The 510963-nt window shown below is 40.1% G+C and overlaps 5 protein-coding genes and 1 pseudogene across 29 annotated transcripts; 3 read left to right on the top strand and 3 right to left on the bottom strand.

The window, feature by feature from the left end:
* The first annotated feature begins 30211 nt into the window (after window positions 1-30211).
* RAB23 (RAB23, member RAS oncogene family) lies at window positions 30212-47088 on the top strand. The gene is made up of 7 exons (XM_065632742.1): window positions 30212-30388; window positions 31908-32144; window positions 32920-33005; window positions 38444-38600; window positions 40098-40180; window positions 41411-41503; window positions 42397-47088. The coding sequence occupies exons 2-7, from the start codon at window positions 31990-31992 to the stop codon at window positions 42534-42536; spliced, it is 714 nt and encodes a 237-aa protein (XP_065488814.1). The 5' UTR covers window positions 30212-30388; window positions 31908-31989; the 3' UTR covers window positions 42537-47088.
* A 1554-nt stretch (window positions 47089-48642) lies between these two features.
* On the bottom strand, window positions 48643-58036 carry BAG2 (BAG cochaperone 2). The gene is made up of 3 exons (XM_065631716.1): window positions 57769-58036; window positions 50512-50621; window positions 48643-49497 (listed from the first exon to the last, which is right to left on the bottom strand). Exons 1-3 carry the CDS (start codon window positions 57930-57932, stop codon window positions 49097-49099), a joined length of 675 nt encoding a protein of 224 aa, XP_065487788.1. The 5' UTR covers window positions 57933-58036; the 3' UTR covers window positions 48643-49096.
* A 5438-nt stretch (window positions 58037-63474) lies between these two features.
* ZNF451 (zinc finger protein 451) lies at window positions 63475-104157 on the bottom strand. The gene is made up of 15 exons (XM_065632315.1): window positions 104073-104157; window positions 103213-103296; window positions 96325-96408; window positions 94978-95103; window positions 93353-93464; window positions 92592-92742; window positions 91083-91209; window positions 89249-89402; window positions 87232-87379; window positions 85061-86712; window positions 83818-83952; window positions 79649-79779; window positions 75772-75958; window positions 66406-66480; window positions 63475-64693 (listed from the first exon to the last, which is right to left on the bottom strand). Exons 2-15 carry the CDS (start codon window positions 103291-103293, stop codon window positions 64641-64643), a joined length of 3216 nt encoding a protein of 1071 aa, XP_065488387.1. The 5' UTR covers window positions 103294-103296; window positions 104073-104157; the 3' UTR covers window positions 63475-64640.
* A 5846-nt stretch (window positions 104158-110003) lies between these two features.
* On the bottom strand, window positions 110004-134796 carry BEND6 (BEN domain containing 6). Of its 2 annotated transcripts, none has more exons than XM_065632088.1 (10): window positions 134689-134796; window positions 132228-132394; window positions 120331-120559; window positions 120087-120232; window positions 119474-119572; window positions 118929-119106; window positions 117242-117459; window positions 115696-115888; window positions 113700-113838; window positions 110004-111335 (listed from the first exon to the last, which is right to left on the bottom strand). In XM_065632088.1, the coding sequence occupies exons 3-10, from the start codon at window positions 120524-120526 to the stop codon at window positions 111071-111073; spliced, it is 1434 nt and encodes a 477-aa protein (XP_065488160.1). In that variant the 5' UTR covers window positions 120527-120559; window positions 132228-132394; window positions 134689-134796; the 3' UTR covers window positions 110004-111070. The 2 variants fall into 2 exon arrangements, with proteins under 2 accessions (XP_065488160.1, XP_065488161.1); XM_065632089.1 differs by having other exon boundaries at window positions 110004-111284.
* A 445-nt stretch (window positions 134797-135241) lies between these two features.
* Window positions 135242-442944, top strand: DST (dystonin). Of its 24 annotated transcripts, XM_065632819.1 has the most exons (105): window positions 135242-135422; window positions 135856-135890; window positions 150790-150978; window positions 169283-169490; window positions 232219-232280; window positions 251644-251733; window positions 252262-252297; window positions 254320-254397; window positions 256933-257025; window positions 276129-276295; window positions 292362-292474; window positions 292610-292716; window positions 293216-293335; window positions 293648-293743; window positions 293823-293950; window positions 296750-296843; window positions 297180-297334; window positions 298192-298654; window positions 298742-298870; window positions 299072-299149; window positions 299256-299417; window positions 299539-299643; window positions 301409-301504; window positions 302874-302999; window positions 303370-303522; window positions 303777-303931; window positions 304064-304190; window positions 305342-305525; window positions 306477-306634; window positions 306965-307143; window positions 307360-307498; window positions 308256-308449; window positions 310724-310886; window positions 311558-311641; window positions 311732-311839; window positions 312603-312701; window positions 317368-320139; window positions 323991-324125; window positions 326605-326693; window positions 327340-327475; window positions 328552-333894; window positions 334086-334232; window positions 334400-334615; window positions 334799-334945; window positions 335928-336161; window positions 337514-337666; window positions 340998-341231; window positions 341512-341790; window positions 342518-343063; window positions 345387-345563; window positions 348102-348225; window positions 349218-349426; window positions 349700-350017; window positions 350195-350361; window positions 350922-351078; window positions 351339-351465; window positions 354064-354126; window positions 355112-355347; window positions 357013-357142; window positions 358737-358936; window positions 360413-360908; window positions 361787-363261; window positions 375503-375664; window positions 376794-376964; window positions 378060-378226; window positions 380386-380545; window positions 380798-381124; window positions 381291-381375; window positions 382512-382753; window positions 383768-383974; window positions 387657-387776; window positions 387933-388040; window positions 389740-389958; window positions 392999-393202; window positions 395759-395990; window positions 396335-396561; window positions 397248-397370; window positions 398107-398208; window positions 400250-400351; window positions 401482-401655; window positions 402427-402582; window positions 404847-405044; window positions 405558-405686; window positions 408788-408958; window positions 410294-410449; window positions 410681-410887; window positions 412556-412675; window positions 416226-416395; window positions 416731-416890; window positions 419156-419350; window positions 420549-420677; window positions 424200-424343; window positions 425197-425385; window positions 426148-426277; window positions 427060-427223; window positions 427557-427719; window positions 429219-429373; window positions 429539-429613; window positions 430485-430502; window positions 433544-433661; window positions 436051-436119; window positions 436881-437080; window positions 437564-437674; window positions 440410-440533; window positions 441884-442944. In XM_065632819.1, the coding sequence occupies exons 1-105, from the start codon at window positions 135242-135244 to the stop codon at window positions 442147-442149; spliced, it is 26013 nt and encodes an 8670-aa protein (XP_065488891.1). In that variant the 3' UTR covers window positions 442150-442944. The 24 variants fall into 24 exon arrangements, with proteins under 24 accessions (XP_065488891.1, XP_065488893.1, XP_065488892.1 ...); XM_065632821.1 differs by lacking the exon at window positions 252262-252297; XM_065632820.1 differs by lacking the exon at window positions 430485-430502.
* LOC135987441 (inositol polyphosphate 5-phosphatase OCRL-like) lies at window positions 365303-369147 on the top strand (annotated as a pseudogene).
* Window positions 442945-510963: the final 68019 nt, after the last annotated feature.

Below are 510963 nucleotides of genomic sequence, written 5' to 3'. Positions count from 1 at the left end.
GTTTTAATTTCATTTCAATTGATGGTTTAGGGTTTGGCACAGAAGTGGTACCACACTTTCAGAAACCATGGTATGCAGTTTACTGTCTGTCACTGTTTCTTCTATTGAACCATGTCAGCGGCTATGTCTACATCTGCTGGTTCTTTTGTTTAATTCATTTTTTTCCCTAATGCTATATACTGATTCTCAAATTGTCTGAAATTAATTAAAGACCTACCCTGTTTCTTTTTTTTTAAAATTTCATTTACACTAACCTTATTGCAAAAAGTAATATGATCACTTCAGCAGATATTAAGAAGCAAAATAAACATCTGTATTACTAGACTCTAATAAATCATACAATGCCAAGCCTTACGAGGGGTTTGTCAGCCCTTTCACACAAAAATCCTTTTACTGGGAAAAGAAAACAGACAAAGAAGTCAAAAGATATCACTTTGGTGGAAAACTCCCAAAACCACAATTCAAACAATTTCATAACCCAAACATTCTTACTGACATATTTTTTGAAACCTATAGACAGTTTTGATAGTATTTCAGTTACTTTTTACCATGTATGTTTTCATTACTTCCACAGTGATATTACCAGTGGGGACTGATTTTTGAAGTATTTTTTAAACAGAATCATTGATGTTGCAACAACCCACCTCACAAATGTTTTACAACAACATCCATATGGTCAGCTGTCAAACTGTGCCCATCATCCCATCCAAACACAGTCCAATCCAGCATACCCCAGACTGTTCTGCTACCTAATTAACAAAAACCATATTCCTTATCTGCATTAAAAATATATCATTGCACAGTTTCTACTCCCACTTTTGTCATACCAGCTAGCAGAGTGCCTGATGCTAAGCTATTGGAGCCCAGTTCTTCCCTACTTGCATAACTAGAACTGGCAATAGGAGGGTAAACCTGGTGATGCCGATATCTGGTCTCTCATTCGAGCTGCCCCGTTCATCCATCATGTCTGGGACGCTTAGATCACTGTGGATGGCAGGAATTAGCACAAAATGTCGCTTCCCTGCTTCCAGCTCCTTTTCAGCTCTCATCATTAATTTACCCACAATCTTATTTACTGCAGGTATCATCAGCCTGACTGAATTCTCGCGTAACTCAGCCTTTACACATATTGTCTTCATAACTTGCTTTCTTGATGTTTTCGCCTCTTAAAATATTCTTCTTGATTTTTTTAAAACTTTCGTTTATTCGAAATGTTTATTTATTGATTTCTCCATCATTTAACTGAATTCCTTTACAGATCTGGCTTTCCCAGAAGTCTCGACTGTTTTACATTTTGCTTGTAGTGTTTTTGTGCTGTTGCCAGCCCAACTTCTCTTCATACGTCTGTTTTGTAGTTCTCCACTCCATGCTTTTTATTACTGCTTGAAATAGTTGCCATGCAGGTTATACCAAGATTTTTTTCTGACCATGATGCACAAATACCTCTGTACTTACTATAAATAGCAGGGTAAATGTTCTGAGCTGGCCTTTAAATTCCTGCAGGCTCTGAAGGGAGTGACTCATGCAGTGAAGAGAGGTTCAGGAGGCTATTTTAGTCAGAATATGTTCTTGGTCTCTCAGTGTTCATTTATTTAAGTGGGGGGAGTGATGATGTTCACATCCTTTGTGACACTCTGTGTCTCCCTAGCTCCACTCATACAGGGCTTTTGGATCCTGGATTTGTTCCCCAAGTTCCCTGTCCAAAGCTCTAGCACACAGGTGGAGGAAATCTAGATAGATCTTCACATTCTTCTTAAATTTATTCTGACAGGTAGGTCTGTCGTCCACCTCTGCCTCTCATTGCATGCATCTTATACCATATGTTTAGGTTGTTGTAGGGAACATGCTCACAGCATCCTTGTTACGTTATATATCATATTTTGAATCCGTTAGCATAATTTTCCAGGCTACATATCAAGGAAGAATCTGCCCTGTCCCTATGCTAGTCTTTTCCGAAAGGATGCCACTCTTGTCCTCAATCACAAGATGTTCCATATGCTTTAAATATTTTTGCCTGCCGTTCTGCGGCTTGGGGGGAGTTTTGACCTGGGTTGGTTGGTTGGTTGTTTGTTTTTCTTTCCTCTTGTTAATCTTCCTCTGATAATTTTTGACCATTTGATTAATGTTAGCGAGAGGGGTTGAAACATCGAAGAGAAGTACTCGCGACTGGGAGAAATTAGAGCCTGGGTAACAAAAAGAGATTCAGATTTCTACCATAGGAAAGAAAAGCAGAACTCGGGCTCTTTTGTGCATGGAGCAGCAGCAGCCAGGCAGTCAACACAAACATCAAGCCGCATGAATAGAGCTCGAGCTCAGCCACTGCTCCGACGTCTCCGAACAAACAGACAGGGGAAGATTTGAGCTATTGAGCATCAGGACTAAGAAAGTGGAATTAATTTGTACATTTAATGTATTCTGCTGCACAAGGATCTCCTTCTGTTTCCTAGTTTATGTCTATCTACCATGAGCCTCTGAAACACATAGAGAAGTTTACAGTCTGTCTATCTGTACAGATGCTGATGTTTCCTTTTATTGGAAACATGACTACCATTAAACTAATCTGAAAGAAAAAAAGCTTTTGTTACATATAACATTTAAAATCTTGTGTATTTCAGATACTCTCTTGAGATGAATCGAATTTCTACCTGTATAGCAGTAAAGAATAGGATTCTTTCTTATCAAGTAATCTGTAGATAATTGAAAACTTTCTTTAACCCTGAAAGTTTTGCTATCCAACATACAAACTAGACATAGATAGGTATCTAGGAGTTTTTATCTTTTTCTTTTAATCATATAAAAAATAATTGTCAGGATTCAAGACCTCTTATTGTCTGAAAATTCAAAAAAATTATTCCATGTTCATTAAAATAAACCCACTGCAGTGTAAGGATTTTCTTCAGCCTTCTGGTGTTTATTTAGGGCTATTGAATAATACAGGCTTAACCAGGCAGATTTCCCATTTTAAGCCTATGACTTGATAATGAAAAAATGTCCCGTTCGGTACCGACTAAGTTTTCAAATACCCAGTCGCTGTGTAAAACAGTCTGCAAATTTCCAATCTAAATGTAAGTCGCCAGCTGCCTTCCAATTGCACAGAAATCTCTGTGTTAGACTTACCCAAAGCACTTCTGCTGTTACAAGTGAAAACCCCTAAAATAAACACCAAGGGGAGGAGACACAGTCTGCTTAATCTAGCCACTAAACCTGCACCTTCCTTTTAAGCTCTTCTTTTAAAAGGAATAGTTGTCCCTGGAATACTTGGAAAGAAGTAGGTATCCTGCTGGCATCTGAAAGGACATCCAGCCTGCCTAAACTTAGGTGTCTGGGTAGCTGAATTTTTTTCCATTTGTTTTCCTCAAGTTTGGTTTGGCTTGGTTTTGGGAGGTTTGGTTGGGGTGGGAGGTTGGCTGGTTCATTGTTTTCTAGGTTTCAGTTTTGTGGTCTTTTTAAACATAAGTGCTGCTCAGGAGTGAAAAGTTAAGCATTTTTGCAAGTTAACCATTTTTGCAAGTTAGGGGAAAAGAGTCTCCCTTGCATGTAATACTAAGTCCTGTTCCCTGTCATGAAATTATACCAGCATAAGGAGTTAGAGGTAACCACTATATTCCTTATGCAAGCAAAATTAACTGGAAATTGTCTGGGCAAGACATAAGAGATAAAGATGATTAACATACTAGCTAATCCTTGAGTCGCTTTCCTACTGGAAACTGAATATATTCCTTTGTAATTAACTCTGTCCCATCTGAAACCAGCACACTTAGTTCTTAGTATTTTCTTAGTATTTTGTCTTTATATTACTTTTGTCTGGTTCTAGCATTTCCTTTGGCTGAGGCTTTGTGGAAACTGCGCTAAAGAAGCAGCACTGACGGGTTTATTAAAAAGTAACAGTGAAAAGTTCAAATAAAGACCCCTGTCCCCATTAAGTCTTGTCTAAAACTGCATTAGTTTCACTGGAAGCAGAATCTAGCCTCAGAATGTACATCCCCAATCACATCCTCCAGCACTGGGTACATCAGTTCCTACTGTAAGACTCCTTAAATTTCAGGGGTTGCCGATAAAACTGTTGATTTGTTGTCAGACTACAGAGCCAGAATAACAATTGGCACCAATATCTTTGCAATCTTTCTTCAGATCACCTACATGAATATGTAAAAATCTGGTACACACATTATTGTTTGGAAAATGACATGGTACCTTTGCATAACAAATTTCAAAAGCTGAGACTCATCCTAATAACTTTTAAATAATGGTTAAAATCGCCTACAATATATAGCCACACTAAGTGGAAGACATCACTGTGTTTACACTTTCAAGTAGGAAACCAAGTCTATCAGTTACACAGCTATTTTACACATAATGCTTTCAAAACCACACAGTTATTAGATATATCAAAGACCTAGCATTTTTATAACAAATCCGGTAACAGTTAAACTGAAAGGGTGGATCACAGTGAATCTAAATTAATCCAGTTCGTCATATTTTAGGTGGTCTTGGTGCGTTGCAAATAAAAGCAGCAGCACTTGTTCTAGCATATAGTTTCCCAAATGCTTTCAAAAGTGAATGTCTTCTCTTGATACATATTTAGCCTTTATGGGCCCATTTCTTACATGGATATCTGCATGGTATACATGCTTTGATGCCTGTAGTTCTGCCCAAGGAACTGTATACAGATAAATATGAGTACAAATGATGGCAGATACATAATTACATATTGAGTGTTGAGTACATGGGGAGGTGTTGAGTGCCTCACTGATTTATGAGGAATATGATGACCTCTGCAATAACTTCATACTCCACGCTAGGGGGAGAAAGTTCTTCCAAGGTCTTCTAATCCAGACATTTAGCAAAAGCAGACTTTAAAAGTACAACAAAGATGGGTCAGGCAGGTACAATGGTTACAATAGCAGTCGTCACGGTTAGAAATCACCATTAGTGTTTCTCTTTGCTCTTCTTGCTGTTCTCTGGCAGCCTGAATATTCTCCCAACTCCTCCCTCTCCCAGTTTCAGGCACAGAGTGCACACGCTCGTCCACCTTCACCCTGCGAGGAAAGCTACTGAGCAATGGGCACCTACAGGCAGGTTCTACAGGGCATGGAAATAAACCAAAATGAGCTTAGTTTAACTGCAGCAAAATGGCCAATAGCGCAGCAAAAAATTTCTGTTTCAGAGTGCAAGCCACATCTTGTTTTAGAATAACAGAAAATTCGTCTGTTAGAGCTGCTGTAGTTTACAATCACCTACTATTTCAGAGATTTTTTCAAGAACTCTAAAGACTGGAAGTTTCAAGGCAACACAGGACATTTTTTTCTACAAAGTCCACAGCTGAGGGGTCACATAGCATGAAGAGTTCTCAGAGTGATTTGGTTTGTGTGCTTTAGTTTGATCTCTTCATTGTATTGCAACAAATTTGATGTTTTATTAATTTTCAAAAGTTTCTTTCTTTTCTTTGTCCCCTGTGCTGGCTCTCTGTTGAACACAAAGTCTTTCTCTTACTTTTGAGGACAAACAAACTTCTATGGCCAAAGGATCACCTAAGATTAAGGTCAGTAATTCTGTTCCTAGGGAATAAAGTCTATTTCCAAAAGCATTTATCTAACAAGGTAAAAGACAACAGGGACTTGGGGAAGCAGTTTTTCATGCTTTCACTTCAAGTGCAAGAATTTCTTTGCCTTCCTTTATCATAAATACAAATTGTTAAATGAATAGAAATGCTTTTTAAAACAATAACATGCAGAAAGAAAACAATAAACTTCCCATACAGTCCTCCCTTTGGTAAGAGTACGAGAGAAAGAACCAACTATGTGGAACAAATTCATAATATTGCATGTATCCCTACAAGTTGTCCACACAGGAGAGAGATTAGGCTAGTACAAGAAACTACATAGAACAAAACCCTCTATAGTGTAGAAAGAGGTACCACACAACAATAATACATTTGTTAGTAGAAAAAACTAAATACACCAGAATAGCAATGAAAGAAAAATTATAGTTGGGTTTGATTTAGAAGTCCAATTAGTTGAAGATTTAATGGAATGAGAAGGACAGTGAGAAAATCATATAGTTGGAAATGTGCTCTTCTGTGACAGTAACTCACATTTAGGGTTTAAAAGCCCACTGTATCATCTCTCAGGGATCTCTTGCACAAAGGTGAACAGAGAATTTCCTACAAAAATCCCTCTGTTTTATGGCAGTGACAGAGCTGCCAGTAGCCCTTTGGTGGCAAGAGGCAGCACAGTCTCCGTGTTACACCTCCTCATCCAACGCCGACCGATCTCATTGCCTTGTGGGAGGGAGCAGGTGATACTCTCAGGGAACACAGCCAAGAGCGTCCATTTATTTACAGGCCTGGGAACGTCTCGGTTTTGCTTTGTGTGCCCGTGGCAGCCTGCAAATTCTACGCACGGCACCGAGAAAGCCAAAGCTGTGCGAGGGGAGTACACAGCAGGCAATCTCAAAAAGGGAAGGACAGTCCCGGGTGTCCTCAGGAGTATGCTGGTTAGGTTGCCATCCCAACCTCCTCAGTTGCCTCATCTGCCATCCCAGTTCACTTACAACATCTCCGTCCACTTGGGCAGTTTCTGGGCCCGAGCACCTTGTGATGCTCATTTTCCCCATTCCCCCAGTATTTCCTTCTCAAACTGTCTCCTGTGCAGGCAGCACTTGTGGTAGTGCCTGCGGGTTCCCCAGCTCTGAATATCTGGACGTCCCTCACTAATGGGTAGCAGTAACTTGGTAGCTGGAGTAACAGTAGTAGTAACCCCATTCCATACCAGGCTGGTGTCCTGGATAATGCCACCATATTTCATTTATTTCCCTCACTCGCAGCCGCATGCCCAGCCCTATTTCTTTCCACACTTCTTTTCACCAGCATCAGACTTACTAACCTGCTCATTCTGCATCTCCAGGCGTTTCCCCATTCAGCTGGCACAGCTGAAGTGATCTAGACCCTGTTCTTCATTCTGGCTCCATCTCAGCCTTGCCATCCAAGGAGTTCAGGCTGTCCCAGGAAGAGGAGCAGAGCTCCCACCTCTCACCCCTCCAAACGTGGGCACCGGCCAAGTCAGCAACAGCGGCACAGCTGCACCTTCCTGGTGCAGTCTCCTGAGAGTACTGAAGTTCAAAGAAACACATCGGACAAAGGGATTTCCTGAAAATTCAGTGTTGCGATGTATAAAAAAAAAGAGAGGGGAGGTAATGACATTTTAGATAATTACAGATACATTTGCTCATACAGATCATTGGCTCTGAAGGCAAAAGACTAGCATAACTTCCCATTTCATTTATCCTTCTTCATAGTGTTTTACTTCTTTTATTTTTATGGAGCATTGTCCTCAGAATCCGGCATAAAAATACCTGCATTCACCTATGAGGTTCCTCTCTCTCTCAGTAAGCTAAAGTTGGACTCGTTAATTTTTTTTTAAGGTTAGTATGACAGACTCTTCAAAGTTCAAGTGTAACAGCCTGAATATAGATGAGTTTTCAGTAACAGACAAAGAAAATGTCAGAAACTCATTCTCTCTGACATTTCTGAACTTTGAAAAGACTGAAAAACATACGTGGCTGAGATTTTGCAAAACTAATCAAGTTTTTATAAAAATTTTGTTTTGCAGTTGGAACTTTCTACTAACCAGTTTGTCAGCCACATTTTTACTTTGGGATATTATCTTTCCCATGTTGTGTGGGTCTAAGAAGTCAGTTGGCTAGAACCTTTGAATATCTGTAAAAACTCCTCAGAAACAAAATACCTCTGGAAATTCACCAGTACAATTTCTATATTGTTTTTGTGATTAACAGATCATTTTCCATCAGTGGCAATTGTCTATTTAAATTGTGGTCTGATGATGATGGGTTAACTGTAAGGTCTTCTCTGGTGGCCTACAGAAAGCGATTGGTTACACAATTAGAAAAAATAAGATATGCTCTATGATTTACTTTTTCTGGCTTGTTTTTAATAAATTTTAGGGCCAGAAGGAATATATCTAAACTGCCATGGAATTTCATTCAGTGTATGGATCCATACAACTAAAATTGGTCTAAGACATGGTTTAGGGAAGAGCAGATCTTAGGATCTTTCAATTAAACTCATATGCAAATTATCTGGAAGTAAAGGGGAGATCTGTTTTTTCCAGAACTTAGTCAAACCCACACACTGTAGTCACAAGTACGCAGAACATATTACGTATCTGAAATTTGCAGCAAGACATTGGAAGTGGTCCTTCAGATCAATAATTATTTTTTCACATATGACAGCAAGACTGTAACATCTTGCAAAGTCAAATTTAGTTCTTATTTCTTTTAACTAAGGGTAGCTTTTCATAGAATCATAGAATCATTTCAGTTGGAAGAGACCCTTAGAATTATTGAGTCCAACCATAACCTAACCTAACTCTAGCACTAAACTATGTCTCTAAGAACCTCGTCTAAAAGCCTTTTAAACAGCTCCAGGGATGGTGACTACACCACTTCCCTGGGCAGCCTGTTCCAATGTCTGACAACCCTTTTTCTCAAGAATATAAATTGCTTTCCTCTCCTGCTTGCAGCAGAAATACAGAAGACTTACAGAGGGTGGCATGGTAAACACAGATGCAGAATATTTCCACTGTCATCTGTACAAAGAAGTTCTAAAATTGTATGTTTCCTAGTTGTTGGGGTTTTTCCTGCTTTTATTACTGTTAGCTAGTTCTAAATTTCTTGCCTTATTTTCCTACTTATGGGTGTGGACATAGATTTAGTTTTTATGTCTACATTGACATGACCTCAGCCTGACAGTACATTATGGGAAGCTGGAAGATTTATTGGCAGAAGAGAGCCTGTTGGAAAAAAAGCTGGATAGTGGTAATTGGAGAATGAGTCAGTGTCTGGAGTCCAGCTGTGCTTGCTGCACAAGCCTGACTGGAGTTGAGTTACTCACATTTCTTCAACTATCTGAAACTGGCTTTTTTAAAAAAAGGAATAGACTTTATGTATGCTGGATACATTTTTTGCTAGGAACATTTGTATAAAGGCAGCGAATTTTGTTTCTTCCTTGTCATTGTTAATACTGCAGTGGAGTGTAGGAGCCATGCTCTTGGAGAAGAAATTCATCATCCACACACAAACCAGCATATCTGAAAGATGTCATGGCATCAACATCTCAAAATGCACACAAAATGATTTGATATGCAATAAGTTCTGTGAGTAATATTGTAAAGGCACCGACATTCTGACCCTGGGAGGAAAAGCATTGCTATTTCTTATTGCACGCACTTACAGTGGTAGGAGCTTAAGAAGCACAGTGTCAGTTCATGGTTGGTATTATTTTAAGTAGTGATTTGAATTATGAGGCTTTACTTCACCAGCATCTCAAAAATTGAAGTTGTAACCTTTGAACATTACATTATTTTTAAGGAAAAAGGCATTAAAATGTCTTTAGAGAACATTGTCAAATTAAATACTGAATTTGAAACAAATTTTACAAAACTAAGCTTTTACAAATCCATCATTTTTATCTCTTTTGCCATACTAATAAAAACGGTTACTTTTAAGTTCCTCATAGATTGCAGCAAGACCTTAATGCATTACCGTGGATATATCCTACCTAATTTTGTTGTTAAGCATGAAAGAAAAGTAAAGAATAAATTAATTGTGAATAAATTACATTTTTACCTTTTTTTTCTATTTTAATAATTCCTGAAAGGTTTAAAAACATAGTTAAGGAATTTTTTTTCTGTAATATAAGATTCATGAACAGAAACATTTAAAGCAAATCATACAGACAAGCTATGACTATTTCGGACTACAGACACAGAGACTAGGGTGATAAAAGCAGTACTACGTGAGCCACAGAATGTCAGGAATGAAATTTATGAAAAAATTGATCAGGCACTGGGAGTCTCATTTAAAACAGAAAAAGCCTTTGGCAGTCAGCTGGAAGAACATTTTGAGGCAACACTCACATATCCAGGCTGAGGTTTTACCAGTGATACCATATCTAAACCAGTTTCAGCTCATTAAAGGGTTGCCCAGTTTCTCATCTCAGGTTTTGGCTTATTCATTGCAATTATAATTGTAGATAAGTAGACCAAAAGTTGAGGAAAGCAAACATGGACAAGATAGTGTATCTTGTATTTGTTACAGGCATTTATAAAACTATTTCTGGCATTTTAGGTCCACTCGAGAATTTAAATAAAGTAAAAGCAGAAGGGAAAAGATAACAAGCCATGTTATCCATTCATTTCCAACCCCATTACTCCACACAGATGTTACAAAACGATTATTTCCAGCTCTGTGTAGCTATTAAGCTACTATAGCTGTGCCCCCTGCAGTGTAGAGATCTCTGAGTAGTTTTGTTCCAGCTGGGAATGGAGTGACCCACACAGGCTGTGGGAACAGGTCATTGAGTAAAGATCTCCCTGAAGTACCTGGAACCTGGTGTAATTCCTGAACTCTCCATGGCATTAGAAGTACAGCACTTACTCTGATTGGGAGAGCACAAACAACTTGGCTTTTTGCGGATCACTGTGTTTTCTTTCCCCTGGCATGCCAACAACCCTCTGCTCCGTTTCACACACAACAACCTCACCCTCTTCCCCATTCTTTTTTCCTAGGATCTTCCTCTCTTCCTCCCTGCCAGAAGAAGATAGTACACATGCTGAGCATAGCCTGGATGCTGGTTAGCTAAGTAGAGGCTGTCAGAAGTGACAGATGATTTCTGCTGTCTTGCCTCTGGTAAACACACTTATTTATCTAGATCTCTTTCATCTACTTAGTTGCCAATTTTCAGGCAACATGTTGGATGTTTACCCTCTTTGCAATGTTTATCTAGCTATATTATTTGGTTTCTAGTTATATTATTTGGAATCTACTTTTATTAGGAGGAATCATTCACCTCCATCACCAGCTGCCAACTCAAATAGAGAATTCTTCTGCAGTTACATTAGCAACAGACTGCAGTGTCTTAGGTTGCAAAGGCAGTCAGCAGAGATCAGCTGTGTGGAAAGTATTTGCTGCTCAAATAGTGAGTCCCTGTCCTCACCACGCAATGTTGCATGGAATGGAGACAATGCTGGTAGGTGATCTGGTGCCCGTCTTGCTAACTTATTGCACATTGTTTCTGATGAGGAAAAGCAAGGCTTTTGGCCACAATATTGCTTTCTCAGTTCTCTTGTATGTCTTACAGAAGAAGCTATTTTATTATAACATCCTTAAAAATGATGACTATCAGAATTCAGTTCTATAGAATATTCAATATCTCACATGGTATCGCACACCATAGTTTCACATTCTGATAAACGCAGCAGTGATGCTAGCTTATCCCTGTATGATGATGTGCCATATTGTGAAGCAGATCAGGGAACTGATTCGATTTCAGGAAAAACAAAACAAAACACCTTAGTGTTTCTTTAACAGCAGCTCGGTTCATAACGCAGTTTACATTATGAGCAAACTGTTGTTCCAGTGCAACTGAGTGAGAGGCACAACACAGGGAAGAGGATAGCATTACCTTGAGTGTTTCCTTCAAATGTTAAGCTCCTACATACACTTACCTATTTTCAAGGTATGTGGAGCTGCTATGAATAGAAAAATGCTTTGTGTTTCCTTGCTTCCCATGGTGAATCCCTGTCATGAAGCTGCAAGATGAAACATGGAGCAGCAATGTAAGCTTGAGGTCTCAGGCTCCTTCCGCAACTGAACCCGACTCCCCCTTGAATTTCCAGTTCACAGGAGCCTTAGCAGCCTGCACCTCCATGCCTACTCACAGTCTTTGCCCCAAAACACCACCTTCAAACAATCTTCAGCTCTAGTTACCAAACCATACCTGTTTGTCCTAGCTTCCAAAGAGCTGATCCTCTTAATTTCCTTGGTATGCCTATCCACATCTATTTAGCAATCTCATCAAAGATATCCACATGTCACAGCTACCTCAAAGTAGTGTAGAGCCTGCTGATCTGAAGGCAGCGCTCGAGGAAATAGAAAAGGCCACCGGATTTTTGGTTGTTAGCATCACCTGCATGATACATAAACCACATCTTCCTAGTCAGGCCCAGCAACGTTGTGTGAGGCTTGTTCTAGCCTGGAGTTTCCCAGGGTTCACAGCAAGAGTCTACTCTCCTCTGCATGAAGGTGTTTCCTTCATTACTGTTATCTCAATCTGAAGATAATAAATAATAAACTCCTCTTTGTAGGGAGGCAAAGAGGAAAGTGAAAAGTCACAAATAAAGAGGATCAAGTCGTACTTCTGAAAACCTCTTCTTGAGAAACGAGGGAGTTCCCTGGATGACACAGCAAAGTGAACTCAAGCCAGTCAGTGGGCTTCTCATAGGCATCATTTTTGCATCACCATAGTTATGCTACCTTGAGGGTAGCATTAGCTTTAACTATTACAAATTCGCACATTTAATGGTTGAATAATTTTTCTAAGTGACAAAAACATGTCTTGACATTTTTCTTTCCAAAAAAAAAGTTTGAGCTGTGTAATTTTTAGGAGAGAAATCAGTTCCATGTATTTTTCAAATACAAGAGAGACAAGCTCTAAAGGGAAAGTCAACATAATAAATAGGAAAGATAAAAATTAGCTCCTACCAATGCTAAGGTGACTGATAACCACTCACTAGGCAAAGAGCCTTGGTACTGAAAGAAATCTAAAGCTACTAAAATGGAAAATATAAATCTAAAGTAAGAGGACCACAGTGCGCTAGCCTCATAACTGCGACATTGGATTAAAGTGCCAATATTCCTTCATAGCAACCATCACCAAGGACATCAATTACATAAAAATGTGATATAAATGTGAATAGATAGATAACCTTCTACAAATGAAGTAAAAAAAAGACAAGCATCTATACAAAGTTCAGGAGCTGCAAAAACAGGAGGAGCCCTAGCATCTACTTAATGCAATCTGTTTCTGACAGAGATCAGTACTAGATGCTCCAAGTAAATTTCCACAGAATTCATGAGGTAAGCAGTCATAGAAGAACTGATATATAAGGACAGTTTGTTTCTAATTTTGCTGTTTAGCTGGTGCATGCCCTGAAGAATGGCATCTCATACCCCTTCCAAATTCACTCTCTCCCATCACCTTAATAATGTGTACCCTGTTCAGTGAACCCTTTCTCTTTCTTCCTGTACCCTGTTGCAAGCTTCCCTCATCACCAGAGCTTCAGTAGTCTGGGTACCAAGGCTCCATGGGCCAGCTCTGACACCACAGCTGCACAACCTCTATCAGACTGCTGAAAATGAGCTGTGAGTCTGTACAGAGGCAGGAAAAAGAAAAATTAGAGGTGGAGCTAGAACTGGTGAGAGAGAATTGTTGGCAGCTCAAGGACTCAAGGGGGAAAACACCAGCATGGAAAGGTATATGGTCCTAAATCAAAAAAGAAAGGGAGTTTTGTCAGCCTGGGCACTAGTCACAAGCTACTGGGTAGAGTCACCAGTGTCATGAGTGTCGGTGGAGCTGGTGGTAGGTGGCAGCTCAGCAGCCCTGTGGGGAGCTGTGGGACCACCCTGCCCTCCTCCCCATGGCTGATGCCTGGCTGGGCAGCACAGACCCTGGGTGTCATATCCAGAACACTGAGTGTATTAATCCTTAACCTAAGAGGTCATTAAATCCAAGCTATTTTTTGTGTAAGTCAATAAACACTTGCTTAGTACTTGTAAGTTGTGGATAACCTACTTGTAGAAGATCACAGGGCATGGCTACATGTGCCCAAACAAACCAACTCAAAATAGGGACCGTAACGATTGATGCCTGCTTATTTCTGAAATCTACTGGACTCAACATCAGTAATTATTGAATAATCAAACTAATGGATTATGTATTGTATAAAACACTGGTGATTGTGTAAACTGAGAGAAGTTGCACATTTCTGAGAGAGTGCTGCCTGATTGAAGCAAATCTTTTTCAATGTGATGTTTTATATTATTTTTTATCTCTGCAAAAGTAGAGAATTCTTACCACTCGATTTGCTCATACTGCAGTGATTCAACCCTTGGCGTTTTTAGCAGATTCACCACAGGTCATTAGTTGTGACTTGTGTATACGGTTTACTGAGATGATAGCCCACAACCGTACCTATTTTGGTTTTACAAACATTTTTTTTCTGTTACACTAGACAAAAGAGTCAGCAGACTAATATTTCATGAGGTGATCCTTCTGCAGTAGTATTTTTTCAGTAGTAATGAGAATTTCTGAAACAAAAAAAAATTGTTGCTAATTACTTTCCTTCATCTAAAGGTTAAGTGTCTAATTTAAGCTGATTGATTTGGCTGTCTCAGTGGCTACTGGAGAGAGAGAGGTCTCAGAGAGCAAAATATCTCCAGTGTGTTTTTGATAATTACTTTATCTCAAGATGAATCATCCTCCATGAGTCTTCCCTCTTTCTGCTGAGTACAGAGTTAGTAGATATGATAAATTTGAACTCGATGCCCCCCTTGCTTTTATGCGGTGTACATTTGAAGTCCTCTGAAGATGGACTGCAAAAAACATTACGTAGACACAGCTTGAAATCACAGTTAGTTGATACATATTACTTTAGAGATAGAGAAAGCAAACTTGAGATTTTCTACTCCAAATCAAATAAAACCCCAGGTCTCTGTCTTTTGCATTGGTATGATGAAAGTTGGATAAAGTTGAGTTGGATGAAGCTTCACTGAATTTGGTGAGCACAGTGGGTCTCTTGCATAGCTATTCAGCTCAAGGTAGTTCAGCTTCTTTTTTTTTTCCCCCCTTTTTTAAAATTTTGAAATTTCAGTGAGAACCAAAACCCAAACCAAAAGTCCACAATTGAGGCCACAAGTATGTTTTTTGCAGCCAGTCATAATATTTTAAGAAGGATACACAAAAACTGGAGTGTCCAGCAACAAGTATAATCAAAGATCTAAAAATCATGAAAATAAAGTGTGGTTGTTTAGCTTAGTAAAGAGAAGACTAGTATAGAAGAGTGGGAACCTGATGATTTTCAAAAACCATCACAGAGGAAAAGCAACGATCACAGCAAGGAAGATTTCAGGGTAGACATGAGAAAAACCTTCTGGTAGTAAAGAAGAGCCTGGGGCTACTTGCCAAGTTTACATTACTGGAGCGTGTTAAATATAAACATGACAAATGCCTATCAGGAGTTACTGAGGCATAAGTGCTCTGCCCTAGGGAAATAGAACAAATATACATTTTCTATATAATCTTTCATTATCTAAATAATTTCTTATTTATAAGAAATTTATTTCTTATTTGTCTGATTATTAGAAATTTCTTGTAAATAAGAAATGGACCAATAGGAACTCCATAAAATTCAAAAAAAAGGAAGTGCAAACTCCTGCACCCATGGAGGAGCAATCCCAGGCACCAGTACATGCTGGGGCCACCCAGCTGGAAAGCAGCTTGGCAGAGAAGGGCCTGGAGGTCCTGGTGGACACCAAGTTGAACATGAGCCAGCAATGTGCCCTTGCCACAAAGAAGGATAATGGTATCCTGGGCTGCACTAGGAGGAGTGTTGCCTGCTGGTAGAGGGGGATGATCCTTCCCCTCTGCTCAGCACTGGTGGGGCCACACCTGGAACACTGAGTCCTGTTCTGGGCTCCCCAGGACATGAGAGAGATGGATACACTGCAGAGATCCCAGCACAGGGTCACTGAGTTGATTAAGGGACTGGAGCACCTCTCCTTTGAGGAAAGGCTGAGGCAGCTGGGACTGTTCAGCCTGGAGAAGAGAAGGCTCAGGGGGAATCTCACCAATGCAGATAAATACCTGAAGGGAGGGTACAAAGAAGACAGAGCCAGGCTCTTTTCAGTGGTGCCCAGGGGCAGGACCAGAGGCAATGGACATAAACGGAAACACAGGACATTCCATCTGAACATCAGGAAACACTTTTCCCCTGTGAGGGTGACTGAGCGCTGGCACAGGTTGCCCAGAGCAGTTGTGGAGTCTCCATCCTTGGAGATATTCAAAACTTGCCCAGACAGTCCTGGGCAAATGACTCTAGGTGACCCTGCTTGGGCAGAGAGGTTGGACCAGACGATCTCTGGAGGTCCCTTCCAGCCTCAGCCATGATGTGACTCAGTACTCAACGCAGGCAGTAAGCGGACCCACAGAACCATATGGAATGTTACTGGAATTGCTCTTTCCCTTTAAGTCTGTGTCTTGCTGACACCTGTACAAAGAGTTCCTGGTTTAGGTGTCCATGTTTATGGGTAGGAGGGGATGCATCTGGGCCAAGAGATGAAGAACAGAAATAGCAGACAGCTCATCAGAAGCAGAGTCCCTGCTCAGCTTCCACTGATCTCTCGAGGAGTTAATGTTCATCAGCCCACTGAATAAAAGTTGGGTTTTTTTGTCTTTTCTCTGACACAATTTGAGCTTCTGCATTATGGGGGCTAAAACATAGCCCGTCAGAATGTCAAAATAATGGTCTTTATTTCTCTAGAGTACGCCAGAGAAGAAAATCCTTAAATAAATGACTGAAGATTTTGTTATAATCCTTGTAATATTTAAGTAAAACAAAGATTCTTTGTCTCACATATGCTTCATTTTTAACAGTCCTCAATTTACTTAAACATTGGAGAATATAACAAAATCTTCATTCACTGACACGATGAAACATAAGAAAAAGGGGGTTGCCAATGAAACAACTTTATTAGCATGTTTGTAATACCTTTTATGTTTCTGTAATCTTTTTGGATTTTTTTTTTTAATTTGGTCTTTTTCCAATTGATAATTACATTTGACAGTCTGTACCTACCTAAATGCATAAACTCTGTTTTAAACCTCTTGTCAGGAGCAAGAGTCAATGTTAAAAAAGAGATTTTTCAGATTCCATATTTTCCCTTCTGCCTTGTGATATTGAAAACCAAACTTTCCTAACAGATTTGAACCTTCCCATCCAAGTTAAGCTTACCTACACCGCCTTCCTAATTCCACCTCCTGCAGAATAATGCCTTTGTTTTAATCTATCGTATAAATGTAACTCACGGATTTCTTTCTTTGCAGACATGTCGCAACCTGCCCTAACTTCCTTAACCTATTTCTAATGCATTTACTGGTCTTTAAAGTGATGTAAATATTTTGCTTCAGTTGTCAAAGATTCTTCTTTATCTATAATCATTATGAAAAGACAGTCAGTACTGTTACTAGATATGTTTAGTGAGTGGTGTCCAAGTGACAAGCAAGAATATGCATGCTGGAAGCACAAGGAGGTTACCAAGGAAGATTGATATTTATCTGAAGGTATCAAGTATCAGTAATATAGACAGGAAAATTCGCAGCACAAAAATCAATGTGATTGCAGGATAAAATAGCAAAGTTGTAAGTCAAAAGCAGCCACCAAAAATAATCTTTTCAATTTCCTACACATGAAATTTCAAGATAATCAATTCTCCTTATGCCACACACGACATGTAGATGTAATATTTCCTTTTTTCTCTTTCACTCTCTTTTAAAAAGACTTACTATTGCCATTGGCTGTAAAAGCCAGTCAGATTAAGTGCTTTGTTATATGTCTTTTAATTAAACTAATGAGAAGGTTTTATAGAGATATTTTTTAAATTTTCTCCTGCCATTCTGCAATAAAAATGCACTCCTAGTCTCCCAGTCACCTTTTAAAAACCTCATGTAACGAGAAAGAGATATATTGGGCTCTTGAACCTTGCCATTTGGCTAGTACATTTTACTTTTATTCTTCCTTTGGGGGAGTGGAGATGTTCAATATAACATCGTTAGAGTTGCCCCTTTAAAAAGTCTTTTCCTAAAGAACATTTTACTGATTTTTAAGAAGATTTTATTTATGGAGCTTAATATGTCTTCGCATTGCTGAAGGCCGTAGTGCAGCAAAGCTCTAAAAGACAAACCTGAAAGTAGATTAGTTATCCCAACCGTTCAGGCTTTCCAGACCCACATTGGCACTTACTGAGTTTTATTAGCCTTTCTAGGGGGAGAAAAGCTTGAAAAATAATCCACTAATAAAACAAAAACCCTCAGTACACTCTGGGAAGAAGAATGTATGGAACTGAGGGGGAAAAAATATAAGGCTTTTATTTTATCACTGGGCCCATATGGGACAGGCACCTGATGTAATGGATACCGTGTCAGAAGAAAGGGGTTTAGCCTAACAGCGGGGTCTCAATATACAACTTGGGCTCAGAGAACAGGTTCTTTCCATTTTCTGACAGCAGAATTTACAAAGGTGAATTAATTCATGGTAGAGGTAAGCAATGCCATCTGGGTGCTGTGTTCCTGTGGTCTTAGGAAAGGCTAAGAAGTGCAGTGTATCCCCAAACAAACAGTACTGCTGCGAGGCAGACTTGGAATTTGGATCTGGTGATACCCTCATGTACAAACCCTCCCATTTTCAAGATGAAGAAATCTCATCTCTAATCTAGCAAAATAATCTTATAGTTATGCTTGGCTAAATACAATTCCTAACCTAACTGATATCAGGGAGGAATTAATTTTTTCAGTCCAAATTATTTTGACATGTCAGTCAAAGCTGGATTTCCACATATTAGTTACTTACAGCCTCTTTTGAAGCTGTGCTCGGCTCATTTAGCAGAAGTTCAGTGACTCACTGTGCCACTAGGAAGTCAAGCATGAGCTGTATTCATTTCAACAGAGGCGTTCACAGAGAAAATCTATCCCTCTGTTGACAGGAGCTATAGACAATCTGCTTGGTTAAAGCAAGCTGCAGTGCTCTGCCAGGTTACCATGCCTCGCAGTAAAAGGCTATGCAGTCATTTCCTCCTCTTTTCAGTGGCGTTTTAGTTTACATCAATTTTATCAATGTATATTTTCCATCCAAAGGTTAAATTATATAGCTGACTCCAACAGGCAGTTTGGGGAAATAACTTGTGATCTTTCCTGAGATTCGTAGTAATCTGGCAATGCACATGAACACCTGAAATGAATACTGAGGTAAGACCTCTAATGTCCTCTCGGCTGTAACCAGCCATACAATATAAATAAGCAACATATGAATGTGAAACAGAGAACAAGAAGAGTAAGTCTTTGAGCTAATGTTCAGTAGAGACTTACAGATTCGTGGGTTTCAGGTTGGTTTTTTCCTCCACAGTGATTTCTGATTTCTTGGACATGTATTTCCAAAAGCACTAAAAGACCTACTTTGCTCATAGACCACAAATCTTCTGTATAATTTTACTTTATGAATGATTGTTATTTTTTTGCCTAAAATCAGCTAGAGATATTCTCAGTCCTAGACCAATATAAAATCTAGATACTTTAAAACATTCCAGCAGAAGTCCCAACAAATAGTACAGGTTAAAAAAGATAAAAGTCCGAGATGGAAAAAAAAAAGTCTTCTGTAAGCTGTATGTGAGAACAAAAGAGGGGGCTGCTCGCCAGGGTGACAGCGAGGTGGCAGGACACTGTCCTCCCCAGCCAGGGGACAGTGCCACCCTGCCCAAGCAAGGAGAGCAAGGCAGGTCTGGTGACCCCAACCAGGGTCGGTCACAGCCCAGGCAAGCCCCTGGTAACAAGGCAGGTCTAAGGTCATGTCAGAAGGTCAGGATGAGGGCCAGGCACAGACATTCTTCCAACGTGGCTCAGGCGAGAACCAAAGTCGAGGGCCTGAGCTTAAACACAGCTCCCAGGCAAAGAGGAGACCCCCAAAAGAAGCACCTCGCAGCTCTTTCCCAAAGCTCTGTCCCCAGCAGCCTGATCCCAGCTTAACATGCAGCCCAAACCAGAGCTGGCCTCCGGCCCAGGCAGCCAAGGCCCTGCATGGCGGGCAAGGCCGCAGAGTCTGAGGGTGCACCTCCATCTTTCATCCTCTTTCTTTCACCATGTCTATGATTGAGGACCCAAAACAAACTTCCGTGTTTGCCTAACCTTACACATGAAATGATCCAGAGTTAGGCAGAGGGTAATGCTGCCTGGTGAGGATTTGCAGCAGCCAGCACGGTGAGATGGCTGCACCAGGCAGTAACAAAGGCCAAAGAAAGAGGTGTACCTAAACCATTTTCTCCTGTGTGAGCCTATTTTAACTGCTTTAGACACCAAAATTAGTTCCTCTTTTAAAGTGTCTTCATTTACTCAGGATTTTAAAAAATCAGGTGTCTTTGGAAAAGAAGGTCTTTCACAAAAAGGTCTAATTTTTGAGCACTCAGTCAGGACCTGAGAAACCCTGAGTTTCAGTCATATTGCAGCTGGACAGGGTCTGAATTCACAACATCTAAGTCTTTTAACAAGTTCACAAGGGTTTCATATCACTTTTTTTATTCCCTTTTCAATATCCACTACCAAGAAGGGGCCAGGAAAGGAGCAGGCGAAAAAAAGGATATGGCCATGGTGACATGCCTATTTCATAACATAGACCTTGTCTTCTACCTACCTATCTGCCTATATATTTTCTTTCCTTTCTGAATGTGTGTCTGTGGAGAGCAGTAAAATGATTTCAAAGACTCTAAAGCAGCAGTGGATTAGCTGACACCAATCTAGCCCCCAGCTAAAATGTAGACATTTTGGACTGGCTAGGCTCCATAGAAAATGATGGCTTCTGTCCTGTTTTCATGACTATGTGACAGCAGCTCTGATGGACACGTGCTATCACTGCAGGGCAGTGGGTACAGTGTTCTGGACACAGCCCTTCTTTTCCTAAGCTCAGCACTTGTCATCTCCAAAACGGAAGACCATATGGTCCTACAAATGGGTGCTGGTTTCCTCACTCAAAACCTCAGTTGGATAATAGAAAGTCTGGGCTAGGATGCACTTGTCACCTGGTCACAGAGGACATTGGCCTTGGCCACTATCCAGTGGAGGACGTAAAGGGCACTGTCTCGTCTTGAAACAGCTCTGGTTATGCTCAGTGTTTTGGGTGAAGATGAGGTCTGTGATGCCAAATGCTACCCATCTGCCCAAGCCTATGGGATGTTCACAGTCCTCAATAAGCCCTGCAAAGCCGAAATTTGGCCAGCTTCACTGGCAGCAGGCACAGCAAGGGTAAATTAGAGGCCAAGGGGCAGTGATGGTTATGGCCCCTTAAGCAGAATATGGTGATACAGTCAGGGGGCACATGCCAATCAGGTGATAAAGAAACAGAAAGTGTGCCAAAAAACTTTATGGTACAAGGGTGAAAAGGGTGAAGAGTTAAGCTGTCACATCACAGACCACTCTTGCCATCATGTTATATGAGCTGTCTGCCTCCAAGGACGGTGAGACAAGAGCAGTTTGCACCACTTGCCCTAGGAGTCATCATCTGGTGAGCTTCCAGCCTCACGCAAAGCATGAGGCAGCATTTTGGCAGTTCTTTGTGCTTACTTGCCCAGTGCTTACAGTTATAATTTGAAAAACTGAAATTAGTTCACATTCCTCTTCTGTCCAATTTGAGTCAAATCTTTCATGGCTCCAGAGTGTCCTTCCAGCATATTGGTCAAAATATGATTCAAGTTACTTGGGCAGAGAGAGAAGGCTTGACCAAATGACATTTTATCTCCGTTAATGCATTCCCACAGCAAATTATTTCCTTATGAAAGTTCATTTTTGATTAAACGTATACACCAACTTCAACAGACATACATTTTCCTCCAAGCTCATCATGTTATACGATCATAAACATAAAAAATCCTAAGAAATCTACAGTTACTTGATGGCAAATGTACAAAACCCCAGCATTATGGAGGAGGGACAAAAGACAGGTCAGCTACTGGGACTTTGGAATCAACTTTTTTATAAAATAACTCACACTCCTCGACTTTTCGGCAGTTATTTCAAACAAGCCTACAGCATTTTAAGGGATGAGATACAATATGTTGAGAACAATACATATAACTATGTAGGCATACAAAGAATCATAACATACAGGACTGTATATTTATTAAGCATTAATTTATTACTTTTCTATTAATATCTCACTCCTTCACGGGGAATGAGTGAATTTTAGCCATTCTTGATTAAAACACTAAATAAAATACCAGAAAACAAGTTTTTAGGTTACTTTTATAGTACAACTAACAACTTTCCATATTTTTGCATTTTGTCAGTTGTTACAAACTGCACTTTTAGTCACCAAAAATTTAGTCTTAAGTAATTGGAGGCTTAGTAAATACGCACCCCACATATCTGGCAAAGCTTTCGATAAAATTACATGCAGCCAAGGTATACTTTCTAGCTCTCCTCCCTCTTTTCTGCTCCACAAACAAATCTGTGCCTCAGTTTCCCAGGCAGAGTGTCAATACCACAAGGTCCCCCTGTGGTTTCTGAGTCTCTGCTCCAGTGGCTCCAACAAGGGAATGCAATCCCAAGAGGTCACTTCATCCTCACCCCACGTTGGATGCCCACAAGTAACACTGCACAGGGTGCGCCTTGGTCAGGCCACACAGTCTGGGTGAAGAATTGACTTAAAGTTGTTGTCCCCACAGGAATTAACACATTCCATCCTCAGGCTCCACTGTTCAAACCGTAAAAGTTTAAGGGAACTTCACAGAAAATTAGGTCTCTGTTGGAGAGTGCTGAGGCAGAGCCTACTAAAATATTCATCCACAACTTCTTCATTATAGAGTTCAGCAGTTTCTTTTCCATACATTAACACTGTCAGCCACAAGTGAAGCTGGAAGGAAGGAGGAAGGTAATGTAGTCTTACATAAAAATACTAACTGTTTATTTTAACATTGTTTTTTACTGAGTAAAGTCAAAACATTTGGTACTTATTACACTTAAAAAATACAAGGTTTCATTTCATTTGCAGCAGATTTATTCAGTTTAATTCAGTGTGAATTATATAGATTCCATAGCAAATTGACCTATTGTACTTGCACCAGTTTTCTTGACAATTCTGCCTGAGAGTTTTCTGATTGCTCTAATGCAAAATATCCTGCTTCACTCTTGTAGAGTGTCCTTTTTGGCATCTTTACCTGTATTTAACAGTTTTCTTTGTGTTTATGTAAAGAAAAGGACAGTAAGTGGAATTCAGGTTTTTCTTAAAACACATGCTGTTAAATTTTGTAAATATCCTTACAAAAGTATCTAAAAATCAATCTAAACTCAGTCCTGACATACTTCAGGAAACAACTTTTTGAAGTCCAACATCACCAAAACCATTACACAACTGCAGACAATTTCTCTGGCTTAACCATGGGGATGTAAGTAGAGCATTTTCATCTCTGCCGAAAGCATCCAAATTGATATAGAAAACATTCTCATGTATAAACTTGTATATTAGGACACATTCATCTCACAGTGCTATGAAATTTAAGACGTAACTGCAGATGGAATATTTTGTTAGATACCACCTGCCATATGATCTACCAGTGGCTGGTCACAGCATCACAAATATCTTACAGGTCTCCTTTAACTGCAAATATGAAAAGGGTAACATCTTAATAATTGTATACTTTCATTTTGTTATATGTTCTTCTAAAAGCTAACTGTATGTCTGCATAAATATATGAAGTTAATAATACAAAATACCTACAGATCTTCACTAATCTCAAAATATTTATCCACAATCTCTTTGTTACAGAGCTCAGCGGTTACTTTTCCATATATTTTGAGTACAAGACAGATGGCATTTCACAGTAGCAACCAGATGAGATATCACATGGACAAATCCGTAATATATGGTAAATACAAGTCCTTCCCTGACTGCGGCAGATCATAGCAACATTTTCCCCAAATTCTTGTGTTGTTTTCTAGTGGTGCAATATTTCAAAGCTTTATTCAGACAGCAATTATCAGTCTCTTCATTTCAAAAGACGTGTCCTAAACCAAAATTGGTTTATGATAATCTCAAACATTTAGCTGGTCTGGTGGTAGTTTCTGTCTGAAATGGGCTAAACTCCACAGACTGAACTGGAATAACAGCACACAATGTGGCAGTCCAAATCCACATTTAACTGCTCTCTAGCAACGAATGTCTGCAGAGACACCCATCAGCATGCAAAATTTATAATGTGGAGAACTAATGCTTCCAAAAATAAGGATACAAAATTGCTTACTACTCAATACAGTAAACTAACACCTTCTGTGTAACAGAGCAGGTTTAAAATAAGGTTCCATCAGTTTCACAAAAGATGTTAATTTACTTCAAAAATAGTCTGCACACATATGACTCATTGTACACAATGCTGATTTTCCCACTTCTACAAATGACTCCAGTCCCTGAAAAATTTCTCAAATAATAAAAATGTGGCAACCAGGCAAATACATGACTGCCTAGCTACAGGGATCCACATGTGTATGATTTTTTCCTCTAATTCCTGCCACTGCAGGTTTTAAAACACTGGTAAGTACATCATGCTGACTGCCACGATAGGGCCACAAAATAGAAAAGGTCACACAAGATATTTCTCAAATATTTTATTTCCTATAAAGTCTTCAGTGACTCAAATGGGAACTTGAAAATGTGGGGGAAACTAAATGTTGATGAATGACAATGTATCTATGAAGAAAAGAAGCAAGTTAATGTATTTGTAAAACCCATAATTGCCTCCGAGAACAACCTTACCTTATTGCATTCTGGCGATCCCAGCTCCTGAATGGTGTTAGTTTCTCATTAGGAAGGTTTTGCCCTTCATAGGAACATTTTCCTCTAATTTCACATGAGGATTAAAATACAGCTCTGTAGAAAGTCTGAACAGCACTTACAAATGACAGTGGGTGGCAAGAAAAACTCTTTACAGCTTAGCTCTGCGAGTAGCTTTGTTTGAAGTAATTGTATGTATGTATGTAAGCTCTCAAGACTAAAGCAATGGAAATGTCTGTTTTCCTCTGACCTTTTGACTCTATCCTGTTAAATAGCAAACTGATTTCTCCACGGTAATGATAGCTGCCAATATTTCTTTTTTTTTTCCCTACTAGACATTTCACAGTTTTAATAAACCAGTTAATTGGAATCAATTTTCATTTCACAGGATTATTGTCACCTTCCTTGTATCTCGTTTCTATTCTGTATTCTTAATTCTTCCCAGAAATGCTGTCAAAATGTTTACTCACAAAATACACAGAAGTAAAAAAAAAAAGCATTTTCACAAGATATTTCAGTCAACATGCTCATGGAGTGTAAGGTACATACATATATATGTATGTATGCATGTACATATACAGCTAAAAGTTTCTTAGGTTACTGAGATTTTTCAGGTCCGCTGATTTCCAGGCAAACTGTAAGTCCTCAGTATATCTAAAATTCCTGTAGCCTCTCTCACATAGTTTTAGATGAACTCAGGTGGCTAAATATAACACTGTGCAGCTTAAGAAGGACAAGGAATTACTGGAGGGAGTCCAGCGAGGGCTATGAAGATGATGAGGGGCCTAGAGCACCTTTCTTATGAGGAGAGACTGAGAGAGCTGGGTCTGTTCAGCCTGGAAAAGAGAAGGCTGAGAGGGGATCTCATCAATGTTTATAAATATCTCAAGGGTGGGTGTCAAGAGGATGGGACCAGACTCCTTTCAGTGGTGCCCAGCAATAGGATGAGGGGCAACAAGCACAGACTGAAGCACAGGAGGTTCCATCTGAATATGAGGAGAAACTTCCTTACTTTGAGGGTGCCAGAGCACTGGAACAGGCTGCCCAGAGAGGTTGTGGAGTCTCCTCTGGAGACATTCAAAACCCACCTGGACACATTCCTGTGCGATCTGCTCTGGGTGAACCTGCTTTAGCAGGTGGGTTGGACTAGATGATCTCCAGAGGTCTCTTCCAAACCCAACCATTCTGTGATTCTGTGAATTCTGGAAATTCAGATTAAATGCTCCAATCAACAACATTCCCTGAAAATAAAGTAAAAATAAGCCAATAGCTTTCTTGACTATAGTAAGCACTGTGTTCTCCAAAATACTTTAGAACAGTCTGTATAAATAAGTGAATGAATTAGTAATAAAAATATCTGACTGCCTAACGCTTCTGATCATCATTAACACAGGTCTCTTCAGCTACCTTCAGCAGAAAATTTTAATCAGAAGAGTGTTTGGTTTCTTTTCTTATCCCCAAATAATTTCTATTTCTAGTGCTTTTCATTTAGCCCCCTGGTCATTGAAATGTTGAAGATCCATCATATGGCAGATTGGTAAGTAGTATTCAGAACCTGCCTTTCCAGGGGAATATGGTGCTAATAGCACACATTTAATGTCAAGTTCTTTATTGCTAATTTTGACTCAGTTCTTCTCTCCTTTGCTGTCTATGTCTTTGCACTTTCATTGCCTGCCAACTGTTAAATAAATATTTTCTGTGCTACCAGGAAATACTTTCAAATGATTACCCACTTAAGATTAATACCTTCATTTCCTTCTTGTGTGGTGCCAGACCTCTCTTTCTCAAGCAGCCATTACATTTCATCCACTGGATACATATTTAAAGTAGCAAGAGCAGGAAAAGAGAAGCAAGTCCATTACTACAAACAACTCTGCTAATATCGATTTGTTGGTAACTCTGAATACATACAAATTTGTACTCTTTCAGCAATTTCTTTGTGCAAATGTATTTCCAGATGAAGTACACTATAGCAAATGCTAAAACTATGCATGATTCTTCAATACACATAGCTGAACCAGCTAATATTCAGTGTTTCAACCCTGATGTGGTGCTCAACTATTTCCATTTCTCTTTACATTTTTATTACTCAAAAAACATACAGCAGACAGGTATTTTTTTAAATCAGTATTTACAGAGTTAAAAGAAATAACTAGATTTAGAAATTCTGCTTTCTCATTGCATGACACACTGCTTGTTCTTGAGAACTCAACAGCATCCCTGAGTATATTGGTTGAAATTGGCTGAAAGCACTGCTGCCAGCAACTTGTCTTGTTTTATTTACCTCATTTACACCTAAGCATAGAAACTATTGCCTTCAGCATGAGAAACATCTTTAGAACTGTTGACATCTCAAGACTCATTAACTTCTACTCATGGACCACATTTGGTTTGGGCATATTTAAGATTTACATAACAATGCATTAATAACTGCAGTCTTAAACATCAGTATGCTTGGAATTACAAAAATAGCCATAAAAATAATTCAAGGCAACATATTTCACTTTCTCTGACCTTGTTGACGTAGCCCTAGCCCTGGGATTACAAAACGACATCAGACTGTATCATATAACATCAGTTTCAAAAAATACAAAAAAAATTAACTCAAAATTTAATTTTTATATATTTATGAAACAAACTAAAATTGAATATGATATACAAATGGAAAGCATGAAAACTAAAAATAAATGGCAATGAAAAATGGTGCAGCTTCTAAGAACTTCTTTTTGCCTGGTTTTTCATTTAGATGCCAAGCAAAACTGGATGATTTGTAGAATAGATTTTTAGTGTCAAAAATGCAACCAAATACTGATTAAAAACTGGGACTTTGTATTTCACAGTTAGGCTTCCCATAAAAAAATACCATATAGCTACTGACATTTTTACACTGTGGCATTCAAATGACTGGCTCCTTTCATATCTAGATGTTCCTGTGGTTGGGCTGTATCTTTTTTCTCCAACTTTAGGCAAAGATTGTGTTTAATGAAACAAAGAAAACATAAAACTACTTTGAGAAGGCACTATATTGGGCACGATGTGCAAGCAGAGAATCTAATGAAAAGCTTGGGATCGTTTTTATTTGAGGCTACTCAGACGATTCCTTACAGGCCTTGTTTGGAAAATTAGTTCTTCTGATATCATAGAGAGAAAAATACCTACAGTCTACAAAAATAAGTGATAACAACAGAAATGGTAGGTTAGAAGAAAATGGCAGGTCGGGGTTGCAAGGCTTTGTAATGCGAAGGGAGAGAAAGAGAAAAAGAAATAATTAAGAATATCAGCGGTGGTAGATTTAGGAGGCAAACCTTGGGTTCCAAACCTTTCCTAAAGTCTGGATTGCTTCTGTGTAGGAGTCTGAGATGCTGAATTGCAAAGAATCATATGGCAAGGTCCACTGTCACTCCTCTAAGTTTAGGGGCTTGTGGGAACTGGTGATCTTAGTCATCCACTCAAAAGAGCACATCGCCATTCACCTGTGTCTCTGACCCTCATGTTCTGCTTCAGCTGTATCATCTTAATGACTTATTAGTATGCAGTTCAGCTACTAAGTATTCTATATAAGCAACTACAGTAAAATCCAACTTTAAAGGGATTTAAGATAATATAAACATATATAAATGGAAATGTTTTCACCACATTAACAAAGATACAGTGACCAGAAGTCCAGCATGCAGCTAATTTCACGGAAAACAAATTATTTCAAGAAGTTGCTGCCTTTTTTTTTTTTTCTTCTTCTGGTTCAGGATTGCATTGACTGAAATACATATATCATGTGGAATAAACAGGGCATGCAGCAGATGCATTAAATTGGCTCACTGAGAGATTTTAAAACATAGTCATGATTAAGGAGATATCAGCAACTAAAGTGACTCTAATGGGACTCCCAAGTACTCTTAGTGAAAGATTATTTAACATTTTTATTGATTAATCGAACAATGATATTCATGTAAAGCGTGCCATTAACAGATGACTTTAATAGAGGGCGGCATTACTTTCCTGTTATAGATCAATTTGATTTGCCTTGCAGTCAAACAAAATAATTCCATTGTAGCTAACTGCACCATAGTACATCTGGAAAAAAAGGAATATGGGCTATATGTTCATGTTAAGAAAAAAGCCCTGGAAAGCAGTAATCACATCAGAACATGCAGAAAACTGTTCGAATAGGAGAGCTTGGTGAAATGGTATAGCAAAAGGGATTAGCAACAACTTTTGGGCGTCTGTAAAGAGGAATGCAAAGTAGAAGGTAGGTAGCTGCCTCACCTCTGTACATCTACTACTATAAAACTATTTTGATATAATTTGCTTCCTAATTTGGTGTATCTACTTACAATATTGGAACACTGAAAAGTGTTCAAAGGAATGTCACAGAAAGTGATCTAGATGCTGAAACGTTAGCATTGTGATAGGTGTCTTACAGGGCTTGGGATATCCAGTTTGTTGAAAAGAATGTTCACAGCTAATTTCATTAGTGCATCCTGGTACCTGTAAATGGAAAAGACATCCAAGAGTAGGTGCTAGTCAGTCTCCATGAAAAGATGTAGTAGGACACAGTGACTCGAACTTTACTTTAGACAAATTGAAAAGTGATACAATTTTTGAGTTGCGAACAAGTCATACAGCTGGCTGATCTCATCACAAGTCATCAACACATATATGCTAAAACCTTGAAATCTGTGAATGTATCTGTTCTTCCATTCTTCTCTTTCCTTGTGGGACATGATAAATGTTTCCTGAATTGTTCTCCATATACCTGTAAGACATGCTGGAATGGTTTAGCATCTCTGAATTGCCGGGGTCTGTGCATTGCCACTACCATTCCATCCCAGTGTTTACAACATAGGTATTAGGCGAGATGAATCCCAGCCATACACCTCACGGCTCCCATGATGAAACTGGGGAAGTACAATAAGGAGCATTTCTGACATAATTACTTTGGTATTAGGCAGGTAACAAATTTCTCTTAAGAGTTCATAGGAGGGCTCCCTAACTCAAGGCCTTCTGGCACACACGTGCCCTGGCATCAGACAGGCTCTGAGACTCACCGCTGGGGTCAGCATTAACAAAACGAAAGCAAAAATTTCAGAATAAAAACCACGTGTAAAATTTAGCTATACTTTTGAGGTGTAGCTGCAAAATGCGCTCATCCAAAAGGTACTTACTTAGGCACAGGCAACACCAATTGACTCTAGAGTGAAGATGCAGCCTTGGGATGCCTGGGACAGGGATGGAGACCTCAGTTGTGTGAAGCAGTTCTCAGAAACCCAAACTTCAGATCTTAAGACTATCATGTCTACAATTATGCTAAAACCTACCGTATTGCGTTTATATGAAGTGTGGGTGTTGGCAGGTGACGTGCCACGGTGATGGGAGTGAGACCTGGCACAGCCACGCCTTGGTCAAAAAACTGGGTGCTGCCCACGGGAACGGCAGCTGCCTTCAGCGATGGCTGTGAAACTCTGAGGAAAGCCCACGGACGCTCACACGGAGCTTTATTTTCCACGGAAGACGCGGTGCGGAAGAAAGGCCGCCGGGCAGCGAATGAAGCAGGGACGAGCGCACCCGGTGGCGGGAAGATCAGCCTTGCGCAGGCTTCGCCTCGGAAACGCGGACAAGAGCCTCTCACAAGCAGGCAGCTCCGACCCACCGCCTCTCCCCCAGTTTGGGCAGCCGATGGGCCCGAAGCCAAGCGCCACGGGAGGGGCTCCCGGCCCGGCCGCCGCCTATCCAGCCGGGGCCGCCGCCGCGGGGCGGGAGCAGCGGGCGGGCACCTCCCCAGCGGCGCCCCCGCTCCTGACGGCGTTTCCGGGCGGGGGGAGCCGGGTTGTGCGTCCGGGTTGAGTCGGCCCCAGCGAGCGGTCTCATCGCGCGTTCCCTCCTCCGCTTCCCTGCCTTCCTCACTCGCGGTCGCTGAGGCGGAGCCGCCGCCCGCCCCGCTCCCGCCGGCGGTCAGTGAGAGGGGCCGCGGGCGGGCGGGAGGGCAGCGGGGCCCCAGCGGCGGCTGCGGGCGCTCCGGGGCGGGAGGTGCTGCCGGGCTGGGCGGGCTGCCGGGGAGCGGGGCCGGGGAGGCGGCGGGGCGGGCGGCGGAGGGGCCGGGGCCGCGGGAGGGGGCCGGGGCGGCTGCCCGAGCCTCCGCCCTCAGCCTGGCCGCGGCGGCGCCCCCGGGCAGGGCCGGCAGTGGCCGCGGGGGCTCCTGGCGCCGAGACCACCGGGCGGGTGTCTCCTGGCGCGTAGGTCCTCGCTTAAAATGGCCTGGATGCTAACGTTGAATGCAACTGAAGCAATCCTTTCTGAATAAAACATCAGCTGCCGGTGAGCCGGGCGGGGTGTCGGGTAGCGCAGCTCTCCCAGCACGGGGGGGGTGCTCGGTGGAGGGGTGTCCGTCCCCTCCTGTGGAGGGGGTGACTTGTCCCTCACCGGAGGAAACTGGCTGCCCCGCAGATGCGGAGCGTCCCTGTGCCGAAAGCCCAGCACAGCGAACCGCCGGGGAAACTTGGCTTCTCTGTGCGCCTGCATTTCTTCCTCAAAAAAAAAAAACCAAACAACAAAAGCCCACCACCAAAACGTATATGAAATACCTCTACGGTAACGCAAATATATTATTTTGAAGTTTTGCACGTTGGAATTTTAGTTCATATAAATATCTCCGTGTCCACTGTAACCCCTTGCAGTGTGAGCTTTGTATACTTGAGCGACCTGGCTTTGCCTCCAGTGCGAGTAAAATTAAATCGGAGAGAAATTAGGTATTTCCCCTGCAGTAGCTGTGTGATGTGGGATTGTGGTCACACGTAATACTGTACAGACTTTTAAAATGTCAGTAACTTGTGTATTATTAATAAGATAAATTGTCTAAAGGATTAAAACAGTTGGATTATTTAGTTTCTTGTTTTTTAAAAAAAATCGCCTTTGGAAAATGCATAATTTTCAGAATTGTCCAATTATAGTTAATACATTTAGCGTCTTGATTCACACGCAAAAGAAAAAAAAAAAGGCTCACTTTTTTTTTTTTAAATGTACTTCCCCAGAAAGGCAAATTTAGACAAGGTCATAAGAACTGGAGAAAAGGATATAATCACAGAAATAAAAAGGTTTATGTCTTCAAAGCACCGGTGTTGGTGTCAGGTGATGATATCTGAACTGGGTGTAAGAGAACAGTGGCTGAAGTGAGAAGTTGCCGCACTTCAGGCTCGGGATACACGCTGGGTTGATCAGTAGAGCATCTTGTACATGTTAGCAGTGGAGCATCAGGAACATAATCAACACATGACCATCCATTTGTACAGTGGAAGATATTTTTTGTGAACAGTTACATTAATTTCCAATTAATAAGTGGCAAATCAAAGTGTGGGCTGGTTAAATAAATTGCCTGAGGTCACTTGAGCGATCTATGGCAGAGCTAGAAACAAATTCTTCTATCTGTGTGAATCCTGATGTGTGATCATCTTTCCTCTTGCTTTCTATTCACAGCATTTTTATAAACACAGCTATTTGGTTTGTTTAAAGAATCAATAGTTTCCTGATAAGCCAGAGAGTCACCTGAGACGCAGAGATGTTGGAAGAAGATATGGAGGTGGCCATCAAGGTGGTAGTAGTAGGAAATGGAGCTGTTGGGAAGTCCAGTATGATTCAGCGATATTGCAAGGGGATTTTTACAAAAGACTACAAGAAAACTATTGGTGTAGATTTCCTGGAAAGACAAATCCAGTATGTATTAAACAGATGCCATAATATTGATTTTTTTAACTTTATTTCTTTATTCTGTTGTAATCCTAAGACTTATGAAGGCTTGGAAGACAAGGCCTGCTCTTTCTGAAGCACGGCAAAGGGAGTTGTTTTGTCTTTTGCACTGTGGGCTAAAACTGTATCACTCTATTTTTCATCCAAGATGTAGAATTATAAATAAAATTTGGAACCTCTATCATACTAAGCTTTTGACAACTTTCCCTTTTTTTGTAATTTCATATGGAAGAAGTGGAAGTGCTTATGATAAAATGATTACACAAATTTATTAGCCAATATAGATAAAAATAATGAAATATGCTACAGATTTAGCCTCTCTATGCAATATAAGCAGATAATAGCCAATTATGTTTGATAAAATGGAAAATACTAGGGGAATGAGAAGGAAGAAAATTCTGTAAATTCTGTAAGCTGCTTAAAAAGGCAAAAGAACCATTATTCAGACACCTAAGTTTTGATGTCTATATTGTTTTTCCTTATAGAGGGAAATGTAGAGGAAGAGGTGTAGAGGAAAATGTAATACAGATTGTCAGTAAAGAGCATGTAACGTAATTGAGGGACTACTGCCATAGTAAGTTATGGAGGTGAACCACTATTAATATTAAGTTACATTATCTTTAAATCGAGTAAAATTTGACTTGGATTACTCTTATATTGTAGACAGGGAAGTATTTCCGTCTCAGTTGTTTTGAATTGCTCTTGTTCGCTGTATTGATGACAAAACTGTCATTTATTTCAGAGTTAATGATGAAGACGTCAGGCTGATGTTGTGGGATACTGCGGGTCAAGAAGAATTTGATGCAATAACTAAGGCCTACTACAGAGGTGAAAATACCATGTTTGCAATATTTGGTAGTTGGTGATGGGTTTTTGGTCTGCACATCTCTAAGATATTTTCCTGTCTTTGTATTAAGAATTTTGGTTAATTCATGCATGCGCAAACTATGTTTAGTTCACCTTTTGCAGTTCTTAAACATTTTTCCGCTTCATGCAAGTTCCTTGCCTTAATTAAGTGCCACTTAATGCAGGATGCTTGGTAGTGCCCTTCAAAAACATAGAAAAATATGAGACAAATATCTGCACAGAAACTGCACTGAATGTAGCCATTCAAACAATCAAATGCAAATTTATATTTTCCCTCTAAAAGTGTTTTTTTCCGTAGGACGTGTATTTATAAATGTTCCAAAAACTGTGGCCGAGGCACTTAGAAATTAACCCAAGGGAAAAAAATCCACCAGTCCTCTTAGAAAGATAGTTTACTAGGCAGTATTGCTAGTACAGACTGCCTCAAACACGTTAATACAACAGAGTGACAAGGAAGGGGTATTTACTTCATAGAACAGAAACTGTGTTATTCAGCCATATAAAGGCATTTCATCTATTTAGCCAGTTACAAATTGCATACTTCGGCTTTCTTTGCATATAATTTAACAATGGTTGTGAAAAATCTTTCCTTTTTGCTTTTCAACATGACAGGTATGAATGACTTGGCAAAGATCCCATCATTCAGCTCTTGTCAAACTAATTGCTTGATGGCTGGGAAACACATATTGCTATGTTTATAAAACTACCTCATTTAGAGATAAAAGAATAGTTATGCTGTGCTGTTTCAGGGTGGTGTAGTCCTCTGACCTTTTTATATTTCATGATTGTTTTGTCAACTAATAGGTTTTTTGTTTGTAGTATTTCTAGTTGTCGCTCCTGACTGATGATTACCGTGTTTTCAGAGAAAGATCCTTTTTTTTTTTTTTTTTTTTTTTTTTTTTTTAATCCTCATGTGGAAATAGGCCATTCTGTTATATTACAGCTGACAAGTTGAGTATACGCATTTTAGAAGGTAGCACCTGATTCTGTTGGAGCTTCCTTCTTACTCTCCTGGCCTTCAGATCTCTTGGGTGCTTTGCTCTCCCCAGTTGTTTCAAGCCAAAGCCTTTTTCTCCTAATTACTGGGACTGATATGCTAAAATACGGAGTGTTCAGAAGAACTTTCAAGTACACTTACTGGCCTCACCACAAGCAAGCTGGTGGTTAAAAAACCAAAGTCTTCATCAGTATCTTGAAATCTTGCTCGTGGCTCGTGCCCAGCATTGTGCAGTTAGATCTCTACCTTCATGATCTTTATACCAAAGAGGCTGCTGTGAAGTAGAATGTATAGTCATGTTGCGGATGCACATTGTAGACAGCATGACGGATATATTAAGAGTTCAAGCTATTAGATACAGTGACTGTTCTGCACTGGACTTTGACTCATGAAGGACAATGGTAATTACAGGAACCTGGAACGCAATTTTGTTTTAGCGTCAGGTCTGCAAACACAATATTGTAGAAGCAGAAAGTCAAGATTACTTTGGAAATACAAGGATTTCATTGCCAATTATTGCTGATAAGGGGAGGACCCCTCTAAGATAGGTAAGGTAGATGCTGGCTGTTACTTTAAGGTCTGCCTCTCCCACAGGTCACTGTCCCACTATTACTGCACTAGGTCTTGTGTACTCTCCTGCAACATTGTGTGTTGTCAGTTCTTTGGGGATCACCTGCTCATCAATGGTCACACAACGAATGCTTCAGAGTGTGTTTTCTGAGCCTTCCTTGTCCAGGGACCCAATTTATTCAGCCTTGCAGAGAAACAAAACTGGAGCTGACAGTGAATTTGTCATGTGGTTTTCTATGTATAGGTGAGTACGTGCAGTGGGTGTAGCTGCATGGCCATGATCACACAGCGCAAGGAGTCCAGCAGCCTAAATTCACAGAGTTGAAGGAAGCTCTCTGTATGTATTTAATAATTTCTTTTTTATATTGCATCATGCATCTTCTTACCAGTTAGCATCTGATGGAAGTCACGCATTTTCTGATTGGCTAGGTACTTTGTTCATATGTTAAGCACATACATAAGCAGCTGTCATTAGCAGCAGCGTGTCTTCTGTCCATGTTACGGATGTTTCTCACAGCGGTATTTGATCACTTCTTTGTGCATGCATCCTCTTCCATCCACTACCACTGGTATCTTGAGTAGACCCCTGTAAGGTTTTTGATGGAAAACAGACATCTTGCTCATTGGTCCGTTACTCATTTGCTGGTTAGTCAAATTCTCAGGCTCCTCATTTTATCGCACAATAGTTGGGCTTCATATTTCACAAGCCATCGTAACGTTGCACTAACTTGCTCTTGTCAGTCACTTTTGACTGTAGTAACTATGGTAATGGGAGGGCTGCAAGACTTTCCTAGTTTAATTTGGAACAAGGCAGCCCTCTTTTGGATACTGCTGGTGAGACCTGGCACCCCGCGAAGCCTGTTAAAGACAGCTGGAATCCACGGAATTTATCAACAGTAAACAAGAACTTCTGGAGTGATATCACTGACCTTTGATTTTGATCTCAGTTTAAGATTCAACAAGCCACCATCAGTTTTACAGTGAAAGTGTGTTTTCTGTCATAGTCTGGAAAAGTTCAGGCATAGAAGAGCAAAATGAATAGCTGCCAGATGTAAAGCCCTGTTTGAGTCTGCTTGTGGCAAGGAATTTCTTTACACGTTTTCTATTACGTAGGCTTTGTGCCATTATGAAAGGAGAAAATGCGGTTACAGTCTATGAGGATGGGATAGTCTGCTGAAGATCTTTGAGACCTATGCAGCTGACAAGCGTATGCTCTCCTTAAACCAAGTAGAATGCTGGCACTATCTTATTTTTTTACTGAATTAGTCTAGGTATGGATATCATATCATGGATTCTGCAGCCAGTTGGAACCTTTTTAAAATGAAGATAAAGGGATTATCAAAGCAGTAATTGCACACAAAAAATCCAGTGTCCTTTTCTTCAGTACTTTAAGGTAGCTTTATGAAACAGCTTCTTACAAAAGAACTTTGATTTAAAATATTCATAGAGAACATCCTGGTTTTAGCTGTTCTGTTTGTGTCTGACACTCCGGTGCCTTTGCTGCTGGTGTCCGTAGTACACGGTGTGTTGTACGGCAGAGGTGGTGTGTGACTCCATTTGCAGTGGATGAGTGTGCTAATGATGTTATTGACTCTTGAATACTGTCAGTCGCTGCATATGGAAAGGTGTTTACATGCCTAAATCCTGAGGTTTGTCTTTGTTTCTTCTCCTTAGAGCTTCTACATGGACATTGTAATTTCTTAAACTTGTTTATGCTCTTAATAAAAATACTGAGTATTTAGCAATATTTTTAGACAATGAAGATCTCTGCTCTGCAGCATCTTCTGTTGAACTCTGTTGCCATACTAAGTTCTGCCCCATATTAAAGCATACTTTCAGGAAGATCACATTTGATAGCGTTTTGAATTGAGCATGAGAAGAGTACTTCTTTTGTTCTTATCTTCTTAAATAAGCATTTTGCAGGGTTATTTGATAAGTAAATTATGATATTTCTTACAATCCGGTGATCAAAACCTTCAGCAGATATTCGGAAATACAGAGTTACATTAGTGTACAGAATTTGTAGTTGTTGGTTATGCTTTCTTTTATCGTTGTTTATTAATTTTCCTGGAGAGAACCTTTAAATGTCAGAATCTCGAAGGTCCTAAAAAATATTTCGGTTTAATTTCTAATTAGAGCCTATAATATAATTCTCTTTAAAAAGCACTGTGGCCAAACTGAGTTATTTTTATTGTCTCTGTCCAGTGCATTCTACGTGCATTATATGTAAATTGAATAAGGAGGTCTGATGTTTTAAGTCATCCCCTTTTTACCTACCACATGCTAGGACTTTTCCCTCTGAACTTACTCTTGCAAAGTTATCTCCGTGTTTGAGCATTCAGAAGGAATGAGTGAAAGGAGAGAGATGAACTGAAAGTGTCTTAGAGTGGAAACTTTACAACAGAATTCCTAGTCATAAAACGGAACAAGATGATGTTTACAAATGGTGATAGTCTTTTAATAAACATTCTCATCTCCAGTAGAGTGAAGAACTTGAGAGGCTTTATTAAGCTAGATTGCAAGACAGTTGTTTAAATTCAGCATTGATAAACGCTTTGGAAAGAATAATTAATTTTATACCCAAGTGGAACTGCATCAGGATAAATGCTGTGGACATTAGAGGAATCAAACAAAATTTTAGAACATAAATAATAGGGAAAATTCTGGAAGACTACATTGCTACTAGAGCTTGATTTGAAATTCTGAGGGCAGTTCTTGTTATTCTGTATAAAACTATCCAGAAGGGTCTTAATGATATGTGAAAGAATGTTAAAGAGCATAGGAAAATTTTGTAAAGATAGAGTGAACTTGGCTTTGAAAAGCTAAATAAAATGAAACCTAATAAAAGAACTTGAGTGCTTTGTGTGAAAGAAATATGAAGATAGAAATAATACAAGAATGGGGGATACTTGGTGAAAGTCATAGATAAAAGAAAATTCATACTGATGGAATAATTTTTTATGCTATTTGTAATTAGATTGGGATATTCACCACAACGTAACATTAGAGTCTCAAACACCTTGGCTATCCCTTTTACACTCTGTTACTATCTATCAAATATATTAAAGGCATATAAATAATAAAGTGTTTCTCCAGGTGTTTATATGCAAAGAAAAGTAGTTTCTTGAAGATAACAAAGGGCTACTGGACAGTCAGAAGGCCATTCAGTAATATTTAAACTGTGGAAGTATCTTCTCAGTATCTGTGGGTTTTAACTATCGTTAAGGCTGTTACAAAACCATAACAAAAATGGTACAAAACATTTTGTATAATTTATCATAGTGTTGTGATAGAATGAGTATGAATTAGAAATACACCTATTTTCTCCAAAAAGCTACCAGACAATTTACTTGAAAGAATCACAACTTTCTCTGAGAACTAAGTTTTCTGCTCTTCAAAATCCAAATTACTGTAGCACAAAGAATAACATGAAGTGTGCTTTACAGATACTGCATACAGAAAAATATTTGCCTTCTGGCCTCCATTAAGCTGTCTGGAGAACAGTGAGCAATAAGCAAACCTCCCTTTCCCTTTTTCCAGCCTTTCCACACTCCCTCCTACTCGTTTCCCCTGCGTGCATTCACCCTGCTGGACATAGCTTGAAAGGTAACAGATCGTAGCCATCATGAAGAGTGGGTATAACGATCAGAATAATATGGCAATTATGACCATTGGTTTGACACAAGCTGGGCACTTTCATGGGAGAAACTTGAAAAATCCCTCATATTTGAAATACTTTATATGTGGGGTTTTTTTGTTTCTTTTTTTGTTTTGTTTTGTTTTAATGTTGGTTGGTTGATTTGTATTTGTAATGGATTTGTCTATTTTTTAGGAGCCCAGGCTTGTGTTCTTGTGTTTTCTACAACTGACAGAGAGTCCTTCAAAGCAATCCCTACCTGGAAAGACAAAGTCATGACTGAAGTTGGAGACATTCCCACAGTTCTTGTGCAGAATAAGATTGATCTTCTTGATGACTCTTGCATAAAGAAGTAGGAGCTTTATCTTGCTGCTTAAAGAACAATATATGTCCCCTGTAGATACACGTTTAAAAAAAAATCTGTGGGAGTTTCTGGTGAAGACATATGATATCTAAGTTGTCAAACCCATGCCCTGCATGAAAACGTGCCCCAGAAACATAAGTGACAGGTATTGCTGCATGAGGGTATAATAGTTCCTCGGGGAGATGTGCTTGCCAAGCTTGGAGCTGTCTGCTTCACGCCGCCTTTTGAAGTGTCAGCCAAAAAAATAGAATAGCATCAAGAGTTTGGTTGCGCCATAATATGATTTTATCTTTTTTTGTAATCAGAAATTCTAAAACTGTAAAGTTTCTCTCCTGCTAAAATCGACAGTTCCTGTTAAGCTGTGCTGTGCATCAGTGAAGCTATTGCCTAGTTTGGCTAGTGAATGCTTGCTGAAATGAAGAAGTAGTATTAAACAGCTTGTTTGATAAAATATCTTAATATGCTTTGCTTTGCTTTTCCCTAATTTGTTTTTAGTGCTTGTTTTTATAAAAACATTATAACTCTACAGAAGTACGTGTCTGTTAATATTCTCGAACTGCATGGTGCTAATCCTTCAATGTATTTTTCTTTACAGATTTTACTGTCAGTTCATTTTGCCTTTGTATATATGGCGAATTTCAGCTTAACAAAAACTAACTTTTATTTACCACAGCATAACATGTAGAAAATATTGCATGATGAAGTTGATCGTTCTCCACTTTATTTCTACATCTTCCTGAGAGATTTAAATGATTTCTTCTTTTTGTTGTTTCCTGCACTGGCTTTCTTTGTTCTCTGTTTGCTATCATTGATTGCATAAATCAGCTTCTACTCTCTCTGCAAAGAATACTGAGGATTTTTCAAAGGAAAAGCAAAATTGCATTTGAACTCCTTTATTCATGGTATGTTCCTTAGGTTTTGTTCTCAGCATACTCCATCTGCCTCAGTAGTTTCATCTTTCTGATGATGTGATTTGCCTTGGTGAAGTTTCCATAAGTTTCGTCAGCTTTTCCTTAAAATTTAGCACCGGTTCTCTTTCCCTTCACAGAAAAAAAGCAATTCTTTATTTAATCTCTACATTTATCTGATTGCATAGTCTACTGCTTTATTAAAATATACATATAGATTAATTTGTTGTTGTTGTTTTGACTTTGCGTGGTAATTGTTTTGATTCTAGTGCTGCTAATTACAGCCTCCTTCCTTTTTATTTTCACTGACACCTGTCATGGAACCCTTGGGAAATTTTAGTTAATGAAGTCAATAAATATTGAGAAGGAATTACTTTTGGCCATACAGAAACTGTATGTAAAATACCTTCTTGTTATAGTGGAGCTATTGTAAAGAAACCAAGGATCAGGTATTTTTTGTCAGAGTTTCTTAACCCACCTTGCCATGTTTATCTCAGCACGAAGCATTTTGTCTGTAAGAACAAATGCTGGCAAATAATACAAATTAGTATTTACAAAGTCTTCTTCTCTTGTGCAGTGAAGAGGCAGAAGCACTGGCAAAAAAGCTAAAATTAAGGTTCTACAGAGCGTCTGTGAAGGAAGACCTGAACGTGACGGAAGGTAGGGGATGGAGCGGAGCCGGCGTCTGTCCTGCCTGCTGCTCTGTGCGCTCAGAGTCCCTCCAGTGCTTCCCGTGTTGCGTGCTGTTGGCAATCCTGTCTGTGTTTCTTAGCAGCACACTTCAAACATGGCTAAAATCACTTGATATCAGTGTCTTTCCTTTCTCTTCCACAAACAGTGCCTATCTTCAATGTGCTAGGGCTGCTTAGTTCTAATGACTGTCAGTAAGCACTGAGCTTTTAAAAAAATTATACGTAGAAGTTCAATTATTGCAACATACAAATTCTTGAACAGATTATTTTGTAATTATTAATAGTTGATAAACAATTGATATAAACCATTATTTCATAGTTTGGTTATATTTAAATGAAGTACATTAAAAGATCAGACCTCTTGCAGCCTTTCATCTACTGATGATATTTTACTAGTTCCCAAGTACCACTTTTTGATGTATATATTTCATTTAGTAAGAGTCCTGTTATAAAATTCAGTCACTATCTTTTGTGGGGTAGGTTTGAATAATCATGAGTTGTAGTCTGATAACTTTTGTTTACTCAGGCCAACTTAATAGTAAACTAATTGTTTCTCTTCTGTTATTGTCATTCACCTTGGAAAAAAATCTATGAGAGAAAATGTGAAATGTTTCTGTATCATCTTCATATGAGTTATCAATTACAAATGTAAATAATCACAACATATATGGGTCCTGAAAATTCCTCAATAATTGTAGATTTTTTTTCAGAATCCTAGGTAGACTTTCTATACCCTGATACAAATGAGGTTAGCTTTAGTTAATTAGAAGAATGTTGCTGCCAAGTTTTATTAATAGCCTTACTTTACATGACTGATACTATTCTAAGGCTTCTTGCAATATATATATGTGTATATATACATACACATATATATAAAATTCCTTCATAATTTTAAAAAGTTCCAAGTTGCATGAATTGGAACATTTGGCAGTATGTGCCAGGTTTATTACAGGAGTATTGAGATGTTTCTGTCTGCTGTGCAAGACCCACATATGGTAAATCTGGGTAGACTCTGGACTAATGTGGGTTCTGCTCAGGTACTGAGCTGAGAGAGAATCACTTACCAGATTGTGCTAAACCTGTGGTGTCGAGTGCACTTTTGTCACCACGCAGAATTTTGACGTGAAGGTATTATTATTGATATGAAGATTATTTTTAAGCATACTCTGATGTACCTTTTTTCTTTTTAACTTTCTAGTTTTTAAGTATTTGGCTGATAAATATCTTCAAAGGCTCAAGCAACAAACATCTGAAGATCCAGAGCTAGTACATACAAGCAGTAACAAGATTGGTATGTATACTGTATTTAAAAAAAAAAACCAACAACAACAACAACAAAAACAAACCAGAAGACAGTATTTTGTGCTATCAAAGCTTATGGTCTCATCTGTTTCAGTATGGAGTTAATACAAGGTGAATCAGGGTCTAATTATTACCTTCCCACCTTAGGATATTGTCTTTTTTCCTTCTGTAAAATATCTTTGTGACTCTGTAAAGTTAAAGATTGTCAAACCAGTTTACTAAAGTTTCCAGCTAACGTTTGGGAAGTGACCGTGTATTAAATTTGTTTAAAAAAACATTGTGTAAGGACTTGAGAAAGGATGCTTGTTGGGGTTTTTAAATGTAATTAGTGTTACTCATCTTAGTGCAGATTTGCAGGAGACTCACAGTGAAAGAATCTGGCATGTAATAAGAATGTCTTTGTAATCTGCCTTTTGTAAGGGAACACTGAACTTCTGTAGTCCTTCTTTAACGCATTTCTGAGTCAGTTCACATATTTTCCTTAAACCACTCCCTTTTAATTCAGGCTTTTTCCTTACCTTTATCTCAGCAAAGTTTCTAACTCTAAAATTGTTGTGTTTTATTATATTACTCAGCTAACCATAACTTTGTTAGCGTGCAATTAGTAGCATACACATAGGCAGATGGACGCATATGCAGCCCTTCAGTTGCATAGGTATTGTAGACCAGCTTTAAATACTGCCGGGCTGGTAATCCCATCTGGCTCTACTTCATTCATGTTCAGCTGCAAAACCAACCCAGAAATAGACAAAGCCTTTAAAAACTAGAGTGTGCATGTGAGGGGCACTACTGTGCCTGAAGTGTTGTGTCTTAAGTCCTAATGTATTATGCTGCAGGAAGTAAAGAAATAACAAATACTTTTCTTGTCTTTAATTTCTGTAGGTGTTTTTAACACAGCTGGTGGAAGTCACTCCAACCAGAATTCTAGCGCTCTTAATGGTGGAGATGTCATCAACCTTAGACCGAACAAACAGAGGACCAAGAAGACCAGAAATCTTTTTAGCAACTGCAGCATACCTTAGACTGCTTTTGGAGGAAAAAAACCCAACAACAACAAAAACAACGAACAAACAACCCAGTGACTTGGATGAAGTTGTGCAATTGGATACAGAGCAAAGCCAGCTGCAGAGGTATTTTTACCAGTGCTTTAGCAAATCTCGTGCCTATGGGATCCTTGACAGGACGGGTTTATATGAACTCGCTGATCGCAGCGTTTTGGGGTGTGTGGAGTGAGACACCTGGTGGCAAAACACAGAACCGGGGCTGCCCCGTGCACTTTGTAAAAATTAGGCAAGCTTCTCCTTTTGAGGGAATTATTTACAGAGCTATGAGCTAAATATTGCTGAATTGCAAAGCACATTTAATGTACGGATAACACAAGTATAGGTACAGACCATGACACTATGGCCCAAAGTATAATAGCAACCTTGCAACTAAATTTCAAAGAAGATGTTAGAAGTAGTTGGTCGGGACACTAAGAAGATAAATGAAGAGCGAAAAGAAGACATTACATTTTATGCTTGACTATATTAATATGGATTCCGGCAGTTCTGGTGGTACTTGTGTAACATATATGAGTGCTAAGGTATATATGTAAACATTTGGTATGAATATTTAGGCTAAATTCTAGCGTATATGTTACTTGGAGATCAGTTAATGATCATAAAATAGCATTTTCCATAAAATACTTAACTACATTTCAGATGTGGCTTTCCCAGCTGCCACTGTGTACATTTAACTTGCTATACTTTGGGCCTAAAAGCTTAGATTTAAAAATGTATGGTGCCAAAAATGCTCCTTTTTACCTAATGCTGTGCTACAGATGTTTTTGTAAGTTTGTTTTTCTCAGTGTTAACAGGTTGAACAAATAACAGAGTCTTTGACACTAATAGCTGTTCAGAAGGAACATATAATCACATTCCTGTTCAAATTTGTTGTATCCTGTGTTGTCTATGAAAAAGGAATTTGCAAAGTGGTGTCACAAAATTGTTATCTTATTTGGAAAAATGTTCATAGATACCATAAAATAAGACATGGAGGATCCAAAAAAAATGCAGCTGATTGAATTATGTTTATGAGACATTTGTGATTGTTGCCTCAGATTCAAAGTTAGCTGCTGGTTACAGAAAATCTAATTCTGCAAGATCAGAGACATGGCAAAAATTTTCCAAGTGCTTAAGTGATTTCACAGAATTGATTTAGATGTTTAGGAGCTCAAATCTAAATTTAAGTTATTTGGACTTAGGCTCCTGAATCACTAAGGTGCTTTTAAAAATGCTAAGCAAGATATCTTTTATTAACCAAAAATAAACACTTTTTAATCCTCTTTAAGAGCATGCATGCCTTTAAAAAATATCCATTTTGTTTACGTGGTTTTGTATAGTATATAGCATAATTTTAATTTTCTAGGATTTCTACAACAAACCTGCCAGTGACAAATGCAAAATATGCTGCTTGAAAAAAAAAAATCAGAGTTTTAATAGTTTTTTAAATGGTGTATGAGAATGAAAATGAGTTGAGCAATGCTGTATATTTTTGGAAGAAGGACTTTTCACTGTGTGAATTCACGTAGGGGGCTTGACTTACTTTGTCTCTAAGTCAATGAGTACGAAAACTGAAAGGCACTCTTTCCCACTGTCTGCAGGGGGAGAAGTGGGTGGCAAGTTATGTACGAACACTAAAGATCTCTGAACTCTGTATTTTACGTTTACTATATTAGACTTTTTTGTTTCTCGATGAGCTGTTAGAGCATCTCCTGTTGCTGGCCAGAAGGCGGCTGTCAGGGCGCTCCATCCCTTTGCTTTTGCAGCAAAACTGTGTGTTCGTCACTAATGTTTCCTGTATTTTCTCTTGGATAAAGGCCTTTATTTTTTAACAAGTGCATTTAATCGCTGTATGTGTGTGTAAATGGAGTCAAGTCCTATCTGTCTTAGCAATTTAAGAAGCAAGGTACTTGGGATAAGATGTAGCGATTGTACATCGTGGGGCCACCTTACAGCATCGGGATGCAGGACGGAGTGTGTGCATGAACAAGTTTGACAACTGTTTTTAATATGGAAACTTTTACATGTTGTTGTCTGTCTGTTGGTTTCACGGTTTTGATTCATTTTTCTTGAAAAAAAAAAAGTGTCAGAAACATCTTTTTTGCCTTGTTTGACTTTGTACAGAGTACTGAAAAGTAAGTCTTTATTACATATAATGACCATTTCTACTATTACGTGTTATACTGCAGACATTGTACAATTATATAAGCCATTTGTATTTAAGGTCTGTCATTATAAACCTCTGTTTTAAGGACTGAAAACTCAGTAGAAATTTTCATAGGTGGAGACTTGACAGACTTACTAAATTTAGGATATGTTGGAATTTAGTACACATACACTTTTAACGTAGGAATATATATTTGCAGCATTGGGTAACAGTGAGTTTTAATTTAATTCCTGTCTTCAGTCTACAGTGGCTCTTCCTTTGTTGTGACTTTGCAGTGCCTGATCTCCAATACGACTGAGATGGAGACTGTCCAAATCAGCATTTTTCTGGAGAGTGCTCTGCATGCACGCTGCTCGAAAGTTTATTTTTTATCTTACTGGGGTTAGTGCGTAGATGTAAACCAGATGACGTGCACATTGCAGGAATCCTTAGGTAGTCTCGTCACTCTTCAGCAGGAGTAACTTTTGCCTTTTGGATGAAGAGATATGCCTAAACGCGTAGCACTCGCCTTGTCCCTTGTGAATAATTTTTATTACGGATGTTTCCCTGTTCTCCACTCAAAGTGATCTCATTAAAATATCATTGTTTTAGTTACCAAAACCTCCAGCTGCAGAGCTGGTACTAACAATGCCCTTCTCTGTGCATCTGCGTGACTGCATGGAAGGGGATGCAGCTGTCACACCATCCTGCATTAGGAGCAGCAGATTTTCCTACAAGACACTAAGTTTCTTTCCGTTAGACAAAGCTAATTGCACTTCTCTTATCTCTTAATATCTCTTGAGTAGCTCATTGGATGTATTATCTGAATGTTGCCAAAATTCTTTGCTTTTGGCCGGTAATGCTATCACTAGTAGAAAAACTTCAGTAACTCTTAATGCCTTGGTGAAATAAACGTTTACTAAAGAGTGTGACACGGAGGCATCTGTGGCTCCGTGTTGTGTCCATTCAGTGAATGGGTGTTCTCCCAGCTCGTGGGGCATCATTTGATGCAAAGCAGTAATGCCAGCGGGGATGTATTTCCAACTGGAAATAACAGATCTCAAAGTTGTAAGACTGATCACACTAAGGTTTTTGCGCTTGTGTGTGTGTGGTTAATTTTTTTTTTTTTTTAAGTTAAATATTCCACTTAAGACAATTTTGGAGCTTTCTTATTTTCAGTGTTTCTTAAGGTAACGCTACCTTTTTGAGTCAAAATGCCTGGATGACCATACTGTCAGTCTGATTTCCTGGGAGTTTTTTTTATGCTTCAGTAGAATTTGTGTTGGTTTTGTTTTTTCTCTCCGTTATTGGGCTACAGCATGTCTGACACATAGTTTTCCTTTGCATCACTTCTGTAGATGTACATTATACTAAAGGGAATTGAGCATCTTACGGTGTTGTAGTGCCTGGAGGTTACGCAGGGGGTACGTGCAGAACTCGGTGAACTTTGGACTTGTTAATTCCTCTGTTCAAGTTGATGGCTACCAGGTAATAACAGAATTAGTGGTTTGCACTGTGGAACCCCCTTGTGGGAATTCAGTCTTGCTGCTTGGATTCCAGTGATGGTACCCAAGCCCCTGCTGCTTTTCTAAATGTCATCACAGGGGAGTCCTGGTACTGAACTAGACTCACTCTCAGGTTTCTAGTAGTCAGGTAATACTGATAATTTGTGGAGTGAGTGTTCGTTCTTTTCTTCCTGAGATAAACATTCAGCAGAACCGACTAAAGTTGGTCAAAAAGAAGTAAAAATCCAGACCAGGAGAAATACCGTTCCCATTGCGAGAATAAAGATGCATCGTTACTAATAGATGACTTACTCTTATTTGCGAGTTCATGTGAATCTGAATGGTTAAAACAGATAATGTACATAACTGTTTTTATCACCATCATGATCTCAAGTAAATGTAATATATTTTTAAGGAAGAAAAAGTCAAGACAATGTACAGTAATCCTCAAGAGGGAAAATAAATGTTTAAAACTGAATATTCTGCATATGCCATTCCTGTAAAATCCTTACGAGTTAATTCTGCTGTTCTCTTGTAAGTGACTTTAGTTGTGTCATGCAATTTAAACATCTTGATTTCATTACTGTTTGGTCTGATACAGGTCACTACTTTTGTGGTTATATTAAATTGTCAGTGTATTAAATGTCAAAATTGCTGTAACCCTGTAGCTGTGCAACCTCAATCTGCTGGAGAACCCAGAGTGCCTGATTCCAGCCCCTGTGTGGCGAAGAGCCGGCATCCAAGGCAGGGGGTTTGGGACCCCCGGAGGAGCAACTGTGGGTACCCCAATTTTTGCACCACACTGATCAGATACAAAATGCGGATTCTGTTCCGCTCTTTCGGGTCATTTTGTTTTTCGTGATTGGTCTGGCTAAGGTTTAAGTGAATGTTTGTAGGCATTGCAAGTGGCATTAAAATATTACTAATGTATCAAAGATGCCTGATGCATTTTCTGAAAAGAAACAGGTAACAAGTCACTGTTGGTTTGGGGTTTTTTATTTTTTAATTAGTGAAATGCCTCACAGCATCTGGGTCTGCCTCTCTACCCAGGTGCCTCAGGAGTCTGGGCAGTAATATACTCCTGCTTCCTCATGCAGGCAGTTTTTCACACAGAAAAACAATCTGCTTGCCTAACACCCCAATAGGGATTAATTAGCCGTGTTCTGGCAAGAAAAAAAGTCTAGAAATGTGAGAAAAGTCACATTTTTATGGTCACCTTTTTTTAGGTCAGGGAAGTGCTTAACTACGCTTGACAATACTGAAGCCTTGATGCCATTTAGGTGGTTTTTCACGCTAGTATATGTTTAAGACACCCAGTATGAAACTACAGTAAAAAAAAAAAAAGGTGTCTTTTGCTGTGTCCTACAGGTATGACTGTGTGAAAGAAACTTTAAGGACAATATTGCCGTTTTTAAAATGAGATTATTCAAACCTATGGGCTCTTTAATGGATGTGGCCTGTCAGTGTGCAATCGTCAAGCGTAGGAGAGGGTAGTGGTGGCTGTTCTGAAGACCTGCGGGTCAGATGACACAGGGTCTAGGAAAGTGGAAGGAAAACGAAAGAGAGAATGTTAAAAATAAACCATTAACTTAGATCAAAATAAGTCAAATCTACCCTATTAACTCATCTGTAGATACACAAGTTGTAATCACTTCGTTTTTTGTCACAGAGAACAAAAACACTTGTACAAGTGCTATAAAAAATAAAAATACTTTTAGCTATTGGTACAACAAAGAGGATCTAAAAAAGAAAACAAAAACCCCTAACGCTCTTGGCCTGGATAACCTCATAATGGCCTTAAAAATATACATGTATTGAAAGAATATTCTAAGCATCAGTAAGTTAACATTCAACTTAACTATTTCACAGGATGACTTCCAAGTGCATCCCAAAATCTGCAATGTTTGACCAACAGCTGGGGAATTAGCGTGGCAATGATAAGCAGAAATTATCAGGGGTGGGAGGTGGAAGGAAAAAACCAAAACACCTCCCTCAAAGAGTAAATCATGTTAAATTTTAAAACCGTAGTATTGTCCTACACAAGAAACAAATATGGTATCTGCTAGTTGAGAATTCAACCATTTTGCTCTCAGTCACGGATAATAATGCAAAACCAATTTGTAGTATAGTAGCTGAAAAATACTATTCCCCTTTAGATTATTAAAAAAAACCCCTCACAATAGCAACCTCAAAATACAGCTAGATGGTGGGAGGCAGGATGGGTCCCTGGGCAGATGTGGAATGGTGCTGGAGCTCATTTCTGGCCTCGGTTGTGACCTTTGGACAGACGTGTCACTTTGCACTTCTGTAGATACAACGTGGAGGTATGTGTCTGTCTCTTGAAAGGATTGTGATCTGCTGATGAATAGTGCCAATTTGTTCAAATTATAAAAGGAAATGAGTAGGACAGTGAGTTATTTATGAAAATACCATATACAGTTTATTAATGTTTTTGGTTTATTGCCATAATTTGTCTTTTTTTTTCCCCAAAAGCCTGGTTCACACACTATGTATACAGCAGAGAAAAGCTGAAATCTCACTATATGACAAAACAAATTTAGTTTAAAAAAAAAAACAAAACAGGAGAATGAAGGAAAGGCTGGATTTTGATGATTTCTGATAGTTCAGCAGAAGCACAATTACAATTTGCAACAGAGCAGTATCAACTCTAGAGAACTCCCGATAGCATTCTTTATTGCCAAAAGAAGATGCCAATGCTACCAAACCCCATTAAATGCTCGCACCTCGCAATCAAAGAGACTTTGGCGCATGTGCATGCGTATATACGCGTGTGCATGTACAGAGATTTTTTTTTTTCTTAGCTTCTGTGTGCTTTTTATGGAGAGTTGCTCATCCTGTGATTTGCCAGAAGTAGCCAGGAGGATAGTTTAATCCTGTTTGCTGTTGCAAGACTGCCGAACAGATGATTTCTGGTGCTCTAACAACGTGATTGACTTTTCAGAATTCTCTAAGTTTCTGAGCAGAGTCTCTAGCCGCCTTTTGATTTTCTTCTGATCCTCGATGGCACATCCGATTACCACAGACTGAAATTTCTGATCGATGGGTCCTGCTGGCACGTCAGATGTGCACGCACCGTAAAGCGACATTAAGCGGATTTTGGCGTCTTCCAGATCATCTAGAAGTTTATTGACGATTTCGTCGATCATCTTTGTGGCATGCTGTAGGGATTCCTGCTGCTGGGCATTTCGGATTGTTTCTACAGAAACCTCCACAGTGAGGGTTCGGCCCATCAGGCGATTAGCAGTCAAATTAAGCTCTTCTCTCTCACCTAAACCAAAAAGTATTCTAGGTTACAGGCAAATACTTCCCCATGCAAATAACATCATCAAGACAATGAAACTGCTCCAACTGTGCAATAAACAAGGTTGTTTTTTTAAGGAAGTGACAATCAACAAGACTTCCAGGGGCCAGAAATGAATTTTTTGCATTTGCCCAAGTCCAACTGATTTCACACAAGCTTGCAGCTTCTGATGTGAAATGAGGCATTAAGCTCTACCAAAATTTGAAGTAATGCTTTTCTGCTGCTGCCACAGTGCTTGCTGTGTCACATTAAAGCAAAGCAGACAATATTATCAGGAAACGTTACTCATTAACAGAGCAGGCACATGAAAGATCCTCTGCGCCACTCTGAGGGAAGAATTTAGACAGTGCCCCAAAAGGCCATAAAGAGAAAACAGATTTCTGACTACCAGGTGCAATTAGGGGCCATGAAAAAAATGGTTTTCTATTTTCTGAAAACTTTTTTTTTCCCCCTAAAATATGGGCACAACACATTTGACATACAAGGTCTTGAAGAGCCGATAAACCAGCAATTTAAAACACCCAATATAAACCATACAGATTTAGGGAATATATTTAAAGCCATGTATCACACAACCATGACAATTATCTTCATCATCAGATTCTTGCAGGCCGTACGCTTTGTAGCACTCATGCCTGTCCAGTAGTCAAAGCCATTAAAATGCTGGTTTTTTCAACTATATCTAATCATCACCATTAGGATCAACTCCTTGCCCTCAGCCAAGCTATATTAATCCCGACTTTGGAAATAAATCTGGGATTTCACATACACAGTACGTGGTAGAACACCCAGCTGAATGGTACATGAATTTTCGCAGTCAGGAAAAAGGGGATCCCAGGGTAAGGGGTGGCCCCTCAGGACCCTTGCCCAGCTCCGGTGTCCCCCCCTGGCCAGCAGCGGGCACCCAAACGGAGCTGCTGCCCAAGGCTCGGGCTGCTCTGCCCGCGGGTCGGCTGGGCGCTCAGCCGAGCAGCTGCTCACCTTCGCTGATGTGCCTCATGTCCTGGCTGTTCTGTATGTTGTGGATCATTTCGAGCAAGGTTTCCTTCTCTTGTTCCATGGCAGACGCTGCGTCACGGAAAGCCTCTACCCTGAACATGGTTGAACCAAACAAAACGTTTGAAATAGCTGTTCACCTATGTAGCTGCCCAGAACTGCTGGTTTTTTTAAATTTCAGCTTAAGAAGTACAGTCAGTTCTTAATTATCCATGAGCCAGACCCTCTGATTTCATTACCTTCTCCCGTATCTTAGCTTCACTTTTCAAGACTCAATATAATTTTAAAACAAACGGGGGAAAAAAACCCCAAACCAACAATAATTCGATCAGACTTAAGTATTTTATTTTACTGACAGTGCTTTTCTATCCTACTCCATGGTTAATCTGCATATCCAGAGCGTGACAGTTCTACAGCCCCGTGGCACAAGTCCTGTAGCTAACTGGCAATTCCTGCCAGCAGCTGCACTAGAAGAGAACCTGACCAGGTGCCCATCAGGAACTTGGGGGTGAAGGTGGCAGCCGCTCGGACGGAGGCAGCACGGGGCCGGGCTCCCCCGCGGGGCCAGCAGTGCAGAACCAACACCCACCTACAGAGCAGCAAACGCTCCGGAAAATTCACACACCACCTTTGTAGCCGAACGACTCCTGTCATGAGGGAGAAGAATGGGCAGGAGGGACAAAGGTCACGCGCTTTTATTGACGCGACAAGGGCTTCCCCCTGAGCGGTGTGACTTGGTCGCTGGGAGAAGACACTGACCACCTGCCCTCCCGGTCACTGGTGTTTTCCACAGAGCGACGCTTGCTCTGATTCACACGGTGGGGAAGCTTCTGTGGGAGCAGCTCCCATTTCTGGGCTTGCGGAGAAGCACAAAACCCGTTTTCTCCCGAAACAGGACCCCTACTGCTGTCTTGCTCGCTGTGCTGAAGCTCACCCAGGAGGCGGTGGGGGCAAGGGGAAGGCCCATCCGGAGCTGCTCTCCCTGGTGACTATTTGGTCTCGGTAAGCTCCGCGCTTGCGCACCCACGGTCTGCCCTCCTTCTCGTGCCATAGGGGACAGGCCCACCTGGCCACGGGTGGTGTGAAAATGGCACACTAGAAATGTGAGTCCAGTTCCTTAATTCACATCTTACTCCCCGCCATAGTTGTAGGGAGAGGGCTTTTGCATTCAGTGGAGTCACCTGGAAAAGCACATCTGGGACCTGTCTACTTCGGAGAGCGGGGACAAGAGGGACACGTCCCCCCCGCCAGGCTTTGCCCTGGAGGCTGGAGGGCAGGGGCTCACAGAGGGCTTGCCAAGCTGCAACTGGCTGCAAGAGCTGTGCCAAAAAAGTCAGCTCCGCATTCCCACAGCCCACAGGAAACAGCGTTATCGGGTGAACCTGGCTGATGGAGGCTTTCGGCGCGCAGCTCAGGAGGTCGAGCTGGTGTGAGCAGCACATGGATCCATCTATCCTGAAACGTACATTAAACCTGGCTGGAAAAGGGGAAACAAACCAAAACATTGTTAAGCCTCTTAGATGCTCTGTGCTCTTCACCATTACTGGCCGCTGCCCCGAGATGGGCTTGTCTGATGAGACAGGTGTGGAGCTGCTGCTCCTTCCTCAAGGGCTGGCTGAGGGCAGCAAACTTGGCAGAAACAGCAGTAACAGAAAAGAGGGCAAAAAAAGGCAGAACGGGGGCATTTGAGGATATAAATAGTCAGACTTCCCATGCAGCCTGCTCACAAAATGGTTGTTTTACAAAATATTTAGCCTAATTTAGCCAGCGAAAGCACAAGCTTCAGGCCTTGCCTTTAATGTTCATTCCAAGGAGGAGTGGGAAAAGTTAATGCAATGCAAATTCTTGCCGAGAGCAAACACTTTTAATTATTATTTTGGGCTGGTTAGTAAGAGCAACGAGGCAGGTGCAGTCATCTCATACTTCAGATGTCTGCACTTTATAATTCAGAAAGTCTAGCAATATTTTCATAAATGCCCTGCCATGCTCTTTTAAAAAACTAGTATTTTCACAATTTAAAAAATGCATTATGGTCACTGGAGAGCTTAAAATTAAAAATCAGAAGTGTAGAATTTCAATTTTAATAGTGTTTTAAAATCAGATTCAGTATATCGTTGTACTGACTTAAAAACTAAAGGTCTGGCTCCAGCGGATGGATCAATCCAGATGGATCAATCCGTGATTTCCACGGGCTTTGCTGGGTCCTGTGAAGAATGTGGAAAAACTGCATTGCAGAGATGCATCCTGAATTGGTGCAATACAAAAGAGGATGCCTAAGCCATCGCTGCTTCCAAAAGCGCTATTGATATGCAAGGTAGGACCCAGAAGCCAAATTATCAGAATTAATGATTGTATACAGCAAAAAAAACCCACCGTAATTTACCAACTAGACCCAGAGCAAACTGGGAAGTTTAATTTGGGGTTTAATTTCTGGTTAACCAAACCATCTGCTTTGACTGACATTATTTTACAGAAAGTCATATAACCAAATCTGGTGTTTTACTTGCAAAAATTGCTTCTTGGGGATTATTTTAACCACTTTTTCAACTGTAATACAGAGTGCCACACAACTAAAATCCACTGGGATTTTAAGTTTAGCATTTGCTTCCATAAACGGCCGTCAAAACGAGCGCCTACCCTGGCGCCAGGTACCGGTGGGTGCAGGAGGCACATCGGGTCCTGCCGCTGGGGTGAGGGCAGAGGGAAGAGCACGTCAGGACTCCCCCAGCCCCCTGCCATCCCTTCAAAAAATGTGCATCTTGGCCAATTATGAGCAGCGTGATGGGACTAAATAACCCTAAAAAATAAAACTCCTTGGAGAGATGTCTGGAGGGCAGGGTGGAGGCACCGTGTGATAACACAGCAGATGGGCAGCAAAGGCGGCAGCTCAGCAGCGGTGGAGTTACACGCACCAAGAGAGGATGAGGAGAAATGGCCGGAGTAAGGCAAGACAAGGGAGCGGAGGGAGCAGCCGCTGTCGCTGCTGGGGAACCGGATCGCACGGAGACCAAAACAACAGGACAGGGTCACTTTAGAACAGTGCTCTGGGGAGGGGGCGAATAAAAAAGAACAAACCAAACCCAAGGAAAGTGCTCACACCAGCCTCACAAACATAATGCTCCAGAGAAGATGCTGGGGGCCTTTATCAAGCTGAGACACTTCCCACCGGTGGGTCCCGGCGGCTCCTCTGGCCCCTGGCCCGGCAGGGACTGCAGCCCTTCCCTTCTTACTCGCTGCAGGAGCGTCAGGTCCGCACCTCGCAGTCAGCTCTCATCGCTTCTTTCCTAAAATGTGCTTTGACTTGATAGGTTTGTGTAAATCTTTACCTTCCTGGGGTAGGGGGTGAAAAAAACAACTGGAGGAGATAAACCTCTAGCAGACGACTGCCATGGAAAAGAGTGGAGATACAGTCCAAGTCTCAAAAAACCAACCAACCAAAGAAGAGAAGGCAAAGAGAACATAAAATACTCATTAATGCCCAATTATCAATCATCTTCATGCAGCAGCATGGTCTTTTTCTAACAGATGAAAACATCCAGTCATATTTTTATTTGAAGTGTATTTGTTGCTTTGAACATCAACTACATATTCCATCTATTACCTAACACTAAAAAAACCACATTCCTTACTTCTGATTCTCCCCGGTCCAAGAGTGGCCAGCCGCACAGAGCCTTTCCTTCCTACATACCATTGGCATGAGCAGAGCGCTCCCCACGAACAGGTGGACCAGCCTGAGCTTTTGTTTCCAGACAAGAAACTCGATACCCGCTTTCTTATGACAGCTGCAATAACTCTGTCCTTTAAACTACTGACTCACAGCTCACTGGTAAAGCTTGTGCACTGGAGGTGCGGACATGTTTTCAAAGGAAATAAGAAACATCTGAAGATGGTACGGCTTTGTTCCTGAGATGGTGCTGAGCACACTGGATGAAGACAAAACAGAGGTTTCACCTCAGCATCCTCAGCTGCTTAAACTGAGCTTGCGTTCCCAAGTAAGCAGTCCCATGAGCATACAAATGGAACGGTGGGCGAATATGGTTGTTCTGAAGGAGAACGGGAGGAAAAGTACAAAAACTAAAGATTAAAAAAAATAAACAAGAGTATGACTTATATATCATTAGGACTGCATGTTCACTTAACGCAACTGCCAGAACACAGTGACTCATAAACAGAGACTCTGGTCCTGCTTCCAGCTGCTCCTGAGATGTCTTGGCATTGACCGGCAGCCAGGGCAGCACGAAGGTCCCAGCCCTTACAGGGGACAGAAGTGCCACCTGCCCCCTTGCTGCCCCGGCTGGGGGGCTCGCTCCCCGCACCCAAATTAACTCCCCTTTCCCACTCACTGTCCTGACAGAAGAAACTCCCTCCACAAACACCCAGCAGGGAGGTGCAGAAACACCCCAAAAGCAGCACTCGTGGAAGGGAAGGGAGAAAAGGGGAGGCTGTGCAAAGCAGAGCATCTCCGATGGGATGAGGGCTGCCCTCATGAGGTTCAGCCAACCTGAAGCAACTTGAGACCTGAGGGTTGTCCAGGGGTTTAATTAAAGGCTGTAGTTCACTTTGACAAATTTTCACTTATATTGACAAGCAACATCTCAAGGGTCTATAGCTGAACTAAACCGGCTGGAGAAGGAAGAAGTGTGGAAACTCTTCCTCCTGTCATTCAAATAACTTTGAAATGAGGCATGTTGATTAGTTGCGCATGGAAAAAAAAATAACACTTGAGTGACTTTAATCCAAGTAGTTTGACTCTCTTTTCATAATTGTTCCGCATTTAGAACTCTGCCTGTTTGAAAGACCCAGAGCAAACTGGGAAGTTTAATTTGGGGTTTAATTTCTGGTTAACCAAACCATCTGCTTTGCTTCAGAGTCGCTCAGCAAATTTAAAACACATTTTTGCATATTCTGCTGCTCATTTTGTCATTACATATTCACGTGCTAGCAGCAAGACTTGTCTGCAGACAGTGATTTTGTTTAGTCAAATTGGAGAAGCCTGCAGAGGACTTCAAGGAGATCCAATCAAGCTAAGTGAAAGGCTAATATAATAGCATGTAAAGTCCACTCCTGAATAGTGCAAAGTAATGTAGGTAGAAAAGGGAAAATGCAACTCCTGTATCCCACAGAACTCTTTTAATTACAGGAAAGTCCTAGAAACATTCTGGGTGGTTCTGTGAAAGCAGCTGATCAATATGCAGATGTAATGAAGGAAAGGGTGTGTTGAAACCGAACCAGCAAGAGGTGAATCAGTGGAACACCCGCGGCACGCTGCGCATCCATCCACCTCAGAGAAGACTCTGTGTAATTAGGCAGAGCTGAGAGGATGAGGAGGATGATTAAAGGCAAGGAATTGTCTGTCATGTGGCCGAACTGGGAAAAAAAATCAAGTGGGATTTTTTTGGGGAGTGTCAAGTCGCAGGAGGAGACAGGACACGTTTTGGCCCAATGATGAAATACGTGTCGTATTCACGATTACTCCGGAAAAACACACCTAAGCTGCAGAACGCAATGCTATTCACATTATAGTTACGTGATTTGTTACACTTCAGAGAGAAAGTGAACACAAACATGGGCAACAAGAACATCCATAGCTGGACCAGTAAGTGCAAAGTGAGGTTTAAGAGACACGAAATCTCATACACTAGCGCTCAGCACGGTGCTTAAAGGCTTGCGAGAGCCTCCGAGGCCCGAACGACACCACGTTCTATCCTTGGCTTTCCTGCATCCTGCATCCTGCATCCTGCCCGGCAGCTGCAGGATGGTGACAGCAGTGGGACAGTGGCAGCAGTGGGACGGTGACAGCAGGGGCAGCAGTGGGACGGTGACAGCAGTGGGACAGTAGCAGCAGTGGGACGGTGGGATGGTGACAGCAGTGGGACAGTAGCAGCAGTGGGACGGTGACAGCAGTGGGACAGTGGGATGGTGACAGCAGTGGGACAGTGGGACGGTGACAGCAGTGGGACAGTGGCAGCAGTGGGACAGTGTGACGGTGACAGCAGTGGGACAGTGGGACGGTGACAGCAGTGGGACAGTGGCAGCAGTGGGACAGTGGGATGGTGACAGCAGTGGGACGGTGACAGCAGTGGGACGGTGGGATGGTGACAGCAGTGGGACAGTGGCAGCAGTGGGACGGTGACAGCAGTGGGATGGTGGGACGGTGGCAGCAGTGTATTCACAGATGTATTCACCATCGAAGGCTTTCCCTTCCCTTTGATGTGCTATTGACTCCAAGCAGGGTGCTGAGAGCTAATCCCAGCATCACGGCTGGATGTGGCTAGCACAGCCACTGCTGGGGCCATCCAACTTGCTGGTGCTGGAGCCTTTGCTGAGCTGCCAGCTCTCATGCTCCCAGGGTGTTGTGATTTATCCTGGTCATCTAGTGTTACCCAAATCTGCTTGGAAGCTGGGCGGAGGTGGGAGGAAAGCCTCATTGGGGCCAGGATTGGTGAACAGTGTGCTCACGGGCTCCTGCTGCAGCCCAAACCTCCCTCTGCTCCTGGCACCGAGCAGAGGCTATAGAAATGTTCTAGCTCTGGAGATGCTCTAAAATCATATTTCGTGTGTGTGTGTATATATATAGTGTTGTAACCCACTGCTCTCAGGAAGAAGCTTTTGTGCTTGCAGAGAGGGGCGCTGGCCAGAGCAGGAGTGTTTCTTTGCTCCGGCAGCAGAACGAGCTGTGCGGGATGTTGTGTCTGCTCAAAGCTGGGGAGAAGCGAAGCGGGACGGCGGCAGCCGCGGGACGGGCCGCGGGGCTGCCGGGCGGGATGACGGGCACATCCACCGCGGGGCTCGGGCACGTCCTGTCGCACCATCACCTGTCGCACCATCACCTGTCGCACCAGCACCGCCAGCACCCCCTGTGCCCCTTCTGCCAAAGCCTCCCCAAACCGCAAGGGGGAACAAATCCAAAAAAGCCTTTTGCGCCTCTTTTGAAAAACGTTTCCATACATTCACATGCATATTCTTATCGCCGCGTATTTCCAGGCCACGCCGTCTCACCTCAGAGCAGCAGCTGCCACTTTGAACGTCCCCCCCACCGCCCCCGACGATCCTTTTTCCCTCCGTCACCTCAGGAAGCCTCGCCCCGGCGCCGGCCCCTTCCCCCCCGCTGCGGGAAGGCCCCGCGCCCGCCGCCGTGCGGAGCCGCGGGCCAGGCCAAGCAGGCGGCCCCCTGCCCTCCCCTCCCTTCCCCTTCTCTCCCCTGCACTCCGCCCGGCCCTGCCCGGCCGCAGCGGGGCCCACCTGAGCTCCAGCTGGTCCAGGTTCTCGAGCAGGCGGCTGGAGCGGTCCGCCATGGAGGTGGAGCGGTAGAAGCGGCCTCGGAGCTGCCCGCCGGACTGCTGCTGCTGCTGCTGCTGCTGCTGCGCCCCCTCGCTGGCCTTGGCGCTGATCTTGGCCTGGGCCATAGCCCCCGCCCGCTGCCGCCGGCGGATCCTCGCTGCGGCCGCTCCCTCCCCGCGTCCCGCAGGCGGCGGCGGCGGCCGAATGCCGGCACCTCGCTCATGGCCAAAGAAGGAGCCCGCCCCGCCGCCCGCCCCCGCGGCCACCCCGCCCCCGCGCCGGGACGCGGCCCCGCGGGCGCCGCCTCACGCAGCGCCGGGCGGCCCGGCCTGGCCCGGCCCGGCCGCCGCCCCCCAGCGCCCGCGGGCGGCTCGGCGCCGCCGGCGGAACAGGGCAGCGGCCCGGGCGGGCGGAATTCAGCAGCGAGCCGGGGGTAGGGGCCACACGAGGGGACTGAAGCCGCTCCGGGTCACCCTCCGCCGCGGCGGTGCCCGAGAGCGGGGCCCGGCCGCACGCACCCGGCGCCGGGCAGCGCCGCCGCGGCTCCCCCGGAGCCCTCAGCTGCCCCGGCCCCCTCCGTGACACAGGCAGCATGAGCAGAAGCTAAGGAGGAGAACGAGGCTTTCAGTCCCCATGAACCTCGTTTGAGATGGCAGCCGTTAGCATGAGGAATACCTTTCAAAACTGTGCTGTGGGGGTGCGTCATTGGTTTGCTTTTTCATTCAAGAAAGGAAGAAAAACGCCACCCACCCCCCCAACTGTTGTTTTTATATTAAGCTATCAAAAAAGTGAGCTACAAAGCTGAAACACCTGAAAATGCAGGAAAGTGGAAGAGGATAACAAAACGCTTTAAAAATCCAGAAGCCTGTTTGAGAGGAGAGAAAAGCTGGAGAACGCTAAACGACAGACAGTCCTTATTGTAAGCAGAACATCATTCCACAAAGCAGGATACTTGAGATACTGCCACTGCTGGCACATCTTTCCGATGCCAACTCTAAGAGCCCTCTGGCCACCTACAGAAGAGAAACTGTTCTACCAACTTTAATGTCCAAGATAATACAAAAAGGCTTATGAAAAATAATATTGTTCGATGTTCTCTTTCTATGTCAAAAGAAAAAAACATATCTATTTCACGGCAGCTAATGTAGTGGATCTACATCTGGTAATGACTTGTTCCGAGATGGTGTTTAACTTGACTGTACAAAGTGGTACCTTCACTCTCACAAGCGCCCACCGTACCGACTTAAATAACTGACAGAGAAACCTCTTGTGCTCCAGGTTCCTGCTGGGAGTGTTGGTTCCAGCAATTCAAGTCACACATAAGCTCTACATGCCACTACTGTGAGTATTTAAAAAGGAATTTGCCTATCCCGAAAGTCCAGGTTTGGGCAAATAGTGCTTGGCGCTAACAGACCAATTTTTGGCACTCTGCTAAGAGGGATTTTGTTGCACAGGGATACTGTTTTGTATGCCTATCCTGTTGTGATTCAAAATACCCATTTTCTCAGGCTTGTCCATTCAGAATGATATCATGTCCCAAGTGCTCTCATTAAATTAATTGCCTATATTTTCATTTTACATAGTTGGATAAGTAAGGCTTGTTGCCTGTGAGCTCATGGAAATAAGTTTATTTGAACAATTGTTCCATCCATCTCTCTATGGTCTTTGTAAAGATAATTAAAAACCGCTTCCCACCACAAATATCTGCAAACAGAAACCATTTGTAGCCATGACATGCAGTTTGCAGCCATTTGTGCCTAGGATCTTTCTGTTCTTCCCATGCCAATTTATCAAGTATCAGGTTGGCTTTAAAAAGAAGAAATCAAACTAGCTGAATGGTTTTGAACATTTTTTTTTCCTTGCACAGGGTTTTAAGCCACACAGGTAGCAGCTGCAACGAGACAGAGGCACAGAAGCACTGTAGTTGTTGTGTCCAAACATATATGTGACTTACCCTCTTTGACAACAAAATGGCATTTTGCCCTGAAAGTGAGAACAGCACAAACTATTAAACAAAAATACAGGTTAGAAGCAAAAATGGTCTTCTGGAACAAGCCTTGACATTGCTCCCTATGCAACCCAGGATATTTTCCCATTTAGAAACTTGGAAGGAGCATGAAAACTGTTTTTCCTGCTCTCCTGAGGTGTCCATTGCTCCCTTTGCGCTCTTTCCTGCTGAGGTACATACAGGGGCAGTTGTCACCACTTTTCCAGAATAACAGACATCTGGGAAGACAGGAGTCCATCTCTGGAGAAAGGGAAGTGGCTCACAGCTCAGTTGGGACAAGAAGTTTGAGGACTCAAAAGGTGAGAATTAGGTCCTTCAGGGCCACAAAGCAAAGGGAGGAGGAAGGGCCTTCATGTCTGAAAAAGATATTTCATCCTCCTCCTTGCATTCTGTGGTGAATAAGGGGTGATGGCCGAGTGAGGGATGCTGCCCAACGTGTGTCCCCCTCTTCTCCACAGCTGTGTTCACAGGGACTGCACAGCCCTGCTCTGGCTGTGGGCACCACAGAGAAGCACATGAGGAGAGGGTGGGTGTGCATCTCATGGTTTCTGCACTCCTGCCTCAGCAGTGAAGCCGCAGGCTCTCATTTTAAACTACAGCACTGTAAAAAGTGTGTGCCACTGCAAACACAGTAACATCCAGAGTCTAATTCACATGCACAAGGTCCCCTGAAATAGCAGAAACAGCAACTTCCCCAGGCCCTGGATGTCTGATGTAGCTGTAGAAGTCCCAGAGCCAAGGAGATGATCTATACCACAAGCACTACAAATTGTCATATTGCTAAACAGCACCTTAGTTCCAGCTTTGCCATATTCCAAACCCCAATACACACCTTGTCACATGCCCTAACGCTTATACATGAGCCGTCATGGAATAGGATCAAAGAGAAAGTCCACACCCAAGAAATGCCATGCTGGATTATTTCCCTCCCTTCAACTACAGGAAATCCATCCAAAGAACCTTCTTTAGGCACAGGTGTTATGGAAACACAAGCCATTCCCATACTTCGCAGAAGGACGCAACCATGGCTTGGGCCAGCCAACCACAGCCAGCTTGCAGTCTCCCTGACAGCATGACGAGCAGTAAAGATGGGCCAAGGCAAGTTTCGATCAAGTTTTCAATCCAAATACATACCTGCTTTCACAGTAGGCTGCCCCCTCACTCAGCACTGGCTGAACCTGTGCTACGGTGTCTTTGCTGCTATTGTTACCAACGATAATTACAGCTAGCCCTGGGTTTGCCTGGACACGTCGCAGTCTTTTTACTGTGTAGGCAAGCCCTGAGGTCCCAAGCCTGTCAGGAGTCTGAAGTCCTCTATCACAGCAGCAATCTGAAAGCTGGTATGACCATTTCGGGGCACGCAGCAGTTCGTTCTCATGGAGAGGAAAACTGCCTGGTAAATGAGCCAGTGAATTCTGTACAGCTGCAGATGTTCAGCCGATTGTCAAAGGAGCTCTGAGCAAAAAAACAAATGGAAGGACTCCTAAAAATTAAGATACTACAGTCAGTGAAAGTGAACTTGCACAGATCTACAAAGTGAACTTTACATTGAATTTCCAAGCACGCAGAGCTTTGCCATCTGAGTACACGCTTCTCATGTGCTTGCCACTTGTAAGTTTTCTAACTTGTTTACATCCACTTTTATAATAACTCGGGTCATATTATTTGATGTGGACTGTTACAACTGAGCTCTAAACCACTCGAATGCAGAATTCCTACAGGAAACCTAAGGAGGTTTAGAAGCAAAGAAATACGCGGATGCAGACTTTATTTTAAAGCTACTTAGCTGGAAAGAATTGCCAGAACGTCAGTATTTGTATTGATTTGTATTAATGTCAGCCAATTTCTCTAAATTAACTTTGAAACAATTCATCATCCATCTCCCTCACCTCCTTCCAATTTACAGCAGTCACTGTAAACATTGCTAGGACAGCACACACAGATGATAGAACACTTTCCTTTTAAGAAAGAAGATGGTGTAACTTCATACCTCTATAAACTTCACCATATTTGGTAAAGATTCAGTAAAGGTTTGCATTCTGTGACTGTTACAGGGACAGTAGTGGTCATTTCTGTATACCTTGAAGAGCCAAGGAAATGAACCCACCACCCAAGACCATATATAAAGCAAGTAACTTACAGTAAGCCAATCTCAAGTAAAAAAAAAAAAGTTTATATTATTAAACTACAGAAGCAATCAGGCAGGCATGGTATTTTAGTGCTCCAGTGACTTTCAGAATAGTTGCACTGACTTATTTGGCATCTCATCTCTGAATATGACCGCAAGGGGGGTTTTGTTTGATATGAAGGAATATGGCACACAGAGCACCAAAGAGGTAAGAGCCTTGTACCAATCTCAACTTGTCATGATTTCAGTTTTGTAAAAGTTACGCATGCACCATATGGAAATGAAAGCATTAACAAACAGCTGGTGGCAGCCAGGTGGAGACTAGACTTTTTCCTCATTAAAGATAAATCCAAAAAAGCAAACAGGATTACTTTAGACTAATGGTCAACTCCAACATCACCACAAAAGCAAAGTCTCTTAAAAAGGACTGGACAAATCACTTATAGAACAAAGGTAAAGGATGCTGGGCAAGCTTCTTTTAACAGGTGAGTTGTGCTTGTAAACACAGACAAACCTCTCAGCATATACAGGACTAACCTCAAAAATTACAGCCAGTTAAACAAGACTCCCCAGCCAGAAACATTAAATTCTGAAACACAGCCATTTACAAGACACCTTTTCCAGCTGAAGAAGAAGCTGCAATACCATGAGATGCTGCTAACAAGTCAGTACATGCAGTGTTTTAACAATCCAATTTTGTTTTCTGGAAACAAAAGTATCTCAAGCCTGTGATGGCAGAAAACTTTCCAAAGAAAAATTTCAAAGTTAACCTCGAAGAGATGAAAGAAATGAGGACAAATTTCAGAACATCAATAATTCTGGAGACTAATTTTAACATGAATAGAGACTAGAACTCCAGCTGTTCTATAAAAGCCACAGAAGCAGTGGTTGGGATTTGCTACTTATTTTGGTAAGCAGATGAGGAGGCCAACACAATGTGTTTAGTTACTGGGGCTCAAAGTATAGAGAATGTGTGCACACATGGCCCCTTTTTTTAATGCAATTGACTGGCCCATCAGGTACAAAAAAAACTGTACATTTATGACAGAACTGAAATATTATGAGAAATAAAGCACATGATCAAAATCTAACATAGCAGACCCTGGAGATGACCATCTACACAGGTTTTAAACACTCGTTGAGCTAAGCAAAGAACTTTCTCAAGTTGAAAGGAATTTGCAACTTTATGATCTGCACTGAGAAAAAACAAAACAGAAAACCAAACAAAAACAAAACCCCCCCACCAAAAAACAAAACAAAACAAACCCCAAACAAAAAACCCCCAAACAAACAAAAAAAACCCCAAACAAACAAACAAAAACCCAACAAAACAACCACCAAAACCCAAACAAACAGAATCATGACTGGAAATAAACCAGTGCCAGTTTTCCAGCTTTTCCAACCATGATGACACACAGCTATAGTTATTCTGACTCCCTGGAATCCAGAGTGAGAAAAATGTAGCCTTCCCCTTGTCTTACTCTCCACAAAAAGTATTTGCTTGCATAACAAATATTTAGAATTACAGCAGTTATAAGCAAACTCACAGGCTAATGAGTAATAATAAAATATCAAGCTGGCATTTTATTACATCGAGATTTGTTACTTACTGACAGCAGTATATACTGAAGTATAATAGGCTGGTAAAGCTGGACAGCTTGCATAGCTAGTTTTAAATGAAGGAACTGAAAAAGGTGGCAGAGATAGCAATTTTAAACACAGAAATTGTACATCTTAAAATAAGAACAGTACAAAAATAATTAACACATTTACATTAATTTATCCAAGGCTACCTCTTCATGAACACAAGGGAGCAAAGACAATAGTATGTAGGAATAATACAGCTTAAATTCTCTCACATCTATCCAAAACAGGAACTAGAAAGTTTTAGCTTCTGTTCCCTTAAAAACTTGTTTCAGCCTCAGATCAGGGTGAGGAACCCAACCCATCAAACTTTAAGCCATCAAACCCAACACTCTACCGTGCTACTGTTGAAAAAACATATGCGTTTATAAAAATAAAGCTAACAAACTAACTGTACAGCCTGTGGTTCTGATTCTGACATCTGTAACAAACAAGACACTGACAAAATTACATTCTATGAGGCGAGACTGGCCACAGGCAAGTTAGGCCATACGTTCAATTTATAAACCTGGGATCTAAGCTTCTCTTTATAACAGCATTAGGTAGGCAAATCTGAGATAATTGGAGTTTATTACTTTATCTGTTGCAAAGACCACATGAAAAAAGTAAATAAAGGCAAAGACATTTTGTGACAGAAAAATACAAGAATACAAGAACAAAAAAAACCCCACAAAAACCCCACCCACACAAAAAAACCCCCACAAACAAACCCAAAACAACAACTGAAAACTCCAAAATACCTAGTAAGACCAGCCTACTAATTAGGCAACAATTTATACAGCTAGACTGGAGAGACTTAGTCATCACCCGCTAGAAACAGAATATACAAAGGCTTAAAAATTTATTTTTATAATATACAACATATTGCAGAGGATATCCATAAACTGTTCATCAGCGTGAGAGAGGACAGGACATTAGGTTATTAATCTAACAATTCAAGATACAGAGGTGTTTTTGAAGTGGTATTTCTGAACCTTTGTAAATAGATGAACAAGCTTCCATTTTTGTGAGCAGCTCTGATGACATGGTGTTAGTGTACTGAAGTATCTTCATTTACATTTCCTCAAGGCTTCTCTTGATAGCTTCTTCCAATTCTGCATCTTGCTCTGTATAAATACAAAACCCCTATTATAATCTCAAACTATGGTTGGTAACTAGTCATAAACACAACTATATTCACATTACTACATAAAGCGACAAATTACTTCTGTGGGCCATGTCAGTAGACTGCAAAAAAAGGTGGAGAAACAGAATGAAAGTATTTTCCCTCCTTCCATCTTATGCTGTCTTTTCAACACTTCAGAAATATAGGAACAATCCCTACGACCTTCCACCATATTAACTAGGGGCAGCCCAATGATTAGTTTAAAAGTATAATGCATAACACTACCAAGATTAGAACCGATATGTATGCACCAAGAAAAACAATGAATGTATTACAAGAAAGAATACAGACACATAAAACAAGCAGAGAGGTTTCAGTATTTTCATTCCAGTTCCTTATCAATAGATATTCCTGTATGTACATTCTGACTTGGCACCACTGTCATCACTCTTACCAGGAAAGCCGGAGAGAAGTAGAGAAGTCACATCAACAGGAAAATCAGTCTAGATCAGGGCTGTAACATTTTTGCTGGTGCGGAAGAAGACTATGCTGCACTCATCTGACTTGTTAACAACCTTTCTTAAACACCTTTTGTAGTACTCAAAAAGAAACTCTGTTTCTGCATTACATTTAGGTTGTTGCGGGCACTGTTTGGTGTTAGTGAATTAAATATCATAAGTTAGACAAGGCTTATATGTACAGTAAATATTAATACCAAGGATATTGTTGGAAAAAATAAAGCAGCTTTTAGAAAAATTGCCATCCTTGAATTATGCATCTTCTGCTTTAGGAGGACACAAGGACATCCTATATATATGAACTCCTTGCAACTACTGAAGCAGCTTTTTCTGCCTCCTACACTTGCTTTTTTTTTTTGCCTCTCGTATGCACTAAATGCCACTGCTGCCCCTGACGGCAACACCCAGTGCCAGGGGGAGCCGAGCACAGCACACTCTCAGGACTGCAGATTAATATGTTGGGCATTTAATAACAATATTTAGTAACAGTTGTTAAATGTATAACTGAATAAATTCTGGGAATATAAGATTCAGTTACCAGTTTTATCACTGACCTTGTACAAATAATTTGATTTTTTTTTTTTTTAGTTTGTTTGATTTCTATCAGGTGGAAGGGCAGAGTCCAGCCTTTAAACAATAAATTCATTTCAAAGTGCACTGTTGTCTGTCACAAAAAACTAGTGACTACATTGTATGAACACCACCACTACGCACAACAACAAAAGGATGAAAACAATTTCAAATAAGGTAAGATATGATGTGAGCAGACAGTTGTACTGCTGATTCAAACTTGCACATACATCTACAGCTCTTTTAGGAGACCAGAGTGCTTTGCTGAGAAAGAATACCTGATTTTGAACTTTTGTTCAGAAGTTCAGCTATTTAGTAGGTATTCTGTTCCAAGTCAATACAGTCATATTAAAGCGGTACAAAGTGAGCTCAGTCAAGTCTTTAATTGCATAATACCCTGTGCTGCACTAATGACACCGATTTTGTGTCTGCTGACATACTTTTGAGGTTAGGAAATTATTTTTTATTTATAACTCACAGTGTTCTTAACTATTAAAGATTGTCCAGCATAATTTGTGGAGTATTCCTAAGAGGTCACTTGCCACAAAACTGATTTCAAGTTTAACTTCTGTATCTTCCATAATTAATAGCACTCCTGAACAGAGAGAAGTGAAAATTAACAGACCTTCCTGTTTCTTTGCTTCTTCTAAGCTCCTCTTCATTGTTAGTTTGATCTCTTCATCCTCTTCACTATCTGAACCTTAAATGCACAAATGAAACAGAAATTACACGTTGCTTCTAATAAAAAAAAAGTTAACAGTCCCCTCTTGCATTTCTCTTACTGTAACAACATTGTAGGCTGGATTTGAAGAAATACACTTGTTATGATCTGAAAAATCGAGATAAAAAATACATTATATTAGTAGTTTAAGACACTAACTCAAGAGATAAGAGTTATTTTTCAGCTACCTTTCTCCCCAAAATCTAGAGGCAGACTGCTTCAATTATTTTAAAGCAGTAACAAGAAATAACAGGGGCAGAAGCTACTATCTACTGCATTTGCTTTTTTGTAATATTCAGTTATTACAAAAAGACATTACGCACTTTCTACAAAATATTTCAAGGATTTAATTACGGGAAGAAGTGCTACAGCGTGTCTCTGCCTACACATGATCTTAGCTGTACTTTGTTGCCTGAATACTCCCTGTGACCAGTGGAGTGCTATAACTCAACTGAGCAGCGCAATTCAGCAGATGTTGTTCAGCTCTCACAGAGGAAAACAGTTGATGCACTTAGTTTAATCTGCTAACCCATCACAGCCAAGCCCAGCTAAAACTCCCCCAACCCTTCCCTTGCTAAATAATGCTCTTCATGAGGCTGGTTTCCAGCTCCAGAACGACAGCTCTGTTTTGAAGTGTCTAGTAGAGACTGGTGTACCTAAGGGGGTTTTTTGTTTTTCATTTGTTTTAAAGAAAGTCTCAGTAAACTATAGGTTAAAAAAATAAGTCAAGGAGTCACATGATGTATTTGTTCTCCTGCTACAGGCTGTTGCTATTTTGGGAGATGGTCTCTGTAATGAGGCCTTGTAGTATTCACAATCAACTAGGTCACCTACGGTCACATCAACAGAAGCACTTCCCTCAAAGTCATCACATTTATTAGTACTTCAATATATTTCTGATTATGTTTACTGGCAAAGAACATTCCGATATGGGCATCTAGTTTACTGACTGTGTGACTTCTGGCATTTTGAATGACCCAAGTTAGTACTTCAACGTGACACGTACACTTTCTAAAATTTATTTTCAAGTCTCTGACACATATACCTCGTTTGCTGACTTTCCCAATTCCAGGAATATGAACTCCAACAGCTGGTATCAAACAGAGATCGGGAGCCCACAAAGATGCCAGAAATAGCTGGATATACACTGTAGTTAAAGTGGTCTTTCTCCAGTCACTTGGCAAACTGACTGTGAATTCTTTTTGGAGCTGCCTACTATCTCTGGGCAGAAGAGATACTATTTTTTTACATCATCTTCCAAAGCAAATAAAGCAAAAGAAAGAAAAATCCACACAACCCATAAAAATATCACTACAGTCACTTATGAAAGGAATGCAGAAGTGCAAAGAAAAGGCTTTGCACAAGTGGCTTCTGCCCTATTAACCATCCTTTTAATAAGTCTCCCAGCCTAGAAGACATCTCAGACTCAGGTGTAATGGTTGAAACAATCACTCCCTTAGTCGTTTCTTGGCATAAGTATAATGGAAGAACTGAGTTCTTGTGAGCAGTAAGGCACAGTACAAAAGAGTCACTGGTTTGCTACCATTTCAAATAAAAGTGCATTAAGAGCACTTTTCTGAAGGGTGGGGGGGATGGGTATGCAACTTGACTGAAGATGCTGGCAAAGGGGCAAGGCAATACCCCTCTGATTGTCGTCATCTTGCATGGATGGTTAAACAGCAGAGGACAGGAGTAGCCAGAAATCCAGGAGTTTCTTTCAGATATTGTCTAAAGCCACCAACTTTCCTGGAACTGGTTACAGAGTCAGTTAGCATTGACTACAGAAGCAGCCATGATGGCAACCCTCTGACACACCATCAGAGGACAGCACTGTCCTGCTTTCTCCTGGCTTCTCCCACCCACGCAATGGCCCGACCTGACACTCACTTCTCAGAATACAGCAGATCAGCAGCTAAGCTGACTTTACTGTTAATGACGATGGTTATGAATGCTAAAACAGGATTGCTAGGCAGAATTATTATTTTAGTTCATTAAGAAAGCTTAGGATTCATCTTATGTATTAATGCAGGCCTCATCTTGTCAAAATATTTTGCTAGTCACACCACCTTAATTACACCACTGTAATAACACGGGGTACCCACTCATATTGGAACAGATGCATATGCAAACTGACATGCAAAACAATTTAAACTTTTTTTTTTCCCCAAACAAGCTGCCTGCCCCATGATTTGTCACTGCACCTGATATGCAATAACTAAATATTCCTGATAGTTGTAACATCACAGCGAACAGGTTTGCTTAAAGCATAGTTTAAGACAAGACCATTCCAGTGCCAGGAAGTATGAAATTTGAAAACCATTAGTACTGATGATCTTCTGTTAGTTTGAGGGGAAAAAAAAAATTAGCGCAGTCAGATGTGGTTATGAAGCATGTTAAAAGTCTTATGAGCTACATTCCACCTTCACTAGTCATTATTTTCAAGACTTCTCTCCCCTCTACCCAACTGTATTAATGCACATTCAACTTCCCATGAAGGCCATTACTGGATTCTCCGAAATGTGTGAGTTGGTGAAAGTTAACTTATTAAGAGGCTAACAAAGAGCCAAATCTTATTTAGGAGCTTTTCACGCAAAGGCTTGTCAGTATCTCAAATTATACTAAGACTTTCCTTATCCAAAACCAAAACCATGGTTATGCTTGTGCTCAGTGTTCTCCCCTGCCCCCACACTCCCCAACTCTACACAAAGTCTAAAGGCACAAAAGCACTAGAGACGAGAATTTTAAGGTGTTCTGATATGGCTCTATGGGAATCAGGAGTAAGACTGTAAGAGTCAGAAGAACAGCCATCTTTCCTAGGCAGAAATGCTCCAACAAATAAGTGGGGGGGGACACAGGAATTCAGCTTCCTTTAGGGGCTAAACAGCACAAACTATTAGTGTGGATCTCATCATTTATAAACCAAAGAGAACGAAAGGCCAACTGATTGAACAGATGCATTTTCAAGTCAGAAGACATCAGGCTGCTGTTCCACACGGGGACAGGTCACAGCCCTCGATCTGATGTTGCTTGTAGCACGGCTGTACCCTGTGAGTGAACTCTGCTCTAAAGGAGATCCTGGATCCCAGTTAACAATCTGCTCTATACAAATATCACAGAATGGCTGAGGTTGGAAAGGACCTCTGGAGGTCATTTTGTCCAGCCCCTCTGCTCCAGCAGGATCACCTAGAACTGGCTGCCCAGGACTATGTCCAGACAGCTTTTGAATATTACCGGGGAGCTCAGAACTTTAGATAGAGGGAAGGATTACCTCCCTCAAACTGCTGGCAACAGTTCTCCTAATGCAGCCCAGGGTACAGTTGGCCACCTTAGCCATTAGAGTACACTGCTGGCTTGTGGTCAACTTGGTGTCTGCCAGGATCCCCAGGGCCTTTTCTGCAAAGCTGTTTTCCAGCTGGTTGACCCCTGGTCAGCATCTATCAGTGCCCTGGGTTGTTCCTCCCCAGATGCAGGACTGTACACTTCTCTTTGCTGAACTTCATGAGGTTCCAGTCAGCCCATTTCTCCCCGTCAAGGTTCCTCTGGATGGCAGCACAACTCTCTGGTGTCTCAGCTGCCACTCCCAGTTTTGTGTCATCAGCAAACCTGCAGAGGGTACACTCTGCCCCACCACAGAGGTCATTAATGAAGACATTAAACTGGACCAGACCCAGTACTGACCCCTGGGCTACACAGCTGGTTACTGGCCTCCAGCTGGACTTCATGCCACTTATAACCATGTTCCAGGTTTGGCCATTCAGCCAGTTTTCAATCCACCTCACGGCTTGCTCATCCAGCCCACACTTCATCAGCATATACTCTTGGTATTGCTGGTATCTTCGCATGATGAGTAAATGAGCGTGTTTAATTTGGAGAAATCAGGCACGTCCTGTCTCTCTTGTTAAAATACTTAGCACATTCTGTAGCTCCCAACTCCTTTGGGGTCGGAGGAAAAGCAACTGCTCGGTTTCTCAGCCAAGAGATCTTAAGATATGGCCTCTTCTCTAGTACATTTTGTTAAATAAACAACAGCTAAGAAACTATGACCGTACCTATTCTCTCAAATAAATCCTATTGCTCACTATCATCCTTATGTAGTGCCAAATTCCTGCTGAAAGAACAACAATAACAACAAAAAAAAACAACAGGAAAGGAAATTCTGGATGAATATTGAGCTCAGAGACCAGAAAGATTAACCCTATAGATGGGAGGCATTATAGCGATTTATTGACGTTTCATGAGTCTCTTATAGAAACCTATTCTGGGAAGAGACTGCTAAACTTCCATAGAATGCAAGCGCCACCCACTGTCCTGACATCAAAGCGCCACAGCTTGAATTTGGATTAGCTGCCTACATGGTTCAGCATTATCCCCCCTATACCTGATCCTCTTCTCTTGCAACCTCCCTAGTTACCACCATCCCCATAATAATTTCCATGAAATTCACCAGTTCATCTGTCTCACCAGAGACTCAATTTCCCTTTCCCAGTCTTAGTCCCCCCGACTTGCTGCACAACTTCTTAACACACCTCCCGACCACTTCACACATTGTGCAGTCTCACACCCTGGCTCCACTTCTCTCTCCTACAATGCTCGTGCTTTTAGTCTTTTCAGTAACTCCCAATCTCATCTGCCTCTTTCCCATCCCACTGTATGGCAACATTAATATCACACTTAACTCTCCAGCCACTGACCCTTTTCCTTTTACAGTTGATGGCTGAAGTTAAGTGCTACCCCTTAAGAATACCACTGAAGTTACCTCATTCAGGACCCTCGTAACTACTTAGCCAAAAACTTAAGATCAGTACCCTATCCTTACCTTCATTAGCAATCACATTCAGTATGTTTGATCATGCTGCCTTTAAAATACTGTTCCTTGGCTTCCAGGATCCTTTCCTTTATTCCTTCTTTAATATGTCCCTGGAGGATTCTCCCAACATACTCCTCTCTAACACTTACTGCTCTAATCTCTATTTCTTCACTAAGGTAAAATCATCTGTAAATACAAGTACAGCTGCTCCCTGCTGAGGGTTCACAAATGCACAAGACCTCTCTTCCTCCCTGCAAACTAAAGCTTCGCTCTATGTATCTCTCCCTATAGCTGCTCATTTGTCTGTTCATTCAAGTGTAGCATGACTAAAAATGAAGCTCTCAATCCCTCATCATCTTCCAATTGCATTTTTTGGAAACTGCCGCAAATACCATGAGGTCACTCAGATTTTCATTTAACCTTCATGTTAGAAACCCCTCTAAAATTCACAACCAGATTAAACTAAACCTTGAGGATTTCTTTTTGTATGGACTGAGTGATGAGGTCTTCCCAGTTCATCCACTCAGCTACGATTCTTGTTCAGACTCATTATCTTAGGTCTTAATACATTACTTTCTCCCTGGGGCATATATGTATATTCAGAGATGCACAAGAGATACCATTGACATACCAAAGCCAATAATAACTTCCTGTTGTAGCTAAACACAAGGCTACAACTTAAGAGTGACTTTCTTATCACTCCCTACTGCAACAGGCTATGGCCACTGTAGTAACAACATAAAGAAATAGGTTCTCACTAGAGCGACTATCATTCACTCATGGTGCATCACACTGCAGATGCTCATGCCCTTCACATTCAGCCTTTGGATGGCAGGGGCTGGAGGCTGTGACCCACCTTCTGACATCTGGGGTCTGTGTTAACTGAAGGCTTGGAAAAAGCAGAGACCTGGGTCAGATGTGGTATTCATATTGGACCTCAACACCCACAACAACTTGACTACTGGCAAGGCAAGCAATTATTCTCAATCTCTTCTGCAAATTAATTCTTAACTCCTCCTGAATTCTTTTGTTGGCTGTATGTAAACCAAAAGTTTTTTTGGATAGCGGGAGCTAGGAAGCTTAGCAGCATTCATCAAAATGAACCAAACTCCTGCTCTTCCAAATATAAACGCTCATAGAAACTGCATCCAATAGTATTTAAAGACTTCAGGCAATAGTAGCAGACTGAAGATGCAGGCTGACAACTTTACTTGGGTACAGTGGAAATGAACCTAATAGGTCATTGACCATTGATTTTGACAGAATCATAAGACAGCCTGGCTCTTTAAAAGAAATATTCCAAAAATCTTGGTCCTCTTATTGTTAAAAAAAGCTTAGTCAATAAAGGATCTCATTTGAATATGACTGTGATAAATACAGTTAAGCCAAAGCCATCAACTTACCCCCCCAAAAAATCACTTTTGTCAACCAAGAAGTTGTGGCCTTCTTGTCAGTGTCAAGATGGGTCTGAGGACCCCTAACCTACCATCAGCTTTGCCGTCAACACTGTCCAGCACTCATTAAGAGTATAAGCTGTAGCAGTACTGTCATGACTAGGTATCTAGTGTCAAGACATAGACAAGGGAATAATGGTTTTCCGCATGCTACAAACTTTTCTTTGCAAAGGAACGACAGAGGGAGACACTGGAAACTCTTCTACCTTTCTCAAACCACTTAACTAATATGCATGAATCTTCAGTACAAAAGAAAACACCCACACTCTTCTGTATTTATGAACCTAGGTTTAGCAGCAGCAAATAAAAGAGTAAACGCCTTGCCTACTCTTGTCATATTCCAAAGGAAATTCATGCATCCAGTACAGCCGATGGTCTCCCAATATCACATAGAGTTGATATCCTATTGCAACACATGCATGTACTTTTATTTATTTAAAATGAATGAATGTACCACAGTTCCCACAGCAGTTCTGCTGACATGGTAAAATAGTTCACAAGATGCAACTGTCAGAGGCTGCCACAATCCAAACACAATTCAGCTGCTCACAAGCTAATGACAACTCTGTGAAGGTGATTCAAGGAAATAGCTTTTGCATTTCAAAGCTCATCCAATACCAACAACTGTTGTGTATTTTTCAACACGATTCTCTGTGGTACCTGTTTCTCACTTATTTCTCCCTCCAGGACAACAGACATAGCCTTGAGAAAGTCACAAAGCAAGCAATTCTTGTTTAGAGTTCCTTATATTCAGCTGCATTTCTGTAAGAGGACAACAGGTTATACTAGCGTATGATACATTGCATGACTTCGCATCTCAGCCCTCTGATACTGCTCTTGCCACACTAAGATTTGCAAATGTTGCTGATGCTCCTGGGCCACATAGTGAAGTGTGTATTACACAGTGGCTTTATCTTTTCGAAAAAAACTTCATAGACTCTTCGTAACAACATCATTCCACTACACAGTGAACACAGGTGTATTATCAATTATTTGCTAATGTCCTGTTTTAATCCAGGAACAGGAGACAAAGGCAGCTCTCGCTATCTGGGTCCACACCTGCTGACACTGATCAGAGAAGGGGACCCAGGAGGACTCAAGATAATTCTGTTCCTTACTTATCTGCCAGGGACAGCTAAAGGACTCATGCACAATTCCATCACTTTCCTGCTCAACGTTGCCTTTTTTTTTTTTTTTTTTTTAAGATAGCAACCACATGCATAATTAAAGTAGGATGCACAAGGATCAGCCAGCCAGCAAGTGAAGGTGTAGGGCCCATCGCCCTAACAGTAAATTAAATATTCATGTAGTAAAGGACATCGAACGAAGGTTTAAATTAAGAAACTTCTGAAAGCAAAACCAATATAAAAAAAATACTGGAGTATAATGTATACACAAAAAAGAGTTAAATTGAAGCCATCACCTCTGAGCCAGTATACCCCAGCGAATAAAGCTATACTAGCAAAACTAGGCAGGCAAGGAGCTGAAGTACACTTACGTAGCAGAACAGTCACTCCCCTCTCCTCGCCATCTCATATCGTTAAGTTGCACAAACAACTGTACAAGAAAGGAAGCCCCTACAGCTACATTGACTTAAACTGACTGCTTGCAAGTTACAGCTCTCTTCCAGCTCTTCCTCCCAAAGATATGCAAAGATCCTGAAGCAAAAAGAGCCTCCCACATTAATATATCCTTACAGCCATAATTACATTAGGAGTGGTCTTTCAATCTAGGAATTTCAATATGCTCTACAAAGAAAACATTCATAGCAAGAATGCCATGATTCAATGTGTAGCTTTACAGGTAACTGGAGAAATGTCATCTTACTCCTTGTGCAAAATGAACTGCACTAGTGAAAGTGACAGTTCTGTAATTAACTTCACCAAGAAATTTTACTGCTATGGATGCTTCTGGCTGGGAATCACATCTCCATAATCCAGCTGAAAAATATCTGGGGTGGCCAGAAAATTCTGTAAGCACCTTTTCTGTATCAGAAGCACATAAATCAATTCCGGCTAACCACAGATCATTTTTTTCAGGAAACCATTTAATTATTCTGTCTTTCTTTTTCCTTTTAATTAATCGATGCCAATTCACCATTCAGTGCTAGCACTCTGCTTCAATCTTCCTGGTAGAACAGCAGTGCCGTGTGACAGCAGCGCCATGTGACAGCTCTCATACACCTGCATCAAGACTAGCGGTGTTTAGGACTAATTCGGAAGCAACTTTCTGTAATATGCACTGAATTTACAAGCCCCTAAAACCACAAGAAGCAGCCAGGCAATGCAATAACATGTCTAGAAAGAAATGTCAGGTCTTCTAGGAAAACTTTTCTTCATGGTATTTTTAAAATACTGAGAAGTATTAAAACTCAGCTCTGCTATCCTTTGCACAAAAATGAGCTGGCTCAAACCTTTTGGATTACCCTATATAAAAAGTGTTATCGTTTCAGTGTGCCATTAATTAGTATATGGCATTCTAGACAACTTAAAAGCTTTCATCAACATTTTTCCTCCAAATGGATGTGGGAGCCATGTGCCAGTGAAGACATTCATCTAGTGACTGGAAGTAACCAGGAGAACAATCAGAGTTAAAACACAGAGGCATTTTGGGAAATAATGATGCTTCAGCAGGTTCATGTTTGTTTCAGACCCAGAACAAATCAAGCAAAGCAGATTTAAATACAAATTGACAAATATGCACACAAGAATGCTTTAAACAGGTTCTCTTTAACTAGAAAGGAGCTTTCAGACCAAAACAACAGTTTTCCTCCTGCTATAATAAAGAAAACGGGGAGGACAGAGTTTGTTATGCCCAATAAAAATGCTTAATTAAGTCTGGTTTCAAAGTTTCCCCCAGGCAAATTGATTTTCTGATCTGTATTTCATTGAAATACCACTACAATACAAGCATCATCAAGCAACAGCTTGTGTTACCAGCACAAGCATACTTTTATTGGAAAGAGCTATTGGTTGACGGGAAAGATTGCGTTTAATGTTTACTTTCTACCTTTTGTGGTATCTGAAATGCTGTTTAGCAAGGCACACATCATGTCTCCATCAATTTGGTGAGGATTTAGGATGCAAGCTGACCGCTGGGTCATCTTAAATTGATTTTCCAGTTCCAGGAAGCTTTTGTCTCCAGATAGTATAGTGAAAGGAATTTGCTTGGGCAGGTGCTCATCCAGACGACCAGCCTGTACGGAAGCAAATGACAAGTGTTGACCTGAGATCATGTTTTTATCTCGTGGGGTTTGCCTAGCTTTTTGTAAGACAGGTCTCCGTAAGAGAGCCTTCTGCAGCAACTTACCTCCACTTTTATGGTCCAATGCACTTTACACCACTATGAAAGGTATTATTTCAACAGTTTGATGCTGCATTTATTCTATACATATGATAACAGATGTACAAAACGGCTACCAGAACAGTATAGATGGAGTATGGAACAAATTCATAAAAAGCAGCATTTCAGCATTCATAAAGCAGCATTTCAGCATTCATAAAAAGCAGCAGAGTACTGTCCAGGTGCGGTTGAGGAGCGAGTTGAGAGTCTGTGGGTGAGAATTAAGGGGCAGGCTGGCAGGGGTGACACTATTGTGGGAGTCTATTACAGGCCACCAGATCAGGGTGAGGAAGTTGATGAGGCCTTCTATGGGCAGCTGAGCGTGGCCTCACAGTCACAGGCTCTGGTTGTTATGGGGGATTTTAACTACCCTGATGTTTGCTGGAAGGACTACTCAGCCAGCCAGCCTCAGTCTAGGAGGTTCCTCCAGTGCATTGACGATAACTTTCTCATGCAAATGGTGGAGGAGCCGACTAGAAGAGGTGCGCTGCTGGATCTCGTCCTCGCTAACAAGGAGGGTCTGGTCGAAGCAGTAAAGGTGGGGGGCTGCCTTGGTTGCAGTGACCATGAGATGGTGGAGTTCAGAATCTCCTGTGGTGGGAGCAGAATACCGAGCAGAATTGCAACCCTGGACTTCAGCAGGGCCGACTTTGGCCTTTTCAAACAGTTGCTGGAGGGAATCCCGTGGGCAAGGCTGCTTGAAGGTAAAGGCGCCCAAGATAGTTGGTTAACTTTCAGGGACTGCTTCTACCAAGCTCAAGATCAGTGCATCCCGACGCGCAGGAAGTCAAGGAAGGGAGCCAGGAGACCTGCGTGGTTAAACAGGGAACTGCTGGGCAAACTCAAGTGGAAGAGGAGGGTTTACAAATCATGGAAGGAGGGGCTGGCCACTTGGGAAGAATATAAGGCTGTTGTCAGAGGATGTAGGGAGGCAACTAGGAAAGCTAAGGCCTCCTTAGAGTTAAACCTGGCGAGAGGGGTCAAGGACAACAGGAAGAGGTTCTTCAAATACATGGCAGATAAAACTAACACCAGAGGCAATGTAGGCCCACTGATGAACGGGGTGGGTGCCCTGGTGACAGAAGATACAGAGAAGGCAGAATTACTGAATGCCTTCTTTGTCTCTGTCTACTCTGCCGGAGGCTGTCCTGAGGAGCCCCGTACCCCTGAGGCCCCAGAGGAAGGCAGGGCAATGGAGGAGTCTGCCTCAGTTGATGAGGACTGGGTTAGGGAGCAATTAAGCAATCTGGACATCCATAAATCCATGGGTCCAGATGGGATGCACCCGAGGGTGCTGAGGGAGCTGGCTGAAGTCATTGCTGGACCGCTCTCCATCATCTTTGCCAAGTCTTGGGAAACGGGAGAGGTGCCTGAGGACTGGAGGAAAGCAAATGTCACTCCGGTCTTCAAAAAGGGCAAGAAGGAGGACCCAGGCAACTATAGACCGGTCAGCCTCACCTCCATCCCTGGGAAAGTGATGGAACACCTTATCCTTGGTGCCATCTTAAGACATATCAAGGATAAGAGGGTCATCAGGGACAGTCAACATGGCTTCACCAAGGGGAAGTCGTGTTTGACCAACCTCATAGCCTTTTATGAAGACGTAACAAGGTGGATTGACGATGGCAGAGCAGTGGATGTGGTCTACCTTGACTTCAGCAAAGCATTTGACACCGTCTCCCACAGCATCCTCACGGCAAAACTGAGGAAGTGTGGACTGGATGATCGGGTAGTGAGGTGGACTGCAAACTGGCTGAAGGAGAGAAGCCAGAGAGTTGTGATCAATGGGGCGGAGTCTGGTTGGAGGCCTGTATCTAGTGGAGTGCCTCAAGGGTCAGTTCTGGGACCAATACTGTTCAATATATTCATCAATGACTTGGATGAGGGAATTGAGTGTACTATCAGCAAGTTTGCTGATGACACCAAGCTGGGAGGAGTGGCTGACACGCCAGAAGGCTGTGCTGCCATCCAGCGAGATCTGGACAGGCTAGAGAGTTGGGCGGGGAAAAATTTAATGAAATATAACAAGGGGAAATGTAGAGTCTTGCATCTGGGCAGGAACAACCCCAGGTTCCAGTACAGGTTGGGGAATGACCTATTAGAGAGCAGTGTAGGGGAAAGAGACCTGGGGGTCCTGGTGGACAGCAGGATGACCATGAGCCAGCACTGTGCCCTTGTGGCCAAGAAGGCCAATGGCATCCTGGGGTGTATTAGAAGGGGGGTGGTTAGTAGGTCCAGAGAGGTTCTCCTTCCCCTCTACTCTGCCCTGGTGAGACCTCATCTGGAATATTGTGTCCAGTTCTGGGCCCCTCAGTTCAAGAAGGACAGGGAACTGCTGGAGAGAGTCCAGCGCAGGGCCACAAAGATGATTAAGGGAGTGGAGCATCTCCCTTATGAGGAAAGGCTGAGGGAGCTGGGTCTCTTTAGCTTGCAAAAGAGGAGACTGAGGGGTGACCTCATTAATGTTTATAAATATATAAAGGGCGGGTGTCACGAGGATGGAGCTAGGCTCTTCTCAGTGACAACCAACAGTAAGACAAGGGGTAATGGGTTCAAGCTGGAACACAAGAGGTTCCACTTAAATGTGAGAAGAAACTTCTTCTCAGTGAGGGTGACAGAGCACTGGAACAGGCTGCCCAGGGGGGTTGTGGATTCTCCTTCTCTGGAGACATTCAAAACCCGCCTGGACGCCTTCCTGTGTAACCTCACCTAAGTTTTCCTGCTCTGGCAGGGGGATTGGACTAGATGATCTTTTGAGGTCCCTTCCAATCCCTAACATTCTGTGATTCTGTGATTCTGTGATTTCAGAACCATCTCCACATAAACCAAGTAATTTGTGCAGAGCATTTTAAGAATCATTAAGTGTAATGTAATATACAAACTCTGTTTTGCAATTAGATTCTCAAGTAGTTTTCTCAAACTGATTGTCCTGGTTTTGGCTGGGATAGAGTTAATTTTCTTCCTATCAGCTGATGTAGTGCTGTGTTTTGGATTTATGATGAGAATGAAGTTGATAACACACTGATGTTTCAGTTACTGCTGAGCAGTGCTTACACAGAGTCAAGGCTTTCCATGTTTCTCAAATGACCCCACCAACAAGGAGGCTGAGGGTGCACAACAAGTTGGGAGGGGACACAGCTGGAAGAGCTGACCCCATCTGACCAACGGGATATTCCCCACCATATGACATCATGCTCTGTATATAAGCCGGGGGGAAAGCTGGCTGGGGGCTGCTGCTCAGAGACAGGCTGGGCATTGGTTAGCAGGTAGTGAGCAATTACATTGTGCAACACTTGTTTTGTATATTCATTATTATTACTACTTTATCTCTATTAAACTGCCTTTATCTCAAACCATGAGTTTCACTTTTTTCCAGTTCTCTCCTCCATACTATTTAGTGGACATAGAAGTCATGTGAGAACGAAAGAATGTAAGAACCATGTAAGAATCATCTGTAATTAGTAATTAACATCAATTGCAGATATCATGTCACTCTTCTCTGGGTACAGAAACACAACAATAAAGAAAACATGCACTAACTTACATGAAGACAGAGAGCAAAGTCTGCTGCTTCTCTTCTGGTACCACAACGTGGATGAAGAAAGAAACATCCAATCCTCTTAAGATAGTTGTAAAGCTTACACTGTACTGGAGGTTTCCAGTTGCTGTATCCTCCTAAAGAGTGAAGAAGGAAAACACCAAACAAACAAAAACCACCACCAAAAACCACAACACACACACACAAAAACAAAACCAGAAATTCCACCATGAATTAAGAATGCAGAAAGTCAAAAGCAAACATAAATCTGGCTTTCAAGTCAGAATTTATTTTGACCAACATGAAAGCTAAAATAAACATATAAACAAAATCCCAGAAGAACCCTTCTGCTTGGGTTAGAAAGCAAAAAAAGGAAAAAGTAGCTAGCCTGATTCTACACAAAGCTGCTCATTCCATTTTGTATGACTTTCTCCTAACCCTGAAAAACTTATCTTCTAGATCTCGTGTGCATTTAGACACAAGGATGTATTTTTTTTACAGTTTTAAGCACAGTTATGGTTAACACACAGAAGCAGAGGAGCTCTGGGAATGTAGTACAAGTAACGGTATTACTGTAATGCTCAAGATTATTTTCGACAGATTCCATAACTGCCTAACACAGCACATGTCAGAACTCTTTAAAAAGAAGATCCAAGACCTGGAGCAACAGCTGAAAAAAACCCACTAGAGTCCTGAAGAACACTTGGATGCCATCGAAGATAACCAAAATGAGGCTACAACTGGGGAAAAAAAAAAAGTGCAGGAATTTTCTCAACAGTATCCTAAAACATGTAGTTACTGGCTGAGAAAATAGTTGGATAGTAGAGATAAGCTGAGTAACAGGCCTGCTACAGGTAAAAAGAATACCACGCTGAAGCAGGTTGCAAGGGAAAGCAAAGGAGCGGTGTCTCAAGAAGAGAGGGGATAAACAGGGGAGCTTGCAGTTACTATGACAACATAAAAAGGAAAGCAAATGGAAGGACAATTTGAAGTGAGTAAGAATTTCTTGACATTCCCAGTTGCTAAGAAATAATGGATCTGCAATGGGGAGGAAAAAAATCTTGCTTCATCTGCCAGATGATAAGAGTGGCTGGGTGTAAGAAAGGATTTTGAATGGGAAGTGAAAGCAGTCAGTGATGGCACTTCATGTGAGTACATGTGAAACTACAGCTCAAGTAAACAGGCTGCAGAGGATTGTGTATTCCAGCCTGCCCACCCCAGTCTGACAAACAAGTAGAGAAACCTCGAGCAGATTTCTCCTGTGGTGTGCGGGGTTGGTTTGGTTGTTTGTTTTTTCCCCTCCAGCTTACTGTCTATAAGAGGGTATGGAAAATTAACTCAAAGCCCAAAGATTCAGCAACAGACTATACAGAAATGATTTAGGGATATCTGTCACGAGAAAAATAGTATTTGCAAGTCATTATCATCTGTTGTGACAACCTCGGTCACTGCTGTTTGAGAAAGACTTGCAATCACCAACCCTGGCTTTTGGCTGCATCAATGTACAACATAAACATTTGACCAGGACAGCTGAAAACAATGACAGAACTGTATTTACTCTGGCAGAGCTGTGAAGAACAACTGAGTATCTGAAAACAGAAACAATACAAAGCCTGGGCAATACAATTGAAGAACTTGAAACAAAGCTAAGGCTGTATTAGCAATAGGAATAACAGAAATAAAGCAAAAGTATCACATAATTTTTTTTCTAAAAAAAAGTTTTTTGGGAAATGCAGGAAAAAAAAAATCAGGAGAGACAAGGATGTCGCTAAATTTTCACAGGCTAAACAAACAAGAATAGCATGTATCACCTAACTCTGTAAACCACTATTATGAGAGGGCGCCTACAACAGTAAATCCAGATGTGCCTGGGAGCCTCGGCATTCCCAGGCTCTGTAACAATATAGTTGACACTAAAACCACTGAAGTGTTCTCTGATAGGAATATGGCTCATTTTAATCACCATTAACTCTTTGGCGTGGGTTTTTCAGTTCAAGTGCTTCCAGGGGCCGTTCCCAGGAGGCAGCCTGTGTATGGCAGCCCCATTCGGGAAGCCAGGAACGGAGCGGCACCGGCGCGGGCTGGGCCGTGCCAGCAGGTGCCCATGTCTGGGACAGCCCTGGGCACAGCGTCTTAACCGGCACAGAGGTGCCACTGGGTAAGGTCATCGTATAAACAGAGGCTCCTAACAACAGATTAGTTACACTAAGACTGTACTATGGATTATTTCTCTTCCATAGATAGGCCAAAGATGACATTTCTGACAACGATACAGTTTGGAAATTCCTGAGTTCAATTGATTTTTTTCTTACTGGATCAAAACAGGGCATTTTAACCATGGAAAATAGTAACAGCACAGAAGACCTTGTCATAATGAATGAGCTGGGCTTAATTAATGACAAACAAGATTTGAGTAATTTAAATAGAATAACAAAGTATGACTGAAAGCAAGTGTTTGAATTCAAGTGGGGAAAGTTTGGCATAACTGTAAAAAATTATTCTTTATTAAATAATTCTTTATAAAACTCAAGACAGAGTAGCTTTGGACTTCAAACATCAAACAGGCCTGCCATCTCTTCAAGTCAGATTCCTAATCGTTTCTTATTTTTATCTGAAGAAAAAAAAAAGTTTTTCCAGGGCCAAGTGGTTTGAATAACTATAGGAATAAACAAACCTTCAGCAATTAAAAACCACAGCCAAACCCCAAATCACAATAGCCTTAGAAGTCAAGGAGTACAGAAGTGAAGTGAAATTAGACCAGAAGTCAAGCTGGGCAAAGCCTGACAAAAAGATAGGAGGAACAAACAACAGGTTGTTCAGCCATATAGAAAAGAGAATATAAATAAATGGAGCAGACAGGCTGCGAGGATGAAGTGGAAAACCAGGATGATTAGGTGTAATCTGAACCCTCAAAAATCTGTGCTTTTCTGTGGCTTTGTGCACGTATGTGTGCATGTGCAAGAATACTGTTACCATACAGAGAGGCCAAAGGCAAGGTAATGACAATACAGGTAACAATATAGGAGTAGTGCCTGAGCAGAACATAAAACTCGGGAAAACAACCCACTTTAACAGAGAAGACCAGAGGATTTGTCCCTAGAACGCCTAACCACCAGACATTAGACTACACGTCCAGAAGCACAGCTGGTTGGACACTTCACATTAGACATACTTGCTCTGACTTCACCAGCTAACTAGAATACTTGTTTCCAAAGTGTGTGGGGGGGGAAGTGATCCAGGCATCAACAGGCCTTTCTGTAGAACCTCAGCAGCATGAAAACTCTCAGCTTTCATGATGTTCTTGATTATCTTTTAAAGGGAGAAATAATCAAGAACATTAAGAAATGCAGTGCAGTGGTGTTTACTAAGTGTAAAAACACACCTGACAATTCCTGGAAGTCTGTTAAGATGATGCCCCTGTTTTGGGCAATAAATATTCCGAAATGATCCCTTGCCTAGACTTTACTGAAGTATTTAAGGTACCACAAACAAAATAATTGTAAAGCCAGAAGCAGAAAAAAAACCAGTAGAAAAAGCATAAGGTGGACATGAATTTAGTTCAAGAATAGTCAGGTAAGGAAAAGTATGAAGTTAAAGGAACACTATCGGTAGACTTTGCAAAAAGTTTTCTTACAAACCCATAACAATGCAAGTCCCATCAATCACCTTGTACCACTACGGGTATCTTCCAGATGTGAGATACACCTATTGATGCACAGGATGACCAGGGACATCTTTAAGGAACAAGCCAGAGATGGAACAAAATTCAAGCACAAGAATGTAAAACTACCTCTTTTGGAACTAAAAAGAAAAAGAACATTATGAAAAGAACTTGGGAGTTAGAAAGAAAACAATCTCTGAGTATTAGGTTGTCCTGATAATTATGAAAACCTAGTATAATGCAGCCTATTTCAGCAGGGAAGCTAAAAAGGCTCCTGAACAGCTCAGCAACTCTGGAACAGTGTTCTAGAAGGAATAAGAGCGGAGGAGGTTAAGACAGAGTTAGAAAAGTTCAAGAACATTTCTATTCCATGGTGCCTATGACAGTGTGACTTGAGAAGCCCTAGGGGCTGCTTGTTCCTGTTCTTCATTCTCTCCAGTTCAAAGAAACTCCGCTCAAGTATTTATGTAGACTCGTTAATCTTATCTTCCTATTTCCTCCAATCGTTTTTTACCTTGAAAGCCCCAGATAAATGTCCCTTGGTTCAGGTTAGCTGGCAGCTGCGTGAATAAGCTTCCCCAGTTGTCCAGATCCACCAACACAATGTGAGTCATGGTACTCAGGTAGTCAAGATCAGGAAGTTCACCATCTTCAATGGGATAAAAAGGATGCATTTAAGGTTTACCTGACTTCCTGGTCAACCAATATACATCAACTTAAGATACGCTTTTAAAAATTAATGTATTCAACTGTTCTATAAGCTAAAAGTTACAAAACATGACCCTCTTTGGTGACCTAACTGTTTTAAAATTAAGTAGCATTTAGTAACATACAAATTAGACACAGGGAAACAGAATCTAGCTGTACGATGGTGTAGAGCTGGATAGTTTTGTGGTAGGCACAGAAAGCTGTGGTCCTGCACTGAGGTATTTTAATAGTCCACTTAATATTCAATGGTGCACCCCCTACTAAGGCAAGTCTCTGACATTTAATTGCTTACATTCATAAAGGCAATAAAATGTTTAGAGACATACTTTTTGTTGTGTATCTAACATAAATGTCGACCTTTTAATCAAAAGCATTTTGACACCATGAGTAAATAAAAACACTTCTGATTTTTGAACACGCGGTACACCTTCAGCATTCTTGATGTCATTCTTAGAGGGATGTGAACTTCAAAAAACCATATTTGTATGCTCAAGGCAAAAAAACCCCTAATACATACTAAGAATACATATTCTAAGCTGAAATTATTTTTTGGCAAACTAAGGAAACAGAGAAGATGGTGTTGTGATGGGACTGCCCACACAGAAAGCACTACCAGGCTCATAAATATTTATACATACAAAGAAGGCAAGTTTCTCTTGAATGTGTGTGTATTATAGACCACTTATACATTTCTAGGAGTTAGATCTCTATTTGGGGTCCTTGACTGTCCTCTTCTTTTTAACACCAAATTATGCTCCCAAAAAATTTGAAAATTAAATGTTTCAGTACCAGGCATCTCACAGCTGCCTAATTTCGTTTTTTAAGGACTTCATGCATACAGCATATAGCAATAAATTGTTGAGTCTAAGCTCTGGAAACTCAAATACCAAGAATTCAAAGTGCAGCTTTGAGAACTAACAAATATTAAATTCTGTGCCAATTTATTGACTGCATGTATGCAAATGATACGCTACATACTTCTACTAACATTTAAACAGTGTGTTAAACACACCAGCATTGTTCTAGTGTTCAAAAAAAATTTTACAAACCTTCACCAGGTTCTTCGGAGTGTGCCAAAGTCTCTTTTTTTACTTTCTTTCCTTGTATTGTCCCCTGCAGAGGAGATGACTGTAGTCTTTCCCGAGTCTTGGATGGAGATGCTTGAAAGTTTAGCTTGTGAGGTTTTCTGTCCACACAAGCCCCACTTTCTGTGAACTTAAATACTGTATTTTCTGATTCAGATGCAAAACTTGATAGATCAGGTTTCTGCAAGAAGCAATGTTTCATGTGATAGTGCTGATGAGCACTCCCAAGATCATCAAAGTTCTTGTTGCACGCAGCACATTTAACAACATACATCTCTTCCTTATGCTTCGGTGACCTATGACTGTTGAGATGTCTGTACAAATCAGCAGAATTCTGTGCGGTTGCAGAACAGAAGCAGCATCGAAACCATAAGCTTCCTTTTTGCAGCATGGCTTTCTGACAATTCAAATAATCGTTCCTCCTGTTTATTCTGGAGACATAAGCTGTCCGGCAACCACAGGTTAAACAGTCTCCTTTTTCTACTGGGAGGAAGTCATCCTCTTCTTTAATTGATACTTCCATCTGTTCAGGCACAAATGCATAGTCCATGCTGTGAATCTCCTTATAATGGATTAGAAATTCTTCTTCTGTGTCAAAGAAGAGATTACCACAAAGGCCACAAAAGTATTTAGTCTCTGTCTCTTGGTTATGATGCTCCTGGAAGTGTCGCTGTAGCGTTCCTAATTTCCGAAAGTGATTTCTGCATAAGCCACAGCAGTATCTGTGAAATGTGTGGCTTTCTAAGGACATGCAATGTTGTTTAACGCTCTCTTCAGATCCAAACATCTCCTCACAAATGCGGCACTGCCAATTCCCCAGAACAGGCCTTTTTTCAGGGGAGAGCTCTATAGGACTAGGAATGCAGTCTCTCTTTTCGTCTACAGAAATGCACGCTGTGTCAGAAACAGAGGGCATAGGCTCATCTTCCAGAGCTTCTTGCTCATAATAGCAACTATGTCCGCCATGAAATTCAGTCACATGTCCCATAATATCCTCTTCTCTGAGATCTACAGAGCATGCTCTGCACCAGAGAAGAAAATTAGTCAAGTGTGCTCCCCCATGGAATCGACTCATATGCAGGCGGATAATGCTTGAATTTTCGGCAAGCTTTCCACACACAGCACACTTGTGACAGATCCTATTTGCTGATAAAATGTGCTTTTCTACTGACTCTTCTGTAAAAAACTTTTGAAGGCATTCACAAAACCAGGCTTTTACTTTGCAAGCAGTACTTTGACTTTGGTTTCCTACAGGATCTTCATTTCTATCTTTTACATCGGTCTTCCGTTTGGAAGGAGCACACTCCCTTCCACTGGTAGACTCATTCGAAGTCAAATGTCTTTTAAGCAGTGGTCTTGACCGATCCACAATATGGCACAAATGAGACTGATTTTTATTTTTTCCATTGACATGACAGAACATCAGGATGGCCTCTTCCATTGTAGTAAGAACTTTAATGTTATGTTCAGTGGCTTGCTTATGCTCAGTGATCTGATTGTTATCAGCAAACAGTTTGTCGCAGTTCTCACAGTAACCTTTTGTTTTAAATATTTCTGCAACTTGGGCGATGCTCTTCTTTGACAGTGCCACGGGCCCAGAATTACAACAACGCGTTCTAGAATAGGTTAAAAGAAATCAAGAGGTTGTATCATAACCTGAAACATTTGAAACATTACCTAGTAGTGTGGAAAGTGTCCTCTGATAATTTTAACCCACCCACTAGCTTGCTGACAAAAGCATGCAATGCTTATCTAGTCTCTGTACTTTAAGGGGAATTAGGTGCTAATTTCCAAATCTATCACTTACACCGATACTTATGTTGTTGACTCAGTGCATTTTGAAATCAAATGCTGCCAACTTAGAAATAGTGGAATAGAGACCAAGTTCTGTTGTGCTGTTACAGAGAGTAACAAAAAGGATACAGACATCCATCAGTATTCTGCAGTGGACTGTGTGGGGTATGGTGGTGTAAAAGACAAAGGAAGAGGGTAGTTTTTTGATAGTTCTCTCAGGAAGTCAAGATTCGGATGGTCCTAGATGCCCTGAAATCCACTAGTATCACTAAGACCACGTCTGTGTACCTGTTATCGATCTATGGATGTTCACGTTATAAAGACAGCTGTCTCTCACAAACCTGAAGTGAGCCGTTAATTCCATATGCGAGCGTAGTATCTGGTAGCAGGATATACACTTCACTTGGAAAGGGACCTCTTTGCACAGAGATATCAGAAGGTTCTTTGCATAGGAGGGGAAAGGTAGAGGAAGCCCAGCCTTCATTTCATCTGTAATATAGAATGGCAGAAAATGCAACCACATGTTAAGAGTCCTTTCATAGTATTCCAGCCCTCAGATGACATAGTTAAAATTGTACTCGTTTGTCACAGCGTTCAGAAAGCAAGTTATGTGTCAGCTGAGTCACATTAACAGGTGCAATGGGAGCTTTAAGTAAAACTTCATTAATTTTTTAAACTTCTGTAACAATCTCATATCTAAATCTGTTTGCATCTTGCTTTTTCACAGTCGGTGACCAATTCTACTTCCCTTTTCCACCTTCTACAATGTCAGGTCAGATATGTCTCTTAGGGAGGCCCTTACAGACCTTCTTTCCCTCCATCTATCACCACCTGCCTACTCTTGCTATACACACTTTCGTTTAAAGCCAGAGGTGCAGGATTTTCTGTTGTTCCAAGTACATACTCCATGTCTAACTCCAGGTACCAGCAGAATAAAAAAAAAATCTCCTCTTTAAAAGAGAATGGGAAATGGTTTATGAATTATTTATTGCTGTTAATGTTCTGCATCTTAGGAGGCAAACTCTCTTGGAATTTTCTGTTTACTAAGATATGATGATCAGCAGGCAGTAATTTGAGGTTATGCCTTTCAACTAACTTCACTGCCAGATCTTACAGACCATGCTGGTAATATTAATCACAAAGACCTAGCAATGCAAAGGATAAAATGGAGCACACACTTTTTTTCATTCTGAGCTAAGTGCTATCCATCTCTACAGAAGAAAACACATTTCGTGCTTTTAAATCTTTTCAAAGCAATAGCTCACCAGTAATCTTTTTTAAAACCTATGGCCTGATTTTAAAGGCATCTACAGTCAGCACATTCAGCATTAATAACCTATGTGGGAATAAAAGTACATTAGATTTACAATACATAAAAGAACTCAGAACCATGCAGCTGTCACTTCCATGAAGATGGCAGCACTGACTCGACCTGCAGGAAGATTCCTCCCAAGCCTGTCTGTACTGTACACTTCTGCGGCCACTCTGGGGGAGGGCAGAAGATACAGTTATGACAATGAGAAGCTTATCGTGAAAACTACACTATCTAAAGTATGGCAACTTTTTGAATAAGAAGTCAACTCCATCTATATCTCACCTGTCTCAGCCCTTTGTTTGCCTAACATTAAAGTAAATGCTTTAATGCATATTGTTTATGTCAAAGCTAAAAAGCTAGTACAGCTATGATAGTCATTAACCCTGTTTTCAAGACCATAATCAGACAGATATGTTCTGTGGCATCTAATAACTATGATTCAGGATGTTACCAGGTCACAACATAACCAGTATTTTAGTCTTCAGTAGCAACATGGCCAGTGCAAAGCACCCGACCAGCAGCACTGTTCCACCTAAGCAAGGCAAATTTGCAACTATATGGAGGAGAAACTTTCGCAGGTCTTTTCCATCAGGAACACCAAGGACATTGACAAGAAAAATAGCCTCCAGCAGACCTCAGCACAGTGAGGGGAAGGAACATCACAGCAGGTCTGACTGGAATTGAAAAATAAGTATATGCATTGTGGTCCAATTTCCTATCAACATGCTAAATGTAAACTTATTTAGGACAGTAGTTGCACAGAGTAACTGGAGGATGGGAAACACCTGACAGCACGGAGAGCAAGTCTGCTGCTTATTACAGCAACTGTGATGGAGGAATCATTGCTACACAAAACCATGAATTTCAAAGCATCTCCTCTTACAGAACTGTATCACAGACCTCAAAAGAAAAATAAGAATTCATTAAAAACAATCTTAAAAGCCTTAAGCTTTTTTTACACAGTAGAAAAATGTAAGTAATTTTATATCGTAAGGATCAATTATCAGAAGTAATGAAAAGCAGTAAACTTAGTAGCAACATACCACTCAATTTAGAAACCTGGAGGAAGTGATTATTTCCTGACATATGCTGCAAACACTCCTCTCTTTTGGTGAAAAGCAGGAAGCAGTTTGGGCATGCAAAACATGGAATATGCTGTGGAGGGAGATCTTTTTTATGTCCATCATTTTCACTCAGCTGGAAGAGAAAATGATCTAGTTAAGATAAATATTAAGTCGAGAAACCAGTCTCAGTTCTCATGTCCTTCCACTCCTTCCTCCCTTCTGGGGTAATATTTTAACTTTTCGGTTGTCACCTACAACATCTATGTTTATCTACAGCCTTACCCCTACACACTTAGCTCATTAGATGCAAGGGACTGGCCAAACTGCCACTGCCAGACTCAGCTACTCATCCTTGCTACACCAACAGCTGTTCCATTCCCCTCTTGGGAGCAACCACCTCCCCCAGGAACTATGGGCTACATCAATTCTTAGCTAGTCCCGTTACCCAGGCTCTCAGAAGAAGCTCCTCTGTCACTAAAGCAGTCATGTGTCCTCATGTTGGTTCTTCCCTTATCTTGCTAACCTTCTCAAAATGCTGCTCCTGAGTAGCCTGACAGGCCCATGACTTTTATCGAAGTCAACTTCTTGCACCCCCCTTGCCCTGTGTATTAACTTCAGATCTCTTCCTTCAAGGAAAAGAGGCTTTAATTTTGCTTCTAACATTTTTGCTTACTCCTTTCTTATGTCACTCAAAGAATCTTCATTATAGGCTTATGCTTTCTTCCGTAGTTTTGTTGAGGATTATCTCCCCATCCTTCCACACCAAAGTAATCCCATTTTCTTGCCTGCTGCAAGAGCCACTCCCCTTCCCCAAACTTGTCTGCAACTCCTGCTAACCCTCCTGGACACACCACAAGCACTCAACTTGGAAGCAATGGAAAAAGAGCAGGGACAAACCATGAAGCAATCTTTCGAGCTTGTCAGGTGTGACTATGCATCAGGAGTTACTACTACTAGCTAAAAGTAGTCTGATTTTCAGAGTATCTAAAACTCACCCTGAATTTAACACAGCTTCTGAAGACTAGGTGGGTATACAACAGTATTTGCTATTAGAACACTAAACTTTGAAAATGACATCCATTATCCAATTCAACAGCAGGCTGCTTAAGTAAAACTACGCACCCAGAAGAGAACACCTGGGCATCTGTCACTGAACTGAGGTTTTACAGTGGTAAATTATGAACAGAAGGGAAAGAAAGAGCATTATCAAAAAAAAAGTGAAAAGAGTGGACATAGGGAGGAACAACAACAATAACAAAGCAAACACCATTATCTTATACTCAAAACTCAAAAAGTTATATTATCCTTTTCCCTTCTGTAAATTAACTACGGAGTAGAAGCAAATAAATCTATTTGAGAGATAGGAAACAAAGAAGAAACAGTTGCACTCAAATCATCCAAGTTTCTTTTCTCATTCTGTTGCCTCTTTTCCACCCCAATCTCCTTTCTGCTGCTTCTCTTTACCATCACTTATCTCACCCTAACTTCTTGCCTTTATCTTTCACAGTTTTGGAACGCAAAAAAGGGAAAACCATTTGACAGCACTAGAGAGATAAGAGATACAAGACAGAACTATGGTCTTCTTGAAAGTATGCTGGAAAGTACAACCTAATGGTCACATCTAACATGAGTACTGTCAGGATACACCAAGTGTTCAAAACACATCAAAATAAGAAAAACTACCTTGAAGATTAAAAGAACAGAGAGAAATAGGGTTAAAAGGGAAAAAAAACCAGTATCGGTGCTTAATTATGTGTCTTGAAAACCCCTTACTACATTCAGTCCTGCAAGTTACTTATCCTTATGATCTTGCCTTAGATAAAAGATGATCACTGTACTGCTGAGAGGTCGCAAATCTTTTGCAGCATATCACACAGGCAACAGCATTATTTGGGGGTCCATGTAATGTGACCGTTGGGTCACAAGGAGAATGATCAAACCTGGAGAGGAAGAAATAATTAACAAACTAGTCTCCTCTAAATAGTCAAAATGGTTTTTAATTGGAAAAATCATGTCTTTTGAAGCTGTTGGATAAAAACCCAATAGATCAACCTAAACTGTAAAATTCCTCACTTCTTCTACCATTAACTGTGTCAGTTGAAGTATCCTGTACAAAGGTGATTCACCCTGCAGCTTACCTGTTATAATGGCCATTTTGCAAAGGAATAACACTGTTTCTAAAAGCAAGAGAACTAACAAAGCCTCGATTTCCTACAGAGGGATTCAAAAAAATTTATTTTTACCTCCCTGCACTTGTTCCGGCCAAGATGAAGTTAATTTTCTTTGTAGCAGCTTGTACGGTGCTGTGTTTTGGATTTATGACCAACAGTGTTGATAGCACAGAGGTGGTTCAGCTATTGCTGAGCAGTGCTTGCACAGTGTCAAGGCCGCCTCTGTTTCTCACCCTGTCTCACCAGTGTGTAGGCTGGGGGTGGGCAAGAGGCTGGGAGGGGACACAGCTGGGCCAGCTGACTTCGGTTGACCAAAGGGACATCCCACACCATATGACACTGTGCTCAGCAGTAACAGCTGCATGAAGAAGGAGGGAGGGAGGATGTTCGGAGTGACGGCATTTGCCTTCCCAAGCATTAGTAGCTGTTCTGTGTGATAAAGCCCTACTTGTCAATGGGAATACCTTATTTTGCTTTGCTTGCGTGTGCAGCTTGTGCTTTACTTATTAAACTTTTACCCTTCTGATTCTCTTCCCCATCCCACTGGGTGAGCGAGCAGCTGTGTGGGACTGAGGTGCCTACCAGGGTTAACCCACAACACTCCCCTCAGCTTCTCTCCCTACCATCATCTCCATGACACACCAGTCAAAAGGCCCCAGACACAGTTAGTGCTGACTAGCAATGATCAGCCATGAACACATCTGGCCTAAAGCTCTTGTTCCTCTTCCCCTCCCCTGGGGCTTGCTTTTTTTTTTTTTTAATTTTACCATCAAATTGCATACATTAGCCTTTTGCTCTTTTTCAAGTTTGGATGAAGAAATAACAGAACTGGAGAACAGAAATATTGTTTCTCAAAAAACCCCAGTTATTAAAAAATGCTCAAGAGGAAGAAATCAATGCTGAATTAATATTTTTAAAAGTAAAAAAACCCACAAAAACAAAAACAACCCAAAAACCCACAAACAACCAAAACCCAACCAATCAGGAGGTTCATCACGTCATTTGTATAAAATCTGTAACATACTAATCTGCTCTACAAATGGAACTTGTCACTATAGGCAGTTTAAAGTAGACTTGACACTGATGTCCTAAGTCTGAGCATATTCATTCATCATCACTTCTTGCACTGAGCTCTTGCACTATGTCCTTACCGTTGAAGATGACCTAGGAGAAGGTGTCCATTATCAAACTCTCTGTTGCAATGCATCACAGGACAAGACATGGGACTGCTGTTGACTTTCGTCTCACCCGCCCTCTTATAAAAACCCCTTTTCCCACTGTTAATGGTGCCTGGTTTGAGACCTGTGTTATGAAAAAAAGCACTTAACCAGACTCTGAATTAGAGGCTTAAGAAAACAAACAAAATAAGACAAGTCCTAAAGCATTTAAAAATCAAGTTATATTTATTCTTAAAAGCAAGCTGTGTTGTAAGTCAATCCTATTACAGCAAGTCTGCTCTTTCAGTTGAAGAATCTGTCTCTTTAATCCCCAGTAGGATTACTTTTCAAACACTTGGACACCCTTCCTCCAGATCCTCTGGGCAGTATTTTAAATTGATTGAACTTACTTACTTACTTATATAGACATTTCCCTGAGCACCAGTTCAGCAGTAGTATTTTTCCTTCTACCGACTTTGCTTACAAAAGTAGTTAACGTTGCCTTAGTGGTTTTTAGACTTTGTATATCAAATTTTCTAAGCAGCAAAACATTAGAAGAATAGCTTTTATGGACATGAGCGTGTAAGAACTTTCAAATGCCACACTCCCGCAAAGTTAATATTGTAAGATTCGGTTATGCATAAGAGGCACCTGCAAGCTCAATGTCAGTATTGCTCAATGCAATTATCACATGTTCTATTCTGCAATGCAGGACTTAGAAAACATATCACTGAAACTTAGTTTCCTATTCTTACCTGGCATTTTTAACCACTGGTCCACACATAATCTTGCAGCTTCTGTGTCACTGCGTTCCCGAATAAATTCTAGTTCTTGCAACCCATGAGCATACTGGGAATCAACTTTCTCCTGAAGGGAAAAACATATCAGGCAAGATGGCAGTGAAATTAAGAAATTTAAAATAAATAAATAAAAATCAAAATTACAGATATATACCAAAACTTACATGTGGGTCTCTAAAAACCTACGAAAAACAACTACAACAAACCACAAAAACAACAAAAAACAAACCACAGAAACCTAAAGGGAAAGAGAGAGAAAGAAAAAAAAACAACCCACAACTTACAAGTTGACTAAATTCTATATAACACTACATAGATGAAACGTAACAAAAAACACCCCTGTACTAATTTTTGTGCCCTAAATAAAAACTACAAGTTAGGTCAATTAATTTACTGCATCTACTGATGTTTCTGAAGCACGTACAGAATCAAAAAGATTTTTGAGATTGTGAAAAGAAACAAATAATAATGATTTTTTTTGTTTTTAAAGCAACACAAAATAGTTATTGAAACTAAAGAGTCAAATTGTTCCAGTGCCAAGGCAAAAAAGATTTGGCAGTTTCACTTTGAAGAGTAACTTTAACTCTGCAGATTGCCATTACCTGATGAGGAGTGAGGGGCCACCCAGCAGGAAAATATTCATCATTAACAAAAGGATTTTTTAGCAATCATTCTCAGACTACTTTAAAAGCTACATAGCTATCTCTGACTCCACTTTACAGTTGAAAAACTGTATGTGGAGATATTAAAAGATTGCCAAATCCTAAGTGGAGGAGACAGGAGATGGATGCAGGCCTCTGGACTTCAAGGCTACCTTGGACTATAACAGCTTTTTAATCTGTTGCATTACAGTTGCATAGTCCATTGTAGACCATAACAAGCTGTAACTATAGTACAATTATTTTAAACGCCATAAACAGCATTCAGAAAATTAGGCCAGAAAGTCAGTATGTTCCAGAAATACTGGATTTGCATTTGCCCCTGTTGAATTTCATGAGGGTCTTGTAAACCCATTCCCTCAAGCTCTTCAGGTCCCACTGATAGCAGCCCTACTCTTAAGCCTACTGACTGCACCTCCCAGCTTGTAATAAAATAAAAAATCCATGACTTTTTAATGGCTGCACAATACAATTAATAGGATTCAACTTCATAATTATGCCTTATACATAGAAAATCTTATCCCATTATAAAATATTACCTGATACAGAGATTTAATGTGGCAAATGGCTTCCCAAAAATCTCAGACAAAAGCAGGTAGATAACTAGGTTTGCTGCATGGTGGTTTGTGATAACTTATTTTTCAATTATTTAACCAGAATAATTGATGCTAAGGTCCCTCTGCTTTATATACAAACAAGAGAACAAGTTTTTGCTATTGGCTTGCATGAAGTTAAGTTTATTTCCCCCTTTAAGAACTGCAATAAGAGTAGCAAATTGATCAGTTAAAAGCCACTAAAGAGACAAAATCCATATTGTGTTTCAAACGATGCCCCAGAAGCAAAAATCTCTAGTTGCTAGTTCCAGGTCTGGCTCACCAATTTTTTTTTATTTACTTAGTAGTAAAAACAAACACGCAATACCTTAAAGGCTTTGTTTTTCTCTTCTTTTTGCTGTTTCTCTACTTCAACATGGCGTGCCAGACGATCCAAGGTAGATGCAACTCGTTCTTTCTGATAGTCGATGTGATCTTTACGCTTAGTATTTCTCTACAATTGAAAAGTTAAGCTTTTATTTGGTAATTGTTATGTAGCAGGCACTTACACGGTGAAAAGTGACACCCAAGCATCAGGACATAACTCAGTACAGATACTCCAGTCCTAAATTCCATGATCTGCCTTGTTAATTTTCTCTTCCTGTTTACTATTATAGCATCTGTAACTTCTGTTAAAAAAACAAACAAATCAATCAACCATCACCCCCCTACATATTCAAGGCAATTCAACATCAACATTAGCCTCACCAAAACACTAGAATGAACACGCGTGATTGTGCTGGGTGTCCCGGAAGTCTCCATCAAATTAAAAATTAAATAAATTCTTTCAAGTAGGTAAACGAAATTCCTAAATACTTCAAAGCCAACATGCGGCCCATCTGAAAAATGAAGAACCACTACCATTCCTGCTCTAAGACAACATTGCCCAGTATCTTCAGTAAGGCAGATCGTTAGCTTTTTCTAGCATGAGGGACAAGCCACACACTGTAGTTTGCTCCTGCTACACAATCAGCTCCAGCAATCATCCCTCTGGAGTGAGCCTGTTCATGTACAGAAGACCCACCTTTCCTCAAGAACCAGGTTTATCACACACATCCTCTACTGCAACACTGGAAAACTGTAGTCAAGAGATGGCTGCTGCTGCCAAAAATAAGCTCTAGGAGAGTCACTCAGTCACTGTCCCTCTCAAAGGCCCCGCAGAGCAGCCACAATGAGCTTCGGGGATACACGAATTCACCAGCCTCCTTCTGACTCATAGTGTCTTAGGAGGGATTACGAAGAACAAGGCTTAGTCAATACCAGGCTGTCATCAGAATAAGGTCCTCCAACCCATAAACTGCTCCTAAAGAGTTATTTTAGAATAAAAAAGGCCTGGAAGTAGGCCAGATACAGTGGTAGACTAGACACTGGACACGCTGACTTCTGAGGTCACTTGTAGAGTGACATTTTTTTTTGGGACACTTGCCAAAACCACTGAAAGCCAAGGAAAAGTTCTAAGTCCATTTCAAGTAGGCAAAAAAATGGCTCTGGAAAAAATGAAGCATTGGCATTCTTGCCTTCCACTCCACAGTAGGTAAAAACCAAAATATTTTAATATTTTAAAATCAAAATACCTCTGACAAGTTTTTTGTTAAGAGTAACCGATAGAAAAAATAAAGGAGACTAATTATTTGATTCAACTGAGAAGTCTCAAAATACATTGCACCATACTCACGTGAACATAAGAACTGCTGTTAGGTTCTTCATCCTCACTACTGACAAGATCAATGCATTCAAGTACAGGTCTTAAAGGTCCTTCCTGAAAAAAGCATTAAAAATACGCAAAAGCATAAAATTGTCTTCCTCAGAGAGAGTATGAGTACATCTATATGCACCAAACAAAAATATTCCTAGTGACTCTAACTCACATCCATGGTCACAAGTGTATACATCTTCAGTGAGAGGCAAAGTTAAATATGCCACATGCCATAAAAAGTTTCCCATCCAAATACTGAAAATTATTATCTAACCTCAAAGTAAATAAACCAAAACCAAAGACAGTGTAAGTTTTCGGTAGCGAGACGAGGTGGTGGTTTTCTTTTTAATGTCCGTACCTGCAGTGCCATCTATAACATATGACACAGTTTTTGACTAAACTGCAGTATTAGCCATTTGTCTGGCAGTATTGCTGGCAGACACCACAGAGATGTAGAAAGTTAAGTTTTCCAAGCAGAAGAAGGACTTACGATAGTCAGCAGACTGACTTCTTTAAGAAGTGCAGTACTATATCCATCACCTCTGCCATGTATTTGGCAGTGTCCTCAAGACTTAACAATCAACCCACTAGGGCAGGCCAGGAAGATTTATTGCCTCATGAGAAGCAGCAGAGAGAACAGCAGCATGCAATTTTCTCTGCTGTCCTTGCTGCATCTCACTCTTTACATTCTTCCACCTTTCAAGGCTGTAAAACTGCTCAGCTGGTCAGGCATAAACACTCCTCATTGTCTCACTGGGGAGGAAGAGGGATGAGATCTTGGACAGATGACAAAAGCTTATAATGAATCAAGCTGCAGGCCTCAAACTACCCCAAAAGAATGCTTAACTTTTTTGTGATTAAATAAAGAGAACATGGTTTTCTAAACAAAATCTAAAACAAACAAACAAAAAAATCCATTACAGATTTGCTTTTGTAGAAACTGGCAACCTCTATAAACTTCTAAGACATTAAGTCTTTATTAAACAACAGGTGTTAGTTAGTAACAGTTCAAAGATACACACAGTGACCATCCAATCATTTCAATTATGTGTTTTGAAATGCTCAACTCTGACACTAATAGCTGTAGTTTCTTCAAATATTGTTTGTTCCTTTTCTTTTACTTACTTCCTGGGTTCAGCAACTAATTAAAAGTTAGGAAATTGGCAGCTGAAAAGCAGAGTAACTTGCTTTCAAGCCTGGAAGTTCTAGTGACCAGAACAATACATTCAATTCAACACAAGTAATATTACACTTGTTTAAATGTTGTTTACATACATGAAATGTTCTTTTTTTCTTTTGAATGCTGTGCCTCTTACTACACAATTTTTGTGTACTACTTTTTGGGTTGCACTACAATTTGAACATAAGCGTAATATGGTAATTATTTAAAATTACTCCTCAAAGATACAGACCCTTATTTTCCACAAAAATAAAATGGAGGGGGGAAGAAGCAAACCACCACACCATCTGCCTATATATATACTTCTGAATAATAATGCAAGTCCCAAATGCAGCATTTATTTAGGCTAGTTTGTGTTTCATTGGTTGGTAGTTCAACCTTTATCTAAAGATTCAATACAATTACTGAAATTAATAGTGTGAGAACTACAATCCTGGGTCCGATCAAGAACTCAAGTGTGCCAGAAAAGATGATTTTGAGAAAGTATAAGAATTGGGGAAAACAGAATAAACCTCTCCCAAGTACAGCCACTCAGCAACTGCTCAAGTCAATATATGAGAAACCTTGATTGAAAGCCATCATTAAATGTCTCAACAGCGGTTTAGATCTGTCCCAGCTGAATGTCATCACATCAAAAAGACTCCAACCACTACTTCTAAAGGCATAGAGACTTGAGGCTGGGCTCACCCTCGCAGCAGTGCTCCTCTCTGCCAAAACGTGCTGAAACCAGAATGAAAGCCAAAGTTCAAAACCTCTTAATTCAGTGGCCCAGAATAAAAATCATCCTCATGGAGGGAGGCCAAGTCTAAGACTATTCTCCCTCTTAAACATTAACAGAGGTATTCTGAGAATTTCATGCATGCCATAGCTTCTGATGGACTTCCTCTATTTTTGATTGGAAAAGTGGTGCCAGGTAAAACACATCCTTTTTCCAGCAAGAGAGAGCAGGTATTGCTAGCAAAGACTCCCAATTAATACTCCAGTACCATATGGAGGGAAACATCAGGAATCTAGCTTTTGCTAACTGAAAGTTAAGAGAAGCCCAATTACTTTATTTTCTCCAACTGGTTAAACTAAATAGTAACACAATGCAAAGACAGTCCCAACCCTGAGGATTCAATTACTGCAGGAGAGCTGAGAAGCTGAGGATCAGTTAGCTTCATCAGCTCTTCAGATGTCCCCACAGGATGAACACCACCAGCTAATAAGTATCTTGGCACACAAGAGCCTGAGATCATAGAAGAAACATGGACATGCACTCAAACAACAGCCAAAAGTCGTGGCCTCTCTAGCTGATTATACTGGCAAACTTGGCACCCAGAAAGCCATCAGTGCTTGGTACTTGGATATGCTCAGTCTGCACATCTCCTAAGCAGATCCTTCACATTCAAAAACCCAAACAAAAAACCCTCATGCTCCACTTAATGACTTCTCTAAACAACCTTTGAAAGCCACTCTTCTTACCAATCAACACCCATGCCACTGAGCAATAAACCAATGGCCAAACCACAGCTATTCTGGTCACCAGAAAAATGTCTAGGTTTTAATCAAATTAAAATTATCTCTTGAGTCTCCAGGCAGCTGTGGTGTCCCTGCTGTTACTCATGGCTTTGGCTGAAAACATGAGCATTAAATCAACAAAACTGTAATTTCACTCTGCTATGCAAAATACCAATTGTAACAGTTAATATAATCAAATCTGCTTAATTGGTGGCTGGTAAAGATGAAGCCTCATATTAATCTCCAAGGTCAGGTTCTTCGAGAAGCTCTGTGCAGCTCATTTTTACTGCTGCCAGAAGTTTTCTCAGAAAGTCCTAAACTGTAGTCTCACTTTCTTCCTCTCCCTCATTTCCATCAATCTTTGGGTAATCAGGCCTAGCTAACAGACACCTAATCCGCCGATACATCATGTTTTTTGTTAGTTTGTTCAGGTTTTAGTTTTGTGACCAAATACTCAGTTTACTTAAAAAGCACAATTAAACTTTTGCATAATTATACACACACTAGTAGACAGAAAGCATGAAACTAGCTTTCAGTATATGTGACCACAGACTTAACGCACCTTTGACAAAATAATTATGCAAGCATAATTGTGTATGCACATGTAAACACACTATCACAGAATAAGCTTATATTAAAATAAATTAAAAAATCTGACACAAATTATATTATTTGTGCTCTAAATCTTTGTCCCAGCAAATTTCCATCTTTAAGACTGCTGAGTAACTGACCAACATTATGAACAAAAATGCACTTAAAAGTTTTGATTTCTGTAACCTAGCAAATGCAAAAAAACAAGTCCTTCGCTGACTTGGGTTGGGAGCAAAAATAAAAGTCATAGATGCTCCATAACACCTCTACAATTTTACTGCATTCCTGCTGTGATGCAACTGAAAGCCAGAGACACAAATATATATCTAACACCTCAGGAGGAAAGGAAAGAAAACTTTTAAATGGTAACTATCACGTTGCAGCAAATTGCTTGATTTTGGTATACCCTAGGGCCAAGTGTTCTTCAGATATCATTTTATTGGAAAACAACAATTACAAGGAAAACAAAAAACTTAACCTGCTCCTTAAGACCTCTGTAGGAACTCAAAGAAATGCAATTGTTTTTAATGAATCAATGTTTCTAATATCACCACCTCTCAAAATAGGCCAGAAGTCCTCTTCAGGTTTGAAATAAAAACAAACATTCATTTGCAAGAAAGTAAGTGGCTGCTCCAACTCTTCCAGACAGAAGAGGGTTGTAGCTTTTGTTATGAAGTACAGCCAAAACATTGTGAAAAGGAAAAGCTGCAAAGTATATGAAGTAAGTTTGCTTTTCCTGGATGTCAACCTGAAATCAACGTAGAGCTCATTATTATTGAATAAGCCAGGGCCTATGAAAGTATGTTTTCCTTTGAATTCTGACTTCTGAAATCAAAGTCACCCATAGTGAAGAAAACTTGGCACAAATGTAACATTGCATCAGAAAATGAAACTAACTTTAAAATACATGAATCTTCAATTTTCCAATTGAGTTTTATTTTGGATACATAATGTTTATATGTACTTAACAAATGTTTACAGAAAATAAACATAAATACCCTCTTTAACAGTGTTTGCCATTGTAACACAGAGAAGTCAGGAGGTAAACACTTTCTAAAACTATATATTACTTTGAGGTTCCACATAGAGTAACGAAGGTAAGAAGAGCTCCTGTCTATGAAAGCCACCAGCTTTATCAGGGATAACACATTTTTTAGAAGAACAGCATAATAATGACCCTTATCTTTAAAAAAATTAGAAGGAAAAAAAAAGGAGTAGATCGATACCATGAAGAAACAAAGAATTCAACATCCAATGCTTTCAGTGTAGACTGTGGAAACCTGAATAATACATCTACTTAAGTGCTACAGAACCCATTAGACCTGTGAATCTCTTCACTCTTGCCTTATCCTTCCCAAGGAAACAGAATGGGGGCCAGACCATCCCATCCTAAGAAATTAAACCATCAGGAATAATGGCTTGCATTGCAGATTACATTATACCTTTTGGCTGATAAGCAAAATTTAGAATTTAATCATTAAGTGGACAAATATGTTGCAATGCAGAATTAAAAGATGGGAATTATGGAAGAACAGTTGGAAGTTTCCTGAATGAGGGTCAATCTGACTAGTAAATGCTCAAAAAGTCTGGCAGCAACAGAAATTGCTTTTACTCTATGAAGTAAAGACTTTTTGTCATAGTCCTACAGTAAGATGAGTGATTGAAACAGGAAAAAACCAAACCCAATCAAAAAACCCACACCAAAAAAACCACCCTACTTTCAAGGAAATAAATGAAAAAAAAATATAAACAAACAAATCCACCCAAACCCAAACTCAAACAAACACACACCGCAGAGATCACATGGCCTACAACTATTAGTTTTCTATCAAAATGAGCACAGATTGAGATATCCAAGTGGCTTCTCCAATTCATGCAGTACCACCTGGGGCACTGGCTCCTCAGGACATGCAGAAAATAGCACTTGGATGATCAGGCAGCATTCATACACAACATTTATGAAGCCTATCTACTTCTATCCATACACATTATTATATGGAAACGATGACCTAAACCTAGCCAAATAGACTCTGCAGAAGGATTTCTAGACTAAGTTCACCCTTACTCAGAGAAGCAAATGGGAGATCTGAGGACACTCTGCCAACAGCAGATGATGGCCAGGGTCACACGTCTTTGCCCTCATATTTATCAATGGCAACACTAAGCTCCTCACCCCAAGACACCAATCCTGCACAAACCAGCCTAAGCAGCCACCTTCCTATATATAGCAGCCTCTCTCAGAGGCAATTGCCACTGGGGCCAGAAAGGCTCCATCTTAACACAGGTGAAACCCGAGAAAAATAAAGGTAGCAGAAGCACTGATTTTAGTAGGTCTCTTTTCTTTCAATTACTGCTCTCGATACTCCAGCAGCCCTTCAATCATTGCACATTCAAAGCTATACTAGCTTCCTCATTCTTTGCCCAGTGCTTCAAGAAAATCAAGCTTATGCAATCATGCTGTACATGAATGCTCATGTGTGTGTATATAATGAACACTGAACTTGTTAGCAGACTTTTACTAAATCAACTAAAAGATCAAGAAGTTTCAGAGATAAACAACTACTTGTATTTTTTTGCAAAAATATACATGTCCCTCACACTGAAGCACCTAAATACCCTGTACATTGAGCTTAGGCTTTAATCAAACACCATACAAAACAGAAAAAAACTCACCACATCATTAAAAATGAGATAAATCTATAGGAAACAAGCCATTATTACTCCTGGCATCAATTAAGCACTTGATTTTATTTGCATGACATGTTCCTTAAGGAAGAGCTTCTTTCTGTTCTTACATGTCCCTGCCATCCAGCACCACTTCACTGATGATGGATTGAGGCCAGAATACAGGCAGTATGAAAAACATTCTGCTTTTCTTGGATAGTCAACAGATGTGTCTTAAAGTTACATTCACATAAGCCACATGTCAACATTAGACTAGGTGGTGTACTGTAGCTATTATACAGCGCTTCACAACTTGAGAAAACCATTTAAGGCCTCTAAGCTATTATTTCCTTCCTCCTCTTCTAAATCAGGGGTGTCAAACTCATTTTCACTGGGGGCCACATTAGCCTCGCGGTTGCCTTCAAAGGGCCAAATGTAATTTTAGGACTGTATAAATGTAGGAGTAGTTATATTCTAAACAAAGTATAGTGGTTTTGACATTGTTTTGCAGAGTAAATACTGCTTTATTCCATTAACTTCAGTGGGACCATTCATGAAGCAAAATGCTATGCAATATGATTACCAGAAAAGTCATCTACAGCGACTTCTCATATACCTCATTGATCACTGTTATCCCCCACTCACCTGATGGGATACTCAAGTCTATATTCTACTATAGGACCAACTCACATCAACTTATAACCTTTCAAAAAAAAAAAAAAGGGGAAATACACCTTTAAGATAGACTTGTTATCTGCCATAACGACTTAAAAATAAAACTATCTTTAAATCCGAAAGTAATGCTCGCCATCAAAATATAATCAAGGTCATCAACGGAGTACACAAAGACCGCCCCCCCTCTTGTTGTATCAGGCTACTGTGTGCATATTTACCAGAACAGGCAGCATGTTTCCCGTTCAAGATCTACTTACTCTAACGAACTCAATGTCATCTTCACTTTCAGAAGTAGACGATGTGCTCCCATGAATGGTGGTAGAGCTACTAGACTCCATTATCTAAACAGAAACAAACCAAAACATGCTTCATCATTTCATTTTGTAGTTTTCTTTAACTACATAGCATTTCCGTTTCATGCCTACTTTGGCTTCACAGCCTATCTGCACTCAACAAGTCTCTCCATATCATGCACTGACAATTACCAGTAATAGCAGATTAAGTGATAACAACTGCGACTTGAATCACGTTATTGTATTTTTCCAAATATGCAAGACGTGGCCTCGTCTACCAGGCATCCCCACACCTACATTCCTCCAGCAGCCACGGCTATAGCGTACCGCCAGCGTTCAATAACGTGATTAAATCCGAAAATCCCAGCAAGGGAGCTGCAGCCCAAAGGCTCTGCTGGAGCGCAACGGGCCGCGGTTTAGTAACAGCGGCGGGTGAGCTCCGCACCACCGGCAGCCGCGGGTATTTCCGATGCCGCTTTAGGACCGCGGCAGGGCCAGAAGGCTGAGCCTCTTGCTTCAAGACAAGCGCCGCCCTGCCAAACGGGAACCGCGGTGCGGAACCGCCGCCCGCCCCACGGCGGCCCCGGCAGCGCGGCCCCGGCGGGCGGCTCTGCTGACTCACGTTTCTGCGCCCGCACCGGCGCCCCGGGCCCACGACAGCCGCCGCCAGGCCGCCCCGCCGCCGCTGCCCGGGCTGGGCGGCGGGTGGGCAAGCGGCCGCCGCAGCGGCCCCCGCTCCTCGCCCGGCGGGCGCTGCGTTGCTAAGCGACGGCCGCGCGCCCCTCACAATGCCCGGCCCCGCCGCAGGCCCCGGCCCCGCTCACCCCGAGGGCACAGCAACACCCCAACGCGGCGCGCCGCCGCTTCCTCTTCAGCCCGGGGGGCGGCAGGGCGGTGGGTGGGGCGGGAGCGCGGCACGGCTTGCCGGGATTTGTAGTTGCCGGCTGCTTCGCGTCGCTCCCCCTCCTGTTCCCCCATGGCAGTGCCGGCGCTACCGCCACAACGCCATGGCGCGGCGGTCCGGGGCTCGTTCCCTCAATAACTGCCTCCCCTCCTCCGCCTGTGCTTGGGTGGCATGGAGTTCCTGCTCAAAGCAGGAAAACCCGCACGCCGCTTCCGGGGGAGGGGGAAGGTGGCGGCCATTGGGGCTGGCAGCGGAGGGGGCGAAGGCGGGAAAGCGCTTCTGCGGGAGGCGGCTGCTCCGGGGCGGCCGCTCGGGCGGGCCGGGGGTGCAGCCCCGCGTCCCGTGTGCCCGGTCAGCCAGTGTTCAGCCCACCTCACTGCTCATCCAGCCCAGACATCAACAGTTCGTCTGTGAGGATCTTACGGGACGCTGTATCAAGTGCCTTAGGCAATGTCCATTGCTTTCCCCTCATCTAACCGGGCTGTCCTTTTATCACAGTTTATCAAGCTGGTCAGGCATGACTTCCCCTTGGTAATGTCATTGAAGTGCCTAGAAATGGTTTCTAGGATTAGCTGCCCCATCACCTTTCCAGAGATCGTGTAGTTCCATGCATCCTCTTCCTTGCCCTTCTTGAAGATAGAGGTGATGCTTTCCTGCAGTCCCCAGGCACCTCTTAGTCACCATGACTGATCAAAGACTATCGAGAGTGGCCTCACAGTGACATCTGCCAGCTTACTCAGCACTCGTGGTGCATCCCATGAGGGCCCATGGACTTACGTATGTAAGTATCCCCTAAGCTGATCCTCTTCCACCAAGCGTGCATCTTCCTTACTCCAGCCTTTCCCCCGGTCTCTGAGACCTGGGATTCCTGAAGACAGTCCCTGGCTAGATCCAATTCCATCTGGGCTTTAATTTTTCTAACTTCATCCTTACATGCTTCAACAATGTTTCTGTGTTCCTCCCAGGTTACCCATCCTTGCTTCTACCCTCTGTAGGCTTCCTTTTTGTGTTTGACTTTGACCGGGAGCTCCTTGTTGACACAGGCCTCCTGGAATTTTTGCCTGACTTCCTATTTGCTGGGATGAACTGCTCATGAGCTTGGAGGAGGTGATTCTTGAATATTAATGAGTTTTCTCGGGCCCCTTGTCCCCCCAGGGCCTTATCCTGTGGTACTCTTCCAAGCAGATCTTTGAAAAGGCAAAAGCTCACTCTCCTGAAGTCCAGGGTTATGAGTCTGCATGTTACACTCCTCCCTCCTCTCAGGATCCTGAGCTCCATTATTTCATGGTCACTGCTGCCAAGGCTGCCTTTGAGCTTCACATTCCCAACAAGCCCCTCATTGTTGGTACGAGGTCCAGCAAAGCACTGCTCTTCATCAGTCCTTGTTGGCTCCTTTATGCCTTGGAAGAAGAGGTTACCAGTGCACTCCAGGAACCTCTTGAATTGCCTATGCCCTGCTTTGTTGTTCCTCCAGCAAATATATGGATGGTTGAAGTTCCCCATGAGGACCAGGGTTTGCCAATGTGAAGCTGCTGGTATCTGCCTACCTCATCTGCTTGTTCTTCCTGATCAGGCGGCCTACAGCAGACACCAACTATAATGTCACCTTTACCTGTCCTCTCTTTAATCCTCACCTATAAACTCTCATTCAGTTCCTGTTCCATCCCCAGGCAGAGCCCCATGCACTCCAACTGCTCTTTCACATAAAGGGCAATTCCCCCTCCTTGTTTTCCTAGCCTGTCCTTCCTAAACAGCCTGTATCCCTTCACTGGAACACTCTAGTCATGGGAGCCATCCCACCACATCTCTGTGATCCCAACAAGGTCTTAGCCTCCCAAATGCACACAGATCTCTAACTCATCATGTTTACTGCCCATGCTGCATGCATTAGTATCAGGCACTGTGGCAGATGCACTTTCCCCCTCACTCCCAAGCACCAGAAACTTCTAGACCAATAGACCAGTATGGTCATGCACTTTCCCCCTCACTCCCAAGCACCAGAAACTTCTAGACCAATAGACCAGTATGGTCATGCACATGCCCCTTGGTCAAAAGACAGGGCCTTTGACCAATGAAATACCTCAGTTGAGAGAAGTTTCTAGACTACAACCATAAATGAGCATAGCTCAGATTCAACTTGAGTAGAAAATGGAGCCCATCAGAGACCCCTGTTGAGTTGGTCTTTCTTGGAGCAGTGGGTCTGCAGTGGAAGACTCTCCTCCTTAGACTGAAATGCCATCTAAGGAAATTTACTGGGGAACTGAGACACCTTGCCTTATTGGTGAGTGATCTTCTGGGTACCCTTGAGAATCCTCACTTTGTATGAGTGGGAAGATGCGCATTTTGAATCATTATTCTAGAGTTTTGGGATCCCTTGAGTCTGAATTGGCTGTGTAGTAATTGAACTCCTAACCAGTATCAGAATCTGTGTTTTTGTAATGTTGGAGTGCTGAATCATTTTGGATAAACCCCATTTCTAGCTGTTTCTCTGCTGAACAGTTCCAGTTAGAATAAAGTCTGTTTGGATCATATCACCTGCCTAAACTGATTTTTGGAGTGCTTCTGTGACATGCACTTTACCGAGGCACCGCAGCAGATTGATTCCCTAGAAAGGGATTGGGGCATTTCTCCATCATGATGCCTTGTAGGCATTTCCTTGCTGACGTTCAAGTGTTGGAGGTGACCCCATTTAAGCCCCATTTTGTGTTCTGGTCTGGTCACATCACCCCATGCCCTTTGCTGGACTATGTCCATCACTCCTTCACAGGGCTGCTGCTATTTGCTCCCTCCCACTTCATTCTTAGTTTAAAGTCCTCTTCATGTGGTCAGCCATCCTACTGGCAAAAATAGCATTGCCCTGCTCAGTGAGACGGACCTCATCTCTCTCAAGCAGATGGTGATCTGCAAGCAGGGTCCCATGGTCATGCAAAACCTTGTCACCAACACCTGTTCTGCAAACAATTACTGCCTTGTCCTGTTAGTGCCCTTCACCTCACTGGCAGGATTGAGGAAACATCACCAGAGCCCCCATGCCCATGATTCTTGCTCTTCTGCTTCATTATATAGTTACTTCAAGCCACCCAAAGTGAAAGTTGGTATGAATCATCTTTACTCAATGTGTTGGTTTTGAGTAAGTTAAACAGCGTACATGTCACCTTTGAATTGTGTGTCTATATAAAAAAAGCTGCTTGCACACAAACAGAGCTTGTCACTGATGTATGCTGGTCAAATCCTGTATACACAGGAGAGAAAGGATTCAGGATTGCATGTTTGATTTTGATGTTACGGGAGATGTATGAGTAAACAACTATCAGAAATAACATACCACGTGGTATTTAATGTCAGCATTAATTTAGTGCACTTGTTTTTTTGTAAACACAGTTACTATTACTGATGTTAGTTTTAAGCCTCCTTCTATATATGAATGAAAAAATAGATTTATGATAGACATACTGATATGCTAATTATATATGCTGGTTCCAATTTGTACAACTTAATCACTATTGTTGGGCTGTATAAACAATCCCGATATGAGCAGTTTTATTTCATTATTAAAATAATGGAAACCTGACTATCACTTGGACAATACTTTAGTATTTTGCATTTATAACTTAAATTGGTTAACAAAACATTGATAGCAGCCATTCTATTTGTAGCTTGCATTTGCACTTAATTACTTTTGATTCTTGAGGATAGATAAAGTGCAATAGAAACAAGTTACTAGAACAGCAAGGTGGCATTATTTTTCCAAACTCTGATATCCTAGGAAAATGGCACTCATTTAAATATGAACTTTTCATCAGTAATTCACATAAATGGTTGCTCATGTAATGACCCATCCAAACATCCTCCTTGTATTTAAACACTACAGTTAAAAAGAAAAAAAAATAGTAAGGGAATTGCCATGGAATCATGTGAGCATTTACAATATACTAACGAAACTCTGAATTCCAAAATTTGAGTATTTCAGCTAATTCCTGGGAAAACACAAGCTCCCCAGGTTTGGTCAGCTTGGGAAAGTTCTTACATTTCATAGAGAAGACAGAAGATGTAGTCTGCTGGGCTTCTTGGCTGGTGGGCCACCCACAAGGCACATTCACCATCTAATTTGATAAGAGGGTAAGCAGGTTTTTTTTTTAAAGACAGGCAGTAGATTGTCCAAGGTAGGAGCAGACAAGCCTAGGAGAGCAGGGGACACTCATGGTCTCCTCTTCATGAGCAAAGATCTCCAAGCCCAAACCTCCAAAGGAAGTCTGGGTATCACATAGGATGTGGAAACTGTTTCTGACCAGACTGTCTTACATAAACTCAGTAACGCTCTCTAGCAACCAATTCCACATATTCATTATATGCCCTTAATTATTTTACTTTATAGAATTGAAACATATTTCAACATCCTTGTTTCTCTCCTTACTCCTAAAAGTGAGTGAAACATTGCCTTTTTAACCATTGATTTCCCTCTTGTGTCAACATTGCATACTGCCACTTCCTCTTGATGTAGAACATTTAGACATCTGGTGGTTTGGGTTTTTTTGACTCCTATCTAGCTACCATAATAAGAGGGGACACGAACTTGAGATGCATTAAAAACCCTGATTTATTCAATAGAATACTTTTTCAGCAAGTTTTTGATGCCGTTCTTCACATTATCTCAATATTCTTCCTTGGAAAGCAAGTGTTCTTACTGAGCAGTTCATAATAAACAATGACCAAATGCTTTCCCGTGGTAATCTTCGAATTAAATCTAAAATGCAGTAGTAGAAACAAATAGTTCAAATTATTAGGTTTTGTATGGCTTACTTTTTCAGTACTAAATCCCCAGTTACTCAATGCTGTACAGTCATACAGCTGTTAGGTTTTTCTGTAGTAGCTGTCAGCCTTCTCCAATTTTGAGTAACGCAAATAATGCGTCCTCTGTCACTTGTATCAGAAGAATTTTGCACTTTGTGACACCACATATTTACACATCACCAATTTTTTATTTTAGTGCAAATTTTAGGAGAAGCAGCATTAGACTGCTCTGGTCTACTCTCCCTTTGTGTTACTTCTGAAGTTTATAATTTGTGATTATATAGTCTTCAGTTTTGTGATCTGAAAGCTTGTCAGGGTCATTTTGAAAAAACGGTCATATTTTCTTCCTTTTTAGTGACACTGCAAGGAGTATGGGTTTTCTCTTAACCATGTAGTTCCGTAAAAGCTATTTATCATCTTTTATCCAGTGGGATGAGTCCTATGCTCTAGGAGAAAGGAATGATTCTTTACAGCTTGCTCCCTCTTTACCCTTCGCTAAAACATTAAAATGTCACCTTCTCTATGTTGCTCTTTTTGTCCAGAACACCCATCTCTCTCCCTGGCCCATCACCCTACCATGGAAATCCTCCTTTTCTCTTTGCGGTAAGCCTTTGACAACTCACCTGGTCAGCAGAGTAGAAGAGCGTGTAGTACAGTGTGATCTTCGGTGCTGCACTGGGGAGAGCAGCCACTCGTGTTTGGCTCCATGTACCTGCCCAGGTGCTTCTGTACCTCCCAAACAGCGCAACAGCTGCAGCTGTGCAGTATCAACCAGGACAACTTTAAGGTGTAAAGTGGGCCAACCCCTTCCCCAGCTGAAAATTACGAGCTTTATAGAAGCTGGCTTCAGAACAGTTATAAAGAAAAAGGAAAAAAAAAAAGTGAGAGAAAAACAACCCCCACCTTGCATATTAGAGGCTGATGTAAGAAAGGCCCACAAGACAATAAAGACAATAAAATAGAGCTAAGACATAGTAATATTTCATTTTATTTGATAGAAAGTTGCTTCAAAAATATGATTAAATATATACATTCTTATATGCTGTACATACAGGTACATATACAAAATATATATAATAGCAAACATCCTTCTGTTACATCTTACGGATGTTCGTTAATAACATGAGATAGAACTTAAATCGTATTTCATACCTGCTTTTCTCCTGATCCAATCTACAAGGAATGAGACATGAAAAAGGCTTGCAGATCACTTAGTTCATACCCCTGCCCACACAGAAGTCTTCTCCACAGTGCATTTTATGAGTGCATTGTTCTAGTACAGTTAGGTTTGCAGAAATATTGGGCTGGTCCTATGGACCTGATGTTCAGGGAAGAAGAGAGAGTGAGAGCTGCCGAACCAGCCGGGAACCGCAGCAGCAGACCTGTGGGAGAAGGCATGGCCCCCACAACCAAACAGGCTATCAGGGAAGACCCTTCCCTGAGCTAAGAGGGAACATGGCTTCTTGCAGTGCCTTTCCAGCTTTCAGAGGTTAAAAATGAGCTGCTTCTTTCTTGCAGACATCTTGAGAGTGGCAGTTTCATCGCTCTAAGAATGTTTTCTGTTTCCCAAGTTAACAACATCCTTAAATACCTATTTTATTTCTTCTTCTCTGCTCCTGTGGCTTTCTGTGCTTTCTAACCCAGTGCTGGTCATAGTCTTCATTTCACTAGGAAATTTTTCTATTCTCTTTTCATAACTCTGTATATTTTTGTATTAATATGCAATAACTTTCTCTGATCAGTAAAGCAGTTTTCTACCAGCTGTCAAGGTGAAAGCAAGGGGATTAAGGTTCCTCTTATATATTCTTTTGGTATTTCTTTAAATAATGTTGTTTTGGGTTTTTTTTCTATCTAAGGGGAACTCTTATATTCTTCAGAACAAGTTTATACTTTTTTGATTTACCGTGTAACATGCATATATTTAATAATATCTTAAAGCCAAAGATACTAATATGCCTTCATCTTTTTCTATGCTGTGGGATTTTCAATTGCTTGAGAAAATGGTTCTCAGACTTCTATTCTGCTTGCAGTATCTCTGTTCACTGTTGCTAGACCCATTTAGATATTATTTATTTTTTACCGCTCCTTAATCTCTGTTGAGAATTTGAAGTGGTATGAAATACCTTGTTATTCTTTGTCTAAATTCCTGAGATCCTGTGCGCAGCCCTGGTTAGGAGAGGGCGCTGGGGAGCTGCTGCCGAGGTGAGACTCCACCTTGGAGGTGGGTTTGAAGCGCTCCTGCTGACCTGGTGTGCTGGGGGCTGGAGGAGTCGGACGGCTGTCACTTTGCTGAATTTGTGCAATAGCAGCTGGTGAATCATCATCCTGCTGGTCTTGTGTGCTGGGAGGAACAGCAGAAGAGATGATGCCCTGAGGAGCAGCTGTTGAACTACTGTTGAGAGAATGTATAACTAAGCTTGAGATACTAACATTAAATGTGCAATTACTACTGTTCTTAGTTTTTGAGCGGTGGAGGTTTTTTATTAGCCAGTTAACTAGTTTTCTTCATACTTACTCCCTTTTCTTTGTTTCACCTCAGCCATATGGATCTGAGATGGTGACTTGTCTGTCTTGTTGGATTTGGCTCAAAATTCCATCTCTTGAATTGCAATCATGTTCAGGGGAAAGGTGGAGGAGGTGGGCAAGGAAGGAGGAGCAGCAAGGGAGGAGATCAAAAGTGCAGTATCGCCAGTTTTAAAAGTTAGTAACTTGTGTGTAAGTTGTTACTAGAGGTACTGCACTGCAGGATTTCCTCTTGACCCCTCTTCTGTCCTTCATTGCTGGAAGGTGAACTGAAGGAGGAACGGTGAGATCATGAGCACTTTGAAATTCTTCTAATTTTCTTACCGAGAAAACTTGTGTCATCTGAGTTAAAGGAATCACCACCATTAGCCTGATTACTTACAAAGTGCTTAAATGCTTTTACAGTGAGGAAATTCTTAACAGATGTAAAATTAATCCATTATAAATGCATTCTAACAAGTTTCCATTCAAGAGACACTACACAGGCAAATTCTGCATTGGTTTCAATGGATGTTGGACTGGATTTTACATAGGCACTTATGAATAACAGACATAATGATGTTTTTAAGAGATCAAGTTTAAACTGAAAGGTCTATAGGCAGTGTTAAAAAACAACCCAGAATTATTACAGTGCTAGCTTAAGATCCTCCTGTTAAGGCTTCAGGAATATTGTGTACATGAGAAGACTCAGGAATTAACATAATTTATGGATTCATCTGATGCAGAGAAACATTTAAAATATTTAAGATTTAATACTTTCAAAGAAGACAGGGTCTATGTTTCTGTGCTGTTATTTTTACCATCTGTGTCAAGGACAAGGAAAAAAACTACAGTGAGTCAGTGCACGCTGTATATTACAAATACAGAGGACCTTTGTTTTATGAAGCCTTCTCATCTCTAGGAGAAAAGCATTAACATAGTAAACTGTATTTTAGCCAGGCTAGTACATTTGTTTGTTGTTTCCAGATGGGAAAACCTGCGGATTCCTCCAACAGATATTATCTGAGTATTTCTCAAGTAGTAATTCACAGACCACTGGTGGCCCATGGAGTACTTCCAGGTGGCTTAGAGAGGAATTCTTACAGCAAAGCACTGCTATTACTAATGCTTTTCAAACAGTTGTGTCCTAACAGTCAAATATCTTGGGGTGGGGTTTTCTGTTGTTGTCATTATGAAGTGCCTTACAGTTGCAAATGTGGATTTTAAACCATGCATGAGATAACTGAACTAGGAAGAAGTAAAATATTACTTCAGTATGGAAAGTCTAAGTAAGGACAAATCCGTTCTCCTTGTCTCACTAATTTTAATCTCTTATCCTGTTCCTTGTTAATCCCTGGGAGAGGCTGAGAGAGCTGGAGCTGTTTAGCCTCAACAAGGCTCAAGGGGATTTTATCTATGTGTATTTTTTCACTGTGAGGGTGGCTGAGCACTGGCACAGTTACCCAGACAAGTTGTGGAGTCTCCATCTTTGGAGATGCTCAGCCCAACTGTACATGGCTCTGAGCAACCTGGTCTAGGTGACCCTGCATGGAGCAGCAGGGGTTGGACTTGCCAACTTACAGAGGTCCCTCTCAACCTCAGCTATTCTGTGATGTATACTTTTGGTATATATGGAAACAGTGCTGTGCAAATAGCTGACTTCACTAATGCTAGGGATGAGTTCAGCAATTTGAGACTAGTCTTGTTCACAAGGTAAGAACACCCATACTAAGCAATATGTTATTTAATAATTCCTCTGTCACAATAATTTAGACTCTTCTGGCAGTAGAAGAATGCTAATTGAGCTCTCCTACAGTACTTTTAACAGTAGGTACAAAAGAGCTGTGATTTTCTTTATTTTTACTTGTGGGTTAATTGAGGCACAAGTGACATGAAAAAGGAATTCACTGGTCTCTGGAGAGCCTACACAGAATAAGAAGAAAAGTAAATAATACCCAATCTGAAATAGATATATTGATCAAAGTAACTCCATGTGTTTACTTCTGGATTCTCTTCCTGTAATTTAATAGCCACATGCTGCTTTGTCTAGAATGAACAAATCTTTTTGTGATGTAATGTTAAGCTGGACTGCTTCTGTACTACGTACGTTTGGTACAAGGTTATAAAAATACTTATCTATTCGGCAATGCGTATATGAACATGCATCTTCATGATAACATTGGTTTTAGATTTTGTTACCACAGGTTAACACATAGAATTACACATTGCAGGCTATGATTTTTTTAAGACTTACCAAAAGCTATGCTTCTGAAAAGCACCTGAGTTAAGATCTTTGCTTAAAATTGGCTTCTTGGTGCAATTGTTCAGTTTTTGTCCCATCATTCGCCTAATTAAAGCATCATCTGTGTTTGGAAACAGCTGTTTTGTGATTCCTGCAAAATAAAGAGATGACATAGATGAGGCTTCCAGCTCAGAGAAACAATAGATGAATGATCTAAAATGCATTTCTTGCATCTTTGAAATTTCCAGCTACTTCAGCTTAAGCTCTAGTTACTTCACCGCCTTCAAACACTACTTCATAGATACTGTGTGCACTAGCTCTTGCTTTTCTCTTTGCCTTCCATGTTGCTGTGCCTGCTCTTGGCAAGCTCCACGGGAATTCCAGGGCCACAAGGGCTTCCCGTAGTGAGTGATCTGTGCTTGCTCATCTCCTCTCCTTTTGTTCTGTTCTTGATCAGAGAGTCCTATTTCCATCCTCGTAAGTCCTCACGCCTCTTTATTTTACAGGTTTTGTTCATTAATTTTCATTTGCAGCTGATGTATCCTTCCCTAAAAAATTCCCTTCTGTTTTGCCAGGCTAACTTTTATTGAATGCAAAAAAACCAAACAGGACTTAATATCAGGAATGTGACTCCTGGTCTCCTTTTCTCCATCATCTTCCCTTCCTTTGATTTCCCCCCACTTTCATGTCATTTTGAAGTCTTATAGTTCCCATTTTCTTTAAATAATCTGATCTACTAACTAATTTTCTACAGTCCTAGAACTTCCAGCCTTCCATCTTATTTTTCTTCTTCTCTTGTATAATGTTGACATTTTTCTATTTGAATTCAGCAGCGTTCTCATTTCCCTTAACAAACTTCTTTGACTTCTCTACAGGGTCCCCTTTGTCACTGAATTCTCTGCACCGTGCTGCATTCAGTGTCCTGATGATCTTCTCTGCTTTGGTTTTCAGTTTTGCGTAGACCCTTACGCAGAATCCACTTTTAGAAAAGTCACTAGCAGCTCTTGGAATCATAGAATCATTTAGGTTGGAAAAGACCATTAGGATCATTGAGTCCAACCGCTCTTCTCATCCCATGAAATCTTTTTCATTCCTCTCATACAATTGAAATTGTATCATCTTACTGCCTTTAAATCTATTTTCACCACCTTACACAGTCTTTCATTTTCTCTCTCTTGACTTTGGGCCTTTTTCCTCTAGCTAGGCTCTTAGGAAAAGAGGTTTCCACAACTGATAACTTTTGAAACTGTTGGCCAACTTCAACAAAACCAGATCAAGGTACAGGAACTGGAGCTAAGCTGGGAAAGGAACCAAGAGAACTGGGTAAGTCCAGGTGAATGGCAATGGGCGAGGGATTCTAGTACAGGAATTTAGGCTATGTTGTTCAAGTATTAAGATATAGGTGTGTATCCAACGAAAATCAGGCTTCATGTGCTAACAAAATACTATTTTCTTTAAAGCTGCTACTTCCATCTGAAATTGTTCTCTTTCCTATGCACCAAACATTTTTTGCCTCTAACCTAGGCATAAAATGAATCTTGTTTGCTTCTCTGATCACTATTCCTGTCTTCTCTACTTCTTGTCTTATTTTGCCTCCAGCACTATTTAAAATGTCAGAATTCATAACATTCGCTAACTCCAGAATATAGCAGACATTATTTCACATTTGATCCAAGTGTGTCCTCTCTTTACCTTCCCCTATCTGTTAATTCTCATGCTTCAAGTTTGACTGTTGTAGATCAACCTTTCAAAAGCTAAAAAAATATATATCACTGTGCTGAGTAGCCACTCAAGTAAAAACCACAAATTTCACACAACAGAAATACTACTACTGAGCATTTCACTGACACTATTTGTAACAGATGGGTAAAGTATGTAGCCGAAGAAGGAAATATAAAACATGTTGCACATCACCTGAGCAGACCAGCTGTTAAGCATTAGAGCCCCCCCTCAGAGAAAGCCCTCTGGCAAGTCAGTGCCACGTTCAGTAATGTTAACAAGTCATCACCTATGATTTCCTGAACTTCATTCTGATTCATTGCTGGTTTCGCCGCTTTATCCTTTGAAGAGGACGACTTTGCACCTGTGAGGCTGTGTGTAGCCATGTATTCATGTGTATAAAGTGCTTGCATCAAGTCATTTATAAACTTTTGAGGTTTGCTCTTGTTACAAAGTGCAATCTGCCACTTTTCGATCTTGAACTGGAAAATAAAATTGGTAACAGACATAACTATTGCAGTTCTCTAGAAATATTATATAGTATTACCTCCGAAATATATTTTTTACAATTTTCTTTTTTACAAAAAGACCCCTACAATTTCCAAAGGAATTTCTGCAAACTGAGTGCTTGAGATCAATGCTAAATTTGCATACCACTCAACATTTGCAACTGTAGCTGCAGGTTGATTTTTTTTTTTTCCAGAAGCGTGTGTGGGGCAAACTAAGGACCCCTATTCATCCTAGCGAACACTTCACCAAGCAATCGTTATTACTCACTCGTGGAGACAGGACATGTTCAGACATATCTAAAACCTTCTGCTCGCACCCCATGTGGGCTGGCTGTGGTCCAGTGCTGGCCTGGAATCCGTACAACCTTGGGAGCGTGGCGCTGCGCCCAAGCTAATATTCCTGCCTCCGAGCAGACGTGCCCAAAGAACTGTGACATCTGGTCCTGGGCTTCGAGAGTGACTTCAACACACAGCAGTTGTACAGCTTAAGCATATGAACTTTCCTAATGCGCAATTTTCAGCTACCTCTATTAAATAAGGCTCGGTTGCTTAGAAAATTAATTCTTTTTATTTCTTTGGAGATGTTAGGTCAGATTTTGTATATTGCAATATTCAGTCAAAACATCATACCTGGATAATTCTCCATAGATTTCATTGGTTTTGGGGACCCCATGACAACGCACAAGAATGATTTCCAACAACAGGCATGACTTGGTGCATAAGAATCTTTATATAATTTGCGAGTGCAGAAGCTGGCATTATTCTTTTGGTTGGGTCTTTATATTTTCCATGTACAGCCTTTATGCCTGAGATTTCTTAATTATGCTCTGTTATAATTACAGAGAAAACGGGAGCATCTTTATTCAGTATCTCTCTATAAATGTATTTCTACTTAACTGCTGGCCAGTGTCTGGAACAAGAGCAGAATCATACCATCCTCGATGGACTTACTAACAGTTTAAACAGACTGCTGGTATTTTTCTTAGATTATCTCTGAAGCACTACCATTCCCCTCTGGCATCCAAAGCATTAGGCTGGTAGTTATCCCTGGTCTCAGTATTTTCTTCATGCATCAGCATTCTGCCCTTAGTCACTGATGTGTAAAGCCACCGAAACCAAAGTGAGTCTGAGAATGTACCAGCACACTGAATTAAGTCTTGGTTTCTCATGGAAAGACCTTTCTGCATAAAAGGAGCTCATTAGTCACGTCATCAACTGAATGATGATAAAATGATTTTTACTGATGCTTATTTTTTTATATTTGTTATACTACAACAGTAAAGTTTGTACTGTATAAAGTTTTAATTTTTATGCCTTTTAACTGACCTGTTTTTCGGCCTGTTGCTCCTCGTCTTCCACATTCAAAGTCACTGGTGAGCTGGCGTTACTATGCACAGCCACATACGAATCTGCTAACGGGTTGGCAGCTGCTTTCCAAACAGCATGGGAAGGCAGACTGGACGTAGATGATGTCACTCCTCCTTTGAGCAGCACTTCAGCCATCCCTACCAGCTCCTCAAAATGGGTGACTGCCTGTGGCAACACTGAAATCAAATGGAACATGAGGGCTAAAATAGTAATCAAAGCTTTCAGACTCTAATTACATAAGCATGTGTATTCTTGTAATTATGTTCCTGTCATAATGCGAAAGAGTCAAAGTAGTCAGCAAAGATGCTTCAATGTGCTTTTTTCCTATTCTCTCAAATGTTTTCCTGCCATTCTGCTGGCCTCATCTGTGAAGATCTGGCCTCTCTTTCTAGAATAGATCAGTTCTCTGCAAGGCTAAGAGGAATCATTAGTTTACACCCATCATGGCACTAAGCAGGCTATTTGTATTTTTTTTCTTTTTGCTATCTCAAAATCTCTACAAGTCTGTAAAGTTATTGAATATGGGCTAAGTAATGTTATGATTTTTTTTCCCTTCAAATAAGTTACGTAGACTGCACAGACATTTTTCCTCTTTTTCAGTCTAAGAGAATATAATTTAATTAACCTTTGCTCCAAGTAATATTTATTTTCAAACATAAACTTTGATAGCATCCATTAAGAAGAATCAATTCAGAGCAAAAAGGATGCAAGGGATAAAGAATCAGCAATGTACAGAATCACTAAATTACAGAAAATACTAATACAAGTCCTTAAGATGCAAGGCAAATGGACTCAAATATGTAAGAGAAGTTGACAGACACTAACAAAATGTTTCAAAATAATATTCAAAAAGGTGGAGATGAATGATCCAAAGCAAGTGGAACAATATGTGGAATAGAATCAGGTGAGCAATGGACCTGATAAGCACTTGCAAAATCATATGACAATAAAAAAAATAAAAGAGATACTGGGGTGTCTAGGGATGGTATGATGCAGCTGGCAAGGGAATTAGCAAATGCTCTTTAAACCTTATTCATTCACTAATGTTTTGAAATTTTGGATTCAGTCTTTGCTGCCCCATAGTGAGGGACAGGGCAAGTAAGAGGGGCTTCAGAGATGATCACTAAGTGATACTAAGTGATGAAGGATTCATTTATAAAAGAATAAAATGCTTCACCTCTGGGAAAGGGCTAAATTTGTGGCACCTGAGACTAACTCAGATTATCAATAATGAGGAAATACCAAACTAATTAGAAATGAAACCATTCCAGAATAAAGAAAATTCTGGTAGATCAAGAAAGACTAGTAATAAATGAGGTTAGTTGGACTGGTCATCGGAGTGTTTGAGCTTAGCCAAAGGTTATTTACAGCATACAGAAATGTTCTCTTGGGAACAACTGACAGCATTTAGACAGATTTTTCCATTTCTAACTCTATGATTGCATGGCCTCTGTGTAAGACAGTTTTTTCTAAGTGCTGCTGGAATTAAATGCTGCCATGCATCAAAGGCTTGATGCTCATGGCAGGCCTTGACCATGTCAAGTGCTTCAGCATCCATAATTACCATCCAAATAGTCTCTTACAAATCAAGCTTTTCATGACCTTCAGGCTTTCCTCGTCATCAAAATACTTCCCCTGACTTTACCTTGAAGCATCACCAGGGACTGCCTTAGACGGCAGTTTTCTCTCATGGTGTCTGTCAGCTTCCTCTTGAGACTTTTTATTTTGGCACACAGTTCTACCTTGGATAGTTGAAATAAAGGCTCTTCATCATCACTGCTACTTTCACTGTACAGAAACGTGCTTCCTGAATACTGTTCTCGCTGAAAAAAAAATAAAGCCATGCTATCTAGAGCAACGACAACATAAAATTAAAGCATTAAAACTAACATTCAAATATCTGGCTAAATCACAATATTCTCTTTGTACACAGAATGTATAGACTCAGTCTATTTTAATAATAGCTGCTACTAAACATAGCTGTTACCGTTTCTATTAACATTAAAAATATCAGTGTAATACATAGCTGTTACGTATTTCTCCCTCTGTTCTCTATTCACGAATTTTCTAAGGTAGTGTCTTTCAGAACCATTAACTTCACTAAAACAAATCTCTTATGCCCCCCTAAACAAATACCTTTTGGTTGGCCTTTGCTTAGTACATTAAAATTGCTCAAGATGAGACATCTACCTGTTTGTTAATTAAAGATGTTTCAAGTTGACTCAGGATGTTGGCAGAAGCAGATGCCTGCAATGATTTCTTTCTTTTTATATGCTTCATAATCTTCTCCTGTAAACAAGAGCATAATAGTGCCTTTGCATTCCTGTAGAGTCTTTCATTACAGTATCTCATATTATCTCATACAGTATCTTATAGTATACCATAAACTTATTCACTGTGCACTCAATATTCATATTATTTTTGAAAAATATGTTTGTAATTTTATTATTAAGTTTATAGTTTCTTTCCCTACGTTTTGTCACTGCAGATCTTAGCACAATGCAAAGCTCAGAAAACCTGATCCCTTCTCTTTCTTATGCCATGGTCAGATTTCTGTCTTATGGGAGAAAATGTAAAGGAGCTACAGAGCATCCCAGGTCTTAGATAACACTTCTCTAAATAGCGTAGGACAAAATCTATTGGCCTGTCTAGTTATTGTGCTGCAGTACCATGTGAAGACTGCCTGCATTCCTACCTTTACTATACATATTTTGTGTATTATATTGTGAAGAATCAATAGATATAGTCTCTCTCCTTCCATTATGGGCCTACCATTATCAAGCACATAAAGACAGAAACTCACCTGCTCTTTATCCAGGTCACTGTCCTCACTTTCTGAGAATATCATTTCTATCCTCTTCCTCTTGCCTTTTCCAAGGACTTGTATTTTTGTAATTTCATCTGCTTGTAATATCTTCTGCATCATTTCCACCAGCTCTTGAGGGTCATCTGCAGTGATGAAAACAAAAAAAGACCAAAGCACAGAAAATCACCTTACAACTAGATTAAAATTTCACATCAGACAAATGCTTTGGAACTGTGCTCACCACTCATATACACAACTTTCACCAGGTGCTTTTCTGTCTTTCTTTCGCCCACAGGCCAGTTTACTAGCACGTGCTCATTTGGTTTCACAAGTCTTTCTAGTTCTTTGTCATCACTGGGAAGGTCCTGTATCCATGAAGTCTCTCCAATTTGCAGTGAATTATCATTTACAAAATCAAACAGTGTGAATTTTTTCATTGTTAAGTGGTTTTCTTGTCACACAGACGCTGCCTGTAGGACATCATAGGAAAAATAGCTGTTACCATGTCATGCCACAGGAATGTTACAAGAATACTTTAAAAAGCCCCAAACAACCCTCCTGTTCCTGGATCTTGGTAATTTCCTTGCATGAAAATATTCCGGATAAGGAAAACCAGGCAAGCAGCGTGTTATATCTGCCCTGAAAGCTGGGAGACAGTCTCCTCAATACATGCACATCAAACAGTTGTCTCCAGAACTATGCAGAGAAAACAGCTCTCACTCGCAGGGCCCTTGCTTCCCTATTACTGCCATGCCTAATACATCTCCGGGCTGGGATCTCTGTTACTGCTACATTTGCCCCAATAGAAGTTTTCAGTCTAGCCTCTAGCTAAAAGATACTGGTGTGATGAAAACTTACCCTAGAATGAAGGAAAGCCCTAGTTATACGTGCTGTGAAGAGGGATATATGACTTACTGGGCTCTACTATTCATCTCACGGACAGCAAGATGTACAACCACAGAAAACCAACTCAGAACAACTGACTAGGTGAGGTGTGACACATTCTGGCAGTGGAAAACTTGACGTACAAAAGAAATGACAGGCCAAGGACTGGAAGAGAGCTGAGCTGCTTCATGAAGAATAACAGCAACAAGGAGAACCCAAACCCAAAAATACAGCTAAATCCTTTGCTTACAGAAAACAATATTTTTTAAAGCAAAGGACCATTTCTGGGATTTTAAAGCACTTAAGTTCTACACTGGGAGAAGGGAGCAAGTCATATTTCGTGCTTTATTTCTCTAATGAAGTTGATATGCCTTACACAAAAGTGTGAAATGTAGCATAAACTATAAAACTCTACTGGTAATTAAAGTTCATTTAAATGTTTCCATTATACTCAGAGAAGATATTTTCTACTTTAAAAATTATTAAATCACATAAACCAAATTAATAAAAAATCTGATTTTGTCAAACCTTGATCTTCTTTCCAACAAATGTATGGTTTAGCCTATCAGTTCACAGAGGTGAAGGACTTTTACAGAGCTGAAACCTCATGAATTCCCAGATGTGACAGCATGATTTGTGATTTACTTGGCCTCAATCAGTCGGAGGCAAATTACTGACTCACGCAGAGGCTGTCAAAAATGTAACTCAAGAGCTAGGAAAGGAGAATTACATGGGGGTATTATGTCAAAGTGAGAAAATCTGGCTGCAGTGCTCTAAGATGCAACGTCAATTTGTCCGCAGAAGCCCAGCTCACCACTATTCACCGTGCCTGTGCTACGCCTCAGCAGAGCTGGCTTTTCACACAGGGGTGAACTTGTTAATTTGCGAAAGACAGCTGCACCCCTGTCAACATGTTTACTGATACAATGAGGCAAGCAGCATTAAAAATTGCCATTAAAAAGAGTATTAAATCATGCATTTATGCAGAATGTGTTCAGTGTGATAGTAGTAGGATTTGTTAAGTACTGCCCTGCTGAAGAAAGGAGACTGTGTTTGCAAGAATTCACATTAATTTTCTTTAAAGAGAGTTAGAAAGACTGGGAAACATCCATTCCATGTAAATTCTGGAGAGGAAGCAGCCTGAATGTCTATGCCTAGTATGAATCACCAGAGGCCTCATTCTGCCACCGATCTATGCTGAGTGGATCCTCATACCACAGACAGGGATCATTCAGATGAATAAACATATAGACAAAGCAGAACCCGAAGGAAAGTTTCGGTACTGACCTCACTAGGGATAGCTGAGGTCCAAACTGAAATAGTATGTTTGTTCTAACAACAATTTAAAGCAGCTCGTACGTGCAACCACATTGACCATCAGTATTTTTCTGTCTTTTTCAAACTGCTTTTGAGTATATACCCCGGTCAGCTTAACATTTTGTATCTGGCACGAAGATGTTAACTTCTACCTCTGATCAAGCCAGCACAGCAATCCCCATCACCCGGTTCTTCGATTCTCAAATGAAGTACTTGGAGCTTTCCCCTCCTTGGCCCTTGGCAGCTGCGAGCTGCTTCATTACTCTCCTAAAAGCCCACATAAGGTCAACAGAGTTGCAGCAAAGTTTGAGCTACCAGTGTCCTAAGACTAAAAGCTGATTGACTGATTTCTATATATTTTTTTTATGTTTCCCTGCAGTCCTTTAACAGTCTGTATGTTGTTTCTGATTTTGTATTGAGACAAATATTCTCTGAGCCATGGGACATGCTTGTGGTCTGTGCTCGTGCAGGGTTAGCGAGCCAGCCCGGGATTTCCGGGGCTGCGCTGAAGGCGCAGGCTGTTCGCAGCATGGAGGGTACGCGATGATTGCCACAGCACAGGGGCTGGTCACAAACACACACTGTGCCAATGCTGCACATTGGTAGCAAGTCCAACAGATTTTTGGGAGGTATCAGATTTGCATGTATGTTATACAGGCTGATGAAGTCAATGGACACGCGAACTTTTGGATGTTTGGAACCCATGACAGCAGCCTGGTGCCACTGGTGGACACTGTGAAGCACAGGGGCAGCAAAATCCCTCACACAGTCTACGCCAGACAAGCACCTACATCCATGAAAATCCATCCCACCACCCAAAGCCAGGGACAAATTTTACCATGGTCATGGCAGGACTCGGAGCTCAGCAATTTGTCTACATTATCTATAAAGCTCTTTTGAGCTGTGAAGATTCTTGCCTGCGGTGGGAGGGTGTACTAGTGCTACAGCTAAACTGACTTCACCGAGAGTCTTAACAGCTGCCAACTTAAAATATAAGCTACACAGAATGCCGAGAGACATAAGGAATGGATTTCACAAATAATCATGGGAGGAGGGATGGGGTAGATCACTCCTTTAGCTCCCAGCAGGAATCTAGAACCCTCCCGGCAGCTTTCTGAGGCTTGTGCTCGGTCCTGTCTCTCCTGTTGCTTTTGGAGGGACCGAGGCAGGAAAGCAGCTGTGGGGCAGCAACAGGGACTGGCCAGGTCCCATCTCTCCTGCTGCGGCTCTGCTGGGCATCACCTCAGCTGCTCGCATTATACATAAAATAATGGAACGATTACATTGCCAAATAAAAGGAACAGAGTGCGATAGTTGATTAGTAGTATTTTTCTGTTATGGAGCTATGGCTTCAGCTCCCCCAAGAGACATTATTCAAACTAAGTCTTTTCACAGAATTTATTGTGACAACCCATGGGCCTTGGGGATAATACCAAACTGTCTGCTGGCATCATCTAGCAAGTGAATAAAGGGAATGGAAAGGTAGAACAAAATGTCTTTAATGAATAAAAGGAACACTAAAATAAATACTGCACTTACTGGAAGAGAAGTCCCGCAGTGTTTTCTCACCCTCTTCTCCCACTGGAGTCAATGTGAACCTTGTGTGAGTAAGGACTGCTCCAGATGCCTCCCTCTAAACTATTTCCTTTGCCAAAACAGATCAAAGGCAAAATATATTGTATCATCAGGAAAAAAAAAATCTTGGGGTGGGATTAATCTCACCAAACTTTTACTGCCTTAAAAGTGAAAGGTTGTTTAGCCATGTTTTGCTCAGTCACTGCAGAAAGAGAGGTGATTCATTTCACCCTGAGGCACGTATCTACAAGACAGTGGATGACTTACTGTCTGGGAGAGCCTGTTTCTCTCTACTGACTATTCAGTGACTGTACAGGGGAGGTATGCCTCCTTATAGAAGCTGGCTTGGTCCAACCCATCCTGTATTAGTTTTTCTGTTTTGAAGCTGTAGGATAGATTCCTATAGACCTTCTGCTGTAGGAAGCCAAGAGGATGGAGTATGAAGTCTGTTAAAGCGTATCCAGTTCTTTGTTTTAAATCTTTCTTACACAGTTTCGCAAGTCATCAAGTAAGATTTCTGCTACTGAGTGCTTTGTTCAGTGGTTTAATTGGAAGATGTATGTGTGCAGCTACTAACCAGAGACAGACTTACATGACCTTTGAAAGCCACTTATGTTTTGCAAGTTACTTAATTCTGTTATACTCTCCATTTGAAAACACTAACTACTTATTTGAAAAGTACTGAAATGCAAATTTATGATTAATCACTGTTCTAAGACACAAATCTTTTTCTAAAAGCAGGTAATTTGTAGAAGGGGCAAAAAAAGGAAGGAACCATTTAATTTTAAAGGAAACATTAACTGGCCTCTTAATTTTTACAAATATGTTAACACCTCACATTCTGCACACATGCTACAAATTTGCACACAGAATAGTTACTAAGCAACTCAAAAAAACCAGAACAAAAAACCAAAACAAAACATACAAAAGTCTTTTAAAGACATATGTCACCCTTTGCCTGACATAGTCTGTTCCATTCAGCTGGAGAGGTGGCAGATGGCATGCTGAGATCATTATTTCTCTTTCCTTTCAGTAAACGCAGTGTAAAGTATTACGAATTTACAACATGAGACTGTAGGCCTAGTCAATGGGTCCAATTCTGCCATGGTTTAAAATATGGCTTTGCCATGGATTTCTTGTAGATGAGGTTCTTAAGGACATGATTTAGTGGTGGGTTTGGCGGTGCTAGGTTAAGTATTGGACTCAATGATCTTAAAGTCTTTTCCAACCTAAACGATTCTATAAAACTGTACCATAATCATGCAACACAGATCCATAATAAAGTACTAATATCTTGTATTGTCTATCCTGTAAATTCAGCCTTCAATAATCCCAGTTTTCCTTGGGGAAAAAAAACCAAAACAAGACACACCACCTTTACTAAGCTAGAAATTAATCTATCTTACTCAAACTATTTATTTCCAATACAGCGTAATGAGTGGTAGTCACAGATTTGGTTCGTGCTACTTTGACTATGGCATTTTACATTGAACTTGTGAGGACCTAAAAATACAATGTTGGTGTAAAACTCTTGGGCTACACTGAAGTCTCTAAATTCCCAGCTCTCTGTAACAAATTTATGATGGAAAACATGACCATATTTAAATACGTTACATGCCCCATTGTGGGTTCTAATCTTGTTCCCCTGAAACCAGTGTAAGATTTATTAATGATTTCACTAGAATTAGGTACTGTTGGAAGAATGCAGAAGTGTTGTTACCGCTCAAAAGATTTACAGTGTGATACCTTAGTCATTTTATGGGAAAAAATATGACTTAAAAGCACAAATCTGCTGCTTTCAGCTGAGAAATAGAGAGTACAGATTTTCCAGAATCATCAGTATCACTGTGTTCCAAATTCAGCTGGAAATCTGGGGGAGCATCTATCAGAACATTACTGCAACTTTCAAGACTATAACTGCACAGAAACAATCTCACTTCCACAGGAAGAATAGAACTACATGATTTTTATTACTGATACCAAACAGCTCACTTCCTGACTGGAGATTGCTATCCTGCTGTGACTAGCTATGAAATAATCTGAGGTACTTTTTTAAGAAGTTATGCAATTCATGGTAAAGCACCATCTTCTGCCCTTATGTACGCAGATTATCTCATTGACTTCAAAGCCTCAGCAGCATTTACAAGCCACAGGATTATACACAGAATTTGGCCTATACCTTGTCTCACATACTAAAATTGATTTGAGTGGCCCAAGGAATTCATGAAGCCATTACTATTTTTCACAGTAGTGCCCCCCATGCTGAGAGTTTTAGCAACCCAGAAGTTCTATAAAATAACATTAACACCTAAATATACCAAAGCCCTTTGTAGGACTGTGGCTTAAATCAAAAGCTTGAAGAAGTTTATTGGAAAAGCCCTGACTTTTGCACCAAACCATTGATTTTATTTGTAATACTGAGTGATAGGAAAGAATGAATAATTAATTTATTAAGCAGGTGTATATTTAGTAGGATTAGAAGTACTAAACTTTTGCTCTAATTAATAATTTATTAAACTAACGGTAAAACATGGCCTACATTTCAGTAAGTTCCAAGATAGCAACCTGGCATCATTATTGGACTTTCAGGACAGGATTCAGCTCTAGATTTAGATGCCTACATTTAGGTGTCACTGGTGCACTAGGTATCTAAGTTATCACTGTAATCAGTGGAGATCTAAGGATCAATTTGGCTTCCTAAATGTAGGCGTCTACCACCAGTGTCCTCTGGTGTTATGCTTTGCCTTCAGCTGCTACTCCAGAAGTGCAAACCTCCCGCAGGTCTTTATCACAACTGCTGTCCCTCTGGAGATGTCTCAGCTTTGAGCACCTCCCAACAGTCACAAGAGTCAAGCCCCTATTGAACATATCTCACATAGGGCCTAGACCCTCCTCCAGGTTCATGAGAGTGGTTACTTACTCCGGACACCTCAAACGGCACTAAACGCATACATTTAGGGAAGCAAATTGTTCTTCAGGCTCCAATGATTGAGCTGAGTTTAAATAGGAGCTTAGATACCTCACATGCCTATAAACTACATACATTTATTTATCTGTGTTTTAATCCTACACTCAGTGAAAGATCCACATAAAGATAACAAGATGCCAAATAAGATGCAGGAAGTTATCTTAATTCTACAATGTAGATTAGTATCTTTATTAAATAGCTATTGCACAGCTACAGATGGAAAACTAATCCCCACTTTCACCTGCTTGTTCACAAATGCCATGCACAACAAAATGTATTAACATGCAGACCAACAAAAATAATTTTATTTATTGAACTGGATGAGATACCTAAGCTACAGGAATTTGAATATCACGTGAAAGCTATTTCCATGCAGGTTCACATATGCAAACTCTTAGAAGCAGTAAGTAGCCTGGGAGAAGAAACAAGTCAGCATGGCTCTGTGGAGTCTACCACGTGGCTACCCTCATTCTGATCTGGCTTGGGTAATTCAACGCAATGCATCTTAAGAGCTCTCAAATTATGAAGGTTAAAGACCAGTGATGTATTTGCATATTTTGCCTAAAGATGTTTATGGCAAGGCAGAATCACTAGGGGTAAGTTTGACCACATGCGAATTTGTGCTGAAGTGGAAAAACTGTGCACTTTATATAACAGCCAAGCTCTCAAACACCCTTTTCCTAGAAGGCTGAAAAAAAATATTAGATGTACTTTCCATATGCAACTAACGTAGTTTCAAATTGGACTTGTTGAAATAAACCCATTGATAACCTGGTGGGAAAGTTTATAAGAAAGACATCTTACTCTTTTTTAAAGGTGGCAAAAACTATCTTATATCTTTCGATAATCTGTGCTGCCTCAAAGCATTACTATCGGTGACATTCTCTCTTCAACTCGAAGAGCACAGAAGTGAAATAGCAGCTAAGGAAATTCCAGGCTTGAGCTCTGGTCTGTATTTAATAACCTAGTGGCATCTTAACTATCTCTACTCGTGTCTTTATTGGTTGTCATAGGTGAGTGATAATAGATTAGAAGTCATGCCTGGTTAATACTCAAAGTGCCTGCTCTTTTACTCCAAAGCTCTTCCTCAATTGCTCTGGTTTTGCAGCATGTTGGTAGGAGGGGTGAACTTGATGATCTCCAGTTAAAAAAAAAAAAATTGCATTACTATTAAAGGTCATGAGCTAGAACAAGAAACATACACATTCTCTTACTCCAGAGAATATTACTGCAACGAAGAGTGGTTGTGCATGTACTAAGGAGAATTGACAGAAAGGCATCCTCCCTGCAAGGGTAACAACCTCAAACCTTATTTAGAGCTATTTTTTTCCCTCCTGCAAAATTAAATGTCTTTTTAGTGTGTGTAGTTCAATCTAACTTCATAAATTAATATAAGAGCTCAACGACCAGTGTTGTATACTGGTCTGAAACAATCCTTAAGGAACTTCCAATTATATACATAAAATACAAATGAAGTGCAATTCCCTCCGGGATGCAAGGCCACATTCAGATTGACAACTGCTACATTAAACACTGCCAAAAATGAATACAGAGCAAATTTTAACCAGGACAAAAGGGCATATCACTGCTGTAATAGTTAAAAAAAAAAAAAAAAAAAAAGAAGCCATAGAAGCTTTAGCAGTATATTTCCATCTAGGCTCAATATCAGCCTCTGTCTGCAAAGCAAATCGATGCCCACAGAATTCCTGCCAGCATTTTTCCAGCAATGCCATAAGCCGTGAGTGCACAACAGGGATCCACCCAAGGGTACTGAGGGAGCTGGCGGAGGTGATCACCAAGCCACTTTCCATCATTTATTGGCAGTCCTGGGTAACCAGGGAGGTTCCAATTGACCAGAGGTTAGCAAATGTGACACACATCTACAAGAAGGGCTGGAAGGAGGATCCAGGGAATTACAGGCCTGTCAGCCTGACCTTGGTGCCAGGGAAGATTATGGAGCAGATCATCCCGTGTGACATCACACAGCATGTACATGACAACCATGTGATCAGGCCCAGTCAGCATGGATTTATGAAAGGCAGGTCCTGTTTGACCAACCTGATCTCCTTCAATGACCAGGTGACCCACTTAGTAGATGAGGGAAAGACTGCGGATGCTGTGTACCTGGACTTCAGCAAAGCCTCTCACACCATTCTCCTGGAGAAGCTGGCAGCTCATGGCCTGGATGGGTGTACTCCGCGATGGATAAAAAACTGGCTGGAGGGCCGGGCCCAAAAAGTTGTGGTGAATGGAGCCAAATCCAGTTGGTGGCCGGTCATGAGTGGTGTTACACAGGGCTCAGTATTGGGGCCAGTTCAGTTTAATCTCGTTATCAATTATCTGGATGAGGGGATTGAGTGGAGCCTCAGTAGGTTTTCAAGTGACACCAAGTTGGGTGAGAATGTTGATCTGCTGGAGGGTAGGAAGGCCATACAGAGGGATCTGGACCAGCTGCATTGTTTGGCTGAGGCCACTTGTCTGAGGTTTAACAAGGCCCAGTGCCGGGTCCCACAGTTGGGTTACAACAACCCCAGGCAGCGCTACAGGCTCGGGGAAGAGTGGCTGGAAAGCTGCCTGGCAGAGAGGGACCTGGGGGTGTTGATTGACAGCCAGCTGAACATGAGCCAGCAGTGTGCCCAGGTGGCCAAAAAGGCCAACAGCATCTTGGCTTGGATCAGGAATAGTGTGGCCAGCAGGACCAGGGAAGTGATCGTCCCCCTGTACTCAGCACTGGTGAGGCTGCACCTCAAATCCTGTGTTCAGTTCTGGGCCCCTCACTGCCAGAAAGACGTTGATGTGCTGGAGCAAGTTCAGAGAAGGGCAATGAAGCTGGTGAGGGACCTGGAGCACAAGTCTTGAACTGGGAACTGGGGCTGTTCAGCCTGGAGAAAAGGAGGCTGAGGGGAGACCTTATCGCTGTCTACAACTACCTGAAAGGAGGCTGTAGCATGGAGGGTGTTGGTCTCTTCTCCCAAGTAGCAAGTGATAGGACAAGAAGAAATGGCCTCAAGTTGTACCAGGAGAGGTTTAGATTGGATATTAGGAAAAATTTATTCGCATAAAGGATTGTGAAGCAGTGGAACAGGCTGCCCAGGGAAGCAGTTGAGTCACCATCCCTGGAAGTGTTTAAAAGTCATATAGACGAGGTGCTTAGGGACATGGTTTAGAGGTAAACTTGACAGTCTAGGTTAACAGTGAAACTCCATGATCTTAAAGGTCTTTCCCAACCTACATAATTCTATGATTCTAACTGCATGGCTCATACTCCATTTGATTTACATTCAGTCTAATCAACAGAGGTAATCAAAACATGCAAGTTGTGCCAGTTGACGAACCTGCAAAATAAGGTCAATTACCTCTATATACATAAAGGAGGCAGAATTTGGTTTTACATGGTCACGCAAGACACGTGCAGATGGTAAAATATTCCAGTCATGGGGGGCTCTAGTCTGCAGTACTGGAATCACAGTTTGGTCTTGGGTAAATTAAACAACCTTTGCAGTTTCGCTTTTATTATATTATATATATATATATGTAGTGTATATATATATAATAAAGATAATAATAATACATATTTATCTAATTTCAAGGATACTGTGGGAATTAACTAATGCTAGTGTGCCTTCCAAACATACAAAGCACTGCATAGTGCAAACAAATTAACAAGTTTTGCAAAACAAAGATTTGCAATAACCTTGCTGAATTTAGAACATACAATTTCGTATAACAGTTTTTTCATGTGACGCCTATATCAAGCTGGAAATTCTTATTCTTTCAGCTGAAGAATGTATTTTATAAGGTTTAATCATCTACTAGAAACTCATACAACATCTTCTCATACATCATCTTAAACTGCTAAAAAGCACACTGAGGACAGCATATAACCTGTGCATTAGAGTATTGAGAGGGAAAGTCAATTTTTTATAGAATCGTATAATCATAGAACAGTTTGGGTTGGAGGGGACCTTTCACTGAATGAAGTTGATAATACTCAGACACTACGATATTTTCTGTATTTACTTTGCTTGCTGCTTTGTTTTTTACTGCATTTACTTAGGTTCCACTTTGATTAGAAGAAAACCCCAGATATTTTGTTAAGAGGTATTAGATTATTAGAGAACCCTTCTAACCAGTTAAGTAGTCATTTAAGCAGAATATTTTACTTAATTTTAATTAATTAGTAGAAACACAGTACTCAAAGCATACCTACATACCAGTGAAAGGAAATTATCTTACCCTTCTGCTTACTTAGCAACTCTTTTGAAATCATATCATGTATCTTATCCTACTCTTATGTCCACATCACCAGATCTAGCATGTGACCTCTTTCCTTTGGCTCACTGATACAGGGAGTCTTACAATTGTAAAATGAGGTCCACAAGGCCTCAATCTGTAGGAGCAGAGAGGTGGATTCTCAGAGTCGACTGCCCTCAAATCCCATAGCTCATACTGGGGGAGGTCAGCAGTTCTCTGCAGACATGGTTTCTCCACTCCAAGCACCACCGTACTTTCTTTTTGCATATTTTTTTTTCTCCTTTCCATAGTACTCAGGTAGAATTTTTAGTTTCTTTTATAATAAAAAGAGTTGCTGAACCTTATGGAAATTATCAAGGAATACGCACTAGTCCATAGATTGTACTGCAATTCTGCAAACAGCGCAAAAGTAAGGGAAGAAAGTATCTCTGCCTTCAGCTTTCCTGGGCAAGATTGCTAAGTCAGAACAGGTTACCATGAGAGACTGGCTGAAAGAATATTCTAGGGCAATACTGCCTGGTGTCCCTGCAGGAGGGCTACTGCTGCTACAACACATTCCCTGCTCAACTCTTCCATTAAACTGCAGAAGTTTGACATAGTAACTGTGCTGTTCCCCTCCCTAATGCAACTTGGGAATATAGGTAAACAACTGCATTCAAGAGTGACTGCAACCAGAGGAACATCCTCCCCTCCTGCCCTGTCCCTTTCCACTGCAAACGTTTGCTGGTCGCCTCTTTTCTGTGGAGTCTCTGAAGCAGAACTTTCCTTTTTCATCCCTCTGCCCAAGTACTTATCAGCACCTCCTCCCTCAGCATTGCTCAACTGAAAGGCTGCTTCCAAGCCTCCTGCCCAAAACTTCAGCTATGCCCATGACTTTGTCGCTGCTCTGTTTCCCTGTGAGACTCATCTGTACGATGCTACCTCCCATCTTCTCACATCTCTGCAAAAGTGCAAGCCACATCATGCATACCCTGAAATGGTAGCAGTACCCCTTATTTATTTCAGGCTCGGAGGCGACTTTCTTAGCTTATAAAAACCCTTTGGGACTTGGTTCAACCTCTCGACCATGTACATCTCTCTTCTGACCTGCCTCGCCATTCCACACACTCTTGCCACCATTAATATCAAGACTCCGTTACCTTGTTTTACTTCCTCTTCTCTGAAATAGCTTCACCTCCTGGATTCTCCTTCTGAGGTCAAATCTCAGCTGAGAGCCAACGATTTTGTTTTAACCTTCTCTCTTCATTCCTTTTCTCTTCTCTGTTTATCATCCTTAAGATTTATGAAAAGTTCCCCAAAAAACATTCTGCAAAAAAGCTTATATTAAAAATGCTATTAACATAAAACTTAATTTCTCTTTATTACTATTTTGAGGAAAGAAATTTTGCTTACTTTTAATGTGAAATAACTTCAGTAACTTAAAATTTACTGACCATGGAAGTAATATTTTAACCACACTACCCAACCTCACAGTATTTAACCAACACAGAGCAGTAATGAATATATTGAAAGCCACAGCAGTGGTTTGGTATACATGTGAAACAGTTCGCTCAGAAGCCTGGAGCAATAGCTCTCTGAAAATTCATGCATGTCAGCATTTCTTTTGCTGAACTGTATTATCTTGTGCATTTGAAAAAAAAGAGAACAAAACCAAAACTAAGCCATTGTCATGAAATTTATTATATCCTTTTGGCAAAATATTATCCTCAAGACACCAATGAGCTCTAAGTCTTAGAAGGGGAAAGCTATAAACCTTAAACTAAAAAGCTAACATTAGAGATTTGTCAGTCAGATGTTTTCTATGCACTGCTATCGGAGAACAATGTGAAAATAACTGCTCCCTCTCAGTTCTCTGCAATTTACTATGCAGTCACTGCTGTGTTACATTTTCTCTACTACTCCATTCTAAAACAATAAATCAGTGCAGAGCAAAAGGCGTCGAAAAGTTTCCTGCTCCTGCAATATGCTGCGGTGGAGCATCACACCAATTTGCTTCATGTAACAGTGAGGTAACGTGAACTGTTCGAATGATCTCCAGGTAATCTGCATTAAAACCATTTTACTGCAGTGTACTGCGGTGTTAGGAAAGATTTCAATATTGCGTCACATGATGCAACGCAACCTTATTGCATTTGTCAGTTCCTAGGCAGCCAGGGAAAGCTTTAAATCAAAGGCTGCAATGAAGCAACTTCCCATCTTACAAAGTAATACGACAGACTATTTTGGCTCACTGTGTTGGCATATATTATGAAGTGATACAAAATTCCTAAAATAAAATATTAGAGACATAAAAGCCAACATATTTTTTTCTTTCTTTACTTAGCCCCCAAACCTCATGTCAAGGGAATTGTTAAATGAAAAGAGATCTCTCTGTCATTAAGGGTAAAGTGTTACAATGTTATTAGTTCAGAGATAAATGAATTTTAGTCTTCCAGAGATCATTTTTCCTGACCTTATTTAAGCTACAATAGATATGTTTCCCTCTCTGTCCTTCCAGCTTGCATATTTTGTAGTTTAATTTAAATTTGCACATATGCTTTTCTATATAGTTTTATGGCAGTCAGGTAAAGCAGTAACATTTCAGTGTTATTCCAATGTTTACAGAGATTTTCATTATTTCTGTAAAGTTTCGGAAATGTTCCTCTCATTTATGTGCTCGTGTAAAAGATACATGAAAAAGAGTGTGAATTTTATCACAGATTAACCCCAACTTTTTTCCCCAGTAACACAGACAACAATATGTTGGAAAATATTACCTGGATGTATTTGCAGCATGTGATTGTGTATGTGTGTGTGTGTGTGTAGTAGTAGTACAAGGGAGTTTAAAAACTACATTTTCAAAGACCTCTGAAACAATCTTTGAAAGTCTGGAGTATCAGCAAAGTGAGAACTACATGGGTAGTAATAAGCGGCGGAGATAAACTCCTGTTATTATCTGCATTAGCAACCTGCACACGCCGGGATTTTTATGGTATATGCGACGCATGAGCTCCAGCAAGGCGGTGAAGAAGGGCAGAGGAGCTGACATCTGCTGCAGCACGCTGGCTCTGTCCTCGGGTCGCTCCCGCCGCAGCGCGACCCCGCGCCAGCCGCCTTCTGCACGGCTTTCACCCGGGAAGCGTCCCGGCGGGCGTGCGGACCACGCACCGCCCGCGCAACCAACGAGCAGCAAACGCCGCGTGTGCTTCAGTGCACAGCCCGGACGAGGGCTGGTGCTGTCCCTCCCGCTGGCAGCTGCCGCCTAGATCCCAGCACCAGAGACACGGGGCAGCGCGACGCAAGGACCCCGATCGCCTTCGCAGGATGTCTCACGTTAACGCTTCCCCCTCTGCGGCGGCTTCGGCACGAAACCGGCCGCGACCGGTGCCCCGGGCCCGCGCTCTGCTGGCCTGCAGCCCCCGCGGCCCCCCGCCAGCGCACACACACCCGCAGGGGCGATCGCGGCCGCGACCCCGCGGCCCGCCGGGCGCTGCCCCCCGCGGCGGCGGGCGGGGACAGGCGCGGGGGCGGAGCGGGGCGGCCGGCGGGCTCTGCGCCGCTCCTCCCGGGGGTCCCCGGCCCGCGCGGGGAAGCCAAGCCGCCCCGCCCGCCCCCCGGTACCTCGCAGCAGCCATTTTCCGTCTCCCTCTGCAGCAGCTCCAGCGCGTGATGTCACCGGCCGCCCCGGCCAAGTGCCAGCGGCGGCGGGCTGCGCCGTGCTCACTCCTTCCTCCCTCCGGCGGCACCGCCACCGGCACCCTCCTCCTCTTCCTCCTCCTCCCCCTCCCCGCGCCCCGCCCCGCCGCGCCCGCGCGGCTGCACGCGGGGCCCCGCCCCCGCGCCCGCCCCTCCCGCCGGTGCCCGCGGGCGCTCAGCCCGCCGCGCTGCTCGCTCGCGGCTGCCGCGCGGGCGCGGAGGGGGAAGCCCCGGCGTAACCGTCGCCGCGGCGGCGGTTGCTGAGTCACGGCCTGAACCCCGTCCCGCTCCCCTCCTCCCGCCCTCCTCCGCCTCCTCCCCCGCGCCGCCGCCTCCCGCCCGGCTGCCGGCTCCAGCAGCGCGGTGCCGGCGGCGATGCCCGCCCCGCTGCCGGGGGGAGAGGCTGCCCGGCGCTGCCCGGCCCCCCGCCGCTCGCCGCAGACCCGCGCACGCACAGGGGCAGCCGGGCGCTTGAGCCATGATTGCCGCGGCTTTCCTGGTCCTGCTGAGACCCTACAGCATCCAGTGCGCCCTCTTCTTGCTCCTGCTGCTGCTGGGGACCATCGCCACGATTTTATTCTTCTGCTGCTGGCACCGCAGGCTCCAGAAAGGGAGGCATCCCATCAAATCTGTCTTTTCAGGTCGCTCGAGGAGCCGAGGTAAGGGATGCTGCTCACCCCCGAGGGCGGAGGGAGGGTGTCCCCGGCCCAGCCCGCGGTTTCTGCCGGCGGAGGGCCGCTCTGCCTCCGTTTATTCGGGCAAAGGCTTTAAATAAAATCGAAGCCGAGCTCAGGACTGCGGCAGCCTTGTCTCCACCCATCCCTTAGCGAAACCTCGGCCCGCGGGAGGGAAGTGAGGGGCCGGGAACCCCCCAGCCCTCCCGGTCTCTCAAGTGCAGCAGAACTTCATGCTCAACTTCTTCCCGATGAATTAAATATAAATGCCGGGCGGAGCTGCCGGCTGCGCCGGGGAGAGGCAGAGCCCGTCCGGGAATATGCGCTGAAGGGCGAGCAATTAGCTAAACCCGTTAGCCAGGGCGAAATCTGAGGCGGAGCTGGATGCAGCCTGTGTGTCTTTCTGCTTCCCTTACAGATGCTGTTATGAGAACTCATCACTTTCGCTCTGAGGTAATTTATTTAGCACGCAATTTCAAGGTCAGAAATTGTTCTATTTACCTGAGTACATACCGTTGTGGTCTTTTGTTTGTGAAATCACGTAGCAAACTTTTCATTTTGCATGGAAGACATAATGTCCTCTTTCATTTCTTTTTTTTTTTTTTTTTTTTTTTTTCTCCCACAAAACGTCAGCTCTTCATTCGTATTACCCTAACCGGCCTGCTGGTTTGTGTCATTTCCAAAGCAATCAGTTACTTCAAGAAAAGCAGTGCTTGCTGTACATGCCAGACCTCCCTCTGTCCAAAAAGCAACCCTCAGCCCAGTTATTGACCGCAGTGTAAATATGTGCAGAGCTGGTAGGTTTTGCGACTGCAGAGCTTCTGCTCGGTTGCTTTGCTGCCAGCTCTCACCTGTGCTGTGCTCTGTGTCAGAGAAGTTGCCACTGGGCTTGGATGCTGCCGTGGGAGATCCCAGAAGGATCCAGACCACAAGCCTGCTTGGCAAGTGTCTCATTTTGTGACTCTCTATTCGTAGGGCAGGGAAATCAAAATTCTTGCATGCCACTGGTAAAAGTGTAACACAAAACTCAGTCGCTTAAACCCAGTCACTCTGTAGGGATTCTGGATGAGGAGCAGAATTGCTGGGAAAATATGGAAAATAATACTTGTTTTAGCATCCACTTTGTTTCCATGCTGCTCTGTGGAGCTCCTGTCTAGATATGTCTGTTGCTTGGTTTCCTGCTATTGATTTAAGGTATATCTTCGTGCCATTGCCTGCTACTCTGGAGGCCTTGAGAGTTTTGCACTAAAATTATCTTTTGTTTTAATTTATTTGCATTTTTCCTTACCCAGTTGTGGGTGAGAAAATTACCCAGTTATGAGTAATGTTTTAAAGAGTGCGTATGGGAGAAATTTTGCAACATAGTTGGTATTGGCAATTAGTTTTAAACTCCTAACTATTTTGAAATTTGTATGCACTATCACAAAAAGATGACGACATAGGGAGTGTCCTGTCTTTAAACCATGAATGTTCTGGTTTTGTTATTGAGTGAACAGTGGTACAGTAAATGAAAAAAATTGTGTCCCTCTGGAAATCAAAATATTTTTTTCATTTTTTAGTTCCTCCAATATGAAATACTTGGTTTCCATGTAAAATTCTTTCACTCTTGAGCCTAGATAAAGATGAATTTTAATGTGTTACACCCTTTTGAAATACATGTTGTCCTGTACGGTGACTCTTAAAAGGGAAGTTTGCAAAGTGACTAATTTATTTTTATTAATCCAGCATGTGGTCATTTGCATATCACCCAGTTAGAAGCAGACACATTTAAAATATTTCCTAGAAGTTTCCATTTACTGAAAAGTGCTGGAATAAACCATTAAGAACTGTTATATTCTTTCATCATTTTCTATATTTTGTTTAGACAGAATAACACTGCAACTAATGGTCTAAACTGCACTTTTAAGTAAGTGATGGAGCTGTTTTCCCCTTTGTTATCTAAAGATAGATTTTTGATTCTTAAGAGAAAATGATGACTCATATGATATCATTAAATTTTAATTTTCCATTTTCTTTCAAGTAAAACCTTATTTTAATGAATCTAATTGAATTGATTATTAACAAATTACAGGCATATTCCCACAAAAATATTGGCAGGATTATCAGAAACAAAATTTGACATTCTCATTGTATATCAGCATAAAGCATTATGCACTTCCAACTCCAATAAGATGTTGATGAAAGCAAAGCATGACATGTAAAAATATGGGCTTTGCATAATTCCGCACACCCACCCCCAATGAACATAACATCTCAACTCCAAGTTCTGTAGCACAGGGTCCATTTACTAGCTTCCACTATGCTTAGTTGTTTGTCAGATGCAGATATAAATGGTGTTTCTTAACGATAATAAAAGATAATGAAAAATGGGTTGATAGTACATAGTAGAGGGTTGGCATTCATCTCCTGAGAGCTGGGTTCAAATCTGGCTTACATCACGCATGAAGATGCAGGTGGTCTAGTGGCACTGCACAGAGAATTGTAATTGCCCTATCTACAGAACGGTTGGCAATTCCTGCGTGATTGGCTGCCTGCCAGGAAAGCCTTATATTTGGAAAAATAGATGTGTAGCAAATTTATGTTGAGGTTCTTTGCCAGAGCCACAGCTCTCACAGTGCATGCCTACATTGTCTTTGCCTATATACAGTGAGAAATATTTAATCCCTTTTCTTTAGTACTGAACCCCACATTAACGAATAAGATACCATACTATGGGAGGGTAAATACTACTTTCGAAAATGTATTTATGATCCATACCAGCTCTTCTGTTCTGATTTTTATATGCCACTGGCGAAAGTGAATAGTTTGTTTTTGTGGGTCCTGATTTTGAATGTCTCTGCATAACATGTCTCATTATTATACTGCAGAAGTCTATGCAGACTCATTATGGAATGAACTTAAACATTTGACCCCCTGCCTCAAAATGAGGCAAATTTGCATGAATCATTATGAATATAAAGTAGGTTAAAGTCTGTCTTTGGGGTGCTCCATAACAGAAAAATTAACCAGCAAGAAGATGAGAGGGTTTCCTGAGATAATACAGTAGTGTGTCTTCCTCCCCACTAATATTCATTTAATACCATCTGAAGTTGGCCAGGTCTATTTTTTTATATATATATATTTTTTAAACTGCAGTCCTTTAAGTTCATTATGACTATAACTGTTCTTAAGATTCCCTCCATCCCTCGGGTGCTATAGATACTCCATGAAGTCACATCAGAATTGCACCCAGAATAGTTAATGTTTCTAATCTGAGGGAGACCTAGATATGCCATGCTGTAAAAAGAAAACAAGTAAATTTCCAACAGAAATATTCATTGCTTACATGACAAATCAGACTTTGATGTAGCTATTTGCACTATTCTTTCTTTATTTTGAGAATCAGTTGTAGAATGAAATGTCTGTGCTCAAGCAAAACCACACCAGAGTAACAATATAACTTGGTGAGAGTTTTACCAAAATAGGAACTGTGTTGGGTTTTTAAAAATTATTATTATTCCTTGTATATTCAAAAAATTTAATATTATCAGTGATTCACTGACTTAATTCTTCTTTTGCTCTCTGTAGAAGTTTGGTTTTTCATAAAGTATAGGAATTTCCTCTGAGTAGTTTGAGGGCTTGGGCTTGGTGTGTTTAAACATTTAGCTTCTTATGCTTTATGAAGAGGTTTGAGTGTCTTCTGTACTTTACAATTTAAAGGCATTGCTTAATGTGTTGGCGTTGTTATTTCTTGTGATTTAAATTTCTTTCTGAATTAGTTTTCCTTATTGTCTAAACATCTGGAGTCATGGGATTATGTGAGGTTTTTACCTTTCAATTAAAAAGGAAGTAAGCTTCTAGCCCTTAGGCTGGGAGGAAGTAATCCACAGGTATAATTCTTAAAATCTCATGATTTGGGCATAAAAATTGTTGAAAAGGAAGGTTCTCATTCAAAATTTTTAAATGGTGTTTTTTAATGAGATGGTGAAGGGATAATTGTGCTAATTGCTAAACCAGTAGTTGATGATTTTCATATTATTGGGGGGAAAAATTACCAGATTTATAAACCTTTTGCCTGCAATTTTCTCTGAGCTTTACATTTTTCCCTTATTTTACCTTTTAAACTAGAAATAGTATGATCTCAGTAACTGAAGGTATCGGTGTCAGTGGGCAGTCACGAGCAACATGGTATCTTTTTGTATTTATTTAATTTTGACACACATCTTTTGGGCAAGTTTCCTGTGAATGCTTCCACTGAGACCTATTGGTATAAACCCACTAGGAAGCAAATCCATAGAAGTTTTACAGTCCACTGTAAATTCTGACTTCACATAACCCAGGTGCATGTCTGGTGGGACTAGACACACCAGTGAGGCAAACAGGAGATGACACTTGATGTAAAGACTCTTTGGGAGGCCTGGCAGCATATATTAACCACAGCTGTAGCAAAGGAATAACATTTGGTCATTTGAGTTTTGCAGACCCCACATTTTCTTCTTAGTATACTGAACAGTCACTACAAGGTTATATACATTCAGTCTATTGTTGTGACAAGACTGGTAGTGAAATAGGTCAGCCGAGACTGAAGCCAATTTTTAAGAGCAAATGAATTCGCTGGATCATCCATTGTGGTACAATGGATGCAAAACTATAGTGCAACGATCTCAAGTAAATGTATATATTGACTTTGCCAACGATTGATGCCCAGAAAAAGTGTTCATAAATTTATCCCTAAGCCTGCCTTTACCATAATTGTCCCTCTTCTGATTGTGAGACAGTTGCCTAAAAATACAGTTCTAGATATCTTACAAAACAATAATGAATAGTCTTTGAAGAGTTGTGCCATAATTCATCCCAGGCATTGCAGAGTTATTTATAAACTGCTCCAGATATGTATGTACAGCTCAAGTGAAAGGGAAATCAGCAGACCCTCCAAGCTGAATTTGAGTCTTCTGTTTGATTTGAAGCAGTGCATTCAAGGAGCAACAGAAATGTACAGGACTAGGCAGAAAAACACATCCATTCACCTATTCAAAGGATCTTTCTTTGTCTTTGTGGAGCTGAATCAGCCTGAAAATATTTTACCTTTGTATTTGATGTACTTTCCCCCCAGGATGTTTAAACTGTTTTTTCCATTAGCTGTCTTAACAGTTAAGGAACAGGTTCAGGGGAAAATAAAACAGAGGCAAAAATAGATTGTTTTCTTAGATGTATGAAAGCACTTATGTACAGGAATGAATGGAGCGCTATAAATACAGGTTGCACTGTATAAGGACAAATCCTTCTACCTAGTTTTCGTAACATGTCCAAGAGTGTGGCCCAGACAGTATGTTACCTTGAGCTGTTCAATGGCAAACTAGGTACCACTGAGATTCTGCTTACTATATGTCCTCTGTCCCTCACTGTCAGCTTTATTCACTGCAGTGCTGCCTTTAGACAGCCTAGCAAGCATTGGTCTGTGCTGAGAAACAGCCTGTTTGGCAATTGTATCACAAAATACATGGCAATTCCCCAGTTGCTGCAGCAAGACCACTTGGGTTCTTGAGCTAACTCCAGAGTTACTTGGGTACCTTTACTCCCTGCTACAGTGCAGTGTAGAAATGCCCTCCATATTTCTATGGCCACCTGGTCACTTGCATCTCTGTTCTGGTATCAACAGTGTGCAGGGCATTCAAATGCTGAGGGGATCTCCTTCTGGCTCCATCAATCACCCCATAAAGTACTGACACTGTGTCACAGCTCACATCAATGGGTAAGGCATGGTCTCAATACACTGTAGATTGGGACCTGCATTATAAATGAACATATCCTTTCAGTTCTGTATCAGGATGGGGATAGCCACTGCGTAAAGATCTGGTACATAATCAAAGTTCTTACTATGTTAATTTCCCATTGATATAGTTATGTCAACAACCTCCTAGCTATCATATCAATATGTACATATTCAGGCTTCTCAGTATCTACTGTTATCTCTGGAAATGTGCGTTTTAGATGAGGTTTCAGCTTCATTTACGTTATATGCCTGTTTACAGCGCACACTCCTGGTGCACACAGGCAGCTGCTTGCAAGCAAGCAGAGCCCTGGTTTCAAGGGGATCCAGGTGGAGCAGGGCTTGTCGCCATCCGTCTATTAGCAGCCACATTGTACACATGTACAGAATGGGAATTCGTAGCAACTGTCTTTTGGCGAAAACTAGCCTCAGATTGAAACTGTGAATTAAAATAGCTGAGGTCGTACTTGTGGTGAGCACATGTATTACCACATCTGCGTAGAAACTGTGCTTGGACAGAATGGATTATGCAGGGGTCTGTAGATCACATATGGCTCAGAAAACTTTAACCATCTACACTCATTTCTCAGTTACTCTGGTTAGATTATTAGGGTGGCAGATCAGGTTGTGGATGGCCCTTCAGAAACAGCTCAGCACTTTAGGCTGAGGCTGTTAAATGCAAGAAACCACCGCATGGACAGGGTAGTACAACCCCTGGGGCTGTTTCTGCTCCTGGGCTGTTGCATGTGTTTTCCTAGGGCATGGGAACATCACTCTCACTCTCCTCCTCTCCCAGACTGTTTTAAGGAGAGGCACCTTGGATGTGCTGTGGAAGAACCATGCAGGGCACAGGGTGAAGTCACCTTGCTGTTTTCATATAGGATCCAATTCAGCTGAGCTGGGCTATTGGTCCTGGCCGTGTCAAATGTGAGCAGGTACCATCCAAGCTGCAGCCTCTCAGCTGCTCCCCGTGCTCGGTGCTCCGGAGGGCTCTCAGGCACGCTCAGGCCCCCCAGCCCCCTGGGCAAGGACTCGGCACTGTGCTGCAGATGTGTTTGAGCAGGTTGTCAGGCTGATATGGCTGGGCTTGAGCTAGTGACAGCAAAGCTGTCTGGTTTTGAGCTGATTCCTTGTGTATCTAGTTCACCTGCGAGCCTGGGTACCCGTTATCTGGGTTCTTCTGCCATCCAAAGTGTCTGAGCCCCTGCTGTGCTACCTCATGCCCTCCTGCTTTGCATCAAGGAGAGACAGTGGTTTTCCGTTCCTGACTCATGGAGGGAATGAAACATGAGTTATGGCTGAAGTGTGGAAACACTGTATCAGCTATAGAAACTAACTGCATTTGGGCAAAGACACGTTTCTTGCCAGTTGTCCCAATGTCCTTTATCGTCCCTGTCCACTCTGCTGCTCAAATACAGCACTCGGCTTCATGATGGCAAGGTAAATAGAAGAGCAGACTGGAAGTGAAACACAGTTCTTACAAGACTTAATTTATGATTATCGAAATCGATAGCACTAACTATGCTGAAATGCATAATCATGTCAGCTTGGAGGCATTATATTTATCCTTCTTCTTTGTTCTAAAGAAAAGAAAATGCTACAACTAGGTTGAGGCATCATTCCCCTCTGATCTGCTGCTGCTACCTTCCTGCACATGAAGTGCAGCCAGAATCGGAAAGTGACTTTGCAAAAACAGCATCTTCTCAAACAGCCAGATCAGCTCGCTGTAAGCATTTACAGTTTATAGTCTCCAGAGCTACTCAGCTGACCTAGTGTAGGTGTCTGCTTCAGGATGAACTGAACAGTTCTTCAAGCCTCACTGAATGTATATTGACTACATCATTGGCTATAACAAGAGCTTAGACTAGGAGCTCCTGAAGGAGAGACCCATTCAGATATGTTGTTGGTATGTGAATCTAGGTATCTTAATAGATATCTGAATTCTATTCTAGGTATCTTTTTTATATATATGCCTGTTAAGTCTCTCAGCAGTTACGCATCTATTCTATGATTGACAAAGTGCAGACCTATCTTCACATGCTGTGGTGGTGTAAATTCTCTCACCAGTTTGCACTTCAAACAAGCACATGGGACAGAGGAGAGTCATTTCTTTGTACTAGATGTTTGGCAGCATTTACATGGTTTAGCAATCTGTGTGTTATTTCTTATTTTCTTTCCTACTGCATTTTTAATATTTGAAATTAATTCCTTATGGCTGATTCCTGATGTATACCATGCACTGCCCAAGCTGAGAAGTGATGAGACAGAAAACGGAGGAAGCAGGGGTGGAAAAGGGACATACCTGGGCAACGTGCTAGTATATTCTAAATTAAACTTTCCCTTGCAGACCACTGATCAAGCAGTACCCTGATCTATTTTTGTTCTTAAATAATTGTTCCGTTCCTACCGTAGGCTTGCAGTGCCCTGAGGTAACGGGGAAGGAACTGGGACAAGCCATCGCAAAGGCAAGGCGGCCGTGGAGGGTTGCAAGTCTCCCTGTCAGATTATGATAGGACTGCTTGGAGAACAGGCCGGCTTCTGTGGTTTATGGATTTGGACAGGAAAGAGTATTTAAAGGGTATCTTGAGGCATGACTGCGGACACTGGCTATTTGCTTACATGTCAACAGATTTTCCTAGTGTTACAGCTTACCTGCTTTGATAGGAATCCTAACCTTATGATAGGAAAAAAGAAACACATTGTTTAAAACAGCAGTGTAATGCAGCATGGGTTACAAAAAACTGTATTCTAAATTCACATCTAAACGCTAGGTTCATACAAGGGCTTGTATGTATACACTTGGGGGCCCGCTTAAGATCTGGAAAGCAAGTTATTGATGTTGTATTTCATGAACTCAGTTGGAAAAGTAATCTTGTTCAGATTATGACAATTGCTTTTAATCCCTTTGAATGTGTGGATTTATCTCGGAATACGACACATGCCAAATCACAGTCTTCAATATCTGATATATGGTTCTAGCACTGTTTAGAGTTTAGGTTTTAGAAGATAAGAATAATATCTCCTAAAATAAACATAAGGCATGCAAAGAAGCATCAGTGAAAGCTTGTTAATGAGGGACTGGAATGAGAAATGGATTGTAAAATCTCACGTTTGATGTTTTAAATCTTGATTCAGATCTTTGTAGGAGTAACCCTTATCTAAGATTAAAAAGAAAATCATGCAGAAAACCCCCCAATAAAAGGTTGCAAGTCTATTTTTTGAGACCTGAGAGAACCAAGAAAGAGCAAATGCAGTTGCTTCTTCCTTGTGCATTTGTGAAGTAATGTACTGCGTGAATGTTGGTAATCTTCCTGCTGTACAAAACTAAGACCTAGTTTTACTTAGCAATCTTTACTATTAGAGAGGGTGTATAAGTAGTTTGGAGGACTTAACTTGAATTCTGGATTTTGGGTTGAACTTGTAGAACTGGCAGTTAAATAAATGTTGTGGGGGTTTTTTTGTTTCTTTGTAAACTGAGGATATTTGGGATGGAAGTCACTATGGGAGAAGAGGAGAGATAACACTTTTTTTTTTTTTAATTAACACTTAATTTAAAACTGTTGTTACAATACAGATGCATATATATATATATTTATATGTGCAGCAGGAAGACTTTCAAATTTATCTCATTCTGCAGGGGAATTTGATACAATAAAGTCATTTAATTAAACCTGCCTTTTTAGTTCAAGTAGGTACTTCAGCTATAGGGTTTAATTCTATTTGAGCCTGTGTGCAAAACAGCTGAGAACTCTGGTATCTTGAGGTTTTGATACTATGCATACTCATGTCTCCAGGCCCTAAGATGTTGTAGGTTGCATATACATGAAAGTTTCCAAGCTTTAAACAGGCAGTAACTGACAATTTAAAGACTCTTTCTTGAGGCCATTAATTGACAATCGTAATAGATGACAATTCTCATGCATACACAACCAATGTCAAAAAGCTTAAAAGCAAGCACATGAAGTTGGATATCCTATCTGAGCTTCCTTTGGCTTTGATATTCATTAGTGCACCTGCAAAAGTGCATTTAATCTGTGGGACTCACTCAAATATCTCTAAAGGCATTTGCAAACACAGATGAGTTCTGTTGTCATTCCTCCTCATATGCTGAATTGTGGCTTAACACTACCTAGCACTTTTTCTGGGGTTTACTGAAGGTAAACTGGGCTGCAGCCCAATGCCCACTGAAGTTAATGCAAAGATTTGTGTTGACTTCAGTTGGACATCAGATAATGCAGTCTTACTTCTCTTGCAGTTAATGTTTAGTGACTCTGAAAACACATACTGCCTGGAAGGGCTGGATTCCAAAATTAGAATTCTGACACCAAATATATTCTACATAAAGTGTTTACACACTGGAAAAAAATGAAGAATGAATATGGTTTCTTATCAAGCATAAAAATAATAGATAACATATGATGAAGGCAGTAGGGATAGTAGAAACAAGAATGGAGAAGAGAAAGATCTGGCCAATTAATACAATCACACATTGAAATAATGGAGGAGTCCAAGATCCATGTCACTAAAGCAATAATGCATACATAGGATAGCACTGATGCATTCATGTGCTAATATTAAAGGATCAGACAAAGAATTAAAAAGAAACGCAGAAAAATTAAGAAAATGAAAGAAAAAGGTTCAACACATTATCCAAAATGTCCTCATCTGTAAATAAAAAAAGCAGATGTTGGACAAGTTTTTTAGGAAGTTTAGGAATGGGAACAGGCAAAAACATAACAAGGATTGCAGAGTATCACAAACTTGTTATCAAATATTCAATATAATTCAATAATATAATTCAATATTACCAGACCATACTGAAGAAATTCTGAAGAATGGGGCAAATGAACACACATGACATGGCTGGGTATGTTACAGAGAAAAGTCGTTTATCCACTTCATTAATTTTTAAGTTTATGGTCTCCAGAAAGGGCCTTTTGAATTACTCTTGACAATGAATTGAAGACCTGTTTCGGATACACAGCCTGATCAGAAAAGAAGATGGGTTGGGAAATATTTAAACAGAATGGAAAAGCATGCTACACTATTATATATATATCAGTAATACAAATTTATAAGAGTATTGTGCTGAACTATGGGGATCTATCTAGCACAAGTGATGTCGGTGAATAAGGTCATGTAAAACTCTCAGGAAAAAAAAAGTGATGGAAGACACTGGAATTATTTCATGTAGAAGGAGGAAAATAAGAGGAAATCTGCTTGTAATACAGAATGATTAATACTGCAGGCAGACCAAAACCAAGTCATCCTGGGTCTGATCCCTCCTATCTTATTTTGCATACTTACAGTATAGATGTCTATGAAACAGTCAGCTTGGGCTCCCTTTATGGCCAATGGTGCCACTAGGGAATGGTTCTTCTGACCTGCTGACCTCAGTGACTTGAAATGGGGATGCAGGGAGCGGAGGTCTGCTGAGCTTTGGTCAGAGGAAACCCACACCATGTTTCTATACACAAGAAATCAGTCACTGACTCAGAGGTGTGAAGTTAAAACTTGGCTGGATAAGAAGATATTTTTTTACAGAACCTCTTACCGTGGAAGTCATTTTTCCCAACCAGTGGGTTGTGTGTTCTGGCACACAGTGCCCAGGTTTGCAACATTCACTGTTGGTTGGGTGTAAAGAGAGACACAGTAGGTCCTTTCAATATTACCACACTTCATTCCAGAAAACCAGACAAACAAAACCAACCAACCAAAACTTTCAGAGAAGACTTAAAGGATGAATTTCAGCTGAAGGAGACTGATCTCCCCAGCCTCCTTCCACAGACAGAAAAGCTCCCTTGAGAATAGGTGAACTAGGATTTGGCTCTGCATCAGCCTCCAGAGACACCTCTCTATTCCTGCTGCCTGGACACTATGACCAGGAAGATCAGTCTTCATGGATTCAAAAAGACTCTTAACTGGAACGATGCACATGAATGCTTTTGAGAGAAGATAATCCCAGGTTGAGTTTGCCTCATGTCTTCCTCTGTGATATCTAAAACTGGTTCTGGTGGTCATCTGAGTTGTTTATTTAAGGAAAAATACTTCATACTGTAAACCTTCATGCAGTTCCTTTAGTATTTAGAAGATGGATTTTTCTAAAAATATGTATTTGAAGTCTTGTTTGGTTTGCCTTGTTTCAGAATTTTACAGGCATAAAGATGAGTCAGGCAGTAGGGTCTGGGAATGAGTAACTCGCTGTCAGCACAAAGACCACGAAAAGCCTTGTCACTGTCCGGTGACACAGCATTTGCTTGATACCGGAAACTACAAATTGCTTAATGGTGTTAGAGTAACGCTGTTGTATTGCCCCTGTGATTTAAAAATCTCTAGTGTCTTCTCAGGGATTTGCTCTCTGGTGGCATACTGTGTCCCCTGGATATTTTGCAATACTTTCCTGTTCTTCCGTGAGCGCTGATTTAATATCTAAAATAGTGCCATCTTTGCCAAACAGAAATTAGTGTCATTTTCACTTTTTTTTTGGTTTGTTTTGGTTGCTATATTAGTATGATATATTTTCAATTTGGGGTTCAATTGAAGGATAAATGACACAGATGACAGAAGGAGCATCTGTTCATTTTGCTCTTGAAAAGGAGTTGCTGGCCATTCTAGTTTTGCATGGAGCACAGGAGTATTAGCTCCCATATATTACATCACTTTTGACTCCTGTCTTCATTTCTGATTAGCAAATTTTGAAATTTTCCAGATTTGGGTTTTTGCTCTGGCAAAGTCTCATTGCAGGAATTAGTAAGAATTTTGGGGTTTGGCCTGAGGACTCTGCCCTTGTAACATTACCTTTGTTGATATGGAATTAATTTTCCACCTGAAATCATGATCTTCTGCCTTTATTGCATTATAATCCTCCCCAGAGCAACCATTTGTGATACTGCAGGCAGATTACAACTTCAAGCGAAGAATAAGCTTCAGCAAACAGAGGCAGATGAGCTCTTAAAGAGATAAAGATCCCATTTTCTTGATACTAATAAACAGCAAAAGAGAAAAATATATGAAATACGAAGGAGAAGCACTGTCTATAACCAGACTTTTCTGGAAGTCACAGCGACTTTTTCATATCAAAACATAATAATCAGTAAACCCGGAAGTATTTTGAGGTGAACTCACTCAGTGAGAGAGACCCACATACTTAAATCCCTATTTGGCGTATGTCTCTAAGCACTTTTAGAGCTGCTTAGCTTCTACCAAATTCTTCTGTTACATAAACTTACTTTCCCGAAGAGTTTTATCCAGCTAATGGGGATGGGAGTGTGGTGAGGGAGCGGCTGCAGCGCAGGGTATATAACCAGGCTTCGGCCAGTAGCCATCATCTGTAAATGAATCATGATGCATTTAACATTTAGAAAATCTCTTCTGATTTCAGAACTCAGAATAGATTTGCTGGGTATTTTGGTCTCTTAAAGAATATTTTCTTTTACTATGGAATAATCCCTGATGCACAGTAACATTTTTTTGTAAAAGAAAATTTCCACAAGAGGTTCTGTTACAGTAGGTTTCCTGTGTTATTTTGTCCCTGACATCCTGAACAGTCCTAGTATCACGTTGAATAATATGTTACAAGTATCTCTTAGCTATTTCGAAATATAGAAAGAAAAAGGGGCAATAACTTCTCCCACTGCAATAGTGTGGCAGACTATCACACAGATTTACCTCTTTGAATGCTTAGAGATTTTCTTAAATCTGTGCAGGTCTGCTGGCTGCAGTGGCCTTCACTACGCTGCTTGTGTTGGTTGATAAGGACAGGGTCCTGCTTCCATTAAGATACAGGCAGTCCAAGTCTGGGCCTACCTGTAGTCTGAACGACTCTATTGTTTCAGTAGAATAGGATGAATCATAAAAAAGGGATTCAGGAAATTTTGGCCATATCTTTTCATGAAATGTATTTCATAGCCCTGATGCACCACATCCGTGAACCTCCCAGGTGGGCTAAGTAGAGCTGGGCTCTATTCCTGTCCAGTGTCCAGGAGTAGAAAGTTGCTACCTGGAAGTTACTTCACCTGATACTTCACCTTGGCACTTCAACCTTTTCACATCATCTATTGCATGCAGTGTATATCTGTAGCAATGACTAGCATGTGTATGTAAATATATGTTTGTGTGTTTTGGCTGTTTAGGGGTATATTTACTTAATGGAGCACATACCTTTAAATAATGAAAATAGCTGTCTGTCTCTGTGAGTGCCCAGAACAGACTGAGCGCTCTTCCCTTGCAGTCTCATGAACATTAGAGGAGTAAATCCAATTTGCACAGGGCCATACATCTGACCTTGTTTATGTTTACCAACATAACAACATTTTAGCATAGCTTTTCTATGCTGATTTCCTAATTAAAACAAAGCAACGACAGCAACAAAACACAAAAACCAAAACTAGAAGCTAAGGGAAGGGAGAAAAAAGAACAGCAGGTTTATATGGAAATGTATTGCTCCCACTAGTTTTCAGCTGGCAGGAACTCAGGATATTTAGATTCACAGCATAGATTTCTGCAGTTTTAGCTAAAATCTCACCTTGCAGAAGTTTGATTCTTTATATGGACCAGTCATTTCTGAGTGCTGGGTTTGTCACATAAGGGCTTCAGTGGAGATATTTTACTAGAAGAAAAAATAAGGTAGAAAATCAGGAATTATTGCATCTATTCTTTATTTTGAAAGGGAATATAGTCCTTAAACTGCAGCCTGTCACTAAGGAAATAGATTTGGCTCACTTATTCTGAAAGCTGATGTGACTAAGTGAAGGAAACTCTTATTTACAACCTGGCCAAGTTTAATATCAACCAAAATGGTATTCAGTACAAATGACGCATAGCAGGCTCATGCACGCGCATGAGGGTCTCAGTGAAATGAGAGAATGCTCATTGTAAATGCTCTGCAGGTAGCCATACAGGGACAGCATTGCACATGCTGCCATTAAAGGAATGAAATTCCATAAGGCTATGAGACATTCGGGATGATGCTCAGAGGTTTTCACAGCAAACCTCTAAAAAGCATTTGTGAAGGGCACCTTTTCCTCAGTTTATTAATTTGGCCAAATATACATGTATTTTTCAGATGATAGCAAAAGGCAGCACTCACTCTTAATTATTTTATTCCAGATGGTAAGGTCTCCCCTCAAACCCAGCAGCATCAGAACTCTTAATAGGATCTGTTAGTTATAATTAAGGGTTTCCAGCTACCAATTTTTCTTTACTTTCATTCTCAGGAAAAAATGCACCTTTTCAGCTCATGCTCCCTAAAACAATTTCTCATGAGGCCAAGAATTAACCTGTAAAATTTTAATTATAAATTTTAAATTAGAACTATTTAGTTATAAATAACTCAAAGTGTGAGCTTATAAAGAAAAGTAACAGGAGTTACTGCTACTACCTGTGTCAGTAATGCATATAATTGAGAAATACAAAACAAATGTGATATTAACAGCACTTGGCAACATCTCCTTATTGTTACATGGAGTAAATATGGACATTATATTCATTAAAGATGAGCATGCTTGTACCTCAATTGTTGTTAAGATCCTGTATGATTTTTCTGTTGTTACATGGCTCCATTCTGGGAGATGTCAAACACAATGATTGCTTTTTCTGTTACAGGGCTTTAGATCAAGTCCTCGTCATGCTAGAAGGCGTGTAGCGCCTCGCCTTGAGGAAACACAACCTCTAGTGGAAGCTCACCACCTAAGTGAGCAGGAAACTTCTGTAAGGAAAAGAAGAATCAAGAAAAGCAGTAGAGTTCAACCAGAATTTTATCATTCTGTTCAAGTTACCCCAACTCGAAAACCTGTAAGTAATCTTCCTTTAGGCATAAATAGCACTCGAAGTATATTATAGGGGCATGTAATATAATTCTAATTTTTGGGACATCCATATTCAGTTCCGCAATTTAAAAACCTTTTCAGTTCTCATGTTCAGCAAATCCAGGTATAAATTTGTTAGACTGTATTTAGTGTTCATGCATAACTGAAAAAAAAATCCAGTTCTGAAGAGGGGTTTTTTAATTTTGCCTTTTATTTAATATTCCGTCTATAGTCAACAGTCAAGTAAGATATTTCATTTGATAGTTTTATTGTGATATTACTTAACAGGTTTTTATAGTGGATGTGTTTGTTATTGACATTCCTCACTCAGATTTATCAGAGATTCTATGTACTGAAGCAAAGTTCTATTAAATCTCATTACTAGATACAATTTTGAGGTCTCTTCTGCTTTATACAGTATTTACAACCTTTCTGCTCAACAAAACTTGTATCAACTCTTATCATTCTTTGCTCCTCAGCTTGATCTACACATAGTTCTTCGAATATTGACAACCTACTTTTAGTGAGGAAATATGACAATTCATTGAAACACTTACGGAGTCCCTAATGTAAATGTGTGTGGAAAATAGGACAAAGGGCAATGGTTTTAAATTAAAAGAGGGTAGATGCAGGCTAGACATGAGGAAGGAATTTTTTACAATGAGGGTGGTAAAACACTGGCCCAGGTTGCCCAGAGAGGTGGTAGATGCCCCATCCCTGGAGACATTCAAGGCCGGGCTGGACGGGGCTCCGAGCAACCCGATCTGGTTGAAGATGGCCCTGCTCGTGGCAGGGGGGTTGGACTGGATGAGCTTTGAAGGTCCCTGCCAACCCAAACTATGATTCTGTGATACTTCCTGCAGGCATAACGCGTTTCTCTTTTGAATGAGAGCTCATTGCATTGATGTATTTACTGACTAACCTATCTGTGCCAATGTTAAGGGGCTTGAACTACTTCTGTTAATCCAGTATTATTAAAGAGGTAACTATTGTGCATACCCTAAAAAAGATTATCTTGAGGTTGCTCCAACCTCAGTGTACCTTCCTACATTTGTGTTAACTGAGCACCAAGAATTATCAGTGAGCTCTGAAGTTTGTGAAAGCGTATTCCCCAGTGGAAGTACATTGTCTGAGAGAGCAAGAAACTTGTGCACAGAAAAGAAAGCCAGAGCTGTCAACAACTGCCAGAATTTTTACCTTTTGGCTGATACATTTAGTTTCTCTGATTTCGTTTCACTACTCCCCAATTTCCTCTGTCCTCTCATGCTTCTGTTTGTTATTTATTTCACTATGCTGCTGTTCCTGTGGTTTAATTTGATCTGATGGATTTGTCTTCTGCTCTTCTTAAGAGAATCTGCTCTTCCTTTCTTCTCAGTCGTCTCCCTTTTGCTCCCACCCTGTCTTGCTCTCTAGACTACTTCGTCTAACTGTTATTACCAGGTCTCCAGCCTCTCACCAGGCTCTCCTCTGTTCATTATTTGCTTCTGGTCCTTTCCCTGCTTTGTTGTCCTTCCTTCATCTCTTCCATCATCTCCTCTATTATTTGCCATTCCGCTCCTTTTTTTCTGGTTCCCTTTCTTGTTTGATTATTCTTAATTTTTTCCATGGTAGGCCTATACTGAGGGTAAGCCTGCCTGTAATTGCTGAGGCTGTTACCAACTGCCACTGATTACCAGCATGGCAAAAAGAGCATCAGTAGTGCTGAAATAGAGCTAAAACAGTAGAAATAGAGTAAGCAGCAAAACAGGCTTTGAAGTATAGATTAGTGAAGCTGAGAAAGCTCTGCTTTTCCCCAAAGTCAGTAACACATCAGGGACTTCAGGACCAGCAAAGAAAAAATGTATAAGATTAGAAAATGTGCAGTGTGACTATATGACTTCACTTTCCTTTCATTTCATGGGTCTATGCTGTGTCTGACAAGACCTACCACTGAAACAACAATAAATCCCAGATTTAGAGAAAACTTCTCTCAGTGCTGTCACCATTACGTCACTACCCTGCAATTGCCTTTGCGGTATATCTTTTAGGCGAAGTTATATAGTTCTTTTGATAGCTTTTCGTTCTACAGCCTCAGTGAACTCACATTTCCATTAAAAAAGCATAAATCATTACCTTTATTAGACTACAATCCAGAAAACATAAGTCACTGATTTCATTTCTCATGGACATTGTAAGTTATTCTGAATGTATTATTAATGCCTTGGTGACAGGGTGAGTAAGGTTCATGCCATGACAAATCACTGCAGCATTGCGAAGTTCCATGCAGTCACAATGTTGTCCATCCCACAGTTTGACGCAACTTTGTTCCACTTAGTCTCAATGTCTTGAAGGTGAGACTTTTGGGCTTTATCTTTGTACGGTTTTACATGATTCAGTGCCAGAAGTGCTCTTGTTAGTCTACATAATTTATTTCCATTGTTTTTTCCTGTTATTCCTAGCTCTGTCCACTTGAACCACTTTAAATAATCTGTTTTATTGATGTTTACACTATGGAAGTATTTTTAGGCAGCTATGGCGATATCCTGCTTAGTCATCACTTGAAAAAAAGAGAGATATGATGTCTGCTACCTAGGAGACATAATTTCTTCTCATAAAACAGTTCTTCTTTTGATCATTTTTGTTGCTTTTTTCTTGCTCATGCTTTTTGTCCCTATTCTCTGATGATAGAGAATGGTATTTCCAAAGTAACTATAAGATAGCTTTATGGAAAGATTTTTTATTTGCTCTAGGAAAATTTAGTAATCAGTCCTAAAATACGTTAGGCTGTTTTGCTGCTGTCTTAAGATATAGGCTTAAAGACTTTCAGACATTTCATTAAAAAAAATTGTTGGATGTCTAGATGCTCAGCTTTCTTATTCCTGCTAATTTAGACTATTTTGTATTTGGTTGGTTTTGTTTGTCTAAATCTTGTTTTGCAGTTTCCTAGCCATGGCTATAATTATCTGACTTTGCTTGGATTATTTCTCACTTCCTGCATAGCAATCTCAGATCTTTCCACTATTGTCCCTGATCTTGTCAGAACTAAATTAGGTGTAATTGTGTGTATGGGAGTAATCCTGCTGAAGACAATAATTGCTCCCCTTGAAAAGCTACATGAGCAGATGTTTGCAGAAATGGAACATTAGTTTTCTCTGAAAATTTCAGGGTTTTTTTACACATTCCAGGTCATTAATGAAGATATTAAATACATTTCATCCTGCTACTGATCCTTACCAGACAGAGTTCATAGCCATTTTCACTTAATTTTATTCATCTTACTGCAGTGCAACATCAACATAATGGTGTGTAGCTCACCCCTTTGATGGCATCTTCTTAAGTCTTGTGCCCCATAGGTCACCCTTTCATTGGTAGTTCTATTATTTGTGCTGACATTCTCCACAGGTGAGTGGTTTATATCGGTTTGAGACTAAGAAGAGTACAGATACCTATTACTGAAATGTGCTTTGAATTTTTGAACACAATGGAGAACTCTTGAGAACAAATAGGACTGTGTTCTTTAAATTAGCATGACTTCATGCAAGTCAAAGGAGCGTTACATATCACTCCTTTCAAGAATCAGGTAGCTGATTCTGTATGGGTAGTTAAAACTTCTGAAGGTGTAGAAGGATGTGCGAAAATGTCTCCTGTTGTGAACTCGCTGCTGTCTACAGTTACTTCTCCAGGGCAAATTTTACACTGTTAAAATCTTGGGTTTTCATTTACAAGCATTTGCAAGTATCCGTATTTTAAATAGTGGTCTGCTCTGAAGCGAAAATATAAACCACTACAAATTATTAGTAGGTTTTCTTCCTGTGCTGGCCTGGAACCAAAAAATGGCCTTGAGTCTGTGTAAACATATCTGGCTCCTGAGCTGTGGGGTCAGTTAGACATACAGTTCTGCCAAATTCTAATTTCACCTATATGTCTAAGTACGTAGTCGAAAAGAGATGCTGTCAAAGCAGTGTCTTTTGACATCTCCGTTGTTAAACAGTGTGAAGGGCTCCTAAATTGCTTGACTCATGAAGCCACCAAGGATTATGTAAGATCATGAGGTGTAGTACCAAAATTTGCACTTGAGTTTGTCGTAACAGGATCACTGTAAGATGTGCAGCAGATGAGGTTATGGAGACTGGGGCATCAATAAACCTGGTGCCTTCACTTTCAGATGTGAAATCCCTGTTACTACTCAAAAGCCTTGTACTTTACACATCCAAAGTTCCTGGTCTATTTTGTCCCAGCACTGTAGCAACAGCATATCTAGAAGTGATTATCTACTGAATAGTGTAAAAAGAAAAGAAAAGAAAACAAAAAAAGTATCTCTGAAGTAACCTACAAAGAATATACTGATGATGGATAATGATTATTCAGGATAATCTTGAAAGGATTGCTGCTCGTAGGTATCCCTCAGTGTCTCCTAATGAACCCATTTCTGATTATTTAAAGACTGCCACTTGCTGAAGCAATTTAGCTCCTTAGGGGTGTGTGCAGCATTGCTACAAGTCATTACAAGGGAACCGAGAGGATGGTCAGATGTCTGGCAGGACACACGTGAAAAATCTACTGATGTGAGCAGCTTCTTTTGGCTTCACTGAGCCTGTTCCCATGACTGAAGTGAAGCCTGCACTATAAAGACTCTGATGATGCAAGCTTCAAAGCAAAGTTAATTTTCTGATGCATGTAAAACCATGAACTGTCCCATCCATGGTCTTATTCAGCTATCCTGGATTTAATTTTATGTGTTTAAGCACTAACATTTATGAGAAAAACAGTATTACAGTTCTGTAAGAAAAACACTTAGGGAGTTTTTTAAACATCTGAGGCCAAATAATTTATAGAAGCAGTCTACCAGGGAGGTGTCACAGCCCCAAGCCTGCCAGTATTCCAGAAGAGACTGGACAAGACCCTCAGACACACGGTGTGAACTGTGGGGTTGTCATGTGCAGGAACAGTAGTTGGACTCGATGATCCTTGTAGGTCCCTTCCAACTCAGGACATTCTGTGATTCTATGATTCTAGTCTGTGTATAAGTTGACAGCTTACTTGCAATAAAATTTTTCATATGGATGTAGTTGTTCTACAGGGATTTTTAGGAGTTTTTATATGTCTCATTAAATAATTGTCATTTTGTTAGTTTCCATTTATTTTTACTTTGGTGTTATTTACTAGTTTTCCAATACCATGATGTACTTTATGTGATATTTGAATGACCTAATACAGATGACATACAAAAATTGTTCATCACCCTGCACAAGATTTAGTTGATTCCAAGTATTAGCTATTTTATCTGTAAATTGCATTCATAGCTTCTTTATTTTGGAGACATCTGCCTGTGTTGGATTGTGTCTCCTGTGAATCACATTTAGAAGCAAATATGGCAAAACATTATCATATCATCTTTCACCTTCAGTATTTTTATTAACATTGTATTATTGTTCTGAAAACGTGTGACAAAGTTGTGAGCTACCAGACTTTACATGCACATGTGCGCGCACACACACACACACGTGTCCACACGTGTGGCACAGCCACAATGAAGAAACGCAGGGAACATGTGAATGAATATAAAAAGGGAAACAAGGACTGGTTTTTTTGCAGTAAGAGCTGAAGGATATTGATGGAGATTTTGAGAAGCACCTGTAAGTTTATTAGGTGATGGACTCATCAAGTTTTTAACAAGATTTAAGCATCTAGCTATCTTAAACATTTTTTTAAAATACCTCAAGGAACCTATTTTAGGTGTGTAGGATCTTTGCAAATATGACTATAAATGCTGAATCCAGTCACCTCTGAAATAAAGAGAAAGCCTTCAGTGGCCATTAGGTTGACTTCAAAGGTACCTCTTCTCTTTCCAAACACAAGTCCACCAAGAGACTGTTTACATCTCTTTCTTGGACTGCTGTGTTTTATTGCTTTTCTTACAGCAAATAACTCCTCACTGATAAATTTTCCACAAAGAGTTTTGCACAAAGACTCCATTTTCCCGCTGTTGGGCGAGCTGCGGTGACCTCCTCCCTTGCTGCCTGCTCCCCATTTCCTCTTGGCTGCTTTTCCCTCTCCACCCTGCAGCTCATCTATTGCGCTGCAGCAACTGCCCATTTCTTCCACTCCTCCTGCCCAGCTCCAGGCACTTCAGATTTTTGAAGGGATTTCCTAAAGGTGTATTGCCATGAGTTTCACTAGGCCAGGGAGGTGATGTCTTTACAACTACTTTTTTGTTAAAACACAATGGTCATATGTTAAGAATTAGATCTGAGATTTAAAATTGTTGTTCAGTTGTCTTTCTAGTGATTTTTTTTTCCCCCTATGGATGGGTTATTACAGCTATTAAGCATAGTGCAAGAGAAACAGTTAATTGCAATAGTGCTAATAATTATTGATGACACAAATACATAAAAAACCATAGAAATAAGCATAGCAGTAACGGTACAAATCCACATTTAGAGGACTTTAACTGACTTTTCATGGCTAGCTCTTTGGGAAGTTAAGGTCATTTGAATTAATTCTCCCTGTGGCATGATCATGCTTGAGTGTATTTACTTAGATTTACTTCTGTGGTTGCAAATAGCATCAAATCTATGTTATTTTTCTATACACAGTTTCAAATCATCCTACACCTGTAGGCAAAGCCCTCTAATATGACAGGTTTTGCCTTGATAGCTAAGCTGATTCCATACAATCTTTATTTTCTCTATCAATTTTCATTCCCAGGGCAAATGCTTATTTAGTGAAAACTGGATGACAGCTTAAACCAGCCTGGGTCTGTTTGATCTGAAGTGTTGAAAGAGGGTCAAAGCGCGCCATCAGCATGAAGCTAAGGCAGCAATCTTTCTTGTAGGATGTGACTTTGACTTCTATTCTCTTTTACAAGCTCAGAGAGAAGAAAGCAGTGTAGCTAGTCTTGGGGGGAGAAAAAAGCAAGAAGCATAGCAAATTACACTATTTTTGATGTAAAAAATAGTGCTTACTATCAAATAGACACATTTGACATCAGTTGCCAGTATGGTGGTTTTCTCTTTCTAAACTGTGGATTTTATTTTTGTTCGGATTGCAATAGCTTCATGATAAACCTGACTTTGCATCATACTGGTCTTCAGAGCTGAAGCTAACTTTCTACTAAACTAGAAGTGAATGAGATAAAATATTCTTCAACTGTTGTATCAAATAATAGAGTTGTAAAAATCTGGCTTGAAAAATCTCTAATACCTTTTTTTTTTGGCCACTGTCATTTTGCCATGATTTGTATCAACTGGGATTTGTGTTCATTGATAAAATTGTACTACATGTATGCAGTGTAGCTTCACTAAGAAATTAGATTTTGAACTGTTCAGAATTTTTCATTTTAAAATCTCAATATCCTTCCTTGAGAGGTAATAATATGAACCCAAGCTGCTAAAATGTGCTAGCGGTCTTAATTGTACGAAAAAATGCTTCATGTCAGTAACCACAAATAGCAAATTCTGTACAGTAGCTGAAGGAAGGTTAAAAATATTAATCAGCTCTGATTTTGTTATGATGGTGGTGTTTGCACAACTTAAAATGACCAGTAATTGTCTCATAAATGCATAGTAATTATAGAGTCTAAATGCAGATGTTTCCTTTTCCTTCACTGCCACAGGAGTCACTCTTCAGAGCTGCATTGTGTAACATCCTACTGTGGCACAAAACCAGCACATCTTTCTATAGCAAGGGACTCCCTTATCCATTCTTATTTATATATAACATTACATGTTATTATAAAAGAATAGTTTGGCAAAGCCAAGTATTAGAACATTAGGAAGTGCTGGAATTAAGGTTACACATGCAGCTTTAATTCAGTCGATTATGCATCTGCATTGTCATATAGACTTTAGTTGTAGGATGGTGTACTGTTTTCTCACAGGATATGCTCTGTATTCATCGTAGGATGGAAGTGCTCTTAGGATGACTCTTATGTGTAGGAGTTCTGCTGCAGAAGTTGTAAAGTGTGTAAATGAATAAAACAGGAGATTGCAGGGAGAGAATCTTTTATTCCTTTAAAAAGCAGTGAGTGCTGCCTTGGAGAGTGAAGGGTGGGCACAAGGTCATTGTGAACGTGCTGAACAACTGCCTTAAAACACATTTTATTTTCCATTTTCTAAGTGCCTGACTCAAAGCATGTAGTTGGGTTTATAAAAGTTCTCATGCTGCCAGTCACCACTGGACTCCATGTGTGCTGTAGTCTAGATTGTTACTGAAACATAATTCTAATAACTCTAAAAAATCAGATCCCTGGCATCTCAATTTGACCTAGGTATCAAAATAGAACTCCTGATTTCAGTTGCATCCTGTGTAATGGGAAAGATCGGTAGTGTTTGTGAAGCAGTCAGATACTACTGCACCACAAAACAGTCTATGAAATAATAATTTCTTCTTCACACCTGCAGTTGAATAGCATGAAACAAACCAAGTTCCGGGGCTGCCCATTGAACAGAGGATGACACACAAAATATTGAACAACTGTTTATGGAGTGAATGTCACCCGTCATTTGCACTAAATAAGAGCAAGAAACTGGGGATGTAATAGTATATCATCACATTGCAACTGCTTCATAATGTACAAGGAACAGGCTGAACTAAGGTTGCATGGTGAATCCTGAATCTGGGATTTGGTAACATTTTAGTGCTTGACTTCGCTATCGTAAGAAAAGTATTTTAACAAGAACTTTGTGTTAAATTTCCTACTGTTGTTAAAAAAGTAAACGTAAAACCAAAGCACCCCTGTGTGGCTCATCAGCAGGTTTTGACACTTGAACCACAACACAGAAGATTCTGCTATTGGTTTTGAGGGAGAGATTGACAATATTTGTATTTCTCCATATGAATCAGTAACAGGAACTCTCAGATGTTTGCTAATGGCTGGAGTTGGGGTGAAATTTCCCTTTCCTGCCAGGCTTCTGAGGGGGACGTGCTTTTGTGTGCTCATTCTCCCCAAACGTGGCTCCTTCTGCCCCATCTCCTCCAGCTCCTGAGCCACCGCTGGCTCCTTCCTCGCTGCCCAGTCCCCACTCCTCTGCTGAGCTCAGCCCTTCTCTGCTCACTCTGGCAGCCCTTGGAGCACTGCTCCCTGGCACAGCCCTGCCCAGGCTCACCTAGTCAGTCACCTCCTTGCTCTGAGGCACTTGCTCAACCAGTTTCTTTGATTTCTGTGACTCCCTATGGCCTCTGGTTGCACACTCCATGCGCACCTTCCTTGGTGCTTGTCTCTCTTCTCGGAGACCACCTCCTTACAGTTCCTAGCCTCCTAGTTCAGAGTACCTTGTTCAAAGCCTTTTACTGAGGCAATACCAGTTTCATGCCAGCATATCGGATCCTTAGCTCTCCCCAATCCGCTCTTTCCAATGCTGATGATTATTAGTCCCAGCTGTTATGTTGCAGGTCCATGTCTCCTCTAGTCTTTATCCACAGAGTCTGCTGCTCTCTTGAATGCTTTTCAGCTGCAGCTCCCAGACTCTGCCGGTCTCTGTATTTGTCCCTCAGGCTGTCAGTCCCAGTGTATTTCTCCAGCCCTTTCCTCCAGCGCGCCAGTTCCTGTGTTTGTCCTCTCTACGTTCAGATTGTTGGGCTTCTTCCTCTTGCTGGCTAAGCACGGCTGAGCGAGTCACGGAGAGCATAAAAGAAATGGGCTCCTGCCTGTTGAGTCCGGTGCCTGCCCTCCCCTGCTCTCCGTGCCTCTTGCCTGCACTGCCATCAGCCCACAACCACAGCAGGTAACTATCAGATGGAAAGATTAGTTTTGCCTCCGTATCTCCAAGCTGGACGGATCATGCTCAGCTCCTCGGCAGGGACAGTAGGTGTCCTGAGAGCTAAGGTAAGAGCTACGAGGGTGGAATTTGCTTGGTCAGTCTGTGATGGTGGGGCATTGTTCCGGCAGCTGTAAGACCCTGAAAGTCTTGAGGGGCTTTGTTTAGCGGGTGCCAATCTGAAGAGATTTTAGTTGATACATTGGAGACGTTTTAGTTGATAAATTCAAATATAGCCGTGTTTAAAAAAAAAAAAAAAATCCGGTAAAATCACATTGGTAGTCACTGGGGCACTAGGAATAGTTTAAACTATTTAACTTTGCAAAGAAGGACTGCTAGCAGTTGAGGAGAGATTAAAAGAAGCTGAATTCCTCAGGAAAAACAAAAAAGGCTGAGAAGGAGGTACAGTGCAGGCTATGAATGCATCAGGGAAGCAAAAAATACATTTAAGGAAATGAACACTGTTATCACGAAAAACCCCAAAAGACTGGCAATAAGTTTCAGGTGGCAACTAGAGGAAGATTACTTGTAATCAAGAGAGCAGAAGGTTCTAAAGCAGGTTTCTCATCGGAGCAGTGAGATCAAACGCAAACTTTAAAAACTTTACTTTATACTCCCTGATGCCAGGGATAGCAGATGATATTTATATAATCTCAAAAACTTACCACTCTGACAAACATAGACAGATTTTTGACAAAGATGGCAAAAGGCCTATGTATCCTAAAGGATACTTATATTTGAAGTATCTGTCCCCGGAAAAGATCACTGGGATATATTTTATTGTTGACAAATAACTACTGGGTATTTTCATCACCTTGCTGTCAGGCTTCTCAGTCAGCCTGTGACTAAAAATTTTCAAGACAATTCAACCTTGAGCAGGGAATATTTTCAACTAAACATAAGATAAGGCAACTTACCATACATTTTAGAAGAGAAAGCAGTTTGATAATTATTAACAGTATTACTAGTGTTGTGTAATTATAAGAATCTGTATTTTCAAATAGTTAAATGTTGATTGGTTGCTCCATCAAGTATTGAAATGTTTTAAAACAAGGAATTGAAACAGTTTAAAAAGAATACATGATTGTTGAATTCTATAATGAGGGAAACTTATCAGTCAGGAATGTTAACAGTTGTTACTAAAAGCAGAATATGAATACCACTGTTTTAGATTTTCATTACGTCATTTTAAAAAATTCTTCTAACTGCTCCTCTTATTTTTTTTCTTGAAAACAATCTGTGCCCATCAAAGATTCAAAAGCTACTTAGAACTTAAATTTGCTCTTTGCTGTCCAGGGCATTTCCATACTCTGATAAACCTTTTATGGCAGGAGTAATTTGCTTTGCTATTAAAACATATATATAATACAATCTACAATAAGAAGTTTAGAAGGCTGAGTAAAGTATTTGAAGCTACATCATTTCTTATTCCAGACTCTTCCTCTGTTACATGGTTGGCCTTGTAGGCATAGCAAGCAGATAAAACTGTGCCTTCCTCAAACCTTAGCTGTTCTATCATGTTATTCTCTTCTGTGTCTGGCAGATTAGGGGGGATCTGAATGGACGCAAGACAGCTGCAATTAAAAATTAATACAAAATTTATTTTTAGGTAATGGGAAGGGTTTTTTTGCAACAGTTGTATACAGCAGTCATCTAAGGTACATGCATTTATTTTACAGAAATAATAATTTTGAGACCATGAAATCTTGACATTTTAGATATTAGTATCTATGATGCATTAATTTTGCAACAAGATAATGATAATTATAATGGAAATACCATTTCTATCTTGCTGATGGTTTTAGCATAAAACTCAACTAAAAGACCTATTTCCCCATGATGTAGCTTTGCAGATACTCAGAGCTCAAAATATTATCTTCCTACCTGTAAAACCTTCAGTACCTTTCTGTTGGCTTCTATAATTTTGGTTAAGTGATTTCAAGATTAAATCCTTGCAATTCATATTGAAAAACTAAATGGAGAAAATAGATGACGAATAAAGGAATGGATAAATATGTAACATATCAGGGCTGTCATGTGATATCAATGATATCAATTTTCAAGTGACATTCAAAAAGAATTCACATTTTTGTTAGCATACTTTTACTAAGCAGCTTTTCCAATGTTTTGGCACAATATGGTGAGTTTAAGCTGAATGTTATTTGGCTCCACTTATATACAGGTCTTGGTCACACTGAGTGAAGTATGCCTTGTTTTTCAGTGTATTCATTTAAAAACAAAAGCAGGGTTTCCTTGCATAGCAACATACTTTAAACACTATTTTTCTCCTATGATTACTGTCTTCCTTGCTGGAAGTTGCTGAGATCTGTGGAGATTATCTTGGCAGTATCTGATCCCTCAGCTCATCTCATGGTTAACAAGCATTTACAAATGCAGAGCATCTCTCAACATTCTGCTCCTGAAAGAGATCACCAATAAATGAAGTGAATGAAACAGAAACTACTTGTTGTAGCATAATATTCATTGATTAATTTTTTTAGCTACTAGAAGATGGTATTGCTTCAGACCAATAAATACTTGAGATTTGGTGTATCTCTGCAGAATTGGTACACAAACTACATTGTGGTTTCTGTTGCCTCCATAGCACGTCTCATCCAGGGACTACTTCAGTATATTACCCAATTGCTATAATACTTAGAGCAGAATGTATAAGCAGTCATTGGAGCAAGGATCAGAGCACAGCACTCCTTCTCCCCAGAGCAGAGTGCTACCCTCCCTCTTCCTCTGTTTCGACACCAAGAATCTTGAACTCTTTATTTTTTATATATTTTTTTTATTTTTAAACTGTAGCACTTCGGCAATAGTCTCCTGGCTGGGTGCTGGGAGATGAAGGTTTGAGCCTAGGTTTCAAGCTTCTTAAGACAATAAGGAAAAGGCAAACAGCTGCTGCAGTTATTTGATGGTTCAAAAGAAACTAGTGCTCTCTGCTGTTATGAAAGGATGACTGAGGACCAATTTCAGGAGAAAGTTTGGGGTGTTTTATATCCTTGAAGAATGAGATGCTGCATCATCCTGGGTGACCAGGCTTTTCTGACTGCTTAGTTCCTACCAAAAACTCAGTTTTGCATCACATCAGTTTAGATGTGTAAGTAGATGGTTATCCAGTAAATATAGTTTGATGTTACAAAACTGTGTTGCAATGTCCAAGTAGAAACATGGATCTAGCCTTTTATCCATTTTGAATTTCATGTCCTCAAATAACCTATTTCTTTCATGAAAGTTGCCTCTTTAAGGTTATTTGCAAAGTGGAGGGATGGTGGAGATTGACCTACTAGCATCCAGAGACAATCCCATCTCCTTTTGAAAGGCTGTGAAAGCATCAGAATTTCCTTGTAGAGATAAAATTACAGGCTCAAAATGCATATGAAAAAATAAACCCCGAGTGCTTATTTCCATCTTCTCTTACCTTTAGAAAGAAAAAAAGTAAATTCTCTCTACAAAGTGATAATTTGTCCTGATGTTTAAAAAAATCTACCTGTTCGCAAAGGTAGTTTAACCTAGAGTCAGAGCTTTGGTTTGTATGCTCTGGAAATGTAGCCACTTTCAAGTGTGGACGTTGTCTTAAATGACTGGCACAGAACAAGAGAAAAACATTCATTTAATATGACTGTGTCTCCACTGGTGGATTTTTTTTTTTTTAAGCTTAGCATAGTTGGTTTTATATTGCCCTTGTTTGTACTTTCATTTGCGTGTCTGTTTTGAGTTTTGATCATTTCTGACAACTTGCAGTCCCAAGGGACTTGCATAGCCAGATTACATAAGTTGGATGTTTTGTATTCTGCATTGAATTATCATCTAATCAGGTTAAAGTGGTAAAGATTTACTAATGGGAACACTCAGTTGCCCTAGATTTTGTCTTCCCTTTATTAAGTTATTTTACTTTAAAAGTTGATCTACTTTAATAGCATTCAATCTGGGATGTTAAAGGACAAAAATAGCCTGTTACATTCAACTGATATTCTAAATTAGGAGGAGTTTTGTTGGAACACACTCAGTAAAACCATGATTCTAACACTTCATTTCTGTTAGTATTAATCCATTGCACACAATGAACATAATGAAATAAAATGTATTCCAGGAATTCTGAGATAGTTTAGTATAAGTGAAATATAAACAACTCTTTACTAAACTGAACAGTAAATTTCAGGCAATGTTGACCTGTACTTCCCAACAGCTTCCAAACCCAGTGTGAAAGGACTCAGTGCAGTGCAAAGTCTTCTCAAAGATAAGATGTGAAAGTACGAGATATTTGGTTAGAATTCAGTTGGCCAGCACAATCTCCAACGTGTCATAAAGTTGGGGAATTTTTGCAATACAACAATAATTTGGTATCTGCCTCTTCGCAGCTTTTGCCAGCTGGATTGCTTGGCCGAGTGTAAAACCCAACCTCTGCTAATGCGTCTGCCTGGAGCAATGACAGTGCAAAACCCACGCGTGTTCTTGAGGGCATCAGATCCTATTTAGTGGCGGCTTATCTGATATATGGGGTTGTGCATTACCTTATACCGTTTTCCAGCTACACCATCTTCCACCTAGTTTCCACCTGATCTGCAGTGCCTCACCTGTGACACACACTCCTTCTTTCCCTCCTCAAAGGAAATCATGACGTGGTACTTTGCCAAGTCCCTCTTACAAGAAATACACTAAATACTTCTTTGAAATCATCCCCGTTACTGGAAACAAGCTCATTTTTATAGCACAGCAGCAAGTCTGACTCCCAGGCGGCTGCTGCAAATCACCTGATCACAGAGAAAACCCCAGACACTGGCAGACAGGAGTTCTGCTTTCCTAAATGCTTGTCCTGAGCACTTTGCCTCCTGAGACACAGCGGTGAGGACTCCGTGTGCAGTTTGCACCCCCCTGTGGTACTGACAGTGAAATCATGCGTTAAGTTTAATCCTGTACTCCGAATGCAGACAAAACTCCTCTTAGATTTGCTTATGTATGACCCACAGACTTCAATGCACAAGCTGTTCTATGCATAACCACTATGCAAATTCAACAGTTCCTGTTGATCGACAATAGAGGCTACAGATAAGTCTTTAGGCTAATGAGCAGAAGGAATGCATAATCGGAGGCATAGAATAAGCAGCTGCAGCATCTCAGCTGTGACCTTATGGGCCTTAAAGCTAAGCAGGGTCAAGCCTTGACCCTTGCTAAATCCCGGAGTAGGCTAAGTAAGGATGTGTCTGATCAATATTTTAGTGGATATAAAAGACACATCTCTCACGTAACCCAAAAAAATGTTGCATATTATTGGCTGTTATATTTTTCACTTGCCTACAGCAATGTGCTCTATAGAAAAATAACTGAAGTGCCTTACAGATTTTGATTTGAACAGAATATAACTGATTTTTTTTCACATGCTGTCCTAACTGACCAGGAACCGTTTTCAGGATAGTACAGACGTTCTGCATTATTTTGTATTTTTTAAACCAGTCAATATGTTGCTTTAGTAATGGAATGCTTATTTGGGACTTAGAGCTATGGTACGGAAAACGTATTTGCTAGAAACAATGAATCCAGTGGTAAGCATGTTGTGAACAGTGGCTGCGCAAAAAGATAATTACAGACTTCTTATCAAAGCTATTATTTTACTGAAGCAAAACAGTTGCTAAGTTCCATTATAAGCGTCTTTGGAATAGCAAAGTTGAGGTTCTTAAAAACACTTGTGGGCTCAATAGCTCTGTGTACAGATAACTCAGAAGCATCTCCAAGCTGAATAAAAAAGTAGACTGTATTTAAGTTAGAAGTTGGCATTTCTCAGATGCCAGTTTGCTAGACTTTGCTATTATGAAAAAATTCCCTTCTGAGCTTTCTACCTTGTTCTGAAAATGAGATACCATAATTCCTGAAGAGTTAGTAAGCTAAAGTGAGTTTTGTTCATTCATTTTGTTAATGCATGCATTAAGTAAGGTAGAAGGACAACTTAAAAGACGATAGCTAGTTGTAATACCCATAGATGCCAAAGATTGCTTTACCATTGCCTATTCAGTTTGATCTCTCAAAAACATGGGAGTGGGATCTCTTCACATAGCTTATCTTCCAGTAGTGTAGCACAGCTGGCCAGGACAGTCTCCTTTTTCTTAAAACTGACATCTCAATAGAGAGTATGGAGAACACATTCAGTGGTGTATATGGAATGATCACCCAACAATGCTTTTGGTTTCTATGGGTAGGAGGAACTACAGAAGTTGTTGTTATTATAAAAAATAAGAATGGGCTATTAAGGCCTCTTTTGAGAAAAGGAAATCCTACTGGATAAAAATTGGAGCGTACTTTCAAAGATTAATCTAAGAGTTGAGAGATCTTCAAAGCTTCAATAAGTATGCTGTTGTACTTTGTCCTTGCATATTCCAGGCTGCTACATAAACACCACCAAATATTGCTATAGCACCCTCACAACACCACATCTGGGCTCTTTCTAATTTTCATATTATAAACTAGAAATGAAGAAGGTGAAGAAATTTAAATCTGTCTCTGTGGGTCTGTGTGATCCAAAAATACTGAGGGTTGCTGAGCAGCCAATAGCAGATACAGGCCTGAAGCAGGATGTTCAGTGGTGGGATTAAAGGGAACACTTTCACTTTTCTGGCAAAATCTGGAGCTAAAGACAGGCCAGGAGAAACCTAATCCCGGACTAAGCACATCAGGGCCCTGTTAGCCCCACCTGGTACAGCAAAGTGCCCTCCCTGCCCTGCTGCAAGCTGTGCACTTCAGCTCCCATCAGGAAGACCTGGCTCTGACCACCCTGCTTTCTGAGATTCTGCAGATAGTTTTAGCTTATTATATGAACTGGCAGCAAAATATTCCTGGCACTAGAACTAATTATGAAGACGATCAGATCTGGAATCAGACATGTTTGTTTTCCTGCAGTTAACCTCTTGTTCTCTCCACATCACAATACATTGAACAAGAATTCAGTTAACTGGTTTTATGCATTCATTCCCTCCCTCTCTCCCCTGCCAAACTTCATCATGAAGTACTGTAGAAAGAGAAAAGAGGATTGGGACAGAAGTGAAAGAGGTCAGGAGGAGCAACCACTAATAAGAGATCTCCTCTTACTTAGCAGATTATTTAACTGTATGTTATTGGCAGTTTTATGCATAGCAAAAGGTGCAATACGTTGTTACTCTGGATTATGCAGGTTTTGAGTTTTAAAATGGGTAAAATACCCCCAAATATAATAATAATGATCCATTTGTCCACCTCATGAGAACTGACAGTGAAAAGGTTCTGACAGCAGCAATGAATTCTATCAGATCTCAGTCACAGTACAAATTTCTCCTGTACGTAAAGGTACATTTTAAGTCCCTCAGGGAGAAAGAAAAAAAGAAAAAGGACTACAAGACAAGCCTAAAATAATAGCTGGTTTAGTATAAAAAAATCTGGAATCTAGATGGGCTGAATAACGGCTGTCTCTACATAACAAGTTGAGAATAGCATACCCCTAAAAATCAACATCATGCCTGGATCAGCATCAGGTTACTTTTAAACGACTGTCACAGTAGGTACCATATGAAATCACAAATCAAACCCACCGTTTGCTAGTCAGGTTCCCTGGAGAAACCACAAGTCTCTCCAATCACAAAATGCAGAGGAAGAGAAATAGCACCTTGCCCCTCATCACGTCCTGACAACCCGTGTATAACGTTGTATCCTAAATTCTCAACTTGGCGTTGAAGTGTTGTCATTCAGACATCTCTGTTTTGAACTCCACCCTGAACAGTGAAGCCAGCAACGCCAGCAGCCCTATCTCTGCACTGCATCAGTGCTTATTTACATTTCTGGACGTGCTCATTTTTCGGGTAGCTGGGAAGCCTGAACACGGTCTGTTAACCGAGATCAGCCGTTTGTTTGCCGAAGCCGCCTTGGCGTGAGCGAAAGCTGCCTGTCGTTGCCGGCCTCTCAAAGGGGCTGCTCTGAGAAATCGTATTTATTTCCCCGCTCCCTCCCCGCCCGCCAGCAGCGCTGGGCTGTTCCCGGGAGAGCGGGGCAGGCGGGGGGCTCGGCCCGGCGCTCACAAAGACCCGCTGTGGGCTGCCTGCGGGCGGGGGTCTTTCCCAGGGACCATTTGCACGAATGATTCCACCAGCAGCTCCGTGATGGCAAATCTTTCCCTCGTCCTGCTGGGGGAGCCAAATGCTATCGATTTGTAGCCCGGAAGGTTTTGGTTTGGTTTTTTTTTTTTTTTTTGGTTGTTGTTGCTGCTGCTGGTCTTATTGTTGGAGAAGTGGGAGGCTCATTTGCGAGCCGGTTGCCCACCCGCAGGCCACGGCTCTCCCCACACATCCCTCCCAATGCATTCCCACTAAAGACCGGCTTTTTTTTGGAGGCTCACCCTCGGTGCTCCGCACACGCACCATTCTTTCCCCCCTAAATTCACGGCAATGGTGAGCGGCGTCCCCCTCCCCTCCTTTTTCCGTGAGATGTTTTTCCACGCCACTTGGGGCGGGTACTTGCCGGTGCTACCGGAGGCCCCGCGTCCCGAGCCGTTATCCACTCACCCTGTCTGTCTGTCTCCCCGTGCAGAGCTCCGGCAACGCATCCTACCGATGCTCCATGTCGTCCTCCGCCGATTTCTCCGACGAAGAGGACTTCAGCCAGAGGTCGGGGACAGTTTCGCCGGCGCCGGGGGACACGCTGCCCTGGAACCTGCCCAAACATGAGCGGTCCAAGCGAAAGATCCAGGGCGGCTCCGTGCTGGACCCCGCCGAGAGGGCCGTGCTGCGCATCGCCGGTAAGGCGCGGCCGGCGGCTGATGGGGAGGGAGCGGGTGGGGAACAGAGGGACCTCCGTCCCTTGGCTTTCTGAACGCGGCCCCTCCGGGTGGTGACTAAGCTCTTTAGCCGCGTTTTCCGCCTGGGTGAATTGACGCGTGTGGGAAAGCAAAGCGAAATACGCGCAGGTGCGCCCATTAAACTTCCATGTGAAAACGCATGAGCGGCGCGGGGGCTGCAGCAGCGGCATTAGCCATTTCAGCTGGTGCCGGTGTTTGGCCGGGGGGCCGCGGGAGCACTCGGCCTCGCTGGGTGGAAGCGGTGCAGGGCCGCCCGCAGGGCAGGGAGAGGCCGCGGTGGAGGCCGCTGATGATGCTCTGCGGGTGCCGGGGCCGAGGCGCCGGTCTTTGTCCGTGCGGGGCTGGGGCCGCGACCTGGGGGGACGGGGAGCGGGACGGAGCCGTTCACTGTGCCAGAGGGCGGACGGGCGCTGGTCCGCGGCCCAGCGACAAATGATGTCGAAAATAGGGCGGAGGTCTCGTCCTCCCCGGCGAAAGCTGGAAACCGCCGAGAAATGGATCCTTGTAAGATGCGGCGTTCCTCGGTGCTCCCCTAGGACACCGCTGTTTCTTGCCCCTTTTCCCCCCTTTTTGCGTGCACCTCCGTGGGTCCCCTCCTGGGACACTATTTCTCAGGGTAACGCATCTTAACGGCGCTATTGGGGGCACCGGAGGACGCGGTGGTAGAGCTCTGCGGAGCCGGGCTCTCGCCAGCCGCTGAATGGAGCCGCAGGGCGGCGGGGTGCGCAGCCGGCCGGGCCACCCGCGGGGCTCACCGCCGCCCCCCAAAGGCAGGGTGTGCGGGGCGGGGGCCCGGCGCCTGGGCCGTGCCGTGGGCAGGGCAGGAGAGACCGCTCGGGGGCGGGCCCGGCGCCGGGGTCAGGGCCGGGAGGCGCTGGCGGGGCGCAGGCGCGGTGGGGACGTGGCCGCGGGCGAGTGAGCAGCGGTGACACCTGCGGCCGCGCCTGGCCCGCCCGGCCCCACGGCGCTGGGTAGCGGGAGGTCCCGCTCCGGCCAGTTGGCAGCGCCGGGGGCTGCCCGCGGGGACTCTGCCTGCCCCCACCCCGTCAGCGTCCGCCGTGCTGCGGCCCCTCAGCGCCAGCGCTGCAGAGCGACGGTGCCCCCGCTGGCTTCGTCTGTGCCGCGGCCGTCGCCTCCCCGCCGCGGCGGCGGCGGCCGGGGCAGAAACACGAGGGGCGGGCGGGAGGCGGCTCAGGGTCTGAGCCGCGGAGGCAGAGCTTGCCGGCCCCGCAGGCGGTGCCTCGGCGATGGGGCTGGAGCCGGGGGGCTGCGGCGAGAGGCGGCGGCTGCCGCTGGGCTGGGGCCGCCCCCTCCGCGCTCCGAGGGGCGGCTACCGAAACCCGAGCGGCCGGCGAGGGCGTTTCCTCGGCTGGGCTGGCAGCGCCCTCCCCTCCGCCCTCCTCCCGCTAGCCGCTGGGTTTTTTCTTGTGCCGGCCCCGAGGGCTCTGGCTGCCCGGAGCCGCGCAAGGAAGCGGGCAGGGCTAGCCCGTGGCCATGGCTGGCTACCTCTCCCCGGGCGCGTACTTCTACGCCGAGGAGCAGGAGTACCTGCAGGCCTACGAAGATGTCTTGGAGAGATACAAAGGTAGGGCAGCGCTCCCCGCAGCGGGGCAGCCGCACCGCCCAGCCTGCCCTTGCCCCGCCGGGCGTGGCGGCTGCGGACGCGGAGGCTCCGGCGCTGCCCCGGCGGAGCGGGCTGGGGCGGGCAGGTGCGCCCGGGCCCGCCGGGGGGGCACGGCCAGGGCCGGGGCTCGGCGTGGTGCCTGCCCGGGGAGCGCACGTCCGCGGCTGCTGCGATAAATTAAAATACCGTCTCTTCCTCCTCAGTGGGTGAAACGCACTTTCCTGTCTTTAAAAATCTTTTTCGAGGGAAATGCGGACAGGGTGATTTACATTTCGATGTGTCTTTAAAGCCTCAGTTTATTTTGACCTTTTTTTGCTTTTTCATCAAATATGGAAAATATGCCGAAAAGGTGATTATACATAACAAAGATGCACACAGCTAAATTTATCTTACCTTTCTTTCATAGATTGATTGAGATGGAAGATATGGTTTGGGAGACATGACTCATTACTCTGTTTTTCAGTATGTTCACTAATACTAAATCTGAAAATGCTTATCAGAAGTGTTACAGGTCTGATTTTATTTCAAGTGCAAAAGGGATGGAGTTAACTGTTCAGATTGAATATTCATCCCAGAAATAGCTTTTTACAGCATGTCACAGCATATGCTGACATTTGCAGTGCTGAGTCCTTTTGTGATGTTTGGATAAAAGATAAGTTAGATTTTGTATCTGAAATTTTTACTTTGAAGGATTACAATTTTTCAGCAGTATGTTTCCAGTCAGTTCTAAAGGTTTTGGTTAAATGGTTTTCACTGACGGGAATGGGAGTGGCATAGTTTAAGACAGCTTGATTTGAAGATACTGAGAGTTGATTTCATTTGATCTGGGTTGTTAGTGGTAATATTTTGAAAAATAAACCCCCTACAGATGGTGATTTTGACATGAGAACTTGTGAGCTCTGAATCTACTTTATACCTGTGTCACTTGCAATTTCGTGTGTCATTAACAGTATTGACTAATGACTCCTTTGTGTCTGTTGCCCATTGTGTCAATGCAGCTGTGGAGCATGTGCACTATTTCTGTACTGAAATGCATAGGTTGAGAAATAATTATGGTTTGTAATAGATCATCTTCAAAAACACATCTTTATTCCATTCTGTTATATTTTTTTTGTCACCAATTACATTATATGTAGCTGAACGAATTTTTGCAAAATTTTAAAGCAAGTAGAATGTTTACTTTGTAAATAATGAAAACACTGAGGAAACTTGTTATGTTCTGCTTCTAATCCAAACTAATACTATTCTGCTTTAGATTACTATTGATTTGCTGCTAGAGTGAGGCTTAATAAGGTTCATTGTAATACCAGTTTTATCTGCTTGCTTAAAAACCTGGGAAAGATATTAGGCCTAATTTCCCCTATTTCAGCGAGAGTTTTATCAGCACAAGGACTGAAAGATTTTCGTTTTAAGTCTTCAGGGGGAAAAGGGATTTTGATTAAAATAAACTACTAAAATTAATTAACATCGCTATTAGAAATAAAGCATATTCTTGAAATATTTGAGTATATCATTGTGGCAGTAACATCGGGTCCATTCATGTGCTGTTTTCAGTGACAGCCAAATCCTGAAATTATTTGGAAGGATTCCGTTTCCATTGTCGGTTTTTAGTGTCGTGTTCTGTATATTGGTATGCTGTGGTTTTCTGCTCGAGGTGAACTTAATTCAGCCATTGGGAGCAAAGGTAAAAATTTGGAGTCGTTTTAATTGAGATATATTGGAAACCTGGAAAACACATTATTTTTTAAAATGTGTTTCCAAGCTGGTCGTGGTTTCCCATCCGAGTCCCAGTAGTATGACTTCACTACAGCGATTGTTGTTCTGATGACTTGCTATGGGAGCTGATCTAATCAGAAAAGAATTGTTACAATATAGGCTTTGAAGAGGGAGCGCCATTTCTCTGAATTTCTCAGTTTTGTAAACACTGCCATTAATAATTTTCTTAATCAAATGCAAACCATATTGACTTTATATTTTTTAAGACAAGCTCCAATCCATAGTGTTTGTGGTGGTGGTGTTGTTGTGTGGGTTTTTTTTTCTTTTTTTCACAGTCTGCAGAATGCTCTTGTGTTCATCTAGGACATTATGGAGGTGCCAAATTATCTATGTCCCAGCTGTTGAGTACTGTAACTAGCAGAGTCAGCTGTACAAAATTCATTGCCTGTCTTTGAGGGCTTGGGATCATATGATGCCATATCATTAAGACATTCAGGCCATTTGATTTAGGGAAAGAAAAGCAGTCCTTCTTAAATGTAGAAAAGTGAGATGTTATTCTTCATCTGTTCCCGCACCCAAAGTGGGCTGCGGATCTTGAAGGCTGCACGATACCAAGTACCTTGTTGCTTTAACAGTTAAAACCAGGATATTTGTGCGTCTCCAAATTCTGTCTGCTGACCATGTCTCTGGCTGTGACAGTAAATAATTAGGCAACTGTTTGCTAAGTCTGAGATGGCACAGAAGAGCTGTTTGCTATGGGAGAAGAGGGTGTTGTTTTCTGATTCCTGGTCAGCTCAGTTGCTGGCTGTCATATTTTTTTTCTTGATTCATGTTGTAATTCATTGGCAGTATTTCTAAAGCATTTTGGTGGAGGAAAAAAGTCACATTATCTCAGATGATTTAGAAATCATGTTGAATGAAGCTACTTATTCAGGGGAAAAAATGCTGCTTTGTTAGTAGCACCTCTAGGAATTCAAAGGCAAAGACTTTTTTGAGATAGTGGCAATAAAATGCCTGGTATGTTTAATCTGAAATGTTTCACATATCTCACATCTTGCTTGTGACAGAATAGGAAGATGAGAAATCATACAGTGTTTGTTAATATGATGAACAGTTCAACTTTATCTCAAAACTACATTTGAGTTCTCTAGGAGGCTGTAAAGACTCAAATTGGTGTTGCTGCTTTGTAAGTTATCTCATCACTGCCTGGGAACAAAAATTAATACAATTATTGTTAACTGCAGCCTTCTTGATAAATAGTGGTTCCTTCTGACTTTTTAATAAGAAAATATTCAATAGTGTTTCATATACATTTCATTTAAAAAATATTAAATGTCATATCTATCAGATGGGGTAGGTATGCATTGTTCCATGGCAACATTATTTAAGCATTAAAGATTTGAAGATCACCCTTTTAAACAACACTAAGTACAGTGCATTCATTAGATTTACTCTGGTATAAATTTTAAGTAATACACCAAGATTAAGACTTGCGTATATGATCCCTCCAAGATTGTTTTTTTCAGTTCAGGTAGTAAATAATTTATTTAAATTTCAATTGCAACAACCTTCTATTCCTGCAAAATTTTGAACAATTATGTAACAAAGTTGCCTCCCTTTGACATAATTATTGCAATGGGAACATCTGTTAATGACTGTGATTGCTGTCTCTGAAAACGAGCTAATTCTTGGAGATAAGTATTAAATCACAGTTATTCAAGAACTATAGCTTACCTGACTGTAAGAACAAAGTTTAAATAGGGTTACCTTTCCCATGCAGACCTCTTAAATGCTGTGGATATTGGCTCTTTACAAAACTGATCTATTAGAAAATTCACCTGAGGTGACTGCCTGTGAAAAATACAGCCTTGTGGTTCAGGGACGTGGCTGAATTGTCATCAGTGATAGGAAAGGTATCACATAAGTGTATTATTTGGATCAGATGCCTGATGGCTGCTTCTGTAGGGTCCCTGGGGCTGGCTACATGGCCTCTGTCTTTGTAGGAAGGAGGGGCAAGTCTGGGACTGGGGATAGCAAAACTCAGGTTGGGTTGTTTATAGATTTCTGTACGTTCTGTTTCACTATTGGCATTTCTTTCTTGCTTTAAAAAGATCTGTCATACTACACATTCAGCTGAAGCACGGCAAACAATTCTGATTCTGTATTCTGAGAAACAAAGACCTTAGAGATGGATGAGAGCTGGCAGGTCATCTGATGCATTTTGTTGCCCGTGTAGGGTTCAGAGACAATGTAATTTGTTCTAATGATTGATTGAGGATAGCATCAAGTAAAGCTGTTCTGACATTGTTTGGGTACAGTTTTTTAATTAAGATAAACAAAAAGATGCCTGTCACCAAGCTCTTTTGAGCTGACTTCAGGAAGGGACCATTCGCTCAGAATGGTTTTTGTACATTCGAAAATGAAGCTGCTGCATTTTAGGAATTTGGAGTCTCTTAAATGTGTTTGATATCAGACTTAGTCCAGGGATATTCTTCCTAAGACATGGCTTCATAGAGCGAAGGCAGGAGGGGCCATTGCAGATGCCCCTGGCTCTGGAATCTGTGAATTTCTGAATTTCCTTATTTATGCTCTGATCTCAGGGGACTGAATTTACAGCCTGCAGAATCTTGCTCCTCTGGGCTTTGAACTGTGAACTAATTGGATCTCCTGCTTCAGGGCTTCTGATTTTGAAAAACTGGAATAATTGATTAGATGCGTTTCATTTATTTTCCTTCTCCTTTGGCATAACAAAAATTGGTGACATATAGGTGTTAGTTTTGCAGGATATATAAGGAATTTCCACCTTGGATGGTTTTCTTCAACCTCGTCTCATGGGATGGTAGTATCTAGCCTTGGAATTGATCACATTTTGTTCAAACAGGACAGGTTTTTTGCTGACTAGTGGAGGGTACGTGTGGATTATCCAGCTGCATGTCACCTAATCCTTTCTTTGCCACCATGCCAGTCTTCAGCATGACAACACTGTCATTTCCACTGTTCCCAGAGCATTTCCCATGGCAGGTTGGCCTCCTGGGAACCACAGATTTTAGCCAGCAGAAAGTGCCTTTAATTAGAAATGGAAACATAGTGGCATTTGTGCTGTGTGAAGTCAGACAAAATCAGTGGACTCTTTGGACCTTGTAAAAATTTAAAACCTGCTATTTTACTCTGTTTCAACATTCCTTTCTCTTTAATCAGAAAATTCTCACCTCCAGATTATTTGGAGATGGGATTTTTTTGAGTGCATTTCATCCTAAATATGAACCAGATCTTCCTGATTTGACTTGTGTGACCACTTCACTTGAGCTAAATTGAAGAGGTCTTAATTTTGTTGGACTAAAATATTGAGAACCTGAATGTTAGCCAATTCAGCGAGGTTTTGTCTGTGTAAAGGCTTAAAGATTTGGGAAGCAGATTCTGAAACTGTGTTCCAGGGTATAAATAAACTACAGTTGTGTCTCCATGGCTTTTTAAAATATACCTGTTTGGATGACTAAGGCGGGCAGAATTTGGCCATCGATTCAAGTATCTTTGGTATCTGAACTGGGACAGAGATCAGAGGTCTGTTTCATTGCTTTTCTGGTACTTCCCAATATCCCATTGAGTCAGCAACATCTTTTAAGTAGAGCTCCCAGGAATATTCCATAATTGCTTTTTTATGGCCAAAACCAGGAAGTTGTGAAGTGGTGGGGAGGGGAGGAGAATAAACTTCAGTCATCATTTTGTTAAAAGGCTTGTTTTGGCTCAGTTTATGGTTTTGGTTGAAGTGTTTCTAATTGTTTGCTGTGATTTAGTTTGGTAATCTCTAGTGGTATTTTGCTTGAACACCAGAGTATGTATTCTTTTTTTCCTCTATACTGTTTAAAACATGCATGATTTGAGGAATTTATTCCACCATTTCGCTAGAACATGTACTTGGAATTAAGTGCTTTGTAAAATAAAAATAGGCTTATTCACATGCTTGAAGTTAAGTGCAAGTATTTTATAAGTTCAGGCTTAAAAGAAGAAAGTTTTGTAAATGTCAAATATGAATGCAGCTTATTGCTGCATGCCTGAAATGTTTTCTGTAAAACATCATTAAAGCCGTTTAATTTAACAAAGCCTTGATTTTCCGTAGTGGGTGAAAATATTCATTTACTGAATGCTTTCAGTCAGCCCAGCTTTCAAACAGGTGAAACAATGCTTACAAAGACACTTCAGTCTGCGGGTCAAATCCTGAAGGGCATGTTAATAGCCAGATCTTACAAGTTGATCTGTGTAGGCTGACTCCGGTGCTTTTGTGGGAATACACTGGCTTCAGAAATCCACCCCCACAAGCCTCTTCCCAAGATTCGGGCCCCAGTGATAGCTCAGCCTTTAATAAGGCATATTCCTGCTGAAATCAGTCATCCTTTGGGGCATTCAGATTTGGTCTTAGCTGCATTAAAAGCTAGTTAGTGTGTTTTGGGATTTAATTTTATTGTACCTGGGGAATACATAGTTTTGCTGTGGAGTGTGATCTATCAACTTTTTGGATTTTATACATTTTAAACAAATTGACAATAGCTGCGAATAAATCTGTGAAAGCAAAACAATGCCAGGCAAATATATTGAGAGTTAAATTCTGCACATTGCAGTTACACAATTAGTGTAACTATTTCTGTAAGACAAGGAGGATTAGGCCCCTGATGGGCTTTTCAGTAGCATAGGCCAAAATCTGCTCTTGATTATAGCCACATGGCCCTTTTGAACTTGGCTTGCTTTTAAATATATTTGCATTGTTCAGTTTCATAGTTAATATGTGAAATTACAGTATTTAATCATGCGTTCTACAATGCATATAAATACAGATTGGCAATTAAGTGAGGTTCATAGCCTGATTTTGTTGGAAAACTATATTAGTTTGGCCTGAGATTCAGGTATCCAGCTGACAGCTATGACACTTTGCACCACTTGGATCTAAAATTAGCAGAGCTCTTCTATACTGGGATCAGGGAGATATGTATATGTTTTAATTCACAAAATGGCTAAAAGTCTGAGTCTTTATATGTCTTTCAGAGGCATGTTTCAGGCAGTTTGCAGGTGAGACTATGGGTGAACAGAGAAGTCTCCAAAAGTCTTTTGCTGGGTACTGAAATGGGAATCCTGTCATCCTGTCCTGTCATCCTGCTGGGAGACGTTTCCTCTGTCTGGTCAGGTTACAGGCTGGGTGTTCCTCATGTGACAGAGTCTCTTGGGCACAGTGGAAGCAGCATTAGAAAATGTGTGTGGTCATTTAAATGGAAGTTTTACAGTAATAATATTAATAAAGCATCCTGAGCAGTTAGCAAAAGAGCTTTTTCGAGAGAGGAGTGGCACTTGCAATGCTGTGGGTTTTACTCAAACAAAACTTCTGTTAATTTTGGTAGGAGTCAGGAACCTGGCTATTGATGCTTATAAATATTTAATGCTTTAAATTACTCTGCCTTCAGATAAATTTTTAATCTAGAGACAAAGGATTTGCATTATGTCCTAGAAATTAGGAAATGACTTGAGTATTTGTCAGGAGAAGCCACTGCTGTGTAGTTGTCCATAACTTCTGGGAATATGGTATTGCTGCTAGGATAGTTCTGATTTCAGAGGAGGATATTTTCAAAAGCACACATAACAGTTTGATTGCTAGCCCAAATTACTTTTAATAGAAATTAGGTGCTTCACTGCTGTTTGTGCCTTGGAAATTCTCTCCCGGTGACTATACATTGTTCAGATTATAACCTGATGCTGTAAACCATGTTATAATACCATGTATTATGGGTTAGTTCTGCATTTAAAACTCAGTTTTTGAAAGGTTTTACATATGAAATCTTCTCTAGAGGGAAATTAATTCATCATCATATTTAGAAAGAAAGTTTATTTCAGAATTAAAACCAACATTTTGAGACATGCTGAGATTTTCTTTGTATTGTAAAACAAACCTTTTTTTTCAGGCTTTATGATTTCTACCCTTTTCATTCAATTTGTAACAAAAGAATTGCTGAGAAACATTTGTTGTGTTTTGGGGTAGGTTTTTGCTTTTCTTCTTCGCAGATGATTTTTGTTGACATCCAGTTTACAGTACAGTTAAAGCAGCATTTGGCTCAGTATCTATTTAAAGAAGAGAAGAACAGACACAGATGAGCTACAGAAAGAAAGCCAAACTTGATTAGGTCCCTTGATGAAATTATCTTATAATTTTACCATACTCAACAGGATACTTTTGCATTGTTCTGTTTCAATGTTTTAAAGTAGAGCCCTTGTTAATCCATACAGTCCTTGTGAGGCTGGATCTAGCCTACCTATGAGAATAACAACCCAAATTCTAATTTTCTGCTTGTTTCTGTTGCAAATTGTATTAAATGAAGTCAAACTGATTCATGTGAGCCTTACAAGTTTCTACTTAAATTGTATATTTATTTTTACTTTCTCACAGATATGTTTCCGTCAGATCTTGTATTACACTGAATTAGTCCAGCCATCCAACATGCCGTTTAAAGTGGGTTTGCAGTAGCACTGATCAGCATCAAACCTTTATAATCTCAGTTATAATCTAATTTATAAAGATTACATTAGTGTTCTAGAAACAACACATGTTTATGCCTTGATATTTCGCCTCACATTCTGAAGCCTTTTTTTTGGCTTTGGGAACCACATAATACTCCAGAGAATTTGAAGAATTAAGCTAACACTTTGAGAGCATGCATGTCTCTGCAATAATTTGCAATTTAATACCGAATGTATGGATTTGATTAAATAACATTAGAAAGTGGGCGATTGTCTTTATTCTAAGCATTAAATGTATTCTGAATTTGGTGCTACAAGTAGATGCCTAGATTTTTGTAGTTGTTTCAGTGACCAACATTGTGAACAGTGTGTTGGAGGTTTAGCTATATGACTAAAATGTTGGTGGATCTTCATGCAGTTTGTATTGGATGTTGGACTTTTTTCCTTTCTCTCTACCCAACCTGTCTGCTTTGTTGAGTCTACCCACCTCTGATCTTCTGTCATTTTCCACCTTCAGGGTGCACTTCTTCACTGAAGGTTGCATGTCCTCGTTTGTGTTCCTAGTTAAAAATACCTCAAGTTGGGAGAGGAAAAAAAAAAGAGCTGCTTTTTTTTTTTCCAAAAAAAAAAAAAAGGACTTTGTTCCTGGCATCTGGAAGATACAGTGTGATGCCTGTTACTCTACCCTTGATTCCTCTTCTTTCTTTCCTCCATCACTTCCAAGTTGCACTTAAGCTGTAGGTTGGATTTCTTCTGGGCCAGCAGCAGCTACACAGTGCAGAGGATTGGCTTGCTGTGAGAGGCTTCTTGTGGTTCACACCTGCACACGCCCGTACCCAGTTTGCAGAGGAGTGAATCATAGTTCCTTTGCAGACTGGTCCCTTCCCGGTCTTGGTGGGAGAAGAGGAGACCTTGTCTCCCGTCTCCTGCCCGCCGCTGTGGCGAGGGCTCCAGCAGAGCACTAGCTCTGGTCCTAGGGAGCAGCACGGGCCTCACTCCCTGAGCCGTAGTTGAAGCTGTGGAGAAACCTTTGAGCTTTTCCTTGTCGTGATCAAATGTAAAAAGTAGACGTGTGCGGAATGAGATTTCTCAGGCTGCATGCCCATGTGTTGGTTCCTGCTGTGAACTTGAGTTCCTGGAGTCGGGATAAAGCCCAACTAGGACTTTAGTCTCGGCTCATGAGCTGACGTGCGGGTGTCCGACTGTGAGAGCATTTCAAGTGTGGAGTTTAATCCCTCTCAGTGAAAGTGCTGAGAGAGGAGGATGCCCAGGGGACACACACTCACGTTGTCACTTCATTTGAAATGACTGTATTTCTTTAGCTCTTGGTCTCAGCGCACTGTCTTGCACTTGGATGTGCAAGCCTTGCTGTTCAGGGTGAGAGTGTCGGTCTGGTTTTGTGCTTGGACCTCCTGCTGCCAATGAAAGCAAATGCTCCCTTCCTGCTGTGCGTGACCAAATTAATTAATTATGCAATGCACTAATATGTCTTCTGTATCTTGACTGCATTTGAAATCCCCCAAGCTTGTTTTCCATGTATTGTCTTAACAACTCAGCTGATAAATATTTTTAAGTTACTTTATTTGCCTTTTTTTTCCTTCTGTGTAAATAAACAGGCCATCACAGTATTTATCTCAATGACTAGCAGTTAGTGTTGACAAATGGCTTAGATGCTATATGAGATAATGGAGTCTGCTTGCAATTTTTTTTTTTTTTTTTTTTTGGTCAGGCTACCAAATAAGCGAAAGAGAATCTGAAAAACATTTTTGGTATTTTCATAATTTTTTTGTACTTCAGTTAAAATGCTTTTAGTTCTGTATTTCATGATTAATAATCTCAGCTTGTACAATCTCTTTATGCTTCTAAGTTCTCTCTCTGCCATAGTATTAAAGCATTTAATGACTCTACATGCACCTCAGTGCTCCTACTACTGATGTACTTTTGTGAGATGAGACAGTGTGGTTGTCTGCAGTACCTTTCCGTTACTGTTTTTTGGTATATGTCTTTGATATGTACTTCAGAATTCCCTTTGCAATTTTTTTTCTTTTTCGTAGTTCTAGAATACCAAGTATAAGATTTATTGGTTTTGTTTGTTTGTTTGTTTGTTTTCAGTTAGCCGGCAGTTTTCCACTGATGGTCTTGGTAGTTCAGAGTTGCTTAGCTTCTGTTTTTCATTCCTAATATTTTTTTTACTTTTTGTTTATATTTAATTATCCTGTCATTGTCTAATAACATTTCAAGTTTCAATAGCTTTGATTTTGAGTTAAAATTCTTGAGCTCTCCCAATTTGAAACCACTTGTATCATCAGACAAGATCTCATTTTTCTGTTTACTGCCTTCTCTGAATCTTTAATAAATGCAGAATGCATTGATGATTTCTGGAAAACCACACCATTCTTATGTTGGAAAGCAGCCAAAATTCAATACTTTATTATTCTCCAAGTCATTTTTCAGGCTACAAAAGAATTACATGCTGTATCCTAGTTGTTTTTAGTCAGCTTTTGGAAATATACATCAATTTTCCCTCTATTTACCTATATGTATACACATATTTTTGTTTTTAACTCTGAGGAGTACAAACAATTACAGAGAAATTTGATTTATCATTGCAGAAATGATGGCGATCTGGCATTATATTCTTAGTATCTTTCCCAGTGTGTGGTGGGGTTTTTTTGTTGTTGGTTTAATTTGTACTTTCCAGTTACTCCTAGTGGAACTAATCAGAGCTACATCAGTAATTTTTCAAGCTGCTTCATTTATTTCTTGCAAGTAATCTGGATAGTAGTGATGTATTTTAGTGTAAATTTTTAAAAGCAGCCTTTTTCTCTGATACCTTAAGGGTTTTTTTAATTTGTTTTAAGGCAATGGTAGCTGGCTATGTAAGCTGCTTGTAGGTGGATGTGTTTAGGTTTCCTGTGCAGCTACTTCATTTCTTCTTTGAGATTTGTTCCTGTGATGGAACATGGTAATTTCTCTGTAAAGGAGGCTTTGAGGAAAGGAATGACAAACTGTTGTCTCGAAGACCAGGTCCTTGCTCTGTAAAGGGTTTATTCAGATACCTAACCATTGCAGTGACTTGCCTAGTCTCACTGCCTCCCTCATTCTGATCATCCATGAAAATGTTTATTATTATCTGATTTGTAACAAATTTCTCTTTTCTTTTTGATAGGTACTATGTATCTTGTTTTGTTCGTTATACTGATTTTCCAGCCATTGCTTGGGTAGGGCTTCTGTCTTGTCGTGCAACCATTTCTGGCACAGCAAACTTCTATAGCATGAGTGTCTTTACTTGTTGGCATTGGGCATTTAAATTACTAGCCTGCTGGTACCAAAGTAAATTACACTCCATGATGTTGATGTGAAAAGAGATCAACCTTGCACTCTTTCCTTTTAAAAAATGCATTTATAACATACTTGCATTAGCTAACATTGTCTAAGGTACTTGTATAGAATGGGAAAGTTTTAGAAAAATAAGAGGATGTGTGTCTTGTAAAATAAAATTTCCCTCACCTAATGCTTTTTTGTTTTCTTGTGTTATTGTATGTACTTGAGTAATGTTGCTTTAATTTTAGTTTCTCCTGCTTCCCTTTGACTTAGCTATTATGCTTTGCCCTGTTTTATAGTTATAAATCTTGGTTATTTTTAATATAAGTAATTTAAAGATACTACTATTTGCCTTTTTGAAATCAAACAGCACTTCTGACATTTGAAATCTTAACTGCAATAAGGTGTTCAGCTTGTAAAATTTATCTGAAAAATGAACACAATGACATCAGTAGTGTTTTCCTCTTTGTTAAAAACAAGTGATCCTCAGTCTTGTGCAAAATATTGACAGTGTGTTCTGTAATCGTGCAGATAAGTATCTGTTAAATTGTATCTTGAGGCGATTAATGAAAATAAAGACTGAATGAAGATTTCAAGATTTAACCTTTTTAAATTAGCAATATATTTTTTCTGATTTGGAAGGCACTAACGCCATTTTTATTACCCTTTGTAACTACGTATTTATCTTTCCCTCTTCTCCTGCTTCGTCTTCCCCATGCTGAACATTTCCTGATGGATACTGTTGGCAGCTTTATGAAGAATGGTATCCCTCATGATCGGCCTTGCCTCTTCCTGTGAAGTTTGTAAACAGGAATTTTTTTGTGTCAGTTGCTGCTGATATTTTTAGTGTGACAAAGGTTTTATCTGCAAGTGGAGCTTTTTATCTCACCCCTTGGGCCATTTTCACTTTTGACATCAGGGTAAAGCTATTTTTATGTTTTAATTGGTATCACAGTTGCTGTTAGCTAGTTTTCGTCTGGGCTCTGAGGGCAGTAATGAGCCCTCTGGGGCTCCCCCACTTGTCCACAGCCCAGCACCCCACATCAGCCCCCCAGGGCCATCAGCTCCAGTCCCAGCAATGCAACAGCAGGGCCGGTCTCCAGCCCCCACAGCCGTGCCTGACCATGAGCCCACGGACTGGCCTGGCTTCAGCCTGTGCCCAGGGAGGCACCTGATAGCAGGGGCTGCCCTGGTGCCCCAGCTGCCCTGCTCCTGGCTGTGGCGGTGGGACAGGCCCTGGCTGCCAGGCCCTGCCCTGCCGGACCCTCCATGGGGAGCCCCTGCTGCCCCAGCACCCTGACCACAGGGAGCCACCGGTCTCCGTTGCACTGTGACAGTTCTCTGCAAACCTATCTTTTGCTTCACCTGGTTTCTCTTTAAATTACCTTTTCACTACTAATTAATGTATTTATTTGTAATTTTGTCTTTTCCCCTGGCCTCATGATACATGCATGGCAACTTTTCATATTGGAGTCTGGTTTACACCTGCTTGGCTGTCTGTACCTTCCTGGCCAGCTGTATTATATCATGTGCTCTTTAGTGCTGGCCATTCTAGAAATTCTGGTGTAGTTTCGAAACTGCTCCGTGAAAATAACACGTTTTAGTGATGTGTTAAGACAGTATTATTGATGCAGTTTCTGTGAACGTAAAATTAATTTGTTTATACAGCTTTGGTAGATTTTGATTCACATTTTCTGACATGTATCTCCATCGTTCTTACTCAATTATGAATGTCTGTTTACTTGAGGGGAAAAAAAAATAGGTCTCACCCCTCTCTTCGCGCTTTTGAGCTTTTAATCAGAAAGGAGTACGGAGAAATTCAGTTTTAGGGCTGATCAGTGATTTCAGAACAGATGGGAGTAGTAATCAGCAGCTGTCATGTCTGCTCAGAGGAGCATAGCTGAAATAAGTAGCTGTTGTTACTTGTTGGTACTGTAGGAGTAGTTACACAATGCCTGAAGAAACTCTTCACTTACTCTTAAAATGTGATGGACTGTATATTTAGCATTGATTTTTTTTTTTTTTTTCCCCCTTTTTTTTGGTCCCCCTCACATTTCTGAGTGGACTAAAATGTAGTACCAGTAAAAGAGCTTGTTCAGGAGGTGTAGCTCTTGGAAAAGTCTTTCGAAAATATGGAACATTGAAAGTCCTAGAGGGAAGGTGAAGAACTAAGATAAAAGCATAGCCTTTATATGAGGACTTGACAGGAAGATTAAACATGTTCTTGAAGATAATGCCTTTTATTATTATTAGCAGGGCTTAATTACTTCAGCCTAACAACCCAGTGATGGAGAAGGAAGGGCTATAGAACAAGTTCAGTGCACAACTTAAGAGGTACTGAGAAGTAACTTTTAACAGACACTAAGGATCTGGGAAGAGAGCTCTCTTAGTAGCTACGAGAGCCTCATGCTTTGCATATCTATCACTAATTGGAAAAATAATTAATTAACGTTTGGAAAATACTATGATCCTTGGAAGAAGTGTTCTGCATTGTGGTGTTATGCTGATTTGATACCCACTCCTCAGACCACCCAGTGTACAGAAAACTCCTTTGTCTGGTGCAGCCAAGAAATGAAGGCTCAGAGGTACTAAAGCCTTAATGCAAACTCAGTGATGTTTAGCAATAAGGGTGTATGTAGCAAGACCACATAGAAGAGAGGGCAAAATCCAGTCCTAAATCCTGCCTAAATTGGAATGTTCTATACAGCAGTCCAGTTTAGCTGCTTTCCACCACTGCCAACTTCTTTAGGCATCTGAATTTATGAGGAGCCTCAGTGTTTGGCTTAAAAAGCCCTTGGGTATCTGTGCCTTCTCAGAAATATTGCATTCTCAGGGGTTACGTGCTCATTTTCTGCCTAGGGTTCTCTGTATGCTGAGGGTCAGACAGCAGACCGCCTGAATGTTTTCTTTGGTTTACTAACCAGGGAAACCTAATCCAAAAACGAATGCTGCTTCTGTGTGAATTTGCATAAGAATAACAGTGATTTGAGTATTCGCCTGAGAATTAGACATAATTTTAGGTCTCTCTGAGCTTGAAGAATTTTGATTATCTGGAACCGAGAATGCCACAAGCTTTTGGGTGTTTCGGTAGAAATATAATGTTTTTCTGTTAAAACTGAGTTATTGTGTGATGATGTAGGAGTAAGAGGGCTGAAAGTAGAGCAAGTTATATGTTGGTGTGCAGGAGAGGAAAGTATAGGTTCTGGTCTTTGCCTCTTGGGCTGTCATTGCTTTTTGTTCACTGATGTTTATATTCATACAAAATTCAAAGAATAGGATGAAACACTGAGCTGGACTCTACTGTGTGGTAACAGTTCCATGAAGAACCAGAGCCAAAGAGATTCCACTAACATACTCAACATGGACAACCCGTATAAAATGTAAAGCTGTCAACATCAAGAATACCAAGAGAGGTTATGACACTGCCGTTCAGGGATGTAGATGTCTTCATCAAAAGCAGTGACGGTGTCCTCCACTCCGTTGAGAGCAGGATCCAAACAGCAATCTGTGATAGGGAGCTCTATAAAATTTCCAGCAGAATCAGGCTGTGGCAGGCAGGTGGAGCAGTTTTTATGAAAGCAACAGTGAGGATTTGGGAGATACCTGTGATTTCCCTTCTCCATAATACCTTCTAATCTGTCATCTGGATGGGAGAATGGAAACTCTGAGGAACTTGTTGGGGAGCTGTGGGGGCTGGCTGCTCTGTGAGGGACTGGGAGCCCAGTATGATAACTGGGCTGGCAGAGACCCTGCCCACTGGCCCAGCCCCACAGCCCTGGAGCGGGGCAGACTCAGTTGGTAGTTCGGGTCCCTCACATGGTTTGGGATGTGCCCGGGGGCCTTCAGAGAATCGCCAAAGATGACCACTCTCCAGTAGTGCCATCACTGGCTTCCCTTCAGCACGGGCTAATGGACGCTTTGCTGCTGAGTCTAGCTGCACACACTGAGTCGCTCATTCCCTCCCTGCCCCATACGATGTCTTTTTTTTTTTTTTCTTCTCTGTAGAATCGTTATTTCTAATATTGTTGAGACCGCTTTGCAGTGTCCTGTTGCTCAGCAAAGAGAAGTTTATGGTGGTTGGAGCTGTGCAGGTGAACGGAAAATGCATTTGTTCTCTCTCTGTGGCTACGGATGTGCTTTCTTGCCTGTTGTGGTCTGTTGTCCCACTGTAACGGGGGAAGTGCTCCAGCCAGACCTTGAGTCCCTGCCGCAACTGCTGCGGCAGGGGATGTGGTGGTTGTCTGGTTCAGTACTCCGGGCAGGAACTGCTCCTTATAGTCCCAGGATGGTTTGGTTCAGAGGAGGGGATTATCTGCTAAATGTGATTCTTTGTAGCATACTAGAGATGTACAGTTGAAGTACAGAAGAGATTCTCGCAAGGTTGTGCAAAGTCTCATGTAGACTTAGTCACTGACAGTCCTTGACTATTTGTTGTATTTGAAGCATATAGTCGCGTTTGGGTTTTTTTTAAATTACATTTCAGCTTGCCACCCAGTGGTACAGATTTTCTGTATCTTGACCTTGTCTCATTACAATAAAGCTACTCTTCTTAACTGTCAAAAAGTCTGTTGCTGTGAGGTCAGTTTGGGATCCAATGATTTTGAAATTTATGAATCCTCCATCACATCTCCAAATGTCACCTTTGTGACCTTACATCGAGTCAAATATCACTTCAGCTATTTTTGGTAGCTGTTATTTCAGCAACAAATTTCTACCTGAATCTCCAAGCAACAGCATTTCACCAGGACTGTGAAATTTGCCTATGATTAATTTCTGAATGATGATTTTCATCTGAAGTGTCCTTTCTTTTCAGAACCACATTTAGTATAGGAGAAATAGAAACTGGTTTAATGTTCCCAAGATTTTGATTTCTTTTACTGACTATTGCCTCCTCTATTTGTTGTGGTATGAGGAAGTTAAGGAGCCACAGCTATGTCTTCACAGATGATATTAAAGTGCACAACCTAGTTAATCTTGCCAAGGTACCAGCTGTCTGGTAACCTTTCTGTCCAGCTGAACATCAGGGCTTGCTCCAGGAGACCAGTTGCTATGTCCTCTACCCACTTCAAGCACAGGTGAGTTAGAACAGCAGCAATGTGATGTAAACAGACAAGCAATACAAGCATGGTGCTTTGGACTTGGCAACTGAGTTGGATGTTTGGTTCAGAGGGCAGCATTTTGCCTGCTGCTTGACCAAGGCAGCTGAAAAGGCTCTTCCATGCCTATCTTGGAGAGAATGGTGCTGGCCAGTTGTGTGCAGTGGGAGCCGTACTGACTCATGACAGGGTCTGAGCAGCCTTGCACACCATCATCCAGTGCGACACAGGGCATGTGATCGTTGCTGCTCTTCAGAGCTGCCCAGCCTCACCAGCACCATGGGTTTATGCGCCTCCTGTCTTCATCCGTAGTTGCTGTATGGTGTTGCAAAACAGACAAGTTGCTCTAGACTAAGATAAAATGAGAGTTCACAGAGCGTTAGCTAATCTGTATCAGCTACCTTGTGTGTTTCCTCATGCTTGGTGGTGAAATGGGTTGTAGCTAACTCTCTTTTTTGACCAGCACTGTGCTTCTAGGCACATCTGACATTTGTTTCGAAGTAACCATGATATATCTGATACGGTCTGTGTCCCCTTGTTGCCTGCCCTCACAGTACCCCACTTGTCTTGGCAGCATTTACTTTTCCAGAATGCAAGCGGACAACGTGGGCAAGGAGTATGCAGTAATGCTTTTATATATTTTTAGTAAGATTTTGATACTATTAGTAATAGAAAAGTTACTGGAACATTGAGATATGTCAAGTCCACACTGCAGTAAACTTAAGTGCAGTGGAAACATGCCTACTAGTTTAGAGGAGAAAAGGGAATAATTAACAATCTACAACACAGTTAAAAGTTGAAACCTTACATATGATCAGTGTTTGCCAAATTGTAACATAGTAAACATTTGGGAGAATGCGAAATGGTTGTCAGTTGTGTGCTGCTGTCAGTTGTGTGCTCCTGTAGCCTTTGGCAGAGTTGACTATGAAAAATGCAGAAGTAATTTTGCTTGGTTGGGTTGATGGATCGTTGTATTCTTCATTTGTTTGCTCCAAATAGGAGTGTATGAAATGTGAAAAATATAGGTCCCTTAGGCAAGGCTTGTTACTTCTAAAAAATATCAGTGATTTGTATGGAAGAGGATTTTGGAAGCCTTTTTCACATGGAAGAAATTAGTTTTCTCAAAACTGACGATTTTTTTTTCTAAAAATAGCTTATCTCCTTACAGCAGAATAACTGATTCAAGGCTTCTTCAGCAGTCCTTCAGAGTGCACTTATTTGTGTGCTTGTGTACACACAAACATGTGCCACGCATGTGCAGCATTAAATTGTGATTTCTTAAAATGGAGTGTCCATATATATTCCAAATATTAAATTGATAAGTTTATGGAAAAAGGATTTTTCTGTTTCTTCAGAGAAAAAAAAAATCTCCAAATGGCATCTGTATTTTGGAAAAAAAAAAAAAAAGTAGTCTAATTTACATAATATTTGGAAGCTAAAAAAAGCCCAAAACACAACACAACCAACCAACAACAAGCACCACCAACCAGCCTGTCACTGGTACTCAGGAATTGCCAGAGACACAGGATGAGCCATGACCATGACTGTCCATCATCAACCAAGTTGGAAATCCTGTGGTAGCCCATCAATGATTTCAGGCACCAAGCCTGAGGGACAGTGACCTTTCCAAAGTGACACAGGAATGTGCCTTGGATTCCAGTGTCTGATGGGGAGCACGGGCACTCCCGAAACGTGGCTACTCTTGTGCTCTGCAGGGCTGTGGTCACCACTTCACGCTTTCTAGTGGGATGCTCCAGCTTCTCATGGGGTTTTGTGATGCGTCCGAGTGCCACATAAATAGTGTGTTCAACTCTGGAGGTGAGTACGTGTTGAGGATTTTGGATGGGTTTATTTTTACTGAGATCTGGAATAGATGTATTAAACTGTAGAAGTGGTGCAAGTCAGTGCTCTGTGGTCCATCTGCGGTGGTTGGTATCTTTGGGGAATCGGTGTGCTGTCTCACCGATCGCGTACAGTCCATCGGCACCACAGACAAGAACAACTGAACAAATGTCACACGCAGATTTTGTTCTACTTCATGAAGTAACACAGTGGGATGGATAAATGGTCTGTTTTAGGACTGACCTACTCTTTAAAGAAAGGGGACCAGAAAAGAGTGCATGTTACAAATGTGTTGTCACCAGGCGTAGCTGAGGAAAGGTCTAGAACGGATCTTCTCATGGTTGTGTGGATGTATTTTTATTTTTTTTAATACTGCTTATATGTTAATACAAGATTTTGCTCCCTACGCCATGGTCATTACTTTTTATGTGCTTAGTGGAACTTGATTTGTGAGGTGTAGATGTGCTTGGCCTGATTGCTGACATTTCTTATTTTAGATGTGTGTAATATATATATTGTGCATGTTTTCCAGTTATTAATTTTACTTGTTTGGTGTCATTGCTTTGGAACTGGTATATGGTATAGTACTCTGTACCGTATTTGTCTAGTTCATCTGTAGGATATACAGATTTTCTTTACATTAACTTTGGATACCTAACTTTCAGTTCTGACTCAGTCATTTGGCCACATTTAATTTGTCTTAGGTTGTGCATTGGTCCCCAGTTATATCTTTCTTGAAAAATTAAATTACTCTCATTACCTTTTGGCAAGTTAGCCTAGCTCAAGGGAGACCAGCCACTGTAAATAATAACATATGAGGTGAAGAGTGAAATTGGATTACTGCTCAGTCATTGTTTGCACTGTGATACAAAGATGATGAGTTAGCAGCTAATGAGTTGCACTGGTTTGCATTGTACCCTCTGACAGATTAGACAAGTTGAATAGTGAACATCAGCCCCTTAGAAGAAAACATGTGAATGCACAGGATGATGATTAGGGTTAACACTAATTTCAGCCTCAGTTAACTCTGTGGTAGAGGCAAGGGGAAAAAGAAAGATGAGCAAAGAGCATATTGTATGTTAGCACATCAAAACCGTGAACAGTAATGGTGTCTAGATCTTGGGTTGACGAATTTGGATTCAGGTCGTATGCAGAAACATCTGATCCTCCAGCTCTAGATGCTGCTGATTGATTTACTGACTTTGGGAAAATTAGTATACTAATCTTCTTAAAGGCAACTGAATTAATTAGATGGAATTGCCAGTTGGAGTCATGTAAAGATGTAGCAAAATCAGCAGGAAATGAAAATGTAAATAGACAGTAGATAAAAAGTATTGCTTTTTCAGCAAACCAGAATGCATTTAAAAGACCAAAAGAGCACAAAAAGGTCTGAAAGCTGTAGCTAATACATAGATCTGAGCTCAGAATATCATGCTATGCTGAAAAGATTTGTTTACTGTGGAATGTTTATTATGCTTATAGAGCTGTATACAGCGGGAGCAGTAAAATAATAGAACCATTTTAAACGGTACTGGAAATATGGCAGACTAGGGAGATCTAACATTATTAAGTAATACATATCTTAAGTTTGTACCTCTTTTGTTTTTTAAATCAGTGTTTACTTTTTTTTCTCAATATTTTTCTGTAATCTGAAATAGCATCAAATGCTTGTGGGAGCCAAGTTGCAGGGGTCACTTGTCAGTAGAAATGCTGAGATCACATGAAATCCTCATTTTTCTGGTCCCAGCAGCACAAAACAGGCTCTCCAGAGGTGCTGCATTTGTAGCAGATAAGATCAAAGGCAGTACTTACTTTACAAAAGTCACAATCATTTCTTTTATATGGGTTAGGTTAACCTTTTGAAGTATGAGGAATGTGCCTGTTGACCAATTAATCTCTTCCTAACCTAAAATACTCTGAGAGCATGTGAGAGCATGTGTGACCACTGAGCCCCAGAAGACTAAAACTTTGTGCAACCCAGTGTTGATTGCTGAAATGGTGCTCACGTTAAAGTGATTTACAGACACTTCTAGGAGAGCTGATGTCTTTGGTGGAAAGGAGAAAACTATTAAAATAGTGTTATTTTCTTTGTGACTTTTCTGTCATGTTGGAGTTACGGTTACATTGCATAATAAAAAATCTTTATGGCGTGGTCACTGTGGAGGGTTACTAGAAGTTTGTAGAAAGAAAGGGAAAAATAGTTGACCATAATTCTTCTTATTAATAATTCTTCTTATTCATCTAGATTTTTCTTTTTAAAAGAGAAAGTAAGTAACCATGCAATATAGGAGTCTTTCATGTGAGAAATAAAGCTGTGAAAAAGAACACAGTAGTTTCTCGAATAAAAAGGTTTTAAAAGCTTTAGAGGAATAAGCACACGAAGTTGATTTTAGAAATGAGGACAGGGATCTAGTCCACCTAATCTGAATTTCTGTAAGTGCACATGTTCTTTATGTGATCACTTCAGACTTGAATGCTTTCAGGAAGAGGGAGTTTCTAAATAGATTTTGGCTTGTGCTTTTCTGCTTCCTAGCACTTGGCTTCACCAGGAGGTGTGAAAGATGCTCTATCAGTCATCAGGTGGCATAGGCACCTTCCTACTCTGGGGCTCAACAGAGGTGTTTAATGAGGTGTTTAAATTCAGTCATCACTTGAAGACCTTGATAAATATCATAGTACAAGTCTTGTAAAGGTTAAAAAAAAAATCTTTGCATGAAGGCTTTACAACAAAGAATTAAAAGATGGGAAGGATGAAGCTGTGTATGTATAGGTGTGCATGTATGTGCAGGCTTGTATTGTCCTGACTGTCAAAGTGCCCGATAACGCAAAGGTAGAACATCTGTGCCTCAGGGAGGAGATGGTATGGAAGGTCGGCAGATTTAGCAGTTTTGCTTTGCTTTTCTTTGTTTGAGGAAAGGGAGGTGTTTTGCTTCCCCTTCCTCTCTCGGGTATGGAAGCAGAGCTTTCGTGTAGCCCCGAGCTGGTGTGGGTTTGACAATCTGGGCTGCGTTGGCTCTTCTGGAAAGGGCTACAGAGAGGGATAGTGCCCATGGGCGGCTGTTACAGAATGGAAGGGGAGAGAAGAACAGTTGCTCTCTTCTCTCCTGAACAGGCCATGACAACATACATTTATACCTCTACAAACTGATGGTTTTGCTAGGTGTTTTAAAAGAGCTTTGTGATTATATAACAGATTAGGAATTTCGGGAGCATTTCAAGACTTTCAAAACGTGGCTTACCTCCCCCCGTCTGGTCATTGAGCGCTGGCTGATTTTGTGTAGGTAGGAGAAGTTCTGGAAAAGTGTTTTGGTTAGGGTGCATAGATGGTATTTGAGCTGAAGTTAAAATTGTTAGTTTTCTTTGAAATTTCTGTGCAATTGATTACTGTGATGCATAGCTTAAGATTGAGGTGGCCAAAGCTGCTCTTGCTCTATCAAATAATAAAGAATTGTTTGTTCTTATCTGTTAGTGCTAAGAGTACTCCACAATATACGCTCTTTGGTAAAAAAAAAAAAAAATGTAACTCAGTTGCATGAATCATTTTCAGAGGAAGGTATGTTAAGTAGTGCTGCTGAGAGGTGTTTTTAAAGGCTCTTACTCATAAAAAAAATAATAAACTACATAAGCAGTATTTCATACATGGACTTTTAAAAATATCTATGTGTTAAAGAAGAACTGATACTAAATCATTCTATTACAGATTTTTTTTCCCTTAGGACATTTAATTCATATTTTATTGTATTTAAAAGTCACTTGGATATTTATACTACTACGTCTGCATATTTTTGGCAGAGTGCTAGGGAGTGACGCTTTAAACAGTATGAGTACCCTGTTACGTCTGATGTCAGTTTTTGTGATCAAGGCTTGATCTTGTGGTTACTGTTGTATTAAAAAAGGCCACAAAACAAAATCCCACTAAAAAAAAAAAAACAAAAACAAAAACCAAAACAAACCCAAAGAAATAAACAACCCCTAAAACAAAAAGCGTAAAGCCAAGCAACCTCCCCCCTTTGCTAATCCGGATGCATGCCGAGGGCCATGCAGAGGTTTAAGATGGAAACATTGTGGTCAAGAGTAATCCTACCTCACTGAGCTGTCAGCATCAGCAGGGTGGCACCTCAACTTGGAACTAGGCTTTGGCCATGTCCCTTTCTGTCTGTTGAGTACAGAAGGAATTGGAAGGTAGCTGTGTTTAATGGTGAAGTACTTAAGTGGGATGAAAGCGGAGACCTGTGCTTTTAGGCTGTTCTCCTGATTTGCCTGTATTTGAACTTTGGAACTCAGGAGCACTTTCCAGGTCCTGCCTCTCAGCCTGTGTCCTGATTTAATATTGGGGTGAGCCCTGACCACACACTATTCTTTTTCTCTTCTTTTGCTTTTTCTTTAAGCCTGAATCTGGGTTTCCAATGAGAGGAAACAAGGGCATGAAGGTGGAAGAAAGCTGCAAATCAGGTCCTCGGTCTGAATAATCTACAGCTCGTTGCAGAACATGGATACTCTGCATTGCAGGTGTAGCTTAAAAAGCAATGAAGTCTGCTGATGAGGTATCAGCAGATGACCCATCTTGATGGGTCAAGACCTCCACTGAAAACAGAAGAGTGGTCGTGACCAAGATGGTGTGACACAACGGAGGCAAATACAATGACTTTGACAGACGGAAAACCCAAAAAACTTCTGTTTTACCTTTTTGCAAAGCCATGCACTCAGATTATCTGGTGCCAAAATTTTAGGGTTTATTTCCTTTTTAGAACCAGTGGATTCAGCCTTGAAACGGCTGCTGAACAGCACTTGTTTTCAGTCTGCTGGTAACAGTGTGGGAGAGCAAAACCTTTATTTTGAGGAAGTGATCTCACATGCTATTTTTGAGGTAACACAAGTGCATGGTTGTGCTTCACTTAGGATGGTCAAGGCAGATGTCTACTAAGCTTATTTCATGAGGATGATGAACTTAGAGGACTGTCGAAGTAGGTGGTGATGGTGAATTTTAAGCACAGGAAGCAGCTGATGTTCAAAGAGCATCAGGGTATTATAGAAACATAATATGAAGAAATAGTTGTCCAACACGGAAGACTCCAGCCCTGAAAACCGGATAATATTTCTCAGCTAACCTGAGCAGATTTGCTTTTGCTTCCTTCCTGAGAAACAAATCTGCCTGTAATTGTGAATACTGTCTTTTCCACCTTACCCTTGAAATTTTTCCTGTGATAGTTTTAATAATTGTGGCTCATACATGTGGGAGAAAAGTAGTTGAACACCTCAGACTGATAATTTTGCCACTATTCCTTATGAATGCTATCTCTCTATACTGCTGGCAAACGTGCATACTTGCGCATATGTTTTTTCATATTCACGTTCCCTTTTACATGAAGAGGTATCATATTTCTAAAGATCTTGGTAAGGTTTGCATTTCATGTAATTAAAAACCTTTGTATTTTTAAGTACCAGTGGCAATTGTGAATGCTACAGCTTACCTTGTAATTGCCAAATATTCTTGCAAAGTGCTAACAAACATTTGAAAATCCATTATTGTCCTGCCCACGGTTTGATCAGTTCTTTTAGAATAGAAGTATGGATGATGATTAACGTTTGCAAGCTGGTGAGTATGCATTTTTGTTTTCAGTACAACCACTCTGAAGTGATGACGCTTGCACAGGAGTTACTGCTGATGGGATCTAGCCTGTCTTTTGGTTAGTAAAACATCATCCACTGTGGTGTCAAATACAGAAAATGTAGGATATGGTTACAGAAATCGTATGACTGTGACATTTTTCCCTCTTTAAATTTTTTTTTTTTTTTTTTTTTGGTGGGGGGCGGGGATGATGTAAATGTTGCAAGGCAATCTCTGTAAAACCTCCAACAGTGTAATGCCAGACCCAGTTTCTTTGAAAACTGTAAGATGGAAACAAAAAGAGCTTGAGCCTGCCTGGAGCTGCACATAGTATTTTCATTTTTATGATTCTTTGTGCCTTAGCGGTAGAAGAAATACGCTTTGTGAAGAAAACTCTTGCATCATTCAGCCTCCAAGAATACTAGATTTTTTCAATCTCGAAGCATTAGAAAATTATCTAATAGCCAAACTCAGAAGAAATTTTAACAACCAGAAATTTTTTTGCAATTTGAGAAAATTTATTTCCAAAGGAAGAAGCTATATGTTTGTGGTTTTCCACTCTCACATTTACAGTACCGCTAAGAGCTTCCAGATTTTTCTTTGCCTGTGAATGAGGTGCTTGTGCTCCTTCCCAGAGGGACCTGTGCTCTGGGAGGATGTAGAATTAAGCCCTGTGAGAATTTCAGTATTATAAAACTTTAAAATAGGTGACTTTGTTGAAGCAGAAGAAAGCACAACTAATATAGTTAGTAAAATATGCTTGTGTGTCACTACTATTCTATGCCGAACTCCCCTTCTATTGGGCATTAGTTATTATTAGCATCAGTTTCATTAACTATTATACTTTTCACATTACTTCAATTTTCCTCAAGCTCTGTGACAAATATCGAGGAAAAATGTGGTGAATGTTCTTTTGAGATTTGTGTTCACTTTGAGTGATTTCCAAAATGTATTAATACCTGTAAGTACTGTTCTGTTCCTTTCATGGAAGTAAAAAGGTGTGTAAGCTCCGGCTGTCTGGAATGGGTTACCAAAAGGAAACAGGGAAACCTAGTGATTTTGACAGAATTTTTGATTTTTATCTGGTAGGTGACATGAGTTTATAAATACTTTTGGATTAGAAAGTTATATATTTTATCATTCAAATATAAAAATGTTTACATGGTTTGAGTGGAGGCTTGGCATTGGACAGGGCAAGTAGACAACTATTGCCCCAGGTTCCCCAGGGCTGGTGGTCCAATATTGAGGGAAGGTCCAGTTTCTTTAACACACTGATGGATGCTTCTTGCTAATTACCTTTTAGAATTGTGCTTTCTTATTTTAGACATCTCTTATAAGAGCGTTTACAATTTTTGCACTCAAATGTTTACCATGTTTACCATATGATGTTTTTAAATCCACTTTCATAGTATGTGTTACTTTTAAACTTATCTGAGATATAAAATTAACCCACATAAATCTAATAGGCACAGATGGAATGTGAGGGGTTGGTAAAAGTTAAGTGATGTTGCAGATTAATCTTCTGGAGCATCTGCAGTCCAGGGAATTTGAGGATCCAGTTGGAGATTGCTGGGCCTGGGAACAACACTTATCCTTCCACAGATGCATGATTCAGCAAGTTTGAAAGGCTTGCTAAATTCATTCTGAAAATAATTATTCATTAACTGTCAGAGCGAAAAAATTACCAGGACCTTTAATGTTCTTTGCTAACAAAATCTCCTTCTAATAGGGTCCCATGGCAACATGTTTGATACGTAAATCAGTGACTAAAATCCTCTTCCATCTGTAATACAGACTTTGGACAATGTGTGCTCATTATTGTTTACTTAAATATTTTCACTTGTCTTTCATGGGAGAGTAGTAGCTTAGTCGTATCACTCCAAAGTTATATCTGGTTTTCCTAAAATAAACTTTATTTTTAAAAAAATCCTCAAATGTCCCAAGCAGAGAAGAAAGCAGATATAAACAAAAAAAGGAGAGAAACCTTCTTAGTGAAAGGAGAAGATGTCATCTCAAATTCAAACTCTATTGAAAGAGGAGTGTCATTTTCTAGTGGTGAGTTTTCTGAGACCTGCTGAGTAATGCACTTCCTATATGTTTTTGTAGTCATTGTGTTACAGTGCAATTGCTTTGTACTGGGTAAAAACAATTACTGGGCCATAATCCCTGCTAAAACAAGTTATTATTTTCCTTCTTTGAAGTTGAAATTTGACCTTGTAAATACTTGGGTTTCATTATAAAAGCCGAGTTGTTCCACACATGCATTTAGGTGTTTTCCAGTGGTTTGCCAGATACCTGTGACCAAAGAGTAAAATTTTCATCTTATTATTTTCTAGTGAAAAAAGGAATAGGAAAACTTGGAAAGAATATTTCTGTTAGCTTTTTTTTTTTTTTTTGGAAAGTAACTTCATAGTGAAGAATAAAGAGTACAGTAAAGCAGAGAGTGCATGCACTATACTGACCTATTTAGTCCATATTTCATCTGGTTGTGATAATCCTTGATGATACTCCTTAATTTTGCTAAGACTGTTTACAAGAAGCTGTGGTCTTCTTTACCGTCTTAAAAGTAATACTAATTTAAAGGTGTTGATTAATATAGAGTTTGCGGAGTAGTCATACTTTGAGAACAGTAACAATTGACTTTTCAAAACTGGAAAAAATTGGTCAAATGTTCTCAAGGTGAAAGAGTTGTATGGTCCACATCGAGGCGTCAGGCCTTGCAGGCCTCCCCCAGTGCCTGCACTCCTGGAGTAAACACCTTTACCTCCTGTAACCCTGACAGGCCCCTTGCCAATATGAGTTGTACTACAGCTACGTGCTGGTGTTGATTAACTGCTTGGTTTGCACGAGATTTGAGGCTGGGATCACAGCTCCTCCCTTCTCGTAATTGGTTTGACAGCATTGGAGTAAAACAGCTTTTGCTGGGTGAGATGTTTGTTTCCTGTCCATCGCTATTTTCTCTTCCCTCCTCAGTGAGAAGTCTCTTGGTCTTGTTCGCAGAAACGTGCTGTAATGTTTCATTAATATTGGATCAAAATGTTTCCAATTTGATTCATGTCCATGAAAAAAATGCTTTCAAGTCAGTTCTCTGTGCTTCCCAGGTTGTGCTTAAGGGAAAAAAATGGTTCGTATATGTACGTTTTCTGTAACTTTTGGTTGAGAGAGTAACTTTGGAAGCTGACGGGATAAGTATGAGACACCATGTTATTGTGCCAGTGTAGAATGGCAAAGGTCGCTACCTCCTGCTGTGGCACACTGAGACTAAGCATTTTTGGGTAAGCAGGATACTGACATTCACATTTCCCATTCTGCTGTCTGCAGTAATGAATTTTCAATATGCTAATGAAAAATCTAGGAAAATTGGAAGGCAGAAGCTGGCAGGTAGAGATGACAAATTTATTTTGGCCTTACTCTTGGCTAAAAGAGAGTTGGAAAAGGCTGGAGACTGCCAGAGCAGAGGTTCCTGGCAAGGAGAATTGACCTATCTCATACCTTTGGAAAAAGCACTCAGAATTTTGCATTGCATCTAGTCATACATTCTCATTGCATCTGGGAATTCATTTACAGCCTGTTACCATCAGTCCAGAGACTGGAATGTTCCTGCCTCTGCAACTGATTTGCATTCTGGGCCAAGGCACAATAAATAACATGGATGTAGAAAATCATCAGTGATAGACATCCTTTTTGTTCTGAGTCTGATGATTACATAGGCTTAAAGTGGTTTTTGTCGTCTTATATTTCAGCCTTTTCTGGTTTTTAAATTATTGCTTTCCATTTCCTTGGTACGTTTGTGTCCCAGATGGACCTTGGCTCCTCGCATTGTGTCGGACTATGGATGAACACCTTGCAAAGAGGTTTGCTTAGGCTTTGTGGCAACCACACAAATGGAATTGCAGAATAATACTTTCAAAAAGTCCAAACCAAACTTGGTCTGTTTTTTCATTTTGGGCTTGTAAATTATTCTTGTCAATCTCATGATACTACTAAATTTTTTCAATCTTTTTGCAGTGCCTAGTATCTACTGGTGTAATGCAAGAACAGTATGATCTTATGACTGGTGAAGTAACTCTGTTATTTCAGTTAGATTTTTTTTTTTCCAGTTTATTTGAAGGGGCACAAAATCAGGGAGACTAAATTGAATGGAGGAGGTAAGTTATTCCTGTCAGTCATTCTAAACAGGAAATTAAAGGGAAAAAACACTCAGTTTACCATGGAAATTGTTGTAACTATAAAGCAGAATAGTAATGTACTGTGAGCTAGTGCTGAAGTGCAGTAAATAGAAAAAAATATCATGGCACTTTTACATATTTACAGTTTGACCTGTGTATTAACTACGTTGATTAACTACACATACCAAACATGCTTGCACAGATCTGAATAAACAACACCAGCCATCAGCTAAACCAGTGCAGAGCACGAGTACTGGTTGTCATGAGAGGATCTTTTATATTGACTATAATTTTTACCAGGTGATTTTTTTTTTTAAACTGACTATACAAATATAATTGAATAATAAAGAAAAAAAAATCTAATTCCTCAAAGAGGGAAAAGGATTTGTGGATATAGAGTGTTTGTTTGTTTTAATTAGTATTTCAAGTATGGTGAAGAAATGGTCTTTTGCCAGGCTTTTTCTCTCTTTCCAGCTTGAGGAATATTTAATTCTCTGCTTAGGATAGCTAAACAGTCAACTTGGCTATTTAGGGAACGCTGTCCTAAATCTACAAAGGTTGGACAGACTGAATGTTCCTCTCCAGGTACATTTTAGAGTGCAGAAATTCAAACTCAAAAGTGATGTAGATGGCATTTGCTTGAGCTGCCTCTTCAGTGTGACCTGACACAGCAGTTGCGTTCAGCCGGTCAAGTCATGGTACCAGTTCCTGACTGTGAATGTCTGGGGGCTGCTGGTGGCCCTTTGTGTTGCAGGATGGTGGAGATGGCTTCCTCCCCCTTCTGACACATCTGGAATTGGTTGACTTTCCAGTGATAGTCCATTTTATCAGTTCACTTTTCGTATGGTGGAATCAGCTTGTGATTTTAATTCTAAGCTTATCGTTAATACATCTTCACACTAAATGAGAAAACAACACAAAATTAAACGTTTAGTGAAGTCATTTGTTTCATAGCATAACTCTTCATCAGCGTTTATCATGGAGGCCTGCATTTTTTCCCTTTTTTAAATTTTTTTTTAAAATTTTATTTTAACCTTAGAAACATAGTTTCATTAGAAGACTGCTTGAAGCTATTGCGGGTGCTCTTTGTGGTACCCTGCTGCTTAGCGAGAAGTAGTATTGAATTCCTAACGATTATTAACACATACTTTCACTAAGGTGATTTTTTTTTTTTTTTGGCGATTTGACTTAGAATACTGATAGCAATTTGATTAGAATTCGAATACTAATAAAAACAGAAGAGAAGAAGCTGAAACTTCAGGTCTTGTCCCCATTTGCACCTGCCCTACTTTTTGGGAGGGTGGTCTTCAAGGTCTGGGGCTGATGTTTGAGGGAATCCAAGTGAAGAAGCTGGTGAGCCTGGGAAAACATATCCTAGTTGTTTATGCTGCACAGCTGTAAGGTTTCTGCTGCTAGCAACGTGGCTCCTGTAAAAACTGTGCTTCCCCATGCCAGTTCTGGTTCTAGAAGCTCTGTAATGGGATGCCTCTAAAAAGTAGTTAGGTAACAAGACAAAATCCTTTAGCACTTTCCAGTTTCTCATCCCTGGAAGAGAAAAATTGAAGTTGGCTATTTTAACGTCTGTTTTATTTATATGCTAAATCCATTTTCTTGGTGGGAATGAATATTGTGTTCTGGCATTGCTACTTCACATATGGCTCAAGAGGCTCAGATCAGGTTCCTGGACATGGAATTAATCTCATTCTCTGGCTATTTCTGCATCCCGGCCATCATCCTGAACTGTATCAGATCAATGCCAGGTTTCCACTGGATTAAAATTTAGAAGTATCTAATAATATTAGCCCTACCTCCCAGCTTTCTGTAATACATTAAAGATGTTGAGCAGTGTTCTTGGATCTCGTTTCTAAAAAATGAGACAGTGAGTGGAATAACATGTTATTAGATGGTAGTAGTTAATGGTTATTAGAGGGCTTAGGGATTTTTTAAAAATAAATTTAACAAATGTTATTTATTCACAAAGTAATTCCTTGCTGTAATAACACTGTGTACTGGCAGTTGCCCTCATAGTAAAACTTAAGAAAGAAGTTTTTGTTAATTAATATTTAGTTGTTTGAAATATTTAATGTATGAACAGTGCAGAGACTGATGAAAGAGAAGGTGAATTTATTCAGTTGACCTGTGGTGTCGGTATTTCCCAGAAGTATTTTAGGGCTTTTTGAAGATTTAAGCATTGTGTTGGTACACAGATATACATTGAAGTGTAGGTAGCTGGCTCTTTCTTTAATCCAACTGCTGAATCAATCTTGCTTGCTTTGGCACCCAAGTTTTAGATACTCAAATGAAAGGCTTAAAAATACTGAAGATTAAATCTTCCAAGATTGCTTTCAAATTCTGTTTCCTTCTTGGCTGCTGTAGCAGATTCCAAACATGGCTTCTGTACATTTATGAACCCTATACATCTATTAACTGTTTATGTGCAAAAATGTACGGGTACAAATTCTGTGGTAATGTGACATCAGTCAATAATGGCATCAGGTGCTGCCTGCTCCTTGTCTGCTAATCCAGAAAGGTAAACTGATGTGAACTAGTAGTTGATCTGGCACAGGTAACTATATAATTGTTTTCCTTATGTGTTGTTTCAGATGATTATGGAAAGTGTGTACACTTCACTTCAGAGAATGGGCAACTCTGCTGCATGCAGCTTCTTGCTGATGTCTGCTGTGCCCTTTTTGTCTAACTGGGATGCCTCCGTTTTTCCTAGCGGGATACTTGTTTTGGTAGTAACAGAGCAACAATTGAGCAGGGCATTCCCAAGCCTTTTCTCCCCTGTCTTTATTATATCTGTCTCTAAGCTGGGATGTATGATGGAGCTAGTTGACTCAGTATAAAGAGATCACAGTGGTTCCCTACATTATTCTGAATCTTCTTTTCCTGTAACAGAGGAGAGCATTTTCCCCCACCAGAAGAGCAGGGGTAACACAGACTGTTCTCATTTCCACCGCTGCTGTTTCATTGTGATAAATGTCTGTGAAAACTGTAGAGCTGATTATTGAGACAAATACCAGTTTTAATGGTACACAAAGATAGTGGTCTGCCTGTATGGAAAAAAATGTACATTTGGAATCACACAGTGTGCAAAATAATTCACAAAAAATGTAATTGAAGGAGGAGAGGAACTTACGAAAAATACTCATGACAGAAGGCCTCTCTCTGCTAAGTCTCTGGTTTTGAAGTGTAAAGCTCCTATGGGTGCTGCTGGAGATGTATACCTACCTGTGCAGGGAAAGCTCTTTGTCAGAAAGTGTTTTGGCTGCTTCCTTGCCATCTGTCTCCCGGGATACCAAATGTGTATGTAGCAGAACTGGAAGCCGAAGGACTTGAAACTTCCAGGTTTCAAATTTAGGTCTCTAACTTTCGCTATTAGGGAGATACAACTTCTTCCCTTGCTCTGCAGCTGTCGATACAAAAGATTTTCATTTTCATCTGTAGTATTCCACTGACATAAAAATATAATTTAAATATAGTATTGAAATCCATGGGGGATTTATACTTGTCGCTGCTTTTTATTGTCTTAGTCATCACTCCATTTCTTAGCTACTTCAAAAGGGCACCACTAAAAATTGGTGCTATTATTTTTCACTTTATATATGACTCCTGTTCCGAAACATTACTGCTTGTTATAATCTGCCTTTTCCATTGGCTGTAACTGAAAGCCATAGCTAAACCTTTCTGTTTTCCTAGGACTTTTATGCAACTAAAGTCAGATGCTGGGAATTTGGACTCTCACATTACCCCTCTTGGTCACTCCCTTTATTTCATCAGGCCCATATCTTTGGGTTTAGTGGCCTTTTTGAAAAATGTCAAAGCATTTTAGGATGCTCATCATACCGTGACCATGGGAGTGGAGTTTTGCCTCTGAGCAGTTGAGTCTTGGTGGTTGCACAGCTGTTGTTACAAGGACGGTGGTACTTTCCTCTTCTGGATCACAGGCAGCTCCACTCAGCAGTGGTTTTGTAAACAGGATAGTAAAGTCCCAGTCTTGGATCTCACTGACTTTAATGGAAGTATTCCTCTTGGATTGTAGGATCTTTCGTTCAGACTGGAGGTTTTTAAGGAGATAGAAGAATACAAGGATTTAGTTGTTCATATTAGTATTGACAGATGATTTGAACCCCACTGTTGACTATTTAATCAAGTAACAAAATTCTTATGCTACGTAGTGGTGCAGCATGTTTGGGTAGCTGTCATGGCACTGAAGTTATTCCACTGTAAAACTGATGAGCTGTGGTATAGAATCGAGTAATTAATATTTTACTTTTCTACTGTTTGTGTCACACAAATACAATAAGGTGGAACAAGGAAGTGTCATTTTTGACATGAGAATTCTCTGGGTTTTCTCAGAATGTCTTCCACTAAATAAAGTACTATCAACAATCATCTGATTTTGTGCCTTTCAAGACTGGCTGTTCTTACAAAAGCTTGGATTTCTGGTTTTATATGATTTCGTAAGAACCCTTGTCTATATTAGAAAGAGTAAGTTTTTGGCTTGGGTGCTAACAGAGGAAATTTTGGTAGCAGGAATACTAGATTCAAAAAAGATTCAAGAGCTGAAAGTAACTGAAGAGAGGCTATTAAAAAACAAGATCAACAATAAAACCTTTCAAATTTTAAACTATTCTTTATTTTTTAGTATTGAGAATAGGCAGAACTTAAGAAATCTAAAAAGATTTTGAAATTCAAAAGCTAGATTCTTTCCAGGTCACAGGGAGCTGGAATGGCTTAGAAAGAGTTACTGGAAAAAAACCCCAAACTCTCCCAAATGCAGCTTCTACTGGTAGATTCAGGTTACACAGCAAAAAAAGGGATTGCCCAGATTAGTCTGTGGAGCGTTTGTGTAACAGGACAATTTAAAGTTGAGGTGAGGGGGGCGGGGCTTGGCAGAGGGCATGTTTGGTGATGCTGATGAGCAAGACCAAAGGTACTTGCAGTGCCAGGTATTGCTTCAATAACTTTAGGACCAAAATGATTGTATTTCCATTTTGTAACAAATAACTAAAACTGGCAGTGTTGGAAGAGATTAGAGAAACAGTGAATATTTTATATTATTATTAGTCTTATCTAAAATGAGTACTTAACTGTGCAGATAATTTGAATAGCAGGGGATGCCTGAGGTTTTATAGCCTGCACTGTAGGGTAGACTCAGTGCGTTTATTGAGCATTTGATGGAAAAAAGATTATATTAATAGTATAAAAAGCACCTCCAACAGATGATTGGAAAGAGATTAAGAGATGAAACTCTCACTGATCTCTGTGTCAGTCCTATGACCTGAGTTCTGAATATCTAAGCTGTAGAGCAGTATTTTAAAGATGTTGCTGAAAAATGAAAGGAAGTTAATAATCATGAGTGTATTTTCTTCTCTTAAAAAAAGAGAAGTCTTCTGGTTTACTTGCTAGAATAGCAGAGGATATTGTCAGACTCCTGAGTTCTTTGTGACCAGCTCAGGAGACTGTGGCTAAAATCAGCACTAAGATAGTAAGGGTCATTGTTAAACCTCAGTTGGCTGAATTGACAGCTGCCACCAAGAAGAAATTTCTGTTGTTCTTCTAAATCTCTCATATTTTACAGAGATGTGTGCATTCAGATTTTCTACAAATCTCGAACCATTCCCTGAGTGATGCATCAAGTGCGATGACCTACAGAGATCTTTCCTTTGTGCTGGACAAATCATTTAGTGCTAAACAAGTTAGGGAAGAACAGTTCAAAAGTAATAGCTACAGCATGGCTTTGCCTTAGCCTGTATGATAAATGTGGTGAATGCATCTTGTGAAATATTGCTGGGACCTGCCACAGAGGAGTAAGAATGCAGCTGACTGTGGTTAGTATGTTCCTTACACAGTGCTGAATGTATGACATGGAGAGTAAGAGCCTGTGCTGATGCAGGACACGACCTTACCAAAGGAGAATATAGTTTAATAAATGTATGAATCTTCCAAATGTTTTTATGTGAGAGCGCGGGAAAAACTTAGTTGTGCCCAGAACATGATAGCCCATTTCTTTTCATCATTTTTGGCTTGGTTTGTTGTTATTTTGCTTCGGTTGAACAGTGGTGCAAGTCCCTCAACTTCAGTGGTGATTTAACTTTGCCAAAGGAGTTGTGTGGATGCGAGGCCCACCCATCGGTACTGCTGAAATGTTTGTATTACAGTACCACTAGAGTGGGTGGGAGGTGAGGATGGAGCTGTGTCCAGTATGAAGGAAACAAAGCGCATGGGAATGGAGTGATGGGATGAAAAGACAATTTAGAAAGCGAACTAGGAAGATTTGACAGGTTGTCCATGTAAATCACACTTATGAAAGTGTGTGAACCAAGACATCTTTTTGAATGGAAACAGAAGTAGGTACATTGTAAAATTTTAACTCTGTAACTTTATCATTTCTGTACATTTCAGCATCAAAATGGTCTGTTTTCTGTAAGCTCTGATAGTCCCTGTGATAAAAAGTAACTAATCATTAATCACTAATCCTCCTGCCCTGGCAGGAGGATTGGACTAGATGATCTTTCGAGGTCCCTTCCAATCCCTAACATTCTGTGATTCTGTGATTGCAGATGATAAATAGCTTACGTTAATACACAAATTCATATACACACCATGTGAAATACCCTTACATATTTCAGTTGTAACTTTAAAATGTCTCTTACAAGAGGTTATATTGCTAGTGAAGATGACCTTGCTCATCGAGCAAAGTCTTCCAGTTGTATGCGTTATAAGTTACACTTGATTTTGCCCCCTTTTTATGTATTTGTACACCAGTTACACTGTTTCTGAGACCTGGGGAATCCTGTGTTTTGTATTTAATAACCACGAAGCTCAGAAGCCACAGGCAACAGCTTTGTAACGTGGAAATTAATGTAAAATTGAAGTAAGGAGTGGTTTTGTGCTTTCAAAGCTCTTTAATGTTAGTATGCAAAAAAAATATCAGTTGGCAGTTTTCCAATTATTGTTAAATTATCAGTATTACTCTTTTTTGCTGTTTTTTTGTATTCATTCAGAATATTTAATGGAGAGTTAAAATCAGGTAGCAACTGGAAGATAAGACTTCTTAAAGAACAAACACACAACAAAAACCCACAAAAACTTTCTCCACATCATTCTGGCATGCACTATTAGTTGTAATCAGCCTGATGCCACCAAATGAAAAGGTTGGTTGACCAGAAGATTGTATACACTAAGAAAATCATATGAATATAATAATATATAACTGTCCTCTCAATCTCTTTTTCTTTGGAAATGTTAATTCTTTGCCTTGATTTTTTTTTTTTTTTTTTTCATTCATGCGATGTGACTTTTTCTTACTTTTGTTCACACATTAGAAATAAAAACCAAATATATTTCAGAATCAACTACAGGAAAAATGTGGGCATGCTTTTTTAGATAGCGTTCTTGCCTTGTTATTGCTCATTTCTGTCAGTTTTCAATACCACTCATAGCTAACTCTAGCAGAAAACCTTAGGAAATGTAATAAAATTATCTGGATGGGAAGAACATTCGTTTTCCTCACTGCAGCTCTTCTGGAAACTTTTTCTTTGCCGCAGCCTTTCTGAGTGTCAGGAGGCAATCTGTGTACAATGGGGGTGCTTCTCCTCTCCCTGGCGGGGCTCTAGAGGGGACCCAGGCGTTTGGATCCCTCCATTCCTGGCTCAGAGTCAGCTGAGGAAGCTTCAGTGTTTCTGCTAGGCAACACGGAAAGGTCATCGTGCTGTTTTGGGGGAAGGAATCGAACCCAGCGGTTTGCAGTACTGTGTGTAATGTTCTTCATAAAGGCAGCACTTTGTTTTACAGAACATGCAGTTTGTCTTTCCTTTATCCCCACTTTCTCTTTTCCTCCCTTTTCTGCCGTTTGTTAATGTGCATGCAGAAACTAAGTTAGTTTTATGTTATTTAAGTAACTCTGTATGCCTCAAGGCTGTATTGTTGTGCTTGGGAAAAGAAAGTCAACAACGTGGTTGACTTTTAGATAGGCCATAAGCATGAAGAGGGCATAAAAGAGGAAAAAAAAAAAGGTATATCTGTTCTGTAAAAATGATGTAAAGCTTTGAGTAGTATTTGCTAGAATACAAATTTGTTAATTGTTACTAAATCATGAATTGCTTCCTATGTATGTCCTACTTGAATAAGTGTGTTTCATCCTAGTTATTTTGAATATTTGATATTCTAAATTACTTCAGTTGTCACACTTCCTCGCCCCCCACTGAACACCATGTAGTTTGCTTAAGAAGAATAGAAAATAAATACTAACACATCAACAGTACATACTTTTAAAGAAAAGTGACCTCTGCTGTAATTTTTAATGATTTCCAGATTTAGGAGTATATGCTGTTTTTTCTGAATGCCACAATTGCCTAAATCCTAGCAAAACGGCTTTCTGTGAGAATGCAGGTGAATCCCTTATCCTTGCTTACTGGATTGTCATGAATGGGAAGGTTAGCACATGTGGTGATGCTTAACTCTTAGGGTGAAATTTTGAGCGTAATTCTGTTTGGACCTGTGCACCCAGCTGATGTTCCAGTGGTGTCTTAAAATTACCCTCAGTATGCTTACTAAATTATCAGCCTCAATAGGTTTTGAGCAGTGAGGAAATTAAATCTTTCTTAGGACACTAAGGTTGTAGGAGGCTATTGGAGTATGTACGGGTGGTCGTGTAGATTCCCTGCCAGTACAAATCCCCATTGCACTGGTGGTTACCACAATGCAAGAAGGGTCCGTGTGCCCAGCTGTCTGTTGGCTACTTTGCAGCAGGACTTGGTCTGGTTTTCCCATTTGTGGAAAGCCCGGGCTGAGCTCAGCCGCCTTCTCTCTGCAGCTCCCAGACGTACCACTGCCAGTTAGTGAAACTGAAGCTAATGTCACATCAGCTGCCTGTGTGGTTACTCATTTTTGCTAAACAGCTGCTTCTGGTTTTACCTTATTCTCTATGAATTATACTGTTTCTGATATTGTGTTTTGCAGAATAGTGTATTTAGACATGCTAAAACTGTTTTGATGAAATGGAAAGTATATGTGGTTCAAGCCTTTCACCTGCAGCTTACTGGGGTGCATCCCCTGGGACATGGTGAACCAGGCCCTGAGCGCACTGACAGCCCTGACTGTCCCAGCCCAGCCCCATGGGGCTCCCCCACCTGCCCATGGCCCTGGACCCCACATCAGCCCCCCAGGGCTTTCAGGAGGGCCGGTCTCCAGCTCCCCACAGGCCTGCCCAACCATGGGCTCCACTGAGATGGGCCCTGCTGAGAAGGATCCATACATGAGCCCACACATGCCCAGGGAGGTGCCCGATGGCTGGGGCTGCCCCGGTGTCCCCAGCTGTCCTGCTCCTGACTGGAGTGGTGGGACAGGCCATGGTTGCCAGGCCCTGCCCTGTCACCCCTCCATGGGCAGCACCTGATGCCCCCATCACCCAGGTTGCTGCTGGCTCCAGCTGTGTCCTGACATGAAAAAAATGGAAGAAAAAAGCACCAGGACCTTCTCCCCTGATTTTTTTTTTTTTTTTTCTCTTTGGCAAACTGTTCAACTGCAGCGTTGTTGGACAGCCAAAGATAAATGCTGAAATGCTGCAGTAGTCACCTAGGTTCCCTCTTTGTTTTGCTCAAGATTGATATGATCATTCAAATGGTCTCTGTTCTTTGTCATACCCCTTCCTGGCACCAAGATAAAGTCATTTCTTCTTCTTGGGCTACTTCAACTAGAACAGGTTTCTCTTTGTCTTAATTTCTTCTGCCAGGTATGATATGCTTTCCAGTTGCAGCGAGACAAAGGTCTCTTAAGCCTTTCAATCTTTCTTGGGTGGTTTGTTCACCTCATCACTCCTGGACCCCAAGCAGGGCCATTACCTTTTACTCTCTCCTGCCTTGCGCTGGAGATGTGACTTGACAGACCACTGGATGGGCGATGCTGCAGGTGCTGTGGATCGGTATGGTGCTAATTAATCCTCTGATGGTGAGCAACAGAAGGAGCAATGGCAGAAGCCTTCCCTTTATGAAGGCTATTTTCATCACTAGAAAAGTGCAAGACAACTGTAACTCTTGTTTACAAGTGCATTTACAGAAAAAAAGCTGTTGGAAAAGACAAATAAAATAGTTATTCAGTTCTGCAAGGAGGGGAGCTGAGTTTGGAGAGTTTGAGTGACTTGACTGATTATAAGTTAAACTAGTTAAGCTTTTGTGTCAAAGAAGGAATATAAACAAATTCGTTTGTTTACTAGTAGTAAATACTGCTGCCGTAATCTTTAGTAACAGTGTATGTGCAGCCAGATGATGTTCTGTTGCAGTGAACTAAAATTAAGAGATGAATTTAACCTACTGTAAACACATAAACCATTAATAATAAGTGGAGGACGCCGCCTTTCAAAATGAGCCTTTGTGCTGCAGCTAATTAAAAGTTAATTAAAATATTACTGTAAATTACAACTTCATGGCTATAGAGATTAGAGTGAAGATACGACATCTGTCTTCGAGAGCTTCTTTCTGGCTCTGGCACAGCAAGGCTATTCTCACACACACCTCTAGGACATGTGGTTAAATGTGTTTTACAGGTGGAGCTGTGATGCTTAGATGCTGAGCATCTCACCTCCATCACATTAGCAAGGTTGGTTCTTGCATATCCAGTCCTTCTGCTGACCCTCATGTAACATGGAGGAAAAGGGGTGCATCCTATTTAGCCAAGGAGTGCAGTGAATGGAGAGTTTAATACAGGAACAAGAGGGAGGTGAAAGTGAAGAGTGTACAGGGGCATCAAAAGGCTGGAAACACAAAGAAGGAATGGTGATTGACAGGCAAAAATCTGAAATGGGGATGAGTAGGGTGGAAGGGAGCAGACCAAGAATAGGGTGTTTAGAAGAAGGAGATGGGGGGAGAAAAGGCAGGAGATCCACAAAAGGCCAGATAGTTGCAGAAGAGGAATGAGAACAGCTGCAGTAATAGGTGGAGGAAAGGGCTTTGGAGAATACACCCTGGAAGTCAAGCCCGAGAACACTTGGTCTGCACACAATTTTTCTGTCCAAAAATACACTGAAGCTGCAGACAGCGTGTCATCTGCTTTTTGTGACTCCTCTGTGTAGAAGATAAAGGCCTTTTTGTTGTCATCATTTACTTAATCAGCCAAGCAATAGAAAGAACAGGCCCTAAGTCCCTTATCAGAATAGTTGGGTTTTTTTCTTCCTCAGTTTTGATTTAAAAGTCCTTGCTAAAAGACAATATGGTTACAAATCAAGCACTCTGGCTTGGAATAGGAATTGGTAGTATTAAAGCTGCAAATCCAAGATAAGAATTTAAGTAAGATAAATAATTTAAGTTAGATCTGGCCAAAAAAAGTACAAGAGTGAGCCTTTAAACCAGACTAACTAGGTGTTAATAGCACTCATTAAAATTTAACTGCACGATTTAAAGGGCTTGGCTATACTTGTAGTTCCAGGATTCCTTGGGTGGAGGGGCTGCTTCAGAAGAACCGTTTATTTCTATTGATCTTAATCCACTGTAATCTAGTTTGTCTGTCCATTCAGTTTAAACTGGAATAAGATAAGGCAATGGTGTTCACCGATTTAGGTGAGATTAGTTTAAATTTTTTTTTTTAATTTGTCTTGTTTCTTGACTGCTTCAGGAACAAGTACTCCCTCTTTTGAATTGATTCAGTAGCTGTGAGAATTAGGCATATCACTTTTTTTAAAAAAAAGTAGCATTTCTGGAATTGCCAATTTTAAAAAGTTACAGCGAAGCTCCCAGTAATGTAATGGAAATCAACACTTGTGCTAGGAGCTAGTTCAGAGGAATCGTCCCAGACTCCTGGGCAGCGTGGGCCTTATAGGTGCCTTCTGAATGAATGAAGATGGGCATGTGGCTGAGCTGCAACTTTCTGTCTCAGTTCCTTCCCAAACCAGTAGTGGTTTTTTTTTTTTCTTCTGTTTATGAATCTTGCACTACAGTTACTAGGATGATAAAATCCTTTGCTAAAATTAGTGTTGGAGGGGGAGATGCACTGGGAAAATTCTCTGGAGACGGGGCTTGGCTGTTTCATTCTGAAATTATATTTCTCTCCTATGATCCCATCCTATAACCTGCAATTTTACACTTAAAAGATAAATATATATAATTGTTTAATTTATATTAAGTCTATATTAAATATACATGAAGAAAATTATGTATATTTAGTGTTATATATGTGCTCTTGGGCAGACGTTGTTTCATCTTGCTTTGCTTTCTGTATTCATTGCTGGTGGGTGCTACAAGGAGAAGTACAAATGGAACTGCAAGACTGTTTTCATTTACTTCCTTTAACCTTTTCTTTGGGGGGGACTTTCATTTAAAACAATTCTTGCAGAAGTGTTGCCTAAAAAATTGAAAAACAAAAAGAAGAAAAAAATGTTTGCAATAGTTGTCTGTTCCTGTGTTTTTTGAGTACTTAGCACAATGGAAGGCTGTCAGTGACTACCACAGTATAAACAAACTAACAAAGAAATACAAGAAATATTTCCTGCCTTTTGTCTCCTAACGTTCTCTTGCACCACATCGTTATGTGAAGACGAGAAGTGAAATGCAGTTCATGCTGTGGTGCAGCCACAGGGCCCAGTCAAGCACTGGCGCAGACGCAGCCAAGTTTTCTGTCCCAGTGCAGTAACAAGCTGCTTATCCAGCGCCCACAGACTTGAGCACAGGACACACTGTAAGGAAGTATGTGAACAGCTTTGGTACCTTTGTTGGTATTCTGTTTCATATAAAAATACTTAGTTTTAACTACATATTTATTTAGCTGTGTTCAATGCAAGTTAGAGATTTTCCGGTGTATTTACAAAATACTGTAAGAATATCTAATGTGACTACTAGCTAGTACTCTGTACTGGTAATTTCCTAAATATGTACAGCTAAGGACCAATGGGTATGCTACTGCTTTTCATTTATCTTCACTTTATTTCTGATTTAAGTTTCAGATTTTTTTTTTTTTAATTTTTCAAGAGGATTTATTTTGAATGTGGGTGTGTTTGTATATTTATAGTTTTTCTTTCGGAAGCTGTCTAAGCTAGCCACTTTGAACAGGGCATGAGCTTCTGTTTGCTGTTGGTAACCATGACTCATCCATGTTATTTTTAACATTGCAAATATGAATGTATTTTTTCCCCAAAATGATTCTGATTTTTTTTTCCTACAGTTGAGTTTTTCACTTTATTTACCATAAATTTGGAAACCTAGGTTACATATCTGTAACACAGCAGGTTGCCTAGAATTGAGTATTTTAACAATTGCTATTGTTGTGTTCTAACTGGAGCTGTTAATGGAGGGTGACATTCTTGCCCTTGATTAGTCAGTGCACTTTGTGCAGCTGTTCCGGGTGGGATTTGGAGAGGCAGGATCCTTCACACTTACAGTGCCTGTGTGTCCCTGAAAACAGGGAGTGTCTCTGCTGTAAGCTGTGTGATTAAAAAAGGCAAATCCTTGAAACTCGTGGACAGAATTATGCTAATAAACACATCCTGAGTCCTGCTGCTTTGCTTCAGGTCTTCACTGGACTGATGGAACCAAACAACTACAGACAGACCTGTGCTCACTTTTTAAAAAAAAAAAAAAATTAACATCCCTCGGAATATTGTTGCAGCCAATCTTAAGAAATTTTTCCTTCATGAATAATCATACTTCCACAGAAGCCAGAACTTCTGCTATGATTGCCATTCTAAATAATGCTTTTCAAAATCCTGGTTTTCTGAACAAACTTCTTCCTCAGTGGCAGTGTCATGTCAATGCTCAGCGCTGTGTAATTGGTCCAACAAAGTACTGATCTGCCTGGGGGACGGATCTCTGATTCTACCTTTAAGCTTTGTAATGTTACTAAATATTGCACTTCTGCTTTTATTGTGTGATGATGCACAAACTCAGTAAGCCATTGGCCTGTAAAATGTTTGCCTATGCAAAGATAGGGTTGCCAAGCCTGCCTGTTATAAAGCTTTTTCATTCTTCACCTATTGATTATTAATATTCAGTAATGTTTACTTCTCTAGTCATGAAAGAGTAGTGTTTCAAAAATCTCTTCTAGCACAGGCATCCTGGGCTTTCGATTGAAGGATCTTGTCCATCTTGCTGGTTTGTAAGTCATGGACCACTGCTACAGCATCTGTCCCAATTACTCCTTGTTCTGGGTTTATGATCTGTATAACTGTGGATCTCATATCTCACAGAAATTGATACTCCTTGTGGTAATCTAGGTGGGAGAAATACATAATCCCATTCTGGCATGGGAGGCAGTTCCAGGAGATCTCTGTGTTGTGAATTTGCTGGATCACGTCTGTATGTGAATCGTGGAGCACTTTCAAAGATGAGTTTTGTTCATACCTTCTTCATTTTTATTGGCAGAAAATCTTGCTGATTATGTAGGGGATCATTTAATCAGGTTTGTTATTTCTCTGTAGCTGTACCTTACATGAAAGAATACAATTTTCATGAGTTTGAATTTGTTGCAGGAAGCGTAGAACAAATCTGATGTGTAGAACAAGTCAGTTGTTAACAAAATCCTACTCAACTGAAAATAAATTTCTCTCTACCCCAAGTTGTAGTCACACTGCTACTGCAGTACTGTAAAATCGAGTAGTTCACATCTTGTCAGCATCTTGTGACTAGGCAGACTGTATCTTATTTCGTTACAGTAATTTCAGACAGTAACTCATTTGATCCTTTTATCTCAGACAGTAACTATTTGAGGGTTACAAGCCAAGCTTTGGGCTCTTAGCTTCAAAAATAAAGCTCCTCCTTTTAAAGGGCTGGGAGACTTGTAGGGACTCTTCTTGGTGGCACCTGAACTTGCTTTCAGTAAGGTAGTTTGGGCAAAACAGCCATTTTGGCCTAACAGACTCTCTTGGTTTGTGGTGTTTCTTGTGCATGTCGCTGCATACATAAGATATTGATTTGTCCCTAAATACCATGGTGACATACGAGGGAGCAAAGCTCGACAGGACCTGCTCAGCCCAGTCCTCATGCTGTTAACCACTGCTGAAGTGTGCTCTTGGTTTTGGGCAGTGGGTCTGGCTCTGTCGTGGTGGGTGACTTTGTCCATCTGGCTGTCATAGGGGCTGTGTTTCCTTCCCGGTTGAATAACAGCACTATAGGTGAGAAGGCAGGTACAGCTGAGTGCTTGGGTCAGTTTCCTTTAGGACAATTCCTGCCCTGGATTCTTCTGGGAGCCCCTTTTCGCCCCTGTGGTTGTTTCTGTCACCTGGTGTCTGTCATCAGTTCTGTCACATAACCTCCTGTGCCAGGGACCCTCCTTGACCTGGTGCTTGGCTGGCATGTGTCAGTGTGCAAGTTCTTCAGGTCATGGGCTAACCAGTGTTCGTGGGGTTTCATGATCATTCCTAGTTAGCATAAGATTTCTGCTTTTAGGATATTAAATCTCTGTGGATAAAAACACTGTTAATTCTATATTGCAATAATTTTAAAAAGCTATTAGAACAAAATCCGTTTATAGTCCAGTAATATTTGCAAAGACTAAAAATAACAGCCTAACTTGGATGGAGAGGCAAGTTTTGGTCTGGCAACCCCGGTGGTGGTAATCAATCCCTCTGCCTGGGACAGGCAGGTGGCATGTCACTCAGTCTGCCCCCCTTACTGTTATCCTTTCTCTCTTGTGCTTGCGCTCTGTGTCTCAGAGTACGTTAGGCTTCTTAAGCTTGTATTTCATCTCCTCTTATGGCAGAAATCTCCTACTGAATAGAGATCTTTAAAGATTTAGAGACAGACAAGCATGGAATAAAGTCATCACAGAGGCTAAGTTAGTGGTGGTTTTATAATCAAATTATAGATCAATCTATATTCTGATCTAGTGTCTTTCCCAGGACTCAGAGTTTTCTGAAATATTTGCATTCTAGTTACGTTTTCCTTATTTCTCTTTACCTACAAAGTCATTTCTGTCTGTAAGCTTGAAGTGCTTTATTATATATTTCAGAGTTCCAAGAGAAAACTGTGTTTCTCGGTGTTCTACCATATTGTTTACCATCCTCCTCCCATGAGATTAAATGAAGTACAACACAAACTGAAATTACAGGGCTGAAGAAAATCAGGTACCACTGAAGTCAGCAAATGTGAATTTTTAGTCCTGTAAGAACAGAAATTGGCCATCAAGGTTTTAGTGAGTAATTTATATTTTCCTGAGTTGAGAATATGGAGTATGGCTTTTAAAACACAGGAGTAAGACAGTAACTGAAAACTTGGCTACAGTAATCTTTTGAAGCCTTTAGGGAGGGATGAAGGGCTCAAAAGGCTTCATTATTTCAGAGCAGGAGGAGGTGGAGCTCATAAATGAGTACAGTCACTTCCAGAAGAGAGGTGTTGTACAAGTGCATTCATTTGGTGTTATAATTGGTATGAAATCTGAGTACCTTCACACTTCTGGCTAGGTAGCTACATCCAAAAGAAGGACTTTTTGGGTTCTTCAGTACAATGATTTTGGAAAGCAAGCTTGCATTAGCTAGTGTATCAGTTCAGTGTATACTGGAATTTGTCAAAGTATGATGTAAAGGTATGACAAGATACACAAACATTTGTATACTTCTGGTTATCCAGATCTGAAGGATGCTGGAGGCTCCTTCAAACTCTGGCTTCGTGGATGGCCGGCTTGTGGGAAAAAGCATTTTAGATAATGGAGGCTGCTTTGCAGTTGAAAAAATGTAGTATCTGTACCCATTGTGTCTGGGAACCAAGTTTGCTGATTTTTGACTTTGCTTTTTACTGAAAATGTTCAAATGGCTTAGTAATTTAAGGCTAACAGTAACAAAGGATATGAAATGGATTAAAAAATTTAATCGTACAAATTGCAAAACCAAAAGCTTGTAGATTTAAGTGGTTTAAGTGTTTTTCTTCCAGGCTAACTAACTTCCAGTTAGTAGTTGGAGTATCCATTGGGTTTGTTGTTGGGTTCATGAAAACAGATGAAAATATTTTAATAAGAGCTAGCTGTATAGGTCTTTTTTGTGGTTAGTGGAGAAAAGAGAGTAATGAAAGAGCTTGGTTTTTTTCTCTGTTGCTTATAAAGAAATTCTGTTATGACTCCTTCAGTTGGATGAATCTGCATTGTAAACTTCTGCAGTTAGGCGAGATGGATCATGCTTCTATCATGTTGATTTTTAAAATTATCCACAGCAGAGGTATTAAGAAATAGTCTTAGGAGGGAAAAATCTTGGGTGTTTTACTCTGCCTACTGGAATTTGGGATCAATTATGACCAATGATGTTAATGTAATTTTGAAGAAGGTTTTAGATATATCACTTCATTTAGTGCCATAAGGTACAGTGCTTCAAACAAGATTCAGAATGCCCTTACTAAATTTCAGAGTGCAGAATATCAGCCTGGCACTTGCTTTTTGTAGATTCATATGATGACACGCGAGGAGGTGATTTAGGTTGGCAGGAACCTTATGGCCATATGTAAAATGGTGTCTCTATGTACACAAATGTGTATTTTGCTAATCATTTTTCGTTTATGTTCTTGGTTCAAAACTCTCTGGATCGTTCAGAAAAACAGCAAAGCCCTGCAGTTGTTATTCATACAGAAGCATTATTTTAAATGTACTTTATGCCTTTTTTTAGTGTTAGTTCTTCTGTTCAGTAGGTCACCTCAGGTTACAGAGCTCCCCACCTTGCTTCTTCAGTTACAGCAGAAATGTGGCTACTTTTTTAATAACTTTCTCTTTGCAAAGGATTACTTTAGTAGAGAAGAAAGTTGTAAACTCTGAAGATGAATTTTGTCACTAAATAGTGGGCTGAGAGTTATGCATGTGACTTTTTTTTTAAAATTTTTTTTTCAGCAGACTTTGTAACAAGGGCATTTTTGCTTGTTTGCTGGGGGAGGCTGCTGGTTTTATTTCTGTACTGGTGAAAAAGATCTTGCCCATGACACAGCTCAAAAAGTGTTTATGCTGTAAAAAGCATAGGTAATAAAATATTCAAAAGGAGGAATTTCTTAAAGTTAGGTAGACATGAATAGTAAAGTAGAGCACGAACAAAGTATGTGTAGATGCTTGATCCAAATCTTTGGAGCTCTGACACACCAGAGATCCTGTGGTAGCTGGATTCTTTGGTGGAGAGCTCCCACAGCTTTAAGTATCCAAAAAGCTTTAATGAATAAATACACTTCCTTAGGGTCACACAAACCCTTTTTAAATTCTTTGTGTTTAATCTGAGTGGTAGGACTTGGAAGCAGGTGTTAGAGAGTACATATGGCTCCATTTGTAAGACACCAGAGAAGCCTCAGGTGAGGCTGTGGGAGGGAAAGGGAGAAAGGGCCTTGCTCACCGTCCCGCCTGCAGGGGAGGCGTCAAGTGAATCTTGCATTTTCTCAGACCACAGTCAGTCAACTTACAGGAAATCAGCTGTCCCTGGTTTCACTGCTCATGGAAGTACATATTTATTATCTTTGTGTAGTTTTTAAAAGGTAGGGTTAGACTGCCTGGGCAGGGAAGCTGCTGTGCTTTTCTGTCTCGCTTAAGAAGCCTTTGCCTCTCATTTGGAAAACCCAAATATTTTTGAGATAGCGCTTTGACCCTCCCAGCAGGGTTAGTTGTGAGTAGTGTCCCTGAGCAAGAGTTCTTTACGGAGGGAGGTTGAGAAGTGCCAGTACAAAAGTGTTAGAGTGACAGCAGGGACATTCCCCAGTATCCAGCTGCAGTCTGAGCCATAACCCAAGTGTTGCTGGCAGTAGAAATCATTGCAGTTGAGGAGCTTTAGTGAAGCAGAGTGTTGCTGTTAGCAGATGATTCACCTGTAGCTGTTCTGCTCTGGAACATGCTTCAGCTCTCTGCTCACGATGTATTTCACTTAGTTATAATTTTTAGAGTTTGCAGTCCTTTCATCTTTAAACGTAAGAAAATAAGAAAAATTGAACAATGTGCTCCTACTGATTAGCTCTTTGTTTAAAGAATTAAATACTGTATTTATAAATTATATTTAAATAACATACATTGAAAATCCAGCATTTAGCTGTGATTTTTACATGTGACTGTTTTGTTTAACGCCCTGGTGGAATGTTTTGGCACGTTCAGAGCTTTGTATTCACTTTCCTTTTTTAAATCCTTCCTCACCTTATTTGACCTCTGTGACGACTCTGAAGCAGTTAACTGCACTCCTCTTCTTCCCCTGTTCTTCCTCTCCTTTTTGTTTGTTGGAATGGCTTTTCCTTGAAGGGAGTCCTCCTCATCGTTCTTTTCCTTATTCCTTTGAGATTGTGATGGCCCATTGTTGGTCTTATCTTCCATTTGGTATTTCTGGGCAGTCCGATTTGTCCTCGTGATTTCATCTGTTGCTGTAGCAAAGCTGTGTTTTGCCCCATCTCATTTGTATTGCCTGTTTGCCTTGCCACCCCTTGGGTGAAATACGGCCAAAATTAAGTTCCCTGTCATACACAAAATTCCTCAAGTTCAATCACCATTTATCCTATTTTTTTCTCATTGCTTGAGAGCACTTAGCAGTCACTAGGGCTGAAACGCATGACTCCTCACTTGGAGTCTTATTCTGTAGTTCAGACTAAAGAGCGCTTCTGAAACTTTGCCTCTCTGCACATGCAGCATGAGCTGTCCTGCATAGAGGTCTGAGTCTTGTACTGATTGCCATAGGATCCATCCTTATGCTGCTTCAGGTGCTGAGCTTAACCAGGCACTTCAGCATATGTTTTCACTAAAATAATATTCTTCCTATATTGCTGTCCTGGAATCCTCTTTCCCTGTAAAACACACACACTTCTTGTCTTTATCTTCAGTACCACTCACAGCTCTCTCTGCCCTGTTGTTTCTCATTCCTTAAATTTTCCCGTTCTTCTTACAGTGCCATTGTCAAAACTCCCTTTGCATGTTGTTCTTGTATTGCTCTTTATGCCTGGCAATGCCTTCTTGGAAGTGACCTTTTCTTCTCCTTGAAACCTTAAAATCTCCATCCATGGTGGTACTTCTCTTATCTGTACTGCAGCATGGGACTGCTATGAACATGAAGTCATCAGAGATCCTTGGACCTTTGAGTATGAGTAAAATATGTATTGGAGTGACGTTAGAGGTCCCAGACTCCAGGGGATCAGGAGAGCAAAGGTGTCCCAGCTCCTCTAGCACTGCCTTGGTACCTGCACCACAGCGTAAAATCCCTAATTGTCTGTCTGTGGTGGTGCAGTGAGATTGGATGGGAAGGGGCATTTATGTGCTTAGTAAGCTTAATGAAGAAATGGGTACCTGCCCTTACTCGCGTCATCCCCAAGCCCCACTGACCCCTTGTTCAATATGCTTCAGGACTGTTACAGGACTTGATAAGTCATTTTTGCATCATTATCATGGGCGATTCAAGTGATACTGTATTGATGCCATGAATATGGGAAGGAAACAGATCACTGAATAAGATATGTCATTTTAATTGGTTGTTTACACGTGGAAATTTACTTTAAGAAAGAGTGATTTCAGGATAATTTTAATGTGATTAAATTAGCACTGTAATTCTGTTCTCTGTATCCTGAGTTCACAGCTGTTACATTTAAGTTAATAGCACCAGTGTAGCCACATAGAGTATTTATGTGGTTTACTTCCTTTATTGGAATAGGCAGAGTGTTTGTTTCATAAGGAGTGGGAATTTTGTGATTATACTAAAGCTCATATGAAGCTTTCACAGCTCTCTGTGAAAGTTAAAGGCAGAGATGCATTTTGATATAGACTGTGAATTTGTTTGCTAGTCTGTGTTAAATGGGGAGATACAGAAGTTGGTTAGACGCTCAGCAAGTTTGCGTGCCTTAGACTCTATGAAATCTAGAATAAGAATTTAAGATGGGAAAGACAATTTGATGATCAGGGCCACCTGCCTGCCCAGGTAAGTGTTGGTGGTTGTGTTTGCTTTGCTGTTGTGTCCTCCCACCCCTAGCATGCTTTTAAACACACATGTAGTTTCCACTTGCTTTCCACTGTTTTTCCAGATGTTTGTACAGGTGTGTATTCTGTATAGCAACACTATATTTGAAAAGCAGTCACATGCCATTCTTCAAGTAAATAATTTTCTTATTTCCCTACTCAACATAATTTTGCACATCTCAGCATGACAGTTCAATCAACTAATTTCTCTTTACATGAGTGAAAAAAAATTGCTTTGTTAATAAGTCTCTGTGAAATGGGTTAAGACTGTAGATATTCCTGGTGAAACACAAAATGCTTTTGAAACACTTCAACTCTGACTCTGGGTTTGTGTGGTAATCAAGGAAAGTAGTTGATGAAATTTCTAAATTATTGTAGGCTTGTTTTAAAAATAAAGTGTGTTCTCTAGGCCAGGTCTTCAAATTAAATTGGCTGGAATACTTTAAATACTATACTGTTAAATTGGATGGAATGCTTTTCATTTTAATAATAACTCCTTTTAACTTTTTTTTTTTTTAATGTGAGCTGGCATTAAATCTCTGACAATCTGATAGTGATTTCAGAGTGTGTATGTTCTTTTCTTCCCATAACACAGGAAACATCCTAGTAGTTATTTTACATTTCTTTGTTAGGGAGGAGAATGTTCTATTGTTTGTAAAACTGAAGGGAGAACAAGGGGTGAGTGTGCTGATTGAGATGAATGAGGAGCAATATCATATATGTCTGTGGTGTAAACATCAGCTGGTGAGGTGGATTTTTTTTTTTTTAAATGCCCAGTGATTCCGATTCTTGTTCTGGTTATCTTGACACCGCACATAAACTGCATTAATTTTCTTTAGTGTAAGTGTATTGGAGTGTGTGAATATGAGAGGGGAGGGCAAGACCAACTGGTTTAGCCAAACTCAGCATCACAGATCTCTGCCCCGTCCCTTATTTTCGAGCTGTCTTGACTCTGCTTTGTGAGAATATTTATGTACTTTGTACACTGCATTAAAGTTTCATAGTCTTGGCTTGTATTGAGGAAAAGGCGATGTAAACCCTGCTGTTTGGAGGCTGAGTGTGTCACATGGAGATGCTGCTGCCCTCCCTCCAGTTATTCATTCTCTGTGGCAGTCTGGACTTGATGCGGTCTCTGCAAGCACAGGACTTCAAAGGCTGCCTGAACAGTTTGCAAAGGGAACACTGTTCTAGTTGTCTTCTCTCCTTTCTGTGGATTTCTTGGAATGTATCCCTGTGCTTTTTCTCCAAGGGAGAATGTAAAAAATTGAGCAGGACTTGATGAAAGGACAGAAATACAGAGTCAGTGTAAATCTCCCCTGGCTTCTGAGGGGCTTGGGGAAAATGACTGTGGGTTTCTTAGTGCAATGCTGCTTATTGCTGTGACCTGGGTTTGCACCAGATTGATGAAGAAGGTTTTAGTCTCATAAGCTTTCGACTGTTTGGTTAGGCACATCTTTCTGGTATGGGATTTCTTTTAAAATTTGCTTCAACGTTTTATAATGTATAAGCTGTCATATGGCATTGTAGGAACCCATTTTTGATTTGTAGTGATATCTCACTTAAATAGTTTAGATGCTCTTTGAGGTGGTGATGTAAGGGGATAGAGCCACAAGTCAAGAGGTGCTGTGGTACGCCTCCCAGCAGTGTGATGTCTGCTGAGATAGTTTTTTTGACTACATGCAGGTTTTACTTATCTTGGTAGCTGGATGTGATGTTTTCAAGTGGATCTTTTCTCTCATAAAAGACAGAAATCAAATAATACTGAAAACAAGAACAAATTGGAAAACAAGTACTTTTCTGCTTTGTTGGGCTCTTTGTGATAGTGTTAGGTATCTGTCCTGCTATAGAGCTTGAGGGAGGGGGCTTCACAAAAAAGAAATGCTGAGCTTTAGGAATTTTGTTCACCGGATATCGTGCTAGTGCAGTAGCTGCCCAGGAGTGATTTTTCTGGTCAGAAAGGAACCAGACGTGGGGATCTGTAGCACTGCGAAGGGCATTTTCTACATGTCTTTAGTTAATCTGACATGGTTAATTACTTTTTCTTTTTAAAAAAGCCTAGATCAGAAAGTTGAATGCTATATCACTTTTTTTTCTTAACTGGAACAGGCCTATAGGTATTTCATTATTTCATTGTATTTTTCCTCTCTGTATCAGTGGTTGATGCCTTGTTTTATACTTCAGCTGTAAACTTTCGGGGGCCTGGTACTCTGATTTGCGTTTCTAAACCTTTTGAAGCACTCGTTGCTGGGATGGGAAGGCACTAGAAAAATGCTTTTCGAGCTTATTTCATGTATTATTAATTTACATACCTGCAAATCCTATCTGAAGTATGGTGGTTGTTCCAGTAGTCGAAGATATGATATATGTAGCATCTTCTGCATAGGATGGAAAACCTGGGCAAACCTGCAGAGGCTTTATGCAGCTGAGTATCCCCAGGTATTTCAGGTGTAGGGCGGCTGAATTCTTCATCCTGCTCCAAGCACAGATAAAAAAGAGTGGCAGAAAAAAGGTCCAAGTGAGAATTTGACAAGTGCAGTTTCTTTTTGAGCCAGATGGGTGTGCAATTAGCAAATTTTTGAATATTTTCAGGGCACACAGCATTTACTTACTGTCTGTTGTGGTTTCGTGTTCTGTGGCATTTGTGGGGTTGATGTGCAGTGCATTACAAAATATCACCTGCCTAAATGGTGAGCCAGTCACTCATATGGTTTAGATCTTTTTTTGTGTGGTTTTGTCTGCATGTGGTCTTAATTTCTATTTCTGAGGTGGTCATAGCTCTGTCAAAGTCAGTGGGAATTTTATGATTGTTCCTTCATCTGCATTTAGGATTAAACTCTGACCTCCAAAAATATAAAAAAGTCTTATTTTGTTTCTGGCAAACTGTGGTAGTAACAGAGAACAATATTCATTGCTATGCCTCTATCTTTCTGTTTTGGCAAATATCTCTTGAGATCAGCCTGGATTATGAATGTTATGTTACGATCAAACTCGTCTGACACTCCTGCGTCATGCATGGCATGAGATAGCTGGGAAGCAACGAGTTGCGAAACTGAATTTAGACAGAGCAGCCTAAGTCTTGCTAAGACCAGAGTAGGAATGAAAGCTCCCAGGTGCAGGAGTTTTGCTGCATTTACCCAAAGGGGCTCGTTGAAGAGCGTCCAGGTTGGTCAGCAGGAGCCTGAGGTCTTCCCTCTGTGGGGCCAGGAGCCAAGTGCGCCCAAGCCATGTGGGCAGCCTGAGCTCCCCAGACTCCAGAGGAGTCTTCTCCTCCTGGTTGGTTCATGGAGTTCTGCTAGATCTTCATCGTGCATAGACTCAGGGAAACTGCTTATTGGCTTGGATGTAGAATCAGGTCTTTTGTTTAAGAAACAATACATGAACAACTAGTGTGTGTATGGCTGGAGGGAACAGTGCAGCTAATGTTATGATTTTATTGTGACTCTGTATGTGAGTCCTGATAAGCCCATCTAATCAAATAACAGATTGTTTTGGGGATGTGAGTCTAAATGTTGCATTACATTTTACAGAAAGGTAGCAACATATCTTCCAGACAGAACGTTGTGTTTTGTGAAGCCTCTTACAGGGGCCGGCGACAGAACAAATAGAACAGTTTATGTGTGACTAAAGACGTTATTTTGTGAGCCTCTTAATTTCATTGCAAGTATACTGCTAACATATCAAAGCAATTTATTTCAGGTTTTGTGGTCTGTTCTATCCATTTTAATAAATACATCTATTAATCAAACAGATTATCTTGGTATTTAGTTATGAAGAATTGCAGAGTTTCAAAGATAAGTATTGTTCCATATCATAACATTTAAACTTCTGTAGTATTTCAAGTCCTCTCTCTAGGAATGAATCTGCAGTATTGTTTCATTACTTCACTTGCAAAGCAGAGGAGCTGCTGAAGCGGGTCACTGGAATTCAGTGAACAAGCATTGCATTAAGTAAAGCACAGATGAAAGGGCGATATCTTTGGATTCTGTTTGCAGCTGTTGCAGTCAAGACAACTTCATTGGGAAGCCCACTGAACGGATGACAATGTAATGCAAAAATGCTGAAGTTTCCCAGCTTATTTTCAGTCTTTGTCATTTTTAGTGTTTTTTCCTGCAACTTTATAAAACCGAGCACTTCCCAGTCTTCGATGCATTTATGTCTATTGTCAAATTTCGTTCACATTCTTCCTACAAATTATGTTGCTCATTTCTTTAAAGAACTTTTTTTTCAGAAAACATCTTTACAGCTAGATGCATAGCTATATAAATGATTTGGCAAGTAAAATTTGCAATACTATTTTGTGAAAGAGAAATAAAAATATTCTGTTGAAAAATATATCGGAGATCCAAAACATTGATTGTTTTTATGTCATGAAGGCTGAACCCTAATGACATAGAAGCCAACTGGGGGCTTAGCAAAGGTTAACTGTTAACTTCAGTGAGGTCTGAGTTTGGTCTTATTTGACTGTAATTCCAGGAAAAAACACTTAGTTTCTAGTTCATCCTCAGCTCCTGATGCCTGTAGTCCACAGTTTAATAAAAGTGGAGCACAAAGGGCCATGAGATTTTAGAAATAAATGGGAAGAACTTTTATTCTGATTCATCCTCGTAATCAGACCAACTGTATATGTGACCTTTCACCCCAGTGTGTTAGAAATTTGGGTGTTTTTCAGAGGAGAAGACACTCAAGTGTAGGGAAACTTAAATTCTTCACAGAATAATTGGAGCAACCAGAAAATTTAGGAGAAGACCTGAACTGAGGTTCGTATTTCATTGCTATTTAAATTAACAAATAACTATGTGCGTATATAATCTGATATGAGATACGAAACGCAGTTTTGTAAGAGTTGATGGCTTGCCTGATAGGAGCATGCAGAAGAAGAGCCACTCTCTTGATAGAACCTTGCCATATCCATGCAGACCTTGTCAGAGGAGACACTAAGGGAGTGGGATACATTTTCTGGAAAAATACAGGTCAGATGATACCAGTTACCAAATATTTCTGTTTGTGAGTGTAGCAGTTGATTGCGAGACATATTGGGGAGGGCCCGAGTTCTGCCTCACCAGTGTCCTTCTCTGACAATAGCTGGTGGTGGATGCCTGGGTAGAAGCAGGAGAAGGATCTAGTGGTACTTTTCCCATCTTTGGATGGTGTAGCTAAAAATACTGCGAACAGTGATGGGAGCACCAGTTCATAATACAAGCTTTTCTTACAAGGTTTAAACATAAATAATAAATATTTTGGATCTGAGCACTTTCCCTAAATTTTCCTGGTTGCTGTTGGATATTTTTCTTGCATAACCTAACTTTTTCCTCTGTGCCGGTGCATCAGTTCAAGGTTCCACACATTTGGGAGTAACATAGTGAGAAAGAAGCACTTTGTGCCTCACCTTTTTCTTGGAAAAGCTACATTTGTATATGTGCAATGACAGAAACATTCATGCCCCTTTGTGTATGCATGGAACATGTCAGTAGTAGTTGAAACTCCACATTTATGAGCCAGGTGAGTTGGAATTGAAGTTTGTCACAAAGGAAGAAGTGATGGCAATAAGCAGGAAGTGGGAAAGAGAAATGAAGGAATTTCACCTGAATTAATAAGACTTTTAAAGAAGGTTTTAGATTTTAATGATTTTAAAGAAGTGAGCCTCAAGCAAGAAATGCATTCCAAGAGCTTGTTCCCTACTTATTAATGCCTAACAGTATTCATTTTTGCCTGCATTTCTTAAGTAGGATATATCCATTTTATAAGAATCCTTGTCTATCCTGCTGCCTCTTGATTTTTCTGACAGTTCTTCCAGTAGGGTGAAACCCCATCGTTATGTCTATCCTGAATTCTCTTATCCAGAATTCACTATCAATACTCGTATACAATACATATGTATTTTTAAAAATTCTTACTTCTCATGTGTGGACCATGTCTGTCTCTTGCTCCATGCCATTACTGTCTTTCTTCCTCTGTGTTGTCTGAACTCTCTACCTTACCAGTCTGTCTCCAGTTATCCTCTTATTTTGTATTTGGCTGACAAGGCCTCCATTCAGTCTTTCTAAAAAAAGAAGTAATGTGATGCTGTCTCCAAGGCAAGCTCCTGCAAGCTGCTGGTGCTGTTCCCCAGGCTGTCATGATATGTGAACACCAACAGGGACATCAACAAGAAATATTATGAGTTTCATAAATCCAAGGGGAAGCTGATCAAATTAAAAAAAAAAAAAAGAGAAAGGTGGTAATATATAAAATGTTGCTTTTAAGCTTGACAAACTTCTCCTGCTCTTTAAGAACAACTGATTTAAGGATAGCACCACTATATATTAAAATGCATGAAGTATTATTTTGAAATATAAACCATTAAACACTATATATAGCAAAATACTTTCTGTTAGAGGAAGCAAACTTCTAAGAAAAAGCTGGATTATCAGGTGAGCTGATTGCTCTGACATAATTGTCATATTTACCCAGGACTTTTGGGAGGTGAGAACTTAGGAGAGATCCTTTAGATGAGACGCTAATCTTTCATGACAAACAGTAAATGTATATTGCCATTCTAGTTCTGAGTGACCAAACTGTTAAGTATTTCATAGATATCTGGTTTTGTATGGTATTTTTAAAAATTTATTTATTTTTATGTTAGAAACTGTTGAAAATAACTCGGGAGTTTGCAGTTTTCCCATAGTTCTTCTGATAGAGTAGATGTTGACCCCACAAAAGCAGGTCCTGGAACTGTAACACTTACAGACTCGATGTGTCTCTTGACTGTGCTAGTGGGACTGGTTATGCAGAAATCCTCATATGAGGCCCCTAAGTTTTTTTCAGAATTTTTTTCAGCATTTCTACAAGACCTCACCACAGCTGTCAACATGTTAGAAACAAGGATGTTTGATACTTTTGTAGCAGAAGGAATGTGTTTATTTTATTATTGGAAGTTGTTGCAAAAGTATGTAGGCTTTTGTATAACCTATGTCTTAATGTAAATTTGACGGGATAGCACACAGTTCATAGCAGAGCTCTGTACTAATATGCTTTATTGCATGATGTTAGAGTTTTATTTTACTAATTTTTAAGTTTATCTGATTTAGGATACTACACAGTATCAAGGATAATCCCAGTTCTTCATAACAGGAGTAATTTTCACTGAATTGTTGTTTCAAATAGTCCAAATTGATATACATGGCCTACAGGCAGGGACATTTTAAACCCAGCTATAATTAAGAATACCCCCAAATGATCTGAAAGCTGGTAGATTACCTGTTAGTAAGGTTATTCTGCCTTCCCCTATGGAAAATCCTGTAGTTTTAACTTTCCGAACTAGACTTGTGTGAACTGAGATTTTTACCTTCCTGGAGACTGTTTCAGATTGTGATAGATTTACTGGATGTTGTCTGGTTCTTAATTAATGAGCAAGAATGAATAATTGGTATAGACATGGAAGGCACGTGAGAAATAAAGGTTGAGTTTGCAGGAGCAGAGGTCAAGGCCTCTTCGATAAGGTGTTCAGCATTGACTGTAGAATTGGATTTGTCCTGTTTCTTATTTAACTTTGTGATTCTGAGTGAGTGTCGTAAAACAAAGGTTTTTCCAGGAGATCATATGCTAATTATGCTCCCATTTTTTGGAGTGTGACATTTGAGATATCAGGGTCTAGTTTGCAGAAGGCATATTAGGAATACCAGAGGAAAACCTATTGTGAAATAAATTTTGTCTTCAGAGCTTGAAAAATGATTCATGAATAGGTTTGGTACTCTGTATCGAACAACAACGTGAAATACATTACTGAATAACTATTCTGTAAAGGGATAGCATCCCTTCTATGCAGCAGACAGTAGTCTTGTAAAAATGATAAGTGATCATTTAATTAAATATCATAATGCATATTCCCAAGAAGGTTGTCTTAAGGTTTCACAGCCTGTTTTAAATCCAGTTTTAACTCCACTTCTGAGTACTTCACTTTGCAACCTTAACACAGCCTTCTGAATTTAATATAAATAGGTATTGTAAATAGAAACAGTATGTGCAAAAACACTAGTGCATTTGTACATGGGTAAAGAATAACATGTATCAGGGCTTTTGTAAATACCTCGGTGAATGCAGAAAAACCTGTTGCCTATCTGACCATTCATGTAGGCAAACAAATATCAGCAGAGAAGCAGATATAATTTAGCAGTGCAAAAAGCTGCCTAAGAAACTGAGAATTTTTGGAAGTCTGTCATTAGGTGGAGGAACTCCAAACTTTGATATTTTCACCATTAGAATGAAGAAAAAAGCTCAGCAATTTGCAGCTGAGCTAGAAAACCGAGGGGTTTTGTACTCCCGCGCTCTTTCCGCCTTTCCTCAGTGTGAGACGTGCTGTTCTGCTCCTTCAAGCTGGAGGCGTCTGGTGCGGGTGCTCAGGGATGGTTTTGGGTGGCCTTCAGCAGAGAGCACCGCCCAGCAGCTTCTGCCCAGGAGAGCGTTCAAGAGGCATCAATGCCATGTGCCACCTTTGGAGCAATCCTTGGTAGCAAACCTGTCTTCCAGAGAAGCTGTTCTAATTTGCAGACACCGCAATACATGTGAGCCATAGGGATTTTTGGAAGGGGGCATCGGTGTCGGAAGAATCTGGCCCCTGAATTCATCCTTGGGATTGAGGAATGTAAGAAGGTGCAATGAGATGCCTTGGTTGTGGCAACAGCTTTTTGAGTCCAAATTTTCTAATCTGGAGCCTCTTTAGATGGATGGTACCTTGCTGCTGTGTCGTAAGTTCATAAAATAGGCGTCAATCTATTAAGACTGGAGGCATTTTGTTGCAGTACTTTGCAGACATATAATGCATAAGAGGCTTTCAGTTTGTATGTTTGATATATCAGAATAATATCTGCAATATGTGTGCCTGCAATAAGCAGAGAAGCTCAACTTGATTAATTAACTATTGAGGGTTTATTGTGACAATCTACAGATCAGATGATCTAGGAAGATGTGTTTTCTTTGCACAACTTCTGCCTCACCTGTATTTTTAAATTACCTTGGTTGAGCAGCACGGCTGCAGCTCGTTCTGTGGTGACGTTCTTTCCTTGCTACTCACTGCTGGTAGAGAGAGGAAAAAAACCCCAGACTTCCTGGCTTGAAAAGCTCAACATTTGTACTCAAATGTGTATTAATGCACCTAAAAGTTCAAAAACGAAACACAGATGCTTAATTTACTACTTACTGTGAGTCCAAAATCCGGAGGGCTCGCAGTTTCTCTTGCCGTGACAGCAGACGGGCTGTTTGCTCGTTTTTTTTAAAAAGGGGAGTTGCTACTTTCTGTCAGCTAAGGAGAAGCCCTGGTTGCTCCCTGGCTCTCCTTTCCCTGAAAAGAAAAGAAACTCTGAAGTTTTGAAGGGAAGAATGGGACAGTTTGAAGATGAAAAGGAGCAGAGTGCCAAGCTGGTGGCAGGGATGTGCTGCATGGGTCAGTAACGGGGCTGGCAGGGTGGCCGGGCTGCCGTGGGAGCGAGCGCAGCTCCCCGTGGGGGAACCTGCTCCCCAGAGTGGGTTTCCTTCTGCAGTTTGGGGTTCTTTGTGGTCAGCTGTTTTCTACTTCATTTAGGGAGTTTGATTTGGTATGTTCTGCTCGGAGCTCGAGCATACTGAATACTGTTGCACTGGTTTCCTCCTAGTGCGCATTTGCTTTTCTGGAAGCATTTGGTTTTCTTATTAAACATCACGGTGGTGTGTTTGGTGGCTTTTTTTTTTTATCCTGGCGTTTTTCACGACGTGACAGGTGGCAGCTTTCCTCCTTGTTACACATTTGTATATGTTGGGTACACAGTTTTCCTGTGAGTCTATGTGTAACATATACATATATAAAAGGAACAGAGGTAGTAGGCATCACTTCTTTTATGTAGGTTGGCATTTTAATTAAAAATAGGTTTGGAATTAATAGTCACTGCATGTTCTAAGAAGATAAAAGGAAGCTTTTTTAAAAACTTTTTTTTTTTTTTTTAGTGTCACAATAGCATTTCCCAAAGTGTAAAATTTTGTAGTAGTTAGTCCAAACTAGCTGAGGTAACTTAAGGAAAAAAGACACATTGTACACCTGTGGGCTGGAATATTTAGTTCTGTGGCTGGCACAACTTGTGTTCCTTTTAAAACAGCTACTTGTAAGAGAACAGTTACAAGTGAAAGTATTTCTGGGTTTCTTTTATTTCTGAGATTTTCTGTTCTTTACCAACCAGAGCTTCTACCTTATTAGGGTGAACAACTGATGCCAGAAACACTGTTTTGCTAGATAAGGCTATAGGGAAATGTATATATAGCAAAATGTTTTCTTCATCTGCCAGATTCTTCTCTCTGGTAGTGCTGCTTTGCTTTTTAGTTTGTCTCTTACTCCTCTTTCTTGGGTCCTCAACTAGAATAAGAAGGTGTACAGCTGCAAAATGGGAAAAAAAGCATATTCCAGAAGCTTGGAAGACATTGAGTGGCATGGAAGAGGCATATAGGGAACAGCAGCTATTCTGTACAGAGCCACATGTACACGTACACTGCATGTACTACTTGAAGGACTCATTGCCACAGTGAACTGTGGCTGCAAAAGTTATAGGTGTGGTATGAAAGGATTGAAAAAAAAAAACCAGAAAAAAATACATCTATGACTCTTACATGCAAATATATGTATAAGCATGTAGACAGTCTGTGAGTCACATAAGGGAGGAGTATTACAAAGGCTTCACAGGCTTTTGCTTGTCTTGTTTTTGCATTTGTTCCCAAATACTCATTTCTCAGTACTCAGGATGGACTTTTATATGATCTCGTGCCATTTCGAAAGACCTCAGTATCACACCAGAGACTTGAAAATTCATGAGTATGGACCTTCCATGATTTTTTTTTTTAATTATTTATGTCATCTTTGCCCAAGCTGAAAACAGTATTTTTAATGTAAAACACAGGATCTGATTCAATATTCTAGTGATCGCAGTAGCTGCAGAAGGAGTCTTGTTTTGCTACCTGAGGTCATTGCTCATTCTCAGCCACACTACAAATAGCCTGAGTCAATGAAACAGCTGCAGTTGTGCTGTGCAGGGTCTTAAGGGATCTTGCTATTTTAGGCTTGCACAGATGGTCCCACTCCTTATGCACCACGACTTGAGCTCCAGGCTGAAAACGGGCTCTGTAGAACTTGTACTGACCAGTGACCATACCCAGGTTTGTGGAGATAACTCTGGCTCTGAAGTGGCTGTCAGTGTTTCTCTAACGTTACTCTCTAGAGTACATGTATATATTGCCCATCCATAAGTGGGATGTTTTCTTACATGGAGTTTTTTGCTTTTATTGTTTCTCAGTATTTTGTGGGCAATCATTGATGCTAACTGCCATGCCAGCAAGCAAACTGCAGGTCGTGGCTGGGTCCCGTATCTGGCTTCATGCACATCCCTGTTCATGTTAGAGAGGATTAAAAGCAAGAGAGTCCTTTCTCTGACTGAAGCTGTAGCTCATCTTTGCGTTTTGGAACAAGGGTGATATTCCAGTCAAAAAGCATCATGATTGAAAAAGCTAGCTTTCATATAGTAAGAGCTTTTCTGTTGCTAAATACTTTAATAACTAGTTGGATTTTAGACACCATAAGCAGTATTTATAGCTCATAAAATTTGCCTTGATTTTTTTAGTACATTAGGGAACATCTGACTTCGCCTAGGAAGTTATGTTTTTGGTAGTCGGGCTGCTATTGTACCAGCGGGGCTGTCGCCCTGGAGGAGCTTGCCTGGAGCTTCTGCTCAAGAAAATTTCATGACGTGCTGTGATATACTGCAAAAACATTTGTGTGCTATTATTTTGATTAGACACTTCAGAGATGTTACAGGCTATTCTGTTTTTAAACTTTATTAGAATGCTAATTTTATAAAGGTATTCATAAAAAAAAAAATCATCTGCATTGCTTATAGAGTTGTTAAACCCTTTTATTTTTCCTTTTTACCCACAGATGAGCGGGACAAAGTACAAAAGAAGACTTTCACAAAATGGATAAATCAGCATCTCATGAAGGTCAGTTGGTATTTTTGTGATGTCTGGATGACTGATTACTTCAGCAGTGATTGTGTCTTTTACTAAATGTTTGATTTCAGGATGCAGCTGCGTTACATGTAATAAGAAATACCTTAAATTGTGAGATTTATGCATGTGCTTTGTCTTTGAGGAGTCATGGGGGAGTTGAAATGCTGCTGTCTGATATCCCAAAGTGATCTATTTGAATACTTGAATTTGAAATTAAAATGACCCAAAACCTAAGAGACATGATTTCTTTCTACAAAACTTGACTCATTTCTGGCTTTAGAGTGTCATGGCTGTAGCACCACAGGCAAGGCAAATGAAGAATGCTTCGGTGTTTTTTAAATATCGTTTTGAGGACAGGGAAATGACCTTGAGAAGGATGGCTCTAGATCGTCTTGTGGCATCAGTATGCTGCTCGTGGATTAGAAATAGAGGCTTTCTAGAGACGAAAGTCGCTTTTCAATATCTTTCTTTGAGTAGCAGTGAACTTTGTGTCAGGGACAGAGCACGTTGTTTTAACAACATGTACAGCTTTTAGTCAACAGACAACTAAAAGCTGAGTTCTCCTTCACTGCATGGCCTTTCAGTTCTAAATTTAATTTGCTGTTTCAGAGCCAACTGTCTAGTCCAGACATCTCTCTTGAGAAGCAGATTGTATAATTACTTCATGTAACTTGCTTTGATTTTTCTTTTTTTTTTTTTTTTCCAGAGGTTGAATTCATGTAAAAGTCACATTAAATAAAAATGTATCTGCAAACTGTCAGAGTTGAGATTTAATTAATGATTATAATGTTCAGGTGCTGTTGGAAAGATCTGCTTGTATTTGTATTTAGAGAAAAATATGGTGGTGTGTGTGGTTTGTTTTTTTTTTTTTTTTTTAGGAGGTAACTTAGTTATCTGTCTGATTCTTGTGGCTGCTCTTGTGGGTATTTGAGAAATATTGGACACTGAGGCAGAACAAAATTTCTTCAGGAATGTTTAAAATCAACTCTTTTTTTTTTTTTTTGACTCCTCAGAGCTTTAGGAGATACAGAATTTTGGTTTCACATATTTTAAAAGCTCTTGGAAATGGCATGATATAGGGAGCTAACAAGGCCTGGATATCATGTTGGTCTCAATTTTGTCTTTAGCAAGTGAGCTGTCTTCCAGAATGTGCCTTTTGGTCCTTCCCACCATGACAGATCCATCAGGAGTGGTCCTGACATCAGTCTCAGTGCAGCACACAACCTTTACTGCTCATACCAATAGGTCTTCCTTTGTGGACTTACTACTGGTGTAGGAACAGCTGCTCCAGAACCTCTTCTGTGCAGACACCTCCTCACTGTAATCCTGAAATACCCAAGTGGCCCCATGTCTTTGCAGAAGTCTTTTACTTGCTAATGAGTAAAGACAGGAGGCTGCAGACCCGTGGCCTTCCCTTTCTGGATTTTACTTGAAATTTACAGTATAAGAAATATATTTATTGTCCAGTACTTCAGACAAATTAGATTTAAAGAAAAAAACATGCAGGAAGATCGCCAGTACTCTGGCAGTAAAACGCAATCTCCAAATTAACCATCAGGCATTTCTTCTTTTAATTGATGGTAATTGTTACCATGTTTGTAGAGGCTACTAGTCTTTTTATGTATTAAAGATGCAGTTTTAATTTTCTGTGGAATGAGGAAAAGCTTCTCTGAACCTTTTTGGAGAGCAATCCTTTAATACAAGTTAAAAACAATGCCTGTTTTTACAGAAGAGCAGTGTATTGAAAATTTTATATCTATACATGGTTATTTTATACACTTTTAAAACATGCACAGTCGTCATTGCCATACTGTCAACCTCTTGGGAGTAGCTTAAAAAAGATTTAGGCTCTAAACCTGTAAGGAAATCAGGGTAAAGAGTTCACACTAAATCCTTTTGATTTTTTTGCCAAGGTCAGTGGCCTCAGGCCTTTGTCTTCAAATAGTTCTCAGTGTGAGTGATTGTAGAGGTAGATATAGACAGATAGATATGTGTGCGTGTATGTCTGTATGTGTACTGCTGGCCTTGATTTTTCATGTCAGGTTTCTCACTTTAGAATTCAAGTTAAGGATCGATGACTTACACAAATATAGTTTGACTATAGCTCTTCCGTTAACTTGGAATTTATGTAGCAACTCAACTTTATCTTCTGGAAATATGCAGTTTGAAAGCAGTTGGTGATACAGTTGTCAAATTTCTGTTCTTACAGCATTGTTTCTAGAACAGTGACTTGAATGGGAGTTAAAATTAATCTTTCAAATGCTCTCTCTTAAGACACAAGGCCATATTTAGAAAATACTATCCAATGGAGGGAATGCAGAAAAAGCAGCACTATGAATGAGTGCATTTGTAGCAGAGTCACTAGACCTGTTCTGGTCTATGCATTAAGTTCAATTTGAGCTCTAGTTTTCAGTTACCTTGGATTTAATACAAAAGACATGCAACTCTTATTTGCCCATTCACTGTTTGTTGCAGACAAAAAAAGGTGGGAATTGACTTACTTCAGGCATCTCAATAGCTTTATTTGAGCTAGTTACCCAGACTTCTCTTGCAGATTGCAGAGAGAACAGGTCCTTCTATGGTTGGTGCAAAAGTAATTTTGTTTTTGGACCGTGAATTTTAAATCTTTATAACTAGGTTCAAACACATCTTTATTAATCAAAATAAGAACCATTACAATCAACACATTTTTGCCAATGAGAAATAAGTTTGTTTATTCCTATAGTGTAAAAATCCATGGTTTTGGATTTGACGAACTCTTGGAAAGCCTTTTCCACGTCCTGGTGGTTGTGGAAGTGTTTTCCCTGCAAAAAGTTGTTGAGATGCTTGAAGAGGTGGTAGTTGGTTGGTGAGAGGTCAGGTGAATATGGTGGATGAGGCAAAACTTTGTAGCCCAATTAGTTCAACTTTTGAAGCATTGGTTGTGCGACGTGCAGTTGGGTGTTGCCGTGGAGAAGAATTGGGCACTTTCTGTTGGCCAGTGCTGGCTGCAGGTGTTGCAGTTTTTGGTGCATCTCATTGATTTGCTGAGCAGACTTCTCAGATGGAATGGTTTGGCTGAGATTCAGAAAGATGCAGTGACTCAGAGCAGCAGCAGCAGACCACCAAACAGTGACCATGACTTTTTTCGGTGCAAGTTTGGCTTTGGGACGTGCTTTGGAGGTTCTTCTTTGTCCAGCCACTGAGCTGGTCGTAACTTGTTGTTGTATAAAATCCACTTTTCATCGCATGTCACAATCCAATTGAGAAATGGTTCATTGTTGTTGTCTAGAATAAGAGAAGATGACACTTCAAAATGATGATTTTTTTTAAAAAATTATTTTTTTATTTCTGGTCAGCTCATGAGTCACCCACTTATCGAGCTTTTTCACCTTTCCAATGTGCTTCAAATGCCGAACAACCATTGAATGGTTGACGTTGAGTTCTTTGGCAGCTTCTCATGTAGTTGTAAGAGGATCAGCCTCCATGATTGCTCCCAATTGGTCATTGTCAACTTCTGATGGTTGGCCACTATGCTCCTCATCTTCAAGGCTCTTATCTCCTTTGCAAAACTTTTGGAACCACCACTGAACGTTTGTTAGCAGTTCCTGGGCCAAATGCGTTGTTGATGTTGCAAGTTGTCTCTGCTGCTTTATGACCCATTTTGAACTCAAATAAGAAAATCACTCGAATTTGCTTTTTGTCTGATGTCATTTCCATAGTCTAAAATAAATATAAAATAAACAAGTGATAAGTCAGTAGCAAAAAAACCATAAAACTAGAAAAGTGCATTAAAGTGATGTATAACATAACCACATTTATTTAAGAATGTATTCCAATATCAAATGGCAAACATGAGCAATGCAAAAACTGCAGTTCTTGTTGCACCAACCTAGTAGATATTGTACCCCTAAGGCGCCTTCCTTAGGGGGAGATAATTGTGTTCTGGAAGTGCTTTCTTTGCACCGGCTGAAAAAGGAGATCACTGTGCTTTACCTGTCATTGTGTAGTTTCAACGAGAAGCGGGAAGGCTGAAGGTGATCATGGAAATTATGAGAGAACATGGAAAACACCAGACCATGCGTGTGGACAGTACCCCGCTATGGGCACGGGGGTGGATTGCATTTTTCTTTCATCTTTTTTTCCATTCTATTTATGTTGTTTACTTTCTCTTTTACCTGTTTCTTTTCTCTGTCTCTTGCTTATTCTTTGGTTTTCTTTTCTACATTTTTATGTTTTCCTTTTCACTTTATACTTTTTCCCTGCTTGCGTAGTTCTTTCGTTGCTTGTTTTAATTAATCTCCTGTTTTCCTGCAGTCCTTGGGAAAGAACCAGACTTCTATCCCTTTATAGCAGTATATTCAAGAGTTTTTTCTAGGTCAACAGCACGATACTTTTATGGTTTACTATCAATTTGTTGGGGGATGACGTGGAAGCCCGCTGTCATTCTACTAATTAAATTCTGTTTTTATGAGATTCACTGAGTAACCACGAACAACAGGATGACTGAGAAATATTTACCCTTCTGCCCTCCATTGCCCATTTTTAGTTACATTGGATTAAGAGCACGTAAGTGTACTATATGAAATTCAGCGTATAAGATTAGTCCCTTGTCAGATCCATTGGCCAGTTAAGCATGTGTTTGCGTACTTTGCTGAACTAGAAACATAGTCATTGCAGAAATATTTCCTGCAGATGATCTTGAGCTACTTGGTTTTAGAGACAGGTACTTAATGTGTTATTTGCAAAATTCAACCAGTTAAGTTACCTTTGAATTGCTCAGTTTAAGATCGAGTGGACTGTCACGACATTTTTTAAATGCTGAAGTTTTTCTTCTGAATTGATAGTAGATTTTCTGAGGACTGATTAGAGCATTGTGCTTGCCAAGGCTAGTGTTTAATGTCTGATGGTGGGGCTCCAGTTTCAACATTATCTTTTCCTTCTTGTTGACACATGGGCTGGAGAGGCGAGATATTGGACTTTAGACTCACCTGCTGCTGTGGAATGAGCTTCCAGGGAGAAACTCATATGCCTCTGCTTCCAGCAAGTGTTTGCTGTTGTCAAAATAGAATGTTAAATTCTAGGACTTGTCAGAGCAGTAAGTAGCCCCTGATGTAACAAGAACAGGTAAATTTATGGAAGAAAGGGGTTTGTGTTTGCATGGTCTTAAAGCATCCAAAGAGAAATCCAACTTCTGCTAAAACCCAGAAATTCTTCCTGACACTTCTTTGAATCCCAGACCAAGGAACCTAAGGAAAGAATGGGAGAAGTATGAAATACAGAGGGAAAATGAGATAAAAGTCAGAAAATAAAGAAAGCTGTTGATGAGAAAGGAGTAAAAGCAGACGCTCTTGTCATTCATTTCCTTTTTCAAAGCAATTGAAAAATATTTTTGTAATGCTGGATCTTAGTCTTGAGAGATTGAACAGGATATTTTGAAGTACTTAAAAGTTTTTGTTATCAGAAATTATGGCGTACTGAAAATGGGACTGAAGGCAAGGTAGCCGGAGACTGGGTAGTTCAGTGCTCTGATGGGAAAATACCAGGAACACTCAGGTATTTCCCCTCCAAGGGTAATTGTTCCTTTTCATGGAATAAGAAGTTATAGAGGGTCTTATCTGAACTTTTATCAGCAATGCTGGACTCTGAGGTGTCTGGGCAGCTCTCTGGAGGTGGGGATGAAGCTGTCCTGCCCACGGCACTGGCAGGGACCCTGGCCACCTCGTGTCCCTGCATCGCAGATGGGCTTGGGACCCTCGGCCAGCTGGGCTTTGGGAGAACCCACTGGTCATGGGAGCAATGGGCAGCATCCCTGCACAGGCAGCACTTGCTCCAAAAGTCACTTTTACAGGTACTATGAGCAAGAAGGTTTTTATAAACAGCAGGGCAAAATGCTTTTAACACTGCTGGTTTAAAGGGCCAAAATCCTGTGCTGTGTTGCAGTGGGAGCGCATTAGAGAGAGAGCAGCTTTTTGCTGTGCAAAGACTGTATGAATAATTCAGACTAGAAACCTGAAGTTATTGATTCCTGTGCGTCCTTGAGGCAGCACAGGGTCTGTAGATGGCCACTTAGGTCGATTGCTTTGTGAAATGTTGAGGTATGCGCTTAATGGCAGAGTTGTCATTCCTGATATAGTGTCGTTGTTCCCTTGCTGAAAGTTGGCACTTCACTGGCACTAGTGGTTATTATTTCAGATAACACTACTCTGCACTATCTTTTTAGCTATGTAGTTAATCTGTTACTTAAAATTCTCTGCCTCCTCTTCTTTTAGAAATGAATACTTTTTAGCTCTACATTTTTGTTTAAGAGATGAGGCACCTGATGTTTAGACTAATGGTAGTCTCAATTTAACAGCTTTCGTTTTTGAAACATACTGGAGAAAAGCATGGTTTGGGTTTGTTTTGCTGTGTTAAGGAAAATAAGATGAAGATTGCTTGCTGTGCTGGTGCATCTAAATGAGTCTTCAATATGTTCCTCCTAGTTAGTTCTGACAGCTGCTGCATACTGTGCTGGGAGTAAATCCTGTAAAATTCCACTTCTAACATGGTACACAGCTTGCTTTAGGCATTGGATGTAGCTGAGGTATCAGTATTTCCTCCTCTATTTTGGTTTTCAATTGTTCAGAAAGGCCTATTGTGTTCTTGGTAGACGGAAGAATGTTTCAGTTTTCTCCTAAAAATGTTGCTGTTATTTGTTCAGGACTATTCTAAAAGGTCTTGAAGTGTTTGTTCTTTGAGACTTGCTGTTTCAGAAAAATGTAGAATTATAACTCTTGAAGAAGATCATCAGTTAATGGTGTAAAGAAGTATTTGATTTTGTTATTATCCCTCAAAATGTGCACAATTATAGTTTATTCACACTACATTGCATGCAAATTTTCAAAAAATCTTCCACTTGGAAGTAAACCCCACAGCTTCTTTTATCTGCTTAGTATAATCTATAGCTGTTTGCAAAGCAGATCAGCAAGCAAACTCAGGACTTCTTTGGTGTTTAATCAAAGTTCAGATGAGGGAGAAAGGTAACCAGGAGACAGTGGGGAAAAGTAGTGACAGAATGCCAGAAGTTAAAGCTGAAAAAGAGGAGGAGATTTGTACAAAGTTCCAGAGGCTAATTTTAGACTGAATCATAAAATCTCTCTGCATGCAAATAAATAAATCCAAGTCAATAAAAACCATGCCACAGATTTCTAGTTTATTTGATCCTCTTAATGCATGCAGACTTCATGACTAATTGGGAGCAGGAAACAGAATAATTGAAAACAGTAAATTAAATATGCATGAAATATGCGATAGCTTGAGTGCATCGATATTTTTGTGGCACGCAGGGCTATTGAACTAGTTGAGTGTATGTTTTATGATCCTTTTTATTGTGGTGGTTGAGTTTTTAAAGATTATTTTATAAGGGTGCTCATATATGAAAGAATGTGTATAAGGAGAATTAAATCTACCATGAGATTACTGTATGATGAAATAGAACCACTAGAATCAATATGTTTCCTATGGTAGGCTAATATATTAATATATTAATTCATTCTCTTTTTGTGGGTTCATTGTTTGCAATTTGCTCTCAGCGTAGATTTTATTTAGTAGTATTTATTCCTTAGAGATCACAAGAGAGAAAACTCTACCATTTGCAATTAAGTGCCAGCTTTTAAATTATTTGTTAAATTATGCATGGAATTATATTTTATCTCTATACTTTTGATGTACCCACCTTTAATAATAATATTTATATCAGTTTAGAAGTGCTCTGGCTTGATGGAGCTCCCCTGGGGCCAGAGTAACTGTGCCATTGGCTCCAGTGGGCACAGTATTTGTCCCAATATGTGGACTCCAGACAGTGAGCAACCTCTAACATTCAGTCATAAATGTTACCAAAATATTTCATTCCACAACGGGTTTTTTGTATACTTTGGAAAGCCATTGCCCTGAGGTAATGTAGATGTGTGACTACAGGGGAACCTAAGAAGGTATTGGAATACATGTTTTTCCTGTAGAGAATGTATTGTCTGCTAAAGGCATTTATTGTGCTTTGAGCAAAGAAATGTAGATAGTGACATAATGCTAAAAATCCTCATCTACCTACTAAAATACAGTACCTTGGCTCTAATCAGAAGGATGTTACGTCTGTCAGCCTTTTATTTTAGCTGCTTCAGGCAGGTGTGGAGTGTATTGCCTTTGGTCCAAGTGAAGTGTATCCCTGTAGTTTTAAGCTATGAAAGCCAGATGTATTGGCTGGGTTTCGTGTTATTAGGATTACAGTTGCATACTTTACACCATTCATCCCTGGCGAGGTGTATGTATTTGGTGACATGTAGTACAGGGCTAGAAAGGAGAGGGTGAGTTGGAAGCATGAAGGGTGAAGAAGAATGGAGGCACTGTGTAGCTGAAACACCACAGCATGTCTCTGGCCAAAGATAAACAAAAAGTCACAAAAGGTGACTGTGGTTGTTGTCAGTTGGAGGTGTTGAACTGCAAGAAGGAGGTTGACAGTAGATTTTTTTGGTTACTAACTTGCATCGGAAGGACAGGACCGTGTGGCAACAGGGAAAATAATTTATCCTCGTAGGCGGCAGGAGGAGCAGATGTGGAGGTTTGCATTTGAACACCTGCACAGGTGCCGTCTGTAGCCTGTGTGAGAAGGAGGCGTTTCCGTGGCACAGCCCAGCCCATTGCCCAGCGAGTGTGCAAACCAGATTAGGGCACACTCACTGTTCTGTTCCCTGCCCACCGCAGGGGCTGGGGTGGCTGCCCCCGGTGTGGATGTGTCTTGTGAGAGAGGGGCCGCCAGAGAGACCTTCAGCCTGTTGGCTTCAGAAAGTCGCTAGCAAAACTCCTACTTGCTTAGGTCTGGACCGACTGGGAGTGACTGCTGCAAAATTTAAAGAGGGAAAGTAACTTAACCGTAAGTGACTGCAAAATGCCAGGGTCACCTTTCAAAGAAAAGAGAGAAGTGAGAAGTAGAAGAAGGACAATGAACTTCTAAGCAGCAGAAGTAGGGAAAGCAATAGGTAGGGTCTCCTGGGGAAGTAATCCAGGAGAGGGTGGAATGCAAGAGATCTGGCAGTCATCGAAGGCGTTTGTGTTGGAGGCACAAAGGCAGGCTGCAGACAGGCAGGGCAGATAGAGGCATCGTATAGAACATACTGCGGCTTTTAAGAGATCTGTGAAATACAAAGGAGCTATACAAGAAGTGAAAATAAGGGCAGCAGGACTAAAGATTTGTATAAAGGAGTTAGTAAAGCATGATGGGGTAAAATCAGACAAGTAGAAGGTTCAGAAGGGAGTTACAGTAAGAGTGTGACATAAAAGTCCACAGGAGAAAGATTCTGTAATTATGTCAGGATATGAAGAAGAAAGGAGAAGTATGGATGCATTACCAAGGGGAAAAAAAAATCCAAATCCAAAACAGGGAATGGTGTAGAAAAGTCTGTATTATTCTGGCCTCTTTAGTCTACAAAATACCAGCTTGACGAAATATGTTTTAACAAGATGAGGGTAAAATTCAGATAAAGAAAGAACAGGGTGAAGAATATTCAGGTAAGTTGTGTGCTTTATGGTTGCACAGCTTTATTCACCCAACAGTTAAGAACTAATTGAAATGATTGTAACATTTTATCATTCTGTGTAAGAATTCAGAGAGGACAGGGGACTCCAAGGAGTCTGCAGTTACAGTAGCTGTGATAGCTCTCTCCCAAGCGAAAGAAAAGAAGGGGAGTTACAACCTCAGAGGGTAATTTCTGTCCTTGGGAAGACTGTGGAACAGCTGGTTTGTGAAAGCAAGTGGGCAAAAGGGAAATGGTGTATGTGGTGTATCTACATTTTTTGACATGTAATCTCATCAGCAGATTACTGTCACGAATTTGAACAAAAGGATCCTAGGTATAGTTTGCCTGGATACTCCACAGTACCAGCTGCAGCTGGGGCTGGCACTAGGAAGAGCCAGTGCCCTGGGTTGGTGCTGCTGTGGTGGCTGCCATCAGGTGCTGCAGCAGCATCCTCTGGCTCTGGGGAGGCTACATGCCCGAGCAAGGACCCATCTCTCTTACACCCACAGATGGCACCCACATGCCTGCTGCCCTTGCCGTGCCACATCCTCAAGTGAGAACTCAAGCTCTGTCACTTCATCCTTGTAGTGATACCTCTGTGTAAGGCTGGGGCTGTACCGTTCTCTGGTTCAGGCCTTTTATCATGTTAGCAGTGTCACCCCTGCCCTGCCACTAACCCTGCAGGATCCATCACCTGCACTGGGCTGCGTAGGAGCTACAAATGAGCTCTTCACCCTGCCTGTGGGCCAGTATGGTGTTTGGGAGACGGAGAGACTGCTCATAATTCTGCCTTTTCATAGACATGTGAACGTGCTTGTGGGCATGCAGTTGTGAAACTCCTGATCTTTGTGACAATGAGAGGTTTGCAGCTGTCTGTAATAAAGCTGTAAGAAGATAAGTTGTCTTGAAAGATCAAGGACAGGTTGTGATAATTGAGTTTGTTTAGTCTGAAACAGAGAAGACTGAAGGGATGTGTGATGATGTGTCCTCACTATGTAGGACAGTGATTATGCGGAGGCTGGTGAACAAGTTTTTTCTTTGGTCAGGCTCTAAAGGGAGAGGCAACAAAAAATTCAGTTTCATTTACAGAAGAAGATTCAGTTTGAAGATCAGCAAGGATAAAATCCCCATCTTTGAAAAGCAAGCAAGTGTAGTAAAACACTGACGTATATGTATTACATATTATATTTCGTTCATTTGAATTTTCGAGAAAAAATCAGAGGAGCATCTCCAGCATGTTCTAGCCAAACTCAGTCTGCTCCGTTGCGCTGGGTTATGTGAAGTGATCTCTTCAGCCCTTTTTAGCCTTACAGTTGTAGTATTCTGTGACAGCCTCGCAAGGCTGAGCCCTTCTCTGTCAAAATAATATTCAGCTTTGAGTCTTAGAGCTGATCCGTGCCAAGTTCTTTACTAAGGTTTGTGTTTTCATTAAATTAGTCATTTCGGTCTGTATCAATCGTACAGTTCCGGTGAGAATGCCCTGTCAGTGAGCTACCCCGTAAAGTGAAACTTAGTGCTGTTTGTATTGTATTCTTCATTAATCTGTATTTATGCCTTTGTAAGTAAAATATTTTAAAAAGAGGACAGGATAGATGTCACCAATAAGGCTTTAAGCAGGTTGTGAATTGTACTTCGGTTGTCATCAGTAATATGTGCTGAGGCATTATCTCCTAACTGCTAGAAAATATGATAGAGATGTAGAGAGGGTTTTATAACGTGGGGTTTTTTTTTGGTCTTTCTAAGATTTATAAATATATTTATATAGTCTAATATATAAAAGCATTTGAACAAAAAGTACTGCATTGAGGAAGAATCATAAAAGGTTACTGAGGTGCAAAACAGGGGAGAAAGATGGACATGCTGTGCATTAAAATTGCAACTGGAGCAAAAAGTGTTAATGGGCAGGGAGCATGTGTGGAGTCGCATGGAACCCCACGTGGCATATGCCACATATAGCATCTGTCCCCTGTGCTCACTGAGGGCTTCCAGAATGAAGGTTACTTTGGTGAAATAGATGATAAAGCTGGCTGGATATTTCTGTAACTGAAATTAATATCTTAGGACTTTAAATTGTAGCAAATTTTATGTTAGTAGATACCCGTTTCTGCTGAGCTTGTGAATCTGTACAGCGTGGGCTCCACTCAGATGGGCTGGCTGATCCTGATATGTAAAGTTGCAAGCAGCCGACCAAGACTGCAAGTGTTGAAACAGTGAGGGTGGTGCTGTGATAATCATAGTGAATAAGCAGAACAGGACACGTAGGGGTATTGTGAGTGGCTGGACCAGTGTTGGTTGAACAGAACATTTCAGCCCATTACTTCAAAAAGATTTGAGATGTGTGAGCTGGGATGGAGACAAAATTTATTTTTTTCCGTAGGAGGTGGAAAAGGCAGATTTTTACATATAAGACATTTATTTCAACTTGTTCTGCACAATAAGGGTGTTTCAGATACCGCACAGCTACTGAAATCCAGATAAGGACTCAGGGATGTGCATGTTTATGTCCTACTGTTTTATATCAATGTAAGATTATGCACCTGCTTGCATACTTGCTGATTGGGGATTAGGACACTATTGTAATGCATTTCATGAAATCAAGCATAGGAATATAAGGAGAGAAATGTAAGGACAAGATTTAGCAGTGGCCTGGGTTTTTTTTGGTTTTGTTAATTGAGCAACAGTATATTTCCCTTGTAGCCATACAAGTATCTTTTTTTTTTTTTTTGTAACGAAGTTAGTTTATTAAGAGTTATCTAGAGACATCTGGAACAATCAAAGCCTGGTGGCAAATGCAAAGCGGAGTATGTAAGAGCAATGGGTTAATCGGACGATTGAGTTGTCTGGAAGAGATGTGAAGTTTAATTAAAAAAAAAAATACATATATTTGTGACTGATCCAAGCTTGGGTACAAGGGCAGGGCTTTAGAGGAGTGAAACAGATAAAGTGTGTTCAAATCACAAAGTTCTCATGCTAATAGAGTATAAAGCATTGGCCAGATGAGAAAGTGAAGGATGAACCCAAGGATGCAGCCAAGGATGAACCTCCTGTTAGGAAACATTTGTTATAAATACAGATCAGGGGTGTTGAACTCACTTTGTGTGGGAGACTTGTTCAAAGGTGACTCGGTAAAAGTATTTGAAATGGTAAAGGGACTTTACAAAATGGAGTAGCATTAGCTGTGCATACTAGTTGGGAAAATTAATATCCAAACTCAAACAGCTAGAAAATTACTCCTGAGTATGAAACTAAGAATGATTTGTTTTCAGTGAGCTGCAAGAAATGTTTCCTGCAGAGTGGGTTGTCAGACTGGCGAGCAAAAGAATAACAGTGAGTTTCAGACCACTGGACCTAAACCTGGATTCAGCAGACTTCACTTGCGAGTGAATAGGTGCATGGGAGAGACTGGGCACAAGTTTTTCCCCTTGTGCCACCTCACGGCCGTCCCTGGCTGCACCTTGTGCTGTCGGGTTGTGGGGAGCAGGCTGGGGTCTGCTGGGCGGGGGGTGTCCAGCGCTGGGGTTGGGGAGCAGCACCATCGGCAGCCCAGCGCTCGGGTGCCTGCACCCCGCGCCCGTCCCTGGGGAGAGCTGTGCCCAGAGGTCACTGCTGCAGGCTTAGCCAGTGATTGCATCCTGCCAGAACTCCTGCGCTTGTTTATTTTTAACAGAATGGGTGCACTTTATTATAGGATTCGGTATAAAACGAACATCATGACCAGGGTGTGTATTTGCAGTTTGTGTTTTCCCCAGAAATAGATTTTGGTTTTAAAGTAAGGAGATGAAAGAACATGAGAGGCTCAGGGAGAGGACGTCAGTCTGTGTGTCAGTGCTTTGGCTCCCTGCTCTCTCAGTGTGACGTCAGGTTGTCCACGGACCACAGCTCAGCGCCTCGCTGCACTAAACAGCCCCTTGGGATGGAAATGGCCTGAGGTGGAGTGGCCTTGCAGCATATCGAGCAACACTCATGTGCATTACATGGGCGAATCTAAGAAGTCTGCAGAGCAAAATAAGAGGTGTTGAAGGTGTTTGAAGAGGCAGCCTTGCTTGGCAGATCAGTCACGTGAGAATATTTTGAGAAATCTGATATTTGGGCAATTACGTGCTGCATGGATCTTGTTACAACCTGTTCAGAATTTGAGTGTTTCTCATAAATCATGCTGCATGTATTGGCATAGTAAACCTTTATTTTTGTACATAAATATAACTTTATGTATGAGAGGTTTTTCGTTCTCTACTCATGGCATAGATTTACTTGCTATCATCCAGTTAGAACTGCCACTTATGATTCCTTAATTTTCAGAGGTGAAAGGACTAAAGCATACAAATTTTCAAAACTTACAGAAAACTGTTTCCTCATCAGTAGCGCTTTTAATACAATTTGTCCTTTAAAAACAAGCTTAACTCATCAGGATGTCAGGGTCTCATGCAGTCACCACACCAGTTTTGCAGAGGTCTGAATGCTGATGGCATTTTGTGTGGAACAGTGTAATTATAGGGGCTCTTAACTATCTGTGTCTATTGTCTCAGAGAAAAGCCTTTTACTGTAGCTGAAGTGAATGGGAGTCTTAGGGGATCTTTTTTCCATGGGCACCGAATCAGATTCTTAAAGAATAAATTTGAAGTTCATTGTGAAACTTGCGGTGGCCTTGTGCCAGCTGTTGTTTGGACTTATCGGTGACCTCAGTGGTAATTAAGGCCTGACACTTTTTTCCCAAACACACCCCTTACAGTTCTAACTTTTGAGCCTTATCCCATTTTCCTTTGGAAAAGTGGTAATGCTTTATGTCTGTGCTGGGCATTTAATTAACTTTGCTTCCAGAAGCAAAGACAGTGGTACTTGAAAAGACCTTCCCAGGCTATGTGGTCTGAAAAGCCTCTGTTGGATCCATAGTATTGTAGTACTTTATAATGACTGGGGATGACAATGATTTTATAAAGGCTTGTCAGCTGAACATCAGTTTTTCAAAACAAATGTGATTCAGATTTGATTCTAATCTTGCCTCTTCTGGAAAATGTAAGAAAATATCTAGTTTAGTGCGTTCTTGTAATGATCAGTTCAGCTTAATTATAATACAGATCAGGAGACTCCACATGTTTTAAGAAAGATACTCGATTACAATAGTCTGCTTTCCTCACCCTGTAAAAATGGAAAATTTTGCAAGCGTGCAAGCACAGAACTCTGCCTTGTTTCCAAGCCTGGCAGCCTGCCGGGGCTGCAGCGCCTGCCTCCTTGCCTTCCTTGGGGGAATTCCTGGTGGCCCCCGGGGCCTGAGAGTCACTTGTAGTTATTCCTGCCTAGTCTGATTATGAACTCTCTTTTGCCTCAACTCTAGATCCCGTAGCACATTAATGTTTTTCTGCTCCTTCCTAAACTATTTCAGTCAAGAACATGATCCCTCACATTTTAGGTGCCGGTCTGGAATATGTACCGTAACATGAATGTGAGGTTTCCCTGCGCATATGCTGGGTGTGCACCCACTGTGTACACAGAAAGGGCCACAACCCTATTTTCCTGCCAGATTTACTTCTGAGTAAGAAAAAGGGGATGTTTCTTCTGTGTTTTCATAAAGGTATGGCAGTGTTAGCATAACCTTCCTACTGTATTCCAGCCTGTGCATCTTCTGTCCTTCCCCTTTTACCCATACCAAGCATAAGCAGCTTATGGTTTTATTGTGTAAAACAATAGATTTTGTTCCAGTGTCAGCATAACACAACTAATAACATCAAGAAAAATGGTAAGAAACAGGCTTGCTATTGAAGATGGCTTGTTCATGGCAAAACCAGAGATCTCTGTGTGCAGTTTCAGTTCCCTAAGTATGGACATCCTGGGCTGTTAGAGATGTGTTAAGGGTACTGAGGACTGTGGAAGACTGGTTGGCAGGACTTAAGCAAACCGTAGTCCTTCTGGAGAAGCAGGAGAAGGCTAAGTGGCAATACTCCCTAAACATAACCATAACCCAGCCCTGTAGGTGTGCGTTTGGGCAGCTGAATCGTGGCTTTGTTCTCTATTGATGGAAATGAGAACCAGGCAGACTGAAGGCAGTGATGACAGCTTTGCTGCAATGCCAGCCACAGAAGAGGAAGCCAGGCCTGGTGGCCAGGGTCTTTAACTGCAGAAACAGAATGGTACGTGAGGGTGGAATCGATAGCAACTCGATTGTAAGGACAACCAGATGTGTCAGCTGAACGGTATCATAAAGCTATGCGAGCTATCTGGGGTATTACGCTGCTGGCTTTTGGAGGTGGCAGCCAGCTTCACGGTCTTCGTTTGTCAAGTGCCTAACGTGCTGCCATCCAGGGGCAAGACTGCAGCTCCGTGACTGCCGCAGTTTTAAAAGCTGTTTGTTACTGGTGGTAGTGAGGTTCTCCCCAAGGTACTAGACTGCAAAGCTTAAGCTTACTGGGAGAGTATGATACAAAAATATCTCATGCTTGCCACATGAGCTTTACTTGCCACAAACATCATAGTATATGTGCCAGAAGATGAAGATAGGAAGAGGAATTGCCTCTGAAACAGTGCCTTAAATTCTCCTGGTCTCCTTCTGACTGATGAAGCCATTTTGCTGCTCTTGTTTAAGTTTTGTCAGATGCTCCTCAGCATCTCTCACATTTCCCTTAAAGAATCGCTTATCATGCCCAAATTTTCAAATCTGCCGCGCTCAAGTGGGTATATTGCAAAAAGTTGCCTGAGGCAGCACATAGTCTGCTTTGCACATGAACCTTGCAAAATGTAAGACTGACAATTCAGTTATTTTATGGACAAGCCACAAGAACTCTTAATGACATGGGCAGATCCCACAGATCCATTCAGGAACCCCATCTGCATCTAGTACTTGTGGCACTACGTGCTCTGAAGGAAGACTGCATATGATGATGGCAAAACAGTGATGAAATAGTAATATTTGTTTCTTGTGCATTTAGAGATCTAAGAGTTCATTATATATGTTGGGAGGTGAGACCTTCCCAAGAGATAGCAGAGATGATTTTGCAAGCTTTTCTCAAGTGGCAATGCATGATCTCCATCCACCCCAAGGTGCTCCTTTTAAATGAAGTGATCTGCTGCTTCGGGTGAACATGCTTGCTGAACGTTAGTTGCTCAAATACATCTTTTTAGGTGCACATCCATTGCTCAGGATATTGGAATTTCCTTATTATGTTGTCCTGTACCAGCATACCAATACAGTATGTCCTAAATAATTAATCCTCTCAGTAATTGTCAGCCAATGGCAGAACTAAGATAGATGTCTGAGGTGTACTGCTGGTTTTCCTGTTTTGACAGCTCTGTGGCACTTTCTTCATCCACCGTATGAGTTCATCTCTGAAGCATCTGTGATTTCTAGAAAGATAAGTTGGGCAAGATGGTTGTCTCTGTAATACTTTGGAAACCTCAGAGTATAAGAAACAAACAGAAGGTCAACAAATGTGTGTTGTGAGAGACAGACCAGGAGGATAACAAAATTATCTAATGGAAAATACAAGCAGACAGATGAGAAATGGTAGTGTTTCTCATCCTGCAATTCAGATACCTGCGTGTTGGGCAACTGCCATGAGTTCTGTGTTGAAAAGAGTGTGGGCATTGACGTGGTGCTGCCCAGGTAGCTCTTCAGCTGTGCTGGTGAGTGTCTGTTAGAGGCACATCTCTCTGTCCTTAACCTGATGTTCTGCCATGACTCTGGCCACCAACCCGCACTGTGGATCTGCTCTGCCTCGGGATTCTGCTCTCCTGAGGGCAGTGGAGAGCGGCCCGTCCTAGCTGGAGGGGTGAGGAGCCCTCTCACAGGGTTGTGTTGTAAAGAAAAATTGCCTGCTGTTGCTAGAAAGAGTTTTGGCACTCAGTTCAGCATAGTTCTTTGAATAGAAAAACAAAAAGCCACAGTTGTTTTGGCTTGAAAAATAAAGACCCTTGTACTTTTCATCTTTAAAGCATTTAGCATAGTCAAGTCTTTTATCAAGGATTTTAATGATACCTATGTGGCTTCCCTTTTCTTTCTTTTCACCACAGAACATCTGTTCTCTTTCTTTGTTCAGCCTCATGGTACTTCAATACTACCAGAGAATTTTTCTCTTGGAAATTTTCTAAAATGAATTGCTTACAGGATTATTTTAAAATCACACCTAAATGTTAATTTTTTTTTTTTTTGTATGTGTGTGAGTGTATGAAGCTATGTATATGTATGAGTACTAGTATGTAACTCAACTGCTTATGTAGAGTCTGCATAAACGTTTCGGAAAATATTATCAGTTGTAATTACTTATGGAACAGTCTTCTGGGTGATTTGTTCTGGCTAGTGTTCTGCATGAGCATAAATATGCCCTAATATTATTCTCAGTTAAGATGATGGTCTTTGTGAAAACACATCACAAGGCAAGGTCATGCTTAAAAGTTGAAGTAAGAAAACCTGAACTAAAAAGTATTTATGAAGCTAATCACCAGTATGGAGACAGTTATTTATTCAACTGGATTGATATAGACATAGCCCTAAAAGTCAGGGAAACAGAGCTGTTGTATGAAGTTGAAGATCAGGGTCGATTCCTTCTGTCCTCATCATACACAGAGAAATGTTGGCAGTCAGAGGAGTGTCCCATAGATCTCATATTAGAAGTACAATTTGTCTCTAGTAGAGGTGATAACTTCAGAAGACATTCCTGGTGTTGTATTTTATCCTCTGCAAGCTTAGGAAGTTTCTGATCTGGCACCTTGATGGGAATGCCAGGGAACTGATGTGAAACTGTAGCTGGAAAGTCCTTTGCCTTGGCTGGCAATGTCAAAAATCTCTGCTTCTGATAAACGAGACCCTTTGTTTCATGTTTAAAGAGTAGCTGGCTGAAATCATTAAAGAAATTTCAAATAAGTTGTATTTAAGCTAATGCTAAGAAACAAGAAGTTGGCTTGTGGACAGACATCTCCCAGCTTTATTGTGCCTGTCAGAAAAGTTAGGCTTTCAACTGTCTCTCTTTTCGTTATATCTGCTCCCTTGCTCTTGGGTGGCCTTGTGGGGTCTCCTGGTTATCAGTGCTTCTCAGCCCACATTAGTTGAATGCGTTCAGCTGGCAAAGGCTGACATCTATTAGGGCCACCACAGGAGGGGACGGGATGGCTGGGTTGGTGATTGCTGGTTGTGTGGTTCTGCTGAGCGGTAGGCAAATTCAGCTCTGCCACCCACACGGCTGGTGGGAAGGGCTGTGCGCATCCTCAGCTTCACTAGATCAACCTAACGTCATATTTCTTTGGTATAGTGTATGAGGTGGACATGTGAGCAAATGGGAAAACTCGCTAAGTTCTGTGAAATCTGAGGTAACTAAACACGCTGTTAATTGGTGGATGGTATGCTTAGATTAGTAGTAAGCTTAAGGCCAGAAAATGCTTTAAGTTTTGGCCTGGTTCCAGTGAAGATGCATGCTGAGGATGATATATACTTCATGTGTATTTTTTTACAGTTCATTGGATCTAGCTAGTGTTGTCTGTTAGCAGTCATTATTGAGGTCAAAATAGGTGGGCATCTGGTAATGTTTAAATTGTCAGATGCAGGTTTTTTTCATTCCTACGTGCATTCATTACCCATAACTTTGTATTACTTTTTATTTCCTTTTCAGTAAAATGAAAGAAAATGTGATGGAACTGTGCAAGTGCAGACAGACATAGATGTGAATTTTGCCTGTTACGATTAATTTAGGTTTGTAAATTTGTCATGAAAGTGAATAAATTTGAAAAGCCATGCTGAGGTATATCTGAGGTTTATCTGTGTGTTAGAATGTGTGTTAATGAGAGTGTGAATTCTCAGGTATAACTGGTGGTCTTATATGTAATTTTTGTCTTTACCTCTGTAGGTTCGAAAGCATGTGAATGACCTGTATGAAGACCTAAGAGATGGACATAACTTGATCTCCCTTTTAGAAGTCCTTTCTGGAGACACCTTGGTAAGCTTTTACATAAGAATACGTGGTTCCAGTTTGTTATATATACATTTGCTCTGTTTGTTAACTCTTTAGGTATTGACTGCTGGAGGTTTCTTTGACATTTTACAAAATCCGTGACTTGATACCAAAGACACAAGTTGTATTTCTGTCGGTAAAATATCCCACTCTGAATTTTGTGGAGGAATACAATCTGTTCTCTTCATTTCTTGTGGTCAGTGAGACTTCCTTTCTTAATAGGCTAATGCGCTATTTTTTCTGTTCTTCCCTTTTCTTTACAATTTTTCTTTTAACAAGTACTGGATGCTTAAAGTCCCTTGGCGTTCCAGGGAGTAACTTACAAATAGCAAGGATAAAATGTCCCTGAAATTGTCTAACACTTCTCAGGTGTCATTTCCTTTCTTTGTGAGCATTACTTCCCTTGCTTGGTATTTGTTCTCTTCATTATGTTCTTCTTTTCATGCTCTTCTTTTCATTTGTGGTCTGTCTTGTGTTTTTGCTGTCCTGTCTCCCGTCTGTTATATTCATTAGCCGAGAGAGCGAGATTTTTTGAAGACCTTACGGTTGGTGAGTTCTACAGAAGCATGCGCAAATGAACAGCATGAGGATGTGGAGGATGAGGATAAGGGGGTAGGTGCCGACCCCCATAACTGTACTAACGTAGCGTTTGAAGTGTGGTGTCTGCTCTTGTAAATTCTTAGTTTGGTGTGCTGCAGTAGTGTGCTGTAGAAAGGTCAAAAAAACTCTTGTTGGTAAACCAGGATACATATGTTTGTGATAAACATATGATAAAGACGAATTTTTATTCAGCTTTTTTGTGAACAGCTGAAACACAAATGTATTTGACATAATATTGGATAATATTTTGAAATGAGGCAATTCAGATGTGCAGATCTAGTTGTTAATCAAATGTAATAGTTATTTTTATCGAAGCAAAGTGACAGCTCCGTGTAGTGGCTGCTACATATACGGATTGTTTGCAGGGTTTATCTTTCTCGCAACAAATGCTGAATTATCATTTCACTATGTTTTAACCATCCAGAAGGGAAATATCTACTTATAAAGTGTAAAATGCTGAGTGCTTGTTAGGCCAAGTGAGCTGTTTCATGCCTTTGTAGACCTGGCATTATTTGCCTTTGCTAAAGCAACTCGCTGTCATAGGGCCCGAGTGCCTTCTGGGCTCCCCATGTGTTGCGTTGCAGTTTTAAATTCGGTGGCATTTGTGGGCTTTTTTTTCCTGGGGCATAATATAACTCAAAATGCTGCATTGTAGCTGTACGGTGAAAAAAATATTTCCCCTCTGAGATGCTATACCTGACTATATAGTTTGGGATTTATTATACCCTCTCTGTGGGAATCCAGGTACCAGATCTGCAGTCCTTCAGTCCATCTGGGGAGGTGACTTGTTAGCGAGGGATGTGGGGCTTGATCCTGGGCTATCTGTATGAAATACAAGGAGCTAAATTGAAGGTTCTATAATGCAAATTAAAATTTTTTGTGTTTTAGTTTATGCTTCTTTTTCAACTTCATTTTCTCATGTTTTCTTTTGGCAAGCGTCGGATACTCCACAGGGAAAAAAAAAAAGGCAGTTGAGGAAGGCTTGGGCTTGTATCTGTGTGTTTCACAGTGATTCACTGAGGAAATGCTCATATTCATGGGTGATCCCTAGCAATTATAGTCCCCTTCAGTTTATTGCTGTGAAAGTTTGTGAAAAATCTGAAATAAGAAGAATAGAAGGATTTGGATATGATGATGATGATATAAATTTAACTGCTTTCCCATTGCTGATCTGTGACAGCTAAGTAAAATATGCTTTTTCTGTGTGATTCTTCTTCTTGGTGATTTTATACTAACTGCATGCAGTTTTGCCATCTTTCCATTAACACACCACTCATGCTTATTTTACAGTTTCTTCTTGCTAGTTTTGACTTTGCTGTGAGAAGAGTGATTTGTTAAGGTTTTTTTTTTTTTTTCACGCTTTGCAGTGTTCTACCCAAGTCAACAGTTTAAACTTACACTCTAGAGCTGTATATGTTGTATTTTTCTGTTTGGAGGAAGGTATTATCTTCATTAGATGCTTTAAATAAATATATATCTATATCATAATGATTATGCAGTCTACCATAAATAAACAACATTAAATCATGAAGTTGTGTACAGAGGTCAGCTTTTCCATCACAGAGTTTACCAGAGCAACATAAAGGTCCATGACATTGCTTATATCTTGCTTTGCTTAATATGTTGTAAATCTTAAATAATAATATATTACAGTTTAGTTTCGGTAGGTAGATTCATGTAGGGCCTTTTTTAGCCCTCTTGGCTTTAATAGTACTTCACAGGGGAACAACTACCAGCCTGCATGGATCAAAGTTGCAGCTGGGGACCACTGGTCTCTCTTGCTATCCACTGTGCTGAAAAATTTCAGCTACAGTTTAAAAAAATAAATTCTTAAAGCACGCTTTTCCACCAAAGGTATTGGCTTCGTTAAAAATGTAGTGCCTCAATTGTTTTATGTGGTGTCTTTTAAATGAGACTGTTTGTTCTTTTGTCTGATGAGAAAATCTCACAATTATTATTTTATAATTTTAGCCCCGAGAAAAAGGTCGGATGCGTTTTCACAGACTCCAGAACGTCCAAATTGCACTTGACTATTTGAAAAAACGCCAGGTATGGTGAAAAGTTTAATAAAAAACTTGAAAATTTTGTCACCTGTAGCTAATAGAAAATAAGTGTCCTACTTGGTCTTTTGTACGTGTTGTGTAATAGCTGCTGGTGTAGGCCTGGCTTGATCTGAGGCTTGAGATGGTTGAGAGATGTGGGAAAGGTAACTTTACGTCACCCTTGTCTGAACAATAACATTAACACACTTCATGTGGTATATGATGTTATAAGATGAGAAAATTATGGGTAAGATCCTCAGGAGTTGTTTACAGTAGATTTGACTATCTTTCATGCTGTCCAGACACTAGCTGGTATGAAGTTTGCTTCACAATCTAATTTTTAGTGCAAAATGCAGATTCAGAAATTAGAACATTGCGTGGGAGTTCCTTGGTTTGATTATGGTTTTTTTGGGAAAACTTTCTCAAGCCTTGATCCTGATGAAAGCAAAACCGGTGGCCTAGAAAGGCAGCAGAGTCACCTGGGCTGTGGAAGATTCAGGCTTAATTTCACCTTTAAGCCAAACACTTGAAATCTACACTGCTGGATGGTTTCCAGTGCTGCAAGTTTCTTTCCACTTTTAAATTTCTTTTAAACACTCAGAGGATTCCTGCTTTCTCCTTTTGCAAAATGTCAATATTAAAAAATGGCCAAAACATGGATGGAAGGAAGAACTACCTCCTTACCCATCCCATCCAAACGAGTTGATACTGGAAACTTGCTTTCTGATCAGTTGATTTTATTGATTTATTTACTTATTACATATAATTTGCTATTTGAAAGGTTTGAAAAAATATGAGGTAGCAAACCATAGACAGGTACTTAATTTGGTTGTAAAAACAGATGTCTTTTCATATTCTGAGTGAAATTGCAAACCATCTTTTGGGTCACTGAGTGTGTGTGCACTGAGAACTCAATCCTGCTTTGCTGAATTCAAAGCGAACTTTTCCTGTTAACCGAAGTGAGCCACCGAACAAATATGCTGTAAAGTAAATGACTGGCTACTTGAAATGACAGTCACAATGGCATTTTTATGCAGCGAGACCTCTGGACTTGTGCGGTACCATGCCTTGTTTATGCATGACAGACCACACATATTAAATGCAGGAGATGAAGGATCAGGTCATCCTCATGTTTATGAACGTGTGTGTGTCATTGGGAACCGCAGGTCTCCATCATGCAGCTGTCAACTGTGATCTGAGGATTTTTGTGCTCTCTTTAGCCTCGCAGTTCTGTGAAGATGTCTGTGCTCCACTGTACAAAATGCTTGTAGGGCAAGTTGGTAGAGGGACTTGCATTTGATGAAAGTTTCAGCCCCATGTCAGGTGTTTCTAAACCATATTGAGGAGAGAACTTCCTCAGGTTGGCTGTATAACCTCCAAATACAATGCTTTGTTGTGGTTGTAAGGCAGAGACATCCTATATATTGATAATTTTGAAGCCTGACTTAGAGTAAAAAACAAAGATATTTCACTATCTTGCAGAGTTTTGCCAAACACAAACAGTTTTTATAATGCAGTGGGAGTAAAACATTTGTATTTGTTTATGATTTCTTTTTTGAACTGTGGAATACATTTTCTCCCAGAGACAGTGCTTTTGGTTTACGGTGGTGCTTTTGTTGTGTGTGATGGTGTGTTTTGTTTTGGTTTGGTTTTTTGTGTTGTTGTGTTGTGGGTTTTTTTTTGTTACCTAATGGTTAAGATTATGTCTGCAGATCAAGAAAAGGACACACCTTTGCTTGTTTGGTGTTGGTAACAGAGCATATGTTGAAAAGCACGTGTATATAACTTTACTAAGAAGGGAAAAAAAAACCACCTTTTAGCTGAGTCATCTTTAATTGCTAGGCTATACAGATACATAATACATATAGAGAAATTAACTAATAATAGTAACACAACAAAGAAAATAGAATTATTGAACTCACTATGGATATGAGCTTATTGCCACAGCAAAAATCTCAGCCTTTGTTTTAATCCTGTTAACCATTTCATGTTTGTAGCACTGTCAATGAGTACAGTGGAAGAAGCAATAGTAACTGTTGACATTATTAAGCCATTGGTTATTTAAATGTGACACTAAACTCCTCCTGGTTTTATCAAGCCAGGCTGCTGTATTATAGCAGGCCAGTTCTCCTGCTGCTGAATTGTTGCTTTGTTGCAGGAGAATTTGGCGGGGAAGAAAGGCGGTGAGAGCTTCCCAGGTCTCAGCATTGCCTGAGACTGATAACACCACAGTTCTAGTTCATCGTATTCTTGTTGTCCTTTCCCCCTCTGAGACGGGCTGAGGGGAAGGGTATTTGGCATGGGGAGCGGACCTGCCAGCATAGTGACAGCTGAGGTATCTGCCCGGTGTCGGTGGGACAGGGTGATTCCTGATGTGCTGCTTACAGCCAGAATGCAATTCCTTTCTACTTTTGAGAATTAAAAAAACCCAACAGAGTATATTTGGGAAGTAATGCATCCTTTATAGTCGCATCTGTGTAATGCAGCATGCATTTGTGACATGTGTTTCAATTTTGTCTGTATTTTCCTTTTGCCATGGCAGGTGAAACTAGTTAACATTAGAAATGATGACATAACAGATGGGAATCCCAAATTGACTTTGGGGTTGATATGGACCATAATTTTGCACTTTCAGGTAAGTCCAGTTTTGCTTGATGGTATGTTTTGGGTTAGATTCTTGCATATGGTTATGACGAATGTGTCAACTTAGAACTCCATAGAAGCTGTGCAAAAATATAGATTATCTCTCTTCTCTAATGTGTATTTGAAGGTTTCCATGCTGTATTTTGTGAGGTGAAGTGAATGTGAAGGTGGTGTTTCTTTGCTAATTTCCTGTCTGGAGTGAGGGAAAAATACCTTGGGTCTTGAACATGATTAAAGACAAAAGTTGGTGTTTTCCTTCCAGCGCTTGGACAAAGCAGTCTTGTTTTATTCTGCAGACTTCTTTTGATGAGTATTAAAATATAGTAAAAGGTTTAAAATATTTTTTTTAGTTCTGGATCCGAATTTCTCTGCTGATATGAGTATGTTAGCGAACACAGCTCAGCCTTTTTGAGCAGTCCCTCACACTTGGGCACTGCTGTTTGGCTCCAGCACTGGTCAGGCGGGTCACACTAGGTGGCACTCTGGTTGTTGGACACTGGTGGGATTGTGTACAGTATAATGCAGCCTTACAGTGTGTGGTGTTAAATTGCTCTTCAAAATGAGGCTTTCACGATGGCCCTGACTGTAGATGATGTAATTCAGATGACAGATAATTCCCATTTAGTGACTGCAGCATTGTTAGTGATAAACTCCCTGTTGTGCAGGCATTTTAAATGATCAGAAAGTTACTTGATCATACAGAAAAAGCACGTGATTTTATGACTGGGAAAAAAATTCTTTAAAAACCTTCAAAACAAAACAAAAAGGCTGCTAGGATCTAATTTGCCTTTCTGCAAATCCTAATGAGGAGCAGAAGATATGAATAGAGCCAATGTGGCCCTGGTGTAAACAGGGTGCACAGTTTAGGCCAGGCCAGTGCACAGGGTAAAGGAGAAACCATTAACTGCTCACTACTAGTGAGCACCTGAAGTTCCATCAGTCCCCCCTGTTGTGTGAGTCTTTGCTCCCATATGGTTATACAGAGAAAGAAGGCTAGGCTTAAACATATTTAAGCATGACTCACAGAGTAGGCAGTGATTGCATGTTGTTGTGTTTTAAAAAGTAAAGATTATTAAAAACTTACTAATAAAAGCTGTTAGTTGAAATTAGCCTTGACTTGATGTATGTTTTATCTTTCCGAACCTGATTAACAAGTTTTTGCAGGATGAAATTGTTAGTTTTTCTCACTAGCTGAAGCACAGGACTTCTGACACAATTTTGGGTGCTTGTAAGAAGTAAAGAAAGTTAGTGTTACCAGTTATAGCTGTAAGACACTATGAGAAGGAAAAACATTTATATAAAGTAACTAACTTAGGTGAACTGCTGTGACAATGATTTTCCCCTGTAAGATATCCAGCTCCATATGAAATGTGTAGAAGCATTTAAATTGTAGCTGAAACACACTTTTCTCTGTCCTGACCCCCAGTAACTACCAACTAAATCTTTATCAGTGCAAGTTAGATCTTGCAGAGCTGTCAGCTTTTATTTTTTTCAAAATAATATCTTTAAAAAATGGTGTTAAAATAATTTTAAGAATGAATAGTTTTTCTTGGACTAAATATTAAGCCTCATTAATAAATAGGAAATAACTGAAGAACAGGATTTTTTAAAAAATGTTTTCTGTTACTTTGCTATTATTGGCTGCTGTACCTACACTGAATGCAGAAGGGATTCGTAAGGTGATGTAAGAGACACCCTCTGAGCTAATCTGTGCTACCCTGGCATTTACGGGTGCATCACTTCTTTTGAAGTAATGGCAATTTAATGTCATCGACACCCTTTTATGGCTGATTTGCCTTCAGAATGTGTAAGGAAGTTCAAAAGAATATGTATGCTTACACCTCACATACTTTTTTTTGGCTTCACTTAAGTTTTGAATGAGAGAAAAGTCTGAACAGAAAAGTCTTAACAGCAGAATCTTCACAAAGGGATGAAGCTTCATGGCAATAACTGTTTATGCATGGAGTAATCCTATAGATAGTGGTTATCTATAATCCTATAGATATTATGGTGAGATTCAGATTGAAGTTAAGACACCTAAATCCAGGTGCTTATGGGGAGCTGTGTTCATATGCATTAAGTGTCTAAATTGTCCCTGTAATCTGCTAATCTGAGTGGCAGAGGTTTAGTCTACACAGCTAGTACAGCCTAGAGAGTGAGTCAGCCAACCAGCAACTAGAGACTCGCTCCATTTGACTGAACGTAAACATCTGTGGTGTTGGAGATTGATGAGATACCCACCTGAGTGTGAGAAACATGACATAGGTTTTATGGGAGACCCATCATCATCTGGGAAGAGACAGATCAGGCAGGATAAACTGCATCTGAAATGGTTGTAAACGAGTTTAGCAACAGGTCAGAGACATGCAGGGCAAGTCAATACAGTGGGTGAGGCTGCTGGAGCAATTCCAATCCCTTGTAGTAGGTACGTAGAGTATCTGCTGAGTACTGTTGTGATCTGAGAGGACACATCATATCCAGTAGAATATGCAGTATCTGCTATCCCCATGTAGATATCTTGGGCAGTTTTAAGTGTCTCACGTGTTCTAGATGGCCAATTGACTTTCTTCTTATGTCTCTGCTTCAGGGTGTTCAAGATCCATTGATTACACTAACTAGATCTCCAGGGTTTTACATTTAGTTTTCCAAAGACAGATGACATTTGAGGCACATCTGAGGTGTGCTAGAATATCCAGGACATATGTGTGGGGTTCTCTGATGGAGCACCAGATCTATGAGAGACCCATGCTCTTCTAGACCTGCAGCTGGAGGCTGGTTGCGATACAGCAGGGTATCTCAGAGAGCTCTAGAAGGTCACATTTAGGAAACTTAAATCTTGCCACCACTGGATAAAATGAGCTCTTCAAGACATAGGCAGCACGTAACCATGTATATGTAGACACCTACATTGAGATGTCTTAATCTGAACTGTGCCTTAAGTTTTCCTAGCATTTGCAGAATAGTTTAACTTCCCAGTGAGTCTAAGGAGTTATTTGCTGTGTGATGTTACTGCTGCTGCTCCATTATTTAAGTGTATTCTGATAACACTGCAGCCTGGGAGGTAGTCAAGATGCCAGGGATTTTTTTTGGCTGTTGTTTGTGGCTGCTTGTTTCTCTGAGTCATGACACTTATGTGGAGGATAATATTTCTTCAAAACAGAAAATCCTTCTGAGTATTGGAATGAATTTAGGAATGATTTAGGGGAAAGACATGATGAACAAAAGATGATACACGTTTGAGGGTTGTTTCTCTTGCATCTGAATTACGTCTAGAGATGGTTATGGCTTTGTAACTTGGTACCCATAATTAGATAAATATAGCTGTTGTTCTGAGTTATTCCACTTACTTTTGCAGCTGCACAAGTCCAGAAATTGTACGTTCTTCTGTGTCCCAAGTAATTATGTGTAAGATATAAGAAAGATGGAATGGGAAATCCGGTGGTTTATTGAATTGGGTGTGTTAGAAAATAATTTGTCCTGTGTATATTGAAAATCTCTGAGATGTATGTTATTAGGATTTAGGCAAGCTTTCAATGTTTCACATGCTTTTAATAATATGTGGCTTTTTAAAAATTAAGTTTCATAATGCAATAACTATTGTAAGTTATTTTCCTGGCACCTGTAGAACATGCTCAATCACACTGCAGTATTTTGTATAATTATAGGCTGTATGTATAAATGTCCAGATTAATGCTTGTTTGGACTCCTCATTCAACACCCAGTGTATTTTCACTGATGACATTGGAGATAAGCAACTGTAAATGAAAGCAGAAATTTGCCTCAGTAAATAACCACGATTTTAGTAAGATAATTTCTGTGAAAATTTGTCATAATTTATTTTCAAACCACTGCAAACATTCTTTAATTTAGCAAATGTTAAATATTTGGAATAATTTGCAGTGATTTGGGGGGAAAAAAAAAAGAGAGACAAAACTTGAAACTTCAAACTTTAAGGCATCCAAGAGCAGGGCTTTGTAAACTCAGACCTTAAAAAATTTCTGGAGCTTCTAAGTCATGATTCAATAGACTTTTTCAGTTTCATCATAATTTTGCAGCTCAGGAACTGCTGTGAAACACTTTTCCTTCCACCCTCCCTAGCTCCCCACTGTCAGGCCTCTTTATAGGGTGCTGCTTTTCAAGGCTTCAGTCGATATTGTTTTTGTTACAGGACAGTCCAGCTCCTCTGGCCAGGTGGCTGCTTGCTCTCAGGCCTCCTTCGGGCATATGTAACCTCTTTGTGTTTTTCTTGTAAGCCAGCAAATACTTTTTGTTTGCTGCTGACTTCCCGTAAACCATCGAGCAAAATGCTTTCTTTGTCAGTCTACTCCGAAGCAGTCTATAGACTGTTTGCTTGGTCCAGCAGATCAGCAGTTAAACTTCCGCCTGTGTTGGGCAAAAAGGTAAGAAGGGTGCATTTGTTTGCAGATGACTTGGCTGAGATAAAAGATGACTATGCAGCTGTTTCTCAAGTTCCTGATACCCCTTACTGCAGTCAAGGGTTCAGAGCTTGCAAGGCAGGTAGTAATTTTGAAGTATTCTTGGGTTGGTCATGAAGGTTGTGGCCTTTGTACAGGGTGGCCAGAGGAGGACACAGCTCAGCTGTGGTGGCCCATTCCAATAGATCACATGCAGAAGGCAGAGGAATAATGGGATGTTCTGGGACCCATGCACCATCCTCTGCTTCAGTTCTGTTCTGATAAATCTGTGATGGAGTCACTACGTGAGAGATGCTGCCTGCTTTTCTTCTCCCTTCACAAGGAGTGAAATTTAATCTGCCTCTGCTTTAAAATAGCCAGAACAGTTCAAGGTCTGATCTTCTCAAAGATCTGAAGATGGGGCCATGTGTTCAGTTGTCTAATCTCTGATGATAAGTGGTCATAGGGGAAACTGTATTCCACCCAGGAGGTGCGATTCCCAGTCATTAGCCATTGCAGCAGACCTGTCATTCAGCATATGATGGGTATACTCTTCCTGTATTTTATTCCTCAACTGAGCTTCTACTTATCTCTTCCTGAATTCTTCAGCAATAAAAATAAATGGTAACTCAGAAAATGAGTGTGGAGTTCTTGGAATTTCTGGGACTCATCTGAATTACAAGGACAAAAGGCATATTAAGGCTCATTGCAGAGTCATATTTAGACGTCATCTCTACAAGTAGCGGGATATCTGCAGCAGGATAAGATGTACGAACAGTTAGCTCATCCGTTTGATTCTTTTTGTCCTTAATCCCATAAAACTATCAACAAGGAACAATTTCCTCTTTTAGTAAGCTATCTCCCTGGGTATAAAACATCTCCTGTTCAGGGTCGTGACTTTTGGTACCTCAGTGGTACCTGAAAGCTGAACAGCTCTTTCAGATTTTGAGCAGTGGTTGCCAGGACAGCTCAAACAGCTCCAAATATAACCTTTGTTATGTTGTGTGCTGCCAAGCCTTTATTTTTTGTCTTGTTCTCTTATCTTGTGTTGCTTTACTTTTCACTTTCTCTTTGGCTTATGTCTCTCTCTCTGTCATTCTGCATGTGATCTTTGGGCTGTGCAACAAAATGCTTGCTGGTGATCTAATGTGCTGTTTTAGTACCAGGAAATGATGTCCCATTTATGCAAAAGCTTCTGTTGCTTTCGCTGTGCTGCATCAACAACAACAAGAGGAGGAAGAGATCTTTGATCCAAAACTACCTGAAATGCATTCCTAGTAGGCTCTTGATTATGTTATTCTAGGGCAAAAGATACCAGGTGTGGTTTGAGTTGAAAAAGTGGAATAACCTTTCCTTTATGATGTTTGATAACTGTATGAAACCAATGATAAAGCGTAAATTAGCAGGGCACAAAGGGCGAAAGGTCTCAGTATTTTGCAGACTAACAAATAGATATTCAACAATGTCGCCACTTCAGTGTGCAATACACCTATCTCTTGTTAAGAGCATAATGCATTTCACAGTCGTGCTTGACAAGTTACAGAAATCTATGGTTAAATGCAGACTCAAACAAATCTGCATGAGTTATTTCATATCTCAATGTTAATCTTTTGTTTGCCATGTCTTAATGTTAACCTCTTGTTTGTGATTAAGCAGCCTCTAAGGCAGATCAAATTGCAGACAAGTGTCGGTCTAATTCTTTATTCATGTTATACTCCTTAAGGGTTTATGTGCCAGAAAAAGTCTTTTGCTAATCTCCCCCTAAAACTTTCCAGCATTGGTGGGTATAAATTTGTATCTTTGAGTCTTTTGTTAACAAAAACAAATCCATGATAGTATTTTAACAGCTTTGATGATCTGGATCTTGGGCTTTAGCCAGTGCTATTTGGGTCTTTTCAGGTACGTGAGACAAAGCCCCTGGTGCGGTCAGGTCTTTGCCATGTTGTGGTGGTTCTCGTTGCCTTCAGGGGTAGTCTCTTTTGGTGCTTTAGAATGCCATCTTTCTTTGCGCTCACAGACAGGGCTTAGAGGGAATTTCAACTTCCCTTTCCAGTGTAATCCTGTTGTGTCTGTTTCTTTCCTTGCTGAGACCAAAGTTATGACTTTAATAGAATTTAAATGGGCTGAAAGCGGTTATTTTGCCCTTAGTTACTCACATTTTCATTTATCATCTTCCCTTAACAGGGAATATGATTTTGCATAGGCTTTTTCATATTAAAAAAATACAACCGATGTAAATGCAATTTGTCAATTCTTTTGTCCTTGATCTTTTCATTGGTTCAAGAGCATAAGTAACTTACAAAGTTAAAGTGACTATAAAGTTACTTTTTGGTTCATGGAAAAACAAGGAGCAGTAGAAAGAATTGTTAATATAGAGGTGATAGCCATCTCACACAGGGAACAGCTGGTCAGTATTGCTAAATTGCTTATTAAGTATCAAAAATACATATTTTTTAGCTATTTCTAGAAATAGCTAAGACAGAAAGGCACAAATACTACTAGCAATCTGTAGAGATCTATTTGGAATGCATTTGTTCCTAGTGAATATTTAGAAATGGTAAAATTCTATGAATAGTTGCAGATATAGTCTGTGCATTTAACTAAATTGACCTGGAATATGCAGCAGTAAGCCAGGATTGTTGAGAGCACTGAACTTGTAACCAGTGTTTCAGAACTGATTCTTGTATTTTTGCTACTGCAATTTTTAAATTCTGCTTCAGAAGCACCTGATTTTCTGAAAAAGTTAATTACCTACTCTTAAGAAAAAAAATCAAAAAAGCTCGATTTAAGGTATATATGAAAGAGAATGTGCAAAATCAGAGACTTTCTAAATTACTGATTACATTACAAGACACAGATTGTCAGCTGTAAAATAACTATGTGTTTCTTCTGACCTATCTTGAATTGGATTTGATTTGAAATTTTTATGACGGATTGACACCAACTCTAACAGGAGTTTTGAAATAACAGAGAATTCTTTAGGGACGTTTTCTCTTTAGAATTACATGGTATCATGCTGATTGTTAAATATGTAAACAGTTTTTAAAAAGGAATATAGTAAATCACACTCCATTAGAACTCAGTCTAATGTAATTATTGTTTAGAAACCTCAGTGCCTGTGTGTCTTAACTGAAGTATGCCACTTGCACTGGAAAATAAAAATGTGCACTATTTTTAAACAAATTCTTAACTCCCACGAAATTTGTGGGTGAAGAACAACATTGGTAGTGTACTTGTGTTAGTCTATATTTACTTCAATACATTTTTGATTAGAGAATTAGTATAGCAATTTTTCATTCAAATGCTTGGCAGTCTTGTCTTTAACCTTTTACATAATTTCTACTTTATCAGGATAGCCATAGTAAGTCTGTTTTTATGAGTGCATAATGTAATATTTCATAATGATTATAATATGTCTTACCATATATTATTATTAGACATATTATTATTAAACCAGAAGCTATACATGTGTGTAACTCGGTCTTGATCTGTTGCACTGCGAAGTCCTGAATCTTCTGATGAGAGAGGAGAAAGAGAAGTGTATTTTCCAGTGTAAAAGCCATTTGTTTGTACAAACAGAGCAATGTCATTTCCAAAGACTTTTTAAAAATGTGCTTTTCTATTAATTAAGGGGGGGACAAGTCAGGACCCAACTCAGTCCCATGTGGATGTGTGTTTTCAATCAGTGAGTCCTCTGGGCCATGACTGAAAGTCGCTTTTCTAAGCTGACTGGAATACAGCTTTGTACTGTGAGTAAAGAGAGCTAATGTCACAACCGCACCTGTATGGTAAGTGTACTACAAATGCAAATACAAATTGAGGCTGCGAAAGAGTGCGGTCATGGCATAAGCATCGACTTTGAAAAGAAACATGTCGGTATTGTGCCTGTGTGTAGCTGCCTGTCTGTCGCTGTACAGGGTATTCTCTGACAGCCTCCTAGCCCCTTAGTGTTATGGTATAAAATTTTGTTGGAAATTCTTTGTAGGCTGATCCTACTTCTTTGTTGTTGTATTTATTCTAGATGAATCAGACATCAGTAAAATCTCATAGAATACTTCAGTGGAACTGGCCCCTGGGGATAAAGTCTGGCTTTCATTATTGCAATTCCTTTTCAAGGAAAACTCTATGGTAATGCCTGATAATGCTTGGCACGTCACTGGCTTGTTCTTTCTTGGCATGAGGAACCATACACACCGACCCCTGCTGATGTGTGTTAGTTTTAGTAGGTTTTGCATATCAGTAACAAAAATCAAGTGGAAGCTTGAAAAGATATTTTCCAAAGTATGCTGGTGATTAGACTTGCATTTGAATATAGCGTACATTTGTACCCAGTTTCAGGTGTGGTTAGATGCTTCTTAGATGTTATTATTTAGAGCTACACAGAAATGCTTACAGAACAGGAGCATGGGAGGAGGATAAAGCTCCATTCTTATAAACTGTAACTTTGTGGACAGTTTCTAGACAGACTGGCTCTTATGATTTGTTTCACCTTTATCTGCCAAAAGGTTCAAATCTGTTCCAAAGTTCCAGCCCCCAGGACATGGCACCACTGCCCTGAGCAAGCTGTTATGCTTATATGATAGTAGCGAAGCAGCAGGTTATTTATAGCTGACAAATCAGTGAAAAATCACATCAGCTGCTATGAAAACTCCACATACAAATAAAAATTTGACCCTCAACAAGCTGTCAGAGCAATCTCTGATCCTTCACTTTAATCTTCCCTTCTGTGGGATCATTGGATACGTAATAAAAACACGAATTGCAAACCAAATCTGCTAGCTAAATCCCTGCTATTTGCTGCCCTGCTTACTTTTGGATTTGGAGTGTAGCTAATAGTTTCAAAGGTTGCTGCATACTTTTCTAGTTTATCTTGCTCGAGTTACTAAATGAAACGGGAAGTTAAAATGCAGGCGAGGATTTTCTGTTACTCGTAAGTGCTATGTCATCTCTGTGAAAGGCCATCGGCGTTACAGCCCAGCGCTGAAGCAGTGATGTTTATTTAAGAGGATTGGTGGCCAGAAATAAGCCACAGTGTCTAATCAGACACAGGCCCTGCCTGGGCACCCTGCCACAACGTTTATTGCGTGTGCATTTCTCATAAGCAAAATGGCTACGTACTGAGGAGGATGGACGTGAAGTCTGGAAGAAATTACGGTGCAAATGGCAGTTCTTAACTTTCTGAGGAGGATTTAAGTGTATGTAAATATACGGGGATGAATGGGACTGTGCGAGCGTGAGTTACCGAAAGCCAAATGGGGAATGTCTGTGGATGTGTGAGGGCTGAAAAAGAAGAACACTGTTTAGATCCCGCCAAAGCTCCCTTAAGTCCAGCTAAACATTCCCCTGGAAGAAGATATTTCAGAAGAAAAAGGAGAAAGAAGTCAATCGAGGAGGGACCAGATTCAGTACAGGTTAAAGAAAATGAAGAAAGAAGCCGGTATGAAGTGGAGATTTCAGAAAACACAGAGAAACATCCCAAGGGTATGGAATTGGCTGATTCCTTCCCCCGGAGAGTGACAGTGGCCGGTAATGCTCTGCCCGTGAGTACAGACCTTTCAGCTGATCTTATTAAAGCAAAAGTTGTACTGGATGAAACAAAGAGTGATTCTCTTTGTGAGGACAGTTTTCACGGTGATAATCAGAGGCTCTCCAAGTCTGATGAAACAGAGACATGGTTAAAGGAGCAAGGCAAGAGGAGTTCAGAGAAACACTGTACACGGAAGAGGAAATGCTCTGAGGATGACAAAAGGAGAGAATTTGCATTCCTGAAGAAATCTAGTTGTCTTTGTTATGGAAAAGCAGCCAGCTTGGATTCTGCTATCCACATTTTAGGTAGACAACATGACGAAACTGGGTTAAACAGAACTTCTTTCAGAGTTGTTGAAGATGTCCCAGAAAGCAGTAAATCCGAAAAGCTGCATCACTTTCTTTCTGAAAGCAAAAGAGATCCGCTGCTTGAACAAACCAGGTTTTATTCCTCTGATGCTGTGTTTTCCCAGTTGTTTAAAGAAAATACATTATTTAGCATCCCACCAAACAGGAACAAGGTAAATATTTTGGCATAGTATGTAATATTTGAAAGTTAAGTAAGAATAAATACCGGAACAGTATTTTTGCTGTTACAAAAATATCTTTGCTGTATATAAGCCTTTTACCCGTGCTGCGATGCTACAGGTAGTAATAGGACAGGACATATTACTTCATCTTTTCCACAGGTTAAGTAATATCTCTGTTCTTCCAGAGTGTTGATGTATTCTTGTGCTGTTTTGCTGTCTGTAGTTTGATTTGTTTCCTAATTTAGGAAAAAGATTTCCATGTTAAAATGGTTCTAGAAGGTGGAGTGAATTTTAGAGAGTTGTTTAAGTTCACATTTAATGTCTGCGGTAAATTTTATCAACTTTTGATAGTCTTGTAATTCCTTCGGGTCTTGTATCAAGGAAACGAATACTTCTAATTCTTTTCAGTATGGCCAATAGGAACTGAAGAAAGATAGAAGTATGTAGGCAGCTTGAAATAGAAAAAGTGATCATAAATCATGTTAATAACTCTCTACACTTCTTTTAAAAGCTCTTTCTCCCCAAACTGTCTGTATGGCCTATTAATAGTAATTATTGAAATTCCATCTTCCTCTGAGGGTAGGATTATTTTCCTTTTACAATAAAAGAAACCGAAGCATGAGGTTAGTTGCAGAATATTGGAAGAAAAGCAATTTTTTTTTTTCCTGTTGGTATCCATGCTTACCAATTCAATCCATATTACCAGTTCTGCCCCACTCATCTGTAAGTTTTGGTCAAATGCTGAATCCAGGTACTGGTCCAAAACTGATTTCCCTTGCTCAATGTGGACGTCTGAGCTTTGAGTTGGGTGAACAGAGGGAATGGACTTGTGCCAAAGGTACTCTTTCCAGCAAAGAGTAACTGCACTTCTGTTGTTTACATAATTTACTTTTGTAACAGGAATCATATTATATTTTTCTGAGCTTAGTTTTTAAATACAGATAACAGACCAAATTACATCACACAGTACACACTAGTGCAAATAGCCTCCTAATACACATAGAGATCTTTGCCCTTCTAATCTTAGCTGGAATTCAGGAACAGCTTAGGGATGTTCTTTGATTTGAACAAAACGTCATTACTGAGTAAAAGAGTATGAGGCCTTGTCAGTTCTGCCAAGCATGGCTGCTTTTTCTTTATAATCAGAATAATACAGCTTCTAATATTGTTGCAGTTATTACTCTAACCAGGCATACAACCCTTGTTACCACAGGAATAGGGGGGGAAACATGAGGCTTTTGTTGAGCACCTACATCAATACTGAGGCCTGTGCTGGTGATATTGATAAAACACTGCGTGATGGTATAAATATGAAATCTGCTAACAGGTCAAGCTAAATGCTCAAGTTGCTGAAATGTCTGGTTTTCAGTTCAGCTCCCTTTCTCCACCCAAGATTTCGAGTATGAGTAATTTTAAGACCACCTAGCTTTGACCTGAAAACAAATGCAGGAAGAAGACTAGATTTCAGACTCTAGCTTATTTTAAGTCATGACCACTTTCCTTTTGATTACTTTTGAGAACTAAATTAGTATTTGCATGTCTTGTATTTCAGTATAAAACAGTGAAGCTGTTAGTTATCCTCAAAGTTCCTGTTACCAGCCTGAGCTGATACACAAGGTTTGCAGTTACCCATCTCAGTTTTTACCATTTTCTTTACTGTAATTACAGAGATCAGTAGCCTCCACTCACCGTGTCAACTTATTCATGCTGTAATGTACTCTCAGCTTCCACAGTGCCCCAGATGTGGCTGATATCTGAAAATGTGGTAGCTTTTCAAACTCAGAGAGAGGCACACAGGGGAAACTCATTGGTACAGCTGGCTAATTTGCACTGTAACATGTTTTACCCTCTGAAATGGCTTAGTCCCCACTACTCGAATACGTCCCTTGAGTGTCTTTCTGCAGTACATCTTCTTATGCATGTAAACCAGTTACGTTTTCATTTTCAAATACATGCTACCTCATTAGCTCTGTTTTCGTATTTGTAAAATTCAGGTAAGTGGGGTGTTGTGAAGCTTCGTTCCTGACTGCTCACTAATAGCTTTGAGAAAAAACTTTTTTTACTCTCTGGTGGAGCCTCATTTCTGCAGCCCTTTGCTCCTAATGCAGGAACATTGAGCAAGATACGCTCTGATACTGTTCTGACTCGGAGCTGTCCTAGAGCAGATGGCAGTTTGCACTGAGGTCAAGAAGTTGTGAATCGAGACTGAAGGAGGTTTCCTGCAGCAGAGCCCTTCTCAGTCATGTTTTAGCACAATGCAGGTAGAGTAGAAAATCAAGGCTGTAGTTTTGGCTTCTCTACAGGAGATACTGCTGTGGTGATATTTGATGTCTCCTGTGTTGAAACAAACCATGGTTTTGATTCACTATCAGCAAAAAATAGCTACCAGCTGGTTTTACCACCAGTGTTTGGTGGTTGTCAGCTTGTGTCAAAACCAATGACTTGTGTGTATCACATTATCAATCATTATCATTATTTTTCCAGTCTAGTTCATGGTAGTTTCAATTCTGGTTTATGGATGTACATGTTTTCTAGAAAAAAAAGTCTAATATATAAACAGAATAACTATTCTACTTCCAATATTCGACTGTTGTCTTGGCTGCAAGTTCCTCAGCTGTTTTTTTTGCCATGCATCTAAATTGTGCCTGATACAGTGGATTTCTTATTTACAGTACTAATAATAATCTACAAGAAAAAAATAAAACCAAAAGCAACAAAAAAAAGGAAAACACATATTTGAGTCAGGTTGAAGGCAATACACTTGCTTTTAAATAAAAAATGTAGAATATTTGTAACCTGCATATTCAGCAGAATACTTTCGGCTAAATAGTCATACGTTTATTATTTCAGTTATTATTGCAAATAATTGTAAGATAACAAGACAACTTCCACCTATGTCCACCAACATAGAATCTTGTATTATCTATTCATATAGTACAGTTGAGGGAGGATAGATGCTGGTTGCTCTTCTGGAATGTGATTAGCACAGTAAAGGTGCAAAAGTCAGTTTTGCTTTATTGGCATAGTATTGTTTACTTCCTTGTAACATTCACAAGAAGCAGACACAATCCACCTTAAATGCTGGTGAAGGAGATCTATAATCATTGATGGAACTACAAAACCATGGCTGGAAAGGTTCTGGACAGGTCATCTGGGTCATCTCTGTACGTGAAGGCACGATAATTTCATAGAAACTGTTCTTGACTGATTCTTGTTCTTCTATGTCTGCCTTATTGGTGGTTTCGCATGCTTCCTGAGTAATTATTCTAGTGCTTATCTGTCTTTTTTATTAAAAACTGGTTTCAGCTGAAAACAAGTATGCTAGTTTTAAACTCATTAGTTCTCTTCCCATTGCCAGAAGAGTTGATTTGTTACCTTTTTTTGCAGCAGCATTTTATGTATTTGAAGACTGTTGTCACATCTCCCCTCAGTTTTCCCTACTTTAAAATAAGTAAACCTAATTTTTCAATCTTTCCTAACAGGTCATGTATTTTTAGATCTTTGTTCTTGTTTTTCTCTTTCGATCTGCTCCAGCTGATGCAGTATTTCTTGAAGGGTGTTGCCCAAAGCTGGACTTGCAGCTCCACAGAGCCTTGTGAGAGCTGAATCGGAGCATTTGAATTTATGGCCAAATGGAAACTCACAAAGTCCAACTGTAACGTCAGGGGAGATGACTTCTTGTGATCACATGCAAGTTCAAATTCCATTCGTATAACTATACTTCCCTCAACATGCTGTCAACAATCCTTTTCAAACACAACACATAACTACTTAGCTTAGGTGGAAAACAGCATTTCAAAATCTATCCATAGTAGCATATTCTTTTTGCTCTTATTTCTTTGTGTTCTTCAGACTTTTCTGGTTTAAGGCTAGCTGACATCAGAATATATTTCATTATACATCTCTAGCTCATTATGTACTTTCGTGCAGTTAAGTACATTATGTCAAATTTGGACTTGCTTCAAAACGTTTGGGATAAGATGAAATCGGAGGGAATACTCCTTATTTACTATAAAAGTCTTGCTCTTCTTCTGTTCGCACTGTAAAAAATGAGCCACAGAAATCCAGCAGCACCGTTGATCTCTTTTGGAAAGTGTTCTCTGATCTGCTCTGCTCTTTGGACTCAAAACTGCGTCACTGAAATCACTGCAAAGAGCTTGAGGCTTTTTGGTGTATGGATTTTGTATACTTTATGATGCAGAGAAAACTTACAGGCAGAGAAAAAACACGTGCAGTAGCAGAAGTGGACTGGTTCTCCCAGTTAGAAGCAAGAAATAGAGTATTTAGTGCCAATTAAGACTTTGAACCTGAGATGTTAGGGCTGTGCAGAGAATTACTTCTGTCACTTTTTCTTGCATCCCTTATAATTCATATGCTTTGAGATAATTTGGAAAACTGGATCTCGAGCAAACAACTGTTCAAACTCATGAAAACTCAATAATTTGTTCCATACTCCAGGAACAAATGTCCTCTAGTAACAGATGATAGTGGGTAAATGATAGTCTTGTGGAGTATAAGAATGAACGTTTCATACAAACTGTTTGCTTTGAAGGCCAAAATCTGAACAGTAAAAGATTTGATTGCCTCTTATTTTCAGTTCTAGTATTCCTAATTCAGTAGTCCTTGTTCTTCTTCCCTGTGGCAAGTGATGTTTTAAATATCGATGATGTATAGTTAGTAGATGAATATCTATATTGTCCTTGCGAAGTCATCAAAGGAAAGATGTGCGCTCTCTCCATCTGACACCTTATTTTGTGGGGGTCGTATTTTACTTGTTAAGTAGTTCCGAGTTAATAGGGCATCTTGCAAAGTACAGCTCATCAAAATACAGCTCTTTGACTCACCATTTCCCTCAGCGTATTTTTATACTTTTTGAATATGAACTCAGTGTTTAGGAAGAAGTCTGAAATCTTAGCCATGAAATCTGAAATACTGTATTTAGAGAACAGAAGTGCTCAGCCTGTTTCAGGTCTCAGGCTAATGTCAGTGTTCCTTAACCAGCACTGAAATAGGCTACCTCCACGAGTGAAAAGCAATTTCAGTTTTTAAACCCAATCTAGTCTACTGCTTTTTCTTCAGATGACCAACTGTGCTGGTTTTGGCTGAGATAAAGTTAATTTTTTTCATATGAGCTAGTAAAGGGCTATGTTTTGGATTTGTGCTGGAAAGAATGTTGATTATACAGGGATGTTTTCTTCACTGCTGGGCAGTGCTTACACAGAGCCAAGGCCTTTTGTGCTCCTCGCACCACCCCACCAGCGAGTGGGCTGGGGGTGCACAAGAAATTGCGAGAGGACACAGCTGGGACAGCTGATCCCAACTGACCAAAGGGATATTCCACACCAAATGGTGTCATGATCAGCATATGAAGCTGGGGGAAGAAAGAGAAAGGAGAGACATTCGGTGTTATGGTGTTTGTCTTCTCAAGTAACTGATATGTTGATGGAGCCCTGGCCCTGCTGTCCTGGAGGTGCCTGAACACCTGCCTGTCCATGGGAAGTAGTGAATTAATCCCTTGTTTTGCTTTGCTTGCCTGTGCAGCTTTTGTTCTACCTATTAAACTTTGTCTCAGTCCATGAGTTTTCTCAATTTTGCTCTTCCAAGTCTCTCTCCCATCCCACCGGGGGGGAGTGAACGAGTGGCTGTGTGGGGCTTAGTTGCCAGCTGGGGTTAAACCGCAACACCAACTAGGATGCTGAATGATGCTTGGAAGATTTTGGATCGGAAATGCTGTTCATCTTAGGGTAATGAGCTAAATTCTTGTTTTAGCCATCCTAAACTTGGATTGCAAGCTTGCCTAGTCGTCAAGTTCAGAATAAGAAATATTCTTCTTGTGTTGTGTACATAGCTACCAATGTTGTTTGTATGTAACAACACATAAAAGTAGGACCTTCAGAAGTTGCCTTGATGTCTGAAAACGCTTGTTGCCAGAGGAATCTACTGTGTCCTCAGATATGCTGCGTTTGCACTCTGCAGTCTGAAATGTACACAGCCATTGCTGGGCAATGAGCCGTGCAGGAGGCTAAAGGTTTCAACCTAGCAGTAAGGAATGGCCATTAGCAAATTACATTGCTAGATTGCTGAGTTAGAATATATTTTTAAATGTGATACTTAAGGATTATACATAGAAGACTTACTGAAAATGACAGGGGAAAATGTATAGGTTTGGAGGAGTTTTTCTGCTAGACATCTGGCACTTCCAGATGACATCATCTCTTTCAGAAGCATTGTCCAGATAAGTGGTAAATGGTTGACTGCATTTATATTGTGGTCTGGTTGTTCTGTGATGAATAGAAACTAAAGCTACTGAAAAAATATTTAGTTTGCTTTCTTGCTTTGAAATACCAAAGAATAAAGGTAACCCACTGAAAGGAAATCTTACACTACAGATGAGTTCCCTAGTTTTTTACAATAAAATTTTCAGACTGATTTTAAGTTGGTCTTTTGCCACATTGGATTCCCTGTTGTCTTCACATACAGGACTCATACCATCTGACATTTTGTGTCATTTCATGTAGTAAATACTCCTTACAGGATTTTGATACCTAGAAATTTATAAACTATCACAGCTGCACGTGTATCTCTTCGGTGTCTTAAACAAAAAAGATTTTTTTTTTCTCTCTCTCTCTTTGATTTTTCTTAAAAATGCGCAGTGTTGAAGCTGGAGACAATAGGATGCAAAAAATGCTGTCAGATCCTCGGAGGTCTTTATGCGCTAGGTGGACAGTTAAAACTGCTCCGCTTTCTAGTATCGGTGCCTCTATCTTTCCCTTACCTAGAGCCAGCGGATATGATGGCCTGTGATAAGTATCTGAAGAACTGCTTTCACAACTTGCTGTTTTGTGGATGCTTGCATAGCAAATTAATTTGTTCCCTGCGTTAAATTTACTCACGTTTGCTGTATGTCTGTAAATGCTCATTGTCCCCTGGAAGTGTGAGAGGTGGTTAAGCAGAAGCTGCAGCGGGCGCTGCAGCAGCTGCGTTGCCCTGGCAGCCCAAGGCTCTTCCTTGGTCCCCCAGTTGCTGGTGCTGCCCACCGCCTCCTGTCAGGCATTGACATGGCAGCATCGGTAGGAAAGCTACATCTCTTTGTTCCTGGCACCGTGTTTTGTGTGGCTTTAACGTGAGAAAAACGTGTGATTCCCAGCCTAGCCTGTCTGAATTCCCCCAGGAAGAGCCCAGACAGAAGATACCTTTGTGTGCAGAGGTTTCAAGGCCAGGAGGCATCATTATGACTGTCCCGTCTGACCTCAGGAATGTAGCGCTCTGGTTTACACTAGAACAGGATTGCTGGAATTGTCACAGCTCTGGAGTAAAGCCTCTTCAGGAGCTAACTCAGCACCTACCTCTCCCCCAAAGCCATCTGTGGGCAAACCTGCCCTCAGCCCTGGCCCTGCGCTGCCTCCAGAGCCGCAGCAGACCCGTGTTCTCCCCACAGGGCTGCTGCAGGCTTGTGCCGTGGGGCCCTCTTCCAGATGGGCTCACCGGGGTGCGTGGTGTCCACCCGCAAATCTTGGCCTTGTCTCAAGCCCTCTTGCCTCTGCCTGAGCCCTCAGCTTGCTTTTTGTAATATCTGAGCTACAGTACTTGGGTCCTTGTGCAGTGCCTCTTGGTACCTGGGTTCTTAGTGTTCTTCATAATAACATCTTATACCATCTACTGTTAGAATAAGTGGGGAAAGGTGGCCACTTAGAAGAAAGACAACCTGTGATACCACTTCTTTATCAAGGCATGTCGTCTCTCTGTTATGTCTTGCATTTCAGATACACATTCAATACAGTTTCTATCACATAACTTGCAAACAGTACACATGCAAATTAGGGAAATGTCTGTTTCATATTCATACAGTGATAGTTTTCTAAGCAAACTACTGAACTTCATTAGGGGAGAATTTAAGGTACTAGAAAGTAGTACTTATATGTAAACTTAACAACGATTTCCTTTTTTGTCTGACATGAAGTTGATAATGCTTAGATAAATCGAAAACAAATATCAGGAAAAATTGTTGTGTATCATCCTTCAACCTTTCAGTCATTCCTGAAATGCTTCTCAGAGAATTTTGTTCTAAACCCATTATTGTCAGTTTTCACTGTAAATGACTGGTTTGTTACTGAATTCCAGAACAGCTTATATTACAATTTAACCTATTTTAAAAGAGAAACACTTTAGCAAAATAAAATAAGTGTAATATAAATATCATTATTACATAAGTTGTGAATATATACGTATAAAATGTCATATTTATATGTAATTATATAATATTTATGTGTAATAGGTGTAATACATAAAATAGTCTATTATTCACATTATCAACATAAAGTAGATATATTAAGTATTTTTCATCATTTAATAGTATTACATTGTCTCCAGAAATTAAGAGACTGAGAACTAGCTAACTGAAGAAAATTGTGAAGCTATGAATTTTGTATTTCATATTGAGGATACTAAGAGTGTGTAAGGATACGACATGAAAGAGTATTAATACAGTGATTAATAATCAAAATATTTATGTATACAGGTATCGGACAGAAAATTCTTCAATAATGCAGAGTGGTTTTCTGCAATATTTTAAACATTATTATGGGTTAAATGTAATGGTAATATTTATATTAACTGTATTTTAGATATCTGATATCCATGTTACTGGAGAGTCAGAGGACATGTCTGCTAAAGAGAGGCTGCTCCTGTGGTCACAGCAGACAACCGAGGGTTATGCTGGAATCCATTGTGAAAATTTCACTACCTGCTGGCGTGATGGAAGATTATTTAATGCCATCATTCATAAATACAGGTAAGTACTCCGTTTGTTCCCTTGAAAAATATTAATTACAGCAGTTTAATATACATAGAGAGGACTCCATGTTTTATGCCTGTAATAGCACTGCAGCTGCTGAGACGATGCTGACTCTTCCTGAGCAATTCCCTGCTCTTTGCAGACCAAGGACGCCTCATTAGCCCTTATGTATCCCTCCTTCCTCAGAGGAGCATCTTCATGAATCCTGCCCATCTCTTTTTGGCCACCTCCAAGCTGCTGAGTGGAATGTCCCTGGGTTTCAGTCTTTGTCACAGTCCTTTTTGGTCATTCTGATTTTGAAGTATAGGCAAAGTACAGTCAGAACTGATCACAAAAGTCCCAAACTGCGCTGCTGGTGAAGTCCATCAGCTACTGCATGACCCGAGATATGCCCAAGGGCCCCTTATTTTTCCCTGTGTGACTTTACCATGCCCCTGAAGCCTAGAGCTTCTTTGGTGTTTCTGCTTGGAGCCAGGATCTACTCTGAGATGTCTCCTGTAAAATGGCAGGGTATTCTCATGAAAAATGAGACCAGTTGTCTTGAATGTTCTCAGTCTGAGAAGGGAAGTGTGCTACTTTCTCCCCCTTTCAATGCTTTTGTGACCACAGGCATTTGTAGAACTTCTGGTGGCTGTGGCTAGAAGCTAAAGGTTGCACTACATTAACTTTCTTAAAGTACAGTTGAAGAAGTCTACTGACGAGAGAGGATTTCTAATTCTAGTTTCTAAGTAAAAACAGGTCTCTTTTGACAAAGCCAACTTTGGCATCAAAACTTGACAGAGGAACAAGATTAAAGATCATTGCTGTGCTCAGCATTCTCTCTTGGTTGGCAGCATCTCTCTGGTTTTGTACATTTTTTGTTTCCCGAATTGAATAAAGAGGTTTGTGTCTTAGAGGACCACATGGGAGAGTATTCTGGCCACTGGGCTAACTAATGTGTGCTGACTTGTCCCTCACTGTGCAAGGCTTGCAACTTCTGGGTTTCATTATAGCATAAGTAAAGAGTTTGTGTTTTATACGCTGGGGCATATCATAACAAAGCTTGAGGGTACATTATTTCCTTGGTATAATACCAAAAGAGTGTCCCAAGTAGGGAGGGACAGATTTGGTACGTTTTAATGCAGCTCCAGGGAACAGACCCTGGAGCAGATTATTCTCTTCTTGGATTTCCTCTTGCGGGACCACTTGGCTCACCACAGAGAGAAGTGTAGGCAGAGCCAACACGCACACCGTATGGGGACCAGGACACTGAAGTAAAATGGGCAACGAGTCAGGCAGATGCAGCCTTTTCCTCACACTCTGTGTAGAGTGGCTGTAAGCATGACACATAGTGTACTGAGCCCCAGAGAAGGTAGCTGTGGCAGCGCATAGCTCCGTGGTAAAAGGAAGCTGCAGCTGAATCAATGAGTTCTCTTTCTCACTAACGCTTCTGTTCTGGGTAGCCGGTCAGGGAGGAGGAGCATGCCAGCAAGAAAGTCTTCTTTTAGTAACATTGGCAAGACAAAGGGAAATAGCTGGCAAAAGACTGGGCTGTTTTACTTCAGGACAGAGCAGCCGAGAGAATGAACATAGCACAGGCAGGTATTTGAAAAAATAAACTATTTGGAAGATACAGAGAGAGAGGAAGAAAAAAAGGAAGGAGCTCGATGAGATGGAATAGTGGAAAATATTTCCCAGAACTTTTTCAGAGCCTTGTACCACTTGCATAGAGTAGTGTAGCCTTTACAGCTCAGCAGCTAGTCGTTGTGGTACAGATAAGTTCATAAATAATGAAAACCTTGAATCCTGTCCTCTGGCTGTGCAAATGTTAGTGCCTTGGGATATGATTGAGCACATGCAGTTGCTTTGCTGGAACAGTGTTTCTGGCAGCACTCTCTGACTTTTGTTCACAGCATTTCAGCAAGGAAGCACAGGCACCTTTGACGTGAGTGTGTCAAAGCAGATGATTCAGTGGCTGAAGAGCAGAGTCCGCGTTTTGTGTGCTTCTGTGGCGGTTTCCATTTAGCTTATTCTCTTCCTGTAAACATAACTTCTGCATTTAAGGATCCCGTGTCCTTCCCAGGAATGTTTACCGTCCTTATCTGATGTCTTTTTGCTGTGAGAGGTTACAAATTCTTGGACTCTATCTTGCTGATGAAATCAATGAGATTCTTCTACTGATTTCAGTGAGCTTCTATGTTTCTTTGCTGTTTTGTGCTGTTAAAACAGAGATAATAATTTCCAGGTATTGCTCACAAGATAGGAATGGTCTTTCCAAACAGTCATCTGGTGTTGTTAACTGCAGTATTTTACTCCAGGGAGCTCCTTTAAAGCTTGGTTTGTCTTCTGCGCAGTAAGTAGGTTAAACACTAACAAAACGTGCACATTTCGAGCAGTGACTCTCCATACGCTCTGTTTGTCTGTTTTAGTAGCTCCCAGTTTGCGGATCCCAGGTGTTCTCAGGAGCTGGGCAGAGCATCCTGCAGATGCCACCAGCTGGTGTGCTCTCCAGGGCAGATGACCAAGCGTTCCTGCTCGGGCGGTAGGGTGGGTCTGGGGTGCTGACACCGCAGAGCACCCCTGTGGGTGCACGTCTGTCAGTCGCGGTGCAGCGTGGCAGCCTGTCCTGTGCCAGGTATGCTGTGCTGGCTGGAGACACCTCTCCTTACAGAAGTACCACACGTCCTGGGCCAGGAGGAGTATTATCTGCTCTCTGCGAGTGGGGACAGTGCTTGTCATCAGGAACATGACTGCCAGTCCTGGAAAGGATTTAAATGTGCCCAGACCTAATTTTAAGGGGATGACGCTTAGTGCTATGATAGTAATAACCAGAAGGCTCAGAAATACCCAGGCGTGTTACTGGTGTCTAGAATTGCAGTTGTACTGAGCGACAATAAGCTGCATGTTGGATGGAGAGCACATACCCACGTCAGGGCACAGCGGTGGGGGCCCCCCATGGAGGGTCTGTCAGGTCAGGGCCTGGCAGCCAGGGCCTATCTCAGTGCCCCAGTCAGGAATGGGGCAGCCGGGAACATTGGGGCAACCCCAGCCCCAGGCGTGGGGCACGTCCCTGGGGATGGGCTGTGGCTGGGCCTGGGACATGGGCCCACAGGTGGACTGCACCACTGCAGGGGCCATCGCTGGGCTTGGGGCCAGAGATGAGAGCACCAGCAGCTCCCAAAGGACAGGAGCCACGCTGTCTGTGAGCTGAACCTCCGCACAGACAGGCAAACCCTGTACTCGCAGCGCTGACACCATGACTGAGCGGTCCTTTCTGGATATGTCATCAAGAACACAAGCCATATAGGTCCAGCATGATTCCTATAGTCGTTCATCCATGAGATAACTAGATGTGACTGTCCCGTTCTGGGTGACAGGGCATGGGAGTGGCAGGTTATAATTACCTCCTCTCCGGGCATAAGTGACTTTTTAACTTGCAAGTGCACACCAGCTTCAATACATCAAGAAACTGCAAAAGCTGCATAGGGCTGGGCAAGGAGCTGGGCTGTGAATCAGCTGCTGGCGGGCGGGGAGCCTGTCCCCTCGGTGGGGACAGCCTGGCTGCGCTTAACAGCCGCAGAGAATTGTTTCATCTGGGCCGCTTGTAGTCATCTCCATTTTTTTCTGCCCAGCAGAGGATCCCAGCACCTTTTGGTGCAAGCCAGCCAAGATTTACGATGCCGAACTGCGGGAATAGCACATGGATTTGCCATGGCTCCCTGCTTCCCCAAGGTGCCTGGGAGGAGCAGGAAAGGGCCAACATGACCAACTGTAGTACCCGTGCAGCATCTTGGCGGAGCTCAGCAGGCCGGTGTTTGGTGGCTGGGCAAGCCGGGTTCCTGCCTGTCCCCTGCCCTGCGGGCACCCACAGCCGTGCAGGCAGCATCTGCCTCAGCGCCCAGCCTGGGCAGGCGGGCAGCACACAGGTGCTGGGTCACACGCACACAGGCCCATCACCTGCTGTCCTGAGCAAACGCGGGATATTTATTTCCTTTCCTCTCAACACAAATTAGGCTGCCAGAGCTTTTTGAAAGGGCCTTCAGTCACTTTCTCTCTTACCTCTGCTATGAGTGTGAATGAGTTTCCAGTGATTTTGCAGTGTTCTTTAAATGAAAGTAATTTTATGAATGACAGAAATGAGAGGAAAAAATTACTCTGAGATACTTGGCTCCGTATACCACTGGATTTTTTTTCCCCCCCCCAGATTTAGGAAAATGTAATTTGTTTTCATGTAAGAAGGTTGGTTATGTGTTCAGCAGGTTCCAGTGGTTTGTGTTTATAATGTAAGATTGAAGCTTACTCAGCTGAACTTCTGGAGAGTATATAAAATGTGGTTAAATCCTGGGAAATGGATGGGGTTCCCCACTGGCCTCAAGAACTGCCTCAGGGGGCTCCATTGCAGGCCCAGGATTTTGCTTTTCGTGTTGTTATTCTGTGTGAATATTTGTTCTTACGTAGAAATATCAAATAAAATGATCAGATTAAAAAGTCAGTTTTAATACTGAACATAACCATGTTTGTTATTTGTACATTTTTATTTACAGTTTCCCTGAAAATAAGACCTACTATGAAAATAAGCCCTAGCATGATTTTTCAGGATTTTTTGAGGATGCTCTAAATATAAGCTGTACTCCAAAAATAAGCCCTAGTTACAATTCATTTAAAAAGTCAATTTAAATAGTGTCCATGTAAAAAAGTAAGCATCTTTTAGAGCAAAAATTAATATAAGACCCTGTCTTATTTTGGGGGAAACAAGGTAAATATATAATCTTTCAGACTCTTTTGAACCTCCACACCTCTCTCTGGATGTGGGATCGGGTCCATTAGTGAAAGCTACAGGTACACCCCGGAGGTTCAAGAATATTCTGTATGTCTCATCTATTATGTAATCAGCCTTTTATAGCTTAATTTTTAATTGAAGACGTGTTACTTTAGTGTGTTGTGTTGGAAGAAATCTGACTTCAGGCAGTTTAAAAAGTACATTATGTTTCTTTCATACCATCATATCATACATAGCAAAAACCTGTAAGACAGACTTCAATGTTGGAGGCTGTAACACTCAGATTTTCCCAGAGATACTACCGTTCTGCATGCTGGAGTCTTCATCTTGCAGCTCTATCACCTCATGTATTTGTAGTCACTATGCTGTGTTTTAGGTAAATGCTCTTGATTTGTGTTTTCATTTTCTTATGTACATGCCTTTTGCCAAGGGAGAAGAAATACTCATTTTTTTTTTTTTTTTAGAAGTGTATCCCATTGTTAAAATGTATAGAAACAGTTGTCTATAGAGAATGAAGGCTACTCTTCTTTCATTAGGAGTTGCATGCCAGATCGAAGCCAATAATCTTAATTGTAGATCTACATTACGCTTTGCAAATACATTTTATTGTAAAGCAAAACAAATAAAATGAACATTTATGCCAAAGTAACAAACTGCTTTTTTTGACCTCAGACTGCCCTGAACCTTTGGTGTATGAGGACTGCAGGCGATTTCAGTTAAAAAGTGTCTGAAAACTGAATTTCAGCGATAGCAGAAATAATAGCTGCAAGGTCTACAGTTTAATAGTATCTATAAACACTTTGTTAAGGACAATGGCTGCTGATACTCAGAAAACACAGGTGTGGTTACAGACCAGCTCATCTTACTTTCTAAGGGGAAAAAAATGAAGTATGGAGGATTGTAAAAGAAGATTAACAGCAGACATGCATATTTTTTGTAAGAATGTGTGCACTGCTGTCTACATTTTTGTATTACAATTTTTATAATGAAGACGTGATTTTGCTTTTAGCATTTACAAAAGAAATTCCAGCACAAGCAGTATGTTCTTGTGTAACTAGATAATAGCATTTAATTAGTAGTCACAGTGGTGCCTGTATGGTAAAAACCAGCATGTGTTCAGGAAGCCCTGCAAGCTCAGTTCCCAGATATAGCCAGGTTTGTGCAGTTCTAGTCTCAGGTTTTGGGTCTGTTCTAGTACATGCAGTGGGTCCAGCCCCTGCTGTCTGGCCCGGTGGGTGAGCGGTTCAGCAGGGCTTGTGTCTGTGGGGCTGAACTCTCCCCTCTGCCCCCGGACAGGGTGCAGCCCCTGCAGAGCCGTCCTGGGTCACTCCTGTCCCTTGGACTGGGGCGGGTATTGCCTGGGAGGGAGTGAGTTGCAATGGCCATGGTCATGCTATGGGAATGACCACGAATTAGAGCCATGGGCTTCTGCACACTTTCAGCATAGCCATGTCCAGCTATGTCTGTACTTTTAGGTGAATTTCAGCAGCCATGCAAAATGGAAAGACACTGGTTAGGAAACTACATGGGTAAATGGTGCTTAGGTCAGGCCTGACAAACAAGCAGGACTACAGTACACACATGAAGGGTTTGAACAAGCAATGAGCAAGGTTATTTTGTGTAATGCTGTACTAAGGCTTGCTGAGACCGCATGCAGACAGTTGTCTACAAATGTTGGTACCACCTAACAGGAATGATAAGTGTTAGAAATGCTGCAGAGAGGGAAAGTGGTGATAGATTTCAAAGGGGTGTATTTGGAGCATAGGTTTGGAGAAAAATTTTTGTTACTGTATTGTTAAAGAAATGTGGGGATCTGATCCAAAGGAGCCTTCGGTACTGGTAAACTTTGTGCAAGACCTTAAAAATGCCTATACTTTTAAGTTGTATACAGTTTAGGGAGAGAGCGAGGAGAAAATAGCTATTATCCCCAAACAAGAGGGGAGCAGAGGCTGACAGTGAATGCAGCACCGGACGAGTGTAGTAGGTACACTGGGTGCTTCGTGTGGGAGGAGGAGGAATAGAAGCTCCAGCAAAGAGTGTGTCCCCAAAGGAGTGAGCAGTCTGACAGCTCCACAAATGCTAAAGCGAGGGAGGCAAATCTGCCAGTGCCACTGCACATTTCTTTTGAGATATTACTATAATAACTCCATATGCTTTCAGAATTACTAGGTGGATGTTTTTTGGAGTGTGGTATAGCAGGGAGCAAGCTAGATTCCTGCCTGCTAAATAACTGTTCTGGTTTAGAGCAAGCTGTTTCAGCTTTACCCAGTGTGATTTGCCATGTATGTGTAGTTAACTAACACTGAGCTCCTGGGCGGCAGTGCAGGTGGCATCCTCTGATGTTACAACATGTTGCAGCTGATCAGGTGCTGACATGAATACATTCCTCAAGGGGAGGGATAGTGATGCCTCAATGTGCAGGAACATGTTGAACACCCTTGGGGAATGAATGAGAAAGAAACTAAATACTACACAGTGTCAAGCCTTAAAATGCCAGGGGATATATTTTAAATAAAGAGATTAGTTTGGTCTGCTAGTTCTGGCTTGCCGTTTTGAGGCTTGTAATTTATTGTTATCCATCTTTAACAAAAAGAAAATGTGTGTTTGGTTGTGTTGTGCCCCACTTCCCACCCACTGTGTTCTTCAGATTTTCAACAGTTTTCAACTCTTCAGCTGTTTTCAACGGTTTTTCTTATGTAGAAGAAACAAACTTGGCATTAAGAATTGGCAATTTGGGAAAAAGATAAACAGGGTTTAGGATGATTAAAAATATTGACAAGCAGACATGCTTCTAATGGTACTTGCCTGAGTATGCACATACATATAGCTAATGGGTTTAGAAATAGCACGTAACCTCAGCTACAGTTTAATTGAATGCACTCAGCAGAATTCTGATGGCTATTGGTAAAGACTATATTAAAATAGTACTGGAAGCAGGCCTGCAATTTTAACATCTTGTGTTGTGGGTATTAAATGGAAGATTTCCAGGCAGTTGTGTTGATTAATTTCAGATCTGGACTTAAAATGATCCCTGTGTATGTTGTGCTGGATCCTGCTGCTAAGTAGCAGCTGAATGAAAGATAACAGTGTTATTTTTGCACTGAGAAGAAAAATAATATTGGGATGAATTCAAAGCTTTTTTTCTTGTTTAGCCAGCTGGAAATTAGCTGAAAAATAAAGCTTTGAATTGAAAGGCATTTTTTTTTAATTTGGGTTTCATCTGTCTCTTTGATTAGAAAAGACCAGGACACCTATGGGTGTCAGAAGTGTTTTTTCAAAAGCATATGGTGACTGAGCAGTGGTGATGTGTGTGCCCATGATAAATCGGACAGGGAGAGAGGTCTTGGTTGGCCGACAGTGCCTTTGGTAAGTTTGTGGCACATGGCGAAACAGTTGCCTCCAAGGCAGGATGGCACAAGGAGAAACGTTGGTTTTGAATCCATTGTGGTACCTCACCCTTCCTCCCTGTTGGCAACCGTGTTAATCGCACTGGAAAGCAAGTGCGTCAGGCAGTCACTGCTGGCGTCTGGAAGGAGTTTTCTCACGGAACAGAACAGAAAAATAATTTGATTTGGTTTCTCCATTGTCTTTTTGGTATTCAAACGCTCCAAGGAACCGTTATTTACGTCTTTTTTTTTTTTTCCCTGTAGACTGCACAGTGTGGGTTGAGGTTAACAGCTTTCTCCTATTTAACTTTTATCATAGGCAAAAAATTGGCAAAGTTATAATACTATACCAGTACTGGTTTTGTAATGACAAAAGCATCTCGAGTTATTACAAAGTGAATGTAAAATCTGGTTTTGAAGGTGGTGAAAGGGCTAAGATCCTTTCAGTTTCATTCATGTGTATAGCTCGAAGTCTACATTGCAAACTTACTGCCAAGTTGTGGTTAGGTTTGGTTAGGCATGGCTAAAGCTGAACTCGGGGTTTAGCTAATAGGTCTTTGATGTTACAATGCCTCAATTGTGTCTTTATCTAAATAAATTGGTATGGGAAGTTACAGGTAAAGTTTTGCTGTGCTAACAAAGGTGGGACAGGAGGCTTTTAGTTGGTTTATTAAACTCAGTGCTTGTCAAATCAAGGACATACATGATATATGGAATTATCTGAATTAGCTGTATATATTGTTAGGGGCTAAATTAGTAACCTAGGGGAAAAAAAGCCCTCATGTGCCCTTATGTTTAGTGCAGCTGAAACATTCATTCTTTTTCTATTGGAGGTCTTGCTACAACATGTTGGAATATCTGAAGAATAGACAAGAAGTGTATCTGTGAATAGTGTGCCCTTGTTACAGTATTTCCAGCTCACTGTCACTTGCAATATTTTTTTTCAGAATTATTCACTGTATCTGAAAATTTGTATGAAATTTAGGAGAGAGATACACAAAGGAGGACTGGAGAGTTCAGATCAGATGAGAACTTTTCAGCTCTTGATGGAATAAAAAGGCATGATTGTTCATCTTTAGAGAGACATTGAATGAAATCTGTAGAGGCACATCAAATAATGAATAGTACAGACATTCCTGTCATACCAACACAAGAGAAAACAAAACCAAAAAGACTCTACAAGTCATAATGATCATGTGAAATACATTAGCACAGTGTGTCATTGAGGCTGGGGCCCTGTGGAGCCTGAGAAAACAATTTGCCACGTACTTCAACAAACAATATGCAGAGCTGTATTCAGCAGCTTGCTTTTCAGTCTGTCACAGTTTTAAGGATGAAACTTTTCTGTAATGATGGTTTTCAGTTAGAAAATTTTTTGCATTTCCCCTGAATTCTGAAGTGTTGCTTAACTTCAGTGATGACACTTCTCAGCTTCACCAGGGATTTGATGCATTGGGTAATTTTTGTGTCACCATGTCACGTGTTGTTGTGAAGTCTCTGGTTGAACAGCCATTTCAGTCTCACGTTTGAGATTATGTGAAGTATTTTCCGTATCTCCTTCTGCCAAAGATATTTCTGAAATGTAGTCAAATATTTATGTAACTTACTTCAAATAATCCGTACCAATAGGTCAAGATAGAAGGATTTCATGGAGTACTTTTCACCTGCTTTTACCTTTAGACTTCCAGTCAAGTGCTGAATGTTGAGCTACCAGACATGACATACCACGTGTCTCCTTAATTATGGTAGTAGAATTTTAGTAGCTTTTTTTGAATTTGTTTCATGTTAATAGAATGATAAAGTCTTCAAGAAGTCCTACACAAATCTGCAGTAATCATTGTTATCAAGTCTGTGAGAGCCAGTTCATCAGTTCTGCATTTCTGCAAGTGTCAGTCTCAAAACGTATGTTCAGGGAGGCAGCACATTTCATGACAGCTTTGCAGTTATCTAAACTTCTACTCGGTACAGTCAGTGGATTTGGCTTGCTCTAGAGTAACTCTTAGATTCTGGATAGTTTGTTAGATAGGTTGCACTGGGTGTGTTGGCCAGATTTCCACTGACTGTTATGAAATACATACAGACTGAATAGTGTTGTACCTAGGGATTAATAGTCTTGCCTGTCCTTTGACCGACTATTTCCTCTGAAGGACAGTTGCAGCCAGTTCTTTGTTGAGATACTCCGTCACACTTATGTCCATGATGCATCTTTCATGTTTAATTTTCTAGCTTTTCTACTCAAATGTTTGTGACTAGGGTGCAAAACTATCCATGTAGCAGACATGAGAGCTCAAGGACCGGTGCCAAAGTGCTTCAGGTAGAAAAGGTCACCTGGTTCGGACATCTGGGTTGATACTTACTCCTGCCAGTTGCAGATGTTGGCACGGAGATCAGTGCTCACATTTCTGTGCTGAAGTCTGAGAGTGAAGGGTTCTTTCCCAATATAGAGCAAGAGACTCAGTGAAGCTAGAAAAACCCCTCATGTGTGATTGCTGCCCATAGGTCCTTCTGAGACAAATTGACAATTTTGTAAGGAGTTCAGAGCTTCTGAAAGCTGGGTAGCCAAGGGTATAGTGGAAGGTAAGTGTTGACTCAGGAGTCAACATTGTACCTCTTCTCTTCAGCATGGGGTTTTTCACACCAAGGAACCTGCTGCAGAGCCTTGTGCTGTGTGTCCATATTGTGGCTCTTGATTCTGATGATGGAGGAGATCTGTTCCTCCTTAAGGCCACAAAGTCATGCCTGCTTGCCGTTTTTGAGTAGAAACGCTTCTCTTCCTCCTCTCTAAGTGATCAGACTATGTGGAAGGAAATCGGAATTGCTCTCTTCCCTGAAACTTGGGTTACCAGGTTCTCCAAAACTGGGTTACTGAACCCAGCTAGTCCTATATGGCGTTTTTTCCCTGAGACATGGCATCCTTTATGTTGAAGCTCCCACGTGATAATAGAAAAAAAAAGATCAGGCAAGTTAACTATGGTAGGCATATGCATTAGCAAAGGGTATCTCCGCTACAACTGTATCTCATGGTCATGACAACGTCCAGAGCACTGTGTCTGCCAACATTGGGCATCAATAGAAATGCCCACAAGGCCGGTGCGTGTTAGTTGTAGTCCAGGAGTCATTCCCATGGTGTTGATGCCTCAGCCTTTCCTAAGCTGGCTTTTGGCAAGCTCTTTTGAACAAGGCTTAGATTTGTACCTGACATGGAGACAAATTCTTTAAAAAGTTCTCAGACATTTGCTATGCAGATAAGCTGCTGTAAATATTTTTTAGAGCTTTTGAAACTCTCTTAAGCGGTAGGTTAAATGGTAGATGTTACTGTATAGTAGATTAAGTAATAAATAGATTTTGCTTCATCATCTCATTTGTAGAGTTCCTGGGAAAGTAGCAGGAGACTTTTTACATGGACTTTTCTGAACTTCTGATTCCTTTCTTTGCGGTCTTTCTGCTATTAACCAAAATCTTTAAAGCAGATGATGATATATTTCTTGTGCTCCCTTTTGAAATATGTGTTGAATCCTATCTGTTTGAGAAGTTTCTCTACTCATTTCTTTTTTTAAAAATTTATTTTATGACTGTGTATTCTGGCATGGTCTTTAATTTGTGTCAGTAGTCCTCCCATCCCTGAAAAATGCATGAGTCTTTCTGGAACTCATCCTTTTCAATTGTCTAAAAACAATGAAGCAAAGAATTTGTTTATTTTTTATAGGTATTTTGTAATCAGAGCAGTGGAAACGCTAAGTGGACTATAGCAACGCATACACTTCAGTCTGCATCTTCAGTCATGTTTTGTCTGAGAGTTCTACTTGAAATTCACTATATTAATATTTCTGCTCAATATAAGCCAAGAAAGAAATACCCATTTAATATCAGGTATTACTCAGGCAGCAGCCAGAGTTTTGACTGAAACAAAGTTGTGCAGGTTAAACATCTTAAATGGTTCATGTAAATAACTTCAAACTTGTGAGCCTCCTGAACTCATTGACAGTATTTTAATGTGGAATATTACTCTGATGCATATGTGTTTTAATAAAGTTAAATAAACATTGTTGTAACTTGAGCAGCTGTCATCCAGGAACAGTGAAGAGGAGGATGTGGTTTCTTGATTGTTGACTGGGAAAATAAAGATTCATTTAAATACCCTTTTCCACTTTGAAGTATGAAATACCCTTCAAATCTAACTTTTTGTTGTAATTGACAAATATTGTAGCTGCTATTTCAGATCTTGAACTGTTTTACTAGATATTAGATTCTGGCTACGGGAAAATCTACATGTGCTTAACTTTATTTATTATGCACAACTCTTTCAAGGAGTCTTTGCAGAGTAGAAAGCTCGCATTTGATCTGTGTAACTTGCATTATAAACCCCTTCATTTCTTCATGCTGTTCTGCAGATGTTGATCATTTGCTTCTCTTTGTGGTGCTATGTATTTGTTTTTTTGAATTGATCATAATTTTGTCAGCTTCCTAATTAAAGTGGTATTAATCACACACTTTTTTTCCCCTCACTTCTGATACAAATTGTGTCTAATTTCTAACACCTACACTAAGTTCTTGAATAGCAGGCACCAATCTTTCTATAAATGAAATGATTAATGGCTCACAGTGTAGGAGCCAAGCCCCTTGACTTAGGTGTGGCTGCAGCAGAAGCATCTCCTTTGCATGGAATGTTCCAACTCGGCTGGTGTTTGGGATGTTTATGTGTGTGTTTTCATGGCAAGGGCCCAGCCCACTGACAAATCTGCCATAAGATGACTCACAATATTATAACAGAAGGTAGAGTCATCGTCTTTTACTTAATGTCCATTTAATTTAATTTGTTCTTGCCTATGTATAAAACCACTTAATAATGCTATGCAAATTGATATAAAATATATTTATAGTAAATGACAAATAACAGCCCTCTACAAAACTTGCGTATTTTCTTTTTAGCCTTAAAAGTTACAGTGTTTGCTGTGGTGGATGATGCTTTTAAATCTAGCATTTACTTCAAATAAGACAGTTAAATAAACACACATTAGAGGGATACTAATCACAACCGCAAATTAAACAGTTAGTAGTATTCCAGAATTTAAAGGAGACATTAAATGCTAGATATTAGAAAATATTTATGAACCTTTATAATACAGCCCCGCAACACTCGCTGTGGACAACCTGAGCTCAGTAAGACTGAATTCCTGTGATTTTTCAGAGGAGGGTGGTGAACGGTGATCACAGCCCTGAAATCTGCCTGGGCATGCTCACTTGCAAACTCTCCCATGTACCCACTTAGTGGGTGGGTATCTCTGCAAGCTTACAGCAGATAAAAACTACTTTGACTTTTACTTAAAATCATGAGAAAACGCTCTTAAACAAAAAGAACCATGTGGCAATTAGTGATTTCCTAAGCCATGTTTTTTGGGTGCATTTTTCTGGGGTTAAAAGAAGCCCGTGCTGAGCTGTGAGAAGTAAACTCCCTTTTCTGTGGCTTTGCAACGTGTCCCATGGCCAGTTGGGAAGGGAAGAGGTGACCTGCAGAGCGGGGAGGCCCCAAACCCCCAGCAGGGTGCGTTTCCCATGGCCAGTACCAGGTGCTTTTGCGTTCAAGTCATAATACCTGTCTTTTCCTCTCTATAAGCCATCAGTGGGCTTGTCCTCAGTCAGCTGTTGAGCCTTCTGTCTGCTTCAGAAAACCAAAGGCAAGCGCTATCAAGACAGAGGCAAGTGCTGTCTTCTGTAATATTTTCTGGTAGATCAAGACTTTAGGCAAATAAAGACTGGTTAATCTAGGTTGGTATGCTATGTGTTATCTGTATAATTAACCGAAAACAGCAGTATTCGGTGCAAATTTCCCTTGTTCTTAAAGGGGAACTGGAATAACCCTATGGTGGTAGGAGTTGCAGGGATAGGAAAGGATGTTTAAAAGGGGGGAGGCATCTCAGAGGGTGGACTCTCCTTCAGCTGGGGGATGAAGCCACAGCAGTGATGTAAAATGATGTACTACACAACAGGAGTTGTTTTTCTTGATTCTTGCCGTATCACTGCGAAAAAAGCCTTACCTCTTCCTCATCTAAATAAAAGCTTTATTCTAAGGAGATAATCGTGTTGGTGGCTCTGCAGCTTGCAAATCATCAACTTGTCCTTTCTTGTTCTGAGAGCTGGCAATCAAACAGGCAGCATACGTGGTTCTTGGGCCATTTTTATCAAGTGTGAAACAAAGGTAAAGAAGGCAGATGAAAAAAGAAAAGCAAACCAAACCAACAGTGTACATTTAAAGAAACCCACTTCTCTCATCTAAACCATGCTGTGAAAGTAGTCTCTATTATTCATACCATCTCTGTTATTGTGGCTGAAACGGGAGACTGGAGTGCTCTGTTTCCTTTTCTAGTATTGTCTTTTATTTTTCATGGATTTTCTGTGCTGCCAATAGCAACAGACGATATTGGTTTCATTGCATTGTTTTCATTACACTGAAATTCAGAGAAGAATGGCATGAACTTGATCATGCTCCCGCGAAGCATATTGGAAGTGGAAAGTCCCACTGGTTTAGGAGGATTATGTTTCTTTTTATACTGCCTAAGTTTTATTATTAATTAAATGTTCTTTCAAGAAATAATAGGTGCAGTTTTATTATCTGGCTTGTAGACTTGGCTTCTAAAGAGCACAAGGAAACCAGTGATTCTAAATGGCTGAAAAGAAATACATTTATTTTTATTTTCAGTGCCCCTGCAGTTCATTCAAAGACAATATTGTATTGAGTGTCCCAGAGTTAATACCATTTTGTGATCGAGGGAATTTGGGGTGTTACCAGGTGAAATGTTATCATTTGTTTTGAACAATGTGATATTTAACAGTTTTATTTCTCTCTGTTGCAATTATTTAAAGGTTCTGCTAGGTAAAACTAAGAAAATAGTTTCTCTAGAAATAAAAATGAGAAAACTTAAGGACTGAATTGTTCACTAAAGTTTATATGTTATATTTTTTTTCTTTTGGGGTTTTTTATTTTTGTTGCAGTGTGGGTCTGGTGTTCAGTAGCATAAGATTTCATTTCAGCATTTCTGAAAATCCCTTCTTCCTTTTAGTTGTTATGGCTAAGAGGATTCCCGGTGGTGTAATTGGCAGACAGGAGCAGAGTCTGCCCCGAGAACCTCAAGATCTAAAAGGCAGGCACCACATAGTAAAACTGAAGGAGAATATTAATTTTGAAGTTCTACATTGATTTAAAACATTAAAGTGGTGATGTTGGTATAGGATAATATTTATGGGCCTTGATAATGTTTATAGGTAAGACTGGCTTAAGAGGAGTATTCTCATAAAACCAGGGTGTTGTGTGTGGCAGTGGAGCTGAGCAGGATGGAGGCGTGGGTGTGAGTGCAGGGACTGGCTGCTGCGTTCATCTGAAAGCAGGGCTTCAACGCAGCCTGAACCACACTCCTTTAAAGCACAGTAAGAATACTCATTGTCCAGGGTAAAGAGATGTTTTGCGACTGAACTTTTTTCCATATGGGTTCTGGCATGTGCTGAAGACTTTGATGCAGAATGACTAAAAACTTGGAAAGGCAGTAGAAAGGAACTTCTTCAGGTAAATGAGTCCTGAGAGAAAAGTGAGTTTAACCTCCTCAAAGGCAGTGGAAAGGACAAGGTGCGATAATACAATGGCAATGCACCTGAATAAATATGCACAAGAAAAAAAAAATATATAAAAGGTATGGCTAGAAACTTTAGCTTGTAGATGAAGAAGAACGGACAGTGTTGTATTTGCCCACTACTTATGTTTATCACTTAGTACCGACCTCAGCTTGTTTACATGATTTTAATGAAATCCTTTTTTAATGAAAACTCCATTGCCGTATCGATCTGTGCTCTTGGTTTGATTAACTAATACAGCAGTGATTTAAAACTGGTAGAGTTGTAATCAAGTGTTACTGTTTTTACTTGACAGGCCGGACCTGATAGACATGAATACCGTTGCTGTTCAAAGCAACCTTGCAAATTTAGAACATGCTTTTTTTGTAGCAGAAAAACTTGGTGTTGCCAGACTTCTGGATCCTGAAGGTAAGACAGCTGCAAAGGGCTTTGTTGCAAAAACTCTAATGTTAAAATAAAATCCAAACTGCCTGCAGGTTGTAGCGTATTTGTGGGCATTCTTACAACTACGTGATAAAGTGCTGTTCTGTCTTGTGCTTTTAGATGTTGATGTTTCCTCACCTGATGAGAAGTCAGTAATAACCTATGTGTCATCGCTTTATGATGCATTTCCCAAAGTACCAGAAGGTGGTGAAGGCATCAGTGCAAATGTAAGTAGGAGAAAAATATTCGTGCAGTGTGTGAGCTTCATTAATACGATCCTTGATTTCAGCTCCAGAATGTTAGCTGGATCTTCCATGGGACTGCTGTCACACCTTTCTTTGACATGATTTTCTCTAGGTTGAGCTTTTAGCGGTTTAGCAGCTATTTCATGTTTTGGACGTGAAAATATTCCTACAAAGAGCTTAACTAAAACCAATATGCCATAAGTTGGAGAAAGATGGAGTCAAAGTTCTTACTTTTCAGTCATAGACCTATAAATTGTGCCTCTCTGATTCTTATCAGTTTGACTTTCATTAAATGAGAAAATGTGTTTTCGGTGGAATTATTTGGGATGAGAACTGAAGAGTGAAATAATCTATTTGGAAGTTTTAAGTGAGCTGTAATCTCTTTTCTATGTGTGTGTAGATCTCAGACTTCAAAGATAAAGCAAAAATGAGCTCTTGGATTATTTTCTTCTGATCTGTAGTCTGGTTTGTGTTTTGGTAGGATGTGGAAGTCAAATGGGTTGAATATCAGAATATGGTGAACTACCTCATGCAGTGGATCAGACACCATGTCGCGATAATGTCTGACAGAACATTTCCCAACAATCCTGTGGAGTTGAAGGTGAGGTGTGGTGTCTTAAACTCCTTGTTGGAATGACATTTTATCTTACTGACTCAAAGCATGCTTGAACAAATGAAGTGCTTGTTGATTTATACAATCAAATCAACTGTAGAACAGAACTACTCCTTAATCTTTTCAAAGTATGATAAATGCAGTACTAATATATGAACAATCAAAAGCAAATCTTTAGCTGTTGATCTTTTTTGTAGAAGTAGAGCAGTATAAGACTGTAAGCTTATATTAGGCGAGAGTTGAGAGTAAGATTATATTCACTGTAAGATAAAGTTGATGATGGTTTTTATGTTTCTGTAGGCACTTTATAATCAATATTTGCAGTTTAAAGAAACAGAAATTCCACCAAAAGAAACAGATAAATCAAAAATTAAACGTCTATATAAACTGCTAGAGGTAAGTTTTTACATGCATTGAAATTTATAGAAGTTTCTTTTCTGTGGCTTCAAATAACAAATATGTATGAATTGTTAAGGTCTGGATAGAATTTGGACGCATCAAACTTCCTCAAGGCTATCATCCAAATGATATAGAAAAGGAATGGGGAAAGCTTATTATTGCCATGCTGGAAAGGGAGAAGATCCTTCGGCCTGAAGTAGAGAGGTACGCTAGTGAACGTTTGACAGGCTTGGTTAACATATTTTCTGTTGTTTTAACCTGTACTGAAAATTCTAAATGTCGTCTTCTGTGGTAACATCCATGTTATTTTTCTAGATCAAGTAATTCTGCCTTGAGTTCTTTACATACTTCCTAGAAGCAGGTCCAGATGGAAATAACTTCAGTGGTCTCAGAAGGTTGTGATAAATAGTATCTGTGCCTCAGATTGGGAAAGCACTACAATATAAACAACTTCTTTGTACAGTTAGTCAGAGCTAGGTTCATATCGCTACACTGTCTCATTTGGACTTGATTTCCTATATGTAACATTCATCCTTTACATGAAATGTGTATTTCACTTGGTGCACAGCATTGTGGGCTAATGTCCTGTTCCGAGGTTGTTTAAAAGTTGGTTGTAGTCAAGGGCACACAAAGTGTTTAAAAGTGCAAAGCTCATAGTAGTCTTCCCTAGTAGTAGAATGTGCGACCGTTTTGTACATCACTAATAACACACTGAGGGTGTTTAAAATCTTGATGTAGTCTTAGAGCATTTCTGCTTTTTAATGGTACCTCTTTTGAGTTCTGTGGCAGACACAGGTTCTATCTATCCATTATTTTTAAAAAGCCCTTTTTTAACTCAAAGTGAAATGATTCTTAGGGATTCTACCTGCAGGTAGGTATAGACACCTGGGTCCGGATTCATTCCGCTTGACTTTAAGCATCCAAAGGAGACACCTGAGATCTGAATTGCTTTCTAGAGAATCCTGGCACTGACTTTCTGGTGACAACGGGGTGATCATTCTCTCTGGTTTAGGTACCTGAAATTAGTTGTGAAGAATCCAGACCATTGTGTAGGAACTCCTCAAAGACAGATTTTAGCAAGAGAAGATCACGAAGACAGTCAGAGTTGATTAAATATGTGTCGTCAGAGTTGATTAAATAGGTGTAAGAGCATGACTGAAATGGCAGATTCAATGGGAGGTGTAGATTCACAGCATCCTGCTGTGAAAGAAGTGTCTACAGAGGAATACAAGGTTGTCCTCACCGTGCAGGGCAGAACAGCAGAAAGCAGTGGAAGAAATACAGCCTGCTTCATCTTGTAGGTTAATCTGTCCTGACCTGCAAAAAGCAAAGTTAGTGCCTGCTTTCGCCAAAAGGAATCCTATTTATACTTGCAGAAAGCTGGATTATCTTTGTTTAGACTGTGAATAAATGACAATAGTTTATTTCTTTCTTATTCAGAAACTGAGCGCAGGTAAATACAAATAAACATAAACTCCTTCCCATATTTCAGGGTTGGGTATGGTGAGGGTCACTATGTGTGGTGCTCACTGTAAAATGAGAGAGAAGCCTTGATTAAGTGATTCTGGCTTAGTGATCAAGTTAAAATAGTTGGTTGATCTGGATGCAAGTACTTGATCCATGTTAGTTGCATTGGTTACTAGTGCAACTCACCAATATGAGGTGTTCATACAGCTCCTGGGGTGGGATTTGGTAGTGCAAAAAAAAGTGACCTCAGTTAATATTGAAATTTGGCAAGTACTGAAACTTAATATGATGTCAGTGAGGAGTGCCAAACTGAGCTCTGGTTTGCAAACCCAGCAGAGTTTGGAATTGCTGCAGGGTGTGTCTGTGCCTTCGCTGTGCTCCTCCGCATAAACAGGCATCTTGTGGTGTGGGTGTGGTTTTCAGGAGGTCCTAAAAGCAGGCAGGGAAATACTGAAAAATTCACCCCGAACCCAAATTTTGAGTTAAAATGTAAACTTAAGGGCAGTGGTCAGGTTTTCCTTACTTGTTTTGCGGTCAAAACAGCAAGAAGCAATTAGTTCTGAATGTGGAAGAAGCTGAAGGGAAATTTACAGGAGGACAGATTAGTGGGACAGGACAGTTAGTAAACATGCATACTTGGACAGTGGAGTAATAATGGTGGGTTGGATGGGGTGCAGGTGTCCCAAATTAAATCGTTATGAGCTGATTAACCATGACATTCCCCCAAGTGTTTTTGTGCAGTTCCATTTGAAGCAAAAGGAGTCAGCCCAACCTGGAGGTGTTTTGTACCATACTGTGGAGCGTGGAGTTGTTCTCACTTCCCTCCCTTTTGAAAGTCTTCGTTGAAGAGTCTGAGAAACACTGCAAAGTCTTCTTTAAGTTCTTATTTGGCATATAGACATTTAGTGACACCTAAATGAAATATTTGGCATGTCTGTTTCCTAGAGACGCCCTAATGTTGCTGTCTAGTCTGTACTTGCAAAGCCTTAATGCAATGTAAGGAAGCCAAAAGCAAGGTAGTGTACGTAGCCCCAGGTGAAATCCTTTGAAGAGCTGGCAGAATATTAATTGTTGGGTTTTGAATAGGCGCGCTGAAGCCTATTTAAAGGAGGAGTGCTGGGTGTATCAAAAGCCAGTAGTGAAATTTCATCCCTAGAAGCTGCACATTTTGTAGTTTTATCTTTTCAGTTTTCAGCAAATGTAAACAGCCAGGACTGTGCTCTGGATGTAAAAATGAATAGCAGTAGTTATAGCTATCACAGCAGTGATTCTCTGTTTAGCAACAGTACTAGTGCTCGAACCAGCGTTGACTCTAACGAGAATTTCCTTTCTGTTAATTGTGGTCCCACGCTGATTAAATCTTGTATAAGCTTTGGTAATGGCACCTTAGAAGGAAACAGGTAACTTGGCATATGTATTTGTGCTTTGTGTTAGATCTTACATGTTTGTTTGTTTTTAAAGTCATGCAATGTATATAGTAAATATAAATAACATTAATACTTATTTGTTCTTCTGAAATGCTCTGGCATCACCTAGGTTGGAAATGCTGCAGCAGATTGCAAACAGAATTCAGCGGGACAGCCGGAGCTGTGAGGACAAACTAATACTTGCCCGGAATGCTCTGCATTCTGTAAGTCAGTTGGTGATTTTACTTGTCTGTGTTCGTGAATTTACTACAGTGGAATGGCTACTTCAGAAAAATTCTTTAGGATTTTTTAAGTGCGTACGTAATAGCTGCTACTTTTATTTTCATTGTACCCTTATTTTTAATTTACAATTTCTTCAAGAAAATATAAAAAATTGCCTAGAGTGGGTTCTGTTTAATTTTTTCTGTTGCAAGTTAGATAAAATGCTTCACAATTGTTTCAAGATAAGAATAAGCTTTTACAAAAAAACCTGGGATTTCTTACAGCTTATTTCTCTTTGATTTAGCTGCAGGACTAATGACTTTCTCGTATTTATTCAGGATGCTAAGCGATTAGAGTCAGGGCTCCAGTTACAACATGAAGCAGAGGTAGCTGGCTATCTTCTTGAATCTGAGAACCTCCTCCGCCAGCAAGTGATTGATGCTCAAATTCTTATTGATGGAAAATACTATCAGGCAGATCAGCTTGTGCAAAGGTACGTTGTAGTGTATTTATATGAATAAATAAATGTCCCAAATATGGGTACCTATTATGGACAACATTTTCAAATTTTTATGTGTGTGGATAAACTTCTCAATCTGTCACTGGGCACTCAAATAAAGTTTATCAGGTGTTCTGGTGGGTACAGTACCCACAAACATTGTTGAAGACAAGAGGAGCTGTCTGTACTCATTTGTGAAAATGATGTCGTTCACCAGAATGAGATGTAAATGTTTAATGTTTACCATCTATTGGAGTGCAAAGATGTTAGCTTGTTTTATTGCACCTAAAATGCTTTCAGAATTCACTGCCTTTGATTTTAAAAATGGAGGCGAAGATGTCTTATGATGGCTGTAGATATCTTAACAGGTAATAAGTGGAGTAACATTAGCTTATATGTGGCAATGTGTACGGTCTTGGCAGAAAGATGCATTTAAACAGCATAAGTCAATTTTATGAAGAAGTGGCTCCAAAGTTTTTCAGGATTCATCCTGGACTGGGTGAGATCAAGCACATAACAGCCCCTTGGCAGTGAACTGCAAGTGTTTGATCTACATGTAGTATCTTGTAAGATTTCTGCTTTGCTGATTGTTCCCTGCAATTGTGTGTGGTGCATGCTAGTGCCCATTCCATGCTGATTTTCTAGTCATTGCCCGATTTCTGCATCTGTTATCTGTATTTATATAACTATACTTTCTCATATAAATGTTTATTTATAAATATTTAAGTACACCTAAAGTGCAAGAGGTCTTGCGAATTCATATTGCTCTTCAGTTCAGCATGATAAACCTTGGTCATAAGCATTAATTGAAAGGATTTTTATTCATTTATTTATTTTCATTTATTTTATAGAGTTGCAAAACTTCGTGATGAACTGATGGTCATACGGACTGAATGTTCTTCCATGTACAACAAGGGGCATGCACTGACAACAGAGCAGACAAAGCTGATGATATCAGGAATAACTGAAAGCTTAAACTCAGGATTTACAACAAACCTAACCCCTGAATTAAATGCCGCAATGACCCAAGGTTTAACACCTAGTTTGACTTCTTCCAGCTTGACTTCTGGCCTTTCATCAGGTCTTACTTCCAGACTGACCCCAACCATCACTCCCGCTTACACACCAGGAATCCCACCACGGTTAATTCAAAGCTATGTGACAGGAGTAGACAGTGGGACTCTGCAAACACTCAAACTGACACAAATCAGAAAACCTCTTATGAAATCAGCTTTTGTGGATCAGAATTTAACAGAAGAAGAGGTGAACATGAAATTTGTCCAGGACCTGTTGTGCTGGGTAGAAGAAATGCAGGTATCAATCTCTATGGAAACAGTCCACTTCTAATTATAATGCTTACTCCTTGTAGATCATGACTAATTTTTCCTTCTCGTTTATAAGGTGCAACTTGATCGAGCAGAATGGGGATCAGATTTACCAAGTGTTGAAAGCCATTTAGAAAATCACAAGAATGTCCACAAAGCTATTGAGGAATTTGAATCCAGCCTTAAAGAAGCTAAAATCAGTGAGGTACAGCACTGTATTTTTTATTTCTTCCATTACTTTCTTACTGAGTGACCCATAAACTAATGTTGAATTTCAGAACTGTGTTTGGGTTTCACAGTCTTACTTTTACTTCTCATCTTTGACTGACATATCATGGAATCAGGAGGACTAATGGTTTAACATCTAACCTTTTTGTTGTCTTTTGACCTCATGTACCAAATACAGATCCAGATGACTGCTCCTCTTAAACTCAGTTATGCAGAAAAATTGCACAAACTGGAGAGTCAGTATTCAAAACTCTTGGTAAGTTTGTCAGTACTTTTTCTATGTTCAGCTTCTCAGTGTACATCATGTTTGATAAGGCATGAGCTTCAAATTCTGATTTTGTAAATATTTCTTTTTAATAAAGAACACATCGAGAAATCAGGAAAGACATCTAGATACTCTTCACAATTTTGTGTCTCGTGCTACTAGAGAGCTGATATGGCTGAATGAGAAAGAAGAGGAAGAGGTTGCATATGACTGGAGTGAAAGAAACCCCAATATAGCAAGAAAAAAGGAATACCATGCAGTATGTATTGCTAATCTAATCCAGAGGGAATAATTAAATCCTCTTTAAGAATTGAAGAGATTTCTAAAACATTTCAATTTTTTTTTTCTCATATTTTTCTTTTTTTTTCATCTGGAAAAAGGAATTAATGAGAGAACTTGATCAAAAAGAAGAAGTTATTAAGTCAGTACAAGAAATAGCTGAGCAACTGCTTCTTGAAAATCACCCAGCCAGGCTAACCATTGAGGTAAGTTAGTAAGCACATCACACAAAGAAGAAAATAGTTTTGTGATATAATAGACTTTAGATTTTGGGGAAGAAGGGAGGTGCTAACTCACAGGAAGTTAAATAACAACACTGAATAATTGGGCCTTTTTTTTTCCCCCCTCTTCAGAATATCTCTTGTATCTGTCTTCCAGTTTCCAAAAAGTAAAAACACTTTTGTAAAGTTATGGTTACATCTTGGATTGTTTAGATAAAATCCTTCTGAAGTCTAAAATCAAAATTTCCAGAGTTGATCTGTACAGATGTTTCTGGTTGTGCATGCAGCTTCTAGAGTTACTGATAAAAATTGCATTGGCAAACAGAGGGCACAGAACAGTCCTTGGGTGGTTTCTCTCCTGTTGGATTGAAAGAAGTTTCAGTAGAGCTTTTCAGTCACTTACTGGTACAGGTTCCTATTATGGTTTAGAGTTGGTTTCATAACTTATTTGTCAGTGAATTATGAAACTTGTTTGGATGTTAAAAATCTGACCAGGTGATATGATTTACTTCAGGCTTGAATCACATTCTATATTATAGGTAAACAGTTTACAGGAAATTTATTGTAGCTGTTGTGGGGTCATAACAAGTTTCCAAAGGAGAACGTAAAACACTTTTCCCTGTAGAAGTTCAAGGAAAGAGTAACTACAAACAGTGAGTGGTAAAAAAGGAAACAATAAAAAATGGTTTTATTATATAAGAATGAAAAAACAGGATGGATTTTTATTATTCTTCAGCTCAGTGAGTAAACTGGAAGGATGAAGAAAACTCCTACCTTCCATCCTTCTCATGACATTTACTATGAATAATAAATGACTTTTTCTGTAATGCGAGGAATTTTATTCTTTAAAAAGTATATGCTGTTCTAATGGGTTCTTATCAGTGTAATATACTTAAAATATTAATATATTAAAGATACATATTATGAAACCAGGCCACCACAGTGAAGATGACTATGCAGATTATGCTGTCTAAAATAATGCTGTATTGGGACATTTAAGAAAGAAAAAAAAAAAAAAGACAAATTTATGCCTTTTCTACATAAGAATCTACACATTAGTGCATCAGTTTGAAATTCACTAAAGCCAATGAAAAAACTCTTGAATTCCCTGAGAGTCACGGGGAATTGAAAAGTCGAGACTTTCGGCTGATTTCACAAAGTCAAGAGTACCCTCTGGTGGTGGATGCTCCTGCGGTGCCTCTGCAGGGGCAGCACCCTGAAGGCAGTACAGGAGGCATCGCTCGAGTAGGGTTCTGTTCCTTAAATTCCTGTGCAACTGTTACACAAAATTATACATTGCAGTAAGTCCTGATTAATTATTTTTATTATGCATTCAGTGTTACTTTAATGTCTGATTTGTACCCAAGGAAAAATCCAGGAGTTTTGAATGGATAAATAAAGGCACGGAATCACACACTGGATTAGACTGGAGTAACCTCCAGAGATGTAGTCCAGCCCCTGCCTAAAGCAGTGTCAGGGCCTCCTTTGGCTGAATTCTGAACATGCCTAAGGATGTGGCCATTTCACAGCTTCTCTGGGCAAGTTTTCTGATATCACTGTGCTGTAGCAACAGGATTTTTCGCATGTGTAATTGGAATTTTCCTTGCTGCAGCTTGCTTTTCCTGGATGAGGAAGTCAGGCTTAGATGCTTGTGTTTGCCACATTACTCTTATGTTTCCTAAATTCTGTAGAAGTATTCATGTTGTAATTTTTGTTTCCTTTTGTAAAATCTCTTTGTCTTCCTTTAAAGGCCTATAGAGCTGCAATGCAGACACAATGGAGCTGGATTCTTCAGCTCTGTCACTGTGTTGAACAACATTTGAGGGAAAATGCTGCATATTTTGAGGTAAGATTGCGAAATGTTGTTAGGACCATAGTGAAAAAAGTTTCACTTAAAGTGTTAGTTGCTCTCTCACGGTAGTTGTAGAATTGACATTTGTCATAGGCAATCATGAGACGATGAACCATGCTCCCGTAGTGTTCTATACCTGTGTTATCCTCACTACAATTATATCCGTTCCCAGCAGATGAAAATCTGGCCTGACTTTTTTTCCAGAGTGCTGCAGCTGCAAGTAGGGACTCTGCGAACGAAGCCATGTTCTGTCCCTGTCAGGCATAACTGCTGTCAATGCAGCTTTTGCAGATGATGTAGCATGGAGGGTGGTTAATGCTGGCCAAAGGAGAACATATTCTAGGTGCTTTTTCCAGGACTACCCAAATACAAATGTAATGTATGGCATTAATAATAAATAATAATAATAACTAATAAAAACAGAGCAGAGAACACCCTGACAGCAGAGATGTCCAACGAAACACCTTTCTGATTATCACCCATATACTCAGCAAATGATGCAGTAGGCAGTTACGTGCATGAGGATTGAAGAGCTAAGAGTTTCTCAGTTATATGCAAGATGAACGAAGATTCAAGAGTCTTTTGTTTGGAAAAAAAGTCTACTTTTAAAAAAATATTTATTTAAATTACAAAGATTAATCCTTAGTGTTTTCTTGGCTTGGGTGGTTGAAGAGGAAGGGGCGTGATGTTTGGGTGAGATGCATTTGGACTGAGAAGAGTGTGAGCCCGAAGTTAGGAAATGGACGTTGGAGAAGACATAGTTGATTGATTTTAGTTTCGTAGGGATAGGGGGAAGAAATGGGAATTCTGGATTTGAGAAATGAGGTTTCGGGAACAGAATGAGGTGAGGGTTATCGCAGGACATATCCCTTCCCAGTCATGCTTCACCAGGACCTTAGTTGGGAGGAGCAGATACCCATGCAGAACTGTCAAATGTGGCCACTCTCTTCCACTCCTGCACAAAATGTTTACTCTGGTGTGCCTGCTGAAGTTTGCAGCTAGCTTGCTACAGTTTGTAGGTTTGTCTGTTCTTTATATATGAGAGTAATTGTAATTCCTAGGGAAGCAAGAATAACTTCAGACAATTTTTCCATTGCAGGAACAATAATTAACTGAAGTTCAATAATTGCTGAATTAATTTGGCATGTAGATAGTACCAAGAATAACTGATGTTACAGTGTGTGCCTTCTTGAACAGTACATTTAGGTATGAGATCACAAATAGTGTTTTGTGGTACAGTGGTCACTTCAGGCTACTAGAAAAGATTATTTTTAAAGGCTGCACTTAAAGAAAACTTCATAGTGTAGGTGTCTGTATACTTTTATGTTGTTTAAAAATAACCCAGATATTTGTCTCGTCCTAGTTTTTCAGTGATGCCAAAGAAGCCATGGAATATTTAAAGAATTTGAAAGATACCATATACCGAAAATACAGTTGTGATAGATCAAGCAGCCTTCATAGACTGGAAGACCTTGTCCAGGAGTCTATGGTAAGAATTCAAGGATACTATTAATGTAATGTGTAGATTATAGTTGGATTTAAAATACATGTGTTTAAATGATTCATTTGAAGTGAAGGAATATAAAAAGATTTGGTTTCTTAGAACTTAAATAATGGCATCTGTGCATGTATAATGAATGTTTTTCATGAGCTTAAAATACAGTTATATTTCTTTATCTTTACAATAGCAGATGTTGTGGGAAACCAGTGACTTCAGCAAGATATTTTGTTCTTGTAAAATGTGTTACTTTTAAGAAACACAGTAAAATAAGTCAGGGAAAAAAAGCTTAACAGGATCAAAGCAGCAGCACTGTATTCTGGCCATCTCTTATGATGTGTTCTTTTCTTAACTGTTTTAGGAAGAAAAAGAACAACTCTTGCAGTATAAGAGCACAGTAGCTGGCCTTGTGGGGAGAGCAAAGGCAATAATTCAGCTGAAGCCAAGGAACCCTGACTGTATACTCAAAACATCCATCCCAATTAAAGCCATCTGTGACTATAGACAAATTGAGGTTAGAAGCTTGAATTTCCTCAAATCAATTACAGACGTGAGAATTCAGCTAAAGTTTCATTAATTACGATGTTCCAGGAGAACACTAGGCTCTTAAATTTCTTCCACCCTAATAAACAAGAGCAAATCCTTGTGTTGAACATTTGTTTTTCTTGTTCTGTTTTATATTTGTTGACACTATTTGCAGAAGTGCTTTGTAAAAGTATTTGGTAATGCTTATCTCATTAGATTATTCTGCTTTTCTGTTAATACTAGATAACTATTTACAAAGATGATGAGTGTGTATTAGCAAACAACTCCCATCGTGCTAAATGGAAAGTTATTAGCCCAAGTGGTAATGAGGCCATGGTTCCGTCTGTGTGCTTTACAGTTCCTCCACCGAACAAAGAAGCAATAGATACAGCCAACAGGTAGGGACAAAATAAAACCACCCATTTTCTTTTAAAATTCATTTATATGGAGCTTGGGTTAAAATAATGTCTAACTTTTTTCCCTTTCCATGTGTTACTTTGATCTAAAGTTGGAATCTTTTTATGTTTCAGGATTGAACAGCAATTTCAGAATGTTCTGGCCCTTTGGCACGAGTCGCATGTGAACATGAAGAGTGTGGTGTCCTGGCATTACCTGACAAATGAAATCGAAGCTGTTCGAGCTGGCAATGTTGCCTCGGTATGTGCTATGTCTAGCAAGGGCCTCAGCCTTTTGCTGGGACGTCATAGACTACACTTTCCACAAATATTGTACAATTAACAATTTCCAGCAATCCTTATCTTCCTTGAGGGAATAGCTGGCAGTGGCCATGCCGGTTCCCACTGTGCAACGTTCTACCTTGATCTGAGGCGCCTTTACACAGGGGTGTTTGAGGAAGAAGCAGAGAGGTGGTATTATGAAAACTACCTGTAGCCTTATCGCGCTCATCTCTCACGTCTGCTGTTGTCAGCAGAGGGACAAGATCTCCCAAAAGCAGTAGAACAGTGACTAAATCTGAATTTTGTTCTTGAAGAGTCTACCTTTCTTCACTTATGTTGAAGGTTTGCTTCATTAGGCTAAGGTTAATTGTCGTGAAAACCCCCATTATTTCCTTATGGCTACAACTTTTTAATGGAAATGGAGTAACTGTGAAGCAACATTTAGTCTTTCAAGTTGAAGGCAGCTGAACATTTGTTCCTCTGTAATGCATCATTTCATTCTTATACATGTCAGTAACTTGAAATGTTAAATAGCTAATTAGGATCAATTTGTCAGAAATTAAGTAGTGATATATATCGAAAGACTAATGTGCCTGGCTAAAATAGTGGATGAGGTCACTGAATTACACAATCTTAGATGTATAGCATAACGTGATTCAGTATAATAGTTTATTATACATCATTGGTGTATATCTGTCTACAAACTGCTGCAATAATATTTGTAGTACCCAAAATGACATTTTTTCACTCCTAATTTCTCACTGTTGCTGTTGAAAAGAAGGAATCAGATAATTCTTGAAGTGTTCCTACTTGCATGACTCTTGCTGGCTTCCTGGCTGTTGCTACATGGCATTAGATGGAGAAATGGTGTCTGATGTAGGATTGTCTTAACATAGCCCATTACTGGCATTAAAGATGGAAAAGGATTTTAGTGTGTAAACTATGAGTTGTTGTACCGATACCTGTCAAGTGGACGAAAGCACAGGAGCAACGAGCTTTCAGAACCTCAGTTCTTTGATTTTTACCATCTGAGTAATTGGTCAATATTGCTTTTTGATAAAAAGTGTTACAGAGAACTGTGTGAAGGATGCATCTTTGCGAACTGTGCCTTGGGTTTATAACCTGTTGCAGATAAAGACGATGTTGCCAGGTGAACATCAGCAGGTTCTAAGCAATTTGCAGTCCCGCTTTGATGATTTTGTGGAAGATAGCCAGGAGTCCAAAATCTTCACCAGCTCCGATACAGCACAGCTGGAGAGGGAAGTTGATGTTTGCAAGCAATACTATGAAGAGCTTCTGAAATCTGCAGAAAGAGGTAAAACTTGGCCAAGGAAAGCAGAAAGATGCCCTTGTAAGAGATATTGTGGTTCTTGATAAAACTTCTCTCTGTGAAAAAAGTTCTAGAGAATTACCCATTTTATCATATTGATATTGTTAATGCCCAACTCTTCTGAACAAATAGAAAGTCATCATTTTAACAATGTGCACAATTACATTGTACAGAAGCTCTAAGGTTTTTTAACTTTGTATATATTGAGCTATGTAGAAATATTGATGTGTTACTTAATATATGGAGTGCTACAAAAAGTTTTACACCCAAGAATTTATTCTGTGCACTACAGCTCACTGGTTAGTCACGCCTTCCTTGTTTTTGAATGCAGGAAATGTAAGTTGATTATTTTGTTGAGTTCCTAACAGAATTAGAACTTTTTCACAGTGTTAAGGCAAGAAGTGTCCTAGATATTTTCCTAGCTCTACTGAATGCCTGTAGTTACTGCAGTTGCAACTCTGTATACAGTAAGAACTGAAAGCTTAAAATATCTGCTCTGATTTACTGTCAAGTAGCTAATGACTTGAAGAAATACAGTAGTGCAAAGCTGATTACTGCGTAGCATAATTCACTACACTTAAGGAAATATGTTTCCCTGTTTATCTGAAAGAGAGGATTAAAAAAAAAAAAAAAAGTATCAGTCACTAAGTTTAGCAGTGTCCGTGTGAGGGGCGATGGCTGTGCCTGGGATGGATGATCAAAGATGTATGCTAATTTTTCATGTGTGAGGAAGTGATCTAATAGTAGCAAAAATATATTATATAAAGGTTCTTAAAATGTGTCTTATAGCCGAAATTCCAATGGAAATTGATGGGATTTCAGCTAATCATGAAAAGACCTGTAGAATGGTGACTTTTTAAAAGTGTTCTTAAAAAGGCATGATGGAAATGACGTGGTGGCTTTGTTTGCTAATGTGTGCCTCGTTTCTTTGAACAGAGGAGCAGGAAGAATCTATTTACAATCTATACATCTCTGAAGTCAGAAATATCAGACTTCAGCTGGAGAGTTGTGAGGAGCGCTTGATACGGCAAATCCGAACCCCAATGGAAAGGGATGATCTACGTGAAAGTGTGTTCAGGATTTCAGAGCAAGAGGTGAGCCTTTGCAAAAGGCTGTTTTACCTAGGAGAAGAGTTTTATTTTAAAACAAATATATCCAGATGTTTTCAGTGTAGCCAGCAAAGTTTGTGGTGCACCTTGAAAGGACAAGAGTCAAAGTTTAAGCTTGTGTTTGTGAGAAAAAAGATGCCAATAAATGGTAACTCTATTAGTTTCCTTCTTATACGTACATTTATTTTTAAAAATTTTTAATGGTGTCTACATGAAACAAGCAAAGGAGAGCAGACCTGTACTGACAATGATATGTAGAATATACATGAGGTTGATGTAGATTAAAAGCACTATCAATCACCTTTCATTTTACAGAAATTGAAGAAAGAACTGGATCGACTGAAGGATGACCTGGAAGTCATCACACATAAATGTGAAGAGTTTTTCAGTCAAGCTGCTGGTTCACCTTCAGTCCCTACTCTGCGCTCTGAACTCAATGTTGTTATTCAGAACATGAACCAAGTTTATTCCATGTCTTCCATTTACATAGATAAGTATGTAATAGGCCATCTCCCATAATATGTTTTAGTTTACCGTTTTCTCTTCAAAATAAATGAATTAGTATGGATAATACTGATCAAAGAACAGGCAGTTAACCTAATTTTACCACTGTATAAAGGGTTACCCTGTGACATGAACAGGCTGAAAAACAGACGCTTGTTGAGTGTTTTTATTGATGGTTCACTTAACAGGAGATTACTGTTTTTCAGATTAAAAACTGTAAATATGGTGCTGAAGAGCACCCAAGGAGCAGAATCATTAGTAAAACTCTACGAAACTAAGTTGTGTGAAGAAGAGGCAGTAACGGCTGACAAAAACAATATTGAAAATCTGATGGGTACATTAAAGGTAAGAGTTGGCTGGCACCTATTCATGGGCAAATAAAAAAATAATAGGAAAATTACCTCTTAACACCTGTTTTGGTTATGCTGTACTGTATAGTGTATCAAAAGTTGGCTTGTATATTTGGAGGAAATTCTGTATTAGTATTGACATGTCAGAAAAAAGTGACAGCTTTGGAGCATTAGGAATTAGATTGTTTGCAAGTGTGTTCCTGTTTTGAGGAAATGCATGGCAGTATCTGAAACTTCCAAGAGTGGCACTTGTCAATGCTGCAGTAAAACTTTTTTTTTTGGTTCTTCAAAAGGTAACATATGCTTAAGATAACATAAATATATTGTTACATAAATGTGGCCACAATAACGTTCTTGCTAATGCTGTGGTACATGCACTGATCAGGGTTTCCTGGGAGGTTTGGCAGATATCTTTGAGAAAGGGTAAGATTCAAGTTCAGCATTTTTTATGTGCTCCATATACCTCATATTAATATTGCAAATGATTAGTAATGCTTTTGTGCTAGAGAGAATGATTGACATCTACCTAAGAATTTTTTTGAAAGCTGTAGTTTATAAGATTAGCGTGTTAAATTGCTGTCTCTGTTTTGATATATGTTGGGGGGATGCTGTTTTTTAGAATTATTCTGCAGTTCATAGCTGCGTTCTGGTGCCGTTCCAGTGTTTGAGCAAATACTCATGTAAAATACTGATTTATAAAATAGTGTAATAATTTAGGAGTTATTTACAGTTTATCATTTATCACATACTAGCAATGGAGATCTGAAGTAGATGAGAAAAGACAAGTGTTCCACGCCTTAGAGGATGAACTGCAGAAGGCAAAGATGATCAGTGACCAGATGTTTAAAATGCACAAGGAACGCGATCTTGACTTTGACTGGCATAAAGAAAAAGTTGATCAGTTAGCTGAGAGGTGGCAAAGCATTCACTCTCAAATTGAAAATAGGTTTGTATAACTTTTTATTATAGTCTGTTCATGTTTTATGCAGGTTTTGTTGTTTCTGAGAAAAAACAATCAGAAATAAATGTTAAAATAGATCAGAATAGTTTTCTGAACTATTTGTGAAAAGTGCTAAGATTGAGGATTCTTACCTTTTCTGTGATGTTGACATCGTTATCTTTTCCATAGGAAACATCTGTGACTGAGCACCAAAAAATTAACAAGATATAGAAATTTTATTTACTTAAAATTTACTGAGAAACAGTAGGGATGATTTGTTTTCTTTCTTTCTAAAAAAAGCCTGCAGAAATGGCTTGCTGTCCTATGGAAACACCATCTGTTTCTCCACGTAATTAGCTCTGACAGGCTAAACTGATGAGTTGATTCATCAGTTGTGATTGGATTCATGTTAACTTGCTTTTAATGACACAAGTGATAAGTCTGGAAGTCCTCAGCTCCCATTGACTTCTGTGATAATTTTGTCACAATAACTTTTGGTGAAGTGCCAGTATTTCCTTTTGGTGTGCAACTGTTTTTGTGCAGCTTCAATACCCAATGGAAATAGTGCTCTGAATTCAGCCCTTCAGTATTTACTGTCACTATGTTATTGGAGAGTGTTACTCAAATGCACATGCCTACACCAATGTACAGGTACAGCAGAACACACCTACCTGTAATTCTGAAGCAGATGTCCATAAATGACATTCCTAGAAATATTTTTTTCTTCCATCTGTATAGTTCTGTTTCCTGTATGGAAAGGAAACAAAACTATAGAGACTGAAGGAAAAAGTATGTGCAAATTAAGGAAGTCTGTACTATACAGCCTGAATTTATTTCTTTTAAAATCTACTTTAGTTTGTCATTATAGATAACCTGAACAAGAGCATCAAATACAGTGCTTTTCATGTAAAATTTCACACAACAACCTTTCACGTTTTTGTCCTCGGTTTTTAAGGGGCGAATATCCATACAGGTGTAATACTGAAGTTATTAACTTGTAATTACCAAATTTAGTTATCTCTGTTTAACATTGCTAGGAGTTGAAAGGGAGGTGGGCAAAAGCTGACTCATTTAAAGCAACTGCAGGGTGGCTAGCTTTAAATCCACCTCGGATTTTTCATCGTCTGGTAGCATGACAGAATTTAAATGATTTAAACAGTAGTAGTATGAGGTACTGAAGTGTCCTTATTTCTTTGGAGGGCAAATATGAACCACATCCTCTCCTCACAGGGCAATATGCTGAGCAGAATATCCTGAAAAACTACTGTTAATACATAGTTGCTTCTAGGGTAAATAGGACAGATTGTGGCACTTGCAGCATGTAAACAAGCTGCTTTCTGCAAATGTTTGCTCTGCTGCTTCTTAACAGCTTGACACTGATGATCATTATATGAAAAGTATGTACAAATATTCGCTCCAGTTATCATCATCCTTTCTCTTTTTTTATGGTTATTAGCTTTAAAACATGCTTAAGTATGAAACCTGAGCAATATTGTTGCGTTTGCTTGCTCTTTTTCAGTCTCCTCTTCACATCTTGAGAACAACACTGGTGTGATTCTAACCGTTAATTCCAAGTCAGACTATAAAAAGTTGTTAAATAAGTAGGCTTGTCCATAGTCGTGTGGCATTTTGTTAGTTGTATTTATATGATCTTTCAAGTGTAAAGACCATGAAAGAAAAATTGTCAGTATTCTTGTCAGTATGGAAACAACTTTCAGGAAATCCGCAGCACTCTTTTTTTCAGGTCAAAACCATGATTGAAAAAGGGACTTGCCCAACAGGATCGGTTGCTTTTGCATATTAGAATACTTAAAAGCTTTGGTTTTAGTGTAAAGCCTGTTGTTTCGTGAGAGGCACAGAGTATGGTGAACTGCTGCTTAACCTCCAGTATAGCTCTTTTCTTTCTTGATTTACACAGGTCATATTTGAAATACTCTAACTTTTTATAAGAGAATTAACTGCTGTTGCAGAGCACTCTTGCCTGGTGATTCCTGTGCTCATGGACTTTCAAGCAGTTTAGCTCACTAATGAGGGATATGCACAGTTTCTTCTGTAGTATGATCTCTCCTGGGTGTCATTTATGACAGATGAAAAGGTTTCTTCAAGCTGGGAATGTTGACATTTGCGAAGTTAATTTACCTGCTTAGTGTTATTTTAATATGTTTGTAATCAGAACTATAGACATCCGAAGCCTTTAAGGCTGTATTTGGCTTAGTGTTGTATCTTTTATGTTTTATATTCATCTTCTCTCCTTTGGCATGTCTTCTAAAATAAAACCAGGTTGCGTGACTTAGAAGGTATTAATAAATCTCTGAAGTATTACAAAGATACTTATAATTCTTTGGACACATGGATTCAACAAGTGGAAGATACTCAGCGAAAGATTCAAGAAATCCATCCTGAAAATAGCAAAGCGTTGGCTAAACAGCTGAACCAACATAAGGTATGAAAGGGAATTTCATTGCAGGAAAGCACTGAATGTCTGAAAAAGAATTAAAATATCTTTTGAACCCAGTCATATCAGTCTTATATTTTGATAGGATGTGCTTATGTCCCTCAGCCTTTATTGTAAAATTCCAAATAATCACCAGCTTTTTTCTTTTTTTTTTGGTTTACAATGCAGCTAATATCATTAATGCATCACTCACCAATTATAGCCATTCCTGTATACGAGATTGTTTTGGTCTTCAAATCTGCAAGAAGAGCAAAACCTTAGAGAGTGCCTACAATTCCGGACTCTCCTTATCACATAATTTTTTATTCAGTACTGCTCTTGGTAGTTGAAGGTAGAAACATTTTCATTGAGGCAGAGCTAAACTCTCTCCTGCAAGAAGGAAATGCAGTTTAAATAAAAAACAGAGTAACCAATTATATGCATGAGGTGTATATTCCTAATTTGTTTTTAAGTTCACTCACGAGCTATTAAACCTGGCAGGGTTTTTTCACTGCTTCTGTAAGCCTGACAAAGCCAGGGCTTGAGCATGTAATTACTTGTACACACACGGAAATGAGTGTATTATGTAAATTTCATGATGTTAGATAAAATAGAAATGCTAATAGTAATAGTAATAAAAATAACTTTTTAAGATGAAGATGTAGTTTTGTATTTTACAGATGCTGGTTTCTGAGATTGAAATGAAACAAAGCAAAATAGATGAATGCCAGAAGTATTCAGAACAATACTCAGCTGCTGTGAAGGTAATAAATAATGCTGTACTTAGAATCCTTTCTTTTAGTGTCAGTATAATGTGGAATGCCAATTATTTTGTGTATTTTCTCTTTTTACAGGACTACGAATTGCAGACTATGACCTATAGAGCTATGGTTGACTCCCAACAAAAATCTCCAGTGAAACGCCGAAGAATGCAAAGCTCATCAGACTTCATTATTCAAGAGGTAAACGGATTTCTTACGACAGGAAAACATGGGATTTTTTGAGTCTTTACTTAAAACAGAGTAAACACAAGAATGGGAATTAGGATTTATTAATGATGAAATAGGATAAACCAAGCAAGGTTATTTTTTTCGTATATAGATTTATGATGTGATAGATGTCCTGTTGGTCATTGTGTAGTATTTAGATAACGAGATGGTATATTGCTGTTGATAAACAAAAGTCCCCCAAATTATGAAAAACTAATGAGAAATGTACCTCAGTAAAACTGTTTAGAATGACCTCTAGGCTGGATCTTGATCACAGTAAATAGTGAGAGCTTTTATCTTTGCTATGGTAAAGCTTACCTGATGTGGACACTTTGAGAGATTCCATGGCAAACCAGCCTCATTTGGGTGGGAAAGAGAAATCTGTCTCCCTGATAACTGTTACAGAGAGGACCAGCAACCAGCACTGCTTGCCACTTTTATAACCTGGTCTTACAGGGGGAAAGAATTAAGTAACTGTGAATTTAAAACATTGTCTTCTGTTTCTTCTCCTTATAAATCTCCTCATAGATCCTTAGGATTTATTTGTGCAAGTGCATCCTGCTGATGGCATTCAACTTTGGAATCAAAATTAGGACTTTGGATTCCACAATCAGGGTTTTGGGATCAAGATCAGGATAGGTTCTAGAGCTATGTCTGTCACTTCTTGGAAGGTTAATGGAGTTTCCCTCTCTCTTCTTCCCCCTCCCTTTCCCCTTGCCCCTTTGTTTCTCTGCAGTTCATGGATTTACGGACTCGTTACACTGCCTTAGTGACCTTGATGACTCAATATATCAAGTTTGCGGGTGACTCTTTGAAAAGACTGGAAGAGGAAGAGGTAGGTCTTCCCTTGGCTGCCAACCAAGCAAATAGAACAGCGAGGCAAACAGAGCAATATACCTGTTGGAATTATTTACAAAGTTAGCAGCAGATTTGAAAGACTGAAATTCCTTATACAGCACACTTCATACAGGAATGTAGGAGCGTTAAATGACACCATTATTGTTCAGATGAGCAAAATCGTATACTATCCATACATTTTATGAGTTCTTCCAGCTAGAAGGATCATATGATTAACTAAATTATGATGGAGATGTAGTTACAAACAGTACATTTTAATACTTTAATATTCTAGGGTTTGATCTTTTGTATAACTGCAGACATTAAGATGAGGGCAAACTTAGTGTGCATGCACCATTGATATCCTATGTAGGCCTTAATATTCCATAGTGTACATTCTGGTCCACTTGAAAACATATAAGGGAGTTCTTTATACAGGGAGATGCAATGCCATCTTCATTAATTTCTTAAGTTTCTTTGACATGTTTAATTTTTTTTTTCTTTCTACCTTTCTGCTGTACTGATTCCTGGGGGTCAAACATTTTATTTATGCTTAGCTTTGAATCTTATTAACAAGAGTAGGTTACTGAAATTGGACAAATTACTCAAAATACATGCTTGCTGCAGAATCAACCTTCCGAATAATTGAGAAAAAAAACTTTTAAACTCTTCACTTTCTTTGGAAATGTTCCTTTCTGAAAGAGATTGCATAGTCATTCTTTAAGGACTACAGCGCAGTGCATATCTTTCAAATAATGCCTATGTTAACTGTAGTCCTGTAATTAATTGTGCCCTTATTAAATGTAGTCCTATTTAAATTGCATAAATTGGAGAATGCTCTCATAAGGGTATAAATGTTAACATTATTAAAGAAAAAAAAAATCAGAGTTCTTACATGGATGTTATGTAATTCCGGTGCTGGCTTTGTCTTCATTGGCTTTTCTTGCCTCTGGACAAACTGTAACACTAACAACATGGATCTTAGTGCATCATGAAATGGAGCATATGGATGGTAATAGCTCATGTTTGGTGATAAGTAGCCTTTATAACTGAGGATTTAGTATGACTAATAATGCTAATGGTATCCAGGATAAAAAAATGAAACCAAGAACACAAACTGAAACAAGGATCAAGAAACCTGTGATTGCCAAGAGGTTTCACGTTCTTCAAGAGCAAATGGAATCTTTTAAACCCTCTTGAGTTTCAGTCTGCTCTGAATCTCCAGGACTGCTTTTTTGGAAATCAAATGCCCCCATCTTTCATCCTTCTCTACCTTCTGGCAGCCTGCTAAATCTTTGATGGCTTATTTGAAGATAATCTAAGTAGGTTTCCAGTCTCAAAGTGATTTGATGGGTTTTTTCTTTGTAATCAGGGTAGCAACTCAGAAAATGAATAATCCTTTTCAAAAGAGAAATTATTTTTTTTTTTCTTCTGGGATCAGACCTCTGAAGCTTGTGATTGTTCCAAAATTTTCTTCCATACCAGTCTTTCTTCCTAACTCTTAGTAATGGCATTAAGAATGCACAGAATTAGGAAAGAATAAGATCATTTCCATGATACCTCAGTTTAATTCGTATGCTGTCATGCTTAGAGCTTACCAGAGGAGAGTGAACTCCAGCAACCTGTGAAGTCAGCTGAAGTCTTTCAGCGTTTGGGATGTAATGAAGCTGTTGAATTCACAGAGGAAGACACGCCTAATGAAAGCATGGTGGATGTGGAATATTTGCAAAAAGATAACTCTTCCAGTAAACCTAAGCACACAGAAAATAAATCAGAAATTGATAGAAGAAAACTAGATGTAGCCAGATATGATAAAATCAAAAGTGATAGAACATTAAAGCAATGTTTAAATGTCAGTGGTCAAGAAAGTAGCACCAGTGGCAACAGAGTAAATAAGCTACATACAGAACAAGAGAGTTTAATTGGTTTTGATAATCGAACTAAAGAAGAAGAAAATGGTAGAAAAGATTATTTTGTTTCAGCGGAAGCCTGTCAGAGTATGAATAATGGTCCTGGTGAAATGCTAAATGAGCAAATTGTTAATGGAGAGAGGCAGAAAACAGAGGGAGTATCAAAGAAGTTGCCTGAAATGGAAATGATACACAAAAGCGCAGGAAAAAATTGTTCAAGAAAGGCAGGGAGTGATGTTCCAACAAAGGAAGAATGTGAGATGCAATTAGAAACCAATTTTGAGCCAACAACGAAAAAAGATGTAGTTACTCCAAAATCTGGAAAGCATGCCGTGGATATCAGCCCTTACAAGGAACAGCATTTTTCACCAAGAACTCATTTTGAATGTCAGAATAGAGAGCATTGCTTTGCAGAAAGTAATAGCCATAATACTTTAAACTCTTCAGAGTTTCAAGCACGTGATGAAAAAGGCGACTCTCTTTCAGGCGTAAGTGATGCAACACCTTCAGAGAAAATTGCATCCTCCTTCAGAGAGCTGGCAGCGCACAATGAAAGTGAAAAAACACCATTAAATTTGCAATCTGTGAGCAATCCACATGTTTCTGGTAGTGTTGAAAGGGATACAAACAAACTGCACAGAGCGTCTCTGGATAAGTGTTACTTCATAGCAGAAAGTGAAACCCAAGAAAAAACAATTTTAAATCCAAATGATGCCAAGAGTACAATGCGAGAAATGTCGGCTGTTTCTTCAGGAAATATTTCAGGGAATCAGTATGTAGCAAAAGTCTCTGAATCTTATCCATTAGATTTTGAAGTGTCACCTGTACAGAGTGATCCAAGTTTAGGTATGGAATTGTTAGGAAATGCTGGTGTTTTAAATGCAAATATAGCCCTCTCAGAAATGAATTTTGAAGGAGAGGATTATTTTCCATTATCAGAACATGGATTAGCAAACAAACTTTTGAGTCATGACGAGAAAGTAAATGAGAAGAGAATATCACAGGGTAAAATTTGTGGCTTGGACAATATAAATATAGGTGGAAAGAAGCAGAGTGGAGAAGACAAGTTAAAACAGGGTCAGAAATGTAAAGATTTATTGCTAGTTGCAGAAATGAACAGCACAGATAAGGGTCATAGCACAAAGGTACCTGGACAAAACACTGAACTCCAGAAAACATTCTGTGAAAAAACAGGGGAAAAAGCCTCACTTGAAAAAAAACAAAAGCCAAAAAAAAGAGACAATGATAATGAAGAGAAAAGGAGAACAACTCTTTTTAAGGTACCACAGTTTTTATGCAGTGCAAGCAAAACAGTTGATTTTAAGAATGATTCTAAATCAATCTAAATTAACATTCGAATCTCCAAACTGATCAAGGTCAAGTGATTTAAAGTTGATTGACTATAACGTAAACAATGAATATGCTAATGATATTAATTACTTGGCATTTTGAGATGCTTACATTTTAAAAGTTCTTATTTATTTTTGTTCATTTTGTATTACTATCTAATTATCATCTCTTTCTCCACCCAGCTGATGCTCAGCCATGTCGATTAGAAATAATGAAAGCTAACAAGATACAGTTTGTGACTGTGTATCTTTAGTTCTTCTTTTTCAAGCATTAACATTAGATTTTGCGTCTATGGGAGCATAAAAGGAGATCTGATAAGAAACCAATTTAAATGTTTTCTATCTGTTGGGGCCTGCTCAAAGTTGTGACATAGGGGAAATATGGATAGGAACTGAAGAAGCTGCCTTTGCATTAGCCTTTTAGGAAATAAGTTTCATATATCATCTGAAAAATCAAGTAAATCTTGTAAATTGGAACTAAATCAACATTTTGTTTATTTGAAAATGTTGCTGTAATTACCCTTCATGCCATGTTTGTATGATCATAGGAATATAGGTGTGTTCTTACCTCATGTTAGCTCACATTTGGTAACTAATGGCATAATAATGCTAATGAAGACAAGGTGTGTCTGGTTTCAACCATATTTTTACTGGTGAGTACATGTCTTGTTTATAAGAGTTTCCCTTGGTCTGCCAGCATAGGGCGACTTCTAGCCAACTGGTTTTCACTGGGATTTTCCTTATTACCATGTTTATACTTCTAAACTGTGTCTACACTGCAGAACAGCTGTGCTCTTACCAGTGCCCCAGCTGAACCAGTGGGAGTACTGGGACTGCGGAGCACACTAGACAGCATAGATGTACTGGGGTTAAGATACTGTTTTCTTCTGGAACTGATGCATCTTGGCTCTAAATCTAGATACTGTTTCTTTTCTTGGAGGGGATTTTCAAACTTTGCTTGTGTTATTTGTGCTTGCAAACATAAAATCCGTCTTCTGTTTCCTGCTGAACTGATCCAGAGATGGCAGGCTGCTTTCTCCTTGGGCATTCTTGCACCTAGTGTTTGGCTCACTGTTTGCTCTACCTGTTTGTTTGGAGAAAAAGCACATGCAAGCTATTGTTTGACACTGCTTACCGCTAAGAGGCATCTGACTGAAGTGAAAGGCTTCACAACTTCTTCGCTTTGTGGAAATCTTTCTGAAGGGTTTCCTATTTGGCTAACAGTAACTTCCTGAAGCTTGCTGTGTCAAGACAAGGTGATGGTGGTGGGAACTGCTCATCCTACTTTCTGGACATACCGCTTATATATGAGTAAGTATTTTCCATTCTGCTTTTCAAAGAGCCTAATATGTTTCATATGCTCTATTACAAAAAGTACATTCCAACTTGTCTTGTTCTTTTGCAGATTTTAAAGAATAAGGAAGCATCAGTGCGGGAGGCATATTCAGACCTAATGGCACAACAAAACAGCACAATTGATGAGAACAGAAGACTCATGGGAAAGGTAAAAACACTTGAGGAAATGTTGGAGGACATGAAGAAACAAAAATTGCAAGTGGAACAGGAGCTCCCTAAAGTGAGGGAAGCTGCAGAAAAAGAGCGGAAGAAGCAGCAAAAGGACATGGAAGACATCTGTCTGCAGAAGACCAAGGCTGAGCAAGAGGCAAAGCAGTGTCGTATAGATCTAGAGACCATTGAGAAAGAGAAAGCAGATGCAGAGCAGGAGTTGGAGTGTGTAAGGCAGCTCGTTTTTCAGGCAGAGACTCAAAGAAGTATACTGGAAGAAAACCTTCGTGCTTTTCGAAATCAAATAGAAGAAATTACCTTTACCAGAAGAAACCTTGAAGAGCATCTAAGAAGAAAAGATACTAATCTTCATGATTTAGAGCAAGAAAAAAAAACCTTAATGCAGGAGCTGAAGAAGAAAACAGAAGGAGAAGAGAAACTTATGAAACTGATAAAGCAAATGGAACAAGATCTTGAATTTAAAGGAAATCTATCAGAAATAAAGCTGCAAGAAAAAGAAAAAACTGAAACCAGAAGGAAGATTGTTGAAGGCAGGTACTCTGTAACTAGAGAAACTTCCCTGCCAACTTTCACGGCTGGGCAAGGCAGCCACTGTAGGCCTGATTATGAAATTACAGGTTTCCAGAAGAAACAAGAAGCTAAAAAAATAGAAGAGCTTAAACAGAAGATAGATGAGCTAACCCTTGCTAACAAAAAAGCAGGTAAAACTATTAAAGACCTGAAATATGAACTGAATGAAATTGAACTTCAGAAATCATCAACAGAAGAAAAGTCTCGTTTATTAAAAGAAAAACTAGATAAGGTCAATAGTGAACTTAAATGCCTAAAAATTAAGTTGGAGGAAAAAGACCGAGTAGAGCAGGGGTATTTGCAACGGTTGAAAGAACTGGACAAGCAGCTACATAGAACTACAGGTAAAGCTGAAGAGGTGATGCAAGAAGCTATAGATCTTAAGAAAATTAAGATGAACTATCAGGAGGAGCTGAAGTCTCTTCAGCAAGAAAAGACACAGCTAAAAAGAGAATTAGAGGAATTAACTAGATCACAGACAAAAACTGAAATCACTATCAAACACTTAAATTCACAAATCAGTTCTCTTCAAAAGGAGAAGCTGGCAGCTGAACACAGAACACAGTCATGCAAAGGAGAAGCAAATAATCTTCAAGACCAATATAAGAAAGTTCAAGAACAGTTGCTTCAAAAAATGGAAGTAGAGAAAGAAAACCAGCAGGAAATTCAGATGCTGAAGAATGAATTAGCCAAAAGTCATCAGGTGTCAGAAACGTTGAAACAAAAGATAGAGGACCTTAACAAATGGAATACAGAAACAAAACTACTGATGAAGCAAATTCAGTCTGAATCAGAGAAGGTTACTTTGGAAAAACAAAGTATTCAGAGGAAAAATGATGCGTTAAAAGCCCTAGCAGATGGTTTCAAAGAGCAACTGCGTACAACAAATGAACAATTGCATAAGCAAACAATAATTGAGCAAGAATTCATATGTAAAATCAAAAGCCTAGAAGTTGATCTAGCAAAAGCAAAAGACTTAGCTAGTGAATATAAACAAAAATGTGACAAACAAAGTGCTTCCACCCTAACCATTGATCGGGAGGTTAAAAATCTAAATGCCCAAATTAATGCTCTAAGTATGGAAAAGAGAATGAATGAGCAGAAGATACAACTACAACAAGCTCATATACAAGAGCTAAGTAGTAAATTAAAAAAACTACAGGATGAACTCCATCAGAAGACTCTGGATGAACAAATGGCACGGAAGAAGATGATTCTGTTTCAGGAAGAATCCATTAAGTTTAAACACTCTGCAGAGGAATTTAGGAAAAAAGTTGAAAAATTACTGGAATCCCATAGCATCACAGAAAAAGACATTTCTGGCATAAAGCTAGAATGTGTTGCTCTTCAGCAGGAGAAGCAAATGGCTGAGGAAAACATCATGTTTTTCAAGATACAAATGGAAGATCTGCAAGAAAGGCTTAAAAAATGTCACGACCAGCTCCAGCAAGGGAAGCGGGCTGAAATGGAGTATCACCAGAAGTGCAGGAAACTTGAGGAAGAATTGGAAGTGCAGAGGCGCACGGTTGAGAGCTTGAAGCAGAAAATGGACCTGCAGGTCAAGGAGAGTGAACACAGGTTTCTTTTGTTTCAGAATGAACTTCAGCAAAATAATAAACTCCAAGATTCTGGATTTAAATTGAGCTGTGAGAGAAGAGGGAACAATTTCAATTACCTGAGTGACACTGCAGCTAGAGAATTTGAGCAGCTTCCTCCACATGCAAAACCCAGCTCACCTCTGTTAAGGCGGAAGCAAGAGAGATCAGGTTTTAAATCTGATCAAATAGAAGAAAATACGTTGTATGTGAGTGCTGATGATACGATACCGAGAGAGGTGCAGTTCCAGATGTCAAGAACAAACCAATCCCTAGCAGAAGATGCAAGCCCACCATCTTTTACAGAGTTTGTTTCTCAAACGAGTACACAGTTCCAGATAACTTTTGATAAAGCAAGCCAAATCTCTGAAACATCTGAAAGGGATAAATTGAGAAACAGGAACCTACACAGTTCCAGACAAACTATTAGACATGAAGAAGACGTGAAACATGAATTAGGAGTGGTAAAACTGCATCCCTTGGAGGTACACACTAAGTTTTGTGAGGGTTTGCCTTCCTAATGCTAGTTTTTACTATTCTGTTTTGTTTGTTTGTTTTTAATTATACTTTATCACTATTCTGTATTCTCCCTGATGTTTCTTATGTTCTTGCCTTGGTGAAGGGAACCACTTCGCTCTCACATGACACAAAAAGCTTTTCATTAGTCCTTTGTGGCAGGTTTATTAATATCTAAGAAACACATTATTTTACAAGTTTTTGTTGGAAATGAGAATTCACATACACCATTGTATCATTATTGGTTAAAATAAGCTTTGATTAATGGAACCGAATTCATATAGTGACAACAGTTTTTGTTGCTTAGTCTAGTCATATTCCTGTTATTGAGTAACTATTTGAAATATCAAATACACTTTAAAACTCTAGCTACCTGTATTTCTCTGCTCTCCAATGCTAGTAGCAGTTCTTTCTGACTTACATTCACGTTCTCCCCTTTGTTTCTCTGGTGGTGGATTTAGGAGTGAATTATGTACAGCATAATTCTGCAGATGTATTTCTCACTCAAAAAATTCCTATTTACAGATAGTGAAGAACAAGCAGTATGACATGTATGTTGAAGTCACAACATTAAACCAAGAAAATGACAAGACTTTTGGTAATGAAGAGAGGATGTTTGAGGGATACAAAACATCCGAAGGGTTTAGGAGAGAAGACTTTGCAAAGATGAGCTCTTTCTTAGGGGAAGAGATTTTGAAAACTGATGCTGCTCAGTTGGAGTATTTTACAGAGGAATATGACGACATTAAATTTCAAGGTCTTAGACGTGATGTAACTGCCAGACAGTTGGCTGAAGTTAAACTTCTAGACAGGCTCACAGTTGAGCAGCTCCTTTCAGGGCAGAAAACTATTGATGCGGTTCAGAAAAGTCTTGAAAAATTTTTAACTAAACCTACAGCTATAGCTGGGCTGTATCTTGAATCCAGCAAGGAGATCCTCTCTTTTGCTTTAGCAGCAAAGAAAAGAATCATCGGAAAAGCATCGGCATTAGCGTTTTTAGAGGCGCAAGCAGCTACTGGTTTCATTATTGATCCCACGACAGGTCAGAAATTCTCTGTTGATGATTCTGTCATTAGAGGACTTGCAGATAATGAATTCAAGAACAGATTGCTTGATGCAGAGAAAGCTGTTCTGGGCTATTGCTGTTCTGGGAAAGTGATCTCTGTGTATCAGGCTATGGAAGCTCACCTCTTAGAAAGACAGAAAGGTAAAAATATCCTTGAGGCTCAAATTGCAAGTGGGGGGGTCATTGATCCTGTAAGAAGTGTTCGAGTACCTCCAGAAACTGCTGTGCAGCTTGGCTTGCTGAATAACACAATTTTAAAATTTTTGCACGAACCTTCTAGTAATGCAAAATGCTTTCACAATCCAAATAACAGGAAAGCTATGTACTACTGTGATTTGCTGAAAATGTGTTTGTTCAGTGTAAGCAGTCAATGCTTTCTGCTTCCGGTTGGTGAAAGGAAAATAAGCAGCCCGTCAGCAGAGAAAAGTCATAAAATTTCTGTAGTAGACATCAAAACAGGAGCTGAAATGACTTCATATGAGGCTTATCAAAAAAATTGTGTTGATAAAGCTACATATCTTGAGCTTTCCAAACAGGAATTTGATTGGAAGGAGTCTACATGTTTTGACTCTGATGGGAATTCTTTTCTTTTGCTTACAGATCTTAAAACCGGTGTACAGTTTAATATCGAGGAGACCTTAAATCAGGGTAGAATTTGTAGGGCATTAGTCAATAAATATAAGGAGGGTTTAATCACAGCTAATGAGTTTGGTGATATTTTAGTTAGCAGTTCCCAGCCAAATAAAGATTTAAACAGTCCTATCGCAGGGTGCTGGCTTTCTGAAACCAATGAAAGAATTCCAATTTTAAAAGCCTCACGCAAAAACTTGGTAGATAGAGTTACTGCCCTCCGGTGTCTTGAAGCTCAGGTTAGTACAGGAGGCATAATTGACCCATTTACTGGGAAAAAGTACAGTGTTTCAGAAGCTTTGCAAAGAGAGTTAATCGATGACGGTTGTGCCAAGCAAATCCAGCAGTGTGAGCTGATCTTTACTGGGATCATTCACCCTGTAAGGAACACGGTGATGTCAGCTGTAGAAGCCATGCATTTAAATGCCGTAGACAAAGAAATGGGTATGCGCTGCCTGGAGTATCAGTACCTGACTGGTGGGTTGGTAGATCCAAAGTCTCATTGTAGATTAACAATGGAAGATGCAATTAAGAATGGCGTTATTGATGCTGTCACAGCTACAAAGATGAAAGATGAAAACTCGTATGTTAAGGTTATAACGTGCCCCAAAACGAAGAAGAAGATAACCTACAAAGAAGCTTTAGAGAGAGCTGTTTTTGATTGCCACACTGGGCTGCGATTGTTAGAAGCAGCTCAGCCCCTGAAAATGGGAATTTCCAGTCTTTACTATAATTCATAATGGAACAAAGACATTAGTACTCATTCTGGGACCTGCTTTAAAACCCAGTCAAGTCAAGGAAAATATCTGTGGTGACCTTTATGGAAAACTATGAATGGTGTTGTCTAATGTAATTGTGAGTTGCTCTAAAACTGGTTTTTATAAACCATGATACCTGGAATTAGATGTTATTTGTTATAAAGTTGAAATTTTTAGATAAACTTAGATTCATGATTTCAAAATGCAGACTATGTGTTCAGGCTTTACCTGAAGGCCTTATCTGACATTTTAAGATAGTATATGTAGGTACTATAAATCGCAAGTTATACTGATGTTGGTAAAGTTAACATTAGTGCAAAATGGGTAGATTTCAGTGAGACAAGAATCAGATTTTTATATTAAAAATCAAAATAGGTGTTCATTTTGTGAATGAAGACAGCGCAGTATTCCGTGTGAGCTGATTACTTCATTTAATGTTACAGATTAGTTTGCAGATATAATTTACTTTACAAAAGTGGCAAACAAGTTTACAGGGGTTCAATCTGGTCAGGTAAACATATGTGTGTAAGTAACTTCTCTCACGCTGGTATTTCGTTTAAAATTAATGGGCTGCTCACATCATAAAGTTACATATCCTAGTTTTTTCTCTCACTTCAGGTAAATTTTTTTTTTTTAGAATTGTTTTCATGCTCTAATAGGCAAATGAATCACATTCACATATCAAGTAAAAAAATAAAGATTGAAATAACTTTTTTTCATTTTTGTTTGTGATGCAAGGAAGGACTTAGGCGTGTTTTCTAAGTATTGATGAATTTTGAACTACTAACAGGTTGTATTACTGTAAAAAAAAAAAAAAATATATATATATGTTTCCTGTGCAGAAAAACATGAAATGTCTCAGAATTTTAGTTTTATTGTTCCTGTTTCTGTAGACACAAACCCAGTGTATTCTTCCTAATTGTAATTTAGTAATCTATGTGTGTAGCTTGCAATATCTTATGCTGGCTGTACATATCTACACTTGAGGGTAATGCAAAGGCAGCAATTCAAAGATACTTTATATGCAAATGTTTAGATTTTTATCTGCTGAGTAATGGCTGGGAAGCTGTGCTTTTTCTTAATATCGATCGTTTTTAAATGAATGTACGTGTCTATGAATAAGCACCGTAATCATAATTATGAATAATTTGAGGAATTATTTTGTTAATGTCTATAATTATGTGGCATTTTTGTTCCTACATCAAAGTGTCATAGTAATGCATGTGGTGATAAATAAAAAGAAATCACTTTATGTTTATGTGGTAATACTGCCATTGTGGTAGAATTGTGTTACTATGGACGCTAATGTTAAATATTCCAACAATTTACATTTATATATTTTTTTACAATTTGTGGTGCTCATCAGAAGTCAATGGAAGAAGAAAAGAAAGAACATGTTGAGAAAGCTGGGGATTTACTGAAGTGGGTGTCAAACCTCAGCAAGACACTCAGCAAAGAAGGAGGAGAAAAGGCTGAAAAGACAGATAAGCCTAAGCACCAGGTACACATCTGTCTTAGTAAAATACCGCTTCCTCTTCTAGTTTTTTGTGTTGATTAAAATGACAAAATATTCTTTTTTTTTTTTTTAATCCAAATTACCATTCACATTTTACTCAAGACATACTTCCACCTTTGGTTGTGAGTGGAGGGCTGAATAAATGAACACCAATGTTTAGGGACACAAACATGGTACTCAAGAAAAATTGCAAGCTGCTTTTTACAGGCTTGATGTATTCTGACACCGCAAAATGTCAGTTTGAGAAGCTCGACCCTGCAGACCATAACTCAGCCTTAGTAGAGGGCCAGTGCATCCTTGCAGGACAGCATGTTGTAGGTCTGTCCCCTTGGCCTGAGGTAATTCAGTGATTAAATCTGGTAACTTCCACCCTGGCACCGGGAAGGAGGAAGTTTGCAGGAGAGGCCTGAGGGCCAGGTTTCTTTTCATTCACTTCAAAAAAGTTATTTTTGAGGGGTCCTCATATGGGATAGTCAAAAATCTTTGGGAATACAGCAGGTGTTGACTGTGCCCTCTTTATTATCACAAGTCCACAGGCTGCTGGAGTGGCCCATTTTCACACCTTTGTATGCAACAGGTACATTGTTGTTGGGTACAGTTGTCACTCTGACCATAAATTTCCATCTGCGAAGTTTCCTACCAAGTCTAACAGCACCCCTGCTAGACTTGGCCCACAAAATAGCTTGGTGACACCTAGAAAGATCTCAGTAGATGAAGGTCTACGTGCACACTGAGGAGCAGAGAAACAGAGCAGTGTCTTTTCCACATCCGTTGGTACAGGGCTGAATGTGTGGTCACGCAAACATGATTTTGGCTCTCCTGGCAGGCTGTTCTTGCCCTTTTGCCTTGGTCATGTATGCTGGTTAGAGCCACTGGAGCAGCATGTCCATGAATCGAGTCAGCAGTCCTGCAGTCCCAGTGGCCACTGGTCCCAGCACACCACTTGGTCTTAGAGAATCAGGGCTAGTTCCGTTACTGAGCTTGTCCCTGTGCCTATAGAAGGAAGTGAGGTTGTTTTGATTTGAACATATCAATTGGTAAATCACTAGTAGTCAGGATCAGGATTTGCAAAATCATTCAACACTAATCTCTTTCTGGCCTTGTTAATGACAACAGTGCAAACCTTTGTCAGTGTTGGGCCAGTGCTCAACTCCTTAGAGCATTTCAGCTTCCCACAGCAACTATGGGTGGCATTGCCCCCCTCCATCCTGAGCCCTCAGCGAGAAACCTGTGAGTTAGACCCCTTGGCTTCCTGCAGCCTGTGGGAGATGGGCCGTTTGCTGAGGGTGATTCCTTCCCTTGTAAAACAGCCTGGCAAGGTAGTGGCATCATCCAAAGGTGCCTGGTTTTGTGTCTCCATTGACTAGCACAGGTGTCTGGACAAGTTTTGTAGAAACACATAGACTAGTGATTTGATAGCTAGTGTTAGCTGTGGGGTGTAGCCATGGCGTGGGTGGAGAAGCTGGTGCCAGTAGTGACGAGGTGCAGGCAGCAGCTGCAGCGAGGCCAATTCCATGAGCAAAGTGGAGCTCATGACCACACCTGCTACCTCAGCCTGCCCATGTCACCTTCTTGTGCAGTGCATACAGTGCCTGCTCTCTTGGGTTCTGCCCAAGCAGTGCAAGTGGTGGGATTGTGGCTTGCTGGTGGCGAATACCCTGTTCGAGACTGCGCTCAGGCCCTTTGGCGCAGTGCACACGGGGCAGAATTGGTTGCATCCGGAGCCAGGTGAACACAGGGCCAAACAACCTTGATAGAGTTCTCTTAGCACAGACATTGGATGTACCTTGGGCTTGCTAATGACATCCTAGACTCCCCTTTGATACTTTGGGTTTTTTTATTCCCAAATGAGTGCTTTTCTCTGAAGAGACTGCAGACAGTTTCTCACAAAAGTTAAAAGATTAAAGTCTCAGAAGTTCCTCTGCCAGAACAAGTGCCTTAGTGGGCATAACACAGAAGTGATAGCAGGGAGAGTATTGATAAATAATTAATTTTTTCAAGTGTCTGATATTGCATTTGTCTCATCATTGAATTGCACAAAGGTTTGTGGCCTTTTGATATGTTTTTTTAAAAAGTTTTCTCTCATCTTGGTGAGCAACTTCTTGAACGTGACCATTGTACATGTATCTTTATAAACCTGGTTTACACTGTACCAATTGTAAGAAGTGGTTTTAAATGATTGGTTAATTTTCAAACAAATAAATTCCTTTTGTCTCACCCAATAGTTTTCTAATATAACTTATTTTAAAAAAAGGCATAGCACAATGACTTATCTATCTGTAAATGATACAATTACATAATAAATAATATCTCTCTAAGAGTAGCAGCTATTTGAAGGAAAAAAAATCAAGTTCTTTCACTATTGAGTTTGGTCCTGGATAGAAATACCATATACTTTGTTTGTTTGGGGTTTTTTTATATATGTGCATAGTTAAGTCTTGAACAGGGGTTGTTTATTTTGCAGATTTCCCTGGATGAAATGTCAACCAAGAAAGAACAAATAGCTGAAGCTCTGCAGACTACTCAGTCATTTTTAGCTAAGCACAGTGACAAGTATGCCATTTTATATTTTTCAAACAATGTAATGAATTGAATCAGTACATACTGTTTGCTTAAAAAGAAATTGTATCCTCATCTTATGGTTTCAGTTACATTTCATGTACTAATATATCAAGTTTTTTTGTTAGTCTTATAATTTTCTCTTCCCGTTTGGAAAGCTTGATGCAGTTTCACGGATTTGGCTCTGGTCAGCTTAAAAACATTAGATAGTAATTTTCATTTGAAGTCACGATAATTAACAAATTAGTAGTAAATTAATACTTTTACTATATGTCACAAGTTTGTTTCATCTGTATTTGAGATGAGACTGTTTAAGATACTAAATTGCTGAGATGTAACTCCTTGCTGGCTGTGTTACCTGTCTTGACTGGTACTCAATAAATAAAGGCACATGCAAAGGTTAAATGCTTTAGCGATAATTCAACATAAATTCTAGATTAGTGTAGTTTATTTTCCTGAATAACTACAAGCAGATTGTAGCCTTCCTGAACATCCTTGTTAATTAGGCTACATTTTTTCCAGACTGCTTTTACCGGTTTCCCCCCTTTTTTAAGGGGGTAAGCAGATCAGTCCCTGCAGGTTACATATTACTCAAAGAGATCTCCTTCTTCCATTTTTATTCTCTTTTTTTTCTTAATAGAATGACAGATGAAGAGAGAAGTGAAATGGAAAAGCAAGTCAGATCCCTCCAGGAGAGCTACAGCTTGTTATCCAATGAAGCTTCGAAGCAGCTGCAGGAAGAACAGTATCTGGGTGATGAAAAGATGGAAGAAAAGGTAACAAGACTGAAACTTAGATTTCAGTCTCTTCTGAGATTTACTGCATGGTTTGGGAATCACAAATGATCAGTAAAAGAAGCTGCATTTAACTGTGTGTAAAGGACTTTGAGGTTTATCTGACTGAAGGTTTTGTGTATTTGCTGTGGAATACCGTGTGTGACCTTACCTGTGCATATGAACATTCTGCTCATCAGATTTTTTTTTTTATAAGGAGTCTTAATAATGTGTGCCTTGCATGAAGAAAGATAAATCATTCATCTCTTAACTCTTTTCTTCAAAGCCATTCTTTGACTGCTAGATAAGTCTGTGTTTCTGCTGCAAAAATGACACCATAAAATAACATGTTAATCTCTCCCATATATCACTCAGAAATGTTCTAGAAAATATGTGCTTTCAGTTTTTCTTAAAGTTTATCTGGATATGAAAATGGGAGCACTTAACGTGATTAGCTCTGAAACACTACAAATACATTTGTTAATGAATCTTAAATATGGTATTCTCAAAAATTATGTTGCGAAAGAGTGTTCTCATCTACACAGAGACAGTGTCTGTGTAATTAGTTCAAATAATGTTGCCAAACTGACTTCATGCTTTCCATGCAAACTAAATGCAATATTTGGTGATGGAGTATCTGATTCCGTATTGTTGAGCGTATATACAGAAGTGCTGTATGCTGTAAACATGAATAGCATGGTTGTTTTGAATCACGTACTGTTTCCGAATATTCTAACCTTTCACGGACATTTAGAGCATGAAAATTTGCCTTTCAGGTATATGTCCTATTTGCTCACTCTGAAATCATTTCTTCTATTGTCTTTCACTAACCCTATTTATGTGTGCAAAGCATAGGTTTTCAATTCACAGATGCATGTGATTTAAAATCTTTTATCACATCGTGTGCTGTTGAATGAATGACATAGATCACTTGCGCATTTGAGCTGCTAACATTCACAGCATTCCTCCAGGCCTGGTAAGTACATGTTTTTATGCTTACCATGCATTCAAAATCAAAAGAAAACGTAAAATATACAGCCTGAAAATAGTGACAGGTTTTCTTTTATATTCCTTTTTAGGTGAATAAAGTCATTGCTGCTGTCATTGATCAAACAACTGGACAAGTCCTTTCTGTCTTTCACTCTATTTTAAAAGGTTTTATTGACTATGATACTGGAATTAGATTGCTTGAGAATCAGCTGATCCTTTCTGGAATAATTTCTCCAGAATTAGGAGTATGTTATGATTTGGAAGAAGCTAAAGCTCATGGCTTGATTGATGAGCAGATTCTGTCACAGTTGCAGGAATTAAGTAGTGCAAAGAAGCTTATTTCAGAATCAACACTATCAAATCTTCCAGTCGTGTCAGCTTTAGAACAAGGTCTGATTTCAGAACCTTTGGCCATCAAAATTCTTGAGAATCAGCTTTCAAGTGGGCACTTGATTTTACCATCTACTGGAGAAAACCTGACTTTGCAGACTGCTTTCCAGAGAAACCTGATTACTCCAACATTATATAAAAAGCTTCTGGAAAGACAAGACACACGTAAAGATCTCATAGACCCCAACTGTGCTGAGAAGATTTCACTTGAACAGATGCTTCATAGAAGCATAATACATGAAGAAACGGGATTAAGACTCCTACCTGTAAAACCACAAGAACAAGGTAGAATTGTGTTCAAATGTGGAAGGAAGATAACTATTTTGAGGGCAGCCCATGAAGGGCTCATCGATCGGGAAACAATGTTCAGGCTGCTAGGTGCTCAGTTAGTGTCTGGAGGTGTAATTGACCCTGACTCAGGGAAGCGAATGACTGTGGAAGAGGCCATGAGACAAGGGCTGATAGATCAGGACACTGCTTGTGGGATCCTCACACATCAGGTGCAGACTGGTGGAATCCTTTGTCCAAATTCAGGAGAGCGCTTGACTGTCGATGAAGCTGTACAATGCAACTTGATATCATCTACCAGTGCTCTGCTGGTATTAGAAGCACAGAGAGGCTTTGTTGGACTGATTTGGCCTCACAGTGGTGAAATATTCCCCATATCAACGTCTTTGCACCAAGAGATGATAACAAATGAGCTGGCATTCAAAATACTAAATAATAGGCAGAAAATAGCTGCACTTTACATTCCAGAAACTTGTGAAATAGTCAGTCTAGATGAGGCTGCACAATCAGGGATACTAGATATTAATACTGTATCTCTTTTAACCAATGTGACTTTACCAGATGAAATGCCCAATATAGGAGAATTAGAGTCCCCTTGTAAAAATGCTGCAAAATGGTTATCGACGTATGAATTCCTGCCATCTCTATGTCATGGCCGTGAGGAGGAACATGAAGATTCTGGCACAGAAGACCCTGTATGTCATAATTTAGATCAAGCTAAGAAATTATTCATATCTTATCTGATGGTAAATAGTTATATGGATGCAAACACTGGAGGAAGACTTTTATTATATGATGGACAGCTGCAAGAAGCCGTCAATATGTTGCTGGAAGGTGATGGTGCTGTGTGCAATGCTGATGTGTCAGAAATGGAGTTCCATAACAAATGCATAAGCCCAAAAGGACTTAACCTAAAATCGGCTGGCAGTGTCCACTTTAATAATGTTATGGGCAGTGTTCAGGGTGACCATTCAGGTGCTGAGAATGTGTCTAATAACAGGAAATTAAATCAGTTTGAAGATTTGGGCAACTACATATCTTTACAGGGAGAAGATCTCCATGTTTGTAGACCAGGTGTTTGCAATGCTATTGGTACTGAGCAATCAGAATATATACAGTTGTCAACTAACCCTACAGAACTTAGAAAAATAGTAAGTAGCACTCAAGATTCCATGAACAGAAATGCACTCAGAGGTTTTCTGGAGGTTTCTGAGTGGACAGAACTGTGTAAGCATAACAAGCAGAAGGCAAATTCAGAAAACCTTGAAGGCTATCTTCCAAATGACGCAAATCCAAATCTTATTTCAGAAACAGAGAAGGAGGAGACTCGTATGGCAGACAGTCTGGGTAATGAAAAAAGGAATGATAAAACCTTACAAAATTCCTTGAGTGCGAATGATTTGTCAGATAATGAAACCTGGAGAGAGCTGGAAAGGTGCACAAAATACGAGCCTCACATACAGCAAGCTGAAAATAGCAGAACAGTACTGGATAGCAGCAAGAAAGAGGATTTTCAGAGAAGTCTTGGTTCATCCGTAAGTGCAGATACTAAATACATATTTCCAGAAGAATTGGTTCAACTATGTGGTGACACGCTACAGTTTGAAGATAATGGGTATAGTGAGCAACCTCTTCAAGATTACAGTGATTTACATAACAGGCCATCGCTGGAGGACTATCTTTATATACATGGCAGGCCCTCCTTGGAGGATTGCACTGATTTGCAGAGTAAGCTGTGTCTAGAAGATAGTGGAGACGTGCACTGCAGTCCTTTGTTGGATGATGATACTGTTATACGGGATGGACCACCCGTGGGGAACAGCAACAGCACGGCACAAGAGCTAACAGCAGAAGAAAGCAGTCTTACGTTCAGCCAGTTACTGCCATGTGACAGTAGTTCTGACTCATCAGCAGAAGGGAGTGATGGCATCCCACAGTTTGAAAGGAGCTGCTTGCAGCATGAATGTGGTGAGGTAACCTCTGAAGATGGCAGCTCTCAGTTCGATGATGATGACGATGATGCCTATGAAACACCTCAGGTTGGTGATGATGATAGTGATGTATATGATACTCCACAAATTGATGATGATGATTCCTATGGCACTCCTCAAGGTGATGATGGTTTTGATACCTTGCATTTGGGGGATGATGATACGCCAGAGCCAGAATTATCTGGAACATCAGTTCCATTGGGTTTTTCAGAAGAGAAGAGTGGTCTAATAACCCCGAGAGAAGACACTAGCTCTTTTCAAGAACTTGCAACTAATGCTGGAGAGGGTGTCCATGTAAGTCTGACAGGCCCACCTGAGAGCATAAATACAGCTTCTGCAAGTGTTGAAGCTATGGAAAGAATCCCTGAGGAGGAAAGGGAAAGAACAGGGAGCTTTGGAGAGAAGGAGCAAAAATTACCGGTTACTCTGGAGACTGAAGGAAGAAAGGAGGAAGGCCTTACTTCTTTACAGAAGCAGCATGAAGCAGAAGTACAAAACAGAAATGAGGAAGATGAAATGAAACCAGAAAGCAACTCTGATGAAGATGAATCTGAAGGAACATGGGAGGAGGAAGATTATGAGGAGGATTATGATAGTTATGATGACTCTGACACTGATTCTGACAGTGATGAAGAAATGGGTGTTTTTAACGCACACCATCAATGTATAAACAAAGGTGACCAACTGTTAATTTCGTTAGGAGACATAGAAGATGACGATGAAAATAATCAGAATATTGATGACTGTTGCTATCCTTCAGGCCACAAGACAGGGTATACTTTGCAATTCCAGTCTAACTATGAAAATGGAAAACTATCCTCAGGAAAATCTGAATTTGCGTCAGATGTTCCTGAGGAAAGATGTATTGGTCTTCCAAATGAAGAAGACAGACAGCAGGAAACCAAAGATAAATATGGGACTTGTATCAAAAGTAAACACATGTCAGAAGATACTAATGGGCCTATTCAGTCTGAAAATACCTTCGGTACTAAATGGATGTCCTGTAAGTGTGAAGAAAATAATAAAACACTGCTTAATGTTCCAAGTTCTCAGCTTCTTGATGATACTGTGACATCCGACATTGGTGCAGCAGCCTTCCTAATTACAAAAAAAGCTGATGAAAGTACTCAGACAAGTTCATCCCAAATGGACAGTAAAGTCCTTATGGATATGCCTTATGTGAGTGATGGTGATAGTTGGCTCAGTGACCAAGTGCATCCACTCACCAGTAGGAAACATGGTCAAATAGGAAGAGATTTTGAAATTCCTACAGAAAATAAAACTAGAGTAAATATTATGGAGGAATGTGGTATCACGGGGCTAAGTGGAAGTCCCATTCAGATGGAAAGCCTTGGGGAAATATTTGATGCATCAGTAATTAAAGCTGGTGGAGAAACTCCTATTTCAAGTAAGGAAAAAGCAAATGTTGATCAAGCTTTGCTTAATGTTGGAGGTGATGTGGAATCAGGTGAATTTAAGAGAGATTTTAACATTTCCGCTTCTTTAAAACTATATACAACGGACATAAAAGAAGGTAGCCATTCAGAAGTGGTTAAAACTGAATCCTGTTGCTTTGAAGACAGGGAAAGAGGGGAAAAGGGTATACAGAATGAAAAGGATTTTCTGCTAAATATGGATGAAATACATTCAAGGGAATTTAATACTTACGCTTTTCCCCCAACTGATACAGTGAAACCAAAGGAAATTAGCATAACTAAAGAAACAGGGAGAGTTATCTGTCAAAATACTAACAATGTTCTCAAAGACTTTTCAGAAAAGAAGAGCAGCAATGATACTGAATTTTCCCCAGTAAAAGCAGATGCTTTAGGAAGTATTGAGGATGCTAAAGAATCAGGGGATGGGAGTGTCCTGCTGAAAAACACAAAGGGAGAAAATGTCATGGCCTGTGAGACCCCTTCCCTTGGAAATGGTTTTGAAAAACAAAGGTCCGTGGAGTCATTACAAAAGGAAACGGGACCCTGCAAAGATTTTCAAGTAAAGGAATGTATTTCACAATCACCAGAAATGTCTGACACACTAATGGAAGACTTAAAGAATATATTACAAAGGAAATTGAAAATGGGACATGTTTGCAAACAGGAGGGTGAACCCCTAAGTTACTCCAATACCAAAATTTTAATGGAAAGTTTACTTAAAATGGTGAGAAGCACCCACCTTGGGAGTGACATATCTAGTGAGTCAAATCTCAAGCAAATCAGCAATGCTGTTAGAACTGCATTAACGCTTACCACGCCGTGTCCACAGCCCAAGGACAGTGATGCTCTTTCATCCCTTTGGCCTGATTGCAGAAGTCCTGATCTTCTTCGTGATATTCTGAAGCTGGAATCCTGCAAGCAAAAGATGGATGATTCAAGTGAAAGGAAGAGTGAAACAGGCATGAAAGCTCCTCTTCCAAAACTTACTACTTCTGAACTTACGGAGGTTTTTCAAATCTCACCTGGAGCTGAAAGTACAAGCAAGTTAGAGGAGCTGATAAGCAGTTTGCTTACGAGCTTACAAATTGCTGATATCACCACAGAACAGGAGGGTAAAGGCAAAGTAGATGGGCTTTGTACTCTTTTCTCAACAGAACAATCAGAGTTTGGATCAGAAATTGCTAAAGAGAAAACACTGGCAGATGGCACAGACATTGCTTGGAAAAGTGATCAGGAGCATGGAAAGACAGAGAGCTTGGCCAAAGGCTTCACTGAGCCTCTTCTTGAAACAAAAGCAGCAGTCCTGGGAGACACCCCCCCTAGCACGGTAAGTAACAAATGTGTTAAAGGAATTATATGAATCCTTTCAAGTGCTGGAGACAATAAATAAACTGGAAAAATGGTTGAAATAAAATTATAAACTTGAAATAAATTATAATTAAAACAAGGACTTCTATTGCTTGTTTTCAAATCTGTCAGTTTGGAAAATCTTTTCTTAATGTTAAAACTCATTTTCAGGTCGATGGAGTACAGCAATGTTTAAAGTTAACAGAGAAAATGCAAGAGCACTTGGCAGTGCTTCAAGATATGAAAAGCCAACTAGATAACCAGCAGCCTATTAGTAACAACCTGGAAATACTAAAAGATGAACTAGAACAACTAGAGGTAAGTACTGTGTTCTTAATGCTTGTACTTCAGTGACGGTTGCTAGGAAGAGCCCTTAGATTAAAAAAAAAAAAAAAAAGATATTTCAAATATCATTAAAGTAATTCAGATTTCAATGTCTTGCTTGCTTAGCAGTTTAATGCATTTTATATATATTCTCTTTGCAGTCATTTGAATCAGGACTGGCTACCTTTGCAATTATCCTAAAAAAGGACATGAAGTTGACCAAAGAGTTTTTAAAGTTTTGTCACAGGGATATTCCTGAAGAGAAACTTAAAGAGCTAAAGATAAGCTATGACTGTTTGCGGGAAGCATTTTTGGTTGTCTGTGAAACATCTTCAAAACGAGCAAAGCAAATAGTCTGTGCTGTTGACTTGGAAATGGTACGTTTTTATCGGTGTACGTTTTTGTCTTGGTTTTCTTCAAGGTAATTCGGCTAAAAAGAAGGGGTTTGGTTTTGCTTTATTTTGTTTTAATATAAAAATACATTTATGATTTTATTTCATATGATAAAAAATGTGACTAGGCTCCAGGGATACAAATAAATATACAACATCCCTTTCTAGTCTAAGCTTGCAGTATCACACGAGCAACTTCTAAGCAAACTGCAGAGATTTTCAGACTGGATTGCAGAAAACCATGAAATTGTAAATGACTTCATAGTGAATACTAATGGTATAGAAGAGATGAAGAAAAGCTTACAGCTACTTAAAGTAAGTATCCTTTATGGCATGTGTTGGTGCTTCTGCCAAATGTTACTACTTATTATGAAGTATTAACTAGGTTTTGTATACCTGTACATTAACTTCTATCACTTAAACAGACAGCTAGAACTAATTACTTAAGAAGACAACTACTTGATTTGCTTTTTATCTTGAAAAAAATTTTGATAGAGTTTACCTTACTAAGAAGGCTATTTGTTCTGCTTACATTCGTCGCAATAAAATATGACCCTTTTTGGAAATCTGATTTATAATGCAAATGTTTTGGTGATTAAAATTGGATCTTTATGCATAAGATCCAGAATCTTTACTGAAGTTTATTTACCTTCTAAATCAATTACACGTGAGAATGGAAGATGGGGAAAGATAAAAAGCCTCTTCATTACACACTCCATGAAATGAATCATGAAAAACAGATCAAGTTTTTAGTGAAGTTCATGTGTGAATGATAAAAACGCCATTATTTTACTGTGCTTTATTAGGGTTCCAGTATGCACAGTAATGTCATAGGGGCTGCACAGTGTGTAACTGTGGGCAGAATTTGCCACACTGCTGGAAATCGGGCTTCTTGCTGTGGAGTTAAGAATAGGAATGCTTTCAAGTAAATATTTAACATTTCTGCGTCTTCAAATGTAGAACCTAGAAATGTTAAACCTAACCGGCCATAAATTTTTCAGAGCTGAAGGTCAGCCAGTTTTCAGACATCCATGAGAGAGCAAAGAAATAGAGATGTTCAAGGTCATCTTATCTACTACTTGGACTGGGACTGACCCAGAGGCAAACCATGCTCAAATTGAAATGCCATATCTGAATGTGTCAGAGTGATTCTGACCTAGAGTTTTGATTTATTGTGGCTAAAGTGTCTCTGAAAAACATTTTGGAACAGGGGCTAAGAGAAGAGAGTAGTAATACTTTTTAAAATTTATACTGAATTTGTCTTCTTTGCTAGTCATTTCCTTCTCTTCATTTACAGAACAGTGCTGCAGAGCTTGGCAGTAAAAAAATGCAACTGGAGTCCACTGCGTTCGACATTCAGTTCTTCATTTCTGAACACGCCCAAGATCTTTCTCCTAATCAGAGCAAACAGCTACTGAGGCTCTTAAATACCACCCAGAAATCTTTTCAGGAAGTACAGGAAGCGATAATATCTAAAGTGGAAACTTTAGAGACTCAGTTGCAGGCAGCGCAAGAGCTGGGTGATCAGAAGGTTTGCCTTTCTGTGCAAATGTGTGCTGAGCGGTTTTGTCTATGAGCAAGGAATTTTAATACCAGCATGCACTATGAAGTGTATTCCTATCTTCTCAGTTTTACTACAGATACATTCATACTACTACAAAGATGGTGTTGAGCAAGTTTGGTGAAATGTCATTTTTGTCTCTCCTTGATACAGTCACAAAAACAGCATGTTATTAATAGATTATGGACAGACATAGTTTGGGGCTTTAGGATCTGTACAGGCTGAGGTGACCAGGTCTACTCTTTCTAGCAATGAGAGAAATTTACTTGAGGTTTCTCACAGGTGTTTGTTTAGCAGCTATATCAATAACTAAAGCAGTGATCTCTTTTGGCTGCATCTGTAATTAATCTATGAATTTACTATCCCACCATTGCTCATCACTCCTGTCCTGCTGAAGACTTATTTTCTCCTCTGATTTCCCAGGTTGTCTGCTTATATGATCTTTTTCTAGGCCTTTATAGTCCAGAATTGTTCAAATCCTTGCTACCATGTTTGTTGTTTTGACTGAGATGGGTTAGAGGGACAAACATGAGCAAATCAGCTAAGATATTTGCAATTCTAGGTGTGGGCCCTGGGAAAGCCATGGGTCAAGTTGGGGCAGTTACCTCTTCAGCTGGCATGGCTGCAGCTGTAGGATGATAAGATGCTGCAGTGTAACTGCATCTCCTCCTCTCTCACAGAAGCACTGTTAAGACTCAGAATCACCACCTCAACCCCCAGTTTGTGCATAATGAAAGGTGGTTAAGCATTCTGAGAACTTTGTGTTGGTTTACAATTTGTTTCTACCATGCTTTGTCAAAGAAACGTAAAATTGAGTAAAAGAGAGGCATAGATACTTTTCTAGAATTTAGTAATAATAATGAGCTTGCATGTTTTGTTCTTTTCTACTGCTTAAAAAGTCAACATTTTCTATTCAGGTAACATTATACATACCAACAAGAGCCTAATTCACAATCACAACTAACCTCTGTTTTGATATCCTTTTTTCAGAATAGTGTTTATCGCAGGTTTCAGCGGTTGAGACTGGATTTTCATTCCTGTTGTTTGGAGATTTCATCTTTCACATATGTGCATGGCCAGACTTCTATTGGGCAATTCCATCAAACATGGTCTCTCTTACTTACAACATACTTGAGGTTTATCCATAACTTCTGTATGTTCATCTTGCTCTTCATACCACTGCTATCATGTTTACAGCATACTTTTTAAATGGTTGCTCTGCAATATTGATGGTCAGAGGTAATTCCTATTAGGATGTCTGTTGGTTGCTGAAGTGAGGACATTTTTGTTTTACTGTTTGATTGTATTTGGCTCTAACCTAGGATGTGGCTGAACGGCAGCAGGAATGCAAAGAGAAACTGCAGGAAATCTGTGATTTGCTTACACAGACTGAAAATCGACTCATCGGACAGCGAGAGTCTCTTGTTATTGGAGACAGCAAGGCTGAGCTACAACAATACCAGACCAAACAGGAGGTATGCACAGTTCCAGTCACATAAAGAAGACTGAGTGCAGAGGAGAGTGACTAGGTTTTTTCGTTGAATAACAAGACTGTCATGTGAGAGGAGAGTAAAATAGACTTGTTTGACTTACCAAAAGTAAAGGCTTAATGGCGTGCATTTAAACTGCTGCCTGTGAATACACTCCAGTACGTGCCAGCTGGCGAACAAAAGCTTTCAAAGCAGGAGACACTAGAAAATGTACTAGACGTTTCAAAAAGCACTCTCGGAGCAGGCATGAAATTTGGTATATGAATCTCTAGCTGAAGATTGTCCCTGTTAGATATGATAAAATCAGACTTGTTAATTATGCAAAAATCATTTAATCAACTTTTAAACTGGTATGAGGGAGCGCTTATTCCTGTTCAAAATATTTTGAAGAATTTTGCTGCAAGGCTTGCCATTGCCTCACTCTTGTTTTGGTTTGAATTCTGTTTTTTCTAGTGTTGCTTGCAATCTCCTTGGTTTCCTTGCTTTCCTACTGAGACCTAACTTTTCAGCTGTATCCTGTCACCTGTAAGCTTTTACTCTGTCCTGACTGATGCTAACTGTGTTCATGATAGTTAACCACAGGCTAGTCAGCCTCACCTCCATCCCTGGAAAGGTGATGGGACAACTCATTCTGAACATCGTCTCCAAGCATGTGGAGGAAAAGAAGGTTATCAGAAGTAGTCAGCATGGATTCACCAAAGGGAAATCATGTTTGACCAACCTGATAGCCTTCTATGATGGTATGACTGGCTGAGTAGATGAGGGAAGAGCAGTGGCTGTTGCAGACCTTGACTTCAGCAAGGCTTTTGGCACCATCTCTCACAACATCCTCATAGGCAAGCTCAGGAAGTGCGGGCTGGATGAATGCAGGGTGACATGGATCGTGAACTGGCTGGATGGCAGAGCTCAGAGGGTTGTGATCAATGGTGCAGAGTCTGGTTGGAGGCCTGTAGTTGTGGGGTTCCCCAGGGGTCAGTACTGGGTCCAGTCCTGCTCAGCCTGTTCATCAGTGACCTGGACTAAGAGACTGAGTGCACCCTCAGCAAGCTTGCTGGTGATGCCAAACTGGGAGGAAGGGCTGACACACCAGAAGGCCGCGCTGCCATTCAGCGAGACCTGGACAGGCTGGAGGACTGGGCAGAGGAGAACTTGATGAAGTTTAACAAGGGCAAGTGTAGGGTCCTGCACCTGGGGAGGAATAACCCCAGGCACCAGTACAGGTTAGGGGTTGACCTGCTGGAAAGCAGCACTGTGGAGAAGGACTTGGGAGTTCTGGTCGGCAAGAGGTTGACCATGAGTCAGAAATGTGCCCTTGTAGCCAAGAAGGCCAAGGGTATCCTGGGGTCCATTAAGAAGAGTGTGACCAGCAGGTCGAGGGAAGTTATCCTCCCCCTCTGCCCTGGAGTACTGCATCCAGTTCTGGGCTCCCCAGTTTACGAAGCACAAGGAATTACTGGCGAGAGTCCAGCAGAGAGCTACAAAGATGATGAGGGGTCTGGAGCATCTTTCTTATGAGGAGAGACTGAGAGAGCTGGGTCTGTTCAGCCTGGAGAAGAGAAGGCTGAGAGGGGATCTCATCAATGTTTATAAATATCTCAAGGGTGGGTGTCAAGAGGATGGAACCAGACTCCTTTCAGTGGTGTCTAACAATACGATGAGGGGCAACAGGCACAGGCTGAAGCACAGGAGGTTCCATCTGAATATGATGAGAAACTTCTTTACCTTGAGGGTGCCAGAGCACTGGAACAGGCTGCCCAGAGAGGTTGTGGAGTCTCCTTCTCTGGAGACATTCAAGACCTGCCTGGACACATTCCTGTGTGATCTGCTCTAGGTGAAGCTTTAACAGTTGGGTTGGAGTAGATGATCTCCAGAGGTCTCTTCCAACCCCAACCATTCTGTGATTCTGTAAAGGACTTGGTACTCTTCCTCTTCTCCTTCTCCTAGTAGTAGTTTACAATACTGTAGAGCTCCAGATCAGGTTTAGTAATCTATAAAGGCATTAATTTACTTATTCATCTTGCTTTGCTTTGCTTTGAAGTAACACATCTAGTTTGTCAAAATTCTCTTAATAGTCAGTTGAAAGATACAGACACCCTTGGATTACCTCTTAATATCACTTACTTGTCTTAAGAATTTATGGCCTAGTGGGGTACTCATGGGAGTGAAGAACCGAGATAGCATATGTTTGTTGGGTTTTTTTCCCATCAGCTGTTTGTGACTGCATAGGAGACTAGTTCTTATTTGTTGACTGATTTCTTTTAGACACCACTGCAGAAATGTATCTTAGGAGGGGAGTGGAGGCTTAAAAAAGGTCTTTTATAGAACAAGTCAGAGCTTTCATCCACAAGGAGCACAGAGATCTTTGTCAGAGAAGAATCTTGTCTTGATATAGTGTCCCCAGGAAAATCTTTCTAACATACTTACCGAAGTGTTAAGTTGCAGTTTTAGCTGCAAAACTATAATTGCTGCAAAATCTGTAGTCTAAAATAAGCTCCAAATGTTTTGTCTTGCAGCTTCAGGAGTGTTATGCTGCATATAAGGAAAAAACCCCCTTCATTATTTCAGTAACTGGGTGAATGTATTCAACAGCATAATTATTGTTATAATTAAAGCTCCGTTCAAATAACTGAGAGGCAGATTTTTTTATCTCACTGTGTCACAGGACTAGGCAAATTGCTTTGGATAAACTAAAACTAAATGCCTGCCCTCTATGAAAATTAATGTTTTTTAGAGATTGAAATGTTTTGATCGATAACAATTAAATCAAAATATTCTTATGGCATTTCTGGCTTGAACAAAACCAAGAAATATGGTAAAACTTCGACCTGGGAAAGATAACTGCAAGTCTCTTTTATTCAGTCGCTATATTTTCTGCAGCTTTCTGTTAGGATAGTAATGGAATGGAGTTTGTCAGGAGACTCCCTTACTAACTACACTGTAGCAGATTTACTTTATCTCTTGATATCTAAAAAATAAGATATATTTTCTTCTGTGTACATGGAAATACAATATTTGAGCTGTTAAAAAAAGGAAAAAAGTGGCCTCACTCTGAATAGGAGAATAAGCCAGCAGACTTGAAATTAAAAAAAAATATTTAGCTGCAGCAACATTGCCAGATGTTGCATTTATTCCTTTTTTTTTTTTTTTTTTTTTAAATAATCCTGTCTGCAATTTAGTAATGTATCACATACTCTGCAAAGTTAGAAAGGACCAGTGTGGTGCTTGCCCATAGAACAGAGGTAGTTCCAATAAAGTTAGTTGGAAAGATCTGGTAAATAATTTACTTACTTCTATTTGCTTTCTTTTTTGCCTAAAGGAGATACAAAAAGACATGAGAATGAGTGCCCAGACACTGGCAGAGATTGTGAAAAATACTGAAACCTTCTTGAAAGAGAGTGGAGAAAAGTTGTCACAAGAAGACAAGACTGTTCTTGAACAGAAACTGAATGAAGCTAAGACAAAGTGTTTGCTCCTTAGCCAGAAGGCAGAAGAGTCTAAAAAAGAACTGGATAAAGCTATGACAACAGCAATTAAGCAAGAAACGGAAAAGGTTTTTAGGCAACCATTTCATATCTTTATTCAAACTTTTAATGTGTCTTAGGGGATTAGTCTTGCAACTTATTGTTGATATGCTGTGGAGTGATTAAAATTGTATTTCATTTGGATGACAAATAAGATGTTTGCTTATTTATTTTCTTTATAAAATAAACAAAATCTATGTCAATCAAAACCTTTTATTTAATTTTACTGTATTTTAAATTGCTCGCTTGCATATAATATTTTGTAGTGCCTAAAGATTTCTAAACTGAAACTTTAAAATTTCAATGTAGGTTGCAGCCATAGAACAGCTGGAAGAAAGTAAAAATACAATAGAAAATCTCTTGGATTGGTTATCAAATGTGGATAAAGAAGCAGAGCATGGCCGGAAATTCAAGCAGGCGATAGAACAGAATGGAACACACTTTGAAGAGGGAGATGTGAAGGCTTTGGAAGGAGAGGAGGACGATGTCAATGGTAATCTGCTGGAAATGCAAGACGTTGAAACTCGGGTCGACGGACTAGTAAAAAGCACAGAAGATAATCTGAACCAGCAGTATCAGAAAGTCAAGGTACTGTTACTGGGTTTATTCAACATTTAGGTGCTAAATGTGTCAGTCCTCATTCAACAGGAGTGAATTCAATCTCATCCTCTCTGTCATAGACTTTGGAACAGGCCCTAGGAAGTTAGTGATATACAGTGGTAGGAATTTCAGTAGTTAGAATGTATTGCAAATTTGTCACTTTTTTGCTGTTACTGTGGTTGTTCCCTGCAAACTAAGAAAAAGGACATATTCTACAGGTAGATGTTGAGAGTCCTGATGGTCAGTCTGTTCTTAATTTTTATAGAGAGAAATTAATGAAGGTAAATAAAATTCAAAAAGCAGCAACATCAATTAATAAGCTTTATGTGACTTACTCACAAATCTTTGTAGTAGCCAAATGATTCAACCCCCCTGCAATTCTCTGTGAACACTGATTACCAAGAGCTGCAAACAGTGGTTTGCTGAAATTGTAATCTTAATTTCCTGTGACTTTAACACATGGGCAGAGCACTTTTTGAAGGCTTCAGAAACTGTATGGAAATATGGTGACCAGGAGTCGTCCTTTCACTGAAACTAAACACAAAATGTTTTTTAACCAATATTATGAAAATAAGAAAAGCTTTTTATCATTTTGGTGGACTTTGTTTTACTCATCATTTCTACATAGAATTCAGCAGAGATTTCAAGACAATAATGGTCTAATGGAACCATCTGAGAAGGTGCTGGTTGTAATTTTTATTGTTTTTTCTTGTAGGCTCAACATGAGAAAATTATTTCGCAGCAGCAGGCTGTCATAATAGCAACTCAGTCTGCTCAGGCACTGCTTGAGAAACAAGGGCACTACCTTTCCCCTGAAGAAAAAGATAAGATGCAAAGGAACATGAAAGAGCTGAAGGCTCAGTATGAGGCTGCTTTAGCTGAATCAGAACGGAAAATGAAGTTGACTCGTTCTCTTAGAGAAGAACTTGAGAAATTTGATGCAGACTATAGTGAATTTGAAACCTGGCTGCAGCAGGCAGAACAAGAACTTGGAAATTTGGAGGCAGGTGCTTCTGACTTCAATGGTATTATGCTCAAACTGAAAAGGCAAAAGAGTTTTTCAGAAGATGTTATATCTCACAAAGGTGATTTACGGTATATTACAATTTCTGGACAAAGAGTTTTAGATGCTGCAAGGTCATGTAGCAAAAGAGATGGTGTGAAGGTGGACAAAGATGGTATTGATACTTCAGCTACATATGCTGAAGTGCAAAATAAACTGGATAGTGCTTCAGATCGTTTCAAATCTCTCTATACTCAGGTAAGTTTTATTTATACTGGGAAGGAAAGACTACTATAATCGATTTGGCAGTTTGTGTGAAAAGAGGTTAACTGATGAAACAATTATTGTGGGAAGTTGTAAATTCTTTGTTTCTTAAAGTTAGATAACAGAACAAGATGCTTTTCTGGAAGATCTGCCTTAGTCAAGTGCCAAACTATTTAAGGTCTAAATGGATGAAGTTTTTTGCCTTGTGTTATAAGGGAGAAGTCAGACCAGATTTCCTCATTACTCTTTCCAGCCTTAAACAGACTCAAATTTATGACAGTACAGGATGCCTGAATAACATTTTGGGGTGGAAAGAAATTGTAAGACTTATAGATGGATAATGTTTCTTTATCTTCCTTGTGATATTTTCCACAAGAGCTTATTTACATGCTTTCCTACTAATAAAATGAGTGTAGAAAGAGACTATGCCAAGATTGACATTCAAAATTTCAGTTTGATTTGTGTCCTGAAATAGTTTGTCCCAATGTGACCTTTGCACTAGGCGTGCAAAAATGTACTGATTTGAGGGTAGCAAGTCTTTTCCATTACTCTGCCAAATAAACATTTTATCCTTAACCCTCTGAGACTGGTCTCTAACTAATGGGAAACTTAGCAGTGCAAAATCTTTTCTCCATGTACCTTAGAGAGGGAAGATAATGCAGCTCTCTGTGCCATGTTCACGTATGGGATCTGTCTGGTAGAACCAGACAAACCTCACCAACTGGTCTCATGCCGACTTTTCCGCTGTTTTCAAAAAACAAAGAAAGTGTTGTTCGATGTTGATAATATTCTGAAATTTTACACTTTTGAGATAGTTATTAATTGAACCATTTAAGAGGCAGTTACTGTATGCTTTGGCTATGCCATTTCATAATTTTCTAAGATCATAGGTTCAGATTCCTTAGCAGAGCTTCAGTGTCCACTGATACAGTGTTGGTCTGCAGCAGTTGCCATCTTGGAGAGTTTTCATCCCTTTAAGGTTTTCTTGCACAGAAATGTAAATTCTGTAAAGTCATGGGTTTGATCACTTGATTACAAAAACAATGTAAACTCTGTTGAACAGTTTGTGAAGAACGCTTTCCATTTGCAGAAGCTCATTCTCCTACTTATAAGAACACTGAAACAGTTGATTTATTGGATTAGTTTGAGTGCGAATGTAGAGATTTCATTGCACAATTTTCAGAGAGCTTATTTTTAAGCACATCAAAATCCTGTGCTAATGGCTTGATTGGTGGTCTCAAATCAATCAACTTGCCAAATTCTATCCTATCCATATATACATTTAGCACAGACATTATAGACATGCTTTAAATGTTGGACCAACAATATGTAGAGCTAAACCAACATAAAGTAGACTTCTCATATTGAGTCTTGTTAAGAACTTGAAGGATAGAGTTTTAAAAAGCGAGATCTTCAAGTTGTAAATGCATTCGTAGTAACCTTTTTTTCCTTTTGTAAATGCTTCTTGCTTTTAATGAATGTCTATATTGTTTTTGTTTTTATTATATATATATTTGCACTCACAATGAGTTTATATGCTTATATATTGAAGGGATCTTAAAGTCAGTTTGGAGTTAATTGGTGATGTAAACGAGTGCATTCTGTACTTGCCCACCAGATGGAGACCAAGTACCAAATGTAAATATGAAAATTCAGTGTATGGAAGGCTCAGAATATAAATATTTGAAGTAACAGCTTATAAATATTATGACTTGATATAATCAATTTTTGCTGGAGAAACCATCTCCAAAAAGACTGAAAGAGTTCCACTGACCTTTTTACGTGATGATTCACTGTGCGTATTTTGGGGTACGCTAACATATAGGACTAAGAGGATCTTGGTCAGATGACGTTCCTAAGTGACCAAAGCAAAGCGTATGTGCCATACCGAGCCATGTCACTTTGGATTCGCTATGCAGATAAGGCATTTCTGAAAGCAGTACTCTGCTGTCTGTATGTTAATGAACATACATGTATCTTCTCTTTTTTTTTTTTTTTTTAATTTTCTACATTTTTGGTGTCAGAATGCTGACAAAGAATCTTTATGTTGGTGGATCAAAAAATCTTCCTAAAGCTTTTCCTGTTCTAGTACAATGGGTTAGATTCCAGTTTCCCAGCTGCATCAGTGAATTGATCCTAAGTCACACCTGCATAGCTCATCCAGCTGCTGTGCCTTAGTTCAGAAATGGGTTAGACAGTAGAATGATGATAGGAAAACATTCTGCAGTATTTCGGGAAGGAAAGTATGGCCTTGGTATGAAATGCAGCTCACAGTTTAATGTCTGCGTATTTGCTTGTTTATTTTCTACTCTTTCAGTGTAGCATCCTTGGAAATAACCTTAAAGACCTGGTAGATAAATACCAGCATTATGAAGATGCCTCATCTGGACTTCTGTCAGGTCTCCAGGCCTCTGAAATAGCTGTGAACAAACAACTGTCGGAGCCAATTGCAGTGGATCCCAAAAATCTCCAAAGACAACTAGAAGAAACCAAGGTGAAAAGCTTTGAAAAGCAGAAGTACTTTTGTCCTAAAAAGAACTGCTTTTTGCCTGAAAAACAGGATAATCTGATACAGTCCAAGTGGCTGCAGGCCGAATTCTTGCCTTGTATGCGGACATGCAACTTTTATAGTTCTGAAATTCAGCTTTTCGGACTGTTATCCGAAAAGCACTGGGGTGAAAAGAAATGGGAGACCAAGATGCCATTAGCAGTGGTGAAAGCAAGATGTGTTTCATATCACTTAGCAAATGATAGGGTGAAATCTGGAAAGTTTCTGAACTAAGGGTTTAGTGATTACAGTTTACTATCAGAGTAGGGTTTGGGATTGGACTTCTGATAGAGAAGACTGTTTTTATTTGTTGTCCGAGACTCTTGCTTTTTTGGTATTCACATATGTGTGTTACTGCATTATGCCAGGGATCATATTGGGTAAGCAGTGTGACGTGACCAGTCTGTTTGCCTGCTTCAGCTGGATCCAGTATGGTCTGCCCTGCAGAGACTGAATGTGACATAATTTGTGCTGCAGGGAAATCCGCCATTTCCGTTTTCTTTATTTTTTCCCTAGTAGAGACAAGAAGTGATGGAGCTTGTGAAGGTAAATCTCTGGGTAGTTGCGTAAAACGTAGATTTACAGAAGGTTTTAGGAACCCAAGTGTAAGGTGACTTCTATAGTTTCATACAGTCTGTTGTCTTTGAACTGACTCTTATATTTTCATAAACACGAACATCTATACTACAATTAAAATTCCAGGTTATTTATTTTTCAGTGAGCAAGGCTATTGATTGGGCATTTATTTCCTCCCTGTTTTATTTGTGCTATGTGGAGTATCCATGCAGGTCTGATATACTTACTATTGTCAAATGATAGTCAATGGAATACTATGTGCTTTAACTGTTTCCCTTATATCAGCACTATATATTTCACTTATATGAGCAGTAGTTACCGTTATCACATGGTGTCTTCCACGTCTGCCACTCAAATTGCCCAACACTTTGCTGCCTGACATGTCAGAGGAGACAAATCACAGCAATGCTGTAATACAACAAAAGTAGAAGTGTAAATTTTGAACTCCTAACAGTGTAACAATTTAGGTACATTTATGCTTCCAAGAACTAGAAGAGTAGGAATAACACCAATTACAATTTGAAGCTTCATTTAGACTTTTTGTTCGTTGTGCCAAAACGAATTATATCCTGTATAATGCCAATTTTCATGCAAGTAATACAAAAGGAGTGAGTACTGGGGTTCTTTTATGTAACGCCTACATGGATTACTTGCCACACAAAAGAGCACTCAATGAATATGAGCTGGGAAGAAGGGAGAGGGTGCAAAGTGTCAAAAGATTCAAAGGAAGGGAAAAAACAGGAGGCTGAAGAAAGCAAGCCAATTAATGAAAGCAAAACAAAGAGTATTGCTGAAGAAGTCAGGTGTTGCAAGTTAAAGCTGTCCCTTGTAGCCAACACATGCAGCTGATAATCCAGCTAGACACAGACCTTGGCAGCATGGTGGGGTCTAATCTTTTTATGGGGATTAACTGTTCTTCAGAATATTCTTCAGTGCCTCTGGCGTCAGCTTGCTTGCTTTCTGTCAGCATGCAAGGTTTTCTGGGACATCTTTTCACTTATTCTTTCTTTTTTTTTTTTCCCACAAGTACAGTAAGGAAAATTCTTCTTTGGGTCTGAGTTTTATTGCAGTGACATGACTTTTTTGTCCTGGCAGGGCAGATAGGATTGCCTTTTGAGTCATATCTTCATTAAGTTAGGGTACATGAAAAAATAAATGAGAAGTTCCTTCATTTTGACTGTACAGTTTAACGGATACATCATATACACTAGCACAGAGGCCTGAAATAATTTAATGACTATTCACTCTATAAAGTACTTTTATACACTGGAGAGAGAAAGCTGCTTGCACAAGTTCATTCAGCCTTGCTGTCTGTTGACTGTGGAGCAAGTCTTGGCTGGGCTGGGCTGTAAACCTGTGTTCTTCGGTTAGATGACAAACCCAGGCAAAAATCAGTGACACTGGCTCCAGGAGGTTCCTAAACTGGGAAGGCGATAATCTTATTTCAAGATATTCCTGTTTGCGCTACAATATCAGCCTGATCCTTTGTCAATACAACTGATGGTGAAAGTGTAACTACTGCTAATGACTCTTTTTCCCCCTGAATTGTTCTCTGATTCTGAGTTGAAAAATACGTTTATTTCTCTTTTGGATAGTATATGAGTCTGTACAAGTAGTCTTTGAAAACAATTAGTCGAAAGACACCTTTTGAAGCTGCATGCGAGAAATCAGTTGAGTCAGAGAAGTACTGTAAAACAGAAGGTAAAAAAGAGGGTGAACAAACTAAAACAAGAGCCAGAAGATCAACAGCAGTTATAGCCACTGCTGAAGATTTTTCATAAAGAGAGGTCATAAAATGAGTTAGTTTATTCCCAACACTAAGTTTAGTTTGTACGGCATATCTCAGCCTTGCATATGTGACTATTAGCTGTATTGAAAAGCATAACTGATAATTGTGGAATTTTATAGGTTCTTCAGGGACAAGTGTCTAACCACCAAATTGCTGTAGAAAAACTGAAAAAAGCTGCTGAAGTGTTGTTGGATACAAGGGGAGAGTTGACACCAGACAAAGATGAGATTCAGAAAACACTGGGTAAAGTGTCTACTTTTCTTAACACCTCTTTTTATCACTTGTGTCTGCATCCAGGTACTGAAAGAGACAAAATATAGTTTCCCCATTCCTGTGTCACTCTTCAAGTCCATGTTTTGTTGAGCCATAAGCTATTGCAACACAGTAACTTCATTGTTGGTCTGTCTCCTAGATTGATCCAAATGCTTTTCACTTAAAAGCTGTCTTTTTTTTTTTTCTTCAGAAATAGGGATTATGTTTAATTCCCATGTTACAGATTGGCATGCCAAACAGAGGTAATGATTTCCTGAGGAACATAAATTCTCCAGTAGGAAGGAGCATGTTCAGGTTCAAGGAACATGACTCCAACTATCTGTTTCCAAGCAATTATTTGAAATTTGTTTAGCCAAGGAACTATTTCCTTCTGACTTCAAGAAACTGTCTGTGATGAGTTGACCTTGGCTGGCTATCAGATGCCCACCCAGCAGCTTTCTGGCTCCCCTTGCCCAACAGGAGGGTAGAAAAACCCGTGGGTCGAGATAAAGACAGGGCAACCACTTAGCAATTACCATCATGAGCAAAACAGACTCGACTTGGGGAAAATTAAATTTAATTTGTTGCCAAATAAAAGAGTTGCAGGTCTAATGAAGAACCACCTGGCAGAACATTTCAGCTCTAACAATAACAGACATAATTGCGGAAGAGCTATCTTAATACTCTGCTATTTTATTTCGTGGGAACACTCAGCAGCTGGCATAAGCTAGAGCTGCATGGGAACCAGCTTCTAAAAGCTGGGGAGCACAGCTGTAACCTGCTCCCTCATTTCACTTGTCTTGTGGGCTCTGTTTGAGATTTTGATCTTTGCTTGTGTGTTTCTACTTAATAAAGCTGATATTTTTGCTTCGTTCTGATGCGGGCAGGTTTTAACTCACAATTACCTGGTGAGAACTGGGGAAATGAGTTAAAAGCTTAGTTTGGCTAAAGGACGAAATTGAAATATATTTTTTCTTTATCAGATGATATTGTGGAGAGATATGACAATTTATCCAAGTCTGTGAATGACAGGAACGAGAAGCTCCAAATAACTTTGACGCGATCCCTGAGCGTGCAGGATGGCTTGGATGAAATGCTTGATTGGATGGAAGGTGTTGAAAAGAGTCTTGAAGAGCATGATCAAGTGCCTTTGAATTCTGCTGCTATTCAGGATATTATTAGTAAAAGCATTGTAAGTAGCACTCTCTGAAAGAAGAAACATTTGTCTGATAGTTCAGATTTCGAGAAAGGCTGAAAATCTTAGTTTGGCACCTTTAATGGTTTCAGAATACTTAATAAAGAGGATTGTTGCATGAAGTGAAACTGCACATAAGGATTTTTGTAGCTTAGATCTGCGCTGATGGTGTAGCTGTACTCATTTGTTGCTCCATATGGTGGACCAGCGTCACTTATTAAAATTTAGCTATTAATATAAGCAATACAAAGTATTCTTTGCTTGTTTCAGATGCTAGAACAAGACATTGCGGGTCGCCAAAGCAGTATAAACACTATGAATGAAAAAGTGAAGAAGTTCATGGAAACGGCAGATCCATCCACTGCATCCACACTGCAAGCTAAGATGAGTGAACTTGCAGGACGGTTTTCTGAAGCAAGTAACAAGCATAAAGCGAAGCTTATGAAAATGGAGGAGTTGAAGACTAAAGTAGAGTTATTTGAAGATCTGTCAGAAAAGCTTCAGTCATTTCTAGATGAGAAAAACCAGGCACTCAGTGAGACAGAGGCACCAAGAAAAGATGTTAGTGAAGTGTCTCAATATATGCAGGTACTGTACCCCTCCATTTGTATATCTTGCACGTTTCTGGTCTAACCCGTCTAAGTGATTGAACAACAAATAAGGCATGCTTGTTTCCCAGCTTTGGTTGGTTAGCTAAAATCAATAATTTAATTTTGAATAAGTGATTGTGAACTATAATATGAAGAATGTAATCCTGTTTTGCAGGAAGCTAGTGTAGAATTGGCACAACATAAGAAGGATCTGGAAGTTTTGCAGCATCTTCTTGAAGAACTTTCATTCCATGCTCTTCCTGGAGATAAAGCATTGGTATTAGAAAAAGTAAATGCTTTGTCAAAGAAATTCAGAGAGGTAGAGGAGACTGTCAAGGAAAAGTAAGTTGAATAATTAAAGTGTTTCTGCCTTGGCTAATAATACGTGAATGTTGTGATGACTTATCCTCTTGCATGCAATCTCAAAGGATTGCAGTTAACCACAAATTAGAGAGGGTTTTTTTATTATTAAAAGAAAAAGAGATTCCATTCAGAAATGCCTCTGTAGTTGGTCTTTCTAGTTCAGGAGCTCTAATGTTGGCTGTAAAGACAAGTATCTCTTCAAATTTTGTGCCATTCACAGGAGTTCTGTCAGTTCTAAGAAGACTCTATTTCTTCCCTTCACTGATAGAATATAAATTGCTGCTTGTGCAGATTGCTTTAGAATACCATTTGGAATCAGGCTGCAAAGAAAAACTGGAGAAATTGTTAGAGCTTCCATATAAGTTACCTGAATAGCAAGACTAGGTTTTCAACATTCAGCTCACATCCATAAGATTAGGTTTTGCGACTCTTTGAGTTTAGGAACAGCAATATCAGATTGATGGTATCTGTTGGTTTAATTATCAGAAGGAATACTGACATTCAGTGCTCAATTTCTTTTGTTGTCTTTAATTGTCTAGAGAAGAGGATGTATCATCTTGTCAGAAACAAATGGATAATTTCGAGCTTCTTGTAGAATCATTGAAGAAATGGATAAAAGAGATGACAGAACGAATTCCAGCAGCACAACCCTCTCTGAATACAGAGGAGTTAAAGAAACCTTTGGAAGATACATTGGTAAGATGTTGTAGATGAGAAGATGGCTGAAGGAAATCGGGCATCTGTTGGTAACATAAAAGTACAGACTTAAGGGATAAGCAGTCACAGTAATTGGGACTAGGGACCTCATAGTCTACATTTACATTCCCATTTCCTTTGCATGTTTGGATGTATTGCAGGGGATTCCCAAGTAGCAAGGTTGTTCCTTTCTCTACACTAAATCTTATAAGTCTGAAATCTGTTTTTGTAATGAACAAATGATTATTTTTCTTAACCAGAATTTGAAAGATGAATGGACATTGAAAGCACCCGAACTGCAGAAAATGAATAGCAGAGGAACATTGCTGTGTAATCTAATTACTGCTGTGACTTCTCCTGCCAAACTGAGAGCAGTTGCAAAATCAGGTATGCATTTGTATAATCAGGTAAGCCTAACATTTCAGGTTTTAAAATGTTTAATACAAAAATGTAAATATTTCACCCTTGGATTAGCTTTCTGAATATTGTGGCTTGTGAGAAGTCAGTTAGCCATGTCTGTTCTGACCATCGTTTGCTGTGATTGTCATTTAAACTAACTGCTGTAGTAATTCAGTTCACATTCTGATTGCTTTACACTGCCAAAATAGTGTAAAAGCACTTTGATGTAAATGATTAACAGGTCCTAAAGCTGTTACTTCAGTATGTAATTCACTGATAAATGAACAATATTAACTATATCACAGTTGCCTTCACCTCATCCCAGAAAAGTTCTGATAATGAGAAACCAACTTATTCTGATCAGTGCTCAGTGCTTTACATATCCACCAAGTCTGCTGGGAGGACAAAAACAAACCCCGCTTTTGCAAACCCTGATGTACCTGCAGACCTTTGCTGCCACACAGAGACCTCTTTCATGGCCACAAGGCTATTCTGTGTGATGCCAAACACACACATAAAGGTTTGCAGAGTCGTGGAGTTTTTATTAGAAGGATGATGAGGACACGGTTTATCTAAAAAGTGAGCCTATGTGAACCTTCCCATCCCAATATGATAGCATAATTAATGCTAGTCAATATTTTAGTTGAAACAACAGCACAGAAGGGAATCAGCTCCATATCCCAGAATGACTTGCCAGTGCCAAAATGTGTTTCCAGTATGGATCTTCAGCTAAATCCTTTTTAACAGTAATCTGGTTTTAATACAGCAAATCTATTTCCATGATTTTCTGTACTCTAGTGTTTAAATATTAATTTGTTTTAGAGAAACCAGTAATTCTGCTAAGTATAATTCAAGCCATTGTTCAAGGCATATGTGGTTCCAAGGGCGTTTTAATGGCCATAAGCATGTTTACAGTCAGTTCTTGAATTTATTTCCAGACCTAATCAGTTCAAGTGTGTTGGCCTTCACTGGTCATCTGCAAAGGACTGGGAGGATGGGAACTGCCAGAGGATGCCTGTGTGGCAAGAGCAGAGCACTTTCTTTTTCACATCTCTTTGTAGTAGCTGCTTTTGGTTTTATTCTTCTTTGAATTTTAAATAAAAACCTTTCACAGAACATGTAGGAACCTTATGTGGGATATTAGAGCTCCTTCCTCTGCTCATTTCACTGCTCCTATGCATCCAAATAGAAAAATCATTAAATAACTAGCATATAAGAGCAGCTGTAGTCCTCCAGACTAGAGTATTCGCCCTCCTAGACAAGAGCTGTACTGTGTATCACTTAATCAGAGTTATAAATACCGGAGTCCAGCTAATAGACCATGAAGATTTACAAGGCTCTGGCTGGGGCCTGTGACTCTCTTATCTGGTTTATTTTCTCTTGCCATCCTCCAGCTGCCACTAATGTGGTCCTCACTTTCCAGCTGGTACCGTGGGGTGGCTGTGTAGCCTTTTCCAAGGCGACCGTTAATCTCTCTCTGTTAATTGCTCATCTGGAAATACATATGTGCAGGAGAGCGGGAAGTGATTCTCCTTGCAGTTCTCTTTGGCTTGACCGTGTGCCCCAGCTCTGTGGTCTGATGGTGTTTTACAAAGCCCATGTAGCTCTGGTTCCAGAGGCTTTGAAATTATGTTTAATTAGTAGAGCTGCCTGGGTGAGTGGCTGCCTCTGAGTGACATTAAGGACATCATGTGTAGCATTAAGGACTCTACATTGCAATCCCTGTCATGGAGCACGTGCTTAAGGCTTGCTCATGACAAGAGGGAGGAATTTGTCCAGTTGGTAGAAAGGGCTGTTTGTGCAGAGGTAAGGTGCTGCTTAGTCATTGAATCATTTAGGTTGGAAAAGACTCTTACATGTAAATCATCGAGTCCAACCCTTAACCTAGCACTGCCAAGGCCACCGCTAAACCATGTTCCTAAGCACCACGTCTACGTTGTTTTTATACCTCCAAGGATTAGGACTCAGCCACTTTCCGGGTGGGTGAAGGTGTCCTGAGTAAGCAGTGCCTTTGGTTGTGGTGTCTGTAGTGGGCTTCTTCGCTGTTTAACGTTTAGCGCTTTCCTCAGAGTCTGAGGATTTGCCAGCTAGCGCTCTCCCAGGCCATACCCAGGCATGGCTGGGCAAAGCCATGTTCTTAGTAAGCAGCAGGGAACAGCTTCGTTTTGGGGAGAGGAAGGAGGTGATGCTAGCCATATGGATGTGAGCAGGCCTCACAGCTAGGGCACAGACCTTTGTCCAATAAAATTGTTTATTTAGCATAGTATTGTAAGTGGTAGGACTGCTTATATGTCATGCATATGCGCATACTTACATGTACATCCATATGCACACCTACCTGCTGTGCCTGTGTGCTACCACTTATGGTACTAGCAGGCCAGAGCAGCTTAAAACATAAAAAATCCCTTAAAATATGTAAAACAGTTCAAATAAAATATTTGCTACTACAAGGTTAGCATTCAGATACTTCTTTAATGTTATAATGAGAGCTATGTATCATGTTGTTTTGAAGAGGAAATGAAATGCTGGGGTTTTGGTATGAAAAGGCCAGGATAAGCATAGGACTTGGTCTCTCTTGATCCACAGGTGGCACAATGTTAAATGGTGAAGGAGGAGCTCCAGGAACTCATGATTTCCTGAAAAATAAAGGTCAGTAAAAATTTCAGGATGTGATAAAGAGATGTACTGCTAGTTACTGTTAAATATGTCTTTTTAACTTTTTGCATATAAATCTGCATGTAGCAGTCACTACTAGACTGAAATTTCACATTACCATCACGTAAGGAAACGATATTTACGAGGAGATAATACTAAAATTAATTGCAAAAATACCTACCTTCAATATTTTCTTTGAAGACAGGTCAAATCTGGCTGTGTTTTCTGAATCCATATATACTTCTGTAAATGTATATGGAGATAGCCATTTTAATATAATGCATGGCTTTGGAGAAAATTCTAACACGTGTGTATGTGGTCTGAAAATTTTTAACACTCACCGGCATTCACAACATGCACATACACAAACATACATATACAAAAATACCCATCTTGCATACACTTGTATCCCTGTATGTGACCAACCCCTTTAGAGAAGCAAAGGAGCTTACATAGGCAGTTGATATGTGTGTATGGATCGCCGTCTACCATGTCCCCAGTCTGCAGTGTCCATTCTCATGAACTACAGCCTGTCTGGTACCCAGTCTGCCTGCTATGCTCTCTCAGTGATAAAACACGTTTATAATGGTACATAAATGTAAGCAAAATATTGTTGCAGTAATGTTAGGCTGTCATATAAGTAACTTGTGTCACAGAATTGTTCCTTAAAATACTAAAATAACAATGGGTGGAAAGATTGTAAGGTATTTGTGGTATTTGTGTACCTGTGTGTATTAAAGTAATTAATTCTGTGAAATATAAAGCTGTTGCAAATAGGAACTTACACTAGGTCATTCAGCTGTAGTGTTACCGTGTTTAAAGTTAACTGGAAATAACTCTAACACGTTTAGTGACTTCTTATTTGGGGAACTATTAGGTATTGTAACTCAGAGTATTGTTTTGTAGTTCTTGAAGTCTTAAGTATTGTTTGAAGGGCTCGTAACCTCTAACAGAGCCTTTTGCATCTCTCCTTTTACAGAACTGACAGCTGTTCAACAAGCCATGTCTGATGTAAATCACAGTTATGAAGATTTGGGAGTTTTACTGAAGGAAAAGATTTCAGAACTAGAAAGTATGCTTTCAAAAATGCAGAATATTCAGGAAGAATCGACCTCAATGATGCAGTGGTTGCAAAAAATGGACAAAACTGCATCAGATTGGGAAGCTGCTCCAACTGATAGTGAAGCAGTTAAAGCCCAGGTTGAGCAACATAAGGTATTTTGTGCCTTCAAAAAAAACCTCTTTCTTGCAGTTATTGGGTAAATTCTGTTTGAACAATTGGTATCTCAGCCTAGCTTACTGTTGCAGAGAGTATTTAAACGATCCTAGTAAGCATGCCAGTCAGACTTAAAGCAAATCTGGCAAACTGTGTCAGTGGAGTAAAAGGGCCACTGTGTCAGAGGGAGGGAGTTGTGCAGGCCAGAAAATAATAATTTTGGTGGCCAGTTTAAATAGGTGAGGCTGTATTGATTATGCAATAAACTTTTTTTATTTCCTTAGTGGTTTAGAGGTATATACTGGATTGCTTGTGAGATCTGAAGGGCTGTATCTATCCAAAAGCTGTTTCTGCAGCCAATGGTTCACTGACACTCCACAGACCTCCCAGTCTCTGCAGCTGCAGCGGCTTATGCCTGTTCCAAGGGAGTGTTTCTCTTCAGCAGCTTTGTCATGCTTGTTAAGTTATATAGCTGCACAACAGTCTCCTCCCCGCTTTTAAGCTGATATGAGAAAACCACTGAATCAGCAGTAAGCTTCTGTCCTGTTTCAGCATTGGAGATATATGCTTCTCTAGCAATGAAGGACAATATTTGCACATGTAAAGGTTCTTCTATAAAGGGAAATGTAATGGATAGGGAAAATTCTTTCCTTGCCTGTGATTGTGGATAAACAAGGACAGAAATTGCTTCAACTCAGTTACTTTTATATTTGACGGGTCACCCTTAAAAATTAACTTGAACAGCTACTGACTTTTCTCAGACTTGGATACCCTTCAGTCCTAAAACTCAGACTACATGTGGAAGAAAACTAGTTTCTTATTTTTTAATAAAGAATGTGCAAAGCTAACATGACCATCTTACCCCCAGTGTAGTCGTAGAAGAGTATTCACATATAGTTGGAAAACTGAGTGCTCAGGCAAGAGTCGTCCTTCTGATGCAGTTGGACCTTTTACTAGAAGTTCTAAATCAAGCACAGGTTTGTTCAGTGTTTATTTTAGTGGGTTTTGGATAATTAAAATGCAGCTCCACAGGGCGAGCTTTGTTACTGAAGAATATTCATGTAAGAGCCCTTTGCCAAGCATAATGACTGTTCGCTTCTGTCTGTAAGAACAGCATGACTGAGGGATTGTTGGGTCATCTCAGTCTCCTGCTAGGTTTACACTTTCAGCTATGCTGCCCTTTATAGTTCTAGATGATCTACAACAAACAGTCCATGTGTGATAGCAAGACTTCTAGGGAGGTAAATGAGGCTACACCGCACTCCTCTGTAGGTGCTAGCTGGGTTGCTTCTACTGTGAAGCGTTCTGTGTGTTAGTCAGTTTGCCTTCTGTACAAGAACAGATTCTAAGTATATGTGGATATGATGGGACCTCGTGGATCTTATTTATTTGAATTCTACTGGGTCTGTCACTTTTTCAAATTTAATAAAAATTGTTATTATTAATGTAGTTTAAATCTGTCTGGTTATGTCTTCCAAAGGAAATTGACCATCAATATATGCTGTTACAATGTGTTTTGAGAGTCATAGCAGAAAAGTAGTATGTAAGTGTTAGATATTTATTGTTTATCTTCATGCTTCAGTATTATGGCCTTCAAACTTTATACTTTACTATTTTTCTTTACTCTCTTACATATATATTTATTTTATCACTTGAATTTTCAGCTTTTTGAAACAGAATTGAAGCAAAGTGCGAATAAAGTGCAGGAGCTAAAGGACAAAGTGACAGAACTGTTGGAGAAGAACCCTGACTCTCCTGAGGCATCCAAGTGGAGACAAATGTTGGATAAAATAGGTACTTAAGTAAAGCTGTATTAGAACTCAGTCTGATTTGGAAGTTGTTTTATTATGAGCCTTTAAATGTATTTGCAATCACTAGTATTTTTAATATCTTGCTCCCTCCTACCGTTTAAATTCTGTGGAAGTAACCCCTTTTACAGGAGAGTAGATCTGGAGTAATTCCACTGATGTCCATGAGCTTTGAATTCGTATCAGTGCAATTGAGAGAGGCTATAGCTTGACTCCCCGTCTGAGAGGGCTTTGTCTTTTTAAACGGTGTGCAGCTAAAACTTGATTGATCAGCTACTACTCCAGATACATATGTTGTTGTTCTTACAAAATATAACAAATTAAGTTAATTCTAATTTAATATGAAGAATATGAATTCTAGTTTAATATGAGTTGCTGGTAATGCTCTTGTGCATGTTTTTTTCCCATGCACTAGTGGGTTTTGTTATTTTGTGGTTTTGGTGGTCTTTTGTCATTTTCTAAAACTGATTCCATAGATTTTGCCAAAAAAAATTGGAAATGACCATATTTGGACAATAGATTTTGAGATACTGCAGTGCATAATTGTCATTAGCTTTTAAAAATTCTTCTTAGGTTTGTCATATTTTAAATCAATCATAGGTCAGTCTTGTTTCATACCGATAGGTATTTCTGTAACTACATCAGCAGTAATTTTAAAGCTGAGAATTTTTCTGAGCTGTCCCGTTTGTAAGTGAAACTCTGAAAGGTAAGGTCTCCAAGAGAACTTGAGTAGCGTTGAGAGGGAATTAACACAGAATGAGCAGAGGTCAAAGACAGTGAAGTGGCAGAAGAAATTGAAAAAACATGGATGAAACTCGGGGGCAAAGAGAGTTAGCAAAATATCAGAGCTGGCTGAGTGAGGACTGACAGTATCGCAGAGGGAAGCGGGGGGAGGCTACAAGAGTTTAAGACTCAATGGCTGCTCTGGAAGCGCTTACTGCAAGTAGAAGATACTATAGGTTGGCCTAGGTGTGAACCTGAGCTCACGCTGCACTTTTGAAATACCCATGTGCAGAAGTGTTCTTGTTGCCTGTCATTAGGTGCCTGGTTTAGATGTCTAAATGAGGCAGTTAGTCTCCACAGGCTCCTAATACAGACATTTGAAAGAGGTTTGCTCCTTCAGAGGGCTGTTCAGAGTAGAAGCTTAAATTAGGGCCTCTGCACACCCTTGGAAAGGTATCTGTTCTTTTTTACTGAATAAGCAGGAAGATTTGTCTATCTAAATCAGGCACCTGAGTTATTACTTGAGTACAACCCTTTGGCTTTTATTTCATTAGAGACCAGAGCCTAAATTTGGTGGTATTTCATTTAGTAATATTCTACTCCAATGCTATTACATGTTATATATACATTTCTCTAAAAATTCTGGACGTGGCTGTGCTGACCTGCAGACCTTCATCCAAGTATCTATGGATTTGACTGTTAAAAGATGTATTTGCCGAGTCACTGCAGTAAGGCATCTGGAGTTAATCAGCAAGAAGCCCTATTAGAGAGCTCTGTTTATGTTTCATATATAGTCTGCTGTCTGACAATCCATCTGCTAGAACGTGCATGCAATACGTTAACATTATCATTGTTAGATTCCAAATGGAAAGAGCTCAATCAAGTTACATCTGAGAGACAACAAAAACTGGAGGAGTCTTCGAATTACCTGACCCAGTTCCAGACAGCAGAAGCTCAGCTAAAGCACTGGCTTGTAGAGAAGGAGCTAATGGTCAGCGTGCTGGGACCGCTATCGATTGATCCTAATATGCTGAATACGCAAAAGCAACAGGTTCAGGTGAGTCATGCCCATGTGCATTATTGATTTAAGTTTCTTCTGCTTTTTTGCTATTGGCGAATACTATATTACCTCTAGATAGAGTACAGCACAGTTAGTATGTGCCATTACATTTGTTCTCAGCAAATATCAGCTTAAGTCATACTTGACTATGGTAATTACAAGAAAAAATGTTCGTAAGAGTGAAGAGAGACCAGAACAGCTAAAGGAAAAAAAATGTTGAGGAGATACTGATCCTCTGATACATTTTGTTTATTTGTCTTGACCACACTGTGGTTTCTCTGTATTTGAATGAAAATGTTCTTTTGAAGTTTTATTAATTTGAGTGTGTATGTAACATTTTAGGGTCAGTCCTCATGTACAGTCTATGCTGTAGAACTACCTTTTAGAGATTTTATTCACTTGACTGTACCATAATAATAAAAATATGAAGGCAAGTGAAATGCAGTACTGTGAATAGATATGGGGCCAATAGTGTGGAAGACGGAAGAAAACGTCCAATGAAAAGGTGGAGTAGTTTACTTGCAGAAGTACAGCAAACTGCAGCCAAAAGAAACAAAAGTTAAATCAGACAAAGTTGCAGAAACTAGAAATTTTAATTTCAAACATTTCTATTGCTGCCAGTTATTTTAAACTGTGATGAGAAATAACTATTATTTTGCAAAAATATTATTAAAGCTGGCATATCAATATTGATTAAAATGAAGTGTTTAAAACACAAGCTATGTTGTAGTACTATGTGAAAATGCCTTAATATTGGTTTGTAAGTGCTTCAAAAATCTAGACAGCTGGCGTAAGACTATAATGTATTACTTAACAGTCCTTAAAAGTTAAACCTAACTGACTTAAAAAGAAAGGGTTTGGAATGTTCTGTAAAGTAAAACCATTATATTTGTCCCTTCTTCTGCAAGCACTGTGACTGTCAAAAAAAACGAAACAAAAAAAAAACAAACCAAAAAAACAAACAACCTGGCAATCAGTGATATAAACTTTAAAGGTTTTACAGTACACATTCTGTCATTTTGTGAAATATCCAAATATTCTCTCTGCTCTAATAATACACTGCAAGATTATGTCAGAATATACCTTCTTTGAAGTGCTGTCTTAAGATACTTACCGAAACTGTCTAGGAAAGAAGACACTGCTTGAAACTAAACAGTGATTATTTTACTTGGTATGGTTACTTAATTACTGTAGTATTAACAGGATCCATTGTTTATTTGTATCTGCTGATTGAATTTCAATTAGATGAAGTGTAAATTAACCTCATTTTTTCTTGTTCTTTGATGTAAACAGTTGGAAACAGCACAGTTTAGAAGAGTAGAAGATGCAATTATTTCACTGGCTTTTAAGCTCTGAGATTGATTACTCAATAAGAGAACTTAACTACAACAAATTCTACATGATTTTTGTCAGAAGCGCTTTGCTTTTTTTTTTCACGAGGTAAATGGCTTTAAAAATTTTCTTTCTTTCTAGATTCTGCTCCAAGAGTTTGACACTAGAAAACCACAATATGAGCAGTTAACTATGGCTGGTGAAGGGATTCTGAAGAGACCTGGTGAACATCCACCCTCCCATGAAATTGTAAAAGAGCAACTGGCAGCCGTGGCACAAAAATGGGACAGTCTAACTGGCCAGCTGAGGAACAGATGTGACCGAATTGACCAAGCCATTGTAAAAAGCACAGAGTATCAAAGTCTGCTCAGAAGTCTGTCTGATAAATTAAGCGCCTTGGATAGCAAAATGAGCAGCAGCCTGGCTGTGAGTACACAACCTGATGCTGTGAAACAACAACTGGAAATTGCTCGAGAAATGAAGGAGGAAATAGAACAGGAAATGAAGAACATAAATGCAGCTCAAGCTCTTTGTGAAGAGCTGTCAGCACTGGTTGAAGAAGAGTATTTGAAAGCAGAACTTACAAGACAGTTAGATGGCATCTTAAAATCGTTTAAGGATATTGAGCAAAAATCAGGTTAGTATTTATTTAAAGAAAAATAGTAGCTAAGGCATAAAGTAGAGCATGGTAGTGTCATTTGCCTTTATAGACATGTTGAGTGAGCCGAGCCTCATGCCAGCTCTCTATCCAGTCCAACTCCCAAGCAGTTGTGCATTAGAATTTAAGGGAGTCCCCATACCTTGAAAAGGTAAAAACAATACTTGGGATCTCTAGTGAACAGTTTGGGAGACAATTTGAAGCACAACAGCAGGGCTGCTTCAGGTGCCTCTTCACTGAATTAGAATACTAAAAGAGGATGCTGTTCATTGAGCTACCTAAGTACATAGGTGCAGAGTGTAACTCAAAATTGTAATTTTTAGGCAAGCACCAGTTAATGGCTTGGTAAAACGCAGTGGTAATTGTATAAAACTGCCTGTGACAGAAGGGGGCTGGTAGCCTGCAGCCTTCCATTACCCTATGAAGAACAGAACTGAGCAAGTAATACATTGCAAGCAATATCATACTTTGTTTGCCCTAACAGCCTCAGTTTTAGCTTTTTTATTTCCTCTGGTCTCCAGAAACTTCGAAGGATCTCCCGAAGAACACATATTGCCTGCATGTCATGAGTTAGACACTGCTAGGCTAGATTACTTAATATTCCTGTGCTTACACTTTGTAAGATTATGAAACATGACTATGTGTATTTTGCCCACAAAATCTGCCTCAATGGGGTTCATGTAGGCACAGTTTGGGTAAGCTCCCTTCATTTGATTCATGTCCAACTGCCTTCATTGTAAGGAACAGCTTTCCTTACATTAATGATCATTCATAATACAATCAATATTATTATTATTTCTTCACCGAATACTAGCAGGTTCTGATAATGAGCCTCTGTGTTGTCTTCTCTTTTGTAGATAACCATGTTCAGCAGCTTCAGTCAGTCTATGCCACTTCTCATCAGTTCCAGCAAATGTCTAAGGACTTCCAGACTTGGCTAGGCAAAAAGAAAGAAGAGCTGAACCAGGCTCGTCCTGTATCAGCCAAACTTGATGTCTTGCACTCACTAATTGAAGAACAGAAAGATTTTAAGAAGACCATGACTGATCAGATTAGTTCATATGAAAGAATTGTTGCAGAAGGAGAAAGTATCTTACAGAAGACTCAAGGAGCTGACAAAGCAGCACTACAATCCCAAATTGCCACACTCAGAAGTAACTGGGATGAAATGAATAATCAGGTAAAAGAAAGGCAAGATAAATTAACAGATTGTCTGGAGAAAGCCCTCAAATACAAACAGCATGTAGAAAACCTGCAGCCGTGGATAGAGAAGTGTCAAAGCAACCTGTGTGAATTAAAAGTTGGCATAAACCCTGTTGAAATAGAGAATTCTATTGTTCAGGTGAGGGCCTGGCAGAAGGACCTGGATAAACACCATGGGATAGTGGAGCTATTAAATAATACCGCTGAAAGTTTGCTCAGTGCAAGTCAAACAGATAAAGAAATAGTTCAAGAAGAAACTAAGGTGCTGAATCAGAAAGTGAATGTGGTTACAGAACAGCTACATAAGAAGAGAGAGTGCTTGGAAAATATGGCACAAAGGCTGAAAGAATTTCAGGAATCAACCAGGGAAACTGAAAAACAGCTTAAAAGTACCAAAGAGCATCTGGAAGCTCACGACTCACTTGGACCTCAGTCATTCAGTAGCAAACACCTGACGATGATGCAGGCCCAGCAGAAAGCCTTGCAGGCTTTAAAGCCTCATGTTGATTTAGCAAAAAAGCTTGCCCAAGATCTGGTGGTAGAGGCTTCTGATTCAGCAGGTGTTTCTGACCTTTTGCTCCAAGCTGAATCTTTGGAGCAAGAATACACTGCAGTGAACCAGCAGGTTGAAGACAGATGCTCCTTCTTAGAGACAAAACTTCAGGGAATCGGCCATTTCCAAAACAGCATCCGAGAGATGTTCTCTCAGTTTGCAGAGTTCGATGATGAACTTGATAGCATGGCTCCAGTGGGGAGAGATCTCAAGGTATTGCAATCACAGAGAGAGGACATTAAATGTTTCCTGAAAAAGCTGGAGGATCTTATAATGAATAATGAAAATGCTAATAAAAACTGTAAAATGATGCTAGCCACAGAAGCTGAAGCTTCTCCTGATCTTGTTGGGATAAAAAGAGACTTGGAAGCTTTAAATAAACAGTGCAACAAGCTACTAGACAGAGCAAAAGCCAGGGAAGATCAAGTGGAGAGTACTATTAGCCGTGTTGAGGAGTTTTACAGTAAGCTGAAAGAATTTTCCAGTCTGCTTGGGAGAGCCGAAGAACATGAAGAGTCACAAGGTCCTGTTGGAATGGAAACAGAGACTATTAATCAGCAGCTGGATACATTCAAGGTAGGAAGAGTCCTTTCTTGCTACATAAAGTATTTTATTACCACACTGCAATTTTATTAAATATCGTTGTGAAAGGGATTCATTAATTGCTGACCTTGGAGGAGTCTTGTTTCACGGCAGTCAGTTCTACCTTTGTGCTTTTTATCTGTTTTAAATGGGATGTCGTCTCATGCTCCAGAGAGGCTTTCCTTGGCTGCAGCTTGGCAGACATGAGTAAATTTGCATCCCTGCTCACAATTACTGCACCCCAGTTCCCTCTTCACCATCCACTTAAATATGAGAAGAAACTTCTTCTCAGTGAGGGCAACAGGACACTGGAACAGGCCGCCCAGTGGGGTTGTGGAGTCTCCTTTCTCTGGAGACATTCAAAACCCGCCTGGACACCTTCCTGTGTAACCTCATCTGGGTGTTCCTGTCCCAGCGGGGGGATTGGACTAGATGATCTTTTGAGGTCCCTTCCAATCCCTAACATTCTATGATTCTATGATCTTGTTTCCTTATGCGATCCCTCTACCTTTTCTGTTTTTGAGAACTGTGTATTATCTCTGTGTCAATGTCCATGTGTTACACAAACTTTCTTCTTCACTGTGGTGTGAGTTTTAGACTCCAGTGTTCACATACTGACCCATGTTCACTTTGCTCATCTGAGTAGTTCAGTTTTTTTCACGTGGGTATAGGCTTCAGCATATGTAGGTTTAAGACCTTACCTTTTGCTGTTTTCTGTTCTAATGCACTGGCCAGTTTTACCTCACTGAATCCCACTCTTACCTAGAAACATCCTAGGAAGAAGAAATCGGGTAAAATAAGCCCCCTTTTATGTTGGGAATATATCTGTATCATCCTTATCCAAAACACACTTTGGTGCTTCTATGCGTAGCTTTTTTAATATGCCAGTTACCAATCCTTGCCCAGCTCAAAAAAATGCATTACAGTGATAGCAAGTGTTAATTGTGCTTTGGTGTTGAAATAAAGTACAGATATTTGCTTGTTTTAGGCTACAATAACGAATTTTCAGTGCTCAGTGGAAATATATATAAATCTTACAGGTGTAAGCAGTGTTTGAAAAAGATCATAAATCTAATGGCTCTATAGTAGCACTGGATATTCTGTGCTGCTTTGGTTTCATTTCAGTCTAATTTTGAGTCAAATGTTTGTATGACTTGTACGTTAGTTCGCAGTTAATCATAGAAATAAACCTTCATAACAGGATTTGATAAACCATGCTATTAAAAAGATCACCTTGGAAAAACGTCATTACAGGCTTGGCCCAACAGAGGGTGCGTTTCGCTTGTTTAAACTAAACCATATTAGAAAGGGAAACTAAACTCAAACTTTAATGTGGGAATTTTGGATGCAAGTGACTGTGAGTTTTGATGATCTTTCAGAATGCATAAATAGAGACAAAAATATTGAACAAATAGTTACATTATGAGGAGATTCCATTAGACTGAGAGGATTAAAATTGTAGGCCAGTCTGTCCTAACAAGTCTATCTCAATTTAAAAGAGAAACAAATGGCTTTTCTTTGTATATGGTTAGAAAAACACTTTGGATATTGGAAGATAGCAAAAGCTGCTGCTGTGATTGCTCTTGCTTATGCTGACTGTACAGGATTTCAGTTGTAGCCCATTTGTGATCTCTGATTTTGCTGCATTTCTTGCATTTTCAAACATTAGATGCAGCTTTAAGTCTTTGCTGCTATCTATGTGCATTTATTTATCTATTTATGGCTACAAAGAACAACGCTTTTAGGGGGAAATAGCCTGATGAGCAGACAGAAGAACTGAGTTCCCTGTGCATTGTCTCAGTGTTGTGCTTCGTCAGGGCATCAGACAAGACACACCAGCTGCACAATTTGGGAATGAGAGCCTTCCTTGGTCTGTGCAGACCTGTGGGGAGAGTGTCCCTGCAGCCAAAGAGCTTGTATGGTCAAAAGACCAAAAAACCTGCAGAGGTGTAAAGGAGAACAGTGATGGTACCATGTCTATATCCAGAAGGCTGCTCCAGGACTGTATTTATGTTAGATGTTTGTAAGCTTAGAAATGTGTTCGCTTGAAGCAACTAGTTCAGGCCATGCTTTTGCTTATGAGCAAAAACACAATACCATTAAACATGAAGTGAAAAATGATGAAAAGGTGAAGGGATTGTTTAAGTAAGTGAAGAGCAAATGCAGGAATAAAGCAGCAGGGTGGGGAGCCTCTGAAGGAAGGAAGTAGAAAGACCAGAATGGGAAATTTTACTAGGTGAGGGTGGTAGGTCACAAAGGGACACTGATAGCAGGAGGATCAGGATCAATGATTACTCTCCTGATACTCGGTGTGAGTGCTACTGGAGCACAGCAAAATTACAGCTGGAAATGTACCTGTTCATACTCTTTACTCTTCCAGAGAGCAGTTTTACCCGAGGCAGCAAACTGTGGGGAAATTGACTCCCCCAGATCCTGCTCCACTCGCAGTGTATTTGCTCACGTTTGTGCACGTACACAAACACACACAATCTGAAAATGTGGCTGTGGCCACAAAACCACAGTCCAGCTCCTTATGGCTTTAACTTCTGTGGTCAAGTGCAATCAGCTTCTGTTCCTCAAAAGCAAAGCAAAAGAGTTGTTCTTTGGTAGATAGATGTATTCCCATGAAATCTTCAGTCTTCAGGGAAGGATCTCCTGTAATGGGCCAGAGGTGGTTTTTGTGGTTTCACCAGTTTTTATGTTACAAAGAGTTAGAGCTTTATGTGTCTTTTTGGCATTACATTAAAATGCATAGTTATTTAAAAAAAAAACAAAAACAGGCTTTGAGTTGTATTTTTATATCTCTATATATACATATAGAAACTTCTTTGTTTATATTCCTGCTTTGTAATCTACTTATTCCAGTCAGTATAGAGTATTAAATTGAAAGTATTCATTGTCAGTGTTAAACTATATCTGTTTACAATGCAGATATAAAGTTTGCTTTCCGTAAATGAAAATCTCCAGTGGAGTTCATTTGAAAGTAGAACCATGACACTTGCTTCACAGAGTACTCCAGGAAGTATAATCAAATGATGAATTTGTCTCAATTAATATAAACCACACAAAATCAATTACTAATTAACTCAGCTTTGTTAGACAGTTTTCCCCAAAGTCTGTACCCAATGTGTACATTGGTACTAAAAGGAAATTTCAGTGAATTAGGTCTGTTGAGGTACACTGAGTCCGCCACCATTCTTCAAGAGCAGAACACAAAAGAATTGTGCAAATGGGCTGAACCGAACGCCCTGGGTTTGGGTAGCCACACAGTGCTGGGTTGTTCATGGTAGGAGCAGTACTTGCAGCTAGTTTCTCTCTGAAATAGAGAAAGAAAAACCCCAGAAGTTAATTATTTTACTTCTGGAAACCTTTGCACAATTCTTTGTACTGCCATTAAAAGGCATTATTCCTAGTAAAACTGACATGGCACTGTTACAGATTTCATCAGTACATGTATGGTTCATTTGATTTTTGCTTTTATTTTTGGAACAAAAGTAGATGTAGTCGTTAGTGGTTGCCTTCTAATTGGACTTTATAGGAATTTTTAGCTAGCCTGAGTGTTCCTGCCAATGAGCTTGAACTAAGATTTTAATTGGCTTATGTTAGTTGTGTAGCGGGTGTCTGTCCTCTGATTTTCACTTTGAAGGCAGATAATGTTGAAAGAATCATCAGAGGTTTCTCTTTGTGCTCAGTAAGAAACTGGAAGTGTTGAAAAGCAAAGGTAAAATAAGCAAGTGTTTAAACTTTTTTTTCAGATATTGTATTTGAAAGTGACGGATGCATCATATGAAAATCTTCAACAGATATAGTGAAAAATGCTAAATATGTTTAAAATGTTAATAAAAATCATTTTGCTGTTGAACAAATACAGACCAATTTCAGTTATGCTTCCTCTACAAAATGGTGCAGCACTGTTTGAATTCAGTAAGGATCTATTTGTGGGTGTTCTGGGTGAGAATAACCACAGATGACAGTATGCCAAAAAATGCTTTTCTCTTCTTTACCATTATAGTATATATTCTCAGCTATAGAATCAAGAGGTGAGTGTCTGTTTGGCACAATTTTAATGTTACGGCTGCTCACCAGAGAAAAGGAAAAGAGAATTTGTGTCGCATGACTTTAATATTTTGATGCTGAGGTATTTAGTGCTTTGATTCTGCAAAGGAGCAAGAATGGTTGGCTGCTGTGGAGAAGTCCATGCACCCTCAGGCTAAGTGTAAGAAACTGCAAATGGTCCGTCTAGTTGGGATGATGTTGCTAATATTGGCTAAGAAGGATCAGCCGAGCAATATCAGAGAGATCACGACAAAGTCTGTGGGCACAGGAATTGTGGGGAAGATGGGCAACAAGGGCGGTATGGCCGTGGGGTTTGTGTTCCACAATGCGACTTTGTGCATTGTCAGTTCACACCTTGCTGCTCACGTGGAGGACTTTGAGCGGCGAAACCAGGAGTATAAGGATATCTGTGCTCAGATTAGTTTTGTAACCCCTGATGATAGTCTACCTCAGCTTAACATCATGAAACACGATGTCATCTGGCTAGGAGACTTGAACTACAGGCTTTGTCTCCCTGATGCCAGTGAAGTGAAAAACCTTATCAGTAAGAATGAGCTTCAGAAATTGCTGACATGACCAGCTGAATATTCAGCGCACTCATAAGAAAGCATTTGCAGGTTTCACCGAGAGATTAAATTCATCCCCACATATAGATATTGCAGCCGTATGGACCTGAAGACTAGTGACAAAAAGCCAGTCAGTACACTTTTCCACATCAGGGTAAAGGTTGTGGATGAGCAGAAGTATCTGAAGTTGTTTGAAGATGTTGTTTGCATGGTGGACAGAATGGAGAATGACTTTCTTCCTTCACTTGGAGCTAAGCAGGAGAGAATCTGAGTTTGAGAATGTGAATTTCTGTCAGCTGCAGAAGTTCAAGATCACGAGATCACAGGCAGGTCACCTGCCACTTCTCCTTCATCCCAAAGCTCAATGATAAGCCACTACTGTAAGCCATGGCTTCAGGCTGAGCCTTGTGAAGATTACTTGGAGCCAGACGAGAGCACAGACATCTCCCTGGACATGTATGTCAGTAAGGACTCAGTAACCCTTCTGAACTCTGGTGAGGATACAATTGAGGATATTCTTGTACTTCACTTGGACCGAGGGAAGGACTATTTCCTTACTATCAGTGGGACCTACCTGCCCAGCTGCTTTGGCACCTTCCTGGAGGCCTTATGCCAAATGAGATGACTGATCTGAGAAGTTCCAGTCACCAAACTCATTGACCTGGGAGAAGAAAGCTGCTTAGAAAAGGAGAAATCAATTCTGCAGATGGGCTCCCTGGACAGTGAGGATGCAAGCTGGATGCCACTGCAGGTGCCAAAGGAGATCTGGCTCTCGGTGAACCACTTGTTCAAGCACGCATGCCACCAGGAGGACCTGTTCCAGGCTCCAGGCATCCAAGAAGAGTTGGAGCAAATAATTGACTGCCTGGACACCAGTATCCCCAAGACAATCCTGGGCAGTAACCACTCTGTGGCTGAAGTGTTCCTCATCTTCCTCAAGGCCCTGCCAGAGCCAGTGATCTGCTACAAGCTGTATCAGTGGTGCCTCACCTGGTTGCACAACAGCTGGCTGTGCCACCAGGTGATCTTTCAGCTGCCTCGTTGCCATTGCAGCATGTTCCAGTACCTAATGTAATTCCTCTGAGAGCTACTCAAATACTCAGAAGACAACAATGTCAGTGTCGCCATGATCGCCACCCAGTTCTCCTGCTTCCTCCTGTGCCTTCCACCCAACCTGGTGGCACGGCAGACTCAGCAGGACCACCAGCATGCCATCATCTTCCTCTACAGCCTCCTGCTTGCTGGGGATGAGGAATGACTCCTGCCTGCGTGCCAAAACTGAGGCTCGTGCTGCCAGCCTTGCACTGACGCTGGGCCTCTGACAGCTCCAGAAGTGCCGTGTGTATAGTTGGAAGAGATGTGTTCCCCTCTTTTTTTGGGTGGTGGCACATGGCCGTTCTTAGTTGGTGGAGTGATTTCTCTGGTTAATTCCAGTAACAAATGAGACTCTGGCATGTGAGCTAGTTACGTGACCCCGGGCTGTTGGCATCCAACTTCTTAGAGGGACAAGCAGTGTTCAGCCACCCGGGACTGAGCAATAACAGGTCTGTGATGCCCCTGGATGTCCGGGGCTGCACGCGTGCTACACTGAGTGGCTCAGCTTGTGCCTGCCCTTCTCTGGCCCATTGAACCCTGTTAGTGATGGGGTTCCCTGTGAATGAGGAATTCCCAGTAACTTTGGGTCATAAGCTCGCGTTAAGTCCCTGCCCTTTGTACGCACCACCCCTCACTACTACCATTTGGATGGTTTAGTGAAGTCCTCAGCTCGACCCTGGTGGGTCAGCCCTGGCCCTGCTGGAGTGTCAAGAAGACGGTCGAACTTGACCATCTAGAGGAAGTAAGTGTCATAAAAAGGTTTCCATAGGTGAACTTGTGAAAGGATCATTATATGGAGTTGGACTCAATGATCCTTGTGGGTCCTTTCCAACTCAGGACATTCTGTGATGTGTAGCTGATTGTATATCAAGTAAATAAATGAACAAGAAGTGTCGTGTATTTCTTGCATACAGTGTATCCTGCTTGTTGCTTAACTCAGAAAGCTCCAGCTGATGGCAGTTAATGCTGTGTGTTAAGTTTTAGCACTAATTGCCATATGCTGTCCTTACACTGAGGTCTGAATTGTCACTGTGACTGATGGCTGCTGTCACACAAGCCGTGCGGGTCTCTGGTCACTCAGGGTATGGTTTCTGTGGTGCAGCTGCAGTTTGGTCAGGACAGCTTCTCCGTAGTGTTGGGGAGGTACCAGGGAGCCTCCCAACCCTTCATCTACGTGAGGATGAACTAGAAGCGTAGGTGCAAAGTGCTGAACAGTATTTAAAAGACGTAAATGTCCAAAACCTGAGCCTTTGTCCTGCTAGGCTGCTTTTGTCCTTAAGTCTAAGTCCCGTGGGAGAGAAAAAAAAAAAAAAAGTTTTCCAAATATCGATACTTTTTTCTCCCAACATTTTAACGCTTGTTCCAGTGGGAGGGGGTGGCTGTGTTCCTCCGTGAGCCATTGCCTCAGAGCCAGGAGGTGAGAACCAAGAGAATCAAAATCGGACTCCCTGTCTCTCCTTGCCTGTCAAACAGAGTAAAATGTCACTGCTCCAAGACCTAATCACTAAAGACGAGTTTGGGGTTTTTAAAAACAATACACAGATGTACTTTCAATTGAACTTTTGTGCGGAAGCGTCCATGTAAAGCAGAGCTTTACCAGACGGGGTGCTGCGTGCGGGCGGTGGTTAAAAGCAATGCGTGCCCTGGCCAGAGCTTCTCCCAGGAAAGAGCCGGCGGGAGCGCTGTCGCCTCACCTCGCCGGGGCAGTCCCGGCCCCGGGCGCCGCGCTCCCGCCTCAGCCGCCTCCCCAGCGCCGGCGGCCGGCCTGAGGCGTGCGGCGGGTCCCCGCCCGCCCCCGCCCGCCCCCGCCGCACTGCACCGGCGCAACCTGCGCCAGCACTGAGGGCGCGGGCGGCGCTGAGGAGGCAGCGGGGGAGCCCCCGGAGCGGCGCTGCGGGAGCGGCTGCGCCGGCAGCAGATGTTGCCTGAAGAGCGGAGCGGGGCGTTCCTCAGAGCTCGGCGCTGGGAGGGCAGCGCCGGCCCGCGGGGGAGCGGGGCGGGCCGGGCGGGCGGTGCGCGCCGGCGCTCCCTGAGAGGGGTTTCCCTCCCTCCCTGCCTCGCCTCCTTCCTCGCAGCTGCGCTTCAGAAAAGAGGAGGAAGGAGGGAGGGCAGCCCACGGACCGCGGCTTGTAGTCGGGACCTGCTGAATGTAAACCTGCCGTGCCTTCGGGGGGACGTGCCGCGCTCGCTCTGCTCTGCAGTTGCCTTACACAGCTCGCCGGGATGGTATTGGGAGAATCGGCCTAAAACGCTTGTTTTCCCACTGTCTGCTCCAAGGACGCGTTGGCTTGGCTGCTCGAAAGGGATGCTTTCCTGTGGAACTTGTGGAGGCACCACGGACAAGCCTGGTACAAGAGGAGGATAAGCTGCCTTTCGGATCAAGGTTATTTATAGCTACTGCCAAAAAAGTAAAGGGCTGGTTTATTAGTCTTACTGCTCTGGATCTAACTTATTTCCCTCCCCCCAAGAGTTTCTCTGTGCCTTGGTCTGGACCGTACACAGCCACTGTGGATTCCGTCTTTTTAAGCTGCCACACCATGTTATATTTATAAAGGAGATGGGACTCTGCAAACCGGTTAAATGGATTACAGTTAAGCCATCACCTACAGAAGATAATGTCCAGCCTTCTGTAGTGCTTGTTCGTTTGGAAGGCTTATTTGGGAGATTTCAAAAAAAGATTCTGACCCGAAAAAATAAATGAAGCCTTCTGTGGAGTGTTTGAAATATTTGAGCCACTGCTGGGTTTTGCTATACTTTGCTTTTCTGTGACATTGGAAGATTTTTGTTACTTTCTTACTGAAGCACTTTGTATTTTGGGGAGGGGGGGAAACCTCACGTCCAGGTAAAGCTGCATTTGAACCGACGCACTGATTATGAATGACCTCAGCCACCTCATAAGTTATGATGTATATTTTGTATCTATGCATCTTATGCTAAGGGCAAGTTTACTGTAATTCTTCAGAGTGCTAGTGTTTTTTGAATGTTTCTCCTGTATCCATGAAAACAGAGGTATAGTGGTGTACTTGTGCGAATACTTTCAGGATGGGGAAGCCACTTAGCAGGCCAGACTGTCTACGACAGAATCCTCCTTGTGTTGGGAAAGGGGAAGAAGATGAAGATCTAAATATTGAGGACTGCTACGTTCCCCAGAGATCCATCTATGACACTGTGCGGCTGAATGAACAGATCGATTCGGGCTCCAAGGGCAGCCTCTCCTCGAGGCATTTCACAGACCGGACCTTACCTTACAGTCACAGAACACTGGACATCAGCACTTTGTGCTCCAATGGTGCCCTTACTTCTTCCAGTGTTTTTGAGCTACGAAGCCGTGATGCTAACAAGTTAGATGAAAAAATGATCTTTGATGCTCTGAAACTGAACAGCGATATAATTCGGTCAGCTGGGTTACCCAAAGCAAAGTCTCACACAGAGAAGAAAGAGCATCGGCGATCGTGGAGAATGTTTGTTCCGCCCAACTTTTCGGATTACACGAATAAAAGCGAATCCTCCTTTAATGAAACTGCTGATATGTCAGATACGGCTAGATCGGGCAAATGCAAATGGGGTACCAATTCTCTTACCTCGGAAGAGGATGATTCTGGTTTATGCAGCCCTCCAGCAGAAAGGGAAGAAAAACAGGACACACTGTTAGCAGGGGAGCAAGCTCAAATACAAAGTTTATCTTCTGCAGAAGATATCCATGCAGTAGGTCAGTTCAGACCCTATTTCCCAGCGATTTGCAGAGAGCAGCAAACCCCACTGCTTGCAAGCAGTAGTGTCCCTGTCAAAGAAAGCTGCAGATTGACTTTGCATGACATTTTACCCTCTGGAAAAGTAAGACAAAGTAATGTACAGACATGTGAGAGTGATCAGGAAGAGATGGGTGGGAAACACTCTCACTTAGAAGGTTTCAAAGAGAAAACTCTGTTACATGAAAATCCTCTTCAAAGTGATGAAAGAAGTATTTCCCTCCGCAAAAATGAAGTGGAAAATGCATATGAAGTTCATGAAAAAATTCAAACACGAGTTATAGCAGTAGAGGAGGATTATGTGCATGATGCACATCATCACATAGATGTTTATTATGCAAATGTTGCTGTAAATGCTAGTGACTTGGATTTAGCAAAATATGAGATTTTATCTGATACAGAGGAATCCAGCATAGCATGTACAGGCTCAAATGAAATGCCATTTTCTGTTGAACAGCTTGAGCTAGATAGTACTGTAAACTGTCCAAAAGCTGTCCCAGGGAGAAGTAAAGGCAATATCTGGACTACCGGCATCCAAGAAACCTTGGATACAGTCTGCAATGGCCTATTGTCTAACAAGGTAATTAAAAAGAAAAAAATCTATAGATTTGGGAAATAATTGTAACACAACTTTAAAGGTGTTTGTTTAAAGCTTTTTTTAAGTTTTGCTGCGGTCGCAAAAATGTCATTTTTTAATTAATTCAGCTGCTGCAGTAATCAGTGTCGTTTGCACATGTGGGATGTCCAAAATAGGTGAGATGGTCAGTTCAGAAAATGAGTGGGGGGCAAATTCTGAGAGGGCTGATCAGTTCCAGCTGTGCGGGGCAGCGTTCTGTATTGCCCAGCTGGTGCCTGTTACTCCCGACGGGAGCGTCTCCCCCATGCACCCGCGTCGGTGCTGGGTTTTTGCAGGGAATGCGGTCACAGGCCGCGCCATTCGAGGGCAGCTGCAGCCCGTGTAGCCTTGCTCATCAAGGTATAAGCAGCAAAATCAGATCATTGTGGTTTCCAAAGCAGGCAGATTAAAGGCTCACCGCCTCTTCTGAAAGCTGCCTTTTGCATTTGCGTGCCAGAAGGCAGATCTGACGTTACAGTAGTATTTTACAAGCGCAGGATCTTGCAGCGCTTTGCGCGTGGTGAATGAGGTAAGAGAGTAAAAAGCGAAGCTTTGTAATAAGGAAAGGGTGTTTGTGTCGGGTCTGTAATTTTTTTCTTCCCACTCTGGTTGAAATCTGAGATACTTCAAGCTTTGTTGCTAAGTTGTTCTGGTAAACTTTGGCCTCAACGATAATTGTAATTTATTTTAAGCTTCTCTCTGCAAAGCATGCACACGCTTTTAAAGGGCAGATTATGGAGATCAGTCCTTCCTGTGGTAGGACGTTGCTCTCAAAAGATGAGGCTTTATGGAACATAAAAGAAGAATTTGTTATTGATTCTGTGTGGAAATGTTATTCTGCCTCCTCCCTACCCTACAGTCAAGAAAAACACAAGTGTTTTCCTTTTTCTGGGAGCAGCCAGCTGGTTGCACTCTTTCGGTGCAACTCTTTTCAGTCCTACAGTTTCCAGGTTTCTCTATCCGTAGGAACAAAATTCTTAAGGGTGCTTAATTTGTTTTACCTCTTGTGTTTAGTGCAGTTGCTCTAGCTTGTAGATTGACTTGTCAATCTGGTGGAAGCGTGGTCAGCCACCTGAGCTCTGCTGCTGTCCAAGCGCTCACTTGCCACACTGTGTTCGGTGCAAAGGAGGAGTCGCTGGTGTGTTCCAAGTGATCCCGGCTTTCCGGGGTGCTGAGAAAGGTTTCTTTGAATAGCTGAATGCTGCTATAGAAATAGAAGGACTTAGGGTCAAAAGTTGAGCATTCTTTAGCATTGTTTATTCATTGGTTATTTTTCACTGGCCTGTGTGATTAATTCAGGGGCTTCGGGCCATTTTCTGATCTCATTGATATTGGTGTCAGTGCAGCCTAATGCAGTTGAATACAAATGGAGATTTACATTGCTGTTGCTAATGGTAATAATCTGGCTCTGAAAAGCTTAAATACCTGAAAGAGTAAAATAAAGCAAACAGAAAACTGCTCAAACTGCTGTTTGGGTACCGTCAAAGCCCGGGCAATTTGCAAGAATATCCCTCTGAATGAAAACCCATTCTCCTGGGCATTCGCTGGGATACTGTTTCAGCGGCATCTGTAGTGCCTCCTCCTCGCTTGCTACCATTATATTCTCCTAAAAACTACCTTAAAATATCTCTTCCTTCACTGGTTCTTTAACTTAAAACTTTTGCTTTTATCCTAATTTGGAAAAAAAATGCCCGGTTGTGTCTCTTGGTGTGTGTGTGCTTGTTTATTTGATGAAGCTTAACAATCCTTCTGCGCCAGTTTTTGGTAGATTTTGTAGATAGATAAGTAAACAGATGAGTTTCTCCAGTCTTGAGATTTTTCCTCTATAGGAAATTCTGTCTTTTTTTTCTTAATTTTTTTTTCTCAAAAATTTCCCCTCTTTTCTCTCTCTCCCTTTCCTTCCTGTCTAAAACTACTCACAGAAATGTATGTAGTTTTCCCTCTGTGATGTATTGCATTTAGATTGAGTCTGTTCTGTTCAGATTATTATTATTATTTTTTTTAGGAGTGTGTTGGTGAGGAGTGGTTTCCTTTCTTCTAGACACCAATTTTCAGCTTTTTGTTCTTGTTGTTGTGTGCTGTGGTGTAACCACCAGATGCATTTTATGTCAGAAGATAAAATGTTTTATGAGTGTCTTGTATTTCAACTGCAGGTATTCCAGAAAGAAGAAATTGAACCCCTTCAAGTAAAACAACAGGAGGTAAATTGGTTGGGTCAAGGCCTTATTCAAAGTGCTGCTAAAACTACCAACACAGAAAACCTCGAACATGACCTTGAAGATGTCAACACCCGATGGAAGACTCTTAATAAGAAGGTTATTATTTTGTATACTATTCTGCTTTTGTTGTGCTCTACTTTTTGATTATTGACTTGCTGACGTCTTTCAAAATACAGGAAATTAAACATTCACTAAGAATATGAATTATATTACTTTACACAATCACTTTGGTAATTCTGAGGATAAGATTTATATCAGTTATAGCCAGAGGTATTACTATGATTTATGAGGTTTTGTCAGACTTTCTGTAGGTCTGTCCTGGACTTTACTCAGGAAAGACTCCTCTAGGACTATGTGCTCCTTCCTGCTTAAGCAGAACAGGGAATTCTGGTAACCCAATCAAAGAGGTTGAAATTGTGACGCATTCATGGGAAAGGTAGCTATGTCATTTGTAGCCAGCCGCTTTCAAGTAGTTCTTCTTCAGTTTTTACACATTTTTTCACTCTGTTGTGTTCATTCATGAACACTGTTGTACTTGTGCACTGCACAGGGCAGTGCACTGTTGTACCTGCGCAGTGCACAGCAGCACTTTCCCTTTATAGCCCCCTAAGGATTGTGTTGCTTGAGACATTGGAAGGTACCACTGCCTTGGGAAACTGGCCGTAGATGTTTTTCTTTGCTTTTGAAGAGTTCTCTTCCAGTGGTGGATGCTGCTGGAAAATGGCAAGGGTGGGAAGTAAAACCAGTGCTTATTTTCCCCTGGTCTGTCTTCCTGAAGGAGTGATGCAGCAGAACCACAGACACCTGTGGTTCACCTATTGGCCTTTTCCTTTCCTATTCCTTCTTTCCTTTGAAGGGATTATTGCCTCTCATTAAGAGTTGCTGCTTTGGGTTTCTGGCTTGGTCTTTCTATAAGGAAAATAAAGACTGCCTGAAACATACATGTCCTGTCAGTATGTTTCATAATACTGCAGTTATATAAAACAGGAGTATCTCTAGCAAAGGACTACTAGAGCAGTCTGATTTACTGGCAGTCTACCTCTTCATTGCATATCTGTAGCCCCAAGAGATTAATGCTAAATTGTGCCATAGGGCTTTTATGAATAGCTAGGAAAATGAGAGTACTTGTTAGTGACATTGCCAGATGTTCTACAGTTTTTGGCTACTTATTTCACAGAAATAAAAAGAAAAGGTGAGCACAGTCCAATCCTGTACTTGTTTCCAGGTTGCCCAGCGTGCTGCACAGCTGCAGGAGGCCCTCCTTCACTGTGGGAGGTTTCAGGATGCCCTTGAATCTCTGCTTAGCTGGCTCATTGATACAGAAGACCTTGTGGCTAATCAGAAACCGCCATCTGCTGAATTCAAAGTCGTGAAGGCCCAAATACAAGAACAGAAAGTAAGTGAGATGCATTCAGAAAATCTCTCCTTCCACTGGATCAATGAGAATAATTTCCCCGTCTTTGGCAAAGCATAAAATCTGTTCAAGTTTATTATATTACATTGAAGTGTGCTGAGGTGTTTAAAGCAGTCATCTGTTCGATATTGAAGAATCTGTCCGGGATTGGCAGAGATGCTCGTCTTCTGGGACATAAGACAAAGAGTGACACTGTGCAACCTGAGCTCTGGTTAGAATTATTAACACTATCTGGAAAGAATTTTTAGAGGTCCATTGGAAAAAGAGAAAGCATAAAAACAGCGTTTGACCCTTTGGAAAGTAGAAGATGAAAACTAGTAAATTTTCATCGTAATAATTCCAAAGTAAATTGAATTGTAGATTATGGATTTAAATACTTGGTTCTCGATCCTAATTGTAATCTGATTGTTGTTGGTAATTAGTTGGAATGCTGTTGGGAAATGGCCTGCGCTAATGTAGAAGTGCTATCGGTGTTGTCAACTTCCGCAAATTTTCATAATGATTATAGAAGAAAGAACCATAATGTAGCTCATGAAACATACAGTCCATGCTGTGTGACCCACTGCCACCCAGAGATTTAATATAAGGTTATGGTCAATACAGGTTGTGATGTTGGAATATCTGCAGAGCCAAAATGTTAATGTTACCAAAGGCAATCAGAGAATGGAGGAAGGGAGGATTTTAGACAGAGGTGTGTTATTCTTCATGGAGAAGTTAATTTACTAGACTAGGTCAGTGAAGTCAGTTGTATCTCAAACAAGTGATTAGTCAATTATGCAAGAGTGTTTACATCTATTTTCCTGTCTCTATAAATATCAGAATGGCTGGTTGGGCTTGGTGAAACTGCTGTCCATAGCAAAACACTTGAGAAAAGAAAATGAGCATATGTTGGGGGGAGGGGTTGATGTGCGTGTCTCTTTTTGATTAGCATTATTCACACTTTCGTCACAATATAGGCACTGCTTTTTACTTCTTTTTGCTTTAGCAGGTTTTCAAGAAGTCTAGCTCCTTGTGTTTTCACACTTGTGTTATTACAGTGTTTATTAATAACCTAATGCCTGGTTGCTTTCTCTGTAGCTTCTCCAGAGGCTGCTGGATGACCGCAAGCCTACTGTTGAGGTAATCAAACGTGAAGGGGAGAAAATTGCAGAGTCAGCAGAACCTGCCGATAGAGTGAAAATCTTGAAACAGTTGAGTTTCCTGGATAGTCGATGGGATGCATTGCTCAGTAAAGCTGAAGCAAGGTATTTGAAATTCTTTCATAGATTTGAAAAATACAGATGTAGCATGTGATAGATGATTAGAAGCAGGATGTGGAACTCTGTAGTGTGAAATCTTGTAATTACTATCATTCTTGTTATTACATTACATTATCATGCCTTGATGTTAATATAGTAGGTCCTCTGAAGCAAAAGCGGAGAGAAGTGATTTGAACAGACCAAAAATTTTTTTTAAAAGTTTAGCCTAAAATGCTACAATCTGCTAGGATTAATTGTATATGTATCTTCTGAATATTTTAACTCTGTTAGTTCATTAGAATGCAAGTTTCTTGATGTACGAACCTGTTTTGCATAGAATCAAGTGCAAATTTTACACTTAACTAATAATAATGAGGGGGCATTCAGCTGCTCTTCTCTTTTTCTGTTTGGTGTTATCCATATAATTTGTTTCTACAACTTGGAGATCCTCATACTGTCAGTTGCTGATGTACTTATGCAAGGTGCTGAGCTCTATTGGTTCTCAAGAAGAAAAAGCACCGTCCAAATATGTAGATATATTCCAGCAACACAGAAAACACTGTTTCTTAAAGACATTGCAGTCCAATTCAAGTTCCAATTAAAAAACAAAACAAAAAACATGCACACAGTATCTGTGTATACACACACACATAGATTTACGAGTTGTTGTCGAGGTGTAAAATACCTGGGAAGTTATGAACTGTAAAGTGCCTTTGAAGAAATCTGTGTCGAAAGGGTGGCTGAACATGTTTTCTGGGTGGGGATTTGGAAAAGGATGGCCTTGTTCAGAGTAGAGAGAAGAGTGTGCACAAGAGGTGGCCTGAAAAAGACATATTATTGAGAGCAAGAAAGTACTTGGAAAGTTGAAGAAAAGGAATTTCAGTGAACAGCAAAGCTTTGCAATGAAGAGTAAATGCACGTGTTGAGATTTGGGAGCTTAGGGTAGCATTGAACTCACCTCTTTTGTCTTTTAGTCCTTGTGGTAGCGCCTCTCTAGTTCCTTTACTCAGAACCTCTTTTGTTACCTCATACTGATAATACAATTATTTCATTAGAGTCAACCATTAATAGACCATTATTTCCTTTTTTTTTTTTTTTTTTTCTTCTTAATTGAAGAAATCTGACTCATTACCTGGGGTAAATGTTGATGTCATGTTTAATTTAATATTATTCTCTCAGGCTGGTGATATTTAATTAAAAATCAAATGGCAACTTTTCCCAGGCCATCTATTAGCTGCAAGCTTTTCTCCATTTTTCCTTGACCAGTCTCTAGAAATGAAGAGATTTGAGGGTGATTTTGAAAACTATGCAGAGTACTTCACTGAGTGTTCTGTGGCTGTGTCAAGTCTACCTTGTTTATAAGCCTTGGGAATCGCGTATAAACATAGCTTTTATCTGGAATTAGATCCTCATTTGAGAGACAATATTGTGATGTTTTTCATGTAGGGCAAATCTCTCTTAAAAGTCTGTTTGAGTGATATTTGTTCAGCAGTGGTTGCTGTCATCAAGAGCCTTCTCTGAAATGTAATAATCTGAAACAGAAATGTTTCATATACTGCTTTTTTATTTTGGAGGTCAAGTCTCTGTGCTTTATTAACATTGTCTCACTAACTTCATTGAAAGCTTTTATCCGGAACAAGATATGCAAAAGTACAGTCAAGGAGTTCTGTTCACATCATTGAGCAAATGTTTAAAGATATTTTACAATGCTGAGGAAGCATGACAACATGTTCTGGTTCAGTAGAGCCTTTGCCCAACTTTAACGTGTATAATAGTCAAGGGAATGTAACTTTATACTTAAAGACAGCTAGAAAATTGAGAACAATACAAATTGGGTATAAAAGAATGTTTTGCTGAATTGAGTGCTAGAATGCTTTCAGCAAAAAGTGTATGAATAAGGTAATATTATTTTTGTTTGCAAAACTTGCATATTGGCTAAAAGACTTTCAAACAACTTTGGAGGTTTTAAAAGTATTTTTACCTTGATTGTGATTGAGTATCATAGATACATTTCTATTTCATTTGATGACTGGTTCCTACAGTAAGACAGAATTATTTCTTTTTTTCGAAAAGTATTCAAGGATTTTTTTTTTAATTTTTTTTTTTTTTTACTGGTTCACACTTGCTTCATTACAAAAGTAACCTTTCTCTTGGCATGTTGACAGGAACCGTCAATTGGAAGGCATCTCAGTGGTAGCGCAGCAGTTCCATGAAGCTCTGGAGCCACTGGTGGAGTGGCTGACCGCCACAGAGAAGAGGCTCGCAAATGCAGAACCCATTGGAACACAGGCCTCCAAACTGGAGCAGCAAATTGCTCAGCATAAAGTAAGATACAACCCATACACTTGCTTGTGTCATTCTTTGTAGACGCTCTGTAAAGTACAACACAACTGACAAAGCTGTTGCGATATACCTATGGTTTACCATACTGCATTTTTTTTCTGTAATTTGAATTTTATGTATTTGTGTTGGCAACATGTCCTTTTTCATTCAGTTTTTGTTGAGTTCCACTTACATTGCTTTTATGTTTTTCTGATTTTCTTTTCCATTATTCTTCATTATTTAAAAAAAATATAGGCCCTAGAAGATGATGTCCTAGCTCACAGTAAGAGTTTACATCAGGCCGTTAGCACTGGTCAGACTCTAAAGACTATGAGCTCCAGGGAAGATAAAGATATGGTGCAGGAAAAGCTAGATTCTTCTCAGGCCCGATACATTGAGATTCAAGAGAAGAGCAACAGCAGGTCTGAACTTCTCCAGCAAGCTTACAGCAATGCTCAGATTTTTGGGGAGGATGAAGTTGAACTGATGAACTGGCTGAATGAAGTCCATGATAAACTGAGCAAATTGTCAGTCCAAGATTGCAACACAGAATTGCTTGAGAAACAGCACTCTGAACTACTGGTATTTTCATTTCTATTCATTTATTATTTAATTCATTTTTGAGTTTGATTTATATTTCCATACTTCATTTATTTTTCATTAATAAAGTTTGTTTAAAATGGCAATCATTCCAAATAAAAATAATGTAATTTCTACGTCTGCTAACACAAGTGGCCTTTTCTCTTAGGATCTTCAGGAAGAGATTCTTCTTAGAAAACAAAATGTTGATTTGGCTATACAAAATGGTTTAGAGCTTCTCAAGCAAACAACAGGTGAGAGCTTATATAAAACTATGATTCATCAGGATTTTTTTCTTGCACTTTAGGTGCTTATGAGCAAATTAAAGTGGAACTTGTAAATATCAGTCTATATTTGCTGGTTAAAGCAGTCGTAGTTGTTTATTTTAATGAAGGTTTGAGGTCAAGGTAGGTTATGGTTTTGTGCCAGTTTTACTGTTAATATAAGTGAGAAAAAGTCTTTTTTTGCCTGGAGAGAATTTGGCCCTTGAATCCTTTATTATTTTTAGTGGAAAATTATTTTAGTGAACCTACATTCCATTCCTAATAGCAAGCTCTGGCCATTACTCATAATGGAGGCCTGTTTGGCAGTGGACGCAGTCAATTCCCCGCAGGCATCCACAGATGAGCGAGAGATCAGACTACCTTTTACTGCGAGAGAAAAGCTTCGGCCACTGGAGCTAACACTGTGGGAAAAGTTGCATTCCAGTTGTACACAACGTGTCTGTTCTGTAGACCAACATCTGTCCGGATTTTCCAGTACTTGTAAAGTTCTTGAACTCTTTAAGACACACATACGGTTGGGGGCAGGGGGTATCCTTTTCTGTTCCAAACTTGGACATTATGCATAGTCTATGACGTCTGAATATACGCTGATAAATTTCAGTAGGTTGTTTTTATTTTAGCCTTTTGAGTTGTATTTCAAATTGATAGTAAAGAGGGTGTACAGTGATGTCAAATATTGCTGGACTTGAAAATCTAGTTAGTGTTTTATTGATTTTTTTTTTTTCTTTTTTTCACATTTTCAATAACCCTTCTAGAATTGTTCTTTTTAGACTGTAAAATAAGCATTGTGAATATAAGGGTGGATTTTTTTTTTAAAGAAAGTTTGTATTAAATATTGGATCTGAGTTCTTACTTTCTAATAATTCAGTAAAGCAGAAGAAAGACAGAAGGACAGATCCTGAGCTGAGGTAAACTTCGGAGCTCTGTGGACTTTAGTGATGGCAAGATAATTTACAACAGTTGAGGATTGACCCTGTCAACTTGTTTGAGTTGTTTTATAAATAAATACTGAGATTTCTTTAATAGGTGGGGGTTGGGATTTGGGGGGTTTTTTTTGCTTGCAAATATTTGTGATCACAGGAAACAACATTCTTCTGATATTTTAGGTGATGAAGTTGTAATAATTCAAGATAAATTGGAAGGCATTAAAGCAAGATACAAAGACATTACAAAATTGTGTTCTGATGTATCCAAGACCTTAGAGCAGGCTCTGCAGCTTGCAGGTCAACTGCACTCAACTCACGAGCAGCTCTGCAAATGGCTTGACGAAGTGGAGGTGGAGTTACTGTCCTACGAAACTCATTTACCAACGGGTGAAGAGTTAAGCCAAGTACAAGAAAGACAAAAAGTAGGTTTTAGAACCTGTGAATTATTGCTGTATGATTCAGCTAGGGTTTTTGTGAACTTCTGTTTGGCATGAAGATGTTTTGTGGATAACTAATTTTGACATCAGATCGTTTGACTAAATGTAACAGTAGTTAAGAATCAAACTCACTTTCCAGAGTCATCTGTTAAAATCACTTATGAAATTGGGCTGAGGTTTATTTTTAGCACAAGAGAAGCACAACATTTCCTTTTTATTTAAGCAGCTACCTAATCCTGGGAAAACTCTTAGATTGTCAAACAAAGTTATTTTGGTTCTTTAGTTGTGACATGGATAAAATCCTGTAAAGTATAAGAAGAGTCAGCATTTAAAATACATGTTACCAATCTCGTTTAACAATATTTATTTCAAAAGAAAAATTGCAGTATAAAGTGAATGGTGCAGACAGTGTTTTAAGGGAGCCAAAAAGCCCCATCTTTCCATTTAATTTCTGATGTATACAAAAATAAATGAAACGGTGGGGGTTTCTGTACAAGTAAAAGCTCATTTCTGAAGTATTATGTGATGATTTGATTGGAATTTAATCCAGTCAGTGCTCATGTAAGAAGTCACTTGATTTCATCATATATTCTTTATTGTGTGCTTGATTTCATTTGCTGGTGAATTAGTCCCTTGTGCAGTTGCAGGTGGCAAAGATTATCTGTTAGTTTCATTTTCTTTGATTGCTTCATTAAGTATTACCAACTCTGACAAAATTACAAAGAATTTCAGACTGCCATACTGACTGGAGAAATACATTTGAGATATATTCAGTAGAAAATTCTTATCAAGAATCACCCACTTTTCTGTCAGACAACTTAGAGTATCAAAGAGCTAATATAACTGAGCTGAAATTAGGTGTGCTGATTTACCTCTTTGGTTTGCATGGAGATCATTTCAGTTCTTGATTCATGGAGTAGTTGAAAGAGAAAAAGAAATGTGCAAGCTGTGTGTTTCCAGCTAATATGCTGGCATGTTTACTTTAAATGCTTCTTTCAGGAGCTGAAAAAAGAAGCAAAGAACAACAAAGGCTTGCTGGACACTCTGAACGAAGTTGGCAGCGCCTTCCTGGAGCTGGTGCCATGGAGGGCCAGAGAGGGGCTTGACAAGATGATAACGGAGGACAACGAACGGTACAGATTAGTGAGTGACACGATCGCTCAGAAGGTGGATGAGATTGATGCTGCCATCCTGAGATCCCAGCAGGTACTGAAAACTGCTCTTGGGGCAGAAACAGTCTCTAACAACTTGTACCTGGACAAAAGATGTCCTTTAATAATGTTGCCAAACGCTCGTTGTGCCTGTGCAACAAAAGGCTATTTGAGTAGAATGGGACTCCACCGTTAAGATATGAATGCCAGAACTCAGCTGATCTGTACACTGTTGTAGTTGTCTGCTTTTTTGTTGACACAAACATCAGTCTTGAAGCTAAAATTGCTGTAACTATCCTGTGGCTCCCTAAGTGGGAGTTTGCTTAAGTAAGAACTGAATGGTCCATCTTTTGCAGATCGCGTTGTCAGATATGGTCCAGATCCCCTGCCAGTTTTGCCACACCTTTTAGCATAAGCTGGTTGTCTAGCTCCTCTGTACTTTCCACAATTAAAAGCTGGATCATCTTGCTCAGGCTGTCGTGGAGGTTTTAAATAACAATTGCTTTTATTCATATCCACAATGCTTTTCTTCTTGGGGCTCAAAAACTGAGTAATTTAAAATGTGGAGGTTTCTGGACATGCACAGATGTATATATAGGGGTACTCTTTAAGAACTGGCATTCTAATTTCATCATTAAATAGTCCCATATTTAAACTCCTTGCTTAAAAATGCATCGTGGAGACACCATTTTCCAGTGTCTGCCTGCAGTTCAGGCATAAAAATATTGGTGGAGATTTCTGTTTCTGCTAATCGTTCCCATAAACAGTTGTAACTGGACAAGGAGAAAGCATGTGTGACATTTTCAAAGTTTGTTGAAAGCTGACTAAAAGAGGCTGGCAGTAACTCAGATCTCCTTATAACCAAGGTTAAAAATAACTCCATGTTTAACTTTTTAAGGAGTTTGCTATGAATATTATCTCATGTCATTAACCAAATCCCCAAAAATGAAGGGTGTTTTTTTTTTTTTTGGTGAGTGATAAGGTGAAATAAGAGAGTGTATGTTGGCTCTCCTTCAACTTTTCTGAACTATGCAAGTATGTTGCATCCCCTAGCACAAGTTTAGCAGATTCAAGTCCAGGCATGAAAGGTCCAGAGCTGCTGCTCCACTAACTGACGTTAAGAGGACACATTGCATGCTAGTCTTGTGTACCCCTAGCCTCCACTTCAGCCCAACTCCCATCACCGCGATATACTCCTGCACTCTGTATCTTGTGATAAATTATCAAGTGGCTTAATACACTTCAAGTGAAAGATAAGCTAATTTCCATTTAGCTCAGAGAAAGACCGTGCAAAATAAAGAATATTTTTGGAGAAGCTAGTGCTCTGTAAGCTTATGCTGTGGCAACTTGTTTAAGTGCCTGTACTATTAAAAAGTCGTGAGTGGAGGACAAAGCCACCAAGAACGTGGGAGTTCCCTTGGAGTAGTGTGGTGTTTGTGCCAGATGTTACTGGGCCAGGCTGACCAATGCCATAAGCTACCTGAACAGGTAAGCATATTGGTTCGTGTTGTGAACGGAAGCTGGAAGGCTTAATAGACTAATGCAGCATCCTGTTTTGCTCAACCTGGACAAAATGCTACCAGATGGATAGAATTACCTTAGAGTTAAATTCAGCTACCTGTTTTAGTCTTTGTTTCTCAACAGTGAAGGCATTGGTCCGTGTCTTACCATAGCGCAGGGGATGCTACATAGAAACAGGTCATATTCTACATTTGGCTTACTCGTTCTTCACTCTAAAGTAGCCACAGAGAGTGCTTTAGAAAGCATTCATGGAGCAAATCACAGTGTCAGCATATTCAGAAGTCAATCGCTCCTGTTTGGAAGAAAAAGTACCACAATGCACTATGCTTGGTTAAACTTGGTGGTGGTGAAACAGGTGATTTTGTAGTGGCTCAAGTGACACTTAGGGCTTATAAATAACTGTCGTGCATCATGGGAAGAAAACACTTCAAAATTGTGATGCAGAGAGTACCAATTTTGTGATTTTTATTTCTTAATGTTATATTTGAACAGCACAAGTTGGAAATCCTATACCTTCAGGAAATGGAGTTCAGAGGCCTGTCTTTCTTTGATGCTATGTAACCTAGAAGTTTTAGAAGTTTCACTGCCATGCCTTGATTTTGTTATTTCCGTTAAATATTTGCTCAATATTACTTAAATACCCACGCATATTAGGTGTCAGGAAGGCACATTTCAGTTAAGTTGTACATCTGACATATTTGAAATCACCACATTCGTTTCCTTGATTTGGACCATAGATAGCTGGGCTCTGAAGAGCTTGGTTGTGAACTGCAGTTTCTAATGCCAAGATTTAACTACCACTGGTGCATGTGCTTCGTGCTAATGTTTACCGTACTGATTGCTTCAGAACATACCTTTCTATTAGGAAGTCACAATATTTAGGACAAAACTTACCTTCTGTTACTTTAAATGAGAAGTGACATACAGTGAAAAAGAATGTTTGTGTTCTCTTTCATGTAACAAATGGATTATAAAGGCTGAAAAAGATTGACTCATAAAGAATGAAATCTCAGAACTGCTTCTTTTGTTTTTGTATGACTCATGATTAACCACTAAGACAAGACTGATCTAGTGTCTGAAGTGAACTCCAGCTATGTTACAGGAGCAGGGCTGCCGTGCTCTACAGCCGCAGAGGCACAGGCCAACAGGTTTAAAAGAAAAGAGGGACTGAGTGGGGTCAGAAAGGGACTTCTGAGGAAAGTGTAGTTATCAACAACACAAGTAACAGGTTCTGGCTTAAAATGTCCTGATAGACTGTCACAATAACTCAGAGCCGTATTAGTGTTCAGCTAATTGCAGCAGAGGTCAGAGTTTAAAATAAATAAATAAGTTCTTAGTAGTTTCTACCGTGACTGTTTTGTGCAACTGATCTTCCCATGTAATATTTCTCTATGGCTTAAGCTCAACGCTGTTCCTGTTGAGTGCTGCAGAGCGTGTGTGCTAAGATACATGCCATTTATCAAATTAGTATTAGATCCCCACATAATACTTTTCAGAATTTCATACTTTCCTTTGCAAATTAGTAAAAAACACATACTTTAAATCCTCTCATTATTTTAGTGCTTTGAGGTAATTTCTGAAACATTTAAGTGTTGACTAATGGTAGTCAAAAGTTAATCTTTTAGAAAAAGGACTGGCTGCACCCAAATGCCCCAAAGAAATTTTTCATTTAATCCAAGGTCTAGTTTTGGGTGAAGTTTTGTCTTCTCTGAATTCAGTGAAGTTCTTCCACTGACTTCGTTGAAATGTGATTCTTTTGCCTTTATCATTTAATACCAAAGCAGCTCTTAAGATTAAAAGGATAAGATCAAACAACTGTTTCATGGGATAATTGCAACACTGGCAGTAATAATAAACATAGATAAGGAGAAGACACGTGAAAGAACAATAAAATGAAAATAAACAGTCTAGTTAGAATTCTGAAATTATAACCCTTTTTATTTTCTTACGTCAGTTAGAGAACTCTAGGCTTTGGAAAAATATATTTGCTTCTGTTGCTTTCTCACAGTTATGTATTAAGCTGTTTGTATTGCAATCCCTCAGAAGCATTTTGGGCTTTGTATTTCATTTGTTTAAAAACCTCATATGGAAACTGAGCTCCTGTCTTTCTAACAATTCAAAAGTATGCTTTTTCATCTTCTTTAAAATTTTTGAAACAGTCATTCTAATTTCATGTCTGTAGAAGTGCTGAACTAATTCATGTCTCCCTCATTTAGTTTGATCAAGCAGCTGATGCTGAATTTGCCTGGATTGCAGAAACAGAAAAGAAACTAATGTCTCTGGGTGATATTAGGCTTGAGCAAGACCAGACCACAGCTCAGCTACAAGTTCAAAAGGTAAAAGAAATGCATTTCCAACTGTCATGTTAATTATTGGCCGGCACACTCTCCATCTAGAAAATGTACTGGCATTATTTAATTTTCAGTTTCAAAAATAGTTTTCACTCCATGCACTCTGTTTTTTTTGCTGACCAATTTTTATTGTGTTTGAAGGCTTTTACCATGGAGATTTTGAGGCACAAAGATATTATAGACGAACTTGTTAAATCTGGGGATAAGATTATGAATACGTGCACTGAAGAAGAGAAGCAGACCATGAAGGTAAAGTTCCTTAAATTGCAGCTACAACAGTGGAGATGCAGACAATGTATTAATAGAAGGGTTCCTATAGTGTCTTTTTTTAAATACTAATGAAAAAGCACTAATTACAGCTTCTTCTAGTCTGAGGAGTGTAATACTAGAAGAAATGCTGTTGTGTATCACTCTTCATCCTTCAGGATGTTCAATGAGCAAACACTGCGTACTTGCTTCATTGCCTGACGCTAATTTGGAGCCCCATTTATCATCTTCATCCCTGGTAAATACTATGTTAGCCAATGGAAGATGGAGTGAATAGGTATTAGTCACCTGAGGTGGTGTGTGTGGAATCTGGCTGTTGATCTTCCCCAGTTCTCTTGGCTCAGTGATGCTCTGGGCGTGTGTATCGCTGTGCCAGATTCAGTGGTGCTGCACCTCGGCGTGAATCTTGACTGTCATTTCTGCTGATTTCAGTGTGGGCCTCGCTTGCTAAGATTCTTCCACCCTGTTGACTGACACAGCCCGTGAAAGGCATTCTTATGCCTTTGTTTATTACACACACACAGGGCGTGATGTTGGGGCTATATATGTGTTTATATACAGAGAGATTTTTCATGTTGGCATTTAAGAATGAGTTAGTTGTGGGGTTGGGTTTTTTGCTAAAATATCGTGAGGCTGGATATGTTGAGTAAACGTAGTCCTTCCAGTGACCGCCCTCCTTGAACAACAATGTTTCACTAATTGAGCTTTGCTGTACGATCTCTGAATAAATTTGATTTACTCTTAAGTGAATTTAAAATAGATGAGAGATTCTGTCTTTGAAACTGTAGTCATAAGGGAGAGCAGTTTTATGTGAGTCTCTATGAAATATTTGTATTTGTCAAAAATACTGTATAGCTGTGTGTTAGGCTGTGTTTTGTCCTTTGGATAGCATCTCTATACTTAATTTACATGCAAGACATAACAAATGAAAGGATATTTTGTTCTGCCAAGAAAGATTCTTTACTTCACGTTCTATGGCTTGCTTATATGTCTAGATTTTCCAAGGTTAGCATTTATGTGCATTGCAGCATATAATATTTCATAAAAATGATAACATGGGCAGTCTTCCACAGAAAAAATGTATAGCTAGTTGATACTTTCTTTTATTATCACATGCCCAATTACAGTAGATTTGTAATGTTTAAACCTTGTAGTTCTGTCATATTATTAATGGTAACACATCCTCATTAGTGTATGCTAAGCTGGAAAATAATGTTTTGTTGTTTCTGTTGCACGTTTGTAAGCTACAAGCACAAGAGTATACACTATTATCTTGCCAGATCAAAAAAAAAAAAAGTATGATTCATGATACTTTGATTCAGAAATGCTGTGGAAAGTTTAGTTTCTGCCAAGAGTCACTGGAGATGAGTGTCTTCAGTAAGGAAGTGGGGCTAAGATCTGCACAGAAGTCATTTGCACCTTGACTGGAAGCCCTATGAACAAAGTGTTATTTGTAAATATCAGTATCATTAAATGTTCTAATTCCTTTGAAAGTAGTCTGCCAAATTCCTATCTCCCACATTATTGATTCTATTCACCTTAAACACAGATACTGTAGAGACATTATCGTTATTTTGTTCACTGGGGTTTGGTGCTATAATTATCAAAGATTGTTTAGAAATTAAGGTAATAGACGTGGCAAAAACATCCATTGTTATTTTTTGTTAATATTGTGTTACAGAAAAAAATGGAAAGCCTTTTACAGAAATATGATGCAGTCTGTCAAATGAACTCCGAGAGAAACCTCCAGCTGGAACGGGCTCAGTCCCTGGTTAACCAGTTCTGGGAGACTTATGAAGAGCTTTGGCCATGGTTGACTGAAACAGAAATGATCATCTCTCAGCTTCCTGCTCCAGCCCTTGAATATGAAACTTTAAAGCAACAACAAGAAGAGCACAGGGTAAGCATTTTGCCAGTTTTGAAAAGCAGAGTGTCAGAAGCCCAGTAATATTCTGCTTAGAACTGTGGGTTACTCTGCTAAATGCTTAAAACCCAGACAGTTATACTTCTGTTGAAAAAATAATTATTTAAAATAATAATACAAAATAAATACATTTTCAGTCATACCTCTGCTGTTTCCCAAAAAGGGCTAAAGGGGAAGAAATTGCTGTTGTAGTGAGAGAAATGAGCACACAAAAATTAATAGTTAAGTATATTTAAAAGTACACATTTATGTCAGTATTAGAACAAGGCAAACCCATAAACAGAAAGAACAGACATGGGATGTTGTAGCAAGAAACAAAAGAAGATAAAACATGACTATCTGGAGAGCTAGAGTGCCTGCTGTCAGTGTGCTGAAAGTGAAATGCTGCCTTTTTGTACAGTCTGTATACAAACATGCACACATGTTGATCTTATGTACATGTAAAAAATGTGGCTTTTGTTTTGTTGGTGGCATTGCAACTAAACTTAGCTGAGCCAGAAAGGTGGACGGTTAAGAGGGCCAAGAATTGATTGCTTGAGTTCCAGCCAATCCTGTAATCATTTATCCTGTCAAGTATGTTTGTCATGTAAAAATTAAAAGAAATAATTGTTTACTATACCATCACAAAATAGAGGCAACAATGTTGTAGGCCGGTCACCATGTGGCCTTTCTGACATGGAGGAATAATCAGCTGGAGTAAAAATGGGTACATTTCATATATGGCTATTAGTGTCACTTGGAATCAGATATATCCCAGCAAGGTGAAAACCCAGCATATTTTGACACGTGCAAAGCCCATATGGCTACTGGAGATACCTGTCTCTCCCTACTGAGCACAGAGTAACTCATTTTTTTTTAAATTTTAGCTGCCTCAATTAAGTGACTCAAGTTAGATAGGATGAACTCTGGCTTCAAAGTCTTGTTTACTCTAGAGTAGTTAATGAAGATGTGCTGCTTTTATGAACTGGTAAACACTGGCTTCACTCATTTGTCTTTCTTTTATGTCCACAATGAACAAACATGCTCTACTAAGACTAGCTCTATGACATGGGCTTTACGAACTATCTTGATTAGTCACTGTGAACCAAATCATGCTTGCTTTACTTACAGGATCGTTCCCCATCTACTTTAATCGCCCTACTTGCATGAGAGACCCTTCAGATGAGCTATTTTTGAGTTTTCCCTAGGCTATGGTGTTAGCTGAGATTTGTTTGTTAAGTAGAAGATTAATGCCAGGCAGTTTTCACACATAATCTGATCCAAAATACTTGTTTAGTGGAATTCTTTACCCAATAGTAGGTCATGGAGAAGACGAAATAATTTCTTGCTCTATTAAAAAAAAAAAAAAAAAAAAGTAAGAAGGTTCTGAATATGAATTGAAAACAGTTCTATATATTCCCTTACATTTCTGTTCTGATGTATTTACTGATGACTATCTTCGTTCCAAGTCATGGAATTCATTGAGTTGATTCTGTGTGAATAACATGCAGTCAGTTTGGTTTGAACTGAACTGTAGGCAGAGTACTAGCATCAGGTTTGGACCCAGAAATGTGCGCTCTTGTGGGCTTGTGTCAGATCATCTATTTGAGCACAAAACCAAAATGCACAAAGTTATTTTCTAAGAACTTTCAAACTGTTCTTACTTTCACCTTTTCCTCTTCTGTGCTAATCAACATTCCTTTTCTTGTTGCAAGATATACAGATAGAGTTACATTCTCAGAATGTAGCTAGAGTGAGGGGTTTTTTGTATTTTCGTTGGTGTTTTGTCATCAGGGGACAGTGGAGAGTCATGGCAACCGTCTTTTCAGTCTTCTCAACCTCTTGTCTTCTGGGGAGGAACAAGTAAGCATGCCAGAATCAGGATTTCTTTTTAAGGGAAGGACCTTAATTGAGGAGAAGAGGATTTATTTACACTGAGACTGATATAGGCCCTTTCCTGCGTCTTCGTAATTTAAACAAACTCTGCACTGGGAGGAACGGACTATGTGCCTCTCATGTTCCAGAGCAGGGGCTATAGGGTAGAAACACATGGAGTTCACAGCAGCAAGAGAGACAGTGCCTCACAAGGCAGCTGGATTTTTCTGAAAAGGGAGGGATGAACTGGGAAAATAAATAAAACTGAAGGGAAGGATCAGGCTACTCCCACAAAAAAAACCTTTTCCTTTCTGTCAGATCTATGAGTGCAAGTAAACAAAACCAAAATCCCTAGGCAAATTGGAAGACACCTTGTGACTTTTCACTTCCACCAGCCTCTGCACAGTCTTCTGCACGGTTGTGAATTACTTTGGGGGTGGATGATGAGAGGGAGTAGGCAGCTGAGATGAAATTTAATTTACTCTTTAATTACTTGTTAAACTTTGTGTCAGTTAAGTAGTAGTGTTGTTGTGAAGTCAGAAGGGTCTTGTGGCCAAAGGGGAGACTGCTAAACTAGGTTGTTAGGTCGCTACTGATCGATTGTCTTGTCCATTTGTCCTTTTCACTGATTTCTTTGACCCTTCCTTGTGCTAGTTTCCTCTTCTGAAGTCAAGGATAATTTGACTTAATATTCTTGCAATGCCAGTACCTCTTTCTGTGACGTTCTTCAATGGAAGGCTTTGTGGCAAGTGACAAATATCGACACGAAAAGTATATGCATGGTAGTGTTAGACACACGTCTGGAATATTGTTGCCATTTCTGTCATTATAGGTACTAAATATGATAAGGAGTATCTGTTGCCAGAATCATATGCATAGTTAGCATCTTATATTTTGCCTGTAATCATATGTCCTACAAGAGTATCACACAGACTTTCCCAGTGTATCTCCAAGTGTAATGTTTCGTGCCTGGGTGACTGTCAGAATGGGAACAATCACGGGCAGAGGAGTCATTGGCTTTGTTTGATATTATTTGTGCTTTACATTAGGATGAAGGGTATTTGTTTGGAATTTCTTGCCAGCTGGATGTGTTAGAAGTGTGGACAGCTGTAATGTGGTGGTGCAAGCATAAAAAACTGATAAGTTGTTTCATTTGTTATAGCAACTGCGTGAGCTGATCGCTGAGCACAAGCCTCATATAGATAAGATGAACAAAACTGGGCCTCAGTTGCTGGAGCTGAGCCCAGGAGAAGGTTTTTCTATCCAAGAGAAATATGTGGCAGCTGACACGCTTTACAGTAAAATTAAGGAAGATGTCAAAAAGCGAGCACTGGCACTGGATGAAGCCATTTCTCAGTGTACCCAGGTATGAATTTAAGTTTAAAGTATAATTGGATTCATTCAAATGGAAAGATACACAGACATCATCATCTTACATGTATATATCAAGACTAAACTGCTGGTTTATCTGGATTTTTCAACTTAATGGACTGTGAATGTTCATATCACTGCTATATGGCATTGATTTTTCTAGTACTTGAGAGGTTATAATTTTATATATTGGTCAGTATCATGACTCTGCTGCAGATGAAAAATGTTATTGCTGCTTAAGTTTAAAGTAAAAAAAGGAACATTTGGTCTAAAAATGTGGGATTTTATTTCCACTTTATTCCGTTTTCTCTTGCTGGTCTGTTACTAGCTGATGCTTTGCTTGTACATGGATGTCAGTGCTGATCAGTTAAGTTCAGTATAGTTATATCTAGAACTTGGTAACGGACTGTAACTAAAGCTGCCAGTGGAACTAGAAAGTAGTTTGGCAATAGTAATAGCATGTGTTCCTTGTTGCAGAACTACAAGAACTTAATGTAACTAATGTTTGAACTGTTAACGGAGAACAAAGTTAGACCTCACAAAATGTCATCGAAACATAAAATTCAGATCAAGTTCATAAAAGCTGTGTATCTTGGGTTCATCAGCCTATGCAATGAACCTTGATAGAATATTGTTAGGTATCACATTCCAGAGACTTTTAAATATTGGGTTAGTTGTCCTTAAACCCAAACTGAAATTATTTTACTCAACCCCAAATTCAGAAAAGACCTTAATAAAACTGTGTACAAAAACCTGAATAAAAATACTTCCTTACTCACACCTCTGAAAGATGCCTGATTATTTAGATTCAGTGTTTTTCTTTATCGTGAATGTTCAGTCCTCCCCCTATTTGGACCTGCTCATTTGAAAATCAAGATACTTAATATTCGAGTCCCCGCTTTATGTGTGATAGACATTGAGATGTTGTACTGGCTAAGTACTGAAAGCAAGAATAGAAATGCATTCTTTGGTAACAGCTAGAATATAATCATATGTTGAGAAAATACTTATTTATACAGTACTTCAAGGTACATTTTATATACTTCAATGTATATGTAGATGGCAAAGTGAAACATTGTAACACCCAGAATGTAATTTTATATAATCTCCTTTTTTATTAAGATATATAAACATATATTATCAGGGCTCTGTATTATGATGGCTATGTCAATGTTTGTCTAGACAGTCCTGGAAGAATAATGATTTAACTCTTCAGCTTTTAAATTATATTAAATTGCATTATGTATCAAAGGCAGGATGTAACCTATGGAGCCAGAATGAGAGGTTGTAATGACTTGTGTTTTCTTCCTTTTAAGTTCTCAAACACCTTGTCTCCTTCATTGAAGTATGAGTACAAGGAGGCCCACCGAATGCACTGACAGCTTAAAAATGCGATATATATGTCCTAAAATTAGACTTGAATGTTGCCAATTTAATTTCAGTTTTTATCACTTATGGAAGTTTTTGCTTCCACAATCAGTTCTGCCGAAGTCTTGAATGTGGGAAGGCTACTTATCTTTCATAGCACATTTTGCTGGCTTGTGTGATATTCACACCTCTAACAAAAACACTGAGTCTGTAACATTAGTCAGAGAGCCTGATTTGAAGTGGGTTGTATGGTGGGAAAAAGTAATTACATTTGTATTGCCTTTATTCCTTTGAATAGAAAGGATGTAGCCATTTGTTCACATACGGTAATCTTGTTTTGCCGTGCTCTTCCTAGCACCTTTCACAAGTGTAGTCAGGAGTGCTTTTTGTAGATCCTGGAGGATTATTAAATGCACCCACAATTAATTAATTTCTCCAATTCGAAAGGGATGTAGTGATGAGATATTTTGAGGCATCTCTGTGGATCCAAAAGCATACACTAAAGGCTAACTTTGGACCTGGACCAGAGGGTGAACGATGTTAAAACAGCTGTAACTGAGTTTCTGGGCACCTACCTGGGCTCAGTCAAATGTGGGTGAACGTAATACGTGCTGTTGAGTGCTTTTAGTTGCAGACAGTAACAGGCCTTTACTGCACTAAGCATCACCTGGGCACTAACAAGTGTCCTTTTGAATGACCTTACACATCAAATCTTAATTGGTGGTTGTATGCCAGTATGTTCCTCCTGATATGAAAATGGATATATTTAATATTAAGGTAAACATCTTTCTAAAATGATGAAATCAGAAAGCTGTGGCTCTCTAAAATAGGGTACAGACTACTGTGTGAATTACACAGGACCAAATGCAAATGCTGTCGTTATGTGTAGTATCTTCAGATGGAGTGTCTCAGGACCAAGCCCAGAGTTCACAGTAAGATTTTTAAATTTGAGAGGAAGTACCATTTCACAAGGTCATTTTTGTAATTTAGATATTAAAGATGGATATAACCATGAGGGGGGTATTGCAAGTTGCACAAATGTATGTTGGATAGAGATGTTAAATATGTTAATTTTAAAGTACCTTTTTCCAAGAGAATTTCAGATGCCATTTTTCTGGTTGATTGGTTGGTTTGTTTTTCTAATTTCTCTGCCACTTCTTTCTGTCCTTTACTACCCTCCCAGTTTCATGACAAGATAGATCCAACTCTTGAGAGTCTGAAACGCATAGTTGAACGTCTGAGGCAGCCACCTTCGATCTCAGCAGAGGTTGAGAAGATTAAAGAGCAGATCAGTGAAAATAAGAATGTGTCGGTGGATCTGGAAAAGCTTCAGCCAGTATATGAGACACTTAAACAGAGAGGGGAGGAAATGATTGCTCGCTCAGAGGGAGCTGATAAGGATATATCTGCTAAAGGTAATAGATTGAGGAAAGTTTCATCTAATGAAAATGCAGCAAACTGCAGCATATAAACATGTTCATTTCTGATGAGCACTGATCTGGGGACTGTGTTCTCCTGGAGAAGTGGCTAAAGATTTATAAAAGCAAAGCATTCGTTTAAAATAATTCATCATGGATGTGACCTTTGTTTTATTTTTAAAGGCTGTGTTGGTTGTTTCCACTTAACATTATAGGTTAAAGAAACAATTTTAGAGTCTAAATTTTAAAATGTACACATATGGTTCTGCTGTAGAACTGTGGAGAGATTTATGGCCAAGAATTGTTTGCCAAGGTAGTAATCTAGTTCCTTTGTTCTTTAGCTGTTCAGGATAAACTAGACCAAATGGTCCTCATTTGGGGAGACATCCAGACTTTAACTGAGGAAAGGGAGGCCAAATTGCTGGATGTAATGGAACTGGCTGAAAAGTTTTGGTGTGATCATATGGCTCTTGTAGCTACTATTAAAGATACTCAGGACTTCATTCGAGAACTGGAGGGACCTGGAGTTGACCCGTCTGTAGTGAAGCAACAGCAAGAAGCTACTGAGGTCAGTAGAAAGTATTTTGTTGACTTGAAGTATTTTATTAACAGTAGGCAGAGAAAAGACAGAATTACTATGAAATACCACAGGACAATATTTTTCTAGAGACCAAGAGGGATAATTGTATAGAAATTTACTATAATGGTATCTCAAGAGTCTATGGTAAATAACATGTATCAGTGCTTAATTGCAGTGAGCATGCAACATGTGCCTGTCATTATATTTACATATCTGTTTATAAACATGTATATAATAAGCGTGTCACTGAGACTTTTAAAAGTTACACATACTTTAGATTCCCGGAGTAACACGTAACATCTAAATGAAAGATGTACAGATGTATTATGCTCTAAGCCTGTAATTATTTATGCTGATAGTTAAAGATTTGAAAGTTGAATGGTAACCTCTGAAAAAGAAGAGTCTGATTAAAGAAATGTAATTTTAAACTTCCTGTTTATTTTTTCTGTCTCATGCAAAATGACATCATAAGCCATTAATATAATTTAGACTGATGTCAGTTGATTTCACTCTGACGCTGCAAAGGGATGCTTATGTTTTAAGCATCTAATTCTAAGTGTAAGTGACTTTAAAGAAAACAAAGGTGGAATCCTGCCATGTTCTGTCTTGAAAGCAAGCTGTACGTATATTATTAAATATAGCATTAGCAGTGTTGAATTTTTTTCTCTTCGTAGGCTGTTAAAGAAGAAATTGATGGACTACAAGAAGAACTAGAAACAGTTGTAAGCCTCGGCTCTGAGCTTAGAGCTGCTTGTGGAGAGCCTGACAAACCTATTGTCAACAAGAGTATAGATGAGGTATGGGAAATGCAGATGCTGAAATCTGTTGTGTTAGCTGCTAGTTCGTCTGAAATTGGTATATCCTCCCCACCCCCAACAAATTTTGAAAATAAAAATGTGGCAAAACTGAAACACCCCTGAAGCCTTTGTGGTAAAGGAAGGTTTACCTTTCAGGTAAATGAACCTTGACTCAGGTTAGATTAGAATGTACAGACAATTTTATTTTATTGATTATGCATGAAAATTTTTGTAAAAGACAGATTTTTTGTAAAAATACTCATGTATTAATAAGGTAGATGGCTACTTTTTGGAAATTAATGCTAGAATAAATTTCAGATATCCGGTTTATGCCAAGTGAGAAAACTGAGACAGTCCTGTTTGGATCACTACAAAGTACTCTTAAGTTTTCTGATGTTCAGCAGTGTATGTTTCTTTTAAACTACCTTTATTATAATGATGTAACTCCAAATGATTTAGTAATAATATCTCCTTTATTAACTACAATCCCTATGTTAATAGAAATATTCAATAATCAGTGTTGAAGTTTACAGCTTTCATACTGCAGAACCTCTAATGTATTCTAAAGGAAACTAACTGTGCTGTGATAGGGAGAACAAGAGTGTTCGTATGGAATGAATATGAACTATTTATGCTTAGTTTATTGGTGTTATTGATCAGTGAATAATTAGTGAATGCACATTATACAGCAGTAAAATTCTTCTGTCTGTTGGAGTAAATTGCACTTAACTTGCAGCTGAATTCTGCCTGGGATGCCTTAAACAAAACTTGGAAAGAACGGGTGGACAAGCTTGTTGAAGCCATGCAGGCAGCTGTGCAGTATCAAGATGGGCTGCAGGTAAGATGGTGTGATACACCTACCCCAAACTTCAGTCAATAGGATTTAATGTGGTTGTGGTTAAAAACGTCCTGTGATTGGGTGGGGGACAAATGATGTATCACCCTGATTATAGTGACTGTTTTCTTCAGTAGGCAGATACTTTCTCTCGAGGTTAATTCAGTTTGTGGTTTTGGGGGTGTGTGTTTGTTTGTTCGTTTGGGATTTTTTTGCATTAGAGAATAAATCTGTTGGGTTCTTCATGTAGTTCATATATTGCACTATGTTTAGATTCAAAATTAATGTCCCCTTGTTTATTGATGAGATCAGAGGTTTTTTGATACCACACAAATTCATGGTAATCCTGCTTACTTTTTCTTGTGATATTTAGTACTTCATATGATAGATGGGTTGAAGTTATGACATATTTATGTGACCTGAAAGGAACAGAACACAGATCCATATACTCACTTGCTGCTATTTTCTTTGAATGAAGGACAGTCAAATAACTTGTTTTATTCCATCTTTTTTATAAGTGAAACATTTAAGTTTTAATATTTTAAGCAAAAAAATATTATCAGCATAATGATGCTGGACCACTATACTAAATCTTAGTATAATTTATCTAATTACTATAGAATATGGGTTTTTTTAATCTGTAGGTAAATTTTCCAACAATTTTTTAAGGTATCTTTTCTCTCTGTGTGCTGTACTTTTTTTTTTGCCATATTCTTTGCACGTTTTGGCTGTGTGGCATGCCTCATATTTTTGTCAGTGAATGGCTAGAAGATTGAAACATTTGAAAAGATTCCAAAGGTGGTCAGATTTTGCACATTTTTTTTCTCAGTGGAATTATTCTCTCTCTTGGTTTATTAAATCTTTAAAATTAGTGTTTCACATGACACTGGGGGCAGTTGCTTGTGTGTTTGGTGCGGATAAAGGGACAGAACACTCAATAATAATGCAACATGCCTGTTTTCAGTGCACCCTCACTATGTATTTTTCTCCACGTTCTCTTATGTTTGTACTGCACAGCTGTTGACTTGTAGGACCACATTAGGAACATTGCCGTTGGTTTAAGTACTTTGTATTTCCTACGGCTGTTCGTTGTACATCCTACAAGCTTGGTACTTTGTGTAAGAAATCTATTTACATGCTTTCTTATGCTCATTTCAATGGACAATGTGCAAGTGTCATGGGCAGGTTGTTGGCAGCAGCTGTCTCCCCCTGATGAGTGTATTGGGGGTGGTTCTACTTCTCCCAGGCAGCTCTGGAGCAGGGAGCAGCTCCCAGAAGCCGTCCTAAGCCCTTCTCTGTAATGAACCACGGATAGTGGGCAGGAGGAAAAGTGCCCAGCAGAGGTGTGTTTTCCCCTCTGCAGTTACCAACATTAATATGGCTGTTCTTAATCTCTAAGCAGAAATTCTTGAGGTTGTTCTGCATTATATTGGGAGCAAAAGAAGTACCCACAAAGCCTCCAAACTGGAGAGATTTCATTTATGTTTTAAAGTTATAGCTGCATTACCCTACGGAGATTCGGTCAAGCTCAGTTATGGCCCTTCACTACCTAATATACACTGAACGGGTGGTGTTCCATGTTCCCTACACAGATAACATTGTCCTTCAAAAGAAGTTTGTTTGCAGTCATAATTTAAAGTGTGTCACCATTCAGCTACCTCCTTCCATTTTCACACCGCAGGACTGCAGCACAGTTTGTCTTGTATTTATTTTTCAGGGCATTCATAACAATTACTGAGTTTTCTCAAGAATTAGAGTGCTACTCAGCTTGAATAGTACTGGCAGAATATTGCTGCTAATAGAATTTCAGTCTTCCAGCATGTACATTCTTGTAACTATTACATGAAATACTTTAGTTAATATTTGATCCCTCGTATTGTAAAGAAACCCAGGTTTTGCTGAAGAAAGGTATTTCCTTTCAGAAAGCACAGCAATATTGTTCTCTGGAGTAAAAAAAAAAAAAAAAAGGTTTTTTACTTAATACAATTTTCAAACATGACGCTGTTTCTCCGCTAATGTTTGAATTTCATACTGTGATTTTCAGGCAATATTTGACTGGGTAGACATTGCTGGCAGCAAGTTAGCATCTATGTCCCCAGTTGGAACAGATCTGGAGACAGTGAAGCAGCAAACCGAGGAACTTAAGGTATGAACTAGCAATTTATTTCATTTGTATTTTAACCTGTCTGCATTTTTCTGTGTTGTTCAGTAGTTCTGAAGAGTCAAAAGCAATTTTCATTTTCAGTTTCTGGTAAAAAAAGAATCTGTATGAAAATTTCAAATAACATTTCATTGCAAACTTTTCATTGTAAAATGTGTTTCATTTTAAAATCTATTCCAAACTTTGGTGAGACTACGTTTTATTTTGTGACTATGTTCTGATAGCCCACAAATACTTCTAATAGCATTCTTTCTCTTTCGAAGGCTATAAGGTTATTATGTACAGGGTTCTTTCACTGTGACCTTTACGTTTTCTGGTTTCTGCCATGAACGGTTTCCTTGAGGCCCCAAGAAAATGCCTCCAGAGGTTCACTTCTGCCATTACAGGCTTTATGTAAATGCTCTCGCAGATCATAACATTCCCAATACATCATTAAGCTGAAAATCAAAATTTCAGGCTAATTTAGAAGCTCGTCTGTATGGATTTATGGCTGATCGCGCTTCTGACATTGGTAGGCTGTTATGCTCTATATAAAAAACAGGGATGCGTAATGAACAGGGAATGTCCTTGGTTTCGTTGCTCACTTGTACATTCTTTTTTGGCTGTGGGCAGGTTGTTCATCTATTTTATAACTTCAAATGAACCATAATCTCACATAGTTCAGAAGAACACGCATATGCACGTTGTATTCAGACTGCTGCCCAAGTTGCGTGTATAAGAGGGCGTTCTACTAAAGAAAATTTGCTTTTCAGCTCTTTTGAAGAATAATTCTATTTGAACCACAAGAGCTAGAAGTTACTCCAGATATGTTCTACCTTTTTTACAGACCAGGGAGATCATTACAGAATATTTTCCTATTGGCCATCTTTATCACCCAGTGGTCACAGTTAGCAATATCTGCTAGAATAGTAAGATTTGTTGCATATTTTCAGTTAGCTGGGACTATCTGGTTATTAGTGTCTTACAAGCATTTTGACCATGGAAAACAAACCCTCAAATTTATGAGAGTTGACATTGATGGATTAGTATTGTAAATATTGCTGTACTATGCCATATTCAATAAGGTTGTTGCTTGTGATATGTTTAGTTGTATTTTTTTTTTCTATTCACCATAGCAATTTAAGACAGAAGCTTATCAGCAGCAGATAGAAATGGAAAGATTGAACCATCAGGCAGAATTATTGCTGAAGAAGGTAACAGAAGAGAGTGACAAGCACACTGTTCAAGACCCTCTCTCAGAGCTCAAACTAATGTGGGACAGCCTAGAAGAAAAAATTATAAATAGACAGGTAAATAAACTCGAAGATGGGGGCTTTATTCATGACTTTGAGAAAAACTTTTCGTTATGTGTAATGTTTGTATTAATTTACACAGTTATTCCTTTTATTTTGGAAATTACAGAACCATATGTGATAGAATTTGAATTTTACAATTTACTGAGTTGTTTTTGTGGTTTTTAAACCCTTAGCAGTATTTTTTTGTCACTTCCTCAGTCAGCAGTGCCATGTTGAATCATTATTATTTCACTTTGGTTATTTGATGACATCTTAAGTAACAGTTCAAAACATATTAAGATGTGCAAAACTAATAATAAGTGCTGGTTGTTTTTTTGGTTTGGTTTAGTTTCTTAAATCCCTTAATATTAAACTGTTTCAGTGCTCTTTCCTTAAATTATCAAAGTGAAAGATTTAAAGATGCAGTGATTTGAAGTGTATTTTTTTTCTAAATTTAATCATTTCATGGCAAAGATCATGCGCAAATGGCATTTACATTGAAATTATGTTTTAAGTGATGAAAAACTACTGATTCTCTGATTCTGCTCTGGTTACATGGGATATTCAAAGGTCAGGAATTTAGGCCTGGAATGTAAGGCTTTACAAGGGAATTGCTCGCTCAGCTCTAACTATAAAGTAGCTGTTTGTGTTGGATAACTGTTTCTCCCTGGTTTTTGTGCTATCATATGCATGTACTCCACTCTGGATTGTGGTGACTAATGGTAATATAAGCCAATTCAATAGCATTGTGAAACCATTGTATTATTAATTTTATTTTTACTATAGCACAAGCTGGAAGGTGCCTTGTTAGCCTTGGGGCAGTTCCAGCACGCCCTGGATGAGTTACTGACATGGCTGACGCATACAGAGGACTTGCTGAACGAACAGAAACCTGTGGGTGGAGACCCCAAGGCTATTGAAATTGAACTCGCCAAACATCATGTATGTGATTATAATGAGTATTAACTGAAATGTTCTTTTGATGTTTATCTTAGTGATGAGTCTTGTGGTAAAATTTAGCACTTGATAAATAATTCCCTATAGAGATTTTCAAGATGCAGATTATAGCTGAAATGTAGCTTCTGTATTCTTTCCTTCCTGCATATGCCATGCAAGTGGCATACATTTTAGCCAAAAAAGAGCAGCTCACCCTAGTTTACACCTTTATTCACCTTCATTTGACCCAGGGAACTCAAAAGTTATTGAACTTGCTGCTCTCCCTGAAGGAGTAAACTCCTTGTTTAGGGCAGGTCTCACAAAATGCACGAGTGTTATACATCTTTCGTACTTGTTTATTTGTGCTCAGGAAACAGTGATTTGTTGTTTTGAATTCTGCAAAATTGTATTTCAGTTGGGTCCAACTAACAGAGAGAATGCTTCTCTGAAAGTCTCTGCAAACTTTAGGGGTATCCATGCCCCCATCTTTTTCTCTTTGTTACATAGAATGTAGGGTTAATTTTTTATTTTTTGTTTTAGTATTTTTAGTGACTATAGTGACTTTGGAGCCCATGGAAGAATGCTTCCGTTGTGCCTTTATTTTGAAGAGTATCTCCCAGGAGCTAGAGATCTTCTCTACCTCTTTGTGTGACTCTGTGCTGTTCATGATGATGTGTTCTTTCTAGGCCTGAAGATTTCAGTGTAATCTCAAAAATCCTCTCCTTTAAATCTGCCATTTAATTTTTGGCCTGCATATGATGTGAGAAGTATTCAGAGTTGGTTTTGGTCTTAGAATTGATTTAAATTGACAGTACACAGATAATTAAGGCATTTTCATTGTTTGTGTTAATGCAGCTATGCAGCTTCTGAAGCCTTTTGTGTGGTGAGTTGAAACTTGAGCAGAGTAAAATATCCACGTGCCCTGTGTGACTACTGTTATAAACAGGCCCTTAAAAAATGACAAATGTAGCTTCTGCTCCATGAACCTTTTATATACTTATCAAATAGAAGTGTTTTACTACTGAAGAAGCATCCACACATCGTTTATGACTTCATCTACCTTCAGTGCCAAAGGAGTTCAGCAAACACATGAATGAATCTACTTCCTTTTCATAAAACAGAGTTTATAGGTTAGAAAGTTCACGCGGTAGTGCATCCTGTGGTAGCCTGTAAAAACATCCATCTCTTGAATAACTTTGGAAAGTTGTGCTTAGCGAGCCTTAGCAGGAAGGAAGTGATAGGATGTATCTGCTTCTGTGAATATCCCTTTTTTTCACCCTGTTAGGAAAATAAAGAATCTCTTCCAGTCCTTAGCTGAGAAGAATTAAAGCAAATGTGACGCGTGTTTTGTATACAAGGCTACTTGTGACTTGTGACATCAGGTGCTCTTTAGAGTTTATTTAACAGTTCCTTCGTATTTAGCTTTATATTTTTGCCGTACGCTAGCATTCTGAAGGAGGTGAGTTTGAACCAGACCCCATGGAAGATGGCAGACATAAACTTGAATTTCTTAGATGGGGTTTACCATTCCCTTGCCAACCATTTTGCATGTTCTCTTTTTCTGTTATTTATTTCTGGTATTTTAAAGCTTTTTTAAAAATTTAATCTTTCCGAAAACAGCATCCATTTCCCAAATGTACTTTTTGCCTTTTATGGTTTTACCGTGGCTGGTGATAATGTTTTCAAACAGATGGAGGAGGTCTCGTGATGTTAGCATTACAGTCATTCCCCGGCTTTCAGTGCAGCTGAAGTTTCCTGGTAGCCTGATGTAACATGAAACAAGTTGTAGAGCTGCAATGCATGAAAAGACATGGCGGCAGTCGGGTGGCTGGATGGCACAGCAGGCACATAGTATTCTTGTTCCTTTCTCTCTTCTCAGACTACTGCTCCTCAAGCACTGTTTCCACACCTTACTCTCAAAAACAAAGAAAACTCCTAATAAAGAAAAGTATGTAGTAAATGAAAGAAAGTGAAGAAATAATTCTTAACTAGCACTGCTAGAAAACTTTCGTAATTTCAGAAATATGTGTATTCAGAAGGAATATATTCTTTTTCTTCCAAGATGTAAAATAAAATGTAACATTTTAGCAGAATCGTCTGTTACTGCTTTTGACTGAAGAGACCTTGTTTACTTGCTTTATTTGCTAATACATGTGCAGATGTTGAACTGTTGCCTTGTCACTAGATTAGAAGTAGCTCAGTTGCTGTGATTGCTTTAATTCAATAAGGTATCAACATAGCCAGTCATATATACTGTGTTATAATTGTAGGTGCTACAAAACGATGTTTTAGCTCATCAGTCTACAGTGGAAGCAGTTAAGAAAGCAGGAAATGACCTGATAGAATCAAGTGCTGTTGAAGAAGCAAGTAATTTACGGAGCAAGTTGGAACTCCTGAATCAGCGCTGGCAAAATGTGTTGGAAAAAACAGAGCAAAGGAAGCAGCAGCTGGACAGTGCCTTGATCCAGGTGAACAGGAAATGATCGAATAAAGAGATAACTCAGAAAAAAGTATCTTTTTACATGAAGTACATAGATAAGTTATTAGAAGTTGGCCTAAATCAAAGCCATAATGCAGACACTGCTGAATTTGGGGAAAGTTTGAATCCACTGGCTTTTATAGTGCTGAATTAAGACTTCAGCTTTTGGCCTATGTATTTTTAAAGGCTGAAATTTTTGTATAGCTGTATTATTCAGGAAAAGCATTGATCTCACAGTTGCTCCTCTAGCCTGCTTTCAAGATTTCCATGGTTTTTGGTTTTGCTTTCATAATTTAGAATGGATTGAGCTAGTTTAAATTTTGGGTTGTTTTTTTCCTTTGTGTGTGGTTTGTTGTGTTGTTTTGGTTTGGTTTTTTCCTTTCATTACCTTTGATTATTGCAAGTATCTGGTTAAATATGTTGCCATTATACTTCTGGATCTGAGCTGGTTTTAGAACAAAGAACATTTAAGTAAGCTCTAAAATGATATGGTATCCTTTAGGCCCAAGGTTTCCATGGTGAAGTTGAAGATCTGCAGCAATGGCTGACAGACACTGAACGTCAGCTGTTGGCATCAAAACCTGTTGGAGGCTTACCAGAAACAGCAAGAGAGCAGCTTAATACCCATATGGTAAGGATCAGTATTAGAATGTTTTGCAAATTGCATTTCAGGACTAACTATCTTTCAAGAGTGTTTATGGTAAATACAGAGCATGTTCTATGTATCACAATGTCTGTGCAGTATCTTAAAACATTTTAATAGCCTTCAAAACACCACTGTTACTTTCAGTGTAGGAAAAGTAGTCACTTGGGAGATGCCCAAAGCTGAACCATTAGTAGTGCTGAGAGAGAAATAAAAGAACTTTTGCATCCCTAGTCTCAGAAAGAAAAACAGAAAGTGTTTGCAGATTTTTCAGTGATTCCTATTTTTGTTTTCCCTTCTGTCCCCATGACTACATTTATGCTGCTTCTAAGATATGAAGGTGAACCTAAAAGTGATCCGCATTAATTGGGCCCTGAATTAAGAGGCTCGATCCTTTATTCTTTATCTAACCACAGCTGACATTAAAGTCATCATTAGTACAGATGTAATAAGGACTACTGGCTCATATAGAGACTCTACTTCCATTAGAAATGGCAAGCTGATCAACATGCCTGAATTATTCTCTTCCTTCCCTTCCTTTCTCTTTAAGAAACTTTCTGTGGATTTCACAGAGCTTGGAAGGAGACACTTAAGCTTGATCACCTACCTCAAAGGAAGGTAGTTCATAGTACTCCATTTATGTAAAATCGTGCTGTGCTGTCAGGCCAGGATATAAGTCTGGACCCAGTGATCTAAACTCCTGACCTCCTGGCTCAGATGTAACAGTGATATTTACTGAACTGTCCTTGAACTTGAATATGCCTGACACTGTTTGCATTGAAATACTGCATTGTCGTAGCTTTAAAAATCAGATTTCATTTTGGAATGATGCTGAAGGTCGTTGCCCACTAATATGGGGCAGGGCAGTTTTTTTTCTTTTCTCCTCTAAAATTTACCAATAACTATTTTTGAGAAGAAAAGTAATTTACCGTTTTAAAATGAGTTATGACAGGAAATTAGGATAAAGTACAGAAATAAACTCGTGATTTTGATCATCCCCCCAATCATTCTCTTTTTGTCTTAAAGGGAAACAAACAAACAAACCTTTTTGTTTTTCCTTTTCTCTCTCTCTCTCTCTCTCTCTCTCTCTCTCTCCTGTGTGGGTGGGACAAAATCACAATTCCATGAGAGTCAGTGGAGCTCTTTCCATTTTTCATCCTGGACTTAAACTCAGATCAAGACCAAAAAATTTTCCACGGATTCTTCTACTATACACATTATTTATACTTACTTTACTTACAGATTGATTAAAGAATCTTTAAACTGAATGTAGTGTTAAAGTTGAAACAAATGTGATTGTGTCCCCAGTAATATGTATTCTATACAATCATTTCCTAACTATATGTGGATGTTTTTAATAGATTGTTACTGTGCTGTGGGCCTTTGTGTAACTGCAGGCATTGACTTGTTATCCTTTAATGTATATAAGCCTTAAAAAGTAGGACTTCAGTTTTGGTAGATTTCAGTTTGTCTGTGCAGATATGTGTAAATTCTCTCTTTTTTTTTTTCTTTGTTAAAGCCACTTGTCATGTTGAGTACTATTCCAAATTCAAACTTGCCCCTAAGTGATAGAACCTATTTCAATTTGTGGCTGAAGAAGAAAGTTTTGTGCTTTATTTTGATTTGTTTCTCTTTGAAAATAATGCTGTGAACCATTTTCTTGAGTATAAAATCTGTTTCTACAGATACAAATAAAAGAGCCCTTAACCATAATCAGCTCACAAATGGAGCTGAGATTGGTCAGCATCTCCAGCTAAGGCAGCTTCAGGAAAACAAAAGATATGAAGAGACATTACAGGGCACCAACAGGAAAGGGGCTTAAAAAATGCCTCCGGCTGTCCCAGCACTGCTCAGAACATCCCTCTCCTTTTCTTAAAACAATCATTTCTCTCAGTTCCTCCTTTAAAATAACTTTAACTGCTCTTGCCCTCTTCAGAGCGGGACCGTACTGCCGAATTAACCACTGTGTTGAGCCCCTGTCTTAGGCTGAGCCCAGCCCCAGCGTCTGGGGCCACTCCTGCCTTGCCGTGGCTCACTTGTACTGCACTCCTTGGGTTTACTTTGCAGGGGTTCTTGTGCTGCTTTAAAATAAGATGCTTTGGGGAGTTCTGGAAACCGGAAATATTTTGGGGAGGTTGAGAATGTCAGAGGAAGCAGGCTAGATGACACCACTTCTCATAGTCCTCAGAAAGAAAGCAAGGGAGCTTTGTATCCTGTTAAAGCCTTAGCTCATGGCTGAACCTGCTTCCTGCTTTGCCCTCCTCTGTGCTCAGGTACAACCCTGTGTGCGGGATCTTTTAACCCAAAGAAAATGGGGGGATTGGGCTCTTGTCCTGGGGATCAGAGGAAAAGTCCTTTTCCTCCTATTTGCAAGACACTTACTTCTCATCTCCTGGAAGATGTTCCTTGTTTGGGAGTCTGCAGCAACTTTGTTGATGTTAATACGTTTTGGATGGTCTATTACAAATATTGAACGTGCCCTTTTGAGTCAGAGGGATGCATGGGTGCTCTCAGTCTCTTTCCACCTTATCTTTAACATAGTTAAAGAAGAATATTTAGTAGAATAATTAGGAGGTAAAACAGCTGTTACCATTATTATTCCAGCTTTCTTTTTATGTGTAAGATCTCTTCAGTGCTCTTGCCTAGCAAGTGAAGGAATATACGGGCAAAACAAAAGAGACAGTGTGCAATAAAGCAGCCCTCCCAAGTTGTTCCACCCACTTTTGAAGGTGTATTGGGATAGGTCTGGGCTTTCAGCGCACTGTATAATGCTGACACTTTGTGTGTGTCAGCTACACATGGACTTTAAACCAACCAAGTTATAGCAAATCTTGTGCATTAAGTGAATAGTACTTTCTTTGCCAGGCTTTAGATCTCAGAGAAAATATCTGACAGACAATACAAGTTCTCATTTCCTGAAGAACTGGGCCCTTTCTTTGCTCATTTGGCTTTTTATGAATTACATATGTTTCTTTTATTAGTCTTAATCATACCCGCTAAATGTTGGGGGAGGAATAAATATCATAATAGTATTTGTAGAGAGTATTAGATTTCTACCTGACTTATTTTTTTGTGCTTGCTTTATTTAGGAACTTTGTGCTGCCTTTGAAGCCAAAGAAGAGACATATAAGCGTCTAATGCAGAAGGGCCAGCAGATGCTTGCAAGGTGCCCAGAGTCTGCTGAAACAAATGTTGAGCAGGACATAAATAACTTAAAAGAAAAATGGGAATCAGTACAAACAAAGCTCAGTGAAAGAAAGGTATGTGTTTTTACATAAAAAATAGAAGTGTAAATAATGTATTTAAGGACGTTAATGTTCAGTGCTTTTATGCATGTCTACTTGCTTGATCTTCTAGATTGAGAATCAATTGTAGAGAGAGTTATGCAGAATTCATTTGTTTGCTTAGAAACTACTGGGAAAAACGGGATTCAAGAAGTCGATTATCTATAATTGAAGGGGAGAATGGGTGGGAATGGTGCAAGTCTGTTCCACAGAAATATGTTCATTTATACTGATAATGCTCATTTAGTAGGATGAGGGCTCTTCTGTTTTTTATTACAGTAATCATAGACGTGAGAGAGTGAATAAGATTATTTGATCATTCAAGTTTACCTCCTTCTCAGTACAGAGTTGCTTCATTAATTTTCCTAGCTTTTATCCTTTTTTTTCTTAAATTTCCCAAATGCTTGGCCTTCTGCCACTTACTTCAAGTGACTACCTTCTGTTCTAATGTAGATCAATAGCATGATTTCACTGATACGCAACATACGTGTTCTTGTTATTAATTTCATTTTGCTTTCATTCCTTCACGAATTCCTTCTGCCTCAATCAAACAATAAAGAATATAAATAATTACAAACAGAAGAACTTTCTGTACAGCCCTGATGTGTATGAAGCACAAATATTTAATTCACAACTTAGTTATATTTTAAAGTAAGAATGCTGGTGTCTCTTACGGTAGCTGTATAATGTAATAATGTCAAACTAATTAATACCCAACATGAGCACCTTCTTCCAGGAAGCTGTAAGTGCTCAGTTAGGTCAGCAGTGCAATTGTTTGAAAATCTCTGACTGCGATCTCACGATCAACAAAAATTCTACGTCCGAAATGTGTCTCGGTTCAGGCAACCAAAATGACAATTGGGCTTTATTAAAAAGAAGTGGTCTAGGCAAACTTATTCTTTGTTTAGTGCAAGAGAATAAATTAGATTACCTCTCTGAGGCTCTTCCAAGTGCGCTGTCACCTTAGATTTCTGAGATTCTACAGGTTTTGTATTGAAATGGATAAATCCATATGTTAGGATTAAGTAGTAGTAGATGTAATGTTCTAATGTGGAAATTTTTATCTTGATACTAGGTGCTGTATATGCTACTTATCTATTGTACATCATTTTACTCTTACTCTTCTGTCCATCTCCTTTAATATGCTGAAATGCAGGCTGTTATTTTAGAAGTCAGAAACTTGGAGTTGGAAAAATGTTTTAAAATGCTAAACTAAAATGGTTTACTCCAAAATACTGACCTAAAATGGTCTACTTGGCTGAGGCCCCTGCACAATATCAGCTGTTATTAAAGTATGACCTATCTTTACAGACCAAACTGGAAGAAGCCCTCAATTTAGCTATGGAGTTCCACAACTCACTTCAAGATTTCATCAACTGGCTTACTCAGGCTGAGCAAACTCTAACTGCAGCTTCTCGGCCAAGTCTTATCTTGGACACTGTCTTGTTTCAAATTGATGAACACAAGGTATGTAAAGAAACAGATGTGTAACGTTTTTCTCCCACTCTGTGGAGATACTTTAACAATGTCCAAATGAATCCTGTAACGCTGGCATTCAGAGAAACATTTAATTTGTTTTAAAGTATGTTTTATACTCTTTCTCGCTGGATCATTCTTTATCAAACTGGGTTTTTTTCAGTGTTTACCCGGTGCTTGAGCAATGTAGTATCCAGAGTAATTTTCTCCCCTTTTTCCAAGGTTTTTGCCACAGAAGTGAATTCTCATCGAGATCAGATCATAGAGCTGGACAAAACTGGAACCCATCTGAAATATTTCAGCCAGAAACAGGATGTTGTCCTTATTAAGAATCTGCTGATTAGTGTACAGAGTCGATGGGAAAAAGTAGTTCAACGCTTAGTTGAAAGGGGAAGAGCTTTGGATGATGCAAGGAAAAGAGCGAAACAGGTAATCGGACAACAGCTGTTATACAACTCTTTGAACTTAGCTGTAATTACATCCAGACTCTTGAAGAATATGATGCTTTAAAGCTCTTTCAAGTAAGTCTGTGTTTAGTGTGACAGACACTTTTGAGTTAGTGGAGCAATTTCTGTGATTCAATCATAGAGCACTTCATTTGGGAGGTGAAAGCATCATTTTCAACCCGAGCAGTGACTTCTGTCTGCAGTACAGGATAGTCTGAAAGAAGAAAGTTGCAGTATGGCTTCCAGATGTGCACTAGTGCCATCTGTCCTCAAAAAGAAGTTTCACAATCAACCCCTTATATTTTAAAGAATGTGATGAACCCTTTTCATTAATCTGTGGGAGTATTCCTTAGTATTTTCTTCTTGGGTTTACATTGTGCTCTGATTAATAGTCATCACTTCTTTTAATCTCTTTTATTAGTTACTAGACCAATAATCTTCTGTGTGGTAATATATCTCCATTTATTTCCTTAAAATCCTGGAGAGTTGTTTTACACAGTTTTCCTCACCAAGGAGCATACATTTTTTTTCCTTGGATTCGTGTTGCACTCACAGAGGAACATAAATGATAAGATGCAAAATGTATGAGAGGATTGTAATATGTTTAAAAGTCAATAGAAAATTCTAGCTTGCTTTTATTCAAGTGAATAAATAATAAATTTGGTCATGTTCACAGCCAAACCACATTCTCACATTCACTGCTACAGCTGCTTGGCTCATAGAGTTAAGAACTTCTCTGAGCAATTAATTAGTCCATAAGCCAATTAAATGTTATTTATTTTCCAGCAGTTCATGCATACAACAGTTCTGCAATGAGCTGGATTTCATCTCTATATCCATTGACAGAGCTGAAAACAATAAGTTATTAATTTAGGATGACAACTATCTCTACAGAGCAGGAAAGGAGTACTGAAAGGTGTTGGTATCAAGGCCTGATCCAGTCCTGAAAAACAGGGTCCAGGAGCTTTGAGAGGTTTCTGGACTCGTTTCTTGTGCTTTCATTTGTAGGCAGCCCAGGCAAGAAAAATTTTCAAAAGAGATGCAGAGAGAGAAATGACTAGCATAGAAAAATCGAATCCCAAGGGGATACCACTTAGTGAAATCTGGTTGAATCTTTAGTCTTTCCCTGCTTCCTTCCCCAAAGTGCTCTTTTTGAGACAGGAAGGAAGATCAAGAATCTGTTCCTTGCACACCAAGATAGCATGTGATTTAATGACAGCATTTATCAGCATCCCGGGGAAAATCTCGGGCAGTCATCCAGATGGGAATTTTCCCCAGTGATTTGCTGCTGTAGTCCCATATAAGAAATAACTAAGCCCCATTCTTGCTCTATTTACTATTCATTACTAAAAATGTAAGAATCTAAATGACGAGCACATCAACAGGAGTTATCAATATGTCTCTGAAAGATACACACTATGTGTGCAGATCATGTACGTAAAAGGTTGCTATTTCACCTGGGAGAGGGAAGGCCGAGTCCATGGTTGGGCTAGTCCTGTGTGAGAGACAGGGGAGTAAAAGGACACCAGGTCTTTCTGAAGTCTGCAGAGTACTTGTGTGGCCTGTAGATAATCGGTCGGCAATTAATGTTTTCAGAATATTTTATGAACCAGCGAATTTTTAAATTCTTGCAAATCTCACTTTCCTGCAGTTCCATGATGCCTGGCACAAACTTATGGAATGGCTGGAAGAGTCAGAGAAATCTTTGGACTCAGATCTTGAAATTGCAAATGACCCTGACAAAATAAAGATGCAGCTTGCACAGCATAAGGTGAGTCGTGAGTGAGGAAATGCCGCGTGCCCAGTGAGATGTAGGTGAGTCTTGTCAGCCTCCTACTGTTCAATCAGCAAAGGAAGAAGGTTTGTGGCTTCACTACAATGGAGTGTTTATTAGCATCAAATTAAATGGTGGTGTGTTACAGGTGGGGAGTGAAAACAAAAATTACACACTACCTGATCTGGGGGGAATGGATAACTATGAAAAAGAAAGATATAATAATACAGCACCATGGAAACTATAAAAACAAAGTAATCTCAGAATAGGAATCTCTGAAGAGGTTTTATTGCAGGCTTTTTTCAGTCCTTAAACCACAAATTTACCATCCAGTTATTTGGGTTAGGGTTTTCATTTTAATACTACAGGACCACCTGAAAACTGAAAAATAATCTTGTATTTTGATTGGAAGTTGCTTTTTATGTCAAGTGGAAATATTTATGATATCCTCTAGAAAGTAAAATGACACCATTTAGTAGCAAAGGCTGTTTTTCTTTATGGGATTCAAAATTCCAGGACCAGCTTTCCACAAACCAGCTACTTTAGGTGAAAATGAAAATCTCACTGATAGACCTTGCTTCTCAAACAAATAACAATAATGATGTAAAAACTCTGTAGTTCCATCACAGAGCAAAAGGAAGGATGGAAGAAGCCTTTACTTCGTTTTTACTTTTGTAAAATCCTAGAATGATATATTACTGAGGATCAAGTGGGTGAGTGGTAGAATCTTCAGAGACAGACTGTGATTCAAGATTTATCTTGGAGCAGTTTCATCAGAGACAAGAGTATCGAAAGATCATTCGTTTTTCTACATTTTGGCATACATTAACTTCTACTTTTCATGTCCATTTTATTTTTCTTAATTTACTTTTATTTTTTCATTCTGCACAGTATCCCCAAGGATTTGCATAGCTCAGTGTAGCTTCTGGTGATTGTTTTTACCTCTGTTTTGCCACATATACTAATAATTGGTTACTGCATCAGACTGCTTTATATTTTTATCATCTCTCAGTTTGCATGATGATTTAAGTATTGTTTATCAACCAGGAAAATATTCTCCTTTAATAGAAGAAAGTTGGCTGCTGGTGAAGCAAAAATAGTTTTACCTATGCTTGCTGTTAAAATTTTTAGATAAAATCTACATTAACATTCTGTTATGCTAACTCTGCAATTTCAGTTTGTTCTGGGACTGCTGCTGTTGCCAAAATTTTAAGTCAGCAATGGGAATTTAGGGGAAAAAAAATCTTTCTGTTCAGATAGTCTTTCATGTCTTCTGTGACTTTCTCAATCTTCTATTCCTTCCACTCCTCTCTTTTCTTTATGTAAAGTTCAAACTCCTCACAAGTACAGTCAACATGTTGTGACTGTGCTTTGAGGTCCTTTCAGGTCCTGAGGTTTGACTCTACGTTTATTCTCCTCTCCTCTTCTGACATGTTAAACTTGATAGTCTCACTTGTTCTTTCTACCTACAGCAGTACTTTTTATGAGATGAGGCTGCCTCACATGGATTGGCAGACTCATCACTTCTCTCAGTAGCTTTTTGCCAACTTCTTTTCTTATAAAATGCTTGCAGAGAGTAGCTGCTTGAGTTGCTTGAATCTCATCCAGGAATGGGATGTAGTATGGCACAGGGATATTAGGATTGAAACTGGCAATTTGGAGGAAGATGATGAATGTGTGTGAGAGAGGGAGTTTTGTGAACTTTGTGACTTTAAACTTCGAACAACCCCCCCAAGAAATCAACTCAATTGTTTTTTAATGAGCTGTCAAACCTCCCAACACTGCAATGTCCTTCCTTGCATTTTGAGTCTTTTCCTTCCACTCCCACATATACCCCCTGTGTCTTTGTCTTTTCTCTCCAGCCTTGAAGGTTTCCTTGCTCTATTTAGTTAACGATTTTGCTATCCAAACTGAATGTGTGCGCTGTGTGTGCTGTAAGCAATAATTTGGACTCGCTTTTTACCAATTGTTACTGCCAAAAAAAAAAAAAAAAAGTCCCTGAAAGAGAAAAGCCAAGATAATGTGTTTTCTCTCTCACTCATATCTAGTGTGTTGCCAGGGACTTTTGGGGGTTATTCATGGTCTGTTTATCAGCAATTTTTTCTCATTTTTAAAAGCCGGGAATGGAAAAACCCTTACTAGGTCACCCAATACATTCCTGTGCTAATGCTGAATGTTCCTTACAGTGCATTTATATGAACCTGGCTAATTTTATCTATATGTTCCCATCTTCCTTAGAAGGAAGGTAAATACTTAATTACTGAGATTCCATTCATCTTACCTGTCTGCTTCAGGCAGCTTAAACCAAAATCTACGTTACACCTCTGTGAAATCAAATGAAAGTAGATATGATATAGAATGTGTAGTCAGTCTCTCAAAGAATGAATTGTCTGCAGCCCTTTGTTCACCTTTAAATCTGTTTTTCCTGTATGATCCTTCTCTGGCAGCCATGCCTGTAGTATTAAGTAGTTAATAAAGTAGTTGATAAACCTCATCAAATAAAAGCAGCACAGACTCTTTTGGCCTAGTATTATTATGTGACCCAGAAAAAACCCAAACTTGATTCTGTATATCTGAGTTTCCTAAAGCAAGCTCGTGATTTTCATTTTTTTCCTTAACTGATTTCCTGCTAGCAGTTCATGAAGGTGTGCAATAACATACTTTATGCATTGCTGCCATTTAAAAGCTGCTGTGTAGCACTGTTTTTGTCTCTTGGCAGTGTTCCTTTATTTAATTATTTACCCTGTCAGTTGGTTAACTCCTCTGCGGTATCAGATGAGCTGCGATTCTGTGTGCTCTTCTGTGCCTCTGAAAAGCTTCCAGTGACTCTGTGCAGAAGGAGCTGTCAGAGCTGGCAGGCGGATGGAACTGCTGTGTCACCTTCATCTTCCAGAGTCCCTGGATCGCAGAAACCTGCTTGTGATCGTGGCTTCCAGCCCAAACTGGGTTACTGGGATGTCACCTGGCTGCTTTTCGTGCCTGGATCTGTTTATTTCTGGCATACAATTCTTGCCAATTATAGTATGCTTTAGTCGTAGGAGAGTTAAATGCTTGTGGTTGGAGGTTTCCCAGCTTCACCATACTGAGCTAAAACAGAGTGACTTTTGTATCCCTTGGGGTGCTCTATACTTGCTTGAAATCTCAGTATGTAAAAATGTAGTATGAAGACTGCTGAGTTCATGGCTCCCAAAGTCCCAAAGTTCTTTCACATTCTTCTGACTACCGTGCAGCCTCTTGCTCAAATTCAGGAATATTGTAGTAGGACAGGAATCATTGCTGTCACTGAAGGAGGGATTTTCCAGGAGTTGTTCCAGTAGACACAGAGCTACAGAGGGGGACAAAAGGCAGGGACTCTGCTAGTGTCAAGCCCCATATAATGTCAGGTGCACTGTGGCACTGTCAGACTAGAAATGTTGCAGTAAGTTTAACATTTTTTTGCAGCCACATTTACAATTTCCATTGCAAATAATATGTCAAAAATTAATAAACTGTGCCCTGTAAGCAGTTAATGTTATATGGGCATTTTCTTTTTATTCCATATACATAGGAATTCCAGAAATCTCTTGGTGCCAAACATTCTGTATATGATACTACAAATAGGACTGGACGCTCCTTGAAAGAGAAAACCACCTTGGCTGATGACAATTTGAAACTTGACGATATGCTGAGTGAACTAAGGGATAAGTGGGATACAATTTGTGGAAAATCAGTGGAAAGGTAAATTAAAACTAATTATTCAGCAGATAAGAAAAAGGCTTAGGAGAATTCTTTTGGCTTCTGTTTCAGCTTCTGTTGTGTAGAAGTAAAACCAGAGTGGCTAGCTTGTTTGATAGTTAAGAGTGCCCAAGTAGTAGAATACTGGAAATGCATCCTTTCCTGATGGTATGGAAGAGGACTGGATGGGGTGATGGTCTCACTATTTAAAAAGGGAAACACTGATTAAAAGGTCTTGGTTGTTATCATTTTATGCTGAAAATGTTTTCTTAAAGAGTATGAATGATTATTTTGTGTGTGTGTGTGGTGTTTTGCGTTTTGGTTTTTTTTTCCCTCAGACAAAATAAACTGGAGGAAGCCCTGTTATTTTCGGGACAATTTACTGATGCTCTCCAAGCTCTCATTGACTGGTTATACAAAATTGAACCTCAGCTGGCAGAGGATCAGCCAGTACATGGAGACATTGATTTAGTGATGAACCTGATTGACAATCACAAGGTAATTCCAAAAATATTATTTTCTAATTACTAGACTGCTCATAAGTGTAGCATTTTAATGGTATCTTTATTTGGCTATTCTGTAATTTTTAGAAACATGGAATAGTGTTATAACACAAACATGTCATCAAAAATGGGAAATGCTTTAAAACCTACATGGAAGAAAACAACTGTTAGTGACTCATTGACACCACCTAGCTTTGAGATATTCCATTTAATGCTGCTATCCTGTGTTTTTATGAATATCATGTCAAAAATCACAAGTGTGCATTTATGAATATGTGTATATGGGCAAGAGGTGGGAAAAATTATTTTACTGGAAATCCTTGGGGGAGACAGGGCTTTTTATTTAGTACGTCTGCTAACCAAACGTTCAGTGCACTTGTCATGACTACAGCAGCCTTTCAAACCTGCAGGGCTGCCGTATATTCATGGAGAAAAGTAGGTGCAATGCTAAAATTACACGACTAGGCTATGGCCCAGGAAGCCTGCATTGGCAAGGTGCAGTATTTTGTTACTGAAGTTTTTTTTGAGATGGGAGCAAGTAGGAGATGTAGGACTGTGCCTCTGAATCCCATTTTGCAGTTCAGTATGTCAGAAGAAACAGCCGTTGAAGTTGCTGGTATTGCAAAGGCTACACACAGTCAGAGCTCTGGAGCCTGGGAGGATTACGAGGTGATGATCCCTCGGTTTGTCTACCAGTGACTTCCAGTATCTAAAGACTGTTTAGTGAGGAGGAGGTTTTCTCCCTCATGAAAAGAAATATTTGGAAACATGGGTTGTCTATAAAAATTAGCCTGAAGTATGATGGAATTGCTTCTGAAATCCCATTGCACATCACAAGTTAAGTCATAGTGGCAGAGAATACTGTAGTTGTCATATCTGCTTTTAAGAACTTCCTTTATGCAACTGGAGCTTGAGCAAAGCATTTGGCACACTGGAGGGAAGGGATGCCATCCAGAGGGACCTTGACAGGCTGGAGAGATGGGCCTGGGCAAACATCATGTGGTTCAACAAGGTCAAGTGCAAGATCCTGCACATGGGTTGGAGCAATCCCAAGCACAAATACAGACTGAGTGGAGAATGGATTGAGAGCAGCTCTGAGAAGGACTTGGGGGTGTTGGCTGATGAGAAATTCTACATGACCCAGTAATGTGCGCTTGCATCCCAGAAAGCCAACTGTGTCCTGGGCTGCATCAAAAGAAGTGTGATGCACCCCCTCTACTCCACTCTGGTGAGACCCCACCTGGAGTGCTGTGTTCAGCTCTGTGGCCTCCAACATAAGAAGGACATGGACCTGTTGGAGTGAATCCAGGGGAGGGATACGAAGGTGATCAGAGGGCTGGAACACCTCTCCTATGGAGACAGGCTGAGAGTTGGGATTTTTCAGCTTGGAGAAGAGAAGGCTCTGGGGACACCTTATAGCAGCCTTCTAGTACCTAAAGGGGACCTACAAGAAAGCTGGAGAGGGACTTTTTACAAGGGCATGTAGTGATAGGACAAGGGTAATAGCATTTAACTGAAAGAGGGTACATTTAGAGTAGATGTAAGGAAGAAATTCTTCCCCATGAGGGTGGTGAGGCCCTGGAACAAGCTGGCCAGGGAAGCTGCAGGTGCCCCATTCCTGGAAGTGTCCAAGGCCAGGTTGGATGGGGCTTTGAGCAACCTGGTCTAGTGGAAGGTGTCCCTGCCCATGGCAGGGCGTTGGGACTAGATGATTTCTAAGGTCCCTTCCAACCCAAACCATTCTGTGATTGTTGTTCCATCTGCAAATATGAACATACTCTCACATAAATATATGAATATGTGGCAAGATCTACAGCCTTATGTTCAGAGCCCCAGATGGGGTTTTAGTTCCATTTTTATGATTTTGAATCTTATCCTTGATTGTTAGCATTTTATCTGATCTTTTCCTGCTGTGGCAATCTTGCACGTTAATCCAATCTGTCAGATCAATTGCTTTGATAAAGAGTGTAAAGCCAGCGTGGTAAGGAGGCTGGATTTCCCATACATTGCATCAGGATGGCTTCTTAGGATCTGCCTGACGTTTTCTGCCATATTCCAGTTTTATTAGGATAGGATAGAGTGTAAATATATGGAATCTAATGACCACAACTTATGTCTTTTGAGTCACTTTGATGAAGTTATTCTTGGTTGAACTAAATCCATATTTCAATTTCTTCTTATAACCAGTAGTTTTTTGTCTCTCTTTACATAATTATTCCTTAATGAATTAAACATATCAAATGTATTTGGTGGTGCCTAGGTTTTCCAGAAGGAGCTGGGAAAAAGAACGAGCAGCGTCCAGGCTCTGAAGCGCTCTGCCAGAGAGCTGATAGAAGGCAGTCGTGATGACTCTTCGTGGGTCAAGGTCCAAATGCAGGAGCTAAGCACTCGCTGGGAGACAGTTTGTGCCCTGTCAGTATCCAAGCAAACACGACTGGAACAGGCTCTTCGACAGGTAGAGGAGTACTTACGGTGCTACATGTACTTTATGAGAAGCAGAGAAAATATCTGCAGTCTATTTGCCAAAAAATTCTTTTCATTTTCACTTCGTGTCATTTAATTTTGTTTGAAAATACTCATTCTAGTGCTCATGCTTCGCTTACCTTGTCTCCATCCCTTTGCCACAGGACATAAATAATGACTTAGCATTTATTATTGCTGTTATTATTAGTCTATACCACAAATGCAAAGCAAATGTTTCGAAGACCTTACCATCTAAGGAAATCACTGATGTTACAGTCAAGCATGAAGGGTGATTAAAAACTATGCCCCCTTCACAGGAAGCTGGAGATTGCAATCACATTTATGCCCTTCATGCCTTATTGGAAAGAAGTAAATTTGTGTAATGGAAACTTTTACATTGGCACAATGGCAGTGCACAGTGAAGTACGTAGCAGAAAAAATGGAGTTGTGCTGAGTGCACTCAGGACATAGAACAGTGTATGTATCTCAGTATTGGCTGGTACCAATCCCAGACAAACAAGCCCATCTGTATTGTTTCCAAACCTGAGATAATATAGACGTACAGCTCTGTAAAGACTCTGTAGACTATCTGGAGTTTATGCTAGGATGCAATAGCAATGTATCCGCTGCATACAATATTCCTGCCCTGCTTTTCCCAGGGTACTGTGTTTGTCCAGCGCTCTGGTCTCTGAGCAGGCACAATCCTGAGCTACCTCAGATACTAATTGCGTGTGAATATGGCTGTGACCAAAGGTGGAACTTTCTTGTTTTCTCCAGACATAAAAGGGTCAGTCACCAGCAGGCTGTCAATTAATTTTGCTTAACCAGTGATTTAGACTATGCAGAAAATATAATTCTCATCTCTCCAGCTGGTCCATGAAAGCACCTCCCGTGTAATTTGTCAGCGTAAAGGCATGACATTCTCAACTGAGCTGCAAATACACTATAAATCAGATGGCTAAAAGCATGAACAGGCTTTTAGGCTTCGTATAATTTTTTGGGAAGCATGAGATATTTTTACGGTTATGAAAATGTAGTACTGTATATCATTGACTTTTTAATGGAAAGTTAATGTGCCAGTACTGCAGCGTGATTAATGACTCCAAATGTGGGCTCAGTCTCCTTGTGTGAGCTGCAGTGTGTCTGTCAGATCCTCTCATGAGTGACCATGATTTCTTGTATTTTAACAGGCAGAAGAATTCCACTCTGTTGTCCATGTCCTTTTGGAGTGGCTGGCAGAGGCAGAGCAGGCTCTTCGTTTCCACGGGGTCCTTCCAGATGATGAGGAGGCCTTGCGTACACTGATAGACCAGCACAGGGTAAGCAAGAAAATGAAGAGGGTCCTCTTCGTTCTAATAGGTCTGTTGGAGGGTAGAATGAAGGAAAGGAGGCAAAGTCTATCCCATATAGTCATATCCAGCATCCAGTCCTTGATTTTGCAACTGTTTCTATAGGGAAGCTAGAAATTTAACGGAGTTGACAGTTTGGTGTGCATACTGGTGCTGGGCTATTGTTTGAGTCATCTGGGCTTACTAAGAAAATAATGGGCTTTTAGAAAGTTGCTGTAAACATTTAGAGACAGATAAAAACCCCTCTGTGGAATATACACTTTCTGACAATTACAACACAGACCGCTATGGTAGCAAAAGTATTTCTGTCTTCTTAGCACCATTGAGCAAACCAGCATATACTTTTCTTTCAAGGTCATTTGTAAATGTCAGCAGAATGATGTTATCATCCATTAACCTTCTGTCATGGTGAAACAGCATGCTGTCACGCTTCACATGCATTAGGTACTGAAATGTTGCAGTGCCATAGGTACTGCAGATACTGGATTATAAGCCATCAAACTAACTTTGCAGTAATGAAATGAGAAAATGGCTAAGTAAGGAACATAGCCGTCACATTTTCATTCTCCAAACAGGAGGCTACATACAGGCACATTTAAGTCCATGCAAAACTCTTCTTATAAATGCAGTAGTAACAGTACCAAGAATGTAGTGTAAAAATGAAATTGCCCGCAATATCACAGAATAAATTATAAGAGTAGTGGATTTGTTCATCATTGCTCTGAAGAAAGTTATAACAAAACTTATGAAATGGAGAGTGGAAAAGAATCCTGTTTAAATTGAGTTTGGGAATATTATTACACAGAGGAGTGTGTGCGGAGTATGGCTATCTAATGATTCCTAACTATGGAGTTTTTAAGGTACTTAGACGGCAGTGTTTTGATGACATTTTCAGATTTAATTTAGGGCTCTGGAAACTGGGTGCTGTTCTTTAGTGGCCAAGTGTATGTATGCATCAACGTGTGCTTACTGATGCTGGCAGTAGCAACCTACTGTCTCCGATGCAAAGAAATTTGTCCTTTAGCTGGCTTTCCTCCATGTGTGCTTCATCAGTTCCCTTTTTTTTTTTTTTTGGTCTTCTGAATACAGGGGAAAGAAGTGTCTGAATGAAATCTTAGGTCCACTGAAATCATTAGAAAAAAAATCTTAAATATCTCCCTCTGTAATGTAGATAGAATAACAAAATATTTCTTTAGTAAAGCTCAAAATTGTGCTGCCAAAGCTGAAGCATAACTTGGAAGCTCAAACCAAAGCAAAGTTTGTCTCTGAGAAACCTTGTCCAGCTGGGGAGAAGAATCACTAGCACAACACAATCAACCTCAGTGTTAGATGTGGCCATACTGTACTTAAAATTTTTTTAGTAGAATTTAGAAGATGTTCTCCCAACTGCATTTTCTTCTTAAAGGGCAAATAATAGAATAACAGAAATTGTTCCACTAAGAAAGATTGTGGCACTGCTTCTTTACCACTCGATAAGCACATACAGCAAAACCTTCCATGAATGAGTGGTCTCTCCTCTTAAGCTTATAATATTAGCTTTCAAGAAAAAAAAAAAAAGGGAAAATGTAGTATGTGATATTAATTTTAAACACCGTGTCTGTATTATATTGCTGCAACGTTAATATCAGAAATGTATGACTGCCATTATTTACATAAATATAAAACATATCTTCCTTTTATCACTGTCGTTCTTGTAAAATAGTCTTAATGCATTTGTATCCAGCTACACATAGAAAGGTTTCTTCAGGACGATATTTTATCCAAACGGTCCATCTTTATCCCCATTACTGATTTTCTTTTCTCAAATACTGCACATGATATAATGAATTGTACTGTCTCAGGCAGAGACATTTCTGTCACTCGCCATCCTCTCTAGGGAGCTAGAAGTGCAGTGGGTTAATGCACTGCATTAGTTAATGAGAAACATCCCATCTCCTCTCTTGTGAATGTGTCCATGTCACTGGACTGCCACACAGTTCAATACAATTAACATCCTTTACTGAGGGAAAGCTTTATACACTATGTGGTATATCGTAGATTTAGGTTTTGAGATATTCTAGTACAGTTGTGCAGGGAAAACAATGTTGTCGTTCCTTGTTTTCCTCCTGGCCCTGGCTTATTTTGGTAATCTCTCACTACAACCCACTTCCACTTTTCCAAAACCATTTTGAACTGAAATATTGTAAGAACTCTAGAGTCTTTATGAGAGGACTGCTATTGTGATTGGGTCTTAAAGTATGACATTAATTTAAGCTTAAGACAAAATCAGTTAGTAATGAGTCTCTTTAAATATGCAGCCTACCTATTCAAGGCTTTTAGAGCATGGTAAAAGAGGCTTTTTTTTTTTTTTACACTTTTGTTTCCTAATAGCTCCATATTTAATTTGTAAAGGCACAGGATAATGTCATTATGAATTGTCGTAGAATCTGTTTCTACAATGTTTAGGTGATTTTGAATTTTATAAGACCTGACTTGGCTAATCTTTAATTTCTGGGATCCAAAATAGTCCATTGTGGATGGAGAGAGGAAGAGCTAAACTTCCAGCGATGTGGTTCCATTTCATAGCCCAATTAAAGATAGTAAAATATAACAAACAATTCCACTAGGCACTGAGAGATGTTGGGAGTTCAGTTAAGGGTGCTCACAGAGGCACACAGACTTACACAATATTTAGACATAACTAAAATAGGCAGAATAGTAAAACCGTAGTGGTAGTAGTAATAAAAATAATAATATATGGAAACTGTAGAAAGAATGTGAAAAGTCCTGTGGGTTTTTTTGTTGTTGTCCATCTATGGTGTTCCCTCACAGCCCTCCAGTTCTGCTCTTGCCTCCCTTTTCTGTGCTGGGCTTCCAGGAACATCAGTGGCCATGAGCTTGGATGTCTAAAGCTGTAAACATTCTTTTGCTTTTACAAGACTTCTCCCACATGGCAGTGCCTCTGAAAACAGCTGTTTAATTAGCAGTCTCTGTCCCTGTTCTTGCTGTGTTTCTCCCCCTCAGCTGCTGAGTTTTCACATTTGTGTTAGTTTAGTATAGCTGCTCCTGAAGTCCTCTGTCATCTTGTCTGAGCATGTAATTATAGTTGGACATTTCCAGCCTCTGCTAGGAGCTTGATAGTTTATTATGAAGAATTACTGTAACAGACAGACAAAATAAGTCATCTGAAATGTTGCCAGTGATTATCACATAGATGATTTACAGCACTTCTAAAATGCTCTGATTTTCCTTCTTTTTTTAATAAGTGCATGTACCTTTCAAGTATTTACCATATGGTGGGCTTTAAGGAGTGGCAAGCTGCGGTGAAGATTTTAGGGCTTCACTTAGTACTTTATGTGGAACTGGATTTTTAACATTTCTCAGACAAACTTGCCTCTTGCAAGTTGAACCTGTTTGAGCAATCAAGAGGCTTGTTGACCTTCCAGGTTATGCACTCAGATTTCCCTTGCAAATTTTGTCAACATGTAATTGAAATTATTACCTCTGGTTTAGGAATTTATGAAGAAACTGGAAGAGAAAAAGGCTGAACTGAATAAAGCAACAGGTATGGGAGAAGCTATCCTAGCTATCTGCCACCCAGACTCCATCACCACCATTAAGCACTGGATAACAATCATCAGAGCCAGGTTTGAAGAGGTCAGTATATATGTCAAGCCATCTTCATTGCTACAGTCCATCTTTGATTGGAACAGAGCTGACAACTCCCATGGTACTTACACTGGGAGGAAATGATCCAGCTGTTGAGAGCTAAACATTTAAAATACCCGCAGTGATGGATGTGAATACCATGCTTCCCTAGGTTTTATTTTAAAACTTTCAGGGCTTTAAGAACTAAAGCAGATGGTCAAGCTTCTTTGTATGTATTAGAGGAAATACTGACTGACACTTCCCATGTGAAGAAAGCCAATAATTTATAGGGAGAAGTTTAAAAGTTACAAAGGAAACAAAATACAGAGCAAACTTGAAGCATTTTCTAATTGCATTAAGGAGGATTTGAGTCTAATATGTTCTTAATCTAGAAGATTTCCAAATGATTTAATTGGCTACAAGTAGGTCTCAGAGGGTATACTACCCTCTCAACTGCTAAGGTGGTATTTTCTGTGTATATTAAGTTTAAAGAAAAACAAAATACTGGTGTTAGCAAAGTATGGCTTCAGAAGTGCCCCGGGGGAAGACGGACACCAAATCCTGCATGATTCACTAACTTAAATATATTGTTTGATGAAGTTCTTAATGTGTTGCCTGAATATGCTGTTTACTGCATTTAACAGCACCTAATCTGGCATATCTGTGGAAAAAATATGTGTTGAACTGGGAATTCTAGTTACCCCAGCACCTTTAGTGATCAGCCACTACATCTAGCACCTTTGATAATAAACATCAATAGGTCTGGGAGGAAGCTCTGGGTTTACAGTGAGCAGGGCACCTTTAATTGCATTTTAAAGAAGTTCAGCTGTGCACGTACTCATGCATCGGTTCTTTTATCAAGGTCTTAGCATGGGCTAAACAACATCAACAGAGATTGGCAGGAGCTCTGGCTGGACTTATTGCTAACCAGGAATTGCTGGAAGCCTTGCTGTCCTGGTTGCAGTGGGCAGAGACTACGCTTACTGAAAAAGATAAAGAGATTATCCCCCAGGAGATTGAGGAAGTTAAAGCACTTATAGCTGAACATCAGGTAAGGCATGTTAAGTGACATGTGCCCTACACATTCCACGAATGGTGCTTACCACTCAGTGAGGCTTTGTAATCAAGCGTTAATCTCCTTACCTTTCTCTCTTAATAATCGAATCCTTTATCAGAACCTCAGTTGTGTCTTTTGTATGTGCACAATGTGCTTGTAGTTTATTCAACACAGAGGTAGAAAAACCAAAGAAAAATTCAGTACTGCATTGTGCTAAAAGAAAAACTACAACTCCCCATAGGAACAGGGTAATAATAACACACATGAAATACACGATAGTGCTGCTGCCTTAGAACTAGTATTGCAGTCTGGTTTTACTGATTGGATTTCAAAAATATGTTTATAAAGTGCCAGAAGGAGCTGCTGGTGCATTGAGTGCTCACAGGCTTACCCCATGTTACACACCAGAGCTGTCTCACTTCTGTGAGCTGCAGTCTGGACAGCAAGGGACACCTGAGTACTCGGAGTCAAAATTCTGTTGTACATCACCTCACCAAACACAGTTAATAAAGGAGTTTGACAGCCTGGTTTTTAGATTTAAACTTCCTCTATCAGCCAGGCCACAGTGGTCTTAAAAGCTTATACTGCTGACATTTCTTACTTATAAAACCTTTATCTGTGTCTTTTTTTGTGAGGCTGGCATTATAAGAGTCTTCTTGTGCCATTCTCCTAACTTTGGTGTTTCACTGTTGTGTTTTTCATTCTTGTGGTCACTTTTGTGTATGGCTAATTAAAACCACCTCTATCTGATTGCAGACGTTCATGGAGGAAATGACCAGAAAACAACCTGATGTGGATAAAGTTACCAAGACCTATAAAAGAAAGGCACTTGAACCGTCTCCAGTACAATCTCATATTCCTGTCCTTGATAAGGGGAGAGCAGGAAGTGAGTAATGAAGTGTTTGGGGGCAGGTCACACACACCATTGCACTGTCTATGAAGATAATGGATTGCTAATAGGTTTGATTAGTGAAACAGAGTGAAAATCTCTTGGGTGATTTTTTAAATTATCTCTCATTTTTCTTTGTGAGGAAATTTCTCAGAGCAGACTTGTGTTTTTACATTTTGTCCTATACTTCTTGAATGCCTCTTTTTAAACCTTTCATATGCTATTAAGCTTCCAAGAGTGTTCACATGCTAAGTCTTTGCAAATGTACTGTTATCTGAAAGTGCAAACAACTTTTTACATAAAGGAGTAGAGACAAAATTTTGGTCTTATTGTCTATGAAATTATATGGATTCAATTAGAAAGTGTGTTCAGCGAAGCTGAACAGGAAGTGAATCATCAAGTGAGGAAATTGCTTTTGTATTTTTAGATATACTTACCCATTGTATTTTATACTTACCCATACATGGAACCTGCTTCTTAAATCAGGTTGTTTACTTTGCAACTCTCTGAGAGATTTGCAAAGATTTTATTTAACCTGTGTAGCTTCACTAGTGCAGCCACTATGAGCTGCTTCTGGCTAAACAAAAGATACTTTAACCACCATGTAGTCGTTGCCCAGTAATTGGGGAAAAAAAAAAAAAATCCCATTAGATGGAATCATATCAGGGTATTGGCTCATTATGGGGGACAGGAAGGAGTAGTTTAGGAAGTACCCTTCATGTCAGTGTTTGTTTTGTTTCAACTGAGTGAGACTTACACGTTTTATCATACTTTAACAGGAAAGCGTTCCCCAACACCAGGCATTTATCCATCAGCAGCCCAGGCACAAATCGAAACCAAGAATCCCCGGGTAAACCTTTTAGTCAGCAAATGGCAGCAGGTCTGGCTTCTGGCCTTGGAAAGAAGAAGAAAACTTAATGATGCTTTGGACAGACTTGAAGAGGTCAGAAAAAGACTGTACAGAATATACCTACTTTCTGTGTAGTTCACCCTGGATTAAATTCTCAATACCATAAATACTATAAACAACTTCCGTATTTGTTGTATGATATTGGATGATACAGGTAACTGAAAACTGTGATACACGTGCTTTAATGTGCTTTAGAAGTTGTCATTCTCATTTCAAATGTGAGGAGAGTTAAGATGTTTAAAATGTTTATATAGGTCCTCGAAGAACCAGTTATTCAAAAGAACGCAGGTGGTATCTCTCTCATTGATTGTCTAGATTGCTCGATTGATTTCAACTGAAAATAGTTCTTTCTCTTTTTTAATTAAGCTGAGAGAATTTGCCAACTTTGATTTTGATGTTTGGAGGAAAAAATACATGCGATGGATGAACCATAAGAAGTCTCGTGTGATGGACTTCTTTAGGAGGATTGATAAAGATCAGGATGGAAAAATAACAAGGCAGGAATTCATCGATGGAATTCTTTCTTCAAGTAAGTTTTAAAATTAACTTAATGTTGAATTTGGAACGAACATCTCATGAAGTCTTATTGTCTATATAGTGTACACTATGCGGTTTACTGTGTTAGAAGGTCACAGATTTCCCTTTTGAAGTTCTGAATTATGATCAATTTAAACTATAATTTTACTTGAAAGTATTTCTAGATCCTAGAAACTCTTTCTAGTTATTTTACATTATGAATCAGATTACGAATTTCACATTTATGTTATTGGCTAATTAACAGTTTACTGACTTACTGGACTTGGATTGTCATTCTTACAGTACACTAGCCACTTCAACAATTACTTTTCATTGATTAGTCAGAATAGTAAAACATACCTTATAAAACCTATAGATAATTTCCAAAATAATTTCATAAGATCATATGATTTTTATTAAAGAACTTACATGGAATAGTTTCAGTTATAGTAGGAAAACATGTAATTTCTGAAACCAGTGTTTCCATGAACTGTGACCAGGTTCATATACCTGTATAATGAGGATCAAAATGTCAAGCAATCAGACTAGGAAGGGACTTATCCCAGCTTTCCTGGTGGATTGATATTCCTTCAGTATGCCCAGTTGGTGGTAACGTTAAGCCTTGCACATCATGTCTGTGTGTGATCACATTTCCCTTTAGCAACTGACTCGTAACAGATAAGAGCCTACTACTTAAAATAATCCTTTATCTTCAGGTCATGGAGACTTCGAGCAGAGAGGATTTAGAATTGGGCTGCTTTTAGCATCTCAGGTTAAAGTTATTCAATAGAAGAATATTGTAGTCTATGTATTTCCCCCCTGCTTTCCGAAATGCAATAAAATAGTAACTATATGTGCACATCACTGTTTTGCATGAACTGACAGAAATTAATGAAAAAAACACCTGATACAACCAAGAGGTTAAGCATCTTATTTAACTTGGTATCAACTTGTTATAACTATTAAATACTTACAATATAATCCCTGTTCACCGTCTTGAAGATTTCTTTGACCATTTCGTCAGGAATCTCTGTGTGGGTTAATATTCTGCTGCTGTGAATTTGATCTAAAAGAAGAATTTCACAAAACATCATATGTGTTTCGGCAGTGGGAAGGCCTTGCATTCGAAATTTCATTAGCAGTGAAATTCTCACTTGACCTTTCCTCAATAACAATTTATCTTTTTAATCTGTGGTATTTTATGCACTTTGAAGGTCAAAATGTTAAAAAAATACATATATCTTACAATTTAATCTGTGTCTTCTTTGCTTCTGTGTCTCTCTTCAAGACAGACCATGCTATTCATTTTAATGCAATATCTTGGTAACACTGGAGATCCAGATTATTTTTTCAGAAAGATTCCTTCATGCTTTTGAATGTCTTTGTTTTTTTGATAAACATTTTCTGTCACATACTGCCTAAAAACCTTTTAATATTTGCGATAAGGCGTTTCGTTGTTGTGGTATTGAAAAGCTAAAAAACCTAGCTTCTGTTGTTGTCTTTGTCCTGCAGAATTCCCAACAAGTCGACTTGAAATGAGTGCTGTAGCAGACATTTTTGATAGAGATGGTGATGGATATATTGACTATTACGAATTTGTAGCAGCTCTCCATCCAAACAAGGATGCATACAAGCCTCTCACAGACGCTGACAAAATTGAAGATGAGGTACATTATCTGCTTTCTTACATTGCACTCCATTCTACTGCGGTCATGTTCTCTAATAATTAATTTTATTTTCACTTCTATATAATTTGAGGTTTACTAGTTACACAAATCTTTAGGATTGTGGTATTAGCAGTAAAGTAATTATCCAGTTTTGATTTTTTGCAGGTTACAAGGCAGGTAGCTAAATGTAAATGTGCAAAACGGTTTCAAGTGGAACAGATTGGGGATAACAAGTACAGGGTAAGTCTTCTAAAGACCATTTTAATTCTTGCAGCCTGAAGATTCTTCATATGACATGGTTTATGCAAGGAATTAGGGTCTATTAATTAACAGAAATTTTGTATTATATTGTTATATTTTCTTAAGCTTATCTAAATGTTGTGGTTTTTCTTTTGTTAGAACATATAGGCTAAAAATATGGGAAAATGCTGCTGCTTGTATTTATTTTCGCTGAAACTGCAGAAACTGTTTTCACTGTGAGAATTTTTAAAAGCTTACTGCATGCATACATGCATACATACACACATGCATACATACATACAACAGCTCCTTAAAAAACTTTTTTTTTTTTTTCCTGGATACCCAAAGTGTTTAAACTGTAGCTGATTTTCTATTAGCTTCATAAAAACAGGGGCTGGTATTGTGTTGTACTTCAAAAATCTGTTACCAAAGCGTATTCAATCACTTTTATCCTCCCTTGTCATTTTATTGGAGCGCACTGTTCCTTCTGAAGAAGTATAAGAAATGCATTAAATATCTAAGAACAATTTTAGATCACAGAAAAATAAATATCCCATTGTAGAGAAAGATCTGCTACCCCTAGATTAAATAACTGGAACAACTTCAGGTGAAGTATACAAGATTTGGCTAAGAGAGATTGCTAAATACTTGTAGATTATTTTAAAAGACCACAGAAACAGCAATGGGAAGGAAATGAAGGCCTTGAATATTTTCCAATATTCAGTCTCCGGATGGCTAGCTACCTGCTCGTCTCTGAAGTAGATACTTTATTTAGAATGTCTAATGTGTTAGTTTGCATGTGTTCTAGAGTCATGTAGAGAATTTCCTGTAAACTAATCGTGTCTTTCTTCCATTTTTCATTTCTTATCAGTTCTTCCTGGGAAATCAGGTATAAACCAGTGGAATGTGTTATGAAGCTTTCTTTTACTTTTTTTTTTCTCTTTTTTTTTTCTTTTTTTTTTTTTTCCTAATGCATAGTGATTTAAGCTTGCAGTGGTCAGTCTTCTTGCCATCCTTACATCTTCAGCTAATTCATTGCTGGTCAGCTGTGGTATTTCTTTAAATGCTATGGAGCATTCCTTGTTTCAGGATCCCTCTTCTTCAATCCCTCACCTGCTTTCTTTGGCCATTTTCCTCATTAAGGAGATTACTTTTAAAGGAACCAGATAATGGTCAGCAGCAATTCCCATAGAAAAAAATCTTGAGCATTTAAACTGCAATTCTAGAATTACTGTTATTTGATCAGTTTTCAGTTTAATACTGGAATGTTTTAAAATTCTGTGGTTTATTTCTTAGACTATCAGATTAAAGGCTAATCACTGTAAGCACAGATCAGTTATTTATTCCGGATTAGGTGAAAAATACTTTCATTAAAAAAATCCTTGTGCAATCAAGCAGACTGATTAAGAACCTAGCTGACTGTTGGTATTTTATATACTAACTCAGTGAATCATTAAGTAACGTATTTTAGAAACAGGCAAATTAAACTTGCTGTTCCAGTTCAGACTATTCCCTCTCCCAGAGTGTTTTCAAAGAGCCCTGGCAGGTCTATAACGTGTTGGAGCTGTGTTTAAGAACAGTTTGTGTCAGTCGTGTCACCAGCGCGTCACGCTGAGGTGTCACTGTGCGGCGGGACAGGGGGATATGCTCACCAGCGCTCACCTCTGTGGGACGTACTGATAACACCACTGCCCACAGTGTTAAGTCACATTTGCCTGGTAAGAATGGAAATACTTCACACAAGCCAGATACCAGGTACCATTAGTATCTTATTCATGCTCTTATAAAGGCAATAATACGTATAATCCATTCTGGAAATGGTAGTGTTAACGGATTAGCCATTTTCAGTCTAGAGCTGTTGAAAATGTAGTTGCATTCTTATTTATTGGCAAAGCCCGTTGAGGTCTAGAAGAAAGCACAAAGAGCAGTGGATAATCTTACCACATGCCTCAAGCAATATATCTAAGTAATAATTTAAAATGTTTTCCACATATAGAACAAGCCTCTATTTGAAAAGACTATTTGAAATTAGGTTAATCTTCTTATCTGCCATCTGTACTTTCAGATCTGGGAAAAATACAGCATATTTGGAGAGCATCTTAACTCTTACTGGTGCAGAACAGTAAAAATCACCTAAAGCAACTTGGCTGAGGCATCTCTAGTGACAGTGATGTTATATGGCTGTTGTCAAGAACAGGCCTTTTTGGAGCTTGAACTAGACTTCCTTTGCATTTTTATTCCAGTGTTTTTACCTCTGATTACTTGAAACAATGGTAAATACTATTCAAGGAAAGTTGGTGTCCAGGCTATTTTAAGGAAATGGACTGAGTTACTGTTAGGAAAAATGCCTTTTATTGTAATAGATACCTGTATTATTTTCCAGGAGCCCCACTGTCTGAATTAGCCACTGCCTGGCTAGGCAGTTTCCAAAGGATGCTGGATGTGACCCTTGGTATAGTTGCCTGATGGGGTCTAACTGAAGAATTAAGCTGGGATGGGGAAAAAAATAAAAAAGAGAGGATTCTTAGACCCTCTAGAAAAAAATTCTCTGTAGAAGCAAGCATCAATTTGGATGCCATTTCTTTTTTTAACTTTGATCTACAGATGTAAAATGGTTCTTTGTTTACCACATATTGAATGCATTATTAAAAAGCCCTTACAAATAATGCTCATGTGAATATTCTTATTTAAAACAAACAAAAAAATATTATTGAATTAAGCAGCAAGCTTTGCTTTTGTTTGGTTCCTAAAAGTAATATTCCTTTAAACTTTCTCTTCTTGGTTTAAGTAGTACCAAACAGCTAAAGTCATTTAACAAGTAGGGAGCACGTTTGTGTGGTTTGCATTTAAAGCATTTTGAGTCCCCTCACCAGAGCAAGTAGGTACAGATGAACCATGGCCAGCCTTCTCCAAGGGTCAGAAGTTGTCCCAAAGAGGTGTATTTTCTCCCATTGGTTTCAGTGAGTGCTCGGCATGTTTACATGTGAGAGCATTGCACTTGTCATGATGATCTGATATCAAAATAAATATTTTAGTAGCATTGGCTAAAAGGTATGGAATTCTTCTGGTTAGTTTTCATGAGATTGTGGGGTCAATGTTTTGGTCATGTCTTCTTTGATCCGGAGTTGAACAGAGATACTGCATACAGGTTTTGTTACACAGGTTTCAAGAGCAAAATGTATGTTAGGCCTGGCCATCAGCCCAAAGGAAGAATGGGCTGGTACAAGAGTTAGGATGAAACAGGTTTTTGTGCATCTCTGAATTGTGAAGAACCTTGATGTGTAGATAGAGAAGTGACAAACAGTTTATAACAAAGGACAGTGATGGTAGCTGTCAGTCATTCATTGCTTCTTTAATATTCCTTTCCCCACATGCACCTCGCTATAGGTGAGCAGTGTCAATGCTATACCTGAAAATATCCCTATAATTGAATCAATTGATAGAACTGTGCAACACTTGCAATGCATTGAATTTCCAGCCCACATGCTGATCATTTTAAAGTGATGCTGCCTTCCTTCCAGCTGACATCATTAAAATCTTGACTGCTGCCGAAGAGAGTTTGCTTAAGATTTTAACAGTGAAATAATGCAAATAGGTCTTCGTTAATTTGCACAAATGCAAATCATAACCAATTAAATAATGTGTTACTAATTTTGCTTCCCTTATGAGCTCAGACATTTGAGAATCAAGCATAAAATTAAACCTGAGATTCTTTCTTACCATCCCGCCATCTCCTTTGGATTAATGCAGCACCATCTGATTTGAAATCTTAACAGCTTTAATAATCTGCATAAATAAATCTGATTTTTTTTAGCATTTACTAATAATTACATATCAAAATAAACTTTTTAAAGTGTCTGATTTTTAACCTGTCAGTGTTGAACTGCATCTGAATGATTGAGAACCTGGTTGTTTTGATTTTTATTGCAGTTTGGTGACTCTCAACAACTACGCCTTGTTCGTATCCTAAGAAGTACTGTCATGGTTCGTGTTGGAGGTGGCTGGATGGCACTTGATGAGTTCTTAGTGAAGAATGATCCTTGCAGGGGTATGTAACACCACGGTGAAAATGGACATGCAGATAATTATTTGGATACAGTCACCATTCATTGTCTCAAGATGGAGATTGAATTGTATAAAATGCCAGTTCTGTAAACATCATCTCACTAAGTGTCACATAATGATCTGTTTTTGTAAACTTTAAATCCCATGGTTAAGATCCTCTTCACTTGCACTAGTGTACGTCTAGAATAACTGTGGTGTCTTCTACGCAGCTCCTCCAGCGTTAGAGTGGTGTAGCTAAGAACTGAACTTAGCCCAGACAGAGTTTATGGCCTGTAAGCTGCTTGTATGACTTGGCAGAAAGAGCACACAGAAATGTCCAATAAAACCTTCTCAGCAAGAGAGAAGCTTTAAAGCAATAAATCAAAATGAGGCAATTGAACTGAAAAGTAACAATACCACCACAAAAAAAAAAATTCTCTGGCCAATGGGTGTGCCCAGGCTTTTCAGGCTCTGCCTTTGTAGCCCTGGCTTTTCATTGGCATCCTCCCCAAAACCACTTCGCAGAGCCCTGAGCCTTCTACAAAGCAAGTGGAAAATGCCGTGGTCAGGAGGACTTTGTCCTCTGGGGAAGCAGGGAGCATTCCGTCACCGCGCCCTCCAGGGCACCGCATCAAATGCCTCGTTTGATTGGTACACGCAGTGTAATGACATCATAGTTTGTCAGGGAGCTTGCTGCTGTAGTGGGAAAGGAGGTGCTCTCTGGCACTGTTCTTGGAGGAACAACTGGAGATAGAAAAGATGCCATTTGTGAAGGGAGTGGGAGAAAGACAAGTCAAATAATAGCCAGAGTCATGAAGTGCGGAAAGTATGATAATGACTGTGTTCAGAGCAAGCTGATGTCCTCTAACTAGGCAATTCTATCCAGTTAACTAGCAGCATTATGTTTACTGCGTTTTTACCTATCAGGAGTTCTATGGAATCATAATTGATATTGTAATAGCGTGAGAACATCACAGAGGAGTTCAGGAGATAGCAGTGAGCTAGTGGAGACAGACATCAACTGTCCTGTAGACCTGACTCTGGTGTCAGCTGTCTCTCACAGCTTCTGCTTTGGGACCAAGGTTTCTAAACAGTTTGATACAGACCTTCAGAGGGTGGAGAGCTTGAATTTGTAGCAATCATGTTGCTAAGTCAAGGATGTTAAATAAAATCATACTACAAAACCTCGTAAGGGCTGACAGTGTGCCACTGAGGCCTAGAAATCTTTGTCTACAAGGCTTACAAGGTACACTTAAAACTTCTTGTCAGAGTAGCACAGAAGAGCTGTCATAACCTTGTGATGACATCTGTGAGTTTTTCAGCACTATTGAAGATAGACTTTTTGCTTACCAACGTATTGCCTACATTGTTTACTAAAGAAATGTAACAGTAATGTTACATTTATTGGTGTTGGACCACAGGCCTAGCTGAAATTTAGCACCTGATTCTGCACCTGCTACTATTGGGGAGTCATTTATGCCTGCAGAGCCATCCTTATGTTACAGCTTTCTGCTCCTGTTCCTCAAAAGTGCACGGTAACAGAAAATGAGACGTGCCTCAAAATATCTGACTTCATTGAAGGGTTAACTTGGTTACTTTTGATGTATTCCAAACATTTTTCACAAGCCTCTTGACAGGTAGGCTGTTGCAATTCCTCCTTGGATTGGCACTGAGAGATACAATACTTAAAAACTGATTAATTTATTGGAATTCCTTATTAGTGTCCTCAGATTAAGAGTCCTTTGGAACTTTATCCACTCTTCTTTAATAAAACTTGTATTCTATGTACCTCTCTAGTATTTTCTGTAGTACTTTATCCCTTTTTCATGGGAAATATATGAGCAGTTGAGTAAGTCAACACGCGGAGCGTGAAGGAATACCGATCTCCATAAAGTCATCTGGATGCTGGACGTTGTGCATGGTACCTAATCCTGGTCTTGTTGCAGTCAGTGATGCGTTAGTCGCTGGTGTCAGTGGTGCAGGTTCAGACTTTTCCTTAAGCACTTCACCTGGTAAATCTTCATTTCCACCAAGGGCTTCTCGTGTATTCAGATAAATCATATGTCAAAGAACCGTTGTCATAAATGGCTTTAAAAGTATTGGACCTAGTTATATAAAATAATTTTAGCTTATATTACTTCTTTATGTCAGCAGATAAATACTATTGCAAACTATACTTGGGACTGCAGCTGATTTTATCCAAGCGCTGTTTCCTTTTTGCCTGGGAGAGCTTTGAGAACTCGCCTCAGAGCACTTAGAGACAGCTTTTGCTCTGAGTCCTGTCTTTTGGCCTGGTGCTCTGAGTCTCTTGCGTATGCAGCTGCTGTACTTGATTTCTTCTCCTGCTAATGATTTTCTTTAATGTGACCCGTGTCCTGTGTCATTTTTTCTAGTTCATCATCACGGGAGTAAAATGTTACGTTCGGAATCAAACTCTTCAATTACCACTCAGCCTACTATAGGTTGGCAAACCCCTCTCTTTGTCTGCTTCTCCCCCTCTTCTCCTCTCTCTTCATTTCCTTCCCACTTTATTAAAATATATACTTTTGACAATATGCTACACCCATCACATTTAGCTTAATGTGTTCCTACATGGGCTGGTGCTTTGCAAGCTAATTTTCTTTGACACGCTTTTAGAGTGTTTCAAAAACAATTGTCATTCACACTGACAGTTAAATTCTAATATGTCTTGCATCTATTCTTGCGGAATATTCTCTCATATGTGTGTTTGTATGTGTGTGTGAGTGCTTAGCCACCAATTACCTCATCATCGTTTGGATTTTGTGTTCATCATTGCATGTTGCCAAACTACATAACTTAATCGTTTTGAATAAATATATTTGCTGCTTTCCTGTAATCTGTATTTAGCAATTTCTTCTGGAACATTGAAGCAAGTATTATTTATTATGAGTAGCTGTAGAGTTAGCAAAACTGCTCATCAGGTTGTGTCTGTGTACTGAGAGTTGATTGATTAACAACGATTTAGCACGCTGAGCATTCCATTATCACGCTGACTTCCTTTGACAGTGGTTCATTCCTGCTGGCATAAAGTATTAGAATAAGTGAGTTCTGCACATAACTCTTCTGTGTTCGGAATAAATGCATTACATGGTAATGCATTTTATTGTTAAAATGTGTTGAAGTTGGCATGGCAAAACTGACAATAAGCAGCCTTGTGACAATTTTTGTATCTGATTAAATGAACACCTTTTCTTTGCTGCAGCTAAAGGGAGGACAAATGTGGAGCTGCGTGAAAAGTTCATTTTGGCAGATGGTGCCAGTCAGAGCATGGCAGCTTTCCGACCGAGGGGCCGTAGGTCACGACCTTCTTCAAGGGGCGCTTCTCCCAACAGATCCACCTCTCTGTCAAGTCAAGCTGGCCAGGCAGCTGCCCCGCAAGCAGTTGCTACAAGTACACCGAAGGTAAGGAGAAACCTACAAAACTGCGCTGTTAAACAAATAGGTTATGTTTTGGGGGTTTTTCTTTTGTGTTTTTTCGTTTTTTCCCCTTGCTCCAACAATATTGATGCTTTCCCTAGTCGATAGGGAAGAAGTATCTCAATTTTATTTCGTAGGCTGGGGAGGATCTGAGAAAGTCTTTTCAATGTATTTCCTCTACCATTTGTTTGCAGCACAGGAATAGAAGAATTCTTTAGATTTAAGGTGCCACATGAGCTAACTGGCGATGTGGCAATAACCTCTGAAAGTGCAATGAACCTCTCCATTTCTTTTAAAAAGAAGCTCTGCCACCTCTTTGTTTCAGAACATTTATCATCAACTCTTTCTCCTTAGTTTTTATTTCTACCATGACATTTGATCTTCTTGTGAAAGCCTGGGTATCCTTCTCCATGACATTGTTTTCCATCTGCTGTACTTCATATTTTGATTTACCATTGTTTCATACAGACACCCCATCATTTAACACGCAACTATGGTAAACCATGGTTGACAAACAGCAAAACGTCAACTCCTCCTAAGCCACCAGAATCCTCAGACTATCAAGGGTCATCCTCAGAGGTACAGTAAGGACAGAGATTCTAGTCTAATGACCTTCCTTCACTAAAACTGTCACTTCACTAACAGCCACTAGAGTTTCAGTGCTTGAGAGCTGCAACATCCTTTGCATATTAATACATTGTCGTTATTTTAGACCTTTGTCAAATTATTTCTTTCCTTTTTTTTCCCCAAGTCTCTTTTTTTTTTTTTTTTTTTTGATGTTCTGTTTGTTACCATGTTTGACTTTTAGGAAAACTCAGCCTCAAGGAATTTTTGTTTAAAGTGAAAATGGTTAATAAATCATAACAGTATGCAATGAACAAATGTAGAAAAGTACTTTTTTTTTTTTAATAAAGCGGTTTATATACTTTGCAGGTTTCTTTTCTAAAATTGTTTACTTTGAGTTCTTAATGTACCGTAATATTAATGAACTGCAGGAATGAGATCAATAAATTATGATGTCGAGTGCAAAACCACTAAATAAAGAGATAGCTAATCCCTGTGAGGAAGATTGCACAAAAGACTCACTGTGATATATAAATCTTTCCAACAACTGAAAGTTTTATTTAGGGGGGTTAGTGACCAATTGTCGCTCTAATAAGATAGGTATTCGGTGACTTCACAGGAAACGAGCTTTGGTCTTATTTCCAGCCCGTGACTTCCACAGAAACTGCTAGTGTAGCAATTAGGATTGTGCTGGCAGTCAAGCTGTAGGACCAGAATTTGAATGGGCTTGGAGCCCAAGTGTCTCCTCTCCTGTCGCTCCAGTCAGTGGAAGGATGGCGGGTGGCTCAGGCTGCCAGCTGCCGTGTCACTCATAGGGGTCACTCCTGCCCTGGGCCAGGGGAAGCTTGTGCTGCCATTGCCTCCGCTATATCTGCTGCTCACAAATCTGCCCTCGATGCCTATCACTGGTCCTCTGACACCTGCCGGTGCCAAGTTTACGTGACCTCGGCATGGCTTTGCTCAAAGATACGTAACAAACTTCTCACGCCGTCCTTCTGTGCGAGCGGGTGCGTTCCTTACGCGCACTGCAGGCGTGTGTATGTGCAGCGCTTCCAGCACACGGGGCTGCTGCTTTCGACGATTAACAACAGCACACAGTTGAGTCAGTTGTCAGCTTCTAATGTACTCCTGTATTTTCTTTCATTTCTTAGCTGGTAACTGAATTGTAAGATTAACTGATGGCACATTAAAGGGTTTATAGATGGAAAGGTGTTTTCATTGAATTACAATTGAATTACAACGAGGTGGAAGCAGTTGGCATTGGTTTCAAATAGGGGCACTGTATTTCTCACATGCTCTTAAAACCACCAGTAGTTTCAGTGAGTTTCTTGTATGTAAGCCACCATGGTTTAAGATTATGAATGGAAAGATTGGGGTGGTATAGTTTGCAGTGAATTTCTGAGGCATTCTGCAGCATTTTCTGCCCAAGAGAGTGGTTATATATTTTACGTGGAGGCTGCATTTGGGTTTAGGACTAAAACGGAAGAACAAGCTCGATCTCCTTTTTTTCTTGCACTGGTGATTCTATCCCAGTGCCTTGCCCATAGCACAGCAGCTTCAATGGAGGTAATGGAGAGTGTTCCCTGCCTCCTTGTCCTCCCAAGCAGTCTCTGTACAGCAGAGATTTTCCAAGGTGTGGCTGGTTGGACGTTGAGCACTTGTACTTGGCTTGAAAGATAATTTAACATTGTGACCGTCTGTGTTAGAGCCAGCAGCTTGTCTGCTCTGCAGCATCTCAACTCTCTTTTGTTCAGATGTGCCAGAGGTGGTCCGAGCTCCAAGTGGCTCCCACACACTCCTGGATCTTGGGTTTTCTGCCCCACTGTGTGGGGGTCAGAGGCACAGAACACCAGATCTGGGGATCCAAGGCACTCAGTATGTCACATTCATCACAGCAATGTTTGTATTTCTTTTTGGATATTTACTTAGTGTTTTAGTGTTGATTAAATCAATATGAATACTGTAGTTTTCCTCTTATTTGCATACACCTCTTATCTAGTATGTTACATGCATTTTGAAATTTGAGGATTTAATTCTTGTGGCTTTGAAAGGAATCTTCCCATTTGGGGCAGATTGTAAATCAATACTTGTTTCATTTCAGAAATGAGAAAGCAGGCAGGAGTAGAGACATTTCAGACAATTTCTTGACAACAAAAACTTTTTTCATAGAATCATGGAATAGTTTGGGTTGGAAGGGACCTTCAGAGGTCATCTAGTTAGTCCTATGACTTTTTTGCTGCTTTTTTCTAGCAAAAGGTTTTGAAATTAGGTAGTTTTGTTTTGCCATCAAAATATTTATAAAATTGAACCAAATGTATTCACCACCTATAACCACAGTCAGAATGATGGAAACTCAAGCTATGCAGACATAAAAGCTCAACTACTTGTATTTCAGTTATGTACCATCAACTAATCTTACGTGCTTGACTAATTATAAGAAGGTAGCTTTCTTTCTTGATATGCACTGAAATACGCACAAAGGATGCTAAAATGCTGATATCAAGCAGACTGTTACAGTGATTTTTTTTTGTTATTGTTTGACATTTGGATTACTTCAAATACTAACTGCTATAGGAATGTTCAAAACTTCACATGATGAAAAATGTCCATAGTAACTCAAACCAGTCTTTCAGCTTCACAGTGAATGTTATGATCACATTCTAAGCTGTGTGCTACCTAATACCAGGCCTCATCTTCAGTAGAGACAATTGGAAAAAGCATATCTTTTTTTGTGATTTTTTTGTGCATAGGGAACACCAATTCAAGGAAGTAAACTCAGGATGCCAGGATATCTGTCAGGGAAGGGTTTCCACTCTGGAGAAGACAGTGGCATCCTGTCAACTGCAGCTACCAGAGTTAGAGCTCAGTTTGCAGGTGAGTGTCTTGACTTTAGAACTGGATCTACTGCTTGGTTTCCCACCTGAATAATTAGGGTTGTGTTGTCGTGTGGGGGAGATGTCGGAAAAGTGGGAAGAAGTACAAGTCCTACTGTTTCCACAAGGGTGTACATAATCAGGGTAATGGTCCTCCTTTCACGTGGTTGCACAGCAGGTACGTTCAGCTCTGGATGTGCAAATTCATGACTGCAACCTTCTTGACAGTGGTCTTTCCAGTGTATCTGCATAAGGAACTAGAGAAGAAGGATTTACTTAAGAATAAAGGATTCAGTTCTTCACAGTATTCAAGTTATGCTCTACTGTGATGGAGCAAAGGGGTCACTTAATCCTGAGTCATCCATTTATTTTGGAAGAACTGCAGGGAGCATCTGTAGGTGACCTAATTAATGGAATATACCATAAAGATTTTTGAAACAGTATATGCAAATAGAAAGTGGTGAAGCTGTGCTCTTCCAGGATGCTCAGGGCAGCTCTGTGTAAGGGAGAGGGCTAGGTGGTTAGAAGAGAAGATATCTCTGCTGGCTTTCCCTCAAACCTTTAGCTCTGCAGAGCATACTGGGCAGTACTGGAAAATCCTGTTCAAAGAGTACATGTCTTTTAATTATAGGTGATTTGGAAAATGAACCACCTGAGATTTCAGTTTCAATTTGGTCGTCTTCACACTTACAGGGAACCAGATTTGTCAAGATCAAAGATATTCCATAAGTAATTGGAAAATTATGGAAAACCACATTAATGGTTTTCTGTTTAAGATTCTCTGTTGTGGTTTTTTCTTCATGGCACATTGTCTGGGCAGGCTTTCACTTTAGCAGGCTTGCTGAGAGCTCATTTGCTCAGCCCTTTGGGAGAATGTATATTCTTTCCTTGTTTACTTGAAGCTTTCAACTGTATGGTTTTGATTTTTAGAAAAAAAGAGGGGTACACATTTAAAAACTGGGATATTCATCAGCATCTCCAAGATACATATATTGAGAAATCCTGAATGCTGAAGAGGGCAGGTACTGATTTCTTTCAATTAATAGCTGAGAAAATGGCAGGGGAAAGAGAGTCTCCGGCTGTTGGGTGAATATGGAATGCATGTCTAGTAAGTCACAAAAACTTACCAGGATAATATGTTTTTAATTACATGTGCTAGTGACAAATTAACTGTGTCTCTTTGTTTGATCTCATATTTCCTTCTCTTTACTGGGAGATATGGCATCATCCAGCTTACCTGGCAGAGTCTAAAGTTTAATTTGTGCAATGAGGAATTTTTAGAGTTGACAAAGACCTGTACACCTTTTCCATCCTTAGCTTTAACACTGATGGATATCTTTTCTCTTTGTAGAAACCAGGAAAACCCCAAGCAGACCTGGAAGCAGAGCAGGAAGCAAGGCTGGCAGCAGGTCAAGTAGCCGCCGAGGCAGTGATGCGTCTGACTTTGACATTTCAGAAATCCAGTCCGTGTGCTCAGATATGTCAGAGACTGTTCCTGCTACAAGCAGACCGACACCCCGAGCAGGTTCTCGGCCAGGCTCAGCCAAGCCTTCTAAAATTCCAACTCCCCAGAGAAGGCCACTAGCCAGCAAATTGGACAGGTCCTTGAAGAGATAATATGATTGGCTCCGTAAAGGTCTTTTCCTTTTGCATTAAGTATTTAAGTTCGTAAGATGTAAAATATTATGTAGAAATTATTGTGAAATATCACAAGAGGTGGATTTTTAATTCTGCAGATGGCCTTATTTGTGTATTTGTCTTCTTATTTTATGTGTATAATTTTTGTCAGATTTGTTTTTGTTTATGCCATATCCTGTGAGAAGGGGGAAGAGTTTTAATGTAAACTAACAGTTGTACACAGTAACGTGTAGAAAGTACACTAAAAATAATTGCCGAATGTACAGTGTACTGAATGTACAGTAAGTCTCTGCAACCTGAATAAAAATAGGCCTGTCACTATGTCATTAGTTAACAGTGAAGGATACCTCATGATTTTTCTTTACAAAAGAAAAAGAATACTAAAAAGCCAAAAGACACATTTACACAGTTTGAGCTGACTAAACAAACACTAAAGGATGTACGTCAGAGCTACTAAGGAATACAAGCCCACGTTCACAGTACCCTTATTTATACGGCATCTCTCAGAGAACTCACAGAGTTAATTAAGCACTCGCCAGTAATACGATACTCCAATACCTTGCAGCGTCTCTGTGCCATTGCTTTCAATGCGGCCAGACACATTCTGGATACCTGAACTATTATTCTGTAAGAATATCAATATAAAGTGCATTCATGTAAATGTGAGGTTTTCTTTTGCTTGAGTGGATGGTAGCACTGTATCATTGAACTCATTTTGTATCAAAGCAATTTTGCTTGCAGAAAGCTCCGAAATAAACATGTCCCTTAACTTTATTTCTATCGTATTTCTTATTTTATAGGAAGATAATTTCCTGCGTTACATTTTAGGGTATGTATCATTTCAGATGACCAGTAATTACCATGGGAATATAGGCTTTAATGTAATTTCCCATTATCAGCAATCAGATTTTGGTTAGCTACTGTATTTGTTTAATAAACCACCAAATTGCACATACCAGATCATATGAAATTGTATGTAATTATTGTGTGTTGACCATTATTTTTGCCATATTGAATTGTGACATTCATATACTACGTATCTAATGCATAAGGAGTAATTTAGTTGCTCTTTTTGTCAGTGAGGTATTTTTGCCATTCATGGATTCTTTGAAAGGATGAATAATAGTTGATTTTCAGTGGAGAAAGAATGCAGCTTCAAATGGGAGTGCTGTAGAATGGCTGGGTAGATGCTGTAGTAAGTAGTGACAGAATCTCTAGAAATTCAAAATGCTCTTTGATAATATCAGAAAGACTCGGGTAGAATTTGGCCAACATGGCAAATAGTCTAAAGCTGACTGTTCATATAGCAGGAAATGCCGTAGAGGAATTTTAGGGGAAGGTTGGCACGTGGATGGTCCGTTAGCTTGCTGCTGATAATGGAGAAGCTTAGCTGGTGACACGCAGGTGACAGTGATTCCTGCATTTAGTGCTGGCGCTTACTGGCAGCATTACTAAGGTGATGTTTTCTGAGTTATTACAAGGGCTTCCTGCAGACTCACAAGCCAACTCACACAATCAGTTCATAAGAAACAGAAAAAATAATACTCAAAAGATTATTCAGTCACTCAAAATCCACTTGTGTCAGGATTTCCTCCAAGACGGAGCTGTGTGTTTGGGGAAGGCGGGGAGGGAGCAGTCCTGGTTTGGGAACCCGCGCACACCTTCACTGAATCCTAAAGCAGCGGGCTCTGCTGCGCTGCTTTAGCTTCCCCTGCGTCACCTCTGCTGTTGCTGCTCTTCGTCCAGTGATTGCTTTCCTCAAGTATTAAAATACAGGATGATGACTTCAGCGCTTTCTGGAAGCCCACAACACCCCTTGGTGAAGAGCAGCAGTCTGCAGTTACAGATGGTCACTGAAGCGTCTCTACTTGTCAGTAAGAGAAACGAGAAGGGTAGAATTCAGGCACTTGTGTGGATAACTTGGTTCATTTTATAGCCACAGGACTGATGGAGAAGGGGTAGGGAGGGCAAATCTGCATCATTCTGTGCATAGTTCAGTTCCTTGTATCCCAAATGGATAGAGCAGCTCTTTCTGCGTGAGGTGCTGGCACATAACCTGAAGCACCTTGTGTGGATGTTGTGGTCTTAGCTTTAAATGTAAGATTTCATAATTCTGCAACTTGATGGGATTTTCATGTTGCTACATTGTAAGTTTACAGAAATACTAGACCTGTGACCAGCTTCTGAAAAACCCAATGTCAGCTAGAAGAACGCAAGGACAAAGTGGGTTTCTGTGGGCTTGAGAGAACCATCCAGTGCCAGAAACCCAAGTAATGGTAAATTAGATAGGAATAGGAATTCTGTTTAAAAGCCCCGTTTAAAGTCTTTCTCAAGATACCTGACTTCATAACCCTCTTCCAAAGCTGATTTAACTGCCTTAGAATGATACCAAGAATTCCTCAAACTAAGAGACTTTCCAAAATTCTGTTCCCTGTGCTACAAACATCATACTTACAGAAGTCCGAAAATGAACATCTGGTCCTCTGCACTTCTGTGACCCAAGGACAAGTAGCAGAATTAGAAGGCATATTGTGGACTTACCAGTAAGTTACAGGTATCTTAGTGAAAATTTTTTGTAAAGAAAGAAGTGGTATTTGGTTTCCATCTTCCTGTAATTCAAAAATATTTCTTCTTTGATACCAGCATAAATGAGAGAGGCAGGATCAACCCTATATTGAAATCCCCACCTTGCTCAGTCACATCAGTTTTTATAGAATATCTTCATCAGAGAAGCATTTTCTCCCTTTTATTGTCCTCTTAACAACAGGAGTTGACCCGGACTCTTATACCTGCATATTCTGTGACTCTCCTGTGCAGTGAAGTAGCAGAGGTGATGGGGAAGGAAGAAGGGATGGAAAGCCTGACTGTGAGAATCATATTCTTCAGTGAATAATGCATATTTAGCACTTAGAAAAACTGGCTTAGTTCTAGGCTCAATTTTCAGCTTCCTGCATTTCTGTTTTGCTGCCTTCAAAACGGGAAAGTGTCCACAGAACTTACTGAAATCTGGAGATAAAATCCATAAGTGAAAAATGCACCATTAGAGGAGCTGGTGGTGTCCTGTGGCATAGGCAGCCTCAGCTTCTTCGGTTTAGATATATGGTGAGCCTCTTAATTACATGCTAATATAATAGATTGCACTAATCCAGCTGCACCTGTGGCACATCTCTTCGCAAAAGCAGAGGGATGAGGTTGTGTGCAATCTTAATTTCAAGATTAACGCATTTCATAAACCCTGATGCAGGCAGCTATTTCATACCATAGCCAGCAGCGGCATTCGAACCTGTGCCTGTGTCTACCACAGGACCAACAAGACTATCGACCCCCCACAGCTTGTGTATGAGAGAGGGGCCGTAGAGCTCACAGGTGTCAGTCACAGTACATGGCAAGAGGACACGTTGCTGAGCGCTTGCTGTGATGTTCTGTAAATAACAACAGGGCTGGAAAATAAGCATTACCTGGTTGCTGCATCCCAGTACAGCTGCCCTAACAGCTTCCAGGTGCTTCCACTCTTAGGCTTTGTGGTAGCATCTGAGCTCATCTAGGCTGGTGGTATTTTGCCAGATGTTCGCTCTGACTGCAGACCGTAGTAGGGAGTGGTGCTGTTAGGAGGTTTATATCTTTATGCAAGGTGAGTGGAATTTTGCAGAACAAAGAAAAGGTGCTTTCCTAATGAAAATTGTTCTTTCGGCTGAATTTGAATAATCCGTTTGCAGACATGGAGGTGGGAGAGATGGTTGGCTTTGTTGCTTGCTTTTTTTTTCTAGTAGTGTTGGCAGGTTAAATGCAGGTAGGTTGTTAATCTCTTTAGAAACAGAAGTTATATATGTTAAAAAGAGGAACACTGCAGAGGAAAAGGGAGCTCTTCAAACATAATGGATGAGGCAGCAGCTTAAATTACATGTAACTTGCATGAAAACACTTGGTGGCTGATACTGTTGAGATATTTTTTATGCAGATTGAAGTCTTTCTGTTAAGACTTGTTAAGGGTCTGACTGTTGCAAATGTAGCGGTATCTGACCTGGAGCTAAAAGAGTCTTGGGGGTTGTTGTTTCATAAATAAGTAGTTCTTCTGAACTGGAATTGTTCAGATAGTCTGAATTGCAGCTCAGGGTGCTCAAATTGTGTTTCTGTATTTGCAGGCTGAAGGAAAGAGCAGTGAAGGTGAATTGTGTAACTTAGCTGGCATCCTGGATGAGTATGTACGAGAAAGTGAATAGATGTGTTCTTAGCACTTGGATGATTCAATATGAGTAAGAGCCCCAAACCATAAATCAGGCCCTGTCAACATCTACAGTGGTTTTTGTTCCTTTGGGAGGAGGCAGCCAGGGTGATGATAGCTCTGTCCTGACAGGAAAAGCTGACTTGGAGCTTTTTGTGGGGGTCACAATGATCTTTCCAACGCTTAGAAAAATATCCAACACCATCTCTTTTTTTTTTTTTTTTCTTCTTCTTCTTTTTGGGGCTGGATCATAGCACTTCCAAGTCCTCTTTTATTGGCAGAGTAATGGGGACCTAGGGGACGTATGGAAGAATTTGCACTGTCTGGGCTATATTTAAAGGCAACGCATCCATATGATAAATAAATATCTCCGTATTCAAAAGCCTGTGATCAAAGTATAACACAGGGAACAAGTCAGTTCAAGCTGAGGATGAAAAAAGTAGGCTTGTAAGTACCGCAGATATTGAGCAACTCCACATTTGCTGATCGGAAGGAGAGGGGGTGTGTAGCTTTGCTTCTGGCAGCACTGATTTGAAGCTTTATGGACCAAATCAACAAAACAAGGCGGGCAGGAGTAGGTGGTGTTCACCAAAGGCTGCTGTAGGAACTGAAGGGTGAAGTAGCTGAGCTGCTGCCCGGAGTCCTCTCATCTCATGTGAACATGAGAGGATTGCAAAGTGCCTACCTTAGACGCAAGCTTTTGCGTAAAAGTTACTGGGAAGCTCTGGGAAGCTGCTGATCAGTTTGGACTTGAAAAAATGATAGAAGCAATAATAAATGATATATTAGCGGAAACCTGAATAAATATATTATGGCAGAGTTGGCTTAGCTTCTGGGGGGAAGTCACGCCTTACAAGCTGCCTGGAATCCCTTGAAAGGATCTGTTAGTGTGGACAAAGGTTGAGATAGACCACATGGCTTTCCAAAAACATTCAGCAAGGTCTTTCACCACAAATTCTCAAGTAAGCATTTATGGGATCAAAAGAAAGGTCTTCATGAGGTTAAATAGCACTTCAAAAGCTAGGAGAGACGGTGTAGGAGAAGGTGGTCAGTTTTAACAGAAGAGGTCTGCAGTGGAGCCCTTGACAGGTTTTAACACAAAGCTGCAAACGCTGGCTCAGAAGTTCCTGAAGTGCACATTGTTGGAAGGGTGCTCTGGAAAAAGCGTCGCTGCGTTTCTGTGATTCATCGCGCCTCCCGGGAGGGAGGTGTGCATTGCTTTCCGCTGACGCTGAGGATCCCGCAGCGACTCGCTCAGCCCTCGGCAAATAACCTTTGGGTGGCTCATTTAAGCAGAATGAATCCCACCCCAAATTAATGAGTCTGTTTCTAGCTAAGAGTAGCATAGGGTGGGATTTTCACAAATGCTTTGGGAGTTCTGCTGCTGCTGGCTTTTATCACTTACATGCACTAAATGTATTTTAGGGATATGCGAAGTATGGAGCATCATATAATTATCAACATTTCTAGTCACATTTAAGGAACGCAAACCATGTAAGGTGGGTGGATAATCCAGTCACATTATTCCTCTCAAATACTTCAGGAATTTCTGAGCATTCCTGGGATCCTTCAGCAGCAAAACCAGGTATGAGCAAGCGTGTTGCCCACCGTGTTGCTCCCAGTCACACATACCCCTCTGCAAGGCATCTGCAAATCCTGTTTCCTTTGGGTTCTCCAGTCATTCCTCCTACTGGGAGCTTTCAGAGATCCACTGGCATCGGTGTAAATGAACGCATCTTTCATGGAACGCTGGCAGACCTTGCGCACCTCAGGATCCAAACCACTTAAAAAGTCATTGATAAGAATACCACAGTGGCATGTTTCTCTTCCTTGCAAGTGTCCTGTGGATCAGAGGAAGATAACAGAAAGGGATTTTCCAAAAAGACATGAGCTATTCGTTATTTTGGTGTGGTTGGTTTCGGTATTTTTTTTCTCTTTGCATTCTAAATAAGCACAATCGAACGTGGCCATGCATAAGTAGCTCTTTCTGGGATGAAGAAAAATGAAAATAATTAGGTGTTAAGTTCTGGGTGCGATGAATATTTACTGAAAACTGTTTATTTGAACAGCTCTCCATTCAGTCAGAAATTAGTCCAGAGCACAGTTTGTTATATTGGAACTCAAGGGCAAAACGTAGGCATACATTTTAAAGCAAATTTAATTTATTCTGTAAAAATACAACGAGATGCAGTAAACAGACCACAAATAAATTAAGCAAGCCTAACACCTCTTCCAAAAGGAAGGCAAAACACTAGCAGTGAATGCTGTTTTCATGCGCTGTTTTTGGATTTTTCCTTGCAGAGTACATTTGCAAATACTTGGTACTGTTGCTCTGACCCGCGCAGCAGCTCTGCAGCATTTCCTATTAAAATGAGCAAACTGAGTTCTGCAGCCGGCGCGGGTGGCTCTGTGACAAAAGCCGAGGCGCTGCTTCCCGCGGCCAGATGGCGAGGAGGGGCCGTGAGCCGCGGCCCCTGAACTCGGGCTGAACCCCCGGCACGGAGCGGGGGGCTCCGGGCCCCGCGCAGGCACGGCTGCCTCCTGGCAGCGCGGGCAGAGGGGCGGCCTGACGGGAGGACACGGCTCGGTGTTCCCGACGATGCTCGGGAAGATCGTCAGCCTGACCGCGGTGTTTTCAGATACTGGAGAGCCTCGGTAACTCTGCTGAGGGGGTCACTCAGCCAACGCCGACTTCTCCATGTGATTTCTTCTTAAACACACGCGCTGCGTTTGCCTGGGAGATGAAATGGTGAATAAATAATCTTTAGTCTGTTATCTCCACACGCTTCAGGGGTTTTTTCCCCCTCTTTTTTTTTTTTTTTTTTCTTTTTTCTTCCCAGTTTATGAGGACTTATTAAATCTTTCCAGATTTTTGAGGAGGGTTTTGTTCTTAATGATGCAGAAAAGTTTTAACGTAGCTCTCACTAATGGAAAAGCTCTTCTTAATTACTGACGGAAACTTCAGCCCCTGAATGGGCACTTAGTGTTCGTTAGCTTAAAGTTCTCCACGTGAGAGAGCTCCTCATCCCCTCTGAGCTCTCCCTCTGTTTCCAGTGAGGTGTGTCGGACTCTCCAAAAGCGTTGCTGTGACTGAAATAACCCTGGCCAGTACTAGCCCACGTCCTCTGTCAGGCTGTAGAGGCCCAGGGTCATCGGGCCACAGCCACCACCCTCTCTCCCCATGGCAGGAGCGATGCGGTGGGGCCAGCATGGGCAGAGGGTCCGTCTGTGGGCAGAGCTGGGGGGTGGCAGGCAGCTGCTTGGGGGCCCAGTTTCACCAGAACAAGACTTCTGCAGTAGCCAGACACACAGCCCCAGCAGCAAGAGGCCTTATTTACCCCAGCCGGACCACGCTGGTGCTGGAAGGTTCTGCACATGATGGGCTTGTCCTCTTTCTCATGCCAGGTGGCTTCACCATGCTCAGGGCTGGATGCTGCTTTCAGTTGGTCGCTGTATCGTGAAGTGCTGGTGATGTACAGAGCAGGACTTGCCCCAGTAATTTCCAAAGTCTGCAGCTGAATAGCTCTTTACTTAGTCAGGACTAAGTTATCAATATCAACGTTGCCTGTTAGCTGCTCTGGCGTCTCCTCTTCGGCAGGAATCTGAGCATCTCTTTGTGTCCTCCCCCGAGGCTTTTGGAAAGAGTGGCAGGTGGGAATTTGGGAAACCTGATCTCCTTTTCTGAAGGTGCACACGTCCAAATGTGTATTGAACCATAGCTCCGAACCACAGGAGGTGACAGTGGGACCGTGCTGTCACCTGTGTGTCCTGCTGGTCCATGGAGGTGAACCAGGATTCATACTACTTACTGCAGCATGTGAGTACCTTGTAGGAGTAATGGAGTAGTGGGACTCAGACCCGTAAGAGACAGGTTGTTGTTTCTTTCACCTCAAGGGCAGGACTTTGTGTCTGGTGGAGAGTTGCAGCTTGGCTGCATTTCCTTATTCATAAAGCTCTGTGACTTTTATGTTGGAATGTCTGTTGAAGATGTATTCATTTCTTCTCCTAATGAAAGGTAGTAAGTTTTCCATTTTCTTTTAGGATATGGCTGAAATTTAGAATTAATGCCTCTAAAGACTGTCTTTGAGAAAGATAAATATTTCTCTTTTTGTAGAAAATGCCATTGTGTTGGAAGGGGTAGAATGGTCTCCTGTGGCTTTATTAGCCATGATTTGAGTTTAACTATTTTGGTGGAAAAGACAGATAGAAAATGCAGACCCATTCCTTTTTTTTCTTAACTTATTCTCTGGTTTGTGTTGCTCTTGTCTAGTGAAACACTACTAGGAACCAGGAATTTCCTAAATAGCGATGCAAACTAAAAAGGGGAATTACCAGCTGGAGTTGAGTTTTCAATCAAAATGGCAGAGATTAAGGCATCTTTTCCTTTCTTGGATATATGTTCTGCTGTATACAGGAATGTCTTTTTATATTATGTCTTTATGTATTAGCAGTCAGACTCTGGCCCTGAATGCTGTGTTATTGAATTCTAGGGTATAAGATGTGGTCTCCAACTCTACATAAATAAAAGCAAATATTTTAAAGTGAGTACTGAAATGATGTTGAGGGAGTTTGAGCTCAAGCACAGTGATGTCATTTGACCATTAAAAAAGAACAACTCTGAAAAAATATATAATTGTGCAATAATTATGTAAGGTATGATTGTTGAAGTGCTGAAAAAGTTTAGAAGCACCTTTTGGATGGACAATATTTTAAGCAGCTGTGTTAACACCAAGTGATGATTTGGAGAGTTCTGTTTTGGGGGTTGGTGGTGTTTTTTTGTGGTTAAGTACCTATCTATGAGCTTACCAGACTGAGGTCTTTTGCAGTCCAACACAAAGAAGTATGCATGGTTGGGAAGGTAGAAGTAGAGATAAAATCGGTTGGATTCAAGAAGAGAAGACATCATTTTGTTGTTGTAATATCAACTTGCAAGAAAACACTTTTGCCATAAATTGTACTGTGTAAATTCACATGTGTAGTCTCAGGCTGGAGCACCAGCTGTGTCTATCACTGGAGAGATCTAATTAACAATGCATGTCAGAGAAAATTATGCCATAGTTTATTCATACCTCTTGGAACAGCAGAAATAAGGCTGAAATCCATGTGCCTATAAACAAAAGGGTTTGTCCTAGTGTGTGTCCTGTCCAAGGCTGCAATATCACAGTGATAAAATGCCATTGCGATGGACAACAAAGAAAAAGCAAATTAAAGCATTGCTGCCTAATTAAAGTCTGAAATAAGTGTGCAATTAAAGCAAAAATAACTGTCAGAACTTGCAAATTAAAGCGTGAGCAGCAAGTCCTGTAGTACAAAACTGTTTTCCTGGCTCTGAGCGTTCGGGTGGGTGTGGGGTTGAGTTTGGGATTGACTTGATCAAGCCTGGAGAAAGATGGCTAAAAATCAAGTTCCAGTGTCTAGCTGTGTTTTCTGTCAAGGGTTTTTTTGTCGTTGTTTTTCAGTTAGTCTTTCAGGAGGGGAGACCGTCCAAAAGAAAACAAGGAGCCTCAGATTTAATGTCATATCTTGCAGCAGCTATTCTTTGGCAGGACTCCGCGCTGGCAGTAAAGCAGAAGATGAACAGGGCTTCTTCAAGCTGATAAAACATCGGGAGAGCCTTTACTCAGAGAGTCATTGCAAAGTGATGTAAAGAAGCAAGCCAGTGTTTCAAGCTGGATGATATTGGGGGCATTTCTTGAGCTGGTATTTCTTGGCGCAGTTCTGTAAGACACCAGTATAAAGCACTTGTGTTGCTGATCATTCTGTAGTTGAAAAAAAAAAAAAAGAAAAAAAAAAAAGTCAAATTACTGGAAATATGAAAAATACCATATGTGATAGTTTCCTGGTTAGTCTTGGTTTGCCTCAGAAATACTTCGGTGATGCTATGCTTCCAATAAACATTAATATAATAGAACACACTCTATTTTCAGCACTTGTGATGGTGACTCTCCTCTCAAAGCTCTCACTCTTTGTTGTCTGGGCTGGTGAAGTGGTTACGGCACTCTGCCAGCACCTTTCCTCTCCCACTAAACTGAAGGCTGCAATGACCAGTGGAGCTGGAAAAATAGACATGGCATTTCTTGTTCATAGGGGGTTGGTTTTCTTGTTCTTGGATTTCATGGTTCTGGGTGGAAAAATTATAATGACCATTTGGTACTTTTGTTCCCTGTGCTGACTGAAACCAAGAAATGAAGTGCAATGTGAGAATGCAAAAGTCAATGTATGTGAGTACTTTGAAAACTCTCAGATAAATGCAGGTTAGCTTTAATCCTCAATGGTTTGCCTTAGGGAATTTTTCCTGTTCATACATATCTTTTCCTAGCATAACACAAACAAAGTTCACCTGGAGAATGGAATTCAAAACGTATTGAAACGCTTTCCCCCTGCCCCTCTTTTTCCGGAGGCCAATAGGTGGTTGATTTAGAAAGGGGTAAGTATTCTGTGTACTTCCAAACTTTCTCTTATGTTAGAGATAACATGTTATCTAAGTTTTGCTCCAAAGAGATGATTAAAATTAAAAAGCAGATGAGACAGAGAACAGAAAAACATCTCTTGGTGAAGTTAGAATTGCTCTGAACAATGTGCCCCAAAGAGAAATAAGATGCATTTGAGCATTTGCTGAAGGTAGCATGTACCGAAACTGCCTGCAGGGCAGAAGCGTTCAGTCCTTGTAGGAAGTGTCCCAGATACAAACCTGTGGTTACGGTGGCACTTCTGGTCCCTTATTCCAGTATCTGTCACCTCTGCAGAGTGCTGGTCGGCTCTGACCCTTCCACAACCAGAGTAGATACAGGGTGGAAGGAAGGGAAGCAGGAATACGCCAGCTTTGCAAACAGGAAACAGAGAAGCAGATTAAGCAATTTGGCTGGGAATATTCAGGAAATTTGCTGGCATATCAGGAAACTGGTTTGGCACACACTAATCTTCATCTAGTCCTCAGCCTGAAAAGAACATCCCTCGCTTTCAAGCACATTGTTATTTAATTATGTCTCTTTAGGAACCTAAATTTAATCCTCCTTTTCTGAAAAGACATTCTGGGTTATCTGGAAATTTAAATTATGATTAATTTTTAAAATAGTTAAATGTCAGTGTTTACTCATAGATAATTTAATAGAGAAGGTATCAGGTGCGCTAGGTACAAATGTAAGAGTCAAGCAATTGCACTACGCTGTGCCCATTGAGTGTTTCTGGTAGGGAACACAGGCTAGAGGGAATACAAACATGAATATGAGTTTATCTTTCAGTTTGGGACCCTGGAATGTTTCTGTTTTAATAGTGTTCTACTAAAATCAAAACACTGAATCTTTCCCAGCAAAGATAAAAATAGAAAGTAGGCACCCTCCTTCTTATACGGAAAGATAAACTGCAAAAGGAGATTGTTCACAAAATGAAAAAAATCCAATAAAAAAACGCTGACATTTTACTTGTATCTCAGAGCTGCTGCACTTCTGTAATAAGCAGCTGTTATTTCTCCTTCATTTTCCCATGTAATTGATTTATTCTCGTGACTGAGAATGGCACGATGCAGCACAAACAAGACGAATGGCCTTTCTGCACAGTGGTCCCACCGTGCCTCTCACGGGTGATCTTTAATCCCCAGTGGCCTCAGCACCTTTGGGGCTGTGCAAACCATGCAACGAGAGTCCACCAGGAAGACAGGTCGAAACGTACTTCTGCTCCTCTTACAATTCACATCGTGTTTATTTGGATCTGGACCTTGCTCTGTAGATGACACAAACTGATACAGCAGAAGGCTGTACTGCTGTTCAGAGGGATCTCAGTGGGCTGGAGAAACGGCAGGCAGGAACCTCATGAGGTTCACGGAAGGGAAGCACGAAGTCCTGCACCTCCGGAGGAGCAGCCCTGAGCACCAGGACAGGCTGGGGACCCACCAGCTGGGAAGAGCTTTGCAGAAAAGGCCCTGGGGGTCCTGGTGGACACCAAGGTGATCATGAACCAGCAATGTGCCCTTGTGGCAAAGAAGGTTCTGCTCAGCTCTGGTGAGGCCACATCTAGGGTGCCGTATGCAGTTCTGGGTTCCCCAGTACAAGACATGGACATACTGGAGGGAGCTCAGCAAAGAGTCACGATGATGAAGGGACTGGAGCATTTTACATAGAAAGACATACTGAGAGTGAGCTGTTTATCTTGGAGGAGGTAATATTATCAGAGGAGATACAGGAGTAAACAAGGTGGAGGTAGACTCTTCTCAGTGGTATCCTGTGAAAGGAGAAATGACAATGGGCACAAGGTGAAATACAGGAAGAATACTTAGAAAAGACTTTTTGCTGTGAAGGTAACTGAATGCTGGAGCAGGTTGCCTAGACAAGCTTGAGCGTTACCATCCTTGGAGACATACAAAACCTGAATGGACATAGTCCTGAGCGGCATGCTCTGGCCACCCTCTGAGCGAGGGGGTTGGACTGAATGATCTCCAGAGGTCACTTCAAACCTTGACAGTTCTTGGATTCTGTGACTGATACCACACAAAATCATACTCTTAATGGTATTTGATATTTATAGTACTACTGAATCTGGGAGCATCAACTACAGCTATGGCTCCTGAGGAGCTGTCAATACAGGTAGGCAAGGCTTAGGACCATGAAAAAGAGGGGAAAGAAATTGATTTGGTGAAGGCAAGCTGCAAGCCTTATCTTCCTCATTCCCTGCACAGTGGTCTATTCACAAGCCCCAACCCTCCTCCCCTCCTTTTTTTTTTTTTTTTACCCCCAAGTATGCTCTGGATTTTGTTTCAAGGTCTGCATGGGTAACGCACGAGACATGAATGCACAGATCTCGCTTGTTATAAATATACTAACACTGAATATACTTCTGAACCAAGTTTGCCCTCTATTCAGCACTTTGGGGAAACAGAGGTACATTCATTCTGCAAGAACCTCTTCAAAAGTCTATTCACAGCCACTCATGGGAAGTGCTACATCTCTGGGCATGTGGGAGAGAAAAAGCACTTTAATTGAATGCATGAGTAACTGACTGACTGCCTGGTTGTGACTGGCCTCTGTACAAGGCCAAGGTTGCACATGTTCTGCTGGGAGCATGAAACCACTGCTGGGCCACCCCATTCTCTTCTTCTCTATGAGCTGCCCAGTAGACCGGGCACTGCGGAATGAAAACAAATCCCTGCCTGCTCTTCCAGGGCAGCCACAGGAGCTGAAAGCTCAGCCCTGCGCAATACAGAGCAGCTGATATTCTAAAGGACCTCTTGAATATGGCTTCTCTCTATGTACAGAGGTGTGAGCTGTAGGTACCCAAACAGAGTTGAATTTTTTTAGATTTGTGTAGGGAAGTGAAGTTCCTGAAATGCTGGGAATTAAGACTAGTCTGGTGCACAGGACTACTGTGAAAGGGAAGGGACAGTTTCATGGTTTTACGCAGCATTCTTTTTGACTGTTTGTCTCTATAGGTACCAGCATACCCTTTGGTCTCGTTTAAACTGGACGGGTGTGCTCAAGAGCAAAATTTGGCTTTAGTTTCCCTACAGTGCTGGGCGATGTTATTCTGCTCTGTAATACATATGCATGACTCCTGCTCTGTAGATGTGAAAGAAGTCACAAGTCAATATTTAATTTTAAATATGGACTTCAGTTTCACTCACTTTGCTTGCTTGCTGTAGAATACGTTTGATTTTCTGTCCTTCCATTATTAAAAGGTGATCTACTCATGCTTTCCTAGAAAAAACCCTGATGGGTCATGACTAATAACACAAAGCATCCATAAAGAAGGTTAAACGGAATGGGCAAAGGCATTAGGGTACCCAGGGATGCACTTATGTTGTTCATGAAAAATATACAAATCTGCTTCAGGAGATTTGATAAACATTGATTTTGCTTGTAGTGAGCAAAGGATAAAAAAGCAGCCCCCCCTCTTTTTCTGCAAAATGAAAGGAACTGATGTAATTGTTCTAAATTCAGTACAATGAAGTGCTATCGGACCAGTGCCAGCAGTGTATTTCCTGCCAGTGTCTGCTCCTCCAATCAGTTTAATTATGAGCAATTGTTTGGGTTGTGCTGCGAAGAAATATTAGAGAATGGAAAAAAGAACATACTTCAGGTCCTTATTTTGCAACTGATTCATGGTTTGGCAGAAACCATTAACTAGATTTTATGCTTTACAACGCTGTAATAGTATCAGTGAGGATCAACCTTGCCATATAAGCACATACAGCACAAATCCACTGTTTATTTTGACAAGGTTCTAGTTGAAGCATTTGAAAAATGCTGAAATAACATCAGCTATTGACTACAATTTTTAGTTAATCGTGTGCCTGCTTTTATCCAAAGGATCTAAGCAAGCTATGAAAAATCTGGCTATTGTTAATGCCTTCTGTGTTTATCTGTCATGTCAAACTTTGGTGATGATTTTTCTTGTGCTTGACACACATCTCATGTCTTGCTGTTACATGCAGAGACAATTTGTAATCCTAGATTGGTTCTTTTGGAGGGGCAGACTGGAGGAAGATGGTTCTTTCCCCAGCTTGCAGCATCCTTCTCCTGACAGTTTGTTTTCCTTGGGATGCCCACAACCTAACTGAGCTAACTGGATTGCCTGGAGGGTAAATCCTGATTGAAGAGTCCCTCAGCTTGTGTGGAACAGTTTCAAAGTTGACTAGACAGGGCAGCTACTGGGGCAGTGCTTCTGTGCTGAATGGTCACAGTGTGGAGTTTTTGCAGGATAAAACCTAAAATGCCGATTATTGCTGCTCAGCAGCCTGGTCAGCCCCCAGGACAGGAGCCAGCTGGGCACGGCACTCCGTTCTAAAGGGGAGAAGGTCTTCACGTTGCTGAGGCTTATGTAGCCACCCTCGGTGTCATTCCTCTGTGAGCAGATGATTTTAGATTTCAGGCATTGTCAGATAATATTTATCAGCAAACTGGCAAAAAAAAAAAAAATCCCTTGGAACACAGAAAATGAAGAATTTATAACACCTGTGGCAAGTGTTAGTTTTCAAGGGTTCATGCCTGGATCTGATATATGACATGCTGCAACAGCATGCTCCCTCCAGGAATGTAACATAAACTAGCCTGATCTGGACCCCGTTTCAGCGGAAAACAAAAGTTGCACTTGTTTTCACATCTGCTAACGGAAAATGTTGGGGGTTTTTCCACTCTAGTGCGACTTGCGTACACTCCTATGTTTTCTGATACCAGAATGAATCTTGGATAACTACAATATCTCTCCTTGCACCATGTAATACGGGATTAAAGCAAATAAACTGGGTAAATGCTGCAGGTGGCATTGTATATCCCTGCCAGATTCTGCTGTCTTTACATTAAGCGTGTTTCTTAGATGTAGTTTCAGCCTGCAAAGTTCAAGGGGTACCAGGATCCAGCTGTTTGTAAAAAAACAAGGGGATCCAGCTGCAAATCATTCAAGACTCGGGCTACTCTGAATCTGTTGTTAAAATGTGAGCAATGGTAATTTCTGCCAATGACGTTCTGAATTTCAACAGAGTTCAGAAATAATAGTTAGAGGAACTGAAGTTCTGTGTTTGGATCCTACACTTAGTACTTTTGTGTATCTCTTTAGCCTGAAGATCATTTGAAATGGAAGAGAATGTGTTTTGCCTGACGGGGTGCTGCACCACGGTTACCTAAGTGTGGCTGGGAAAAACATTTTGCATTAGGAAGCCGTGTTTCCTGTGAATACGAAATCCTTCCCTTGTAGAGCCGTTACAGAAGGAGCAGTAATGTTGGTTGCTGCAGGAAACAGAGACTGGGGAAACAAAACTGATGTTTGGAAAAGTAAGATCAAAAGCATAATGGGAGATAAGGAGATAAGACCATGTGATGTGTTGTAGATGTTACCAAGGAAGAGTAGAGATTAAAATCACACTATCCTAGATCAATTTAATAGAATAAAACCATGAAAAATTATTTTATTCTAGCCACTGACATAGCTAACGAATAAGGGCAGAGGTGGGTCTCATAAAGAAATTTCCATTACCAGTGATGTTTTTAAACATTGTATTTTGACAACAGCCTAAAAATAAGATTTGTTATGTTGACAGATTTATAACTGTTTTATTTTTTCCAGCTGTATTCTTAGAGTTACCCAGAAAAGTGTTGTTGATTTGAGAGCACGGCTATGGTCTCCTCTGCCACTGTCACCTTCTTCTGCTGTGCTCCCAGGAATGGTACAAGTAAGAACAGAACTTATCAGAGTCTTCCACCAGCCTCATTATACAGCTTAACATCGCTTGCTGATCGTAAGCTTTCCGCCTCATGGAAAACTGTCCCCCTGAAATCCTCTGACTGTCCAGCATTGAACCTCATCTTTCGCTGTACTGCGCTGTCACTGAGTTATGTGATATCCTCACACGTCTTTGCTTTTGCTTGTGGTAAGCCGCTGCTTTTTCTCTACCACTTATGAGTACGTTGAAAGGCACGGTCCCCTGCAGGAACATAACCTCCACTGTGAAAGCTGTATTTTATTTCTATTAATATTTAAAGTAGACAGAAGTCTGGAGACATGCTGATGCTTTTTCTTGCTCTTCCCCTGTGTCTTTTTCCTTACAGTGCCCTCAGCACAGTCACCCAGCGAGCGAGCCCCCTTGCCAAACTTCGTTTTCCTACAAGGGGGTCTCCGTTAGACACCCATACAGCAGAAGGCAGCAGCCACCTTTACAGGCCTCCGCAGGCTGGTCCTTTCCACACAGCCTATTTACCCAAAGTGAGTGAGATTTAAGCTCCAGGGAGCTGTGGCTCTGGCTGTGCCTGGTCGGCTCGTACAGCCCAAAAGGAAGATTAATTGAATGGAGCTGGCAGCATTAGCTGCTGCTCAGACGCAAACTAATATCTCCGTGCAGCCCGTTGGCCTTACAATACAAAATCAAAAGCTTCTCTGTTTTCATATCCTGCCTCTGACACCAGCCAACAGCAGATGCTTTGGCTAATGATGTTTGTACCCAGACCATATTGCTGTCACCCCCTGGTATTGCTAAAAATGACAATTTACTCTGCAGTACATATATGACCTTAAACTTAAGATCCACAGAAAAAACAAGACAACACTACAGAGTGTATTACACAACAGTGTAAGAAAGCTTCTGGGTACTGCTATAATAGAAACTATCTCAAGCTGACATTTATTGCAAATTATCAAATTATCTGTTTTCATTGGGGTTTTTTGTGTGGTGTTTTTTTTTTTTTTCCCCTCAAAAATAGTTTGTGTAGTGCCCTTAAAGTCCTCTTCATGGACCTCTCAATTCATTTCTCACCTCAAGCTGTTGGCTGGAATGTAAACTCTGCAAGACGGATTGGCTTCACAGTTTCTGCATATTTTTAGTGTTCTAAAATCTTCTGGTTTTATAATACTTCTTTGTTGGTCAGGCTACTTTACCCTGCAATCTATAAATAAAGACCAAAAACTTTTTAGGTCTCTCAAGTGCTCTTATCAGAAAAAATATGTATTTCTACATGAATAGTAAAACCACAGTTCATTCTTTTTCTAATTATAGAGCAATTTTCCACAGCCTAAGCAATGGAAATACTTGTCTGAAGGAAACTTATGGCTCTGCTTTTGGGGGTTACTGGGTTTGGATTCAAATTCAACTTCTGCCATCTGGTTAATTTTTCTGGTTTGTCTCATGAGAGGAATTCTCCTTTTGTTTGCAACCTGCTGTCTAGCTGAATATGTGAAAAATGTGAAGATGGACAGTTTTACAGGATCACTAACAAAGTCTATTTCTAACCAGGACTTTTCTTCACAAATGTGGATTTAATTTTTTTTCCTTATATCTATTTTTTAAGTTCATGCCTTCTCTCTCTACTGACTTACCTTGTTCTGGGATGGTTCCTGTCTAAACTGAAAAAGTTCCAGCATTACAAAATGTAATTGCTATAGGTTTTAGGTGCTAAGTGCAGGTGAAAGTACTCTAAGTAGTCCTTAGCAGTCCAAAATGGTCGTGGTTACCTTCTGTTGTCTATTTTGGCTCTATTCAAAGATGCTAAAGGTAATCCTGTCCTGCCTGGGTATGCTGTGGTTATTCCATGGATTATCCAGCAGCGTTGGCTTGTCTATGTGGATATGACAGCTGGTGGGCAATCCAACCTTTCTGCCAGAAGCATCTTCTAAGCACAAATCCAATGGGCATGCAGACAAACCTGAGAAATCTGCCTCTTTGATAGACTCACGCTTTTTTCTTGACATCCAAAGGACTGAGATAAAATTGCCAAGGGCTTCTGCACCAATAAACCAATCTTGTGATGGTGGCAGGTCACAACCACTGACTGCTGGGACTGCTCTGTCCTCTCTGCTGGAATCAGATCACAGTGTTGTTGGACTGAGGATCTGAAACCAGTCTACTCCTGGGGTTAAAAAAGAAAAAACAGAGCTCAAGGGAAATAAAATTTGTACTCTACAAATTTCAATGGCTGATTATTAATCACTGGCCACTACAAAGCCTGGAGAAACAGTACCTATTTAACTCTGCTGTGTGTTCAGTAAATGACCTAATGCTGTGCTATTTCTGCAGTCATCCTGCTGCTGTTTCTAATGATATTGCATGGGAAGTGATTTTTCTACCACAGGTGTCACAGATAATCTGCTAAACATTAATTAGATACTGATTACTGTTAAAAACAATGCAGAGTACTGGGAATGAGGAAGGATACTCATAGGACTTTGGAGATTTCTCTGCCCTATCTACCTCATGCCAAAGAAGAATTCTTCCCTGTAGGAATTTAAAAGTAAGTAGCATGAAACTAGCTAAAAAAAAAAAAAAACCCACAACAAAACAACCCAGTAGCCTCCTATTTGAAGCAGAAAATACCCTGTCCAGGCTCTTCTTTAGAAAACCTGCAATTTATGCTATGCAGCAGGGTGGGTTGTAGAAAAGAGTAACTACTGTGAATGACCATGAAGGGCAGAGAGCAGCAAAAAACAGACTGTGGGGGACTTGGACAATGTAGCTCGTGTCTCAAACCCTCTCACGAGGCTGAAGGTCAAGAGCTGTAAAGAAGCCCAGTCAGTAGAGGAGGTTAGCTTGACAGAATCATCCATAGATGGTAATAAAAGGAAGCAATTAGACCAGCTGGTCTCATGGTATGCTGGTGTGTTTTCCAAGAACAACGAAGAATTTGGATGACAGGATTGAGTGCAGTGCTGCTCTTTGCTACCAGAGGATTGAGAGCAGAACCACTCAATGCTAAATCACTGGCTGCTCCTGGGAAGCTGCGCTTATGATGGCTGCCCGGACATCTAGGAGCTAGGTAGAAATGTTAAATTATGGGTGGGGAATGGTCCGACTGTGCATCCTATGGTGCTTTTGGCATCCTTCGTTACCTAGGCAGTTCTGTGTTCATGAGTGGTTTCAATTGTTGATGTCGATACACTTGCTGCCTTTGAAGGTGCCTGTTAGCACAGTTAGAGTGGCACCACCACCAGCTTTCAGGATCTCTTTTGGCCCAGAAGTGGATCAGCTGTTTGTGTGTTGTACCCACGCAAGATAACAAACCCTAGGTGGGCTACGGGCCAGAGCTTCTTGGGTGACTGCTTCCCATCCCTGGGGGAGAATGGCTGGAAGCCTGCTGAGGTGTGCACCAAACCCCCTCCTCCGCAGGCAGCACCGCTCACCCTGTCCGCACCTCGGCTGCTGCCTGCGCAGCCAGGGGTTGTTCCAGTAACACACTTTCAGCACTCTGGGTGCATTAACCTGGGGGCTCTGCCAGCCTTGGGCAGGCCGCACGCACCCATGTGCTGCTGCTGGCTGTGCTGAGCCCTGCCAGCTCCACGAGCTATTTCAGTGTCCATGCAACACACTCGCTTTCCCTTTTCCTTCTACCCACACACACACTATCTAGGCTTTTCACTCTTCTGAGCAGTCCTTCATTTCCTTTTCCTTTTTAGAAGGGCCAATTGGGAACAGACGTTTTAGAAGGGTGTGTTACAACAGGACAAGAGGTAATGGTTTTAAACTAAAAGAAGGGAGATTCAGGCTAGACATAAGGAGGACTTTTTTTACAACAAGGGTGGTGAATCACTGGCACAGGTTGCCCAGGGAGGTGGTAGATGCCCCATCCTTGGAGACATTCAAGGCCGGGCTGGACGGGGCTCTGAGCAACCTGATCTAGTTGAAGATGTCCCTGCTCATGGCAGGGGGGTTGGACCAGATGACCTTTGAAGAACCCTTCCAACCCAAACTATTCCATGATTCTATGAGAATTTAAACCACTAGTCTTCGTGTCAGCCTCCAGATGATTGCAAATCTCTTGAACTAGATGCAAGACCTGGGTGGGTTATCACTACAGTGCTGCCTCTGTTCTGATTTTGGAAGATCTTTGTACGCTGTGTGTGAATTTAATGTACTTTCTCTAAAACGTAGAAGAAACAACTAGTACTAGAAGAAAAGATTGTAAATCTTGTAACTGATTCAGTTTCTAAAGCTGGGGTGCAAAGGTATGCAACCATTTAAAAGCAGAAATTTAACCTGCTCCTGGAGTAGTCTGGTACAAACCAGTTGTTAAATAGTGTTAATGTTAATGGTGTGACTAAGGCAGATACATGCCTCTCCCTTCCACAGGGATCTTTCCTCAGCATCCATTAACCCACCTGCTTGCTAATTCTAAACATTGACTCAGGCTCCTCATTAATCTTCCCTCAGAAATGTGACCAAGACCAGAGAGACCACAAATGTGAACTAGACCAGAAAGGAAGTAGTACAGATATTGAAGAAACTGAGAAGAAAACAGAGATGTGGTGAATGAGAAAATGGAGAAGCTTATGGTTTTGATGCAAGTTCTCAAAAAATTTGGCTGACAGGTGGAAGCAGTTCAAGTGAGAGATCTGCCTTTTCATAAGGGCAAATAGAGATACTTTAAGATGTGAAACGTAGGTAATTTTCTGGGTGTTTTCTGAGTTGCAGCATTAGTTAGTAGCAGATAATATCCTCAATAGCCCACGTATTGTGAGGAAGAGCAGGTTGGTTATTAGGTATTGCTATACAGATTCTGCACACTTTTACAACCCCAGGAAGAAGGAGATTTTGGAGATCAGTCAGAAGAAGAAGAGCCAAGAAAAGGAAACACCTTACAAGCTTTTTAGACCTGGGCTGGTTGAGACAAACGCGTAGTCGTTGGGGGATGATGATGCCAGATTGCACAAGTCAGAAACTGCTCTGAGAAAAAGTTTGGTAGGCACTCATAAGCCAAACTCTAGAAGTCCCATTAGATGTTAAATTTCATGCCAAACAGGAAAAAACAGAAGAACTGCAAGCTGTGGAGGAATTTTTGCAGATCTCAGTATTGGAGAAAGGTAATTAAAATGTCAACCAGTGAAGAGTTTTTGTTGATCCTGCCAGAGTCCACTAGATAATTAGGCAGAGCAAATAATTAAATGTCAGTCCTAAACCATGCATTATACTATTTTCCTCTCTGTGATGGTTATAGTGACAGTCATTTGATAATCTTACGTTTTTCCTCACAAAGTTAGGAAACTTAAGACATCTGTTCCAGCATACACATTTTTGTGTAAAAGTAATTTTACTTGTACTTCCTACTCCTCAGTTTTTCTGTTGGTGTAATTTTTAACATTGGATCAATAACTAATTTAGTGGTCAAGAAGTTAGTTAAAAAAAACCAAACCCACAACACAAAAAGTGCTGTAATGGCAGTAGAAATACTCTCATTTGCCACTCACAATGGATTGAAATAGTTTGCTAGAGCATTTTGTACATCACTACAGGTCAGCTTAAATTCACTATCAAGTCTGTATCATCTAATAAGAGGTAACATCTCTTCTCTCAAGTCTACCCTGGCATCTGGCCTCGTCTTCTACACAGAGCCATCAGATTCCTGCCCTGGGAGTCCATCCTACATCCTGAACTGTCTTGGTAACATCCCAAATGGTATTTTTCCCTTGTGAAAGCCTGGGCGGGGGGGAAAAAAAAAAAAAAAAAAAGGAACAGAGGAATTAAAAACTGCAAGTCCAGCACTGAGATGTAAAGAGTACCCTATAATGAGATCTCTGAAGTAACTATTTTAGTATTTAACATATTGGTGAAGTTTCAGATGTGATACTGTGGATGCTGCACTTTCAAGAAAGTGTGGAGCAGTTGGACAGCGTCCAGAAGCAAACAAAAAGAATGGCAGAAGTTTAAAAAATCATGCCCTATGAGTTGAAGGCACTGGAGTTGTTTAGTCTAGAGAAAAGACGACTGAAGGGAGGTGTGATAACAGTGTTTGTTAAAATATTTCAAAGGATGCTCCAAGGAAGAAGGGAATAAATTATTTGCTCCAGTGGGCAAAGTGCAAGAAGCAATGGTCTTAAAGAGCAATAAAGGAGATTTCTGTTAAACTTTAAGGAAACCCAAATTGTTTTAATAACAAAAATAGCCAAGCACTGGCGGTTCTTGAAAGGAGAAGTGGGAGGTGGTAGGACCCCATTATTAGAATTCTGTAAAATAAATGTCTATACACACATACTATGTATGTAAATGTATAAACACTCAAAGTTTGTCTGGAAGGGTTTGTTTCAGTGAGGAGCTGTGGTGAGCAGCATAGTCTTTTATGGACCCTTGAGGATGACCATTCTTCCACCATGACATGAACAGAGCTAATGAGGAAAGGGCAGAAGCTGTTGCTTGTCCCATGTAAGTGGTTTCAGTCACTCAGGGAGTGACACCTGGAATTTGGTAAGGCCAAAGAGGGGCTCTAGGGCTTTACAAAAGGAGGAAGCTGAATGCAGGCCTTGGGCCACAGGCAGGTGTCACCTCTGTGCGTGCTGCTAGTCAGATGCTGCTGTTCAAGACAGAAATGACTTTGCCTTGAATCTTTCAAGGTGGTTTCTGGAGTCCAGCTTCTTTCTCTTTTCTTTTGTTCTCCAAAGGCTTCTGTGTGGTCATGCTAGGGCACCTGGCTCCCATGAGCCGGAGCACCTTGTCCTGCTCATGTGTACTTGCCTGCCGGCCTTTCATCTGTCACTGACATCGCTTGGGCAGTAAAGTCCACTTGGGCCACCTCTGTCCCTTGCCAGGATCCAGGTCCTCTAATCAGCATTTCATGCCAGGGGTGTTTCTCTTGAAGCTACACACTTTCAGTGCTTGACGTAGTTTTTCTACCTGATGTTTGTTTACAGTCTGGGCAGTCCTGATGTCCCATTGTCCCCAGCATATCTCCTTGTAACTGCCACTTTCTGCCATACTTAAGAATTATCCTGAAATTCATGTGCATGGGACGGCTGTCAGAGGCTGGTGGAATTGCTTTAAGGTATAAGCTTATCTGCCTCATTAAATAACCAGGAGAAGCTGGCTGCAGCTTTCCTTCAAAAAGCTCAGTCATACCAACAGCAGAAGATTAGGGTATAAATAATCCATTTGGCAGGGTTAACACAAAAACAACTCTCTGTTGCTTTGCTCAGCACTTGTTTTTCATCCGTTTTCTTAGTTACGCTGCCTCACTGCCTCTGGCACCAACTACGCAGTTTCTATTTTTGGAAGCTCCCTGAGTGACTGCTCTCAGGGCACCATAAGGTTATGGGGCTTTCTTTTAAACCTGGATTTGTTCCTGGCATGCCCATGGCATGGTAAGCAAGCAAATGCAGATCTCATTCACCAGCTGCACTTTGAAGTCACACAGGTCTCATAAAGCAGGTCTCAGCAGCTAAGACTATGTGTCACATAAGGCAGGTGCATCCACAGCTCCCCTCCTTCCTCGCAAGTGCCTCCTAGCTGTCTGAGAACTTCCATCTATAACGCACTCCCTGATGTGTGTGCTCTCTGGAGTTTTGTTTTCTAAGCCTCAGGGATCAGTACAAATTTAAGGAATGAAGCTTTTCCTCCCTGTAGGTCCTCAGAGGCGGCCCTGGCCATCTGGCCACATGCCTCATGGCTTTTAGCCCAGCAAGGGGCTGAGACAAAAGAGCCATTCTACAGTTCATCCTTCGAGCCCATACAAAAGCGGTTAGAGAATCATCTCTACCTCCCTCCCGTCTGGAGGCCAGGGCCACCATTTAGCACACGAGGCCCCTGCAAAGCTGGCATTGTGTCCTGTTCCTCCACTCACCCTCTGTGGCCTCTGGCTTCTTGTTTCTCTGCACATACCCACACCATTTGTCCCAGCTGCAAGGTGTCTCGCTCCCAGCCATCATTCACTCCCTTGCTGGCAAGCTGCTTTTCTCTTTTCCCAGCTGCAGCTTTTGCCATTGCTGCACCTAATGAGGAAATGGAGCCCAGGGCAGGAAGATGCTGCTCTACCAGGGCAGGAGCCCTAGCTGCTTCCCAGACCTCGCTGTCCCTGGACCTCCCTTTGCCATACAGGCAAACTCTGTTTTTCTGAACAGAACCATGTCGTGTTGCCCAAGAATTCAACAAATGCAAGATGTGTCTTATTTCTGCCTTATTTACTGCTTGTCTCTGTGCTCTCCATGAGCTGTTTATTGAGGCATAGTTGTAACTAATGTATTTTTTTTTTCCAGTGGGCTTAATGTCTCACTGCAGGAAAAGAGTATAAACCACCCTTGTGCTAAATTTGATAATATTTCTTGGTTTGTTTCCTACAACCACAGTTACAGGGATAGTTATCTCAGGGAGACTCTTAGCAGATATTCTGTGTTTGTGCTGGAAAATCTCAGGTAGAAATATGGGAAAGTCTGTGATGTCAGGCGATCATGTATGATTAGACTTTGGTTTATGTGTTCTGGGCCCACCAGACTTGCTGTGTGCTCCCAGATGAACTTTAAATCACAGACACAGTCAATTTGCTATGTCGCAGGTCAGCGCTGTTTCTCCAAGTAAGCTGCATGCTGCCCTCATAAAAAATATTAAAATAGAAATCAGAAATACAAGAGGAAAGAAATGAGTAATTTGCAGAGACAGGGGCAAGGAGATGGGAGAAGAGTAAAAGGCATTATTTCTTTTGCTTATGTTTTTGGATAAGGTGGAGGTAATCTAGTGTTTTCAGGCAGAGAAGATATTAGGGAACCAGGCCAGACAACAGCCAAGGCAAGGGACACCACGGTGTACAATAGCCAGGCTTCCAGGTGTGAAGAAACTTCGTGTTGACTCTCATCCGGGTGGTATAAATGGTTTGTTTTGTCAAGAGTGAGAGAGAGTTACTGATTCTTCAGTGGAGCTTGGTGGTCCAGGGTTAAGCAGGCAGCCTTGCAGCAGAAGCCGGGGGAACAGGCTGTGAGCAGGACGAGGCGTCTCCCCCCGGCCCGAGGAGACACCAGCGAACCTGGAAAGGAAGGACCGGCTCGAGTGTTTGCAGGGTGTCTCTCCAACAGCCTTGGCGAGACGGTTCAGTCCCAGGGAGCAGGGGCTGTGAGATGTTTTTTAGCAGCTGTGAACCTGGTTGTTGTGTGCACTGGGCCACTCCTTCTCTTTGCTATTGTTTCACTTTTCCGGCTTTGTTCCTTTCAACATCTCCACCTGATCAGGCTCCATAGCAATTAATATGACTGTAAACAACCACTTAAGACAGCTCCATATGCTTTATAAATAATACCGATGTTTTCCAGTTGAGACCAGCTGTGTTGGATGAAGCTTGCATGGGTTGTCCTCCTGCTCTTCAGCAGGCCTTCATGACCTCCTAAACATTGCCAGTATGGGTCAGTTATTCAGTCAGTCCTTGCATACTGTAAAGCAGAGCAGTTTTCTTTTGCAAGATTTCCATTCTGATGCTGGTGCTTGCTCCATGAGCACTGTGCTTTCTGTAATTACATTAACTACAGCATGTGTCAGTGAAAATAATGTGCCAGAGCCAAGTGCAAGCATCAAATAGAATTTATATGTATGTACAGGTACTTTGTGCGTTGTAAAGATGTATTACATACCATTATACCCTGTGTGGGTAAGTATGTCTTACACATAGTTCATATAGCTCCAAGAGGAAGTTGGTAATTTGTTTTATGTCAAGATATCCCACTTTAGGAGATTATTAATTTAGGAATAATGCTGTGTAAAATTCTGCTCCCCTCTCCCGCCCCTGTCAGTGCTTTCCCCTTTCCTGGTTGAGATCCCACCTCTCACTAGAAGATGTCAGGTCTCTTCTGTATTTTCACTGAGCTATCAAGACTTCCACCTTCTCTAAAGATTCAGCTGCCAGCTCCCTGGAGCTAGCTGTATGGCAGTCCTGCAGGAAAGCCCCGCAGCTTGCTGCATCCCCCCGCCGGAGTCCTCGTTCTTTGCAGTTCAGCAGTTCTGTTGCACGATGGTTTTCTTCGCTTTCACTGTCTGCAGTCAAGTATCTACAGTGTCAGCAGCTGACAATATCTTTGTGAGAAACACAGCGGAAACCTTTTCTGTTTCTGAGTATTGCTAGATTTGCATAGACTGCTCTGTCCTGAATTTTCAGTGGTATAACTGGGAACAATTTTATTGTGTCTTCGCTACAGCCCATTTTGTAGGGTAGAAGGGTTCTCTAGTGCCCTCACTACATTATCTAAGCACTCATTGATATAAACCTTTATGCAGCTACTGAATAGCTCTCCGCTTTGGTTACAATTTAAAACACTGGATTTTGCCAGTATTTGCCAGGAAAAAATCACCGGCATTATTCAAATTTCTGATGGTAATGAATGCATGGTTCCCAGTGTGTGCTCCTCAATATTTCAGCCTGAGCTCCTGAACTGGCTGCTTACAGCCAACACCAGAAGCGCAACAATTGTCACCCCTGGGACCACAGCATCTCCTCCCCTCTCCTGCCAGAGCTGGGGCCACTCTGCAGAGCAGGTACTGCCAGCTCGGTGCAAAGTGTGAGTACCCGCCTTTGCTCCCTTCCTGGCTTCAAACCATTATGTGATGCCTCTTTGTTCTGCCTTCTGTCTTGTTGTCATTATAAAAATCAATAGGGAAGCTAGCTTCCAGGAGGATGTCCTAAACATTTGATAAAGAGAGTGAGTTTTTTTCCAGGCTATAAAACACATGTGCACTCCTTAGTTAAAGACCTTTTACAGCTCCTGTGATTTAGACTGAAGACTTTTAGACATGCTGCATTTTATTCTCAGTAGACTTTCTGCAGACAGTCTGTCCCCACATGGAGGGTTATTATCAGTAACATCTCATGAAAAATCAATGTAAAATTAATATATTTTATAGTCAGATTCAACTAAAGAGAATTGTAGAAACTCTATTAACAGATACATTAAAATATTTTCCTTTTTTTTAATTTGGCTTCCAGCTTAGGACACAGTCTCAAGCTATTCCATTAGTACTGCTGACTCCCCTTTATATTAAACTAAAAGCTGAAATAATGTGTGCTCATAGCAAATGAATGATGCAAGATGATCAGTATGCCAATACAGCTGTGCTGGAGATACGCTGTTGGATTTAAACCCGTGGTAAATTTACACAAGCTTTGCAGAGAATGGACTAGCAGGCTTCAAGGCAGAGCATTAGTGCCCTCCTCCTCCTGATACGGATGTCATTAGCTCTGGAAAGAATGGGAGCACCACAGAGTTATTTATACAGAAAGCATTGTTTGTCTTAAGGCAGGATCTCTGATGTGAAAAATAGTCTCAAATATTCTGAAAACTGACTTCTAACTAAAATAAACAAATACGTAAGGTCTTGTAAGCCAAACAAAGAAGTACTGAACTATTCCAAGGTTTTTATGGAGCCATTTGTTGAGGCAGCTCAGTGATGAGGACATTAAATTAGGAATCTACTAAATATTTTGCTGCCCTCCACTGGACCAGCAAGAGAAAATCCCCTTTTGACGCATGTGCCACTGAGACCCTTTTTACTTCAAACCTGAGGCATGGCACTCTACCTGAAGTGAAAATTAGGTGGGTTGGGTTTTAACCTGCAAAACGCAGAAGCTCTGCACGATAGACCAGTGACCCGTCTGCTACCCAGGAAGGTGCAGACCTGTAGTTATTACATGTTCAGGCTATGGAGGGATTTACTCTTTCTACCACAAACAGAAGAACAACACAGAAGCAAGGTTTTAAAAATAGATACCTGGAAATAGGAAAGATTTTCTCCTTTCTCCACTCCTGTAATATTTTGATCTATAAATATGAAGAATCTGCAAGAATGTTTGCTTGTGGGAGGATTTTGTGTTTAGTTAATGTAGATAACTTCTGTGTTTTATACCAATGAGGACATGATGACCTTGCCATTTATTCTTTAGCAGCTTTGTACCAGTTGTAGTCCTTGGCAGAGGACTAAAATCAGTATTTTATCTAGAAACATTTACAAGTGAAATATTTTCTGGTTTGAATAATGTTTGAGAGGATAGCCTTGAAGAATCACTTTATCAAAGTAGGAGACGGAGGCAGTCATGGGGGCCGAAGGGGAAAAAATTCATACGAAAGTGGAGAAAGGTCAGCTGTTGAAGAGATGGGTATTTGCAAAGGATTTTAAGAAGTAGCGGACTAGTATGGACACCAGGACCAGGGTGTGTGAGGGTCACTAAGATGACTGGAAGAGATATTCACCTATGGCTGGGAATTTTCCTGTGTAAGGGAGACTTGATGACCATGGGGTTGATTCATGATAGTGCAGAGGGCTTCCCTAGCAACTCATTAGGTTTCCATCCTTATAATGCAGAGCACAGATAGAGCTGGACCACTCCTGCAAGGGAAAGTTGTTGGGTTTGGCTACAAATATTTTCATCACGGATTTTGTACTGACATTTTACTATGAAACAGAGGAAATGGTAGCAAGAATGAGAAACATTAATCAGTTTGTTTTCAGTCCAAGAAATTAGGCGTGATTCTTATCATACAATAAAAAGGAACCACATGATAATCAAAGCCTGAAGAGCCTGAAAGTATTTGTGTGCAGACGACCCGCGTTTTTTTTCAAATGTTTATGTAATTTGCAGTTGCTGTCTGGGTATTAGAGCTGAGAGAGTTACTACAGATCAGGTTACAGCTGAAGTCTTAGTTTGAAGGCTATTTAGTGCCTACCATGCTGGATTTATTTTATGCCAGTTTATAAGAAAGCCACTACTCTCCTAATTCAAGTTTTACTTCACTACTTCTCCAAATGTTATCTTTAAGTATTGCTAAATTTTTGTAAGGAGTTCTCCCTGAGATAGCAAGAAATCTATTGAAAACATGCTGTACTCACTCCTGCAACAAAGGTTTCATGAAATCTAAAGCAAGCTTAGACATGCAGACTGAAGCTGAACTCCCATCTGATAATTTTACGAGGAACAGAACAGAGCTCTATTTTGTCATTAAAGAGCAACTGGAGATGAAACAATACTCCTCAAACATATGGGTGAATATACTAGTCAGGAAAAAAATATTGTTGTAGTGTTTTGAGTCAAGAAATTAATGAAAGTTCCATTGGGACTGAGCAAATGCCAATGTTACAATAGGCAGGCAAGCACTCCATTCAAGCTTGTAAATCAGGAGTCTCAATTGTGGCATCACTTTTTAAAAACATGATAATTGTTTCCTCATGATTTTATGTTTTGATGCAGGTGATAGATAATAGAAGGTCATTAACACTAGATTTGCTTAGGGTAGGAGGGAAATTTCTGCTCTGGATGAGAGTGGGGAGCTTCTTGTGAATTATATGGTCAGATGCTATTGCTTCTTACGGGCAGAGTGTGCAACTGTCACCAGAAGAACAGGCTTGGATGTGAGTCGCTGAAGTATCTAGTCTACTGGGAAGAAAAATAATAGATTAAAAGGATTTTTTCAGTATTTTGTCTTGATAGAAGATGACAGTAATTTCTATCACATGTATATTGTAGAACTTATTATAGTGTTGAGTGAGGAGATACACCCAGGTACTGGTGAGAGTTACCTGGTCCCCTGGTGCTGCTGCTAGTTACACAGCCAGACACACTCAAAACTGATGCATTACCATCAACTATTCAGTTTTCATGTATTTTTTCAAGGATAATTTGGTGGGATGGCTGGGACTCCGCAAAAGGACACAAACGGCTTATTTTGGGTTCATTCCAGTGTCAGCCATGGAATATCCCGTTCCTCTGTCCTGATGCTCCAGGGTAGCCTAAGGAAAACATCACCGTGGAGTCTCCTAAAGGTGGTGTGAGAGAGAGAAATTAATAAATGGTTACCGATGGGCTGCTCAGCTATAAGGTTGATAATTTATTCTTCTGTGTGGTATCTCTAGGAGTCAATCAGCATCGTTTGGAAATTCTACCCACAGCTGATATTTTTCTTTTGGATCTACCAAGTCCTTGTAAAATATTGCACCTTGTTACTACACAGTGTCTCACAGGCTACAACAGATTCTTACATGTATGAATAGAATTGCCTCAAATAAGGAGAATAATAAATGTTTCCTTGTAACTTCTAATTATCAGCAACAATCTCTTTTACTATAGTGGATTAAGACTTTTATTAACTCTTGTGTTCTGTAATGAATAGGCAGAAAAAAGTTCTATAGTAGATATGAGTAGCAGCTAGAAAAGTTTTGTTAGATTTTGGTTCATCAGATATCATTACTGCTGGACTGTAAGTGTTGTGCTGAAATATTACAAACTCACCTTCAAGTAAAACAAGAACAAGAAAATCTCCTAAGGAAGGCTTAGTAACTGAAAAATCTGGAGCCTCAAGGATGGTTGAGCAGAACTTACCTGTTAATGAAGGCTGGTTTACACTGCTAACCCTGCCAGTAAAGTGTCATATATTTGAAAGCTCTTGGGCAGATGGGAGAAAAGCAATGCAGAAGTATCTTTCAGCCATGGTGAGACTTTCCAGATAACTCAATTTGGCAAGAGACCTTCCAAGAGAAGCACAGACCTAGTAATCCCACTCTACTGCAAGAAAGCAGAGTTTGTAGACACTGCAATGGAAAGGAAAAAAACCTGCTCAAAGGTAACGGAGGTCTGAAAAAGGCATTTGGTGGGAGGGAGCCTTGTGGGTCTGTTTTCATCTGTAGCTTTTACGTATTTCTTCCTGCTTGCCTGTGTGCGCCATGTGTGCTTTTGGACTTTTTTCACTTCCCACAGCAGCTTTGCCTCTTGCCCATCAGAGATGTGCTTTTTCCTCCTTGTATCTGTTATGTTGCTTTCCTGTATTGCACAAGTTTTACCCATCATAGGGCATCCATCCCAGGTGGCTGTTCTTCCCAGCTGCCGTGAAAGTGCAGCAAATAGTTAACTGTGTTAGAGGAATTTTTACATTTTATTTCTCTTCCTTTCTTTATAACAACATGTGATTTTATTCAGCATAATGGGAATACAAAAAGGATCAACGGGTTAAACTTCAGTCCATGTAAGAATTTTTTTAACGTTGTATTATAGGAATGTTAAAGAAACTTTTTCCCCAAGGTATCAAGCATGAAATGTGCAGGCTGTCTTTTAAGGTAAATACACACATAATTTAACAAAGATGGCTTTTTAATAGCTATGGAGTGATATAATAAACATTTCCCTATATTAAATATACAGAGATATAAAAGTAACTGCATATACTAATGCAATATTTTAAGCAAGGTTTTGAAAGATGGTGTTTGAGTAGTCCTTTGATCTTTATTTTGGGAAGCGATTTCAGTGTGTTGTTATTTACTTGAATATCAATATTTAAAGCACTATGCTCCAATTGCATGTTGTTATTATTGCTGCAACATCCTAATAGCAGGTTAATGCCGTTACCCTGGTTTTGATAAGGATTTGTGTGTGTCAGTACACATATATCTCTTTACACCTCTGCCTTTCTTCTGTTTGTGGTGAGAGACAGGCTGATGGGGAAGATGATAATGCAGGCTGGCAGCTGCAAAACCCGGAATTGCAGGCTTGCTGCTGAGCAGGGCATGGCTGGGATCAGATGCACTTTGTGTTACTCAGCTGGAAGGTCTCCAAAATACCTCACTGTCAGAGAAGGATCCGTCTCTGTGTCATCTCTGGGGAGGCTTTGGAGGGTGTTCCTGGGATGGATTGGTCAGTTGTTCTTTTTCTCTCCAAGAGATACATACACATGCAAACGTTATATACATATATGCATATGTTAGCCCTCTGTGGTGAGGATCTCACCACTACAAACACAACACTGTGAGTCTGTCCATGGAGGGTTGCAGATGATAATTCACGGCGATCAGAACTATTCATAGAAAGAGCAGGAACAGTTGGTCAGTGGGAAACACACTGGCCTTTCCGTGTTCTCACCAGGGGCCTGCTCCCTACCCCCCTGCAGTCCCAAAGGAAGGAGAAGTTTGCTTTGCAGGTAGCAATAGAACAAATTGAGATTTGCTTTGCCATGAGTAATTTTGAGCCTTATCTTTTTAAAACGAAGTTTGGAGCAAAATTCCTCGTGGGATCAGTAGCTTTGGGTCTAGATCTTATGGTGGGAATAAGAAGTAAATCTGTCTAATAACATACCTTTCCATGTAGAAAACACGATTCATGTCTCACTGATTACATTCAGGAAACAGGAAAGAGGAAAACACCAAAACCATGTGGGAAAAAAACCAGACCAAACCAAACCAAACCAAAACAAAAACAACCAAAGAAACCCCTACATTAATCATCTAGTGAGAGTCTGTAGAAAAGCATAAAGCTGAAATCTTAGAGCAGACTTCCACAGTAAACTCTAATTAGTACATTCAATGTTTAACTTCACTTCTTGGCAAAAGAGGGTTATATTGTACTATTTCTATGCGCTACATCTGGAATGTTGTTAATACACCTTAGTTGAACTTCTATTACTTTTCCAACAAATGTCAGGAGTTGCTATACTAATAATTTAGCTGTAGAAGATGCTACTTGCCTCTTTCTTATTGTGGGTGATTCTTCAATTTAATTTTCAGAAGAATTGCAGTGTATATTTCTAAGCCATGGATTTATGTAGTGACGAGATATTTACATTTCTAGCACTTATAAATTTTTTGTTCAGTGTAGAGGTAGAGAATCTTTCGAGAGAGATTCAGAGTATATTAAATAAGAACACCTATACAATTATCAACTATTTTTTATGTCTGTACATGTATTTTTTTGTACAAAAATCACCGCAAGCCTAATGCTTAATTGTCAGTAGTGGACTATTATTAATAGTGACCAGAATTAACTATATAGATACATATATAATATATCATACAACGCAAACTGCAATTTCTGGTTCTTCCAGTTCTCCTGCTGATCCTCTTCAGTACTTCATTGTGTCTGTATTTAACCAATGCTACAAGTATGCAAACATAGAAGTGCTCTCTCTTGCTGTTTTCTCCTCATAGCTCATAAATTCTAATTTGGAGTTGGTTGAAAATACTTTCTTTTGTTACACAAGCATGCCGTGATGAAGAAAAAAGAGAAGTAACCTTGCTTTTTCTTAGTAGTTTAGCCATGATGTTATAAAATTGAAGTAGTCCAACAAATTCTATTAATAGTATTAAAATACAACACATTTGGCGGCGTTTTATTGATTGTTTGTTTGAATAAGTGATATTCTAGCTCATGGAATTAATAATCATCTCTTTTGTTAGAACATGTGTGTTCCCCCCCCTTTTTTTTTAAGATACACATATATTTATGTGTATTTATTTCTTTTATGTATACACAGAATTAAAAGACTACCTGAACTGCACCTTTATTTGGGATGCAATTTAACATTAAGCTTAAAATGGTTTTCTGTCTTATGAAAATGAACAGAAAAAATGTACTCTGCATCCAAAGATTATACTATTTTAGAAAGTAACCCACCAAATTTGTTTCTACATCTATGAACGGGTCCTTCAATGTACTCTGAAATCGTAAATCTCCTTGAGCTGGAATAACATGTTGGATGTCAGTATGGAAACACTCATATGGAGTGCTGTGCTTGGCTTACACAACTGAAGCCTACTTGTAAATTAAGCAAGTGGATGCAATTGTATTTCATGCAGCTGGATAAGAAACACATTTCCTGACAAAACACTTTTTATTTCTAATTAGCTATAAAATAAGCAATTGTGAAGAGCAGATATTTTTTCCCAGGGCAAGAAGTCATTGTTAGACCAGGGGAAGGAAATGTCTCATACCTTCCAACTAGTCTTTTGGTTTGAAATTGCGTTTACTGTAGAATGCACCAGGTAGCCCAAACAAGGAAATTAATAAAAATCACATTGAGCTTTCTTAAAGGAGAAATCAAGTGATCGATTTAGATGCAGATTCAGAAGTTGTGGGGAGCTGGGATTGTGCATTCTCCAGTCCAAACTACCGTAAACTTCCAGTTTTCGTAGGCAATGAGGAAGCGGGTCCATAATTTTGTTTTTGTTTGACTTCCTCCAGGACAGCCAACACCCCTTGGGGAATTGCCAGCACCAGTACTCTCTGTACTCTTGGCATACAGACCCTCTTTGAAAGAAGAACTCCTTTGAGTTGGCAAACCTGATGATTTTTAAGTATAGGCTGGGAAATAACCACAATAATTTCATTTTCTACTGGCAGCATTGACAAGACCAGCATTTCTACACAAGTGACTGTCTCTAAAGAGCAACCCAGCCACTGAAGTCATACAGATCGGCAGAAAATTCTACCCAGTGTGAATTTGTGCAGATCCATGTCAAACAAATGAGTGTAATGAAAATATTTTGAAATTGCAGTGTCTGAGCTTCTTCAGGGATTCAGGTGGGCTGAAAAAAGTGAGACAAGCATAGCTGAAGAATCCAGCTCATGAATTGTAACCCACCACAGAAATCCTACCACATAGCACAGGAAAAGCTCTACATAAGTTATAAATTAAACTCTCTGTTGTTATTTTTCCTAAGAGGCGAGACACTACTAAACAAACAAATACTAGTGTTAATTGCAATCCATATACATAAAAGCACTTTGAGATCACTCCCTTTGGGTGTGCTGGAAGGCAACCCACCTCCCAGTAGTCTCAGCCTGAATGCCGTAGTCTCAGTTCTGAATGCTGCACAGATCCACAGGAAGAGTGGCCCTGGTGTCTTCAGCAGAAGTTTGCCCGAGATAAAAATGCAGATAGTGACCTTTTCTTCTTTGAAGTCCCCAGACACGTGGTTAATTAGGATCAGGAAGCCTCATGCAGCCAAATCCTTTAAATACTAATCTTAAAATGTATTCCTCAACATCTCTTGGTGTGGGTGTCTCTCCTGCACTACAGGGACATTAAAAGAGCTATGTGAAGACCACTAGAAATGTGATTTATTGAATACATCTTTTCTGTATTTGTCAGCAAGCAGACTCTAACAGGCATTACATGTATTCTCCTTATGGTGTGGGTTGCCCAAATGGGTTCCCATCTGAGTAATCCATCATTGCAGCCTTTGAGGCTGTGAAAGGCCATCCACGGCTTGGGTGGGATTTACGACAATTTAGCAATTCTGACAGCGAAGGCCATGTTGGCATTCATGTCCCGACAGGCAGGCAATCTCTGGGTTTCTTCTATACCACACCAGATTAAATGCTCCAGATTGCAAGGAAAGCTTTTGATGGTTCTTGGCACAAGATAGTGCTGAGCAGGAAGGAAATTAATGCAAAATTATTGCTTGATTGTTAGATGGTCTGTTCTATTCCAATAAGTGAGGAAAGCATCACTTGCAGAAATGAGTATGTTTTACTACTGAATCCATCAGCTGCTGAGTCTCCTGGTTCAACAGAGGCTCATCTGGGTGGGCCACACTTTGCTTCCTCCTGGTACCCAATGGTGCATGATGCTTACTGGATTGACCTGTAAGCTTCTTGGTAAGACTTGCTAGTGGGTTATTTTTCTAAGCATTTATCCAATTTATTTGCTAAATAAGCTTTTTACAATTGTGCAATCTTCTGTCATCCCTGCTCCTTGTGTAATCTCTTACAGCATGCCTTCATTTTTGTTACTGTCAGTATCTTTTATTTTCTTGTAAATCTGCCAAAAGCAGTCTTTACATTTATGCTTTTACTAAGAGATTTTAACACTCTCCATCCAGATTTTTTTCCTTATCTAGTGGTCTTACAGATATCAGAAAAAAAACCCTGACTTTCAGAGGCAGAAGAACTAATTTTTTAAACGTGGCAAACTTGTTTTCCATCTTTCTTATTAAGCAGTTCTCTCCAGAGCTATTTACAACTAGTATATCTTCTTCCCCCCCACCCCCCGCCCCGGCAAATGGGATGAAATAGTATTATTTAAGCAACACCCCCCTCTAGTGGGGATTCTGGCTGAGGAAGAGGGGAGGCGTTCGCGTTTGTCTGCTTTGTACCTACAAGCCACTCAATTCTGCACAGTGGTGGCATCCTTTCTGTACGTAAATGCAGTGTTGTGGTTACTAACCAACCCTAGCATTTGTGAAAGAGTTTACTGTCTTAATTCGAATAGTTTTGTACATCCTAAATGGAAGAAATTAAGAGGGAGAGAAACCAGCTGCATGAAAATTAGGGTTATTCCTGATAAAGGCTGCAAACAGTGAGTTTGACCAAAAAAATTGCAATTGCAAAAGAAAATTGATTTATTGGAGGCAAAAAAATTTGAAATAATCAGAGTTGTAATTGCCTCCTATTCAGTATTTGCTTAGAAGATTCTACAGCTTCTACACAGGAACGGAAATCTTGTGTGTGTGAGGACCAACTGGTGGGGGAAAAAAAGGAGGGACAAGGGAAAGCAGCGGGCCAGTGTCTGAGACAGTGTGGAAACAGCCGTCCCCAGGCTGATGGACACGCCGTGCTGGTGTGGGGACGAGCCGTGTCCAGGAGCAGATTGGGGTTAGGAGTCTGTTTTCTGGGTTTGCTTGGCTCGTGTATTTGTTTACTTGTTAGTGCCATACTGTGTGTAGTTAAAAGTAATTCTTTAATATGTCTTACATCTAGTCTGAAAGCAACTTGGAATACACTGTAGTGCAGATAAAGCCTGCTTGGAAGAATGCCGGGAGCTTCCCGATAGAGTCAGACTGTATTCTCTTCCTGGCACTGTGGGCTTCCTCTCATGATTGCTCTTGCCGGTGATTGCCTAATATTAGCTTGCCAGTTCCCCCTAATTCTCTGTATTGTCTAAGAACACGCAGCTTCTTTGACTGCACAGCGGAAATGAGATAATAGACAGAAGGAGGGAGCTTTAGGCTGCACTCGGCATCTAAAGCGAGAGCATTTGGAAATGAAGACGGTTTTTGTCAAAATGCTCGCTGTGTGTGCTGCCTGTGGAGGGGGGTCAGAAGGGGATGGTTAGCAGGGAACAGAGCAGAGCTGCTGCTCCCACCAGCCTGGTGCTGCATCTGTCACCTCCTGAGGGGTGCAGGGGATGTGTGGGACGCCCAGTCAGCAGTAACCGAGGAGGTCCCGCGTGAAGTGGAAATTACAGGAGCCCCGTACCGTTTATGTGATTTTACTCATAGTGTCTGCCAAGAGGCAGCTCTGTCATAGGACTTTACAGCCTTTCTAGTGCACACTGAGAAGAAGCAGCTTTGCAGTTCCTCACACAGAGAAATCAAAACCAAAGCCAGGACAATGGTCCCATTCCCGAGAGCTGCTCATTGAAATCCCAGATGGCTGCCTGCACTTGACACGGCCAGGGGGTTCTTTTCTCTCCACCTCCCTCTGCCTCCTCCCTGCCTGCCCAGGATTTGTCCTCAAAATCTTCTTCCCAGATGCAAAGGAAGAAAAGTCCTGCCAGCTCTCGCCCGCTTGTCCCTCCCCTGCCTGCAGAGTCACTGAAACTCATTTGCCGGCAAACTTGCCTTTGGATAGAAATGAAGACTTAGAAAATAAATAATACATCTTTGTTGCCAGCATGGAGAAAGTGCTGAACTTGACGTCTCTGGAAACTCATCGTGCCAGCAGCAAGCTGCAAGGACGTGGAGCACCAGGCCACCAGGTAACCTTTAAACACAACGTGCGGTCCATGAGGAACTTTTCATGTCAGCATAGATATGCTGCTGATTCCTCTTCAAACCCCACTTTTCTTTTAATATGACTACAAAGGCAAAAAGGACAGCCTGACAGAGTTATAAATCTAGTAGCCATATACTTCAGTCTTATTATTAAACCAAGGTATCAGGCTTCTGCTACCAAGCCGGTTTTGAAGCGAGCAGGGTGGGAAGCTGGCAGCGGTGCCAGGGTGCAGCTGCTTTCCTCTGTCTGTGCTGGGCTACAGTTAACAGTGCGGTTTTGCTCTTCCTTTTAAGAATGAAAATCTGGCCGTCAGCACAATTTTTGGATTGCCCGCACACTGTGATCTCATGACAAACTGCAAACACCTTCCCACACCTCTCCCCTCTGGTTGTGGAAAAGCACCTGGGCTCTAGAAACTTGGCCTAGTAGTAGGAATAGAGTGGCCAGCAGGACTAGAGGAGTGATTGTGACGCTGTACTCGGCACTGGTGAGGCCTCACCTTGAATACCGTGTTCAGTTTTGGGCCCCTCATCATAAGAAGGACATGGAGGTACTAGAGAGAGTGCAGAGGAGGGCGACGAAGCTGGTGAGGGGTCTGGAGCACAAGTTTTATGAGGAGCAGCTGAGGGAACTGGGGCTGTTCAGCCTGGAGAAAAGGAGGCTGAGGGGAGACCTGATCGCTGTCTACAACTACCTGAAAGGAGGCTGTAGCATGGAGGGTGTTGGTCTCTTCTCCCAAGTAGCAAGTGATAGGACACGAGGAAATGGCCCCAAGTTGCACCAGGGGAGGTTTAGATTGGATATCAGGAAAAATTTCTTCATGGAAAGGGTTGTCAGACATTGGAACTGGCTGCCCAGGGAAGTGGTGGAGTCACCATCCCTGGAGGTATTTGAAAGGCCTTTAGATGAGGTTCTTAGGGACATGGTTTGTGCTAGAGTTAGGTTATGGTTGGACTTGATCCTGAGGGCCATTTCCAGCTGAAATGGTTCTATGATTCTATGATTCTGTGACTTGTCTGGCTCCTCTCGGAGGGAAGGAAGCAAGGGCCACAGCCTGCTGAGGACTGCTGCTGTGGGATTTGGGATTTTAACCATTCATTAGGACATCAGCATACACCTACAATCCTCCTGGAGAGGGAAAAACAAATTTCCAAGCCGAAGCTTTCTGGTGTCACTCTGAGCAAGCTGTCATCCTAGCAGCCAAACCTAAAAGTACATGGAGGAAGCTGAGAGATTCTAATTATTGCTGTCATGGTAGGCTCTGCCTTGTTATGCGGTCTCATCTGTGCCATGCTGTTGCATTTGCTACAGATGTGAGGCGAAGCTTTCTCATGCTCAGCTGTCACTCTGGCCAGATGCTGTAGCCTGCACTAGAAACGCTGGTTTCTCAGCTCTGAGCGTTATCCTGGATACAGGCTGCTGCGGGAGCAGAGCAAGGGCAGCATCTGCTCTTTGTACACACCTCCATGTCCTCCAGGGTTGTGCTGAGCAACAGGGTAAAACCGCAACATGTTCTGCCTCAGGGTGTAACTGGAAGGAGAACGGAAAGTGCTGTGTTTCAGGGCAGTCATTTAAAAATATTCAGCAGTAATACATTCACTTCAGATGAAACAATGCAACTATTTTTTTGTTAGTGGAGTTCTAAGTGACCCAGGGGAGTATGGAAATGTCAGAGTTCTGGCACAACTGTACAATTTTAGCAGATTTTTATAGGTGTCTATTTTTTGTTTTGATTTCCTTAATAAATACAACACTTTTTTCTTCAAGGTGAAAAGGGTCCGACAAGTTTACATGTTGGATGGAATAGTTTTTGCTTTCTATTCTGTGTGCTTTTAAAGGTCTGACACCTGAGAAAACCAAGCAAACTAAGTGTTCTTCTTGTATAATACATTTTTGTGCTAACTTTGAAAGAGAAAATGAGTAACTTGACAAGGATGTCACCTTTTAATCAAAATCTTTGTCTGGATACATTGTAAATGGTAAATTTGTTTTGCAGCAAGACTCGCTGCCACTGCAGGGATCACTGATGATAGTTTCAAAACCGAGAAACAAATTTGAAGGTGCTAGTCCCATGGCAGGGTAAGCCTTGGTACGCAAATGGTAATACCAATGACTTAAAAGCCAGCTCTGTTCTCACTGAGTTAATACTAAATTGGTGTTGTTGCAGAATTTTGTAGAACGACACCTTTCTGGAGATGCCCTTTTCCTGATGACTTTCAGAAACCTGTTTGTGGTTTTTGAATGTTCTTCTGTTTTTCTGTCCCAGAAAAAGCAAGACTAAAACTTTCTCTGTCTTTAGTTGTAGAGGCATTTTTCATTCCTTTCTTCACGTGATCCAATCATGGCTGTATTTTGTGTGTGTTAATTTGAAAACTCCAGAGAAGTATAACTAAAGCATTATAGGAAGGTAAAGATATGTGAATTGCGTTGAAGTCTCTACAGCAGTGTGATACATTACTTGTGCAGATTCCTGGGGAAAAGTAACACATCTGTGTCTAATATTGGTAGCTGTTTTGCAATCTGTTAGGGAGATCAAGGAGAAATTGAGTTTATGGGAGTTTGGGGATTCCAAGCTCTTAAGTCTAAAACTTTATAACAAAATGTATAATGTTCCCTACAAAGCAATAATGTATGCTAAAATTTGATGGCATCCTTCTGGCAATACTCTATATATTTTAGTACATAATGTGGGCATTGTCAAATCCATACTCAAATAATAACTCCTAGTTAAAGCAAGCAACATCCAACTTAATCCAGACATATCCTCCTTTTTCAACAATGCATTTAGTGCAGTCAGAATCAAAAGATTTTTAAAAACCCTTTTTCTGGGACTTTTTGACACCGACAGCCCAGCCGAAACTCCTGCAAAGTCACTATCTCTGGTGCTGTGAGCTCAGATCACTTTGCATTGTGCATGTGGCAGACTTGAAAATCATCCAATTTGGGCTGCATGAACAGATTCTGCACAGGTCAGAGTCTGTCTGCACTGGCAGGTTTACGCTGCCCACAAGTGCTGGGTTTACCCGTGCAGACAGTATACACATACATGCATGTGTATCTCATACACATATTTGCATGTGCATATATATATATGCACATATATATACACATATGTACATACACTTATATACATATGCAAGTGTCTTTCTCTCAGGAAAACCCTAAATAGAGATAGAACAGCTCAAAATCCAGTGTGCTATCAACCAACCTAATTCTAGTCAACAACATAAGTCCCAATGGACAATCACAATGTTTCCTTTTGGTATTGCAGTCTATTTCCCTCTCTCCTTTCCAAATTTGTGTGTATTTCACAAATTCTGCAGAGCTAGGAATTGCTCACTGTTCAAAACTTGCTGTTATTAGTTCCCAATGTGAATAACTTAGCCATTAAGATTAAGTATTGCAAGGTTCCTTGTCTGCTTACCCTTGTTGCACCTTTGTTGAGTGCTCTGTTAAGGATGTTTTTCAGAATAAAAATCTGAATTCTTAATTTTGATTCTAAAATTTATTTGATACATTTTTGTATTCTGTAGCTGTGCTGAGCTGCTAAATCTATGTTTGGTCCTTAAGGCCAAAGCTATTTTTTTGAGCCAAAAGCTAGTGAAGATTTTGAATACAAAGACAGTTCTTAATTGGATTTTCTCCTCCCCTGTTCCTAACTGTCAAGCCTCTATTTTTCTTAGTAGCTCAAGTAAAATACACCTACTTCAGCACTCAGTTCTTTGTTCTATTGAACAAAATTCAGTGACTTTGGGACAGTGAAAGCAAATAATGAAGATTCACAAAGATGATTCTTCAAAGATAAAATGTGCAAAGATAAATATTATTTTTGGTTCACCATTTGCAAGCTGTATGTTGAGGAGACAAGTATATGCTACATTTTTGGATAACAGAAAATTTCCCTTCTTTGATATAGCTGTTCTGTAATATGACAGTTGTACCAAAATACTTCACTCAATTTCTTTAGTCTTAGTGAAGATGTCTATCTCTTTTTGTGTATTTGCAATGAACTGTATTTGTACTTAATTAGAATAATAGAATCATAGAATTATTTCAGTTGGAAGAGAGCCTCAGGATCATGGAGTCCAATCATAACCTAACCTACATCTAGCACTAAACCATGTCCCTAAGAACCTTGTCTAAACACCTTTTAAACACCTCCAGGCATGGTGACTCACCTTCTGGCAGCCGGGGACAGCCTGCACGTGTGTAGGGCAGAGCTGTTTAAGAAGCGAGGTGTATGGAGTGACAATTGCCACTGCAGAAGTTAGGTATAGGTGCGCCAACCAGTAACACGGGTAGTGGAGTCCATATGTATCTTCTGTTAGGGTCTTACATTAGCTCCACCAAATTCTGCATACAGTTTAGCAAACAAACACCGAGGTTGATTGGCCTTGGTTGCATAGCTAGCTCTGTTTATATCTATAGGGCATCCACATTTTTAACACTTCCTGTAAGCCTGGCACAAAGTCAGCTTCCTCTGGAGGGCAGTGGGACTGGGAAAGGCTGAGAGGAGGGCAGGGAGGGGATGGACTTGAAAACAGGAAATCTGGCTGTCATGGCTGCAGAAGTCAGGCCATTCTGTGGATTCTTTGGCACTCTTTTATTTCATACTGTTGTGGTCACTCAAAGCACAAAAACTGCTAGAAGAATATTGCTGCTCCATTTGTCTTTTCTGGAGGGCAACAGAACCCCATCATTTTCTGTGGCTGAGGCTGGAGCTGTGGCAGCGGAAAGAAGATTTCTTGCCTGTCATAAACAGAAAGGCATAAAGGAGGAAGGTTTCACTTGCCTCCTGGCAGCATCCTCTCTTCTGTGTGGCTGAAAATTACTTATGAAATAATCGAAATAGAAATCAGTATGCACCCACAGAGCTCTGGGTGACTAGGAAAGGCTGTGTATCCATGCTGAGGATGTGCAAATGCTAAGGAAGCCTGGGAACAGCTTTCAGTGACTAAGCCTAACTTTGCACAGTCTTTGAGGCTTTTCTCTAGGAGCCAACTTTTCCTTATTTGATTATGAATTAAATACTCATCTTAAACAAAACTTATTTTGACAGCTTATGAAAGAGCAGAAAAAGAAGGCAAAACATTCTCTATCGTTAATGTAAATTGGACAGTGATTCAGAACATGCCTATCATTTTATCTTTGAGTCTACAAACTCAGTGACAGAAGACAAACCATCCTTCCCAATGAAGCTGATTCATAGTGGTGGAAAATCCAGGAGTATCTTTACTTCCACCCAGCTTTTCAAGATCATAAATGGGATCATAAAGAAGTTATAGATCCTTCTCATTATCAAGTAAGTTCTAGTTACTTTTACCCCAGTCTTTAAAAACTGAAATTTGCGCTTGCTTGTTGCTCATAGCAGAGAGTTGCAGATGCTCTGGGTAGATTCAGCTCCTGTGGCAGCTTGAGGAAGAACTAATTTTCACTTGTCATCTGTTTGTTGCTCATTTTTCTCAAACAGATGGTCACATTACTTGAAGGTTTTTAAATGTAACAAAAGTGACAGACATTATTTGGAGATGTTTCTTTCTGTGATCTGTTTGGGATTGTCCCTTCTGAAATAAAGCCTGGTTTATTTTTACAGAAGGCATGCGTTAGTGTATACTTCTTTTAATCTGGATTCGAATTTTCAGTGGATCTTAGCATATGTGCTAAGAGATACAGAATAATTAATTGTTTGGCTGGGATCTTTGTGGACTTGGCTAATAGCATACTCTAGGTGAAAGGGTGGCCGCTGCCTTCTGAAAGAGCACTTGGTGATGACTCTTCTTAGAGTTCTTCTTAGAGTTGAATGTGCTCTAGAAGAAATAGAGACAAGATTGAGGAGAAGCAAGTGTGGACTGTTTGCACACTGGCTGGCATTGTGAGATAGACTATTAAAGCTGCGTGAAATGGAAACACATTGGGGAAGTCACAATAAAAGGTGCTTAAGTGGAACTTTATCATTTTCCTCCTTTGGTAGCTGGTGGTCACAGAAGTGAGACAGATTCCCAAATATGAATCTGAACAGGGAGCAGCTGGTCCAAAAGGAACAGCAGCAATTCCTGGAAGTCCAGGACTTCTAAGTCTCCCTGGGGCAGCTGTGATTTTAAATTGCTACTAATTACATGCAATCAAGTCAGTCTATTTTGCAATTGACATGGATGGATGAGAAACTTGGGATTTAACTTAACATGGATAGTCATCAAGCAGCTAAGAAATAGAACTATCATAATTCTCATTTCCTGCTTTCTGCAGGGTTATGCAAGTCTACCAGGACACCATGGACAGAAGGTACTGAGAAATATAGTTTCGCATGAGGCTTACCTTTAAACTGGGGATTAGACACTTTGATTTTTTTGTAACAGTACAGTCAGAACAGGGCAATTAAGATTAAAGTGGAGAGGAAATGTATTTCTGAGGTAAACAGATATGGAAAACAAAGCAGCAAATTAGCAGCTACTTGGAAACATGTCTGATTTCTGAGTGTGAATGTGTGTGGCTGTAGGAAAAAAAAATCGCATAAAATACAGAAGACAATATTGATTTTTTTTTTCTTTATTTCTCCCTCCTTAGAGAGAAATCTTTCAGTGCTGCTGTGATTTCCTTGTACTGTTGACGAAGAACTTGTACCCATAACGCATGTGCTCTGGCACGTATTCTGCTGCAAACTCAGTGTTCCTTGAAGCACGGGAAAGCTGGATGTGCTCGCTGCTGCTGCTCGGTGGTGTCTGGCAAAGAGCAGGTCAGCGCTGCTGGCTGCGCCTGGACTCCCACAGGTCCCACAGAGCCATTAGCGGGTCCCACACCCCCCATTAGTCATTCCCACCTCCTTCAGGGTGTTAAATGCTTCTGTGGAACAGAAATGGTGCCCGTACACCAGGGCTGTGATTTGTTCCTGGCTCTTTTATGAGTCCATCGAGGGGAAACCTCCTGACTCCTCTCATTCCTGGACAGATATGTGTAGGAATCAAGCAGGAACTGGCTTTAAATCAGTGGAAAACTTCTTGTATTATTTGCCTTATGATGATGAGAAGTGAAACAAAGATTCAGAGCGCTTCAGTTCTTTGCACATTCAAAATGCCGTGGGCATCTGGAGCTCCTCTCAGTGCACTAAGGCCCAGCTCAAAGTGTAAGTTGAAAACTGGGCTCAAAAGAGTTGTGGAGAGGTTTGTTTTCCTTGAATTGCCGTCAATGTAGAGACACCTGTAACACCCTTAAGTAGGATGTAAATCTTTTGCCTGAGGCTGAATGATACCTCTTAGTATCGAATAATACAATCCTGAATATTTAACAGTCTGTTTAATTCAATTCGTAGTCCTCTAATGCCCCTCCTCAGCAAATGTCTGTTGAAATAATGCCGTAGCCTAACAATTATGAACCAAAGCTCGAGAATTCTTTATCTCTGCCACTCAGCTATGAATTAAGAATAATTTTGGGTAAGCCCCAAAACATTTTGTGATTTGGTTTTCCTGTGTATATCATAGGACTAAATATATTGAATATATTGAATCTAAGAGGATATATTGAATAATAAGAATAAATATATAAACATAGAACATGTTAAAATGCTATGATATTTACAAATTAAACTTGCTATTTAAGAGCTAGATACTTTATTTAGATATTAAGAAAAATGTATTGTTTTCAAAAATCTTAATGAGTAAGTGCCATCAGAATTTTTATCTTAATAAATATCACAGAGAAGAAGCACACGTCATTTAGAGTGGAAATGACTGAAATAATTATGGTGTGGTTTTTTTTTTTTTAAAAAAAGGGCATTTATGGAGACTTCTAAATGCTTTCTATGCAGAAAGTTTTCTTCTAGCTTTAGGGAAAATTTGGTCCTCCAGATATATATGCTAAAAGATGCATGCTTGTAATGAGATTAAACTAAAATACTGTTTTAACTGTTTCTGTGTTTGTAATTTTTACTATCTTTTCACACTCACTGTTCTGTGGTTTTTTCGTCAACCACATATTTTTATTATATTTTTCGTCTTATACAGCCAAGAGTTCTGAAAAAATATCAGTGATCTTCCACTACCTTCATCATCATAATGCATGATTTGTAGGTTGTTTGGATCTCAGTAAAGATCCTAATAAGCTGTAAAGTAATAATTACACATAATCACAGAATGAAAGCTGGTGTGTAAACCAGTGGGAAGTAACAGGGGTTTGAAATTAGGTGCAATATCAACATTTGTATTTTATTTTAAAGGAAGAAAAAGGCACGGAAGGAACTGCAAGTAAAGAAATGGTTTGGGATCCATTTGTTCCTTTCTCTCTACTTCTATTGTATTCATCTGACCCGAACTCCTTGCAAAAACAATTGAATAAAGCCAGGAAGAGCTAAATAACTGTTCTGATGGTGTTACAGCAAGCCGTAATTTGTTATACAAAGTGCAACTAAAAGTGAGTTATTTGTTTAGGAGAGGAGACAAAGGACTGCACAAGCTTGAAGGTGCCATGAATGAAGCAGAACAGGGAAAAGTGGATGCCAAGACCACGCCAGGGAGAAACATGCTCCTGGAGCCGGTGATTTGCCTGGCATCGCCTCATCTGTGGGACCACTTGTGGGACTTGCTGTTCTTTTTTGACCTAAAATATCACAAAAGGTATCAAATAGTTAGGGTGAGGAGGAGATATATGAAATTGAGCCAATACAGCAGGAAATCATTATAATGAATACCACAGAAGGATCAGAATGGGAGCAAAGCTAGCAAAAGTTATTCCTCAGGTCAGTGAAAATGCATTAGGGAAGATCTCTGGCTCACTGAATCTGAATTTAACTTTACAAGAAAATTAATCCAAACTGATAAGATCATAGACATTGTCTTGTAAAATTTTTCCTTATTTTTGTAAAAGCCATGTGTAAAAATAACCCTGCTTGAATATTCAGAGTATAGACATCATTTTAGCCTTAGCTGGATACTAGAAAAGGGCAGTACAGCCAAACATTGTTAACCAGATAATTACAGGAAATTTAGGAAGTGTTTCGGTGGGATTTTCTGGTGGAACTGTTTCTACTTTATTTTCCTGATGTTTCTAAAGCTCTTTAACTACAGGGACTACTTTTTCCACAAACTCATGTAATTATAAGTGTGTGAAAGTGTTCTTAGAGCAAAAAGTCAACTTTTGCAGACAGCAAGAGGAAGAAATGTGCTAGCAGCTGCCCCTCTACAGAACAGTGCCAATGGGTTCTCCAGGACCTAGGGATATTCCTGGATATCCCGGGCAAGAGGTAAGTGTAGTGGGAGAGAAAAATAGGCCCATTTCACAGATCTAAATGTAGCTGAAGAACTGAGTGACATGGAACATGAAGTGTAAGGAACAGGAAAGGCTCTCTTTAGTGTAATGTTATACGTGATTTCATTCTCACTGAACTAAAGCTGAAGTGAATTTTCCATTTCCTTCAATAGGAATCAGGGGAATTTGTTTTCCTTCAGGGAAAACAAATATAGAATAGCTATGGAAGAAATTAGAAGCCTGCAAAACAAAGTAAAATGCCCATAGCAAGTGCTTGAGAGGATTACTTTAGCCTTGAGAGGCAGTGAAGTTATAGTAAAATACTAGATAAATCCATTTTAATGCTATTACAAGCTGAGCAATAATTTAATAAACTTTTTTGTAAAAAAAATACCCCTGAATGATATGCAACAGTTTTATAACTTTATTTGAATTTTTATTTTCGAGAACTCTGAAAGCAAACTGTGAGTCATAATCAGGTTGGGGAATGACCTATTAGAGAGCAGTGTAGGGGGAAGGGACCTGGAGGTCCTGGTGGACAGCAGGATGACCATGAGCCAGCACTGTGCCCTTGTGGCCAAGAAGGCCAATGGCATCCTGGGGTGTATAAGAAGGGGGGTGGTTAGTAGGTCGAGAGAGGTTCTCCTTCCCCTCTACTCTGCCCTGGTGAGACCTCATCTGGAATATTGTGTCCAGTTCTGGGCCCCTCAGTTCAAGAAGGACAGGGAACTGCTGGAGAGAGTCCAGCGCAGGGCAACGAAGATGATGAAGGGAGTGGAGCATCTCCCTTATGAGGAAAGGCTGAGGGAGCTGGGTCTCTTTAGCTTGGAGAAGAGGAGACTGAGGGGTGACCTCATCAATGTTTATAAATATATAAAGGGTGGGTGTCACGAGGATGGAGCCAGGCTCTTCTCGGTGACAACCAACAGTAAGACAAGGGGTAATGGGTTCAAGCTGGAACACAAGAGGTTCCACTTAAATTTGAGAAGAAACTTCTTCTCAGTGAGGGTGACGGAACACTGGAACAGGCTGCCCAGGGAGGTTGTGGATTCTCCTTCTCTGGAGACATTCAAAACCCGCCTGGACGCCTTCCTGTGTAACCTCACCTAGGTGTTCCTGCCCTGGCAGGGGGATTGGACTAGATGATCTTTCGAGGCCCCTTCCAATCCCTAACATTCTGTGATTCTGTGATTCTGTGATCTCCCACTGATCTACAGGGTCTTGAGGGACCATAATTTACCTTTCCCTTTCTTGTGGGACCTTTGAGGGATCATAATTTCATTATATACAGTTTATTAGTATTTTCTAGTACCTACAGCAAAAAGTACCTCAGAAGAGTAAGTTCCAAAACACATCTTTTATTTATGTTCATTACTGTGCTGCAGCCAAAACCTTCTTGCATGATCTACAAGCAGAGGGAGGGTTTAAAAAGTTATCAGCAAAAATATCTGGGTTATTTCTTTTTGCCTTCATATTTCTTCATATATGTTCTTTGCATATCTTTGTCACCGTGCTGCTGACCACTGCCTCCAGTGTCATGAACTCTAAACAAGTAAGATTTATTTTCCAAATCTAGAGTTAAATGCCGTAGTAATGTGGTAACTTTAGCGATACTTTCCAAAAACAGACAAAGTACACCTTTGAAAGTGGAATGAAATGATAGGGGATTGCATGGCAGGTTTGGAAAACATACAAAAATAGCCTCATTTCACCTCTTGAATTTTAGGTTACCAACTCATAGAGATATAACATGATATTAACCTAACTGTATTACAAGAAATTTAGTAAGACTGAAAGTACCCATCTACTTTTAACTCTTCTTCTCCTCTTGCTCTGACTCCCCCTAACACACATTTCGGTATGCATAGACCACAGTGCCAAACTGAAAGCACACAATGTTATCTCAGTTTTCTTGCCATGCAATTAAAAGTCTGAGGTTTTGTTATTGTTGTTTGGATTTTGTTGGTTTTGTCCTTTTAAACAAACTCTGAGTTTATTTTATGCTGTTTCTTTGCTCTAAACGGTTTTTGCCTTTCTAATCCCTTTGTTTTTCCTGAGTGATTTTTCCTTTAGTGTTGCCTCTCCAATGCTGCTGCTGTGGGCCCTCTGCTTTATCCTCCCTCAGGGAGAAGTCTTCTCTATGTCTTTACAACTTCAAGCTTCATTTTTCAAACAATCATTCATCCCCCAACCTCCCTAATGCCTTCACTTCATCTCTGCCCAGACATAAACCAGTTGGAAATCATGCTACCACAGAATCATGCTGGGAGGTGATGCAGAGAACTGCTGCCTGTGGGACTGGGGAACTTCGTGTCCACAACAGAATAAGACGTGGTCAGGTCCACACTGTCAGCTTTCAGCTGTCACAGTTTAAGCACTATTCCCCATAAAGCAGGCTTCTGCAGATGCTGTGGCCCTTATTCTCACATGATCATTATCCAGAGCAAGAATCCTTGGCTCTCTCAGGTATAACTAACCACACTAGGAAGTTCCCCTATAAAGTTCTACAGGTCTCGGAGGTCGTTCTTTGATTTTTTTTTTTTTCCCCTTCTCCAACGCCTCCTGTGTAAAGAAAGGAGCATTTTTAGAGTCTAGTTCATAAATAAAGACAAGCTGTACCTCTAATACAGAATCAAATCACTGGTTTGTTTTTTCTACATTGAAAATTCGGACTAATTTCTACTGTTGTTCATAATTTATTTTTTTTGATGTTACAGACTGGAATTAATCAAGGAGGAATTAGTATGAACTGAAATAATGGATTTGCGGCAACATCAAAAATTTTACAGGGCAAACCTGAGTTGAGAGGAATTGATGGGGAGTATGGGGCAGAAAGATTTTATGGTGATTTTGGTGATCCTGGAAAACAGAGACTGAAATGTGGAATATCTTTGAAAGACTTTATATATAGTCTTCTGCTCAGTGAATTTCAAGTTCAAAGTTTATGAAAAATGAACTGTTTTCCACTTGGATGTAAACATTAAAATCTTTATATTCATTACAGTTTAGGTGAGTGTGGTGAAAACGGAGATAAAGGTTTTGGACTAGTTGGCTTTGAAGGTAAGCAAGGCCTAAGAGGCAAATTTTCTTCTTGAAATGTTGATGGTTGAGGAGTCAACAGACTTATACAACAAAAACTTTTGTTTGCGTTGCGAAACGATTGATAGATGTAAAAATAACATCAGAATACTTACATATATGTATTCTTAGTATACATATATGTACTAAGAAGAGCCTTGTATGATGGTCTGTTACCAAAGCCATGAGATACATTCATTTTACTGTGAAACTGGAGTTATCCAAAATCCACCTCAAACACGGCCCTATTTTTCTGATGTGTTTTTTGGTCAAAATTTTTTGTCTCCTATCTCCCCATTTTTTTCAGGAAAGATGTACCTTCCCCCTCCTCTGCCCCCAGCAAAGCCTGCTTCCTTAAAAAAAACCAAAACCAAACCCAAACAAAACACAACAGAGTTGGTTTTTTTTTGTTCCCTGTTAAGTCCTAGCACAGGACTGCCATAAGGAATAATAAATGTTAAGAGACCATGCTAAGTGTATTCAGCTTGGCATTCTTTGTTCTGAGCTTTGTCCTTTTTATTTCTTTTCCTGGGATATCAGGGAGAAATCAACAGCAAAATTGACTATTTGGGTGGTCATTTGCACTATTTACCTTGTGAAACCCTAGGACAGAGATCTTCTTCCTTGCTTGTAGTGTTTATTTTCATGGAACTATGTCACTTATGCTACTTGACACTCTCTACGCATGGCCCAGGGGGTGGTTAGCTGGGAGAAGAACACAGTACATATCAGGGCAGGGAGGGTGTTATTTTGGAGAAGCTTTATAGTCTAGAGTATGGGACTGGAAAGCAGAAAATCTCTTAACATTCCTGATTATCATGTATCAGATACAGTCCAGCAAATTATGGCTTCAGGTAAGTTATTACCAATTCTTGGCCTCCTTTTCCTTATCTGTAAGATGAAATTTATATGATACTTTCCAACAGATCTTCACAGCAAGAAGAACATAAAAGTGCACAATGGTCACTGTCCCCCAGCTCTTCTATAAAGCAACCTTTTTACTCTCAGTTACAGCTGTAAGGAAAGTACTTACATACAGCAGAATATGTACATAATCTATGTAATATTCTTGTATCTCCAGGACCAATCTGCCTCTCTCTCCACTTTGTATTCCTCAGTTGGAGTTCTGTCTTATTTGAACCACCAATTTCTGACTCTCTTTCTTTTCCTATCACATAGAGAATATCAAAGCTGCTCTTCCAGTTGGTCTTTGAAACCCTGCACACTCCGACTGTTGTGATCCTGGTGTGGAACAAACCAGCAAACACAAAAGAAAAGGTCATTCCTTGGTTGCAAAGTGCACCAAACTTTGTCCACTCTCCTCAAGATCTTCTGCTGTGTAACAGCAGACCAGACGCAGTTCATGCTTGTTAACACACAGGTGTATGAGATCTGCAGAAACAAGACTGTGGGGTTCACCAAGGCTTAAGTTCATATAATTACTTCGTTCACTGTTCTGGCTGCCAGACCTGTTGCTGTGGAAATGATAGCTGAGATATTGCATTTTTTTTTTAGATCTATCTTCCTCCAGCTTGAATTAAGATTTTCCCTGATGAATCATAAACTTGAAGCTGCTGGACAAAGGGAAATGGGGGTTTAATCCTTTTAGCCGCTAGCAGACATGTCTCTGTTCTGGTCTTATTAGGATCCCTCTCTGCAGTGGGTCTATCAAGGGAGGAAGAAGGCTGCGAATGACAACTATTCCCAAATTTTCTGCTTGGGGATGTCAGGCAAACTGGAGACACATATTTGCAAGTGACATGAGACTGAGTGACAGGGATTAGGAGCAAACAGGCAGGAAGGATCAGCTGGTTCAGGAGCAGATGGGCTGTTGGTGAATGCAGGAGTTTTAAAGCTGCTTTAACATGACAGGTGAGGATGTTTCAGTGTTTTTCCAAAGCTGTCTTATCTGGTTTGGAGATTTTTATTTCTGGGTCAAGTGGAAGTCAGAGAAGCAACTAATAAAAGTGTAGTCTGCTCTGAACTGCTGTGTGTGTGCTAGCACTGGCCGGGACTGAATGCCATTTTTTTCCAGGACAACTGTATTTCATGATCTTAACCTCACTTCAGCAATGCTGCAGAAAAAATTCCTTCCACTTTGGAAGCAAAAGTTATAAATGAGTCAAACTGCTTGATGTGATGGTTGGCTGAAGAAAATAAGATGAAAAATTATTTGTTAACATAGAGGCACAACATGCCTTGAAGGTTTGCAGTATAACCATAGTCTTCTGCAAAACTATCACAACCTGTTCAACTGATGAACGATAAAGATCTACTGAAAATAAAGTTGCATTAATCAATTCAGCTTTTGTAGGAATACATATGTATCTAAACAAAATTAATGATATGCATTGTGATCAGACTGTTATCAATAATTTCTCCTGAAAGACCTGTCCTCTATTATTCATTGGAGAGAATGGGAGCGAGAGTGGTATGCATTTATAATTTAGTTTAATAAAATCTTAACATCTCAATTTTCCCTGTCCCAGTGAAGAAAAGTTCAGCCCATAGAAGGGCCTCTGTATCTGCTGTTTGAATGTGTAACAGGTAGATATTTGAGAGACCTTTAATAAGCTTCATTGTGAGTCATAGTCCTGCAAACACTAAATTGTTCACACAACAGTTATGGCTTGTCACACATAAAGATGTGCTGAGCTAGGAGATGATTTCAGAGCCTGACCTTGTTCAGTCTTCTGTGATGCCCTCCTCTTTTACATCTGGTATTTATGGTGGAAAAGAAAGTAATGGCCTGGATTGTTACATTTTTTATATGAGATTTAATATGTTTTAAGAAACCTTTTAGATGAAAGATGATTGTAATTTCTATTTTAACCCAAAATGTCCTTCATAAGAATATTTTCCATGTTGGAAAGTAGAATTTTCCAATGTTAGGAAAAGACCAATTCAAGCCTGATTGTATTTATTATAATAGCACTTCAGTTAATCGCTCGGAGCACAGAATAGATAACACTGCCTCAGGAACAGATTTTAGACCTTTTGCTGACTTCGATATGTGGAACTAGGTGTTCTTATTTCATGATATTTGAGCTGCTGTTTGGAAAAAAAAAAAATCAATTTCTGAAGAGCTTTTATCAGGTAGCTGTTACTGGAGTGCCCTCTCTGTTTCACAAAGATGAATTAGTTTTATTCAACATTACATTGTATGGCAAAGGAATATTTTCATCTCTCTCTCACAGATGTGAAACTGAGGAATAAAAGGACCATGGTGGGAAAAAAAAGCCACTACCATAGTATTAAAAACCACACCAAACCCCCTGAAACTTATGTTTCAGACTACTTATCTTTATACAATCCATTCTCCCTGTTCTGCCCATCAGACCTTTTATCTGATACTCACCCTAGGAAGCTCACGCTTGGTGGCTGCTCACTGGGACCCTGATATTGGCTGTCTGCTCAGAATCACACAGACAAGGACATGTTTTCTAGGAAATCTTTTAAAACAAACCCTAAGGGGAGTTTTCATAGGAGCCGTCCACTGGGTGGCAGAAGGAGATCAGAAAAAAACTTACTCGAACATAAAGAACATGAGGGATGCATAAATCTAGCCACCATTTAAACTGTTTTGTAACAGCACTATATGAATCTTCCACCTGAGCTGGATGTATTTGAAAAGAACATATCTGATGAGATGATAATACATTGGAAAGGCTTTTTTTTCTCCACTCTTTTCCCTTTTCTGTATGTAAGCAGAAGTAGACTTGCACATGCCCACATTCTCATCCCTTCTTTCCCGTTTACCTGGCCAGCTACAGGAGAGCTTTTTCAGAAGGGAGGAAGGCCTGGGCTGCCCTCCCACCTCCTCCTTTTCTTCCCACCCCTTGTGGTGGAGAACACTGCTGCCAGAGCTGGAGGCTTTGCTGTGCCCTCTGACCTGCTGCTCTTCTTCTGCTCCCACCTTGAGCAGAACTTGCTGCTTTGGAAAAATGACATGAGGAGGTGTCTTAAACCTTCACCTACTCCAGTGGTGCCATAGCTAAAAAAAATTGTCAGATCTGAGGATCCCTTCCCAAGGCGCACACATTCCCAGGTGGTCCAGGTCCTTGCATTGATTACTCTTACCTGTTCCTTTGTCTTGCTTGAGCTTGTAACTCAAAGCAGATTTGCCATCTTAAGGGAGGAGCTGGATCAGCTGTAAAATAGCAGGTGATTAGCTAAGAGGATTAGAGAGGAGCTGATAAACTGAATAGTGATTAACATCCCCAACTCCTCACACCAGTTTGGTTAGTACCCCACAAGTTTTAGGTGAGTGTAGTGAAAATGGAGGTGAAGGGGGCAGAGGTTATGGACTACTTGGCTTTGAAGGCAATCAAGAACCAAAAGGTAAGTTTTCTTCTTGAAATTTTTCATGGTAAAAATAAATTTAAAACAGAGCCTACATGTTTTGTTTTATGTGCTTCTGTGAGAAGCAGACCTGCCTAAGTTAGTTTTCTTTTAGCCAGTATGCTTCTTGCGTGTGTGTGCATCCTGTTACCATAACTGAACAGCATTCCTCTTTGGAAAGTAATTTGGCATAAATAATCTGTCCACTGTAAAGCCCCCAAATCCTCAGACTGACCGAAGGGATCCTGAGGCTTTAGAAGAATATACTATTTTGGTTCACCTCCTGTATTTTTTTTTTTAATGCCTTCTCTACAATACATGTGAGAAAGAAATAAAACTATTGATGTTACTGCTTAGGATTTTTTTACAAAGGATTTGGCCTTGTTGCCAGAATTTGTCCTTTACCTCTGCCCTTCAAACAGCCCTGCTTCAAAACTCCTTCTGTTCCCCTTCTTTACTCTTTCTGGTGCTCCTGGTTTCTTCTACTGCCTGGGCAGGGGAAAGATGCAGTAACCAGTACAGTGAGTCCTATTAAACTGAATGTCCAAGAATGTCTTTATTGTGTGTTTTACTATCTGAGGCTGTGAGGACTGTGGCTTTAACAGAAGTGCCACCTGGCAGGCGGGCAGAGCATGCGGTGGAATGGGCTGAGCTCAGCATCTGGAGGATTATGTCTAGCCACGTGTAGGGTGATTGATCTGGAAGGCTTTTAATTTACAGGGGTAGTTCCCAATAGTGTATTTCTAGCACTCTTTCTTTAGAGGACAAAGAATGCCAAGTTGTAATAACTGAAATGAGGTCAGCCATGTCAGGCCCAAGCTATTCAACAGCACACTTTGAAATCTCTGCAATGAATTGGATGAAACAAACAAACTGTTGAATCTTGTTCTGGCATTACTCTTACTCCACTTTTTTTAACTAATCACTTATTGCAGTATTATACTACTTTGAACACCACTGCTAGATGTACACAGCACTATAAAAGTTTGTGTTTTTTTTTTTCCTGATCCTCAGGGTATAGATTTTTAGACAAAACTGCATATATCTGTATTTTATCTAGTCTTTGAGCTAAGATCTGATGATACCACTGAACATGCATGGTGGAATGTACAAAATTCTGTGTTCTTTGCAAATTTTATACACAACTTGCTTTATCCATATTTGAAGATCAGTAGAAGGTGGTAAATAAATATAAACATATAAATATCTGCAAACAGATATATGTGCAAGTAGTGTACTTCTTTTTTTTTTTAAACTCAACAGTAATAATCCTGGTACAAACAAGAAGAGTAGTGGGGGAAATTTATTGGATATCACTTAGAAAATACCCAGTTTTAAAATCTGAATGGAAATTGGAATATTATTAAAACACCTCAAAAATGCACTCCAAGCACATCTTGTCAATATTTAATTTTGATGGCATGTAAAATGCTCCCCACAAAATATGCTTGAAGTAAAAGGAGCACACCAATATAATAGACTGAAAAAGAAAGAAAAAACCCTTAAAGGCATTAAGTATACAAGAAGAGAGCTTTGGTATTGTGGATGGGTGGGGTTTTCTGTTGTTTTAGGGGTTTTTTTAAATTTTAAATTCTAAACATATAGCTGAGCATATTCACAGTGTCCTACTGTATTTAAATGTCACAGTCAAATATGTTTATTTTCCACCCTTGTTTTATGTAGCAAGGAGAATTAGAATTTAAGACTCAGTTATTTGGATGGAACTATTTTTTATTCATGGAACGCACAGAATTATCTTTACTACCCTCTGTGCTATTTTGTTGTTGTTGTTCCCTTCGCTATTTAAAGAAACAACAGAAACTTAAGACAAAGTTTAGCCAAACTGGAATATAATTAATTTACACAAAAACTGTACAGAGCACCCATGGGCTAATGCTGTTAGTCCAGGAGAAGTTATGGTCTTAATGACATTGTACGATGCTGACATGGGCTTTGGAAGTGCAGTCACTTAGGAAACTGTTTCTAGTAACTCGAGCATATACATTTTCCAAGGAAATAGTGCAAATTTTCCAAATTAAAAATGTTGAGTGGAAGGACATGCTGGAATCGGAGAAAAAAGACGGGGTGTGGGAAACGTTAACTCACAGAGCAATTGAGTAATGCCGGTTGGTCCCTGTCCCGTTCCCCACTGACCTTTCAGTAAAAGAACCCTGGGATGACTCACTCTGCAGTCCCACCTTGGCACCTCGCCTCCTCTCCCTCCCTTTGGGGCTGCTGAGAGGTGGCAACGGCAGTCACCTGCATTTGGCTCATTTTCTTTTTTTTTTTCCTTTTTAAAAATTTTTTTTTCCCCCCAGCTGCTATGCAAAACTATCCCTCCCTTCCCCTGGGTTAAGGTAGAATTCAGTGTATTGCTGTTTAAAATTACACTTGTTCAAAAAAAGCTCGTTCTTGGATCTGTTTCCTCTAAGGTTCATCTTAATGCATTTTTTTGAAGTTTCTTCAACTAAGTTTTGACTTCTCAGCTACCGTCCTTTTAATTATTTTGTGCTGGTTTACCGTGATGCGTGTACCACCAAGGAAAAATAGCTCAGTGTCACACAAAACATGATCAGTCATGTTTTCCTCATATGCCAAAGGGCAGTAACCAGTGATGATGACAAGAATATTAATGTCTGTTGATCCTGAAGGAAAGTATTATTGTTGTTCCACTTCCTAAGTTTCCAGAAATCAATTTCCCAAACACACTGAGATTTTATGCTAGAGTCACAGTTTTATTGCACCAGTTTATTGCTGAACCTTGTGTAATAACAGGATGGACTTGATTATACTTAGAGCAATAGCCCTTGAAACGACAGAACTGGAAAGAAAACTCATAACTGTTCTCTGGGCTACCCAGGGTCCAGCAGACTTGAACAGGAGTCAGAAAATCCCGGAGATGTTGCAGCAAGCCACTGGAGAGCCAGGCCAGCTGTGTGGCACTGAGTCAGCATGTCAGCTCAGGAGTCGCTGTTTCCTCAAATGCAATTCAATTTTATGTAGTCTTCCCTGATTGTTTTTTTTTTTTTCCTGCCTTCCCCCCATGCTTTCCATGTTTTCTTGTCTCTGTGTTCACGTTTCAGCTCTTGAAATAGAAGGTGGAATAATCCATTTATTTAGTGGGAATTTGTGTGTGATAGGCAGACTGAGAGGGGGAAAACCTGCCATTTCTGGAGATGCCACAAGTCTGATATCATGGAGTCTTTCCAGGTATCTGTGTTAAAAATATCCACTGAATCTTAGACTCACGGTGAGCATTTCTCATTAACTTAAATCTGTAACACCCTTTGACAAAAAACTCCATTATCTATTTTTTGTAATATAGTTATTCCCCTGTTTGCTGCACTTTGACAGCTGTCTTTATGTTCATTAAATTACTGTAAGTGAATGGCTGACATTCTTAGGAGCAGAGGTATAAAATCATATAGTGGCTCTCTTTCTTGGAGCTGGCGAGAGGAGCATAATAAAAACTGGGTACTTAAATATGTAGTATTAGAATAATGGAATAAGAATAAAAAGCCTGTGTTTCAGTTGTAAAACATCCTACTGGAAAACAATGCAAACCTTGATTAATTCCCAGCACTATTATCTATAGTACTGGAAATCATGAGTTGCACTTTATTTGATATAAACTTATGTAGATACATGCATTTTCAGTAGAAAGTAAACATATAATTTCCTAATCTGATGGATTGTACAATAGGATGGGAGTACTTTTCACATACATCTATAATTTAGTAATTCTAGAACTTTTGTATGGAAGGTGTAAGAGTCGGTCTGAAGAACAGTTTCTGCCTGAACATCGCCATCAGGGACTTGGAGAACAGATGGACTGATAGAAAGAATTGGACAATGACTTGGAGAGAGGCCTGAAGCAAGGAATCATGTTGTGCAGGTTTCTCCGACCTAGGGGCTACGGGTAACAATGGCTGCTGTATGGATTCCACCTGCTGCCTGAGCCAAACTTGCCCCGACCTCCTGAGAGGAATTGTGTTACGAAGGCCTCTCCAACCTGGAGACAATAATTGCTCTCCAGAAGATGGATTTTCACCTGTTGCTTGAGCCAGACTTGCCCCCCACCTCCTCCCTGTAACAAAGGCCAATGAAGAAGAGCGTGCGCAGAAGCTCGCCAAGGGTCTTGAGGTCACCCAACGGACCAGCAAGAGACCCCTGAACCGAGGCACCGTAGGCGCAGAGGCTCGCCAAGGGTCTTGAGGTCACCCAACGGACCAGCAAGAGACCCCTGAACCGAGGCACCGCAGGCGCAGATGGGTTCTGGCAAGCGAAGCGAGGACTTCTTGGGCCTGTGCAGTTAAGCCTGGATTGCGCAACAAAGGCGGAGATCGGCCTCAATCCATGGGAGTGAAGAGGGAGTGAAGAAGCATAAAAGAGAATTCCTGACGGGACATCATGCAGAACTCCCCACCGAAGGATCCCGGATCACGACAGAGGACTGGCAGGACGCTTCTCACGGGACCTGACACCAGAGGGACGCCTTTGGAACTCGTTCGGTGGTAACCAAACCTCATTCCACCCTTTTCTTTTTACCTTTCCTTTTTCCTCTACTCTCTCTCTATCGCATGCTGCTTTATGGGCAAATTAATAAAGCAACACTGCTTGATTAAATTATAACCCCTTGGCATTTTGGTTGCCTTAATTTTGCGCCTCGAGATCAAGGTAAACGAACCATCACGAGTCCATCACTGAATGGACCGTGACAGAAGGCTAGAGCATGAACTTGGCAGTTTACTTAGGTAGCAGTGTAATGCTGCTTAACATTTTTTTCACTTGCTTTCAAATTACAAATATTTCAAAAACCTGAACAAAGGCAAAAGCAGCAAAATAATTCACGTAGAAGAAGAGGAGGCTCCTAAAACAAAAGCAAACCAAAGAAAATGAAACAAACAATGGGGAGGAAGGAAAGGAAGTGGAAGATGACTCTTTGTTTAAATCAAGTAATTGACAGGGAAACACATTCCCTGGTTGAAATCTGAGCCCTAAGGAAACCTATGGTAGTTCAGTCACTGATTTTTCAACAGGACCAGGTTTCATCCATACAAATTCTTTCTCTACATCAAGAATCAATTTCTAGTATTGACCAGGCTATTGCACAGATGCTTTACTCGCTTTGGCTTCTGTGGCTTTAATGACAGTGGCACATAAGCTATGATAACTCAGATGTTATTAATTCATAATTAGCATGAGAAACATGTTGCTTTTAAAGTGCACACAAGGATTTTTACTTGATATTTGAAAAGGCATGTAGCAAATGGGGCTATTTTATTGGTCTTAAAATTGGGAAACTGAAAAAAATATTAAAGATGATCTGCTCTTTAAGTTGAAAGTGGATAAAATAATAGTGAGCGTAACATGCAATAAAAAATAAGGTTAAATAAGAAGAAAAGCTTTTAACAGTACTAGTAAACAAAATTGACAAGAGATCACCTGGGAAAAGTGGAAATTCTTTATTATTAGAGATCTTTAAGAGTAACTTGAGCAAACACCTCATGGAAATGATTCAGGACAGGGACTATGATTTCTTGAGGCTTTTGACAGCCTCCCCTTCCCCCCAGTCCCCCTTTTTTTCTTGTTTATGGTTTGTTGACTTCCATGCCCGCAGCTTGCCTTAAGCTAACATTTTTAGGAATTAACAGTAATGGATGACTTCTTAATTGACTTTCACTAACCATTTTAATAATGAATGGATTTTTTTTTTCCCAAATGATTTGATTTTTTAAATTTTTTTTTTATTTTTTTTTAGTAACTCTTAGGAATCTACGTAGTCTGCCAACTGGCACATGCAGCCATGTTCATCTGCCCAATCAGGTTCAGCATGTGTTTACAGGTTTTGCCTGTTGTTGGACTGAGACTGATATGATACAGCTTGATATTCTGTGAATGATTCCATGTGCTTTATGGACTTTCCTACAGAGGAGACAGAGTACAGCTGCTCAGGTAGCACATCTGACTTGGTCAGCTGAAAGCCTTCTCTAGTGCTGCTGAAAAGTCACTTTACAAAGTAGCTGTCATTCCCATGTTTGGGATGAAGTTATTCTTACTAGGTTTGTAGCTGAATATATAAATAACCACTTTTCGCTTTCCAGCATTGTGGTATTATTTGAATGCATGTTCAGGCAGGTTGTGAATTCACAAACATCCTTGGAGTCACTCCAGAGTCTGTCTGTGTTCCTGTGAATTCTGTTCCCAGTAGGTAAATATATGACAAAAATGGAGGATCTCCATAGTAACCAAATAAATGAGCTGTTGTGGTGCTCCGATTTTTGGCCTTGGACAATTTTTGTCCTGTGCCTGTTGAACTTGATGGGTATTTAAGACTTTTTTCAAAGTACAAACTTAACAGAAAACTTTGACTTAGCACAGGTCTATGGCAAGTAGTTGGGATGATTCTGGCACAGCATAATTTAGAAGTCACTTTCTCCTTCAGGATTAATCTTTTGATTATTTCTCAGTCCAGAAGAGTAGCTTGTATTTTCTCCTCTGTAAAAATTTCATAGAATCATAGAATGTCTTGAGCTGGAAGGGACTGACAAGGATCACTGAGTCCAACAAACACACAAAGTCCAACATTTCATATAAAGCTGCTGTAGAAGTCACTGCACCCTCCTCACACATGTAGGAACTTTCCATTATTTTACTCTCCCATATTTTTGGACACAAGGCTCTAGCCCACCATCACTGACTTCTTGTCCCAGGAAAATTGTGTGATCTTTTGTAAATGAGCATTGTTTCTTACAAATTTAAACCTTGGCTCTTAAAAAGTTTTGGAGTACTTTCCACTTCTACCAGATGTTCCACCCATGTTTTATAGGAACAGATGAAGTCATTTAAGGATGTGAGGATGTTTCCTGATCTTCAGAAATTGGGTTATACTCTTCAGAAACATCTGAAATGTCCCTGGTGCATTCAAGAGTCTAAAAGGAATTCTGCACCACTGAAGCAATCCACAGGTTATCACAACAGATGTTTTTATTTTCCCCTTCATCTCTGAATGATAATTCAACTTGAAGGATATCCACATATTGGATGAATTACAACTGTGAATATATTCTGCTCCTTACCTTTTTTTCCAAAGTGTGTCTTGTACAATATGGTGGATGATGTTGCCCTTCTGTAAATGAAGACTTCTATAACCAGAAATCTTTACGTCCCTTCATGTGTCTACCAGATGTTTAAAACAATTACAGCTATGGAAGATCATAGTGATTGTTGCTTCAAGCCATCCTCTAGCATGAAATGTGATTTCCTTTTAATTACTATGTGATATACTAAAAAATCCAATGGGGGTGGTGAGGCTGCTGTTCCATTACACTTGGAGAACACAAGGTACAAAATAATTGCTCTAGTCACTTCCTTTCCTTGCTTTCTGTGGAGGTTTCTGTTGGGTTTGTTCCTAGATTTTTTTGGTTCTTGGGTTGCTCCACTTGTTTTGAGTTCTGTCTTTCTAAGAAGCTCTGAACCATCAGCCTCATTGTGCACTCTGCCCATGGCTGGATTTTTCTTTACTTACACTTTCTCCTAGTTATTCCTTTCTCTTTGAGCTCAATCCTTCATCTAGCTTGAATCAAAGTTCTGCAAAACAGCAGTCCCAATTTCAAACAGTGGTTCTTAACCTTACAGATGTAGTTGCATGATGATTTATTATCTTTCTAACTGTTCTGAGCCCTTGCTCAGAATGATAGTATATGAGAGAATGTCCTCATTGTCACTCTGCAGGCAAGGCCATTACTTCAGGAGGTCACACTTCTTCCTGCTAACATTGAGTACCTAAATACTACCCACAAACCACCTTATTCTATTAGTGCCCTAGGGAGTCTCAAGACTTGGATCAAATGTTTTACCAAAATATCTTGATTAGGAATGTTAATACTATAACAGCACAAACCATTTTACTGTGAAAGGAAGCACACAAAGCTGCATCTCTCCTCTCTGCAGTGGCAGAGGACTAGTATTAAGCACAATTTCCTCAGCCCAGCCACCTGAGCACTGCTTCTTCTGTGCAACAGCTCTGCCATGTCCCAGCCATGGCTGGCTGTAGAGAAGTGCTACAGAAAATCCAGAACCATGGGGTTGCCCAGGTCCTTCCAAAAACTGCCACCAGCCCTCCACTAACACCAGATTTTCTTCTGTAAGGTGATGATCCTCAGCATAGGCTGTTCTACCATCTGTAAATGCCACGTGGCTTGGAGCCAGTTAAGAAACACATTTTCTCACCCATCTGGCCAGTGACGTTTTTGTGAGATTTCTGCACCTTGAAATCCCTCAGTATTTCCCAGTTACGTTGACAATCACTCATGTTTTGCCTCTGGGTAAAAAAAAAAAAAAAGTTTTCATTAAGTTTCCATGACACAGTTTCTGCTCATTGCTTTCAACTCTTGATCATCGTTTTATGCACTATGTTCTCTTTCTTCACCAGGAAATCATAGAATTCCTTCCAAGTCAATTACAAAATGAGTTTTTACTTGGGTTTCAGAGTCCATCCCTTGAGCAGATTTACAGGAATTGCCCAATGAGCCAGCTGCCTTCCTGTGTATCCTGTCTTCTGCCTGCAGTAACGATGGCAAGCTAGGCAATTATGAAAGTTACAGCCTTTCCATATTGAGAATCATCTATAAATTAAGATTCAAAAGGGCTAATATTGAAACATACTCCATATATACAGTATTTTCTAATGCTGTTGACTGCTTTGGTTCTTCTTGAATGTGCTAGGTCAGAAATCCTGGGCTTACCTGATTTGCTGGTAGTTGTTTCTTTTGTGTGTAGAAACCACTAGCCACAACTGTTTTGAATGGCAGGGAAGCATTCTGAGGCAGGACTGAACTTTCTTCTTGCTTCTCTTAATTCCATGGCAACAACAGTGATGCCACTACTAAAACGAAATACTTCTCCATGGATGTGCTTCCTAGAATGATTCTTATGTAACTTACAAGGTTAAAAGAATATTTTGGGACCTGGATGTTATTGGGCTGTTGCAAGTTAATGATCACATCACAGAAAAAAAATCTTGGGTGTAAGCCAGGGCAAATAGATTGGAAATGATTTTTGCCTACAGGAGGTCTAAATTCAGTCCTGAGCTTCAGCTGATCAATATGGATTATATTAATTCACAAGAGAAGAAAATAGCCCGAGTTACAGGACAGCTCTTATTCATGTTTTTTGTGTGAATAGAAATCTGCAAGATTTCTGTAAAATCCTGCAAGTACAAGGAGTTAATTTTTTTTCCAAGTTAAAGTTTCTGTGCATTTTAAATACTCTTGTTTTCTGTGATAACAATTACAGTAAATGAAAATCAAATGTACTACCCCATTTTTGAAAGACTTATTCCATCCACGAGGGCTATTCACATTATGTAACTTCATTCCAGATTTGTATTATTAATGAAGGTTGAAGACCTCCGCTAAGTGTTCTTATGTGTATCTTAGAGAAGTCTCTCTTCAGTGTTTGTGTAATGAGACAGGGCTCCTAAAGTGAACACCCAACCTAGGCATTTGTACCTATTGCTCAGAGTGCCTGCATTATCATCATTAAACCGTGAATAGCTATCACTTTAACTATGGAAATACAACTTTCCAAACAACAAGCTTTTTTAAGCAATGGCTTAAATGACAGGGATAGTGGAAACTTCTGTTTTGCAAATCCTGGGCTCCAACTACTATTTTCCAGTTGTTTATTTCTCATACATTAGCTCTAGTTTCTATTTTCCCAGTCCCTTCTGTCATCATCATAATGCAGAATTCATTTCAGAATATTGGCTATGTCAATATGGTAAACCAAAGTATACTTCTTGGAGAAGTGATGTAAAATACAAAAATGCTGGTATGCAATAAGGTTGTCAAACTTCTGTCCCTTAAAAAATAATCTGATCTTGCAGACATGGTTTAAGAATATGGTGTGGTTGCTGACAGCAGAAATAAGTAAATGTCTTGCTTTGCTGGTTTTCTATAGTGTAAATTCTAAGTGCTGTTTTTCCTACAGCTCCTGTATTTACTGGGACTTCATATACAGCTTAAAGTTGTATCTGTCTAAAATGTGCTGGACCTTATTAGGGTGCAAAGCATGGTCCTGGTGCTCTAAACTCTTAATAAATATTGCCATTCAAAGGCAAGCAGATGTTTATTAGAAGCGTAAATATTAGGCATCTGCTGAGGTTAAAAGTAGTACTGCTATTTACTAGCAGGAGGATTGGTCCCATGAAATTTATCTGTCATACACAGGTGTAAATTGAGCTGGTCCAGCATCAACACTTAGTCTGAGCTTACCGGTTCCTCGCTGGCTTCCTACTGTTAATATTTCTTGCCAACTTGTAGGGATGGAGAAAAGTAATCATTGGCACAGAATTTCACTGAAACTTCAAGCCAGACAAACCCGAAAACTGGAAATTACGTTTGAGGCTAGCAGAAAATATTCTTAAGCTTGAATGTGTAAGTAATAGTGGCCTAGTCTTCTGAAATACATTGAAATATCACTATTTTAATGTGATCCTCAGTAATAAACGCAGCAGTTTATGTAAATCTCTCAAACTACATGATCTGAACATTATTACATCGGAAGTAATCTCATGGCAGGGGATAGGACTAGATGACTTTTGAAGGTCCCTTTCAACTTCTGCGATTCCAATTTTTTTTATTTTTTATTTATTTTTTTCAACCCATTGTGCAGGACAGTTGAGGAATTTAACAGATGCTGTTTCATGATCAGTCTTTCATGCCCCACCATTTCATGCTGTCCCTTTGTCCCACACCAAAGGGCATGGGAGAGGGCCCTGTGTTGCTGCTACAAGGGAAGGAGAAGGGGAATTTGTGGCTGGTGAAATGGGTCTTAGGAGAATTGACCTTCATATGATTTCTACAATGATGAGTCATGCTATCTCTATGACTCACATCCTCAGGACACTATGCCCTGCAAACACTAGTACACACACCGATATGCACACCATGTAATTCTTTTGAGTAAAGCTACTAGTGGGCAAGTCATTACAGAAGCAGAGCCATGTCATAAAGAACTGTTTATTAACGTAAATTTTATCTTTTCTAAACATTTCTCTTCAGTTAAGACAGCAAAGCTATGTTGCTGTTTATTCTGTCCTTTAAAACTTCACTGAGGGAAAAAAATGGCAAAACTAAAATTTTTCTTGAGAAAGGAAGAATAATGGCTGCAGAATGGGATTAGTTTTTCAGTAAGAGAAAAAGAGACATAGAATAATAGGTTTTGAAAGGTACTTTTCTTAATCTGAGTCAATAAAGCTTGAATCTTCAATATGTTTAGGTGAAATGGATTTAGCTCAGTGTAACTCCTGAGAGTTTCCACAATGAAAGAGTTTTCTGTCCACACAGACTTGGCTAATGTAACTTGTTTGTAGAATAACCAGAAACTTCATTTGAAACCGCAGAATCCTGAGACAAAGAAAGACATCGAGAGCTTTCACAGTGTGGGAGGAGGATGACACAATTTCTGATTGCCTGAAGCAAGATGGGAATGTAGCAGAGACCTCAAAATGACTAATTTGGACACAATTCATGCTTAGATTTCTGCCTGCATTTTCATTTAATTTCTCTTTTGCATGGCCCCGCTGGGCACCATACCTTTTTTTATGCTTTGTATAAGATTTTTTTTCTTTTCATACTCAGCGTCTAGGAAATAATATCAAATATTATTGATAAACAATCAGCCAAAAAAATCACCATTTTAATAATTTAATGGTAGGAGCATCCTAATGAGTGAATAAACATACAGGCAAAACAATGATCTACTGGGGGCTGTGTTCACATTCACTTTTGTGCATAATTTCTTCAAAGGTGACCAACCTAAGGGCTAACAAGACTTACCTTTTTGTGTATATTGACAAAAGAATCATTAGTGAAGCCTAGGTGATCACTGGTTAATTTAAGTCATACGATAGCTAATTGTGATTGAGACTGCTGCTTTATCACCCTAATTTTTCAGACTTCATTGTAGATTCTGTTAGAGGCAAAGTTTATGTGTGTAGTATTATTATATTTCTAAAGCGGTTCCCAGGAAGCAGATTTGTTAAACAGATCGTCATGAAAACTTGCAAATGATTCATGTTTAAGGGGTCACAATACACTGGCCTTGATTGGTAAGAAATTGTTTATGCTGTTAATAGGAGCATTCTCTTCATAGAAACAACGGCCTAGAGGTGCTACATACTGAAAAATACTGGTTCTGTTAAATTTAAGCCCTCTTAGAGCTGGCACTTGCTATTATGTTTTCTGTCCAAGGTATAGTTCAGTTATTAAAAAATAGGTGTTGTCTACTCTGTGACAGTTCATATGCAGAATCCTCTAAAAATTTCTCTCCTAGAGCCTCTTCTTTTAAATTGGAAAAAGAAAATATACACAAAATACACATACGTGCATGTCCTTAGGTGTATATATAAGCACATATATGTGAATAAATTCCCTGACAGCAATCAAACTGCATCATCACAAAGTGAGATATCTATTGCTTCATTGCTGAGCTGCTCAGTTTTCCAAATGTGTGGTCAGAGTGAGGATGGGAAAAGAGGAATTGCTACGAATTATGTTCATTTCAAATGTTCCCAAACAGTGCCTTTCTGGGATATGATTTAGAACAAAAAGCATTTTTTGATCTTTTGCTGTGTTTGGATAGCCAGACAAGAGCAGGGTTGATTTTTTTTTTTTAAAATTATTATTTCTTTCTTATTTGCACTTTAACTGGAAGGCGATAAGTCTTTCTGTCAAGTGTAGAGATGTTTGCCTACACTTGGTCCCTGTGTATGAGGGTGCAACACAGACACTTACTGCTTCATTCATTCAGAAAAATCTGCTGCTATTCAGCGATCCTCAGAAGAGACTGCATATTAAAGCATATTGATGTTATGTCTGAATGCAGATTTCTCTCCTGGCTGAATGAACCATGCAGACACAAGCTTGTACGCGGGCATGCGTATAAGGCAAGCCTGAAGGATCTGTGAGAAGAGAGAAGCTGACATTTCTTAGTAATGTGCACCCTGACTACAAAATAGATGAAGTGGTCATGGGTACTGCTGTGCTCACAGTACAAATAGCCCATGATGTCTTGGAAAAGCACATTTAGCATCAGGAAGATGAGCTGGCCTCAGGTCCTGAAAATGGCAGTGACGGAGGGGGTGAGGACCTTGAGTACGAGAGCAAGGAGCCTCTGTTTGGGATTGCTGGAATTCGTACCACTTGCTAATGTACGTGTCTGTTTATGTTTGGGAGAACATGTGTATTACTCACAGAGAACTAGTGAAACTGCATTCCCCTTCTACCTGCCAGCCTCAGACCACTGGCATCCAGGCATCCAGTCTGGTGAAAGCTGCCACTTCCATGTTATTTAATTAATGCTTTTCTTCGTATGTGTTCCTTCACAGGAGGACAGGGCCCATGTGGCACAGCGCTGAAATTCCTCCAGGATCTTCATGGACAGATAGAGAAGACATGAGACATGGGCAACATCACCTAGGTACAACCTGTGAATAAAGAACAATTTGGGAATGGCTCCGGAAGTCTTAAATACTGCTTTGCCTGTGCCAGGCTTGTCACACCTCTCTCAAGTCTATGGGTCCATGAAGTTCGTGTAAAGGCGGTGAAGGACACCAGCTCCTGGCTTTGGTAACACCTCTCCACATGTGAATGTAAGTCGTGTGCTCACTGGCTGATCATCGAGTTTCCCAAGGGCACAGTGTTCTCACCAGCTATTCTCCTGGACACAGCAGTCACTGAGGCCAAGGCTTGCAAAAGTCGTCCTGCCTCTTCCTTCCATCTGGAAAAAGAAACGCAGGAGGATGGGCAGGACTTTCTTCAAGGTGTCAATCTGGGCATTGTCTTTGCAGCTGCAGAATTAGATCTATTTGTGCATCAAAACACCTTGCAGCAGATATTGTTCAAAAGGGCAAGGTGGAGGGAAGTATTTTGGCAAAAAGCACCACTAGTTCTGCATGAACACAAAGTGCTTCTGCACTTGAGCTCTGGTTCAGGTGGTGGTACTGCAGGTGCAGATTGTGGGACAGCTTCACTTGAGAAAGTGTGAAACCACACGGGCAACAGGAGCGCTCAAGTGCATGGCCAAACCAAATACTTCTGAAATGAAACAAGTAACATCACCAAGTTCCTTCAAACTACTGGTCTGCCCCTCTTGTATCAAACAATTTGCTAATCCCAGACACAGCCCGCGATCGCGGTGCTCTTCCGGGCCGACGAGAGCCTGTCCGACTCC

The sequence above is a fragment of the Caloenas nicobarica genome, chromosome 3 (assembly GCF_036013445.1).
Source record: "Caloenas nicobarica isolate bCalNic1 chromosome 3, bCalNic1.hap1, whole genome shotgun sequence".
Classification (NCBI taxonomy): domain Eukaryota; kingdom Metazoa; phylum Chordata; class Aves; order Columbiformes; family Columbidae; genus Caloenas; species Caloenas nicobarica.
The sequence above is the reverse complement of the archived record's forward strand: the minus strand, read 5'-3'. Positions and strand labels throughout refer to the sequence as shown.

Coding starts and splice junctions, on each gene's coding strand:
- RAB23 (XM_065632742.1), top strand. CDS start 31,990: ATGTTGGAAGAAGATATGGAGGTGGCCATCAAGGTGGTAGTAGTAGGA. Junction 32,145..32,919: donor TTCCTGGAAAGACAAATCCA/GTATGTATTAAA, acceptor CATTTATTTCAG/AGTTAATGATGAAGACGTCA. Junction 40,181..41,410: donor AGACCTGAACGTGACGGAAG/GTAGGGGATGGA, acceptor TTAACTTTCTAG/TTTTTAAGTATTTGGCTGAT.
- BAG2 (XM_065631716.1), bottom strand. CDS start 57,932: ATGGCCCAGGCCAAGATCAGCGCCAAGGCCAGCGAGGGGGCGCAGCAG. Junction 50,622..57,768: donor CTGGACCAGCTGGAGCTCAG/GTGGGCCCCGCT, acceptor AACCATGTTCAG/GGTAGAGGCTTTCCGTGACG. Junction 49,498..50,511: donor CATGAGGCACATCAGCGAAG/GTGAGCAGCTGC, acceptor TTTTTGGTTTAG/GTGAGAGAGAAGAGCTTAAT.
- ZNF451 (XM_065632315.1), bottom strand. CDS start 103,293: ATGGAGTCTAGTAGCTCTACCACCATTCATGGGAGCACATCGTCTACT. Junction 86,713..87,231: donor GAATTAACGGCTCACTTCAG/GTTTGTGAGAGA, acceptor AACCTATTCTAG/AACGCGTTGTTGTAATTCTG. Junction 79,780..83,817: donor ATTTATCTGGGGCTTTCAAG/GTAAAAAACGAT, acceptor TTCACTCTTTAG/GAGGATACAGCAACTGGAAA.
- BEND6 (XM_065632088.1), bottom strand. CDS start 120,526: ATGAAAAAATTCACACTGTTTGATTTTGTAAATGATAATTCACTGCAA. Junction 120,233..120,330: donor GAAAGTTGTGTATATGAGTG/GTGAGCACAGTT, acceptor TCATCACTGCAG/ATGACCCTCAAGAGCTGGTG. Junction 113,839..115,695: donor TGAAGTTCAGGAAATCATAG/GTGATGACTTGT, acceptor TTTATTTTGCAG/GAATCACAAAACAGCTGTTT.
- DST (XM_065632819.1), top strand. CDS start 135,242: ATGATTGCCGCGGCTTTCCTGGTCCTGCTGAGACCCTACAGCATCCAG. Junction 334,616..334,798: donor GTGCTGTTGACTTGGAAATG/GTACGTTTTTAT, acceptor ATCCCTTTCTAG/TCTAAGCTTGCAGTATCACA. Junction 429,374..429,538: donor CTGACAAAATTGAAGATGAG/GTACATTATCTG, acceptor GATTTTTTGCAG/GTTACAAGGCAGGTAGCTAA.